The sequence below is a fragment of the Tamandua tetradactyla genome, chromosome 15, assembly GCF_023851605.1.
Source record: "Tamandua tetradactyla isolate mTamTet1 chromosome 15, mTamTet1.pri, whole genome shotgun sequence".
In the NCBI taxonomy this organism is placed as follows: Eukaryota; Metazoa; Chordata; class Mammalia; order Pilosa; family Myrmecophagidae; genus Tamandua; species Tamandua tetradactyla.
Genome location: NC_135341.1, coordinates 32,632,651 through 33,151,203, shown reverse-complemented (window position 1 = coordinate 33,151,203; position 518,553 = coordinate 32,632,651). Strand labels below are relative to the sequence as shown.

Sequence of the window (518,553 nt, the reverse complement as noted above, 5' to 3'; positions counted from 1 at the left end):
CAGCTGTGTGTAGACTTAAGTCTCTTAATATTTCATTTCTAACACAGTTGGATTTTGATTTATATATATTTTAGACCCTCTTTATAATTTTGCTCAGAATTGGAGAACAGAAAATACAAGCATGTAAAGTTTCTTTCAAGTCTACATAAATATTGAGAATAAATTCCTCATAAATGATAGTACAATTTAACTGTCAAAGTTTTTAAATTCATTATGAGCAATAAAACTTTGAAATTAAAACTCAGCACAAGTCTCTATCCAAAGGGTTTTGTTTTTATTGTTCTGCAGGTAAGACTATTAGTAAAAACCAAAGTGAAAAGCTTGTTGCCCTGAAAGTATCAGTGAGCACCACATCTATTGGAGCTGTAAGTTACAGATGTATGTCTTAATAGCAAGCACTGATGACAAAGTAATGTAAATTTGTGGTAACAGTACTTTAGTACTACTGAAATAAGGCTGTTAAGCAGAAAATGTTTATAACTTATGGTTTGCCAGAGGTGGACCAAAGAGAAAGAAAATCCAGAAAACTGTAAATTCCTTTTAAATTCTCCAGAAGGCTGATGAAGAAAAGTGTGCTAAAGATCTTATCTTATGTGACGGGTGGAGGAGAAAGTTTTTATAGGTAATATATTTCTTAATACCAGGATATAGGACTTCCAAACTATGAGTTTTAGTTCTTAAAAAAGGCTTTTTAAGTAAAGAACTTTCCCCAACAAAAGTCAGGAAAAGTTGTTTTTTTTTTAAAGTAAGAATAATTAAGAAGGCAGAAATACCAAGCATATCATTAAGAAAAATAAATGTGATTAAACTTAGCACTCCCAGATGGCTTTAAAAAGTCAGTTACCTGAAGATCTCAAAATGACCAACAAAGGTTGAAAACAGCAGCAAGGATATATTAGGTAGATGCAAGCAGAAAGGAGGGATGATAGGGACATTTCATAGTTGCCAAAATGTAATTATGAATCATCTTGCATTGAATAAGACTTGAAATGTATAATGCAAAGACTTTTATATATACAAAAACTTGACAAGACTACCCTCTCGGTAGGAGGTCAACACTCTTACCTTTCAGAATTTGACAGATCAAGTGGACAGGGGAAAGATAAGAAGACTGCTGCACTTGCTGTGCCTGAAACATTTCCCTCAGATATACCGGACTTGCTCCTTCTTTTCCTTCAGGTCTCTATCCACATATCACCATAAGAGAGTACTTTTGACTACCCTATTCAAATTAAGTAGGATACCCTATCACCCTCAGTCCACTTTTTCATTTAACATATCTCACAGTATATATCTATTTATTGTTTCTGCTAGAATGTAAGCACGGTGGGACTACTTGTTTAGCTCACTGTTTTCCAATATAACAGAACAAGACACATAATATGTATTCAATAAATATTTACTGAATAAGTGAGTTGCACTGTCCAATATGGTGCTACTAATCACATCTTTTTAAAATTAATTAAATTGAATAAAATTAAAAATTCAGTTCCTCAAACCAGCCACATTTCAATGGCTTAATAGACAAATATGGCAGGTGACTACTATATTGAACAGTACAGGTATTGAACATTTCCATCACCTCAAAATTCTATTGATTAGGTCTGCTATAGAAGGTATGAATATTTAATATGTAAATGATTTTGTATAAAACAGAATTCACTTTTACTGAGTGCCCATATCATCACCCTTCCATAATGGATCACATATTAAGCAAAAGGGAAAACCAAAAAGTTTTAAGAAGTAGAGGTTGTACAGGTAATTAAGTAATCATACTGCAGTATAGGTGGAAGCCAAAAGCAAGAAAATAGGACTTTTCTAAGTATATGGAAATTAAGGAACACTTCTAAAAGAAAATCAAAACTAGAATTTTTGACTACTTAGAAATTAATGACAAAAAGAACATATAAAAGTCCCTAAAATGTAGCCAAAGCTATAGTCAGGAAAATTCATAACTAAACAAGAAAGCTGATAAATAAGCACTAAAGAGAAAAAGCAAAACAGGATGAAAATGATGAATGTCTGAATATTTAAGAAGTACATGGCACAAGAATAAAAAATGTAGGGGAGATTTCTTTAATTATAAGAAAATAATGTATAGAACTTCATACCAATAAATTAGAAAATTAAAAAAATTTTTTTTAGTCTTTTTTAAACTTTTTATTAAAAAAATTAACAAAACATTAAGATATCATTCCATTCTACATATACAATCAGTAATTCTTAATATCATCACATAGCTGCATATTCATCATTTCTTAGAACATTTGCATCGATTTAGAAAAAGAAATAAAAAGACAACAGAAAAAGAAATAAAACAATAGAGAAAAAAAAGATTATACATACCATACCCCTTACCCCTCGTTTTCATTTACCACTAGCATTTCAAATTAAATTTATTTTAACATTTGTTCCCCCTATTATTTATTTTTATTCCATATGTTCTACTCTTCTGTTGATACAGTAGCTAAAAGGAGCATCAGACACAAGGTTTTCACATTCACAGAGTCTCATTGTGAAAGCTATATCATTGTTCAATCATCAAGAAACATGGCTACTGGAACACAGCTCTACATTTTCAGGCAGTTCCCTCCAGCCTCTCCACTACATCTTGAACAACAAGGTGATATCTACTTAATGCATAAGAATAACCTCCAGGATAACCTCTCAACTCTGGAATCTCTCACCCACTGACACTTAGTCTCATTTCACTCTTCCCCCTTTGTTGGAGAAGGTTCTCTCAATCCCTTGATGTTAATTCTCAGCTCATTCTAGAGTTTTTCTCAGTCCCTTGATGCTGAGTCTCAGCTCATTCCAGGATCTCTGTCCCACGTTGCCAGGAAGGTCCACACCCCTGGGAGTCATGTCCCATGCAGAGACGGGGAGGGTGGTAAGACTGCTCGTTTTGTTGGCTGGAGAGAGAGGCCACATCTGAGCAACAAAAGAGGCTCTCCTGGGGGTGACTCTTAGGCCTAAATTTTAAGTAGATTTGACCTATCCTTTGTGGGGTTAAGTTTCATATGAACAAACCCCAAGACTGGGGGCTCAGCCTATAGCTTTGGTTGTCCACATTGCTTGTGAGAATATCAATAATTCAACTTGGGGAAGTTGAATTTCTCCTCGCTCTCACCATTCCCCGAAGGGGGCTTGCAAATACTTTTCCAGTCACTGATAAATCACTCTGGGATTCATCGGGGCATCACTCTGGACAAACCAACAAAATCTCATGTCCTACCTGAGATTCCAAGTACTTATGATGTTCAATCAAACTATCTACATGAGTTATATTAGGAAATGCTCTAGTCAAAATATAAATTTTGTAACATTTTTTGCTTTAGTCTCACACATAAGGTGACATTTTAAAGTATTAATTATCATCTATAATAAATTAGAAAATTTTCATAAAATTGATAACTTTTCAGAAAGATGTGAATTTCTAAAACATGCAAGATGTGACTAGCTCAGTAAGTACCCAGTGGGGCACAGGGACTAAATGGTTTTACAATTTGAGTTCTACCACATCCTTCAATGTTAAAATAAGTCTTAAAAACCAAAATGTTGAGAGCACTGTAAGGGCAGGGGGTATTTTTATTTCAGCATTATATTCTCAGCACCTGGCACAGTGACTGGCAAAGAGTAAACTCTTGATAAAAATGCATTAAGTTGGGAAAGAATAGTTTCTTCAACAAATGCTGTTGGGAAAACTCAATTTCCATATGCAAAAGAATGAAGTTGGATCCCTATCTCATACCATATCCAAAAATTAATTCATAATGGTTCAAGGACAAAGGGTGGGATACAAAGATCAAAGGTGATGCTGGAGTTATACAAAGAAGGTAGGGTTTAACAAATGAATATGATTGCTGAATCATTAAACTGATATTTCTTTTAGTCTCCAGTATCTTAGAGCAGTTAAAAGTAAAACAAAAAATTGTGGAATTGTAACACATACCAAACTCTGGAGTCTCTTCAACTAATTGTTGTGCTGTGGTTTGAAATTTATTGCTTTTTTGTATATATGTTATTTTTCACACACAAAAAAAAAAGGTAAAAAAAAAATTGTGGGGTGGAAACTTTGGATTATTTCCATGGAGAGGTGGCAACCAGTTGTGGGTGTGACCTTTGATTAGACAGAGATCTGTCTCCACCCATTCAAGGTGAGTCTTGATTAAGTTTACTGGAGTCCTTCAAAAGAAGAAACATTTTGGAGAAACCTCAGAAGTAGCAGAGCTGTCAGAGCCCACAAGAGAGCCAACACTAGACCCAGACATTTGCAGATACGGAAAGTAAATGCCCCTGGGGAAGCCATTTGAAACCGGAAGCCAAAGACCCTAGCAGATGTCAGCCTTCCCAGTTGACAGTGGTGTTCTGAACCCATCGGCCTTTCTTGAATCAAGGTTTCTGTCTCTGGATGCCTTAGGTTGGCCATTTTTACAGCCTTAGAACTGTAAACTTGCAACATAAATTCCCTTTATAAAAGCCAAAAAAAAAAAAAAAAAAGATGTTCAAGCATAATGGGTCAAGGACCTAAATATAAGAACTGAAACCACAAAACTTTTAGGAAAATATCATAGGGCAAGTCTTATATCTGATAAGAGTTTAATACCCAGAATATATAAACAATTCCAACCCAACAATAAAAAGACAATTTTGACTAGACATTTCTTCATAAAAGATATACAGATGGCTAATAAGCTCAAGAAAACATGCTCAACAGCACTAGTTATTAGGGAAGGGCAAATCAAACCACTTCATACCTATATTGATGGCTGTTATATAAAATATTGGCAAAGTTAAGGAAAAATTGAAATCCTTATGCATTGCCACTGGGAATGTAAAATGGTGTAGCCACTGTGAAAAATAGTTTGGAGGGTCCTCAAGCTAACAGGAGAGACACAAAAGAGATATGAGCTCACTCAATTATAAGTGTTGGGGTTGCCAGCAAAAACGACAACTCAAACAGGCTCGGATGGAAAGATACTTCAATCACTGAGAAGAGGCAGGAAGGCGATACTTCACTAGTGAGGGTCTGTTCACCACATCCAACAGTCTTAATCTGTAGCCAAAGCAGAGAGATGTTCTAGGTACAGCACCCATCTCGTGTTTGTGTGCTGCCACAGAGGAGGAACCCTGCTTCCTCCCCACAAGGGACAGATACACCACACCAGAGTGCAGGCTAGATGTCATAAAACATGCCCACCAGAGTCAGAATCTCCCGTGGAGGTTTACATATGCTTGGGACAATATGGTACAGAATATGTGGCAGTCACTTATCTTCTAGGGGTTTGTGCTTTATTCTGCCAGGCTGACATATCTGGCCCTGAGCTCTGGATGTATTTGTGGGTCCTAGGGAAAGGTGACTGGCCATGCTAGGACTGCTCCCTACTACATAAATATAGAATTACCACATGACCCAGCAATCTGACTCCGAGGTATATACTTGATAGAATTTAAAATGAATTCAAGTAGATACTGATAAGTCAATGTTCACAGCAACATTATTCACAATAGCTGAAAGGTAGAAACAACACATGTCCATTAATACATGAGTGGATAAACAATGTGTATGTATATATAATGGAATATTATTCAGCCATAAAAAGGAATAAAATTCTGACCCATGCTGTAATATGAACTTCAAAAACATTATGCTAAGCAAAATAAGCCAGACACACAAGGCCACATATTATATGATCCCACTTATATGAAATCTCTAGAATTAGCAAATTTATAAAGTAGTTTAGAGGTTACAGGGAATAGAGGAGGGGAAGGGGGGAGTTATTGCTTAATGCATACAGATTTTCCATTTGGGGTGATGAAAAAGTTTTGATAATGGATGATGGTTATGGTAGCACAATGTTACAAATAAAATTAGTGCCACTGAACTGTACACTTTAAAAAATGGCTAAACAACTTCTACCATCAGCTGTTTTTTTCTATTAATAGCCAACCACATAGGTGTAAGATGGGTTCTGTTTGTGGATTTAACATCATTTCCCTAATGGCTGGTGATGTTGAGCATCTTTTCATGTGTTTATTGACAATTCCTATATCTGAATTGTCCATTCAAGTCCTTTACCCATTTTTCAATTGGGTTGTCTTTTTGTTGTTGCATTATAAAAGCTATGTATTCTGGATATTAAACCCTTATCCAATGGAAAAAAAATGGTTAAAATGGCAAATGTTGTGATATATATAGATATATATATATCACATATATATAGTGCCACAAAAAAACCCATTAAATTACTGGAAAGGGAATTTAGAGTATTGTCTGTGGGTATTTCAAAGAAAATACATTTTCAAATTATAAAAACAAAAATTATTCCTTATAGCAATATTAATTTTGAGTCCTTTGAAGACAAGTGAACATTTATTAAATGACTCATTTTATAAAACGATTTATTTCCTAGATGGACATTATTAAACAACTAATAAAATACATAGTGTACAAATCATACGTTTAAAACATAAGAAGACAACAAATATCTTAATGTACATAAAAACAAACTTCAGGAGACATACATTAAAAATACCCAACATAACTAAAAAGGATCTGGACTTTACTTACAAGCTGATTAATTCCAAAAAGAATTAGTATTTAAGAAATGTTTTGCTATTGGAAGAATAAATCTAACAAAATCAGTATGTAAATCAATAACATATTGATTTATGAAGCCAAAATATATGCCCTAAATAAGGATCATATTAAATGAAAATGTTAAACGTCCATCGATGTATAAAAAAGGAATTCAACTGTTCAAATTCTATATACAACTTGATATTCTTCAAATCTACTTCTAGAACTGTAAACTGACTTTAAAAAAAAATGATCAACTACTACCTAATGTTATTAACAATAACAAGTATTATCACTGGACATATGTTGTTTTTATCATTAAAGTACAATATAAAATCTTCAAATCCAATATATTATGGCCCTGTTTTAAATCTGTTTAGTACCTTAAAAAATATAAAGTCCAAGATATAAAACTGGTGGTTTAAGGCTCAGTTAAAAGTAACCAAACAAATGTCTTATAAAAGAATTCTTCTTTTCTTTGTTTGGTGAGCTTGATTCATATTATTCTGTACTGTCCAATTTTTTTCAGTAAGAAAACCCCAAGTTATATAAGTATGCTGAATGACCTCCAAGCCTTGTTATGGCTTTTTTTTTAAAAGCCCCAAACTATTGAAATAGTTTTTAGTTCTGGCAGCAGATTAGAACAAATTCTCAAAAATTCACATTTTCTTCAAAAAATTTCAACTGGCGAGCTTTCACACTGTAAGTCATATACTTTTCACCCATGTGTTCCCGTAAACGCACCTATTTGGGAAACAGATAAAAAGAAATCAGTATGTAGCAGAAAAGATAGAAAAAAAATATTTATGCAATCTTAGAAGAAAGGCTTTTATAGGCATGATGCTGAAGGTGGTGTAAACCATATGGGAAAATACTATTAGTTCTGTTTACATAAAAATTTAAAATTTCCATCTAACAAAAAGAAAATTTCCTAGGAAACTAAAAATTAAACAATAAACTAGGTGATATATTCGCAATATATATACCAATGGGTTAATAGAATTAATTAGAATTGATAAAATCCCTAACAATAACAAAATCAGTCCCAAGATAATGCAATAAAAGTATTTAAAAATGATAATATTTCTAAAATTCAACTTAATAATAGAAAATTGCACTGTGTGACACAAAATTTATTTCTATTGATAGTATTGCTTGACATTAAAATAACACCTAATAATGTGTTGAACAGATTATTATATACCTCCTGATATAATGCACCAAGGACTCAATATCATTCAGTGGTATTCCTGTCAAAAATATGTAACCTGAATCTATTCATAAGGGAATATCAGACAAATTCAAACTGAGGAATATTTAATAAAACACATATAGCATAGCCTTGCAACAGAGAAGTTAGGATTTAACAAATGATTATGATTTTTGAATCATTATATACATATTTCTTTTTAATTTTGAGTGTATTAGAATAGCCTGAAGGAAATACCTGAAATTGCTGAACTGGTAATCTATCTCTCTTGATCTTTGATGACTGTATAACTATATAGCCTTGATCCTGTTACTGTAAAAATCTTGAAACTAGCTGAGGCCTCTCTCTCTAAGCCAACTTGGCAGGTAAACTCACTGCCCTCCCTCCTAAGGGAGACATGACTCCCAAGAGGTAAATCTCCCTGGCAATGTGGGACCTGAATCCTGGGGATAAGCAGGACCCAGCCAGCATCATGGGGGTGAAAAAGACTTCTTGACCAAAAGGGGGAAGAGAGAAATGGGACAAAATAAAGTCTCAGTGGCTAAGAGATTTCAAACAAAGTTAAGAGGTTATCCTGGAAGTCGTTTTTATGCATTATACAGACATCCCTTTTTAGCTTATGGGGTATTTGGAGTGGCTAGAGGGAAGTACCTGAAACTGTTGAACTGTATTCCAGTAACCTTGATTTATGAAGCTGACTTCATGAATAACTATACATGACTATATAACTTTTACAGTATGTCCATGTGATTGAGAAAACCTGTGCCTGATGCTCCTTTTATCCAGAGTATGGACAGATGAGTAAAAAAAAATAAGGATAAAAAGTAATGGGTAAAAAAAAATGGGGATATTGAAATACTGGTGGTCAATGAGAGGGAGGGATAGGGGTATGGGATGTATGAGCTTTTTCTTTTTCTTTTTCTGGAGTGATGCAAATGTTTTAAAAATGATCCTGGTGATGAATACACAACTATGTGATGATATTGTGAGCCACTGATTGTATACCATGTATGGATTGTATGTGTGTGAAGATTGCTCAATAAAAAATATTAAAAAACAAAACAAAAATATTAAAAAAAAACAAAACAACCTTGTGACTGACACTTACTTGTACCCCTTTATCCTGTTTTTCAACTTTCGAGTCTTATGATCACTAAACATAGCCCCTAATGCTTATTAAAGGCCTTGCCTGAGTCAGCCCAGAACTAACCCACCCCAATTCCAAAATTATCTTGCTAGACAAAGGTGGATCTAACCAAAATTGGCCCACCTGACATGTGCAGTAGCTTAAACATTAACCCATAAGTGACCCATAACTCATAACACTAAAAATCATGCTCATCGACATATTAAGGCCTCCATTTTATTATATATATTCTGTGACTGAGCATGTAATCAATCTGCACATGCTCAATAATTAGATCATCTCTAACCTCATCTTGAGCCACTGTGCTCATTATCCTAAAACCTGCCCATCTTTCGGTACTGTAAAACCATCAGTCACTGCAGTTCAGGGAGACAGATTTTTAGGCTGATAGGTCACATGATCTCCTGCTTTGTGCCTAGCAATAAACTCTTTCTCTATTTGAAGCCCTGGTGTCTCAGAAATTGGTAATTTGAATGCCTCAAGCAGAGAACCCGCCATGTTGATTGGTATCATACTCTTCAAATATATCAAAGTCAAGAAAACAAAGACAGATGAAGGAAACAGTCCAGATTAAAGGAGACAACAGCTAAATATAAAATGTGATCCTGACTGGTTCCATATCCAGCATGACAGTATGAAGAGCTTCGTGAACCCACTCCACAGGGAAACTGGTGAACATTATAATTAAGATGAAAGTCTCCTATAATAGACTATGGGTTTATAGCAAATGAAAAAAGCATTTATTCAAGAAAATTTACTAGGGGTGCAAGAATAGTTCAGTGGTAGAATTCTCACCTGCCATGAGGGAGACCCGGCTAGATTCTCGGCTTATGCACTTCCCCCCCAAAAAAAACAAGCAAGCAAATACAAACAAAAACAAACAAAAAATTCAACAAGTGGTGCTGCAATAATGGGATACTCACATGGAAAAATAATGAAATGTGACCCTGCCACACAGTATACCAAAAAAAAAGAAAGAAAGAAAATGTACTAAAACTCAGTAAGAATAGTGAGACACTATGATATGTGAACCAAGACACACTGCCTTCTCCTAGATCAGCAAGACAGAAACCCCATTCCAGACTGGTGTATCTAGGAACAAAGGTTCTCTTTTACTCCCAGCTCCTAGTCGGAGAGGTATCTTGCTGGGAAGGATCACCATTTCTTATCCTGACCACAGCTATGCTGCTGAGGCTAAGTTCAAAAGATTTCAAATAGCCATTATAAATATGTTTGAAAGAAATCCATGAGATCAAAATTATTAAAAAAAAGAATCAATGGAAATTCTGGAATTGAAAAGTACATAACTGAAATGTAAAATTCACACTAGAGGGGTTCAAAAACAGATTTGAACTGGCAGAGGAAATAACTACCAAACCTAAAGATAGAGTGATAGAGATTACACTATCTGAAGTAGATAGGGAAAGAAGAAAAATGAAGAGACTCACAGAGAAACATGGGACACTATTACTCAGACAAACATAAAGGAAGTACCACAAAGAGAGAACAGAGATAAGGGAGTAAAAATTTATATTTGAAGAAATAATGGCTGAAAAAGTCTAAATTTATTGGAAAACATAAATCTACACTAGGAAGCTCAAAGAACCCAAAACAGGATAAATGCAAAGAGACACACAAACAGAAACATATGCGTCATCAATTGCTGAAAGCCTCAGAAAAGAAGAAAATCTTGAAAGTGCTAAAAGTGCTAAAAGAAAAAAATAGATTGTTACAAGGGAAGCCCACTAGCATGAACAGCTGACTTCTCATCAGAAATAATGGAGGCCAGAAGGCAATGAAACAATATATTCAAAGCGTTGAAAACAAAAAATTGTCAACCAAGAATTCTATATCCAGCAAAGCTACCTTCCAAAAATAAAGGCATAATACTCCCTATAATTATGCCTAAGAGTTACTTCCACAGAACCTCTTTTGTTTCTCAGATGTGGCAACTCTGCAAGTCAAATCATTACTCTTCCCTCCTACATGGGACATAACATCCAGGGGTATGAGTCACTCTGGCAACGTGGGACATGACTCACAGGGATGAGGCTGGTCCTGGCACCATGGGGGAATTACTGGCAAACCAAGTGCAAAAAAGATCTTCAACACAAACCCAAGCAACTACAAAATCTTAGATAAGCAAGGGAAAGCAACTTTCAAAATAACGTTATCAAGATAATCAAATGCGGTGAAGTCAGTAGAAAATCACAAAGCATGGAAAGAAGCAAGAAAATATGGCACAGCCAAATGACAAAACTAAAACACTAGAGAAGACACAGAATTTGGAACTAATTAAATATGTTCATACAAATCTCCTAAATAAGTTCAATGGGTTGACTAAAGACATAAAGGATATCAAGAAGACACTAGAAGAGCATAAAAAAGAATTTGAAAGAATGAATAGAAAAATAGCAGATCTTATGGAAATCAAAGATACTGTAGATCAAATTAAAAATATACTAGAGAAGATGGCCAACTAGAATAGCTCGAGATTAGCCCTGCACCATGGAAAAGTTAGAGAAGGGGGGCAACTGAGGCGGCAATTTGGGAGTGCGGCTGACCTGGGAGAGCCTTCTACACCACAAGTAGCAGCCCTGGTTGCAGAGGCCGGGCAACTGAGAGGCAAAAGGCTGGAGCCTGGCACAGAGACACGGAGCCCACGGGGCTGTACAGATGGGAGCATGAGACTAGGAAGTAAGCCAGGCTGCGTTCCTTGGGTGCACTACCCTCACCAGTGCAGCCCTGTGACTGACGACTGACCCCACAACCCATGCACCTGAACCCTGTCACCCAACTCTCATTCACTGCACTCAAGGCACCCCCACCCCACCAGCCCCCAGTGCACATACCTGCCCCCCACCCCCACCCCACATGCAGCCCAACCCACCTTTCCTGCACACCTCCCGAGCACTACCTTCCCCTCCGTTTTCCCTGCAGGTTGTTGCCAGTGCATAAAAGTTGCGGACACTAACCTCCATACCTAGGCTACCCCCGCCCCCCGCCCATAGTGTCACACAGCCTCATCCCACCCTCTCTGAGCTCAGTGCATCTGTTTATGGCACTCCCAGGCCCATGCATGCGCACGGGCCCCCAATCACGTCATTCAGTTCTGGGAACCGCACTTTACAGCAGTCCTAGAACCGCACATGTGCACAGCCCTCAGCCTCACTTCCCAGCACTGAGAAAGTACCAACCTGCGCAGCTGGGTCACATCTCCCCCCAATCCATGAAAGCATAATGCTGACCTGCTGCCACAGCTCTATGCACACGCACAAAGGGCCCTGTGCCTTAGACCAGCGCACACCAGCGTTACGCCCCCAGACTGGTGTACCTGCACAGCTACATCCTCCCTGGCCGCTGGGTGTCCACGTTCACAAGCATCAGCATAACATCCCCAACCTGTGCCCATACTACCCTGAAACAAATCACTGTATTGAGTACTCCACCCCATGTCCTGCTCCCTGCAGTACAACTATCCCACAAACACAAGGCCTTAGACTACTGAAAGAAATAAACTCCCAAAGTAAATCAATCAAGATATTTACATGCCACAAAGACAGCAGATCACTATGCATATCACAATGCAGACAGATATAGCCCTGCCTCATGACCAAATTAAAACACCAAAGGAGACACAGATGTTGGAACAACTAATCAAAGATGTTCATACAACTCCACTTAATAAAATAAGTGGGACAGAAAATGACATAAAGGAGATCAAGAAGACAGTAGAAAAGCACAAAGAGGAATTTAAAAGAATAGAAAAATAGCAGGAATCACAGAGAGTAAAGAGTCTGTTGACCAAATAAAAAACATACTAGAGGCACACAACACTAGATTTGAAGAGACAGAAGAAAGAATAAGTGATACAGAGTTTGGCTGCCAGTGCAGATGTCAAGATCCTAGCAATCCTCTCCAGAAACACAAGTCCTGATCCATTTGGCAAAAGAATATCTGAAAAGGACTAAGAGACTAATTGGACTCATTATTACAGCTGTCATTGGAATTATTGGAATTATCACAGTGACTGCGGTCCCTGGAACTGCATTGTTAAGTTTGGGGTTGTTTATACTTTTTCTCTTCCTCCTTGGCTGTGTTAAACAACAAATAATCAAAGTCAGAGAGCTTGACTGGTAGCCAATGATGGGTAAGCCCCTTCTTTCAGAGCTTAAGGGCAACCTAAGACAGGCACAGTCACCTTGGCTAATAAAATAAAAAGGGGGAAATGTAGGAGCCAAAGGGTTAAAACAAGACCTGCAGAATTTTCTGGGAGCAGCTGGCTTCCCTGGGTGGGCAAGAAACTGAGGAGATTGTTATTTGCTTTGTTTGGAACAGTCAAAGTTCCAAAGTTCCAGTTCCTCCCATTTTGTTTGGGAGGAACAGAATGTTGGTTTACCCCCAAATGGTTACCTTAAGTATGAAGAAAATTAAGTACTTTGTTTCCTTAGGAAACCCTGAGTATATAAGCAAGAGCTGGTGCAGAATAAAGTTGTCTGTTTGATAAAGTTAAGCTTCAGACCTCCTGATCCCATCTGTCTCTTTCTTTCTTTCAGTCTCTCTCTCTCTTTCTCATCATTCCTTAATATCCTTCGAGCTCCGTTGCATAGGAAGCAACAATAAAGGACAGCATAATTGACTTCAAAGACTCAAAACAGCAAATGGCAAAAAAGATGGAAAAAACTGAATGAGAACTCAGGGACATGATAGATAAAACAAAGTGCACAAAGATAAGAATCAATGGTGTCCCCGAAGGAGAAAAGAGGAGTAAAGGGCTAGGAAGAGTAGTTGAGGATATAATGGGGGAAAACTTCCCAACCCTCATAAAGGACATAAATATACAAGTCAAAGAAGCCCAAAGAACTCCAAACAGAATAAATCCAAATAGGCCTTCCCCAAGGCACATAATAATCAGACTGTCAAATGTTGAAGAGAAGCAGAAAATCCTGAAAGTGGCAAGAGAAAAACAATCTACTATATACAAGGGAAATCAAATAAGACTGAGTTCAGACTACTCAACTAGCACCCTGCAGGTGAGAAGGCAGTGGTATAATATATTCAAGATCCTGAAAGAGAAAGACTTCCAGACAAGAATTCTGTACCCAGCCAAATTGTCCTTCAAAATTGAAGGAGAGATTAAAGTTTTCATAGACAAAGAAGTCCTGAAAGAATTTGTCAACGAGAGACCAACCCTACAAGAAATACTAAAAGGAGTCCTGCTGGCTGAAAAAAAAGACAGGAGAGGGAGGTCTGGAGGAGGGCACAGAATTGAAGAGCACCACTAAGGGTTATTTAAATAATACAAAGAGAAAGAGGGAAAAGAATATATAGAATGGACAAATAAAATAAAAAAGATAAGATGGTGGAATCAAGAAACGCCTTTTCAGTAATAACTTTGAATGTTAATAGACTAAATTTACCAATTAAAAGATACAGATTGGCAGAATGGATTAAGAAACATGATCCAGCTATATGCTGCTTACAAGATACTCATCTTAGACACAAGGATACAAAGAGATTGAAAGTGAAAGGATGGAAAAAGATTTTCCATGCAAATTGTAACCAAAAGAAAGCAGGAGTAGCTATACTAATACCGGACAAAATAGACTTTAAATGTAAAGACATCAAAAGAGACAAAGAAGGACACTATATACTAATTAAAGGGTCAATTCACCAAGAAGATATATAACAATCATAAATGGTTATGCTCCCAGTCAGGGAGCTCCAAAATACATGAGACAGACATTGGCAAAACTGAAGGGAGTGATAGATGTTTCCACAATAATAGTAGGAGACTTCAATACACCACTCTCCTTTATAGCTAGAACAAACAGACAAAAGATCAACAAAGAAATAGAGCAGTTAAATAACTTGAGAAATAAATTAGATCTAACAGACATATATAGGACATTGTACCCCAAAGCACAAGGTTATACATTCTTCTCTAGTGCACATGGAACATTCTCCAGGATAGATCATTTGCTGGGGCACAAAACAGGTCTTTATAAATTTTAAAGTATTGAAATTATTCAAAGCACTTTCTCTGATCACAATGGGATGAAGCTGGATCTCAATATCCACCAAAGAATGAGAACATTCACAAATACATGGAGATTAAAAACACACTCTTAAAGAGCCAGTGGGTCAAAGGAGAAATTGCTAGAGAAATCAGTAGCTATGTGGAGATGAATGAAAATGAGAATACAACTTATCAGAACTTATGGGTTGTGGCAAAGGCTGTGCTGAGAGGGAAATTTATTGCCCTAAATGCCTATATTAAAAAACAAGAAAGAGTAAAAATCAAGGATTTAACAGCATACCCGGAGGAACTAGAGAAAGAACAGCAAACTAACCCAAAGTAAATAGGAGAAGAGAAATAAGAAAGATTAAAGCAGAGATAAATGAATGGGAGAACAAAAGAACAGAAAGAATCAATAAAACCGAAAGTTGGTTCTTTGAGAAAATCAATAAAATTGATGGGCCACTAGCAAGACTGACAAAGAAAAAAAGAGAGAGGATGTAAATAAACAAAATCAGAAATAAGAAGGGGTGCATTACCACAGATCCTGAAGAAATAAAAGAAATCATAAGAGGATATTATGAACAACTACATGCAAACATACTAGACAACTTAGATGAAATGGACAAATTCCTAGAGATACACAAACAAGTTACACTGACTCAGGAAGAAACAGAAGATCTCAACAAACCAATCACAAAGTAAAGAGATTCAATCAGTCATCAAAAATCTTCCTGTAAAGAAACTCCTAGGGCCAGATGGCTTTAAAGGGAAATTTTATCAAACATTCCAGAAAGAACAAACAACAATCCTGCTAAAACTTTTCAAAAAATTGAGAAAAAAGGAACTCTACCCAACTCATTTTATGAAGCTAATATCATCTTAATACCAAAACCAGGTAAAGATGCTATAAGAAAGGAAAACTACAGGCCAATCTCCCTAATTAATATAGATGCAAAAAATTCTCAATAAAATATTAGCAAATCGAATCCAACACATTAAAAAAATTATACACCATGACCAAGTGAGGTTTATATGAGGAATGCAAGGATGGTTCAACAAAGAAAATCAATTAATGTAATATAGCACATTAACAAATCAAAAGGGAAAAATCACATGCTCATCTTGACTGACGCTGAAAAAGCATTCAACAAAATTCAGCATCCTTTTCTGATAAAAACACTCCAAATGATAGGAATCAAAGGTAAATACCTCAATATGATAAAGGGAATATATGAAAAACCTATAGCCAGCATCATACTCAATGGAGAGAGACTGAAAGCATTCCCCCTAAGATCAGGTACAAGACAAGGATGCCCACTGTCACCACTATTATTAAACACTGTGCTAGAAGTTCTAGCTAGAGCAATCAGGTAGGACAAAGAAGTAAAAGGCATCCAAATTAGAAAGGAAGAAGTAAAACTCTTATTATGTGCACATTATATGATACTATATTTGGAAGATCCTGAGAAATCTACAGCAAAACTACTTGAGCTAATAAATAAATTCAGCAAGGTGACAGGATATAAAATTAATGTGCAAAAATCAGTAACATTTCTATACACAAGCAATGAGCTAGCTCAGGAGTCAGTTAAGGAAAAAATTCCATTTAAAATAGCAACTAAAAGAATCAAATACTTAGGAATGAACTTAACTAGGAACATAAAGGACTTGTACACAGAAAACTACATAACATTGCTAAAAGTAATCAAAAGATATATAAATAGGTGGGAAGACATTCCCTGCTCATGGATAGGAAGGCTAAATATACTTACGATGTCAACTGTCCCCAAACTGATCTACAGATTCAACACAGTATCAATCAAAATTCCAACAACCTACTTTGAAGATTTGGAAAAGCTAACTACGAAATAAATCTGGAAGGGAAAGAGACCCCAAATAGCTAAAAGTATCCTAAAAAAGAAGAACCTTCGTTCTTCTTGGGTGGATTAATCCTCTTGGGAGGATTAACACTCCCTGACTTTAAAACCTATTATTAAGCCACAATGGTCAAAACAGCATGGTACTGGCACAAAGACAGAAGCATTGACCAATGGAATCGAATTGAGAGTGCAGAAACAGACCACCACATCTATGGTTTTTTTTACAAGGCCCCCAAATCCTCTGAACTGTGACAAAATAGTCCTTTCAATAATTGGGCATGGAAGAACTGGATATCAATAGCCGAGAGAATGAAAGAAGACCCCTATCTTACACGTTCCACAAAAAACTAACCCAAAGTGGATCAAACACCTAAATATAAGAACTAGTACCATAAAGCTTTTAGAAGAAAATGTAGGGAAACATCTTCAAGACCTAGTAACAGGAAGCAGCTTCCTAAACTTTATACCCAAGGCACAAGCAGCAAAAGAAAAAATAGATAAGTGGGAACTCCTCAAAATCAAATGCTTCTGCACCTCAAAAGACTTTGTCAAAAAGATGAAGAGGCAGACAACTCAATGGGAGAAAATATTTGGAAACCACATATCAGACAAAGGTTTGATTTCCTATATATACAAAGAAATAATCAACTCAAGAACAAAAGAACAAACAACCCAATTATAAAATGGGCTAAAGATATGAATAGGCATTTTTCTGAAGAACAAATACTGATGGCTCAAAAGCACATAAAGAGATGCTCATTTTCACTGGCTATAAGGAAAATGCACATCAAGACTAAATGAGATACCACCTTATACCTATAAGAATGGCTGCTATTAAACAAACAGAAAACTATAAATGTCGGAGAGAATGCGGAGAAACTGGGACACTTATTCACTGCTGGTGGGAGTGTATAATGGTGCAGCCACTATGGAAGACCGCTTAGTGGTTCCTCAGGAAACTAAATATCAAGTTGCCTTATGACCCAGCAATAGCACTACTTATGTATATCCAAAAGAGCTGAAAGCAATGACACAAACAGACATTTGCACACCGATGTTCATAGCAGCATTATTCCCAATTGCCAAAAGATGGAAACAAACCAAATGCCCATCAACAGACAAGTGGGTCAACAAAGTGTGGTATATACATATTATGCAGCAGTAAGACAAAATGATGTCCTGAAGCACATAACAAGATGGATGAGCCTTGAGGACATCATGCTGAGCGAAATTAGCCAGACGCAAAAGGAAAGGTATGATTCCACTTTTATGAATAGCATAAAGGTATAATCAGAGGCTTATAATACAGAATATAGGGGACTTAGACATACACAGAAACTAGAGATGGGTGAACCGTTAGCTAATGAGGTTGAACTCCAATGTATGGGAATAGATAGGAGCAAAGGTGATTCTCTAGTGGGTCTAGAAGTAATATTACCATATTGAAGATGAACAAGATTGTAAGGGGTTGTATAGACCTACGTGTTCCATTGATTCACACTAGAAATATAAATGAGTTCTTGCAAGAATTACTTCAAAGATATGATTCTTATATAAAGAGTGTTTAAGTCCAGGGTACAGTGGGAAAACTGCTATTGCATGCTATGAGCTATGTTCAAAAGGAAGTCATGAGCAGTAGTACAGCAACAGCAGAGGTAAATAATGGGGTGAGGGACAAGAGTTAAGAGGAGGCTTAGATTTTCTATTTGGTGAGGGTGTATTCATTGGTTTTCTGTCTCTTGGGAATAATGAAATTATCTAAAATTGAGAATGTTGATGGATTATGGACTTTGGGCCCTCACATGATGCCCGATGAATGCAGGTGGCTGAAGGATGCACTGACGGAGAAGTAGATTGGCCAATGATGGTGTATACTTTTGAATGAAGACTGTGCTGCTACAAAAAGGAACACTGTCATGAGGCATACAATGATGTGAATGAACATGTGGGACATATGGTGAGACAAAATAAGCCAGAAACAAAAAAACAACAATGGTATAGTCATTTTTAGAAAATGTTTTAAGAAAACAGGGGCCTAGATTGTAAGCTTTTAGAGCAGACACATTAAGTCCAGGGCAGCGATTATTATTTCTGGATTTTGAGAGGCTGTTTTATGTATATAACCAGATATTTAGAGATAAGAACGAAGCCTAACAGGTTGGGGTTAAAGTAATTCAGAACATAGGGGTAAGAACTACAGTGTCTATATTTTAGAACCACACATACTCTTTGAAACCAATGAAGAAATGTTTATTTGATTTGGAACTGAAATTTTCTGTAGTGCATAATCTAATTCAACCTATCTGAACAGCTCATTTGAACAACTGGACACAGGAAGCACAGAATAAGAAAGAGGTCCTTTAATCTGGTATAGATTATTGTAATGCCTGGAAACATCCTAGAGTATATTAAGCAGATAATTAAAAAGTATTGGCAAAGTCCCCTAAGGGAGGGGAGAAACACTATGGAACTATTAAATCTTACCATCAAGGAACCCCCTGATATGTGTCAAACTTTAGGGATACCCAAATCAACAGGCCATGCCCTTGATCATGAGGCTTACTTTTGTGAAGCTTATGTAGGTAGTGATAGAAGCTTAGACTACCTATAGGCATGCTGTTGTTGCTCAGATGTGGTCTCAGTCTCTCTAAGCCCAACTCTGCAAGTGAAATCATTGCCCTCCTCACTACATGGGATATGACATCCAGGGGTGAAAGTCTCCCTGGTGATGTAGGAGAGGACTCCCAGGGATGAATCCAGACCTGGAACCATGGGATCAACAACTACATCCTGACCAAAAGGGGGAAAAGAAGTATAATTAATAAAGTATCAGTGGCAGAGAGAATTCAAATAGAGTCGAGAGGCTACTCTGGAGGTTGCTCTTATGCAAGCTTCAGCTAGACCTTGCTACCTATCATAACCTGGCAACCAATCAGGACCATTCCAGCCAACCCTAAAGAACACCTAGGGCTATATATAAGATTACACAAGGGTTCCAGGCACTAGAGTAACTTTCTAGAAATCTACAACCTCCAGATGGGTACCTGGTCCAGATAGGTCCTGAAAACTAGCCCAGTCTCTCCAGAATATCAGATAGTTTCACCTCCCTACCCCATGTTAGTGACAGACCCTTCCAATATCAAAAATTTAGAACTGTCATAGCCCAAAGAACCCCAATGAGAGGTATGGAAAGATCAAAGGTGATGGTGGAATTATGCATAGAAGCTAGGACTTAACAAATGAATATAAATGCTGAGTCATTAAACTGATAACTCTTTTAGTCTCCAGTATTTTAGAGCAACTAGAAGTAAAAACATGAAATTGTATCCCATGTCAAAGTCTGAAATATGTTCTACAACTAATTGTGGGGCTGTACTTTGAAATTTATAGCTTTTTTGTATGCATGTTATTTTTCACAAAAAAAGAAGGAAAAAAAGTCGATTGTGATGATAAAAAAGTACTCAAGCCCTCTAGCCTCCAATATTCTGGAGCAGCTAGAAGGAAAAATCTGAGAGGATCGTATGGCAGCCCATGACAAAATCTGGGATATATCCTGTATCCACTTGTTGAAGAGAGCTTTGAAAACTATTGCTTTTTTATTTCTTTGCTTTGTATATGTTATACTATACAATAAAAAAAAGTTTTTTTTTAAAAAAGGGAACCATTTTGGAAAAAGCTACAGAGCCACCAGAACCAACAGAGTTTCACAGAGCCCGAGACCTTTGGAACAGAAGGAAGATGCCCCCAGGGTAGCCTTATGAAATGAGGAGAGAAAGCTAGCAGATCTGGCCATGTGCTTTTCTAGTTGAGAGAGAAATCCTGAACATCATCAACCTTCTTGAACCAAGGTATCTTTCCCTGGATACCTTTATTTGGACATTTTTATATGCTTGCCTTAATGTAGACATTTTCATGACCTTAGAACTGTAAACTTACAGCTTAATAAATTTCCCCCTTTTAAAAGCCATCCCACTTCTGGCATACTGCATTCTGGCAGTTTTTACAAACTAGAATGCCAATTAACATAAATCATTACTGTTAACTCTTAAGAACTCCTAGGGATCTAACTGAGGCTCTATAGAAGTTTCATGCACTAAGTTTACTTTTCTGAAACCCATAACTTCTGGAGGGTTCCTAGGTCAGATAAATCCTGAAAATCAAAGGAACCAGCCTCTCCAAGATTATCAACTAATTTCATCCCCCTATCCCTTATTGTCAACACCTTGTATCCACATGAAAAACTTAGAATGGGCATAGCTCAAAGATCCCTATAGATGCGAGAAGGATCAAAGAAGGAGGAGTCATAACAGAGAAAATAGGATTTAACAAATGAGTATGACTACTGAATCACTATATTGACATTTCTTTTAGCCTCCAGTGTTTTGGAGCAGCTAAAAGGAAAAATCTGAAATAGTGGAATGATAAGCCATAACTCTGAAATCTGCTCTGTAACTACTTGTTAAAATGTAGTTTGAAAATTATTGTTTTTTCTTTCTTTTCTTTGTATATGTTATATTTTACAAAAAAAAATCTTTAAAAAAGAAAAATATATACTAGAAACATACAATAGCAGATTTGAAGAGGCAGAAGAAAGAATAAGCAAACTAGAGGACAGGACAACTGAATTCAAATGTGCAAAGGAACATATGGTGAAAAAGATGTAGAAATTTAAATTAGATCTCAGGAAGATGATGGAAAACACAAAGTGCACAAATATAAGAACATTGGTATCCCAGACAAAGGAAGGAAGACTAAAGGGATAGGAAGATTCTCTGAGGAGATAACTGGGAAAACTTCCCAACCTTTATAAAAGACATAAATATTCAAATCAAAGAAGCCCAACAAATTCCAAATAGAATAAATCCAAAGACACCCACTCCAAGACACATACTAAACAGACTGTCAAATGCTGAAGAGAAGGAGAGGGGCCTGAAAGCAGCAAGAGAAAAGCTATTCATCACATACAATGGAAGACACATGTTTCAGTTTGCTAAAGCTGCCAGAATGCAACATACCAGAAATGGACTGTTTTTTACAAGGGGTATTTATTAGGTTATAATTCATGTTTCTAAGTCCATAAAAATGTCCAAATCAAGGCATCAATAAGAAGATACCTTCAGTCAAGAAAGGCTAATTTTCTCAGTCCAGGGTTTCTCTGACTCATGGAAAGGCACACCCTAGAGACATCTGCTGTCATTCTCTTACAGCTTCTGGTTTCAAACACCCCTCTCAGCTCCTGTAGCCCTCTGGCACCTCTTGGGGCAGTTTCTTTTTGCATATCCAAATATCTGTGTCTATCCTTTTGTTCTTTGTATTGGTTCCAAATTCTCTCTCTCAGAGCTCTTTTAAGGGCTCCAGTATACTAATTAAGACCCACCTTGAATGAGTGGGGTCACACTTCCATGAAATAATCCAATCAAAAGGTAGCACCCACAAATGGATGGGTCACCTCTCCATGGAAACAATCTAATTAAGAGGTCCCACCCTACACAGGTCTGCCTCCACAAGATTGAATTATGATTAAAAGAACATGGTTTTCTGGGTAACCTAAGTTTCAAACCAGTACATCACATAAGGCTAAATTCAAACCACTCAACAGACACCAGGAAGACAAGAAGGTAGTGTTATGATCTCTTTTAAGATTCTGAAAGAAAAATTTCCAGCCAAGAATTCTTTATCCAACAAAGTTGTCCTTCAAAAGTGAGGGACAGATTAAATTTTTCACAGACAGACAAATGCTAAGAAAATCTGTCAACAAGAGACTGGCCCTGCAAGAAACAGTAAAGGGAGTTCTGTCAGCTGAACAAAAAAGACAAGAAATGGAGGTCTGGAGGAGGGCACAGAATTAAGAGTATCAGTAAGGGTAACTTCAAGGATAAAAAGGGAGAGAGGGAAAAGTTATATAGATCTGACAAATAAAAACTAAAGAATAAGATGGTAGATTCAAGAACTGCCATATTAGAGTAATAACTTCCAATGTCAAAGAACTAAACTCACCAATTAAAAGATACTGACTGTCAGAATGGATTAATAATATGATCCATTTATATGCTGTTTACAAGAGACTCAGACTCAAGGATACAAATAGACTGAAAGTGAAAGGAAGGAAAAAGATATGCTATGCAAACCATAACCAAAAGAAAGCAAGAGTAGCTATACTAATATAAAACAAAATAAACTTTAAATGTGAAGATGTCATAAGAGAAAAGGAAGGGCACTACTTATTAATAAAAGGGACAATTTTTATTATTAATAAAAGGGATAAACCCCTCCAAAAACTGAGGAAAAAGGAACATGACCTGTGCCAGTTTGAAGCTACTATATACCCCCAGAAAAGCCATATCCTTGTTCCTGATGTAACCTTGTAGAGGCAGCCACATTTCTTTTAATCCTGATTCAATATTGTGGGGTGGAAACTTTAATTGGATTACTTCCATGGAGATCTGACACACCCAATTGTGGGTGTGGTTTTTTATTAGTGGAGAGGTGACCCCACCTATTCCAGATGGGTCTTGATTAGTTTACTGGAGTCCTTTAACAGGGTAACATTTTGGAGAAATCTCAGATGCAGAGGCTTAGAGAACAGTTTCTTCAGAGCTGACAGAGACATGGATGTTTGGAGATGCTTGGAGTGCTGACAGAGAGAGCAGATGCCTAGACACAGGCAGAGCCCAGCAGACATTATCATGTGCCTTTCCATGAGATGTTAAGTAAGCCAGAACCTGGAGAGGGCCAAGGGAAGCCATGAGATAAAACTCAGCCATGGAGAAGCCAAGTGAGGAACCCCCACAGGAAACAGAGGCCGAAAGCAACGAAGTCGAGGAGCAAGGGACCAGCAGACGCCAGCCAGGTGCCTTCCCAGCTAACACAGGTATTCCAGACCGCACCAGCCCTTCATGAGTGAAGGTAATCTCTTCTTGGTGCCCTTTTTTTGGACATTTTCATGGCCTTAGACCTGTAAACTTGCAATTTAATGAATTCTCTTCATAAAAGCCATTCTATTTCTGGTATATTGCAGTCCACCAGCCTTAGTAAACCAATACACTAACTCATTTTATGAAGCTAACATCAGTCTAATAATCAGTCTAATACCAATAGTAGATAAAGATACTATAAGAAAGGAAAACTATAGGCCAATCCCCCTGATGAATATAGATGCAAAAATTCTCAACAAAATACCTGCAAATCAAATCCAATGGCACATTAAAATAATTGTATACCACGACCATGCGGGGATTATTCCAGGCAAACAAGGGTGTTTCAACACAAGAAAATTAATCAATACATTTTAACAAGTTGAAAGAAAAAAATTACATGATTATCTTGAGTGATGCTAAAAAAGCATTTGATAAAATTTAGCATCCTTTCCTGATAAAAATACTTCAAAAGGTAGAAATCAAAGGAAACTTTCTCAGGCTAAAAGGCATATATGAAAAACCCACAGCCAGTGAGTCTCATACTCAACAGTGAGACTGAAAGCCTTTCCCCTGAGAACAGGAACGAGACAAGGATGCCCACTGTTACCCCTACTGTTCAACACTGTGTTAGAAGTTCTAGCTAGAGCAACTATGCAAGAAAAAGAAAATAAAAGGTACCCAAATCATAAAGGAAACACTAGAACTTTCATAATTTGCCAATGACATGATCATATACTTGGAAAATCCTGAGAAATCTACTACAAAGCCACTTGAACTAATAAGCAAAAATTCAGCAAAATGGCAGGACACGAGATTAACGTGCAGAAATCAGGAATGTTTCTAAACACAAATAATGCCCTGAGGAGACGACTAAGAAAAGAAATTCCATTCACAATAGCAACTAAAGGAATCTAGTATCTAGGAATAAACTTAAAAAGGATATAAAAGAACTCTATACAGAAAACTACAAAACATTACTTAAAGAAATCAAAGACAACCTAAATAGGTGGAAAGACATTCCATGTTCATGGAGAGGAAAGTTAAATGTTGTTAAAATGTCAATTCCACCTAAATTGATTTACAGATACAATGTAATACCAATCAAAATTCTGACCACCTACTTTGAAAAAATGGAAAAGCTCGCTATCAAATTTATTTGGTTGGTAAAGAGATTTGAACAGCTCAAAATATCCTAAAAAAGAGTGAAGTGGGAGGGTGTCTTGACTCTAAAACTTATTATAATGCCACAGTGGTCAAAACAGCATGGTATTAGCACAAAGACAGAAGTACTGATCAATGGAACCAAATCAAAAGTTTAGAAATATACCACCAGAGCTATGGTCAAGTAATCTTCAGGAAGGCCCCCAAATCCACCAAACTGGGACAGGAATAGTCTTTTCAACAAATGGGCATAGGAGAACAGGATATCTATACCCAAAGAAATAAATGAAAGAAGACCCTTACCTCATACCCTATACAAAAATTAACTGAAAGTGGATCAAAAACTTAAATAAAAGGGCCAGTATCATAAAACTCCTAGAAGAAAATATAGGGAAGCATTTTCAAGACCTAGCAATATGAGGCAGTTTCTTAACTTTATATCCAAAGCACAAGAAACGAAAGAAAAAAATAGATAAATGGGAACTCCTCAAAATCAAATGCTTCTGTTCCTCAAAGGACTTTGTCAAAAAGGTGAAGAGGCTTGCCTCTCCTGGCACAGCTCCAGGCTCTGGGCATTTGCCTCCAGGGCAAGTAGCTCGGGGCCCAAGTTTGGCCCAGGTGTCTGCCCTGGATGAGTTCTGACCTCCCAGAAACCCCTGCAGGCCCAGGGGTAAAGCAGTAGAGCAGGCAGTGGGATGCAGGAGGGAGGACCTGCACCCCGGGAGGCAGCAGTGTAGTGCCCTGGAGACAGGCCTACAGCCGGGGCCTCCATAGCGGAAGGGCCCAGAGGAGGCTTGGGGGTTGCCTGCCCCTGGCCAGCCCAACTCAGACCCTGTCCCCAGCCAGCCCCCTCCCTCCTCCAGGCCTCCCCAGGGTGGCCCACTGGCCCCCAAATGATGCATGAGAAGATGCTTTTCCTCCCCCTGCCATCACTCCACCCCGGGTGGCATGTGTAATTGCTCCTTAGGGGAAGGTGAATGTTCAGGCACCAGCCAGGGCAGAGTCAGCACTGGAACCCAGGGCTCTGTTTTCAGGGACCATTCCTCCAAACGGTCACCATCACATGCTGTGGGAAAGCCACCACTTTCCTTTTCTGAAGCAGTTTTCTCTATAGATTTGGAAGTGAACTTCTTGGGTGGGAAAGCCTGAGATGGAGAAATTTAGTCCAGGGCCCCCAGCAAGGCTATCAAAGCAATCCTCTGGAGCCTGCCCTGCTTGGAACCCGGGTGCCTCCTCAATGAGGCTGTGAATAAAGGCTAGCTGCTCACACTCTGGCCTCAGCTTCCTTGCCTCTATAGTGGGGTACAGTAATGCTACCTGTACTGTGGGAAATAAGCAGGTAACGCGGTGCTTGGCACATGCCAAGACCAGGTGTGTTGCTGCTGCTGGCAGAGTTGACTGCCCTTTTCTGGAAAGTCTGTGAGCCAGGGAAGGAGTTGGAGCCTGCCCTCTGGTCCTGACTTCCCCCAGCTCCTTCTGACTTCCCTTTCTCAGGTCACATGGGTCATTCTCAGTTGGATTTCCGAGCTGCTGCTTCTGAGGGGTGGAAAGCAGAGGGGCCTTCCTCCTAGCTCCCTTTTTCTTCTCTCAGATCCATCTTCCTGAGGCTTTGCCCATGCCCAAGGGAAGAACCCAGAAAGAGGATATGGCTGCTGATTGGGAGGAAGCAAGGCCTCAGGTCTCAGCCAGGACCTTCAAGGATGTGTCTGTACTCTTTACTCAAGATGAGTGGTGAAAGCTGGATCCTTCTCAGAGAAACTTGTTCCAGGATGTGATGTTGGAGAACTACAGGAAACTGATCTCTCCATTTCCCAAACCAAAAGTGACCTCCCTGTTGCAGCAAGAAGAAAGGCCATGGAAGATAGAGATAGAAAGTTCCAGAGGCTCTTCTCTTGGATGGAAGAGCAGTCAAAAAACCACAAAGTCAGCTTAAACACAAGACTCATAATTTCAGGAACTGATAATGACAAGATCCAAAAGGAATGGACTTTAAATCAGAAAATCCCTACATATATGAAAATAGATTAGAAAAACTGGATAAAAAGGAAAAAATTCTCAACATAGAAAGAAGTTATAGAAATACTGAATTTGACCAAAACTTAAGCCTAAAGCAAGTTCTGATAGACAATAGATAGTTCTTAGGAAGAAAACTCTGCCAAAATATGAAATACAAGGAAATGGCTTCAAACAGAATTCAAATTTATTTAACCAACTAAAAATCAATACAACAAAGAAATGTTATAAATGCAATATAGGTGAGAAAACCTTCATTAACAATTCATCCCTTCATAAACATGAGGAATTATTTAAATGTAAAGAATGTTTAAAAGCATCCAACAAAAAGCATCCAACCAAAGTTCTGCTCTGATTCAACATCAAATAACTCATACTGGAGAGAAACCCTATGTAGGAACCCTATGTACGTAAACAATGTGGGAAAGCCTTCACTCTTAGTACATCTCTTTATAAACATCTAAGAACCCATACTGTGGAGAAGTCCCATAGATGTAAAGAATCGGGCAGATTCTTCAACTGAAGATGAGGGCTTTTTTGTTCAAATATTTACTTTTCATGTGCCAGGTGTGGTACAGGTGCTGGGATATAACAAAGTATAAGACAAAGTCCCTCAAGTTGCTCACAGTCTAATGGCAAAATACTAAGTAAACTGAGGCACAGAGTAGTAAATGGCTCAATGAGGTAGAAATGGCTAGATAACTGGAAACGTGGGAAGAGGGTACAGCTCATTATAAGTAAAACCTCTCTGACTGAAGAGCAAGGTTGCAAGCTTACAGAAATATACTGCAAAATCTGCATGCCAAAAGACCTATCAAAGAGTTTCCAATTTTCAACATCATTGAATTCATTTCTCACAATGAGTCATTACCTAATTGAGTTATTACCGGATAGGATTTCTGTACTTGGCCATAAATCCTTGGCACATACCACCTGTCTGGTGGGATACCATCATCTACAAGAAGCTTGAAATCAAGAAGTATCAGATTCCAATTTTAGCATTGGGAATCATATTAAAATACTTCAATTATATTCACATACTTTAAATGTGTAGCACATTTTATGATACTTCTACATGTAGAAGTTTGAGAAGTCTCCTTTAACCCTCATTCAAAGGATATGAGTAAGTTACACACACTACAAAAGTTAGAGAATTTGTCAGTTACTTTCTATATACCCATTGTTTTGGCTGTACAATGGTGAAGTTTCACTTAAGACATTATTTGTAAGCTAAACATATATACAAGGACATCACATTCAGATTCATTGTGTACACCTACTCAACTTACAAAAGTTAAATACAAACATGAATGAGTGAAAGGCAATTTCTTTTTGATATAGTATACATAATCCTTGAAGAAAAAGAGTAGAATACACGAAGAACTATTTATTTCAGGTCTGATTATCTATTTCAGTGATATTCTTTGTAATAAAGCTATTTCAGTAGGCAAAATGTCTATGTCACTAACAAAAGCACTGAATAATTGTAAAGAGTTGCTTTTGAATGCATAAACCATAATTATCCATTAATAAGCACTGGACTGTTGGAGAAGCCATAAAATATTGCCAACATGGCTGCCATGGCTGATGCAAGGCAACACAAAATGGCCTAGCCCGTGACCGGCTTTCTTCCCAGAACTGGCAGTGGTTCGCGCCAAAAGTGCTAACCTTAAATCTGCCCTTCGCCTTAGCAAAAACGGTGACCAATCCCAGAAATCTGCCCTCCACCCTAGCAACAACAGTGACCAATCCCAGCCTGACACATGTCCCTGCATGCTCCCAGCCTATATAAGCCTGTGCACTTCCTCAATAAAGCGGACGCCTTCCACTCACCCCTGAGGGTTGTCTCCTGAGTTGTGTGCTGTGTGCTGTGTGTCTGTGTGACTGACTCAGTACGGCCACTTACCCCCAGCCATCAGCTACCCAACACTGGACTGCTCCAAAATGCTGCCCCTTTTAACACTACTGACTAGGAAGGCAATAGTACTGTCCTCAATGATGCTACTAACTATGAACAAGACAACTCCACAGATGATTTATTGCTCTGAGAATCAAATTTGATGCATAGTTCATCTATTTAGGATGTCCCCCCAAAAAACTTAACACATGAATTCTCAAATGCTACAAGTAGTCAATTGCTCAATTCAAGTAATTCTTCACTTTGCTGAAGAGGATTTTCTTCTTCATTAGGACACTCTGGAGGCCTGCTTTCAGATGAGGGGATCCTTCCATCTTTAAGCATTTTGTTACTTGTGCTATACTGCTCCACTTCACATAAATAAACATCAGTAGGTCCTTTGTAGCTCTTCTCTTGGAGCTGGAACATCCAATCTGGTTTCTTCTGGAGCTTTAACCACAATAACAATCTGTTCACGGAAGGCTTGAATGCTATGAATATCCTGATACGTCACATATGCTAGTCTTTCATTTTCTTTGTCATCTGTTAATTCAACAACTGCTGAGCACAATCCTTAATTAACTCATCCAAAGCATTCAATATGGTTCTTAGCCTTTTTATTCAACCAGGTCAATTTCATCTAAGACATTGGTGATGTCATATGCTCATCATTTTTGCCCTCCCAGTTTTGTCGCAATCTTGTTTAAATCGAGAATACCTCCAGGAGAATTCTTGATATTCTCACAAGCAGTGGGGACAACCAAAGCAACAGGCAGAGCCTCCAATCTTGCGGTTTGTTCATATGAAACAACCCTTCAAAGGATAGGCTAAGCCTACTTAAAATTAGGCCTAAGAGTCACCCCCAAGAGAACCTCTTCTGTTGCTCAGATGTGGCCTCTCTCTCAGCCAACATGACAAGTAAATTCACCCCCCCGCCCCAATGTGGGACATGACTCCCAGGGGTGTGGACCTTCCTGGCAACATGGGGCAGAAATCCTAGAATGAGCTGGAACTCAGCATCAAGGGATTGAGAAAACCTTCTCAACAAAAGGGGGAAAAGCAAAATCAGACAAAATAAAGTGTCAATGGCTAAGAGATTCCAAACAGAGTCAAGAGGTTATTCTGGAGGTTATTCTTACGCATTAAATGGATATCACCTGTTCTGTTATGGTGTAACGGAGAGGCTGGAGGGAACTGCCTGAAAATGTAGAGCTGGGTTCCAGTAGCCATGTTTCTTGAGGATGACTGTATAATGATATAGCTTGAGCAATGTGACTGTGTGATTGTGAAAAAAAAAAAAAAAAAGAATGCCTCCAGGAGCAGATCTGACAAGATCCATAAATTTTCAAGTTAAATAAACCAGTGATACTTCAAAACTAGGTCTTTTCACTTTTAGAGTTCTTTTCATATATACATATTGGACATTCTCTTCTAAATTAATCCTTATTTTTGATGGCAGCAGGCCCTCCACACTGATGGGGTCTCAGCACCAGCAATGGATGATCTCCTTTGCCAGGTCCACAAGGAGACTGGCCAGTTTCCTCACAGAGTGCTGCTGATTTGTGCTGCCAAACCCAGTGGCCATTTGCCCCTCAGACTCCGTGAGCTCTTGCACCTTCTCCCTCTCAGCTAGAGTGCAGTCCCCAACGTGCAGGTTTCCTGGGCCAGGCCTGCACCAGAGCCCAGGGCCACTCAGAGGCAGCGTCTGGCTAGACTGCTTGGCAAGCAAATGCACCAATACTCCCACATGCTGAGAGTTACAGTAGCAGCAGGAGGTCAGGCCTTTTCATACATCAAAAAATCCATGCTGGAGAAAATCTCTATAAATATAATCCAGGTAGGAAGTCATCCCATAGCAGCACATCCCTTCCTGAATGTCAGATAATTCATTCTAGAAAGATGTCCTATTTAGTTAATGAATGTGGCAAAATCTTTAGGTCTAGTTCATCCCTTCTTTATCATCAGAGAATTCACACTGGAGAGAAAATTTTTAAATAGAGTGAATGTGGGAGAGCCTTCAGTCAGAATGAATCTCTTATTCAACATGAAAGAATGTACACTGGAGAAAAGCCTTATAGATGTAATGAATGTGGAAAAGGCTTCACTTCTATTTCACAACATAATAGACACAGAATAATTCATATTGGTGAGAAGTTTTATAGTTGTAATGAATGTGGTAAAGCCTTAAGTTCCCACTCAACACTTACTCATGGGAGAATTCATACTAGAGAGAAACCATGTAAATGTAAGCATGTGGAAAAGCCTTCAGACAAAGTTCAGCTCTCATTCAACATCAGAGAATGCAAACTGGAGAAAGACTCCATAAATGTAACGAGCATGGGAAAACATTCAGGTGTAACTCACCCCTTAGTAATCATCAGAGAATTCATATCAGAGAGAAACCATACTGGTGGGAGGAATGTGGGATGTCTTTTAGCCAAAGTTCAGCACTTATTCAACATCACAGAATTTATACTGGAGAATGAATGCAATAAGTGTGGGAAACTTTTCAACCACAAGTCATCCTATACTAATCACTATAAAATACATATTGAAGAAAACCCCTAGAAAGTAGATTTCCATGTGCAAAAGCTTAAATCAAAGCTCATCAGAGTATACGTAGTTGTGATGATGTAATAAATGTAATGGATATGAAAAAACTTTTTTATAGGAATTAGTTCTTATCAGATATTAAATTCCAAGAATAAACCTTGGCTATGAAATAGATAATATGAGGAAAGCATTCATGTCTGTCAGACACTTTAAAAATAATCTGAGATGAAGAATACATAACAGGAAACATTGACTTTGGGTGTTTGTAAAATAAAACTCCCTCCCTTTCTACAGCACTATATACTAGATGTCATATGTGATCATCATAAACATCTGGGTGAGTGGGGAGGTTTATATTGGTTTTCTCACTAGAAAAACAGCAAACCATATAGATTGGTAATATATATTTTATAACATTTTAATAGCATACAAAAAGACTGTTTAAAGAAACTACATTTTTAGAGAAAAGGGCCAAATAAAAGATAAAAATGAACTGTTAAAAAAAAAAGGTGAAGAGGTAGCCAACCTATTGGCAGAAAATATTTGGAAACCATATGTGCCAGTTCAAAAGTGTTGTGTACTCCAGAAAAGCCAAGTTCTTTAATCCTCATTCAATATTGTTGGGAGGGAGCTTTTTGACTGTTTCCATGGAGATATGACCCACCCAATTGTGGGTGGTAAGAGATGTTTCTCCACTGATTCAAGGTGGGGTTGCTTACTGGAGCCCTTTAAGAGGGAACCATTTTGGAAAAAGCTTTAGAACCCACTAAGTCAGAGACCTTTGGAGATAAAGAAGGAAAATGCCCCCAGGGGAGCGTCACAAAACAAGAAGCCTGGAGAGAAAGCTAACAGACATTGCCATGTTCACCATGTGCCTTTCCAGTTGAGAGAGAAACCCTGAATGTCATCGGCCTTCTTGAACAAAGGTATCTCTCCCTGGATGCCTTAATTTGGACATTTTCATGGCCTTAGAACACATAAACTTACAACTTAATAAATTCCCCCTTTTAAAAGCCATTCTGTTTTTGGTACACTGCATTCTGGCAGCTTTCAAACTAGAACACCACATACCTGATAAGTGTTTGATATCAAGTATATATAAAGAAATCATACAACTCAACAACAAGAAAAAAAACTATTTATAAAATAAGCAAAAGATACGTGGTAGCTCAGTGGCAGAATCCTTCCCTGCCATGCCGGGGACCCGGGTTCAATTCTCGGTGCCTGCCCATGCAAAAATATAAAAAATAAAAAAGATATGAATAAACATTATTCTGAAGAGCAAATAAAATGGCTAAAAAGCACACAAAAAGCTGTTCATGTTCATTAGCTATAAGGGAAATGCTAATCAAAACCACAAGGTGATATCATTTCACATCTAAAAGAATAGCTGCCATTAGGATTTTATTTTAAACAACTAAACTAAGGTAAATGTTAAAAAAAAAAAAAGAATAGCTGCCATTAAACAAACAGGAAACTACAAATTTTGGAGAGGATGTGAAGAAACTGGAACACTTACTCACTGCTGGTGGGAATGTACAGCTGCTATGGAAGACACACTGGTGATTCCTCAAAAAATTAACTATCGAGTTGCCCTATGGCCTGCAACACCACTACTCGATGTATACCCAGAAGAGGTTAAAGCAGTGATACAAATAGACATTTGCATACTGATATCCACAGTGGCATTATTGACAATTGTCAAAAGATGGAAGCAATCCAAGTGTTCTTTAACAGATAAGAGGATAAACAAAATGTGGTATATACATGATGGAATATTATGCAGCAGAAAGAAGAAATGAAATCCTGAAGCATATGACAACATGGACGAACCTTGAGGATGTAATGCTGAGCAAAATAAGCAAGACAGAAGGATAGATACTGTATAATTTCACTAACATGAACCTCCTAGAAAATGTAAACTTAGAGTCTTGAAATGCAGAATATAGGGGCTCTAGAGATAGACAGAAGCTAGAGAAGGGGGAACAATTACTTAATATGAACATACTAGGTAACAAGATTGAAGTATGGAAATGGATAGAGTTGATGGTGGTTCATTAGTAGGTTTATAAGTAATAGTGCCATATTGAAGGTGAATATGTTTTAAAGGGATTGTTCAGAGCCATGTACCTCACCGATCAGTCCTACAAATATAAATAAGTTCTTGCATGAACTACTTCAAAGGCATGACCCTGTACAAAGAGTCAATGATAGAACAGTACAGGGAAAAAATACTACTGCTTGTCATGGTCTATATTTAATAGGAAGACATCACCAATACCAGAGCAATACTAGGGGTAAAGAACTGGGGTGAGAGGGACAAGGTTAAGAGGAGTTTACGGATTTTTTCTCTGGTGAGGATGTGTTTATCTGTTATTTTTTTCTTTGGAACAATGAAAATTGTCTAAAATTGAGCATTGATGATTGTTCAACTAAGTGAGGATACTGTGAGATATGGATTGTTGAATTTGGACATTATACACGATATACAATGGATAGAGGTGGCTGAAGATTACGTTGACTGAGAAGCAGAATGGCGAACTGTGGTGTATACATATTGTTCTAGTTTGCTAGCTGCCAGAATGAAATATACCAAAATTAGAATGGCTTTTAAAAAGTGGAATTTAATAAGTTGCTAGTTTACAGTTCTAAGGCTGAGCAAATATTCAATTAAAACAAGTCTATAGAAATGTCCAATCAAAGGTATCCAGGGAAAGATGCCTTGGTTCAAGATGGCCGATGAAGTTCAGGGTTTCTCTCTCAAGTGAAAGGGCACATGGCAAACAGTCAGTTTCTCTCTCATCTGGAAAGGCACATGGTGAACATGGTGTCATCTGCTAGCTTCTTCTCCTGACTTCCTGTTTCATGAAGTTCCCCAGGAGGCACTTTCCTTCTTCATCTGCAAAGGTTGCTGGCTAGTGGGTTCTCTGCTTCTCGTGGCTATGTCATTCTTCTCTGGCTGTCTCTGAATCTCTTTCATTATTCAAAATGTTTCCTCTTTTATAGGACTCCAGAAACTTATCAAGACCCACCCAAATGGGTGGAGACATGTTGTCACCTAATCCAGCTTAACAACCACTCTTGATTAAATCACATCTCCAGGGAGATAATCTGATTACAGTTTCAAACATACAGTATTGAATAGGGATCATTCTGCCTTTATGAAATGGGATTTAGATTAAAACATGGCTTTTCTAGGGGACATAATCCTTTCAAACCAGCACATATATGATGGAATATTGTGCAGCTACAGAAAGGAATAAAGTTATGAGCCATGCAATGAACCTTGAAGACATTATGCTGTGCAAAATAAGCCAGAAATAAAAGGACAAATATTTATGGTCTCTTTTAGTGATAATTATTAGAAAATTGGGGCCTAGGTTGTAAGCAGTTAGTTGCATTTATCCCTGAATTTTAAGTGTTATTTCTCAATTCTGAGATTCTTTGCTATGAAGACATTATCAAGAAAGCAAAAAGAAAGCCCACAGAAAGGGAGAAAATAGTTGCAAATCATATATTTGATAAGGATTTAATACCTAAAATATATAAAAAACTGCAATGCAATAATTAAGAGACAAACAACCTAATTTAAAAATAGGCAAAGGAGTTGAACATTTTTCCAAAGAGGATATGCCAGTGGCCACTAAGCATATGAAAAGATGCTCAACTTCAATAGCCATTAGGAAAAGGGAATCGAAAACACGAGCTATCACTTAACATCTGCTAGGAAAGCTATCATCAAAATGATGTACAATAAGAGGTACTGACAAAGATATGAACAAATTGGAGCCCTCATACATTGCAGATGGGAACATAAATGAGTTCAGATGCTTTGGAAAACAGCCCAGTAGCTCCTCAAATGATTAAATACAGAGTTTCCAAATGAGCCTACCATTCCACTTTTAAATACATACCCAGAAAAATGAAACCATATATCCAGAAAAAAACTTACATTGCATGAGTCTTCATAGCATGAATATATTGTATGGTATGCAAATTATATTTCAGTAAAGCTATTAGCAAAAAGTTTCTAGAGCATAAACAACTTGACACAGCTAATGAGACACTCACCTCTCTTTCTAATTCATCCTCCTCTTCCAAAAGATTGTACACCTGCTCTAAAAGATGAACCCCCAGGCCGTGGATAACATCAGCTCTCAATAATTCAACTATTCTCCTGATCTTTTCAGAACCTGGCACGATAGCTAAAAAGCAATAAGAAAGACACGGAAAGACACGGAAAAATAAATGATTGCTCACCACTGAAAAAGAAGAATTTAATGTTATTTTTAAAAATCTTGTTATGCTAAGGTTCTTTTCACTCTGATAAGAGTTTGGCTTAATGACTTCAATTATATATTAATCACTAAAATTTTATATATGATCTTAAACTTAATGTCTCAGTACTGTCTTCTAAATCTAAAAACCTCAATTGCCCAACTTGAATAAAATCATGAGAAAAATTCCATATATTTATTTATATACATCACACTTTTTAAAAATATTTTTATTGTAAACCTTAACAAACAAACATACAAATATTCTTGACATACAAATGTTCTATACATGGTATACAATCAATGGCTCACAATATCATCACATAATTGTGTAATCATCACCATGATCATTTTTTTGAACAGTGGCAATGCTCCAGCAAAAGAAATAAAAAAGATAAAAGAAAAACTCATACATACCATATCCCTTACCCCTCCCTCTCACTGACCAGTAGTATTTCAATCTACTCAATTTATTTTAACCTTTGTTCCCCCATAATTTATTTTTTATCCGTATTTTTTACTCATCTGTCCACACCCTAAATAAAAGATCAGACACATGTTTTCACAATCACACAGTCATACTGTAAAAGTTATATCATTATACAATCATTTTCAAGAAACATGACTACATGGAAACATGACTACTGGAACACTACATGAAAGCTCTACAGTTTCAGGCACTTCCCTCTAGCTACTCTGTAATGCACCATAAACTAACAAGGGGATAGCTATATAATGCATAAGAATAAGCTCCAAAGTAACCTCTTGACTCTGAAATCTCTCAGCCCCTGACACTTTGTCTCATTTCTCTCTTCCCCCTTTCCGTTGAGAAGGTTTTCTCAATCCCTTCATACTGAGTCCCAGTTCATCCCAGGATATCTGTCCCAGGTTGCCAGGGAAGTTTACACCTCTGGGAGTCATGTCCCATGTACAGGGGGCAGGGCAGTGAGTTCACTTGCCATGTCGGCTTAGAGAGAGAGAGGCCACATCTGAGCAACAAAAGAGGTTCTCTGAGGGTGACTGTTAGGCCTAATTTTAAGTAGGCTTAGCCTATCCTTTACAGGGATAAGTTTCATAGATGTGAAACCCATGATGGAGGGCTCAACCTATTGATTTGGTTGTCCCCACGGCTTGTGAGAATATCAGGAATTCTACAAATGGGGAAGTTGAATTTTTTCTCTTCCTCTTCATTCCCCCAAGGGGATTTTGCAAATACTTCTTTACTCACTGTGCAAATCACTCTGGGATTTATCAGGGTATCAAACTAACCTCGACAAACCAACAAAATCTAATGCCCTATTCAAGGTTGCATGTACTTATGGTATTCGATTAAACTGACCATACAAGTTAGATTAAGAAATACACTAGTCAAAATATAAATTTTGCACCAAATAAACATTTCTCCTTTGAGTCTCACACAGAAGTTGAAGTTTTAAAATATGAATGACCATCTATTCTCAACACCCTGCAATATTGATACTCTTTTGTTCTTCTTCATGCAAAATGCATTTATTTTCAAAATCGATTTTCAGGAGCATAATTTAGTTCATCTTCTAGGGTAGCTAATAAATAGCTAGGAACTGTGTGGAATAACTGTTTGGGTACCTCAGTGACTGGACACACATCTTCCACCAGACTGGAACAGTGGAACGGCCAAGATCCCACATAGAAATATAAGTCTCTTATGAAGTAGACGCTGGCACCCCTCTCTGACATGCATGGAAAGGCTGGTTCCCTGAGGGAATGAGAAGCCCCACTCTAGTAGTCGTGACTAGTTAGCCATTTCACGGGGTGTTACGAATAGCCATCCTGCTGGGCACAAGAATAGCTGCCCCTACGGGCACCAAGAATAGCTACACCCTGGGTGCCAAGAATAAGCCACCCCCCTACCCCAGTCTCCAAAGATAGTGGCCCTGCCCTGCACCATCTTGCTTAGTTGCCACCAGTTATGGAGGGGAAGAGGTGGCTCAAGAACGTCATCTGTTATTAAGCCTCAAATAAAATTACGTCCCCTCCATGAGATCTGGACCTCAGTTTGGCAAGTAATTAGTGGCAAACCAAGTGCAAAAGGGGACCTTCAAAGCAAACCAAGCAATACAAAACTTTAGGTAAGTCAAGGAAATCTACTTGCAAAATAAGCTCATCAAGATAACCAAATGCCCCGAACACAATGGAAAATCACAAAGCACATGAAGATCCAGGTAGATGTGGTCCAGCCAAATGACTAAATCAAAACACTGAAGGGTACATGGAATTTGTAACAACTAATGAGGGACATTCATAACAACATAAAGGATATCAAGAAGACACTGGAAAAGCATAAAGAAGAATTTGAAAGAATAAATAGAAAAACAGCAGATCCCAAAGAAATAAACATACTGTAGACCAAATAAAAAACATATCAGAGGCACACAACAGCAGATTTAAAGAGGCAGAAGAAAGGATAAACAAGCTAGAAAAAAAAGACAATTGAACAGGATTTCAGGGAAAAGATGAACAACATGAAAAACACAAACATAAGAATCTTCAGTGTCCCAGAAAGAGAAGAAAAGAGTAAAGAACTAGGAAGGTTAATTGAAGAGATAAAGGGCGTAAATTTCCCAAACCTTATTAACAGACATAATATGCAAATAAAAGAGTCCCAATGAACCCAAAATAGACTAAATCCAAACAGACATACTCCAAGACACATTCTAATCAGACTGTCAAATGTTGAAGAGACACAGAAAGTTCTGAAAGCACACAAACTACATACATTAACTTGAGAAGAAAAGATCTCAACAAACCAATTACAAGTGATTCAATCGGTCATCAAAAATCTTCCTACAAAGAAAAGCCCAGGACTAGATGGCTTCATAAGGGAATTTTATCAAGCATTCCAAAAAGAACTAATACCAACCCTGCTCAAACTATTCAAAAAAAAACTGAAGTAAAAGGACTGCTACCTAACTCATTTTGTGAAGCTAACATCACTCTAATACCAAAGCCAGAAAAAAGATGCTACTAGAAAAGAAAACTACAGACCATTCTCCCTAATGAACACAGATGCAAAGATTCTCAGCAAAATACTAGCAAATTGACTCCAGCCATACATTAAAAGAATTCATTACTATGACCAAGTGGGGTTTATAACAGGAATCCAAACGTGGTTCCACACAAGAAAATCAATCATGTAGTACAGCACATTAACAAATCGAAAGGGAAAAATCACATAATCATCTCAATTGATGCTGAAAAAAACATTCGACAAAGTTCAGCATCTTTTTCTGATAAAAATATTTCAAAAGGTAGAGATTGAAGGAAACATCCACAAAATCATAAAGGAATAAGAAAAACCCATGGCCAACATCATACTCAATGGTGAGAGCCTGAAAGCATTCCCCTAGGATTTAGAATGAACCAAGGACATCCACTATTATTTAACATTGTACTAGAATTTTAGCTAGAACAATTAGGCAGGAGAAAGGAATAAAAGGCATCCAAATAGGAAAGAAAAGTAAAACTTTCATATTTGCAGATGATCCTATACTTGGAAAGCCCTGAGAAATCTACAACAAAGCTACTCGAGCTAATAAGAAAATTCAGCCAAGTGGTGGTACAAAATGTATAGATATTTCTATATACAAGTAATGACTTAACTGAGAAGATAATTAAGGAAAGAATTCCATTCAAAATAGCAACTAAAATATCAAATATCTAGAAATGAGCTTAACCAGAGATGTTAGGGACCTGTACAGAGAAAACTACAAAATATTGCTAAAAGAAATGAAAGAAGATTTAAATAGATGGAAAGATGTTCCATGTTCATGGATAGAAAGGATAAAGGTCATCAGGGTGTCAAGTTTACTCAAACTGATCTACAGATTCGATGCAATACCAATAAAAATGTCAACAATCTACTTCAAAGACCTGGAAAAGTTTGCTATCAAATTTATTTGGTAGGGAAAGAGACCTCAAGTAGCTAAAGATATCCTAAAAAAGAAAAGCGAAGTGGAAAAACTAATACATCTTGACTTTAAAACTTATTATAGGGGTACACAGGTGGTTTAGTGGTAGAATGCTCACCTTACAAGAGGGAGACACAGGTTCAATTCCAGGACTATACACCCTCCTCCCAAAAGAAAAAACAAACTTATTATACAGTCGCAGTAGTCAAAACAGCATGGTATTTAGCAAAAAGACAGAAGTATTGATAGAAGTACTGATCAATGGAACCAAATCGAGAGTTCAGAAATACACCACCATGTCTATGGTCAAGTGATCTTTGACAAGGCCCCAAAATCCACTGAACTGGGACGGAACAGTCTTTTCAATAAATGGGCATGGAAGAGTTGGGTATCAACAGACAAAAGAATGAAAGAGGACCCCTACCTTATACCCTATACAAAAATTAATTCAAAATGGATCAAAGACCGAAATAGAAGAGCCAGTACCATAAAACTTCTAGAAGAGAATACAGGGAAATATCTTCAAACCTAGCAATAGGAGGTAGCTTCTTAAACTTTATATCCAAAGCACAAGCAAAGAAAGAAAAAAATAGACAAATGAGATCCCCTCAAAATCAAAAGCTTCTGTGCCTCAAAGCATTTTGTCAAAAAGGTAAAGAGGCCTTCGACTCAATGGGAGAAAATATTTTGAAACCAGATATTGGATAAAGGTTTGATATCCTGTGCACATAAATAAATCATACAACACAACAACAAAAGAACACATAACCCAATCATAAAATGGGCAAAGGATATTGTATTAGTTAGGCTTCTCTAGAGAAACAGAATCAACAGGGAACACTCGCAAATATAAAATTTATAAAAGTGTCTCACATGACCGCAGGAATACAGAGTCCAAAATTCACAGGGCAGGTTGTGAAGCCGACGATTCCGATGGAGGGTCTGGATGAACTCCACAGGAGAGGCTCGCCACCTGAAGCAGGAGGAGAGCCTGTTTCTTCTGAATCCTCCATAAAAGGCTTCCAGTGATTAGACTGAGCATCACTCATTGCAGAAGACACTCCCCTTGGCTGATTACAAATGGAATCAGCTGTGGCTGCAGCTGACTGATCATGATCTAATTCTATGAAATCTCCTCATTGCAACAGACAGGCCAGCACTTGCCCAACCAGACAAATAGGTACCACCACTTGGCCAAGTTGACACATGAACCTGACCATGCAGATATGAATACACTCTTCTCCAAAGATCAAATTCAAATGGCTAAAAGGCACAAGAAAAGATGCTCAACTTTACTGGCTATTAGGGAAATGTAAATCAAAACCCCAATGAGATATCATCGATACCCACCAGAATGGCCATTATCAAAAACACAGAAAATGACAAGTGTGGAGAGGATATGAAGAAAGAGGTACACTCATCCACTGTTGGTGAGACTGTAAAATAGTGCAACCACTCTGGGAGGCAGTTTGGCAGTTCATCAGGAAGCAAAGTATAGAATTGCCATATGATCCAGCAATCCCATTACTAGATATATATTCAGAGGACCTGAGGACAAGGATACAAATGGATATTTGCACATCCATGTTTACAGCAGCATTATTTACAATTGCCAAGAGATGTAAACAGTCCAAATCTCCATTAACAGATGAATGGGTAAACAAGCTGTGGTATATGCATACGATAGAATATTACACAGGGGTAAGACAGAATAAAGTCATGAAGCATGTAACAATGTGGATGAATGTGAGGACATTATACTGAGTGAAATTAGAAACAAAAGGACAAATACTGTATAGGTCTAACGAATGTGAACTAACATTAATGAGTGAACTTGGAGAATTGAAGTTAAGAACACAAGTTATCAGGAGATAGAAATAGAAACACTGGGCAATTGGTGCTGAAGGAATACAGACTGTGCAACATAACTGACTGTAAAAATTCAGAAATGGGCGGAGTCAAGATGGCAGCTTAGCAATGTGTGTGTTTTAGTTCATCCTCCAGACAACTACTAAAAACCAGAAACAGTACAGAACAGCTCCTGGAGCCACGTCAGTGACCGAACACACAGCGTACCCCAGTCTGGACCAGCTGGACCAGCTGCAAGCCTCCCCAAAACAGTGAGTTCCCCAAGCCATGGTGCCTGGTGCCCCACCCCCACAGGCGGCTTCCCAGAGGGAAAGGAAAGAGACTCTAAACCTGGTCAAGCGGAGTTCACTTATTGGGCTCACGGAAAAAGAGGAAAGGGGGAGGAAATAGAGGTTTTAGTGGCTGTGTTTCTATGGAGACTTGGCAGCCTCTGGATTCAGTGGGGGGCCTTCTCAGGCTGCAACTGCCCCAGGCATAGGCAGAAACGGGCTGCTTTCAGGTCTCCCACCTGTGCATTCCCCAGGGGAGGGGGAGGGGTAAAGCCCAACTTAGGTGGAATCCCTCTCTCAAGGAATTCAGACCCCAGGGCTTGGCAGTTTGAAGCCATTAAAACCAGCCTACAACCTCTCCTCCATTTCCACCACGCCCCCAGCAGGGAGAGTCTTCCAAAGTTAAAAGACCCACAACATCTTTTGCTGGTGCGACCCACAGGCAGACGTGCCACATACTGGGCAGGATAAGAAAAACAGAGCCCAGAGACTTCACAGGAAAGTCTTTTAACCTGCTGGGTCTCACCCTCAGGGAAAACTGATGCAGGTGACCCCTTCCCCCTGATACGAGGCCAGTTTAGTCCGAGAAAAGCCGGCTGGAGTCTATAATACCTATGTAGACCCTCCTAAGGGTGGGGAGGGAAAAGGCACCATACAAGCAGGGCAAGAAACAAGAAAACAAGAACTGAAAAATTATCCTCTGTTAAAGAAAACCTAAGCTAGAGGTCCGGAAAAAGCTGAACTGAAGGTCAAAGAACAGATAGACAATAAATTCATCTAGCAAGAAAGGCCTAGGTAAGAAAAGTGAAAGCAATCTCCAGAATAAACTAATTAAGGTAATTAAATGTCTAGATGCCAGCAAAATATAACAGATCACACCAGGAAAATTGAAGATACGGCCCAGTCAAAGGAACAAACCAATAGTTCAAATGAGATACAAGAGCTGAAACAACTAATTGAGAATGTACGAACAGACATGGAAAACCTCATCAAAAACCAAATCAATGAACTGAGGGAGGATATGAAGAAGGCAAGGAATGAATAAAAAGAAGAAATGGAAAGTCTGAGAAAACAAATCACGGAACTTATGGGGATGAAAGGTACAGTGGAAGAGATGAAAAAAACAATGGAAACCTACAATGGTAGATTTCAAGAGACAGAGGTTAGGATTAGTGAACTGGAGGACAGAACATCTGAAATCCAACAAGATACAGAAACTATAGGGAAAAAAATGGAAAAATATGATCAGGGACTCAGGGAACTGAATGATAATATGAAGCGCACAAATATACGTGTTGTGGGTGTCCCGGAGGGAGAAGAGAAGGGAAAAGGAGGAGAAAAACTAATGGAAGAAATTATCACTGAAAATTTCCCAACTCTTATGAAAGACCTAAAATTACAGATCCAAGAAGTGCAGCGTACCCCAAAGAGAACAGATCCAAATAGACATTCTCCAAGACACTTACTAGTCAGAATGTCAGATGTCAAAGAGAAAGAGAGGATCTTGAAGGCAGCAAGAGAAAAGCAATCCATCACATACAAGGGAAACCCAATAAGACTATGTGCAGATTTCTCAGCAGAAACCACGGAGGCAAGAAGACAGTGGGATGATATATTTAAACTACTAAAAGAGAAAAACTGCCAACCAAGAATTCTATACCCAGCAAAATTGTCCTTCAAAAATGAGGGAGAAATTAAAACATTTTCAGACAAAAAATCACTGAGAGAATTTGTGACCAGGAGACCAGCTCTGCAAGAAATACTAAAGTGAGCACTAGAGACAGATACAAAAAGACAGAAGAAAGAGGTGTGGAGAAGAGTGTAGAAAGAAGGAAAATTAGATATGACATATAAAATACAAAAGGCAAAATGGCAGAGGAAAGTATTACCCAAACAGTAATAACACTAAATGTTAATGGATTGAACTCCCCATCAAAAGACATAGACTGGCAGAATGGATTAAAAAACAAGATCCTTCTATATGCTGTCTACAGGAAACACATCTTAGACCCAAAGATAAACATAGGTTGAAAGTGAAAGGTTGGGAAAAGATATTTCATGCAAATATCAACCAGAAAAGAGCAGGAGTAGCTATACTAATATCCAACAAATTAGACTTCAAATATAAAACAGTTAAAGAGACAAAGAAGGATACTATGTACTAATAAAAGGAACAATTCAACATGAACACATAACAATCATAAATATTTATGCACCGAACCAGAATGCCCCAAAATACATGAGGCAAACACTGCGAACACTGAAAAGGGAAATAGACACATCCATCATAATAACTGGAGATTTCAATTCCCCACTCTCATCAATGGACAGAACATCTAGACAGAGGATCAATAAAGAAACAAAGAATTTGAATATTACAATAAATGAGCTAGACTTAACAGACATTTATAGGACATTACACCCCACAAGAGCAGGATATACATTTTTCTCAAGTGCTCATGGATCATTCTCAAAGATGGACCATATGCTGGGTCACAAAGCAAGTCTCAACAAATTTAAAAAGACTGAAATCATACAAAACACTTTCTCGGATCATAAAGGAATGAAGTTGGAAATCAATAATAGACAGAGCACCAGAAAATTCACAAATATATGGAGGTTCAACAACACAGTCTTAAACAACCAGTGCATCAAGGAAGAAATTACAAGAGAAATCAGTAAATATCTCGAGGCAAATGAAAATGAAAACACAACATATCAAAACTTATGGGATGCAGCAAAGGTAATGCTAAGAGGGAAATTTATTGCCCTAAATGCCTATATCAAAAAAGAAGAAAGGGAAAAAATACAGGAATTAACTGTCCACTTGGAAGAACTGGAGAAAGAACAGCAAACTAACCACAAAACAAGCAAAAGGAAAGAAATAACAAAGATTAGAGCAGAAATAAGTGAAATTGAGAACATGAAAACAATTGAGAAAATCAATAAAACCAGCAGTTGGTTCTATGAGAAAATCAATAAGATTGATGGGCCCTTAGCAAGATCGACAAAAAGAAGAAGAGAGAGGATACAAATAAATAAGATCAGAAATGGAAGAGGAGACATAACCACTGACCCCACAGAAATAAAGGAGGTAATAACAGGATACTATGAACAACTTTATGCCAATAAATACAACAATGTAGATGAAATAGACAACTTCCTAGAAAGGCATGAACAACCAACTTTGACTCAAGAAGAAATAGATGACCTCAACAAACCAATCACAAGTAAAGAAATTGAATCAGTCATTCAAAAGCTTCCTCAAAAGAAAAGTCCAGGACCAGACGGCTTCACATGTGAATTCTACCAAACATTCCAGAAAGAATTAGTGCCAATCCTGCTCAAACTCTTCAAAAAAACTGAAGTGGAGGGAAAGCTACCTAATTCATTCTATGAAGCCAACATCACCCTCATACCAAAACCAGGCGAAGATATTACAAAAAAAGAAAACTACAGACCAATCTCTCTAATGAGTATAGATGCAAAAATCCTCAACAAAATTCTAGCAAATCGAATCCAGCAACACATTAAAAGAATTACACATCATGACCAAGTAGGATTAATTCCAGGTATGCAAGGATGGTTCAACATAAGAAAATCAATTAATGTAATACACCATATCAACAAATCAAAGCAGAAAAATCACATGATCATCTCAATTGATGCAGAGAAGGCATTTGAAAAAATTCAACATCCTTTCCTGTTGAAAACACTTCAAAGGATAGGAATACAAGGGAATTTCCTTAAAATGATAAAGGGAATATATGAAAAACCCACAGCTAATATCGTTCTCAATAGGGAAAAACTGAAAACTTTCCCCCTAAGATCAGAAACAAGACAAGGATGTCCACTATCACCACTGTTATTCAACATTGTGTTGGAAGTTCTAGCCAGAGCAATTAGACAAGAAAAAGAAATACAAGGCATCAAAATTGGAAAGGAAGAAGTAAAACTATCACTGTTTGCAGACGATATGATACTATACGTCGAAAACCTGGAAAAATCCACAGCAAAACTACTAGAGCTAATAAACGACTACAGCAAAGTGGCAGGGTACAAGATCAACATTCAAAAATCTGTAGTGTTTCTATACACTAGTAATGAACAATCTGAGGGGGAAATCAAGAAACAAATTCCATTTACAATTGCAACTAAAAGAATAAAATACTTAGGAATAAATTTAACCAAAGAGACAAAAGACCTATACAAAGAAAACTACAAGAAACTGTTAAAAGAAATCACAGAAGACCTAAATAGATGGAAAGGCATACCGTGTTCATGGATTAGAAGACTAAATATAGTTAAGATGTCAATTCTACCTAAATTGATTTACAGATTCAATGCAATACCAATCAAAATTCCAACAACTTACTTTTCAGAAATAGAAAAACCAATAAGCAAATTTATCTGGAAGGGCAGGGTGCCCCGAATTGCTAAAAGTATCTTGAGGAAAAAAAACGAAGCTGGAGGTCTCAAGCCACCTGACTTTAAGTCATATTATGAAGCCACAGTGGTCAAAACAGCATGGTACTGGCACAAAGATAGATATATCGACCAATGGAATTGAATAGAGTGTTCAGATACAAACCCTTTCATCTATGGACATTTGATCTTTGATAAGGCAGTCAAGCCAACTCACCTGGGACAGAACAGTCGCTTCAATAAATGGTGCCTGGAGAGCTGGATATCCATATGCAAAAGAATGAAAGAGGACCCGTATCTCACACCCTATACAAAAGTTAACTCAAAATGGATCAAAGATCTAAACATCAGGTCTAAGACCATAAAACAGTTAGAGGAAAATGTAGGGAAATATCTTATAAATCTTTTAACTGGAGGCGGTTTTATAGACCTTACACCTAAAGCAAGAGCACTGAAGAAAGAAATAAATAAATGGGAACTCCTCAAATTAAACACTTTTGTGCATCAAAGAACTTCATCAAGAAAGTAAAAAGACAGCCTACACAATGGGAGACAATATTTGGAAATGACATATCAGATAAAGGTCTAGTATCCAGAATTTATAAAGAGATTGTTCAACTCAACAACAAAAAGACAGCCAATCCAATTACAAAATGGGAAAAAGACTTGAACAGACAACTCTCAGAAGAGGAAATACAAATGGCCAAAAGGCACATGAAGAGATGTTCAATGTCCCTGGTCATTAGAGAAATACAAACCAAAACCACAATGAGATATCATCTCACACCCACCAGAATGGCCATTATCAACAAAACAGAAAATGACAAGTGCTGGAGAGGATGTGGAGAAAGAGGCACACTTATTCACTGTTGGTGGGAATGTCAAATGGTGCAACCACTGTGGAAGGCAGTTTGGCGGTTCTCAAAAAGCTGAATATAGAATTGCCATATGACCCAGCAATACCATTGCTAGGTATCTACTCAGAGGACATAAGGGCAAAGACACAAATGGGGATTTGCACACCAATGTTTATAGCAGCGTTATTTACAATTGCAAAGAGATGGAAACAGCCAAAATGTCCATCAACAGACGAGTGGCTAAACAAACTGTGGTATATACATACGACGGAATATTATGCAGCTTTGAGACAGAATAAACTTATGAAGCACGTAATAACATGGATGGACCTTGAGAACATTATGCTGAGTGAGACTAGCCAAAAACTAAAGGACAAATACTGTATGGTCTCATTGATATGAACTGACATTAGTGAATAAACTTGGAATATTTTGTTTGTAACAGAGACCATCAGGAGATAGAAATAGGGTAGGATATTGGGTAATTAGAGCTGAAGGGATACAGACTGTGTAACAGGACTGGATACAAAAACTCACAAATGGACAGCACAATAATACCTAATTGTAAAGTAATCATGTTAAAACACTGAAGGAAGCTGCATGTGAGAATGATAGAGGGAGGAGGGCTGAGGACATAAATGAAATCAGAAAGAAAGATAGATGTTAAAGATTGAGATGGTATAATCTAGGAATGCCTAGAGTGTATAATAATAGTGAAATGTACAAGGTACAATTTAAAAAATGTTTTTGCATGAGGAAGAACAAAGGAATGTCATTATTGCAGGGTACTGAAAATAGATGGTAATTAATATTTTAAAGTGTCACCTTCTGTGTGAGACTAAAGCAAAAAATGTTTGTTACAAAATTTATATTTTGACTAGTGCATTTCCTAATATAACTTATGTAGATAGTTTGACTGAATGCCATAAGTACTGGAATCTCAGGTAGGACATGAGATTTTGCTGGTTTGTCCAGAGTGATGCCCCAATGAATCCCAGAGTGATTCGATCAGTGAGTGGAAAAGTACCTGCAAAGCCCCCTTCGGGGAGTGGTGAGAACGAGGAGAAATTCAACTTCCCCAAGTTGAATTCTTGATATTCTCACAAGCAGGGTGGACATCCAAAGCTATAGGCAGAGCCCCCAGTCTTGGGGTTTGTTCATATGAAATGTAACCCCGCAAAGGGTAGGTCAAGTCTACTTAAAATTTAGGCCTAAGAGTCACCCCCAAGAAAGCCTCTTTTGTTGCTCAGATGTGGACCCTCACTCCAGCCAACATGACGAGCAGTCTCACCACCCTACCCCTCTCTACGTGGGACATGATTCCCAGGGGTGTGGACCTTCCTGGCAACGTGGGACAGAGATCTTGGAATGAACGGAGACTCAATATTAAGGGATTGAGAAAAACCCTAGAATGAGCTAAGTCTTACCATCAAGGGATTGAGAAAACCTTCTCGACCAAAAGGGGGAAGAGTGAAATGAAACAAAGTGTCAATGGCTGAGAGATTCCAAACAGAGTCGAGAGGTTATCCTGGAGGTTACTCTTATGCATCAAGTAGATATCATCTTGTTATTCAAGATGTTATGGAGAGGCTGGAGGGAACTGCCCGAAAATGTAGAGCTGTGTTCCAGTAGCCATGTTTCTTGAGGATGATTAAATAATGATACAGCTGTCACAATGTGACTGTGTGATTGTGAAAACCTTGTGTCTGATGCTCCTTTTATCTACCTTGTCAACAAAGGAGAACATATGAATAAAAATAAATAATAGGGGGAACAAATGCTAAAATAAATTTAGTTTAAATGCTAGTGATCAATGACAGAGAGGGGTAAGGGGTATGGTATGTATAACTTTCTTTTCTCTGTTATCGTTTTATTTCTTTTTCTAAATCGATGCAAATGTTCTAAGAAATGATGAATATGCAACTAAGTGATGATATTGTGAGTTACTGATTATGTAAGTTGTTTTATTTTGTTTATTTTTTAATTAATAAATAAATTTTTAAAAATTCAGAAATGGATAGCACAATACTATCTGATCATAGCACAATAATATAAGTACACTGAATGAAGCTGAATGTGAGTATGATTAAGGGGTAAGGGTTGGGGGCACATATGAAACCAGAAGGAAAGACAGGACAAAGACTGAGGTGGTATAATTTAGGAATGCCTAGAGTGGACAAATGATGCGGATTAAATGCACAAATTAAAAAAGTTTTTGCATGAAGGACAAATAAATGTCAATATTGCAGGGTGTTGAAAATAGATGGTATATAGGAAAAAGTACAATCAATGTAAACTAGGGTCTACAGTCAACAGTAACATTATAATTTCCACTGAATGTAAAAAAGGCATTATGCCAAAACTAAATGTCAACATGCCGGAGCATAGTGAAAGAGAATTAATTCTTTGTGGAAGAAAAGAAAACATCTTCACATAGGTTATAGTGGTGAAGGTCTGTCTATACAAGTTAGGTTGGATTGTATGATGTGTGAAAAAAACTGTTTAAAAACGAACAGAGAGAAACAAGTTCTAGAGAAAATATGGAGAAGGATATGTACCAATTCACTGTCGACAGGGAAACTGAGAGGTGTAGCCCCTTGGAGGGCAGGGTGGTGGTTCCACAGGAGGTTAGGGGTGGGGTTGCCATATGATCCTGAAACCCCATAGCTCAGAACATACCTGGAGGAACTGAGTATGGGGACACGAATGGACATTTGCACACTAGTTTTTATGGTGGCAGTGTTCCAATCCAATCCACAATAATGGAGGTGGCCTAAGGGTATGATGACTGAGGAATGGAAGGGGGAACTATGGTGTATACATACAACCGACTACTGAGTGGCCTCAAGAGGGAATGAATTTGTGAGGCATGCAAATAGGCCTATGAACCTTAAGGACTGTATGTTGAATGAAATGTCAGGAACAAAAAGACAAATCTTATCATGTCTCAATCATATGGACTAACCATAATATAAAAACTTGAGTGTACTGAAGTCAATTATAGCATGGGCTATGAGGATAAGGCCTATTGTAAAGTGTCCTAGATTGTAAGCTCTTATAGCAGTCACATATATTCATGAGTTGTAACTGCTATTTCTAAATTCTGAGATACTGAGCTGTTTGTTTATAATCTGGTCATTCCCAGAAACTCTGGGTATTTATGTGACCCCTGAAACTCAGAGTTAGAGCTCTGAAGCTATGAAAGTCAGCAGTACCTCATAAAGGAACTGTTTAAAAACTTGAAAAAGTGATCAGATTTTGGGTAAAAATATGAATGATGCTGATCTCGATAGAACTAAGGTAAATCAGAATACAGGGTAAAGGATGATAGCATTCATATTTTAAAACTTCAACTTCTGTGTGGGATCAAAGGGAAAGATGTTTATTTGGTGCAAAATTTGTATTTTGAGTAGTGCATTTCCTAATTTAACTTGTACGGTCAGTTTAGCTGAACACCATAAGTACATGGAATCTTGAATAGGGCATGAGATTTTGTTGGTTTGTCCAGGTTAGTGTGAAGCCCCAATATATCCCAGAGTAATCCAGGCAGTGACTAAAGAAGTATTTGCAAAGTCCCTTTGGGGGAATGGGGAGAAAGCAAGAAATATTCAACTTTCCCATCTGGAGAATTTCTGATATTCTCGCAAGCAGTGGGGATAACCAAATCAATAGGCTGAGCCCCATCTTGGGGTTTGCCCCTCTGAAACTTATTCCTGCAAAGGCTAAGCTAAGCCTACTTAAAATTAGGCCTAAGAGTCATCCCCAGAGAACCTCTTTTGTTGCTCAAATGTGGCCTCTCTCTCTAAGCCGGCTTGGAAGTGACTGCCCTCCCTTCTACGTGGGACATGGCTCCCAGGGGTGTAAATCTCCCTGGCAGTGTGCGACAGATCCCAGGTTGAGCTGGAACTCAGCATTGAGGGATTGAGAAAGGCTTCCTGACCAAAAATGGGAAGAGAGAAATGAGTCAAAATAAAGTTTCAGTGGTTGAGAGATTTCAAACAAAGTTGAAAGGTTATCCTGATGCATTATATAGGTATTCCTTTTTAGTTTATGGTGTATTGGAGTGGCTGAAAGGAAGTACCTGAAACTGTTGAGCTGTGTTCCAGGAGCCTTGATTCTTGAAGATGACTGCATTAAAGATATAACTTTTACAATGTGACTGTGTAATTGTGAAAACCTAGTGTCTGATGCTCCTTTTATCCAGCATATGGACAGATAAATAAGAAAATACGGATAAGAAAATAAATAAATAATAGGGGGACAAAGGGTAAAATAAATTGGTAGATGGAAATACTAGTGATCAATGAAAGGGAGAGGTAAGGGATATGGTATGTATGAGTTTTTTCTTTTTATGGAGTAATGCAAATGTTCTACAAAATGATCATAGTGACAAATACACAGCTGTGTGATGATACTGTGAACCACTGATTGTATACCATGTATGGAATGTATGGTGTGAAGATTTCTCAATAAAAATATTTTTTAAAAAGACTATAATGAGATATTACCTCACACCTGTAAGAATGGTTGCTATTAACAAACAGGAGACTAAAAATGTTGGAGAAGTTGTGGAGAAACTGGAATACCCATTCACTGCTGGTGGGAACATACAATGGTACAGCCACTGTGGAAGACAATTTGGCAGTTCCTCCAAAAACTAAATTCCAAGTTGCCCTATGACCTGGCAATTCCAATACTTGGTATATACCCAGAAGAGCTGAAAGCAGTGACACGAACAGACATTTGCACATTGATGTTCACAGTAGCACTATTTACAACTGCAAAAAGATGGAAACAATCCACATGCCTATCAACAGACAAGTGGATAAACAAAATGTGATATATACATATGATGGGCTATTATGCAGCAGGAAGATGAAATGAGGTCATGAATCTTGGTGACATAATGCTGAATGAAATAAGTCAGACACAAAAAGACAGATAATATATGATCTCACTATCATGATTCTGGTAAAGATAAACTCAGAGGCTTACAAAGTATATTAGAGGGGACTTAGAGATACACAGAAGATAGAGATGGGTGAACAGATAGCTAATGAGGTTGAACTTTAAGGGAACAGACAGAAGTGACAGTAGTTCATTAGTGGAGTAATAAGTAAAACTGCCATACTGAAGGTGACTATGATTGAAAGGGGTTGTACAGAGTCATGTATCCTACCAATTAACTCTACAATTATAAATAGGTCCTTATGTGAACTTCAAAGGTATGATCTTGTACAGAGTCAATAACAGAGGGGTATAGGGGGGAAACTAATACTATATGCTATGGCTTATATAAGTTAACAGGAAGACATCAATAGTACCACAGCAATATCAGGGACTAATAATTGAGAAGGAGGGACAAGAGATAGGGGAATTTAAATTTCTGTTTTTTTTATGCTGTATGGTGGGGTCACATTACATTGTTTTTCCATGTAAGGTTAGAAACTTGATTAGATTTATCACCACAGGAATGTGACATGCCCAATTGTGTGTACTAACCTTTGATTAGAGGGAGATGTGACTCCACCCATCCCAGGTGTGCTGATTAGTTTACTGGAATCCTTTAAAAGAGGAAACATTTTGGACAAAGCTTGAGAACTACGACAGCCCACACAGCCAGAGACCTACTGAGATGAAGAAGGAATATGCCCCTGGGGGAGCTTCATGAAACAGGAAGTCTGGAGAGGAAGGTAGCAGACATCACCTTGTTAAGCCATTTGCTTTTCCAGTTGAGAGAGAAATCCTGAACTTCATAGGCCTTTCCTGAGTGTAGGTAACCTCTGGTTGGTGCCTTAATCTGGACATTTTTGTAGACTTGTTTAATTTGGACATTTTTACAGCCTTAGAACTGTAAACTCGCAAGTTAATAAATTCCCCCTTTTTAAAAGCTGTTCCATTTCTGGTATATTGCATTCTGGCAGCTTGCAAACTAGAACACCGTGTTTAGTGGTTCTTGTCTCTTGGGACCAATGAAAACTGTCTGGAATTAAGAGTGCTAATGATCATACAACTGAGTGAGGACACGGTGAGACATGGACTGCTTATTTTGGACATTATCCATGATGCCCAATTCATGGAGGGGTCCAAAGGGCACAACAACTGAGAAGAAGAATGGCAAACTATGATGTATGCATATGATGGAATATTGCGTGACTACAAAAAGAAATGAAGTCGTGAAATACACAACAAAGTGAATGAACCTTGGGGACTTTGTGCTGTGCAAAAAAAAGCCAGAAACAGAAGAACAAATATAGTATGGTCTCTTTTAGAAAATACTTATAAGAAAACTGGAGCCTAGATTGTAAGCTCTTAGAGCAGTCACACTTAGTCCAGAGTTGTAAGTGTATTTCTAGATTCTGAAATGCTGTGCTATATGTATATAAGCTGGTATTTCCATGGGACATTGGATACCTCTATGACACATAATACTCAGAGCTGGAATCCTGCAGCTCTGAAAATCAGCATTGCTATGTACAGCAATGGTTAAAGTAACCAAAAAAGAGATCAGGCAACTTATAATACAGAAATCAGGGGACTTAGAGATACACAGAAGCTAGAAATTCTCAATTTCAGATAATTTCAATGTTCCCAAGAGACAGAAAACTTAAACACACCCTCACCAAATAGGAGATCTAAACCTCCTCTTGACTCTTGTCCCTCACCCCATTATTTACCTCTGCTGTTGCTGTGGTAGTGCTGATGGTTTCCTTTTGAACACAGATCATAGCATGCAATAGCTATGAGATGGGTGAACCGTTAACCAATGAGGTTGAACTCCAATGTAAGGGAATAGATAGGAGCGAAGGGGATTCTCTAGTGGGTCTAGAAGTAATATTACCATATTGAAGATGAACAAGATTGAAAGGGGAAGTATAGACTTATGTGTCCCACTGACTCACATTAGAAATATAAATGAGCTCTTGTAAGAATTACTTCAAAGATATGATTCTTGTATAAAGAGTGTTTAAGTCCAGAGTTCAGTGGAAAAACTGCTATCACATGCTATGAGCTATGTTCAAAAGGAAACCATCAGGCGGGCCGCGGTGGCTCAGCGGGCAGAGTGCTTGCCTGCCATGCCGGAGGACCTCGGTTCGATTCCCGGCCCCAGCCCATGTAAAAAACAAACAAACAAACAAAATACAATAAAACAAGAAGATGTTTCCCTTCCTTCCATCCTTCCTTCCTTCTCTCTGTCTTTCCTTCCCTTCCTTCCTCTCTCTTAAAAAAAAAAAAAAAAAAAAAAAAAAAAAAGGAAACCATCAGCACTACCACAGCGGAGGTAAATGTGGGGTGAGGGACAAGAGTCAAGAGGAGATTTAGATCTCCTATTTGGTGAGGGTGTGTTTAATAGTTTTCTGTCTCTTGGGAACAATGAAATTATCTGAAATTGAGAATGTTGATGAACTGTGGACTTTGGGCCCTCTACATGACGCCCAATGAATGCAGGTGGCTGAAGGATGCACTGATGGAGAAGTAAATTGGCGAACAATGGTGTATACTTATGAACAAAAGTTGTGCTGCTCCTAAAAGGAACAATGTCATGAGGCATGCAACGATGTGAATGAACATATGGGACATTTGGTGAGACAAAATAGCCAGAAACAAAAAACAACAATGGTATAGTCACCTTCAGAAAATGCTTATAAGAAAACAGGGGCCTAGATTGTAAGCTTTTAGAGCAGACAAATTAAGTCTGGAGTGGTGATTATTATTTCCAGATTCTGAGAGGCTGTTATATATATATATATAACCTAATATTTAGAGATAAGAACGAAGCCTAACAGGTTAGGGTTAAAGTAATTCAGAACATAGAGGTAAGGAAGACTGTCTATATTTGAGAACTACACATATTCTTTGAGGCCAGTGGAAGAAAGGTTTATTTGATCTGGTCCTAAAAGTTTCTGTAGTACAAATCTAATTCAACCTATCCGTATAGTTCACTTGAACAACTGAAACAGAGAGCACGGAATGAGAAAGAGGTCCTTTAATCCTGCATAGATTACTGCAATGCCTGGAAACATCCCAGAGTATATTAACCAGCAAATCAAAAAGTATTGGCAAAGTCCCCTGAGGGAGGGGAGAAACACCAGAGAACTATTAAATCTTACCATTAGGGAAATCCCTGATACTGTGTCAAACTTTGGAGACACTCAATTCACCTACACCGTGCCCTCGATCATGAGGCTTACTCTTGCGAAGCTTCTGTAGGTAGCATAGAAGCTTAGATTACCTATAGGCATGCCTAAGAGTTACCTCTGGAGGACCTCTGTTGTTGCTCAGATGTGGCCTCAGTCTCTCTAAGCCCAACTCTGCAAGTGAAATCATTGCTCTCCCCACTATGTGGGACATGACATCCAGGGGTGAAAGTCTCCCTGGCAACATGGGAGAAGGCTTCCAGGGATGAATCCAGACCTGGCACTATGGGATCAACAATTACATCCTGATCAAATGGGGGAAAAGAAGTGTAATTAATAAAGTATCAGTGGCAGAGAGAGTTCAAATAGAGTCGAGAGGCTACTCTGGAGGTTGCTCTTATGCAAGCTTTAGGTAGACTTTGCTACCTATCATAATCTGCCAACCCCCAACCAGGACCACTCCAGCCAATCCTAAAGAACACCTAGGGCAATTTATAAGATTACACAAGTGTTCCAGGCACTAGAGTAACTTTCCAGAAATCTACAACCTCCAGATGGGTTCCTGGTCCAAATAAATCCTGAAAACTAGCCCAGCCTCTCCAGAACATCAGACACTTTCATCTTCCTACCCCATATTAGTGACAAACCCTTCCAATATAAAAAATTTAGAATTGCCATAGCCCAAACAACCCCAATGAGAGGTATGGAAAGATCAAAGGTGATGGTAGAGTTATACACAGAAGCTAGGACTCAACAAATGAATATGAATGCTGAATCATTAAATTGATATCTCTTTTAGTCTCCAGTATTTTAGAGCAGCTAGAAGTAAAAACCCAAAATTGTGAAATTGTAACCCATGTTAAAGTCTGAAATATGTTCTACAACTAACTGTGGTGTTGTGCTTGGAAATTTATAGCTTTTTTGTACATGTTATTGTTCACAAAAACAGAAGGGAAAAAAAAAAGTCGATTGTGATGATAAAGTATTTATGTGGGCCATAGTGGCTCAGCAGGCAGAGTTTTAAAAAAAAAAGTATTTAAGCCTTCTAGTCTCCTATAGTCTGCAGGAGCTAGAAGGGAAATATGAGAGGATCGTATGGTAGCCCATGACAAACTCTGGGATCTATCCTGCAACCACTTTTTGAAGAGTGCTTTGAAAACTACTGCTTTTTTATTTCTTTGCTTTGTATATATGTTATATTATATAATAAAAAAAAGATCAGTCTTCAATTAGAGATAAAAACAAAGCTGATCTGATAAGGAGTAAGGTAAATCAGAATACAGGGCAAAGGATGATAGTGTTATGTATTCTAGAGCTACACTTATTGCATGAGACCAAAGGCAGGGAAATTTATTTTGTCTAGAACCTAATTTAATGCAACACATGACCTACATCAACCTGCCTGGACAGCTCGTTTTAACAACCTAAATGCATGGAAACCAGAACGGGAATGAGGCCTTATAATTCTGTATGGCTTAATGTAATATACAGACACACTGGTGTCTAAACCATGGTGGGCTGATAATTACAAATTATCTGTGGAGTCCCTTGTGGAAATGGAAAAAAAATATGGAACTATTACATTTTCCCATATGGGAAACCCATGGTACTGTCTCAAACATTAGGGACTCTCAAGAAAATAGGATACCCCTTGAATTTGAAGACTGACCATAAGAAACTCGTTTCTGTAATGAAGAAGCTAAGACTACTTATAATTATGCCTAAGAGTCACTTCCAGGAAGCTTCTTTTGTTGCTCAGATGTGGCCTCTCTCTCTAACCCCGAGTCTGAAAGAAAATTTATTACCCTCCCCTTGACATGGGACAGGACAGCCAGGGGTGAAAGTCTCCTTGAAAGTATGGGACATGACTGCCAAGGATGAGCCTAGCCCTGGCACCATGGAATCGACAATACCTTCAGGACCAAAAGATGGAAAAGAAATGTAACAAAATAAGGTATCATTGGTTAAGATAGCTCAAATGGAACTGAGAGGCTATTCTTATGAAAGCTTCAGCTAGATATTGCTAATTGCCATGGTTTGCCAACCCCCAACCAACATCATTGCTGTTAACCCTAAAGAACACCTACAGCTCTAACAAAGACTATACAAAAATCTCATGCACTAAGTTTACTTTCCTTAACCTTCAAAGAGTTCCTAGGACAGATAAGTCTTGAAACTCAGAGGGGCCAGCCTTTCCAACAATATCAAACAATTCCATCCCCCTACTCTATACGGTCAATACCTCTTTTCAAATGAAAAACTTAGAATGGGCATACCTCAAAGACTCCTACAGATTAGGAGTAGGATAGGAGGAGTTGTAATAGAGATGAGAGGATTTAACAGAAAAGTATGGCTACTGAATCACAATACTGACGTTTCTTTTGGCCTCCAGTGTTTCGGAGCAGCTAGATGGAAGTTGTGGAATGGTAACCCATACCAAACTTTGAAATGTATTCTGAGTGTTTTTGTTAAAATGTACTCTGAAAATTATTGCTCCTTTTTATTATTATTTTTTTTTTTACTTTTTGTATATGTTATATTTCATAATAAAAAGGTTTTTTTGAAAAAATCAATTTTCATGTGACTTTTCAGAAATATGTGCTGCATAAAACAAGATATACCTTTTATGAGATGTCTAGAAATAATTAAAAAGTTTTAAAAAACGATTTGAGACTTTTTTTTTTACATATTTCTCCAATAAATACACATTTTCCTCCTATTTGCTGCAATAAAGTAAACTGATCACCTGAAGGCAGCTCTTTAAAATGGAGCTCTGCTGCCTCTTCTGCAACTTTCCCATGTAGCATCAGTGTATCTCGATATTTCTGATGAAGTCTGAACTCTGATAATGGATTTGGTACTGGGAGATCTTCACAGCTCTCTTTAGAGTCCAGTTTCAGGGTCTGAGTCATCAATTGTACCAAGTCACTCATTTCATTTGTATGACATTTCCTAAAAAAAGAAAAAATTTCCTCTTGTTATTTAATTGGCTTCTTGAGAATTTTCCATTAAAAATTTTCTGCTTCAAAATGACCAAATAAGTTCCTACAGATTGACCTTTCCTCAAATAACAACTATAAATTGTGAATAAAATAGAAAAATCAACTATTTTTTAATTTGAAGGCCCTAGAGAAAAAACAAAAATTGCAGGCAGATTCTGAAAGGGAAGTGATACAGGCAGGCCACAGGCAGCTAAATGCAAAATAAAAAACTCATAATCTTTCTGACCTGAAGAACCAAAGGATAGTTCAGGACAACCATTGCCTCTAGAAAGTGAAAGAAGAATACTGAAAATGAAATAGCCAGAGGGGGTATCCCAGATTCTGTGTATAAATTTTTCTCAAGTCACTAACTGTACCCTAGAGAATACATATGTGGGACAGAATCCAAGCAATCTAACTAAGGATAAAAGAACCAAATGAAATAAAACGTGAGTTGCCACCCAAGTGCCAGAGTTTGCAAATTGAGTCCAGTTTCAGTCCAGTCTGTGTCTAAAAGAAAACAAAAACAACAAAAAGCCCAACACATTTTTAAGGCCTGTATCTGAATCCAGAATCTCTATAAAATCCAGAATACAATCCTCTCTGAGGTTCAGAATATAACCCGAAATTACTTTATGTATATGAAGAAACAGGAAAATGTGGCCCAATCTCAAAACATAAGTATCAGAGACTGACCCTAAATGGCCTAGATGCTGAAATTAGCATATAAGATTTTAAAGCAGCTATTATAATCTATTATAAATATAACTATGCTCAGTGACATACAAGAAAATATTCTCATATTCAACCTAAAGAAAGGAAGTTGCATCAAATAAGTATAAACTACAAAAAAAGACAGAGGTGGAAATTTTACAAATAAAAAAATACAGTTATCTGAAATTAAAAATTCATAGGGTAGATTGTACTTCTAGTAATGATGGAGTAACAGGAATCGGATGTTATCTCCCATCTGAACAACAACAAAAAAGACAAAATACATGCAACGATGGTTTTCAAATACTGGACAACAGTCAATACAGTATAATGATATCTGAGTGGCTGGAAACAAATGAAGTAAACCCTATGATTGCCCCAGCTTACTGCATGAAGGCAGTTTCCAAGCCACAGAGCAAAGAAGGGGAAACCAAACTGGGCAGGGCAGTTAACTTGAATTAAAACAGCAATGAGAATTCACAGAAGTCAAGGTGACTAGAATTCACAGTGAAGAGTACCAGGAAGAAGAAAACTGTGTGAAGAGGAGAGAGATGCACGGAGAGAGAGCTCAAGAAATCTTCAGAGATATCTGTTGAAAGTTCAGCTGATCAGCACACACATTAGAGGACACAACCTGGCCTAGAGAAAAGATCCACAAAAGGAAACAGATAGAAAACTCTCTAGGGTTTACACAGGGCCAGGAATAATTTCAGTTCCACTTAACCTTGTAACACAAGGACATCGAAAGAGAATTCAAAAATGAAAAGGATGAAATTAGCCCTATTACACTAAAGTTTATTCTGGTCCCACCTAACAAAGCTTACAAGTAAGCCTTGCCAAGAAAGGGGGAAAATTCAACTTTCCCAACTGGAGAATTCTTGATATTCTCACAAGCAATGGAGACAACCAAAGCAATAGGCTGAGCCCTCAATCTTGGGGTTTGTTCATATGAAACTTAACACCGCAAAGGATAGGCTAAGCCTACTTAAAATCAGGCCTAAGACTTCCGGAGAAGATGGCGGCTTAGTAAGACGTGCAGATCTTAGTTCCTCCTCCAGAACAGCTACTAGGTGAGTAGAAACGATACAGAACAGCTCCCGAAGTCACGAAAGAGATCAAAAAGACAGCGTACCCCATCCTGGAATGGCTGACGGACTGAGAGAACCCGCTCCGGTGAGATCGCCGAGGGGCGTGGGCTTACCCAGGTGGGGCGGCAAGCAGCCGGAGTCCCTCCCTTCCTCCTACCCGGGCCAGCTGGCAGAATTGGGCAGGCGGTCACCTCAAGATGCAGCGGCTGGCGCCCCCACCACGTGCGCCCCCCCGGACCAACTGAGAGAATTGGATCAGAAATCCCCAGGCCGCGGAGAACGGTGACCGGGGGGGTCCCTTTCAAACACGTGACTCCCCGGTCCGGCTGGGAACAGTGCACTCTCCCAGGCCGCGGTGGCTGGCGCCCTCCCACCACGCTTGGCGCCCTGGGCCGACTAGGAAATTCAGACAGGTGCTCTCCCAGGTTGCGGCGGCCGGTGACCCTCCCCGCGTTCGGACCCCCAGGCTGGCTGGCACTCTTCCAAGCTGCTTCGGCTGGCGAACCTCTCCCACGGTGAGAGTTTTCCAAAGTTAAAGGACCCACAGCACCTTTCACTGGTGGGACCTGCAGACAAATGTGTGCCACGAGCGCCACCTACTGGGCAGGATAAGAAAAACAACCTAGAGATTTCACATAAAAATCTTTCAACCTGTTAGGTCCAACACCCAGGGAAATCTGACTAAATGCCCAGACGCCAGCAGAAGATAACGGATCACGCACAAAATATTGAAAATATGGCCCAGTCAAAGGAACAAACCAATAGTTCAAATGAGATACAGGAGCTGAGACAACTAATGCTGAATATACAAACAGAAATGGAAAACCTCTTCAAAAACGAAATCGATAAATTGAGGGAGGACATGAAGAAGACATGGGCTGAACAAAAAGAAGAAATAGAAAAACTGAAAAAACAAATCACAGAACTTATGGAAGTGAAGGATAAAGTAGAAAAGATGGAAAAAACAATGGATACCTACAATGATAGATTTAAAGAGACAGAAGATAGAATTAGTGATTTGGAGGATGGAACATCTGAATTCCAAAAAGAAACAGAAACTATCGGGAAAAGAATGAAAAAATTTGGACAGGGTATCAGGGAACTCAAGGACAATATGAACCGCACAAATATATGTGTTGTGGGTGTCCCAGAAGGAGAAGAGAAGGGAAAAGGAGGAGAAAAACTAATGGAAGAAATTATCACTGAAAATTTCCCAACTCTTATGAAAGACCTAAAATTACAGATCCAAGAAGTGCAGCGCACCCCAAAGAGATTAGACCCAAATAGGCGTTCTCCAAGACACTTACTAGTTAGAATGTCAGAGGTCAAAGAGAAAGAGAGGATCTTGAAAGCAGCAAGAGAAAAACAATCCATCACATACAAGGGAAACCCAATAAGACTATGTGTAGATTTCTCAGCAGAAACCATGGAAGCTAGAAGACAGTGGGATGATATATTTAAATTACTAAAAGAGAAAAACTGCCAACCAAGACTCCTATATCCAGCAAAGTTGTCCTTCAAAAATGAGGGAGAAATTAAAACATTCTCAGACAAAAAGTCGCTGAGAGAATTTGTGACCAAGAGACCAGCTCTTCAAGAAATACTAAAGGGAGCACTAGCGTCAGATACGAAAAGACAGAAGAGAGAGGTATGGAGAAGAGTGTAGAAAGAAGGAAAATCAGATATGATATATATAATATAAAAGGCAAAATGGTAGAGGAAAATATTATCCAAACAGTAATAACACTAAATGTTAATGGACTGAATTCCCCAATCAAAAGACATTGACTGGCAGAATGGATTAAAAAACAGGATCCTTCTATATGCTGTCTACAGGAAACACATCGGAGACCCAAAGATAAACATAGGTTGAAAGTGAAAGGTTGGGAAAAGATATTTCATGCAAATAACAACCAGAAAATAGCAGGAGTGGCTATACTAATAACCAACAAATTAGACTTCAAATGTAAAACAGTTAAAAGAGGCAAAGAAGGACACTATCTACTAATAAAAGGAACAATTAAATAAGAAGACATAACAATCATAAATATTTACACACTGAACCAGAATGCCCCAAAATACGTGAAGAATACACTGCAAACACTGAAAAGGGAAATAGACACATATACCATAATAGTTGGAGACTTCAATTCACCACTCTGATCAATGGACAGAACATCTAGACAGAGAATCAATAAAGAAATAGAGAATCTGAATATTACTATAAATGAGCTAGACTTAACAGACATTTATAGGACATTACATCCCACAACAGCAGGATACACCTTTTCCTCAAGTGCTCATGGATCATTCTCAAAGATAGACCATATGCTGGGTCACAAAGCAAGTCTCAACAAATTTAAAAAGATTGAAATCATACACAACACTTTCTCGGATCATAAAGGAATGAAGTTGGAAATCAATAATAGACGGAGTGCCAGAAAATTCACAAATACGTGGAGGCGCAACAACACACTCTTAAACAACGAGTGGGTCAAAGAAGAAATTGCAAGAGAAATTAGTAAATACCTCGAGGCGAATGAAAATGAAAACACAACATATCAAAACTTATGGGATGCAGCAAAGGCAGTGCTAAGAGGGAAATTTATTGCCCTACATGCCTATATCAGAAAAGAAGAAAAGGCAAAAATTCAGGAATTAACTGTCCACTTGGAAGAAGTGGAGAAAGAACAGCAAACTAATCCCAAAGCAAGCAAAAGGAAAGAAATAACAAAGATTAGAACAGAAATAAATGAAATTGAAAACACGAAAACAACAGAGAAAATCAATAAGACCAGAAGTTGGTTCTATGAGAAAATCAATAAGATTGATGGGCCCTTATCAAGATTGACAAAAAGAAGAAGAGAGAGGATGCAAATAAATAAGATCAGAAATGGAAGAGGAGACATAACTACTGACCTCACAGAAATAAAGGAGGTAATAACAGGATACTATGAACAACTTTACGCTAATAAATATAACAATTTAGAGGAAATGGACGGGTTCCTGGAAAGACATGAACAACCAACTTTGACTCAAGAAGAAATAGATGACCTCAACAAACCAATCACAAGTAAAGAAATTGAATCAGTCATTCAAAAGCTTCCTCAAAAGATAAGTCCAGGACCAGACGGCTTCACATGTGAATTCTACCAAACATTCCAGAAAGAATTAGTGCCAATCCTGCTCAAACTCTTCAAAAAAACTGAAGTGGAGGGAAAGCTACCTAATTCATTCTATGAAGCCAACATCACCCTCATACCAAAACCAGGCAAAGATATTACAAAAAAAGAAAACTACAGGCCAATCTCTCTAATGAATATAGATGCAAAAATCCTCAATAAAATTCTAGCAAATTGTATCCAACAACATATTAAAAGAATTATACATCATGACCAAGTAGGATTCATCCCAGGTATGCAAGGATGGTTCAACATAAGAAAATCAATTAATGTAATACACCATATCAACAAATCAAAGCAGAAAAATCACATGATCATCTCAATTGATGCAGAGAAGGCATCTGACAAGATTCAACATCCTTTCCTGTTGAAAACACTTCAAAAGATAGGAATACAAGGGAACTTCCTTAAAATGATAGAGGGAATATATGAAAAACCCACAGCTAATATCATCCTCAACGGGGAAAAATTGAAAACTTTCCCCCTAAGATTAGGAACAAGACAAGGATGTCCACTATCACCACTATTACTCAACATCGTGTTGGAGGTTCTAGCCAGAGCAATTAGACAAGAAAAAGAAATACAAGGCATCAAAATTGGAAAGGAAGAAGTAAAACTATCACTGTTTGCAGACGATATGATACTATACGTCGAAAACCCGGAAAAATCCACAACAAAACTACTAGAGCTAATAAATGAGTACAGCAAAGTAGCAGGTTACAAGATCAACATTCAAAAATCTGTAGCATTTCTATACACTAGTAATGAACAAGCTGAGGGGGAAATCAAGAAACGAATCCCATTTACAATTGCAACTAAAAGAATAAAATACCTAGGAATAAATTTAACTAAAGAGACAAAAACCCATATAAAGAAAACTACAAAAAAACTGTTAAAAGAAACCACAGAAGACCTAAATAGATGGAAGGGCATACCGTGTTCATGGATTGGAAGACTAAATATAGTTAAGGTGTCAATCCTACCTAAATTGATTTACAGATTCAATGCAATACCAATCAAAATCCCAACAACTTATTTTTCAGAAATAGAAAAACCAATAAGCAAATTTATCTGGAAGGGCAGGGTGCCCCGAATTGCTAAAAACATCTTGAGGAAAAAAAACGAAGCTGGAGGTCTCGCGCTGCCTGACTTTAAGGCATGTTATGAAGCCACAGTGGTCAAAACAGCATGGTATTGGCATAAAGGTAGATATATCGACCAATGGAATCGAATAGAGTGCTCAGATCTAGACCCTCTCATCTATGGACCTTGATCTTTGATAAGGCAGTCAAGCCAACTCACCTGGGACAGAACAGTCTCTTCAATAAATGGTGCCTAGAGAACTGGATATCCATATGCAAAAGAATGAAAGAAGACCCATATCTCACACCCTATATAAAAGTTAACTCAAAATGGATCAAAGATCTAAACATTAGGTCTAAGACCATAAAACAGTTAGAGGAAAATGTTGGGAGATATCTTATGAAACTTACAATTGGAGGCAGTTTTATGGACCTTAAACCTAAAGCAAGAGCACTGAAGAAGGAAATAAATGGGAGCTCCTCAAAATTAAACACTTTCGTGCATCAAAGAACTTCATCAAGAAAGTAGAAAGACAGCCTACACAATGGGAGACAATATTTGGAAATGATATATCTGATAAAGGTCTAGTATCCAGAATTTATAAAGAGATTGTTCAACTCAACAACAAAAAGACAGCCAGCCCAATTACAAAATGGGAAAAAGACTTGAACAGACACCTACCAGAAGAGGAAATACAAATGGCCAAAAGGCACATGAAGAGATGCTCAATGTCCCTGGCCATTAGAGAAATGCAAATCAAAACCACAATGAGATATCATCTCACACCCACCAGAATGGCCATTATCAACAAAACAGAAAATGACAAGTGCTGGAGAGGATGCGGAGAAAGAGGCACACTTATCCACTGTTGGTGGGAATGTCAAATAGTGCAACCACTGTGGAAGGCAGTTTGGTGGTTCCTCAAAAAGCTGAATATAGAATTGCCATACGACCCAGTAATACCATTGCTGGGTATCTACTCAAAGGACTTAAGGGCAAAGACACAAACGGACATTTGCACACCAATGTTTATAGCAGCGTTATTTACAATTGCAAAGAGATGGAAACAGCCAAAATGTCCATCAACAGACGAGTGGCTAAACAAACTGTGGTATATACATATGATGGAATATTATGCAGCTTTAAGACAGGATAAGCTTATGAAGCATGTAATAACATGGATGGACCTAGAGAACATTATGCTGAGTGAGTCTAGCCAAAAACTAAAGGACAAATACTGTATGGTCCCACTGATGTGAACTGACATTCGAGAATAAACTTGGAATATGTCATTGATAACAGAGTCCAGCAGGAGTTAGAAACAGGGTAAGATTATGGGTAATTGGAGCTGAAGGGATACAGACTGTGCAACAGGACTAGATACAAAAACTCAAAAATGGACAGCACAATAATACCTAATTGTAAAGTAATCATGTTAAAACACTGAATGAAGCTGCATCTGAGCTATAGGTTTTTTTTGTTGTTGTTGTTGTTATTTTTTTTTGTTTGTTTGTTTTTGTCTGTCTGGTTGTTTTTTTTTTTTTACTATTATTATTACTTTTATTTTTTTTCTCTATATTAACATTCTATATCTTTTTCTGTTGTGTTGCTAGTTCTTCTAAACCGATGCAAATGTACTAAGAAACGATGATCATGCATCTATGTGATGATGTTAAGAATTACTGATTGCATATGTAGAATGGTATGATTTCTAAATGTTGGGTTAATTTCTTTTTTTCCGTTAATTAATTAAAAAAAAAAAATCAGGCCTAAGAGTCCCCCCCAAGAACCTCTTTTTTTGTTCAGATGTAGCCTCTCTCTCTCAGCCAACACGACAAGTAAATTCATTACCCACCCTGTCTCTATGTGGGACATGACTCCTAGGGGTGTGGACCTTCCTGGCAACGTGGGACAGAAATCCTAGAATAAGCTGGGATTCAGCATCAAGGGATTGAGAAAACTTTCTCGACCGAAAGGGGGAAGAGTGAAACGAGACAAAATAAAGTGTCAACGGCTGAGAGATTCCAGAGTTGAGAGGTTATCCTGGAGGTTATTCTTATGCATTAAATAGATACACCTTTTTACTTAAGGTGTAATGGAGAGGCTGGAGGGAACTGCCTGAAAATGCAGAGCTGTGTTTCAGTAGCCATGTTTCTTGAAGATGATTAGACATAGCTTTCGAAATGTGACTGCTGATTGTGAAAACCTTGTGTCTGATGCTCCTTTTATCCACCTTATCAACAGACGAGTAAACCATATGGATTAAAAATAAACAAATAATAGGGGGAACAAATATTAAAATAAATTTAGTAGATTGAAATGCCTGTGATCAATAGAAGGGAGGGGTAAGGGGTATGGTACTTAGGAATTTTTTTCTGTTTTCTTTTTCTTAATTGATGCAAATGTTCTAAGAAATGATCATGATGATGAACATACAACCACGTGATGATACTGTGAGTTACTGATTATATATCAAGAATGGAATGATTATATGGTGAGAATGCTTGTGTTGGTATGTTATGTTAAATTAATTAATTAATTATTTATTTTAAAAAGTAAGCTTTGAAAAGATCAAACCATTTCTAAATAACTTAACTGCATCCCGTTACAAAAGCTCAAGAATATTTAAAGGACTACAGAAATACCAGAGCCCAACAAGGTATAATTTCCACTGTCTGGCCACCAGTTAAAAATTATCTGACATGCAAAGTAGGAAAATACTACACATCGTGAAAAGAAAAATTAAGAGAAACAGATGCACAAAAAGTGATACAGTGACAGAATTAGTAGATGAAGACATTAAAACAATTACAAATATATATGTCCAAGGTAGAGGAAGGCATGAACATGTTAAAGAAAGGCATAGAAGATATAAAAATGACCTAAATCACACTTGTAGAAACAAAAATTACACTATTTTAAATACGTAGGATGGCATTTACAGATTATACAGTGCAGAAGAAAAGATCAGTGAACTTGAAGATAGAGCAATAGAACCTATAAAAATGAAAGAAGGAAAAAGTCTTAAAAAAATTAACAGAGCAGCAGTGAGCTATGGAACAACTTTAAGCAACCTAATATACATGTAATTGGAATCCTCCAAGGGGAGCAGAGGAGGAAGCAGAATAAATATTTTTAAAAATAACGGTCTAATTTTTTCCAAACCTGACAAAAACTATAAGCCCACAGATCTAAGAAGATATTCTATATGAATTATGAACGAAAATCAGATGTGTTCATTTAGAAGAGATCTTTTTAGCTCAAGCATATATCACCAACCTTTTACTACATTATAAAAATGTGTGTCTGGGATTAGTTCAAACAGAATAGCTTATGAAGAGAGAAAGAAAAACAAGAACTTACCCTTCCCTCGAATCCCCATCTGATTTATCAGTTGAACTTGTAGAAGAACTTATCTCATCCTCATATAGACAATGGATCTGTTTCTTTTCCTATTAATGTTTTAGCAAAACAAACTCTACATAAAAACATAACTGGAACATAATACATGTAACAGTCTTTGGTGCAATGTCTAGATACAATATAGGTGCAATTTAAAAGGAGAAACTAACAGATACAAAAATTTAAAGCTATTTTACTCAAATGATGGCCCAGATCAACCATGAAGTTCACAAGTGAAGCCTGCGGAGCATCAAGGTGAAGTTTTACATGGCCCTGACGAGCCTCAGCTATGAAGAAATTTCCTTTCCAGGGAAATGTGGATAACTAGTTCTGGTGTTTCCAATTCCCAAGCAGAGGCTTACCCAATTAGTACTACTGGCATTTTAAACTAGATTGAATGCCACCTAAATCAAGGCAACCCAAGCCTGCTCATATGCAAAACTATTTGGCAAATTGCTTTAAAGGATGACTTAATATGATTACACGCAAACCTTAAAAATTTGGAAGCTGGAGAAAGCTATCTCAATTAGTGAAACAACTAAATAAATATTTTTAAAGAAATGAATCCTCATTATTTTCAAGGGTGGTAAGTCCTATTGTAAAATCACAACATGCTCCTATAAATAATGTCAGAAACCAGAATACAGAAAAATAGACAATTTTCCCCATGTTATTACTATACAGAAAGGTGAACATTTGGAAAACTTGCAATTACCCATTTAGCCACCAGATGGTGCCACTACATCATCTTTAGGAGAAAAAGCAAATTAACTTGGAAATAGGAAACTGAGGAATAAGTAGCAAGTGACAACTACAATATTTGGTCCAGCATGTGGGTTTATAGGTAACGTGGCAGTATAAGCAACGTATTGCCTAGAGGAAGCCCTTAGGAAGTCTTGTTTTAAAGACTACCTAAGATAGCGAAGCTAGTACTTGTTTACAAAAACATCTGAAAAATTTACTCTCTTAATTATTATTAACGAGTGCACCTTTTCTTATCCAAGAGTGAAAAGGTGAAACTTAAGCCAGCTCTGCCCCAGAAACAAATGAGGCTGGCACTTATGGGATTTATTGTTTTAGGCTTTCCAGATTTAGGCATATCTTTGTGAGGAGTGAGTGATGTACCTGAGCAGTGCTGCAGTCAGAAGAGAACTGTTGGGTAGAGATGGGCCGGCCCTCCTCCTGTGGTTTTCCTAGCCCTGCTGCACTCGGAGAATCTCTCCTCACTGAAGGGCCTGTAAAAGCAATAACCCCCAGCAGTTTTTTCTGGTGGGCTGTTCTCAAGTAGAGAGCTTTGAAATGGATATGGAACCCCCCTGCAAGAGCCACCCAGGACCTAGCACCTTAGGATGGAGAAAGCCTTCTTGACCTAAAGGAGGAAGAGAGAAATGAGATAACATAAAGTTTCAGTGGCTGAGAGATTTCAAACAGGGTTGAGAGGTTATCCTGGAGGTTATTCTTACGCATTATATAGATATTCTTTTTTAGTTTATGGTGTATTGGAGTGGTTAAGGGGAAGTACCTGAAACTATTGAGCTGTGTGCCAGTAGCCATGTTTTTTGAAGATGACTGTACAATGATATAGCTTTTATAATGTGACTGTGCGAATGTGAAAACCTTGTGTTTGATGCTCCTTTTATCCAGGGTATGGACAGACGAATAAAAAAAAAAGACAAAAATAAATAAATAATACGGGGAGATAAGGGGTAAAAACTTGGGTAGATTGAAATACTAGTGGTCAGTGACAGGGAGGGGTAAGGTATATGGGACGTATGAGTTTTCTCTTTTTTCTTTTTATTTCTTATTCTAGAGTGATGCAAATGTTCTAAAAATGACTATGGTGATGAATACGTAACTGTATGATGATATTGTGAGCCACTGATTGCATACCACGGATGGACTGTATGTGTGTGAAGAGTTCTCAAAAAACACACACACATATATATAAAAGAGCCTGCCCAGGAGTAACACAGACACCGCCACTCTGCTGCCTAACACCTCAGTTCAAATCCCAGCTTTGGCACTAGAGGTTTTGTGACCTTGGGCAAGATGGTTAACCCCTCTGAGCCTGTTTCCTCAACTGCAAATTGAAGATAATAATCATGCCTATCTTTGACAGTTACTTTAAGTAGGAAATGAGACAATGCCCTAACGGTGCTTATCAAAATGCTTGAGACATAGTCAGCATTCAATAAATGAAAACTGCTAATATTATCTTTAAATAACAGCAATAAGAATGGCCCTAGTCCTCAGCCCAGAGCAATATCTTTCCCCCACCCTGGCTTTCTCTCTCTACTTCTGAGAGGAGACCATTTTCCTGATCAGCAGACACTGAATATGGAAATGGTTTAAATACTCATTTGGTTTCCTATCTGAAATTTCCCAGGAATTACTGCCACCCAAATCCCTCTTGCTCTCTTTTTAATATCATCTTCCTCTGGTGATATAAGTTCCAGATCCAATAACCTATGCAGACTTTTTTTTAAGGCTTCACTAAGAACTTTCTATAACTTTTCCAAATTGGCTCCCAAATGGATTACTGATGCCTAAAAATTCTTAAAACCTCATAGTCAGAACCAAGCCACATGGCCACAATCACCAATTGGTGAGGGAAAGAGGACAATTTTACCTGCAGGAAACAGCTCTTCCTGTGACTGCTTTAGTCGCCGCCTCTCTCTTGCTGATAATGGTCGATTCTTTAAAACAAAGTCAGAGTTACTTTCATTCTTACTCACTACTCTTAAAACACCATTAGTGCTTGAAGTATCATTCAGCCCTACAGGAAAAGGCCTTGCACTAGTCTTTAAAAGAATGTGCCCATTTGAAAATAGTCCACATCAGAGTTACAGCCACTGGCTAGGAATGATCACAGCCCTCATTTCTGGGAAATACTCATTTTGGAGAGGGCAAATAGGGAATTTGTTTCTTGTACTCTTCTGGTGTCTTTAGTTAACTGCAAATCTACTGGAATGACCAATCCTACCTATGCCTGAAAATTTGTCCATTTTCAATAAAAGCTTTGGCAGATTCTACACATCTGTCCCTGGTATTTGACAAAGAGGAGGGCTAAGATGTGATACAAAACTTCACAGCATGCTCCAGATCTTACAACTGAAAAGTTTTACACAAAGGTTTTTAAAGATCCATCATATACTTCCACAAACCTTTGATGATGAGACCTCACTGCTTCTTGAACTGCTCACAGATCCGGTGACTGCTCTACTTTGGTTTTCAGCATCCTTTCTTATTGACATGAAGTCTGTTTTTCCAACAGTGGGAAGAGAAGGCAAAAGTCGAGGAGCAACCTCTTGAAACTTAAAAAAATTTTTTAAAAGGGGGATATTTTATTATCAGTTTCACATACAGTCACTCCAAAGTTCCCCCATCAGTAAGACCCCGAATGAGTCAGTGATTTTTCTCTCAAAAACTTCAAAACATTATTGTTATTGGTTTATTTTTTTAAAAAGGGAGATCTGGTCAAAAGTAAATGACCATTTAAGAAGCTTACAGAGAGGGTGCCTGTGAAAATTACTTCAAGATATAGGTGTCAGCATGATTTTGTGCAGAGGGTGAGGAAGAAACGGTTTATCAATATAACACAGAGGGGATCTCAGATTTACGTTGTTAGCTTGTTCCTTTAACTCTCAAAATGACCTGTCCATCTTTGTTGAGAAGATAAATTCCTTACTGTGCTTCCAACTCATTGATATTTGAAAACTAGTATTTAACATTTTGGCGTTGTCACCCATCTTTCTGTAGGCTCCTTGCACTTTTAATGTGCCTTTTTTGGGAACTGTTAACTATCATAAATAGAAATTGAGCTTCCCAAAGTCTATTCCCAAGCAGCAACACAATTACTTATTCCAAGGAGATTTCTGCCAACCTGTCTCTTTCCCCTGCTATTTTCAGTCTGTTCTCTTCTCTTCTGCCATCGCTGTCGAGACAGGCAGGGTTCAGACCCAGAGCTGTGGGGGTGTAATCCTGTGTAGCTCTTGTTCTGTTTTTCTATAAAACATTTATCAGCAACTCGATCCTTAAAAACAATAAAATGAAACAATAAAAACACAGAATGATGAAACAGCCTCTTGAACTTTCAAATGGCCCAAACCCTCCATGCCTACTTTGAAAAGCTGTAAGTGAATACAAGAAGTGGAGTTAGTCTTTCTCAAAATTAATGTTTATTTGCAATGTCAATAGGCAAAGATAAAATGCTGACATCAGTTATCCAAATACTCTGCTTTTTTCTCTTTTCTCAATTAAGAATAAATATTTTAATTAAATTACTCATTTTGTTATTAATCTGAAACTAATGACATTAGAAGGAAAGGTGAGAGGGAAGGAAGAAGGGAGGGAGGAAGGGAAAAGGAGGGAAGTAGGAGGGGAAAAACAAAGAAAGAAACTTTCATAACTTTTAATAGGTTTTCTAATCAGAAAACTAACACATGTTTTAAATGAAATCCATTTTAAGACAGATCTGTTTCCCAAGTAAGCATCAGTTATTTGGGTGTATTCTAAAAACACAGTTAAAAGATCACAATGTTTGGAGTCAGATGCACCAAAATATGCATGAAACTTAATCTCTGAGACTTGGTTTCTCCATTTATAAAATGTGGATGATGCCGGTACACTTTATACTATTGTTTGAGAATTAGAGAGATGGCAAGCTAAAAATATTTAGGACTACGCCTGGCACATATTAAGTGCTCAAAACAACGGAGGTTATTATTAGCAGTAGTAATGAGAAAATAAGTTACCTTTTAATTATAAAGATCACTAGGGACTTAGTATTTTATTTGGATAGCTAGCTTTAGAAATTAATGCATGTTAACATTAAAATGTGAATTAAAAATTTATTTTATTAATTGTAAAATTTATTTTGAACATTTTTAACTATTGAAATACGTAGATTTTCAAGTAGACGGACCCTGGGAATTGAATATCATTAGATCAACAGATTTTATTGAGCCCACCAAGTAGTATATTTTTGAAAGGAAAGCATACAATGCAATATTAATACAAGTTAAGAATGCTTTTTAATAACCAATAGCATTAAGACAACATTTTAAGATACTCTAGAAAACATGAAATTATGACAGTATGTAAAATAATTTGTAAATCTGTTCTTTAAAGAGAACACCTAATATTGGACATAAAATAACTAAAAAATATATGTATTACATGACTAAATTTTAGCATATTATTATATAACAAACTAGCGGAGCAAGGAGACTAAAATAAACAACAACAAATTGATTTAATTCTGGAGAGGGAAATAAATCTATATTTCTATGTTGGTATTAAGTATGGGATCAAAATAAAGTTTATATATGCACAAGAAGGATGGAAAAAACAACTTAAGGAGTTTCTCCATGGATCTAAATGGTCCTGAAAAAAAAGCTGCTTTACTTTTATAAACAAATATATATATATATATATATAAATAAATATACATATATATATATTTTTGCATGGGCAGGCACTGGGAAATGAACCAAATATATTCTTGAAAAGGAAACATTATATATGAAATCATATATTTTAAAGTTTGCTTAAAAGCCTGGTATAAGAAGTGAATTTGATCGGAAACAAGACAAGGCTATCTACTCTCACCACCAACACTGTACTAGAGGTTCTAGCCAAGGCAATTAGGCATGAAAAATAAATTAAAGGGACCCAGATCAGAAATAAAGAAATAAAAAGTATCTCTAGTCGAAGATGACAGGATCTTATACAAAGAAAAATCTAAGATACCGCTTTAAAAAAAAAAAACAGAACAAAAAAAATCACTATTAGAACCAATACATGAGTTCAGCAAGGTGGCAGGATATAAAATCAATACACAAAAACCACTATACGCTAGCAATGAACAATCCAAAATGAAATAAGAAAACAGTTCTACTTACAATAGCATCATAAGGAAAAAAATACTTAGGAATAAATTAAACAAAAGAAGTGTAAGATTTGTACACTTGCAAACTGCAAAATATCAATGTAGAAACTTTTAAAAGAACTAAATAAATAGAAAGACATTCCAAGTTCATGGACTGGAAGATTTAATACTGTTAAGATAGCAAAACTCTCCAAATGATGTACAGATTCAACAGAATCACAATCAAAATCCCAGCTGCCTTTTTGCAGAAATTGATAAACTGATCCTAAAAGTCATGTGGAAATGCAGAGAACCCAGAATATTCAGAACAATCAGAAAACTAAGAATAAAGTTAAAACAATCTTGAAAACTAAGAATAAATTTGGAGGACTCACAGTTCTCAATTTCAAAATTTACTATAAAGCCAAAGTAATCAAGGCATATGATACAGCAATGAAGACAGACATATAGAATAATGCTACATTAACTGATAACTGAGAAATAAACCCTTACATTATGGTCAAATAACTTTTGACAAGGTGTCAAGACAATTCAATGGGGAAAGAAAAAAGTCTTTTTAATGAAGGTGCTGGGACAACTGGATAATCACATGCAAAAGAATGAAGTTGGGATCCACTGCTTACACCAGACACAAAAATTAATTCAAAAGGCATTTTAATTTAAAAGTTAAAATTATAAGACTCTGAAGAAACACAGGTATAAATTTTTATGATCTTGGATTTGGCAATAGTTTCTTATATATGACACCAAAAGCATAAGCAACAAGAGAAAAAATAGACAAAACTAGACTCCATCAAAATATAAATCTATGTGCATCAAAGGATACCTTAAAGAAAGTGAAGACAAGCCACAGAAAGGGGAAAAATGACTGCAAATCATACATCTGAGAAGGAACTTTTATCTACAATATATAAAAACTTTACTTCTCAACAATAGAGAAGATAAATAAACCAATTAAATATGAGCAAAAGATTTGAATAGACAATTCTCCACGGAAGACATATAAACGACCAATAAGCACATGAAAAGATGTTCAGCATCATTAGTTGTTATGGAAAAGAAAATCAATGAGATACCATTTCATATCCACTTTTAATATGTCTGTGATCAACATGACAGACAATAACAAGTGTTCACAAGGATGCAGAGAAATTATAACCCCTGTACTCTTCTGGTGTGAATGTAAAATGATGCAGTTACCTTGGAAAACAATATGGCAGCTCCTCAAAAAGTTAAACATAGCATTACCATACGACCCAGCAATTCTAGTGCTAGGTGTATACCCAAGAGAACTGAAAATATATGTCCACACAAAATTTTGTACATGAATGGTCATGGCAGCATTACTCATAGTAGTCAAAAAAGGGAAACTCAAATGTCCATCAACTGATGAAGGGAGAGATGAAATGTGGTATATACATACAATGAAATTGATTTGGCAATAAAAAAGAATGAAATATTGATACATGCTACAACATAGATGAACCTTGAAAATATTGTGCTAAGTAAAAGAAGCAGGCACAAAAGTTCATGGTTACATGATTACATTTACATGAAATATCCAGAATAGACAAATTTAGAGACAGTGGTTGCAGGGGTTAGGGAAAAGAGAGAATGAATAGTGACTGCTAATGGGTAGGGGGTTCCTATTTGGAGTGTTGAGAACGTTCTGGAATTAGTGATGGTGTGGTCAGACAATTTTGTTACTATATGAAATCCCACTGAAATGCATACTTTTAAAATAAAAATGAAAAAAAAAGAAGTAAACCTAATTGTAATTTGAAAGTCAAATAGAAGAAGCTAGACATAAATATTATTTATAAGGTAAGGTATAAGATTCCAGTGTCCAGGGAAAGCTACAGACTATATTTTGGTTCCAGTCCAATGCCTTTAAATGTCTAGAGCATCACACTTGTACTTTTCCATAAAAACATATATATTAAATTTAATTTAATATAAGCTTACTTTTTTGTTTTTATATATTTACATAAGAGATGCTATATTAAGCATAAAATATATTCAATATACAAATTAAATATATTTAAATGATATGCTTTTATATATAAAAAGGTAAAGAAACACAACACTTCCTTTCTAGCCCTCAATTACCAGGCTTCACCTAATTTAGGCTTCTTTCCAAGTTTAAGCAGAAGATAATTTACTCAGAAAAGTCTCTTAGCATCAAAACACTTCCAAATTTTTACCTCCCAAATCCTTTTGCCCTTTCCTTTTCTTCTCTTCCTCCTTTTCTCTTGGTTCCAGCATATAAAATATTTTTTTCCTTAAGTTATGGAACCAGATCAATCCACTAACTTTTCAAGTGTAAGAGGGAATAACTGTATTTAAGTTGGTTACATAAGTGAATACCCTTGCTCTTAGGAAATACACATGATAGTAGTATTATGTGTTCAAGAAGCATACAATCTCTCAAATGTTTACAAAATTAGTAGATATGTAGACTGACTGATAGGTAAATAGACGGATAGATAGAATGATAGAGCAAACGTGGCAAAATGTTAAAATTAGTGGATCTCAGTATCATGGGGGTGGGGTAGATTAGCATTCTCTATATGGGATTTGGGTATTATTTTTGCAAATGTCCTACAAGTTTAAAATTATTTCAAAATAAAAAGTTTAAGAGAAAAAAAATGTACATACATACAGTGAGCATGTTTTGGCCTAGTACACTAATGCCAAATCTAAGAATCCCTCAGGTCCTCTTTTTGTTTCTTCTATGTTTAAAATTGGCATACAGAATAACTGATTTTCCCTAAAACAAGAACTACAGCAAAACCAAACAACCAATACTATTGTAACTGTCTTTCCACTCCCCTCTCTGAAACCAATACCTCACACCCATCACATACCTGGTCCTTTGGCTTTCGGTCTTTGTTTAGGGGCTGCAGAGATTTTGCTGGGTTATTCCCTTTCCTGGTGGTGTCAGAGCACCAGGTGGGAATCAGGCTTTCAGAATGAGCACTGCACTTAGTGTTATCTTGCAGCCTCACCTCCTTCACTTGAGAAGTATTCCATTTACCTTCCAGTTCGTTAGAGTAATCTAGGAGTCTTGGTTGATTCTTCTGAACTAAGCTGTCATTCACAGAGTCCTTCCTTTCTGCAGGTACAATGTCAATATTTACCCTGCTGATGGTAGCCAATGACTCTACAGTACTGCTCATATCCGGTTTGCAGGGATGGCCTTTCAGACTAGCAGATGTTTGTGAGAAGCCAATGACTATGGGTTTCTCCTGGGACAAACATTTGTCTTCATCCTGAGTGAAAGCAAGTTATTGAAACTACATGAACCAGTTATTGAAACTTCATGAAGCACTGATTTCATGAGCAATTTGACAGCCCCCTTTGGCTAAAGTTGGCTTAATGAATCCTTCTCATCAGCAATTTTCTTTGTAATACAGAATTAATTATACAACAAAATCTTAGAAGCATCCTCATTACACATAAAATAACTTCCTTAAGTAAGCTATCATTTTAATATATAAAAATGTATTATTTAAAAAGAAACATACCACTACATATGTCTTGGAGCCCTCAGAAGAGTGTGGTTGGAGGTGGATTGCTTCATTATTTGATTCAGCCATCTCAGAAACTATTGTAGCAATAGGCTTGGATTTAGAGTCGCCATTTTTAATAATATGTTTGGAGGTTTTTCTTCATGAGGAGGAAAATACAAAGTTGTTGACATAGTGAGGATTAAGGATTTTTATGTATAAGTGGAAACACGTATGTATTACACTCCCTTACAGAACTGCTCCATTTATACAGAACTGTTTTCTCAAAATCTAGGAGACAGTCTACAAAACACTGGACTAGTACTCCTCCAAATTGCCAAGGTCATGAAAAACAAGGAAAGTCTGAGAAACTCTCAGAAGACTCGAGACTCGAGAAGACTAAGGAGACATGACAACTAAATGTGCTGTGGTATCCTGGATTGGATCCTGGAACAGAAAAAGGAAATCCTGGATTTCCACTAGTTTTTCACTAGTGGAAAAACTAGTGAAAGCCGAATAAAGTCTAGAGTTTAGCTAATAGTCATATCAAGGTTGGTTTCTGAGTTTTGACAAATGTATCATGATAATGTAAGATGCCACTACTGGGGAAAACTGGGTGAGGGATATACAAGAATTCTCTGTACTATCTTTGCAACTTTTCCATAAATATAACAGTTCATTAAAAATTTAAAACTAAAAGTTTATTTTAAAAATCTATGGGAAACTGTCTCAAATATAGGTAAACTCCAAGTTTCATGTTTGTAATAATGACACAACTGTTTTGCCAAATTTGAGAAGAAAAAAGATTGGTATATTCAGCCTTTACTTGCATTGTAAATGTGTATAAGAATAATATTACCAACTCTTTTAGACTATAATTTCCCAAACTGGGCTGACTAAACCTTTGGAGGATTCTAAGAGAGCACGTAGCCCAGCACCACAAAAGGCCAAAAGTCTGTTAGGTGAGAAATTACAGACAATGTAACAAAAAGATGGCCTTTCTTTATCTCCTGGGGCATCCCTCACATCATCTCCTCTCCTCCAAAATTTAACAAGCCCTACTGTTACTTTTTAACAGTAAAAGAGGCCAAAGAGATGTGAAGGTCTCATTTAGCCCTAAACTTTGGATCTTATCAGTTATGACTCAGAACAGTGAAGGCAGAACCTGCAAGTCAAGGAATGGAATTCTTTTTCTGTGAAGACATTATATGAGTGAAGTGGGAACCTTCTAGAAGCTCTCAAAAATTTAAGCACTATTGTTTAGATGTGATTATTGTCTTACACAGTAAACCATGTAATAGGTTACTGAGATAATCTCTCATTTTAATATGGTTTCTAAAACTTATACCCTTGTAAGAGAAACATACTCTATGCATTCTGGAACCTGCTGAGGACTGTCATGGGAGTTCTCTAGATTTCTCATTTTGGCAAATAAGAAATTAAATTTGAACATATATTCTAGTCATGTAATACTATCTCTTAGTTTGTTCAAAAAAATTCACCATAAATTCTCATATATGAAAATTATAGAAGCTACCTTCTTTTACTCCATCTACTTAGCCCAGCTATTTGCAAGAGAAGTGACATACGCCTTTGTGGCCTCCAAAAATAAGGAGATTTGGCGCTTTATATAAGGCTGCCTCAGGATGCTCCTCACAGAGGGTCTTTCTTCAGGCCTTTTGCTCAACATCGTTCTTATCAATTCCGCCAGCTCTGGGCTATAATCTTTTGGCATGGGGGGCAGCTACAAAAAGAAGTAATACCACAGTTACGACTTAATGGCCTCATAAAGCAAAGTAAGAAAAGGTAGAAGTTCCCCCCGATTTATTTAATGTCATATATCAACATAAGCAGAAAATAACCAGCATATTAGTCTATGGGAAATGTGTTGGTGACCTGATTATTATAGGAAGTTATAAGACTGTAAAGGAATATCCTTCAACACAGCAATTTCATTTGAAGAGTTTCTCCTTCAGAAATAGGAGTATGAGCTCCTAAAGATTTATGTAACAGATACTCATCATCAATATTGCTCTCACAGTAATAAATAACTGGAAACAACTTAAATGTCCTACCATAAGGGAATAGTGGCATAAATTATACTATATTCTTCTTATAGAAAACAAGTTAACAAATGACAAATAAGTTACCAGCATATTAAATGTAGACCCCAGAGGACCAAAGTGGCAGTGTAAAACACTCCAGAGCACCATCCTTACACAGAATCTTTGAACAACTTGCAAAAGCTGGCAGAGCTACCTTCTTCAAATATCCAGAAAAAGTTAAAGGGTTGCAGTAACTGGGCAAATGCCAAATCAAGAAAAACCAACTTAAAAACATGGTAGAAGAAGTCTAACACAGTGCTATCACTGGCCCTCACCACACTCCCTCCCTGGCACACAAGCCTATATGCTCACTGTGGAACCCTGGCCCTGTTCTGGAGGGAAAAAAAGTAACTTCTATGCATGTCCTGGAGTGCCTATGTGAGCGCCAATGTATCAGGTGGCAGCCTGAAAGACTGAACCAGAACACATGTCTCTGATTTGCCCACCAAGAACTTGCCCTGTACACAGAAGCAGCTTGTAGACAGATTAAAGCTGTATTAGGAACAATTATGTAAAAGCAGACTGGGGAAAAGGATCACCAGCTTTAAGACATACAAAAGAGTACTCTGGAGGGGGACAAATTCCACTTCATAGGAAACAGAGGGACACTGGATTCCTGTAAATAGGGGAATTCCTAAGGCCTTGCACTTTTGCTTCAGGCTGATCGTCTAAATAGGAGGGATAAACTACGAAGGACAGCACCTATGAAGGAGATCTACAGATCCAATTTGCAAAGGCTATGTGGGGTGTATTTTACTTTTATTTTTTGGCGTTAGCACTTATCACTCAAGGAAATCCGTCAGATTTAGCTGCTTACAAACTTAAGGAACAGACAGCTCAAGGACTAAATCCCAAAGTTAACATGTTAAAACATATAGTGTAGGGCGGGCCACGGTGGCTCAGCAGGTAAGAATGCTTGCCTGCCATGCCTGAGGACCTGGGTTCGATTCCTGGTGCCTGCCCATGTTAAAAAAAAAAAAAAAAAAAAAAAAAAAATATATATATATATATATATATATATATATATATATATGTATATATATATAGTGTACAAACAAAAGATAAAAGACAGAAGAACATGAAATGATGGCCCATTCAAAGGAACAAGATAAAAATTCAGAAACCATCAATGAGGCAGACCAGACACTGGACATACAGGACAAAGACTTTAAAAATTTATCTTCAATATGCTCAATGATCTAAAGGAAAACACAGAAAAAGAGCTATTGGATAGCAGGAAAACAAGAATAAACAATATGAGACTCTCAATAAAGAGATAAAAATTATATAAAGAAAACAAACAGAAATACTTGTGTGGAGGACCACAACTGAAATAAAAAATTTCCTAGAAAAATTTCCTGCAGCAGATTCAAGTTGGCAGAAGAAAGAATCAGTGAACATGAAGATAAGGCAATTGAAACGATTCAAGCTGAGGAACAGAAAGAATGAATAAAAGTGGACAGAAGCTAAGAGACCTGTGGGACACTGTCAACCATACCAATATATACATATTTGGAGTCCCAGAAGACAAAAGGGGCAGAAGGAAAATTCAAAGAAATAATGGCAGAAAAATCCCCAAATTTAATGAAAGATGTGAATAAACACATTTAAGAAGCCTAATGAACCCCAAATAGGACCAACTCAAAGAGAAATGCACCCAGGTACACAGTAGTCAAATTGTCAAATGCCAAGGACAAGGAAAGAGTTCTGAAAGAAGTAAAAGAAAATCCATGTGTTATATACATAAGAATCCCAATAAGATTGTGTCAATTTCTCATTAGAAACCACAGGGGACTAAAGGCAGTAGGATGGAATATTTGACTTATTTATTTATTTATTTTTGCATGGACAGGCCCTGGGAATTGAACCTGGGTTTCCAACACAGCAGGTCACTGTGTGAGATGAAATATTTAAAGTGCCAAAAAGAAAATAATTACCAACCAATAAGCTCATATCTGGTGAGAATGTCTTTCAAAAGTGGAGAAATTAAGACTTCCTCAGATAAACAAAATCAAGGAAGTTTATCACCTCTAGACCTGCCTAAAGGAGCAAGACTAAAAGCAGTTCTTCAGACTAAAAGGAAAGGACAGGAGACAGTGGATCTAAGTAGCATAAAGAAATAAAGATCTCTAGCAAAGGAAACCATATAGGTAACTAAATGTTGGTACTATTTTATTATACTTTTTAGTATACAACTCCACTTTTTACTTCTTACAGGTTCTAACATACGAATGCAAAAAAAGTAATAAATCTATAGTTTTTGACATACAATGCATAATGATAAAATTTGTACATGTACAGCAAAAATGTGGTAGGGACAGAGGTGTATGAACAGTGCTTGTGTATACTGTTGAAGTTATGTTGGTATAAAATCAAATGTGATTGTCATGGACTTAGAATGCTAAATTTAAGTTCCATGGAAACCAGAAATAAAATATACGAAAAATACACTCAGAAGGGACTCAAAATATTATACTACAAAAAAAGTCAAATAAAAATGAAAGTAAGCATTAACAGAAGAAATAAGGGACAAAAAAATAAGATTTACAAAGACCAAATAGCCAAATGGCAGAAGAAAGTCCTGTATTATCAGTGGTCACTTTAAATGTAAATAGATTAAGCTCTTCAGACAAAAGACAGAGACTGGCAGAATGGGAAAGAAAAACAAAACCAAACAAAAGCATGACTCTAACTATTTGCTGTTTACAAGAGCCTCACCTAAAATTCAAAGGCACAAGTAAGTAGAAGGTGAAAGGATGAAAAAAAAATATTTCATGCAAACAGGAGGTATAAGAGAGCTGGGGTAGCAACACTAATGTCAGATAAAATAGACTTTAAGTAAAAAACTATTACAAGGGACAAAAAAGATAATACATAAGTGCTAAAGGGGTCAATTCAAAAATATGACATAATTATAAAAATGTAGGCTCCTAATAGTTGAGCCCCAAAATATCTGAAGCAAATACTGACAGACTTGGAGGAAGAAATAGATACATGTACATCAACAGTAGGAGACAGGTACATTTTCAATAATGGATAGAATATCTAGACAGATAATCAATAAGGAATTAGAAGACTTGAATGACACTACGAACCAACTAGACCTAACAGACATATATAGAAGACTTCACCTAACAGCAATAGAATACACATTCTCCTCTCTAAGATGCACCATATGCTAGGTCACAAAACAAGTCAATAAATTTTAACATAAATATATCTTTTCTGTCCACAATGGAATGAGGGTAGAAACCACTAACAGAGGGAGACTGGAAAATTCACACAAATAATGTGGAAATTAAACAACACATTCTTAAAAACCAATTGGTCAAAGAAAAAAACACAAGGGAAATAAGGATATATCTTGAGGTGAATGAAAATGAAAACATAACATAGAAAAATTTATCAGATACAGCAAAGGCAGTGCTGAGAAGGAAATTTATAGCTCCAAATGCTAACATTAAAAAGAAATATCTCAAATCAAAGATGTAACTTCACAACTGGAGCGACTAGATAAAAAGAGTAAACTAAACCCAAAGCCAGCAGAAGGGTGGAAATTACAAAGATGAGAGCAGAGATCAATTAAATTGAGAATAAAAAAATAACAGAGAGAAAAAAAAGGTGGGTTCTTTGAAAAGATCAATAAAATAGATGAACCTTTAGACAGACTGACAAAGGAAAAGAGGGGATATAAATAACTAAATTTAGAAGTAAAAGAATATTACTAGCCCCACAGAAATAAAAAGAAGCATAAAAGGATACTATGAACAATTGTACGTCATAAGATAGATGATCTACATGAAACAGACCAAACTCCTAGAAATATACAAAGTACCTACATTGACTGAAGAAGAAATAGATCTCAAGAGATGAACAACAAGTAGAGACAGAATCAGTCATCAAAAACCTCCCAATAAAGAAAAGTCCAGAACTGTCAAGTCAGTATAACTAGTAAATTTTACCAAATATTGAAAGGAGAATTAACACCAATCTTGCTCACACTTTTTCCAAAAAACTGAAGAGGGGTAAACACTTCCTAATTCATTCTATGGGGCCAGCATCACCCTAATAGTAGAGTGAATAAAAGAAACTACAAGAATAGAAAATCACAGCTCAATATCCTTATGAATACAAATACAAAAATCCTCAATAAAATACCAGCAAGCTGAATTCTGTAGCATGTTAAAAGAATTACACACCATGATCAAGTGTGTAATTTATCCCAGATATACAAAGGTGGTTCAACATAAGGAAATTATTTAATGTAATATATCACATTAATAGAATGAAGGAAAAAAACCCACATGATCATTTCATTGGACACAGAATGGCATCTGACAAATTCCAGCATCTTTCCTTGATAAAAACAATTAGAAAAAAACAAGAATAGATGGAAATTTCCTCAATGTGATAAAGGGCATATATGGAAAACCCACTGCTAACATCATACTCAATGATAAAAGCTTTCCCCCAAGATGAGGAACCAGACAAGGATACCCACTGGTATCACTGTTTTCAACATTGTACTGGAAGTTCTAGTCAGAGCAATTAGGCAAGAAAAAGAAATACAAGACATCCAAATTGGAAAGGAAGAAGTAGAACATTCTCTATTTGTAGATTACATTATCCTATATATAGAAAATCCTGAGAAATCCACAACAAAACTATTAGATCTAACAACTGTATTCAGGGGGAGGGGCATGGGTAGTGCAGTGATAGAATTTTCGCCCATCATGTGGGAGACCCAGGTTTGATATCCAGACCTGGCACTTGCAAAAAAAAAAAAAAAAAAAAAAAAAAGAATTCAGCACAGTTGCAGGGTACAAGATCAACATGGAAAAATTAGTGGTATTTCTATTCCACTATAGAAAATCCTGAGAAATCCACAACAAAACTATTAGATCTAATAAATGAATTCAGAATAGTGACAGGGTACAAGATCAACATGGATAAATTAGTGCTGTTTCTATACACTAGTAATGAACAACCTGAAGAGGAAATAAAGAAAAAAATTCCATCTACAACAGTAACTAAAAGAACTAAATATTGAGGAATAAATTTAACCAAAGATGCAAAGGACTTGTACCCGGAAAACTACAAACATTACTAAAAGAAATCAAAGAAGACCTAAATAAAAGGAAAGACACTCCACATTCATGGACTGGAAGACTAAATATCGTTAAAATGACAATCCTACCCAATGTGATTTACAGATTCAATATAATTCCGATCAAAATTCCAATAGCCTTTTCAGAAATGAAAAACCTACTCATCAAAATTATTTGGAGGAGTAAGGGGCCCCAAACAGCCAAAAACATCTTGTAAAAGAAAAATAAAGTTGGAGGACTCACACTTTCTGAGTTTAAAGTATATTAAAATGTGACAGTGGTCAAAACAGCATAAGCATAGATATGGAATAAAATTGAAGGTTCAGAAATAGATCTTTACATGTACGGCCAACTAGTTTGTTTGTTTTTTTAACTTTTTAAATTGTATAATATAACATATATATAAAGAAAGAAAGAAAGAAAAAAGCAATAGTTTTCAAAGTACTCTTCAATAAGTGCCAACTGGTTTTTGAAGGCTGCCAAGGCCACTCACCTGGGAAAGAGCAGTATCTTAAACAAATGACATTGGGAGTACTGGATAGTCATATGCAAAAGAATGAAAGAGGATCCTTATCTCACACCATATACAAAAAGTAACTCAAAATGGATCAAAAACCTAAATATAAGAACCAGGACTACAATACTCTTAAAAGAAAATGTAGGGAAACATCTTGTGATAGACAATGGTTTCTTAGACCTTTCAACCAAAGCGCAAGCAATGAGTGAAAAAATAGATAAATGGAATCTTCCCAAAATAAAAAAAATCATTGTGCCTCAGAGGACTTTGTCAAGAAGGTAAAAAAGCAACCTACTCAATGGGAGGAAATGTTTGGAAAACACATAGCCAATAAGGGTTTAAAATCCAGAATATATAAAGAAATACTACAACTCAACAATAAAAAGACAAAAAAAAAAAAAAAATCTAAACATGGGCAAATGACTTGAATAGACATTTCTCCAAAGAGGAAATACAAATGGCTACAAAATACATGACAAGATGCTCAACAGTATTAGCTATTAGAAAAATGCAAATCAAGACCACAATGAGATATCATTTCACACCTACTAAAATGGCTACTATTAAAAAAAAGAAAACTACAAATGTTTGGAGAGGATGTGGAGAAATAGAAACATTCATTCACTGTTTGTGGGAATGTAAAATGGTAGAGCCACTGTGGAAGTCGGTTTGGCAGATCCTCAGGAAGTTAAGTATAGAATTACCATATAATCCGACAATCCCCCTACTAGGTACAGACCAAGAAGAACTGAAAAGAAGGAAATAGAACAGATATTTTCACACCAATGTTCATTGCAGCATTATTCACAATTGCCAAAAGATGGAAGCAACCAAAGTATTCAACAGCTGGTAAATGGATAAAAAAATGTGGAATATACATACAACTGAATATTATTCAGCAATAAAAAGGAATGAAGTCCTGATGCATGTGACAACATGGATGAACCTTGAGGACATTGTGTTGAGTTAAATAAGCCAGACACAAAAGGATGTGTGATCTCATCGTTATGAGCTAATTATAAAAAGCAAACTCACAGAGTTAGAATCTAGAATATAGGTTTTTAAGAAATTGATTGGGGTTACAGAATGGGGAGCTGATGCTTAACTTGTACAGAATCTCATTTAGGCTGATGTTAGAGGCTTGGAAATGGATGGTGGTGATGGTAGCACATTATGGTGAGTGTAATCAACAGCACTGAACTAAATGGGTGAAGGTGGTTAAAAGAGGAAATGTTAGGATGAATATATTACTAGAAAAAAAAATAAAGGATAGATTTACAAAACTTTCATGCACCGCAATCACTTTCCAGAAACCTACAACCTCCAGATGGGTTCCTAGGCCACATAAGTACTAGAATCCAGAAAAGCCAGCCTCTCCAAGAACATCAGCTAATCCCATTCCCCTATCCCATATTATAGGCACTCTTTTCCAACGTAAAAAGTTAGAATGGGCAGAGCCCAAATACCCCTAAAGATTAGGAGAAGGATCAAAACAGAAGGAGGAGTTATAAATAGAGAAGATAAGATTTAAAAAATGAGCATGACTGCTGAATCATTATGCTGATATTCCTTTCAGTCTCTAGTATCTCGGAGCAGCTAGAAGGAAAAATCTAAAATTGCAAGAACTGTAATCCATACCGAACTCTGAAATCTGTTCTATTACGATTTGTTACAATGTACATTGAAATTTATCACTTTTTTGTATTTTTATTTCACAATAATCCATACCAAACTCTGAAATTTGTTCTATAACTACTTGTTACAATGTACTTTGAAATTTATTGCTTTTTTGTATATATATTTCACAATAAAAATGTTTTAAAATTAAAGGATAGCACATGGGACATAACAGAGTAAACTCTATTGTAGATGATGGACTATAGTTAATAGTACAAGTATAAGAATGCTCTTTTCTGAACTATAACAAATATACAATACTGATACAAGGTAGAATAACAGGGTGTGTATGAGAAATAATACACCTAAGGTAAATAATGGATAAGAGATAGAACTATTTTAATAATCTTTCAACAATTGTAACAAATGAAACCACTAATTAAAAAAAAAGGACAATTATAAAAAAAAGTGCTACCATTAATTTTAACAAATGTTCCACACCAATGCAAGATGTTAGAGATGGGATGGTGTACAGGAATCCTGTATTTTACACATGATTGTTTTGAAAACTTGCAACTTCTCTAATAAGACATTTTTTAAAAATAACCCTTCACATTTATGACCAATTGATTTTTTTGTTTGTTTGTTTTTGTTTTATTTATTTTTTTATTAATTAAAGAAAAAAGGAAATTAACACAACATTTAGAAATCATTCCATTCTACATATGCAATCAGTAATTCTTAACATCATCACATAGATGCATGATCATCATTTCTTAGTACATTTGCATCGATTTAGGAAAAGAACTAGCAAAACAACAGAAAAAGATATAGAATGTTAACATAGAGAAAAAAATAAAAATAATAATAATAGTAAAAAAAAAAGAAAAGGAAAAAGAAAAAAAAGACACAAACAAACAAACAGACAAACAAAAAAAAACCTATAGCTCAGATGCAGCTTCATTCAGTGTTTTAACATGATTACTTTACAATTAGGTATTATTGTGCTGTCCATTTTTGAGTTTTTGTATCTAGTCCTGTTGCACAGTCTGTATCCCTTCAGCTCCAATTACTCATTATCTTACCCTGTTTCTAACTCCTGCTGATCTCTGTTACCAATGACATATTCCAAGTTTATTCTCAAATGTCAGTTCACATCAGTGGGACCATACAGTATGTCCTTTAGTTTTTGGCTAGACTCACTCAGCATAATGTTCTCTAGGTCCATCCATGTTATTAAATGCTTCATAAGTTTATCCTGTCTTAAAGCTGCATAATATTCCATCGTATGTATATACCACAGTTTGTTTAGCCATTCTTCTGTTGATGGACATTTTGGCTGTTTCCATCTCTTTGCAATTGTAAATAACGCTGCTATAAACAACCAATTGATTTTTGACAAGGGTGTCAAGTTCACTCAATGGAGAAAGAATAGTCTTTTCAACAAACAATACTGGGAAAACTGGATCTCCAAATGCAAAAGAATGTAGGTGGGCCTCTACCTCATGCCATATACAAAAATTAACTCAATATGGATCAAAGACCTAAATACAAGAATCAAAACTAAAACTTAGAAAAAAACAGAGAAACACCTTCAGGACTTTGTGTTAGGCAATGTTTTTTTTAGACTTTATACCAAAAGCAAGAGCAACAAAAGAAAACATAGATAAAAGGGATCTCATTAAACTATTTGTCAAAGAGTTCTATCATGAAAGTGAAAAGACATACTACAGAATGGGAGAAAATATTTGGAAACCATATAACCAATAAGGGTTTAATACGTAGAATATATAAAGAACTTCCACAACTCAACATCAAAAAGATAAATATATCCATTAAAAAAAAGGGCAAAAGATTTAAATAGACATTTTCCAAAGCATACTCATAAATGGCCAATAAGTACATGTTAAGATGCTCAACATCATTAGCCATTAGGGAAATGCAAATCAAAACCACAATGAGATATCACTTCACACCCACTAGAATGGCTACTATCACCAAGTGTTGAAGAGGACATGAAGAAATAGGAACACTCATTCATCGTTTGTGGGAATAGAAAATGGTGCAGCTGGTGTGGAAGACAGTTTGGTGGTTCCTCAGAAAGCTAAGTACAGAATTACCATATGACCCAGCAATCCCACTTCTAGGTATATCCCCAAAGAACTGAAAGCAGGAACTAGAAAATACATTTTCACATGATGTACACAATTCACAATTGCCAAAAGATGAAAGCATCTCAACTGTCCATCAACAGATAAATGGATAAATAAAATGTAGTGTATACATACAATGGAATATTACTTAGATGCAGAAAAGGAATGAAGTTCAGATACATGTGGCAACATGGTTGAACCTTGAAGACATTATGTTGAGTGAAATAAGCCAAATATAAAAGGACAAATATTATATGATCTCACTGATATGAAATAATTATTATAAGCAAATTCATAAAGCCAAAAACTGAAATATAGGTTACCAGGGGCTGGGGTAGAGGGAGAGTATATGGAATTAATGTTTAATTGATACAGAGTTTCTTTTGGGGATAATGGAAAAGTTTTGGTAAAGGATGGTGATAAGGTAGCACAACATTGTGAATGTAATTAACACCACTGAATTGTATACTTGAGTGTAATTAAAAGGGGAAATTTTAGGTTATATATGTCACCAAAATAAAAAATTTTAAAAACCATGGAACTGAAGAACATAAACAGTGAACCCTAATGTAAACTATGGATTATATATAGAACTATTTATACGCATTATATTCATATTGGTAGCACATTACAGTGATTGTAACCAACAGCACTGACTATATAGGTGAAGGTGGTTAAAACGCATATACATATATATACATTATACACATATTCATTATATAGTACTACATGTAATGTAAACTGTAACTACATAGTTAACAGTATAATTATAATATTGTTTCATCAACTATAACAAAGGTACCACACTAATGCAAACTGTTAATAATGGGGAAAAATTACATATGGGTGGGAATTCTCTACTTTCTGCATGATTTTCTGTAACCTACAACTTATTTAATTAAAAAAATTAAGTTTGAATAAAAATAAGGTACCAAAATTTAGAGACATATCTTTCATACATTAAGTAAAAAATGTGAGCTGTGGCTCCATCTGTACAGCCTGATACCACTTCAGTATCTTTTTTTAAGTATCTGCATGTATACATGCAAATACCCAGAGTTACATCTGTATAAAAATAGGAAAGCCATGTACCAAACTGCTAGGTATGGTTATCATCAAGGAATGGAAACAGGTAGGTAGGAGAATTTCACTCCTTTCTTGTTTGATTCTTTAAGCAGTGGAATTACAAGTAATTTTTACCTTTTTCAATATTTTTGAAATTAAAAAATTAAATGAGTCTCAGTATAATATTAAAATTACTATATGATTTATGACCTGAAAGCTTAATGGTGTATGGATGCCTGACATTGCAAAGATCTAATAGCCTCTTGGGGACCAACATACAAAGTTAGACACTTCAGTGTCATGCCAATGATTTCTTCAATTCTTAACTGGTTCCCAGAAATGCTGATGATTAGTTAACAAAGGATCAAGAAGCAGGCTCAAACAGAGTGGACTCATTTTAAACATTGCTCATTTAACCATAAGCTTCTTAGCAGAAGATAGCAAGAGCTTCTTAGGGCACCTGCATATCCTGTGATTACAGGATAGAGGTTTTCCTAAAGCTGATTCCTTTGTCATTATTTTTTGCAAACATTTAAAAAATGATCAATCCCCCTTCTCTGGCTCAGCCTACTTTGTAGGAGAAACCCACTGTATGTAACTATACCCCCAGCACTATTACTCACATTTGCCAGTAGCTACTTATAAAGCAGCATTAAATAAACTTTGTTTCAAACATTAAAAGCAGTAAGTTTTAGAATATTCTTTACCTTTCCTTCAATAATTCGATAAACTAAAGAATTCATGTCTTTTGCATTGAAAGCATGCTTCAGGGTGGCCATTTCATAAACACAGCATCCCAAAGCCCAAACATCAGACTAGAAAAGAGAAACAGGAAATGGTTAAATGTCAGAATGCTTTATTTACATATGTCCCCTTGAAAAAAAAAATAAAAAAAAACATTTTCGTCAAACGATTCACAGATAATTCTCCTGGCTTACTATTTTAGTGGGCTCTGAAATTATGAATACTGTTTTGAAGGCAAGGTGAGTCAGCACACATGGCCCAATCATACCTTATAATTGTAGGGTTTGTTTGAGAACAATTCAGGACTCATGTAGTAGGGTGTGCCAATGAGGGTGCTAGCCATGTCACAGTGGTTCTCTAACACCCGGGCAATTCCTAGGTCACCCACTTTGATGATGTTTGTTCTTGTTAAGAAAACATTTTGAGTTTTCAGATCTCGGTGAAGGATGTGTTTTTCATGTAAATACTAAGAAGAGAAATAAAATTTCATTAAATATAAATATATATATTTACTTATGTATTCCTGGTTTCTTATATACCATCAGTAATTACATGAGTTAAAGACTCTTGGTTACCTACATACCAAAACACTATTGTTTTAAATTTCTGAATAAGAGGTCTAATGTATAACTTCCAAAGTAATTTTCTTAATAACTTAAATTTTCATCCAAAGTAATAAAACTAAATTTCATGCATTTACTTGCCCAATACCCTTCACACTTATTTCCTGGTGCCTTGACAATTATATCGTTTTAGCATGAGCATTAGAAGAAGCTAGTTAAAAATATGCTTACAAATTCCCACTGAAGGTAAGGTTAAATGCACACTCCAGACAGACCCATAAAATCCTCAGCTTAATAATATTTTCAAATATAGCAAAATCACTCCTAATTAGAGAGAATACTTTAGAATTTAAACAAGGTTGACTAATTCTGGACTAGTCTGCTCAGTTGGAGTAGCATCTCATACACAGTTTCACTTTTGAATATGTATATATTAAAACATACACTTGTTATACATTTCTGCCTACTCTGCCATAGCAAGGTTAAAGCCCAAATCCCCACAACGTAACCATATTAATTAACCCAGCCACTCTCAGCATGATAAAACTGACCAGCTATTAACAAATACAGTCATTCTTTAGCCTTTCTCAACTCACAACCCTTAAAATTGACTTTTGGTATAAATATTAAATGAACAGAGAATTGGTTTCCCCTGCAATTAGGCATGAAATTCATGTTTACTTCACCACAGACATCACTCATTCAGAAATATTCCAATACTATAGTAAGAGGGATAAGGTGTATTTCATTAAATGGATTTTCCAGAAAACTGTATTTTTTTCCTGTAAGCATTTGGGAAAAAAATTCTTAAAATGCCCCTGCTGTCCCCCTGCCACACGGGAGCAAACGGAGTGCTGTGAACCTGGACGGTACCTGCAGAGCCATGGCGATCTGAACAAACCACTCCACCACCTGACTCTCAGGCAGAAGCTGGCCCTTCTGCTCCTTGAGCTTTCGGTACAGATCACCTCCTTCGCAGAAGCCCATGACAATGTAGAGCAGACCATCCCCTCCTTCCCACGACTCCTTGTAGGTGACAATGTTGGGGTGCTTCAGCTGAGACAAGAGCTGTGCTTCCTGTTCTGCAGCTCGCCGCTCACGGTTGGAGGCGTTTCGGAGGTTTAGTTTTTTGATGACATACTGCAAAGAAAATACATGTTTTTACAATATGAAAATAAACATACAGTTTTGTAGGTTCAGAAATATTTAAAGGACCTCCTAAATATCCTTCTGAAGTCCTGTCAAACAACCTGTTTGCTTTGTTATTCACAATGCAAAAACTGGAGTAAAGGTCCACTATCACCAAAAATACTTTTTACAAGTGAGGCTACTGCAAAGTTGGATTAAAAAAAAATTACCCTCTCCATCTGCATTTTACAATTTTGTTAATGTTGAAATTAACAAATGAGCCCAAGTTAGCACACCATTGGCTCAATCATAAAATCTGTGATAGAATTCTTTAACCTCTAAGTTCCCAATAAAAAGGTATGCAAAATGAGAATAGTCCCACAGTTTGCATGAAATACTCAAAAGGACGCACAGCCTAAAAGGTTAAAAATCACTGATCCTCAACATACAAAATTATTCTCACTGCAATAAAACCAATATCCCTAACACTTAATACATTGCCCTCAATTAATTAAAACATCATACATTTCGTTCATTCAACACACACACACACACATAAATATGCTTCGTGAAATGTAAACTACTGCTGGAATGCGAGGGGCTATTATTATAGCCAGTCCCCAACCCTCGGCTCAAAAATCCAATGCCCTCCATCCCCCACCTCCCCACTAAGCAAATCCCTTATACCTGAGCTTGTATTGCAGACAGAGCAGCCAGCACCTGAGTCAAGGCCCAAGGGGGTACACTCAGGGGGATATCTCCTCTCAGCCTGCCTGAGACAGCCCAGTTTCTGCCTGTTGCCTGGTGTAATTATCAACAGCATCTCAATTTATTTTCAAAAGTGCCTCAGTGTGTACAATACATTATATGGTCATCCTACTTAAAAACCATATTAATGAACTGGTTTATTGTCCTGAGAGTGACGGGGGAAAAGTGATTTAAACAACTAAGTGACAATATCACTTTAAAGTTTTAGAAAAATCACTATGGCAATAAGCATGATGGATTGGAGAACAAATCAGGAGCAGGGAGACCAGTTGGGAGGCCTTGGCCACAGATTAGCTGGAGACAATGACCTCCTGGATAGGCGAGTACTTGCAGAGAAAGAGATAAGACCTTCCCGCTTGGTGGTAGATGAATATACTCGGAGAGGAGGAGGTAGGTCAAGCATGACTATCAGGTTTCTGGCGTGGGCAAATGGCTGGTTAGTGGTACCACTCACTGAAATGGGTACATGAGAGGAGGTTTCATGGGACGATGATGAGTTGAGTTTTAAGTGAGTCCGGCAGTCTGGAAGTCAGAAGTTAGAGGTCCCTCATTCAAGTAATGCTTGCCAGACGCTGCACTGAGTTCTAGGAATGCATGGTCCCTGCTCTCAAAGAATTGGGGGACTGAATGCAAAATCACGCACACAAATTAACAGTACAAAGGAAACGTACAGGGAGTTTGGGGAGATATTATAACGGGGCCCGCTTAGTCTTGGGGATCAGGGATGACTCCCCTAAGGAAGTACCACCTGAGGTGAGCCCATCCCGGGCGTGACCCTTTAGACGGCGCCCTCGGTGCACCCCTGGTGCCCCCCGCCCCCTGCCGGGCCCCGGCAAGGCCGACCTGCCTGCCGTCCCGCCGGTGCCTCACGAGCGTCACCTCCCCGTAGCTGCCCCTGCCCACTGCTCGCAGATAGCAGTAGGCGGCCAGGGGCATGTTCTTGGAGCCGGACCACAGTCGGGATGCGGCGGCGACAGCGGGTAGGGTAGCAGGCCGCGGCGGAAGGCCCCGCTCATGCCCGAGAGACGGCAGTGCTGGCGGACGCTTTGGCTGCCCGACCCGGGCGGGAGCTCCGAAGACCAGCCCCCTGCGACGCCGCTGCCATAGCGATTTCAGCAGGCGCAACCCCGCGCATGTTCCCTCCGCTCCCGGAGGACCCGCCATAGAGACTAGGAAGGGCCAGAGTGGTTCCGCCGTCCCGGGAGGACCGACCATAGAGCAGAGCATCACCGCTCCCGCCCGGCAAGCCGGCCCGGCCAGAGCGACTCTGTCGGTTGCTGCGAGCGCTCTCAGCCTCAGTTGCACCGCAGGTTGGCGGCAGCAATGAAATCGTGGGAGCTTCCACTTATTGAGCACTTACTTGTTCTAGACATCTTACAGTATCATTCATTCCACGAATATGTATTGATCTCCCTACTATGTTTCAGGCAAAATTCTTGCCTTCCTGGAATTCACAGTCTAGTAGGAATTGACACACCTAAACACTGCAATAACGTTTATTATATTTGCTTTATCACATTAATCATTTATCCATTTTTTTATGCATCCATCAGTCCATCTTATTTTTTGATGCAAAGCAAATTGAAAATATCAGTACAAGAATTTAAACACTGCTGCCTACATTTCATTAGTTAACTAGAGTTCAATATTATTTACAGTTCTTTTTATTTTGTTTTGTTGTGGAGATCAAAGTTGCACAAATCTTAAGTGTACCATTGGATAATTTGCACAAATGCATACACCCGTGTAACCCAAATCCCCTGTGTTTTTTTAGAAGTGTTTTCAGTCTTTTTCTTTCTTTCTTTCATTTTCACTACTCTAAGGAGCTTTTTTGAGTTTTTTCCTAATCACCTCTACCCCCCAGATTTTAACACCACAGCTATACCTGTTTATGTACTGTGGCCCTTTATGTACTGTGAGCCACAAACCATTGTAAAAGCTAAGATTGTTTGTGCCTCAAGAACCAATTTTTGCCCTGTTGAGAGCAACAATGCCCTGTTGAAAATGCATAATAGAGCACTACCATCACCCCAAAATAGTCATTCACGCCCCTTCCTAGTCAATCCCCTACCAACCCTGAGAAACAACCACTGTTCTCATTTTTTTCACCATAGATTAGTTTTTCCTAGGGGCAAGATGGAATTATACTCTTTTTTTTTTTTGGAATCATGCTCTTTTGCATACTCTTATGCTGGTTCTTTCATTCAGCATAATGTCTGTGATTCATTTGTATTGTTGCATGCATGTTTCAGTAATTTGTCCTTTTTTATTGCTGAATAGTATTCTAATTGCATGAATATACCACAGTTTGTTTCTCCATTTACCTGTCCATGGGCATTTGGGTTGTTTCCTGTTTGGGACTATTTGAACAAAGTGGCTATAAACATTGTGTACAAGTCTTTATGTGGATATATGCTTTCAGTCCTGGGGTAACTATGTAGGAATGGAATTACTAGGTCATAGAGTGGATATATATCTGGTTTAATTTTAAATAAAATTCATTAGCTTGTTTAATTCTTAAGTCAACCCTGTGAGGCTGGTACGATTATCATTCCCATTTTGCAGTTATGGAAACTGTTTCTGAAGAGGCAAGAAACTTAAAAAGGCACTCTACAAGCTTTAGGGCTTGCTCGCTCTGAAGCTCTCCTACAATCGCTTAGGCCTTCTTGCCCCCAAGAAAGTTTCCCGGAAAATGACTCAGATTCCTTGGAGGCTTTTCTCAGTTTTCATCCAACACTTCTCCCCTCAGCAGCTGTTGCCCCTCTAGGGAATATTCTCTTTTCTTAGGTCTAGGACTTTCGTGGTTCTACTGCTCCCCAGTCTACTCCTGTTCCCCTATGACTTCTCATGTCCTCTTCAGGTTTGAAGTGTCCCAAGGCTCTATGCATTATCCACTGTTTCACCTCCTCCCAAGGCTCTGTGCATTACCCACTGTTTTCACCTCCGCCAACTTTCTCTTCCCCAAATCTATCGTTCATTCCACAGACAATTAGTGAGAGCCTCATGGTGCCAGTTCCTGTGGTGTGCCCTGGAGGCACGCCAGACAAGGTCCTGCCCCGGTGAAGACTACAGGTGAGAGGGGAGAAGGCCCTTAATCAATGAAACACACTAGTAAATCATCCTTGCCGATTGTCAGTACTCTTTAGAAAAGTCACTGGGTTCAACCTGAGCATCCTGGGGAGGCTTCCCTACACAAGCATTACTTGTGCTGAGGTTGGAAGGAAAGCTTTTTCAAGCAGAAGGAGCAACATAGGTTGAAGCCCAATGAATTGTTTTCCTTGACTCTATCCCTACACCATTGTGTGCGCTTCCTGAGGACTGGGCAGACCTCAGGAAGGTATGCTTCAAAACAGTGAACCCAGCCTGCTTCAAAACAGTGAACCCAGCACTTGGCAAGGGGCTGCCACACAGCAGGTATAAATGAATGAATGAAAAAATATCTCCCTAAAGATCTGGATGTCCAGGCACTGTGAGATGGAAAGACCTGGAAGTGTGTTAGGCAGGAAAGGGACTGGAGCAGACTGACCTGTTTAGATGAAGACTTCAGCTGCTTCCTGGAGAGTAGACTATAGGAGCAGAGTGGAAGTTGGGGGAGAAGCCATCTAGGTGAGAGATGATGGTGGCTTGGACTTGGTGGTGAATGAGGATTTGGAGAGAGATTTAGAGTATGGGAGATGGGGTGGTTGGCTTAGGATAGGGAGTCATCCAGGCTTTGGCTTGGATGCTTGGGTGGATGGTGCTGGCCTTTATTGGGGTGAGCGATAACGGGCGGAACACCTGGCCTGTGGGTGGGATGCGGGCAAGGGAGGACATGAGTTTGGTTTGGACATACTAGGTTAAGCAGGGGCTCTGAGCCTTTAGGATGGGAGGTCAAGCAGGCTGTGTGGGTCCGAACTCAGAGGAGACCTGGAGTCCTGTGCTTTCCCACTGACACCAACTTCAGAGAAACCCTCCCAGGTCCCTGGGCCCAATCCTCAGCCGCTTCAGCTGATTTCTGTCTACTCACCTCCCATTTCTCACATCCACAGAGTGGGTGAACTTATCCCCTTCATCTGAGCATGCAGACAAAAATAGTGTTTCCATTTGCTAAAGCTGGTAGAATGCAATATACCAGAAATGTATTGGCTGTTCCAAAGGGGATTTATTAACTTACAATTTAAGGTTCTTAGGCCATGAAAGTGTCCAATCCAAAGCATTAACAGGATAATACCTGGGCTCTGAAGAAAGGCTGCCAGCATCTGGGACTGGGACACCTCTGTCACATAGGAAGGCACATGGCTGATGTCTGCTGGTCCTTCTCTCCCAGGTTTTGTTGCTTTCAGCTTCTGACTGCAGTTGCTTCCTCTCTCAGCTTCTGTGGGTGTGTCCACGTCTCTCAGCTTCTCTGGGGCTTCTCTGGGCTTTTCTTAATTTCAGCTCTCTGGTGAGGCTCTGTGTGTCCTTTATACTCTTATAAGAACTCCAGTCAAGGGATTAAGACCTACCTTGACCCTTAAAGAGCAGGAGAAAGATCAAAAGTGATGGTGGAGTTATACAGAGAAGGTCGCGTTTAACAAATGAGTATGAGTGCTGAATCATTATACTGACATTTCTTTTAAACCCCAGTACCTTAGAGTAGCTAGAAAAATAAAACTAAAATTGTGGAGTTGTAACCCATACCAAACTCTGAAATCTGTTCTACAACTAATTGTTGCAATGTACTTGAAATGTATTGCTTATTTGTATATATGTTATTTAAAGAGAAGGAGGGATATAACAGAGAAGATAGGCTTTAACAAACGAGTATGACTGCTGAATCATTATATTGATATTTCTGTTGGTCTCCAGTGGCTTGGAGCAGCTAAAAGAAAAAACAAAACATCACGGAACTGTAACCCATACCAAACTTTAAAATCTGTTCTATAACTACTTGTTAAAATGAACTTGGAAATTTATTGCTTTTTATATATATGTTATATTTCACAATAGAAAAAAAAAACGTTAAAAAAAGAAAGACCTACCTTGAATGTGGTGGGTGGGTCAAAAGGTCCTACCCACAATAGATCTGCACCCGCAGGAATGGATTAAAAGAACATGGCCAACAAGTAAGTAATCAGTGGCAGAGAGTTCAAATAGAGTCGAGAGGCCACTCTGGAGGTCACTCTTAAGCAAGCTTCAATTTGACATTGCTACCTATCACAGCTTGCCAAACCCCAATCAAAATCATTCCAGCCAATCTTAAAGGGCTCCCAGGGCAATATATAAGATTCTACAAAGGTTCCATGCACTAGAGTAATATTCCAGAAACCTACAACCTCCAGATGGGTCTCTGGACCAGGTAAGCCCTGAAAAGCAGAGGGACCAGCCTCTCCAGACCATCAGCTAGTTCCATCCCCCCATCTCATATTATCAACAGCCCCTTCCAACATGAAAAAGGTAGAATGGCCATAGCCCAAATACCCCTAAAGAGTGAGAGAAAGATCAAAGGTGATGGTGGAGTTATACAGAGAGGGTAGGTTTCACAAAGAGTATGATTGCAGAATCATTATATTGCTATTTCTTTTAGTCTCCAGTATCTCAGAGCAGCTAGAAGTAAAAACCTAAAATGCTGGAATTGTAACCCATACCAAACGCTGACATCTGATCTACAACTAATTGTTGCCGTGTGCTTTGAAATTTATTGCTTTTTTGTATATATGTTATTTTTCACAAAAAAGAAAAAAATTTTTCTTCTAGCCTCTAGTGTTTTGGAGCAGCTAAAAGGAAAAATCTGAAATAGTGGAATGGTAACTCATAACAAACTCTGAAATCTGTTCTGTTTTACTTGTTGAAGTGTACTTTGAAAATCATTGTTTTTTCTTTCTTTTCTTTGTATATATGTTATATTTAACAATAAAAATCTTTTTTTTTTTCAAGGAACTGGGGACACTCCTGGCTGTCCCCAAGAAAGAAAGAACCAAGACCGTCCTAAGGCTTTGCTAGAAAGACCCAGTGGCAAAAGCTAACACTGTGCAAATATCACACACTTGGATTCTCTGTGAAAGGTGATCTGTTAAAGGTAAGCATGCTTTAACATTTCCAAGCTCTGTAAGACTTTCTACACGCATATGCTTATAAATCAGGAAAGCTTTGCTAACAACAAACCACAGCCTTTTCTGGGGCACCCCACAGCTTTCAAACTGCCACAAGTAGTTTCTATGTCATGAGGATAGTAACGAGCAGTAAATGAATTAGGACGGACGATGATCAGAAGCCTGTCAGGCACCCCTCACGGTTAGCCCTCCTTTTCCACCCTTCCCACACACACCCACCTCCTCTTAAGCCACACAAATGTGTCTCCAGCATCTGCCACGGACCCGGCTTGGCACTAGCCATCTCCCAACAGCCCATCCTGATCTGGTCACACTCAAGATATCTTTAGTGTTTCCCACCCGGAAAGGTAGACCTCTACGTCAGCCCCACGTGCTTGCCTGGCCCCTTGCCCACTGCCCAATCAGCTCCTGTCCCCACCACACAGGCACCTCTGCCTTCTCTCAGCACACTCCTCACTTCCCCATCAACTTTTCTCTCCTTCCTCTTCCTACCTCCTCCTTCCCAAACGCCGATCTTTCCCGCAGGCACCTACTCTGGGAACCTTCTCCCAACCCCTGTGGGAGATCAGCCTCAGCCCTCCACGTTTCTGCAGCTCTCAGTTTCTGCTGCTCTGCAGCTTTTGGCCACTGGAATCCATCGCACGGCTCTTAGCCAATCTGACTCCCTTTTCCTGAGACATCAGCTCAAGGGCCACAGGAAGCCCCTCATGTCTCATCGCTTTGGTGTCCCAGTGCCTAGCACGGTGCCAGCACACCACGGGGCTCTGTGAATACCTGTGTGGGATACGGAACCTCAAATGTATAGTTTTGTGCTGGCCCATCTATTCTTCCACATCTTCCACAAGGGCCGGGAGACAGGCCCACAGGCCGTGCTGGCCTGGGACCATAAACCCTTTCCCAGAAGCTTCCGGGTAAGACAAAGTCCAGGACGAGCAAACAGACCTGAGCGAGGCCTCAGGGCCCCGGCACCTCATCCAGGTCACAGTGGCTAGCACGTCCCAGCCGGGGTCACACCGTGGGCTGACCAGGGGCCATGTCTGCCCCAGTGCACTGTGACTTATTGGGGACAAGAAGGTTTGGGCATACAAATTAAGAAACTTAATGTATCAGAGAGGTCTCTGGGGACTGTACCCTCTGGGGTCTTTAACATGCTTCTCCTTTCCTCCTCAAAAGCAGAGGCCCTCCTGTTTCTCTGTGATGGTTATGTGTCTGCAATCCCTGGGGCTGGACCCCCACACCATCACTTGCTGTGGGACCAACGTCCCAGGGACAGCATGAGGATAAAATTAGACAGAAAGGGGCTCTGTGTGCCACGTTGCACTGTGAAATCTTGTCATTCATCTTCAGCTCCCTTTTACCTGCCAGGTGTCACTGTCCCGGTGGAAGAACGACACGGTTTTACTGCTGTGTTTCCCAGATCTGGGTGAGAAGGTCCAGAGAGACAAAGCAAATGGTCTCAGGCCTGGGTCACCCATTTTGCCTCCCCTTGGCCACCCAGACTCCCTCTGGCAGAAATGTTGCTGGGGTTGGTGCCGTCACAAGCACAGCCTTGAGTAGAAGCCATGGCACTCCCTAAGCCACAGCATCTGTGGCCCTGGCCAAAGAGTGACCATCTGGAAAATTTATTGATGCTTAAAAATTTTTGAAAGTAAAACGCAATGAAGCCTAGAAATCCATTTTTAACTGTGACTTGCCACATGTCACCGTATCTCTAGGGTCACCCTGCACCAGACCCAGTGGGTCCCCCAGGATGAGGAGCCAGCTGGGGTCTCCCCGATCCTTGCTGAGTGACAGCAGTTCTATACCGAGAGACACAGTCTGGAGTCCGGCCCGGAGTTTGCAAAACCGAGAGCCGGGGAATCCCCCAATGAGAAAGTTCTCACTTCCAACTTTTGATTCCCCCAATTGCCCTGGCCTTGTCTAATGTTTAATCCATGTTTATCCTGCACTTTATCGATTAATGGTCTGAGCGAAGGGACAGGCAGTGGGAGCCTGGAGAGCATGGATGGCGCCATGGGGCTGTGGCTGCTGCTGTGCTTGTGCCTGGCGGCCCTCCCCGCCCTACAGGCCATGCCCCGTCAGGACTCAGCCGCAGCCAGATCCAGGGGCAACGAGGTATGTGGCTAGTCCCACGGGACAGAAAGGGGCAGCTGGGCCTAGATGGGGTCCTGGAGGGCCTCAAGACCGCCACACCAAGGTCTGGGGTCACCACCTCCCCCCACATACACACCTCCTCTCCCCTGCCCCTCCCGCAAGGTAACCTTCCAGCAGCACTGAGGAGGTGAGGCCAGGGGGATAGCGGGTACAGCGGGGTCTTACCCCCATCCCTTAACAGATAGGCTGTGGTCCCCTGAGTGTTGGACTCACATCTGACCCTGGTTTTATTTTGCAGAAGCGACAGGCTGTGGACACAGTGAGTGAGAGTCTCAGCAGAGGGTTTGTGATGGGGCTGGTATCCCAGTTTTGTTTTCCACTGTCCCCCTGTGAGTGCTCCTTTGTCAGTGCCGTGGGCTGCCCTGGAAATGGGGACTACTCCCACCCCTCCTCTGTCCCACAGCTTGGGCCCCGGCAGGAAGAGCGGCTCTTCCCAGGAAGCTGGCCCTGGGATCCCAGCATCTCGGCCCCTCGCGGCAGAGCTGGGTGCTGAGCCCCCACGCGTCAAGGAGGCCTCTCACCGGCTCAGGGGCGCCCAGCCCTGACCCCGGTGCCCTCACTTCTTCTCATTGTAGAGTGTTGATGGTGTGACCATCCGGAGTCTGAAAGTCAACTGCAAAGTCACCTCTCGCTTCGCTCACTACGTCGTCACCAGCCAAGTGATCAACAGCGCCGACCAGGCCAAGGAAGTGACCTTTGATGTGGAGATCCCCAAGACGGCCTTCATCAGTGACTTTGCCATGTGCGTGCCCTGCATGACCCCCATGCCCACCCTGCATCCCCCACCCCCGCCCTGCACCCCCTACCCGGAGGTGCCCACCCACCATGCCCCAGCCTGAGACCGCGGCTCAGAGCAGCTGCGCAGTGTGCACCATCTCCTCATTTCCAAAAGGGCCACAGGCCAGCCCCGCTTTCAGGGGAGGAAGAAGCCCTTTAGGTCTGTTCTGGGCTCTCATCCTGAGAGGCACACTGGCCTCTGAGAGCGCGTTTGTCAGCCCAGGGCTGAGGAGCAAAGACCAGGGTCCAAGGCTTCCTGCTGGCCTCAGTGACCGTGCTTGGCCACCTCGCTGCCCGTGGGCCCCTGCCCAGCACCGGGGGTGGCGGGAGGCCAGTCAGGGGCACCTTCCTGCCAGCGCTCGTGTGGATGAGCGTCCTCAGGGCCCCCACCAGGAAGGACTTGTGTGGGGACACTTCCCCTGAGGACCCTCTTCCTTCCCCACAGCACAGCAGATGGGAAGGCATTTGTGGCCAACATAAAGGACAAAGTGGCAGCGTGGAAGCAGTACCGGAAGGCGTCCATCTCAGGAGAGACTGCTGGCCTGGTCAGGTGAGTTCCGGGCCCCGCTGGCCCGGTGTCGGGTGCTGCTCACCCTCGCGAGGACAGATGTGAGAGCTGCAAGCAACAGGCTGATGGAAGAGTGTCCGAACTGCCTAAACCCCGAATGCTGGCACAGACGCACGGGACAAGGCTGGCGTCCAGTTGTTCTTTTCCCAGATCAACCTCGGGAGAGGTGGGGCCCCCATCCCCGGTCCCTGACGCGCCAGCTGGTCAAGATCAAGGAAACCTGGGAGCAGCACTAAAATAAGACAGGCTGCTCCGAGGACCATGCTTTAGGTGACAAGGGCCCAGGCATCGCTTACTGTCTGCCTGTCTGTTGTCTCTGCGGCACATCTAGGGCTTCAGGGAGGTCGATGGAGCAATTCACCATCCATCTCACCGTCAGTCCCCGGAGCAAGGTCACATTCCAGCTGACCTATGAGGAGGTGCTGAAGCGAAAACTTAAGCAGTATGACATCGTTATCAAAGTCAAACCCAAGCAGCTGGTCCATCACTTTGAGGTAGCTGCAGGTGACCTCAGATGCAGGTGGCCTCCATGCAGGGGGCACGTTTCGGGAGGGGTCCTGCCTCCCCATCTCTCCATGGCTCCGACTTTTGGTTAAGCTTTCACCATGGGCCAGCCCCGGCCTGAGCACACAGGGAAGGGGATGGATGCCACCTCAGGGTGGGCTGCGAGCAGCTTTTCTTGGACAGGGAGCTTCTTGAGCCCTACAACCTCCCCCTTCTCTCTGAACCTCGGTTTGCTCATCTGTTAAATGGGGACTTCTTGCCACAAGGATCACAAGACATGTCTAGTAGTTTGCATACCAGAAAGTTTTGGGCAACCTGAGGGGCTACAGGCCACACCGCGTGCTGAGGTCAGGTGGCCAGGGCACGTGCTGGCTCTTGGCTAGGACATGGTGATGGCCCGAATGGGAGTCCTGGTGCAGAGTTTGCTTCAATGTTGCAGATCTATGTGGACATCTTCGAGCCTCAGGGGGTCAGCAAGCTGGATGCCCAGGCCTCCTTCCTCCCTGGGGACCTGGCCCAGACCATCAAGAAGTCCTTCTCAGGAAAAAAGGTGCGTGGAGAGGCTGGGAGCGCTGGCTCTCTGCGACTTTCTCAGCCTGGTCCAAGCCTTTATGGACGGTCCAGACTTGGGCTGGGAAGCAGGCAGGAGCTTTAGCTGTCCTCAGAGTCCTCAGAGGGAGGCGGTCCCACGTGAACTCTTGGTTCTTGGGGCAAATTTACGAAAGCCTGCACATTGAGGTTGGGGAAGAGACCAGCCCCGACTCCCCCACTCACTGGTTGCATGGTTTGGAGTGAGTTGTTGGCTCACTTGTGCCTCAGTTTCCTCTTTGCCTGACTCATACCCATGAGAAAATGTGCAGAAAAATGATTGCACATAAACAAACCTCAGTTACTGTTCTGGTTAAGACTCCCAGCTTCATTTTTCTGGAAAACGTAAGTTTGGAAAGGCCTTTTGCCCCATCTAGAATCTTGCCACTCACCACCCATTTGCAGGAACCCCAGACGCCCCTGGTTGCCCCTTCCCGGGCCCTGGAGGAGTGTGGTAGGGTGGTGCCAGCTGCTGTCCTGCTTCCTGGCTCACCCTCAACCCAAGCTGTGAGCAAACCCTTAAGTTGCCACCAACCTTGGTTAGCGACTCCACAGCAAGTCATTTAAAAGAAATGTGTCTTACAGAGGGGTCTTTGTCTCCCTCACAATTTCTTTCAAGTTTTTCTTTGATATGTATATCTGACTTTAATAACAAACAAAAAAATAAAGATAAAAAGTTCTTTGAAGAAAATGTGGACAGTGCAGAAGTATAGAAAAGTCTAGAGTAAGAACCCCATCCCTCGCTTCCCTGAGCACAGGTCAAGCGAGCCCTCAGCCCCCACTCTGGGCCTTTCCTTCAGTTCTTGACTCTCTCTCTCCAGGTGGGTTTTATTTTGCAGCACAGCACTTCAGCCTTGCTTTTCCACTCGACAGTTGGGTGGACTGACGTCCCTCATGATATCATACTGTCACTATTTTGCCCTTGTTTATATAGCCAAACTCATGATGTTTATTGTAGAAAATCCCAACAATTCAAAAGAAGCAAAGAAATGTGTCTTCTCTCCTGCCACGTACAGGGTGGCTCCCAGCAGTGAGTGGGGGGCCCACAAGATTCATTTCTACACTCAGCACACGCTCACACGCGCATGCACGCACACACTCGCATGCGTGCACGCGCACACACACACACACACACCCCTTCTGTTGTCTTTGCAAACATCCAGCTTGTGGCTATGTGAATCGGTAACATCTCCCACCCTTGATGGTTCCAGGGCTTCGTGCTTTTCCGCCCCACGCTGGGCCAGCAGCGATCCTGTCCCACCTGCTCCACCTCCTTGCTGAAGGGGGACTTCAGGGTGACCTATGATGTCAATCGGGACAAGCTCTGTGACCTTCTAGTGAGTCTGAACCTTCTGGCCCAAGACCCGGAGGGCAGGCGAGGGGTGCTGGGGAGAGAGGCCACACTCATTGCTTATGTTTCAGGTCGCCAATAACCACTTTGCCCACTTCTTCGCCCCGCAAAACCTGAAGAATCTGAACAAGAACCTGGTTTTTGTGATTGACGTCAGTAGTTCCATGGAAGGCCAAAAATTGAAGCAGGTTAAACTGCAGCTTTAACATTTCACACTGCAGAAGCTTCTTCGGCCCCATCACCCACGCTGCACTGGTTTTGCTGCCATAGTATGGGGTCAGGACTTCTGCTCTTACCGGGAGACAGAGGGACCTAACAGGAAATCCCAGTGGTCAGGGACCCTGGACTCAGCCACCATTTCCTCACCGTGCAACCTGGGGCAAGCCTGTTTGCCTCTCCCAGTGACAAAAATGGGAATGAAAGCAATGCCCATAGGGCCCTGGGGCTTATGGAGAACAGATTAGAAGATACAACCTCTCTACTACAAGTGTAGGATATAATCTTGGGGGGATGCCCTCCGGCAGGGCACAGCCAATGCCTTCAGTGGTCTGAGTGCCCAGCCCATGGTGCAGTGAAGCCACACATGGCCAAGGAGAACTTTAAAAGTACAGCTCCCTTCTTTCTTAATCCAGCCTCCATCCAGACTCCTCATCATTTCTTCTCCCCACGCTGGGTCCCCTCACCTTCTCCGTCCTCCTCATGCATCCCAGGGCCCAGCAGGACACGCCTCTCCTGGGCCACCAAGCTGTCCTATCCATCCCCACCTGCTTTTCTCCCATGTCCTTCTGTCCTATGGATCCCTGAACAGGGCCACCCTGGGGCGGTGCTGCTCCTCCACTAACTGCCTTGTCCTTGCAGACCAAGGAGGCACTTCTTAAAATCCTGGGGGATGTGCGGCCAAATGACTACTTCGACTTCGTTCTCTTTGGGTCTCAAGTGCAATCATGGAGGGGCTCCCTGGTACAGGCATCCACGGCCAATCTGCAAGCAGCTCGAGACTTCGTGCAGCGGTTCTCTCTGAACGGGGGTAAGGTTGGGGATCTCAGGCCGCTGCGGAGTTGCCTCTGGACCCTCAGGATGAGGACATATGCTGATCTGCTTTCTCTCCTTTGCAGCCACAAACCTGAATGGAGGTTTGCTCCGGGGAATCGAGATCTTGAACAAAGCTCAGCAAACCCTCCCAGAACTAAGAAACCGTGCATCAGTTCTCATCATGTTGACAGATGGCGAGCCCACTGAGGGTAAGTACCTGAAAAGCTGCCTTGGGAGGTGGTGATCTCTCTGCTGTTGAAAGCATTCAAGCCAAAGTCAGAAAAGTAACCACTGGAGAGGCTGTTGTGGGGCAGAATGGCTCAGGATAAAGTCAAGTACAGCTCAGATTGCAACTCTGTGGGAGCTCCAAGGTGTGCTTCTGTCCTACAAGTCAGAAAATCAGGGCATTTCCTGTAAGACATGGGGCTGCACGTGGCCCTGGAGGACGGGCAGAATCCTAGGTTAAATTGAATGAACTATTTCGGGAGCACCTACTAAGTGCCAAGCACAGGGCTAAGGACCAAGAGGAGATACCAAGGGAATGAGACATATGTCTGCCCTCAAGAAGCCCAGGGTCCACTGGCGGAGGCAGACGCAGGAGAAGTTCCGTTGAGGGCCCTGAAAGACCAGGGGACTGTGGGACCACAGCCGAGGGGCACCTGGTCTGAGCAGGGTCTCGGAAGGCCTCTTGGGGGAGGAACTCCTGAGCTCAGTTGGGAAGGAGGAGAGGAGAGGCAGGAATGGATTCCTGGCAGAGGAGACCCCAGGACCAAGACCTGCATACAATGGCACGGTATATCTGGGAACTGCGGTCAGGTGTAGACTCAGGTGGGATGAGAGCGAGCAGTTCAGCAAGCCTTCATAGGCCACAGCAAGCAACCATGGAGGGTTGATGGTGGACAAGTCAGGGCTGCTTGTGACAGGTGCATATAGATGGGGGAGGGGTGTCTGCGCAGGACCCTGTTGGCGGGTGCTGCACTTAAAGATGAGTGAGGAGGAAGTGTTGCTTCGATTCACCTGTGGGGCCCGGAGGTGGGAGGCTCGGGCACCCGGGAGTGTCCCCACCCCGTTCATGCCCCGCGTGCCCTGGGCTGGGCTCCTGTCAGTGCCGGGTGTGTGGCTGCAGGGGTGACGGACCGTTCCCAAATCCGCGAGAACATCCGCAATGCCATCCGAGGCAGGTTCCCACTGTACAACCTGGGCTTTGGTGACAAGCTGGACTTCAACTTCCTGGAGGCCATGTCCCTGGAGAACAGCGGGCAGGCTCAGAGGATCTATGAGGACCACGACGCTGCCCAGCAGTTGCAGGTTGTGCCCCGCCCCAGACCTGAGCCCACAGCGCCCCGTGGCCCGGCAGCCTAGAGGAGGTTTTGAATCAGCCACGTGACCTAGAGACACTGACTTGCCTAGATTTCTTCTCCGTTGTGGGGATCCCCACCCTCCCACTTAGTGAGTGGGAATCCGACAGAGCTCAGGACCCCACACGGTGGCCTTCACCCAACGCCGCTAGACGTGTGAGACGGTGGTCTTGGCTTCTGAGGATCTCACTGTCTGGGGTGTGGGCCGATGGGGCTGTTGGGGAGCAGAAGGCAACACCCACCAAGCCAGGGGTGTTGAGGAGGATGGACGCACAGGGCAGAGGTGGGGACGCTTCCCTTCAGGGGCGGGAACTCGGGGCCCGATGCCCAGGTGTCCTGCTGGCTCTGAGGCTGTGGCCGCCACCCCCACAGGGCTTCTACAACCAAGTAGCCAACCCCCTGCTGGTGGACGTGGAGCTGCAGTACCCCCAGGACATGGTCTCGGCCCTGACCCAGCACCGCCACAAGCAGTACTACGAAGGCTCAGAGATCGTGGTGGCCGGGCGCCTCGCGGACCACAAGCAGGACAGCTTCAAGGCCAATGTGCGAGCCCAGGGGGTAAGTGGACGGCCTGGCTGGGTGGGGCTCCAACCCCGCCCTGTCCCCCAGCCTGCCCACACCCAGGGGCCTTCTGTTCCCCCAGAGGAGCACTCCCCAAAGCTGCCAGGCCTGAAGACTCTTCCACACAGGTGTCCCCAGCGGCGCACCGACTGGAATGGGTTGTTGAAGTCCCTTGGCCCAAAATGGGCCACCCCTTGTCTTCATATCATTCTCCCCAGGGGGTGAGAGAGCAGGAGGCTGTCCTCTCCCTTCTCACCTGGCAGGTCCTCTCCTGAGCACCTACCGCGCACGTGGGGTGCAGCCTGTGTGCGTGTGCATGGGGGCTGCGGGTGTGCGAGACCTGGGCCCCGTCCTCACAGGGCCTGGGAATGAGCTCCTCAGTGTAGTTAAAGGTTCAGAAGATGGACTTTGAGTGGGGAGAGCGGGCGGGACCCCAGCTCTGCCCTGACCAGTCATGTGGGTCCAGCTCTCTAGGCCTCAGTTTCTTTTTCTGTGCCGTGGGGTAACACCTCACTGGAATGTCGTGTGGAGTAAATTCAGTAAATCATGTAACACGCCTGCGTGGTGCCTGGTACATAGGAAGCCCTTGGGCAGGGGCGGCCTCTGCTACCGTGGCGGGGGATAGAAGGCACATTAGTGCAGTGACAGGGTGAACGGTGCAAGCTGCTCAGGACCCGGCGTGCGTTGGAAGGCACAGGTCATGGTGGAAGCGCCCCGGCCATCAGGTGCTCACTGGTCTTCCCGATGAGGGGAATTCCGTGAGGCCGGGGTCTGCTCCGCCCCTCCCCCTGGATCCCAGCGCCCAGGCCGTCCGGCTCACAGAGGGCACTCAGCAATCATTTGTAGAGTGAGTGAATGGATGGGTGGGTGGATGGATGGCGGATGGATGAGGCAGGGTGTCAGGGACGGAGGAAGGAGGCAGGATTAGGAGAGCAGGTCCCGGACAGGGCTGTCATGTGGCTGAGGACAGAGCAGAGACCCAGCCATCGCGGGGCCCCTTGGAGCCTCAAGCATGAGCCCAGGGCTATGCTCACGATGGCCTCTCAGCTGCCTCAAACCTCAGGAGGGCCAACAGTTCGAGACGACCTGCCTGATGGATGAGGAGGAGATGAAGAAGCTGCTCCACGAGCGGGGCCACATGCTGGAGAACCACGTGGAGCGCCTCTGGGCTTACCTCACCATTCAGGAGCTGCTGGCCAAGAGGTAGGACCCTTGGGACCCCCGGGGCGGGCACTGTGCCCCCGCAAGTCCCCACCCAACCTGGCTGCTGGACCCACGAGGTAAACAAAGAAGGGGCTGTTCTGGGCCCTCGGGTTGCAAGCAGGTCAGATTTACTTTGCTCCTTCTGCCCTGCTCACCAAGTTAATATCAACCAGTCAGTCAACAGTGTGGATGGGGCCCCAGCGGGGGCAAAGGGCAGCCCACTGTTTGCCTGCTCCAAGTTGCAAGCTATGCTGTATCATGCGGCTGCTGGGTCCAGACACACTCATCTCATCCTCACCGCATGTGAGGAAATTCTCTCACTATCCCCATTTCACAGACAAGCAAACTGAGGTTCAGAGAGGTTAGGCCATTTTCCCCAGGTCTCACAGCCATTAAATTCTCTGTGTATCTCTGAGGCATCCCCCCTCACCCCTCAAACAATCCTCAGGCCTGTTTCCTGTTTTCTGTAGGAAGTCATTAAACCATGAGGTCCTTAAGGACACATTTGCTGAATTTTAACAGTAAGCGTTGGAGGTGCTTAATAAATGTTTGTTGAGTGAATGAGTGAGTGAGTGAACAAATGGGTGAGTGAGTGAGTGAATGAGTGAAAGGATGAGGGAGCGCGAGGCTGTCATTGTCCTAGCGGAGGGGCTGGGGGACGTGTCTGTCTGCAGGATGATGGTGGAGGGGGAGGAGAAGGCCAAGCTGTCGGCCGAGGCTCTGAAGATGTCACTGGCCTATCAGTTCGTGACCCCGCTGACCTCGATGACCATCGGCGGCATGGAGGACCAGGACGGCCTGGAGCCCATCATCGACAAGCCCCTGGAGGGTAGGGGCCGTGGGCGCCACACCCGGGGAGGCGGCGGCGGGGAGGGGGCTGTGGGGAGGTTTCAGAGCATCAAAAACAATCCCCTTGGACTTGAATTCTCTTTCCTTTCTCTTTCTTCCAGATTCTCTGCCCTTGGGTGAGTTTCCGGTCGTTTTGGTTCCAGGGACGGGCTGTCAGCGGCTGGGCAGGGGCGCGGGCGGCCGCACAGGGTTGGCCGTCAGGGTGGTTTCCTGCCTCGGCTCCCTGGCCCAACCCCTCTCCTGCCCCCGGCTGCCCTGCCCCACGTGGCAGCAGACGAGGTGCCACCTCCTCCGTGCTTCCCCCCCGGGCCCTTGGTATGACCGGGAGGGGCCCAGCACCAGGTAGGGTTTGGCGGTGGGCCCAGGACCTGCCGTGGCCTGGGGCACGGCAGGTGACACACCCTGTATGCCACTGTCTTCTCAGAGATGCTGGGACGAAGGAGTAAGTGACGGCCAGCCCGGTGACGCCTCTCTCTGCTTCACAAGCTGCTGTCCCCCAGGCTCCACGTTCATCCAGCTGCCCCCCCACACCCCACAAATGGTCATCCCCATTTGCCTGATGAGCTTAAGGCCTCCCTCCTCTCTCTCTTCAGCTCTTCACTGCCTCTTGTTGGGAATCTCCAGAACAGTCCCTCAGCTGGGGCTTGGCCTCCCCCACCCTTAGGCCATGGCCCCCTCGGGGTTGCCCGCCCACCCCGGCTGAACCAAACCTCTGGTCCCACAGCCTGGAGGCAGTCCAGGGCAAGGACGTTTTGTGTCCACTCCTGCTCCCGCGGGGCTCAGGCCCACCGCCGGGCTGGCAGGGGGCATCAGGAAAGGGACTGCCAGCTCTGGCTCAGGCCTAGCCACCTTCCTTCTAAAAGCCATTCTCCTTCGCCTGCCAGCGTTCGTGCTCCCAGGCTCTCAGGCTTCCCCGACGCACACCAGCCCCGGTGTCCAGCAGGTGCCAAACCAAGTGACGGGCGGTGAGTCCTTGTGTGGTCTGCGGGAGGCACCCATGCCACTTGGCATCTCTTTCTCTGGGACCTGCCAGGTCGAACCTTTGCACTTGGCCGGCGCTATCTCCCCGACACCCAATCTAACAGAGTCCGTGCTGTGCCCCCAGTGGACACTGATCCCCACTTCATCATCCACGTGCCCCAGAAAGAGGACACCCTGTGCTTCAACATCAACGAGGAGCCTGGCGTGGTCCTGAGCCTGGTGCAGGACCCTGACACAGGTACTGTGGGCATCACGCCCTCTGCCACTCATGGGCCACGGCAGGGCCGGGCACTCCCTCCACCCTTGACATTCAGCCGTGGACAGGACAGTGGCCGCAGCCTCCCCTCCCCACCGCCCTGTGCTCCCTTCACCTCCCTGAGCCCCACCCGCCTTCTTCCCTTCCCATCCATGTGGCTGGACCCAACCCCAGGCTGCCTTCACAGGTGTGTGACCCGGGCAGGCGTCCAGGGCCCGTGCTTAGAAAGGGTCTGCACGTGGTTTAATGCTCTGCTGTTACCATGTTGAACTTCTTCATAATCTTTTAACAAAGGTCCCCACATTTACATTTTGCACTGGATCCTGCAAATTATGTAACTGATCCTGCCCCCACCTCTTCCTCCACCATGTGGCTAATTGGAGCTTGGGAGCCTCTCTCCTGCGGTGATGGGGGATTACCTCCTCTCCTCTCAGCCATCTCCCCCTCCTTTCTCCCTCTCTCCCAGTCCAGCCGGCTCTTCCGAAGAGAGCATCCCCTCGTGAGCATCCACTAGGGGCTGGGGATGCAGTGGGGACTGACCAAAGTCCCTATTCTCATGGAGTTTAGGGAGGGGAGACAGACAAACCGGTGAACAAATTCATCGCAGACCACTGCAGAGTGGGGCATGCCGGGTTGAGATGGTGGCGGCTCTTTGGCTGTTCAGCTCAGGGGAGGCCTCTGTAAAGACCCTGGGTCGGGGGTCACAGAGAAGGGGCAGGCACCTGTCCTGCTCTCGATAAGGCAAGACTTCCTCCAGGACCCAGAAATGGGGGCTAAGCACCAGATATCTAGAGGGGTTGGAGCGGATGGGAGAGAGGTAGTGAGGGAAGGGAGGTGGTGCTGCCAGTGGCGGGAGCTGTCTTGCAGCTTCCTCATTGGTGAGGCCTCTGAGACCCAGTGGCACGAGAGGCAGGCGGGGCCCCCCCCAGGAAGGAGGCGTGCAATGAGTAAAGGCAGGCTGGGAAAGGGTCCGATGAGAGCTTGCCCTTCCCTGACCCGGATGATCTCCTTGCCCCACCGCAGGCTTCTTCGTCAATGGGCAGCTCATTGGGGACGAGGCCGGGAGCCCCGGGCAGCCTGCGGGCACGTACTTCGGGCGGCTAGGTATCGCAAATCCTGCAACTGGCTTTCAGCTGGAAGTGACTCCTCAGAACATCACCATGAACCCCGGCTGGGGCGGGCCTGTGTTCTCCTGGAAGGACCAGGCTGTCCTGAAGCAGGATGGGTAACCGGCCTGGGGCCACACCTGGAACAGGAGGCTGGGGGGAGCCGTGGCCAAAGCACGGAGCTCAGAGCCAGCGCTGCTGCCTGAGCCTGCAGGGCCCTCGTCCCCTGAGCTGTGTCAGTGGGTGGGCTGTGCAGACCTGCCAGACCCGGAGAACCACCCCCTCTTGGGGCTCAGCTGCCCGGAAGTCTGGCCCTCCAGTCCACCCCTTCCCAACCAAACAAAGCCTGTTCATCTTTCCAGGTCCAGTGCAAAGGGCACCTCTTCTCTGAAGCTGTCCTAGCCTCTTCCTCTGGCGAATCCCCAGAGTTCTCTGAACTTCTCTTTTGGCACTTGTTTTAGTCTGCCTTGTCTTGTGTTTGTTCCTTTGTATACTCATTCATTCAACAAACTCCATTGAGCACTAGAGCCCTATGCTCAGCAGCTGAGCTAAAGGAGGAGCAGGGCAGAGTCTGGTGTGGAAGACACAGGTGATGAGTAGGAGTCAGAGAACACAGACCCTAATATTAGGCAGGCTGGAGCCCAAGTCCTGGCTCCACCACTTACCAGCTGTGCGACCTTGGACAAGTAACCTAACTTCTCTGAGCCTTGGTTCTCACAGGGTCAGAGTGAGACTTGAATGACGCGGCATGTGTGGAGGGCCTGGGAAAGTGCCTGTACGTTGTAAGGGCCCCATACACAGCAGCAACATGTGAGAGGGAGTGTGGAGCAGGGAATACCCAGCCACCTGGGGACCAGGGACCGGGCAGACTCACGATAGCTGGGTCCTGGAGGCTGGGGGTGGCTGAGCGGAGATGGGTGCAGTGCAGTTGTACCTGCCCTCATGGCTGGTCCGGTCCTGCAGGGTGGTGGTGACCATTAACAAGAGGAGGAGCCTGGTGGTGTCCGTGGATGACAGGGGCACCTTCGAGGTTCTCCTGCACCGGGTGTGGAGGGGGAGCGCCGTCCACCGGGACTTTTTGGGCTTCTACGTGCTGGATAGTCATCGGATGTCAGCGCGGACGCACGGGCTGCTGGGTACGGCCGGCCAGGCAGGCCGAGCTATGGGGTGGGGTCTGAAGCCCACAAACTTGTCAGGCGTCCAGGGCCATGTGTCCTGGGCATGGAGACGATCCCACCTCCAGCATGGTCTCCAAAGCTTCGAGCTGCTGAGGAGGGGGATCCTGGCAAGGGTCTCGCCCCTCAGAAAGGCTGCAGCCACACACCTGGTGAAACAAAAGCTTCCTTGTGCATGGGGGCGAGTGGGCAGAGGTCTGATCAGCAAATAGAAAAGTCCAGGGGGCTGCAGAGACCTGGGGGGAGGATGGGCCAGCGCCACACTGCTTCTCCTATGTGACCTCCCAGTGTATCCTCCACTCTGCGGGCACCTTCCCCTCTAACACCTTCCCTCTAACTTCTCTCCTTTGGAGATGGTTAAAAGAGACAGGATGTAGGGCCACCTGGAAATATGTTTCTCTGTAGCAGGCGGCTTTTGATGCCAATCTTACCAGAAACAGTTAAGCCCTAGAAAAAGTGTTCAAGCATCTCTCAGCCTCCAGTGAAAATCTACTATGTGCAAGGCAGGCACAAGGCAGCCCACATGGTAACCGAGCCTCTGATGTGCCTTTCCAGGGCAATTCTTCCACCCCCTGGATTTTGAAGTAACGAACATCCGCCCAGGCTCTGACCCCACGAAGCCTGACGCCACGATGGTGGTGAAGAACCACCGGCTGACGGTCACCAGGTGAGGGGCTGTTCTCCCAGCACTTCTGCTCTGAGTGGCTCTGCAAGTCCCATCACTGGCCTGGCCCTTCCTCAAAGGGTCACATGGGTGGGGTGGGCCTCCTGGGAGGGAGGTGTGGCCCTGCCAGGTCTGGGGGGTGCAGCTGACCCCAGGCATCTCTCCCCAGGGGCTTGCAAAGAGACTACAGCAAGGACCCCCGACACGGTGCCGAGGTGACCTGCTGGTTTGTCCATGACAATGGGGCCGGACTGATCGATGGCGTCCACACCGATTATATTGTCCCTGACATCTTCTGAGCCCCTACCCAGCACATGTCTTCTCTGGGGACCATGCAGAGGAGGAGGAGAGCATCCTGACCTGTGGCCCAGCCACACCTCCCCCTCCTGGCTGTCCGCCGGGTCAGAGCAGTCCGTGATTTCCATTAAAGAGAGGCTGTGGTCAGCCAGGGCTGCCTGCTTTTTTGTGGGAGGAGGATGGAGGGAGGGAGCCCAAGATGCTGCCCATCAAAGGGCTTGGGGAGCTGGGTCTGGAGCTCCGATCCCAGCAGGCCTAGGATCTGGGGAGAAGCTGGTGGGAGGCTGGAGGGGAACCTGTGCCGACACTGCCCCCTCGTACACCGCTGCCCTCTTCCCTGCAGCTGCCTGGCCTCGCGACTTCTGGGTCCCCTGAGTCTCCCCTGCACACAGCTACCCCCAGATCCAGGGACTAATGGACACTCCAGCAGCGTCCACAGGGATGACCAGCAACAAACAGTCACAGCTCACCCAGGGCTTCCTGTCACCAGGCATGGTCCCAAGTACCTTATTGAATTAACTAAGTTTATGCTCACAACTGCCCTAGGGGACACTTCCATCATGCCTATTTACATCTCAGGGAACCGAGGCACCGAGAGGTTAGGTAATTTGTCCAAAACCACTCAGCTTGGAAGTGTCAGCGCTGGGATTTGAACCCATCCTGTCTAGCTTAGAATCTTGCACATAACCGCTCCAGCCAGGCAGGGAGGCCAATGGGAGGGCAAAGCCTGTTGGGACCTGGTTCTGGATAATTCAAAATACCACTTAGAAAGAATGCTGGAGAGAATGTTTATATATGGCCTTGGGGCCCTGAAGACGTTCTGCCAGGCCTGGAGGCTGTGCCCACGGGGACCCCGAGCTCAGGGGGTGGTCCCGGACCTCTGCCCTCAGCTCCATTCCCCTTGACCGCAGGGCTGCTGTTGCCCAAAGGCAGAGACAGTCACTACCCAGTAACTGCGATTTCAGGGGGCCGGCAACGGCACCCCCTTTCTCCTCACACCGATGCCCGAAATTCCACCATCCGGGCTGATTCCCTCGGCCTCACGGCGCCTGCTGTGGGGAACCACTGACCCTAGGGTGAGGGGCTGAGGGGCCCCACCCGCTCCTTTTTGAAGGGTTTCTGCTCTCTCTCTGTGGGCTTCTGTCCAGTTCCCACTTCAGATGAGGCTGGTTAGGGCCTGGATGGAGCAAGGGCTGGCACCAAGGCCCCATCAACAACAAACGCCGAGCTCAAAGGCCGCCCCAGTCCCAAGGGGACTGTGGGGCTGTTAGAGACCAAGCCGCCCCTTGGGGTACCCTGGGCTTCCCCAGGGTGCTGCTGGCCCGGTCCCCGCCCAGTAGCGTCTCAGCTTCCCCTCTGTAGGATGGGGGAGGGGGAGCCTGAAGATCTCTTACCTCCCGTTGAATTCCAAATTCTGCCGGATGGCTCTGGGTCCCTCCAAATCCCCCACTATCCCTTGGGGGCCTCTTGAGCAGCCTCGGAATCCTTATTTCAAGTCACCCCCCTCCACCCCAATGCCAAGCATTTTGGGACATGATGTGGCCTAGAAGAAATAGGCTCAGGGGAGCTGTGTGGGCAGCCGCAGGGCCGTGGGGAAGAGCCACTGGGCCATGTTGGGCAGGACCACAAGGTTCCTGGTGGTCAGGGATCCCAGGCGCTGAAAATGACCAGCTGAATGAGACGTCCAGGAGCCAGGCAGCACGAGGGCCGGGCTGCAGGGCCGTAGGGCTGTAGGGCTTGTGCGTGCAGCTCTGAGAGGGCTTTGCTCCCAGCACCTGGGGTCAGCACCTGCTGACCTTGGTCTCTAGCACCTCTGAGCTTAGTACCACCAGCAGTGGGGTTGGTGTAAGGATTCGGGAGGCCTGAGGAGACAGGCGCCCCAGCCAGGCCTCAAGCACAGGCCTTCGAAGCCCATGGCACCTCACCAGCAAGGCGTCTGTCCATCTGCCATCACCTCACTGACTGGGCAACCCTCTGCCATTGCTTCTGTGGCTCCTGGCACTTGTGATAATTAGCCCACACCCTTTTTGCTCCACCTCCCCCTTATCTGCCTGCTCTCTCTGTCTCTCTGCTCCCCGCAGCCAGCTCTCTCTGTATGTCCTGCAGTCCGAGGCCCAGAGCTCAGCCTGGCTGTGGCACGGTGGACAGGTTAGTCATCCTGGGCGGGCACCCCATCTACCCCATTCAGTAGTGGGTACAGCGGGAGGGTCCTTGAGACAACATAGTTCAGAGGAGCGGTGGGTGTGTGCGCATGTGGTGGCCTCCCTGGGGCAGGCATTGGCAGGGCCCTGGTGTGGGGGAGGGGGTCCCAGCCCCATTGCGAGGGTCCAGGCCCCGCCCCTGAAGCTCATGTTGCACTCGAGGCCAGGACCCCAGCCTCACTGCAGACTTTGAGGGGAATGACTCCCCGAGAACATGAGGGCAGTCAAGTCCCCGGCCAGGCCCTGGGAGCAGAAGGGTGAAGGTGACATGGCCCAGCCCTGCAGGAGCTCAGAGTCCAGAGGGGCTGGTCAGACCCGAGCACGCAAACCTCGTCATAAGGCCACCATGGAGCGGGCCCTCAGGGAGCTTGGAGCTCGGAGCAGGGCTGTTCTGCGGCCAGCTCTGGGACAAAGGAGGATGGCTTCTGGAGGACGGGCTCTGGGGCTGGCCCAGACATGAGAGGCAAGAGGTGCAGAGAAGGGGATGGAGTGCCGGTGAGAACAGAACAAGTTCGGAAAAGCAAGTTGGAGCCAGGTCGCGGAGAGAGCCGCAGGATGTGGGGTTCATCTTTTTCCTGGGGCCACAGGGGCATAGATGAAGGGTAAGGAGCAAGGGGTTCAGCCACAGTGAACCATGAGTTAGGGTAGAGGGTCTGGTTTTGTGCCCTGGCTGACTGGAGGAGGAAGGGGCTCTGGTCCTGGAGGCCAGCCCGAGGCCCTGGCCGTGGCTGAGATGCCGCTGCCTCTAAATGTGACCCTACACCCTGTTGCCAGCACCCCCACCCAGGGAGCATTCACACACAGCTTCTGCTTTCCCAGGGGGCTCTGCGTCCGCCTGCCCATCAGAAGAGAAATCCCAACACCATTGAGGACAGGGGCTGGCCCCCCACCCCACCCTGTGTACAAGCAGATTGAGGTCACATGGCACCAGCCAGGTCTGCACACATGCCCCACCTCTGGGAGGAACCTTCCGTCCTCTGGCTCTCCCCTCTCTTCCTGCCCTGGGATCACAGGTCACTGATCCGACTTGGAAAACATCGGTGTCACTCATATAAGGAGTGCAGCCCGGGCCTGTATGCTCAGTGATGGCGCCAGCTCTGTGGCCCTGCCTTGTCCTGGCCCTGCTCTCTGGCCTGGTGGCTTCTGGCATTCCAAGAAGCCCCTTACGGCCTCTTGAGGTGAGTCTGCCTATGCCCTTCACCCTCTGGGTACTGGGGTGTCAAATGGGCAGAAGGCACCATGCTGGGTAGTCTCTGAGCGGGGGGGTAGAGGCTGAAGGCTGGCCATTGAGCTGCGGGGACACTGCTGGGCATCTGGAGAACCGGGCTCCAGCCCAGCCTATACCCACCAGCCATCTAGCCCTGGACAAGGCTCCTAGAACTCCCTGGGCCTTAGTTTCTTCCTCTGCCAAATGGGGCAATGCACCATGAACGGCTCGCCTCATGGAGGGGCTGTGAAGGCCCAAGTCTTAGATGAGTGCGGAGGCCTCTACGAAAGGCTGAGCCGAGACCTGTGGGGTGCAATGAGGAGGGGGTTGTCAGGGGCCAGGGGCCAGGGGCAGGCAGACCAAGGGGCAGAATTACAGGAATGCAGTTGGAGTTGTGGGGCAGGGATTCATGGCTGGTTTCCAGTTCTCCCTGCCCTGCTTCCCTGGGTTGTCCGGGGATCCATGCCTCTCTGGGCCTCAATTTCTCTATGTACACAGAGTCTTTCCCACTCGGGCATGGGGCTCTGGGAAAGTCCTGTGCCTGGAGGCTACTTGGGCATGTGGCAGGACAACTGCTGAGCCTTGGCCCTGCCCTGAGCCTGTTCCCCTAACATGGTGGCCTTGGCCTTGGCGTGACTCCAATGTTTGTCCTTGTTTTTGCAGAAACGAAGCCTCCCGGAAGGGGTAAGAACTTTCACCAGGGTTGGGGGTGGGGTGGGGGTGGGGGTGGGGCGGGGCAGGATGGGACTGGTTGCCCAACAGTTGAAGGTGAGGGACATAATGAAAGGTCCCTCTCCAAAGGCAAACAGCTCATGACCCCCTGCACTGCAGAGTTAAGGGATACCAGATAAGAGATGTACAACCCTCAGAAAAGAGTGCCATGCTCAGACCTTGGGGTGCAGACCAGGTGGTCCTTCCGACAGACATCCCTTCCTTCCACAAGCCCTAATGCAGTAAAGTGGTCCTGGGGTGCCCTCACGTAACATCTCTGTATACATGTTTAACCCAGACTGCTCCCTAGAGCCTCTTCCAGGCCACTGGCCCTGTTGGAAGGAGGACATTTGGGGTCCTCCAACACACTCCCCTCAGCACAGGAAATAAGTACCTGTTTGGGAAACAAGGATGCAGGGACTGGGGGTGGCGGGGTGGGGGGATGTCAGGGACCTTGATTTTGAAGCCAAGGGATGAAAGATGAGCAGAAGGAGCCAGAGGCAGGTGTTGCCCATGCAAGACCTGGAGGCGGTGGGTGTGGCTGAGTAGGCAAGACCCCCTTGGAGGATCTGGCAGCCGGGGAAGAATGGCAGTTCTGCCCTGAGGGCCCTGGGGAGCCTTGGGAGAGCTCCCGGAGGGAGAGGGAACACATCCAACTTGCGCTTTAAAAAGCTCTCGCCAGGTGCAGTGCATGTAAACAGATTACAGAGTCAAGGAGCAAAGGGATCATCAGAACAGCAGTGGCCAATGGAATGTGGGGGCCGAGGACACTGCAGAAGCTCCCAACTTGGGCATCTGGGAGAGTGGAGGGACTGCTTCCCAGTCAGGGGCTCAGGAACCTGGAAAGGGTAGCCTGGAAAGGGAGTGCCCAGGTTCAATTTCCCCAGGTCCCCATCTGGCTGGTCACCACCCGCTGGTCAGCGTCTACCTGTTCTCCAGGTGGTCAATGGTATCGAGGTCTACAGCACCAAGATCAGCTGCCAGGTGACCTCCCGCTTTGCTCACAATGTGGTCACCACGAGGGCCGTCAATCGTGCAGACACGGCCAAGGAGGTTTCCTTTGACGTGGAGCTGCCGAAGACGGCCTTCATCACCAACTTCACCTTGTGGGTGGCACCCTGGGGGCTGGCTCTGGGCTCGGGGAGGGGGTGGTGGGCCCAGTGTGACCCTTCAACTCTCTTTCCCTGCAGGACCATCGATGGTGTCACCTACCCTGGGAACATCAAGGAAAAGGAAGTCGCCAAGAAGCAGTATGAGAAGGCCGTGTCCCAGGGCAAGACAGCTGGTTTGGTCAAGTAAGTGCGCTTCTCCAGGATTTGGAGAGATCACTGGGGCTGCAAGGGCCCTCAGAGAAGCAAACAACAAAAACAGTTATAATTTTTACAGCAAACTGTGCCAATAATTCTTACTGCAACACCCCATGTTGAAGTTGAGGAAACTGAGGCTCAGAGTGGTTCAGGATCTCCCCTGAGGGGCTGGCCAGCCCAGGGCTGGCTTGTGCAGTCTGCAGAGCAGACCCTGTCCCACCCCCATTCAGGGCCTCCGGGAGGAAGCTGGAGAAATTCACGGTCTCTGTCAACGTGGCTGCGGGCAGCAAGGTCACCTTTGAGCTCACCTATGAGGAGCTGCTAAAGAGGCACAAGGGCAAATACGAGATGTACCTGAAGGTCCAGCCCAAGCAGCTGGTCAAGCACTTTGAGGTAACTGACCACTCCTGCAGCCCCTGCAGGGCTCGGGGCGACTGCAACTAGGTGGGTGTGGGTGGGGGCCCAGCAGGGCAGAACTCAGAGCAGGGTCAAGAACGCAAAAGTCCAGGCCCCACCACTTGGCTGAGGCAGCTGGGGGGATTGTAATTGTTCTGGCCACAGTAGCCAGGACTCAAGGAGGAGGGTCTGGACTGGACCTGGCAGGTCCAAGTTTGATGTTGGGCCCTTAGGGACCACATCAGAAAGTGTCTCTATATAATATTGGGACTTGACCTACATCAAGCTGAAAACCAAATAGATGCTTTAGTGGTAGAATTTTGGGCACCATTCGGCAGGTGGTAGAAACACTGTGAGTTTAGAGTACCCTTCCACAAACCCCTGCGGCTTTTCCTTGGTGGGAGATCCCAGGGGTGGCCCTCACAGCCTGGTCCTAGAGGCCGGAGCCTCTACATCACTGACCTGCCTCATCCCCCTTGGCCTTTTCCTGGCCCCTGCACCGTCACTGACCCCATCTCCTTACCCTTGGCTATTTCAGATCAACGCAGACATCTTCGAGCCCCAGGGCATCAGCACGCTAGATGCTGAAGCCTCCTTCATCACCAATGACCTCCTGGGCAGCGCTCTCACCAAATCCTTCTCAGGGAAGAAGGTAGTGTAGATTCCTCTCAGGCCTGGGGCACAGGGGTGAGGGATGCTGATACCAGTCAGACAAGACCCCCACCCTCCCCCCAGGACATGGCTGATGCAAGTATGTGTATTGGGTGGGGTGGAGGTAGATCTATAGCCATCACCCTCTCCCTGGCCACCTGAGTCAGAAGAGGGGATGCTAGAGGCAGGGGGCTGCTCATGATGACCTGCCTGAGGAGTTGGTGTCTCAGCTGCACTGGGAGGGGCTGGGGAACGATATAAAGGCTGATCCTATACCACCTTAGGAGGTGGGTAGGGAAGGGGTTACTGTCTCTGTTTTACAGGTAAGGAGACAGGGGTCAGAGGGAGTCATTTAGATCCACATGGGGAGGTGAAGGATTAAAGAGCACTTCATTCTTGGTGCTGGGTGATTCAGTCTGGTCCCTAAGGCTCCCAGCTGTTCTGAGTTCTTGCTGGCAGTGGGGAGCAAATGAATAAACACGTCTATGGACGTTACGTAAATGTCGGACCTGTTATTGCGGACTTCCAGGGAGAAGGCTGAGGCTTACCTGCTCAGAGGGCTGTCTGGCTTCCGCAGGGCAGCACCCCTGCCTGGGCCGCTCCCTCCCCACCCAGTTCTGTTCCCTCCCTTCCCCACCTCCGTTTGGCATGAACACGCCCACATGCAAGACCACCCAACATAAAGCTCCATTTCATGGCGCAAAACTCCCTTCCCTAAGTGGCTGATCAGTGTTGTACTCTGAGCTAAAGGACTTGTGGGGCTCAGCGTAAAGGAGGGGTCCCCTTCCTCCTCGGAGCTCCTGATCTCCAGGGGCAGAGGGGAGATCAGAAAGGCCTGAGCACAGCAGCCACAGATAGCGGGCAGGACTGCCCAGGCCTCCCGCTCATCACCGGTCCCTGCCCACCTGGGGCTCCTCCCTGGCTGTGTCTGCCAGTGGGCGGGGCTCTGGCCAGGCTGAGCAAGCCCCTCCCCCCACCCCTTCCCTCAGGGCCACGTGTCCTTCAAGCCCAGTTTAGACCAACAGCGCTCCTGCCCTACCTGCACAGACTCCCTCCTCAACGGGGATTTCACCATCACCTACGATGTGAACCGAGAGTCTCCGGCCAATGTACAGGTACAGCCAGGGGCTGAGTTTTCCTGCACGACACAGCTACAGCAGGCAGAGTCCTACCCCTGGAGGGTGGGAAGGAAACGTCTTTTTCCTCGGGCTGGTCAGTGTCTGGTTTCTGTTTGCAAGAGTAGCCCCCGCAACAGCGCTAAGGCCACAGTCTCTCCCCCACCCCCAGGTCGTCAATGGCTATTTCGTGCACTTCTTCGCCCCCCAAGGCCTCCCCGTGATGCCCAAGAACGTGGTCTTCGTCATCGACGTCAGCGGCTCCATGTCTGGCCGGAAAATACAGCAGGTGCCCGCCGCGGCGTGCGCGGGGAGGGCAAAGAGATTTTTTTCTTTTTAAGTAGAAAAAGTTATATTTCTGGTAAAAAGAAAGAAGGTGGACAGAGTCAAAGGACTCACAAAGCATCTTCCCCCACTTGAAAAAAAATGCTATTAGAGAAATTGTGGTTTTACAGAAAAATCACGCATAAAATACAGGATTTATTATTATTAGCACCTTGCATTGGTGTGGTCCGTTTGTCACAGCTAGTGAGAGCACATTTTCATAATTGTGCTGTTAGCTACAGCCCACGGTTTAACTTGGGGTTCACTGTCTGTATAGTGCAGTTTCATGGATTAAAAAATATTTTTATTCTATTACCATATATACAACATAACATTTCCCCCTTTAACCACTTTCAGATATACATTTCACTGCTGTCAGTTGTGTTCACAATGTCATGCTACTGTCACCACCATCCATTACCAAAACACCTCCTTCATTCCAAATAGAAGCTCCGTATATCTAAAATAAATAAATAGAAATAAAAGTAGAAAGGACATGCCAAACATCCCATCCCACCATCCCCCTACTATTTTAAATTTAGTTTTAGTCTTTTTTTCCTTACTCATCTATCCTTCTACTGGATACAGGGAGTATTGGTCACAAGGTTTTTACAATTACACAGACTGACCTTAAAAGCTCTATAGTTATTCAAGCAGCTCCAGTGATCAAGGCTATTAGATTACAGTTCAACAGTTTCAGGTATTTCCTTCTAGCTACTCCAAACACACCAGAAACTGAAAAGGCTTATCTATATACAGCCTAAGAATAGCCTCCAGAATGACCTTTTGACTCTGAAATCTCTCAGCCACTGAAACTTTATTTTGTTTCATTTCTCTCCCCGCTTTTGGTCAAGAAGCTTCTCTCAGTCCCATGTTGCCCTCTCCTGACTCAGGTGGCCAGTCTCACCGCCCCCTCCCCACCTTTTGTGGAGAGCCTCGGTCCGGGAGAGGCATGGCTTCCTTCCACTCTCCCTTATCTGCTTGTCTCTCTTGCTTCCAGACAAGAGAGGCTCTCCTCAAAATCCTGGATGACATGAAAGAGGCTGACTACCTGAATTTCATCCTGTTCAGTGGAGGTGTGACCACCTGGAAAGACAGTTTAGTCCAAGCTACTCCCGAGAACCTCCAGGAGGCCAGGACATTTGTGAAGAGCATTCGTGAAGAAGGAAGTAAGAGCGGAGAAGAGTGCGGACACATGCCCTCCCTGCAACCCTCTGCTCCGGGCAGCCTTTCCCCTCCTGCCTTGGGGCAGAGGCCCTGCAGACCCTCACGGGGGTGAAGGTGGGAAGGCAGGTGTTCCCTCCCTGAGCTAGGAGGACAGCCTCTGTTCCAACACCCGATTCTGCTGCTCCAAACTCCCAGAGAGACAAGGCCACAGAGAACCCTTCTCCTTCACTCCACTTCTTATGAAAATCATAAACGACTTCTACACTGCTCCCCTCTCCCCCCAGCAAGAGGGCCTGGGAGCCATTGGACTGTTTCCTCAGTTGCTTTTATAGCTACCCCGTCGTTCTCTTCTTGGCCCTTGAATCCCAGCTGAGAGAGCGAGTCATTCACTTGCTCACTCACTGATTCATTCAGCCTGTCTGGCCTGCGCCCCGTCACATGCTGGTGGAGGGTCTTCGGGCGCGTGGGCCTGCTGTCCCAACCTCCCTTGCTCCAGCACCCTCACACCGGGCACCCCGAGAACATCCTCCCATGGTGCTGTCTGTCTGTCCGTGTCCCAGTGACCAACATCAACGACGGGCTGCTGCGGGGCATCAGCATGCTGAACAAGGCCCGAGAGGAGCACAGGGTCCCGGAGAGGAGCACGTCCATCCTCATCATGCTGACCGACGGCGACGCCAACACCGGTGAGGGGGGCAGGGCCCGCCACCGGCTGCTGCCCCAGGCCCTGGAGTTGGCTCACAGCAGCAAGAGCTTGGGTGGCCCTTCCCGGGTCCCCCATGGCCTGTGAGCCCCTCGAGGCTGGCCTGGCCTCCTGCCGGGGCTCCCCTCTATCTGCCTGACAGGGGCCTGTGGGTCAGATGTCTCGGGACAGCTGTCAGGGTGGGGGCTGGAGCACGGACACCACCTTCTCCTGCAGGTGAAAGCAGACCTGAAAAAATCCAGGAGAACGTGCGGAGTGCCATCGGGGGGAAGTTCCCCTTGTACAACCTGGGCTTTGGCACCAACCTGAATTATAACTTCCTGGAGAGCATGGCCCTGGAGAACCATGGGCTTGCCCGGCGCATTTATGAGGACTCGGATGCCAACTTGCAGTTGCAGGTACCCCTTGTCCACACTCTGGGAGTGAAGAAGGGCTGTCGCCGCCGCACGCAGCAGTCCCACTGTGTGATGGCTCCGGTTATCAGAAGGAGCTTCCTTTGGAGTTGAAATCTGCCTTTGGCTACCTCTCGCCCATCAAGAATGGTTCCAATTTTGTTCTCCAGCTGTACAGAACCAACCTGTTTCCTCCACGGTGTGGTCAGAAAATATACAGGACGTCCAGTTAAATTTGAATTTCTGATAAACAATGAGTAACATTTTAGTCCAAGTGTGTCTCAAATATTGTGTTGGACATTCCTAGACTATAGAAGTATTTGTTGTTTTTATCTGACATTCAAATTTAATGATGTGTCAGGAATTTTCACTTGCAAAATCTGGCAACCCTGCTCCCCCACCGTGCAGGGGACAGCATCTCTGCTTCTGCAGGAGGGGCCCCAGGCTTCATCCCCACCTGTCCCTGGACCCCATCCACCGAACCCCCCCCCGCCCCCCGTCGCCAACTCACCTTCTCTAGCCCACCTCCCTCCCTTTTCTGTTCTGTTTCTTATTGTCATCCCAACAAGCATTTTTTGAATACTGTCTACATGCGCAGAGCGCTGTCCTTTCCTTTCCAATTCTCCCAGGCCCTACCTGGGTGGGGAGGTTCCCACTAACTGGCGGCCACAGCTTCCGGGCCCCACAGAAGTGAAAATCAGGGGCCAGGACCGGCCCAGCCCTGGGGGACTTGCCACCCACCCACGGGCCCCTGTGTGCCCGCCCTGGCGGCCCGAGTGACGGGCTCGTATCCGACCCAGGGCTTCTACGAGGAGGTGGCCAACCCCCTGCTGACGGACGTGGAGGTGGAGTACCCCGAGAACGCCGTCCTGGATCTCACGCAGAACAGTTACCAGCATTTCTATGACGGCTCTGAGATGGTGGTGGCCGGGCGCCTGGCAGGCGAGGACATGCGCAGCTTCAAGGCGGACGTGAAGGGCCGCGGGGTGCGTCGGGCCGCGCCGTGGCGGGGGATGGGGACGGCCCGGACGGGGGCTTCCTCGTCCTGGCTGACCGCTCACGGGCACTACGAGGTCCCAAAACTCAGCCCACCTGGCTCGGAGCCCCCCAGACCCTCAGCGTCTCCCCTCCTCCCGCCCGCTCCAGGCCACCAACGACCTGACCTTCACGGAGGAGGTGGACGTGGGGGAGACAGAGGCGGCCCTGCAGGAGCAGCAGTACATTTTTGGGGACTACATCAAGCGGCTGTGGGCCTACCTCACCATCGAGCAGCTGCTGGACAGACGGTAACCCTGGTCCGCCCCTCCCACTGCCAGACCCACGCCGTGCCCCCAGCACTGCCCCTGCACCTACCTGGGCCTGCTCCTTTGTTGGCCATTCTCTGGGGGAGCCCAAGAGGAGTAAGTTGGCTATACCCCTGCACCTACTGCACCTAACCCCATCTGTCATGCTCTCTTCTTGGCCCAGCCCCAGGAAATGTATTTTGCAGAGGCAGAGCAGTCTGTAAAGAACCCCCATGTCCCCACTTCCTGGCCTCCTGTCCCAGGGATCCCACAGCCTGGAGGCACCTCGAGGGCAGGGGTGGGTCTCTGCACCCTGTTTCCCAGCGTTAGCGTGGGCCTGCAGGGAGGCTGAGACTGAACAGACTGCAGGCTGTGATCTCAGAACACAGCTCCAGGAGGGAAGAGCCTGGAGTCCATTAGGGAGAGAAGATGTCATTGGTAATTCAGGTGGAAGACGCCTGTAAGGCCCCTGGCACAAAACCTAGCACACACTAGCCCATGGAACAATTGCTGTTAGTGGCCGTTTCAAACCCTTTTTATTTCGTAGGCAGGGAACTGGGGTTCAGAGAGCAAGCAGGGCTTGCCTACGTGTGCCAGCAAGCTGCTGAACCAGGCTTTGCTGAACCCCAGTGGACTCAGGCCTGTGGGACCCCATGGCGGGGGGAGGTGGGGAGAGGATTTCCCTGGGTCTCTGGTCTGGTTCTGGGCACAGTGCAGGCAAGGCAGGCAGGAAGCGCTTCCCAGCTGACCCTCCCGTCCGGCCTTCCTCACAGCAAGAACGCCCATGGGGAAGAGAAGGAGGCCCTCACCGCCCAGGCCCTGGACCTGTCCCTCAAGTACCATTTTGTGACTCCACTGACCTCCATGGTGGTGACCAAGCCTGAGGACAATGAGGACCGGACATCTATTGCTGACAAGCCTGGGGAAGGTGGGCACAGAGCGTGGGGTCCCAGGTGCCCAACAGGGGAGGGCCAGGGAGGGGAGACTCAGACCTGCTGCAGAGGGGCAGGTCCAGAGGCAGCCGCAGGAAAACTGGCCAAGAGCGAGGCCCAGGGGTGCAGAGGGGGTAAAGTGGTCAGCATGGACAGTGGAGAGATGGGGAGCGGGGGGGATAGGAAAAGGGCCCAGGGGCCCTACCAAGGAAACAGACTTAGGCTGCAGCATGGAAGGCATTGGTTAGATAAGAAAACACACTTCCAGCTTGAAAGTGGAAGAAAGGCCCTGAAGCTGGCGGCAGGGAGCAGCATGATTCATCAGCCCTCCACACTCAAACAGGGGAGGCCAAATGTCCACTGTGACTGGGCCCAGGGTAGGGAGGCGGCATTGGAAGGTAAGGGAGGCACAGAGCTGGTCCAGACCACACCTGGCCTCTGGCTGCTGGGAGCTCGTGGCCCTAGGGGAGGCCCAGTGAGAGCACAGCTCTCACTGGGCTGGGAGGCCCGTGGCCCAGGGCTGCTCCTGTGGGTCACACTGGCCCTAGTGCCAGTGGCCTATGGCTTCTAATGCATTTCTCTTCTTCCTCCCTTGCTGTGCCTCTGAACGCAGAAGGTAAGCTCAGCCAGCAGCAGTGGGGGTGGAGCGGGGTGTGTAACGGGAGGGAGACAAGAGAGAACTGGGGAGGCCTTTTCAAACAAGCCAGGGACACCCCACCCAGGGAGGGGCACCTAGGACAGGTCTCAGCTCTGCTGCTAATTCATGAGTGATATTGAGCCCAGCTCTCCCCTCTCCGAACCTCAGGATCCCCTTCAGTTGCTTGGGGGTGCTCCCCCTTCTCAAAGAGAGACAGTCAGTGTAAGGATGCTTGGTGAGCAGCAAAAATTAGCAACTCAGAACATGCCAGGCACCAGTCCTCAATTAATCCCACAGCAACCCCTCAGGGGGATCATGTTATGATTCCCATGTTACAATAAGGAAACTGAGGCACAAGGAGCCTACTTGCTCAAGGACCTAGTCAGTGGGTGGCAGAGCCAGGACTTGGGCCCAGGCAGCCTGGCTGCAGCACCCACACTAGTAATCCTGGCACTCGGCATCTCATCATAAAATCAGAACCTAATCCTCCACAGAGCCCAGCACCCCGGGCAGAGCCTCCCCTTACCTTATGCCATCGGTAAGGGCGTGTTTGATGCTGCAGCACATGCAGACTGGTCCACACAGGCATGTGTGTGTGTGTGTGTGCACAGGGCTGCATGGGGGTGGAGGTTTTATTGCCCTTGGGATGGCGAGCTGGGGGGGGGGGGGGGGCAGGGGTGTGTGCTGGGAGCCTAATGGCTTGAATATTGGCCACATCAAAATGCCATGCCCTTGAACTAAAGATGGCCCTCTGCTGCCACCCTTATGTAGGAGCTCCCTGGAACACCCTCCTTTTCTAAAGCTTAAATTTAAATTTATACTTCAGTGTTGGGGGCCCACAGGGGACTGCTAGTCCCAAGACAGACTAAGGCATGGGATTGGGGAGAGGGTACCCCTAAGCCTCACTCAAGACTGACCCCTGACTTCTTTATCAGCCAGGTCCGCGGTCCCCTCCATGGCCTACCAGAGTGAGTAATCGCTGGCTGCCGCTGCCCTCTCCGCCTCCTGCCCAGTGCTTGGCCCTCCGCCTCCCCTCTGGGGTCTTTCCGGAGTCAGCCGTCTGAGAGAGGCAGAGGGCTGGGCGTCCTGAGCAACGAGGGAGCGGGAATGGGAGCGGTGTGAACCCAACTTCAGGGGAGGCCCTGGTACCCCCAGGGCTGCCCATCTAACTCAGCCCTCTCTCCTCTGCCCCCTCAGCCAGCTACCAGCCTCCGCAGACACCCTACTACTACGGTGAGCTCCCTGGCTCTGCCCCGCCCGCCCCCCTGGGAGTCCATCCCATTGGGCCTGGAGACTAGGGGAGGCCCCCGGTGCGGCGAGAGGCCCCGGGAGCCAGCCCCTTTTCTGATGTGCCTCAGTGGACGGGGACCCCCACTTCATCATCCAAGTCCCAGAGAAAGACGATGCCCTCTGCTTCAACATCGACGAGGCCCCCGGCACGGTGCTGCGCCTCATCCAGGACCCAGTCATAGGTGGGGGCTGCGGGGAGGGTGGCCGCCGAGCCAGGGTGCTTTTCCTTGGGGCTGCGGAGGGTTGGGCCCTCGCCTGCCCAGGAGCGCATCCACCTGCTCACACGCAGAGCATGCTCCCGGCCTGGGGGCAGGGGCCCAGAGCCACCATCTTGCTAAGTGCCTGGGATGCCCGTGGTGTGGGAGAGATGGTGAGGTTGAGGGCAGCCTGGGGTGTGGGTGTGGGGCCAAGCCTGAGCTGGCCCAGGCGAGGGTCCATCCACAACCTCGGTCCTCAGCAGCCAGTGTGACCCGAGGACATCTCAGAACAGACAGTCCTAGTCTCCTCAGGGCCCTCCACACTGCTACCCTTCGATGGGTCTGGCTGAAGGGGAAGGCACGTCCCTAAACGGGAACCTGGGGTTGGAGGCCCCAGACTTGGCTCACCCTGGTCTCTCGCCCTGCCCCCGCCCTCTGCAGGCCTCACGGTTAACGGGCAGATCATCGGTGACAAGACGAGCAGCCCTGACTCCAAGACCAGGAAAACCTACTTCGGAAAGCTGGGGATTGTCAGCACTTCACTGCACCTGTTTATGGAGGTGACGACGGAGGAGATCAGCCTGTGGAGCGGGACTGTGAGGGACACTTTCGGCTGGCTGGACACAGTCACCGTCACGCAGGAAGGGTACAGCCCCTTTCTGAGTTCTCCAGGGGCCGCGGCAGCCTGAGGGTAGAAGAAGGCTCTGGAGGGATTTGGGCAAAAGATCCCCTGAGTCCAAAAGAGAGACTGGTGGCCTCGAAGCTCAGTCCGCTGTGCTAGAGAGGCCCCCAGCCAAGCCTTGGACTCCATCAGGATCATAACCGGTAGCCAGACAGGCTGCAGGGCTGACTGCCAGCCAGGGAAGGGCTGCTCCGACGAAAGCATCAGGTAGATCTGGCGACCAGATCATAACAATGCCCATTTGCAACTTCTCTGGCTTAGCTAGTTAGTTCTCAGGCTCCTCAGTCTCCGATGTCTTCAGATCCCCTCGAGCCTGGTGGGCAGGAGTGCTCCTCCCACTGAGCTTGGAGAGGGGGCGGAACCTGCCCAAGGCCACACAGGAAGCCAGTGGCCCGGCTGAGGGCCCCCTCGGTGGAGGGTACAGACGTGCGTCACCCGTACCCTCAACAACACTGAGGTGGTTTCCGGAGCGCGTGTGCTCTCATGTCTGGGGAGGGTCTTGCCAACACACCCTTGCGTCAGAGCTCCATGTCCTGGCCGCTGGGCCCCGTGGGCACCTGCTGACCTCCTCTCTCCCCCAGGCTGAAGGTGACGATCAACAGGAAGAAGAACATGGTGGTCTCCCTTGGAGACGGGGTCACCTTTGTGGTCGTCCTGCACCAGGTGTGGAAGAAACATCCCGACCACCAGGACTTCCTCGGCTTCTACGTGCTGGACAGTCACCGGCTGTCGGCGCAGACGCATGGGCTGCTGGGTATGCACCGTCCAGGCTGCAGGCTGCTCATTCCACGTGGCTGCGTGGGAAAGCCACGCAAAGGGCTGCCCCAGACGCCCGTGCCCAGCACGTGACACCTCCTTCCGCCTTTACATCAATCCGGAAAGGCCAGGGGCCATGTTCACCATGGCACTGACCTGGGGCTGACAGCACGAACCTTCTTCTCCCCAGGACAATTCTTCCACCCCTTTGACTTCAAAGTGTCTGACATCCGCCCAGGCTCTGACCCCACAAAACCAGACGCCACAATGGTGGTGAAGAACCATCGGCTGACGGTCACCAGGTGAGGGGCTCCCCTGATGCCCTGCCCTGCCCGGGGTAGGAAGGAAGAGCCCTCTCTGCCCAGGCGCAGGCAGGCTCTTGTCCTCTACAGGGCGCCCTTGTTCTCTCTGGGTCTTGGCTCCCTCTAGGGCCCTCCCAATCAAGGGAAAGACCAAATCTGACCCCCCTGAAAGAATTCTGGGCTCTCAGGCTTGCTGACTTCACACCCCTTTTTAAGACCGTAGGCCCCTGACGTTAGCAGGGGGCCCACCCCATGTGTCACATCTCTCGTCTTTCTCACAGGGGCTCCCAGAAAGACTATGGGAAGGGTGCCAGCGTGGGCACGAAGGTCGCCTGTTGGTTCATTCACAACAACGGGGAGGGGCTGATCGACGGGGTCCACACCGATTACATAGTCCCCACCTTGTTCTAAACAGACATGCCAGGGTCCCATCAGGAACAGGGGAGCAGAGTGGGGCCCGAGGGACTGGGACAATAAAGTCAGAGGTGGAACCAGCCAGCTGCCAGCCTTTGCATGCCTATGTGAGCCCTGACTCCAGGGAATAGGCAACTGGGACCCAAGGCAGCTGGGGGGAGATGGCTGGAAGGACGCCAGCTTCCTGGGCCTCCTCACCTGTGGAGCTAAGAGATTAAGTTGGCTGGAGAGCACTTTGGGGAGTCAAATATAGGATGGCTTGGGAGGGAAAAATCGAGAATTAACTCTGGAACAAAGCGACTCCCAGGAAAGGTTGTGTGCATATCAGATTCCAAGAGGGTCATAAGAAAAGTCAAGGTTCACGGCTCAGGAACTCCTCTTAGGACCTTCAGACTTGAGGTCCCTCTATGACTTAGAAGCAGAGGGTGCTCCGGAGTCAACACAACCTACAGCAAGATGGGGGTTTCATGCATCCCTTATCCCTCCAATCAGCTAACCATCTACCCACCTGCCCCCTGTCCAGCAGATAAATACAACACCCACTCTGGGCCAGGTTCTGGGAGCACATGTCTTAATAACACATTTCCTACTTCATGGGGTTCCCCCAAGCATCCCTGAGCTCCTCCCATCATGCCTCATGGTGACCACCTGCTCCACTCCCCAAGGCACCTTGGGTGGGGGACAGAGAGAGGTTCCTGGAGGAGGGACTCTGAGAGACTCCAGCCCCCCACAGTCACGCACAACCCTTACCACCTGGACAACTGCAACTGCCCCTTCCTGGGTCTCCCTGCCCACCTCCTGTCTCCCAGAGAGAGCTTTTTCCCAGAGCAGAGCTGAACATCACCTCCTGCCCAAAACCCTGCAAATGACCTCTCCCACTTAACTGCTCTTGGGACAAGGATGAAATTCCTTCTGTGACCTCTCCAGCTTTATCAATCCACACACCTCATGCTCTCCCTCGTTTTCTGGATTCCAGACACAAGACAGCTGTCAGACCTCCATACACAGTTCTGCCCCAGATCCTTTGCTTCTGCTATTCCCTCAGCGTGAGGGGCTAAGGGCACACTGGGCAGGGAATACCTGCTGGGCAAGCTGTGGGGAGCGCTGCGTGACGGCAGGACAGGGGGATGCAGCAAGGCTGAAGGAAGTCGGAATCGGAATGGGAATGGCAGTGCGGGCACTGGGCTCTGGCTGCAGCGCACCAGCAAGCTGCCGTCTCCCACCAACCCTCCCCTGCTGCTGCGGCTGGAACCAGGGCTTTCCAGGGCCCACGCTGGCCCGAGGGCCTGGAGAACATTCCGGAGGGCAGGGAGGGCAGTCCAGGAGGAAATGTCTCCCATCGGAGGAGAACCCTAGGTGGCCACTGGAGGACTGGGGCTGTGACCGCTCCAGGGAGAGGGCCCCAGGAGACACCACTCTCATCTTGAAGGCCTCCCCACAGCCCCAGGGTGAGGGTGGCAGAGGGCCTGGCTGGAGCATCCTGGAAAGAGAACAGGGCAGGAAGGGAGCCAGGAACCCCCAGAGTTCTCGTTCAGGAACCCTGGGTCAGCCGAGCAGCCACATGGATTTACGCCCGTCATCTGGAGGGTCAGTCTTCACATCTGCAAGTGTAAGATCCTGCCAGCTGGAGGGTGTGAAAAGGCATTGCCACTCATTTCTGCCCTCCTGAGGGTGCCTGTCACGGCCCTACCACTCCAGCCAGAAGCCCAGCTTGGCAGGTTGGGGTGAAAGGCAAGAGGTCCCCCAGCCTAAATCCTGTCCCCTCTCCCCAAACAGACAGGAGGCTGTCCACACTGGTATAATCTCGGCAGATGCTAATCCTGCAACATCCTGGCTGTGCCTGTCCCTGCCTCCAGCCTCTGATGGCTCCTCTGGCTTTGAGGATAGAGACCATGCCAAGTGACGAGGTGCACACAACCTGTGCTGGCCTGGCCCTCCCTCCTCACCTCTCCAGTACCCCCTTCCACCTTGTCCCACAGCACGACTTTCCTTCACCTTTTCTGAACTCCATGCACTGTGTCCTGCCTCCAGGCCAACTACATGCTGTTCCCTCCCTGGTGTCCTCGCTCTCCTTTTTCACAGTAACTTCTTATTCTTCAATACCCAGCCCCAGCAGCACCACTTCCAGGAAGCCTTCCCTGATATCCTCTAGACTGAGCAAGATGTCTCCCCTCTGGGCTCTTTTCTGGGCAGTAGCAACACAACAGTTGCCTCCCCCACAGCACAGCCTGCCATAGTTCCCAGTGTACCCGCAGCACCCAGCCCAGGCTCTAGCCCAAGTGGGTGCCATAACCCATGAGATAAAGGAAACCGTGGAGGCCACAGGTCTTTCAGTCATTCATAGAGAACACCTGCTCTACAGGTGCTGGCTGGGCAGAGTCACCATAGCACCTCTGCCATTGCACCAATCCCACAGCCCAGTCCAGGTGGCTGGTGCCCCAGAGGGGTGAGCTTGGGGTAGGAACCCTCCTTCGATCTGGCGTTGTCAGGGTGAGCCCCAGTGTGTCTGATGGAGCCCCCAAGGCTGCACCCTTATCTCAGCACTCTGGCCTGAGCCCCTCTGAGTGACGTGACCCTCACAAAGTGACTTGGCCTGAGACCCCCATCTGCCAGAGAGGCTCAACGCAGAGGCAGCCACACAGAGGCTGTGTTTGATATGCATGCAGGGAAGAGGATTTGTGTTTGATATGCACGTTGCTGGAGATCCCTCCTACCTTCTAGAAAGACTCAGCAAACACCCTCCACAGTTGGAGAGCTGAGCAAAGAATGTTTTCCCTGGTGATCTGGTTTGCTTCCTTTTAGCAAGGAAATGAGCTCATTTTCGGCTTTACCCTGGTTTCCAGGAAGCTCAGAGCAAAGCTTTGTTCTCAGTCACAGCAGCAGCTTCCCCCTCTGCCTTTGGTTTAACTATCCTCCTGCTGGCTCTTTTCTTTTATTCTTGAATTCATGCTTTTTGATCATCCTCTCTCTATACTTATTTATAAGCCATAGATAGAGCTTTTTTTTGGTAGTAGGTGGAGTGATACATTTTTTTTCAAGTTTCCTTTGTGCGGAAATTGGGTGGAATCTTCGAAATGCCTACACCTAGGGCACAGACAGGAGAGGAGATGCCCAACAACACAGGCTCTAGAGGTTAGGGACCTGCATCACCTCCACTAGAGACCCCGGAAATAGACCCTCACTTCCCTCTGGGGGCTGGGAGCCATGGCTCTGTCTCTCCTTTGTCTTTTCCATACTAGTTGCATTACCAATGGGCCAAGCACACAGGCCTGTGCCTGAGCACTGGTGAGAAAATCGGATGGTGCAATGCAAATGCCATTTCAACAGGACCCAAAAGCTTGCTGAGAAAGTCTTGGAGTTGATCCATAAACAGTCTCAAGCTTGGCCACTTTTTTTTTTATCAAACCTGATTTTCACAGACCAAGAGCCCACAAAGCTAACTGGCCCTCTGCTCCTGGAGAATGTTCCCCAGCCCTGGGCCCCCAGCTGGTGGCTGATGTGATATTTTAAATGGGTGGCAATCTCTCCAAGCCTGAGTTTCCCTGTTTGTACAATGAAAGGCCTGGGCTGAAAGCTCTCCCTGGGCCCTGCTGGCCACAGGCCCTTGAGGCTGACAGTCAAAGACTCTAAGATTCCGCAATGCTGAGGCCCTGGGATTTGGCCGGATGGAACCAGAGATGCCCCACTCCCTGGGCTCATCCTTCTTTATTTGTAACGAGCAGGAAGCCCTGCCCCATTGTGACCCAAGCCCCACGGGTAGCCTGTGGCTGCTTCTGCCAGACTTCGGTTGTTTCCGCTCTGGCCGCAAAGGCAGTGAGAGGGGGTGGGTGGGGGCACAGCTTCTCCCATCAGACCTACAGCTCCACACACCAGCAGGAAATCTCTTTTCCCGGGGGCCCCTCTTGATAATCCAGCTTGAGTGTTCTAGGATAGATAGACAGACAAACAAGCAGGTGATCAGCAGATTTTGGGTGTGGTGGGAAGAGAGGGAACTGCTGGGGACGGGAACATGGGGCGAGTGGATCCATGGGGCTTGTCTGGACTTCCCTCCAGCACAGGCCAACAAGGTCTGGTCACCCAAAGGATCACCAAGGGCACCCAGTTATGTGGTCTCCAGGGACTGGGGCTCTGAGGGTTTGGGGGTGGTGTTTCACGCTGCCCCAACCTGCCCTGGTGCTCTCTGGGCCGGTGTGTTTTCTGTGGGCCTGAGGTGACCATCCTCTGTGAGGTCACTGAGAGCTGGGGCAGACACGTCAGAGGCCTTAACCTTTCCTCTGAGCATCTGTAAGTTCCAGGGCCCGGAAAGGAGGGGCCTGCCGAGCCCATCCCTCACCCTCCCTGTCCCAGCCCTAGCGAGGGGCAGAGTCACCTGGAGGCGGAGTATTCATTCCCCTGAACTCTCAGCGTTCGCCTGCTGTCATCCTCTGCTGCCGAGGGTTCCCAGAGCAGGTTCTGGTAAAACTGGCCTGACGTACAAAGGAGAGGTCAGCAAGGGATGAAGAGAGGGAGGCCTGGGAGACGCAGAGATGAGAGGATGCCCCTGAGCAGCGTACCGAGGGTCCCGGCGACCTGGCTGGAGAAGCGGTCCGTGTCCTGCAGAAGGAGCCGGAGGCCTGCGCCAGGGCCCTCCCAGGCCAACAGGCCGATGGTCACTTTGCCTGGACCACTGAGCAGCAGGAGGCCAGCTTTGTTCATGGTCATCTTTAGGCTGTAGAAAAACCCAGCATCCTGAGCAGGGAGGTGGGGCGTGGGGAGGCCTACTTAGAATCTGGGCCAGAGCCTCAGCAGCCGGGGTGGAGCATGGGCTGGGGCTCCCCTCCTGTTCTCAGGAATTCACGGTACGGCCTTGGGCAAGAAGTTCCTTAAATCCTCTGGGCTTTGGCTTCCTCACCGGTAAAATGGGACCAATGTTAACCAGTTTGATTTCCAATTATCCCAGCGTTATTTATAAAATAGTGCTTCCTTTCCCTAAGACTTTCTTTAATTTGGTTTCTTATGAATTCGTTATATATATGTAGGGAGTTTCTCTGATACACCTACTTGGTCCCTCTTTGTTTTCACGGTGGCACCAGGCTCTGTTGTTGAATAGTGTTTAAGAATGGGGTTCAGTGTCTAGAAGAACAGGACCTCCTCATTCTGTGCCTTCCTTTTTGCCTTAAAGTGATCTTTGGAATCCTTGCTGGTTTGGCTTTCTTAGCCAAAAGTTAGACTCTTTAAGCACATTGAATAAAAACCCTGCTGGGTGCATGGGTGGTTCAGTGGCAGAATGCTTGCTTTCCATGCAGGAGACCTGGGTTTGATTCCTGAACCATGCACCCAAAACAAACAAACAGACAAACCAACCCTGCCTGGACTTTGGGGTTACTGTACGTGGCACTGCCCTGAACTTGCACCGTCCTGTTGACACAACTCACTCTAGAAGGTGTGGTCTGTCATTCTCTGTGTGTATCTTCTGTAGCTAATGAGAGACCAAGAAAACACTTATACTTCTTATCACCATGACTGGTAGGAATTCTTTATTCCCTTTTCTGGTTTGTACGCCCAATTTGTAGATCTCTGTATTCGTCTGATAACAGGAAACTTTAAGAGATGTGTTATGAAATTGAAAAGCTCAGGTGAGACCCTCAGATTGGAAGCGAGTCCCTGCTGAGGGGCCCTGTGAGTCAGCAGGGGACAGGGCTCTGACCCTCCGTGGCAGTGGCCTCAGCCCCTTTCAGGGCCTTCATGGCTTCCAGAGTCCAGAGCCACCTCTCTGGAAGGTTCTTCAGTGGGACAGCAACACCTCCCCACGGGGGTCACCATCCGCCTCCGTCACCCACCAGCTATCCAGGATTTGATGACATGACCTGTCATCTCCTCATTCAGACTTCAAAACTGTGCTAAGGATGAGAGCCACATCTTCCCCCAGAGATCAGTGCTTCCAAGGCTCTCATTATTTGCCCTCATTAACTCCCCATGTCAGACACCACCCTGAAGTGTGCCTGGTGGGCACTGCGCCATCTAATTGACACGGCAGCCCCCAAGGCCATTCTCTCATCAACCCTCCCCTCAAGCCCTCTGAGTGGGGCTGGGATGGTCACCCCTCCTTATTAGTGGAGACACCGAGGTGAGGAGGGGCTAAGTGACCTGCCACAGGCTACAAGGATTAGCAACAGACCTTGGTCCAAACCGTGCTGTCCTCTGCACGGGACTGTGACCGGCCTACTGCAGAGGACTCCCAGCCAGCCCTTCTGTCCCTAGGTTGTGGCCTCCAGCCACCTTGTCAGCACTGTGATTAGCCAACGTGGCCTGCGAGTCACCCACCTGCCAGGTGCCCCAGCCTGGGCCTTACCCAGGCATCACCAAGTATAGCGTCTCCTTCCATTTGTAAGCTGAGCTTCTTTGGTTCCGAATCATCACCACATGTTCAGGGAAGGCCTGGATCTCCACCTGGGGGTCCTTGAAGGCCACCTTGATCCATGAGAACTGATGCTTCTTCGCCTCATACTCGCCCGTCACCTCCACCCCTGAGAGGCCAGAACCAGAGAGGTCAGAGCTGTGGCCCCCCCAGGGGTGGGTGCTGACTTGAAGAGGAAGTGCTCCCTGATTATGTCCCCCAGGAGCCCTTCTTCACCAACTCACCTGCTCAGGAGGGGAACCCCAGGGCCAGAGCTCCCCTTCCTCAGGGGTCTGATTCCCACAATCTTTCCACTCAGCCCCTGGCTGCATATGGCTTTGGAAGGGCCCCCAGATGCTCTGTGATGCCACTCTTGGGTCCCCCTCAGAATGAAACCTCTGAGAAGGGAGGTCTTGTCTCGAGTCAATAACCTTCATAGCCTGGCACACCCTGCGATATGCCTGCCCTAGGCTAGATGCCATGGCCAAGACCAAGACAAGAATTGGTGGGACCCGCCCTCGGGGAGCAAGCAGAGCCCCAGCCTGGCGGGAGGCAGGAGTAAGTGGAGAACATATGGCCCCTGGGGGTAGAGAGGGGCTGTAGGTGTCTGCTGACCCTGAGCACTCTGCAGGTAGGCTGGGGCGTCTCTAAGGGATGAGTGTCCCTACATCCATCCTGCCACCTTGGCTCAACCAGCAAGGCCCTTCCCGGGGGAATCATGCCTGCCTCCCCAGACCTGTCCCCTCCTCCACCGTCTGCGGTCCCACCAACGTCTTTTGGGGCTCTGTGCTTCTGCAGGTGCTAATCCCTTCATTCTGGAATATCCCTACCCTTCCTCAGCCTGACCACTCCACACAGCGCCCCGGGGCTCAGGCCGCTCTGGCTGCCTCCTCAGGGCACCGTTACAGACCATGGGGCTGTGTGTCTCTCCACCCCTAGAAGCGGGAGTGCCTGGCTGGTGAGCCCGTACCCGGGCTGCCCTGGAGTGCTCAGGCTGCGCAGATCTGCATGCGGGGTGCCCAGAGGAAGGTCTTGTGCGGTGATGCGAGAGTGGGTGCAAGCGTCAGGGCACAGGGGTGAACGTGCCATGATGGGTGCCAGGCCCGTGGATGAGTACTGCACGTGCATCTCTGTGGGAAAGCATCAGGCTACCGCCTCTGGGTGCCCAGGAGGCTCCTGGGGTGGAAGACTGGGTGTGCATCCCTCACCTTGGTCAGGGTCCGAGAGCAGGTCCAGAGACTCCTGAGCATGCGCGACGTCCACACAGAGCTGGTCCACGCTCTGCCCGGGAAGCGTCAGGATGGCGTGAGGAGCCTGGGCAGGGGCTGGGACAGCAGGCACACAGGTCCTGGGGCAGGTAGAGCAGGCAGGGTTCGAGGGTAGGGAGGGGCTAAGGAGGCTGGGACTTACCTGGGAGTGAGGCTGTCCTGGTTGTTTCTGAAAGAAGGAAAAGTCTAGGCTTAGGCAGCCCCGAATGGGGGGAGTGGGCGGGGACTGGGGACGGGAGTGGCAGGGGGTGTGCACTTCAGCACGGAGAACCCCATAGGAATGTTTGTATGGCCCCCCCAGGGCTCTCCCTCCCAGGGTCTCCCTGGTACAGGGCAAGAAGCTATTCTAGAGGCTCTGGCCTAGGGAAGGGCACCTTTGAAATCCATATCCACGACATGATCAGGAGCTGAGAGCGCTGATGGTGGCGAAGCAGACATTAGAACAGGAAGAGCCAGAAACAGCAGGAGAGAAAGGTGATTTAGAATAGCCTGCACACCCTCCAGCAGTCAACACTGCCTGCCACCCACCAAGCCCCCGGCACACATCCCCGCCACACATGCCCCCAGCCTAGAAGAGTGCAGTAGGAGACTTCCAAACAGAGGAGCATGCTACTAGGGAGAGTGCTGAGGGGGCACAGTCTCTGCTGGCTCTGCTGGCTGTGCCTGAGTCCAGATTTGGGGATTAGAAACAGCTCAAGAGATCACTGTTGGCTTTGTGAATGGAGGAAGCCTTCCCTTTCTAGAAGGTTCCATCATGAGCCAGGCTCTAGAGTATAACAAACCTGTTAGTGAAAAAGAAAATCGGCCCCTTCATCTACCACGTTGTGATGGTCTGCCTTGGGGACAGAATACCTGAGGAGGCTGAGGTAGACAGTGCCTCTCTCTAAGCCAGGCGCCCACAACCCATGTCGGGGAAAGGTGCTTTAAGAGGTAAGGGAGAGCGGGAGTTGGCAAGGCTGGTCCAAAGAGCTCCATGGTGAGCAATCTTGACCCGTCCCCACCCCTCTGGGGCCCAGGGGCCCATCTGAACAAGTTGCAGGGGGAAAGCTGCTATGTCTGAGCATGTGGTTTGACAACCTAGGATTCCAGGGACAGCTGGAGGAGAGCACAGAGGACACAGCAAAGTGGCGAGTGGTGGATGGTGAGCAAGGAAGGCGAGGGTGACCCCTCGGAAAATGCTCCTTCCCACCCCAAACCCCCGCCACCTGGCCCCCCTCGGGAGATGACCCCAGATCAAACCCACCCACAGTGACTTGGTGCCACACCCCACGTGGCATCTTGGGTCTGCGTGCAGAGCTGCATCCCACACAGCTCCGCGGGGCACTTTCCGTCATCCTTGTGAGGATACTAAGGCCCTTAGAGAGTAAGAAAGTGGCTTACAGACTGATAAGTCTGGCGGCAACCATCTTCCGTCAAGATGGGGGAAGGAAGGCGGAGGAGCAGGAAGAGATGGTCCGTAGTATCTGGTCATCGTTGAAAGCTTGGCTAATTTCTTGTTAACTCCAACTTTTGGAAAAATTGACATAAGCAGAGTCATCTCTCAGGCAGTGTCGTGGGTCCCCACAGCCAGGGCTCTGGGCCCCCACCTCAGGGGAGGGATGTGGTGAGAGCAGCAGGCTCCCCTCCTCACACCCAGCCCCTCTGGGGTCCTCCTTTCCTGCAGCTGGAACAACTCCTACCCCCTGGGGTGTCTCGCCTCTCCCCTGGCAGGGGCCCTCAAGCTAACCTTGCCCACTCAGTCCTCTTCTCCTGGTAAGGACAGCATCTGCAGTTCTGCCTCCTGATCAGACACACCTGGACTTGAGCCCCAGCCCCTCCACCAGCCCGGTGAGCGCAGCAGGTCACTTTCCCTTCACAGCCAGGGCCTCGAGCCCATCTACGGCTGGGGCCAAGGTGCACCCACCTCCCCTGTCCCCACCCTTTCCTTTGCTACCTGTTCTTCTGGCCCCTTCATCTACCACGTAGTGACTTCTGAAGGCAGTGTGAGCTGGAAAGCAGAGAGACCTGGGCTTGTTTCTTGGATCTACCCTTCCTGGCACCCCCTGTTAGACAGGGACTGTGTCCCTAGCACCCAGGACAGGGCCTGAAACAGCCAATATCTGAACAGGTGACGAAGCACACCAGGGCATGGGCAGATGCTGCCCCTCCTGGAAGCGGGGCTAAGCTGGTGAGGCCTGGGGCTCAGATAGGACTGCAGAGCTAAGCTCTTGGAGGGCACAGGCCCCGCCAGCGAGCCCGTGCGGCCCGGAACCAGGCCCTGTGTAACCGAACCATCATCCAGGCCAGCTTTTGAGGATACTGGGCCCTCACCAAGTCCTGATGAGACGTCCTTATGTCTGTTTTCTGGATAAAACAAAGAGAGAGATGCCCTGTCAGGGTGGTGCTGATAAATTTGAAGCACTTATGTTTAATCTTGCTTCTCAATCCCAGAATTATGCAGGTGCAGTGAAGGGAGTAGGAGGCCTGGCCTTGGTTTCCTCATCAATGAGATGGGACAAGTCTCCTGGGGCTCCTGGGAGTCTGTGGGTGGCAGGGCTGGGTCTCGGTCGGGGATGCAGGGGATGGGCTGGGGAGGGTGCTGGGCAGAAACTCTGCCGTCAGGAGGCTAGGAGCTCAATCCCACACCCACCACCTTCCACGGGCTTCTCAGCAACTCGAGACTGTCCTTGGCCTTCAGGTTTGGTGACCACCATAGACGTAAGAGGGGTGACAAAGTTGTATTTGAGTGACAAGCACAGAGTTCGGTTCTTGAGGGCCTGCTGCCCGGCGTCTGGTGTGGAAACGCTGCAGGGGTAGGACAGGAGCTCAGCAGGCCCCTGGAGGCCTGGGCAGATGCCCCACTCCCCTCCAACCTCTGCTGGGAGGGACCCTCTGAGAGAGAGTTTGGAGCTCAGATACAATACCCAACCCCCCTCTCTGTCTGGAAGATGCCCCATGCCGGCTGGTGCCCGTGTCACCAGCGAAAGGCCTGGGAGGTACAAACCCCCATCGGCCCACCAGGGTCCAGGTCACTCACACTTGCTCCAGCAGTTGCTGGATGGTCAGGTATGCCCAGAGTCGTTCGATGAAGTTGTGGAAGATGTACTTGGGGCTCCGGAACTCCTCCTCTTTCTCTGCCACTTTGGACTCCGCTTGGAAGGTGAAATTCTGCTGATTCTGGAAAGAGGGCCCCCGCCAGGTCAGGAGCAGAGAGGACCTGACACCGACCCCTGCCCTGGCCCTTCCTAGCACTTCTGAGAAACCTGATTGAGCTGGGGCAGGTCATGCGTGGGCTACCAGGACTGCATCTCCTTCGAGTAGGGTGGGGCAGGGAGGGAGAACAGGGTGCAAGGAGTTCAGTCACAGAGCCCACAGGGATGGGGAGGTGGAGAGGAAAGGGAGAAAACTATCCCAGGTACAAAAGGGCCCGCACAGAACCAGGGGACCAGGGCAGGTAAGAAGGAAAAAGGACATACGGACGGGATCTGAACCCTGAGGCCAGGGCAGCGAAAGCAGGAAGAATTTACAGGTATAATACGAGGCAGAAAGCGGCCCGAGATAGAGCTCCAGCTCACTCCAGTGATGGGGAAACTGAGGACAGAGAGGGAAGGGTCTCTCCAAGTTCAGGCTAGAACTCAGGTGCCTCTCTCTGGGTTCCGGGCCCTGCCCTCCCCAGCGAGCGGCCCCCGCCCATGCCCTCAGCTGGGCCACCCGGTGCCGGGCAGTGAGGGGAGGCGTGGCCCGAGCGCGGTGTGGGCTGACTGCTCCCTTCCCTGCGGAGGGGCCTGTGGTCTTAGGCTGGGTCTGCCTGCAGCCTGGAAAACGGGGTCATGGGCAGAGCAATTCCAGCCTTCTCCCACCAGAGCTCCCCACTGGCAGCCAGGAGACCTTGTACAAGGTGGATCAGACCCCCCCCTCCAGCCACCCCCCCCCCCCCAAACCACGCTCCTCTGTTTCTCCCAGAGAGCTGGGCTTCCCAAAGCTTTGTCACATGCACAGGCTGCCCACAGGACATATGTGCCCTATCTACACATACAGCTACTTACTTGTTGTTCTACCTTAAATGAACTTTAAATAGACAAACACTTTTTACCTGGTCTTGTCCCAAAGACTATCTGTGAATTCTTAGGTTTGAGATTTGAGCTATATTTTCTAGAATACATAAATAAAAACATGTATTTATGAACTCCCCCAAATCACCCTGAATTCTGCATTTTGGGGAGCCCTGGCCTCCAGATTAATAGCAGCAGCACCTAACCCTGATGTAGTGTGCTTACTCTGAGTCAGATGGTAATCCCCACAGCAGTCTCAAGAGGTAGGTAGGTGACTCATCCCCAACTTCAGAGGAGGAAACTGGGGTGCAAGGGAGGTTAGCTGACTTGCCCAAGGTCTTACCTCTGAGAGGTGGCAGAGCTGGGTTGAAGCTGGGCTGGCCACAGGGCCTGCACTGATAGAACTCATGACTCCCTCTTCCAGGACAAGACCCCATGCCCACTTGCCTTGCCTGGTTTGCCAGCCTCCCTCTACATGCTGCACTCCTGCCGCAGTGGCCTGGAACAATTCTCCCTCATTCCACCACTGAGGCTCTGCTCACTTTCTACCCAGCCCTCAGTCTCAGGTGAGCCTCCTCCAGGAAACCCTTCCTGACCTCCAGACCAGGCCGGGGTCCCTGGTACTACTCTCCTGAATCCCTGGTGCCAGCTGCATCCCTGAGAGTGCCACAAGGGCAGGTTTCATCCACTACCTTATCTCCAGGGCCTGGAGAAGGACCTGGCGCATAGGGGGTGCTCATTCTTTGTGCGTGAGAATGACTCCCTGGGAGCACCAGTTCCTCAAAGGTGGTGGAGCCTGCCACCCCCTGGTCCCAGCTGCCTTCCCCTCCAGGATGGCTGGGCCACACTCACCACCTGTCCCCTGACTTTGGCGAAGAGCATGTCAGGGTCCCGCAGTTTCCCGGCCACCACTATCTCTGAGCCCTTGAAGAGGAGCCGGAATTTGTCCCGAGTGACCGTCTCCACAGCATTGCCGAGGTACTCGAAGGTCACCGCTGTCATCAGTGGGTTGGCCACTTCCTGGTAGAAGTCCTGCAGGGCGGGGGGTGTCACAAAGGCCAGCCGGGCTACCCGGCCTCCCTGCGCCCTCCCGCATTTCCGCAGCCCACCCGGGCGGTGCAGGCACCTGGAGCTGCAGGGCGGAGTCAGAGTCCTCGTAGATGCGCCGAGCCAGGCCACCGTTCTCCAGCCCCAGCTTCTCCAAGAAGGCATAGTTGACGTCAAAGCCGAAGCCCAGGCAGAAGAGGCTGTACTGGCCGCCTATGGCTTCCCGCACATTCTTCTGGATTTTCAAGGGGTTGGTCTCACCTGGACCCACAGGTTTGGGAAGGGGTTGGGACAGCAGGAACTTGCTAAAGGGATGTTTCTGGAATCCAAGAGCCAGAAGGGCCTCAGAGACCTCCGCCCACCACAGTCCCCCAGCAGGTGCGGGGCCGCCCACTCACCCACAGTGGGGTCGCCGTCGGTGAGCAGGATGAGGAGCGCGACGCCCCCGCTGGGCAGCAGCTCCTCCCGGTTGCTATTCTCCAGCAGCTTCACAGCCAGCAGCAGGGCCTCGTTGATGTTGGTCCCTGAGGGTCACGCGCTGTGAAGATGGTGCCCCACCGCCGCGCCCGGCAGGCCCCACCCCGCGAGGCCACAGAGATGCTCACCCCCCTGGGCCAGGATGCGTGCGGCGAAGCTCTTGGCCTCCTTCACATTGTCGGCCGAGGCAGGCAACAGCGCGGGCTTCCACTGGGTGGCTTCACTGTTGAAGATGATGAGGTTGAACTGGTCTCTGGGGCTGAGGTCATCCAGGATCTTGATTAAGGCTTCCCGGGTCTGGCCAGCAGGATAGGAGATGGGGCGGATGGCTCAGCAGAGCCTCCCTGAGGGCGCGCGTGCCTTCAGGCTGGCATCCCTGGGTGGCTCCATACTCCAGCCTCTGCCCCCCTGGGTCTGGGGTGGGAGGGACCAGGGAGATGGAAGAGGGAGAGCCTGTCTGCTGGATGGAGCTGGGTGGCATGAGGAGCCTGGGAGTTTCCAGGGTCCCGCTCTGGCCCCTGGGACCCACCTGCTGGATTTTCTTGCCGCTCATGGAGCCGCTAACATCAATGACAAAGATCACACTCTTGGGCATTGTTGGCAGGCCCTCGGGGGCAAAGTAGTGCACAAAGTAGCCGTTCTCGATCTGCAGCCAGATCAAGATGGTACCCAGGTGGTCAGGGTGGCAGCCCCTGCCCCACCTCCCCGTCCTCTTCCACCTCTGGGGCTCCAAGCGCCCTAGGCTCTCCTCATTCCAGCCCCACCCATCTCCCTCCCCACCACTGACACCCCCACAACTTCGCCATCTTTCAGGGCTCATCTAGCCCTTCTCTCACAGGAAGCCTTTCTAGGTCACACACAATCTGCTGGGACTTTCCCCTCATTTTATCTCCTATTTGTTTCACTATTTGAGGCAGCTTACCCCAAGAGGCAAGACATCATAAAATTGAGATCCAGCAAAAGAGTGAAGAATCCAAAAGCAAGGAGTAAAGGGGCAATGTAATGAGGCTAGCAACTTGTGGGAACGAAGCTACTACAACTGAGCATAAAACCGAGCTCTGAGCCCCCTGGCAGAAAAGGCAAAGAGGGATATCCTGCAGAGCAGCTCTTCAGTAGACAAACATTTTCTGCCTCTGAAAGGGATCTGTTTTGTGGGCAGCACAAGTAATAAACTGCTTGTTTTCTGTTTACGTCTAATGCATACTGCTAAGTAGGGGAGGTCATCTTGCTTCTTTCAGAACACCTAAGCTAATGCCTTGAGGGTGGATGGATCTCTGGGTTGCACTACTGTGGCCTGGAGCAAACCCACATGAATGGAGCCTCCGGAGTGTGTCCGGTTCACATCATAGCGGATGATGAAGTTGCCATCCAGAACTGTTTCCTGCTGCTGTGAAGATTTTTGCTGCTGGGAGAGTGACGGCTTGAACCGGATGTGAGCCTGGAAAACCATCAGGGCTGAAGTCAGGAGGAGAGCCGAGGCCTCGCAGACAACGCTCCCCACCTCATTGGGACTCAAAGAAGTGAGAGTTCCAGCGTTGGTCTACATTCCTGGGCACTTCCTCGCAGGCTGAGCTGTCAGATGGATTGCCTCCATGTGGTGGAGGGGTGGGAGAGTGAATCTCCTGTGGCTGGAGCCCAGCAAGCAGAGGCTGGACTCAGGAGGCACATGCTGCAGCCATCTCCTCCTCCCCAGTGGCCCAGAACTCTCATATCAATCCATTCGCCAAATCCTCCCCTGACAGATATTAGAGTTCCTATCTGCACCCACCGTCCTTTTCTAGGCCTTGCCCTCCCCACATCTGCCAAATGACAGCACAGGTGCCAAGATCTCAGAGGTCCCTGCAGCTCCCAGAATGTCCCCATCCGGGAAGCCAGGCTCGTAGGGCTGGCGTCCTCGTACCCCGACCAGGCAGGCCTACCTTAGTCTTGTTCTGTGAGGTGGTGAGGGCGTCTACCAGCTGACTGGTCAGGAAGGTGCTCTCCGTCTCCAGAAAGCTGATGCCCTGAGGCTCGAAGATGTGAATGTCCATCTAGAGGCAGAGGTGTGGGCCACTGGGTCGGCCAGGACCCTGGGCTGGCCTCGCAGAGGCTGAGAGGGATGGGGGGACCGGCCCTCAGCAGAGCCTTCACGAAGGTTCCTGGGGAGAGGCAGCAGCAGGTACCTGGAAGTGCTGGACCAGCTGCTGAGGCCGGATTTTCAGCAGCAGCTCGTACGCCCCCAGGTGCCGCTGCAGCAGCTCTTCATACACCAGCTCGAAGGTGACCTTGGCAGCAGGGGCCACGGTGACCGACACCTGGAACTGCTCTGTCTTTCTCCCAGTGGCCCTGGGGGAGGAGGGCATCAGGCCTGCTCCTCCAGGCCAGGTGGGATAAGGCCACTGGAGGCGGGAGTGGGGCTAACGGGCTGGAAGGCCCCCCTCCCACCCGTGGGGTTCCCACGACAGCCCCCTTCATCTCACTTGACAAGGCCGGCGCTCTCTCCGCGGGCCACGGCGGCACTGTACTGCTCCTGGGCCGCCGCCTTCTCCTTGATGTTCCCAGGGTAGGTCACACCGTCGATGACCCTGGGGCAGGCGAGTGGCCAAGACCCCTGTGGGAGGGGGCTCACTCCCCTCCTGCCTCCTCCAGGGAGCTGCCCCAGGGTTTGATGTGCCTCTTGAGAGACACCACCTGTCTTTGCCAGACCCGTATTTACTATGCGCTGACTGCATACAAGGCCCTGTGCAGGCGCCGGGCGGGGGTGGGGGGACAGCCTGCGCAGAGGTCGGCGTGTCCATCTCCCCAGAGGCCGTGCGCAGCAGCGATGACCACAGGCCTTGTTGACAGGGCAGGGAGGGTGTTTGCCGAGGACGAGACAGGGCTGGGTTAAGCTCCTCCTCTCTCTGCCCTTTCAGGTTGGGCCCATATTTTAACTTGCTTCTCTGCCTCACGGATTGTCCCCATAAGAACCAGCTACACAGCAGCGAGGGCTTTCTGAGTCCTGCTCCTGCCCAGCTGCGTGTCCTGCTGTGTAGGACAGAGACTGAGGAGCAGGGAAAAGCGAGGCTTGTGGGTGGTGGGAGACCACGCCTGAAAAGGCTCTGACCCCTTCCCTACTGCTGTTTCCCGCTGTCCCCCTACTCAGGGCAGGGCGCTCTGCAGGGGCTTGGCATCTCGAGACACAGGCTTTGGGCAACTGATGGATGGGACTCCTACAGGGTGGACATGGTCCTACTGGCCATTCTTTGGGAGCTGAAAACAGGGCTGATCTGGCTGTTTCTCTGGGAAGGAAAATGACTCTTGGTAAGGTGAATATAGACATGTCAGGTAAACACATGCCTGATCTATCTGGGGGTGGCATGAAAGGGTGGGAGTATGTGCGGTGGGGTGAGAGGGGGGCAGGACCAAGCTGCCTTCCTCCCCTTCCCTGGCCTTCCTGGTTAGAATTTAACTCTGGGTCAGAGACGGACTGGCGAGTGGGCGGCAGGCCTCCTCCTCCTGGGAGGACAGTTCTCCAGCCCTCTGCTGCGGCTCCCGGCCAGGCCAGGCCTGCCCTCCACTTGCCTACCAGAGAACAGTGGTACCTGCCAGCCCCAGGCTCTCACCAGAAGTGGAGGGCCCAGAACCTGGCAACCTGCTGGCCTCGGCACCTGTGTTGGAGACGGGGTGCAGCCTGGGAGGCTCACGCTGCAAGGGGGCCCAGCAAGGCCCAGCCCCCTGTGTGAGGCCCAGCGGAGGGTGTAAGGTGGGGAGGGGGAGGAACAATCACAGGGACCCCTGGCCCTGTGCAGACTCTTCTAGGGACACATCTGGGGCCTCACTTGAGCTGCCCACTTCCTGCCCCACCCATCGTCCACCCTGAGTTTCTGGGGTCAACCTCCCTCTGGCCTGTCCTCAATCACAGTCTCCCTTATGGGCCAGGAACAGACAGGGAGTTCTCTTGACCTTAGTAAACATTGCAACACTGAATCGGGCAGGGGTGGGAGGAAGGCAGAGGACAAGGGGAGGATCAGCAGCAGCTTACAGAGTCCACAGAAACCCCAGGGCCTCCAATGGGGCCACTGACCCAGAGAGACGGGAAGAAATTAGTTTGGCTTAGAACTTCCAGTGACAAGGAGATCTTCCTCAAGGCTACATTCCATTGAGGGGTAGTCATGGGGGTTAGAAAGCTTTCAGTATTCTGAGCTGGAATCGGCTTTTTGGTCACTCCCTCCTACTCAGGTCTGGCTTCAGGGGGCCCCAAGTCTGCTCCTCGAAAGCAAAGACATAAAGGTGCTGTGGCTTCACGCCTGCCACCTGGGCCACACTCGGGGCCGAGGCATGGTTGGCTGAAGGGGTGGAGGGAGGGGGAGGGAAACATCTTCGAGTTGTATTAACTTCCTCGGTAGAGCCTCCAGCTCCCTGTACCGCCCTCAGGTGCGGGGCCTACTCCCAGGGCAGACATCCTGATACGTGTCACAGCACGCGAAGTCTGGTGGCAGTGGGAGAGGCAGTGCCCAGCGCCGGGGTGGGGAGGAGGAGGAGGGCAGGAAGGCACTTACATGGAGAAGTTGGTGATGAAGGCTTTCTTGGGTAGCTCCATCTGGAAGGTGGCCTCCCGCCTCGCGCCAGCCCTGTTGACCACCCGGCTGGTGATGACCGTGTGGGCAAATCGGGCTGAGACCCTGGAGTCCACGGTGAGGCTGTAGATGTCAATGCCATTCTAGACAGAGGGGGAGCGGGGCTGAGCTGGGGTGGTTGGAGCATTTCAATGTCACCCCAGCTTGGGGTAGCAAATGGGCCCTGATCCTGGTTCCATTCTAAGTCCTGACCCCTAACCCCAAATAAGCCTGTGACCAGGTCTTAGGCCAAGCCCAGTGGGACACTTAGTAAGTGAACATTCATCCCAAATGAGAGGCAGCTTTGTGCTTCATTCCCCACCCTATGGCGCCACGGGGCAGGGGCTACCTCTGTCGTGTTCTGTGGGTGCCCACAGTACCCTATGGGGAAGAACAAGTACACAGGGCTGGGGCGGGAGGTTTAGGCAGAGGTGACCATAGAGGGCCCTGATGGGGTCAGGGGTGCATACACAGTCTTAGCTCTGTCCAGTGAAAGGGCAGTGAACAAGTCCTTTGATTTCTGGAGACACTAACTTCCAAGGAAGTTAGTGTCCTTGGAAGAGCACTGACGGGGAGAGCAGCTCCAGTCAGTCTCTTACCAGGAGCCCACAGGAGCTGGAAGAATCTGGGGATAGACTAGGGTCCAGTCCCTAAGATGGCAAAGGGACTCTTCCATTTTGACCCTCTCTCACCTGCTGTCAGGGATTCAGGGACTTGGAACCCTGTGGGCCCTCACCAATTCCCCTGCCCCTCTCCGCAGGGCCCTCCCCCAGGCATCTGCTTTTTGCCCTCAGGCACCCATTTTCCCCGAGGTCAGGGTCCCCCAAGGAAGGACACATGCACACACATAGACCCTTACACACCTCTCGCCCGCCTTTGTCACACTGTGTACACACCTACTCTGTCCAGATGCCCACGGCGGCCTGCACACACTCAGTCTAGTGCAGGGCTGCGAGGTGAGCCAAGCGACTTGTTAACAAATGAGCCACACAACGACCCTCTGAAGAGGTTCTTTTATTACCCTGTTCTACAGATTTAGAAACTGAGACCTAGAAAGTGTAAGTAACTCACCCAGGGTCACAGCCAGAGAGAGCAGAGCTGGGAGCTGAGCCACAGCTGGCTTATGAAGCTGCCTTCACATCCACCATCCTTACCCACCCACCCTGCTGCCAGCTCAAGGAGCAGCTTGTTAAGTTGCATTTCCTCTTCTGTAAAATGGAAATAAGCAGATGGCCTCTTTTAAATGGGGGGATACATGCAAAGGCAGTGCCTGGTACATGGCCAGCACTCTCTCCTTGCGGCTCTCCCCCACTCTGCAGACACGGCCCCTTGTTCACCAGCTCACAGCACTTGTGCTCAGGCACACACACAGGTGTGTTTCACCTGTAGACACCTGTTACCTTTTCGGCACTGGTGGTCTGGAGGACAGCGAGCAGCAGGAGCAGGACCGGTGTGAGACCCCAGGTGTGGGCAGGAGCTCTGGTCTTCATTTTGGCTCTGGGGCCTGCCAGGCTGCTTCTGAACGTGAGAGGAAGCAGGGAAATGAATTAGTAACTTGCTTGCTGTCCCGCCCCTGCGGGGGCAGGTTCTGGGAAATTAGGATCTATAAGCCAAAAACATAGTGGCCCCAGATAAGTAGCCAAACTGCCAAGGTCCCATGGACCTTGGATGGAGATGGGAACACGTACCGAGGAAAGGCAGGCTCAGGTTGGCACTAGGTATTGGCCTTCCTTCAGAAAGGTCCAGAACCTTCCCAGGCTCCCCCTACTAGTTATTCCACCAAGCTCCTAGGGCTGGAGGACACAGCAAGCCGCAGTCTGCTTGCCACAAGTTCAGCCTGGGGTGAAATGGAGGATGGCCGAGAAGACCAGGGCTAGGGGTTGGGCTTGCAGGAGGAAGGGGGCCTTGGAAGCCAAGTTGGAGTGTGGCTGGGCAGTCGTGGGTCTTGAAGGCAATAAGAAGCCCTTGGAGGTGTCTGGGAGATCTGGTGGTGCCAAGGCAGGATAGTTGCTTCTTTCTTCTTGGGTGGTAACTACTAGGCCTAGGAACCCCATTCCCTCTCCTGCTGCTGTGTAGGCTCTGTGGGCCCAGCCAGCTCCAGCAAGCTCACCAAAACAGAGACCCACCACTGGGCAGCACAAACCAAGAGCCTTAAAGATGCCCAGACTCTGTGGCCAGAGGTCCTGCTCCTGGGAATTTATTAAGAGGAAAGTAACCAACAGAAGAAAAGCAACTTGCACAAAAAGAGCTCCTGAAGGAGGGGTTCGGATGTGGTGCCACACACTCAAATGGTCCATGCGGAGGACTGTTGTGCCAAGGGAGGCCATGAGCTGGGGCCCGAGTGAGAAAGGGCACCAAGGCAGTGCCATCGTCAGGAGCGGGTGTGACACTGCCACAGCTCAGACCAATGGGTGTACTGCCCAAGGGCCACAGGGAAGGACTGCAGGTGACTGTATTCAGTTTTCCCTTAATGAAGTTGAGTGCTGCTTTCAAAACAAGAGCAATAAAGCAATAAACATTTGGAGATCTGGGTGCAGTTGGTGCTGTTTTCTGGTGGCTCTGGGAAAGCCTGAGTCTGTGACCACAGATGGGGTAAAGATGCTTCACAGTAGTGTCGCCAGGTAGGTGCCAAGCTCTGAATCAGGGAAGGGGCATGGCTTGGTGGGATCAGTCCTCTGAGGCGGGGAGCTGTCCTGGGAGCATATTATGAGCCCTAGGGCAGTGAGCTGGTTCCCAGAGGGCTGGGGAAGTGTCTCCTGCATTTGCTCTGCCAGCATTTCAGCAGGCAGCATCTGGCCCCACAGGAAGGGCACAGACTTGGGGTCTATTTCTGTGGCATGAGTACGGCCAGAAGCTTCATCTCTGTGCACATTTGACACTGCTCACCCTTTTGGCTCTGGACATCATTCGGATTATACTGAAGTAGGGGAGACACCTACTTCAGCAATCTGGGGAAACAGACTTCCCCAAAGGGCTCAGTGAGCAGGCCCAGGGCTTCCCTCACAGGAAATCTGCTGCCTTGGGGCACAGAGCATGGGTCCAGCCTGGGACTAGAGCTATATAAGGAGGTCAGGTTGGCTGGAAATTATGGGAAAGGGTCTGAGCCATCAGTGCTATCTGCCCAGGGGTCAGGGGGCGCTTCCCCAAAGGCATTAAGCCATGAGCCAGGCCCTGTAAGCCCAGGTCCTGCCAGTCCAGCTCTGATCATGGTCTTGGCGTCATAGCTAGAGGGACCCCAGGGTCTCTGGAATTTGGTAGTTCCATGCACACAGGGGACACTGAGGCCTAAAGAAGGGAAGAGTCATACATGAGCCGAGAACCTGGGGTTCCCACATCCCCGGGAGCTCTGTGTGAGTGGAAAGGGGCAGGCTCCCCCCGGCACTTGGAAGAGGAGAGTAGTTCAGAGAACTGACAGCTACCAGCCAGAGAGGAACCTTGACCTGGCTTTGCCTTTTAGAGGTTGTGAGCTGGTGAGGTGGCAGCATGAATAAGGGTGTGCTGGTTTGGAAGGATGTATGTCCCTAGAAAAGTCATGTTTTAATCTAAATCCCATTTTATAAAGGCAGAATAATCCCTATTCAATACTGTATGCTTGAATCTGTAATTAGATCATCTCCCCGGAGATGTGATTTAATCAAGAGTGGTTGTTAAGATGGATTAGGGGAGACATTTGGGTGGGTCTTGATTAGTTTCGGAAGTCCTATAAAAGAGGAAACATTTGGAGAATGGGAGATTGGGAGAGGGCAGAGAATGCTGCAGCACCACGAAGCAGACAGTCCACGAGCCAGCGACCTTTGGAGATGAAGGAAAATGCCCCCCGGGAGCTTCATGAAACAGGAAGCCAGGAGAGAAAGCTAGCAGATGATGCCATGTTTGCCACATGCCTTTCCAGATGAGAAAGAAACCCTGACCATGTTCACCAAGTGCCTTTCCAGATGAGAGAGAAACTCTGTGTTCACTATGTGCCTTCTCACTTGAGAAAGAGACCCTGAACTTCATTGGCCTTCTTGAACCAAGGTATCTTTCCCTGGATGCCTTAGATTGGACATTTCTATAGACTTGCAATTGGGACATTTTCTTGGCCTTAGAACTGTAAACTAGCAACTTATTAAATTCTCCTTTTTAAAAGCCATTCTGTTTCTGGGATATTGCATTCTGGCAGCTAGCAAACTAGAACAAAGGGTGAGGGGGCTTTTCAGGTCACTGGGTCCCGAGAGGCCTGGGGTCTTTGGAAGCATCTCAATGGCTTCTGTGGAAGGCAGGGGAAGGGTGAGATCCCCACCTGCTTCACTGATTGGAGTCACTGTGGTCTCTTTTATGGAATAGGCTCCAGCTCCACTTTCCTATTGGAAAGAAGGGAAACTGGGGAAACAGGTTCAGAAAAGAAGAGACAGGTCTGAAGTCGAATAAGATCAGTGCCAGGTCTCCACATCCAGGGCTCTTTCTAGTATGTCTAGGCGTCCCATATAGCAGCTGCATTAACTCTGGGAAGAGCACAGAGCACAGCTCACACTCCCACACCAGTCCCTCTTTCCAACCAACACCCTCTGAACGCTAGGGCCACTTGGGCGTCCTCTTTATTGGTGTTTCCAAGGAGTTAGAGCACAGTCCCATAGCTGAAGGATCAGGGCAGTAAGGGTGGGGTAGGGGGTGGGAACAGTCCCAGAGACAGCAGGAGAGAAGGGCATGATGTGGCATTTAAAAAAAAAACAGAAAACAAATTGTTCTTGTTGAAGGCTTCTGTCTGTGTCGTGTTCAGGATGGTGAGGGGAGTGGTGTGTACTTCTCAGCCAAAGACGCTCTTGGCGGGTCCAGCTTTGGGCTTCTCAAAAACGGTCTCGGTGCCTGTCCGGGTGCGGCTGAACACTGATGGGGCAGCCTCGCCAGCTTGCTCTTAGGGGAGGAGAGATACATGTAGTCAGGGGCCTGGCCTGGCTTCCTAGAGGGAAAACCCTTTGGTGGGAAGCTTCTTACCCACAGCCCCAGCATCCTCAGCCCAGGGGCCTGGATTCTTAGGAAAGGACCCTTGCCCCTGGCCCTTCCCCCACACAGACACACATCTATGCCACCCACCAACGGCCACGGAGGACACTCACCACACTCTTGCATGACCTGGTAGGTCTTGGACTTGATTGCCTGGTTCTTGGTCAGGTTCTCTCGGGCCCCCTTCAGGTCCTCCTCCTTCACAGGGGGGCGCTTCTTCTTGATGGGAGCTTCCTGAGCACCAGCCTTGGAGAGCCCAGAGTCTTATCTTACAAACCAAGGCCTTGAGACTGAGTCTCTTTCCTACCTCTTCTTTGCTCAACGAACTTGAGCCAATACAATACACTCCTCTTCCAGAAAGCCTTCCCTGACTACATTCCCCTCCCCACAAATCTCCCAGCCCTCTTGATCTGACTCATACATCTGTCCCTATTCCACAGCCCCCAAGGCTACGCCCTTCCCGTGGGGCCGGATGCAGCTCCGAGGACCCTGGCTGCTTCGACCTCATACCGGCCCCAAGCTTGGCACAATGAGGGAAGGGAAAGGAACTGGTAGTGAGGTTCAGTGACTCTGGGCCTTTCTGGAGTCAGGAATTTGGTAAGTTCCAAAATCTGTTCATGGTGTGGCAGCGGGTCCCTTAGGGAGTGCCTTCCCACCAAAACCAAAAATCAAACCAGTATTTACTTTGTGATTTTGGGGGTGGGGAGATGGGCTAGAGGAACCAGATGCCCAGAAAGTCAACACCCACCCATGGAGCTGGTAGCAAGGGCCAACTGCCCCTTAGCAGGCTAGCTTGTCAAATGCTGGGGTCATCCTGACCCAGGCTCCCATGAGCCTGAAGATTCCTTCCTTCCTAAGCCCTGGGGGCAAGTGCAGGGATTCCTGAGTCCCTGGACTGGGCTTGGCTTCTCGGGGCCACCCCCTATACCCATGCACAGAGACATGTCCTCCTGGGCAAATACCCGGGCACAGAGCACACACCTGCTAACACAGCCTCATGTGTACACACAAACACATACACAGGGTATGGCTACAGAGGCCCACTGCAAATACATACTGCTCCATACACTAAGCCATTCAAGTGACTCCTTTGTACACATATGAGATCTGTAAGGACCAGACATGTTTTCCCCACCCCTCCTTACAAACCAAGGGATACCACCACACACACAGGGACTCCTCAGAATAAGCCTGGGGCCCAGGTTGTCTTCCCTGAGCTCCAGCTTCCCAGGAGCCAGAGAGGCTCCCATGTTTATGCTCAAGACCCCGCTGCCAGAGTCTACCGTGTCCGAGTCTCCACCCTCACCCCCTACCTTGGCACCAACATGGCCTGGGCTGGGCCCTCCTACCTGCGACATGGTGGGCGCCGTACAAGAGCTGGTTCTCCAAAGGCCCGCCCTGGCAGCAGTAGTCCGTGGACGAGATCTGAGCAGAGCCCGGCCCTCTGGAGCTTTTATAGTCTGCCCGTCTGTCCTGGGAAATCACTCCCTTTCGTCCTCCAGGCCTCCGATGATTCAGGTCCACACAGTCACTGGCTTCAGAGTTTATTCTTGGGTATGAGAGTGGTTTGCTGAGCTCCGTGCCTAAGGGGCTGCAGCCTCCGGCCTTGACGGAAGCAGACAGCTGGAAAGACCCTGCACCCTCGGGAACAGCTGCTCTATTCGTAGGTGGGAGAGGCTGGGACTGGCAGCGCTTTGGTATGTGTTTATGAATTTGAGTCCTGGACCACGTGTGTGACAGTCTGGGTTGTTGTCTGTCTTCAGTGGCCAATCCCAGCATGTGAGGAGTATCCCAGAGGAAAAGGAAGGCCCTCAGCAAGGCAGTACAGCTCTAAGCTTGTTTTTCTTTCTTCTCCACCCTTCCTCTGGAGTCCGGAGGGGGTGGGGTGTGGAGGGGATAGAGATATTTCATCCCCACATGGCAGCAGGGCAGCTTCCTGCGTCTGACTCTGAAGCATTTGCTTATGGTGAGCTCACTGGGCCCGCACAGCAGACTCAGGGGCAGGGGCTGAGCCACAGTGGAGAAGATGAGGCCTAGGGAAGCCTGTGGACCTACTCTATCATGTATCTGCTGATGACCTCAACCTGTCTGGCTCCCAGTACAAGCTTAGCAACAGGCAAAGGCAGGGGGCGAGGGGCCTGGAGAGCCAGGAGAGCACTAGTGAGATGAAGGCAGGAGAGGTGCAGAGCCTCTGGCTGAAAGGTCACTGAAAGAGGGTTGGTCTGCATGACAGTTTCAGTTGCCGAAAGGGTGGGGAGAAGAAAGCCAGCAGAAGGCAACAGCCCATGCCAAGTACTGAGCTGGGGAGAGGACCGGCGCAAGAGCTCTCCTCTACTAGAAGCTCCCAATATCCCCATCATCACAAAGGAAGAGCCTTCCCCTTGGGGCACTCATGGCAAGACCCTGAGCCTGGCGTGGGTATGAGGAATGGATGTGCACCCCTACCCCACCCCACCCATGAGATCAGACCCGCCTGAGTCCCTTTTCAGTTTCTGGTAGGCGATTATTTTTATCCTTGAAGGCTCCAGGCAGTTATCCCAAATGCCACTCCATTGCTGTCATGCCTCAAACCCCACCCCAATGTCCCCTCTGGGTCTGGCCCCCAGGAGGCCTGCCAGGCTCAACCTGAGACAAGTGCTGACATGAGGAATGCCTTCCTAAGGGGCCAAAGGCACAGCTGAGGGCAGGCCAGGTCTTGTGAAAACCTGTGTGCTGCACCAGACCATGGACGGGGAGGGGCTGGGGGCCAGGATGACCACTGGGCCAGGCATGCCATTAAGGGTGGGAACTGATGCCCAGGGCTGCCCCACAGCACGGGCGAAACCAGCCTGCAGCCTGTGGAGCCTCAGGGATAAGGATGTGGGACACTCACTCCTCACCCCTAACTCCCCAACACAACTCACTCCTCAGGATGCAGAGGAGCTTACACCCTCATTAGCAAGGAAGTGGACATGTCCATAGCAGGGTTTTCTGTTTTGTTTTTTTTCCAGATTTTAGCTCCCACTTCTGCCCTGAAGCTATTTAAAGCTCATTCTCTCTTTTTCCTTTTAGAGCCTTCTAACTCAATGGGGGATTTTTTTTTTTCCGATCCCACCAAGCTATTTCAACTCTAGAGAACACACAACTGACAACCACAAGTGATTTTTTTTTATAAAAACTGTAATAAGATGTCCAACTTTATTGTAAACCATTTTACAATGTAAGCACATTATTTTCCCTTCCATTTCAAACATGTGTTTCTGTGAATTGTAACACCATTGATTAAACACCCCCACTGGGAGGGCGGCAGAAGTGGGCCATGGTTTTGCTCACATAGATCTGACTTGTCATAAACTTTGTGAAGAGAAATGCAAAATTAAAACAACCAAACCCACCAACCAACCCGGGGGCTCCAGGTGCTGACACCAAGTCAGAACAAAAGTCCCTCACTGGAAGCAAAGGTCAGAGCTGCTTTTACAGGGTAAAAGAAAGAACTTTCCGTTCCTAGCCGGAAGCATGGGGAACTCCTCTGTTCCCTGCAGTGCGGCTGCTCCAGCCAGTGGGAAGTTCCCAGCACCACCTATGGGGGCCTGGCTGCAGGAAGGCCAGTGACCTGCAGCCAGAGGGGCAAAGGTATGTGGCTGCTGGCTGGCACCGCTCCCTCCACTGGTCCTGGGCAGTCTTCGGACATGGACTCTGGGTTGCGGCCTCCAGGTCTACAAGGGAAGGTACAACTTGGATTTGAAACTTACATATTTTCCCTGAAGAAAGAGAATGGCAGGTCAACAATAATGCATGACTTCCCACGGCAGGAAGTCAGGCAGGGGCACGAGTTAAAAGCATAGGCAGGAGGCCACCAGCATGCCCGAGGGCTCACTGATGGGCCACGGACCTTCAACTCACCCAGTTTTGAGCTGAAGGGGCCGGGAAGCCACTTGCCCAGGGATTCACCAACATCCTCCTTGGCTCCTGTCAACATTCCACTAACGCAAAAGGAAACAACAGCAATACCAATTTCCTACCCGCCTCGTCATTTCCACTGGTTACCAGAAACTGGTTTATGACCTTGACTTGCAAGTTTCTGTCATGGGTGGCTTAACCAAGGTCCAAATTTGGACAAACAAGATTTGTCAATATCCAGCCAGTGTCTCATCATTCCTCAAACCTGGTGCTGCTTGCACCTGCCTACTCAGCCAGGCCATTTGGCTGGGGGCAAGGCTGGACTCTGTAAGGCACCTTGGAGCAGGTGGTAAAAATACTCAACCCCATGAGGGAGGACAGCTCAGGAGAAAGCCCTGATCATGGCCTTTTATATCTGTTCTCTCTTGGGACAGTGTGCCACAGAAAAACCCCCAGTTCCGCAGGAGGCACTTTTGGGAAGGAGGCTCTGCACGTGTGTGTGCATGCGTGAGCGTGCACGAAGACAGTAAGGCCAGATCCATGAGGCCCTCTATGATCAGACTGTGTTAGAGATCCATCTCCCACTTAGCTGGCTACACAATGGCAGCTCAGAGACTCAAAGCCCTTATCAAAAATGAGGATACAGATTGAAAACCACTACTCACTTCTTACCTCCTTGTCCCCAGACTTCCTCATTAGGTCCTGGGGTGAGCCTTGAGGTGAACAGACCATCCAAGACCTGCAGAACATACTTCTCATCTTCTAGATTATGGCTCCTACCCTCTGTCCCTGCCTTGTTCAAAAATATCAGGAACTCAATAATGAAAATGAACCTCCAACTTTGTGTTCCAAGAAGACGGAACAAGCTGTGTGCACATGCTGTTCAAACCAAAATACACAGGAGGGGAGAAGTGAGGAGGATCAGTGATGCTCTGAGCGGCTGACCGCTTTACCAGGGAACAAGGGCAGGCCCAATCTTCCCAGCTGTGATTCATTAAGATCTGCTGCCAGCCACTCCGGCCCACTAGAGAATCAGTCTGGAAAGACCCACTAATGGAGCCACAGGATGGAGAAGAAATAATGAAGGGATGTGAAAGTGGAAGCAATGCATGATCTGAGGTGGATCTCAATTTCAAATATCACCGAGCCTCTCTACTCTAGCTACACTGACGGCCACCTTGTACTACACAGCTACACAGCCCGGCTCCTCGCAGCCTTCCTGCTCCCAGACTCTTGGAGGAAGAGGTGTCAAGACCATGCCTTGCTCCAGGACCATGGGCACAGGCAGGACTGTTTGAAAAGCAGAGAACAGTTTCAGGGTGCCGGATTAATCACTTGGCTCACAGGGCACAACTGAGACCCAATGTGCAGAAAGAAAGCATGTTTTTAAGTACATCTAAAAAGAAGGTTCCCATGCACTTGTTTTACTTCAGGTCTAGGCTATCTGGCTTCCAATTTACACAGAGGCTGAGTGTAGTTTCCTGTTCTTAAACTGCCTCTTGGCTGGGACAAACCATGGGGCTGCATAGCTTGTACAAGGCTCCACAGCAGGAAAAGGCCTTCGGGAGGCCTCTGCATATTCTACTGCTATTCGACAAATTCCCAAAGCCACAGGGGTCTGTGCCTGGGTTGAGGAGTGAGTGCCATCCTCCAAGAAGGAGACACAAGCCTAGAAGCACCCTGTCTTGCCTCTGGATCTAGTGTCGGCTCTCTCACCTCGATCCACCCCATTCCATCACCCCACAACTTTGAAGGGTATAAAAAACAGGATCACTTTGGTGAGGTGGGTGTTCTCCAGACTGCTGTGCACAGCGAGCGGTCAACACTAAGATGACAGGCACCGGGGCGCTGGAGTCAGGCCCAGAAGCTGGTTTTGAAGGCCGCAGCAGTGGGAAGCCAGGAGGCTAACACTGCCTGGGAAGCCCAGGCTTGGAGGCTCTGAAGAGAGGGGGGAACAAACCGGAATGAACTGGCGCAACTTCTTAGGCTCCTTTTTTGGTCAGGTTTAGCTTACAAGGACCAAGACCTCTAACCCGCCAGCAGAAATGCCAAAAAGCTCGCGGGCCCCCAGGCAAAGCCTTCCTGCTTCAGACACACAGGGCCACGCAGCTTGTTGAGACCTGCAGCCTCAGGCTCAGGCCTGCCCTTCCCAGAACCGTGGGGCTTGTGGCTCTCATGTAAGGGCCGCTCTCCCCTCCTCCCAGGACCATCTGCCTCACCTTGTTGGAGGAGATGACCTAACAATATTCCAAACAAAAAACTCCTCACTTCTTCCTCCCACCAAAAGTTCACAACCCATGAAAGGCTAACAAACCCATCTCTTTGGGGATTAAAAAGAGTTTTTAAATACAATAGTATGAAAATATAACTTAAAAATATAAAAGTCAAACAGCTTACGGAAGACTTAAAAATCTATGTTTTGCTCATTAGTCCCATAAGTACTTTGTAGGAAATAAACACATACTCAAAAAATGTTAACACTGTGACAGCTCATAAAACAGGCTTTAGAAAACAATAGTTACAAAAGCCATTTTGAGTAAGAAAGCATACCGGCTCCACCTTGGTCAATGGGTGACTTTTTTGTCACTCTCCCCACAGCCCCGTTGCGAGGATGCCCACAGTCCGGGTGTGCACATGGGTTTTCTCCCACACTGCCACCTAGACACGGGACAGGGGCCTCTGGGTCCCTCGCAACACTGTTTGTGACAACAACAGACAAACAAAACTCCTTGCTTGCATATTTGGTCAGTGTTTGTAGTGCAACTTAATTGGGATCCTCCAACTGCCCATGGCCCCCTTGGCGCTGGTTCGTCTTCCCTCTTTTTAAGCCTCAGTAGTCTGGGAGGGGCTAGAGAATGGGCAGAGACGGCGAGAGGAGCGGAGGTAGAAGAGGAGGGGCAGAGAGAGGAGGGAGAGGACGACGCTGTGGGATGACCACCTGCTGACCCAGCAGCTGGCTGGACCCCAACCTGTCACCCCCAGCATAGGGGTGGGTCATACAGGCAGCCCAAAACGGTGCTTCTTCTTCTTCACAGGCTTTAGGGGCGGCAGTCTGCGCAGGTCCTCCTCCGTGTCAGACTCCTCCATCTCGTCATCAGCCGAGATCAGGATCTGAGGCAGCAGAGAAGCAGGGCCCTGCGTCAGGGCCAGCAGGGCCTCCTTGGTCTGCAGCCCCTCCAGGAGGCCTTGGGTCTAGTGTTTCTTTACAACAGGGTGACAGGAGGCTCCCTTTCTGGAATAAGACTTGGGCCCACCAGAGACCTCCTTTACTCCAGGTACATTCAGTGCCTCCTGAAAACCTGACCCCCTCCTCTGCTAGTGCTCCCCAAGTCTCTGCCCAAATTCCAGCTGAAACCAAAACTTCATGGAACCAATCAGAGCAAACTCAGTAGGGACCTGCAGCCTAAGTCATCCTGGCAAAAAGGCCAATTTTGACATGTGGAGTCCTCAGTCTTTGGAACTGCCTTATTGATACAAAAACAAACTGAAAAGAAAACATCTGTGGGGCACACACTAGGCAGGGGGATTCCAGAGTGACTACTTGGAGGCAGCTCTGGAACTTCTAGAGACAAACAGGAGCCTTCGCTTTCCCCAGATCCTGGAATGGCTCAGCCATGCAGCCAGGGCATCCAGGGCCAAGGCACTGACTTGCTGCCAGTCTGACATTCTTCCTGCCTGGCTCCTCAGACCTTCCAGCACCAGGGAAAGGCTGGAATGGCCTAGGTCAGGTTTGAGAGACCCTCAAACTCACCTGTGCAGAGCAGCTACCACTCCTGGTAACAGGCAAGGCAAGCACCCCAGCTCTCCCCTGGACCACCTGATCATACAGCTCCCTGACACCAGTCTTCACGTCTCAATTAAACCCTCTTATTAGCTCCCTTTGTCTGCAGAAGCCCATCCCAATACCACAGACTGATCATGAAGCACCTTGCCCAGCTAGCTCAGACCTTCTCCTGAATCTCCTCTCTTGCCATTCTGTCTCACACTCTGGAATGCCCGCTGTTCTGGCCACAAGTGTCACACAATTACTCTGATGCCAAACTATATGACTACAACTCTTCATAAGCCATTGTTTCTGCCCATAGTACTGTCATTCACTTAACATTCTCTGCACTCTTCCAACATGACAGGCCCTGAACCAGCTTCTTGGGACACACCCAAAGAGAAGATATGGGTTTACCCTCTCTCCTACTCTTCTATTCATCTTTCAAGCTTTTAAAATGCTCCATTTCAGCTTCAAAACTTTGTCTGGACATGAATGAAGCTAATCTGGATAGGACTAAAGTATATCAGAACACTGGGTAAAGGATGATATTGTTCATGTTTTAACACTTCAATTTCTGTATGAGACTAAAGGGAGAGATGTTTATTTGGTGCAAAATTTACATTTTGGGTAGTGCATTTCTTAATTTAACTTGTATGGTCAGTTTAGTTAACACCATAAGTACATGGAATCTTGAATAGGGCATGAGATTTTGTTGGTTTGTCCAGGTTAGTATGATGTCCCGATAAATCCCAGAGTGATCTGGACAGTGAATAAAGAAGTATTTGCAAAGTCCCTTGGGGGTATGGAGAGGAAGGGGGCAATATTCAACTTTCCCATTTGGAGAATTTCTAACATTCTAGAAAGCAGTGGGGACAGCCAAATCAATAGACCAAGCCTTTGATCTTGGGGTTTGCCCTATAAAACTTATTCCTGCAAAGGATAGGCTAAGCCTACTTAAAATTAGGCCTAAGAGGCACCCCCAAAGAACCTCTTTTATTGCTCAAATGTGGCCTTTCTCTCTAAGCCAAACTCACTGCCCTCTCTTCTATATGGGACATGATTCCCAGGGGTGTAAATCTCCCTGGCAACGTGGAACAGAAATCCTGGGAAGAACCAGGACCTGGCATCAAGGGATTGAGAAAACTTTCTTGACCCAAAGGGGGAAGAGAGAAATGAGACAAACTAAAGTGTCAGTGGTTGAGAGATTTCAAACAGAGTCGAGAGGTTATCCTAGAGGTTATTCTTATACATTATATAGATATCCCTTTTTACTTCATGGTGTGTTGGAGTGCCTGGAGGGAAGTACCTGAAACTGTAGAGCTGTGTTCTAGTAGTCTTGTTTCTTGAAGAAGATTGTATAATGATAGAGCACACAATGTGACTATGTGATTGCGAAAACCTTGTGTCTGATGCTCCTTTTATCTAGGGTATGGACAGATGAGTAAAACTTATGGATAAAGAATAAACAAATAGGGGGAACAAATTGAGTAGATGGAAATACTAGTAGTCAATGAGAAGGAAGGGTGAGGCATATGGTATTTACAAGTTTTTCTTTTTTCTCTCTTTTTCTGGAGTAATGTAAATGTTCAAAATAATGATCATTGAGATGAATACACAACTACATGATGATATTGTGTGCCACTGATTGTACACTGTGTATGGAATGTTTGTGTGTTCTTTTATCAACAAAAATATTAAAAAAAAAAAAAACTCTCTCTGGGATGCTCGTGGGAGTTAAATCAGTCTGACCTCTCGCCTTTGTGGTGTTTTGGTTACGCCTCAATTTCAGAACCTATTGCAGAATGTTATAATGAAATGCTTATACATTTACCTTCACTTCATCCATGAGTTCAAAGGCCTCTTGGGGGAAGGATTAGGCTCAGTACATCATGGGAGCTTACAACTTAGGAGACTTGAAAAGAAGGGGAGTGAGGTTCCTCCTAGGAGGTCCCGCTACTCCTACATTTTTCCAGCTTGCTTAGCTCAGCTGCCACTTCTCTTGCTCTTTAGTGGTGGGCAGGATTCAAATCCCTTAATGCTGAGAGGTCAATTATAGGCCCCTGAGGATCCCTGCCACTTGTCCTGGGATCAAGACAGCGCCTCCCTTTCCTGTCTGTCTCCACTGAGGGAGGGACTGTCAGAGGCAAGCAAGCCTCCCAGACACTCTACCTTCCTGCCCTAGGAAGGCTCACGGGACTGTGGAAACGGGTCCCTGGAAGGCCTGGCCTGGCTCTGCTGCCAGCTGGATGGGAGCCGTCTACGACCTGTGCCTTCTTTGGCTCAGCCACCCCTCCCTTCCCCTGGCTGAAAGGGGACTCAGCACAAGAGAAGCCCATATGCAAACATGCGACCAGAGACCTCCTGGGCCACCAGTCCCACCGCGGACTTAGAGAAAGTCAGAGACCCTACCTCAGACTCGGACTCCTCATGGGAGGCGGCCCTTCGATAGCGCACCTTGCTTCCATTCCTTGAGTCCTGGTTCGCTCCCCTTTCTTCTAGTTTAGCTTTCGTCTTCCCCTTTCTCATGAGGAAATTGTCGACTACCCAAAACATCAAAGCCTGTGGGAAGGAAAAAGCATAGGTTACTCTGGGGTAAGCCATTCAGCAGAGCAGAGCATAGCAGAGCAGCTCAGCCCCAACCTCCTACCCCATTTCAGACCACAAAGTTCAGAACTATGGCAAGAAAATCTCCCTCAGTGCTCCTGCCATCCCTCAGAAGCTAAGAAAGACACTCATCTCTATTCTCTTTGTTTCCGCTTTCTTCTATACAGAAGGGCGAGGCAATGCTGGCCCTGCTGCCCTGAGGGGTTCTTGGTGTGGGTACCTGATGGAGCAGCCTACCTCGGCCCTTAGCCCTGCAGGTGGCAGAGTGGGAACTGGGACCAAGGACACCTGGTCCAGGCTCCTCCCTCTGGAAACTTCTTGTGGGGGCTGGCATATACCGCTGTCATCTGTTTACCTAGATTCTTTTACCATTTCTTCTCCCTATTTCCTAATTACTAGCCAATGTGCTTATGAATTTCTCTTTGCAATCTGTGGTCAGGAATAAATACCTGGGAAGAATTCATAATGATCTTGATCTAGAAGTACTGCACAAGGGATAGGGTTCTTCCTGGCTGGGAGGGGACAAAGTTCCCAGGACCCTCATCTTAGAGAGGGGCCTTGGGGTAGAGGATCTGCTATTTCCAGCTCTGGGGGGTGGGGCTGGTGCATGGGAGGGGGTGGCCAACAGTCACACAGACAGTTTTAAGAAGGACCAGAGGATTAGATGTTGAGTTTTCTCTGTCAGACTGAGAACTTTGAAAAGGAACCCTGGAAGGCAGGGGTAAAATATGTAACATGGCACTAACATTGACAAAGAAGGGGACGATCAGCATGACGATGGCCAGTTTCAGGTCTGGGTTTTCAATGGGATTCAACAGGGCCACCTGTAAAGAGAAGCAGACTCAGTGAGGCGGAGAGGGACCAGTGGGAAGGGCCTGAAATCACCCTTCAGGCCTGGAGCGAGGGGGGCTTAGCTTAGACTCTGTCGCTGATGGGAAAGCCCGGGGCCACACACAAAGGACTCCCTTGGAGATGACTCTGAGCAGTTAGTACTCGAGTAGCTTTTCCCTCCATGTAGACTTATCAAGTATAGCAGGGCTTATAACTGTCACACCAAAGCAAAGCAATCTCTACCTGGCTCCCAGTAGAATAGAGGGTAGCCTGAAGCCCTCAGGGTAGAGTGTGGACTTCAGGAAGCTGGAGTGGTTAAGGTAAGTGGATGCTCATTACAGATGTTGGCAAGGAGGCACCAGACCACTCTCTGACACCCCAACTACCTCCAAAGGACAACAGCTCCGACAATGCTTGGGTTATTTTCTTAAACAACAAAACAAAGGCAGCCACAAATAAAACCAAAGGGAGGCCAGGATCTGAGCCACTTGCTCCTTAAGTCTCTTGGGCTGGTTTCCCACAGACTGATCCTAAAAATGAGCAGTGAAGGCTTTCTGCCCAACACTGGGGTCAGTGAGCAGAGGCTGGAGCCAGAAGAAAGCTGTGGGCTTGCAAGGGCATCAGCATAGAACACAGTGTGGTCAAAGACTAAGGCTGGTGACTGGCATACCAAACAGCTTGCTTAAATCATGAAACCAGAAAGGTATGTAAGAAGGACATTTTTAAGTGTAAAGAGTATTTACGGCTGCAATGCCTGAAACCTAATATTGGCCCCTAAGCAGCTTGAAGGTTGGGAACATATTTTTACTTGCTGTATCTATCCTATGGCTTCATTTAGAGTACCCATACACACAAATGAAGTGGATGGATGCTAGGTAAAAGAATGGCAAGTAGCTGCCACAGAAGATCAAATTTAGGGTGCCTTCATGGAGGTGAAAAAAACAATAAATTTGGTTTTCCAACAGGGTGGCAGTTGGGGATGTGGGAAGTGAGGGACGCACAGTCTTGTTTAGCTTAGGGCAGGGGAGAGAGGCAAACCTTTTTCCACTGAAGTATCAGGAGGACAATGAAGACGACGGATTTTTCAAAAATCATGATCACAATGTAAAGAGCACACTGTCCGACCCAGGCTCCGCACTGCAGCGGGTCTCCTGCGGAGACAGGCAGACACGTGGTCACACAAGGGTCCCAGGCCCAAGCCCCCACGGCTCCTAATGAGCCCTCACACCCCCACCCACACATCAGAACCCTGGCTTTTTGAGCCCTTAATGAGCTTCATAAGTGTTAAGAATCACTTCATCCCTCACAGACAAACCCAGCTGTTTTAAATAAACTCAGCCGGAGGGTTCCTAATTTGGAGTTACCAGAGTAGCCTTTCTTTCAAGAGAATCTGAGATTTAATTAAAAAGTACTAAAGTTAATGAGTGCCCATTGTAGGAGCTCAGAAAGCTGGGGTTTTTTTGCTCTGCTGGCAGCAGAAGCTGGACTAAGCAAGACTGCTATTATTACCCACTATTGATTTTTCCAGTGACGGTGGTGCCATCCAGCTTTCCTCCCTCCGAGAGCAGTATGACGCGTCTGAGTCATGAAGGCAGCAATCAGCCTCTTTGTTCACCCCCTACCTTTCTGCCTTCTACCCCTTATTCCCCTTCTCCTGGGCGCTTCTGCTGCCCTCAGCTCTGAGAGCAGAAATCTGACTTGGAAGAAATGATATTCTGACTGTTTAGTACAGGTCAGGCCAAAATACCCTGGACGGAGACAAGGAAGAGAAGACTTCAAGGCAAAGAGGCAGGAGTGATGGATCATGTCCTGGGATCTGACAAAGGTCAATCTGTGATTCTATCAGTCATCATGCTTGAGAACAGAGGGATCCAACAGTCCAAGTTGGGGGTCACTCAGGCCCTGGAGTTCCTTCAAAAATGCTTCAAAAGGGACTTGATGAAGAGCAGAGGCCCGGCCCCTGTAAGCAATGGTCACCATCTTAAGTGACAGGCAGAACCCAAAACGTGGACCCAGGGGAGCCATACCCAGTGGAGAGTGGGGATGAGGGTGGGCCCTGGAAGCTCTGGGAGGGCTGCCTGGCCACAGCTGGATATAAATGGGCATATGTGTGTGTGTGTGTGTGTGTGTGTGTAAAATTTTAGGGGAGGCAAAGACTCTAATTCAGGCTGTGAGAAGAGTTTGTCCGCAACATAAATCTCTAGCTTCTCATTCATTTCTATCGCCTATGTAGCAATCCCCAGGCATCTGTATGGGAGGCCCTTGGCTCTGCCTGCCAACTGTGCACAGCAGAAGCACAAGTGAATGCCTTTGTGCAGCTGTAATGGACAAAACATGAGGCCTTTTCCTTTTCTGGAAAAAAACCCTAGAAGTATGGCAGAAAGCATACAGAAAGACATCAGTGGCCTCTCCTAGTGTCTTCTTATCTACTTCTACTTCTGGGATAAGGGATATTTGAGGGAGGGAAAAAGAAAATTCAGAAGTATAATCCCTCCTAGCTGGATTTTAATGGAGTTTTATAATCATTTTGATAAGCTCTCAAAAACAACAGATGAAAATAATTGTTTAAAAATGTTAAGTAAGATTGTGGACAGTCAGATGAAAAGTGCTACTAAGAAATTCTTTGAATCTGAACTGGCATGTTTAAAGTCAACAGAACAAGTAAAAATGCTTATTTAATATTAAAAGAAAGTCTAGTTGCTCAGAGGACACTTACTTCATTTTCTCTTAAGTTTTAAGTGACTAAGAGGAAAATGTTTTTCCTTCCTTTTGCTGCCCCCAAACTGCTGAGTTTCTGCTCCACAGATGAGTTGAGCTGCCTCTTTTATCATTTAGATGCTATAACAAGAAAATTCAAACACTTTGGGGAAAAAAATCATCCACAATCCCACTCTAATACATCATTTCTTTTTCTGCATCCATATCAGGCATTGCCACAGTTGGAATGGGTATTTGTTTTCTGATTTCTGTCTCAAGTCTATCAGACGTTCCCCATGGCCTCGCTTTTCAAGGACAGCCACACCAGGCCCTCCCACTGGGTGCTAGCTGTCTACTGCACTGGACAGCCTCAGGGACATGGGTGTCGTTTTTGCTGAATTATTATTCCCTCAGGATAAACTGCAGGGATGGGGGCCAAAAGGAGGGAACACAGCTATGCCCAGAAAGGCTTCCAGAGGAGCATTTGGACAGGCGTGGAGGGCGAAGCCCACAGACGCCGGGGCCATGCAAAGCAGACCTTGTTATCAGGACATCTGCACAGGAAAAAGCGGCTTTCTAAAGGCTGTCTCGTTTATTCCCCAAGTCCATGTACTTTTTAGCAAGTTCATGCCTTCTCTCCTAGTAACAAAGGAAGCTACCTAGAAAACAGGCCCTTCTTCATTCACCAGAGGAAACAGAAGAGAGAGTCCAAGTGACACCATCTGAGAAAAACTTGACCCACTACTGCTGGCTTTGAAGACAGAGTACGGAGGTCATACATAAGTCAAGGTATTCTAGCTGGACAGGTTCAAAGAAATGCGTTCTCCTTTAGAGCCACCAAAAAGGAACAAAGACCTGCTAATACCTTGATTTTCAGCCAGTAAGACCCACATCAGATTTCTGAATATAGAACTGTAAAATAATACATTTAAATTGTTTAAAGCACTACGTTTGTAGCACTTTGTTAAAGCAGCAAAACACACTCTGGCTTGAAGACTGATCCCAGAGGCTGAGGCAGGCCAAGTGGGTAGAGAAGGGTAGAATGGAGGCAGAAAAAATAAAAACCCACTGCCTTCTTCCTTTTGATCTAATCTTGGGATGCAGACAAAACATATAACATATTTGGGAACAAGTAGTATCATGATACCTGGTATATCAATCAGGACCAGACCTGACCTCCATCCCAGGTCACAGGTGGCTATAACTGGCTATAGGTGGATCTACTTAGTACTGCTCAGTTACAGTCACTCTAAGGAGAACCCTACTTTCCAGAAGTAGTTATGAGCAAAGAGGTAGTTATGAGCTGTCTTCTTGGAGGAGGTGGGAGGCATTAGGTATCCTGGTGCAGTGGACATGAGACACCCCCAACCACACACTGGTCAAGTGAGTTTCCTGTGTCACTTAGCTTCTCTGCCTATTCTACACATGAGGATAATGCTGTGTTGACCCATGTGAGCTGTGGCCCACTGCAGTCCTCCAAACTGAGGGATCAATGGCTCTGGGCTTCTCAGAGGCCTTCCTGGAGCCACAGAAGGCACATGCTGAGTGTCGGACACTATCTTAAGGCAGTGACTCATGGGCATTGAGTAAGAGGACTAAGAAAAGCCCTCACCTGAGCTCATCTCCACTCAATGGAGACAAACAATTACTTAAGATTTCTAGAAATATCCAAGCCACTCACAGCGGCTCCATGCACAGGCTCCCCTTTTAAAATGTCAATTTCCTACGAGTATTCAGCTACCCAGGCATGAGTGGCCCTGAGCCATAAGCTCTTTGGGAGGAATGGCCAAGAAAAGGAAGTGGGGATCCAGAATCCCACCCATATTCCTTCCGTCTTGTCCTGTGTGCCCCTTTCATGGCAAATACTCCATTGATGTTGCCCCCATTGACAAGAGGAGATCCCTGCTTCACATCAACAGACAGCACTGGCTGGCTGTGAAGGTGGGGAAGAGCTGACATTATCCCTTAGCCCTCTGTCCTGAATCAGGTGAGCCCCAGAGGGCAGCAAGAGCTGAAGAAGGTACCTCTCACAGCCAGCCTCTGTCAGGCCCACATCCAGCCATTCCGAAGGGAGGACAAAGGAAAAGGCACTGCAACTGTGTTTGTAGCCAGCCACAAAGGCAGCTTCCAACCCAGAATTCATCCCTTCCTCCAGTCCTGACCTGCCAGCCCCTCTCTGCAGTGGAATGGCCCAGTGACAGGACAAGCACAGACATGCACAGAAAGAGGGGCAGTGCTTGGCCCTGCCCTGTTGGGCACCTCCCAAACTGAGGGCCACTTAACTCTCTCAAAAGTGCTGGGCAAGTGGTGTGAGCTCTGGGGAAGCCTAGTGGAGTGAGGTGGCCTTGTGCTCCTGCAGATGGGACTGCCACTGCCCTGTGCTAGAAGAGGCTTTTTCTGCATCTAGGGTCTCCTGGCTTCTGCTACCTTTCCTGCTACACAGGAAGCTTGAACAGTGAAGTGACCCCTGCATGCCTCAGACATGTGGCACTATGACTCTTTTGGGAGGATGGTGATCAGACCCCAGAAACTGGTTGCCTTGTACTCCCACCAGCTCCCAAACCTTCTTCAGAACTCCATTTGCCTGGCTGGCTGCATGAGGCAAGGAGCAGAGCCCCTTCCAGACAGATTCTACCACAGCCCCGACTAATATCCACAGTACATTACCATATTCACCAAAACGCAGGGCCTCCCACTGCTGCCACTCCACCAAGACGCTGACAGCTCGCACGCCCACGTAGATGAGCAGCATGCCCACAGTAGCGTCCAGAAGGAAATTGATGAGGTACCTACATAGAGGGGGCGCATGACACAGTCAGGTAGAGTTATCCAGGGAGCAAATGCCACCGAGTTAGGCCATCAGTGTAGTGGTTAGGAGGGTCAGGGGTCAAGGCCAATGTAGGTAGACGCTGGAGACACGCTGACAACACAGCATCTTATTTTGCCTTGTTCTTGGGGCCAAGTAGACTCAAATTGGCCTATGCAAGAAGCTGCAGCTCTTACTTGCAGGGTCCCTCACCTAAAGTCTCCCCACACCAGTGTGCTCACTGCCCTTCAGGGGGTTCACACTTGAAGGAGGGGTGGAGGAAGTTCCTGTCAAGTGTTCCAGCAAGTGAAGATTCTACAGAAGACAGAGGACCTGGGAACAGCCAAGGAAATTAACAGAAAAACTTCATTTAAAAGAGTAAAAGAAAATTTTGCTCAATCATTCGGTCCGTTCCTTGATGGTCCATCCCAGCTGTAAAAGTGCTGCTTGCACAGTGAAGGTCAGGGGAGCAGTCCTGGCTTTCTTTGAGCAAAGAGGGCAGGGCCACATGGGCCTCAATCATCCCTACAGCCTCAGAGGCTGCCACCGAGTCAAATTTTAACTAGAGAGCTTTACTCTTCACTGGAAAAAGCAAGAAAATGGACTGAAGGAAAGCGGGGTCCAAATAGGAGGCCCACATTGACCATGGGCTCTTTAAAGATCCAGTTCCTTCTGTGTGGCACACAACCTTCTTTTCCCTTCCTAAGGAACGCCCCCTTGTCCACTTTCCCTCAGGCAGTTTTCTGCCCTGCACCCAGAAACCTGCTAAGTACCAGAAGTTGTTGAAGCACACCCTGGGAGCACGAGGAGTGGGAGCTTTCTCGAGGACACCAGAACAGCTTCCCTCTCCGGGCCCCGGACCTTAGGACACCAGCTCTAGCGGCTCAGAAATCTCTCCAGATAAACTCCAGGACAAGACTAGTTGTGAGCTTTCTGGTTGCTGAGGCTTGCAACATTTTATGCAGAGCCATAGCTTCCCACCCCAAGCCTTGCCTGAGGAAGCAGCTCCATTCTATTTGTGGCCCTGCCAGGGTCCTGGAGCAGCTCTGGAAACCAGGGTGGAGAGAGGGTGGGACAGCATTTCTTCCTGCCTGTCCTTCCTCTTTAAAATCACAAGGGGTCCCTCTCAGACCAGAGATGGTAGAAACATCAACTGCTTCAAAAATAGCTTCTCAAATTCACATTGAGCTCTGGCTGTGGGTTACCAGGCTCTCAAACACTTAAATCTAGCTGGTTTCAAAAGGTTCTCGCATGTGAATTCCTACACCTGAGGCCCATCCTGAAAATAACAAAAATACCTGAGTGTATACACATGCCTTCGTTCATTCATTCCCTCACCAAACATTTACTGAGCTTACCAAATTATAGGTCTTGACGATAAAGACAGAAAGTTCTATAATCTATACTCAGAATTTCAACCTAGTTCAGTAAGCCTGGCAGACAGCGGAGCATCAACTGGGCCCTGGAGTCAGACTGCCTGGGTTCAAATCTCAGCTCCATCATTCCTGAGCTGAGTTGCATAAACTCTTGGTGCCAACTGTAAAATGGGAATAATCAGAATATCTCTATCACAGACCTGCTGTGAGGATTTAATGAGTCTCTATATTTAAAATCTTAGAATAATACCTGGCATGGAGTAATCGCTATACAAATGTCTCACTAGAATCATAGTTTCTCAGGATCACAGGACCCTGGACACCACAAAAGCTCAATTCCCCCTGAAAGCAGCCTTCCCAGCACAGGGGACCCCAACAGCCACAGGAAGCAGCTCATTCTCATGTCTGTAAGTTCCTCTTCTCCCTGAGGTAGAATCTACTTTCTTTTGAGGTGTGCAGATTCCCGGAAAAAGTCACAGGGCAAGTCAAGGACAGAGCACCTGAATGGATGCCGGCTTGGCACTCATCCTCCACAAGCCTGGGGCATCTCCACTCTTCAGGGCAATGCCTATATGCCCTGCTTAATCTCCTACCCAAAAGCTCTTTAAGCAACTGTTGGACTTCTCCTGTGTTTCCTCAGTTTGGATGGTAACAACCCTCCAACTGAACTATTAATGCCTTCTCTGATAAATGCCTCTATGATTTCCAATGAGCACATATATTCATCATCTTGTGAAACTTTCACAGTAATCCCATGAAGCTGGCAGGGCACACAGGACGAATGAGGAAACTGAGGCTTGGAGAAGTTAAGCTTTCTTCCTACAGTCTGGCCTCTTAGTCGAGCATTCTTTTCACTAAACTAAGCTCCATCTTGGGCCTTTTCTCATCTATGCTGAGCACCTGAGATTTTTAAACAGTGATGCATTTTCCAGCCCTTTCTCCATGCTAGCTGTGACCCAGTTTGTCAATGCCCTTTTTGTAAATGGGCCACAGAGGTGCTGCAAGGGAAAGTGGTGTGGCCAAGTCTGCATCAGGAATTAAGTTTCTAACCCAGGTGCATCCTTGGTCAGCAGATGGCTGTTAGCCTTCAGCCTATCTCAGACAATAACATCAAGATGATTCAACAGGACAGCAAGAGTTTGCTGCTGGGCTCAAGGGTGCAAGGGACAAGGCCGTTTCCTATGCACCTCACCTATGGGAGAACAGCCTTCCAGTCCCCCACTTTGGGGCTATACTCCCAACATCCAAACAGATCACAATTTATCCAGATCTATTACAACCTGAGGAAAGACCCTGGGGAGGGAGACTTCTTATCTTTCTTCTGAAATCTGGGCCTGGACTAAATCTCAAAAGAGCAAACTGTCACAGAAAGAGAAGTAAAAAAGTATCTTCTAGTCCAAATGATCTGAAATACACACTGAGGCTCTCCTTCAAAGGGACAACAGGGCAGTGCTGGGGGACATTCCTGGCAGAGGGCAGAGTGAGCAAAGACAGAAAATAGGCAGTGGGGTTGGGAAGCAGCAGAAGTATCCCAGAGAGGCTGGAGCACTGAATTGGAGCCAGTAAGGTTGGGAGATGGACCCAGAAAGAGGCAGGCAAGTCTCCTTTCCACTCATTTTGCTAAGAAAGGAGCCATCCGAGTGCTGTCAGCAAGGGGGCCAGCATGTCATGGCCCAATCTGATTTCAATTTCACACAGACTGCTCTGGGGGCTAGGTGGAAGGCTGACCACATGGACAAGGTGGAATAGCCCAGAGCCTTCAGGTCAAAGAAGTCCACAACAATCAACAATGGTTCTGACCCTGAGTGGTTGATACCACAACACTCCCTTCAGAACATTATCTCATCTGCCAGGTTCTAGAGAGCTTAGGTTGGTTAGCAGGAAACTGCAAAGCCCTAAGAGCCAACTGACAGCTGTGTATTTGAGCTCATGGGCAGCAGTCACAGGATGACCTCTCAGAGCAGCTGAGAAGAGAAACGGATTCACTCCCTCCCCAAGCCAGAGGAAGCATGAATGGCAGCACAAAGCAAAGCCAGCCTCCATTCTCAGTAGGAACACAATGTTTGCACTCAAATGTGGGGCACTTACAGTGAACAAGGGTCCTCCTCGGTGAGATCTGCTAAGTATACATTTGCAAAGTGGATGAACAGCATTCCTATGGCTTGTTTGGAAGTGTCTAAAAACCTGTACAAAACAGAACAATCACTCGTTATCACTCCAACAGGAGGGTAGTATCTTATTTGGGGAAAACTGAGAAATCTGAAAATGGAAAATGCTCCCAGTTTCCAATTACTAGCCACCTCTTCCTGGGACAGTCAGTACTAACTCAGGCTTGGTATTTCAGTTACACTTCAAAACCTGTATTAACACTTCATTTGGAATTCCTAAAAGACTGCTGGTTAATGATATTTAAAATATGCGTTTAATTTTTTCATTTTTTGTTACTTCAAAACGCTCAGCCACACCTTTGTGATGAAGTTCAAGGTGCCTGTTTTTTTAAAAAATATTCGTATTGAGGTATCTTCATGTACCATACAGTCCATCCAAAGTATACAATCAGTGGTTCATAATATCATCACATAGTTGTGTATTCATCACCACAACCATTTTTAGAACATATGCATCACTCAAGAAAAAGAAATAAAAAGACAAACCCCATACATCCCATCCTATGCCCGCTAACCCTCCCTCTCAGTGACCACTAGTATTGCAATCTACACAATTTTTTCTTTACCCCTTATCCACTCGTATTATTATTATTTTTTTGTCCTTATTTTTTATTCATCTGTCCATTGGTGAATCAAAGGAGTGTAAGTCAGAAGGTTTTCATAAGCACACGGTCATACTGTAAAAGCTATATAGTTACACAACCGTCTTCAAGAATCAAGGCTACTGGAATTCATTTCAACAATTTCAGGTATTTCTTTCTAACTAGTCTAATACACTAAAAACTAAAAAGGGATATCTATATAATACATAAGAATAACTTCCAGGATAACCTCTTGACTGTATTTGAAATCTCTCAGCCACTGAAACTTTATTTTGTCTCATTTCTCTCTTCTCCATTTTGGTCAAGAGAGCTTTCTTAATCCCATGATGCCAGTTCCCAGCTCATTCCTGGGAGTCATGTCCCACGTAAAGGGGGGAGGGGCAGTGAGTTCACCTACTGAGTTGGATTTGAGAGAGAGGCCACATCTGAGCAACAAAAGAGGTTCTCTAGGGGTTATTCTAAGCATCATTATAAGTAGGCTTAGCCTACTTATACTTAGCAGGAATACACTTCATAGGGCCAAACCCCAAGATCAAGGGGTGCCTCTGTTTTTAAAGAGTTCCTGTTGTGCTTCGCTCACAACGAGCTATGTGCAAGATTATTACAGAATGCAGAAGTTCAATACAGCAGTTGAAATGCTAGACAACTGTCAGCTGCTACCATTCAAGCAATGGTCTAGATCAGAGGTAGACAAACTTTTTCTGTAAAGGGCCAGACAGTAAATATTTTAGGCTTTGTTGTTTCAGTGCAAAAGCAGCCCTAGGCAGTATCATTCTAATAACACTTTATTTATAAAAACAAATGGTGGCCAGATTTGGCCCCTGGACAGTAGTTTGCTGGCCTCTGGGCAGTAGTTATCTAACCCGGGGGTTAGCAGGAGTTTCAAAAAAGACAATAACAAAGTTGTTAACCTTCGTGATACCCTGTCACCCACTGTCCACATGACGGGAGCAAGTGGTGATAAGGGTGTGTGCATTTAGTTTCCCCTCTGCCATGGACACCTGAAGACAACTTGTGAGTTTGTGACTGCGGAACTTTTTGATCATGGCTGTGTCTCTGCTCTCCCAGTGAGGCAGCTAGAGAGTTGAGCCAGGCTACTCATGGGGGTAAGTAGATGGGGAGTCCAGGCATGGGACAGCAGCTACCAACTCTTAGGATTGGAACGATCCTTAGAGATTATCCAGACCAAACCTGTGACCAAGGCTTGAAAATCATTTCCTAAAATTACTGGAATGTAGGGGTCACTAAAGGACAATGTGCACAGAGCTCAGAGAGCCCCAAAGCTAGGTCTTCACCAAATTCCCTGCAGCCCTGAAGTGGGAATCCCACATTCTAAATACCCAGATTTGAGAGAAATGGATTGGAGGAAAAGAAGAATCATCAACGACTGGCAGTAGGGTATTTTGGATCAATAAAGCATATGCTTAGAGTTTTATAAAGGGATCTTTATCACAGTGATTTATTGGAATTTTCTCTGGAGGAGAGAATGGTTATTTTTTTAGGGCAGGTGCAGGCCTAAGGCAGCCCCCAAAAGGCAGCTTCTTGTGGACACAGTGTTTCCTGAGGAGCAGGCTGTCTCCTTCCAGGTGATTTTTAAAATTTATTTATAGTTTTGTCTTTGGAACCTACTTTCGAAGCTTTATCCTCATTCTTAAGAAAGAAAAACTGCCATTGCAGGCTCATTTAAGTCAGAGAAAGACTAGTTCTGGAGAGAGGACAATTACATATGACTAATCTCCACATATGGATTATTTTTTGCTTAAGCAAACAGACTATAGGATCCCAAGATTTAAACATAATTTAACAACACAGAGACACAGTCGAAAGAGCCTGCAGCAGGGACTAATAAATTTGTATTTTTGTTCATCTTCTAAAATAGGACAGCAGCATGATAATAAAATAAAGGTAGGGCTCAAAAGTTATCCAGATAATGAGGGAAGGAAGTATAGTGCATATGTGTGGAGTTGCACTTAATGGGTACTCTACCTAAGAACATAATTCAACTGTATGAGCTCTGCCACCAAAAATAAAAGTGAGAGCAAGAGAACGAGAAAAAAATATGAGGGTGGTAATTCCACTCAACATGCCACTCAACGAGCAAATGTATCCCACTGAGCATGAGACAGAAGACAGTTTCCTCAGTCTGTCTGTCCCTGTCTCTATCAGGACAGGGTGCTGATAATAATAATATGCTGAACATATTTCAGATAACACGGCCCTTCAGGGCAAGCCATAGTTTCGGGGCCCAACTAGGGAACCAGACATCCAATTCAGCTCTGGATGAAAAATTGCCTGCATTGGTCTTATTAAGTGACTTACTCCAGACAATTTAGGAGTCTTTCAAGTTAATTTTGTCTATATGCGTTACTCAATATCTAATCCCTCAGCAGTGTCTATAAAATAATGTTATTCGTAGACATGGAAATGCTTTTATGTTATACATAGTTACTGATAATTAACTCAACTAAGGGATTCCAGACACTTTATGCCATGTATAATTGATCACTTTCCATTCCCTATTAATCTCCTCCCCCAAAACAAAAGAAATCATACACACAACAACTTAAAATTAGACAAAAGCATCTAGGAATGAGTTAATGCTAAAATACATACCATATCCTCCATGGCCGTCGTTCATGCTTTGGTTCTCTGAAGCGTTTCACTGAAAGAAAAGAAGAACATTCAGTAGCTTTCTAAAGACACAAAGCAAAATGCACATTAACAGATGGGTTATTGGTACCCATGTTAACAATATGAAGTTAAGGTCTTCTCTCTCTCCTCTTTGTAAATTGAGGTGAAATTCACATGGTCTTTCCTTTTTAGCATGTGATAATATACCCCAGCCCTGTGAAGATCCCAGAGGCCCCACACTGTTGATGACCAGTAGGAACTCTTGAGAAAAATGACTCCTTACAGCAGGTGGAGATTTTAATTTTTCTTCTTTCTTGTGATAAGGTTGTCTCATACAATTACTGGGAACAGTAAAGTGGACTATACTTTAAACCTGAGGATATGCTCTCTCCAAGGACAAATCCATCCATCTATCCAGTCAGCCAGCTACCCACACATTCACTGAGTGTCAACTCCAAGCCAGGGCCTGAGAATACAAAGGTGAAAGTCAACTCTCTAGCAGGGGCAGACACACAACCAGATAGTGTGATAACTGCTAGAGAAATGGTAAGTCTGAGGTAGAATAAAGGCACAAGGGAAGCATGACCAACACTGCCTGCCTGAGGGCAGGAGAAGCTCCACAGATGGGAGGTGTTCAAACCAGGTCCTGAAAGATGGGTAGACGTTTGGCAAGTGGACTGGGGAGGGGAGAGAAGATGCACTTTGGGCAGAGAAGACACCACAAGCACAGGTGCAGGGACCAAACCTGGCCAAGTGTGTTTGGTATAACTCGATGTGATTTTAGTATAAAATTTGAGATAAAGGAACAGCAGGTAGCAGGAGTGACACATTGAGCAGGGACCAAACGAGGGAGGGTCTTGAATGCCAGGTTAAGAGGCCTAGAATGAATCCCATAGAAAGAAAAAAGCCAGAAGAAGTTCTAAGCAGAGTCAAAGATATGGTTGGAACTGTATTTCAGAAAAGTGGCTGTTACTTGTGTAGACGACGGATTTCTAGGGTGGGAGGGATGAGGAAGGACACTGGCTGCGCTGGCAGCCCTGTCAGAGAACTAGGTGGTGGTGCTTCCAGCGACAGATCATTCCACAGGAACAGGGCTTGTCCAACAACAGTCCGATCAACCTCAGGGAGCAAAGGACTCACCAGATTTACACCTTCAGCTCAGGTTCATTCATATGCTCAGATGCAAATGTTTGAACCAAAGGAATTAAAAGCAGATTTTCAAAGCTTCTGGTCCTCCACTAAAACCTCAGGGCTGAGAGTTTCCGTGATGTTTCTATCTACTAGAACAAACATTGAAAGTGCTGCATGTGTGATGTTTTCCCACACAAAAGTACTCAGGGAAAAACAGACACCAACGCAGACCCACAGAGGATGTCTTGTTACCATCAGAAGCAGGAAAGAATCATCCTCTGGCAGAGTCCCGAGTTGCTAGTGAGGGCGCACAACAGAAGGAAGGAGATGGGGAAGGAGAAAATGGTACCCAAACCAATAAACCTCACTTCTCTAAATAAATACAGGGAGCCCCACACTTTGCAAAGCAAGGGCTGCCTGCACATATAATGGAAAGAAGTCTCTAACAAGCATTTAGAGAGACATTCTGACAGACACAAAAACAGGTGGAAGTATATGGAAGTCTCTCACGTCACTGGCACATCACAGTCCCAACACAATCAACAATGTCAAAGAATCTGGCGTTGAGGCCAGGAGGTTCTGCTCACTCAGACGGCTCTCCAAAGTGCAATCTCACTGAGGGACGGGGGATTCAGAAAGCAGCTGGGAGGAAAACTGACCAGAACAAAATGATCCGGAGAAAAAGCCTCTACTTGTTCTTCTGCCTCAGGGGAGTCTGTCCCCAACAGTGCAAAATAAAGGACATCAAAACATATCCCCAGGAGAATATACATTCCTAGTAGATGCAAAGTAAAATATCAGAATGGCTGCAATTTACTTTCAGATGGTTAATGTATATTTTATTTTATTTATAAACATATAAAGAAAAAGAAGAGAAGCAAATTTTGTGAAACATTAAAAACTGGTGAACCGTGGTGAAGGACATTTGGGTATTCTATTATTCAGACTTTCCTGTAAGTTCAAAATTTTCAAAATTCAAAGTCTGGGGAAAAACATATTCGAGAAGAATTAAACCACTGTATCTGTTCAGAGGCCAATGGGCAATGTTTACCACAATTTTAAATGTTGGTAAAATTTAACCCTTCAGCCCTGCGGCGTTCTTGCCAGCTCTGGGTCCTACAGGCATTGCTGCAGCTAAGAACCAAGCTGTGGAGGGTGTTCGCCTCCACCTTATTACAGCAAAACCGGGGGGGGGGGGGGACCAGTGGCCATCAATATGGTCTTGATACATACATACAATGAAATACTAAGCAGCTGCCAAAGAGAACAAGGGAGATCTGTACAGACTGATGCGGAAAGATCTCCAAATTATGCTAACAAAATGCAGAATGATGTGCCTATCGTGACCGGTCATATCCCTTTTAACTATTTTTCATTTTTATTTACAAACACTATAACCACCCAACCAAATCTTGCCCTCCTGCCCTTTCCCCATGCCCTGATAACCCCTAATCTACTTTCTGTTTCTGCAAAGTTGCTATTTTAGATATCGCATATAAGTGATACTGTATGTTCCCTTGTCATAGGTAACGTAAGTAGAACAGCAGTTAAGGAAGTGGGTGTAGGTTTTTTTTAATATCATTTGGGATGGTTTAAACATCTTTCATATTCAGATGCTTTTATATCAAAATTTTTAAAGTAAAAGACAAATACGACTTGGAGGCTTGAGCTAACAGCAAAAGTGGGACATGAGAAAACCCATGTGACTTGCAATTGGCTCTGGGACAGGAAATGGAGAATGGTATAGACAGTCCCAAAAAGAGCACCTCTGGCAGAAATTAGGTAGGATTCCAATTCTTCTGTCTTCTTCACTTCATTTTCCATCCCCCTTCTCTAGAATATTTCAGAGTTAAAAATCTTTTTTATTTTTTATTTTAGTTAAAGGAAGAGAGTTTCTCCAGATCTAATTTGGTAGAAAAAGATTAGAATAGTTCATTCATCCATCTGTTCCTGTCTTATGGAGGGGCTTACCATGCAACAAGCACTGTTCTAGGTGCTGCAGATTCAGCATGGGATGAAGCAGATAAAATCCTTGCCTTCTTTACATTCTAATCGGGGGAGAAAGAAGGGTAAAATATGGAGTGTGTCACACAGTGATAAATACTAAGGCAGAAAAGGAGAGGGTTGGGAAGTGGGGTCTGCAGCTGTCAATAGGGAGGTTGGGAAAGGTGACCAAAGACTTGAAGAAGGTGAGGGCATGAGACAAATGGCATCTAGGGAAGAGCCGTCCAGGCAGAGGACTGGAGGACAGCAAGTGGTGGTAGTGGGGGGGGACCCAGGGGAGCATCCCGACTTCTCCTGCAATGAAATGGGGTGAACTGGGGGGCAGCTGCAGGGCTGTGCCCTCAAGCTGCTGGGAGTGGCCGAAGGGGGCAAGTGTGGAAGCAGGGAGATCAGTCTGAGATCATTACAATAATCCAGGGAGAAATGATGGGAGCTGGCGAGGAAGTAGCCGCAGAGGCAGTGAGAAGTGATTGGATTCTGGTTTATTTTAAAAGCTGAGCTAAAAGGATCTGCTGACAGAGTGGATATGGGGTGGAAAGAAAAAGAATACTTAAGGATGACTGTAGAGTTGGAAATTTACACTGTTGTATCCTATTTTTGTTTTTGTTTTAGGGGTGGTGGTGGTAGTGGTAAACTTCTCTGTGGTAAGAAACAAGGAGTTGCCTCTGAGTCCCATATGGATGATGAGCTAGGTACCCAATCCCATGGAAACAAGCTCACTCCCTCCTGGGGCTGGCAGCTGCTTCCTCAGACACCACAAGGAGTAGGTCAGGCATAACTCTAGGACAATTCTTTTCAAAGTAATGGTGCTTCTGCAGGATGGCAAGAGCTCAGCAGGAGAAAGAAGCCAAAGCATCCATCAAACATCTGCTGAGGCAGGAGGGCTGGCCGAGGTACGGCAGCCACACACCTTAAGTGCAGGCCACGCTCCTGGAGCCGTAGCAACACCAGTGCTGGAATCAAAGACCAAGAGGAACGGTGTCAGAAGTAGCCCCTAACAGGCAGAGGAAGCAGAAGGAAAGTGGAAGGTGGGGGCTGGAGGACAGAAAAGGGGCCTGACAGAAGTTGCCAAGTTTAGTGGTATGTGACTCCCCCAAAACAGGTCCCCTTTTATTCCTTTAATGATGATGTGATCTTCTGTATCCTTCCAAAGACATTCTAGGGGAGTAAGAAATGTATGTGTTTAAAAAAGGAGAGCAACGAATGGTCACACATTTTGTACACTAGTTTCAACCTTGTTGCTCTCATTGAAACCTCCCCTGGGAGATGTTTCACTACTGTACATGGGGCTCTCCCTCCTCCATTAGAGGCTGCGTGGGATCCCACAGTGTAGCCCTGCCATCTCTGATTTACTCTACAAGCATGGCTGCCATGAGCTGTCTCCTCCTGAGGTGGGCTTGCCAAGCCAAAGGTTATATGCAGTTTATATTGTCACACTGCTCTCCAGAGGTTGTACAAATTCACATTCTCACCAATAACACACGAAAGTTCATTTCCCCACATCCCTGTCAGCACAGGTATTAGCAAACCTTCTTACTTTGCCACCAACTTAGCAATTGACAAGGCCATCTAAGAATGGCCACAGTGTACCATAACCTGTTCAGGCCCTGCCCGGCTCACCAGGTCCACCATCTCAGGTGGGCCTCACAAGGTAATCTGCCCAATCCCACCTGCCTTCCCCCTCCAATGTGGGCCTATGGCTCTTCCCATTTCCATGCTTGCACTACACCTCCCCTGAGGACTCCAGGGCTCAGGGCTCACTCTATCTGATGTTTTGTGCTGTGCGGTTTATGCCACACAGCAGGAAGGCAATTACGGAACACCCAATTCTATTTCATGCACACACTGATTGCTCATATAAAGCATGTCATTCTGTTCTGCACACACCACTCTAAGCTGCTGACTATGATGTCAGCCAGCATTTAGAGAGCAGGGAGCAGGTCCTACTTCCCTCTCCTCTTCAGAGCCCAGCCTGGGCAGATGCTCCATAGGTACTAGCTGACTGGAGGAAGGAAGCTGGAATCTTACATATGGGTATTCCATTTTAAGTCACCATGAGGGAGATATGAGAGATGGCACTGAAAGTCAAACAACACAGGATTTGGAAGGGAAATAATTTCCATGTAGCAGCTGCAGTCCTATTTAGAAACTGAGTCATAAAAAGCACAACTGTTTTGAGGGGAAACCACACAACTTAAGAGAGCTGTCTGGTCAACAGGAGGGCCAGCCTGAGAGAAGCAGAGTTATGAGGAGTATGGTGGACTCCTAATGGACAGAAGATGGGAAATAAAGGCTCGTGGCTGAATAAAGACGGGGTAATGAGATTCACTGCCTCCTCAATGACCAGGGCGGCCTTGGTTACCAGGGCTGGCAGACCTCTGTGCCCTCCTTGTCCAACAACATTTCCCAAACCAACATGACAGGGGTGGAAAAGTGCCAGAAGCTGAGGATGTAGGAAGAGATTGTGAACCTGGCAGGGCTCTAAGAAGAGAGCTTCTCTGTGCCACGAAATCTACTGAGGCAATCAATTATGATATAAAATGGTAGAATGTTCATATTCTTAGAACTAAAGGGCAATCTTGAAGCAGGAAGGTGATTACACACCACAGAGCAGCCACTTTAGCTTTTGACATTACAAAAACATACAACAGTAGATACTCTGGATTATTCTGACTCACAAGCTAAGGCAAATCACAGCTGCTGGCTCTTTGCTGGGACCATGAAATCGCCAATCCCTATGAGGGATCCTGGACCTTGGAATGAGAGCAGATTTTCCAACTCTCAGGATAAGGAGCTCCACAGGAGAAAAACTCATGCTAGAAGTCTGCATTTCCATGCATCCTAAGGGAAAATATGCCCCTTCCTAGAGTCAGCAAACCCACCACTGTTTTACAGCCCTCTGCCCAGTGACATGCTGCTGACCTGGGCTATTCCCCGGATGGCCTCATTTCTCAAACTGTACCATGGCAGTGCCTTAGACAACACAGGCTCATGCCAAGAGTAACCGACTAGGCACGATGCAAATGATCAAGAGGCCATTCACAGCTAAATGTCAAGTCCAGCAGCAATGAAACTGCCATCAGGGGCAGCTAGGAATCAATTCATAAACTAAGCAGTTTGGATGTGAGAGCTCATCCACTCCCCTCAGTAAAGGGTGGGAAAATGGAGGGGAGGGATCCAAGATCACCTAGGGAGTTGGCAGAGCAGGGCCTAAACCCGAGCCTCCCAAGCCAGGCCTTTTTCTCAATCTGTACTGGCTGGGCCAGTGACCGCGAGCCATGTGTGCTGGTCCCCTGAGCCCAAGAAGCCCTCTCCAACTTCCTGACCAGGTCTCAGGGCTCCTAAAGAGCAGAAGCGGTTCCGTGGGGAGGAGGGTGGTGAGTAAATCCATCCTCACTGAGGAAACCAGGAACTGAGGAAAATTTCAAAAGTGGAGTTTTTACAACTTTCCCTAAATTACAAATAAATGATCATTCCCATAGCCAAGCCCCATCCCGAAACATCCTCGTGCCCTCTGGCGGTGTTTAAGAAAACAGTTTACTCAACTTCCTTCTGGCAGGGAAAAAACACCAGCAAATCACTGTAGGAGACTGCTGGTTACCTCCCCAAAAATCTATTATCCCCTCTTCCTTACATGGAACTCCTATATACTGGAGCCAGTAATGTGGCTGAAGACTACATTTCCCAGCCTCCCTGGAGGCTGCATGTGGCATATGACTGAGTTCTAGCCAATAAGCTTTAAACCCATATTGGGCCACTTTTCTAGAGGCAATGAAGACGCAAGCGATTCTTATAGCAAGGAACTAATGACATCGAGATGGGCGACGCTTGAGATCTAGTTCCAGCTTTATCAGAAATTTTATTATTTTAAACAAGTCATTTAACCTTCTGGGCTTCAGTTTCTTCAGGTGTCTATTTAATAGGGTCAGTCAGTGTGGGGATAAAAGCATCTGCCACCACCATCACCACTGCTGTCATTTACTTTACATTGTTAGGACCACCCTGCAAGGTGCATTTGCAGAGATGGTCATTTGCAGAGATGGTCAAAGGATTTGCCTCAGGCCATAAATGGCAGAGCCACGATTTGCGTTTTAAGTCTGACTCCAAAGCCAACGTTCCCCCCTGCTGTTGTGAGGATTGCAATACAAAACTGAATATGATCAGACTGTAATAAAGTAGGAAGTATAAATACAAGGCAACAACAGTTCTGTTACAACAAACAATCCACGAAGAGCACACTGGCTTGGTGCTCAGGAGACGCCCTGAGATAAGAGCCTGTCTCCTCCACCTTAGTGGGTCCTCCTGATTGTTCTTCTTCCCTTGAGCCCATCCTGACACTGCAGCTGGAATGAACTGAGTATACCGAGTATACCATTCTTTGCTTAAAACATTTCAGTGCCCCTCCCCTCTTTCTTAGGGAAGACAATTCAGGGGTTTTAAATTGACAAAGAAGCCCTCCCCTAACCCCACCATGGCCTGGGCCCTCTCTTTCTGTCCCACTTCATCTTCTGACATGCCCCATGTCCCACCTCAGTGGTGTCAGTCGTGGTCTCCCCTTGGCTGGGGAGGGCCCCCAAATTTCTTCTCCTGGATAACTCTTAGGCATCCTTCCACATTTAGTTCAGATATCAGTTCTAAGACGTCTTCCTTGTCCCACTCCTTGTATTCCTAGCATTTAAAGGTACCTGGCTTGTAATAAAGTAGCTAAACAATACTTCTTGAACAAAGGAATTCATTCATTCAGTTTGTCATTCATGAGATATCTATTCATGGGAGTAAAATAGAATTATAAATGCTCAGGATACAAATTAATAAATATTTTTAAAAGGAGTTTCAGTACAGAAAAAGAAATAAACACAATTCATTTTCTTGCAATGGTATTGGTTTCTCTTCCCTTTTCTAGGTGTCAATCTCCCATCTATAGAATGAAAGAGTCAGACTGGGTCTCTTCCCTCTTTGACATTGTTTATACGTTTTCAGCTTCTCAGCTTTAAACATGTATCCTAATGACATTGCAAATAAGCTTAATACTAAGTCAGCTTTCAGCCATATTTAGTAGTGGAATTCCATCTTGCTGCATATACTCCACTCAGGTATTCACAAAACCTAGACTTAGATGGAGGATTGTGTCAGAGTGGGAAGTTTCAGTAATAAGTCTCTCCACCAAAACAACTATTAAACAGGCAGAAACTGTTTGAATAAACTATTTTGAAATTCCTGAGTCCAGTAGAACACTGTGCAGCATCCAGGAAAGAGCAGGATGAAGAGGCTGGTAAATTGCGGTAAATACCAGTAAATTGCTCCCTGTCTCTCATAGATTGGAAGACTAAATACTGAGATGGTGTGCCAGTTTGAAGCTATTATAGACCCCACAAAAAGACATGTCATTTTTCCTGATCCAATCTCATGGGGCAGCCATGTTTCTTTTAATCCTGATTCAATACTGTGGGGTAAAAACTTTGATTAGATTTCCATGGAGATATAATCCACTCAATTGTGAGTGTGACTTTTTGATAAGATGGAGCTGTGACTTTGCCCATTTAAGGTATGTCTTGATTAGTTCACTGGAATTCTTTAAAAGGGAAATATTTCAGAGAACCTCAGATAAAGGCACTTGGAGAACAGTTGCTTCAGAGCTGACAGAGACATAGACGTTCAGAGATGCCTGAAGTGCGAATAGGCAGAGGAGATGCCTAGACGCAGGCAGAGCCCAGTAGACATTGCCACATGCCCTCCCATGAGCTGCTAAGCAAGCCAGAACCTGGAGAGAGCCAAGGGAAGACAAGAGATGAAACCCAGCCCCAAAGAAGCCAAGTGAAAACCCCCACAGGAAACAGAGGCTGAAAGCAATGACCCAAGAGCAAGGGACCAGCAGATCCTAGCCATGGGCCTTCCTAGCTGACAGAAGTGTTCTGGATGACATTAACCATCCAGATGTCATCTGTTGGTGTCTTAATGCGGACATTTTCAAGGCCTTAGAACTGTAAACTTGTAATGTAATAAATTTCCTATATAATAGCTGTTCCATCTGACATACTGCATTCCAGCAGCTTTAGCAAACCAATACAAATGTCAATTTTACCCAAAGGGATTTACAGATTCAAGAAAATCACAATAAAAATTCTGATAACTTTCTTTGCAGAAATGGAAAAGCCAACTATCAAATTTAAATGGAAGATAAGGGACCCCAAATAGCCAAAGTCATCTTGAAAAAGAACGAAGTTGGAAAGCTCACAATTCCCCATCTTAAAACTTACTACAAAGTTACAGTAATCACAAGGGCTGGCACAAGGACAGACATTCAGACCAATGGAATAGAACTGAGAGTAGAGAAATCAACCCTCACATTTATCATTATGGCCAATTGATCTTTGTTGTTGTCTTTTATTCTTTTTTTTTAAAAGATATTTTTATTGACAAATCTTCACACACATATATTCCATACATTGTATACAATCATTGGCTCACAATATCATCACATAGTTGTGTATTCATCACCATGATAATTTTTTAGAACAGTTGAATCACTCCAGCATAAGAAATAAAAAGAAAAAAGAAAAACTCACACATTCCAAACCCCTTGCCCCTCCCTCTCATTGATCACTAATATTTCCATCTACCTAATCTATTTTACCCCTTATCTCCTCTATTATTTATTCATTTTTATCCATATATTTCTTTTACTCATCTAGCCATACCTTGGATAAAAGAAGCATCAGACTCATTTTTTTTTTTCAATTGAGAAATCTCCACACACATACGTCCAACCATATTATATAACCAGTGGCTCACAATATCACCACATAGCTGGGCATTCTTCACCATGATCATTTTTAGAACATTTGCACCACCCCAGAAAAAGAAATAAGAATAAAAAACCCCCATACATCCTATACCCCTTACCCTCCCTCTCACTAACCACCAGTATTTTAATCTACCCAATTTTTGCCCTTTATTCCCCACTATTATTTATTTATTTTTATTATTATTATTTTCTTATACCCTGGATAGAAAGAGCACCAGACACAAGGTTTTCATAATCCCACAGTCACACTGTAAAAGCTATTCTCCAAAACAGATTTGCAAATAGCCAATAAGCACATATAAAGATGCCTGACATCATTAGTCATTAGGGAACTACAAATCAAAACCACAATGAAATACTATTTTATACCCTCTAGTATGGCTACTATTTTAAAAATGGAAAATTACAAGTGTTGGAGAGGATATAGAGAAATAGGAACACTCATTCATTCATTGTTGGGAATGTAAAATGTGTAGCCACTGTGGAAGTCAGCTTGGTGGTTCTTCAGAACGCTAAGTATAGAGTTACCATATGACCCAGCAATCTCACTTCTAGGTATATACCCAAAATAACTGAAAGCAAGGACTCGAACAGACATTTGCATACCGATACTCATAGCATTATTCACAAATGCCAAAAGATAGGAGGAACCCAAGTGTCCATCAACCCAAAATATGGTATCTAAATACAACAGAATATTATTCAGCCATAAGAAGAAATTAAGTCCTGATTCATGTGACAACACAGATAAATCTTGAAGACTTCATGTTAACCAAAAGAAGCACGAAACAAAGGACAAATATTATAGGATCTCACTGATATAAATAAATAGACAACAAATTCAGAATCTAGTATATAGGTTATCAGGGAATAGGGTAGGGTTAGAGAACGCTTAATTTGTGCAGAATTTCTATTTGGTATGACGGAAGAGTTCTGGTAATTGGATGGTAGTTTGTACAATAGTATGAACATAATTAATAGCACTAAATTACATATTTGAATGTGGTTAAAAGGGGAATTTTAGGTTTTATGTTACTAGAATAAAAATTTAAAAAATTAAAAAACTCCATGGGATGGTGGAGCAGTGAACTCTAAGGAAAACCATGGACTCTAGTTACCAGTATACTGATAAAACTATGCTATCATCAATTGTAACAAATGTACCACACTAATGTAAAGCGTTAGTAGTGGGGTTTATACGAGGAAACCTGTGTCTTACACATAATTTTTCTGTGAACTCACAACTTTTCTAAAAGAACAAAAATGAATGGCTGATAAACACAAAAAGATGCTCGATCTCAATAACACAAATTTCAAAAACACAAATTAATAATTATTTAGCAATTATTATTATAGTACTTATAGCAATTATCACAAAGACTAAAATACTTGGTAAGGGTATTAGGACACAGGTACTCTTTTTTTTTATTAATTAAAAAAAGAATTAACAAAACAATTAGAAATCATTCCATTCTACATGTACAATCAGTAATTCTTAATAACATCACATAGTTGCATATTCATCATTTCTTAGTACATTTGCATCGATTTAGAAAAAGAGATAAAAAGACAACAGAATAAGAATTAAAACGATAATAGAAAGAAAAACAAACAAACAAAAAAAAACCTATACCTCACATGCAACTTCATTCAGTGTTTTAACATAATTGCATTACAATTGGGTAGTATTGTGCTGTCCATTTCTGAGTTTTTATATCCAGTCCCGTTGTACACTCTGTATCCCTTCAGCTCCAATTACCCCTTCTCTCTCTCTCTTTTTTTTTTAATTAACGGAAAAAAAGAAATTAACCCAACATTTAGAAATCATACCATTCTACATATGCAATCAGTAATTCTTAACATCATCACATAGATGCATGATCGTCATTTCTTAGTACATTTGCATCGGTTTAGAAGAACTAGCAACATAACCAAAAAAGATATAGAATGTTAATATAGAGAAAAAAATAAAAGTAATAATAGTAAAATCAAAACAAAACAAAACAAAACAAAAACCTATAGCTCAGATGCAGCTTCATTCAGTGTTTTAACATGTTTACAATTAGGTATTATTGTGCTGTCCATTTTTGAGTTTTTGTATCTAGTCCTGTTACACCGTATGTATCCCTTCAACTCCAATTGCCCATTATCTTACCCTGTTTCTACCTCCTGCTGGACTCTGTTACCAATGACATATTCCAAATTTATTCTCGAATGTCGGTTCACATCAGTGGGACCATACAGTATTTGTCCTTTAGTTTTTGGCTAGACTCACTCAGCATAATGTTCTCTAGGACCATCCATGTTATTACATGCTTCATAAGTTTATCCTGTCTTAAAGCTGCATAGTATTCCATCGTATGTATATACCACAGTTTGTTTAGTCACTCTTCTGTTGATGGAGATTTCGGCTGTTTCCATCTCTTTGCAATTGTAAATAACGCTGCTATAAACATTGGTGTGCAAATGTCCGTTTGTGTCTTGCCCTTAAGTCCTTTGAGTAGATACCTAGCAATGGTATTGCTGGGTCGTATGGCAATTCTATATTCAGCTTTTTGAGGAACCGCCAAACTGCCTTCCACAGTGGTTGCACCATTTGACATACCCACCAACAGTGGATAAGTGTGCCTCTTTCTCCGCATCCTCTCCAGCACTTGTCATTTTCTGTTTTGTTGATAATGGCCATTCTGGTGGGTGTGAGATGATATCTCATTGTGGTTTTGATTTGCATTTCTCTAATGGCCAGGGACACTGAGCATCTCTTCATGTGCCTTTTGGCCATTTGTATTTCCTCTTCTGATAGGTGTCTGTTCAAGTCTTTTTCCCATTTTCTAATTGGGTTGGCTGTCTTTTTGTTGTTGAGATGAACAGTCTCTTTATAAATTCTGGATACTAGACCTTTATCAGATATATCATTTCCAAATATTGTCTCCCATTGTGTAGGCTGTCTTTCTACTTTCTTGATGAAGTTCTTTGATGCACAAAAGTGTTTAATTTTGAGGAGCTCCCATTTATTTATTTCCTTCTTCAGTGCTCTTGCTTTAGGTTTAAGGTCCATAAAACCGCCTCCAGTTGTAAGATCCATAAGATATCTCCCAACATTTTCCTCTAACTGCTTTATGGTCTTAGACCTAATGTTTAGATCTTTGATCCATTTTGAGTTAACTTTTGTATAGGGTGTGAGAGATGGGTCTTCTTTCATTCTTTTGCATATGGATATCCAGTTCTCTAGGCACCATTTATTGAAGAGACTGTTCTGTCCCAGGTGAGTTGGCTTGACTGCCTTATCAAAGATCAAATGTCCATAGATGAGAGGGTCTATATCTGAGCACTCTATTCGATTCCATTGGTCGATATATCTATCTTTATGCCAATACCATGCTGTTTTGACCACTGTGGCTTCATAATATGCCTTAAAGTCAGGCAGCGCAAGACCTCCAGCTTCGTTTTTTTTTCCTCAAGATGTTTTTAGCAATTCGGGGCACCCTGCCCTTCCAGATAAATTTGCTTATTGGTTTTTCTATTTCTGAAAAATAAGTTGTTGGGATTTTGAATGGTATTGCATTGAATCTGTAAATCAATTTAGGTAGGATTGACATCTTAACTATATTTAGTCTTCCAATCCATGAACACGGTATGCCCTTCCATCTATTTAGGTCTTCTGTGATTTCTTTTAACAGTTTTTTGTAGTTTTCTTTATATAGGTTTTTTGTCTCTTTAGTTAAATTTATTCCTAGGTATTTTATTCTTTTAGTTGCAATTGTAAATGGGATTCGTTTCTTGATTTCCCCCTCAGCTTGTTCATTACAAGTGTATAGAAATGCTACAGATTTTTGAATGTTGATCTTGTAACCTGCTACTTTGCTGTACTCATTTATTAGCTCTAGTAGTTTTGTTGTGGATTTTTCCGGGTTTTCGACGTATAGTATCATATCGTCTGCAAACAGTGATAGTTTTACTTCTTCCTTTCCAATTTTGATGCCTTGTATTTCTTTTTCTTGTCTAATTGCTCTGGCTAGAACCTCCAACATGATGTTGAGTAATAGTGGTGATAATGGACATCCTTGTCTTGTTCCTGATCTTAGGGGGAAAGTTTTCAATTTTTCCCCATTGAGGATGATATTAGCTGTGGGTTTTTCATATATTCCCTCTATCATTTTAAGGAAGTTCCCTTGTATTCCTATCTTTTGAAGTGCTTTCAACAGGAAAGGATGTTGAATCTTGTCAAATGCCTTCTCTGCATCAATTGAGATGATCATGTGATTTTTCTGCTTTGATTTGTTGATATGGTGTATTACATTAATTGATTTTCTTATGTTGAACCATCCTTGCATACCTGGGATGAATCCTACTTGGTCATGATGTATAATTCTTTTAATGTGTTGTTGGATTCGATTTGCTAGAATTTTGTTGAGGATTTTTGCATCTATATTCATTAGAGAGATTGGTCTGTAGTTTTCTTTTTTTTGTAATATCTTTGCCTGGTTTTGGTATGAGGGTGATGTTGGCTTCATAGAATGAATTAGGTAGTTTTCCCTCCACTTCGATTTTTTTGAAGAGTTTGAGGAGAGTTGGTACTAATTCTTTCTGGAACGTTTGGTAGAATTCACATGTGAAGCCATCTGGTCCTGGACTTTTCTTTTTAGGAAGCTTTTGAATGACTAATTCAATTTCTTTACTTGTGATTGGTTTGTTGAGGTCATCTATGTCTTCTTGAGTCAAAGTTGGTTGTTCATGTCTTTCCAGGAACCCGTCCATTTCATCTACATTGTTGTATTTATTAGCGTAAAGTTGTTCATAGTATCCTGTTATTACCTCCTTTATTTCTGTGAGGTCAGTGGTTATGTCTCCTCTTCCATTTCTGATCTTATTTATTTGCATCCTCTCTCTTCTTCTTTTTGTCAATCTTGCTAAGGGCCCATCAATCTTATTGATTTTCTCATAGAACCAACTTCTGGTCTTATTGATTTTCTCTATTGTTTTCATGTTTTCAATTTCATTTATTTCTGCTCTGATCTTTGTTATTTCCTTCCTTTTGCTTGCTTTGGGATTAGTTTGCTGTTCTTTCTCCAGTTCTTCCAAGTGAACAGTTAATTCCTGAATTTTTGCCTTTTCTTCTTTTCTGATATAGGCATTTAGGGCAATAAATTTCCCTTCTTAGCACTGCCTTTGCTGCATCCCATAAGTTTTGATATGTTGTGTTTTCACTTTCATTTGCCTCGAGGTATTTACTAATTTCTCTTGCAATTTCTTCTTTGACCCACTCGTTGTTTAAGAGTGTGTTGTTGAGCCTCCACGTATTTGTGAATTTTCTGGCATTCCGCCTATTATTGATTTCCAACTTCATTCCTTTATGATCCGAGAAAGTGTTGTGTATGATTTCAATCTTTTTAAATTTGTTAAGACTTGTTTTGTGACCCAGCATATGGTCTATCTTTGAGAATGATCCATGAGTACTTGAGAAAAAGGTGTATCCTGTTGTGGGATTTAATGTCCTATAAATGTCTGTTAAGTCTAGCTCATTTATAGTAATATTCAGATTCTCTATTTCTTTATTGATCCTCTGTCTAGATGTTCTGTCCATTGATGAGAGTGGGGAATTGAAGTCTCCAACTATTATGGTATTTGTGTCTATTTCCCTTTTCAGTGTTTGCAGTGTATTCCTCACGTATTTTGGGGCATTCTGGTTCGGTGAGTAAATATTTATGATTGTTATGTCTTCTTGTTTAATTGTTCCTTTTATTAGTAGATAGTGTCCTTCTTTGTCTCTTTTAACTGTTTTACATTTGAAGTCTAACTTGTTGGATATTAGTATAGCCACTCCTGCTATTTTCTGGTTGTTATTTGCATGAAATATCTTTTCCCAACCTTTCACTTTCAACCTATGTTTATCTTTGGGTCTAAGATGTGTTTCCTGTAGACAGCATATAGAAGGATCCTGTTTTTTAATCCATTCTGCCATTCTATGTCTTTTGATTGGAGAATTCAGTCCATTAACATTTAGTGTTATTACTGTTTGCGTAATGCTTTCCTCTACCATTTTGCCTTTTGTATTCTATATATATCTGACTTTCCTTCTTTCTACACTCTTCTCCATACCTCTCTCTTCTGTCTTTTTGTATCTGATTCTAGTGCTCCCTTTAGTATTTCTTGCAGAGCTGGTCTCTTGGTCACAAATTCTCTAAGTGACTTTTTGTCTGAAAATGTTTTAATTTCTCCCTCATTTTTGAAGGACAATTTTGCTGGATATAGGAGTCTTGGTTGGCAGTTTTTCTCTTTTAGTAATTTAAATATATCATCCCACTGTCTTCTAGCTTCCATGGTTTCTGCTGAGAAATCTACACATAGTCTTATTGGGTTTCCCCTGTATGTGATAGATTGTTTTTCTCTTGCTGCTTTCAAGATCCTCTCTTTCTCTTTAACCTCTGACATTCTAACTAGTAAGTGTCTTGGAGAATGCCTATTTGGGTCTAATCTCTTTGGGGTGCGCTGCACTTCTTGGATCTGTAATTTTAGGCCTTTCATAAGAGTTGGGAAATTTTCAGTGAAAATTTCTTCCATTAGTTTTTCTCCTCCTTTTTCCTTCTCTTCTCCTTCTGGGACACCCACAACACGTATATTTGTGCGCTTCATATTGTCCTTGAGTTCCCTGATACCCTGTTCAAATTTTTCCATTCTTTTCCCGATAGTTTCTGTTTGTTTTCGGAATTCAGATGTTCCATCCTCTAAATCACTAATTCTATCTTCTGTCTCTTTGAATCTATCATTGTACGTATCCATTGTTTTTTCTATCTTTTCTACTTTGTCCTTCACTTCCATAAGTTCTGTGATTTGTTTTTTCAGTTTTTCTATTTCTTCTTTATATTCAGCCCATGTCTTCTTCATGTCCTCCCTCAATTTATCGATTTCGTTTTTGAAGAGGTTTTCCATTTCTGTTCGTATATTCAGCATTAGTTGTCTCAGCTCCTGTATCTCATTTGAACTATTGGTTTGTTCCTTTGACTGGGCCATATTTTCAATTATTTGAGCGTGATCCATTATCTTCTGTTGGCGTCTGCGCATTTAGACAGATTTCCCTGGGTATTGGACCCAAAAGTTTGGAAGATTTTTCTGTGAAATCTCTGGGTTCTGTTTTTCTTATCCTGCCCAGTAGGTGGCGCTCGTGGCACATGTTTGTCTGTGGGTCCCACCAGTAAAAGGTGCTGTGGGATCTTTAACTTTGGAAAACTCTCGTCGTCCAGGAGGTTCACTAGCCGAAGTGGCTTGGAAGAGTGTGAGCCGGCCCGGGGTCCGAACGCGGGGAGGGTCGCTGGCTGCCGCAGCCCGGGAAAGCGCCCGTCCGAATTTCCTAGTCGGCCCGGGGCGACAAGCGTGGTGGGAGGGCGCCAGCGGCAGCGGCCCGCCCGGGAGAGTGCACGTTCCCGGGGAGTCATGGGCTTGGAAGGGGCCTCCCCCACCCGTCACCGTTCTCCGCGGCCTGGGGATTTCCGATCCAATTCTCTCAGTTGGTCCGGGGGGCCGCGCATGGTGTGGGCGCCAGCCGCCGCGGTTTCAGGGGACCGCCTCTTCAATTCTCCCAGCCGGCCCGGGAAGGGGGAAGGGAGTGACTCCGGCCGCTTGCCGCCCTGCCCGGTGAAGCCCGCGCCCCTCGGCGATCTCACCTTAGCGGCTTCTCTCAGCCAGCCAGCCGTTCCAGGATGGGGTACGCTGTCTTTTTTTATCTCTGTTGTGGCTTTGGGAGCTTTTCTGTATCGTTTCTACTCCCCTAGTAGCTGTCCTGGAGAAGAAACTAAGATCCGCGTGTCTTACTAAGCCGCCATCTTCTCCCAGGACACAGGTACCCTTAAACTGCTGGTAGAAACGTAAATTATACAACCACTTGGTAAATGTGGGGAAGTGATTTGTGGTCCACTGAGATAAAAGGGGGCACTGAGTTTGTGCACCAAGCCTTCTGGGACCCAGGGACGCTGGATGGAGAGATGTTAGCAATGCTACTCCCAGGGTCCGGGACATCAGATCCTCTTTACCTGCGAGGTTAGGTAGCAATGGGGGAATGAGGTCCCCAGAATGCAGAATCTGACTCAAGAAGCAGAGGAGCTGGAGGCCTGTAACTACTTCCTACTGAAGGTTTGATTTCTAGTGTAAATTCTTCCTGAGTATCCAAGGAAGACCTGAGTGCAGGTCCTGGAAGGACCCCATCCTGCAAGCCAGTGTTCCTGGGCAGCTAGGGATTCCCTAGGTCTGGGGAACTCAGAGATATGCTATATCTGCAATTCCTCGGTGTTACAGCTACAATTCTAACCCTGGCTAAGCAAGTTTAGGAATTTTGCCTAATCTCATAGTGGATGGATATGTGTGAATTTTCTATATAACAATACACAGATCGCCTGAAAAGTTGAAGCAGGGATTCTGGCAAATATTTTAAATATTCATACAATGTGATCTAGAAGCTCTGTTTCTAGGATTTTCTTCTATAATTATACTCAAAATGTACAAAAGTCTATGTAGTGCTCACTGCAGCACTGTCTATAATGGTGGAAAATTTAAAAACAACCTAAATATCCACCAGTAGTGGAAGGGTTAGATACAAATGATCATACTATGAAATTCAACCATTAATAAGTGAGGTAAAAGTCTGTACACTTGCAATGGGTGAATTTAAGGGCATGCAAATTATAACTCAATAAAGTTGCTTTTTTTTAAAAAAGTAAGGCAGATCTATCTGTACTGAAATGGAAAAATGCCCATGTTCAATCGAGGAAAAAAAGGAAGTCACCAAAATAGCAATGTGTAGTATGAATTTATTTTTGTTTAAAAAAATGATAAATATGTGCAGAAATCTGGAGTCATACACAATAACCTGTTAGCCATAGTTAGCTCTCCAGAGGATGTAATTAAACTCTTTATGTTATGTATTTCCATAACATTTGAGTTCCTTACAATGAGGATGTATCACTTTTGAAGTAAGAAAAAAATAAAGTTCTAAAAAGGATTATTAGGGGAAAAAATGTTCTACTGCTAAAAACAATAATTAAAAACTGACTAGTTTATAATTTTGTACACTATGTAATTAATTGCCTTTCTTAAACTCAACTCATTTAGAACACTTTCTTCTGATGAGCAAAGTCTCAGCAGACAAGACTGCAGCAGAGATGGAAAACATGGCTATAGCACACTGCAGTCCACATCAAGGAGGGTATGTCATCCCTGGTGGACAAAATGTCCCAGTGTGCTTCTGTCAATGAGGCTGTGGGCTTCCCTTACACCTGATGCTAACATGAAAAGGTTAAAATGAATTGTAATTGTATATATTTGTATTTTTAGGATTCCCTGGTTTCACTGCCATTTAAAAATTACCTAGCTAACAATCAATACTGATTGTGTTAGGTAAGAGGACTTTGACTATAAAAAGGCTTTATTAAAAGAATTAATATTCGTTGTAATCTCATAGATGGTGAGAAAAAAAAGCACTGCCCCAGTGCCTGGTCTGAACTAACATTAACAGCCCCTAGCCAATGCCACCACAGTAGCTGATCCTCAACTCAGGCAGCACAGAACCTTGGCTCCCTGCATCCTGGGACCAGAGGAGACACACACTAACCCACTACACAGCAATGAATTCAAATCCCAGGCTGTGTTTTCATCCCTGTGACTCAGGGCTCCAAGAAGATTTCAGGTGCTTAGGGTCATCAGAACCCACAATGAATACAGGGAGGGGCCCTTGTGACAATGTTTTCACTCTCTGAACCTGGAAGAAAAGTGTGAAGATATGGCTGTACTTCCACCACCAAGAGTTAAACACAGATGCCAAAGGGTGCCAACTCACTTAACTGGGTCACACAATTCCAAGAGTCTCAGCAGGAGAAAAACCGAAATGTACTGAGTTTCCTACATAAAGATGATTGTGCTTACCACCTGTAGATTACAAATTGGTCATTCCCTTGCAGTGGTGAAGGTACCACCTAGTCACATATCTCCCTCATCAGCAGCCCTTGTGAACAGTTAGTGATATGTTCCTGTGAGTAGCTGGCTCACTTTGGGTTGCAGTGTGAGAGCAGGCTTACATGTGATACCCCTGAAAGCACCCCGCTTCACCTCTGAAGACAAACAGCCTCATCCCTACCACCCAAAGCCAATATGCATTACCTATTCAACTGAGCACCCATGAGGTCTTCTCAGAAAGCCTCATCAGATAAGGTATTACCATAAGTAATACTGATGGCTCTGTGCACTCAAGATAAATCAACTCAGTCATTCCCCACACCAACCCTAGGAGACAGATAGTGTTATCCTAATTTTCAGGTGAAGAAACTGATGCTCAGAGTAGTTCAGAAACTTGACAAAATCCCATATGTGGCAAGTAGTACAGTCAGGACCAGAACCTAATACTGGGACTGACTGAGCTTGGCCTCTTGCCAGATAGCATTATCAAAAGTCAAGAATAGGCCCTAAAAGAGAATGAGCTTAGAAAATTTAAACATAGATACAAAAATAACTCAAGATTGTTATTCTACACTGAAGGGGGATAGCAACTATAACATATGCATGCTCCAAAATTTCAAGTCTTGCAGTAAGAAGTCAATTCAATTCTTAATGTGAATACTTGGCTGTCCAAACCCACTGGTACAGGGAAGAGGCCATACTGGCTAAGGCAACAATAGGCCTCCTCTGACAAGCTCTGCCACTCTTAGCACAGCTCAGTCTCATGAGAAATCCTGTGCCTACCTCTCTGGCAGAACAGGTCCTGCAGCTGGAAACAGGGAAGAGGAAAGCCTGATGTTTGCCAAGAATGTGCAACAGCCCTCCATTGTCGCCATCACCTGCTGTGCCAGGCCATTCATGGGCTGTTCTTGGGCTGTCATGGCTAAGTCAGAACAAAATGAGGGAACTTGATTTCACAGGCAGAAAGATTTTCCTTTCTCATACCATAGTCTAGAACAAATTCCTGGAAAAACCAATGAGAACAAGTAAACGAAAAGAAGCAAGAACAGGTGGTGGAGGGGGGAAAAGAGCAGAAGCCTAGGAGGCAGGACACTGGGTTCTAATCCTGCATCAGTTTCCAAACTGCTGGAAGGCCTCAGGCCAGCCATTCAATCCTGCCGGTTCCTTCCCTACACATGGAGCCTTGGATTGAGTTATCTGTGGTTTTCTATTTCTGATGGCTGATGACAACGGTGTGAACTGTTCTCCTCCCCAGGAGTGTGCTGGGAAGCCCATCAGCCAAGGTGGACCTCAGCAAGCTAATATTTACTCGGAATGTACTGTATACCAGGCCCTATGCTTTAAACACATTATCTTGTTTAATTCTCACAAAACCCAATAAGACAGGTAACATCAGCCCCCTTAGTTAGAGGACAAGAAGCAATCTCAGAGGGATGAAGTCATCTGGGATGAGGTCACAGAGCTATTCACATAGCACTGGAAAAATAATCAAAATGTAGCACAGCAGTCATGAAGGCCAGGGCTCAAAGTCAGGTGTTTGGACACCAGAGCCCAAGTACCTGACCACCAGCTATACCACCTCCACTACATGGCCTGAGAAGCTGCCCTTGGGATGACAAGCCCTTGCCTGCCTGGTTGTCCTGAGAGCCTCCCGATGCATTTGTATACTTGTTTACATGGGAAAGAAACAATTCCACTATTTTTCCAAGGGTACTCACCTAAAACCAAGAGAAACTAACTTGTTACAAAGCTACATAAAGAGGTCAAGAAAAAGTCTGGTTTAGAGGATCAGTTTCCCCATGTTTCAGAAGGCCACATCTAACACTCAAAACAGATGAAAGCCAAGGGGAGCTGGTATCCTTTGAGGGAGGCTGTGCGAAAGCCAATAGCACGGCCAACAAACAGCCTTCAGAGAAAGGAAGCTGCAATAGTGTCCTATGGTTTTGTGAAGATACTACTCATTTATCCAAGCAAAAAACTGTCTCTGGGAATACATCAGGACTTCACCTTCCATTTTTATTGATGGAAGTGAACTAATAAGCATGTTGAGCAGAACAATCAATTGAAGACCAGCTCTTCTCCTGGAAAACCAAAACTATAAAGTAACTTTAAAAGGGGTTCAGGGAAGATGGCAGAATAGGATAGGTCAAGTTCACCCCTGCTTCAAGGAACAGCTAGAGAAGGGATGGGAGGGTGACTGAGATTGCAATTCCAGGGTATAAGTGACCTGGGAGAGTCTTCTGCCCACACAGGGAGGCCCTGGTTGCAAAAGCTAAGGAACTGAGAAGCAGAGAACCAGAGACTGTTTGGCTGGTACAAACAGCCTAATGTGGAAGCCTGGAGCCCACAGTAGTGTACGGACAGGGAGATGGGGACTAGGAAGTAAGCCAAGCCACGTTCCTTGGACAAGCTACCCTCACCGGTGCAGCCCTGAGACCTGCAACCCACTCCACATCCCAGGCACTTGAACCCCATCACCCAACCACCCCAGCATGCTCCAAGTGCCCCTGCCCTACCAGCCCCACCTGCATACACACCCCACCCCTCCCACCCCAAATGTGTGCAAGCTTACCCCAGTCCAACCCATCTCTTCTGCAAAAGTTCAGTCTTGCCCCTCCCAAGCCCTATCTCCCCTTCCCTGACCCCTGCAGGCAGTCACCGGCGCATAAAAGCTGCGGCTGCTTCCCTTCATATCCAGGCAATACCTGCCCTGGCTCATACAGGTGTGCAACACACCCAGCCTCCCCCTGAGCTCTGTGCATGTGTACATTAGTTTACAGTCTTCCCAGATCTGCACATGCACAAGGCCCCAGTCATGACCCCAGCTCTGGGCAAGCACTGACCCACGCAACTGGGCCACATCCACCCCCAGCCTGCACAGGCTCAACGCTGACCAGCTGCCCTAAGTTCTGTGCATGCACACTAAGGGCCCTGTGCCCTAGATCAAAGCACACCAGGGCCCCACCCCCAAGACCTGTGCACCTGTGTAGCTACATCCTCCCCACCTCTGGGTGTCTACACTCACAGGCACCAGCATAGCACCCCCAATCTGCACCTATACCTGCATTGCAACGCATCACCTCACTGTTGTGCCCCACCAAATGCCCTGTATCCTGCTCTACATCCATCCCACAAATACAAGACTACTGAAGGAAATCAATTTCAAAGTAAACCAATCAAGATACTTACATGTGGCGAAGACAGCAGAAGATGATTAAACATATCACAATGCAGACAGACATAGCCCAACCTAACGACCAAATTAAAATATCAGAGGAGACACAGACATTGGAACTAATCAAAGATGTACACATAATTTTACTACATAAAATAAATGGGGAGGCTAATGACATAAAGGGGATGGAGAAGACACGAGAAGAACATAAAGAGGAATTTGAAAGAATAAATATAAAAATAGCAGATATCACAGAGATTAAAGATGCTGTAGACCAAATAAAAACACACTAGAGACACATAACAGCAGATTTGAAGAGGCAGAAGAAAGAATAAGCAAACTACAGGACAGGACAACTGATTTTGAACACTCAAAACAAAAAATGGCAAAAAGTATGGAAAAATTTGACTTGGATCTCAGGGAAATGATGGACAAACATACAAATAAAACATACATACAAATAAAAGAATCACTGGAGTTCCAGGAGGAGAAGAGAAGAGTAAAGGGTTAGGAAGATTAGTTAATGACATGATGGGGGAAAACTTCCCAATAAGGATATAAGTATCCAAGTCAAGAAACTCAACAAACTTGAAATAGAATAAATCTAAACAGGCCTTCCCTAACACACATACTAATCACTCTGTCAAATGTTGAAGAGAATCAGAAAATCCTGAAAGAAGCAAGAGAAAAACAATCTATTACATTCAAGGGAGACCACCTAAGACTGAGTTCAGACAACTCAACTGGAACCATGGAGGTGAGAAGGCAGTGGTATGATATATTTAAGATCCTGAAAGAGAAAGACTTCCAGCCAAGAATTCTGTACCCAGCTAAATTATCCTTCAAAACTGAGGGAGAAAAAATAACTAAAATAAAATAAAACTGAGATAGAGATTAAAATTTCCACAGACAAACAAATCCTGAAAGAATCTGTCAACAAGAGATGGCCCTAGAAGAAATACTAAAGGGAGTTCTGCCAGTTGAAAAAAAAAAAAAGACAGGAGAGAGAGGTCTGGAGGATGACACAGAAGTGAAGAGTACTAGTAAGGGTAACTCAAAGAATAAAAAGAAGAAGAATATTTAGATCTGACAAATAAAATCCAAAAGATACAGTGGTGTGTTCAAGAAATACCTTTTCAGTAATAACTCTGAATGTTAATGGCCTAAATTTCCCAACTAAAAGATACAGATTGGCAGAATGGATTAAGAAACATAATCCAGATATATGCTGCTTACAAGAAACTCATCTTAGACACAAATAGATGGAAAGTGAAAGGATGGAAAAAGATGTTCCACACAAGTTGTAACCAAAAGAAAGCAGGAATAACTATACTAACATCAGACAAAATAGACTTTAAATGTAAAGACATCATAACACACAAAGAAGAACACTATAGATTAATAAAAGGAACAATTCACCCAGAAGAAATGACAATCATAAATGTTTATGCTCTCAATCAAATTGCTCCGAAGTACCTGAGACAGATATTGGCAAAACTGAAGGGAGCAACAGATGTTTCAACAATCATGGTAGGTAGAAGACTTCAATTCACCACTCTCCTTTGTAGATAGAACCAGACAGAAGAGTAACAAGAAAACAGAGCATTAAACAACCTGATAAATGAACTAGACCTAACAGACAAAAATAGGTCATTATACCCCAAGACACCAGGATAGACATTCTTCTCTAGTGCTCAATAGATCATATGCTGGGGCACAAAACAGGTCTTTATAAATTTAAAAACACTAGAATTATTCAAAGCACTTTCTCTGATCACAGTGGAATGTAGCTGGATTATTAATAACCACCAAAGAACAAGAACTCTCACAAATAAATGGAGATTAAATAACACACTCTTAAACAACCAATGGGCCAAAGAAGAAATTGTAGAGAAATCAGTAGCTATCTGGAGATGAATGAAAATGAAAATACAACCTATTAGAACTTATGGGATGTGGCAAAGGCTGTGCTGAGAGGGAAATTTACTGCCCTAAATGCCTATATTAAAAAACAAGAAAGAGCAAAAAATCGAAAACTTAACTGCTGACCTGGAGGAACTTGAGAAAGAACAGTAAACTAACCCCAAAGCAAATAGAAGAAGAGAAATAAAGATTAAAACAGAGTTAAATGAATGGAACAATAGAATCAATAAAGATAAATGAAAGAACAATAGAAAGAATCAATAAAAACAAAAGTTGGTTCTCTGAGAAAATCAATAAAATTGATGGGCCACTAGCAAGACTGACAAAGTAAAAAAGAGGATGCAAATAAACAAAATCAGAAATGAGAACAGGTGCATTACCACAAACCCTGAAGAAATAAAAGATCATGAGAGGATACTATGAACAACTATATGCCAACAAACTAGACAACTCAGATGAAACGGACAGATTCCTGGAAACACATAAACAAGCTACACTGACTCAGGAAGAAATAGATCTCAACAAACCAATCACAAGTAAAGAGATTCGATCAGTCATCAAAAATCTTCCTACAAAGAAAACGACTCTTAAGAACGTTTTCTTAGTTCCTCAGCCAGTGAGTTCCCAGTCTTCTCTTTTCAGACCATACAAGTTGTGTAATAATCAGCATCTGAGCAAAAGACAAGACAGAGTTCATTCCCTCAGTCACAAATCCTGGGAATCAGGGTGGCAGTGAACAGGGAAGGAGAGAGCAGCTAAGGAAGCTTTAACTTCATGATGGCAACCTTACTCCAAGGGGGGCTTAGGACCTTAAGTGAAGAAATCATCAGCCACTTATGGACTACAATATTTGTAGCCCTCTTTTGCAGGTACTGGGAATCCATCCAGAGTGGTCTGATGAATCAGGTCTGTTTGGGTTTCTCTCACAGCGATTTTCACCTCTTCTCTGCTTAGGAAGAACAGATGGACTGGGTGAGAGGCAGTAAGTGATAAATGAGGAACGTGTACACCAGCACGGGGGAAATACAATAGAAATTAACCAAGACTCTTAGAATTGGGAGCACCAGACAGTCCTAAGAAAGGTGGGGCTGAGTCAAACTAGTATTCCTTAACTCCCAGGTGTTCATTTTGCTAATCTACTTGTTTTGAGTCCTCAAACTTTCCTTCAGTGAGGGCCCTGGGAGACTATTGGATTGTGCCATCACTGCAGTGAGGACACTGCTGACAAGGGTGGCTCGGGTCCAAAGGATAGAAGAGCATCAAGAAGGAGGAGCCCCAATCCATACTGCTGAACTGTTCTTTGCTATTGTGGTGGAGGTTGTTTTTAAATTTAGGAAAGCAACTTAAACTTACATGATTTGCTACTGTCAGACTTAACTCTTGAAGCTGTAACTAAAGATGTCATAATTTATAAAGGGGTCCAAGAGCTGGATTTGAATGGCAATATATAAAGACCAGAGTCACCTGCTTTGGGTGAGGAAGGACCAAAATCCCTTTGCCCATATTTTGACTTTCATTTACAAAAGATATTTTCCACTGGCAATTGAATTTTAGGTCAACAGGTTTGTTTGTTTTTTCCTTTCAGCACTTTAAAGATGTTATGCCATTGTCTTCTGGCCTGGATATTTTCTGAAGGAAAGTCTGTGTTAGCTCTTATGCTTATTTACCAGTATATTATTAGTCTTTTGTCCTTTTTCTTAAAAATTTTCCTTTCATCACTTTTACAGCAGTTTGATTATTATGTGGTTTCGTATGATTTTCTCTGTGCTTATATTGTTTGGGGGTTCATTAAGCTTCTTGTATCTAGGGTTTATAGTTTTCATGAAATTTGGCAAATAGGCAGCCATTATTTTGTCAAATATTTTTTTCTGCCCTTTCTTCTCCCTGCTCTCCTTCTGGAAGTCCAATTATATACTAGATCTTTTGATATTGTCCCATGGGTCACTGAGGCTTTTCATTGTTCTAAGTCTTTTTTTTCCCCTCTCTGTGCTTCAATTTGTATAGATTCTGTTGCTATCTTTTAAGTTCAGTGATACATTCATCAGTAGGGTATAATTTTGTAAGTTCATTCAGTCAATTTTCCAGAAATTGTATTTTCAGCTCTAAAAGTTCCATTTGGTTCCCTTTTTTGTGTATGTTGTATGCTGGGGGTCACATTTCATTCTTTTACCATGTGAGTATCCCATTATTGTAGTACCATTTGTTGATTTATTTTTTTTTGTCGGGGGGATTGGGGGAGTGCATGGGCCCAGAATTGAACCTGGGTCTTCCGAATGGCAGGTGAGGATTCTAACACTGGACTACCCTTGCACCTCCTCCCCCCATTTGGTTCATTTTTATATCTTCCATTTTGTTATTCATTATGATTCTATTTTACTTTAAAACCTTCAGCATATTTATCATAGCTGTTTTAAGGTCCTTTTTTTTTTTCTTGCCAATTTCATCATCCCTGTAATTTCTGGATCTATTTATATTGATAGGCTTCTGTGCATAGGTAGCAATTTTTGATTGGATGTGAAACATTTTGTTTGTTACACTGTTAAGTGTTTAGATTTTGTTTGCTCCATTTAATGAGTATTGAAGTCTGTTCAGACAAGCAGTTAAGTCTGTAGAGCAGCTTAATCATTTGGAGGCCCCCTTTTCTTGTAAATCAATTTTGAGTTATAATTTACATACGCAAAATGCACCCAAATGAAGCACATGGTTCAATGAATTTTGGGAAATATGTACACTGTACACACTGATACAACCCTTACTACAATTAACACAGATAATTGATTTAGGTAGATACTGAAATTTCCATCACCCCAAAAAGTCTTCTCATGTCCCTTTGCAGGTGGTCCGACCCTTGCCACACTCAGCCCAAGGCAACCACTAATCTGCTTTTTGTCACCACAGATTAGAATTCCCTTTTCTTGAATTTCATTTAAATGGAGTTAAAACAGTACATACTCTTTTATACCTGGCTTCTTTCACTCAGGAGATATTTTTTAGATCAACCAAGTTGTTGCACATAATCATTCCTTTTTCTTGCTGACATGTATTCCATTGTATGGATAAAACACAATTTGTTTATTCATTCATGTGTTGATGAACATCTGGATTTTTCCTTGCCTGGGGCAATTATGAATAGCAAAGTGCTATGAATATTTCTGTACAAGTCTTTTTGTGGCCATGTTTTTTTTCCTCTTAGGTAAATATCTCTGGGCAAAACTGCTGTGTTGTATGGTTTGTCTGTTTTTCTTTATGTCTTATAAAGTGTCTTACACTTTCAGTTTTCCAGAGTGGTTGTACCATTTTACATCCCCACCAGCAATGTGTGAGAATTCCAAGTGGTCCATATCCTGCCAGTCTTAACTCCTGCATTCCTATGCGTATCTCATTATCATTTTAATTTGCATTTCCTTCATGACTAACAATATTGAGCATGTTTTCATGTGCTTATTGGCTTTTTGTCTCTCTTCTTTGGGGAAATGTCTATTCAGATCCCTTGCCAATTTTTAAATTGGGTTATCTTTTTACTGACTAGTAAGAATTCTTTACATATTATGGGTATACGCACTTTGTCAGATATTCACACTATAAATATTTTCTTCCAGTCTATGGCTTGCCTTTCCATTTTCTTTTTTTTTTTTTTTTTTTTTTAAAGTATTTTGTTTATTTTATTATTTTTTGTATGTTTGTTTGTTTTTTACATGGGCTGGGGCCGGGAATCGAACCGGGGTCCTCCGGCATGGCAGGCAAGCACTCTTGCCCGCTGAGCCACCGCGGCCCGCCCCCATTTTCTTAAAGATGTTTTGAAGAGCAGGAGTTCTTAATTTGGATGAAATCCATTTTATCTTATTTTTTTCCTCTGGCTCAAGCTTTTGTGTTCTAAGAAATCTTTGCCTATCCTAAGGTCAGAAAGATTTGCCCCTATATTTCCTTCTAGAAGCGTTACAGTTTTCACTTCTAGATTTAGCTCTGAAATCCATTTCTAGTTAACTTTTGTGTATGGTATCAAAAGCTTGCTTTTAAACTAAGTACCCTTTTCTCTGGAGTTAGATAAGTTCTACTATAAAAATGTGACTCTTTTGGGGTGTCTACTGAATGCCCCAGGTATTCAACAAGGTAGTTCCACATTGGCAAGAAATAAATCAAATATCTCCCACTTTATGGCCTCCCTGCAGCTGTACTTAGTTTTGACTCAAAAGTTTCACCTTATACATGCACAGATCAGTGTTCAGCCAAAGACTTGAGGAGACCCCAAAACAGCTATCTAGCAAGAGCTTTTCCTCTGAAGCGCTCTCTTTTCTCCACACTGCCCCGAAAACTCTGACTGCTTAGGCTTCCCCAAACTCCTCTGTCTTCTCAACCTAACAAGCCTGCGGGGCTCTGCTGGGGTTCCTCCTCACTGTTCTGAGTCTGGGAATTGCCCCCAGGCAGAAAGTTGAGGGGAAATTCACAGGGCTCACCTCATTATTCCTTTTTCTCCAGCTCACTATCCTAAACTGTCTGTAATCCAATATCTGAAGACAGATGTTTTGGATATTTTGTCATGTTTCCTGATTGTTTGAGGCAAGTTCCATACCAGTTACTCCTTCAGGGGCAAAAGCCTCTTCATTCACTATTGCACAGGCTCAACAGTTAAATTTATCCCTGTAGGAAATACTCCTCTCGCTTCAGTGACAAGCCTCACTGCACTCCTTTTGCTTTTTTCTGCTCCATCATGCTTGGAAAGGAGACCGCAGAGATGTTTTCAGCGAAAAGCCGACCAGATCAGGAATAGTGGGGACCAAGTGGTGAACAACTCCACACACAGCGGAGAGAGGAGGGTGACTGTTAGAGAAGCAGAGTCCCTGTTTCACGTCCTGCAGCTGTACAACGGATACAGCAGGAAGGCGCTGCGGCACAGCAGTGGAAAGCCCAGCACTGGAATGAGATTCACCAGCTTTGAATTCCAGTTTTGCTATTCAGTGGCTTCCACAATCTCTCTGTGCCTCAGTATCCCCAGGTATAAAATAGGATATTAGTACCCACCTCATAGGGCTAATGTAAGGAACAAATGAGAATATAGATAAAGTGCTTACAGGGCCTGGCATGTAATGAGCATTCTACAGATGTGACTTAGTATTGTCATCAGATTATTACCAGATCAAAAACTGGCTGAAGCATCCTTGCCAAATACACATAACCTGATGTATCCACAAGAAAACATCACACCCAACCTGGGCCTGTACTCCTCAAAAATGTCAAAGCAGAGAAAGACTAAAGAAGATTAAAGAAATGTGGCAACTAAAGGCAAAGTGTGACCCTGGATCAGGAAAAAAATAGCTATTGAAAGACAATATTTAGGCAACTGATGAAATCTGAATATGGGCTGTGGACTGATAACATTGTACTAATGCTAAATTTTTTGAGTTTTTGTGTGAGTGTGAAAACCTTCTGTCTGATGCTCCATATGTCCACTCCTACAGAATGACCAGATGAGTAAAAAAAAATATGGATAAGAAATAAACAAATATTAGGGGGAACAAAGGTTAAAATAAATTGAGTAGATTGAAATACTAGTGGTCAATGAAAGGCATTGGAAAGGGGTATGGCATGTATGGGTTTTTTCTTTTATCTTTATTTTGCTGGAGAGATGCAAATGTTAAAAAAAAAAAAGATCATGCTGAATGATCCTTTTCTGATAAAACACTCCAAAAGATAGGAATCAAAGGTAACTACCTCAATATGACAAAGGGAATATATGAAAAACTGATAGCCAGCATCGTACTTAACGGAGAGAGACTGAAAGCCTTTCCCTAAGATCAGGTACAAGACAAGGATGCCCACTGTCACCACTGTTATTCAACATTGTGATAGAAGTTCTAGCTAGAGCAATCAGGCAGGACAAAGAAATAGAAGGCATCCAAATTGGAAAGGAAGAAGTAAAACTCTCATTATTTGTAGATGATATGATACTATACTTAGATGATCCAGAGAAATCTATAGCAAAGCTACTTGAGCTAATAAACAAATTCAGCAAGGTGACGGGATATAAAATTAAAGTGCAAAAATCATTAACATTTCTATACACAAGCAATGAACTAGCTGAGGAGTCAGTTAAGGAAAAACTTCCATTCAAAAAATAGCAACTAAAAGGTCAGGAACTTAGGAATGAATTTAATTAGGGATGTACACAGATAATTACATAACATTGCTTAAAAAAATCAAAGCAGATCTACATAGGTGGAAAGACATTCCCTGCTCATGGATAGGAAAGCTAAATATAGTTAAGATGTCAATTCTCCCCAAACTGATCTACAGATTCAACACACTACCAATCAAAATTCCTACAACCTACTTTGAAGATTTGGAAAAGCTAACTACCAAATTCATCTGGAAGGGAAGGAGACCCGAATAGCTAAAAGCATCCTAAAAAAGAAGAAGGAAGTGGGAGGATTAACACTCCCTGACTTTAAAACCTATTATGAAGCCACAGTGTTCAAAAAAGCATTGTACTGGCACAAAGACAGAAGCATTTACCAATGGAATCAAATACAGAGTGCAGAAATAGACCACCAAATCTATGGTCAACTAATTTTTGACAAAGCCCCCAAATCCTCTGAACTGGAACAAAATAGTCTTTTCAATAATTAGGTATGGAAGAACTGGACATCAACAGCCAAGAAAATGAAAGAGGACCCCTATCTTACACCTGACACAAAAATTAATTCAAAGTGGATCAAACACCTAAATATAAGACAGCACCATAAGCTTCTAGAAGAAAATGTAGGGAAACATCTTCAAGACCTAGCAATAGGAGGTAGCTTCCTAAACTTTACACACAAAGCACAAGCAACAAAAGAGAAAATAGATGGGAACTCCTCAAAATCAAATGCTTCTGCACCTCAAAAGACTTGTTTAAGGATGCACGGGTAGCTGAGTAGTTAGAATGCCCGCCTTCAAAGTAGGAGACCCAGGTTTGGTTTCCAGACCATGCACCCCCCCACCCCCCCCAAAAAAAAGACTGTCAAAAAGGTGAAGAGAGCCCCGCCCCGGGGGCGGTTCTGGCGCGACGCCGGCGCGGGGAGCCACGCGCAGTGCCGGGCGGGCTGAGGGGGCGGCGGCGGCCGGGGCCGGAAAGCTCTAGCGCAGCTGTCTGCGCTGCGGCTCTGGAGGCTCCAGCCCCGAGGACGAGGGGCGGGGGGACCGGCCCGCCCCCTCGCGGTCGTCTCGCGGCCTCGGGCCTGGTAAGGGGCTTCCGCCCGCGAAGGGTCCCTAGGTGTTTCGTCGTCCAGCCGAAGGCCGGCGGCGCGTACCGGCCACCAACCCAGGCGGGACCGCGGCGAGGCCTGGGTGCCGGAGGTGGGAAAGGAAGGTCGGCGTTCTCTGGGAGGAGGAGGAGGCCGAGGGGTTGGACGTCTCCTTCCCCCTCTCGCTTTTCCCCGGCTGCCCGGGGCCTAGGCTGCTTTGCCTTGAGAGAAAAAGTGTTTAAATTTCTAAAATGTCATCTATCAAGCAACTAGTTTATGCAGTTATTCGTTTCTTAAGGGAACAAAGTCAAATGGATGCTTATACTTCAGATGAACAAGAGAGCTTGGAAGTTGCAATTCAGTGCTTGGAGACGGTTTTTAAGATCACCTCAGAAGATACACATCTAGCAGTGGCACAGCCTTTGACAGAAATATTCACAAATACCCTCTGTAAGAATGATATTGTGTCCCTCTCAAACTCAGTGGCTGAAGATGTGGGAAAAGCTGACCAATTAAAAGATGAAGGCAATAATCACATGAAAGAAGAAAATTATAATGCTGCCGTGGAATGCTATACACAGGCAATAGAATTGGACCCAAGTAATGCAGTTTATTATTGCAACAGGGCTGCTGCTCAGAGTAAATTAGGTAACTACACAGATGCAATAAAAGATTGTGAAAAAGCAATAGGAATTGATTCAAAGTACAGCAAAGCCTATGGGAGAATGGGGTTGGCTCTTGCTGCAATGAATAAGTTTGAAGAAGCGGTTACAAGCTATCAGAAGGCATTGGAGCTTGACCCTGAAAATGATTCCTATAAATCAAATCTCAAAATAGCAGAACAGAAGCTAAGAGAGGTATCCAGTCCTATATACTTGTTTTACAGACAGGAACTGGATTGAGCTTTGACATGGCCAGCTTGATAAATAATCCAGCCTTCATTAGTATGGCTGCAAGTTTAATGCAGAATCCTCAAGTTCAACAGCTGATGTCAGGAATGATGACAAACGCCATTGGAGGACCTGCTGCTGGAGTTGGGGGCCTGACTGACCTGTCCAGCCTCATCCAGGCAGGACAGCAGTTTGCTCAGCAGATACAGCAACAGAATCCTGAACTTATAGAGCCACTGAGAAATCATGTCCGGAGCAGATCATTCAGCAGCAGCACTGAAGAACATTCCTGACTTGACCAGGGACGTTAGCTAAGAATGCAAATGGTTTCTGGCTCTGAAGTGTTACCCATAGATAATGGCCATAAAAAGCACCATAGCTGATCTTTGAAAATAATGGAGGAAAAACTCTTGTGTATATTCCTAAAGAATAAATCTATTTAGATAATAGGTTTATTACAAACAGATTTGAACATAATATGACTCCTTTGGAAACAGATGATCAGTAGGCTTAACTACAAGTGCCAAGATAGCATTGGACAAGATTGCATTTTGAAACCTTTATCATCATATTTGTATATTAGATTTAACAGAGTATATTTATTGAATAGTAGGGCTATTTATTGTTGTGTTCTCAAGCTCCAAATTCCCTCAAGTAAACAGTTTTGAGACGGGAGAGAAGCAAAAGGAAAGATTTCCCATGTTGGCCTAGAAGAAATATACTTGCCACTGAGCAGCATGTTTCAGAAAGTTTTTTTCTGAGAAGAAAATTTTTATTTAGGTTTGGCTTTGATAGTGCTATCAGTAATGAATATGTATCATAGGTGCCATTACCATCTTTAATGCTGCTTGTTCTAATACATGACAGGGGATCTTAAGAGCTAGTGGAAAGCATCATCGATGCAAGGAGTTTGCTTTGAAAAGAAAAATAGATGAGGTGAATGTAGAGGGAGTGAGGTACGATGCTCAATTTTTTTGCCTGGCTCTCAAGTAATCTTGCGTGCAGTTTGATATTGATAACATTAACATGGTCAGTTGTGCTAAGAACATAATGAAATACATTTAGAAATCCTTAATGGTGTTCTGGTTAGGTCAGTCATACAACTATTCAGTTTAATTGGCACAATTTCATCGGTGGTGCATGTCCATGTGAATTCTCAAAATACAGGCAAGGCTATACCTATATTTAAATAAACCAATGGCTTGACCCTAAGTTAAGGATTTTCTAAGTGTCATTAAATTATGTTTCCATAAGCATTTGAAAAAAACAATTAATGGATTAATCAGTGGATTTCAGAAAGCTTTTATCACGTTGCTTGTTCATGTAATTTTCTGCTCCTATAGTTTGGCTTCGCATGCCACTTATGCTTAACCTTAATTTGATGCAACTTAAATATAATAGTAGACTTAAAACATTTTATTATAAATTACATGCTATATTAGTTAGTGGAGAATAGTGGCATTGGGTATTAACGGCATGTCTTTAACTACAGTGTGGAAGAGGCTCTTCTAATTCCGGTTAGATTTTCTTTTGCGTGTTAATCACAAATTTGGTAAAGTGGGGGCTGACATGATTTCACAAGTGTGAGTGAAAAATGAAAGTAATGTAAAAAAAAAAACTAGTAATATTGATTATCAGGGTTTTCCCAAATTACCAAGTTTTTCTTTCTTTTCCTTTGTAAGATTAGAAGAGTAGTTCTATAATTCAGGTAGTTCTGGTGTAGGTCCTAGTACTGTAATTTAGAGAAACACTAAGTTTTAGAATATTTTCTCATCAGTTAGACCTGAAAGTAAGTTTCTGGGCATAGGCTACATTGAAGATCTATATGGTTCTGGCCAGAGTAGGTAGGAAATGAAATTTTAGGCATTCTGAAATTAAATTTCTTATATTCCAACTAAAACAACTTAATTTTCCATGAAATCCACTTCTGTGTTCAAATGTTATACAGAATAAAATGTTAACTAATCAGATACAAATGATGACAGCGATAAAAAAAAATTCCAGAAGCAAAATTGATCCTTATTTAAAAATTAGTCACTCTTATCCAGTGTTGAATAAGTTAGTTTCTAGCATAACTATCTTGAGTTTATTAAAAACACTTTAAGATCAATAAAATTGATAAGCCTCTTGTTAGATGGACTAAAATAGAGAAAATACAAATGAATAGTGTCAGCAATGAAAGGGAGGAGTGTCACTACAGACCATAGATATCAAAATGGTAATTGAGAAAATCCCAACTGCAGGTCATATGTTTAACAACTTAGATGAAACAGATGAATTAATTTTAAGGTAGAAACTACCAAAGTTCACTTAAGAAATAATGAATAGACCTCTGTTTATTGAAGAAATTGAATATGTAGTTAAAAACATTCCAGAAAATACAGGCTGAAATGGTTTCACTGATGAATTCTACCAAAAATGTAAGATATGTCAATTTTATGCAGTCTCTTCCAGAAAATAAATGAGGAGGAAACACTCCCCACACATTTGGCCAGTATCACCCTGACACCAAAATCAAAGACATTATAAGAAAAAATACTTTAAATAATGTCTTGATATGCTAACATTTGTAGTTAAGGAAGCCATTCTTTTTATATGAAATAATGGGAATGGTGTATTTCTTTCATTTTACCCTTTTAGTTTCTTTGCTAATGTGCCACTGATGACGAATTCAATATATAGGATACCTGTCAACTATCTTGATTTCCATTCCATCTAGATCACTTTTGGTCTTCAAGAAGTACCTTATTACTTTGAAATCATTGCATTACAAAGTATTTAAAGAGACAGGTCTGTGGGTTGGATTGTGCTAGCAACTCTTAAAACTATATGAAATGCCCCCCATACTACTCTTGCTTGTCTGGAAAACTACACTCCCAATCTAAGTAGAGGAAAAAGAGGGTATAGCAGTAAAATTTCGTGTACATTCTACTTAGGATGCTATGTAAAACTTAACATGTCCTGTTTATGCAAATGACATTTTCATTCAGTGTACCAAATTGTTTATCTAGTTTTATAATATGGTTTTAACAGATTCTAAGATTGCATTATCTAACCTTTACTTAAAATATGTGTCTGGGTTATTGTTTTCAAACAGAAAATACTTTATAATTAAATAAAATTAATGGCAGATTTCAAGTGACCATTATATCTTACTTTTTAAATTTGAAATAGGATGAAACAGAAGATTTCAGTCATGAGAAGAGCCTTGAAAAACAATCCAAGTGCCCAGAGCAGTGGCTTCAGTCTTGTTTCCTCCTTTAATTAATCTTAATTATTTTGGAAGAAAGACTTCAGTTTTATACTACTTGAGTTTTATTTTGCACAGACATTTCATGAATTATTAATCCAATTCTGAACAGAGCTTTCATTGTGGACCAATTGTTATGGCAATAAATTTAAGAAAAGTCAAAAAAAAAAAAAAAGGTGAAGAGACAGTCAACTCAATAAAAGAAAATATTTGGAAATCACATATCAGACAAAGGTTTCATTTCCTGTGTATACAAAGAAATCATACAACTCAACAACAAAAGAACAAACAACCCAATTATAAAAGGGGCTAAAGAAATGAAAAGGCATTTTTCTGAAGAGCAAATATAGATGGTTCAAAAGCACATGAAGAGATACTCATTTTCATTGACTACAAGGGAAATGCTGATCAAGACTACAATGAGATACCACCTCACACCTATAAGAATAGCTGTTTGCTATTAAACAGGAAACTATAAATGTTGGAGAGGATGTGGAAAAACTGAGACACTTATGCACTGCTAGTGGAAATGTATAATGGTGAAGCCACTTTGGAAGACTGTTTGGCGGTACCTTAGGAAACTAAATATCGAGTTGCCCTATAACCCAGCAATAGCAGTACTTGGTATCTACCCAGAAGAGCTGAAAGCAATGACACAAACAGACATTCGCACACCGATGTTCATAGCAGCATTATTCACAATCGCCAAAAGATGGAAACAAACCAAATGCCCATGAACAGACGAGTGGTTCAACAAAATAATGTCCTAAAGCACATGACAAGATGGTAGAGCCTTGAGGACATAATGCTGAGTGAAATTAGCCAGACACAAAAGAATAGATACTGTATGATTTCACTTTTATAACCATCATAAAGGTATAATCAGAGGCTTATAATACAGAATACAGGGGACTTAGAGATACATAGAAGCTAGAGATGGGGGAATCATTATCTAATGAGGTTGAATTCCAATGTAAGGGAATATATAGGAGTGAAGAAGATTCTCTAGTGGGTCTAGAAGTAATATTACCATATTGAAGATGAACAAGATTGAAAGGGGAAGTATAGACCTATGTGTCCCACTAATTCATACTAGAAATAATAATTAGTTCTAACAAGAATTACTTCAAAGATACGATTCTTGTATAAAGAGTGTGTAAGTCCAGGGTACAGGGGGAAAACTGCTATTGCATGCTATGAGCTTTGTTCAAAGGAAAGCATCAGCACTACCAAAGCAACAACAAACGTAAATAATGGGGGGAATGACAAGAGTTAAGAGGAGGTTTAGATTTCCTATTTGGTGAGGGTGATTTTCTTGGTGTTCTTTCTCTTGGGAACAGTGAAATTATCTAAAATTGAGAATGTTGATGGACTGTGGACTTTGGACTTTCTACATTATGCCTGATGAATGTAGGTGGCTGAAGGATGCACTGACAGAGACATAGATTGGTAAACGGAGAAACAGATTGGCAAACGATGGTGTATACTTATGAAAGAAGGTTGTGCTGCTACAAAAATGAACAAAGTCATGAGGCATGCAACGATGTGAATGAACATGTGGGTCATCTAGTGAGACAAAATAAGCCAGAAACAAAAACACAATTGTCACCTTTAGAAAATGCTTATAAGAAACCAGGGGCCTAGATTGTAAGATTTTAAAGCAGACACATTAAGTTCAGAGTGGAGATTATTATTTCTGAATTTTGAGAGGCTGTTTTATATATATAATCTGATATATAGAGATAAGAACGAACCAAACATGTTAGGGTTAAAGTAATTCAGAACACAGGGGTAAGGAAGATAATATCTATATTTTAGAACCACACATACTCTTTGAGACCAATGGAAGAAAGGTTTATTTGATTTGGAACTGAAAGCTTCTGTAGTGCATAATCTAATTCAACCTATCTGTTTAGCCTTATTTGAACAGTTGAAACACAGGGAGCACATAATAAGAAAGAGGTCCTTTAATCCTGTATAGATTATCGGAATGCCTGGAAACATCCTAGGATACATTAAGTAGATAATCACAAAGTACTGGCAATGTCCCTTGAGGGAGGGGAGAAACACTAGAGAACTATTAAATCTTACCATTAGGGAAATCCCTGATACTGTGTCAAACTTTAGAGACACTCAATTCACCTACACCGTGCCCTCGATCATGAGGCTTACTCTTGTGAAGATTATGTAGGTAGTGGAGGAGCTTAGACTACCTATAGGCATGCCTAAGAGTTACTTCTGGAGGACCTCTGCTGTTGCTCAGATGTGGCCTCAGTCTCTCTAAGCCCAACTGTGCAAGTGAAATTACTGCCCTCCCCCCTACGTGGGACATGACATTCAGGGGTGAAACTCTCCCCGGCAACATGGGAGATGATTCCCAGGGATGAATCCAGACCTGGCACCGTGGGATCAACAATTCCTTCCTGACCAAATGGGGGAAAAGAAGTAAAATTAATAAAGTATCAGTGGCAGAGAGAGTTCAAATAGAGTCGAGAAGCCACTCTGGGGGTTGCTCTTATGCAAGCTTCAGGTAGACCTTGCTACCTAGCATAACCTGCCAATCCCCAACCATGACCACTCCAGCCAATCCTAAAGAACACCTAGGGCAATTTATAAGATTCCACAAGGGTTCCATGCACTGGAGTAACCTTCCAGAAACCTACAATCTCTAGATGGGTCCCAGGTCCAGATAAGTCCTGAAACCTAGTCCAACCTCTCCAGAACATCAGATAGTTCCATCTCCCTACCCCATTTTAGTGACAGACCTTCTAATATAAAAAATTTAGAACTCCCATAGCCCAAACACCCCTAAAGAGAGGGATGGAAAGATCATAGGTGATGGTGGAGTTATACAGAGAAGATAGGACTTAACAAATGAATATGAATGCTGAATCATTAAATTGATCTCTCTTTTAGTCTCCAGTATTTTAGAGCAGCTAGAAGTAAAAACCTAAAATTGTGAAATTGTAACCCATGTCAAAATCTGAAATATGTTCTACAACTAATTGTGGTGTTGTGCTTTGAAATTTATAGCTTTTTTGTATATATGTTATTTTTCACAAAAAAAGAGGGAAAAAAGTAGATTGTGATGATAAAAAATTATTTAAGCCTACTAGCTTCCTATATTCTGGAACAGCTAGAAGGAAAAATCTGAGGATTATATGGCAGCCCATGACAAACTCTGGGATCTGTCCTGTAACCACTTGTTGAAGAGTGCTTTGAAAACCATTGCTTTTTTATTTCTTTGCTTTGTATATATGTTACACTATACAACAAAAAAAGTTAAAGTTCTAAAAAAAAAAAAAAAAAAAGTGACTACCCCCAAAATACTGTCCTGCCTGCAGGCAGTGATCCAGAAACCCAGTTACACAGCTAGACTACAGCGCGCTTGTTAGATGTTTCCCTGAGGACTTTTTAAAAAAAATCTATTAATTGTATTTGCAGTTATTTATTCAGACACATATTGGAAAAAAATCAACATCTAATCTGCTTGGCCTTTTCGCCTCCCAAACAGGTAAAAGTGGAACCTGTCTTTGGCACAAAACTCCCTCTAGAACAAGGAGGTCACACTCTAAATCAAATGAAACAGTGGAAATGTGGGAAGTCTTTCAGCATTTGAAAATTCTGCTGCAGTAGACACACGATTTCTAGAATGTGCTGAGAACTGGAGTTCTCCTAAGAGATGTTCTTTAGCAAAGCCCAGGCCCAGCAAGTCCTGGGACCATGCCACAGAGTGGGCTCCAGTGGCTCTAGTATCCACCCAGCCTGCCATTAGTCTCTATGACTACACCCTGATGCTGCACAGAACTGAGGCCGAAACAGAGGACCAGGGATGAAAGCATCTCTCCTTTCTCTACTCCCATGTGGAAAGTGGTGGTCATACAACAAAGGCCAGTAAACAGTAAGGAGCTGCCTAGTGTCATTACCTAAAACCAAGGCCTCCAGAGCCTGACTGCCCGGCTCTATCGTTTACTGGCTGTTTGACCTGGGCAGGTGACAAGCACTCTGTGACCTGATTTCCTCACCTTCATTGTTGGGCTCAAATGGAGATTCCTCCAGGAGCCTCCCTAAAGCCCTACACAGAATCCCTCATCTCCTCTGCTCAAGTCTGTTCTGTTCAAACTTCTACAGCCCTCTTCATGCTGCAGTGCAATGATCTGTCTGCAGGCCTGTAGCCTGCTGCAGCTGTGAGTCCTCAGGGACAGAGGACTGGCTGGGTCTCAGCTCTTATTCATCAGGGCAGTACCCAGTACTGTGCTTGGCACCCAGGTATCTAACAAATCCTAATAGTCCACTGATCTCCTACTTTGGCGGCAACATACTGGCCCTCTAATCTGTTCTGAAGAGCCAGTAGGAGAGTTTGCTGAGTAATCCACAACTAACAGATGCAGCAGTTCTCAAATGGGGGCAATTACACCCCCTAGGGGACATTTGGCAATGTCTGGAGACATCTCTGCTTATCACAACTGGGGGTGGGGGTGCACTACTGACATCTATGGGGCACAGGCCAGGGATGCTGTTAAACAGCCTACAATGCACAGAACAGGTGCCCACAACAAGGTATTAACTAGCCCAAATGTCAGTAGTGCTGAGGGTGAGAAACTCTGGCTGGGCTATATGGATAACTTCCCAGCAGTGGAATAATCGGAAGAGACTTACCAACTATTTTTGTGCATAAATGAAAAAGATAACTCTGAAGAGTTATTAACTATTCTCCTAACAGTCATATAACCTCAAGGAAACAAATTCTGTGAAAAGCAACACATAACATGAAACCACCTAGAGCCTTGGAATCCCTTCCTCTCCAGTTAGTAAATGGACTCAAGTACTCCTTTCCCTACTGCTCCTGGGATGGGACTGCCATGCTCCCGAGTTGAGGAAGCCCATCCCCAAGGCCCAGACTGCAAAGGCAAACCTAAGATGTAACTCATACAAGCATGAAATGCTTAGCAAGACATTTCAAATTTATATTTTTAATGTTTTCAATGTCCATATAATAGTGTAAAGCCCCATATAGTATTTTGGATATAAAAAAGCATTATTAAGAAAATCAGAATTGTTCAGATGGACAAATGAGGTAAAGTAGCCACAGATACAGAAACAGTGAGAAAGTGTACCTGTGTGAAACGAGGAGGGGGTGGAAAGGAAGGAAGGAATAGAGGGGGTGGCTAAGAGCACAGCATTGGGGTCTGAGGGACCTGGTTTACATTTCAGCTCTGCCACCTACTAACCAGAAGACCCTGTACAAGACACTAGACTTGCTCACTGTCCTTGCTTATAAAATGAAAATAACCCCTTCCTTACAGGGTTCCTGTGAAGTTTATCAAGTGCTTAGCCTCAATAAAGAACACACTGCAAGAAAGACGCTGACTGTAGTGGATGGAGCCACCCCTACCAGCCTAGAACCAGGGGCAAGGTAAACCCGATTCCTTAGATGCAGTCTTATCACCCACTGTCCTCTCAGGGCCCACAGGAGACTCTTGGTGAAAGCACTGGAAAAGGAGTGGGTAAAGGAAGGTGATCACTACGAAACCACAAGTCACATGATTTTGGTATATGCTAACTTGGGGGTTAAAATCACTGTGCTGGCTAGGTTCAAGTTATTTTTACTACTATGAAGTCTATGAAAAAAGATTTAAAAGTAAAGATGTAGTGAAAACAACATAGAAAAGGAAATGTTTAACCTAATTTAGAAAATAAGTCAAGCACTTGTGAAACACTCTTCAGTGGGACTCACGAATGCAAATACTGCACACACACAAATACATATGCACATACTCACTTACCAGGAGCCTCACCCGTGCCTGACACTGATCCAGCTTCCTACATTCTTTCCAACCCCTGCAGCCCCAGAAAAGAGGAATTATTGTCTCCAATTCGATGAGAAGGAGACTAAAGCTTCAAGAAATATACAAGTTGCTCGAGGCCACTACTGGGAGAAGCAGAAATAGAAGTCCGGTCAGACTGACTCCAGAGCCAGGGATCCTGCTATTTTTTAACCACTTGTAAACCTCATCCAACACGACTTCATCTTCATGCAAATATTATATTAGTTGCTAAGGACTTTAAACAGTTCATTAAGGCAGTAGAGGCTTGAGAGGTCCCTATAGAGCAATACTTGGCAAATTGATATTTAAAAGTCTAAAAATGTGTTTAATTAAATTATTCTTCAACTCCAATTGACCCCTAATTCAGACAACTCCCTTTTGCCTTGATTTCATTCCAAATTAATGAAGCTTTTTTTTTTTTTAATAAATAAAGGAGATCACCATTAAGTATGAATGCTACTGGATAAATCAACATTTAGAAAACCTGAAAACTTCCTAAAAAAAATCCTGAACCAATCAGCTTGCTAACACTGGAAACACCACTTTCTCCTTTGCGCACAATGGAACGGAAAAAGGTACACTCTTGGCTGGTGGTCCAGAAAGAAGGAAGGAAATCGATATTTACTGAGTGTGTTGGATGCCATGCCCAGAGACAGGCACCTTCACTCATGAGTTTCAGCTCACCCACCACCGTGTTTTGTTATTTTAACAGGTGCAAGGTTATTGGCAAACAGGATATCCAAATGATCTCAAAGTATTGCCACCAAAGAGATAATGTATTAACTGTAAAGGGGAATATGTACCTTAGTAAAGGAGAGATCTAGAGGTCTGCTCGCACAATCAAACAACAGGCCTGACATCATAGCCTCACAGCACCACGTAGGGAACGTTTGTTATAACCTGGTTAATCTGAACCTAACTGCTCCCCCAGACCATACTCCCAGTTTACAGGAAACATAGATTTCAGAGAAACAACTCAGTAAACACCACAACAAGGAAATACTTGGACAACTTCAAAATGTAGGACATTTATTTTATAAGATAATTGGCCAGGACTCTTCGAAAACTTTAAGTCATTTTAAAAGGCACACACATGTATGTGTACAAATGGGGGAAGTTCTTCTAAAGTAAAAGTAACTTAAAAACATAACCAAATGCAAGGTGTGGACCCTGACTGGATCATGATTTTTAAAAACTCCAGCTATAGCAATGAAAGAAAATATAGATAAATGGGACATCCTCAAAATTGAAGACTTTTGTGCTTCAAAGGACTCTGTCAACAAGGTGAAGAGGCAATGGGGGAAAATATTTGGAATCCATACATCCAATAAGGGTTTAATATCCAGAATATATATGGAAATCCTACAACTCAACAATAAAAAAGACAAACAACTTTATTAAAAAACAGGCAAAAGACATTTCTCCACAGAGGAAATACAAATGGCTAAAAAGCACACGAAACGATGCTAAACTTCTCTAGTTATTAGGGAAATGCAAATCAAAAGGTGGCAGGCCACGGTGGCTCAGCAGGCAGAGTTCTCGCCTGCCATGCCAGACACCTGGGTTCGATTACTGGTGCCTGCCCTTGCAACCCAATGAGATATTATTTCATACCTACCACAATGGTCACTATTAAAAAATGAGAAAACTACAAGTGTTGGAGAGGATCTGGAGAAACAGAAACACTTATTCACTGCTGGTGGGAATAGAAAATGGTACAGCTACTGTGGAGGACGGTTTTGAGGCTATTCAAGAAGCTAAGTATGGAACCGCCATATGATCCAGCAATCCCACTACTAGATATACATCCAGAAGAACTGAAAGCAGGGATGTGAACAGACATTTGTACACCAACGTTCATGGCAGTAGTATTCACAACTGCTAAAAAACAGAAGCAACCCAAGTGGCTATCAACCAATGAATGGATAAACAAAATGTGGTGTATATATATATATACGATGGAATAGCATTCAGCTGTAAGAAGGAATGATGTCCTGATGCATGTGACAACCTGGATGAGCCTGGAGAACATACATTGAGTGAACTAAGCCAAACACAGAAGGATAAATATGGTATGATCTCACTAATATGAACCAAATATAATGAGCAAACTCATGCTTTAACATATAGTTAATAATCTAGAATATAGGTTACCAGAAGACAGAATGAGGATAGAGAATGGAGAACTGATGCTTAATTTGTACAGAGTTTTTACATAACGTTGATTGTAAAAGTTTGGATAGAGGAGCTGGTAGCACATTATCATGTGTGTAAGTAACAGTGCTGAATCGTGTGTGTGACTATGTTTGAAAGGGGAAGTTTAGGATTGTGCATATCACAAAAAGGAAAGCTAGAGGATGAAACGTGGGACTGTACAACATAGGGAACCCTATTGTGGATGACAAAGGTGGTTAATAGGACAAACATAAGACTGTTCTTCCATGAACTAGAACAAATGGTATGTCACAACCACAAGGTATTAATAATAAGGTGGAATATGGAAAAAAATGCACCTAAAGCAAACTATGGACTATAGTTAACAGTAATATCTTCATGTTCTTTCACCGGTTGTAACAAAGGTATCACACCAATGCTAAGTGCCAATAATAGGGGAGTATAAAGGGCAGGGCTTTTTTTCCTTTTGGAACTCTGAAAATGTTCTAAAACTGACTGTGGCAATGAAAACACTGCTCTGTGATTATACCGACAGCCACTGATTGTACACTTTGGATGGATTTTATGGTGCGTGAATAAAACCGTTTTAGAAAAAAAAACAAACCTACAGCTATGAAAGATGGTGGCATTTGGGGAAATGTAAATATGAACTGGATGTTAGATGATATTACAGAACTATTAGTTTTCTTAGGTATGATAATGGAACTGTGGTTATGCAAGAGACTGTACTTATTCTTAGGAGACACAGCTAAAGTATTTAGGGGTAAAGTGTGACACAACTTATCTTCAAATGCCTGGGGTGGAGGGGAGTAAAAAGAGATAAAGCAAATGTGATAAAACATGAACAATTACAGAATCTAAGTGGAGGTCAGAGAGGTGTTCGCTCCATTGCTTTTCATCTTTTTCTATATGGTTGGCATTTTTCAAGATAACTGGGATGGGGTGGGAAGAGGTGATCCTAGCAAAAGGCGCCCCAAAACAAGTATATCTGCATGGAGCAAATGCAGAGGTCAGTTTACAAGAGAGTAAACCCCAGTGACTATTATCTGAGATTAAGATTTCAAAACTGGGTGGACTGGTCTATGATTTTATTTTGGCCTCAGGAAAACAACTATCATGTCTCAAAGTCAACACTGTTTTAAAGCACTGGCACTTTCTCCCAGCTGGCAAGTCCCCATATCCGTAACAGGAAAATATGTAGGCAGCTATATTAAAGCTCTCAAAAATGCTTATTTTTAAAAAACTAATTCTCTCAACACTTCCAGCCCAGAAGCTTGACTGTACTTTGTGATGGAGGCTTGAATTTGCTTTGCACTTACATGTCCCAAGAATAAACACTCCAAATGCCAACATACATACTGGCCAGTAACTGGCCTTTGGCTGACAGCTAGACATCAGGCTCTCATCTGGAGGACCACCCTGAGCTGGAGAGTCTGCTGAGCTCTGGGACTGCTCAGCTCTGTTCTGCTGAGATTCTAGTCTGAGTGACTTTGCGTCACAGAATACAGAAAAAAACAACCAGAACTACAGGAACTGCTTGGCAGGCAGATCATGACAAAGCCCACTCATTTAAAGGGTTTATTTCTACTCAGACATCCAGTGGCTTCCAGCAACACCTCCAGAAAATCCAGAGGAAGGACCTTAAAAAACCTGCCTCTAAGTTTCATCAGTTTTTCCTGTACCCAAAAGGTCCCTTAATGGAGCCTTTGAAAAGTCCACCAATTTACAAGGTGATGCTGACAATGGGACACGTCCGAGGACGGTGACCGGTAACAGTCTGCATGCTTGGGTAGCTTGAAGAATTGGCTCCATATATCACTTGGCATAACAAGCCCCCGACTGCCTGTAAAACTTACATACTGAGGCAAGGCATCTCTCAAAAGGCCAGGAGGAAAAATGTGAGTGAGAATGAAAATCTTCCCCTTGAGATATTTATATGAGAAGTCTTTTCCAGGGCAAAACCTCCATGTTAAAAACACAGTAATGTAGTAAGTGGAGAAAGAAGTGATTTGGGGGGTAAAAAAGGGAAGAAAAAAACCAGTAGTCAGGATTTACTCACAACCAGGGTTGTGAAGTGATGAAAATTACCTCACAGTTTGTCTGGCACAGCAGTGGGTTCATCCAATAGAACAGAGCTGGTCCAACAGGAAAAATGAATTGTACCTGCTGCCAGAATTGGGGAAGCATCAGAGGATTGAGCCACTGCCTAGAGAAACAAAAGCCCCAGAAGGGATAAGATTGTGACCTTCAAGACATAGGGACTATTAGTTTAAATTGATTGGGAGAGACTGATCGGTATTTAAAATATGCTTGAAGAAGGTAACAACGAAATTAATGAAAAATAGAGAAGCCCCATCTTAAACTAAGACCTATTCTAAAGGCTGCAAAGTAAACACTCTTATTATGGGAACCTGGCACCCCTACAAGCAAGATTCCTCTTTCAATATCTCTGCCAGAATGAGGAAGCAGACTCTGTAATGATAATGACTAAACCCCCAGAACAAAACCAAATAGCTCACAGATGGGCTTACTTGAGACCACCTCCACTTTTCTTTCTTTTCCCCAGCAAAGTCTATCCCAAAATGTAAAGCAGCCCCTTAAAAGATTTTTTCCTCTTTTCAGCAGTTCCAAAAGGGAAAGTGCCACAGTTCCAAGGAGTTCAAGGGACAAGAAAGGTACTTCCCTAACTGAAATAGGTTCAAGTAGGTGGGATTCTCCTTGTCCAGCTACCAGGTCCCGGCACCCTGGCCTCCGAGGTGGGGATGCAGGGGGGGTGAAGCTCTCGTTCTCAACTTCATTTCTGTGTCCAGGACAGACACAGCTCTAGCCTTTCCAACTCTTCTCGTTTCCACCTCACATGGTTCCAGGACCTACAATCCATTTCCACATGTCAAATTTTACACTGCGCTAGTGGCCACTTTATACTCCGATGTTTGCATATAGAAAGTACCAATCACAAGTGGGATTCGCACATGCGCTCGCCCCAGACAGTAAGTAAAGAAGGGTATATTCCTGAAGACTGCTGGGCCAGCACCGCCACTCTGAACACATTCAACCTGGCACACTTCACAGCTGAGAGCAACTCTGTTCTTTCATAATTGCATTTCCCTCTCCGTAGCACAAGTGTTAAACCCTAGGGAATAAGAGCCATCAGCATCAATCAAACCCATGAAAACACCCAGAGTCAGGCTAAGAAATGTCAGGTTAGGGAACAAAATAAAGCGTAGGCCTGAATTTCCTTTAGAGAGAAATGAAGGCCAGGTGGAAAAGAGGGTAGTGGGAGGTGACTGAAGACCTACTCACAATGTCTTGAAAACACACACAGTCAGTCCATGCATCCAAGATAGCAGCTGATTTTGACTAAGTCATAATAAAGTACTACCATGGGCATTTGTTCAGCAGGGAAAATAGCAAGGCAAGCAAGGGCTAAAAAGGGAAGAAAAAATGGCAAATATTTACTGCCAGGGCAATTGTTGCAAGATTTATCAGGGTCAAGAAACCAGAAGAAAGTTGTGTCCAAGATCAGAGTCTCTTCAGGGCTACCTAAAGCCTGGGAGAAGTTACCCTAAGAAACCCATGTTATAAAAAGGCAAAGCTGCAACTCTAGCAACTAGACCCTACAACAACATACGCACAGAGCAGTGGTATCCCTTCCAGGTACAGAGAAGCACACTTTCTGCAGGAACTCCCCACTCTACCCACTCACATGGGAAAGTTTTAAGAACAAGTAATTTTTGTACAAAGTTATATCCCTTTCATTCTCCAAAATGCAATCACAAGGGCACTTCTGGGACTAAGGCGATGTGCACTAAGAAAGCAACACAGTCCTCACCCAATGGACAAATGACAACAGGGTAGAACTCCTAGATTTTCCCAAAAGGCTATCTGGGGCTTCCTTCTGTCTTGGGAACCAAGGAAGGAGTCCTGGCGACTTAGCACAGGGATTCTGAGACTTCCCCAGACCTCTGAGCCTTCTTTTCCATGAAACGACTAGGTTGACCAAGAAGAAGGAAAAGAAGGAAACCTGAAATATAAATAAAAATGGGATGGGAAAGATTAACCAGGGGATAACTGAGACTTAATTAGGAAAGCTTATGACAGAGAAGGAACAGGTGGGCCTGTGTAGGAGGAAAGGATAGAAAGGAAAAGGTGTGGGGCTACAAAGCATCTAGGGTGAGCGCTGCCAGACCAAAATCTCAGGTCCGCTCACTCTGGAGCAGGAGAAAAGCGGGAGACAGAATGCACCGGCCAAGAATTCAGGTATTATAAGAGATGCAAGGTTGCGGTATTAAATGGGAACGGGAGACGATAAATCCTTTAGGAGTAAAAGAGCTGAAGAGAGCTCAGCATTAGACTATGGATTTAGGGATGTGGGTTCATAGTGCGAAGGAGAAGCCAAGGCCCCGAGAGGGAACAGAAAGGGGCTGTCATCTGGAGGTCGTGGCCCCAGGCTGCATCGCTGTAATCCGCGATGACAAGGTGTGCAAGTGTGTAAGGAGGGCTCGGCGGCTTCACGAAAAGGCGTGGCGTTCACAACACTGGGGTTGGGGGCCGGGGCTACCCGCTAGTTCGGGAATGCCCAGTCTCGGGAAACAAGGCACCGCAGCCAAAGGACTCGGGTCCTCAGGCCTGAACTCTTCAGAGGGGAGGGTTCTCGACACCAGGTTGGGTTCTTGGCTCGTCGCGCAAGGCCTCAAGAGGGGCGGGGGTCCCGGACTCACGCATCAATGTGCTGAAGGCCACGACACCAAGCAGCCCCTGCAGGAAGATGCCGAAACTGTGCATGAGCGCGCCGCTTTCGCAGCGGCCCGCCCCAGGAACGACCGTGGAAGGCGGCCCGTCCGGCAGCCCACGGCTTGTGTTCCCGGCGGGGCCCTGCATGGCGAGCCCCTGCATGGCGAGCCCAGCCGGAGGGGCGCAGGGCGCCGCGGCCCGCCCGCCCGACTTCGCTGCCTACCCAGGCCGCGCGGCGAAGCCCAGAGCAGGGAGCCAGAGGTGGGAGCCGGTACCTCCCCCCCGCCGCCGATTCGGCGCGGCGCGTAACCCGACGTCTGAGATCGCGGCGCCTGATTGGCCCAAGGAGGCGCAGAGGCGGGCTTTGGTCGCCACTGCTCTCCCCCCACAAGGGCGGGGCTCCAACCCCGGAGAGGGGGCGGGGTCGTGGGTGTCGGCCCACAAGTAGGAGAGACCAGGTGAGCCCGACAGCGCAGGTGGGAGTGAGAGCCCGCGAACCCAGAGCTCCAGCTCTGAAGGGCAGGAACAGAAACGGCCTGGTGCTAAATTATTTTTCTCTTTGAGGTAAATCCCTAATCTCCTAGGGTATTTATTTAAAATGCTTCTGGATCCCAACATCAGAAATTCTGACTCTGTAGTTCTGGGGTGGGGTCCAATAATCTGCATTTTTTAGCAAGCATCCTGGGTTATACTGAAGCAGGTGGTTAAGGAAAACAATCTAAGACTACACAAGAGTATTCCTTCCAACCTAGATCTTCAGCATCTTTCTCCTATATTCCTTCTTATTAGTATCTAATACCGTGGTCAAAGGGTCATCTTAATTTATTAACAGGGCCTCTCGAGTCGACTCCCCACCCCACCCCCAAATGTAATTTGAAAGATCACTTCAATTCAGGCTTTCAGTTAGAAATTTACAAGGCTTATACTCAAAACATGATGTGCCCGTCCCCACTATGTTCACTGAGAGCTACAACTCCATGCATAATTCATAAAAGAAAGCCAAATCATTGACATTTGCTACAGTCTCCAACATACCCCTTCACACACACACATCATTTTCATGCATTTAACCTTCCGCTGATTCTTCGGAACCTGCTGTCTCTACCACATCTTTTTGTCCCGATTCTCTCTTCTACTCTCCCAACCCCTTCTGGCTTCTCTACAGACACCTCTTGATGGTGCTCTAGGGTCCCTGACCTTCCTGCTACATCCATGAGATATACTGGGCTATATTTGTTGTACAATAAATACCAGGAAAAGCTTTCCCTAAAAAATAGTCACCAAGAAATTCTACAAGCTTTCTTGGTTAACCTGAGCTGCATGGAATATTTGTTCCCTTTCCCTGGCCCATGAATAGCTAGCTACTCATGCTTCAAGGCCTACCTGACCTCCCTCTCCCAGGCAGAACTCTTTCCCTCTCTGTGCTCCTACATTACCTTGTGTGTGCTACTCCAGTAGAATAGTAGAATATTTCAGACTGCTAAACAAGATGGCCCTTTTCCACAGCTAAGTATGAACCTCCTGAAGGCAGGAACTGGCTTTTATTCACCTTTGAATCCAAAATAGTGCCTGGCATAGAGAACGTGCAACAAAATGCCTTTTAAATTAAATTGAATTTTGGTTTATAAAAATTAAAACATTCCACAAATATTGACCATGGGCAAATATAGAAAATCAGGTTAAGAAAACAAGTGGGTAAAGGAAACTTGCATTATTGTCTTTAGATCTGAGATGGAATCTTATAAGGACGTTCAACAGTTATGGTCTTTGTTCAGCGAGAACTCAACAAAAATATATGTATTTAACGCAGAAGAGATTGTAACTGGGTATAAGGAAACTATTAATTGCCTGAAAACAAAGCCAGCTCAAGGTGAACTGCACAGAGTGCTGAAATACCAGGTTTTTAACAAAACACCGCTCTTTTGTTTAACAAAACAAAGCTCATTGCTGCTGTATTATGACAAATGTAGATGAACAAGAAGTAGTCTTTACAGATGAGGGGCAGAATTCTCAATGCCAGGTTTAAGGCTGATGCAGGGAAATTCTGCTCTTCCTACTTTTTCTGAATGTAAATAAAAAAGTACATAGGCCCAGAAGGGCAAGAATCAGATAGGAGGGGAGCAGGGAGAATTCTAGGACTATTTTATTAAAGTAGAAAGGAACTTTCTCCTCTACCTGGAGATGATTTGCTGAGGCCCCACCAGAAAATTTTTTTGAAGGATTTATTATGGACAAGACCTCTTCCTTTCTTTCAGATCAGCACAAATGAAGTTAAATGTAGCTCATGATGTGTTTTCTTTGATTTCCTCCAACCATTTAAAACTAAAATAATATACCACACCTTTATACATACATTCTTATTTACAAAACAAAAACCACACAAAATTTTCATCCAAAATAGTTTTTTTAATCCTTTGATGTTATACCATTAAACTTGAGGGGAGTTATTTTTAGTAGGTATACTTGTGCGTACTGTTCCTTAAGTGTCCTTTAGTCTCAATGCATAACTTTTGAAATTAAGGGGCGGAAAACAGTAAGCAGGAAAGATACAATGAAATACGCATTCATTTTGTTGCAAACACGTATCTTAAAAAAAAAAAGCAAAATACATTAAACAAAGTGCATCACTTCGAAGGAGTTATTATAAGAAAGAGGCCTAAGGGCAGTGCTGGAACCAGCCAGGAGTCCCTCCCTGGCAGGCCTCTGATTGTCTTTAGAGAATATTCAACCAAAAAAAAAAGGGAGAAGGGGAGAAGGAAGAGAAATGAACCTTAAACTCTCAAGAGAAACATTCAAACTACATTCCCCCAGAGACTTCTAGCAAAAGGAGCTAAGGAACTGCTTAGCGTTAACCTTGCCTGAACTTCATAACCACCCTCAATCAGCTGCTTTGTGACTTGTTTTGCCCTAATGTTTACCTCATCCTTTCAACAATATTTATCTGCCAACATTCTTCTAAGTGAGGCATACAGTTGAATGAATAAACCATGTAGAAACCCTTAGGCCTGGCATTTCTACAGATCCTGAGAACAGGCACCTCCATCAGCAAGGGTGGCACCATTTCACTACTCAGCATCATCCTTTGCCCTCAGAATTAGAGACCTTTTCTCACATGGCTCAGGGTCAGAGCTTTACTGTTGGTGTTGAAGACTTGTCCAACAAGGCTGAGGCTTGCTCCCCTTTTAAAATAGACCTTTGTGATGGGCCATAGCACCAATTGGTGTATTAAGTCAGAAAAGGCAGAAAGGGAGGGAGTTTTAGGTCTACTTCTCTATACTTCTAAGCCCCCTCCTGGTTTTGATGATTCTCGTGAAAATCTAAGACTTCTGAACCACCACAGCAAAGAAAATCACTCTCCAGTGCATTCAGCACCTGGCACCTTCAATGCTGCACCCCCAATGCTCTCCTCAGAAACTCCATCTGTGTGGTCTAGAACAAATACTGAGGAAAACACCCCAAGGGAGTGGGCTTGAAACCAGATCCATTTGGACTAAGATTTGAGTTTAGAACTCTTCTACCAAAGCTCCAAGTTATAGGTGGCTTGTTTGGATAAATTCAAATTTCTAAAATATGTACATTTGCATGCAATGGATAAGAGTCATCAGAATTCCTTAGCAAAATGTGTTAAAGTGAATGAAGTCAAGGAAGAAGTATAATTGTATGAAAGTGACTGCTTCCTTTTTGGTTTTACAGAAGGCCCTCTGCCCTTTGTCCTAAAGTTTCTGAGCCAGCACTGTGGCCGTGATAAATGGTTACTTACAGTAGACCCAGAACAAAAGAAATTCTTTTTCTTTTTTTTTAAAGGTGGCACTTCCCCAAGAGCTCTACCAAGATTTATACTTCATTTCTATTAGTGATGGATTCTCTTTCAGCTTCATATGGCCAACAAATCTACTGATGATATAGAACACTCCTGAATTTGCACACATGCGCACACACACACATACACAAACGCCCCCAATACATAGGTCCAGAGTACAACCCAGGCTGGGTTTCCATTGTTGAAGTTAAGCTCCTAACAACTCTCTCAGAGTTTCTGTGAAAACTAGTAAAATCAGTAAAGGGCATCTTAAATATAAATCTTTGGTAACAGGCAATGTAAGTGCCTGTGACAGTTTTCCCAAACTCCCCATCTAGATAAATCTTACCTCCTCTGTTAATGGTTTCCTGATGTTCTGTGTTTCCCAGAAACATTTTTTGGCTTGAGAGAGGGGAATGGTTCTGGGTCTTACCTCACTTAGGGCCTTCCTATAGCATTTATAGATACCACATTAGCTAGTGAATCGGTACTCAAGGAGTAAAAAGTAATCAAGTTTTCTGGAAATTATTATGCAATTCCTTGTCTCTCTCATAGTGAAATTAATTTTACTTCTAGGAGAACAGGCATATAAAGGCCAAGTTCTGAACTGGTTTTCCCTGTCTGTTTCTATTTTAATTCAAAAATATTTACTAAGAAGCTTATCTCTTCCAGAGGTTGGTAAGTGCCCTTCCTGACCTCATGTATCAATAAGGTAGATGCCAAGAGCCACCTTTACTGCAAAAGAAAGGTAGTTAGGGGAAAAGCTACAGGCCCTCAATAATGCATTCCCTGTGTTAGCCACTTCAATTCTGCTTATACTGAGAAGGATGGAGGTGATTTACACTGAAAAATACCATATTCACAGAAGCCAAAAAAATATAGTCAGAATGTCACAGCAAATCTGCATATGCAGTAAAAATTTTGTCTAATATACTATTAGTAACAGGCAAATATTGGTAAGCCAGGCTTTCAAAAGCCAGGACGAAGATATAGTCTGATGAATTGTTTCCAAGCTTGTCATTTCAGGATCAAAAATGGATCATGGGAAACTTTCCTTTCTGACATCAGGCAGGCTGTGGGGCCAATTGTAGGTAAAATCCAGACAAATGTAATTCCCTCACAATGCACATGTCATAAACTTAAGAGACTGAAACAAAGTTCATATACTTTTAGGTAACACACCAATGTTTTATCTCAACAGGTTGTCCCTAAAATCAGATTGTCTCTACTGCCCACCCCAGCAGCTTTATGAGATAAATGGAATCTAAATTTTCATACTTAAACTAATGCCCAGTGCCAAATTACCAAACAACTATCCTCTCATGTAATATATGGGAGTAGGGGCTAGGAGAATATAATTCATCTCTGATGTAGTTGCCTGATAAGCCATTTATCAACAGGAGAGTGTATGAAACATTAAGGAAATTCCCACTTACTTGTCCAATCTAGAGTCAGCTTCTACCTCTTGGAGAAAGTTGAGCTTGAATAATCACTATATGGATTAAGTATAAATATTGAAAGCTTAGTGGGACCAACCCTACCCTGATCAGAAACTACTCAAAGGTTGTGTCTTTCACTTTTCAGTGAGGGGAGGTGATTCTAAATTCAGTGGCTTCTGTAGAAGTCAAAAAAGGAACAAAATAACATATTCATTGTTGTTGAGTTTGGTAGATTCCCTCTTACAGTAAGTGCATTTCATCTCCCTAAATAAGATAACAATATGAGCCCCTAAACATTAGTTCCAGAAGTTTCTGTTCCATTGATGTTCTTCAAAGGGCATGCTTTGCCTTGATGTAGTGACTGCTGAGCTCTAAGGAAATTTTATCAAACAAGACCACTATGACCATGTCCCCAATGGCTACCTGCTTAATGTAAATTGTCCCCAAGCACCTTATATAAGCTTCTTTTCCATGGGCATGGAATTAATCAAATTTGAAACATTGGATCTCTGAGTAAATTCAAACACATTCAAATTAAAATTAAATGAACCTCCTTTCCAAATACATCTGGAAGTAACCTAAGTGAAGAGTTGATGCTTTAATATATGATTTGGATGGAGAACTTAAGTTAAAGTGGTTCATAAATTATCCAATAAAGAGACGATCCAGACTGTAGACTGTTTGCCAATGTCCATAAAAATGGGGGCTGGGGTGGGGGGAGAAGAAAAGGAAAAAAAATCAGTTTAAACATTTGTAATAATATTACTTATTTGGATAGCTATTTGGAATTTACCAGGTTTGAAGTTTTAAAACATTTTCAAATCTTGAAGAGGAATGCTTAGGTTATAATTTGCTGGTCACTGCATAATCAAAAAAAAAAATTCAGTAAAGCAAACTATTCAAAGGAGGTAATGTATGTCTCTCTTCATTCCTCATGGCTGAAACAGTACAGCAAATGCAATTATTCTATAATACTGGCAGTGCAATACCAAGTGAAAAGTCACCTGGAGTTTCATGTCAACTTGAGCTCTATCATAAGAAACACCTAAAAGAATACTGAGTTGTTGAAAGGGAATCCTCAGACTGTAGATTACATTCATTTTAAAGATTTAACCAAAGAAAAGCATGAACGTGGCTAGGTTAGGCAAGGAGGCTTTTTTTTTTAACCTTAATCACCTCTCACTCTTTATCCAGACACTGAGGAAACTGCCATAGAAACTCTTTGCTCTGCATCAACTCCCAAACACGTTTTTTATTTCTCGAGCTCCTACACTATCTACCTGGATATACTGAGGGAGAAGTGGAAATGGGCTTTATTTTGGGTCCAAGAACACCTGTTGACTTCCACCAAAATAAGGACTCTGGAAATGAAACAGAGTTAAATAAAGAACTACAGAAGAAAATAAAGTCAAAAGCCTCTGAAGTCCCTCTGAGAACTAATGGGGAGAGAGCAGTTCAACTGAAATACCACCAATCTTTGAGATGATACTTAAAATAGGTAGCCCAAGTTGGGTCAAGATAGAAGAAAAATACATTAGAGTTCTTAGATTAGATTCAGTTAATGAACAGGTGTAAACGCCCACACAATGTTTTTAAGAAAGTAATGTTTTTTTCTTCCAATGTTTTTCATAATTTTAGTGTTACTATAGCTTTAAAATGGCATCATACAAAATACCACATACATGGCTATAAGTTCAGTTATCAACAGAGGTAGTAACAAAGGAACTCCTAGGAATAGATTTTTAAATGGATCAAAATGTGACTGTACATTCAAAACCCTAGAGCCATATAATCATCCCCAAAATGAACTGCTTTAATTTAGAAAAGCTTAAAAAAACAATAACAATGAAGCACTGATGTGCCTTAAACAAGTCCCTAATCAGTGCCAACTTAAAGCTAAGTCCTCTCTTTCCAAGAAAGAGAAAACAGAACAAAGTTCAACCTACAACGGGAAGGTACAGAACTAAAAGAAAACAACCAAAAGGATGCTTTCCACCAGACTAGATTCTTCTTTGTGTTCAGGCCACACCACTAGAAATGCTTATTCTTCTTATATGAGTCATTTCTTCACAACCTTTATTTTTTTAAAAAACTGCAATGTGCTGAACAAGAGATGCCCACATTTCCACTGGCAGGAGAGCTACTTCTGTGCACAGTTTTGCTTCCTTGGTATAGGTCCTCCTTCCCTGAAAGTGCAAAGAGAACAAGCTGACACCTGCAGGGCCAGAGCCCCAGGACCATTTCAGCTCCCCTTCTAGAGCAGGGCAAAGGATTCACTGCATTTGTGCTTCAAAGATCCAGTTCACTTTGGTTGGCCTTCTCAGTTGGCAAACTGCTCATAAAAAGCAAACTTGATCCTCTCTATGTGATGGCAAAGCTTGATGGCAGGGCCCAGTTTTAAGTCCATGCACTCTTGAACAGTGGGAAGGGTAAGTAGCAACAGAGCCTGTCCATCAATTTCCTGTTAAGGCATAAAATACAAATTATCTATGATGTGCACATGAATAGCTGCTCAATCATGACACCCCCATTCACTTTGTCCTTGTCAAAGTCTGAGTCCTATGCTTTGCTTTCATTATGTTTCCCTTTAAACAAGTAACCCACATTTCCTTTAAAATGCCTCTCAAAGTCATCCATACTAGTGAATCTTCAGAATTAATAGTTTCACCAAGAATAAGAATTCATTCTACAGAGCCTGTTCTCTATAGAAATTTAGAAAACTAACTAGTCCTATAGCTAGCAACTAATTGTACCCAAAAGAGACATCTTTTTAGAGGGTTCTTTTAAACCCAGAAGAAAATATTAACTATAAATCTCAATACTGTCCTACTCTATAGCATTCATAAAAGCCTGATGATAAGCTCTTCAAAGATGTTCAGTTTTGAACTTCCAAAATTATCAAAACAAAATTTAAGTCCATAAGACCATTTCTGTTTCAAAAACTTGCCTTAAAATTGATCACCAGAGCCTGACGCACTGCAAATATTTATTTTTTTCTAGAACAATCAAGTCATTATTTTGAAATAGATGAGGAAAATTAGCATGACATGCTTGATTCTAAGCCATTTAAGAATTTGGGGGGTAGAATCAAATTCTTAGGAAAACAGGAATGCAATAATAATCTGTTTCAACTAGGAAATAAGTCAGATAAACTTATCTTTCCCATCCTGAAAAAGGAACTAAAATAAACTTTTTCTTTGCTAAAGAGATATTACTAACAATTATGGGTATCCGTGATTACCTGGTCCAGGAATATTCGTGCTAATGGAGCACAGTCTGTGGATCTGATGAACCGCACAACATCTGCCACACTCCACTTCAGGGGATTACTGTCCAGGTGAAGCCTTTCAGCAACTTCAATCCTTATTTCCTTCAGTTCCCAAAACAAAATCAAATGGGATAAGAGGTATTATTCTAAAAAAAAAAAGTCCCTATATAAATGTATAATCTTTTGAAGCTGTATTTAAAATGGTTTTGGGACATGATTTTTTCCAGCAAAGATGGGAACAGTGCACCACACATATTAGGTATTCAGGAAATGTTTGTTTTTTTATAGTGAAAAATATCAAAGGGGGAGAATTATCTCAAGACAACATAAATAATCTGGACAATTTAAATGAGAAAAATAGTTTTTAAATCTCCAATTTGATTTTTGGTCTTTTCAACTCACTTTCTGGTAGGGTGCTGAAATGACTGAGATGGTATTTTCAATAAGAACAGGCTTTATTATAAGTTGCCAGGAGAAATCATTTGTTGCTTGTATTCACGGAATCTTTTAAAAAATCCATTTGTAAAATACTAACTTAAGTTCCATTCTTTTAGTGTATTGTGTAATAAATGTACATGTACGTATATATTAAATAAACTAAAACATACTAAAATACTTAGCCAGAATGAAAAGGTTAAGTAATTTATTTCTACAAAACCATATGTATTATGAAAAATATTTTAAAAAGGCCTCAACTAAATGACAGGCCACAAATAAGCTGGCAATGAAACTTTTTTTCCTACACGTTTTTAAAATAAGCAGCCACCGTGAAAAAGACCTTCCTTCTTATACCTAGTTGATCTCCACATAATCCTTGAAATACAAGTAAGTTGCTACATTTGGAATAATTTTTATAGATCCAGGAAATTTAACTTAAAGCTGTATTGAAAAAAGTAGGATGCCAGTATCATTAACAATTAGATTTTAGAGGGAAATTCTAGAAAGACAAAACATAAACTATTTTTTAAATGTGTACCTTTGGTGAAGGAGGTTTATTCTCATCATCAGAAAATGAAAAAGTGCGAAGCTCTCTTTTTCGCCTTTCTTTGTCTGGAGGCAGAGATGTGGATACCTCACTTTGGGTAGGAGAGGAGGAGCAGGACTTTTTTTCTGACATTTCTGACTCTTCCTGTAGCTCGTCCTGCTGCTCAGATGTACTGCCCTCACTTAGGGAATCATCATCCCCTTCATCTGGGTCATCCTCATCTTCACCCCCACTTCCCTAGAAGAAAAGGGGAGAAGTCTCATTGAAATTCAGGATAAACCAGTTCCTGGTCCACAAAAGCATCTTCCATTGGTGATGAATTTAAAAGACCCACAGGTATCCTTTCAAGTCCATATTGTAAAGCAGCAGTCACTTAGCACTAGGACATTACACATACATCACAGGATCTCATACCTGGGGAGAGCCCACTGGGGTATTATCAACAGATGTAGAGGAGCGTTTCTTCTTATGAACGAAAACATTTTTCCGCCTCTTTCTCCTCTTACTGGCTTTTTTCAGGGCACAGGCTAAGTTACTATGCCCACCAGGTGGCCTCCCAATTCTTTTATTTTTCTTCTTTCCATAATAGTGTGCTAAAAATGGATGACAAAGAAAAATGAAAAGGCTTCATTATTTTTGTGTAACTCTAAACCAAAAGAGTTCTACTAGCACAATAAAACACAGGTGCACAATATTTTAATCAGTATGAATAAAGTCAATACAGCAGAACAGATCTTAAGTGTACAGTTTTATCAGTACTGACAAATGCATAAACCTGAGTAATCCTCCCCCTACCAAAATATAGAGCATCTTCATCAACCTAAAAAGTTCCTTTGTGTCCCTTACCAGTCAATCCCCTTACTAGAAACAACACTATTCTGAGATCTGTCACCATGGATTAGTTTGGTCTCATCTATGGAACCACAGAGTAGGTATACTTCTACGTGTGGCTTCTAACACGCAGCATAATGTACCAGTAGTTTCCTTCCTTTTTATTGATGAATACCATTCCTATATGAATATACCAGTTGATCCATTTCCCTGTTGATGGGTACCTGAGCTGTTTCCAGGTTATGACTATTATCAATTAAGCTGTAATGAATATTACTATGCAATGCTTTTGTGGGCATGTGTTCATTTACCTTGGATAAATACCTACAAATGGAATTGCTGGATCATAGGGTGGATGTATGATTAACTGTTAAAGAAACTGTCAAACAGTTTTCCAAAACGGTTAGGTAATTTTACACTCCTACCAACAATACATTAGAGGTTTAGTTGCTCTACATCTTTGCCGAGACATCACATGGACTGTCAATCTTTTTCATTTTAGCTATTCTACTGGGTGCACAGTAATTTCTCATTGTCATTTAAATTTGCATTTCCCTGACAATTAATGATGTTGAGCACCTTTTCTTGTGCTTAGTGGCTATTTGTAGATCATCTTTTATGAAGTGCCTTTCAACATCTCTTCTATTCATTTTTAAAACTTTTCTTTTTCATTTTTTAAATTTTTAAAATGTTTTGAAATTCATATAACATAAAATTTTAAGTGTGTAATTCAGTAGTTTTTAGTATATTCATTACATTGTGGAACTAGCACCATTATATAATTCCAGAACCTTTTGTTTCTCTTATAATTGTTGAGTTATGCGAGTTCTTATATATTCTGGAGAGACATTCCTTATCGGATATGTATGTGTTGAGAATATTTTCTCCGTATCTGTGGCATGTATTTTTCTTTTTCTTAAATGGAATCGTTCTAAGAGCAGAAGTTTGTAATTTTGATGACATTTAATTTATTATTTTTTTCCTTTATGGTTAGTGTATTTCTATGTCCTCTTGTGCTGGTCTGAAAGGATGTATACCCCCTAAAAAGCCATGTTTTAATCAAAATCCCATTTCATAAAAGTAGAATAATCCCTATTGAAGACCATATGTTTAAAACTGTAATCAGATCATTTCCCTGGTCACGAGTGGTTGTTAAGCTGGTGATGACATATCTCCACCCATTTGGGTGGGTCTTGATTGGTTTATTGGAGTCCTATAAAAGAGGAAACATTTTGGAGGGCACATGTGCCCTCCCAGATGAGCGAGGAAACCAGACCGTGTTCACCATGTGCCTTTCCAGATGAGAGAGAAACTCTGACTGTGTTCACCATGTGCCTTCTCAATTGAGAAAGAAACCCTGAACTTCATCAGCCTTCTTGAACCAAGGTATCTTTCACTAGATGCCTTTGATTGGACATTTCTATAGACTTGTTTTAATTGGGACATTTTCTTGGCCTTAGAATTATAAACTAGGAACTTATTAAGTTCCCCTTTTTAAAAGCCATTCCGTTTCTGGTATATTGCATTCTGGCAGCTAGCAAACTAGCACACATCTCTAAGAAATTTTTTTTTTTAATTAAAGAAAAAAAAGAAATTAACACAACATTTAGAAATCATTCCATTCTACATATGCAATCAGTAATTCTTAACATCATCACATAGATGCATGATCATCATTTCTTAGTACATTTGCATCAATTTAGGAAAAGAACTAGCAAAACAACAGAAAAAGATATAGAATGTTAATATAGAGAAAAAATTAAAATAATAATAATAGTAAAAAAAAAAAAGACACAAACAAACAAACAAACAGACAAACAAACAAAAAAAACCCTTAGCTCAGATGCAGCTTCATTCAGTGTTTTAACATGATTACTTTACAATTAGGTATTATTGTGCTGTCCATTTTTGAGTTTTTGTATCTAGTCCTGTTGCACAGTCTGTATCCCTTCAGCTTCAATTACCCATTATCTTACGCTGTTTCTAACTCCTGCTGGTCTCTGTTACCAATGACATATTCCAAGTTTATTCTCGAATGTCGGTTCACATCAGTGGGACCATACAGTATTTGTCTTTCAGTTTTTGGCTAGACTCACTCAGCATAATGTTCTCTAGGTCCATTCATGTTATTACATGCTTCATAAGTTTATTCTGTCTTAAAGCTGCATAATATTCTATCATATGTATATACCACAGTTTGTTTAGCCACTCGTCTGTTGATGGACATTTTGGCTGTTTCCATCTCTTTGCAATTGTAAATAACGCTGCTATAAACATTGGTGTGCAAATGTCCGTTTGTGTCTTTGCCCTTAAGTCCTTTGAGTAGATACCCAGCAATTGTATTGCTGGGTCGTATGGCAATTCTATATTCAGCTTTTTGAGGAACCGCCAAACTGCCTTCCACAGTGGTTGCACCATTTGACATTCCCACCAACAGTGGATAAGTGTGCCTCTTTCTCCACACCCTCTCCAGCACTTGTCATTTTCTGTTTTGTTGATAATGGCCATTCTGGTGGGTGTGAGATGATATCTCATTGCGGTTTTGATTTGCATTTCTCTAATGGCCAGGGACATTGAGCATCTCTTCATGTGCCTTTTGGCCATTTGTATTTCCTCTTCTGAGAGGTGTCTGTTCAAGTCTTTTTCCCATTTTGTAATTGGGTTGGCTGTCTTTTTGTTGTTGAGTTGGACAATCTCTTTATAAATTCTGGATACTAGACCTTTATCTGATATGTCGTTTCCAAATATTGTCTCCCATTGTGTAGGCTGTCTTTCTACTTTCTTGATGAAGTTCTTTGATGCACAAAAGTGTTTAATTTTGAGGAGCTCCCATTTATTTATTTATTTCTTCAGTGCTCTTGCTTTAGGTTTAAGGTCCATAAAACCGCCTCCAATTGTAAGTTTCATAAGATATCTCCCTACATTTTCCTCTAACTGTTTTATGGTCTTCGATCTAATGTTTAGATCTTTGATCCATTTTGAGTTAACTTTTGTATAGGGTGTGAGATACGGGTCTTCTTTCATTCTTTTGCATATGGATATCCAGTTCTCTAGGCACCATTTATTGAAGAGACTGTTCTGTCCCAGGTGAGTTGGCTTGACTGCCTTATCAAAGATCAAATGTCCATAGATGAGAGGGTCTATATCTGAGCACTCTACTCGATTCCATTGGTCGATATATCTATCTTTATGCCAATACCATGCTGTTTTGACCACTGTGGCTTCATAATATGCCTTAAAGTCCGGCAGCGTGAGACCTCCAGCTTCGTTTTTTTCCCTCAAGATACTTTTAGCAATTCGGGCACCGTGCCCTTCCAGATAAATTGGCTTATTGGTTTTTCTATTTCTGAAAAATAAGTTGTTGGGATTTTGAATGGTATTGCATTGAATCTGTAAATCAATTTAGGTAGGATTGACATCTTAACTATATTTAGTCTTCCAATCCATGAACACGGTATGCCCTTCCATCTATTTAGGTCTTCTGTGGTTTCTTTTAACAGTTTTTTGTAGTTTTCTTTGTATAGGTTTTTTGTCTCTTTAGTTAAATTTATTCCTAGGTATTTTATTCTTTTAGTTGCAATTGTAAATGGGATTCGTTTCTTGATTTCCCTCTCAGCTTGTTCATTACTAGTGTATAGAAATACTACAGATTTCTGAATGTTGATCTTGTAACCTGCTACTTTGCTGTACACATTTATTAGCTCTAGTAGTTTTGTTGTGGATTTTTCCGGGTTTTCAACGTATAGTATCATGTCGTCTGCAAACAGTGATAGTTTTACTTCTTCCTTTCCAATTTTGATGCCTGGTATTTCTTTTTCTTGTCTAATTGCTCTGGCTAGAACCCCCAACATGATGTTGAATAATAGTGGTGATAATGGACATCCTTGTCTTGTTCCTAATCTTAGGGGGAAAGTTTTCAATTTTTCCCCATTGAGGATGATATTAGCTGTGGTTTTTCATATATTCCCTCTATCATTTTAAGGAAGTTTCCTTGTATTCCTATCTTCTGAAGTGTTTTCAACAGGAAAGGATGTTGAATCTTGTCAAATGCCTTCTCTGCATCAATTGAGATGATCATGTGATTTTTCTGCTTTGATTTGTTGATACGGTGTATTACATTAATTGATTTTCTTATGTTGAACCATCCTTGCACACCTGGGATGAATCCTACTTGGTCATGATGTATAATTCTTTTAATGTGTTGTTGGATTCGATTTGCTAGAATTTTGTTGAGGATTTTTGCATCTGTATTCATTAGAGAGATTGGTCTGTAGTTTTCTTTTTTTGTAATATCTTTGCCTGGTTTTGGTATGAGGGTGATGTTGGCTTCATAGAATGAATTAGGTAGCTTTCCCTCTGCTTCGATTTTTTTGAAGAGTTTGAGGAGAGTTGGTACTAATTCTTTCTGGAATGTTTGACAAAATTCACATGTGAAGCCATCTGGTCCTGGACTTTTCTTTTTAGGAAGCTTTTGAATGACTGATTCAATTTCTTTACTTGTGACTGGTTTGTTGAGGTCATCTATTTCTTCTTGAGTCAAAGTTGGTTGTTCATGTCTTTCCAGGAACCTGTCCATTTCATCTAAATTGTTGTATTTATTAGCGTAAAGTTGTTCATAGTATCCTGTTATTACTTCCTTTATTTCTGTGAGATCAGTGGTTATGCCTTCTCTTCCATTTCTGATCTTATTTATTTGCATCCTCTTTCTTCTTCTTTTTGTCAATCCTGATAAGGGCCCATCAATCTTATTGATTTTCTCATAGAACCAACTTCTGGTCTTATTGATTTTCTCTATTGTTTTCATGTTTTGAATTTCATTTATTTCTGCTCTAATCTTTGTTATTTCTTTCCTTTTGCTTGCTTTGGGGTTAGTTTGCTGTTCTTTCTCCAGTTCTTCCAAGTGGACAGTTAATTCCTGAATTTTTGCCTTTTCTTCTTTTCTGATATAGGCATTTAGGGCAATAAATTTCCCTCTTAGCACTGCTTTTGCTGCGTCCCATAGGTTTTGATATGTTGTGTTTTCGTTTTCATTCGCCTCAAGGTATTTACTAATTTCTCTTGCAATTTCTTCTTTGACCCACTCGTTGTTCAAGAGTGTGTTGTTGAGCCTCCACGTATTTGTGAATTTTCTGGCACTCCATCTATTATTGATTTCCAACTTCATTCCTTTATATCCGAGAAAGTGTTGTGTATGATTTCAATCTTTTTAAATTTGTTAAGACTTGCTTTGTGACCCAGCATATGGTCTATCTTTGAGAATGATCCATGAGCACTTGAGAAAAAGGTGTATCCTGCTGTTGTGGGATGTAATGTCCTATAAATGTCTGTTAAGTCTAGCTCCTTTATAGTAATATTCAGATTCTCTCTTTCTTTATTGATCCTCTGTCTAGATGTTCTGTCCATTGATGAGAGTGGGGAATTGAAGTCTCCAACTATTATGGTATATGTGTCTATTTCCCTTTTCAGTGTTTGCAGTGTATTCCTCACGTATTTTGGGGCATTCTGGTTCGGTGCATAAATATTTATGATTGTTATGTCTTCTTGTTTAATTGTTCCTTTTATTAGTAGATAGTGTCCTTCTTTGTCTCTTTTAACTGTTTTACATTTGAAGTCTAATTTGTTGGATATAGTATAGCTACTCCTGCTCTTTTCTGGTTGTTATTTGCATGAAGTATCTTTTCCCAACCTTTCACTTTCAACCTATGTTTATCTTTGGGTCTAAGATGTGTTTCCTGTAGACAGCATATAGAAGCATCCTGTTTTTTAATCCATTCTGCCAGTCTATGTCTTTTGATTGGGGAATTCAGTCCATTAACATTTAGTGTTATTACTGTTTGGGTAATATTTTCCTCTACCATTTTGCCTTTTGTATTATATATATCATATCTGATTTTCCTTCTTTCTACACTCTTCTCCATACCTTTCTCTTCTGTCTTTTCGTATCTGACTCTAGTGCTGCTTTTAGTATTTCTTGCAGAGCTGCTCTCTTGGTCACAAATTCTCTCAGTGACTTTTTTCTGAGAATATTTTAATTTCTCCCTCATTTTTGAAGGACAATTTTGCTGGATATAGGAGTCTTGGTTGGCAGTTTTTCTCTTTTAGTAATTTAAATATATCATCCCACTGTCTTCTAGCCTCCATGGTTTCTGCTGAGAAATCTACACAAAGTCTTATTGGGTTTCCCTTGTATGTGATGGATTGCTTTTCTCTTGCTGCTTTCAAGATCCTCTCTTTCTCTTTGACCTCTGACATTCTAACTAGTAAATGTCTTGGAGAACGCCTATTTGGGTCTATTCTCTTTGGGGTGCGCTGCACTTCTTGGATCTGTAATTTTAGGTCTTTCATAAGAGTTGGGAAATTTTCAATGATAATTTCTTCCATTAGTTTTTCTCCTCCTTTTCCCTTCTCTTCTCCTTCTGGGACACCCACAACACGTATATTTGTGCGCTTCATATTGTCATTCAGTTCCCTGATCCCCTGTTCAAATTTTTCCATTCTTTTCCCTATACTTTGTTTCTTTTTGGAATTCAGATGTTCCATCCTCCAATTCACTAATTCTAGCTTCTGTCTCTTTAAATCTACCATTGTAGGTGTCCATTGTTTTTTCCATCATTTCTACTTTGTCCTTCACTCCCATAAGTTCTGTGATTTGTTTTTTCAGTTTTTCTATTTCTTCTTTTTGTTCAGCCCATGTCTTCTTCATGTCCTCCCTCAATTTATCGATTTCGTTTTTGAAGAGGTTTTCCATTTCTGTACGTATATTCAGCATTAGTTGTCTCAGCTCCTGTATCTCATTTGAACTGTTGGTTTGTTCCTTTGACTGGGCCACATATTCAATTTTCTGAGCGTGATCCGTTATCTTCTGCTGGCGTCTGGGCATTTAATCATATCCCTGGGTGTAAGACCCCGCAGGTTGAAAGATTTTTCTGTGAAATCTCTGGGCTCTGTTTTTCTTATCCTGCCCAGCAGGTGGCGCTCATCTGTCTGCGGGTCCCACCAGTAAAAGATGCTGTGGCTCCTTTAACTTTGGAAAACTCTCGCTGTAGGGGGTGGTTGCCATCCGCCGCGGCTTGAGGGAGTGCCTATCCACCATTTCCAGCCGGACCGGAAAGCCACGTGTTTGGAAGGGACCCCGGTCGCCATTCTCCGCGGCTTGAGGGGACTGTCTGTCCAATTCTCCCAGCCGGCCCAGGAAGGAGGGAGGGAGGGACTCTGGCCACCTGCCGCCCCGGCACGGGGAAGCCCGCACCCCTCGGCGATCTCACCGGAGCGGGTTCTCGCAGCCAGTCAGCTGTTCCAGAATGGGGTACGCTGTCTTCTTGGTCTCTGTCGTGTCTCCGGGAGCTGTTCTGTATCGTTTCTACTTCTCTAGTAGCTGTTCTGGAGGAGGAACTAAGACCCGCGCATCTTATTAAGCCGCCATCTTCTCCGGAAGACCTTTACTCATATTTTGAGCAGGATGGAGAATGGTGGAGGGCATCTGAGAGGCAAACGGGAGGTGTCCAACCCATCATACATCTTCACATCTTGCAGAGCAAACCCTGAGTGGACGGTTGCCGGGAGAAGCTTCCTGGAGAAGGTGGTTTCTTGGCTGTGACGCATCTCAGGAACGTATTAAGGCCACGGAGAAGTCCGGACCACGACATTCCGCCACCTGCAGCTCCCCCAGCAGGGTCCGCAGACACGCGGAAACCCGCCTCCAGCCACTTCTGTAGGTTAACCAGCAGATATTCTCTAAGAAATTTTTGAGATCTTGAGGCTATTCTCATTTTTCCTTCTAGAAAGAAGTTTTATTAGTTTAGCTTTTATGTTAGATCTATGATTAAGCTTGACTTAATTTTTATATATGGTGTGAGGTAGGAGCCAAGAGATTTTGCTTTTCTTTATTCAGTGTGGATATCCAGTCGTACTAATGCCATTCGTTGAAAAGACTTTCCTTTCCCCACTGAATTTCCTTTGTCACTCTTGTTGAAAATCATGTAAGTGTGGCCCTATTTCTGGACCCTCTATTCTGTTTCAATGCTCTATCTAACCATCCTTTAGTCAACACTACACTGATTTGATTACTGTAGCTTTAAAGTAACACTTGAAGGCAGAAGCAATAAGTCTAAATTCACCCATTTTTTGGGGGGATTGTTTTAGCTCTTCTAGAACCTTTGCATTTTCAAATAAACTTTAAAATATGGAGATGGTTAAAAAAAATGAAACAGTCTAGTTCTGAGTAATAAATGAGTATTAAAATAATATCAAAATATAATGTGATTTTCTGCAAAAATGAATTCTTTTAAGAATATTAATATATCTGATATCACTTGAATGAGAAAAATTATACAGGCTCTCTCATAAACTCTATACTAATTTAGACTATATCGTTGTGAAAAATAAATTCAGGCAACAAACACAGTAACATCCACATATCTTCCAAAGGCTCAAAGCTGTCCTTACAAATGTACACATAAGAATAGTGTATTGCAGCTAGCTCCTAATAAGTGAAATCTGCTAAACTAAATGCTGGAAGTGATATACTCATGAATTAAGACAATCTTTATTTGCCCTTATGGAGTTTACAATCCAGAAAATATAAATAGAAACTAGAGGGGTTAGATTCTTATAACATTTTGTAAATTAAAAACTTATTCTCCAGGTGAAAGATACCTTTGCTGCTCAAAGTATGGACCTTGGTTCAGCAACATCAGCTGTATCCAGAAGCCTGTTGTAATGCAGTTACTCAGGCCCTGGGCACCCAGAAACCTGATGAATCAGAACCTCCATCTTGGCAAGCTCCTTAGGCAATTTGCATGCACAATTAAGTTTAAGATGCACTGAATTGAGATTCCTAAAAGAAATCTTTCAAATTTAATAAGGTAAACTCTTCACCTATATGAATTCTGCCAAGTGACATCAGGGCTGGTGGGATTCAAGGAAAGGTGGGATCAGAATTTTGTCTCTAGGTTACAAGGCCTTGATGGGCTCCAAATTGGAAATTTCATTCTATGTGACCTTTTTTTTTTCCAGTTCCATGACAGAGAAGCCAAAAGAGGGAGCAAATGTGTTCAGAGTGAGGTTAAGCAACCACCTCTTCTACTATTTTTTTTTTGAATGAATATTTTTAATGGCTTTTTAGAGATATAATTTACATACCATAAAATTCACCCATTTAAAATACACTATTCAATGGTTTTTAGTATATTTACAGAGTTGTGCAACAATCTCCATAATATAATTTCAGAACATTTTCTTCCCCCCCAAAAGAAACCTCATACTTATTAGCAATCATTCCATACCTCCTACCTCCTGCCTCAGCTCTAAGTATCCATGAATCTTTTTGACTCTATAGATTTGCTCATTCTGAATATTTCATATAAGTGGAATCATACAATATGTGGCCCCTTGTGACTGGTTTCTTTCACTTAGCAAAATGTTTTCAAGGGTCAACCATGTTGCAGCATGTATTAGTATTTAATTTCCTTTTATTGTGTAGTAATATTGCATTATATGGCTATACTGCATTTTGTTTTCCATTCATCAGATGGTAGGTAGATCCTTGGGTTGTTTCCACTTTTTTTTTTTTTTTTAGCTATTATGAAATATGCTCCTACAAACATTTATGTACTAGATCTTGTGTGGCTGTATGTTTGCATTTCTCTTTGGAATAGACCCAGAAATGGAATTGCTGGATCATATGGTAATTCTGTTTAACTGTTTGAGGAACTGCCAAACTATTTTCCAAAGTGGCTGCTCTATTTACATGCTCACCAGCAATGTATGAGGGTTCCAATTTCTCTACAACCTCACTATCAGTGGATGAGAAGTAGGTGGGATTATAGCCATCCAAGTGGGTATGAAGTGGTGTTTCATTGTGGTTTGATTTGCATTTTCTTGATGGCTGATAATGCTGAGCACTTTTTATGTGCTTGTTAAATTTTCGTATATTTTCTTTGGAGAAATGTCTGTTCAGACATTTCTGATTCTGTTTTTAAAAATTGAGTTATAAGTCCTTTGTTACTGAGTTGTTAGTGTTCTTTATACATTCTAGGTACAGGTTCCTTATAATATATGACATGATTATTTTCTCCCATTCTGTGGGTTGACTTTTCATTTCTTGATGGTGTTCTTTGAAGCAAAAAAGTTTTTAATTTTGATGAAGTTCAGTTTTTCTATTTTTAATTTTATTGCTTGTGCTTTAGGTGTCATATCTAAGAAGACTTCCCCTAACTCAAAGTCATGAGGAAGGAGTCTGACTTTATACTTTTGTATGTGGCTATCCAGTTGTCCCAGCACCATCTCTCAAAGTTTAGGGAGCACTTAGATGCTCATAAATGGTCTCATTTTGTCCTCAGAACAGCCATCCATGGGAAGTAGCAAGGGGATTATTAGAGAAGGGTTCTTTCTGGAAGGAAGGCAGGGAGGGTGGGATTCCACAGTGAACGCACAACTCTGGGAAGGCCTTAGGTCTACAGAACCTGGGTGTCTTTGAGATCAGCCAACCAGATGTGAGTAGCTTCAAGCCTCTATGTACTCCTGGGCGCTGATGTCTCTCCCACCTTGGAACACACGTCCACCTTCACTAGAAGTTTAGAACACCACGTCCATATAGCTCTCCAGCCAGGCGCATGCTCATCTCATTCCCTCCGCTTCCAGGGATGGCTGACAGGGCCACCATCTCTGCGGTACTGGGCCGACGCACCACAATGAAGTGTGCAGGCCTTCTGCTAGTATTTATGCCTCTCCAATCATACTGCCTTCTTTGCTGCTCCCAGAGACATCAAGAACACCCCTGCTCAGACCTGTGTTCTTGCTGCCCCTCACCTAGATGCCTACACAGCTGGTTCTCCTGCTTCCTCCAGGTTATCTGCCAGGAAAACTTTTCTGACTACTCATATAACTAACTAGCCCTCAGCTCCCAGCCTTTCCTCATTCTACTTTGCTTGCTCACCTTGCTTCATTTTTCTCCATGGTATTAATCTCTCTATGTTTGCCCACTTGTTTATTTTCTGTCTCCCACTTTATAATGTAAGCTCCATGACCACAGGAATTTTGTTTTCTTTACTGCTATATCTTAGTGCTCGAACAATGGCAGCATACAGTGGGCACAGAATTAACAGTTGCAGAATGTATGAGTAAATTACATCTCCTATTGGATGTTATAGGTAAAACATATAGAGGTTATACTAAAAAGTTGGTAGACTAAGGCCTGTAGGCTAAATATGGCCCAAGACCTATTTTTGTATGGCACTTGAGATAAAAATGTTTTTCACATTTTTAAAAGGGCTGTTAGAAAAATAAAAATAATACAAAACATTGAAGAATATACAATAAAGACCATATGGTCCACAGTCTAAAATGTTTACTTTCCCTTTATGGAAAAAGACTGTCAACATCTGCTATATATGAATGTTTACAAAATAAAAAATTTTCCAGGATACAAGGTATGGTCAGCTACTACAGTTTAACAAATTTGAAAACTATGACTCACTGTATTTGGTCTTTGTAAGTACAGAGCAGTTCTCAGAACACTTATCCAGAACCATCTGTGGACCGAAGAGGTTAGGACAGCATTCCAGCTTGATACAAGTTTGCCGGCAGAATTCAGTCACTCGATCAGCTGTTTTCACTATCTCAACAGTAGCCCGATAACTCTTTCCTTTATATCTGCCATTGGAAGACATCACATGCCACACATTGGACTAGTGATTACTCAGAGAAAAAAACAGGCATATTAATAGAGCTGAAAAGTGTTTCTGCTCCTTAGAATATTCGATGTCCTTTACAGTTTGAGGACTTTAAAAACAATAGTTTATATATGTTGCACTTAAATTTATAATATGGTAAACTATGACAACTGAAAACTAAGTTATATACCCAAGAATAGAAGTTGGCAAAAAAGATCCTGCCTTCTGTTCCTAAACTTAAGGTTTTCAAATAATAACTTTTACACTTATTACTAAAAGAAAAGTGACTTTTCCTTAAAATTTCCTTCACCCTAGGACAGTGCTCCTCAGTGTGTGGTCTGCAAACCAATGTGACCTGCCAACCCCGATCTGTCCATAACAAGATAAAGTCAGAAAGGAAGAGTGAATATACCAACTATTATAGTAATTTGAAAAAAGAAATTATGTCTCTTGATTTTAACAGTAAAAAGTTGGGCTTTTATCTTATACATCTTTTAAATTTCAAATTTCTTATAGTTTTTTTCTAGTTAATTTTTTAGCATATATTATAAAAGTATTGGCTCATGACAAAATAGAAATTTTAAAAAAGAAAACAAACTTGGACCTTCATCACAGATATCGGAAGAGGCACTGCCCTAGGGAACATAAGTATTCTAATTATCCACAGAAGAAATGACTTTGTAACCTGTTATTTGACACGAGTAAGAGTAAAATGCAATGCAGTTCACTCACTTGGCTTTTAGGACTTCTCCACATCCATGCCACACAGAGTCTTTGTCCAGCTGGAGTTCCCGAAGGACACGACTGGGTTTATAGGCTGCATTGATAAGTAAAGTGAGGACCTGAGCTCCGTTTTACAAGCACAAATATGAGTTGGGAAGGAAAAAAGAAGACCTTTAGAACCTGAGCACTCTTGCTATCCCTCAGAATGTTAAGACCATTTAGGAGATTAATTCTAGTCATATTAATTAGCAAATATTAACAAAATAATAATACTGAAGACACAACAGCTGTCCAAAGAGGCAAATAACAGAGTAAACTTGAGTCTCTCTTAAACGTTCAAAATGGTATATTCAGGAAGAAATAGGCACCATTAATTTCAAATTACTCTAGCACATGCTTCCAAATCCTTTACCAGTCCTGGAACACACAGAACATTTATTTGCTCCGGACACTGTGTAAACAGCTGAGCCTTCCTGTGGCTGGAGGAGTCTGGTTCAGAAGTTCCAGCTGTCCCTGACCTTGCCTTCCCACGCTGAGGGTTGAAAGGTTCCATACTTGCTCACATCTCTTGCTTATAGCATAGCACACTGGCTGGGAAGCTCTGCAAGCCCAGCAGATGTGCAACTTTTATCATAGCCTCTGTGTTAAAGCCACATGTAGTTTCTCTCTTTTTTTTTTTTTTTTTTTACTTTATCATATTTTATTGCAGAAAACAAAAACTTGAAATAGAGTTCCATTTAGCATCTCTAGAAAAATACACTTGTTATCTCTGGAAGGAGATGTAGGTAGCTGGTTGCGTATGATGGGGACTCTTGCTTTTTAATTCTAAATCCTTTTGCATCATTCAAATTTGATGTCTTACGCTTACTTATTTTTTTTACAACTTTTTTTTTATATTTATACATTAGTTTATTTTCTATACTTTAATATTAGGTACATTATTGCATTTTTATACTTATTGCATACAAAGAAAACATACTAGGAAAATGTTTCTCTTTAAAATAGATAAAATCTTATAATTTTATTCCCATTCTAAAGTCTTTCTTGTTACCTATTACGATTATAACATGGTAGAGTATTCAGAAACATGGACTCTGGAGCAGAGTGCTAGTTTAAATTGTGGCTCTGCAGTTTACATGCTGTGCTTCTACAAATTTGTATAAATCAGTTAACTTCTCTAGCTGCAGTGTTTTGTCAGCAAAATAAGAATAATAATAGCAACCACCTTACAGGGTTTCTACAGAGACTAAGTGTTTTACCACACAAGCACAGAGAACATTTAGTGCTTAATAAATGTTAACTATTTTACAACTTTTTTTTATTGAGAACTCTTCACACACATACATTATATACACAGTGTACAATTGATGGCTCACAATATCATCACATAGTTGTGCATTCATTACCATGATCATTTTTTAGAACACTTGCATCACTCCAGAAAAAGAAATCAACAGAAAAAAGAAAAAAGAAAAAGGTCATACCTACCATACACCTTAGCCCTCCTTTTCATTGGCCCTAGTGTTTCCATTTACCCAAATTATTTTACCCTTTTATTATTTATTTATTTATTTTTTATCCTTTTTTTTTTTTTTTAACTCATCTGTCCATACTCTGGATATAAGGAGCATCAGACACAAAGTTTTCACACTCACACAGTCACAGGCCACATAGCTTCTTGTGCAGTTTACTCTTGCACAGTTCTTGTGGTCTTTAACAGAAGACCTTTTATACTGACAGAGATGAATAACCATAAGAAGAAGTGCTTAGGTTAATGTCTTCTCAGCAGCAGAAATAATTACTTGCACAGCTCACTGTTCAATATATGAGAAAAGTCAAAAACTTTTGGGATAAAAACTGGAATTGTCATGTCTACAGGAAGTAGTAAGCCTATGAGACCGTTGTAAAATTCCCAAGTTCTTTTGCTCAAGGTGAGAACCTTACCTCTCTGAGGACCAGAACACAGTTGCCGGGTCCTACACATTGAGGCAGCTCAGCAATTCTTCCCTTGTTAAGGTATGGCCCCGAGAAGCAACGGTGGTTGAAGTATATCTTTGGACAGCAATATTTTCCATTAATCATGACTGGGAAATGAAGAGAAACAAATATTCAGAACAGAATCATTCTCCACCCCATGTTTCCAAAGTTGGATTGCTGGGAAAAAACAAGAATATACATCATTAGGTTAAGTTAGGACTTTCTTTTTTTTTTTTTAGTGTAACACATTGTCTGAGAGTGGCCTTGAAATACCTTACACTTACAACAATTCTATTACAGAGTTTATCACTCTGTGCTGAAATAAAACAATGTTCTGAATTGTATCCTGATTAACTCCTGGGTTAATACTATTTTGTTCCAGAGCCCTGTACTTCCATTAATAAAGGAAATGGAAGATTTATTTCAAGAACCCATGATGACATGACTCCTGATGATAAATGATTTCTTCTTTAGGTCTTCAAAAACCAACTATTTGATAATCCATCCTGGAATATTTCTAGGAATTGATGATGTATGGTATCCAGAACTACGTTTGCCTCAAACCCAATAAACTAGTGTGTAGTCAGCCTTCAATGCTGTGGGACCCTTCCGATCTTTGGGATTTCTCAGGGGGCTGAAAGTATGCTGTTATCACATATCTAAGTTCTTTTAGTATTTTGGGGATATAACCGGGCCTAGACACCCTTCCCTTCAGTTTTTTAAAACATATTTTAAAAAAATTATAGTGGTAGGTTAAAGAAAAATCATACAGAAGGTACAGTTCTCATGTATCCCCCCCACTATCACACACACACACGCACAGTTTTTCCTACTATTAACATTTTGCATTTCTGTGGTACCTTTGTTATAACTGATGAAACAATATTATTAAATTATGCTATTAATTTTAGTCCACTGTTTACATTAGGACTTATACCCTATGTTATACAGTTCTATGGGTGGTTGTGGTTGTTTTTGTTATATTGTGGTAGCTTATATACAACCTAAACTTTTCCTTTTAATCCCCTTTTAAATATACAATTCAAGGGTGTTAATTATATATACAAAGTTGTGCCTCCATCCACATTATCCATTTCTAAAACTTTACCATCACCCCAATGGAAACCCTGTACCAATTAAACATTACCTCTCCATTCCCCTCCCCCTCTTGGCTCCTGGTAACCTGTATTCTAGTTTCTGACCTGATGAATATGCTTATTTTGCTTATTTCATATAAGTGAGATCATATAGTATGATCTTTGTGTCTGGCTTATTTGATTCACACCTGATGTCTTCCAGGTTCACCCATATTGTAGCTTGCATCAGAACTTTTCTTTTTTAAGGTTAAATAATTTTCCACTGGGTAATTGGGTGTATAGACCACATTTTGTTTATCAATTCATATGCTGATGGAACTTGGGTTGCTTCCACCTTTTGGCAATCATGTACTTCTGAAAACTGAGCTCATCAGAGAACTCCATGCTATGAACACTGGTATATCCGTCTGTGTCCCTGCTTTCAAGAAGTGGGACTGCCGAATTATATTGTAATTGTATACTTTGTAAGGAATAGCCTAACTGCTTTCCACATGTTAAGTCATCTTTAATTCTAGTTATTCAACTCTTTTCTAGTTATATCATTCTTCTTGATTAAGAAGATACATACAAATAAGAGTTGAGAAGGACTGTTTTTTACCTGCCACTTAGGCAAATTATAATTTGTATCCAACACTTTCAAACATAGCTTTAAAGTCCTCCTCTTTACCGTCTTTAACATTTTTCATAAACTTCTGCTCATTTAGGACTTTTGTCTTACAGGCTTCATCACTTGGCAATGTAGAGCTTATACTAAAGTACTTTTGAAAATTGAGCTCATCAGAGAGCTCCATTTCATATTTTCTTAAAGTACCTCTCTATTACCATTCTCTGGAGCTGTGCTACTCAATACAGTAGCTATTAGCCACATGTGGCTATTTAAATGGAAATTATATAAAATTCATTTTCTCAATTGTACTAGTCATATTTCAAGCGCTTCACAGTCATATGTGGCTGCAATGCCAGTGCAGGGAATTCTACTGCCAACATTGTACTAGAGGATCTTTTAAAGAAAGAAAATCTGAAATTAGAGTTCTAGACACTGCTCAACATCACAAACACTTGGCACATGTAAACTTCTTACTGGACACATGTGGACCATAAAAGATTCATAACAATATGGGGGGAGTTTTTATTGAAGTATAGCATATTATACATATAAGATGGTTCACAAATCATTAGTTTACAACTAGATGAATTTTTAAACTGAACATAGCCATGTCATTAGCACCCAGATCAAGAAACAGAACTCTACCAGTGTCCAGAATCTCCTCTTCCCCATACACGTAAAACTGTAGATTCGTTTTGTCTGTTTTTGAACTTTTAATAAACAGTATCACACAGCATTTTAGTTTCCTGGCTTTTGAAGCAAATTCTGCAATGGGTTGGCTTAAACAATGGAAATTTATTAGCTCAAAGTTTTGAGGCTAGGAGACATTCAAAATCAAGGCACCATCAAGGCGATGCTTTCTCCCAGAAGATTGCAGAGTTCTGGCGCTGGCTACCAGCAATCCTTGGTCCTTGGCTTATCTGCCACATGGCAGTGCATATGGTGGCCTCTCCTGTCCTTTGTGTGTTCCAGTGACTTCCAGCTCCTCCCTGTAGTTTTCTCTCTTTCTCTGTGGCCTTCCCTATAAGGCCTTCACTAATAGTATTAACATCCATCTTGATTCAGTTGGGCCACTACTTAACTGAAGTAACCTCATCAAAAGGTATTATTTACAAGGATTCACACCCACAGGAATGGATTAAATTTAAGAACATGGTTTTATGGGGTTGATAGCTCTAAGCCATCACATACAATATGTATTCTTTGGAGTCTGGTGTCTCTTACTCAATATATTTGTGAGATTTACCCATGTTGATGTATAGCTGTAGTTTGTTCATTTTCATTGCTGTGTTCATTCCACTTAATGAATATGCCACAATTTATTCCTTTTACTGTTGATGAGCATTTAGATTATTTCCACTTTTGCCTATTATAAATTGTACAGCTAGGAATATTCTCTTGAGTACATATCCTTAAATATATGTATACACTTTTGTTGGTGATAACCCTTGAAGTGCAATTGCTGGGTCATAAGATATGCATACATTCAATTTTAGTAAATACTGTCAAACTATTTGTTAAAAGTGGTTGTATCAATACTCCAGAAGTAAGAGTCAGTACAACTTAAAAAAAATAAAAATTAAATTAAAAAAATTATATAAAAAAGATTAAATCCATTATTACCTATCAGTCAAAGGATAAAGTTATTTGTGGTCTTTCACCAAAGTATCCATTCAATGAATAGCCCAGCCACATATTAAGTTCTACATTCAGTGGATTTCTATTAAATTAGAACATTCTCATTCCTTATTATATGCCATGGGGCAGTAAATATGTGAGGTCTCTGAAAAATAGCCATGGCAACTGATCAGACAGGACCAAATAACATGGAATGCTTTCTCTCCAAATGTCCGTAACCCTCTCACCCTCAGCACCTGGGAGGCTGGGTGGGTTAACATCTGAGAAAGCATCCTCATTTCCCTGTTTTTTAAAATTTTTATTAATAAAATCAATCAACATACAATATGAACATTCTTAATGTATGAACATTCCATACTTGGTATGCAATCAATGGCTCATAATATCATCACATAGTTGTATATTCATCACCATGATCATTTCTCAGAACATTTACATCACTCCAGAAAAACAAATAAGACAAAAGGAAAAACTCATACATACCATACCCCTTACCCCTCCTTCTCATTGACCACTAGTATTTCCCTCTACCTGATTTATTTTAACATGTTACCCCTATTATTTATTTTATTTTTAATCCATATTTTTTACATATCTGTCCATACCCTAGATAAAAGGAGCATCAGAACAAAGTTTTCACAATCACACAGTCATTTGCAAAAGCTATATCATTAATAATCATCTTAAAGAGACATGGCTACTGGAACACAGCTTTACTGTTTCATGAACTTCCCCCTAGCCTCTCTAATACACCTTAAACTAAAAAGGGTTATCTATATATTGTGTAAGAATAACCTTGAGGATAACCTCTTGACTGTATTTGAACCTCTCAGCCACTGACAGTTTATTTTGTATCATTCTTCTCTTCTATCTTTCAGTTGAGCAGGTTTTCTCAATCCCTTGATGCTGAGTCCCAGCTCGTACTAGGATTTCTGTCCCATGCAGCCAGGGAGGTTTACACCCCTGGGAGTCATGTCCCACATAGAGAGGGAGAGGGCAGTGAGTTTGTTTGCCGTGTTGCTGAGAGACAGGCAACATCTGAGCAATAAAAGAGGTTCTCTGGGGGTGACACTTAGGCCTAATTTTAAGTAGGCTTAGCCTATCCTTTGCAGGGGTATGTTTCATATGAACAAACCTCAAGGTTGAGGGTTTACCTATTGATTTTGTTGTCCTCACTGCTTGTGAGAATATCAAGCCTTCTCCAAATGGGAAGTTGAAACTTCCCTCTTTCTCACCATTCCCCCAAGGGGACTTTGCAAATACTTTTTTCTTCACTGTTCAAATTCCTCTGGGATTTATCAGAGCATCACTCTGGACAAACCTACAAAATCTCATGCCCTACTCAAGGTTCCATGAACTTATGGTGTTCAATTAATCTGTCCATATAAGTTATATTAGGAGATGCACTATTCAAAATATAAATTTTGTACCAAATAAACATTTTTTGCTTTAGTCTCACATATAAGTTAAAGTTTTAAAATACGACTTTCCATCTATTTTCAACACCCTGCAATATTGACATTCCTTTGTTCTTCCTCATACAAAAACATTTTTTAATTTGTACATTTAGTCACTATCTTTGTACACCCTAGGCATTCCTAGAAGTATTAGTTAGGGTTCTCTAGAGAAACGAATCAACAGGAAATATTCATAAACATGAAATTAATAAGTGTCTCACGTAACCATGGGATGTAGAGTCCAAAATCTGTAGGGCAGGCTGTGAAGCTGACAATTCCGATGTAGGGTCTGGACAAACTCCACAGGAGAGGCTCACCAGTTAAAGCAGGAAGAGAGCCTGTCTTCTCTGAATCCTTCTTAAAAGGCTTCCAGTGACTAGATTAAGCATCTCTCATTAAAGAAGACACTCCCCTTAGGTGATTACAAATGGAATCAGCTGTGGATGTAGCTGACATGATCATGATTTAATTCTATGAAATGTCCTCACAGCAAAAGACAGGCTAGCACTTGCCCAACCAGACAAACAGGTACAACCACCTGGCCAAGTTGGAACATGAACCTGACCATGACAGTCCACCCCTTCTCAACTTGGCAGCTATATTAATCACCTTAAACCATACCTAATTTCTAAATAGAAAATAATAAAAGACACATCTTTTTTCCTCACCTAGTAACTATCCTGCATATAACCGGAAACGCACTAAATCTCTCCAGAACAGGGTGCAAGTTCTCGGGTAATATTCATTCTTAAACTTGATATATTATAACTTAAATAGCACGACACAAACAAAACGGCATTACAGACCTTGTTTCTGTAACTGATCACATAGCTGTGGTTCGTATTTATCACTACATTCTTCCACTACCCATTCCATGTTCCCTTTACCCTCAGCAAACACTTGAGCTGGCTGTGGTTCTTTGCCTGGTGGGGTGACCCAAACCTTCATTCCTGAAGTTTCAGAGCCATTGGTAACCCTGCCTGGATTGGGTTGTTGCACTTTTCCATTGATTTTAATCACAGAGCATGGTAGTACTAAAAGATGTCCTAGGGGATCTCCTAATACATTCCAAGAAAACTCGTCTTTACCTCCATTGTGTAGTTGCAGTCCTATTTCCCTTTGACAATCAGGGTCAATCACCCCAGGCCATAATGTAATCCCTTTCTTGGTTTGTTGATCCAGGGGCATAAGTAGCCCAAAGTGACCAGGTGGCAGTCTTAGATTCCAGTTCAGTGGAATCATTGTTGTTTCTCCTGGTGGAAGCACTCCCCCTTTTGGAACTAAATCCTGTAGACAAGCAGAGCTCAGGGTTGCAGGGCCAGGAAGCAAAAATTTTCCTAGTGAATCACTAGGAGTAATGGTGAGTGATGTCACTCCCATTTCCACCGCTTGGTTCCTGGACCCATGGATCCTGGCTATGGGAGAAACAGTACAATACAATGGATGCTGATTCAGAGCATACACAGCTTCCTGGAGAACATTATCCGAGTCCTTCAAGGTACTGCCACCTAGTTGGCACTATAATTGAGTTTTCAAAAGGCCATTTCACCATTCTATCAATCCAGCTGTTTCTGGATGATGGGGAACATGGTAAGACCAGAGAATTCCATAAGCATGTGCCCATTCCCACACTTCATTTGCAGTTTCACCTAGTGAAACTGGAATAATCACTCCAGGGTTAATCCCTTCAGGTGGAGGTTGAGTGGCCAACTCCTCAAGGCCGACTGGAGGTGGGGCGGCTATGTTCTCAGGGCAGACTATTACAGGGTTATCTAGAGAAGACTCAACATGACCTAGGGTTTCAATCTCACCCCCGACATCATTTTCAATCCATATGTCACCCTCCCATTTTTCAGGGTCCCACTCCTTTCCAATCAATGCCCTCACTTTAATGGCAGACACCATGCAGGATTGAGATTTCAGTTTATATTCTAAAGTCGCTACTCTAACAATAAGATTCTGCATCTGATTTTCAAAGATCTCAAGTCTACAGCTACAGGAAATAAGATCTTCCTTCAGAAACTTGTAGAAATGTCTACATCTTTCAGACGGTGCTTAAGCTTCTTGTTTGAAGCCTTAAGCCCATCCCTTTCACTCATTAATGTATACAGTGTATCTAACAACAACCAACAACCAGCCAACATCTCTATACTGACCATTTCCACAAAACTCTGTAAAGATGTCAAAAACATTATCCCCCAGAGCCTGGCTTTGGATAAGCGAAGCATTAGAAGAATCAAATGGTGATATTTTGACTATCTCTTTTGCCAACTCACTCCATGGATGGGCAATGTCGTTCTGATTATGGGAATCAGAGACCTTAGTGCTTTTGAGCCCAGTCAGTTTAGAAAACCATTCATAAAAACCCATTTTTAAGATTCTGTTTCTTAAGAACCACTACTGGTACCAAGTTGTATTAGTTAGGGTTCTCTAGAGAAACAGAATAAACAGGAAATATTCATAAATATAAAACTTATAAAAGTGTCTCACGTAATCGTGAGAACGTAGAGTCCAAACTCTGAATGGTAAGCTGTGAAGCCGATGATTCTGATGGATAGTCTGGATGAACTCCACAGGAGAAGCTCGCCAGCTGAAGCAGGAAGAGAGCCTGTCTCTTCGGAATCCTCCTTAAAAGGCTTCCAGTGATTAGATTAAGCATCTCTCATTAAAGAAGACACTCCCCTTTGGCTGATTACAAATGGAGTCAGCTGTGGATGCAGCTGACATGATCATGATTTAATTCTATGAAATGTTCTCATTGCAACAGACAGGCCAGCACTTGCCCAATCAAACAGGTACCACCACTTGGCCAAGTTGAAACATGAACCTGACCATGACAGTATCCTTAGTTAATTTTATTTATAAATATTTGATTCTATTGGTTGCAATTGTAAATGGAATTTTTTTTTTTTTTTTGGTTTCCCCCTTAGATTATTCAATTACTAGTGTTGATCTTGTAACCTGTGACTTTGCTGTAGTCACGTAGTTTTCCTGTGGCTTTTTCAGGGTTTTCGACATACAGTGTCATATCATCTGCAAACTGTGACAGTTTTACTTCTTCCCTTCCAGTTTTGATGCCTTGTATATCTTTTTCTTGTCTAATTGCTCTGGCAAGATCTTCCAAACAATGTTGAATATCAGTGGTGAATGTGGACATCCTTGTCTTGTTCCTGATCTTAGGGAGAATGTTTTCAGTTTTTCCCCACTGAGGATGATGTTAGCTGTGGATTTTTCATATATTCCCTTTATCATGTTGAGGAAGTTCCCTTCTATTCCTATCCTTTGAAGTGTTCTCAACAGGAAACGATGTTGAATTTTGTCAAATGCCTTTTCTGCATCAATCAAGATGATCATGTGGTTTTTCTGCTTTGATCTGTTGTATGGTGTGTTACATTAATTGATTTTCTCATGTTGAACTATCCTTGCACACCTGGGATAAATCCTACTTGGTCATGGTGTATAATTCTTTTAATGTGGTGCTAGATTCGATTTGCAAGGATTTTGTTGAGGATTTTTGCATCTAGATTCATTAGTGAGATTGGTCTGTAATTTTCTTTTCTTGTACTTTGTCTGGCTTTGGTATGAGGGTGATGCTGGCTTGTTCAATTTGCTAGCTGCCAGAATGCAACACACCACAGATGGATTGGTTTTTAATAAAAGGGAATTTATTTCATTAGTTCTTCAGAGGAAAGGCAGCTAACTTTCAACTGAGATTCTTTCTTATGTGGGAAGTCACAGGGTGATCTGTGCTGGCCTTCTCTCCAGGCTTCTAGGTTCCAACAACTTTCCCTGGGGTGATTTCTTTCTGCATCCCCAAAGGCCTGGGCTGAACTGCGAGTGCTGAGATGAGGTATGCTGAGCTATTTTGGCTGTGCTACTTTGAGCTCTCACATTTAAGCACCAGCCAATTACATCAAACAACATTCATTACAGCAGGCACACCTCTTAGCTGACTGCAAATGTAAAGAGCAACAGATGAGGTTCATGTACCATTGGCTCATGTCCACAGCAAACAGAACTAGGCATGTTCACCTGGCCAAGTTGACACCTGAACCTAACTACCACAGCTTCATACAGTGAGTTAGGGAGACTTCCCTCTTTTTCAATTTTTTTTTTTTTTGCATGGGCAGGCACCAGGAATCGAATCCAGGTCTCCAGCATGGCAGGCGAGAACTCAGCCTGCTGAGCCATCATAGCCCACCTGTCTTCAATTTTTTTGAATAGTTTGAGCAGGATTGGTACTAATTCTTTCTTGACTGGTAGAATTCACAAGTGAAACCATCTGGGTTCTGGAGTTTTCTTTTTTGGGAGCTTCTTAATGACTAACTCAATTTCTTTACCTGTGATTGGTTTGTTGAGGTTGTCTATTTCTTCTCAAGTCAATGTTGGCTGTTCATGCCTTTCTAGGAAGTCGTCCATTTCATCTAAATTGTCTAGTTTATTAGCATAAAGTTGTTCATAGTATCCTCTCATTACCTCCTTTATTTCTGTGGGGTCAGTGATTATACTTCCTCTTCCATTTCTGATTTTATTTATTTGCATCCCCTCTTTTCTTCTTTTTGTCAACCTCACTAAGGGCCCATCACTCTTATTGATTTTCTCATAGAAGCAACTTCTGGTGTTGCTGATTTTCTTGATTGTTTTTATATTCTTAATTTCATTTATTTTTGCTGTAATCTTCATCACTTCTTTCCTTTCGCTTGCTTTGGGCTTAGTTTGCTGTTCTTTCTCTAGTTCTTCCAAGTGAACAGTTAATTCCTCGATTTTTGCTCTTTTTGCCTTTATCTTTTGACATAGGCATTTAGGGCAATAAATCTCCCTCTTAGCACTGCCTTTGCTGCAAACCATAAGTTTTGATATGTTGTGTTTTCATTTTCATTTGCTTCGAGGTCTTTACTGATCTCTCTTGTAACTTTTTTCTTGACCCACTGGTTGTTTAAGAGTGTGCTGTTGAAAATGTTAAAATAAATTTAGTAGATTGTAATGCTAGTGGATCAATGAAAGGGAGGGGTATGGTATGTATGAATTTTTTCTGTTTTCTTTTTATTTCCTTTTCTGAATTGATATAAATGTTCTAAGAAATAATTATGATGATGAATAAGAATGTTTTTATTGTAGGTTGATTGGTTTTATTAATAAAAATTAAAAGAAAATAACAACAAAAAATTTAGTTAATAACAGTGTTTAAATAAATCAATGATATGGTAAAAAAAAAAAAAAAGAGTGTGTTGTTGAGCCTCCATATATTTGTGAATTTTCTGGCCCTCTGCCTATTATTGATTTCCAACTTCTTTCCTTTATGACCTGAGAAAGTGTTTTGTATGATTTTTAAAAATTTATTGAGACTTGCTTTGTGACCCAGCATATGGTCTATTCTTGACAACAATCCATGAGTACTTGAGAAGAAGGTATATCCTGCTGTTCTGGGGTGTAATGTTCTATAAATGTCTGTTAAGTTTCGTTCATTTATTGTATCATTTAAATTCTCTGTTTCTCTATTGATCTTTTGTCTACATGTTCTATCCATTGATGAGAGCGGGGAATTGAAGTCTCCAACTATTATGGCAGATGTGTCTATTTTTTAAAAGTGTTTTCAGCATTTGCCTTATTTGCATAAATATTTGGCTAGGTGCATAAATATTTATGATTGTTATGTCTTCTTGTGGAATTGTTCCTTTTATTAATACATAGTGTCCTTCTTTGTCTCTTTTGTTTTACATTTGAAGTCTAATTTGTTGGATATTAGTATAGCTACTCCTGATCTTTTCTGATTGTTGTTTGCATGAAATATCTTTTCCCAAACTTTAACTTTCAACCTATGTTTATCCTTGGGTCTAAAATGTGTCTCCTATAGACAGCATATAGACGGGTCCTGTTTTTTAATCTATTCTGCCAGTCTATGTGTTTTGATCGGTGAGTTTAATCCATTAACATTTAGTATTATTACTGTAAGGGTAGTACCTTCTTCTACCATTTTGTCTTTTGGATTTTATATGTCATATCTAATTTTTCTTTCATTTTACCTTTACTAATAATCTTCATTTCTACACTCTTCTTCGCACCTCTCTCTCCTGTCTTTTCCTGTTTGTCTCTAGTGCTCCCTTTAGTATTTCTTGCAGAGCCGGTGTCTTGGTTATAAATACTCTCAGTAACTTTTTGTCTGAAAATGTTTTAATTTCCCCCTCATTTCTGAAGGATAATATTGTTGGATATAGAATTCTTGGTTGGCAGTTTTTCTCTTTTAATATCTTAAATACATCATACCACTGTCTTCTTGCCTCCATGGCTTCTGCTGAGAAATCTACGCACAGTCTCATTGGGGTTCCTTTGTATGGAAAGGATTGCTTTTCTCTTGCTGCTTTCAAGATTCTTTCTCTTTGACATCTGACATTCTGATTAGTAAGTGTCTTGCCGTACTTCTGTTTGGATCTATTGTGTTTGGGATCTATGCTGCACTTCTTGGATCTGAAATTTTAAGCCCTTCATAAGAATTGGGGAATTTTCAGTGGTAACTTCCTCCATTAGATTTTTTCCTCCTTTACCCTTCTCTTCTCCTTCTGGGACCCCCACAACACGAATATTCATGTGCTTCATATTGTCATTCAACTCCCTGAGTCGCTGTTCACATTTTTCCATTCTTTTCCCTATATTTTCTTTTGCTTGTCAGACTTTGGATGTCCCATCTTCAAGTTCACTAATCCTATCTTCTGCCTCTTAAAATCTAACATTATAGGTTTCCACTGTTTTTTGCATCTCTTCTACTGTGCCTTTCATTCCCATAAGTTCTGTGATTTTTCAAACTTTCGATTTCTTCTTTTTGTTTGCCCCTTGCCTTTTTTATATCCTCCCTCGATTCATTGATTTGATTTTTGATGAGATTTTCCCATGTCTGTTTAAATATTCTGAATTAATTGTTTCAACTCCTGTATCTCATTTGAATTGTTGGTTTGTTCCTTTGGGCCATATCTTCAATTTTCCTAGTATGATTCACTATTTTTTGCTGGCCTCTAAGCATTTAATTTCCTTAATTAATTTATTCTAGAGATCGTTTTCACTTTTTTTTAACCTAGGATTTCCTGGTGGATGACTTTGTTGTCTATCTGTTCTTAGGTATCAGTTCAACTTATTCTAGACCTCTGGCTTAGGTTTTGTTTAACAGAGCAGCATTTTTCAGTTCTTGTTTTCTTGTTTGTTGCCCTGCCTGTATGATGCCTTTTTTTTTTTTTAACTCCTTAGGAGGGTCTACTTAGGTATTATAGACCCCAGTCAGATTTTCCCAGACCAAACTGGCCTCCTCTCAGGAGGAAAGAGTCACCTGCGTCAGTTTTCCCTGAAGATGAGACCCAGCAGGTTGAAAGACTTTTCTATGAAGCCTCTAGACTCTGTGCTGCTTGTCTGCCTGCAGATACCACCACCATAAGGTGATGTGGTACCTTTAACATTAGCAGACTCTCCCTGCTGGGGCATGGTGGAGAAAGAGGAGAGGCTGTAGGCTGGCTTTAATTGCTTCAGTTTTCCAGAATTTGGGGTCTGAATTCCTTGAGGGAGGGATTCCACCTGAGCTGGGCCCCACCCCTCTTCTGGGGAAGGCACAGCCTCCAGGCAAGTCTCAGACTGGGTTAACTTTGCCTGAGAAGCCTTGCAGTTGTATCCAAAGAGCAGTGAAGCCGTAGAAGCATAACCACATAAAAAAGAAGGAAAAAAATTCTTTTTCAGAGCAGGACCCTCATTCCTCAGGCTTGCCAATCAAGAGCTTAAACTGATATGCTGCTCTGTGTATCTCCAGGTCTTATGTGGATGTGTCCCATCCTTTCCTTCAGGGTCCAGACCCTTTCAAGTATTTTGTGATGTATATTTAAAAAAAAACTGTATTTTTTTTTCTCCTTTTTCTGTCAGCCCTGCCCCCTCTGCGCCTGGGGCAAAAACCAGCAACCTCAGCTTTTAGTCAAGGTTAAGCTGAGCTGGGGGCCTATTTTTAGTAGTCAGAATTTGTTAATTAATTCCACAAATTGGAGCTTGGTAGAGCTCAGCCCCCTTGCTGCTAGTAAAGTCCCTTTTCTTTCCCCTCTGGGAATCAGCCTGTGGGGGAGGGGCACCGGTCACCACAGCTTGGGGGGGACTCACGGCTCTGGGTGAGTAGCTAGTTCAGCTGGTCCAGACTGGTGTATGCTGTGTGTCTGGCCACTGATGTGGCCCCAGCAGTTGTTCTGTACTGTTTCTGGCTATTTACTTGCTGCTCTGGAGGACGAACTAAATTCCACACCTCACTAAGTCTACAGCTTCACTGCTCTTTGGATACAACTGTAAGGCTTCTCAGGCAAAGTTAACCCAGTCTGAGACTTGTCTGGAGGCTGTGCCTTCCCCAGAAGAGGGGTGGGGCCCAGCTCAGGTGGAATCCCTCCCTCAAGGAATTCAGACCCCAAATTCTGGAAAACTGAAGCAATTAAAGCCAGCCTACAGCCTCTCCTCTTTCTCCACCATGCCCCAGCAGGGAGAGTCTGCTAATGTTAAAGGTACCACATCACCTTATGGTGGTGGTATCTGCAGGCAGACAAGCAGCACAGAGTCTAGAGGCTTCATAGAAAAGTCTTTCAACCTGCTGGGTCTCATCCTCAGGGAAAACTGACGCAGGTGACTCTTTCCTCCTGAGAGGAGGCCAGTTTGGTCTGGGAAAATCTGACTGGGGTCTATAATACCTAAGTAGATCTTGGCTCCTCTTCCCTGTTATTTTTAATAAAGAATTTCCCAGGAGAACTTTCTTTGCTATCATTATTCTCTTTCTGACATACCTGTTGTCATCTGGACTGTTTTCCTCCTTTCCCCATAAGTTTTCTTTAAAGCCTTTGTGCTGGTTTGAAAGGATATATGTACCCTAGAAAAGCCATGTTTTAATCAAAATCCCTTTTCATAAAGGCAGAATAATCCCTATTTAATACTGTATGTTTGAAACTGTAATCGGGTCATCTCCCTGGAAAATGTGATTTAATCAAGAGTGGTTGTTAAGCTGGATTAGGTGACATGTCTCCACCCTTTTGGGTGGGTCTTGATGAGTTTCTGGAGTCTATTAAAAGGGGAAACATTTTGGAGAATGAAGGAGATTCAGAGAGAGCAGAGCAGAACTACATAGCCGAGAGAAGCAGAGTCCACCAGCCAAGGACCTTTGGAGATGAAGAAGGAAAATGCCTCCCGGGAAGCTTCATGAAACAGGAAGTCAGGAGAAGAAGCTAGCAGATGATGCTGTATTTGCCATGTGCCCTTCCAGATGAGAGAGGAACCCTGTGTTCACCATGTGCCTTTCCAGGTGAGAGAGAAACCGTGACTGTGTTCACCATGTGCCTTCTCACTTGAGAGAGAAACCCTGAACTTCATCACCTTCTTGAACCAAGGTATCTTTCCCTAGATACCTTTGATTAGACATTTCTATTGACTTGTTCTAACTGGGACATTTTCTTGGCCTTAGAACTGTAAACTAGCAACTTACTAAATTCCTCTTTTTAAAAGCCATTCCGTTTCTGGTATATTGCATTCTGGCAGCTAGCAAACTAGAACAGCCTTCATGATAAAGCTGATGATTCTCCCTAATGCTTTTTTCCAGGCCCCATGAGATATGTCCTCAGTCTCTGGTTCTCATTCTGGCATTATATACCACCACTCAGAAGACCACCTTGTGAATCTGAACAGTGTCTGTTCATAGTGACACTCCCTGAATTTGTTAAAGCAGCAGTCTAGGACCCAACAACTCAGTAGACACTCTGCCTTACAACTAACTTAACAACATCAATTTTTCAACAGTGGTAAATGTATTAAGCAAGAGTTCTCCAAAGAAAAAGAACCAACATAGATATTTACATATATATAAAGATATTTATAATAAGAATTGGCTCACATAACTGTGAGGATTGGCAAATCCAAATTCCACAGGGCAGGCCATAAATTGTGAACTCCAATGAAGGTAGTGATGAATTTCCCAGGAGAATCTGTCATCTGAAGTAGACAGAGAAATTCTTCCGTCTGACCACTGAAATCATCAGTTCTTACTTTTAAGGGCACCCAAAAGTGGAAGAAGAGACTTCTGTCATTGCTGAAGGCATTCTTCTTCCTTGATTATAGATGTTATCAGCAGTAGATGAAAGTAACTGACTAATGATTTACATCTATCTACAAAATACCCTCACAGTAACAATCAGGTCAGAGCTTGCTTGACTGAACAATTGATCACCATAACTTAGTTAAGTTGACACATAAAATTAACCATCACAATAAGTGTAACCATCTAGAAAATAAAGAATTTTGCCTAGGAAAGCTGGGCTACAGAGAAACTCCATATACTTGATGTTGGTGATGGGTAAGAATTAAATTCTACTCTTAAAAATCCCCTTATAATTAATGAATTCTCATATAATTTCACATAGAATGCTGGAAAACAATGAAAATCAATAAAACTATTTTGATAGATGTAACACAGATGAATTTCACAAACAATTGAGGAAAAAAAGCCAAACCCTAAAGAGTACATACTGTATAATTCCATTTATCTAAAGTTGTAAAGCGGACAAAACTAACCTAGGATGCTAGTAGTCAGGGCAGTGGTTACCTTTGGGAGGGTATAAGGAATGTTTCTGGGGTATTGCAAAAGCTCTATTTCTTATCTAGGTAAGGTGCTGGTTACACATTAGGAAAATTATTTGAGCTGTACACTTAAGATTTATACCCTTTTCTATAAGAATACTGTATTTCAGCATAATATATATATTTTAATTCCCTAATAGTAGTGAACAATTCAGCTTTCCAGTGTAAAAAATGCAATAACATCTTTATTTTGATATAGAGAAAGGCTCTTCTGATAGATAATGTCCAGTTAAGCCAATGTTAAGGAAAGGAGATGTGTGCCCACTGTTCACTGTAACTAGTAACCTAAAAATATATATATATATATATATTTTGGTATGCTGTATGGCAGGGTCACATTTCATTCTTTTTCCATGTGAGTATCCTGTTATTGCAGCACCATTTGTTGAGTTTTTGCTTGTTTGGTTTTTTGTTTGTTTGCTTGCTTGTTTTGTTTGTTTTTGGGGGGAAGTGCATGGGCCAGGAATCGAGCCTGGGTCTTCTGCATGGCAGACGAGAATTCTACCATTGAACTACCCTCGCACCCCTCATAATTTTTGTTCTTTAATTAAGAATGGAGTCTTAGCACCAGCTTTTCCATTTGAACTCTGTAGCAGATCCTACGGTGTGACACTCAGACCCCCCTCTCCAGGATTAAGGCACTTATGCCCCCTGCTGCAGGGAAGGTTGGCAGTTTACAGCTTTCAGGTTTAAGTCCTTATCCCAGAACTGCCTTCAGTTGGGGACTGCCCTCATCAGGAGAAAACAACCCCATCTAAGGTCCCCCTTCCCCACTCCATAAGAAGGTGGGGAGACAAGCAGCCCACTTTCAAAGACTGGCCCATGAGGGAGAACAAAGGTGTAGCCTCCATGCCTCATTAAGGGATTACTCTAAGGGACTATACCAGTTATACCGCTTCCTATGGATCTGTAGAAACCTCTGTTGCAACTGTATTGCTGCTCAACTTCTCTTTCTGTCCTATTCTTTTTCTTTTACCTCTCCCAGGAGGTGTTCACCAAAGCACTCCCCGCTGAAACTCCTACATATTAAAGATCCAGACTCTGTGTCTGAGGGAACCTGACATATGACAAAGCCGAAACCAAAAAGTCTTGGCTGAGGTCACATGGGAGACAATATCTTTCTTCAGTAGTTTCTGTTGGTTTTAGAATGGCTAGCAATGTATCAAATAAGGAGTTATATAACCTTGCTCCTCTAGGTATAAATTGCATAATGAAATGGCAGTGGAAAAGACAAAAGTACAGGTCCTGGAATTCCAAAGATTTGGGTTCCATTTCTGACCTTTCTACTCATAAGTTACATGACCTCTCTGAACCTTGGTTCAGAAAATTCTTTTCTAGGTATTTTTTACATACCATCTGGATACTCAATCTGCACTGAAATACATATAGCCTAGATGTTAAGCATTACACAATCAGCAAAAGGGAGTTAAAAGTAGTTCTGGGGAGAACCACTAGCCTATAGCTTGGGCCTCTAGCAAGGCTCCTTGTCTCATTTTATGAGACACTGCTTCTGGGATAATCTATTTTGCTAATGTATTTTTTTCATTGTAAAACATACATATACAGTGTATATATATATCATTTTTAAAAAGGTTTAAAAAAGAACCTGTTCATATTAAGAAAGAAGCACTACCTGGAAAGCCTCAAGTTCTTTATCTAAACTCAATAATGTTAATATCCAGAGCCCCTGGCATGTAATAGGTGATCAGTGAAGAATAACTACAATTATTATAAATGGCAGAAATATGAGCCTAGAGGTGATTAAGTTAAATGTGACTTAGGCAGTTATATCACTTTAAAGTCACAATTAAGAGACTCTCTACGAAGCCACATCCCATAAATCAAAAGTTCTGTTTATTTTCAGATATAGTCCATAAAAAGAACATCAGGATCCTCTCTTTCCTGTAAGATTACATATACTTGTACCTGAGTCTGTAGAGTTCAGTTCCTGATTCTTTAGGCCATCATGGACAGTCCCTGAGGATGATAATCTGAGTCAAGAAAACACAGCAAAATAGTGAGATAATCATTAAGGTCAGTAAAGTGTGAAATTTAGTTTCCTTCAAATCTAAGAAGTAAACAAATGAGTCAGACTGCAAAATCTACAGCGGAAGGTACTTCCTTCTCATTCTTTTTTTTTCCTTACCAGTGATTGTTTTTAAAACTCTATGTACAGGTTCTAATGAGCCAAAGGACAGTCTGTAGATAGAACTTATAATGTATGTTAACATTAACTTTCTTTTCATTTAGGTAGGCAACACATAGTAGAATTTCTTCTGGAATTCTTAAACCACAAGTAAACTATTCATTTTTTCAGTAGTCAATAGAACAGAAATTTATTTTTATTTTTTAAAATTATTTTTTAATTTTACATGGGCAGGCACCGGGAAACGAACCTGGGTCCTCTGGCATGGCAGGCAAGCATTCTTGCCTGCTGAGCCACCATGGCCCGCCCCAGAAATATTTTTTATACAGAATCTGTTCTCTTCTTCCTTCACTTTCAAAATTGAAGACAAACTATGTTATGAAAAAGCATAAGAATTACTGAAAAAGGTTAGCTTATCTTTTTAGAATGCTTCATGACTAAAGCTTTAGATTAGTCCTGACAACTAAGTCAAGGAAAAATCCAAGGGCAGTTTTTGTCTTTGTTATTTAGTTCTTCTAGCTAGGAAAAAACTTTATAGCCTTTCTCTCCACTTCTACTGTCAGCTTATTACTCATATAACAGCAAAGGTAGCTATAAATTATACAGAAACCAAAACACAACACTTTAAAAATGCACATATATGCAAAGAAACCTTTGTGTTTTTACAGTTTAGAGGCAGAAATAATTAATTGCTTCTCAAAAGCTGTGTTATGAAGGTATGTTACAAAGAGTTTCTTGATGAGACAAGAAGCCACACTCCTTTGACTGTGTCTTTGCTTTTAGACTTGCTGTCTTCTACCTCAAGTTTTCAAATTTTTTTTTCACTATGACAAGTCATATCCTGATTGACACTTTTTGCTCTTCCTTAACAAATGCCAGCATGAACAATCTTATTTTGCTCTCCTTTATTCATTGCCTCGAGCCCCTAAAAAATAAAGGAAACTCGATTTGGGGAATGCATTTTACTCTTCTGTATATAATGCCATTTTAGAAAATGCATATATTGTAAGGGCAAGTATATAATCTATCAAAAGTTGAATTAAAGGATTATGCTTCCATCTGGGAAAATTCCATGGGAAATATACTCTTTGAAATAGTTATTTCTTTTTCTAGATATTCTAACATTTAAATGTCAACTGTTCAAACATACTATTAAATTACTTACTGTTTTTCTGGTTGAACCACTGCAACTTTCCTCTGTTTATGTACTGTAAGAAGAAAACAAAAAAAAAATTGCCAAGAAAAATTAAAAAACAAGGGAAAGGTTACATTTGTATTAAGCTTACATTAGCATATTTAAAACTTGGTTTTCTCTATATTTAATTAGCATACTCTATAAATTAGTGTTTATGTTTTAGGATACATAGAACTAAGGCACATTTTCTGGGTATTTATACAAAGAACAAAAATATTACTTTCAAGGTTCCCTGGGTCAGTCAACTTCAATGAATATTTACTAAGCAGAAACAGATATTCAAAATTAAAAAGGATACAATGTTTATGGGAGTCTGGATGGTTTTCTTTTGCTTTTCTTTAAAGGAACCAGAAGATGGTATGCTCACTTAATTTAGTGCTCAATAGTAGAGAATTGTTACAGCAGCACTGTGCTGTATGAAATGAGAATAGGTGCAATCTAATCCCTCCCTCCCCAACTAGGGGAACCCAGAAGAAGTGATATTAACAGGGTTTTCAGAGAAGTAGAAGTATGAAGTCAGGTTAAGAGTGTGATATACACTGGTCACTCTTCACTCTCCTTTCTACCACAAAGGGTCTCAAATCCCCTTGAAGCAAAAGCCCTTTCCTTAATGGGGGGCAGTAAGGCCTGGCAAAGGCTTGGCTGGAGAGCATGTTCTAGTTCCTGCTGCTGTTCAGGACACCTCTACCCAGAAGCCGTCCCCAACAGCCCTCTTTTCAGGAACTAGAGGGGCCAGGGCACACTGGCAAGACAAGACAAATTCCTGACCCCTGGAGTATACTGCTGCAATGTCAGAGACGATGAATTTAACCCTCCCAAAGCATTTCCAAGGAGTTCTTCCAACAAGTGAGTTTGCTGATGCCTTTAGCCACCACATAGCTAGCTAGCATGGCAGTCTTAAACTTCTAAGTCCAGTGGCATTAATCAGAGCTCCCAGTAAAAGAAGTATTATCTATGTTTCTCCTCAAGAGTGTGGTCCTAAGACTAGTACCATCAGCATCACCTGGAAGCTTGTTAGAAATGCAGTCTCAGATTCCACCCCAGACCCCCTAAAACAGAATCTCTATTTTAACAAGATTCTTAGATAATTCATATACATATTAAATTTGAGAAACCCTAGTGCTATAGGGGGTATGTTTTAACCCTTACATGTTTTCAAAACCGACTATTTGATTATTTTTCTACAAGGACCCATGGGAAAATTAAATGCCTGCATTTTTACAGCCAGAATGTGCTACAAGTTAAAATTAGAATTTTTAATATGATTTATTGATATTTGTTCTGAAGATCTAAACTATGGAATCTTAACACAGGCCCAAAACAGCAATGGGAAATTGAGAATAGTTTCAGTCAACTGGTAAGTTTTTCTACATAACTTATCTCCCAAATAAGTGTTCAAGGAATACCTATTATTTGAAAAAAAGGAAACCTATATTCTTCTGATTCTTCTGTTTCAGTATTTATTATTACAAAATTTTAACATTTTTTCCTTGAAAGATTTAAAAGTACATTATATAACAATACAGACCAGAAGGAATATAAAGAGTAAGATGAGATTTTCTCCCAAAGTCCTGGCCAAGAGAATCAGAAATGAGGGACCTGGAAGCTGGTCATGATGAGGAGCAAAAGAAAAGAAAGGAAATACAGTGAGAGGACTCCTTCTGGCAACTGGCACTTTGCAAAGGCAGTCAGCTGTCTCCAATGCAGCCCTCTCCACAGCAATACTTCTTCATTTATTTGTTCATCACCAAAAGTTATTAGGCCCAAAATTACTGTTCATCAAATGACTGGTTACATGTTTCACTGCTGGGCTTCTTTCAATACATGACTAAAAGAAGAAATCAGACAAATGGACTGATGCAATTTTAACAAATATTGTATTAACAAATACGTGGGAACTTTAGAATACCTCTAGAAGAGTCATACCAAAAAAAATTATGAAAGGGAAAATAGAATGGGTCAATAACAGTTAGCACAAACACTGGCAGTGGTTCCATTAAGGGAGGTAACCAGACAAAAGAAGCTCCCTTTGTTGCACAAAAGTTTTTCTTATTCTTATTGATGTGATAATGCATCTGTGATGCTGTCTACTATAATTATGTCTTGTACAAAAACTTTAAATATGATATCAGACATTCGTTTTCCTTATTTAGTACTCTTATAGGTATAACATTAGCTTTATTTAGAAATCTTTAAGATCAATATTCTAGAGTCTATGACCATAAGAACTGATAAAAGTCCATTCACTTCTAACTGTTCCTACACCTGCAACTCTCCAGATGTTTCTTGGTGGATTAGTCTATATCAAATGAAAAAATTTAACAATATTAAAAATATGGGTATAGCCTCTCTTTCTCCGTCGGCCCACCGCGCGGCGCCCACGCCCCGCAGCAGCCGACCCGCCCGCCCTCCTTCTCCCCTCTCTTTCTCCGCCGGCCCGCCACGCGGCGCCCACGCCCCGCAGCAGCCGACCCGCCCGCCCTCCTTCTCCCCTCTCTTTCTCCGCTGGCCCGCCGCGCGGCGCCCACACCCCGCAGCAGCCGACCCGCCCGCCCTCCTTCTCCCCTCTCCTCCCCCTCCTGCCGCTCTCCAACCACCACGGTGCCCTCTTCCCCTGCCTTCACCGGCTCCTCCACCACCAGCCTCTACAGCCTTGCCGCCCTCACCTTTCCTCCTCCAGAACAGCTACTGGGGGAGTGGAGATAATACAGAGCAGCTCCCGGAGCCACGAGGGACATCAAAGGGACGGCGTACCCCATCCTGGAACGGCTGACTATCTGGGAGAACCAGCTCCGGTGAGATCACCAAGGGGCACGGGCTTTCCTGGGTGGGACGGCAAGCGACCGGAGTCCCTCCCTTTCACCTTCCCAGGCCAGCTGGTAGAATTGGACAGGCGGTCCCCCTAGGCCGCGGCGGCTGGTGCCCCCACCACACGAGGCCCCCCGGAACAACTGAGATAGTTGGGTCGGAAATCCCCAGACTGCGGAGAACAGTGACCGGGGGATCCCTTCCAAACACGTGACTCCCCCGTCGGCTGGGAATAGTGCACTCTCCCGGGCTGCGACAGCTGGCGCCCTCCCGCCACGCTTGGTGCCCCGGGCCGAATAGCTAATTCGGCCGGACGCTCTCCCGTGCTGCGGCGGCCGGCGACCCTCCCCGCATTCGGAACCCCAGGCCGGCTGGCATTCTTCCAAGACGCTTCGGCTGCCGAACCTCCCCTACGGCGAGAATTTTCCAGGTTAAAGGACCCACAGCAACTTTCACTGGTGGAACCCGTAGACAAACGTGTGCCACGAGCGCCACCTACTGGGCAGGATAAGAAAAACAGAACCCAGAGATTCCACAGAAAAATCTTTCAACCTGTGGGATCCAACACCCAGGGAAATCTGACGAAATGCCCAGACGCCAGCAGAAGATAACGGATCACGCTCAGAAAATTGAACATATGGCCCAGTCAAACGAAGAAACCAATAGTTCAAATGAGATACAGGAGCTGAAACAACTAATGCTGAATATACGAACAGAAATGGAAAACCTCTTCAAAAACGAAATCGATAAATTGAGGGAGGACATGAAGAAGACATGGGCTGAACATAAAGAAGAAATAGAAAATATGAAAAAACAAATCACAGAACTTATGGAAGTGAAAGATAAAGTAGAAAAGATGGAAAAAACAATGGATACCTACAACGACAGATTTAAAGAAACAGAAGATAGAATTAGTGATTTGGAGGATGAAACATCTGAATTCCAAAAAGAAACAGAAACTATCCGGAAAAGAATGGAAAAATTTGAACAAGGTATCAGGGAACTCAAGGACAATGTGAACCGTACAAATATACGTGTAGTGGGTATCCCAGAAGGAGAAGAGAAGGGAAAAGGAGGAGAAAAACTAATGGAAGAAATTATCACTGAAAATTTCCCAACTCTTATGAAAGACCTAAAATTACAGATCCAAGAAGTGCAGCGCACCCCAAAGAGATTAGACACAAATAGGCGTTCCCCAAGACACTTACTAGTTAGAATGTCAGAGGTCAAAGAGAAAGAGAGGATCTTGAAAGCAGCGAGAGAAAAACAATCCGTCACATACAAGGGAAACCCAATAAGACTATGTGTAGATTTCTCAGCAGAAACCATGGAAGCTAGAAGACAGTGGGATGATATATTTAAGTTACTAAAAGAGAAAAACTGCCAGCCAAGACTCCTATATCCAGCAAAATTGTCCTTCAAAAATGAGGGAGAAATTAAAACATTCTCAGACAAAAAGTCACTAAGAGAATTTGTGACCAAGAGACCAGCTCTGCAAGAAATACTAAAGGAAGCACTAGAGTCAGATACAAAAAGACAGAAGAGAGCGACATGGAGAAAAGTGTAGAAAGAAGGAAAGTCAGATATGATATATATAATACAAACGGCAAAATGGTAGAGGAAAATATTATCCAAACAGTAATAACTCTAAATGTCAATGGACTGAATTCCCCAATTAAAAGACATAGACTGGCAGAATGGATTAAAAAACAGGATCCTTCTATATACTGTCTACAGGAAACACATCTTAGACCCAAAGATAAATATAGGTTGAAAGTGAAAGGTTGGGAAAAGATATTTCATGCAAATAACAACCAGAAAAGAGCAGGAGTGGCTATACTAATATCCAACAAGTTAGACTTCAAATGTAAAACAGTGAAAAGAGACAAAGAAGGACACTATATACTATTAAAAGGAACAATTAAATAAGAAGACATAACAATCATAAATATTTACGCACCGAACCAGAATGCCCCAAAATACGTGAGGAATACACTGCAAACACTGAAAAGGGAAATAGACACATATACCATAATAGTTGGAGACTTCAATTCACCACTCTCATCAATGGACAGAACATCTACACAGAGGATCAATAAAGAAATAGAGAACCTGAATATTACTGTAAATGAGCTTGACTTAACAGACATTTATAGGACATTACATCCCACAACAGCAGGATACACCTTTTTTTCAAGTGCTCATGGGTCATTCTCAAAGATAGACCATATGCTGGGTCACAAAGCAAATTTTAACAAATTTAAAAATATTGAAATCATACACAACACTTTCTCGGATCATAAAGGAATGAAGTTGGAAATCAATAATAGGCGGAGTGCCAGAAAATTCATAAATACATGGAGGCTCAACAACACACTCTTAAACAACAAGTGGGTCAAAGAAGAAATTGCAAGAGAAATTAGCAAATACCTCGAGGCGAATGAAAATGAAGACACAACATATCAAAACTTATGGGACGCAGCAAAGGCAGTGCTAAGAGGGAAATTTATTGCCCTAAATGCCTTTATCAGAAAAGAAGAAAAGGCAAAAATGCAGGAATTAACTGTCCACTTGGAAGAACTGGAGAAAGAACAGCAAACTAATCCCAAAGCAAGCAAAAGGAAAGAAACAACAAAGATTAGAGCAGAAATAAATGAAATTGAAAACATGAAAACAATAGAGAAAATCAATAAGACCAGAAGTTGGTTCCATGAGAAAATCAACAAGATTGATGGGCCCTTAGCAAGATTGACAAAAATAAGAACAGAGAGGATGCAAATAAATAAGATTAGAAATGAAAGAGGAGACATAACTACTGACCTCACAGAAATAAAGGAGGTAATAACAGGATACTATGAACAACTTTACGCTAATAAATACAACAATTTAGATGAAATGGACAGGTTCCTGGAAAGACATGAACAACCAACTTTGACTCAAGAAGAAATAGACGACCTCAACAAACCAATCACAAGTAAACAGATTGAATTAGTTATTCAAAAGCTCCCTAAAAAGAAAAGTCCAGGACCAGACGGCTTCACATGTGAATTCTATCAAACATTCCAGAAAGAATTAGTACCTACTCTCCCCAAATTGTTCAACATAATCGAAGTGGAGGGAAAACTACCTAACTCATTCTATGAAGCCAACATCACCCTCATACCAAAACCAGGCAAAGATATTACAAAAAAAGAAAACTACAGACCAATCTCTCTAATGAATACAGATGCAAAAATTCTGAATAAAATTCTAGCAAATCAGACTTCCTGGAAGATGGCGGCTTAGTAAGAAGCGCGGATCTTAGTTTCTTCTCCAGGACACCTACTAGGGGAGTAGAAACGATACAGAAAGCGCCCAAAGCCACAACAGAGATAAAAAAGACAGCGTACCCCATCCTGGAACGGCTGGCTGGCTGAGAGAAGCAGCTCGGGTGAGATCGCCGAGGCGCGCAGGCCTTACCGGGCGGGGTGGCAAGCGGCCGGAGTTACTCCCTTCCCCCTTCCCGGGCCGGCTGGGAGAATTGGAGAGGTGGTCCCCTGAAACCAAGGCGACTGGCGCCCACACTACGCGCAGCCCCCGGACCAACTGAGAGAATTGGATCGGAAACTCCCAGGCCGTGGAGAACGGTGACCCCGTGACTCCCGGGGAACATGTACTCTCTCGCGCGGGCCGCTGCCGCTGGCGCCCTCCCGCCACGCTTGTTGCCCAGGGCCGACTAGGAAATTCGGACGGGCTCTTTCCCTGGCTGCGGCGACCAGCAACCCTCCCTGCGTTCGGACCGAGGGCCGGCTCAAGCCGCTTCGGTTAGCGAACCCCCAGGACGGCGAGAGTTTTCCAAAGTTTAAGGTCCCACAGCACCTTTTACTGGTGGGACCCGCAGACAAACGTGTGCCACGAGCGCCACCTACTGGGCAGGATAAGAAAAACAGAACCCAGAGATTTCACAGAAAAATATTACAACCTTGCTGGGTCCAACACCAAGAGAAATCTGAATAAATGCCCAGACGCCAGCAGCAGAAGATAACTGTCCACGCTCAAAAGATTGAGAATATGGCTCAGTCAAAGGAACAAACCAATAGCTCAAATGAGACACAAGAGCTGAGACAACTAATGCTGAATATACGAACAGAAATGGAAAACCTCTTCAAAAATGAAATCGATAAATTGAGGGAGGACATGAAGAGGACATGGGCTGAACATAAAGAAGAAATAGAAAAACTGAAAAAACAAATCGCAGAACTTATGGAAGTGAAGGATAAAGTAGCAAACATAGAAAAAATAATGGATAGCTACAATGATAGATTTAAAGAGACAGAAGATAGAATTAGTGATTTGGAGGATGGAACATCTGAATTCCAAAAAGAAACAGAAACTATAGGGAAAAGAATGGAAAAATTTGAACAGGGTATCAGGGAACTCAAGGACAATATGAACCGCACAAATATACGTGTTGTGGGTGTCCCAGAAGGAGAAGAGAAGGGAAAAGGAGGAGAAAAACTAATGGAAGAAATTTTCACTGAAAATTTCCCAACTCTTATGAAAGACCTAAAATTACAGATCCAAGAAGTGCAGCGCACCCCAAAGAGAGTAGACCCAAATAGGTGTTCTCCAAGACACTTACTAGTTAGAATGTCAGAGGTCAAAGAGAAAGAAAGATCTTGAAAGCAGCAAGAGAAAAACAATCCATCACATACAAGGGAAACCCAATAAGACTTTGTGTAGATTTCTCAGCAGAAACCATGGAAGCTAGAAGACAGTGGGAAGATATATTTAAAATACTAAAAGAGAAAAACTGCCAACCAAGACTCCTATATCCAACAAAATTGTCCTTCAAAAATGAGGGAGAAATTAAAACATTCTCAGACAAAAAGTCACTGAAAGAATTTGTGACCAAGAGACCAGCTCTGCAAGAAATACTAAAGGGAGCCCTAGAGTCAGATACAAAAAGACAGAAGAGAGAGATATGGAAAAGAGTGTAGAAAGAAGGAAAATCAGATATGATATATATAATACAAAAGGCAAAATGTTAGAGGAAAATATTATCCAAACAGTAATAACACTAAATGTCAATGGACTGAATTCCCCAATCAACAGACATAGATTGGCAGAATGGATTAAAAAACAGGATCCTTCTATATACTGTCTACAGGAAACACATCTTAGATCCAAAGATAAACATAGGTTGAAAGTGAACGGTTGGGAAAAGATATTTCATGCAAATAACAACCAGAAAAGAGCAGGAGTGGCTATACTAATATCCAACAAATTAGACTTCAAATGTAAAACAGTTAAAAGAGACAAAGAAGGACACTATATACTAATAAAAGGAACAATTAAACAAGAAGACATAACAATCATAAATATTTACGCACCGAATCAGGATGCCCCAAAATACGTGAGGAATATACTGCAAACACTGAAAAGGGAAATAGACTCATATACCATAATAGTTGGAGACTTCAACTCACCACTCTCATCAAGGGACAGAACATCTAGACAGAGGATCAACAAAGAAATAGAGAATCTGAATATTACTATAAATGAACTAGACTTAATAGACATTTATAGGACATTACATCCCACAACAGCAGGATACACCTTTTTCTCAAGTGCTCATGGATCATTCTCAAAGATAGACCATATGCTGGGTCACAAAGCAAGTCTTAACAAATTTAAAGAGATTGAAATCTTACACAACACTTTCTCGGACCATAAAGGAATGATGTTGGAAATCAATAATAGGCAGAGTGCCAGAAAATTCACAAATACGTGGAGGCTCAACAACACACTCCTAAACAACGACTGGGTCAAAGAAGAAATTGCAAGAGAAATTAGCAAATACCTCGAGGCGAATGAAAATGAAAACACAACATATCAAAACTTATGGGACGCAGCAAAGGCAGTGCTAAGAGGGAAATTTATTGCTCTAAATGCCTATATCAGAAAAGAAGAAAAGGCAAAAATTCAGGAATTAACTATCCATTTGGAAGAACTGGAGAAAGAACAGCAAGCTAACCCCAAAGCAAGCAAAAGGAAAGAAATAACAAAGATTAGAGCACAAATAAATGAAATTGAAAACATGAAAACAATAGAGAAAATCAATAAGACCAGAAGTTGGTTCTATGAGAAAATCAATAAGATTGATGGGCCCTTAGCAAGATTGACAAAAAGAAGAAGAGAGAGGATGCAAATAAATAAGATCAGAAATGGAAGAGGAGACATAACTACTGACCTCACAGAAATAAAGGAGGTAATAACAGGATACTATGAACAACTTTAAGCTAATAAATACAACAATTTAGAGGAAATGGACGGGTTCCTGGAAAGACATGAACAACCAACTTTGACTCAAGAAGACATAGATGACCTCAACAAACCAATCACAAGTAAAGAAATTGAATTAGTCATTCAAAAGCTTCCTAAAAAGAAAAGTCCAGGACCAGATGGCTTCACATGTGAATTCTACCAAACGTTCCAGAAAGAATTAGTACCAATTCTCTTCAAACTCTTCAAAAAAATCGAAGTGGAGGGAAAACTACCTAACTCATTCTATGAAGCCAACATCACCCTCATACCAAAACCAGGCAAAGATATTACAAAAAAAGAAAACTACAGACCAATCTCTCTAATGAATACAGAAGCAAAAATCCTCAATAAAATTTTAGCAAATCGTATCCAACAACACATTAAAAGAATTATACATCATGACCAAGTAGGATTCATCCCAGGTATGCAAGGATGGTTCAACATAAGAAAATCAATTAATGTAATACACCATATCAACAAATCAAAGCAGAAAAATTACATGATCATCTCAATTGATGCAGAGAAGGCATTCGACAAGATTCAACATCCTTTCCTGTTGAAAACACTTCAAAAGATAGGAATACAAAGGAACTTCCTTAAAATGATAGAGGGAATATATGAAAAACCCACAGCTAATATCATCCTCAATGGGGAAAAATTGAAAACTTTCCCCCTAAGATCAGGAACAAGACAAGGATGTCCACTATCACCACTATTATTCAACATTGTGTTGGAGGTTCTAGCCAGAGCAATTAGACAAGAAAAAGAAATACAAGGCATCAAAATTGGAAAGGAAGAAGTAAAACTATCACTGTTTGCAGATGATATGATACTATACGTCGAAAACCCAGAAAAATCCACAACTAAACTACTAGAGCTAATAAATGAGTACAGCAAAGTAGCAGGTTACAAGATCAACATTCAAAAATCTGTAGGATTTCTATACACTAGTAATGAACAAGCTGAGGGGGAAATCAAGAAACGAATCCCATTTACAATTGCAACTAAAAGAATAAAATACCTAGGAATAAATTTAACTAAAGAGACAAAAAACCTATATAAAGAAAACTACAAAAAACTGCTAAAAGAAACCACAGAAGACCTAAATAGATGGAAGGGCATACCGTGTTCATGGATTGGAAGACTAAATATAGTTAAGATGTCAATCCTACCTAAATTGATTTACAGATTCAATGCAATACCAATCAAAATCCCAACAACTTATTTTTCAGAAATAGAAAAACCAATAAGCAAATTTATCTGGAAGGGCAGGGTGCCCCGAATTGCTAAAAACATCTTGAGGAAAAAAAACGAAGCTGGAGGTCTCGCGCTGCCTGACTTTAAGGCATATTATGAAGCCACAGTGGTCAAAACAGCATGGTATTGGCATAAAGATAGATATATCGACCAATGGAATTGAATAGAGTGCTCAGATATAGACCCTCTCATCTATGGACATTTGATCTTTGATAAGGCAGTCAAGCCAACTCACCTGGGACAGAGCAGTCTCTTCAATAAATGGTGCCTAGAGAACTGGATATCCATATGCAAAAGAATGAAAGAAGACCCATCTCTCACACCCTATACAAAAGTTAACTCAAAATGGATCAAAGATCTAAACATTAGGTCTAAGACCATAAAACAGTTAGAGGAAAATGTTGGGAGATATCTTATGGATCTTACAACTGGAGGCGGTTTTATGGACCTTAAACCTAAAGCAAGAGCACTGAAGAAGGAAATAAATAAATGGGAACTCCTCAAAATTAAACACTTTTGTGCATCAAAGAACTTCATCAAGAAAGTAGAAAGACAGCCATCACAATGGGAGATAATATTTGGAAATGATATATCAGATAAAGGTCTAGTATCCAGAATTTATAAAGAGATTGTTCATCTCAACAACAAAAAGACAGCCAACCCAATTACAAAATGGGAAAAAGACTTGAACAGACACCTCTCAGAAGAGGAAATACGGATGGCCAAGAGGCACATGAAGAGATGCTCAATGTCCCTGGCCATTAGAGAAATGCAAATCAAAACCACAATGAGATATCACCTCACACCCACCAGAATGGCCATTATCAACAAAACAGAAAATGACAAGTGCTGGAGAGGATGCGGAGAAAGAGGCACACTTATCCACTGTTGGTGGGAATGTCAAAGGGTGCAACCACTGTGGAAGGCAGTTTGGCGGTTCCTCAAAAAGCTGAATATAGAATTGCCATACGACCCAGCAATACCATTGCTAGGTATCTACTCAAAGGACTTAAGGGCAAAGACACAAACGGACATTTGCACACCAATGTTTATAGCAGCATTATTTACAATTGCAAAGAGATGGAAACAGCCAAAATCTCCATCAACAGAAGAGTGGCTAAACAAACTGTGGTATATACATACGATGGAATATTATGCAGCTTTAAGACAAGATAAACTTATGAACCATGTAATAACATGGATGGACCTAGAGAATATTATGCTGAGTGAATCCAGCCAAAAACTAAAGGACAAATACTGTATGGTCCCACTGATGTGAACGGACATTCGAGAATAAACTTGAAATATGTCATTGGTAACAGAGTTCAGCAGGAGTTAGAAACAGGGTAAGACAATGGGTAATTGAAGCTGAAGGGATACAGACTGTGCAACAGGACTAGATACAAAAACTCAAAAATGGACAGCACAATAATACCTAATTGTAAAGTAATCATGTTAAAACACTGAATGAAGCTGCATCTGAGCTATAGGTTTTTGTTTTGTTTTGTTTTGATTTTACTATTATTACTTTTATTTTTTTCTCTATATTAACATTCTATATCTTTTTCGGTTATGTTGCTAGTTCTTCTAAACCAATGCAAATGTACTAAGAAATGATGATCATGCATCTTTGTGATGATGTTAAGAATTAATGATTGCATGTGTAGAATGGTATGATCTCTAAATGTTGGGTTAATTTCTTTTTTTCCGTTAATTAAAAAAAAAAAAAAAGAGAAGGGATAATTGGAGATGAAGGGATACAGACTGTACAACGGGACTGGATATAAAAACTCAGAAATGGACAGCACAATTCTACCCAATTGTAATGCAATTATGTTAAAACACTGAATGAAGCTGCATGTGAGGTATAGGTTTTTTGTTTTTGTTTTTTTTGTTTTTTTTTTTTCTATTATTGTTTTAATTCTTATTCTGTTGTCTTTTTATTTCTTTTTCTAAATCGATGCAAATGTACTAAGAAATGATGAATATGCAACTATGTGATGTTATTAAGAATTACTGATTGTACATGTAGATTGGAATGATTTCTAATTGTTTTGTTAATTCTTTTTTTAATTAATAAAAAAAAAAAAATTCTAGCAAATCGTATCCAACAACACATTAAAAGAATTATACATCATGACCAAGTAGGATTCATCCCAGGTATGCAAGGATGGTTCAACATAAGAAAATCAATTAATGTAATACACCATATCAACAAATCAAAGCAGAAAAATCACATGATCATCTCAATTGATGCAGAGAAGGCATTTGACAAGATTCAACATCCTTTCCTGCTGAAAACACTTCAAAAGATAGGAATACAAGGGAACTTCCTTAAAATGATAGAGGGAATATATGAAAAACCGACAGCTAATATCATCCTCAATGGGGAAAAATTGAAAACTTTCCCCCTAAGATCAGGAACAAGACAAGGATGTCCACTATCACCACTATTATTCAACATTGTGTTGGAAGTTCTAGCCAGAGCAATTAGGCAAGAAAAAGAAATACAAGGCATCAAAATTGGAAAGGAAGAAGTAAAACTATCACTGTTTGCAGACGATATGATACTATATGTAGAAAACCCAGAAAAATCCACAACAAAATTACTAGAGCTAATAAATGAGTACAGCAAAGTAGCAGGCTACAAGATCAACATTCAAAAATCTGTAGCTTTTCTATACACTAGTAATGAACAAGCTGAGGCGGAAATCAAGAAACGAATTCCATTTACAAATGCAACTAAAAGAATAAAATACCTAGGAATAAATTTAACCAAAGAGACAAAAAACCTATATAAAGAAAACTACAAAAAACTGTTAAAAGAAATCACAGAAGACCTAAATAGATGGAAGGGCATACCGTGTTCATGGATTGGAAGACTAAATATAGTTAAGATGTCAATCCTACCTAAATTGATTTACAGATTCAATGCAATACCAATCAAAATCCCAACAACTTATTTTTCAGAAATAGAAAAACCAATAAGCAAATTTATCTGGAAGGGCAGGGTGCCCCGAATTGCTAAAAACATCTTGAGGAAAAAAAACGAAGCTGGAGGTCTCGCGCTGCCTGACTTTAAGGCATATTATGAAGCCACAGTGGTCAAAACAGCATGGTATTGGCATAAAGATAGATATATCGACCAATGGAATCGAATAGAGTGCTCAGATATAGACCCTCTCATCTATGGACATTTGATCTTTGATAAGGCAGTCAAGCCAACTCACCTGGGACAGAACAGTCTCTTCAATAAATGGTGCCTAGAGAACTGGATATCCATATGCAAAAGAATGAAAGAAGACCCATCTCTCACACCCTATACAAAAGTTAACTCAAAATGGATCAAAGATCTAAACATTAGGTCTAAGACCATAAAACAGTTAGAGGAAAATGTTGGGAGATATCTTATGGATCTTACAACTGGAGGCGGTTTTATGGACCTTAAACCTAAAGCAAGAACACTGAAGAAGGAAATAAATAAATGGGAGTTCCTCAAAATTAAACACTTTTGTGCATCAAAGAACTTCATCAAGAAAGTAGAAAGACAGCCTACACAATGGGAGACAATATTTGGAAACGACATATCAGATAAAGGTCTAATATCCAGAATTTATAAAGAGATTGTTCAACTCAACAACAAAAAGACAGCCAACCCAATTACAAAATGGGAAAAAGACTTAAACAGACACCTACCAGAAGAAGAAATACGGATGGCCAAGAGGCACATGAAGAGATGCTCAGTGTCCCTGGCCATTAGAGAAATGCAAATCAAAACCACAATGAGATATCATCTCACACCCACCAGAATGGCCATTATCAACAAAACAGAAAATGACAAGTGCTGGAGAGGATGCGGAGAAAGAGGCACACTTATCCACTGTTGGTGGGAATGTCAAAGGGTGCAACCACTGTGGAAGGCAGTTTGGCGGTTCCTCAAAAAGCTGAATATAGAATTGCCATACGACCCAGCAATACCATTGCTAGGTATCTACTCAAAGGACTTAAGGGCAAAGACACAAACGGACATTTGCACACCAATGTTTATAGCAGCGTTATTTACAATTGCAAAGAGATGGAAACAGCCAAAATCTCCATCAACAGAAGAGTGGCTAAACAAACTGTGGTATATACATACGATGGAATATTATGCAGCTTTAAGACAAGATAAACTTATGAAGCATGTAATAACATGGATGGACCTAGAGAATATTATGCTGAGTGAATCCAGCCAAAAACTAAAGGACAAATACTGTATGGTCCCACTGATGTGAACGGACATTCGAGAATAAACTTGAAATATGTCATTGGTAACAGAGTTCAGCAGGAGTTAGAAACAGGGTAAGACAATGGGTAATTGAAGCTGAAGGGATACAGACTGTGCAACAGGACTAGATACAAAAACTCAAAAATGGACAGCACAATAATACCTAATTGTAAAGTAATCATGTTAAAATACTGAATGAAGCTGCATCTGAGCTATAGGGTTTTTTTTGTTTTTGTTTGCTTGTTGGTTTGTTTGTTGTTGTTTTTTACTATTATTACTACTTTTATTTCTTTTCTTTATATTAACATTTTATATCTTTTTCTGTTGTGTTGCTAGTTCCTCTAAACCGATGCCAATGTACTAAGAAACAATGAAAAAAAAAATATATGGGTATATATGAAAGGCAAAGACTTAGTTTAAGTACTTTATGCCCTCTGGAAAGTTTTCTCCACTAATTTTTTAACCATGAAGTTCAGTTTAATTATTTTCATATGACATCAGTTTCAGAAATTTGCTTATTATCTTTATTTGTTCATTCATTCTAGTATTTATAAAGAATCATCAAATGGAGGAAACACACTTCCCAATTTCAAATTTTATGATAAAGCTATAGTAATCAAAACCATATATAGAGGGTGCGAGGGTAGTTCAGTGGTAGAATTCTTGCCTGCCATGTGGGAGACCTGGGTTCGATTCCTGGCCCATGCACTTCCCAAAGAAACAAACAAAAAGAAACTAAACAAACAAACAAACAAACAAAAACAACAAATGGTGCTGCAATAATGGGATACTCACATGGAAAAAGAATGAAATGTGACCCCACCATACAGCATATGAAAATAAAAACAAAACCATACATGTGGCACTGACATAAAGAAGGACAACTAGAGCAAGGGAAGAGAACTGAAAATCTAGAAATATACCCACATGTCTATGGACAATTGTTTTTTTTTTTACATGGGCAGGCACCGGAAATCGAACCCGGGTCCTCGGGCATGGCAGGCAAGCATTCTTACCTGCTGAGCCACCGTGCCCACCCCAATTGATTTTTTTAATGCAATTTTATCGAGATACATTCAAACAGCATAGAACCATCCGAAGCGGCCAAATTATTTTTGCCAAGGATGCTAAGTACATGCAGTTGGGAAAGACTAAGTCTCTTCAACAAGTGGTACTGACCATAATTACAGGGAATCTTGAATAGGGCATGAAACCTTGTTGGTTTGTACAGGTTAGTGTGATACCCCAATATACTCCAGACTAAGTTGGGCAGAGAACAAAAAAGTATTTGCAAAGTCCCATTGGGGGACTAGGGAAAAAGGAGGAAATATTCAACTTCCCCATCTAGGGAATTCCTAATATGCTTGCAGTGGGACAACTAATTCAATAGGGTGAGCCCTCAATCTTGGGGTTTGGCCCTATGAAACTTATTCCTGCAAAGAACAAGCTAAGCCTACTTATAATTACGCCTATGAGTCATCCCCAGAGAACCTCTTTTGTTGCCCAAATGTGGCCTTTCTCTAAGCCAAGTTAGCAGGTGAATTCATCGCCCTCCCTGATTTGCGGAACATGACTCCCAGGAGTGTAAACCTCCCTGGCAATGTGGAACAGGACTCCTGGAATGAGCTGGGACCCGTCATTATGGGATTGAGAACACATTCTTGAACAAAAGGGGAAGAGAGAAATGAGACAAAGTTTCAGTTGCTGAGAGATTTCAAATAGAGTAGAGAGGCTATCCTGGAGGTTATTCTTATGTATTATACAGATATCCCTTTTCAGTTTATGTTGCATTGGAGTGACTAGAGGGAAGTGCCTGAAAGTGTTGAACTGTGTTCCAGCAGCTTGAAGACGAATGTATAACTAAACTGTAAAGCATTTACAATGTGATTCTTGAAGATGACTGTATAACTATAATAGCATTTACAAAGTGACCATATGACTGAAAATCCTGTGTCTGATGCTCCTTTTACCCAGGGTATGGACAGATGAGTAAAAAAAATTAAGAAAAATAAATAAATAAATAAATAAATAATGGGGGGAGGGTAAGGAGGAAAAATTGGGTAGATTGCAATACCAGTGGTAAATGAGAGGCAGGGGTAAGGGGTATGGGATGAAAGTTAAAAAAAAAAAAAAATCAAATGGTACTGGGAAAATTAGGTCTATCCACATGTGAAAGAATGAAGTTAGACTCCTACCTTAAATCATATGCAAAAATCAACTCAAAATGGATCAAGGACCTAAACATAAAAGCTAAACTATAAACACTCTTAAAAGATATCATAGGGGTATATCTTCATGACCTGGAACTTAGTAATGAACAAAAGCAGTGCAACAACAACAAAAACCATACATTTGACTTCATCAAAACTTAAAACTTTTGTGTATCAAAGGAAATTATAAAGATAGTGAAAAGACAACCTACAAAATAGGAGAAAACAGTTGCAAACATCAGATAAAGGCTTAATATTCAGACTATATAAAGACCATTTACAATGCAACAAGAAAAAGATAACTCAAAAAATTGGCAAAGGACTTGAATAGATATTTCTCCAAAGAAGAAATACAAATTACCAATAAGCACATGAAAATATGCTCTACATCCATTAGGGAAATGCACATGAAAACTACAACTAAGATGCCATATCACACACACAAGGATGGCTATTATTTAAAAAAAAAAAAAACAGAAAAAAAAACAAATGTTGGCAAGGATGAGGAGAAACTGGAACTTTTTTGATACATTGTTGGTGGGAATGTAAAATGATGCAGCCACTGTGGAAAACAGTTTGGCAATTCTTCAAAAAACCTAATATAGAATTACCACATGACCCAACAATTTCACTTCCAGGTATATACCCAAAGAAAATGTAAACAGGGTCTCAAATAGATATTTGTATACCAATGTTCACAGCAGTACTGTTCACAACAGTCAAAAGGTAGAAACAACTCAAGTGCCCACTAACAAATGAAATTGATTACACAATAGAATATTATGTAATCTTAAGAAAGATGAAATTCTGAGACATACTACAAATGGAATAACCTTGAAAACATTATGCTAGGTCAAATAAGCAAGGCACATAAGGACAAAAATTGTATAACATGACTTATAGGAGGTGACTAGAAACAGCAAATTCGCAGAGATATAAAGAAGATTAGAGAATACTAGGGGAGGAGGAAAGAGGTAAAAGAGAGTGTTTGGGGAAAAAAATATATGTTCAAGAAGATACCAATGGAATACAATGGAGAGTTGAGAGACAGCTCCATTGTGTACAATAAATGTGGAACCACAAATCAATGGGGTAAGGGTAGATGGGCTAACAGAAGGGATTGGGAAAAGTGGCTCAGTATGTGGAGGTAAATAAAACTGGATTTCTACCAAAGACAGATTTTAAAGAAATTAAAGACCTAAATGTAAATGGTAAAATAAAAATGTGGTAGCAAAGAATGTAGAATATTTTTGTGATCTGGGGCAAAGAAAATATTTTAACAATAAAACCCTAAAAAATACTTTGAGGGGAAGGGGAGAGAACCCATATATATGAGAATTTGTGCTGTGCCATAATTTGTAATGCAAAGTCAAAATCTTGGAATTACTTATATCAACAACTAGGAAAATAAATCTTCCTTTCCAGCAAGCAAAATTTCTATTAATTTCTTTACATTGCATATTCAAACACCACTTGTTTTATAGGGTAGACACAATGAACTCTGCAATAAAAATTACAAGTCAAGGAACACAGTTTAGACAAGATAGTTGTGGTAGTTAAAAAAAAAAAGCCACCCTCCCCCAACCACCATTAAAAGGTGAGGTCTATGACTCTTCCCTTTGAATCCGAACTGGCTTGTGACAGTTTTGATCAATAGAGTACAATGGAAATGATGTTGGGTTATTTCTGAGGCTAGATCATAAAAGACTACTAGGCTTCTGTCTGATTCTCTTGAGACACTCATTCTGGGAGAAGCCAGCCACTTGTAAGCAGTCTGATTACCCTGAAGCTTCCAAATTGGAGAGCTCACCTACACATGGGTTCATAGCATCAGTTACCTTGGACATCTGGCCAAGTTGAGCCGTCGGATGACTGCAGTCCCAACTGGCATCTGACTGCAACTGCATGAGTGACTGCAAGCAGAAATGCCCCACAGAGCCCTTTTCAATTTCCTAGCCCACTAAATTTTGAGTAAAATAAAACAGCTATTTCATCAGTAACAACTGTTGAGAATGAGGTGAATAAACTAGAACCCTTACACATTGCTGGCAGGAATATAACAAACATAACATAACATAATGTAACATAACATAACAAACATAACATAACAACATAACATAACATAAAAATATAATATAATATGGTGCCGCTACTGTGGAAAACAGTTTGCTAGTTCCTCAAAATTTTAAGCATAGAGATCGAAGTTCCACTCCTAGGTATCTACCCAAGAGAAATGAAAACGTATGTCCATGCAGAAACTTGTACATGAATCTTTACAGCAGCATTACTCACAACAGCTACAAATTACAAACAACGCAAATGTTCATCATTCGAATGAATAAACAAAATGTGGTGTATTTAAATAACAGAATATTTGGCAATGAAAAAGAAACAAAGTACTAGTACATACAACAATAGGAATGAACTTTGAAAACATTATGCATTATGTTAAGTGAAAGAAGCCAATTCACAAAAGACTACATACTAAATGATTCCATTTATGGGAAATGTCCAAAACAGGCAAATCTATAGAAACAGAAAATAAATTTTTGGTTGCCTAGGGCTAGGGTTGTGGTGACTGCTAATGTGTATGGGCTTTCTTTTTTAAGTGCTGAAAACGTTCTAAAATTACATAATGGTAATGGTTGTACAAATCTATGTATATACTAAAACTCACCCAATTGTACACTTCAAAAGAGTGAATTTTATGGTATGTAAAATGATATCTCAACAAAGGTGTCATTTTTAAAAAGGGTATGGGATATTACTGCTGAGATCAGGTTACAAAAAGATCTGGCTTCCATCTTTCTCAACCTCTCATGTTTTTTGGCTTGCTCTCTCTGTTGGAAACCAGCTGCCATGTTATGAGCTTCCCCTCCCCTTGGGGCAAGGAACTGGAGGAAGCCTAAAGCCAACAGCCAGTAAGTAAGTGAGGACCTCCATCCAACAGCCCATGAGGAACTGAATCTTTTTATATATATATATTTTTTTTTATTTAACATAACAACATACAAACACAAACACTCTTAACATATGACCATTCCATTCTTGATACATAATCAATAACTGAGGAACTGAATCTTGCCAACAACCACCTAAATAAGCTTGGGAGTAGACTCTCCTCCAGTTGGGCCTTGAGATGATTGATCCAGAGATCCATGCTGTAATACATGCTTATTGCAATAAACAATTTCCTATGCAGGAATAGATAGCCAAAACACAGTTTGTTTTTCTCTGAAATTGAGAATTTATCCCAAATGACAGCAACCACACAACAGATTGTTTAACAATCTATACTCTGACTTAGAAATAGATACCTCGTGATCGATGAGGAGCACTGAGTGGATGCCCATTGGTTTCACACCAACCCAAAGGGAAGATATTCATAGATTCTACACTCACAATAAATTCAGGTATGGGCTTCTTAGAACCTGTGTAGATTAAAAAATAATTTTAGATTATTAAATAACCTTCTTCTTTAAACTAATTCATTAACATTCTACTACTACAATAATAAGCAGAAGTCACTCATATAGAAGTCATACTTTTCCATGCATGCTAAACATTAGGAAAAAACAGTAAACTTTCCCCCAAATGTACTAGTATATGGACCTAAATGGATAGTGAATATATAAGGTGATCCTTAACCAGGGAATATCAAATAGGCAACTGGAACTGCCACTGATACCAATTAGACAGTCAACAAATATTATAGCCAATTCCTGGGAATAACTAGAAACCAAAAAGCAAAAGTAACAGCTTTACTTGGTGAGAAGAAAGCAGGAAGTGATGTATGCAATTTGCTAAGCAGGGGTTGCAGAAAAGTCTACATTCAATACTGTCCTTGACATATGCGTTAAGTGACAATTTTGCAAATCAGAAACAGTACATGCCTTCTCCGAGTCAGGTTATCTGCAGCAGGATAAAAAACAAACCTGGTCCATACACAGTAACTGCAGCCCTGAATACTCACATAATGCTGTCTGTCCACAAACCTATTCAATCACTGACTGTCACTTTTAGTATAATATGTCACTTTTATTTTACATGCTTTTTGGTTCTATTAGTTTGGGGCAATCAAAATATCACTTCTTGAATGAGCCAGGTGTCAATGCTCATGTTCATGTATTCTGGTCACATAAAATATATGTGATTTGACTTATACTTTCCTCTATAAGGAAATCAGTAACTCTTCAGTGAAGAATTTTTATTCACATTTATTGCCTAACATTTGAAAATCAAGGACAGAAAAATGAATTTTTAGCTTAGAATCTTGCATTACAAATTAGAAGACCCCATACTCTCTAAGTGATTTAGCTAATCCATTAACTCTGCAAGCCACGTTATAGGTGCAAACAGGAAAGCAGAGGGGCCACAGAACGGTTTTTCAGGAGTGCTGGTTCTCACCCTCCAGCTGGAGCCACAGGTAGGAGCCTCGTACTGCAGTAATGGTGGCTACACAAACTTCTTCAGGGAGAACTGGGTTCACTGCCTCAAGCTTCATGTTCTCCTGAAATTCATGCTCAGAAGTTGACTAGAAAACAAATTAATTAAATTCAAATACACACTCAGTATTGGCTCATGTGCTCAACGATTCAAGAAAATTTCCCATCGCAGAAAGGCATTTGTGTCTAGAGAGAAAGAGCCCGATGAGAACCCAGTACAATGGATGAAAATACATCCACATCAAGGTTCACCACACTGTGAAAAAGGTGACAAAGAGATTCTGTAACCTTCCAGGAAGGGAAAAAAAGGCAGGTCATCTGCAAAAGATCAAGAATAAAAATGGGTTTGACACTCTCAACGGCAATGCTAAAAGATTAAACAACAATACTTTCAAAATGCTGAACTAAAATAACTTTCAACCTAAAACTGTATATTGAGTCAAACTATTGGTCAAGTTAGTAGAATAAATATATTTGTAAACATGCAACATCTATAAAAATTTACCTCCCTTGCATCCTATATCTCAGGAGGCTAATGAAAGGTAACGCCATCAAACAAGAAAGTAAACCAAGAGGGAGCCATGGGCTACATGAAACAGAGACTCCAAATCATAAGAAATGGAGAGGTAATACCTTGGGTGACACTGACAGGCAGTCCCTGATTAAAACTGTGACAAGTCTAGAGTGAAACCAGTTTAGGGAGAAAGAGAATGAAGTTGCTAGGAGGAATGGCTCTAAGAAAAATATTAGAAATGACAGATTTCCTGACGGGTTGCCTTTGTGGAAGACACTACTGGAAGGTGTAAGAAAGCTTGCAATAGATGCAAAGAAAAATAAGCAAAAGAAAACTATTAACTGGAAGACAAATAAAAAGGCAACATGATAAAATACTGTAGTGCTCCACAGTGAATAATATTTGAGTGCATATAACAATATAAAATTCAATTCAGATCTAACAGAAAATTATAATATAACTCTAGTAGGAAGAAGAGGTAGTTGAGGCAGAGGAGAAAGCCAATGTAAAACTGTTAAATTTTCATTTAACTTAATACAGAACCAATAGATACATCTAAAATTAATGACTCAAAGGATAGCAGCATATTGTTTAGAAAATGAAGAAGTATAAAAACAGGAATCAGAATAAGGTGGTTACTTCTGGGAAAAGGGCTGGGGGTAGTGGAAAGAGATGGGGGTAGTTTGTTTTATTTTCTATGCCTTTTAGAAGTATTTGGCTTTTTAAACCATATGTATGCATTACTTTGATAGACATATTTAAAAATAAACTTAATTTTCCTACACTCAATATTTCAACCTTTTTTCACATTATAGAATCATCAAAAATTATGAACAAAATTTTAAATTTACATGACTTCTGCTATTAAGAAAAAATAATACTGGTAGACTTTTAAAACTAATAGGTTAACTTCTAAAGTAAATATGTTTTTCTCGGAACCATTTTATTACAACCAACTCATTCGGGTTGAATGAAATGACTGGCTGCCGAGTAACGGTCCTAAGAAGCAAGGGAAGCATAGCAGTCACTGGCATCCAGAAACATGGCTGTGAGAGGACAAGGGTTCTCACCGGAGGGAAGCACCTCTGGGAAGCAGCTTCAGCACCACACTGTTTGAGGTAGTCGGCCCAATCAAAGTCCTGGCTGGGATAGCCTAAATGGGGACAAAACAATGACTCACATCAACACAGCTACCTGGCTTTATCATTTGGCCAGGTGTCCACCCACAACTTCCAATTTTGCTAATTTAGGGATTCTGATAATTTTAAAGAGGAGGGAAACACACTCTATAAATTCAAAGCATTGTTAATTTTGTAAAATAAAACAACTCTGGTCAAACTACAACAATACAATATAATTAACTGGATAATTTTATTTTTGGTATGCTACACTGTGGAGGTCACATTTCATTCTTTTATCATGTGACTATCCTGTTACTGTGGCACCATTTGTTGAAAATTTTTTTTGGGTGGGAGGAGGGTGTTGAGGGGGAGTGCATAGGCTGCAAATTGAACCTGGGTCTCCTGAATGGCAGACGAGAAATATACCACTGAACTACCCTTGCATCCCCTTATCTGGATAATCTTTAAAACTTTCATGTTTTAAATAAGGCACTTATTTTGAGCAATATTTTATATTATTAGTTGCTGGCAATTTACCAAATATTTTAGACCGTTATGGTTGGATTTGACTTGTATATATAAACACAGTCTTATCAGTTCTATTATAGCTTAGGCTCTGAAGGAAAAGAATTATTAAATAATCTATCACACTTTATTCAATAAAGACTTTTTTCTTTGATAAAGCTATTTCCTTAAACATTTCTTAGCTATCTATTACTGATAAAATTTTTCATTTTTGGATAGAGGTTCTAAAGAAGTTCAATGCTCTTATAACCTGGATCACATATTCATTTCAGAAAAACCACTGAGTTTAATCCTGATTAAGTATGCCAATGTTCTTGGTAGAAGCATCTCCAATCTAATGCCTAACTCAGAACCATCTGTGTGCAAGGAGTGAGCCTGTGTCCAAATGCCCCACTGTGTCTGAGGTGCTCTCTGCCTCTCAGAACTTACTATCCCACAGGCACAGAGTGGGCCACTTAAGACTATGCCATCCTATAGCTGAATGGCCTCCGCAATGACCTTCTCTGACCCACTGAGACTCGCATCATGTTCTCCCTCTGCCTCTACCAACCGATAGCCAATTATCTACCATTTTCAATTACATAATCCATTATGCTCCCTGTATGTACAAAGACAGTTATCTACAGCAATGCTGAAAGCTCCAATATCTTTAATAATTGTTTTTCCCCATTTTTACATGAAGACAGTTGGCAGGATAAAGAACTTCATCCTGTAAAAGTTCCCTCAACCCACCTCCTGGCATTCCCACTCTGTGCTCACTGATGGAGGAGAGCCTAAGAAGTTGTTACTGTTTTTCCCAATTCTTTCCTTGAAGGAAGAAACTGTGTCATACTCATTTTTTCTCTTACATGACAAGCTTAATAATGCCTGGCTTACAGCAAACATTCAATAAATAATTTCAGGATGAATGAAGGCTAAATGGAAAGGAAGGTACAAAGTTCTGGGCTTATGACCCTTCTTAACACAAAAGAACACTTCCAGACCAGTATTCCAGCATTCATCATTTAGAAAGTGAAGCTGTGCTTTACCAAAAGTTGACTAGTAAAGTATACATAGATTGCTAGTCAATCTGATTTGCTGATATAAAAATCAGATAAGCAACTAACACTTTAAAGAAGGTTTCCCAGCTACTCAATACTCTGTAAGTGAAAAAATACAAACAATTTCAAGTGCAACTATTTTAAGAGTCTTGATTAATACAAAGTCGTGACTACCAGGAAAATGAGCTGTTACTGTCCTAGTTACAGCCTCTCTGAAGCCTACGCTTGACCATAACACTCCCTCTTTGGTCTGAAGAATTGGCCCTCCCAATGAGTCCCTAGAAATCTAAGGATTTCAATAATCTACCTCCAGGCTCTGGTTCTAGACCTCTCCTCATAACCCAGAGATTTCCAACCGATCTGTAACCTTTCCACAGGTACAAGGTGGGATGAACTAAAGAACCAGCATGGGACACTAGATTGTTATGAAGATGTATTTGTCAAAGTAGGAGGACAGAACATATTTATTTAATACTTTTTTTTTAGCTTGAGTTATAACTTCTAGGTAGGTAAATAGATGGAATCTGGACCTTCATTTACACTTGTCTTGGGTCCCCAAAGTATTAGGGGCAGGCTGGGACAAGAGGAAAGAGAGGGACAAATGATTCAGATAATGTCATCTGAAAAATCTCATTTCAAGAAAAAACTCCCTATATGAACAATTCAGATGGAAATAGATGCACACCAGGAGGGGGGATGATGTGTAAACCATTCTTCAGACTCCACTGCACAGGAAAAATACCAGGACTGTCAACATGACACACAAAAGATCGCCGTGTATGATTCTCTGGCCGCAAATCATCCATTTCCACCAGAAAGTATTTCTCATCAAAAACCTGTACACAGAATTCAACAGATAAAAAACAGACAAATGCTTTTATGTGTATGTATATGAATATATGTATGCATGTGTGTGTACATACACACACATCTTTTCTTTGACATAGCTAAACGTTAAAAAGTTCATAGCCATACTGCATATTAAAAATAATAAGCATTCAATAAATAAGCTCTGTGTCAGACACTGGTTTTAATTAAATGCTTTTTCTGTATTAATTCAGTTTTAATCTTCCTAAGAATGTAATGGGATAGTTACCACTATAAACCTCATTTTAAAGATAAGGAAACTAAATTTAAAGAGAGATTAAATAATTTGCCCACAGTTATACAAAAAGAAAGAAACAAAATCTGGATTCAAACCCAAATAATTGGGCTAACAAACAAAATTTAGTTTAAGTCTGGGAAAGAGTCAGCTATGCCACTATATTAGTTCTTCAGATCCTAGCCCAGCTTCAAATGCCAAAGAAAGGATTATAATAAACTTCCCTTGGCTCTTCACTAACCAACATCCTATCAGACTCCAGGCAGGGTCACTGACCCCCCCCCTGCAGATTCAGAATGCCTCTTTGTTTTGAGAATAATTTTCTTCCAAGGCAAAGAAAATTTAAATCTCAACACATCAATCAGATGATTCAGCATCCAGGTAACTATTTCTCTAATCGCACCCAATTTTTCGTTCTTTGAGTAAACAGGTTTCTGCTCTACCCCTAAACTGAAATCCTCTCCCCTTATGACCTCAGTACTAATCACTGAGCAGTGGCCTTTGACAACCTGTCCAGGTATTATGGTTAGTCCTAGCTAGATGGCCTGCCTTACTTTTGACAGTCTTCCAAAAGACTGAAGTCTGAACCCTGACTACATGGCCATCCTACTATCAAATCTTCTGACACTAACTGCCTGCTCCCCTAGCTCTCCCACACATCTCTTCACCTCACCTGAGACCTGAACCTGCACGAATACTCATGACGCCACCTGCCTCCATCATTTTTGGATGCCATGCATACCGGTCAGTTAAATCTCTACTTATTTACAGCTAGGCCTGCCCCAAAGAACGTGCCCTCAATCCTCTGCTGCCTGGGCCTTACCCTACTTCAGCTGGCTGGAGTGACAAACTCTGAAGAAGGAATGGGACACAGAGAACTGGACAATACAGATACAAAATGTGTACTGAAGTAGTTTTAGCCCCACAGTTTAGGAAGAACAATGGGCTGGACTAGTAAGGACTGAAGATCAAAACACTGCCCAAGTTCCTAAACCAGTCACTCTGACAGGAATTCTCATGAAGACAGCTGCCCCTATTTTACCTTAACAACTGTAGCAGGAGAGATCCCAAAAGGAGACCAGGGGTCCAGAGCTTCCAATTTCATGTTTACAGAGAACGTATGAGTGTGAATCACTTGTTTGTCCTGAAATGCAAATACCAAGATGGACTAGAAATGTAATATTTTCATGTTCATTTTATACTCATATATAGATGAATAGTAACCTGACTAATTAAAATGACTGAAATGTCCAGCTTCTGGTAAATCATCTAATCTTATAATTTGCTTCCCTGGGAAAAACTATTTAGGATAATAAACCACAGACAAATTCTGCGAAAGTACTCTTATACTCTATATGCAGAACACAGGGGAAATCTGGAGAAAAAAACAATTTAATTTTATAATGAATTAGAGCTATATAGTTAAGAGTAGAAACTAAAAGGTTCAAAATCTCTGGGAGAAAATCTAGATTACTGTTAAAAGATAAAAGATGTTCATCATTCCCCCTTTAAAACTTCTTTCCCTCCTACAGAGCCACAGAACTTTCAATGAGTCCAAGAGTTATTTTCTTTACCCTTTTTACCATCCCCAAGTTGCTTTCCTCACTATGAGGAGACAATGCCTATTTATAAAATTTTTGTTTGTTTGTATTTACCTTAAATAAGTAAGATGGTAATGGCTCTTTCTCCTCTTCTTTCATTTGGGCCAAGATCTCTTGCCACTCTGCTTCATTTTTCAGATGTCTGATGGCTTTAGTGAAATAAGGCAGGATGCTTTAGATGATGAGAAAACCTATACACTTTTTAACTTTTCTGAGAGCATCCACAAAAATAAAGTCACTTTCAACTGGGAAAACGAAAGGACTCAGTTTTTTTATTTCCATTTTTTCACTCAAGGAACTTGAGTACACTGCTCTATTCCGAGCCTGGATAATAAGTTTAATAAAAATATCTACATTATTATTCCATAATATAATACAACATCCAAATTGGGACAGAGAATGATAAATGCAAAAATTATTTATTTATTTATTTATTTTTACATGGGCAGGCACCAGGAATCGAACCCAGGTCTCCAGCATGGCAGGTGAGAACGCTGCTACTGAGCCACCATTGCCTGCCCTGGAATTTATTTTAATCAAAATTTCACTGTGAACCCCAAACTTGTCCTATCACTATGCTTATCTGAATGCTACCTAAGGAATTTTTCTTTACTTTTGGCAAGGGGTCAGTATGGGTAGGGGGCAGAAGTCTGTGAGGTTTATCAGTAGGTGTGACAAATAATAAAAGCAACAAAACTAAGAGAAATTATTACTAAAGCAATAATTCCAAATACATTTTGCAATACCTCTACTATGTAAACAAAGACTTTCATAATATGCAGAATAACATATTTTCTAGGCTAAGAGATATTAATAATATAATGTAACAATAAGATAATAGTTCTTTTAAGATGTTATATTAGCCTTCACCTAATGGGGGCTGAAGCTCATATCCCTGTTGAGTAGCCCAACCAACATGATGAAGAAATGGATCCAAGTAATATAACCAGTGCTCAAAACTGTCAGAGCTTCCAAGTCCTTCGTACCGCAGCTTCAGCCTTCCACCAATGTTTTCTACCACAGTAACAATCCAAGCGCTTAAAGAGTCCTGGAAAGCTTGGCATTCTAGCCTAGAACCTGGAGCAATGAGATCTAAAGGATTCCTCCCATTACGGAGCTGTAAGAAAGGGAAATGATTAAATGAAAGACGTTATCACAATAAATTTTTTTAAAAAAGTAAGGTTCTATGAGCTCAAAGTAGCCTTTACATTCTCACCTCTCCAAAAACCACTAACATTGAACTGCCTAATATACAAGCCTCTCACAGTATTATTTCTAGGTGATATGAAAATGTTTATCTTGAAGAAAGTCTATCTATAAGACAATTCCAATAGATCTGTGTTATTTAGTTTTATCTAGCAAGAATTTTTAAAATATCATTACTTAGTCTGATATTATAAAAGCAAATATGATCATGAAAAACATTAAGCATAACAGAAGTCAAAGTTCCCTGTAATCCTACCTCCAAGAAGGAACCACAATAAACACTCTAGCATTCACACTTTGATACTGGGTTTTCTATATACAAGTCAACACTACTTTGTGAGCCTGTTGGGTCTGTATCTCTCTCTCTCTATGATTTTTTGAAAATAGTATCATTATATACTGTTTTACAATTTGTGTTCTTCAGTTAATATATCAGGTATATCTTCTGTTGTAAATATATAAATCTTCCTTGGTCTTTTAAACTCTTTGATTATATTCTGTATTGAGAATGGGCAATAATTTTTCCACTCCCCAACTGATGGCATTTCTGTTGTTTCTATTTTTTTACTCATGTCACAACAATGTTCTTCTAATGAACACAGAGCTTTTGATTACCCTTACGGGAAGGAAAAGTTTAATTCTCACTACCTAGATATATTAATATCTACAATAAAGAGCAGGAAAAGAACATCATTCCAAAATCATCATTTAACCTACTCACAACCCTCATTCTTATATTCCTTCCTAGTAGAACTGCTGGGTGACGCTGGCAAATAAAATTAACCATCACACACATATACATGGCTAGGTTGTGGTGTCAAGCATTGGCTCAGTTGTTGTGGAGGTACTTCCACAGATGGGATTAGAATCTATAATGAGTTGATTTTAAATATAAGAAACTACCCTCAATAATGTGGGTAATCAATCAATCATCCAATTGATTGGAGATCTTCCTCTTGGAACCTCAAGAACTGAGGGTTCCAGAGGAAAAAAAAGGGATTCTGTTGTTGTGGACTTTATCTTCCACGCCTTCCTAAGTTTCCAGTCCAAGGAATTTGATTCAAGACTTCAACATCATCCTTACTGGAATTTCCAGCTTCTGGCCTGTTCTACAGAATTCAGAAAGCTAGTCCCAAGGATTGGATGAACCAACCCTCATAATAAATCTCCTATATATACATATAACCTGTTGGTCCTGTTTCTCTGGAAAACCTGAGGCATATGAACAAATGAAAAAAGGCCATATGAACAAATAGCTGAACACATTCACTGCTAAAATTTAGGAACGCAGAATCAAGGTTAGTGTAGAGCAGGATATTCCATCAATTATTTGTTCATGATTTCATTCATTTTTTCAAATTTTACTGAGTGTGTAGGATATGAAAGACTCTGGCTAAGCATAATGAAATGAGTCTATATATTTTAGACTCTGTTTATAGCCAGAGTATAAAATATAAAGAACAGCCTGAAATAATGTACACCCTAATCAAGATTTAAAACAGAATGTGTGTGAATTCAAATTTAAAGAGTTTAAATTATAAAACTCCTAGAAGAAAACAGGAGTAAATCTTCATTGACCTTCTTAGATATATCAAAAGCATGAGTAACAAAAGAAAAAACCAGATATATTGGACTACATCAAAATTACAAACTTTTGTGACGATACTATCAAGAAGGAGAAAAGACAAGCCACAGAATGGGAAGAAAAATTTACAAATCATTTATCTGATTCTGGATTTGTATATAGAATATATAAAAAGCTCTTACAACTCAATAATAAGAAATAAACAATCCAATTAAAAACAGGCAAAAGATCTGAATAGACATTTCTCAAAAAAAGATACACAATTAGCCTAATATGCACATGAAATGATTATTAGCAATTACGGAAATTTAAAATCAAAATCACAATTAAATACCACTTCACATCCATTAGGTCAGCTAGAAACAAAAAGATAGTAAGGATGGAGCCAGCATATACTTCTGGTAAGAATGTAAAATGCAACCAATGTGGAAAACAGTTTGGCAATTCCACAAAAACTTTAAATACAAAGTTACCATAAAACCTAGCAATTCAACCCCTAGGGACATACTCAAAAGAAAAGAAGACACACGTCTACATAAAAACCTGTCCACGAACATTCAGAGTGGCATTATTCATAGTACCGAAAATAATGCAGATGTCCATCACATCTGACAAACAGGTAAATATAATGTGGTATATATCTAGCCAATGGACTATTATTCGGCAGTACAAAGGAATGAAGTACTGATATATGCTATAACATGGATCAATCTTGAAAATATACTAAGTGAAAGAAACAAGTCTCAGAGACCTCATATTTTATGACTCCATTTCTGTGAAATATTAATAACGAAATTCATAGACACAGAAATTACATTACTGGGTTGCTTAGGTCTGGGCAGGGGTAGCAGAGGTAGAAAAGGGGGGAATGGGGATTGACTGCTAATGGTTATGAGGTTTCTCTTAGGAGAGACAAAACTGTTCTAAAATTAAGATTGTGGTTGTACAACCCTGTGACTATACTAAAAGGAAATGAACTGTACACACTTTAAATAGGTAAAATATATGACAGGTGAGTTATAACTCAATAAAGCTATTTTTTTAAATAGCATTTTCATGACAGTCCCTGCAAGTAAACAAACAAAAAACAAATGAAGGAAACATGGAAAAGAAAACTCAGCATTTCATGCATACCACAAAGAAAGTTACTGTGATGACAGAAAGGGACAAGATATAAACTCAGAAATGTCACAACCAAATAAATTCATTTCATGAAAACAAGATATCTATACTCACTAACAAACTCAAACGCTATGCTAATTTAAAAGGACTACTCAAAGGAGGTAGGTGGTGAGAATGCAATAGGTCCAGTCTCTCCTAAGCAAAAGAAAAGGGGCCCCAAGTGATCCGGCTGGAAATCATAAATACCTGTCCTTACACGAAAGAGCAGGCCCACAGGGAGCCCACTCACATGGAATCAACCCCTACTCAGCTCCAGAGTGAGAGCCCAAGGAGGTCACATTTTCCAACTGTGTAAAGAATCTGGAAAATTGGATTATGATGTATTAGCAACTAATTTAGAAAATTTTTAGGCACTGAGCAAACCGCCAGTTTGCAACTTCTGAGAGTAAGTTTAATAATGTACCTAATAAAAAAGAAACCTCTCAATATCCATGCTTTTGACTCTAATAATCATGTTTATTTGCTTAGGTGTGGTAAAATGAGCAAACAATTTTAAGATTCTTTGGAGAGGAAGTATAACTGAAGATTAAATGGGTTTTCCATATTGATTCAGCAGGCAGTAATACTCACGCCCTCTAGCAGTGGAACAGGAGGACTACATGCTCCCATCAGGGTCTGCCGCAGAAATTCATCACAATCAGACACTTTATCTCTAATGCCTAGATGAGGAATAAATTACTGATTACTATACCATCAACCACAGACATAAAGAAACTAAACTGCTTTCTAATCCTAAGCTACATTTCTCATTTTAAGATTTAAGAGTCCAATGTATTGCTTTTCCTTTAAGAGCTAAAGAATAAAAATACTCTGTTCTGGACAGACAGAGCTACTTCTTGGTAAATTTAGTAAGAGTTATACACAAAACAAAGGGAATAAGCCCATCTCCCTGTTACTATAACTTTATCCAAAAAAGCACCTATTTTTATATAATGGAAATTGTCAAACATATACAAAAGTGGAGAAAATAGTAAAATGAATTCCTAAGTACCTTACTTTCAACAACTGTCACCTGATTACCAATCTGTTTCATTTGGACCAGAAGCTAAAAAATCACAACCTGTCAGCTAAATCGAACCCACTATCTTTTTTTTTAGAAATAAATTTTTATTAGAATACAACCATGCCTACTCGTTTATATATTGTCCATGGCTACTTTCACACTACGAAGAGACAGTTGAACAGTTCGGACAGAGATCGTGTGGCCCCTGAAGCCTAAAAAATCTACGATGGGACCCTTCACTATATAAAGTGTATATCCTCATCCACTCTATTCCCACCCAACCCCGGACTATTTTGAAGCAATATAAAATTGATAAAATTTTATCCATGTAAATTTTGATAATTATCATCAAAAGAATACTCTTTTTACGTAACTGCAATAACATCATCATACATTTAAAAAATTAACAGTAATTCCTTAATATCAAATATCCAGTCAATGTTGCAGTTCCCTAATTGCCTCATAAAAGTTTTTTTCTACTTGTTAGGTCAAATCAGGATTCAAATAAGATTCATACATAGGAAATGGTTGATATATCTCTTAACTTTCTTTTAATTTGTAGACTTTCCTTTCCAACCACTGCCCACCCCACCCTTCCACCACCCACCCCTCTTTCACTTGCAGCATATTTGTTGAGAAACTCAGACTTTTGCTCTGTTCAGACAGCTTTTCTGACTCTGGATTTATTAGTTGCCTCCTCATGGTGAAAAGTTGTTCCTCTGTCTCCTGTATTTTTTTTAGAACTGTATGAACCAGAAGCTTAATTAAATTGAGGTTTCACTTTTTTTTTTTGGCAAGAATATTTCATAAATGGAGTCATATCCTTCCATGAACAAGCACAGGAGGTCTGGTTTTGTCACTCTTTTTGTGACATTAGCAGCTTTTAATGGTATTTGCATAGATTTATTTATTCATTAGGGGATGAAAACGGTGATATTCAAATTCTATTATTCCTTTTTCATTTACTAATGAGAATGCTTCTATAAAGAACATCTTCATTTCATTAACTATCAGATTACACAAAGAGATATATTTTTAAAAAATGGGAGAATATACACTTTATTATCTTTATCCTATCCCAGTATTTGTCAGCATTTAAAATTATGAATTACTTCTCCAGCATTCTCTAAAGGTGACCAATGAGGGTTCTGTTTAAAACTCCCTCCCAAAATCATGGATTAAAACACACATGAAGTATTTAAAGCCATTGTAGCTAGTGTCCTTTTTGATGTCCATATTATCTCATCTTTAACTACAGCTTGTCTTTTTAGGTCAGCTCCTAGGTCCTCTTGACATGATGATAATAAGTATTATTTTAGCTTCCTCCTGGCTAAAGCAAATACAATGCAATGGGATGGGTTAAACAATGGGATTTTACTGGCTCATGGTTTTGAGGCTAGGAGAGGTACAAATCAAGGCATCATCAAAGTGATGCCCTCTTCCAGCAGACTGAAGCATTTTGGGGCTAGCTGCTGGGGGAGGAGGTTTTTCAGTGTTCAGAACTAGTCAATTTTTACCCATTTTCCTTGTCTCCAAAATAAATTATACCAAGAGTTCATATAGATACTTCTAACACAAATCGAGGAATACAGTATACTGCTTTTCTTAACCTCATCTATGTAAGCTCTAATTCCATTTCTTCCATGCTGAAAATCCTACTTTCCAATTACACCAATTTAATTAATTTATTTTATCCAACAATACACAATACGTTCAAAATAACAACAACAACTGGGTAAAGATGCAATAAGAAAGGAAAACTACAGGTCAATCTCCCTAATGAATGTAGATACAAAACTTCTCAACAAAATACTAGCAAATGGACTACAACACCACATTAAAAGAATTGTACACCAGGACTGAGTGGGGTATATACATGGAATGCAAGGATGGTTCAACACAAGAAAATCAATTAATTAATTAGCATATTAACAAGTCAAAAGGGAAAAATGACATGATCATCTTGACTGATGCTGAAAGAGCATTCAACAAAATTCAACATCCGTTTCTGATAAAAACATTCAAAAGATAGGAATCAAAGGTAACTTCCTCAATATGATGAAGGAAATATATGAAAAACCGATAGCCAGCATTGTACTCAATGATGAGAGACTGAAAGCTTTCCCACTAAGATCAGGAATAAACACGGATGCCCTCTGTCACCGCTATTATTCAACATTGTACCAGAAGTACTAGTTAGAGCAATCATGCAAGACAAAGAAATAAATGGCATCCATATTAGAAAGGAAGAAGTAAAACTTCCATTATTTGCAGACGCCAAGATACTAAAAACATCCTGAGAAATCAACAACAAAGTTACTTGAGCTAACAAACAAATTCCACAAGGTGGTGGGATATAAAATTAATATGCAATAATCAGTAATGTTTCTATAGACAAACAATGACCTAGCTGACGAGTCAGTTGAGGAAAAAATTCCACTCAAAATAGCAACTAAAAGAATCAAATACTTAGGAATGAACTTAACTAGGGACATAAAGGACTTGTACACAGAAAACTACATAACGTTGCTAAATGAAATCAAAGAAAATCTACATAGCTGGAAAGACATTCCCTGTTCATGGATAGGAAGGCTAAAATATAGTTAAGATGCCAAGTCTACCCAAATTGATCTACAGATTCAACATAGTACTAATCAATATTCCAACAACCTACTTTGAAGACTTGGAAAAGCTAACTACCAAATTCATCTGGAAGGGAAATAGCTAAAAGCATCCTGAATAGCTAAAAGCATCCCAAAAAAGAATGAAGTGGGAGGATCAACACTTTCTGACTTTAAAACCTATTATAAAACCACAGTGGTCAAAACAGCATGGTACTGGCACAAAGATACAAGCATTGACCAAAGGAATCGAATCGCAGAAATAGACCACCAAATCTATGGTCAACAGATTTTTGACAAGGCCCCCAAATCCACTGAACTGGACAAAATAGTCGTTTCAATAAACAGGCATGGAAGAACTGGATATCAATAGCCAAAAGAATGGAAGAGGACGCTTACCTTACACCCTATACGAAAATTAACTGAAAGTGGATCAAACATCTAAATATAAGAACTAATACCATAAAGCTTCTAGAAGAAAATGTAGGGAAACATCTTCAAGACCTACTAATAGGAGGTAGCTTCCTAAACTTTACACACAAAGCACATGCAACAAAAGAAAAAGGTAGATTTATGGGAACTCCTCAAAATCAAATGCTTCTGCACCTCAAAAGACTTTGCCAAACAGGTGAAGAGGCAGCCAACTCAATGGGAGAAAATATTTGGAAACCACACATCGGATAAAGATTTGATATCCTGTATACATAAAGCAATCATACAACTCAACAACAAAAGAACAATCACCCTTACTATGAAATGGGCTAAACATATGAATAGGCATTCTTCTGAAGAGAAAATACATGAAGAGATGCTCACTTTTCATTAGCTATAAAGGAAATACAAAACAAGACTACATGAGATACCACCTCATACCTGTAAGAATGGCTACTACTAAACAAATAGGAAACTATAAATGTTGGAGAGGATGTGGAGAAACTGGGACACTATGCACTGCTGGTGGGAATATATAATGGTACAGCCGCTATGGAATACAATTTGGCGGTTCCTTAGGAAACAAAATATAAAGTTGTCCTATGATCCAGCAATCCATTACTTGGCATATACCCAGAAGAGCTGAAAACAGTGATACAAACAGATACTTGCACACCAATATTTATAGCAGCATTATTTAAAATCTCCAAAAGATGGAAACAATCCAAATGCCCATCAACAGATGAATGAATTAACAATATGTGGTATATATATATAATGGAATATTATGCAGCATTAAGAAGAAATGGTGTCCGGAACCACATAACAAGATGCATGAGCCTTGAGGACATAATGCTGAGTAAAGTAAGCCAGACACAGAAGGATAGATGCTGTATGACTCCACTTTTACGACCATGGTAAAGTAAAAGCAGAGGCTTATAATACGGAATATAGAGGATTTAGTGATACACAGAAGCCAGAGATGGGTAAACGACTAGCTAATGAGGTTGAACTCAAATGTAAAGGAATAGATAAAAGTGAAGGCGGTTCTGTAGTGGGTGTATAACTAATATTACCATACTGAAGGTGAACAAGATTGAAAGGTTGTATAGATCTCCATTGATTAACACTAGAAACAATTTCTTGCAAGAACTACTTCAAAGGTATGATTTGTGTACAAAGAGTGCTAAAATCCAGGGTACAGGGGGGAAGAGTGCTACTGCATGCTATGGACTATGTTTAACAGGAAAACATCAGCAGTACCACAGTAACAGCAGGGGTAAATAATGAGGGAAGGGACAAGAGTTAAGGGGAGGTTTAGATTTCCTATTTGGTGAGGGTGTGTTTATTGGTTATCCTTCTCTTGGGAACAATGAAATGATCTAAAATTGAGAGTTGAGATGGACTGTAGACTTCAGGCTTTATACATGAGTACAGGTGGTTAAAGGATGCACTGACTGAGAAAGAGATTGGCAAACGATGGTGTATAAATATGACCAAATATTGTGCTGCTAAAAATATGAATGAAATCTTCTGCATGCAACAATATGAATGAACCTGTGGGACATTTGGTGAGGCTAAATAAACCAGAAATGAAAGAAAAATTTTTGTATGGTCTCCTATAGAAAAAGTTCATAAGAAAACAAGGGCCTAGATTGTAAGCTCTTCTAGTAGGCACATTTAATCCGGAGTAGTAATTATTATTTCTGAATTTTGAGAGGCTGTTTCTCTATCTATAACCTATATTTAGAGATAAGCATGAAGCCTATCAGGCTGGGATTAAGGTAATTCAGAACACAGGGGTAAGGAAAACATTATCTATATTTTAGAATGACACCTAATCTTTGAGGCCAAAGGAAGAAAGGTTTATTTTGTCCACAGCCTAAATTTTCTGTAGCACATATTCTAACTCAACCTGGATAGCTCATTTGAACAACCTGAAACACAGGAAGCCCAGAAAAAGAATGAGGGCCTTTAATATGTAATGCCTGGACACATCCTAGAATATGTTAAGCAGATAATCAAAAAATATTGGTGGGCAGGCCAAGGTGGCTCAACAAGCAGAGTTCCCGCCTGCCATGCTGGAGACCCGGTTCGATTCCCGGTGCCCGCACATGCAAAACAAACAAACAAAAAGTACTGGCAAAGTCCCTTGAGGGGTGGGAGAAAAAATATGGAACTATTAAACTTTACAATCAGGGAATTCCCTGATACTGTGTCAAACATCAGGGTCACCCAAATCAATAGGCCAAGTCCTTGATCTTGATGCTTGCTCTTGTGAAGCTTATGTAATCTTTTAGATGGGTCCCTAGACCACATGAGTCCACATGAAACCTAGAGGGAATAGGCTCCCCAAAACATCTGCTAGTTCCATCTCCCTATGCCATACTACTGACAGCCCCTTCCAACACGAAGAAGTTAGAAAGGCCATAGCCCAAATACCCCTAGAGAGTGGGATAGAAAGATCAAAGATGATAGTGGAGTTATACAGAGAAGGTAGGGTTTAACAAATGAATATGATTGCTGACACACTAAATTGATATTTCTTTTAGTTTCCAGTATCATAGAGTAGCTAGAAGTAAAACCCTAAAATTGTGGAATTGTAACTCATATCAAATTCTGAAATCTGTTCTACAACTAATTGTTGTGCTACGCTTTGAAATTTATTGCTTTTTCGTATATATGTTATTTTTCACAAAAAAGAAAAATAAAGTCAATTGTAACGATAAAAAAATATTCATTCTTTCTAGCCTCCTATATTCTGGAGCAGCTAGAAGAAAAAGATCTGAGAGGATGGTATGTTAGCCCATGAGAATCTATGGCATCTGTCCTGTAACTACTTATTGAAGAGTGCTTTGAAAACTATTGCTTTTCTCTTTCTTTGCTTTGTATATATTACGGTATACAATAAAAAAGTTAAAAAAAAATAACAGCATCAACTCTATTATGAACAACATGATTACTGAAAACAGTGTAAGATATTTTTTGCAGCAGTTTTTACTTTTGTCCTTAGGGTATATCCCTACTAGGGATATATATTCTAACTACTAGTTGTTGTTGTTTTTTTCATGGGCTGGCTCTGGGAATTGAACCTGGGTCTCCAACATGGCAGGAGAGAATTCTACCACTGAGCCACCGTTGCACCGCCCATAATTACCAGATTTTAAAGTCAGTGAATAGGTCTCTTCTGTGTGGTTATTCCATAAACTCCATACATAGTTAGGTTCCTCTGTGTGATTTTACTTTTTTTTTTTTTTTTAACTTTCTTTATTGTATAGTATAACATGTATATGAAAGTAACAGTTTTCAAAGCACTCTTTGAAAGTGGTTACAGGATTCCAGGTCTGGATTCATACCTGGAAGCCCTGATCTCCCATGTCGCCAGGGAGACTTTCACCCCTGGATATCATATCCCACATAGAGGGGAGGGCAATGATTTCACTTGCAAAGTTGGGCTTAGAGAGACTGAAGCTACATCTGAGCAACAAACAAGGTCCTCCAGAAGTAACTCTTAGGCATGCCTATAGGCAGTCTAAGCTTCTATGCTACCTACATAAGCTTCACAAGAGTAAGCCTCATGATCAAGGGCATGGCCTATGGATTTGGATATTCCTAAAGTGTGACACAGTATCAGGGGATTCCCTGGTGATTAAGGTTTAGTAAGTCCACAGTCTTTCTCCCCTCCCTCAGGGGACATTGCCAATACTTTCTGATTATCTGGTTAATATACTATAGGATGTTTCCAGGCATTACAACAATCTATGCAGGATTAAAGGACCTTTTTCTCATTCTGTGCTCCCTGTGTTTCAGTTGTTCAAATGAGCTATACAGGTAGGTTGAATTAGATCATGCACTACAGAAAATTTCAGTTCTAGACTAAATAAACCTTTCCTCTATTGGTCTCAAAGAGTATGTGTGGTTCTAAAATATAGACACTGTCTTCCTCACCCCTACGTGCTGAATTATTTTAACCCCAACCTATCTGGTTTCGTTCTTATCTCTAAATATCAGGTTATATATATAAAACAGCCTCTCAAAATCCAGAAATAATAATCACCACTCCAGGCTTAATGTGTCTGCTCTAAAAGCTTATAATCTAGAGCCCTGTTTTCTTACAAGTATTTTCTAAAGGTGACCATACCATTGTTGTTCTTTTGTTTCTGGCTTATTTTGTTTCACCAAATGTCCCACATGTTCATTCACATTGTTGCATGCCTCACAACATTCCTCCTTTATGTAACAGTACAACCTTCATTCATGAGTAGACACCATCGTTCACCAATCTACTTTTCTGTCAGTTCATCCTTCAGCCACCTGCATTCATCAGGCATCATGCAGAAGGCCCAAAGTCCACAGTCCATCAACATTCTCAATTTTAGATAATTTCATTGTTTCCAAAAGACAGAAAACCAATAAACACACCCTTGCCAAATAGGAAATCTAAACCTCCTCTTAACTCTTTTCCCTTACCCCATTATTTACCTCTGCTGTTGCTGTGGTAGTGCTGATGGTTTCCTTTTGAATATAGCTCATAGCATGCAATGGCAGTTTTCCCCCTCTACCTTGAACTTAAACACTTTTTATACAAGAATCATATCTTTGAAGTAATTTTTTTTAACTTTTTTTATTAATTAAAAAAATCAACAAACAAAACATTAAGATATCATTCCATTCTACATATACAATCAGTAATTCTTAATATCATCACATAGTTGCATATTCATCATTTCTTAGTACATTTGCATTGATTTAGAAAAAAGAAATAAAAAGACAACAGAAAAAGAAATAAAATGATAATAGAGAAAAAAAAGATTATACATACCTTACCCCTTACCCCTCACTTTCATCTACCACTAGCATTTCAAACTAAATTTATTTTAACATTTGTTCCCCCTATTATTTATTTTTATTCCATATGTTCTACTCTTCTGTTGATATAGTAGCTAAAAGGAGCATCAGACACAAGGTTTTCACATTCACAGAGTCTCATTGTGAAAGCTATATCATTGTTCAATCATTATCAAGAAACATGGCTACTGGAACACAGCTCTACATTTTCAGGCAGTTCCCTCCAGCCTCTCCACTACATCTTGAACAACAAGGTGATATCTACTTAATGCATAAGAATAACCTCCAGGATAACCTCTCGACTCTATTTGGAATCTCTCAGCCAATGACACTTTGTCTCATTTCACTCTTCCCCCTTTGGTCAAGAAGGTTCTCTCAATCCCTTGATGTTAATTCTCAGCTCATTCTAGGGTTTTTCCCAGTCCCTTGATGCTGAGTCTCAGCTCATTCCAGGATCTCTGTCCCACGTTGCCAGGAAGGTTCACACCCCTGGGAGTCATGTCCCATGCAGAGAGGGGGAGGGTGGTGAGACTGCTCATCATGTTGGCTGGAGAGAGAGGCCACATCTGAGCAACAAAAGAGGCTCTCTTGGGGGTGACTCTCTTAGGCCTAAATTTTAAGTAGACCTGACCTATCCTTTGTGGGGTTAAGTTTCATGTGAACAAACCCAAGACTGGGGGCTCAGCCTATAGCTTTGGTTGTCCACACTGCTTGTGAGAATATCAAGAATCCAACTTGGGGAAGTTGAATTTCTCCCCACTCTCACCATTCCCCGAAGGGGACTTGCAAATACTTTTCCAGTCACTGATCAAATCATTCTGGGATTCATTGGGGCCTCACTCTGGACAAACCAACAAAATCTCATGTGCTACCTGAGATTCCAAGTACTTATGACATTCAATCAAACTATCTACATGAGTTATATTAGGAAATGCTCTAGTCAAAATATAAATTTTGTAACAAACATTTTTTTGCTTTAGTCTCACACATAGGTGACATTTTAAAGTATTAATTATCATCTATTTTCAGCAGGCTGCAATAATGACATTTCTTTGTTCTTCCTCATGCCAAAACATTTTTAAATTTGTACATTGTACATTTCACTATTATTATACACTCTAAGCATTCCTAGATTATACCATCTCGATCTTTAACATATATCTTTCTTTCTGATTTCAATTATGTCCCCAACCCTCCTCCCTCTATCATTCCCACATGCAGCTTCATTCAGTGTTTTAACAGAATTACATTACAGTTAGGTAGTATTGTGCTGTCCATTTCTGAGTTTTTGTATCCAGTCCTGTTGCACAGTCTGTATCCCTTCAGCTCCAATTACACACTATCTTACCCTCTTTGAAGCAACTGTTACAAGAACTCATTCAAATTTCTAGTATGAGTCAGTGGCACATGTAGGTCTATACAACCCCCTTCAATCTTGTTCATCTTCAATATTGTAATATTACTTCTAGACCCACTAGAGAATCACCTTCACTCCTATCTGTTCCCTTACACTGGAGTTCAACCTCATTAGCTAATGGTTCACCCATCTCTAGCTTCTACGTATCTCTAAGTCCCCTATATTCTGTATTATAAGTTTCTGATGATACCTTAATGCTGGTCATAAAAGTGGAATCATACAGTATCTGTCCTTTTGTGTCTGGCTAATGTCACTCAGCACTATATCCTCAAGGCTGATAATACTTCTTGTCATGTGCTTCAGGACGTCATTTTGATTTACTGTTGCATAATAGCCCATAGTATATATATATATATACCACAGTTGATCCACTCATCTGTTGATGGGCATTTGGTTTGCTTCCATCTTCTGGCGATTGTCAATAATGCTGCTATAAATATTGGTGTGCAAATCTCTGTGTTGTTGCTTTCAGCTCTTCTGGGTATATACCAAGTAGTGCTATTGCTGGGTCATAGAACAACTTGATACTGGGTTTCCTAAGGAACTGCCAAACAGTCTTCCAAAGTGGCTTCACCATTATACCTTCTCACCAGTAGTGTATAAGTGTCCCAGTTTTTCTACATCCTCTCCAACATTTATAGTTTCCTGTTTGTTTAATAGCAGCCATTCTTATAGGTGTGAGGTGGTATCTCATTGTAGTCTTGATCTGCCATTTCCCTTATAGCCAGTGAAAATGAGCATCTCTTCATGTGCTTTTGAGCTACCTATATTTGCTCTTCAGAAAAATGTCTATTCATATCTTTAGTCCATTTTATAATTGGGTCGTTTGTTCTTTTGTCGTACGATCTCTTTGTATATACAGGAAATCAAACCTCTGTCTGATATGTGATTTCTAAAGATTTTCTCCTATTGAGTGGACTGCCTCTTCACCTTTTTTGACAAAGTCTTTTTTTTTGGTGGTGGGGGTGGTGGTGGTGTGCATGGTCTGGGAATTGAACCCGGGTCGCCCGCATGGAGGGCGGGCATTCTAAGTACTGAACTACCCGTGCATCCTTGACAAAGTTTTTTGAGGTGCAGAAGCATTTCATTTTGAGGAGTTCCCATTTATCTATTTTCTCTTTTGTTGCTTGTGCTTTGGGTGTAAAATTTAGGAAGCTACCTCCTATTACTAGTTCTTGAAGATGTTTCCCTACAATTTCTTCTAGAAGTTTTATGGTACTGTTTTTTATATGTAGGTGTTTGATCCACTTTGAGTTAATTTTTGTGTAGGATGTTCATTCTCTTGGCTATTGATATCCAGTTCTTCCATGCCCAATTATTGAAAAGACTATTTTGTCCCAGTTCAGAGGAACTTTTGTTTTTTTAAGAATCACTTTTTAAAATTTAATTTTGTTTTACAGTTACATAAAATATCTACAAGGCTCAAAAAGTCAACTCCATAAAATACAGCACATTCAAAACTGAGCCTCAGTACATGTCCTTTTCACTCTATTCTCTTCATTACCATCAGATACCTTTCTAAAATGCTTTATTCTTTTGTTTTAAAAAAAACAACATACGCTCAAATATTCATATGCTTTCCTCCTCCTCCATTTTGCGCACATTTTTCCAAGTAACAATTTATCCTGGAAATCACTCCTTGGCTGTATATACACAGCCTAAGGAACTGTCCAGGATAAAGGAAAATTGTGAGACATAACAATTGAAAACAACACATGATCTGGGATTTTCTTTTATTCTAAAATGATTCTGACACAAAGGGAAAAATGAAATAAGGCAAGTAGATTAAATAATAATACTTTATCAAATTTTCCTGATTTTTATATGAATGTTCTTGTTTTTCAGAATGCATAGAAGGTTTATGAGCAAAACGGCATCTGTCTACAAATGACCCTCTGAAAAAAAGTGAATGAGAGACAGAAAGAAGGATAAAACAAATGTGGTGAGACTTCTGGGAAAATGGTGGAATAGGACAGGCTTTCACCCCTGTTCCATGAACAATTAGAAAAGTCACAGAAAAATGACTGGGACAGCACTTCCAGGGTAAAAGCAACCAGAGAAGGTCTTTGTCTTTGTATGGGGTGGTCCTGGATGGAAAAGTGGAGAAACTGGGACGGAGAAAATGGGATGAGTGTGCTCAGATATGACCCAATCTGGGGCAAGCAGCGGCATACAGGAAGGAGCAGGGCACTCCCGCCTCCCTCACAGCTCCGTATCTAGAAGCTCCCAAGGGGAACCCAGAAGCCAGCAGACTTGGTTTGCTGACGTGCAGACCTTCCAGCCAGTGCACAGGGCCTGCCTCTAACCCCAGGCAGGTGGCTGTAGGTGCCTGGTTTGTTGTGAGGACTAGGGGACCTTCCTTTTAGGAGGTGGGGGGAGATACAGAGTGGACAATCGGCCAGTAAAAAAAGATTATGTTGGATCCTGCTACCACTTCTCAGAACTCTCAGGCATGCACACCGGAGAGGCACAGTCGAGGAAACAAGATGAGCTGTGTCATACCACCAAGATTTTCCACATTGGCTGAGGGCAGGGGCAGCCGAAATACTCAGAGCCCAAGGTCATCCCAAGCAGAAGCATGGTGACCACCAGACCCATTAGATCCACAAGCAGATTCTCTGCTGAGGTACACATTCCCATCCCCCAGCCCTGGGGTTAGCAGCTTTCAGGGCGCACCAAGGCCAAAAGTCATGACTTGAATTACACTGAGTTCCCATCCTGCTTAGCCTGCTGCCACAGTCACAGAACGTGTAGCCTGACAAAATGCCTACCTTCAAGTAGAGTTGCATCTTGCCTGAGGTTCAGGCCTTGGTTTGGTGCGTAATTACTGACAAACCAAGAGCAAAAGGAATCCTTCAAAACAAACCCAAACAAATCCAAAATTTAAGATGAATGAGAGAAATCAACTTTCAAAACAACCTTATCAAGATAATCAAATGCCTTGAAGACAACAGAAAATCACAAAGCACATGAAAATGCAGGCACATATGTCCCTGACAAATGACCAAATTAAAACACTGGAGGATACATAGAATTTGGAACAATTAATAAAAGACAGTCATACAAATCTAAATAATTTCCATGGGTTATAAAGGATATCAAGAAGATACTAGAAGAGGATAAAGAAGAATTTGAAAGCATAAATAGAAAAATAGCAGCTCTCACAGAGATGAAAGTTACTGCTGACCAAATTAAAAATATACTACAGACACACAACAGCAGATTAGAAGAGGCTGAAGAAAGAATAAATGAACTAGAAGACAGGAGAACACACAAAAAACAAATGGTAAAAAAGATGGCTAGGAAGATTAGTTAAACAGATGATGGGGAAAAACTTCCCAAACATTATAAAAGACATAAATACGCAAATCAAAGGGGCCCAACAAACCCCAAATAAAATAAGTCCAAACAGACCCACTCCAGACACATACAAATCAGACTGTCAAATGCTGAAGAGAAGCAGAAAGTCCTGCAAGTAGAAAGAGAAAAGCAATTCACCACATACAAGGGAAACCACACAAGAGCACATTTGAATACTGAACAGGAACCTGGAGGCAAGAAGGCAAGATATATTTAAGATTCTGAAAGAGAAAAGCTTCCAGCCAAGAATTATTTATTCACCGAAGGTGTCCTTCAAAAGTGAAGGACAGATTAAATTTTTCACAGATGAATAACTGCAAGAGAAAGTGTCAACAAGAGACTGGCCCTATAAGAAATACTAAAGGGAGTTTTGTCAGCTAAAAAAAAAAAAAGACAGGAGAGGGATGTCTGGAAGAGGGCACAGAATTGAAGAGGATCGTAAGGGTAACTTAAAGGATAAAAAGAAAGGGAAGACTTCCTGGAAGATGGCGGCTTAGTAAGACGCGCGGATCTTAGTTTCTTCTCCAGGACAGCTACTAGGGGAGTAGAAACGATACAGAAAGCGCCCAAAGCCACAACAGAGATAAAAAAGACAGCATACCCCATCCTGGAACGGCTGGCTGGCTGAAAGAAGCAGCTCGGGTGAGATCACCGAGGCGCGCGGGCCTCACCGGGCGGGGCGGCAAGCAGCCGGAGTCACTCCCTTCCCCCTTCCTGGGCCGGCTGGGAGAATTGGAGAGGTGGTCCCCTGAAACCAAGGCGGCTGGCGCCCACACCACGCGCGGCCCCCGGACCAACTGAGAGAATTGGATCGGAAATCCCCAGGCCGCGGGCAACGGTGACGGGTGAGGGAGGCCCCTTCCAAACCCGTGACTCCCCGGGAACGTGCACTCTCCCGGGCAGGCCGCTGCCGCTGGCGCCCTCCCGCCACGCTTGTCGCCCCGGGCCGACTAGGAAATTCGGACGGGCTCTTTCCCGGGCTGCGGCGGCCAGCAACCCTCCCTGCGTTCGGACCCCAGGCCGGCTCAAGCCGCTTCAGCTAGCGAACCTCCCGGACGGCGAGAGTTTTCCAAAGTTTGAGGTCCCACAGCACCTTTTACTGGTGGGACCCGCAGACAAACGTGTGCCACGAGCGCCACCTACTGGGCAGGATAAGAAAAACAGAACCCAGAGATTTCACAGAAAAATCTTCCAAACTTTTGGATCCAATACCCAGGGAAATCTGTCTAAATGCGCAGACGCCAACAGAAGATAAAGGATCACGCTCAAATAACTGAAAATATGACCCAGTCAAAGGAACAAACCAATAGTTCAAATGAGATACAGGAGCTGAGACAACTAATGCTGAATATACGAACAGAAATGGAAAACCTCTTCAAAAACGAAATCGATAAATTGAGGGAGGACATGAAGAAGACATGGGCTGAACATAAAGAAGAAATAGAAAAACTGAAAAAACAAATCACAGAACTTATGGAAGTGAAGGACAAAGTAGAAAAGATAGAAAAAACAATGGATACGTACAATGATAGATTCAAAGAGACAGAAGATAGAATTAGTGATTTGGAGGATGGAACATCTGAATTCCAAAAACAAACAGAAACTATCGGGAAAAGAATGGAAAAATTTGAACAGGGTATCAGGGAACTCAAGGACAATATGAAGCGCACAAATATACGTGTTGTGGGCGTCTCAGAAGGAGAAGAGAAGGGAAAAGGAGGAGAAAAACTAATGGAAGAAATTTTCACTGAAAATTTCCCAACTCTTATGAAAGACCTAAAATTACAGATCCAAGAAGTGCAGCGCACCCCAAAGAGATTAGACCCAAATAGGCGTCCTCCAAGACACTTACTAGTTAGAATGTCAGAGGTCAAAAAGAAAGAGAGGATCTTGAAAGCAGCAATAGAAAAACAATCTATCACATACAAGGGAAACCCAATAAGACTATGTGTAGATTTCTCAGCAGAAACCATGGAGGCTAGAAGACAGTGGGATGATATATTTAAATTACTAAAAGAGAAAAACTGCCAACCAAGACTCCTATATCCAGCAAAATTGTCCTTCAAAAATGAGGGAGAAATTAAAACATTTTCAGACAAAAAGTCACTGAGAGAATTTGTGACCAAGAGACCAGCTCTGCAAGAAATACTAAAGGGAGCACTAGAATCAGATACAAAAAGACAGAAGAGAGAGGTATGGAGAAGAGTGTAGAAAGAAGGAAAGTCAGATATGATATATAGAATACAAAAGGCAAAATGGTAGAGGAAAGCATTACGCAAACAGTAATAACACTAAATGTTAATGGACTGAATTCCCCAATCAAAAGACATAGAATGGCAGAATGGATTAAAAAACAGGATCCTTCTATATGCTGTCTACAGGAAACACATCTTAGACCCAAAGATAAACATAGGTTGAAAGTGAAAGGTTGGGAAAAGATATTTCATGCAAATAACAACCAGAAAATAGCAGGAGTGGCTATACTAATATCCAACAAGTTAGACTTCAAATGTAAAACAGTTAAAAGAGACAAAGAAGGACACTATCTACTAATAAAAGGAACAATTAAACAAGAAGACATAACAATCTTAAATATTTACGCACCGAACCAGAATGCCCCAAAATACGTGAGGAATACACTGCAAACACTGAAAAGGGAAATAGACACAAATACCATAATAGTTGGAGACTTCAATTCCCCACTCTCATCAATGGACAGAACATCTAGACAGAGGATCAATAAAGAAATAGAGAATCTGAATATTATATAAAGGAGCTAGACTTAACAGACATTTATAGGACATTACATCCCACAACAGCATGATACACCTTTTTCTCAAGTGCTCATGGATCATTCTCAAAGATAGACCATATGCTGGGTCACAAAGCAAGTCTTAACAAATTTAAAAAGATTGAAATCATACACAACACTTTCTCGGATATAAAGGAATGAAGTTGGAAATCAATAATAGGTGGAATGCCAGAAAATTCACAAATACCTGGAGGCTCAACAACACACTTTTAAACAACGAGTGGGTTAAAGAAGAAATTGCAAGAGAAATTAGTAAATACCTCGAGGCAAATGAAAACGAAAACACAACATATCAAAACTTATGGGATGCAGCAAAGGCAGTGCTAAGAGGGAAATTTATTGCCCTAAATGCCTATATCAGAAAAGAAGAAAAGGCAAAAATGCAGGAATTAACTGTTCACTTGGAAGAACTGGAGAAAGAACAGCAAACTAATCCCAAAGCAAGCAAAAGGAAAGAAATAACAAAGATCAGAGCAGAAATAAATGAAATTGAAAATATGAAAACAGTAGAGAAAATCAATAAGACCAGAAGTTGGTTCTATGAGAAAATCAATAAGATTGATGGGCCCTTATCAAGATTGACAAAAAGAAGAAGAGAGATGATGCAAATAAATAAGATCAGAAATGGAAGAGGAGACATAACCACTGACCTCACAGAAATAAAGGAGGTAATAACAGGATGCTATGAAAAACTTTACGCTAATAAATACAACAATTTAGATGAAATGGACGGGTTCCTGGAAAGACATGAACAACCAACTTTGACTCAAGAAGACATAGATGACCTCAACAAACCAATCACAAGTAAAGAAATTGAATTAGTCATTCAAAAGCTTCCTAAAAAGAAAAGTCCAGGACCAGATGGCTTCACATGTGAATTCTACCAAACGTTCCAGAAAGAATTAGTACCAATTCTCCTCAAACTCTTCAAAAATATCGAAGTGGAGGGAAAACTGCCTAATTCATTCTATGAAGCCAACATCACCCTCATACCAAAACCAGGTAAAGATATTACAAAAAAAGAAAACTACAGACCAATCTCGCTAATGAATATAGATGCAAAAATCCTCAATAAAATTCTAGCAAATCGTATCCAACAACACATTAAAAGAATTATACATCATGACCAAGTAGGATTCATCCCAGGTATGCAAGGATGGTTCAACATAAGAAAATCAATTAATGCAATACACCATATCAACAAATCAAAGCAGAAAAATCACATGATCATCTCAATTGATGCAGAGAAGGCATCTGACAAGATTCAACATCCTTTCCTGTTGAAAACACCTCAAAGGATAGGAATACAAGGGAACTTCCTTAAAATGATAGAGGGAATATATGAAAAACCGACAGCTAATATCACCCTCAATGGGGAAAAATTGAAAACTTTCCCCCTAAGATCAGGAACAAGACAAGGATGTCCACTATCACCACTGTTATTCAACACCGTGTTGGAGGTTCTAGCCAGAGCAATTAGACAAGAAAAAGAAATACAAGGCATCAAAATTTGAGAGGAAGAAGTAAAACTATCACTGTTTGCAGACGACATGATACTATATGTCAAAAACCCGGAAAAATCCACAACAAAACTACTAGAGCTAATAAATGAGTACAGCAAAGTAGCAGGTTACAAGATCAACATTCAAAAATCTGTAGCATTTCTATACACCAGCAATGAACAAGCTGAAGGGGAAATCAAGAAACGAATTCCATTTACAATTGCAACTAAAAGAATAAAATACTTAGGAATAAATTTAACTAAAGAGACAAAAGACCTATATAAAGAAACCACAAAAAAAACTGTTAAAAGAAATCACAGAAGACCTAAATAGATGGAAGGGCATACCGTGTTCATGGATTGGAAGACTAAATATAGTTAAGATGTCAATCCTACCTAAATTGATTTACAGATTCAATGCAATACCAATCAAAATCCCAACAACTTATTTTTCAGAAACAGAAAAACCAATAAGCAAATTTATCTGGAAGGGCAGGGTGCCCCGAATTGCTAAAAACATCTTGAGGGAAAAAAATGAAGTTGGAGGTCTCGCGCTGCTGGACTTTAAGGCATATTATGAAGCCACAGTGGTCAAAACAGCATGGTATTGGCATAAAGATAGATATATCGACCAATGGAATCGAATAGAGTGCTCAGATATAGACCCTCTCATCTATGGACATTTGATCTTTGATAAGGCAGTCAAGCCAACTCACCTGGGACAGAACAGTCTCTTCAATAAATGGTGCCTAGAGAACTGGATATCCATATGCAAAAGAATGAAAGAAGACCCGTATCTCACACCCTATACAAAAGTTAACTCAAAATGGATCAAAGATCTAAACATTAGGTCTAAGACCATAAAACAGTTAGAGGAAAATGTTGGGAGATATCTTATGGATCTTACAACTGGAGGCGGTTTTATGGACCTTAAACCTAAAGCAAGAGCACTGAAGAAGGAAATAAATAAATGGGAACTCCTCAAAATTAAACACTTTTGTGCATCAAAGAACTTCATCAAGAAAGTAGAAAGACAGCCTACACACTGGGAGACAGTATTTGGAAACGACATATCAGATAAAGGTCTAGTATCCAGAATTTATAAAGAGACTGTTCAACTCAACAACAAAAAGACAGCCAACCCAATTACAAAATGGGAAAAAGACTTGAACAGACACCTCTCAGAAGAGGAAATACAAATGGCCAAAAGGCACATGAAGAGATGCTCAATGTCCCTGGCCATTAGAGAAATGCAAATCAAAACCACAATGAGATATCATCTCACACCCACCAGAATGGCCATTATCAACAAAACAGAAAATGACAAGTGCTGGAGAGGATGCGGAGAAAGAGGCACACTTATCCACTGTTGGTGGGAATGTCAAATGGTGCAACCACTGTGGAAGGCAGTTTGGTGGTTCCTCAATAAGCTGAATATAGAATTGCCATACGACCCAGCAATACCATTGCTGGGAATCTACTCAAAGGACCTAAGGGCAAAGACACAAACGGACATTTGCACACCAATGTTTATAGCAGCGTTATTTACAATTGCAAAGAGATGGAAACAGCCGAAATCTCCATCAACAGAAGAGTGACTAAACAAACTGTGGTATATACATACGATGGAATACTATGCAGCTTTAAGACAGGATAAACTTATGAAGCATGTAATAACATGGATGGACCTAGAGAACATTATGCTGAGTGAGTCTAGCCAAAAACTAAAGGACAAATACTGTATGGTCCCACTGATGTGAACAGACATTCGAGAATAAATTTGGAATATGTCCATGATAAGAGAGTCCAGCAGGAGGTAGAAACAGGGTAAGATAATGGCCAATTGGAGTTGAAGGGATACAGACGGTGTAACAGGACTAGATACAAAAACTCAAAAATGAACAGCACAATAATACCTAATTGTAAAGTAATCATGTTAAAACACTGAATGAAGCTGCATCTGAGCTATAGGTTTTTGTTTTGTTTTGTTTTGTTTTGTTTTGATTTTACTATTATTACTTTTATTTTTTTCTCTATATTAACATTCTATATCTTTTTCGGTTATGTTGCTAGTTCTTCTAAACCAATGCAAATGTACTAAGAAATGATGATCATGCATCTATGTGATGATGTTAAGAATTAATGATTGCATATGTAGAATGGTATGATCTCTAAATGTTGGGTTAATTTCTTTTTTTCCATTAATTTAAAAAAAAAAAAAAGAGAAGGGATAATTGGAGATGAAGGGATACAGACTGTACAACGGGACTGGATATAAAAACTCAGAAATGGACAGCACAATACTACCCAATTGTAATGCAATTATGTTAAAACACTGAATGAAGCTGCATGTGAGGTATAGGTTTTTTGTTTTTTTTTTTCTTTCTATTATTGTTTTAATTCTTATTCTGTTGTCTTTTTATTTCTTTTTCTAAATCGATGCAAATGTACTAAGAAATGATGAATATGCAACTATGTGATGTTATTAAGAATTACTGATTGTACATGTAGATTGGAACGATTTCTAATTGTTTTGTTAATTCTTTTTTTAATTAATAATAAAAAAAAGGATAAAAAGAAAGGGAAAATAATATATAGATTTGACAAATGAAAACCAAAGGATAAGATGGTAGATTCAAGAACTGCATTTATGTTAATGATTGAATGTTGACAGCCTAAACTCACCAAGTAAAAGATACAGATGGGCAGAACAGATTAAAAAATATAATCCATCTGTGCCAGTTAGAATCTATGATGGACCCCAGAAGAGCCATGTCCTTTAATCCTCATTCAACATTGCTGGCTGGGAGCTCTCTGTTTCCATGGAGGTGTGACTCACCCAAATCTGGGCATTAACCTTTCATTAGAGGGAGATGTGACTCCACCCATTCCAGGTAGGTCTTGATTAGTTTACTGGAATTCTTTACAAGAGCAAACATTTTAGAGACAGTCCCTTTCAGAACGAGAGAGCAACAAGAAGCACAGAGCCCACACAGCCAGAGACCACTGGAGATGAAGAAGGAATACACCCCTGGGAGAGCTTAATGAAACAAGAAGCCTGGAGAGAAAGCCAGCAGATGTTGCCCTGTGCCAACTGGAAAGTTGAGAGAGAAATTCTGATCATCAGCCTTCTGGAACCAAGGTATCTTTTCCTGGATGGATGCTTAGATTGGACATTTTTATAGCTTTGTTTTAATGGGACATTTTCATAGGCCTTAGAACTGTAAACTAGTAACTTAACAAATTCCCCCTATTAAAAGCCATTCTGTTTCTGGTATATCACTTTCTGGTAGCTAGCAAACTAGAACACCATCTACATATTGCTTACAAGAAACTCATCTTAGACCCAAGGGTAAAAACAGATTGAAACTGAGAAGAAGGAAAAACAGGTTTTTCCATGCAAGCTGTAACCCAAAGAAACAGGAATGGCTTTTGTAATGTCAGACAAAAAAGACTTTAAATGTAAAGACGTCAAAAGAGACACAAAGGGTACTATGAATTAATAAAACAGACAATTCACCAAGCAGAAGTAACAATCATAAATGTTTATGCACTCATTCAAGGCACTCCGAAGTACATGAGGCAAACAATGGCTAAACTTAAGGAAGCAATGGATGTTTCAACAATAACAGTGAGAGACTTCAATATACCACTCTCCTGCATAGATAGAACAACCAGAAGACAGTCAATACAGAAATAGAGAAGTTAAACAATGTGATAAATGAATTATACCTAACAGACATATATAGATTGCTACTCCCCAAACACCAGGTTATACAATACATTCTTCTCCTGTGCTCATGGAATGTTCTCCAAGACAGATCATATACTGGCACACAAAACAGGTCTTAATAAGTTAAAAAAAAAAAAAGACTGAAATGATTAAAAGCACTTTCATTCAAATGGAAGGAAGCTGGAAATCAACAACCACCAACAAACCAGAATTTCACAAAGACATGGAGATTAAATAACACACTATTAAATAACCAGAGAGTCAAGGAAGAAATTGCAAGAGAAATAGGTAAATATCTGGAGACAAATGAAAATGAGAAAACAACACATCAGAACTTATAGGATGTGGCAAACAGTGCTGACAGGAAAACGTATTGCCCTAAATGCCTATATTAAAAAAGAGCAAAAATCAAGGACTCACCTGGTCACATGGAGGAACTAGAGAAAGAACAGCAAAACTAATCCCAGACTAAACAGAAGAAGAGAAATAACAAAGATTTGAGCAGAAATAAATGCAGTGGGAAAAAAAAAAAAAAGAAAGAATCAAAACTCAAACTTGATTCTTTCAGAAAATCAATAAAATCAATGGACTCCTGGCTAGGATTAAAAAGAAAAAAAAAAAGAGAGGATACAAATAAAATCAGAAATGGGGGGGTCATTACCATAGACACTGAAGAAATAAAGACAATCATAAGAGGAGACTACAAAAATCCATACGCCAACAAACTAGAAAACTTAGATGAAATGGACAAATTCCTACAAACATATGAACAATTTATTCTAACTGGAGAAGAAATTCAAGATCTCAACAAACCAATCAAAAGAAAAGAGATTCAATTAGTCATCAAAAACCCTCTTATAAAGAGAAGTCCAAGGTCATATGCCTTCACAGGAGAATTCTACCAAACATTCCCAAAATAACTAACAGCAATCCTGCTCAAATGCTCCAAAATTTGAGGAAAAATAAACACTACCTATCATCTTATGAAGCTACCATCACTCTAACACCAAAAGAAGATAAAGATGCTACCAGAAAGGAAAAGTATAGGCCCATTTCCCTAATGAATACAGACACAAAAATTTTCAACAAAATACTTGCAAATCGAACTAAATGACATGTTAAAAGAATTATATACCACGTTCAAGTGGGGTATACCAGGTGTTTTGGTTTGCTAAAGCTGCCAAATGCAATGTATCAGAAATAGAACAGCTTTTAAAACGGGAATTATGTTTCAAGTTTACAATTCTAAGCTATAAAAATGTCAAAACTAACGCATCTAGAGAAAGATATCTTGGCTTTAAAAAGGCTGATGGATTCCAAACACCTCTGTTAGCTGAGAAGGCATGGGGAGACGTCAGCTAGATTTCTCTCCAGGCCTCTTATTTCAAAATGCTTCCCTGGGGGCCGTTTCTTTCCTCATATCTAAAGGTCTCAGGTGATGTGGGCTCTAAAGCTTTCTCCAAAATGGTTCCCTCTTACAGGACTCTCATAAGCAATCCCACCTTGAATGGTTTGAGGGACATTTCCATGGAAAATACCTAATCAAAAAGTCCCACCCACAACTGGATGGGTCACATCTCCCAAAAGATCCAGCTTTAGCCAACAATATTGAATGATGTTCTAGTTTGCTAGCTGCCGGAATGCAATATATCAGAAACAGAAAGGCTTTTAAAGTGGGAATTTAATAAGTTGCTAGTTTATCGTTCTAAGGCCAAGAAAATGTCCCAATTAAAATAAGTCTACAGAAATGTCCATTCTAAGGCATCCAGGGAAAGATACCTTGGTTCAATAAGGCCAATGAAGTTCAGGGTCTCTCTCTCAAGTAAGAAGGCACATGGCGAACAGGGTCGGGGTTTCTCTCTCATCTAGAAAGGCATATGGCGAACATGGCATCATCTGCTAGCTTTCTCTCCTGGCTTTTTGTTTCATGAAGCTCCCTGGGAGGCGTTTTCTTTTTCATCTCCAAAGATTTCTGGCTGGTTCTCTCTGCTTCTCATGGCTATGTCATTCTTCTCTGCTCTTTCTGAATCTCCAGCTTTTCTGGGGCATTGGTCTCTGGGGTCTCCATTTTAGGAGACCCAGAATTTTCCAAAACTTCAATCTCTGGTTTCTGTGTACCCAACAGTTCAGTTCTCAGCTTATCCCTTTCCTGTCGCATTTCACTATAAGCTATGAGGAGAAACCAGGCTGCACTGTCCACATTTAATTTGGAGATTTATTCTGGTAAATATTCAAGTTCATGGCTTTTAAAATCAGCCTTCCAGCCGAAGTCACTTGTCAATTTTGCCAGATAATCTGCCATTTTAAAACAAGGCTCATCTTCCTTCCAGTCTATATTAACATGTACCTGATTTCTGTTCAAGGCTTTAACAGAAGTGTCTTTAGAATCCACATTCTATCAACAGTCTCTTCAAAGTATTCTAAGCCTTCTCTACCAAGCTTCTTGCAACTCCTCCAGAATCTTCCCCTTATCCATTTAAAAAGCCATTCCAACATGTTTGATATTTGCAAGCCACAGCAGGACCCCACTCCTGGTACCAAAATCTGTTCTAGTTTGCTAGCTGCTGGAATACAATATACCAGAAACGGAAGGGCTTTTAAAGGGGGAATTTAATAAGTTGCTAGTTTACATTTCTAAGGCCAAGAAAATGTCCCAATTAAAACAGTTCTATAGAAATGTCCAATCTAAGGCACCCAGGGAAAGATACCTGGGTTCCAGAAGGCCAATGAAGTTCAGGGTTTCTTTCTCAAGTGAGAAGGCACATGGTAAATAGGGTCAGGGTTTCTCTCTCATCTGGAAAGTCATGTGGTGAACATGGCGTCATCTGCTAGCTTCCTCTCCTGGCTTCTTGTTTCATGAAGCTCCCTGGGAGGCATTTTTCTTCTTCATCTCCAAATGTCACTGGCTGGTAGATTCTCTGCTTCTCATGGCTATGCTGTTCTTCTCTGCTCTTTCTGAATCTCTAGCTTTCTCCAAAATGTGTCCTTTTTTATAGGATTCCAGTAAACTAATCAAGACCCACCCAAATAGGTTGTGACATGTCTCCACCTAATCCAGCTTAACCACTCTTGATCAAATCACATCTCCGGAGGGATGATCTAATTACAGTTTCAAACATACAATACTGAATAGGGATTAGAAGAAATGACTGCCTTTGCAAAATGGGATGAGGATTCAAACATGGCTTTTCTAGGGTACATACATCCTTTCAAACCAGCACAAATGAGGATTAAAGAACATGGCTTCACTGGCATACACAACAGTTTCAAACTAGTACACCAGCATGCAAGGGTGGTTCAACACAAGAAAATCAGTCAATGTAATACAACATACTAACAAATAGAAAGGGGAAAAGCAGATGATCATCTCGATTGACAATGAAGAAGCTTTCGACAAAATTCAGCATTCTTTTCTGATAAAAACACTTCAAAAGGAAACTTCATCAATATGATAAACGGTATATATGCCAGCATGATACTTAACAGTGAGAGAATACTCCAGTATTCTGATTTACCTTACTCCTATCCAGATCAGCTTCATTCACATCTCTAGTCAAAGTCTGATATCTTTTTCAGCTTTTTAAACAGTTGCTGAATGGGGTAATGCTGACTTTCACAGTTTTAGTGCTCTAGCGCTGAGTCTCAGGTGTCACATAAATACCCGAAGTTTCAGGGAACAATGAGATTATATACAAATAACTCAGTATCTCAGAATTTAGTAATAACAGTTATAACTCCTGAATAAATGTGACTGCTCTAAGAGCTTACAATTTAGGAACCTTTACAATATGCCTCAACCTGATAACCCATACTCCGGACTTCAATTCTCCAAGTTGGTATTTTATAGTTAGTCCACATGAGTTGAGGCATGATAATATTTATCTTTTTTTTTTCCTGACATTTCATTCAGCAGACTATCCTTAAAGTACATTCACCAAGTTGCATGCCTCACAACATTCCTTCTTGTAGCCATTACAACACCACGCTTTCCCATTCCATTCCTCAGTCACTGTACCTCAGGCCACCTCCATCCAGTGCAAATCAAGAACACTGTCACTATAAATACCAGTGTGCAAATGTCCATTCGTGTACCCACTCTCAGTTCCTCCAGGTACATACCTAACCACAGGGTTGCAAGATCATATGGCAATCCCAGCCCTAGCCTCCTGCAGAACCACCACACTGTTCTCAGAAGGAGCTGCACCTTCCAGCTTTCCTACCAATAGTGAATAGGTATAGCTCTTTCTCCACATTTTCTCTAGCATTTGTTTCTCTCTGTTTATTTTGAAACAGTTTTATTCACACATCATATAATCCAACCTAAGTAAACAGCCATGCCTTTGCCACCAAAATCTATATGAAGACATTTTCTTTCCTTCCACAAAACATCCATACCCCTCCCTCATATCCCCTGCTTGTTGACATTTCGTTTTGGTATAATGCCTTTGTATTATAACAATGTTACTGTTGACTACAGACTTTAACTTGCATTGACTATTTTTCCTGTATACAATCCCATTTTCAACACCTTGCAATGTTGACATTCATTTGTTCTCCCTCATGGAAAAACACTTTTATATTTGTAAATATAATCACCACCATTGACTACTTGAGATTCTGTGAAGTTATACAGTCAAGTCTTTATCTTCTATCTTCATACATGCCCCAACCTTCCTCTTTCAACCATGGATGTGGAGAAATTGAAATACTTAAGCACTGCTGATGGGACTGCATAATGGTACTGCCACTATGGAAGATAGTTTGGCACTTCCTAAGAAAATGAAATATCGAATTGCCCTACAACCTGGGAATTTCACTACTCAGTATTTCCCCAAAAGTGCTGAAAGCAGTGACAGAAACAGACATCTGCACACCCCAGTTCATAGCAGCATTATTCACAAATGTCAAAAGATGGAAACAATCCAAGTGCCCACAACAGATGAGTGGATAAACAAAATGTAGTATATACATACAATGGAACACTATGCAGCAGCTAAGTCAAAATGAGATGCTGAAGCATATGATAACATGGATGAACTTTGATGACATAATGTTGTGTGAAATAAGCCAGACACCAAAGAATAGATAATGTATAATTTTTGCTTTTATGACCTTGGTAAATGTAAACTTAGAGGCTTATAATATAGAATATAAGGGTCCTAGAGAAACACAGAAGCTAGAGATGAGTGAATGGTTAGCTAATGAAGTTGCACTTAAATCTAAGGGAATGGAGAGAAGTGAAGGCAGCTCATTAGTGGGTTTTTAAAGAAATACTGCCATACTGAAGGTGAACATTGATTCAAAGGTGTTGTATAGAGCCATGTATTATACGGATTAACACTACAAATATAAATAAGTTCTTGTAGGAACTACTTCAAAGGTATGAATCTTATACAAAGAGTAAATAATATTGGGTTTGGGCAAACTACTAATGTATGCTATGATCTATGTTTAATAGGAAGACATCAACAGTACCACAGCAACACCAGGGGTAAATAATTGGGGGGCAGAGGATAAGAGTTAAGGGCAGGTTTGGATTTTCTATTTGGTGAGGGAATGTTTATCAGTTATTTTTCTCTTAGGAACAATGAAAACTGTCTAAAATTGAGAGTGCTGATGATTTTACAATAAAGTGAGGATAATGTGAGATACAGATTGTTGACTCTGAATATTATACATGATGCCCCATGGATGGAGGAGACTTAAGGATGCAATGACTGAGAAGTAGAATGATGAACTGTGGTGTATATGTATGATGGAATATGGTACGGCCACAGAAAGGAACAAAGTCACGAGGCATGCCATGAGGAGAATGAATCTGGGTGACATTAGCTGATGCAAAATAAGCCAGAAACAAAAGAACAAATATTGTATGATCTCTTATAGAAAATATTTATAAGAAAATTGGGGCCTAGATTGTAAGCTCTTATAGCAGCCACATTTTGTATTATTTCTAGATTTTGAGATCCTGTGCTATATATGTATAACCTGATATTTCCCTGGAACCATGGGTACCTGTGTAACACCTACAATTCAGAGTAGGAGTTCTGCAGCTATGAAAGAACAACATTGAACTATTGTTCTTTAACAACAGTTAAAGAAACTGAAAAAGAGATTAGGCTTCAATTAGAAATAACAGTGAAGCCAACTGGATTGGAACTAAGGTAAACCAGAATACAGGGGTTAAGGAGGACATAATGTGTAATTTAGAATGTAACCTAGTGCATGAGACCAAAGGATGAAAGGTGTATTTTGTCCACAGCCTAAATTTTCTGTAGCACATAATCTAACTCAACCTGTTTGGATCGATCATTTAACCAATCCAAACACATAGAGCCCAGAATGGTAATGTAATTCTGTATAGCTTAATGTAATGCCAGGATACATCCCAGAGTATATTGAACAGATAATTAAAAAGTACTGGCAAATCCCTCAAGGGACAGGAGAGAAAATGTGAAACTGTTAAGATTTACCACCAGGGAAATTTCTAACACTATCTCAAACATACAGACTTGCAAGTAAATAGGCCAAGTCCTGATCTTTTTTTTTTTTTTTTAATATTTTTACTGAGAAGTATCTACATACATACAATCCAACCAGATTATAGAATCAACAGCTCACAGTATCATCACATAGTTGTGTATTCTTCATAATGATCACTTTAGAACAATAGTATCACTCCAGAAAAAGAAGAAAAAAAAAAAGGAATCACATATCCCATATACCTTACCCCTCCCAATTATTTGACCCAAAGTGTTTCTGTCAAACCAATTTTTACCCTCTATCTCCCACTATTATTTATTATTTATTTATTTTTTTTACTCATCTTTTCATACCCTGGATGAAAGGAGCATCAGACACAAGGTTTTCACAACCACAGTCACATAGTAAAAACTATATAGTTATACAGTCATATTCAAGAATCAAGGCTACTGGGACACAGTTCAACAGTTTCAGGTACTTCCCTCTAGCCACTCCAATATACCATAAACTTAAAGGGCTATCTGTTTGATTGAACACCGTAAGTACTTGGAATCTCAGGTAGGACATGAGATTTTGTTGGTTTGCCCAGAATGATGCTCCGATGAATCCCAGAGTGATTTGATCAGTGACTGGAAAAGTATCTGCAAAGCCCCCTTCGGGGAGTGGTGAGAACGGGGAGAAATTCAACTTCCCCAAGTTGAATTCTTGATATTCTCACAAGCAGTGTGGACAACCAAAGCTATAGGTGGAGCCCCCCAGTCTTGGGGTTTGTTCATAAGAACTTAACCCCACAAAGGATAGGTCAAGTCTACTTAAAATTCAGGCCTAAGAGTCACCCCCAAGAGAGCCTCTTTTGTTGCTCAGATGTGGCCTCTCTCTCCAGCCAACACAACAAGCAATCTCACCACCCTCCCACTATCCACATGGGACATGACTCCCAGGGGTGTGGACCTTCCTGGCAATGTGGGACAGAGATCCTGGAATGAGCTGAGACTCAGCATCAAGGGATTGAGAAAAAACCTAGAATAACTGAGAATTAACATCAAGGGATTGAGAGAACCTTCTCGACCAAAAGGGGGAAGAGTGAAATGAGACAAAGTGTCAATGGCTGAGAGATTCCAAACAGAGTCAAGAGGTTATCCTGGAGGTTATTCTTACGCATTAAGTAGATATCACCTTGTTATTCAAGATGTAAGCGAGAGGCTGGAGGGAACTGCCTGAAAATGTAGAGCTGTGTTCCAGTAGCCATGTTTCTTGAAGATGTCTGAGGAATGATATAGCTTTCACAATGTGACTGTGTGATTGTGAAAACCTTGTGTCTGATGCTCCTTTTCTCTACCTTGTCAACAGACGAGTAGAATATATGGAATAAAAATAAATAATAGGGGCAACAAATGTTAAAATAAATTTAGTTTGAAATGCTAGTGATCAGTGAAAGCGAGGGGTAAGGGGTATGGTAGGTATAATCTTTTTTTTTCTGTTTTTGTTTTAATTCTTTTTCTACTGTCTTTTTATTTCTTTTTCTGAATGGATGCAAATGTTCTAAGAAATGATGAATATGCAACTAAGTGATGATATTGTGAATTACTGATTATCTATGTTAATTTTATTTCATTTGTTAATTTTTTAATTAATAATTTTTTTTAAAAAGGGCTATCTACATAATGTGTAAGAATAAATCTCTTGACTCTTTGAAATTTTTCAGCCACTGAGAATTTATTTTGTTACATTTTTCTCTTCTCCCTTTTGATCAAGAAGGCTTTCTCATTCCCATGATGCTGGCTCCCAGCTCATCCCTGGGAGTCAGGTCCCACACTGCCAAGGAGATTTACACCCCTGGGAGTCATGTCCCATGTAGGGGTGAGGTCGGTGAGTTCCCTTGAAAATTTGGTTTAGAGAAAGAGGCCACATCTGAGCAATAAAAGAGGCTCTCTGGGGGTGACTCTTAGGCATAATTATCAGCAAGCTTAGCCTCTCCTTTGCAGGAATAAGTTTCATAGAGGCAAGCCCCAAGACTGAAGGCTCAGCTTATTGAATTAGTTGTTCCCACTCAAGCCCTTGATCTTCAGGCTTGCTCTTGTCAAACTTATTTATATAGCAGAGGAGCTAAGCCTACCTATAGTTACGCCTAAGAGTTACCTCTAGAGGACCTCTTTTGTTGCTCACATGTGGCTTCTCTCTTTCTCTAAGCCCAAGTCTGCTAGTGAAATCATTATCCTACCCACTATGTGAGACACGCCATCCACAGGTGTGAGTCTCCTTGGCAATGTGGGACATGACTCCCAGGGATGAGCATGGGTCTAGCATGATGGGGTTGACAATGCCTTCTTGACCAAAAGGGGGAAAAGTGATGTAACAAAATAAGGTATCAGTGGCTAAGAGAGTTCAAATAGAGTTGAGAGGCTATTCTGGGAGCTACTTTCATATAAGCTTCAGCTAGACATTGCTACTTGCCATGGTATGCCAAACCCCAAACAACATCATTTCTGTTAACCCTCAAGAATACCCAGGGTTCTATCTGAGATTCTTCAAGAGTTGCACACACTAAGTTACTTTTCAGAAACCTAAAATCTTCAGGTGGTTCCTAGGCCAGATAAGTCCTGAAACCCAGAAATACCTATCTTTCCAAGAATATTAATCATCCCCCTTATCCCATGTTGTTGCTACCCCTTTTCACCATGAAAAAGTTAGAATGGGAATAATCTAAATACCTGAAAAGATTGGGAGAAGGAGAAGTTGTAACAGAGAACATAGGATGTAACAAATGAGTATGACTGCTAAATCATTATATTGATATTTCTTTTGTCTTCAGTGTCTGGGAGCAGCCAGAAGGAAAAATTTGAAATTGTGGAACTGTAACACATACCAGACATTGAAACCTTTTTATTAACTACTTTATAAAATATACTTTGAAATTTATTGTTTTTGTATATAAGCTTTATTTCACAATAAAAAAATTTTTTAAATGTGGAAAAACGTTAACATTTGGGGAAACTTGGCAAAAGCCTCCAAGAATTTTCAATAATATTCTTGCAACTTTTCTGAAAATCTTAAATTATATCAAAATGACAAGTTAAAAGAAAACCATATATGGTCTGGATTTTCTTAAATCTGCAATCTCTCTTTTCCTCCTCCACCTTTTATCTCATCCTCTTCTTTGTTTTGCCCTTATTGTCTCTTTTCTGTTTGTTTGTTTTTCACATGGGCAGGCACTGGGGACTGAACCCAGGCCTCTGGCATGCGGGGTGAGAACTCTGCCACAGAGCTACCATTGCCTACCCTTACCTGTTTGATTTTGAGTCTACTCCCTATAAGGTTCCTTCTTGAAAGGGAGCTTCAATTGGCTTATTTTTAAGATTTCATAGGGTCCAGACTACTTTGGGTTAAGAGAAGGGAAGACAATAAAAAAAGAAACAGAACTAATCATAGCAACTTGGTCCAATCTAAAGGACTTCAACCCCCAGGACTTCAAGTCTCAAACTTAGAGAGCCTCACAGTCTCATAAAATTATAAGGAATTTATGTTCTCTATGATAAACTTGAGGCTTGACACAGCACAGAAAATAACTATAAAAGATAAGAAAAACTGTTATTCTTTATAAATATTTTCATTTGAAATGTTAGTATTAAAAATTGGGTAAATCTACGTGCTTGGGAGACTGAACACACCAACAGTCAAAATTTTCCTAAGGCAATATCACTATCATGTCTTGAATCGAAGTATTTTATTACCTTCCGGGACTTCAAGGACTTTCTTATTCTGCTCACACCAACCAATAGGGTAGAGTTCAGTCTTCCTGATGTCACACCAGAAATCTGCTTTCCGGTCCTCCCCATAGCCATCATAGCGAAGGAGGAGCAACTGCTCACAAGTGGTAATGATGGTGGCAACCCAATAGGTTTCAGGATCTGTTTTCACAGCCACCTCTAGTTTCATCCCAGGAGCAAATCCATTCTGCAGGCGTGTGTCCACCTGAACAGGGAAATATAACCACCAGACAAGTATCTCAAATAAATATTTCCTTGACCAACAGTTTATTTTTATGATTAATTTTTGCAATGGAGTAACATACATTACATATAACATTTGCCATTTTTAAGTGTACATTCAGCGGCATTGAATTTGCAATGTTGTGTTACCATTACCACTGACCATTAACTAAATGTTTTTATCACTGAAAACAGAAACCCTACCCATTAAAAATATTCTCTTCTTTCTGTCTCTTTTTTTTTTTTTTGGCATGGACAGGTTCCAAGAATCGAACTCTGGTCTCCGGCATGGCAGGTGAGAATTCTGCCACTGAGCTACCATTGCACTGCCCAAAACATCCCTTTTCATGGCTTAAAATTCTAAAGCATTAAATACAACATAATATCCTTTCAAGGAAAACCTGAGAAATTCCAACTCTAACTCAAAAAAGTGATCCAAACAAAACTAGGAAGAGCAACACTATCCCATATGGCACTGAAGAAAAGGAATTTTAATAGAACTCAATATTTTCATCAAAGCAGGCTATAATGATCCTAGAACATAATTTCTACTAAGCATATAAATCACTAAATGTTCAACATTTTAACAGTCCTCAACATATAAATTAAAAAAAATGATTTCTAGATTACCCAAAAGAAAATCCATGAAACTAGAAAAAGGAAAGGGCAAAAATAAGTTTTAATGGTAATAATATATTATATAACATCCACAGGGAGCCTACTTTTCAGTTTACCTAAAACAGTCTGCGTTTACACTTGTTATCCCTGAATCAAGTCCTCTTTCTGTCTCAAAAGTGTCTTAATTTAGATAATAAAGTATAGTCACAAAAGTATGGGTTAGTTATTCTGGAACTACTTTATGTGTATACTAAGATTAAATAAATACATAATTTAAAATATTGTGGATAATGAGACCCAGGTTTCTCACTTTTGGAAAAAGAAGTTACATATAAGGAAAGTGGAAGACTAGAATGGCCCCAGTGGTTTTGGACTGGAATCAGAGGTATTCAGCATGAGCTCACGGGAGAGGGAGGGGCAGGGAGAGAGAGGGAGGAAAGAGAAAGATAGTTCTAGAAAAAAGTATGGACGTATATGTTTTTGTATATTAGTATCATATATTTTCAGGTCTGTGAACTGAAAGAGAGAATTGATGATATCCCAATAGCAATGAACAAATTTAGCATTCAAATAATGGTTTCTGAACGCCACCCTACTTTAAAAAAAAAGAATAAGGGCTCCATGAAGAAATGATTGATTTCAATGCTGAAGCAGATAAAATATCCAATCTACTTCCCTACTAACTTTTACATTTATTAGTCATTTGGATTTCTTCTTTTGGGAAATGCCTGTTCAAGTTTCTTGCCCATTTTTCTACTGAGTCTATATTTTGGTTATCAGTTTTTTGTCAGTTACATGTTACAACCATTACTGACCCTCTTTATGGCATGTTTTAATATTACAGAGTTCTGAATTTTAATGAAGCTTAATTTATCCATTTTTTCTTGATATAATGTGTTTTGCTTGTATCTTTAAGCAAATCTTTCCAAATACCTAAAGGTCATGAAGATACATTACCTTCTATTATTTTCTAAAAGCCTTTCATATTTAGAACTAATATCCACCTGGAATTAGTCTTTGTGTATCCTATTAGTTAGGGAGCAGGTTTATTTATTTCCATATTTCATCAGGTGTGTCTGGCTATCCTTGGTCCTTTATATTTATTTCCATGTGAACTTCAGAATCAGCTTGCCATTTCTACCCCCCCCCTCCAAAAAAAAACTGGTATTTGATTTGGGTTGCAGTAAATCTATAGATCTATTTGGGAAGAACTTATATCTTTATAACGAGTGAGACTTCCAATCCATGAACAAATCATCTCTCTCCATTTATCTAGGTCTTTAACTTGTATCCAAAATGGTCTGGAGTTTGTTTCCCTGAGAATTTTTGTTACATATATTCCTGGGTGACATAGTTTTTCTGTTATTATAACTAATATCTTTCAATTCCTTTTTCTTGTTGCTGATATATAGAAATATAATTTTACATTGACTTTATATCCAGTAGTCTTGCTAAAGTTATTCATTAAACCTAATAATATAATATACCTGTAAGTTATTTTATTCATCTGCAAATAATGACATTTTTTCCTTCCTTTCTAATTATTATACATGCTAATGGTATTTCTTGGCTTAATGTATTAGCTAGAACTTCCACTACATATTAAACAAAGATTATTTTGTAGATGCCCTTTATCAAATTAAGGAAATTCTCATCTATAGTTTGCTCAAATTTTTTTAAAAATTTATTTTTTTTAACATTTTTAATTGTGAAATATAACATATATACAAAAAAGCAATAAATTTCAAAGTACACTGTAACAAGTAGTTACAGAATAGATTTTAGCATTTGGTATGGTTTACAGTTCCACAATTTTAGGTTTTTCCTTTTAGCTGCTCTAAGACACTGGAGACCAAAAGAAATATTAATATAATGATTCATCAGACACAGTCATTTGTTAAATTCTATCTTCTCTGTTATGACTAGTCCTTCTCCTCTGATCCATCTCCCAATCTTTAGGGGTATTTGGGCTATGGTCATTCTAAAAAAAAAAAATTTTTTTATTAGAAAGAGTATTTTTGTTTGTTTGTTTGTGTGTGTGTGTGTGTGTGTGTGTGTGTGTGTGTGTGTGTTTTGGCAAATGCTGGGTCCACAGGGTAATTATTTTTAATGAATATTTTTTCTTTATATATTGAGATGATCATGTGATTTTTTTTCTTCTTCATTCTGCTACAATAGTGAATTACACTAGTTAATTTTCAAATAGTCAACTACCTAACATTCCTGTAATAACCAACTTATTACTGATGCATTATTCTTTTTAAATAGCTATATTCAGTTTATTATTTTCTATACAGATATTTTGCATCTATTTTCATGAATGACACACTTGTAATTTAGCTTCTAATATTACTCATAGGTTTTGCTATCAAGGCTACACTAATCTTAAAACAAATTGGGGGCTATTTCCTAACTTGGTTATATTTGTGTGGTTCTATTTCTGAGATCTCTATTCTGTTCCATTGATCAGTCTATTCTTTCATCAATTCCACAATGACTTGGGCACTACAGTTTTATGCTCAGTCTTGAAGTTAAGTAGTGTCTTCTTTGTTCTTCCTTAGTAATGTGATAGTATTCTGGCTTTTTGTCTTTCCATATAAACTTTAGACTCAGTCTCTTGATATATACACAAATTAATTTGCTGGGATTTTAAATGGGATAAAAGCAAAAATCAATTAAATTGAGAACAGAAAAACAATAAAGAAAATTAATGAAACCAAAGTTAGGTTTTGAAAGTATTAATAAAATTGACAAACCTCTGCACAGACTGATCAAGAAAAAAAAAAAGACATGTATTACAATTATTATGACTGAAAGGTTGGTGTGTTAAATCATCAGTCATTTGATTGCAACTATGGCTGATTACATCTATAATCAATTAAGGCGTGCCTCCCACCAATGAGATAATCCAGTAGTTGAAGACTTTTTAAGGAAGAAGAGAGACTTTTGGCTGCTTCTTCAGTCAGTGAGCCTCTCCTGTGGAATCTGTCCAGACCTTTCATTGGAGCTGTCAGCTTCACAACCTGCCCTGCAGATTCTGGACTCTTCCATTTCCACAGTTGCATGAGACATATTAATAAATCTCATATTTACAGGTATCTCCTGTTGTTTCTGTTTCTCTATAGAGAATCCTGACTAATACAGCTTCAGAATAGCCACTCTACTCTATCTGAACTCTGTCAGCCACTGATACCTTATTTTGTTACAATTCTTTTCCCCTATTTGGTCAGGCAGGAATTGTCAATCCCACAGTGCCTGGGCCAGGCTCATCCCTAGAAGTCATATCCTATGCTGCCAGGGAGACTTTCCCACTGGATGTCATGTCCTACATAGGGTGGACGGTAATGATTTTACTTGCAGAATTGGGCTCTCATATTTCTTTTGATTAATATTTGCATGTATACATTTTTCATCTTTTAACCTACATCTTTATATTTAAAGTGGGTTTCTTGTAAACAGCACATAGTTGGGTCTTTTAAACTCAAATATGACAATTTGGCTTTTAATTGGTGTCCTTTAGATCATTTACATTTAATGTATTTATTGACGTAGTCGGATTAGAATCTACCATACTGCAACTTGTTTTCTATTATACCATCTTTTTTCTCTTTCCCTGCCTTCTCTTGACTTAACTGAATAGGTTTTATGATTCCATTTTAATTCCAATATTGCTTTAATATCTATACTTCTTTAAAAAATTAATGGGTGCTCAGGGATTACAACATGCACCTTTAAATGACTGCATTCTATTTACAAATAATATTATACCACTTCATATGGAGCATAAAGACTTTAAACTGTGTCCTCTCAACTCATCCCTCTCATGTTTTGTGCTACTGTGATCATGCATTTTACTTTTCCACATACTATAAACATACAATAAATTGCTACTATATTTATTTCAAACCATTATCTTTTAGAAATATTATAAATAAGAACAATGAATTTTGTATCTATTTTCATTTATCTCAGCTCTGGCATTCTTTATTCCTTTGTGCAGATTCAGGTTTCTAACATCTATCAAATTCCTTCTGCCTTAAGATCATCCCTTAATATTTTTTGTAGTATAGTTCTGCTGGTAACGTATTCACCCAATTATTGTTTTCCTGAAAAAGTCTTTTGTTTCTTCTTCATTTATGGAAGAAATTTTTGCTGGGTATAGAACTTTGGAATGACAGGATTTTCTTTCAACACTTTGAAAAATGCTGTTTGCTGTCTTCTGGCTTACATACACTTGCTGGTTTCTGGTTTACATGGTTTTGGAAGAGAATGTTCCTATAATCCTTTCTTTCTCTATATGTAATGTATATTTTCTCTCCGGAGGTCTTCAAGATTTTCTCTTTGGTTTTCAGCAGTTTTAATACAATCTGTCTGGATGGGTTTTGTTTGTTTAGTATTTATCCTATTTTATGTTCTCTGAACTTCTTAGATATGCACTGTGGTCCAAGTTCCTTTGGAAAATTATCTACCATTATCTCTTCAAGTATGTCTTCTCCTTCTAAGATTCTAATTACACATATGTTAGACTTTCTGATATTGCCCCATAGCTGTTAAGTGTTCTGGTTTGCTTTCTTTTCTTTTGCCACTCTTTTCTTGTTGCAATTCTGGGTAATTTTATTTCCCGTTCTTCAAGATTACTCATCCTTTCCTCAGCTGAATCAAGCCTACTGATAAGCCTGTCAAAGACAGGCTCATCCTAGAATGAGCTGAGACTCAGTATCAAGGGATTGAGAAAATCTTCTTAACCAAAAGGGGGAAGAGTGAAATGAGACAAAATAAAGTGTCAATGGCTGAGAGATTCCAAACAGAGTCGAGAGGTTGTCCTGGAGGTTATTCTTATGCATTAAACAGATATCACCTTGTTAGTTAAGATGTAATGGAGAGGCTGGAGGGAACTGCCTGAAAATGTAGAGCTGTGTTCCAGTAGCCATGTTTCTTGAAGATGATTGTATAATGATACAGCTTTCATAACGTGACTGTGTGAATGTGAAAACCTTGTGTCTGATGCTCCTTTTATCTATCTTATCAACAGACGAGTAAAACATGCGGAATAAAGATGAATAATAGGGGGAACGAATGTTAAAATAAATTTAGATGGAAATGCTAGTGATCAATGAAAGGGAGGGGTAAGGGGTATGGTGTGTATGAATTTTTTTCTATTGTCTTTTTATTTCTTTTTCTGAATTGATGCAAATGTTCTAAGGCATGATCATGACGATGAATATATATGTAACTATGTGATGACATTGTGAATTATCGATTATATATGTAAAACAGAATGATCATAAGTTAAGAATGTTTGTGTTAATTTGTTGTTATATTTTTCTAAAAAATTAATTAAAAAAAGAAAAGAAAATGGTCAAAAGATGAGTCCTGCAATGAATGGCAGAAAATACAAAAAAATCAAACAGGACTTACAACATGTCAAGTTTTCTTAATGAGTACAGTAGGAGGAGGGAAAAGGGTAAACCATTCAAATTATTTCAAGTATACCAACTAAAGTACAAACTCTCTAACAATGCTTTAGTGATGAAATGGAAAGGGCTATAACCAGCAAAAGCAAATACAGTTATGCTTACATGTTTAAAAGACCCATAGGGAACTGCTGTGGAACCTGTCTCTTCTAGATAATCCTCCCAGCTTAGTTCCACTTCTTCCACACCAGATCCAGCATCTGAAACAAAAAACAAAACAAACACAGGTGAACACCAGTTAAAGAAAATCCAAGTTACAAAAGCATAAACTTGACAAATCTAACTTAGAGAATTTACTTCAGGAAAAATCAATCAATTTTACACAAAAGAATTTTATCCTTTTCTTTTTTTTAGAGTAAGCAGGCATAAAATTTATTGAGAATATATGTTATGAGAAAACACACACACAAACACACACACACACACACTCTCTCTCTCTCTCTCTCTCTCTAGCAAAGACAGGTGAAAAAGGCAAGAGGCCTAAGAATTCTTTTTAAATGACCAGTTCCCTTAATCCATTGATTTTCATTCAATCTCAAAAGGTTAGTAGTGTGACACACTGCTTCTGCTGGTATCCCATCTGGGGTTCAACCAAATGGATCACTTAAAGCTGGTTGTGAAAACTATTACAAATACTTTGACTGCAATTTGTTATCTAATGCCAAATACTTGCGATATCTAGCAGACATTTCAAATTGAAACTTTCAACATGATTCTTCCTTGGTACTCTTCAATTGAGAAAATGATACTACCAGTCAATATTCTGACTCAATCAAAAATATGTAAAGTAGGGTGGGCCACAGTGCTTCAGCAGGCAGAGTTCTCACCTGCTATGCCGGAGACCCTGGTTTGATTCCCAGTGCCTCCTCATGAAAAAAAAAAAAAAAAAAAAGTAAAGTTATCCCTGTTTTCCTCTTTTTCTTTCATACCTTATATCCAAGGCATTAGAAAATTCTGCAAGTACTACCTTTAAAACACATCCCAAACCTAAAAATTTTCCACCACATCAACTACTCTCTGTCCAGGCCAAGACCTAAGCATAATATCTTTCACCTATCAGTTGCTCTTGAAATAAAATCTAAAATCCACGGAAAACTGCAAAAACCCCAGAGATCAGGCCACTGGTTAGATATCTTTCTACCTCATCTGCAACCAGCTTCCTGTGGCTCAGTGTGCTCAGGTGACAATGAGTGCGTTGCCATTCTTCTCTTTTTTCAAGCCTCTGCACTTGCTATTCCCTCAGCTCAAAGAATCATTCCACGGAATCATTCATGCCACCATTTCAGCCAAATCTCCACTCAAATATCGCCTCTTCTGAACGGTCTTCCATCAGCACCCATCTAAAGTATGGGCCCTGCTTTCATTTAGTTTGAGGCATTCATTCCCACCTGACAATATACTACATGTCTGTTTATCTCTTCCACTAGGAAAACAGGAACTGTGTTTTGGTAACTCCTCTATCTCTGTTACCTAGACTATTATGTACCTGGTATATAATAAAGATAATAAATGGTTGTTGAATAAGCAAATATTCAAATATTCTATAATCCAATAATTCCACATCACTTAAATTCCAAAAGAGTAGTTATTGGTGTTTTGTTCACTGATACATTCTCACTGCCCAGGACAATGCCTGGTACATAGCAAGCTCCAATATATAGTTACTGAATGAGCGTTTTAGTTGGCTAAAGCTACCAGAATGTAACACACCAGAACTGGATTAGCTTTTATAAAGGGAGAAAACAGCAGCCCTGTTTTCTCCAAACACAAGGATGATGGTTGCAACATTGGGGAGCATTGAGGAGACTACCTTTTACCCAGCCCCACCCTCCTCAAGTATCTGGGTGGTACCCAGATGCCATGCCATTTCCAGGGCAATGCTCAACCCCTTCAGAACAATGGGGTGTCTCCGAGGCTTGCCCCAATCCCGGGGAATGTGCACCAGAACTCTTTCTGAACATAGAGGTGGAAGGCCCACCCTCTGCCTCTAGGGCAAATTCACACCCTCCACATGCATAGGTGGACCCACTCTTCTGGCCTGAGGTTTCCTGGCTTCAGACCTTAGCTTCCATGGCTCTGCCTCTGAGATTATTTTTCCTTCAGTCTGTCCCTTTTAGTAAAGTAAAAGTAAAGACTGGCAGTGATTCCATTTATACAGGTCTCACAAAAATTTGTTAACTTGGCATGCAGCATACAGGGATCAAAGCATCAAACAATAGGACTTTCCAAAAATCCTTTCTGGATAACTTCATCTCCAATCCTGGCTTGTCCTGTAATGGCTGACTGGTTCCATGTTTGATTAAATCCTCACATGGAGCAATATTCTCTGGGGTCTCATTTCTAAACTATCAGTTTCTGGTTTCTTTGTACCCAAGGGTTCAGTTCTCAGCTTATTCCTTTCTTGTTATATTTCATTTTTAAGCCACAAAAAAGAAACCAGGCTGCATTTTCCACATTTAGTTTGGAAATCTCTTCACCTAAATATCTCAGATCATTGCATTCAAATTCTCCCTTCCATCCAGCACAGGACTCAATTCTGCCAAATTTTCCACCACCCAAAACCAAGGTTCGCCTTCCTTCCAATTTGCAACAACAAATTCCTCATTTCTGTTTGAGGCTTCAACAGAAATGTCTTTAGAGTCCTTATTTCTACCAACCTGAACCTAACTAGTACAATGAGTATCCCTAAGGAAATCTTTGTTTCACATTAATACATGAAGGCAAATCAAGGATGTTCACAACAGCATTCTTTGTAATAGCAACAGAGAAAGAAGCAATAGAAGAATAGGTCAATTATGACCTTTCTGTAATGGAATAGCACTAAACCATACTTAAAACGAATGAACCAGTATTCGCATAGATAAATCTCACAACAAAAAGAAAAGTCAGTTGGAAAACAGGAAGTACAGAATGAAAACCATAGCAAGATACAATTTAGGTCTTAAAACAAGATTCTGTGGCATAAATTTTATGAACATATGCATATTAATAAAAGTATATGATCAGGTCAAGATTAAGGTAATTCAGAATACATGGTTAAGGAAGACATTGTCTATATTTTAGAACTTTACCTACTCTTTGAGACCAAAGGAAGAAAAACTTAGTTTGTCCAGAACTTAAGTTTTCTGTAGCACATAATCTAACTCAACCCGTCTGGATAGATCATTTAAACAATCCAAACACAGGGAGTCCAGAATAAGAATGAGGGCCTTTCATCCCATATAGCTAAATATAATGCCTGAAACATCTCAGAGTATATTAAGTAGATAATCAAAATGTATTGACAAAATCCACTGAGGGAAGGGAGAAAAATTATGGAACTATTAAACTTTACCACCAGGGAAACCCCTAATACTGTGTCAAATATTAGAGTCACCCAAATCAATACACCAAGCCCTTGATCTTGAGGCTTGCTCTTGTGAAGCTTATGTATGTAGCAGAGAAGCTTAGCCTACCTATAGGTATGCCTAAGAGTTACTTCAGGAGGACCACTTTTGTGGCTCAGATGTGGCCTCTCTCTCTAAGCCCAACTCTGCAAGTGAAACCATTGCCCACTGCCCTACATGGGACATGACATCCAGGGGTGAAAGTCTCCCTGGTGGCAAGGGAGATGGCTCCCAGGGATCAGCCTGGTCTTGGCACCATGGGATTGACAATGCCATCCTGAGCAAATGGGAGGAAAGAAGTATAATTAATAAGGTATCAGTGGCTGAGAGTTAAATAGAGTCAAGAGGCTACTGTGGAGGCCGTTCTTTTTTTTTCTTTTTAACATAACAACATACAAACACGAACATTCTTACTATATGATCATTCCATTCTTGGTATATGCGCAATAATTCACAATATCATCTCAGCTGTATATTCATCACCACGATCACCTCTCAGAACATTTACATCAATCCAGAAAAAAGAAATAAAAAGAAAAAAACTTGTACATACCATACTCCTACCATTCCCCCTCACTGATCACCAGCATTTCAAGCTACTAAATTTCTTTTAACATTTGTTTCCCCAATTATTTATTTATTTTTTAATCTGTATTTTTTACTCATCTGTTGTTGATAATGTAGATAAAAGGAGCATCAGACACAAGATTTTCACAATCACACAGTCACACTGCGAAAGCTATATCATTATACAATCATCTTCACAACTCTACATTTTCAGGCACTTTCCTCCAGCCTCTCCATTACATCTTAACTAAAGAGCTGATATCTATATAATGTATAAGAATAATTTCCAGGATAACCTCTCGACTCCGAATTCTCTGTCATTGACAATTTATTTTGTCTCATTTTGCTCTTTCCACTTTTGTTCAAGAGGTTTTCTCAATCCCCTGATGCTGAGTTCCAGCTCATTCTGGGATTGCTGTTCCATGTTGCCAAGAAGATCTACACCCCTGGGAGTCATGTCCCATGTAGAGAGGGGGAGGGCAGTGAGTTTGCTTGTCAAGTTGACTGAGAGAGAGGAAAGCCACATCTGAACAACAAAGGAGGTTCTCTGGGGGTGACTCTTAGATCTCATTTTAAGCAGGCTTAGACTATCCTTTGTGGGGTTGTTTCATATGAATAAAACCAAAGATTGAGGGCTCAGCCTATTGCTTTGGTTGTCCCCACTGATTGTGAGAACATCAGGAATTCTCCACTTGGGGAAGTTGAATTTTCCCCCTTTCTCAACATTCCCCCAAGGGGACTTGGCAAATACTTTTTTATTCACTGTTGCAATCACTCTGGGATTTATCAGGGTATCACTCTGGACAAACCTACAAAATCTCATGCCCTCCTCAAGGTTCTGGAGGCCATTGTTAAGCAAGCTTCGGTTAAGTACTACTACCTATCATAGCTTGCCAAACCCCAACCAAAAACATTCCTACCAATCCTAAAGAACACCTAGGGCGTTACATAAGATTCTATAAAGGCTTCATACACTAGGGTCACTTTCCAGAAACCTACAACCTCCAGATGGGTCCCTAGACTAGATAAGTCCAGAAGGACTGACATGCAGAGGGGCCAGCCTCTCCAGAACACCAACTAGTTTCATTCCCCTTTCCCATATTACTGACAGTCCCTTCCAACATGAAAAAGTTAGAATGGCTGTAGTCCAAATAACCCTAACGAGTGGGTGAAAGATCAAAGGTGATAGTGGAGTTATACAGAGAAGGTAAGGTTTAACAAATGAGTATGACTGCTGAATCATATAAGAAATACTGATATTTCTTTTAGCCTCCAGTATTTTAGAGCAGCTAGAAGTAAAAATTTAAAATTGTGGAACTGTAACCCATACCAAACCCTGAAATCTGTTTTACAACTAATTGTTGTGATGTGCTTTGAAATTTATTTTTTTTTAATATGAGTTATTTTTAACAAAAAAGAAAAAAAGAATCAATTGTGATGATGAATGCAGAGCTATGTGGTGATGCTATGAACTACTAATTGTACACTTTGGATGATTACACCGTATGTGAATATATAATATATATCAATAAAAAATAAATAATTTTTTAAAAAGTGAAAGAAAAAAACATCAATAGAGTTACCTACACTTCAATAGGGTTACCTCTAGGGATGGAGAGAAGGGGCTTGTTTCAGTTTGCAAGCTGTTGGAATTTGATATACCAGAAACAGAACAGCTTTTAAAAAGGGGAATTTATTAAGTTGCAAGTTAACAGTTTAAGGCTGTGAAAATGTCCAAATTAAGATGAGGCTATGAAAATGCCCAAATTAAAGCACCAACAAGAGGTTACCTTCATTCAAAAAAGGCTGATGAAGCTTGGGGTTTCTCTCGCAGCTGGAAGGGCACATAGTGAAGTCGGATAACTTTCTCTCCTGACTTTTTGTTTCATGAAGTTTCCCCAGGGGTGTTTTCCTTCCTCATTTCCAAAGTTCTCTGGCAATGTGGGATCTGTCGCTTTTTCCAAAATGGTTCCCTCATAAGAGGCTCCAGTAAGCAACCCCACCTTGAATGGGTGGAGACGCATCTCCATACAAACCATCTTAATCAAAAGTTACCACCCAAAATTGGGTGGGTCACATCTCCAGGGAAACAATCAAGAGGCTCCCACCCAGCAATACTGAATGAGGATTAAATAACTTGGCTTTTCTGGGGTACACAACAGACTCAAACAAGCACAAGACTTAAACTGTACTATGTGTTGTTTATTTTTAAAATGGAAACAAATATTAAACTCGGTTAACATTTATTAAATTTTCACAGTGTGTACAGGGGCGTTTGTTATAATGTTTCCATACATCTTTATGTATTTGAAATTTTTCATTAGAAATACAATAAACAACAAAGACTGCAAAAGAGCATTCTGGAAGAGTTTGCCAATACAAAGCCAGTCCCATTACTAAAAAATAACAGGCTGGGCATTCGCAGTCCTTAGCAAAAACCCTAGTCCCTCAAACAGCTTGCTAATTTATAAATAAAAAATAAACAACAACCAAAACGATGAATCCAAGGACTAACACCTTCTCATTCTGAGAAGAAATATGGTAGAAAATTAGCAAAATATATAAAAAGACAGCTTAGCAAAAAGAAATGCAAATGATCCTTAAACATATGAAATATATGCAAATTTATTCATAACAAGAGAAATTCAAATTAAAACTATACTGAGATATCACACTAGAAAAAAATTCCAAAGTTTGACAACAAACTCTATGATAAGACTGTAGTTAAACAAGAAATGCATAACATTACTCCTGTGGAGGAGAATGTGAGAATTTCTAGAAAATTACTTATGTACTTACCTTGTAATCCAGCAATCCTACTTCTAGGAATCTATCCCAAAGATATTCAGACCAAAAAAAATATTGAAATACATATATATGAGGCTATTCATTGTTGAAGTATTTGTAAAACCAAGACTGAAGACAATCAAAATCTCCACCAGTAAACAACCAGTTGAACAACCTATGATACATGCACCTAATGCAGTATTACAGAGCCATAAAAATGAATGAGGATAATTTCTATATACAGACATACCACAGAGATATTGCAGGTTTGGCTCCAGATCACTGCAATGAAATGAATATTGCTATAAAGCAAGTCACCCAAATTTTCTGGCTCCCAGGGCATATAAAAGCTTTGTTTACACTACACTGTGAGTATACAGTGTAGTCTATTAAACATATAATAGCATTATGTCTAAAAAATTGTATATATCTTAATTTAAAAATACTTTATTGCTAAAAAATGCTAACCATCATCTGAATCTTCATTGAGTCATAATCTTCTTGCCTGGATGTTGATGGGTGCTGACTGATCAGTGTAGTGGTTGCTGAAGGTTGGGTGGCTGTGGCAATTTTTAAAACAATGAAATTTTCTACATCAATCAATTCTTTCTTTCATAAAAGATTTCTCTGTAGCACGCGAAGCTATTTGATAGCCTTTTACTCACAGAAAAATGTCTTTCAAAATTGGAGTCAACCCAGAGCCTGCCGATGCCCCAAAAAGAAGGTGGAGCAATTGTGGCTCAGTGGCAGAATTCTTGCCTGCCATGCCAGGACTCGGGTTTGTTCCTGGGAGCCTGCCCATGCCAAAAAAAGATGGAGTCAATCCTCTCAAACTCTGCAACTTTAACCTTCAACAATGTTCACAGCATCTTCACTAGGAAGAGATTGCATCTCAAGAAACCACTTTCTCTGCTTATCCATAATAAGCAACTCCTCATCTTTAAAGTTTTATCAAAAGATGGGAACAATTCAGGCACATTTTCAGGCCCCATTTTTAATTCTGGTTCTCCATTTCCAACATATCTATAGTCACTTCCTTGACTGAAATCCTGAACCCTTCAACACGGGAGTTGGAATCTACTTCTTCCAAACTCCTGTGAATGTTGATATTTTGACTTCTTTCCTTGAATCATGAAACTAGAAGGGTGAATTCTTTCCAAAAAGTTTTCAGTTTACTTTGCCCAGACCCATCAGAAGAATCACTATTTATGGCAGCTATAGCCTTACGAAATGTAAATTGAAGTTACTCCTTGATAAATGGACTGCAGAATGGATGTTGTGCTATCAGGCATGAAAACAAAATTAATGTTCTTGTACATCTCCATCAGCACTCTTAGGTGACCAGGCTTAAGGGTAGGTAGAGAGATAAGGAACGGTCAGTACATGGAGCACTCAAACAAACACAACATTTATCGATTACATTTACCATCTCATATGAGTGCAGTTTGTGGTGCCCAAAAACAATTACAATTGTAACATCAAAGGTCAGGGACCACCATAATATATATATTATAATAATGGAAAAGTTTGAAATATTGCAAATAATTCAAAATGTAACACAAAGACATTTAGCACATGCTATTGCAAAAATGGCAGTGACAGACTTCTTGATGTAGGATTGCCACAAACCTCCAATTTGTAAAAAAAACAAAACATCTACAAAGCATGAAAAAGTGAAGTATAATAAAATGAGGTAGAATGATCTCCAGTATATATTAAATGAAAACTGCAAAAGATAGAATAGGTTTAATTGTATCTCTTTCTGTATGAGGTGGGGAAGTATGAATATGAATACATATTAATATTCTTACATATATTAATTTAAATTGTTACAAAAGAACAATGGAAGAATAAACTAAAAAGTAATAAAACTGTATATGAATATAAAGGAGAAAAAGGATGGATAGTTATCAGGCTGAAGTGGAAAGGTACCTTGTTTATAATTTTGACCTCTGAACCAGATGGATGCTTTACACAATTAAAAAACTTCATCAAATCAAAAAGAAAGAAATTCTAAAAACTGAAAATGAATGGAAACAAATGAGAGTAACTTGCTGATAAAACACAAAGGAAAAAGGTTTTCTTCAAGTCATTTTAAAACACTACATTTTGATTGTAAACTCCAGTGGGATATATTTAAAGGCAATTTAATTTTAAGAAAGAAATTTTAAATCACACAGCTATCTTTTTGATATTTTGAATAATAATATTTGTATTTTAGGATAATAAGTATACTACAGGATAAAAAGAAATACATAATGATATTAATATCATTAAGGAACAAGACTTTGTCCAAAGGAGAAGTGATACAAGCATGAAATTAAAGAAGTAAAAACCCTGTGATTTCAGATTAAAATTGTAAATATAAATATGAAACCATAATTTTTTCTCTTTAAAATATATGCATTACCTAGCTGTGTCTACAAATAAAGCCTAAAGAGAATGACAACCCAGTATCAATGGGCACCCCAACACCCAGATTATGGTCTCTAAATGTTTCTAATAAAAAGAAATACCGTATCTTCTTGGAAACATGGCTGGTTGCAAATTTGAAGCAGGAAAAGTACAAGACATACTTGGGAATCTTACTGTGGTGAAACCAAGGAAGTAATCAAAGATAGATGGCATCACATCAAAAACAGAAGAACCAGGTGGTGCAATGGTGGCTCAGTGGCAGAATGCTTGCCTGCCATGCTAGAGACCCGGGTTTGATTCCCAGAGCCTGCCCATGCCAAAAAAAAGAAAAAACAGAAGAACCAGTTTGAAAGGACTCCCACTGGTCTAGGACCAGGCAATGTAATCAAGTGAGTATTTACTACAATGGATTCAAACTCATCAAATATGTATATACATATTTGAATTCATAAGTTAATAATATTTAAAAGAAAACAGATTGACTTTTAAAATGGTAGGGTGTTTCCATGAACCCACTCTCCTAAAAAACAACAACAAAACTATTAGTAAAACCATTTTTTATTTGAAATAAACCATTTCAAAACTCCAGGAATTAACTAAAGGCATAGAACAAACTGAAAAGTATATATTTAAAACAAGCTACTGAACCTCAATAAGAACAATGAGGTCTGTAGCATCCTAACTTGGGGTTTTCTTATCCCTCATCCCTACCAGTCAGAGGCACAATAACCATGAAAATTCAAAAACTTCAAGCCAATGGAGAGAAATGACTTCTTCAGGAGTTCTGTTAAAAGCTCTATATTGCCTGCCATGCCAGAGATCCGGGTTTGATTCCCAGTGCCGGCCCATGCCCATTTCCCCCCCCCCCCAAAAAGTTCTATATTCACAGCAAGTCTATATTTTGACCAAATTAGTAGTTTTCTGGAAAATCTCCATACCCAGGGCATTGCTGATATTTAATTTGTCTCAGAGCTCAACCAATATAAAAAAATCCCTATTCTCAGGATGTGAACAGAAGTAATCTGTGGTAACACTAGCTGCCTAAGGCTGTGATCTCAACTGCAACAAAAACAAGCTTGGTCAAAAATGTAAAAGGAAAACCGGGAGAACCAGAAGACCATAGGAAACTTAGAAAAGTGTCAGTATACTTCAAGAGACCTAGAAAGCTGTGAACATATGCTGGGATGTGGCTGTACATACCTAGGGAAGACCTGGAAAAGGAGAAAGACACAGTCACTAACCTCTGGCTGACCTTGAGGCCTTGTGCAAGCAAGACATGAAAGCTAAAACTGACTTATAAACTGTCTGAAGACTAAAGGCATGCCTTCATACACAGACCCCTTTGACTCTAACGCAACAGGATGATACATCCATAAAACTGTTCTCCAAGTCATTAACATCCTTCCCATTACTACAGGGAACAGTCTACCCTGTTACTGACTGCTTATGAGTGATGGACTGAACACTCTACCCTCTCATGCTGGCAACACAACTGAACTCTCTTGTTGAGGAAGAACAACTTCCTAGCTACTGTGTCCGCAGCCGTCTCGTTCGGCTTCTGATCCCCGGCCGGCGAAGGGAACAGGAGGGGAGAAAGAGACGGACGCAGGCAAACCAACTTAAGTGACAAACACGGGTTCGAGGCACGCAACGGTTGTGAGCACAGACCTTTACTGGAGTTAAGCTTGCATTCTCTGTTACAGGTTCCACGCGGGACAAGATACCCCGCGGGGGAACAACCTCTATGCGGCCGTCAGGTACGGCTCCCTGTGGGTCGTCTCCACCCACCCTGTCTGGGTAACCTCTTATATACTGTGCCCAAACCCAATAGGTTAGTGCCACGTATACAGAGGTGATTGGAAGATAGGGTTGGTGGGCGCGTACGTCATACGCGGAAACAGGATGCGGGCGCCATCTTGGCTCACTCGATGGGCGGGGGGAACTCTAGAGCAGGCTGCAGCGCGACCACTAGGCCTGACCCGGGAGGCGGCTCTCCACACTACTGTATTTGCCAGATTAACTGATTTATTGTTAACATTCTGAAAGATAGAAGGAGAGTAGTTATTTCGATGGAACTGTAAATTTTGAAATCAGCTGAAGCAGTTAAAGACTAGCAATCCAGTACTTAAAATGAAGGGCCAGGGCAGCAGCAAGTTGTTCCTATACTAGCCACAGCACCAATCCACCAAGCAGCAAGCCCCTACAACAGAATGCGAATTCAGCAGCAGGTTCCACTGTCTCTAAGGCTTTTGATTCCTCTAAGACATTTGGAAAAAGCTGGAAAAAGCTGGAAATACTAGCCTCATGAATACTCCCTTGGAAACACAGCCCAAAGTGGTACCCATTGCCAGCCTTACCCCTTACCAGTCCAAATGGATTATTTGTGCTTGAGTTACCAATAAAACTCAGATCCATACCTGGAGCAATTACTGAGGGAAAGAAAAACTTTTCTCTTTAAAACTGGTTGATGAAAGTAGTGAAATCAGAGCCAGTACTTTCAATGAACAAGTGGAAAGTACTTTCCCATTACTGAAGTAACAAGGTCTACTATTTCTTGAAAGGCACCCTAAAGATTGCTAACAAACAATTCACAGCTGTTAAAAATGACCATGAGATGACCTTCAATAATGAGATGTCTGTCATGCCCTGTGTCATCATTTACCTACAGTTTCACTTTTGATTTCACTGGGATTGGTGACCTAGAGAACAAGTCTAAAGACTCACTTGTAGACGTAATTGGAATCTGCAAGAGTTATGAAGATGCCATTAAAATTAAAGTGAAATATAACAGAGAAATTTCTAAGAGAAATACCAACTTGATGGGTATGTCAGGGAAACTGGTGACTGCTACTCTGTAGGGAGAAAATGTTGATAGATTTGATGGTTCCAGACAGTTTGTGATGGCTATCAAAGGAGCCAGGGCCTCTGATTTTTGTGGACAGAGCCTCTCTACACTGTCTTCAAGCACTGTCATTGTGAATCTTGATACCCAGAGGCTTATAAGCTTCACGGATGGTTTAATAGAAGGACAAGATGGTGTTTCCATCTTTAAGAGTGGAGGCATACAAGGGAGCAACACCAACTGTAAAATCCTGTATGAGGTTAAATCAGAGAATCTGGGTCAAGGTGACAAAGCAGACTACTTCAGCTGTGTGGGACAGTGGTGCATCTTCATAAGCAGAATTGTATATACTAGGACTGCCCACTCAGGACTGCAATAAGGAAGTGATCCATCAACAGAATGGGTTATACTGCTGTGAAAAGTGTTACAGTGAAATTTGCAATTTCAAGTATCATATGATCCTGTCAGTAAATATTGCAGATTTTCAAGAGAATCAGTGGGTGACTTCTTTCCAGGAGTCTGCAGAGGCTATTATCATCAGGAATTAAAAGAGAAGAATGAGCAGATATTTGAGGAAGTTTTCCAGAAAGCCAACTTTCAATATTTCACATTCAGGATCAGGGTCAAACTAGAAACCTACAATGATAAGGCAGCTATGGTGGACATGAAACCTATGAACTACAGAGAATATAGCAGAAGGTTGATCATGGCCATCAGGAGAAATGCCACACAGTAATGTGAGAAAAGCAGTGGTGATAAGGAGGAAGTTTGAAAATTAAGAGCTTAAACGAAAAATGATTCTATTTCCACATCAAACCCCCCACACCCTTTGCCCTTCATATAACAATTCCACATTAGCTGACAACACATTGGGGGTCTCTATGGTGAACTAAGGAATTTCCTCTCATCTGCATCTTAGAACCCATTAAGGGACAAAGGGAAAGGGGCTCCAATGTCTGTGGACTTCACCATGTGTGTCAGACTTAGAGGGTCAACCAGCAGGTCATGTAGTATGATTTGCTCCTTCTCCAGGTTTTTGTCAGTTGTATTAATATTTCATCATCTTTAGGCAGGAATTATGTCACAAGTAATTGACCCTAAAGAGCAGACAATGAAATAAATTATGGCGTGTGTTCCTTCTCCAGTGGGGTTGTATCTTTTTTCTTTCGTTTTTTTTAATATTTTTATTGTAAACAACAAAGAAATATACAAACATTCTCAACATACAAACATTCTACACTTGGTGGACAATCAATGGCTCACAATATCATCACATAGTTGTGTACTTATCACCATAATTTTTTTTAACATTTGCATCATCCAAAAAAAGAAAGAAAAAACTTTATACATGCCCTACCCCTTACCCCTCCCTCTTACTGACCCCTGATATTTCAATCTACTCAATTTATTTTAACCTTTGTTCCCCCTATTATTTGTTTATTTCTTAACCATATTTTTTACTCATCTGTCCATACCCTAGAGAAAAGGAACATCAGACACAAGGTCTTCACAATCACTTAGTCACATTGCAAAAGCTATATAATCATCTTCAAGAAACTGGAACACAGTTACTGGGACACAGCTCTACAGTTTCAGGTACTTACCTCTAACCACTCTAAAACACCATAAACTAAAAAGGGGATACCTATATAATGCGTAAAAATAACCTCCAGGATAACCTCTCAACTGTGAAATCTCAGCCACTGACACTTTATTTTGTCTCATTTTTCTCTTCCCTCTTTTGGTCAAGAAAGCTTGCTCAATCCCTTGATGCTGAGTTCCATATCATCCCAGGATTTCTGTCCCATGTTGCCCGGGAGGTTTAGACCCCTGGGAGTCATGTCCCAAATAGAGGGGGAAGGGCAGTGAGTTCACTCGCTGTGTTGGCTTAGAGAGAGAGAGGCCACATCTGAGCAACAAAAGTCCTCTGGGGGGATTTTCAGGCATAATTTTAAGTAGGCTTAGCCTATTCTCTGCAGGGATAAGTTTCATAGAGGCAAACCCCAAGATTGAGGGCTCGGTCTATTAATTTGATTGTACCCACTGCTTGTGAGAATATCAGGAATTCTCCAAATGGGGAAGCTGAATTTGTCCACCTTTCTAGTGGGGTTACATCTTTTTTTTTTTTTTTGCATGGAAAGGCACCAGGAATCGAACCTGGGTCTCTGGCATGGGAAGCGAGAATTCTGCCTGCTGAGCCTCCTTGGCCTACCCTGGGGTTGCATCTTGGGTTCCTTCCTGGGGACACAAGAGAACTAAGGAAAAATGGTTGCAAAACAGGACCTGGGTATTTTAGAAAGTGTGTCTTCTTAGAATTCAAAGGCTCTCTCTTTTTAGAGGTACTACATAGCTACTAATGCATGGAACAGCAATATGGTAGAATTCTTAATCAAAGAATATCTTTTATATCCAAAAAATATATATACCTGAAAAACTCCTTCAGGGTTCAATAGACTGAGTCAGATGGGTCTGATATTAAACAACATTGTCTCTTTTGAGGAAGGTTTATAAGTATTGACTTGCTATCCCCTAAGGATATCCAGGCAAATACAAAACATTGTTTTAGTTTTGTCTTCAATTAATGTTGCATTTTGGGTTAGTGAACATACACTTTTTCTACCTATACATATTTCTTGCATTTGTATGTTTCATTTCTTAATTAAAGCAATGTTAAATACAGAAGATTTTGAAAGGAAAAGTCCTTTGCTTCCCCTGTTATATTTTAACAAATTTTATTTGTTAAATAAATTGATTTTATTTGACAATATATTCTCTGTAAAAAAAAGAAAAAAGAACTAAAGGAATATATGAAATTCATGACACACCAAATAGAGAACATCAATAATAAAGAACCAAATGAAAATTCTGGAGTAGAAAAGTACAATAACCAAAGTGAAAAATTCACTAGAGGGGCTCAACAATAAATTTAGGCTAGCAGAGAAAGAAAGAATATAGATCAACAGGGGCTAATCATTATGTAAAATAGAGAGAAAAAAAACAATGAAGAAAATTTTAAAAGCCTCAGAAACCTGTAGGATTTCAGACACACCAAGATACATACAATGGAAACCCTAGAAGAAGAGAAAGAAGCAGAAAAAATAAAAACTTCCCAACTTTGAAAAAAATATTAATCTACAAATCCAAGCAGCTCAATGAACTCTAAGTAGAATAAACTGAAAGAGACCCATACCTACACAGTAGTCAAACTGAAGAAAGTCAAAGACAAAGAAAAACCCTAGAAAGCAATAAAAGAAAATGAATTATCATATACAGTGGATCCCCAATAAGATTAACAGCCTACTTCTCATCCAGAAATATGGCAGTCATAAGATGTCATATGTAAATCCTTAAATAAAAAATCTGTTAGCCAAAAGTTTCATATCCAGCAAAACTATCCTTCCAAATAAAGGAAGATGTTCCTGGTACTCGCCCATGTAAAAAATAAAATTAAATTAAAAAGTAAAAAAAATCAAGGAAGATGGTCTGTATGTGTGCAAACATTTCCCAATTAAAAAAATATTTTTTAATTAAATGAAAAAAAATGAAGGCAAAATGGTTAAAATTTAACAAAAAAGAGAGAGAAAAAGACATTCCCAGATAAAGACAGAGAGTTCACAGCCAGCAAACCACCCTACAAGAAAAAGAAAAAGAATCTTTCAGGCTGAAAGGGACACTAGGTGTTAACTTGGATTCACAAGAAGAAATGGAAAGCACCACCAATGATAATTACATATTATAATGATAATTACATAGATAAATACAAAAGAGAGTACAGACATGTATTTTAAAACATTTTGTTTCTCATAAATGATTTAAAAGACAAACTCATAAAACAATAGTTACAAATCTGGGTTAATGAGTTCACAAGATGTGATCTGTATGACAAAACAGCACAAATGAGGATAGATGGAAGGGAACAAGAATAGACCAAAACTTCCATGCACTATTGGAATTAAGTAAGTATAATCTGAACTATACTGTTTTAAGTTAAGTCGCATATTGTACTCCTCAGAGGAACTACTGAGAAAATAACTATATGTATATACAGTAAAAACAAACTAACAAAGGAATTTAACTAGTCCACACAAAAGAAGGCAGAATGTACACAGGACATGACTCCCAGGAGTGTAAATCTCCCTCGCAATGTGGGACATAACTCCCTGGATGAGCTGGGAACAGGCATCATAGGATTGCCTTTTTAAGGAGAATTCAGAAGAGACAGGCTCTCTTTCTACTTTCGCCTGCAAGCCTCTCCTGTGGAGTCTGTCCAGCTTCATAGCCTGCCCTATGGATTTTGGACTCTTCGTTCCCCAGTTACGTGAGACACTTTTATAAATTTTGTATCTACGGATATTCCCTGCTGTTCTGATTCTCTTCTAATACAGGGGTAAACGGCAAAAAAAATGCATAGATTGAAATACTAATGTTCAATAAGACGGAGGGGGAAGGGGTATGAGTTTTTTTTTCTTTTTATTTCTTTTTCTGGAGTGATGCAAATGTTCTAATAATGATCATGGTGATGAACACACAACTATGTGGTAATACTGTGAGTTACTTTTTATATACAATGTATAGATTGTACATAGCAATTTCTCAATAAAAATATATTTTTAAAAAGGGCAGAATGGAGGAACAAAGGAACAAAAAGACACAATACATGGAAGGAAATAGCAAAATGGCAGATGTAAATCCTACCATATCAATAACTACATTAAATGTAAATACATTAAATACTACAAACAAAAAGCAGGGATTGGGAGAATGAATTTAAAATAAAAGAATCCTGTGTATAAAAGATACATTTCAGATTCAAAGACACAGATTGGTTAAAAGTAAAAAGATGGAAAAGCCTATACCATGTAAACAGTACCAAAAGAAGGCTAGAATAGCTATATAATATCATTTAAAATAGACTTTAAGACAAAAAAAAATTACTAGACAAAGAAAGAAATGTTATAATAATAAAATGGTCAATTTCCCAAAATGACATAATGACTCTAAACATATATTTATCTAATAAGAGAGCCCAAAAATATATGAAACAAAAACTGACAGAATTGAAGGGAGACATAGTTCAACAGAAATAGTGGGAGACTTCTATATAACACTTCTTTTTTTTTTTTAACACTTCTTTTTAAGAACTGATATAATCCTACAGAAAAATCAGGCATACTCACACATTCCGCATTAGTGCAGTACCTTTGTTAAAAATGATAATAGATTATAATTATATGATAAACTTAAGTCCAAGGTTAAAGTTCACTCTTAAAGTTGTACAGTTTTATGGGTTTTTAAAATTATTATTGTGTTACATATACAACACACAATTTCCCGATTTAACCAATACATCGGTTTTAGTAATGATTAGGACAACCAGGTAGAAGATCAGCAAAGATACAGAAAATGTGATCAACACTAGAAATCAACTAGACCTACCAGACATCTATAGAACTTTCCAACCAACAACAGCAGAATACGCATTATTCTCTAGTGCATATGGAATATTCTCGAGGACAGATCACATGTTAGGCCATAAATCAAGTCTCAAAACATTTAAAAAGACTGAAATCATACCAAGTATATTCTCTGGCCATAATGGCATGAGATTAGAAATGAACAATAGAAAAGAATTTGGGAAATTCACAAATATATGGAAAATAAATAACACAGTACTAAATAACCAACGGGTCAAAGAAGAAATCACAAAGGAAATGAAAAATCAGTTTAAGATTAATGTAAACAAAACCCAACATACAAAAACTTATGGAATTCATGGAAAGCAGTACTTTAAGGAAAATTTATAACTGCATACGCCTATATTTAAAAAAGAAGATCTCAAATCAATATCCTAGGTAGAAAAAGGAGCAAGCTAACTTAAAGCAATCAAACAGAAGGAAATAATAAAGACTAGAGTTGGAATTAATGAAAGAGAATAAAAATAAAAAAGAGTAAATCAACAAAACCAAAAATTAGTTACTATAAAGATCAATAAAACTGAAAACCCTTTAGCTAGACTAACCAAGAAAAAAAAAAGACATCTCGAATTACCAATTCCAAGAATGAAATGGGACAGTGTACTAAATCTTACAAAAATAAACAGGGTTACAAGGGAATACTATAAACAGTTGTATGCAAACAGTAAACAAACTATAGTGTGATGCCCCCAAAATATCCCAGAGTAATTTGGGTAAGGATTAAAAAAGTATTTGCAAAGTTCCCTTAAGGGACTGTGGAGAAAGGAGGAAATATTCAATTTCCTCATCTAGGGTATTCCTGATATTCTCACAAACTGTGGGGACAACCAATTCAATAGGCTGAGCCCTTAATCTTGAGGTTTGTTCATATGAAACTTATCCCTGCAAAGGACAGGCTAAGCCTGATTTTGATTACTCAAAATCAGGCCTAAGAGTCCCCCCCAGATAACCTCTTTTGTTGCTCAGATGTGGCCTCTCTCTCTCTCTAATTCAACTTGGCAGGTAAACTTGCTGCCCTCCCCTCTACATGGAACATGACTCCCAGGGCTGTAAATATTCCTGGCTACATGGTTCCTGAATTCCAGGGATGAGCTGGGACTTGGAAACATGGGATTGAGAAGGTCTTCTTGACCAAAAGCGGGGAGAGATAAATGAGACAAAATAAAGTCTCAGTGGATGAGAGATTTCAAGCCAAGTCAAAAGGTTATCCTGGAGGATCATTTTTACGCATTTAAATAGATGTCCCTTTTTTAGTTTATGGTGTATTGGAGTGGCTGGAGGGAAGTACCTGAAACTACTGAACTATGTTCCAGTAGCCTTGATAGTTGAAGACAATCGTATAATGGTATAGCTTTTATCACGTGACCGTGTGACTGTGAAAACCTTTTGTCTGATGCTCCTTTTATCCAAGGTATGGACAGATGAGTAAAAACAAAGAAACAAGCAAAAACAGGATAAAAATTAAATAAATAATAGGGGGGATAAAGGGTAAAAAACTGGGTAGATTGAATATTAGTGGTCAATGAGAGGGAGGGGTAAGGGATATGGGTATATAAGTTTTTCTTTTTCTTTTTCTGGAGTGACGCAAATGTTTTAAAAATGATCATGGTGATATACACACAACTATGTGATAATACTCTGAGCCATTGATTGTATAATATGGTTGGACTGTATGTGCATGAAGATTTCTCAGTAAAAATACTTTAAAAAAAAAAAACTAAACAGCTTAGATGAAATGGACAAATTTCTGGAAAGATACCAATAATGAAAACAGATTCAAGAAGAAAGATAAATTTGAAGAGCCCAATAATAAGTAAAAATACTGAATTAGTAATCAAAACCTTCCCACAAAGAAAAGCCCATGACCACAATTCAGTGATGAAGTCTACCAAACATTTAAAGAAGAATTTACACCAATCCCTCACAAACTCTTCCAAAATATAAGAGGAGGAAACACTTCCCAACTCATTCTAGGAAATCAGTACTGTGCAGATACTGAAACCAGAGAAAGGCACCATAAGAAAAGAATATTACAGAGCTATCAATATCCTTGATGAATATCAACAAAAACTCTTCAGCAAAACACTAACAAACCACTCTAACAACGTATGAAAAGAATTTTACTCCATGACGAAGTGAAATTTTATACTAGGAATGCAAGTAGGTTCAACAAATGAAAATCAGCCAATGTAAAACACTATATTAATAGGATAAAGGGCAAAACACGTGATCCTCTTCATAGATTCAGAAAAAGCATTTAACAAAATTCATCACCCTTTCACTATAAAAACATACGAAAAGGTGTGTTAGGCTAAATAAATCCCCTCCCCACAAAGATGCCCATGTCTTAATCCCTGGAACCCATAAATATATTGTCTTACATGCAGGAAAATGATCATTATCCAAGTGGACAGAACCACAAGGGTCCTTCTAAGAAGAAGCAAGGAGGATCAAAGTCAGAAAAGGTGATACAAGCAGATATAAGCAGAGGGAGGAAAGTTGATGACAATAGAGGCAAAGGTCAGAGTGATATGGGTCCACAAACCAAGAAATGCTAGCACCCATCAAAATCTGGAAAAAGCAAGAAAACAGACTCCCCCTTAAAGCCTCTGGAAGAATGTAGTCCTGCTAACCCATTTTGGACTTCTGAACTCCAGAAACATAAGATAATATATCTGTGTTGTTTTAAGCCATTAACTTCACAGCAATTTGTTACAGCAGCAATAGAAAACGAATGCAGAAGAGGCCTTCCTCCACCTCATAAAAGGTATCTACAAAAATATCTGCAGCTAACATCATAATTAATGGCGAAAGCCTGAGAGCTTCCCCCTTAAGACAATGATGTCCACTGTCTACCACTTCTATTCAACACTGAACTGGAATATCTAGCCAAGGTAATTAGGCAAGATAAAGAAATAAAAGGCATCCAGAGTGTAAAGAAAGAAGTAAAATTACCTTGATTTATAGATGAAATGATCTTGTACACAGAAAATCCAAAGAAATTCACACAAAAAATCTATTAGCACTAACAAATGAGTTTATTAAAATTGTAGAACACAAGATCAATATATAAAAATCAATTGTATTTCTACCTATTGGCAATGAACAATCCAAAAATGAAATTAAGAAAACAATTCCATTTACGACAGCATGAAAAAAGAATGTGATTCTTAGGAATAAATTTAACAAAAAAAGTGTAAGGCGTATATACTGAAAACTATAAAAAGACTACTGAAAAAAAATTAGACAACTTAAATAAATGGAAAGACAGTACACATTCATGGATTGGGAGACTCCCAGTAGTTAGGATGGTAATACTCCCCAAATTTATCTACAGATTAAATGTGACCTCTATCAAAATTCCAGCTGCCTTCTTTGCAGAAACTGACAAGATGATCCTAAAATTCACATGGAAATGCAAGGGGCCTGAATATCTAAAACAATTTTGAAAAAGAAAAAAATTAGAGCACTCACATTTTCTGACTTAAAACTTACTATAGAGCTACAGTAATTAAGATCCTGTGGAATTGGTGTATGGTAGACATATAGACCAATGGAATAGGAATGTCCAGAAATCATTATACTTCTCATAAACTGATTTCAACAAAAGTTCCAAGACAATTTAATGGAGAAAATGAAGTCTTTTCAACAAATGGTATTGGGACAACTAGATATCCACAAGTAGTAATTGAAGCTGAACCTTTATTTCACACCATATACAAAAATCTACTCAAAATGGATCAAAGACCTAAGTAAAGGAACTAAAACTATAAAATTATTGGAAGATAATAACTTAATATTCTTTCATCAACAGTAACAAAGGTACCACATCAATACTAGAGGTCATTAATAGCAGGAGTTAAGGGGTAGGGGATATTTTGGGTTTGTTTGTTTTTAAGTAATGAAAATGTTCAAAATTGATCACAGTGATAAGTACACAACTATGTGATGATACTGGGAGCCATTGATTGTATACTTTGGATGGATTGTAGGGTGTATGAATGTATCTCAATAAAGTTGCATGTTAAAAAAAAAAAAACTCTTTGAAGAAAATGTAAGGGTAAATCTTCATTACCTTGAATTAGGCAATGGTTTCTTAAATACAACACCAAAAGCACAAATCCCAAAAGAGAAAAGCAGATAGACTGGATTTCATCAAAATTAAAACTTTTTAACTTCAAAGGACACCATCAAAAAAGTAAGAAGACTACCCACAGAATGGGAGAAAATATCCGTAAGTCATATATCGGCAAAGGACTAAAATCTAAACTATATAAAGAATTCTTCAACTCAACAATAAAAAGACAACAATATTTTAAATGGGCAAAGAATGTGAAGAACTTTTTCTCTAAAGAAGATATACAAATGGCCTATAAGCACATAAAAAGATGGCCATCATTCCCCATTAATCATTAGGGAAATGCAAGTCAAAACTACAAGATACCATTTTATAACCACTAAGATGGCTATGATCAAAAAGACAGATGAAAAAAGTGTTGGTGAGGATGCTGAGAAATTGAAATTTTCATACACTGCTAGAGGGAATGTAAAATGGTGCAGCCACCTTGGCAAACAGTTAAGCAATACCTCAAAAAGTTAAACACTGAGTTATCACATAATCCAGCAAATCCACTCTTACGTATATACCCAAGAAAACTGAAAACATGTTCACACAAAAACCTGTACATGAATGTTCTTAATAGCTTTATTCACAATAGCAAAAATGTTGGAGGGCAGTGAGAAGGCAGCTCAGTGGCAGAATTCTCACCTACCAAGCCGGAGACCTGGGTTCGATTTCTGATGCCTGCCCATGCAAAAAAAAAAAAAAAAATGTTGGAAACAATCCAAATGGCCATCAACTGATGAACAGATAAACAAAATGTTGTATATTCATACAATGCAATACAATTCAGTCAAAAAAAATAATGAAGTTCTGATATATGCTACAGCATGGGTGAACCTTTATGGTAAATGAAAGAAGCTGGACATGAAAGTTATATATTGTATGATAACACTTTATATGTTTGGAATAGGAAAAGCCAAAGTCAGAAAGTAGATTAGTCATTACCTAATGCTGGGGGGGCGGGGGAGGGATAGAAAGTTACTGCCAATGGAGTCAGGATTTCTTTTGAGGGTAATGAAAATGTTCTGGAAACAGCAGTGATGGTCACACAACTATGTGAATAGATGAAAAATCGCAGGATCGTACACTTTAAAAGCATGAATATATGGCATATAAATTACATTTCAAAAAATAATACCTCAAAAACTTGTGGTTTTTTTTAATGAAAGTCAATAATAAAAATCAATCCAATTAAAAGGACATGAAAGTACATGAATTTCCTGACATCTAGTTATGTAAGATGTAACTTACAGGAGCAACTGGGAGAAGAGTACACAGGATCTGTCAGTACTACCTCTGCAACTTCTAGTAAATCTATAATTATTTAAAAATAATTAGAAAGTAGCTGTGAAAATTAAAATATTTTTAAAAAGAAGCCTTTTCACAAAAGTTAACTATTTTTTCAACAAGCATCATAAGTATCCCTTAGTCCTCAGTTCCCCATCAGGTACAAGAGAACAATGAAAGATAATACATGCCCTCAAAGAGTTTATAGTTTACTGGTAGAAAGACAAGTGAGACAAAAATAATCCAAGTGAAATATAATTCTTTGCCTGGAGAAAATTCTACTCAGCAAAATCAATACCTGCATCAAGGTGCTGCTCCCCGTTCATTTCCACAGCACATGGGCTATCTCCACCTCACACAAAGGAAAGGTTTTATGGTTCTGTTAATGTCTGAAGATTACTTGCAAGTGTCTGTTTAATGGAAATCCAAGGGTCCAAAGAAAGTGCTGAAAACAAAAAAAGAACACATAAAACATAAAGCTTAAAGCCAAGAATATTTACTCATTCATAAGACATGGCACTAAACTCAGATAAGAGGGCAGATTAAAATGACAGCTTCCCATCAACGCTTTTCTTCACTGTTCCTAGTCTACATTTCCCTTTCCTTACAACTTGCAGCAAAGCCAAAGATGACACCTGAGTCAGAGCATATAAAAACAAAAACACACTGGCAGAATAAATGAGAGGAGGAAAAAATGGACACCTTTCTAATTTTGAAGATTGTGTGTGTGTATGTGTGTATATATATATACATATATATATACACACATACACACACATAATATATGATATAGCTATCAAAACCTTGATAAAATACCCCAAAATCATTCAAATTAACATATATATGAATCACTATCATTTAAACTTAGATCACATTACTTAGTACCCTAATTAATTTCTATCCACAAAATTTCCAATTCCTAATTATTTCCCTGGGAGGTAGGGAACATTAGCTTTCAATGCTCTGTCTTATGCAATGAATTAGATTCAGGATATAGTACTACTTTATCTAGTCTTCTGTTTCACTTATCTAGAAAATTATGAAGAACCAAAAAGTGTTAACTATATTAGGATCTAAAATAATACTCGCAAAGAAAGCCCCTCCGAAATTACCTCTGAACCCATTTATTCTTTTTTCTACACAGTTTTATTGAAATACAATTCATATATTATAAAATTTTCCATTTTAACTGTACAACTCAATAACTTTTAGTAAATTTACAGAATTGTGTGACGATGACTATAAACCATAACCCAGCCCAATCCATAAACCATTTTATCACCCCAAATGAAACTTCATGTCCATTTGAAGTCCCTCTCCATTCCCACCCCAACTTCAGGCAACCACTGATCTGCTTTCCGTCTGTACAGCACTGCTTTTTCTGAACATTTCAAATCAATGGAATCATACGAGGTGTGGTCTTTTGCTTCTGGCTTTATTCACTTAGTGTAATGTTTTTGAGGTTCATCTACATTGCATATATATATATATATATAGCAATAGCATAAAATGAAGCTATTTATTCTTGCTTTACATACATTTAAAACAGTCTAAAGTATTCCTTTTTATATATGCTTAATAGATTAGAAAGAGTAAACGAAAGGGGGGAAGGAGCTGCTACACAGAAATCTGTAAAAGCGGGATAGGTTACGCAACAGCCACAGCTGTAGGGGGTGATATTCTACAGAACCAAGCAACTCTATACCTCTGAAAAGGTTGTGAGTATATATTAGAGCTCTGATTCTCATTTATAAAAGACTTTGATCACTAGGAAAACATTAATTTAAATGTTAATATATCACTTGAAAAGGTACTAGCTATCTAATGTACAACAGTTTCAGATGGGTAATAGGAACACTTAGGTTTTAATTACACCTCTGTTGATAATTAGCTATGCAATATTATATAGACCATATTATGCCTTTCATTAACCAAAAATAATAATAATAAGCAGACAGGACTACATTATTTGTGAAGCCTTTTGCAGATTTAATAATTTCAAAATGACACTTTAAAAGTCAAAATTTTAAAAAAGAATTATAGGTAGATGTTCCAAAAAAACTCAAACAGGGACTCAAAAAGATAATTGCACTACACTGTTCATAGCAGAATTATTCAAAACAGCCTAAGAAATAGAAACAACCCAAGGGTCCATCAAGAGAAAAATGGATTAAAAAACATGATGTGTGTACACACACACACATAATGGAATATTATGGTTATAAAAAGGAGTGCAGTTCTGATGCATGCTACAATATGGATAAATCTTGAAAACAGGTGAAAATAGGTGCCAGATACAAAAGGCTACATATTGTATGATTCTGCTTACATGAGGTATGTAGAACAGGCAAATTCAGAGACAGTAAGTAGACCAGAGGTTACCAGTAGTTGGGGGGAGGTGAGAATGGCGAACTACTGCTTAACAGTTATAGGTACAGAGTTTCTGTTTGTGGAAATGGAAAAGTTTGGGTAATGGATGGTGATGACAGCAGCACAAAACTGTAAATGTAATTCATGCCAATTAATTGTACCCTTAAAAATAGTTATAATGGGGTGCACTGGTGGATCAGTGGTACAATGCTCACATTTCATGGAGGAGACCCAAGTTCAATTACCAGACCATGCACCCCCCTACCCCACAAAATAAATGGTTATAATGGCAAATTCTTTTTAAACTGTTAAAATTATGAATATCACACTTAAGATAACTGTCAATTATTCCAACCCACATCATACAACATAAGTACTGAAAACCACATTTTCACAGACAGGGACAATTGAATAGAAACCTGGCAATAAGATTTAAATCCTCTAAGTATGCTTCTTTCTGTTTACATTCCTATCCCAAGCCCTAAACATCCAAACTGCACCACTGCACCTAAGTCATGCCCCTCACGTATTTATCAAATACCAGCTCATTAATATTCACTATTCTAGTGGATGAGGGTAACACAATCAAGAGAAGCAGGATTCTTGCTTTCATGGAGCTTATTTTCAACGAGCGGACCAAAATTAAGCTAACAATTAAAAAGTAATGGGTGTGATGACATCATCAACATGGTGCTATAAGACATCCCCTGGAAAAAGTGTCCCCTCAGAATCCGCTACTGAAAGGGCAGACTCTACTTTGTTAGAGTGCTGGACGATCGTAAAGACTGGAGAAGGACTCCATAAAAGATGAATTGGAAAAAAAGAACAGTAAGTAATCTCCAAGATAAGGTAGGAGATATTCTTCCCGGACATGCCAGTCCAGACCTCTCCCCCTCACTCAGTCCTATCCACCTTGAAGCAGAGAGGCAGCACGGTTCCCTTCTGCCACAGATGGAGGCTATAAGGCCACTCACAGCAGTGAGTTACAACCTCACATATATCCAGGCACAGGGACCCAAGTCTCAAGAGATGCAGGGCACAAGCCAATCAGGAATACCTATACAAAAGGGCTCCAGGAGAAAAAGAGAGAAACTGCAGCAGAACTGTTGGCAAGAAGTACACACACTTGATCCAGTTTCTGTTGGCTGGGCCACCTAAACACAAAACAGACTTTTCTGAACTGACCCACCTTTCTGGATTAACCCATCTGGGTCCCCAGGATGCCTTAGCAGGGAAGAAACCAGAGACAAAAATGTCTCACGGCTGGGGGGGTGGGGGTGGGCGTTGGGGAAGAATGAGGATTGAATTGCTTTAAGACACGCTGGGTCCCTGAACTGAAAAGTGTAAGCAAAAGGTACAACTGAGCTAGGAAGAGAATTTCAACAAATCATAGAAGCTGGGGGAGAAAATTCTGCACAAAAGCAAACAGAATAGATTAAAATTCCTCAAGAAGGAACAAAGGAAAGGAAGCTTTCTCCTGAAGTGTGAAACATTTGCACAAAAAGTATAATCTTAAAAATCACATTACATATCCAGGATAAGAATCAGATGAAGAAGTGCTGAGAAAATGTGAAACAGTTAAACACAGGATACTCTAAAGGTCCAGAATAGGTTGGAACAAGTGTCAAAGAAGAGCTCTAACACAAAATCAATCAACAATAATGGCCAAAAATTTCCTAACTCTTACAAATATGCATGTCCAAGAAGTGTAACATACTCCAAACAGAATAAATCCTAATAGACCTACTCTGAGACACATATTAATCAGAATGCCAAATGCCAGAGATAAAGAGAGAATTCTGAAAGCAAAAAAAGAAAAGTGATTCATCACATACAAGGGATTCTCAATAACACTAAGTGCTGATTTCTCATCAGAAACCACGGAGGCAAGACAGCAGTGATATGATATATTTAAGGTACTAAAAGAGAAAAACTGCCAACCCAAAATTCTTTATCTGTCATAACTGTCTTTCAAACATGAGGGAGAGTTGAAAATATTCACAGATAAACAGAAACAGAGTGAGTTCATCAATGAAAGACCTACCCTACAAAACTTACTAAAGGGAGATCTGCACTTTGAAAGGAAAAGACAGGAGAGAGTGGCTCAGAGTAGTGTGAAAAAATGAAGATCTTCAGTAAAGGTAATTAAAAGGTACATGCAAACCCCAACAGCACTGTATTCTCAACATACAACTCTAATTCCTATAAAAGTCAGAAAACAAGAGAACAAGAAAAAGGCATATTTGCTTGTAACGGACACACAAAATTTTAAGAGGTAATGAAAAAGTGGGGAAACAGAGAAATGAGAGTAGAGAACATGTATGCTATTGAAAATAAGCTGGTATCTTTCCAAATTAGTAGCTTATACATGTAAGTTGTGTAATACAAACTCCAGGACAACAACAAAAATATATACTTAAAATATGCACAAACAGTAATGGAAAAGGGATCAGTCACATTAATCAAAAAAGATCAACTATATGCAAAACGAGGTTGCTTAGGGATGCCTAAATCAATAGGCCAAACCCTTGATCTTGAGGCTTACTCTTTTGTGAAGCTTATATACATAGTAGAAAAGCTTAACCCACCTATAGGTCTGTCTAAGAGTTACTTTTGGAGGACATACTTTCAGATGTGGCCTCACTCTCTCTAAGCCCAACTTTGCAGTAAAATCATTGCCTTCCCCTCTACTTGGGATATGACATCCAGGGGTGAAAGTCTCCCTGGTGGAGTGGGAGATCCAGGGATGAGTCTGTCCCTAGCACCATGAGAACAACAATTCCATCTTGACCAAAAGGGGAGAAAGAAGTGTAGCTAATAAAGTATCAGTGGCAGAGAGAGTTCAAATAGAGTCAAGAGGCTACTCTGGAGAGGTCACTCTCACACAATCTTCAGACATTGCTACCTATCATAACTTGCCAAACCCCATCCAAAATCATTCTGGCTAATCCTTAAGAAAACCTAGGGCAATATATAAGATTCTACAAAGATTCCATGCACTAGGATAACCTTCCAGAAACCTACAACCTCCAGATGGGACCCTGGACCAGATAAGGCCTGAAACCTAGAGGGCCCAGCCTCTCCAGAACATCAGTTAATTCCATCTCCCTACCCCATTTAACTGACAGCCCTTTCCGAAATGAAAAAGTCAGAATGGCCACAGCCCAAAAACCCCTAATGAGTGGGATACAAAGATCAAAGATGATGGTGGAGTTATACAGAGAAGGTAGGGTTTAACAAACAAAATGATTGCTGAATCACTAAACTGATATTTATTTTAGTCTCCAGTATCTTAAAGCAGCTAGAAGTAAAAACCTAAAATTGTAGAATTGTGACCAATTTCAAACTCTGAAATCTGTTCTACAACTAACTGTTGTGCTGTGCTTTGAAATTTATTATATATATATAACATATTGCATATCTGTTATTTTTCACAAAAAAGGAAAAAAAAGTCAATTGTGATGATAAAAAAAAAATTTATTTTTCCTAGCCTCCTATGTTTTGGAGCAGCTGGAAGGAAACATCTGAGGTGATGGAATGTTAGCCCATGACAAACTCTGGGATTTATCCTGCAACTACTTGTTTAAGAGTGCTTTGAAGACCATTGTTTTTTTCTTTCTTTGCTTTGTATATATGTTATATTACACAATAAAAAAGGTTCAAAAAAAAAAAAAGAGGTTCCAATAAAGGAAAAGAGACCCCACCTCAAAAACTGGTAAGACATATAAAAACCAAAAGACAAAGTGGTTGAAGTACTGCCTTAATGGTAATAACACTGAATATTAATGGATTAAATTCCCCAATCAAAAGGCACAGATTGGCAGAATGGATCAAAAAAAAATACGTTGCTTATAAGAGACTCACTTTAGACCCAAAGACACAAATAGGTTGAAAGTAAGTCTGGAAAAAGATATTCCGTGCAAACAGTAGCAAAAAAAAAAAAGCTGGGTGGCTGGCTATTCTAATAATGGACAAAATAGTATTTAAGTCAAAAGAAATAAAGAGAGTTATAAGAAACAAAGAAAGTCACTATCTATTAATAAAAGGGGCACTCTAACAAGAAGAAATAATAATCATAAATGTTTATGCACCTAACCACAGTGCCCAAATATACAACACTGCACCCCAAAACCAGAGGCTATATACTCTTCTCAAGTGCACATGGCTCATGCTCCAGGACAGTCCACATGCTGGCTCACAAAACAAGTCAGAATAAATTTTAAAAGACTGAAATTATACAAAGCATCTTCTTTGACCATACTAGAATGAAGCAAGAAATCAGTAACAGGCAAGGAACTAGTAAAAACACATATATAATGAAGTTAAATAGCACACCTTTGAACAATAAGTGGTTCCAAGAAGAATTATAAGAGAAATCAGTAAATAGTTTCAGACAATGAAAACAAGAGTGCAACATATCAAAACTTATGGGATGAAACAAAGACACTGCTGAGAGGGAAATTTACAGCCTTAAACACTTACATTAAAAAACAACAAAGAGCACCAGCAACCATTTTTGGGCTGCACGCCCATTCTTGCAAGAACATAAATAAATTCTTTTCTCCTCAACAATCAGGTGAGTGTTTATTCTCTTTGAGATAGGTCTTTCTTTCTAACAACTTTGGGGGCTCGCCCAGGATCCGAAGCTTCGGAGGAGGACCCCCAGGGAGGACAAAGGGAAGACGCACCCTACTAATTGAACGGTCTCAGACTCCGCTGTTGGGGGCCCACTGCGGACAGCCAGAAGGACCCGAGACTGGATGCTAGGATCCACCAACTGCAGACAAGAAAAGGAGAAGGGAAAATCTGCCTCACAGTGACCAGGGCAACTGTGCACGGACCAAGGCACCTTACCTTGCTGGCTCACACCCCACCTCTTGAATTTCCTGCCCATCAACACCAATCCAGCATTTGGGTTCTCATCAAATCATGGAAAGGGTCCAAACAGCAACTGGCCTGGGAAGGACCCTATCAAGTTATGCTGACAACTGAGGTGGCCATCTGGATGGCAGAGAAAGGCTGGACTCACCAGACCTAAGTGAAGGGGCTAGTACCTGAGCCGGACAATAAATACCAACAATACAGTCTGATTCCTAGGAAACAACTCCAACTTCGGACCCTTTAAAATCATGTTAATGAGGGCAGGCCACAGTGGCTCAGCGGCAGAGTTGTCGCCTGCCGTGCCAGAGACCCGGGTTCAATTCCCGGTGCCTGCCCGTGCAAAAAGAAAAAAAAAATCATGTTAAAGAGACAAAATTGGGAGGGTAGAGAAGGGGTTTTTGGATTTAGGGGTCGAATTCTGTATTTTAATCTAACCATAGTTAATAGTGACCCTGGTCAGAGAGTCTTACCAAGGAAGATAGATGAGAGATTCAAAGCTCAATCTAAAAATGAAAATGATTATACTAGCTATCATGTTTCAAATTTGGGACACAACAAGCCCCATCAGATTGGTGGTGAATATAACTGAAGGCCTAGAGTTCCAAACTGTACAGTTTGATATTTGCCAAGTAACAGATTGTGGAAACTTACTAAGTCAACGGCAACTGAGTGGGGGATAACAAGTACTTGTGTCCAGAACCAGTAGGGGGGTGTTACAACTGAGCCTCTTCTTGACCCTCTTGGGATGATAAATGATGGACTACCCAGTTTCATGGGTGGAACATGAACATAGGATCAATTTCATAGACTTAGAGGTCATTAATGACCTTTTATAAAGGAAACCTCCCAACAAACTGCAAAAGTCCTAACCATAACCTGGTGGTAATATCCATCAAGAAAGAAGACAAACATTCAGCAGGGGACAGTAGAGATGCAGTAGTAGTTCACAGAATATATGGGATGGGGCAGACCTCACTGGAAAAGACCCTCTAGGAAGGTTCAGGATACAAGTCCTCTTCTGACACCACAACACCCTCTCCAGTTAACTCTTCAATAGCACCAAAAGAGACGTAGGTGGAGGTTAGTTCCCTAATTCAGAATGATCCCAAAGTTGTCAGGGTGGTCAAGGTAGAAAATGTGAAGCAAACCATAGAATTGGAGACAGGGTATGGAGATACAAATGCCTGGATGGAATGGACAAAGTCCAGAGTCTAAACAAGGTAATAGGTATAGAGAAACATGAAAAGGAGTTCAAATGCATGGTACTCCTCTTCCATAATACTACTCCTGGTGAAAATTGTAGTATATTGTTCTCTCTTTTCCCTCCTGTCAGGGGTGGAAACGTCAAGGCCTTACTGGCTTCCCGCCTTAGTCCAGGAAACCACTCCACCTGTTGCTCTAGATGAGGAGAAGGGCTCCAGGACCTTGGGACCATGGCCCTGTGTACCCAAGTGTAGGATGTGACTGCAGATAGTACTGGCAATTTCTCCAATTTAACCAGTCCCTGAGCAGACCTTTGGTGGTACTGTGGAAACGGCATCCTCCAACCAATATTATCTAACAACTGGAATGGGACCTGTGCTCTGGTCCAAGTGGCCATCCCATTCATCCCACTGAAAGGGAGGAGTAAGTTCTAAGAAAGGAAACAGCTTACTTTGTTCCTTTGATAGGGGTGCCATGGGAAATATGAATAAGCTTAAGGCTAGGAATCAAGTAGCTGTGGGATTTGAGTCATCCTTATTCTGGTGGATCACCATCAACAAAAATGTGGACTGGATTAATTATAATCAGCAAAGATTCATCAATGACACCAAGATGCAGTTAAGGGAATAGCAAAAGAGTTGGATACTACTAGCCGAATGACATGGGAGAACAGGATGGCCCGACACATGATGCTAGCTGAAAAGGGGGGTGTTTGTGTTATGTTCAGGGGTAATTGTACATTTATCCCCAATAATACAGCCCCAGATGGAACTATATCAAAGCTTTACAAGGTCTAATGGTCTTATCTGAAGAATTAGCGGAAAATTCAGGCATTAAAGCTGGTTTGTGAAATGGAAAGGGGTATCACTTTCCACGTTAACTTTTTTAATCATCATAACTGCGGTACTCACAGCACTTGGGTGTTGCATTATTCCATGTGCCCAAGGTTAAGTTTAGAGATTCACTGAGGTTGTCTTAACCAAGCAAATGCCTATTCAATAAAGGTAAAACAATTTGTACCCCTTAAAAAGAAAGATCCCTGTCATGAAGAGTGTGAAAAGGCTCTTATCAAATTTGAAGAAAGACTAAAATGTGAAAACTAAGAGTTCAGAAAGAAAGAGGGGGGATCTGTAAGAATAAAATTAAGTTCAGCTTTCACAAAAGATGGTACAGGAAAAGGGTGCAACCAGTCTTGCAGGTAGGGAAAGGTGAGAGCCTCTGATGCAAGGCAAAAATTGGTGCCAAATAGGTAGAAACAAGTTTAAATAAGTAACAGTCAGGGTCACTGAAATGTAAGGCATAATCAAAATCAGGAATCTTCAGTGGGAAATCTGAATTAGTTATACTATCTAGATAGGCTATAACCTCTGGAGTATCCAATCAGTGGAGAAACAGGAGACAGACCTGCCTGTTAGACTTGGGAAATAAACACTACTGCTTTCGGTTGCTTGGGGTGCAAGCCACCATTGTTTGGCTGCATGCCCATTCTTGCATGGAGAAAATAAATTTTCTCCTTTCAAAAAAAAAAAAAAAAGATTTAAAATCAAAGACCTAATCACAAAACTGGAGTTAACTGGAGAAGAACAGAAAACTAATCCCAAATTAAGCAGAAGGAAAGAAATAATAATGGCTAGAGTAAAAATAAATGAAATTGAGAATTAAAAGACAACAGAGCTAGGGCGGGCCATGGTGGCTTAGTGGCAGAGTTCTCACCTGCCATGCCGGAGATGTGGGTTCGATTCTCGGTGCCTGCATCCGTCAAAAAAAAAAAAAAAAAAAAAAAAAAAAAAACAATAGCGCTAGAAGGAAAAATCTGAGATGATGGTAATGGTAGCCCATGACAAACTCTGGGATCTGCTCTATAAGTACTTGTTAAGGTGTGCTTTGAAAATTATTGCTTTTTTTTTTCTTCGTTTGTTTTGTATATATGTTATTTTTACAATTAAAAAAACTTTTTTTAAAAAAAAAACAATGAAGAGGATCAAGAAAAGCAAAAATTGGTTCTTTTCAAAGACCAATAAAATTGACAAACTCTTAGCTAAACTGACGATGGAAAAAAAGAGAGAAGATGCAAATACATGAATCAGAAATTGGAGGGGGGGGCATTACTACTGACACCACAGAAATGAAAAGGATCATAAGAGAATACTGTGAGCAACAGTATATAAACAAATAAGACAACATAGACAAAATGGACAAATTTCTAGATAAAAATGAACAAACCTACACTGACTCTAGAATAAATAGAAGATCTCAACAAACCAATTACAAATTAAGACATTAAATCAGTCAACAAAATCTTCCAACAAGAGACGTCCGGAGAAGATGGTGGCTTGGTAGGGTGCGCGCGTCTTAGTTCCTCCTCCAGAACAACTACTAGATAACTAGAAACAGTACAGAACAGCTCCCGGAGCCGCGACGGAGACCAGACACACAGTGTACCCCAGTCTGGGACGGGTGGACCGGCTGGGAGACTCCACTGCGGTGAGGTCCCAGAGAGACGCGCGCTTTCCCGGGCCGCGGTGGCTTGTGGCCAGAGCCCCTCGCTCCCTCCTTGCCGGGCCGGCTGGGAACATCAGATCGGTGGTTCCCCAAGCCGTGGCAGACAGCGGCCCTCCCCCACATGCGGCTTCCCGGACCAGTTGGGAGCCTCGGATCGGCAGTTCCCCAAGCCGCGGCGGCCGGCGACCGGAGCCCCTCCCACACACGCGGCTTCCCGGGCCAGCTGGGAGCCTTGGATCAGTGGTTCCGCGGGCTGTGGCGACCGGCGACCACAGCCCCTCCCAGAAACGCGCCTCCCAGGCCGGCTGGGAGCCTCGGATCAGCGGTTCCTCAAGCCGCAGTGCCCCTGTCACACACGCAGCTTCCTGGGCCGGCTGGGAGCCTCAGATCAGTAGTTTCCCAAGCTGTGGTGGCCGGCGCCTCTCCCCCACAGGTGACCTCCCAGAGGGAAAGGAAAGAGCCTCCAACAGCAGTAGAGACTGAGTCCAACCTAACACCAATAGTGGCATTAATGAACAACTTCTGACTACTAAAAATAGGCCCTCAGCTCAGGTGAAACTGATCAAGGCGGAAGTCGCCTATTGGGCTAACTGAAAAAGAGGAAAGGGGGCGAAACAGAGCCTTCTGCAGCTGTTTCTATGGAGGCTTGGTTGCCTCTGGGTTCAGCGCTGGGATTACACAGGTTGCAACTACCCCGAACGCAGAAACAGGCTGCTTTCAGGGCTCTCTACCACCTGAACCTTCCCTGCGGGAGTGGTGAAACGCAACACAGGTGGAATCCCTCTCTCAAGGAATTCAGAACCCAGGACTTTACACTTTGAAGCCATTAAAACCAACCTACAACCTTTCCTCTGTCTCCAGCACACACCCAGCAGCAAGTCTTCCAAAGTTAAAGGAGCCACAACATCTTTTGCTGGTTGGACCCACAGACAGACAAGCACCACATACTGGGCAGGATAAGAAAAACAGAGCCCCGAGACTTCACAGGAAAGTCTTTCAACCTGCTGGGTCCCACAATCAGGGAAATCCGATTAAATGCCCAGACACCAGCAAAAAATAACAAATCACGTCAGGAAAATTGAAGATATGGCCCAGCCAAAGGAACAAACCAATACCTCAAATGAGATACAGGAGCTGAGACAACTAATTCTGAATATACGAACAGAAATGGAAAACCTCTTCAAAAACCAAATCAATAAATTGAGGGAGGACATGAAGAAGGCATGGGATGAACAAAAAGAAGAAATGGAAAGTCTGAAAAAACAAATCACAGAACTTATGGGAATGAAAGATACAGTAGAAGAGCTGAAAAAAACAATGGAAACCTACAATGGTAGATTTCAAGAGACAGAGGCTCGAATTAGTGATGTGGAGGATGGAACATCTGAAATCGAAAAAGAAACAGAAACTATAGGGAAAAGAATGGAAAAATTTGAGCAGAGGCTCAGGGAACTGAACAATAATATGAAGTGCACAAATATACGTGTTGTGGGTGTCCCAGAAGAAGAGAAGAGAAAAGGAGGAGAAAAAATAATGGAAGAAATTATCACTGAAAATTTCCCAACTCTTATGAAAGACCTAAAATTACAGATCCAAGAAGTGCAGTGCACCCCAAAGAGAATAGACTCAAATAGGCATTCTCCAAGACACTTACTAGTTAGAATGTCAGAGGTCAAAGAGAAAGAGAGGATCTAGAAAGCAGCAAGAGAAAAACAATCCATCACATACAAGGGAAACCCAATAAGACTATGTGTTGATTTCTCAGCAGAAACCATGGAAGCAAGAAGACAGTGGGATGATATATTTAAATTACTAAAAGAGAAAAATTGCCAACCAAAACTCCTATATCCACCAAAATTGTCCTTCAAAAATGAGGGAGAAATTAAAACATTCTCAGACAAAAAGTCACTGAGAGAATTTGTGACCAAGAGACCAGCTCTGCAAGAAATACTAAAAGGAGCACTAGACTCAGATACGAAAAGACAGAAGAGAGAGGTATGGAGAACAGTGTAGAAAGAAGGAAAATCAGATATGATATATATAACACAAAAGGCAAAATGGTAGAAGAAAGTATTACCCAAACAGTAATAACACTAAATGTTAATGGACTGAATTCCCCAATCAAAAGACATAGACTGGCAGAATGGATTAAAAAACAGGATCCTTCTATATGCTGTCTACAGGAAACAAATCTTAGACCCAAAGATAAACATAGGTTGAAAGTGAAAGGTTGGGAAAAGATATTTCATGCAAATAACAACCAGAAAAGAGCAGGAGTAGCTATACTAATATCCAACAAGTTAGACTTCAAATGCAAAACAGTTAAAAGAGACAAAGAAGGATACTATCTACTAATAAAAGGAACAATTAAACAAGAAGACATAACAATCATAAATATTTACGCACCGAACCAGAATGTCCCAAAATACGTGAGGAACACACTGCAATTGCTGAAAAGGGAAATAGACACATCTACCATAATAGTTGGAGACTTCAATTCGCCACTCTCATCAATGGACAGAACATCTAGACAGAGGATCAATAAAGAAATAGAGAATTTGAATATTACAATAAATGAGCTAGACTTAACAGATATTTAGAGGACATTACACCCCACAACAGAAGGATACACCTTTTTCTCAAGTGCTCATGGATCATTCTCAAAGATATACCATATGCTGGGTCACAAAGCAAGTCTTAACAAATTTAAAAAGATTGAAATCATACACAACACTTTCTCGGATCATAAAGCAATGAAGATGGAAATCAATAATAAGCACAGTGCCAGAAAATTCACAAATACGTGGAGGCTCAACAACACACTCTTAAACAACCAGTGGGTCAAGGAAGAAATTACAAGAGAAATTAGTAAATATCTCGAGTCGAATGAAAATGAAAACACAACATATCAAAACTTATGGGACGCAGCAAAGGCAGTGCTAAGAGGGAAATTTATTGCCCTAAATGCCTATATCAGAAAAGAAGAAAGGGTAAAAATTCGGGAATTAACTGTCCACTTGGAAGAACTGGAGAAAGAACAGTAAACTAACCCCAAAGCAAGCAAAAGGAAAGATATAACAAAGATTAGAGCAGAAATTAATGAAATTGAGAACATGAAAACAACAGAGAAAATCAATAAGATCAGAAGTTCGTTCTATGAGAAAATCAACAAGATTGATGGGCCCTTAGCAAGATTGACAAAAAGAAGAAGAGAGAGGACGCAAATAAATAAGTTCAGAAATGGAAGAGGAGACATAACCACTGACCTCACAGAAATAAAGGAGGTAATAACAGGATACTATGAACAACTTTACACTAATAAATACAACAATGTAGATGAAATGCATAACTTCCTAGAAAGGCATGAACAACCAACTTTGACTCAAGAAGACATAGATGACCTCAACAAACCAATCACAAGTAAAGAAACTGAATCAGTCATTCTAAAGCTTCCCAAAAAGAAAAGTCCAGGACCAGACGGCTTCACATGTGAATTCTACCAAACATTCCAGAAAGAATTAGTACCAACTCTGCTCAAACTCTTCAAAATAATCGAAGTGGAGGGAAAGCTACCTAATTCATTCTATGAAGCCAACATCACCCTCATACCAAAACCAGGCAAAGATATTACAAAAAAAGAAAACTACAGACCAATCTCTCTAATGAATATAGATGCAAAAATCCCCAACAAAATTCTAGCAAATCAAATCCAGCAACACATTAAAAGAATTATACATCATGACCAAGTAGGATTCATCCCAGGTATGCAAGGATGGTTCAACATAAGAAAATCAATTAATGTAATACACCATATCAACAAATCAAAGCAGAAAAATCACACCATCATCTCAATTGATGCAGAGAAGGCATTTGACAAGATTCAACATCCTTTCCTGTTGAAAACACTTCAAAAGATAGGAATACAAGGGAACTTCCTTAAAATGATAGAGGGAATATATGAAAAACCCACAGCTAATATCATCCTCAATGGGGAAAAATTGAAAACTTTCCCCCTAAGATCAGGAACAAGACAAGGATGTCCACTATCACCACTGTTATGCAACATCGTGTTGGAGGTTCTAGCCAGAGCAATTAGACAAGAAAAAGAAATACAAGGCATCAAAATTGGAGAGGAAGAAGTAAAACTATCACCGTTTGCAGACGATATGATACTATACGTCAAAAACCCGGAAAAATCCACAACAAAACTACTAGAGCTAATAAATGAGTACAGCAAAGTAGCAGGTTACAAGATCAACATTCAAAAATCTGTAGCGTTTCTATACACTAGCAATGAACAAGCTGAAGGGGAAATCAAGAAACGAATTCCATTTACAAATGCAACTAAAAGAATAAAATACTTAGGAATAAATTTAACTAAAGAGACAAAAGACCTATACAAAGAAACCACCAAAAAACTGTTAAAAGAAATCACAGAAGACCTAAATAGATGGAAGGGCATACCGTGTTCACGGATTGGAAGACTAAATATAGTTAAGATGTCAATTCTACCTAAATTGATTTACAGATTCAACGCAATACCAATCAAAATCCCAACAACTTATTTTTCAAAAATAGAAAAACCAATAAGCAAATTTATCTGGAAGGGCAGGGTGCCCCGAATTGCTAAAAGTATCTTAAGGAAAAAAATGAAGCTGAAGGTCTCATGCTGCCGGACTTTAGGGCATATTATGAAGCCACAGTGGTCAAAACAGCACAGAACTGGCATAAAGACAGATATATCGACCAATGGAATCGAACAGAGTGCTCAGATATAGACCCTCTCATCTATGGACATTTGATCTTTGAGAAGGCAGTCAAGCCAACTCACCTGGGACAGAAGTCTCTTCAATAAATGGTGCCTAGAGAACTGGATATCCATATGCAAAAGAATGAAAGAGGACCCATATTCACACCCCATACAAAAGTTAACTCAAAATGGATCAAAGGTCTAAACATTAGGTCTAAAACCATAAAACAGAGGAAAATGTAGGGAGATATCTTACGAAACTTACAATTGGAGGCGGTTTTATGGACCTTAAACCTAAAGCAAGAGCACTGAAGAAATAAATAAATGGGAGCTCCTCAAAATTAAACACTTTTGTGCATCAAAGAACTTCATCAAGAAAGTAGAAAGACAGCCTACACAGTGGGAGACAGTATTTGGAAACGACATATCAGATAAAGGTCTAGTATCCAGAATTTATAAAGAGACTGTTCAACTCAACAACAAAAAGACAGCCAACCCAATTACAAAATGGGAAAAAGACTTGAACAGACACCTCTCAGAAGAGGAAATACAAATGGCCAAAAGACAGATGAAGAGATGCTCAACGACCCTGGCCATTAGAGAAACGCAAATCAAAACCACAATGAGATATCATCTCACACCCACCAGAATGGTCATTATCAACAAAACAGAAAAATGACAAGTGCTGGAGAGGATTCGGAGAAAGAGGCACACTTTATCCACTGTTGGTGGGAATGTCAAATGGTGCAACCACTGTGGAAGGCAGTTTGGCGGTTCCTCAAAAAACTGAATATAGAATTGCCATACGACCCAGCAATACCATTGCTAGGTATCTACTCAAAGGACTTAAGGGCTGTGCTGGTTTGAAAGGAAGTATGCCCCCTAAGAAAAGTCATGTTTTAATATAAATCCCATTTCTTAAAGGTAGAATAATCCCTATTCAATACTGTATATTTGAAACTGTGATGGGATCATCTCCCTAGTTGATGTGATTTAGTTAAGAACGGTTGTTAAACTGGATTAGGGGATGACATGTCTCCACCCATTTGAGTGGGTCTTGATTGGTTTACTGGAGTCCTATAAAAGAGGAAATATTTTGGAGACTCAGAGAGACTCGGAGAGAGCAGAGAATGCTGCAGCCCCACGAAGCAGAGAGTCCACCAGCCAGCGACCTTTGGAGATGAAGAAGGGAAATGCCTCCCGGGGAGCTTTAAGAAACCAGAAGCCAGGAGCGTAAGCTAGCAGATGACGCCGTGTCTGCCATGTGCCCTTCCAGCCGAGAGAGAAGCCCTGACTGCGTTCGCCATGTGCCTTTCCAGATGAGAGAGAAACCCTGAACTTCATCGGCCTTCTTGAACCAAGGTATCTTTCCCTGGATGCCTTTGATTGGACTTTTCTATAGACTTGTTTTAATTCTCGGCCTTAGAACTGTAAACTAGCAACTCATTAAATTCCCCTTGTTAAAAGCCATTCCGTTTCTGGTATATTGCATTCCAGCAGCTAGCAAACTAGAACAAGGGCAAAAACACAAACGGACATTTGCACACCAATGTTTATAGCAGCATTATTTACAATTGCAAAGAGATGGAAACAGCCAAAATGTCCATCAACAGACGAGTGGCTAAACAAACTGTGGTATATACATACGATGGAATACTATGCAGCTTTAAGACAGGATAAACTTATGAAGCATGTAATAACATGGATGGACCTAGAGAACATTATGCTGAGTGAGTCTAGCCAAAAACTGAAAGACAAATACTGTATGGTCCCACTGATGTGAACCGACATTCAAGAATAAACTTGGAATATGTCATTGGTAACAGAGACCAGCAGGAGTTAGAAACAGGGTAAGATAATGGGTAATTGGAGCTGAAGGGATACAGACTGTGCAACAGGACTAGATATAAAAACTCAAAAATGGACAGCACAATACTACCTACTTGTAATGTAATTATGTTAAAACACTGAATGAAGCCGCATCTCAGCTATAGTTTTTTTTTGTTTTTTTAATATATTTTGTGTATTTTTTATTTTTATTTTTTTCTCTATATTATCATTTTATTTCTTTTTCTGTTGTCTTGCTATTTCTTTTTCTAAATTGATGCAAATGTACTAAGAAATGATGATCATACATATATGTGATGATATTAAGAATTACTGATTGCATATGTAGAATGTAATGATTTCTAAATGTTGTGTTAGTTAATTTTCTTTAATTAAAACAAAAAAAAAGGGGGAATGAGAGATTCAGAGAGAGCAGAGAATGCTGCAGCACCACGAAGCAGAGAGTCCATTGGAGTTGAAGAAGGAAAACGCCTCCCAGGGAGCTTCATGAAACCAGAAGCCAGGAGAGTACGCTAGCAAATGACGCTGTATTCGCCATGTGCCCTGCCAACTGAGAGAGAAGCCCTGACTTTGTTCGCCGTGTGCCTTCTCACTTGAGAGAGAAATGCTGAACTTCATCGGCCTTCTTGAACCAAGGTACCTTTCCCTGGATGCCTGTGAGTGGACATTTCTATGGACTTGTAATTGAGACATTTTCTCAGCCTTAGAACTGTAAACTTGCAACTCATTAAATTCTCCCTTTTAAAAGTTAAAAAAAAAAATTCTTCCAACAAGGTGCACAGTTGGTTCAGTGGTAGAACACGCACCTTCCATGCAGAAGACCAGGGTTCGATTCCCAGAACTTGCACCACCACCAAAAGAAACTAAACTTTCTAACAAAGCCTAGGACTAGATGGCATCACAGGTGAATTCTATCAATTATGCCAGGAAGAATTAATACTAATCCTGCTCAAACAATTTTAAAACATTGAAGAGGAGGGAACACTACCCAACTCTATGAGGCCAACCAATTCCCAAATACCAAAACCAGATAAAATATACTACAAGAAAAGAAATTGGACCAATTTCTCTTATGAATAAAGATGCAAAAAATCCTCAACAAAATGCTTGTAAATCAAATCCTGCAGCACACTTGAAGAATTATAAATAATGGTTAGGTGGGTTTTATCCCAGATATGCAAGAGTGGTCCAACACAAGAAAATCAATTAATGCAACACCATGTCTGCTGGTTTGAAAGGATGAATGTCTCCTAGAAAAGCTATGTTTTAATCAAGATCCCATTTTGTAAAGGCAGCATAATCCCTATTCAATACTGTATGTAATTAGATCATCTCCCTGGAAATGTAACCCAATCAAGAGTGGCTGTTAACCTGGATAGGTAGAGGCATGTCTACACCCATTTGGGTGGGTCTTGATTAGTTTCTGAAGTCCTATAAAAGAGGAAACATTTTGGAGAATGAGAGATTCAGAGAGAGCAGAGAAGAATGGCATAGCCACAAGAAGGAGGGAACCAACAAACCAGTGACCTTTGGAGATGAAGAGGGAAAACACCTCCCAGGCAGCTTCATGAAACAGGAAGCCAGGAGAGAAAGCTAGTAGATGACACCGTGTTCGCCATGTGCCTTTCCAGATCAGAGAGAAACCCTGACTGTGTTCGCCATGTGCCTTCTCACTTGAGAGAGAGACCCTGAACTTCATCGGCCTTCTTGAACCAAGGTATCTTTCCCTGGGTGGATGCCTTTCATTAGACATTTCTATAGACTTGTTTTAACTGGGACATTTCCTTGGTCTTAGAACTGTAAACTAGCAATTTATTAAATTCCCCTTTTTAAAATCCATTCTGTTTCTGGTATATTGCATTCTGGCAGCTAGCAAACTAGAACACCATGCTAACAAAATGTTCATTTCAATTAACACAGAAAGAGTATTTGACAAAATCCAGCATCCTTCCTTGAAAAAACACACTTGTTAAAAACACTTTGAAAGATACAAAATAGAAGGAAACTTTCTCAACATAATAAGGGGCATATATGAAAAACCCACAGCTAACATTATACTCAATGGTGAAAGACTGAAAGCTTTCCCTCTGAGATTAGGACAAAGAAAAGGATGGTGAATGTCACCACTGTTATTCAACATTGTACTGAAAGTCCTAGCCAAAGGAGTTAGGCAAGAAAAAGAAATAAAATTGGAAAGGAAGAAGTAAAACTTTTACTATTTGCTGACAACATGATCCTAATATAGAGAAAGTCCCAAAAAAATCCACAACAAAGCTACCCAAGCTAATAAATTATTTCAGCAAAGTGGAGGGGTACAAGATCAGCATACAAAAGTCAGTTGTGTTTCTGTACACTATAAAAAGTAATGAGGGATAAATCCAGAAAAAATTCCATTTACAATAGCAGTTAATAGAATCAAATACCTAGGAATGAATTTAACCAAGGATATAAAGCCTTGTACACAGAAAATTACAAAATACTGCTAGAAAAAAGTCAAAGACCTAAATAAATGGAAAGATGTTCTGTGTTCATGGACTGCAAGACTAAATATAGTTAAGATGTCAAGTCTACACAAAATGATTGACAAGTTCAATGCAATCCCAGTCAAATCCAGTATCCTACTCTGCATAAATGGAAAAGCCAATATCAAATTTATTTTAAAAGGATAAGGAGCCCTGAACAGACAAAAACATTTTGAAAAAGAAGAACAAAGTTGGAGGGCTCACACTTCCTGACTTTAAACCTTATTACAAAGCTACAGTGGTCAAAACAGCATGGTACTGGCCCAAGGATAGACATACAGACCACCTAAATCAAACTGAGGGTTCAGAAATAGACCTATCACATCTATGGCCAAATGATTTTAGACAAGGCAGCCAAGTCCACTTAATTAGGAAAGAATAGTCTCTTCAACAAATGTGCTAAGAGAACTGGATATCCATATGGATAAGAATGAAAGACAGCTCTTATCTCACACTATTTTCAAAAATTAACTCAAAATGGATGAAAGACCTAAGTATAAGAGCCAGGACCCCTAGAAAAAAATGTAGGAGGGTTTCTTCAGGATCACGTATTAGGCAATAGTTTCTCAGACTTTATACCCAAAGCATAAGTAGTGAAAGAAAAAATGGAAAAAACCAGGCTTCCTTAAAATTAAATATGCTTGTGCATCAAAGGACTTTGTCAAAAGAGTAAAAAGGCAACCTACTCATTGGGAAAAAATATTTGGAAACCACATATTCAATAAGGATTTAATACCCAGAATATACAAAAAAATCCTACAACTCAAGAAAAAAAGTCAAACAACTCAATTAAAAAATGGGCAAAAGACTTCAATAGACATTTCTCCAAAGAAGATATACAAATAGCCAAAACACATATTTAAAGATGCTCAACATCATTAACCATTAGGGAAATGCAAATCAAAACCACAATGAGTGGTATTCACACCCACTAGAATGCTATTATTAACAAAACAGAAAATCACAAATGTTGGAGAGGATGTGGAAAAATAGAACCACTCATTCATTGCCGGTGGGAATGTAAAATGGTCCAGCCATTGTGGAAAACAATTTGGCAGTTCCTTAGAAAGCCAACTATAGAATTACAATATGGTCTGGCAATCCCTCTGCTAGCTATATACCTAGAAGAACTGAAAGCAGGAACTTGAAAAGATATTTGCATTCTGATGTTCATAACAGCATTATTCACAATTGCCAAAAGATGGAAGCAATCCAAGTGTCCATCAACTGATGAATGGATAAATAAAATGTGATATATAAATACAACAGTATACTATTCAGCTATTTAAAGAAAGGAACGAAGTCTTAGGACATGAAACAACATGGATGAACCTTAAAGATGTCATGCTGAGTGAAATAAGCCAGACACAAAAGGAAAAATATTATATGACTTACTGATATGAAATAATTAGAAAAAGCAAACACATAAAAAAAGTTAGAATCTAGAATATAGGTTACCAGGGGCTGAGCTGAGAGTAAGGAATGGGGAGTTAAAGCTTAATTTGTACAGAATTTCTATTTAGGTTGATTGTAAAGGTTTGGAAATGCATGGTTGTGGTGGTAGCACAATATTTCGAGTGTAATTAACTGCCTTGACATATGTAAGTGAATGTGGTTAAGTAAATGGGAGAATTTTAGGTAGTATATATGTTACTAGAAAAAAAATTTTTAAATAAAAATAGTAATGTACAGCACAGTGAAGCTGAGTATAAATGATAGACTATAGTTAGTAGCACAATTATTAAAATGTTCTTTCATACAAGGTGTCAATAATAGGGTGATACACAGAAAAATACATTCTACTGTAAACTATGGACAACAGTTACTAGTACAATTTTAATATTATTTCATCAATTTTAACAAAGGTACCACACTAATGCACTACTTAAACAATAGAGGGGTATATGGGAACACCAAATATTTTATATGATTTTTCTGTGAACCTACAACTTTTCTAATTAAGAAAAAAAATTTTTTTTAAAGGTTCTAAGTGCCTAACCTAAACTGAGAAGTCACTGAGAGCATCCCAAAAAAAGTAATATTTAAGCTGAGACTGAAGGTGAAAATAGCAGTTAGGCAGAAAGTAGAGGGAGGGAAGAGTGTACTAAGAGGAACAGCATATAGTAAGGCCCTAAAGTGGGAATGAACTGAGAGAAGCTATGGGGCTGGAGCATAAGAATCAATAGGGTAGGTGGTACACAATAAGGTTGGACAGGAAGAAATGAAATAAGAGCAATTAATGTTTACTGAGGATTTACTATACACTGGGCACTGTTCTAAGCACTTAAATGTATTAACCCATTTAATACTCCCAAAACTCCACAAAGGGAACAGCTTTGTCCCACATCTAGTAAGCAGCAGAAACCGATTTTGAAACAAGCAAAATATCTACATTCCATCACCTCAAATACTATATTAGATTGCCTATTAGTGGGAAACAACTAAGATGTTTTTAAAAGCAGGGGAGGGAAATGAACAAATCCATATTTTTAAAAAGGTCATCATTAACCCAAACAGAGAAAGCATAAAGGAGTGACAGCAAAAGTGACATTAAAATGTACAACTTCTACATGACAAAAGATACTATAAATAAAATTCAGAGATAAGTGAAAATATTTACCACATACAAGAGATAATGGGTTAATTTCCTAAATACAAGTCCCTGTAATCAAGAAATTAATAAAAAAATAATATAATAAAATTGAACAAGGTATGTAAGTAAGAGTTAGTACTTAGAAATCTGCTCGATCTCATTAGCTATCAAGAAAATTAGAATTTAAAATTACATATTATTCTTTTTCACCTTTCAGACTGAAGAATTTTTTTTACGCTGGCAATAATATCCAGCAGTAGCAAGGGGGAGGAAAATATGGGAAGGCTTGGTGGGTGTATAAACTGGTGCCACCTTTTTGAGAAGTAATGTAACAATACCCAAAAAAGAGGTAAAAGATATAAACCTTTTGAGCAATAATTCTGCAATTAAGAACTCTCTCATACTAATGCTTACAAAAATTTTAAAGGTAACATAAGCAATGATGCTTGCCATATTACCTTTATAGCGAGAAACTGGAGACGCTATACGTCCACCAAATGGGAATGGGATGACCACATACATTATGATATATCTACACTAGGAAATGCACTTTAACCATTAGAAGGATATAGGTAGATCATTAAAAGCACATGGGCATACCAAAATCAGGAAAAGATATTACAAAAAAAGAAAACTACAGACCAATCTCTCTAATGAATATAGATGCAAAAATACTCAATAAAATTCTAGCAAATCGTATCCAACAACACATTAAAAGAATTATACATCATGACCAAGTAGGATTCATCCCAGGTATGCAAGGATGGTTCAACATAAGAAAATCAATTAATGTAATACACCATATCAACAAATCAAAGCAGAAAAATCACACCATCATCTCAATTGATGCAGAGAAGGCATTTGACAAGATTCAACATCCTTTCCTGTTGAAAACACTTCAAAAGATAGGAATACAAGGGAACTTCCTTAAAATGATAGAGGGAATATATGAAAAACCCACAGCTAATATCATCCTCAATGGGGAAAAATTGAAAACTTTCCCCCTAAGATCAGGAACAAGACAAGGATGTCCACTATCACCACTATTATTCAACATTGTGTTGGAGGTTCTAGCCAGAGCAATTAGACAAGAAAAAGAAATACAAGGCATCAAAATTGGAGAGGAAGAAGTAAAACTATCACTGTTTGCAGACGACATGATACTATACGTCAAAAACCCGGAAAAATCCACAACAAAACTACTAGAGCTAATAAATGAGTACAGCAAAGTAGCAGGTTACAAGATCAACATTCAAAAATCTGTGGCATTTCTACACACTAGTAATGAACAAGCTGAGGGGGAAATCAAGAAACGAATCCCATTTACAATTGCAACTAAAAGAATAAAATACCTAGGAATAAATTTAACTAAAGAGACAAAAAACCTATATAAAGAAAACTACAAAAAACTGCTAAAAGAAATCACAGAAGACCTAAATAGATGGAAGGGCATACCGTGTTCATGGATTGGAAGACTAAATATAGTTAAGATGTCAATCCTACCTAAACTGATCTACAAATTCAATGCAATACCAATCAAAATCCCAACAACTTATTTTTCAGAAATAGAAAAACCAATAAGCAAATTTATCTGGAAGGGCAGGGTGCCCCGAATTGCTAAAAAACATCTTGAGGGAAAAAAACGAAGCTGGAGGTCTCGCGCTGCCTGACTTTAAGGCATATTATGAAGCCACAGTGGTCAAAACAGCATGGTATTGGCATAAAGACAGATATATCAACCAATGGAATCGAATAGAGTGCTCAGATATAGACCCTCTCATCTATGGACATTTGATCTTTGATAAGGCAGTCAAGCCAACTCACCTGGGACAGAACAGTCTCTTCAATAAATGGTACCTAGAGAACTGGATATCCATATGCAAAAGAATGAAAGAAGACCCATATCTCACATCCTATACAAAAGTTAATTCAAAATGGATCAAAGATCTAAACATTAGGTCTAAGACCATAAAACAGTTAGAGGAAAATGTAGGGAGATATCTTACGAAACTTACAATTGGAGGCGGTTTTATGGACCTTAAACCTAAAGCAAGAGCACTGAAGAAGGAAATAAATAAATGGGAGTTCCTCAAAATTAAATACTTTTGTGCATCAAAGAACTTCACTTCATCAAGAAAGTAGAAAGACAGCCTACACAATGGGAGATAATATTTGGAAATGACATATCAGATAAAGGTCTAGTATCCAGAATTTATAAAGAGATTGTTCAACTCAACAACAAAAAGACAGCCAACCCAATTACAAAATGGAAAAAAGACTTGAACAGACACCTACCAGAAGAGGAAATACGGATGGTCAAGAGGCACATGAAGAGATGCTCAATGTCCCTGGCCATTAGAGAAATGCAAATTAAAACCACAATGAGATATCATCTCACACCCACCAGAATGGCCATTATCAACAAAACAGAAAATGACAAGTGCTGGAGAGGATGCAGAGAAAGAGGCACACTTATCCACTGTTGGTGGGAATGTCAAATGGTGCAACCACTGTGGAAGGCAGTTTGGCGGTTCCTCAAAAAGCTGAATATAGAATTGCCATACGACCCAGCAATACCATTGCTGGGAATCTACTCAAAGGACTTAAGGGCAAAGACACAAACGGACATTTGCACACCAATGTTTATAGCAGCGTTATTTACAATTGCAAAGAGATGGAAACAGCCGAAATCTCCATCAACAGAAGAGTGACTAAACAAACTGTGGTATATACATACGATGGAATACTATGCAGCTTTAAGACAGGATAAACTTATGAAGCATGTAATAACATGGATGGACCTAGAGAACATTATGCTGAGTGAGTCTAGCCAAAAACTAAAGGACAAATACTGTATGGTCCCACTGATGTGAACGGACATTCGAGAATAAACTTGGAATATAACATTGGTAACAGAGTCCATCAGGAGTTAGAAACAGGGTAAGATAATGGGTAATTGGAGCTGAAGAGATACAGACTGTGCAACAGGACTAGATACAAAAACTCAAAAATGGACAGCACAATAATACCTAATTGTAAAGTAATCATGTTAAAACACTGAATGAAGCTGCATCTGAGCTATAGGTTTTGTTTGTTTGTCTGTTTTTGTTTGTTTGTTTGTTTTGCTTTTTTGTTTTTTACTATTATTATTACTTTTATTTCTTTTCTCTATATTAACATTCTATATCTTTGTCTGGTGTGTCGCTAGTTCTTCTAAACCGATGCAAATGTACTAAGAAACGATGATCATGCATCTATGTGATGATGTTAAGAATTACTGATTGCATATGTAGAATGGTATGATTTCTAAATGTTGGGTTAATTTCTTTTTTTTTCCGTTAATTAATTAAAAAATAATAATAATAATAATAAAAAAAGAGAAAGAAAAAAAGCACATGGGAACACTGTCTGTGTTGCTGAGTGAAAAACAAGCAATGAAAGACAATATTATTTAAACTTTTTCAAATCCCATATCATATTGCCTTTTTGCTTGTGACTTTGAACAAACGACCTGGCCTAGTTATGCCAAGCGTCTCATTTGTAAAAGGGGGATAACAGTACTGTTATGAAGATTGAGATAATTCATGAAAAGTACTTATCATGGAGCTAGCTATATCAGAAATGCTGAGTTAATATATATTATGGAACGTTGACAGGTTCAAGTTCCTGTAGCACTGAATGAATTATCTCCCTATATAATGTCTTGACACTTTCACAAGGATTTGATGGAACAAAGCCAGTGCTAAATAAATAGCTTTTGGTTCACTAGGCTTTGACAACGTAATCCACTACTTGCATTCATAAAATTTTGGAATATTTTGTGCAGAGAGCCACATGGTGTAAAACTAAAGAAAGGAAGGGAGGGAGGTAGGCATGGAGGAAATGAAGGAGGGAAGCGAGAACTCTTCAAAGCCAAAAGAGATGAGATAGGAGAAATGCAAATCATATGTAGCTGAAAGCTAAGGCTGTGACATTTTTTTACTCTTACAGCATCACTTAGATTTTAACCAGTGAGCAAGCAGTTCACCATCTTAACAGGATCATGAAAAATAAACTGATAAAGTCTTTTGCCATGGGACATCTGTTATAGTTCTCTCTTTATTGCTAGCCTGCTTTCTTTTTACACAGTGAGGAAAGAAACAGTAAAATATCCAGGGGCTTAGTTTACGGAAACTTATTTTTCTTTTATTTCCTTTTATTTCATTTATTTCCAATTCATATTGGACTGTTTTACTATGTTATAGTTGATTGTGGTATTTTAATCCCCTTGAGGTGACCAGAACACATTAAGAGTCATTTAAATAAATTCTCATAAATTTATCCAGATCTTGCACGTATTATCTAGAATAGTTTACTGAACTAAATAGGTGCCTGAGAATTTGCAGATAATTAAAATATAACATGCAAAAGCCAGGAGAAATTTTAAGTATTTCTAAGAAATATAAATAAAAATTTAAAACACAAACTTGATTGGACCAAAAAAAGTTTTGATGTCAAACAAGAAAAGACCTCAAATAAAACATGAATCCCAGGCAGATTAAAACCACACTGACATGGAAAAAGAAAAAGAAACTAAAATTGAAACAAAACCCAGGCAGAAGAAAACAAAACTGAAATAGCTACTTTATGTTTAGTGATAAAGCAATGCAAACTAGAATCACCATGGAATAATTACCTTTTTAAAAATCCTTTTAAAGATTTAAAACTCATCAGAAGAACAAAGAACAGTCACAGGATGCTTTTTCATCCCATCTTTTTTCAGTTAACACATGCTGGCCACTCACTAGGCCTATATAACTGCCTTCATGTTAACACATTTTGCTTGCTTCCAAAGCTAAGCTAAAACAAGGAGTAAGAGTATTACATGGATAAGTTACAATAATGCAAAGCAGATTTGTGTAGAAAGGATCCTAAGCCAAATTATTTAACATGTCAAATATACATAATTTTTAAAGCACCTAGGTAGAAGGTCAACAAACTGTCATAGCCAATATCTATGATGATTTTAACAAATACTTAATCAACAAATATTTATCAGGCAGTTAACAGGTAAACTTACACTTTGAATTTGCATTCCTACAGCTCAACTCTGTAGCAATTCAGCAGATGAAAGTCTAGGAATCATTTCGTTTGTTAAATATGGTAAATGAAAGGAATTTAGCAAATTAGATGCTCCATTTCTGGCAGATTTGCAAAGTTAACCCTACCCTTGACAGTAAAGATTAGTGGCAAGGTCATTATATTTCCCGTTCCCCAACAAGTGTAGATTTCTGGTGGCCATTCACTCTTCACAATAAAGTAGTCAATTCTAACTCCCTGACTTTGTACACATTCCATCTGGTAGAATACCTAAACTAAATGTTGTGCTTCCTTCCATCAAATGTAACTGTAACTTGATTACTAGGAGTAAGAATCTTCAATTGTTTCATTAAATTATTGGCTGTTTTTATTATTTTTAACCCATTGTCACATGTCAAACAAGGGAGATAAAAAAAAATAATGTACCAAGTAGATAAAGTTAAAGCCTTAGATTAATTCTGACAAATCTTAACCATCCACATCATCTAAATTAGACCTGAACCTAACTCAACTTGTTATGTAAATACAACGTAGGGCATATCTCAGTTGAACAAACTGGTACTAACTAATGTAAAAAAAACTACTGAAAGTTTTATACAAAACCTAGAACTCAAGAATGCTCCAAATAAGGAAAAATAAAAAGCCAAATGTTTTTTAAGGATTATTCTGGACCAACAACTAGACATTGTTAAGTAAAAGACCGCACAAACATAACAATGTAATACTACATGGCCATTAAAATCTGTTTGATTCCCAATCAAAATCTCAACAAGGTGGAGAAAGATTGTAGGAAGATGGGTGAGTGAAAGTTCCAGGAATCAGTCCCTCCACCACCAAAACACTGCCCTGGGAGGAAATGTCTGAATCAACTGTTTGGGAACTCTGGAGTCTAGTGGAACTCTCTACAGCATTAAGGAAAAGCTGGATGAAGAGGCTGGTAAATTACAGTAAATACCCGGAAATTTCACCCTCTTTGCAGGGGCTACCATACCCATCCCCTCCAAGGCCATCGCAGGCAGCAGTGGGAACTGCAGCTGGTCATTCTAATAAGCTTGCTGGTGCAAGGGTGGGCTATAAGGACTTTGTCTTCCAACATCTGAGGGTGTGCCATCTGAATGATCACTGCTTTTAACCAGCGATTTCAGATCACTGTTGCATATCCCCACAGAGAAAAGCAGCAAAAGAGTCTTAAAGAAGCAGTATCTTTTCCTTTCCTTCTTTGTTTTTTCTCTTTTCTCCTTCCATTCCCCACTTGCGAGCAGAAACGTTTTGGAAAAGACACAACTTGATGCCTCCAGACCTCAACAACACAACAACAAAAAACAGATTTCCAGAGCTACAACATAATTAAACAAGCATGTCCAGTTCTCAACAAAAGTTACAACACAGGCAAATAGGAAAGTATGGCCCCTTTGCAGGAAAAAAAAAAAAAAGAGTTTACCAGAAACATTCAAGAGGAAGGACAAACATTTGATGTACTGGTCAACAACTTTAAATCAACTGTTTAAAATATGTTCAGTGACCTAAAGGAATTCACACACAAAGAACTAAAGGAAATGATGAAAATATTTGAACAAAATAAAGAGAAACACATTTTAAAAGGAATCAAATAGAAATTCTGCAGTTATAAAGTAGAATAATTTAAGTAAAAGAAACTAGAAGGATTCAAAAGCAGATCTGAACAGGCAGTAGGAAAGGATCAGCAAACTTAAAAGACAAGACCATTGAAATTAACCAGTTTAAGGAGAAGAAAAATATAATGCTGGAAAATGAACACAACCTGAAGGACACCATCATGCATACCAACATGTGCATCACTGGAATTCCAAAAGGCAAAGACACAGAGAAAGAGGCAGAAAAAGCCTTGAAGCAATAATGGCTGAAAATTTCCCAAATCTTCCGAAAGACTTGAATATACATAGGAAGTTCAACAAACTCCCAAAACAACCTTGAACTATGTACTCCTGAAAAACGTGTTTTTAAATTTAAACCATTTCTGTGAGTGTGAATACTTCTAACTAGGACATTTTGGTGAGGTTACTTCAATTAAGGTATGACTCAATTGAATGAGGACAGGTCTTCCTTTATAAGCAGAATGAAATTCAGACATCCAAAGAGGGAGCAAATCTTTTAAGTTTGCTGATCCTTTCCTACTGCCTGTTCAGATCTGCTTTTGAATCCTTCTAGTTTCTTCTACTTAAATTATTTTACTTTATAACTGCAGAATTTCTATTTGATTCCTTTTAAAATGTCTTTCTCTTTATTTTGTTCAAATATTTTCATCATTTCCTTTAGTTCTTTGTGTGTGAATTCCTTTAGGTCACTGAACATATTTTAAACAGTTGATTTAAAGTTGTTGATGCGGAGGGAGCAGACAGAGCTGAAAGCCAATGGAACCTGGAAGAAAAAATGGAGCCAAAAGAGACTACCATGTATACAGCCATGTAAAAGAAAAGTCAAGGACCACAGATCACTGAAAGCCAGCCCCAGAATGACACGACCTTCTGGGAGAAAGTATCCCTTTGATGATGTCTTCATTTTTAACTTCTTCTAGCCTCAAAACTGTGAGCCAATAAATACCCATTGTTTAAGTCAATCTGATGCATGCTTGTGTTGTCAGCCAAATAACTGAACCAGACTCTAAGAGATCTAAGTCAAGACACATTGTAGCAAAAATGTCAGAATCCAAAAACAAAGGGAGAATTTTGAAGGAATAAGAGGGAAGCAATTTGATACACACAAGGGATCCCCAATAAGATTAACAGTAGATTTCTTATCAGAAACCATGGAATCCAGAAGATAGTAAAATCATATATATAGCTCTGAAAGGGAAAAAAACACAATCAAGAATTCTATATCTGGCAAAATGATCCTTCAAAAATAAAGGAAAGATTACGATATTTACAGATGAATAAAAGTTGAAGTGTTCATTATGAAGAGACCATCCCTTTAAGAAATTATACACATAATCCTTCATGATGAAACAAAAGGAAAGGAGCTCCAACCATGAGAAAAAAAAAGAATACTGATAAAGATAACTACATACATAAAAAATTCTGTATTATTGTTCTTTGTGTTTGAGAGTCTACCTCTCCTTCATATGACTTGACAGACAAATGTGTAAAACAATATTAAGAAATTGTGTTAACAGGCATACAATGTATCAATATGTAATCTGAGGCAACAACAATATAAAGTGGGAGAGACAGAGATATATAGGAAAACAGTCTGCATGTTACTCACGCTAAATCCGTAGTATACAAACTAGGTTGTTATTAGTTTAAATTCTTCATGAGAATAACAAAAGTAACCACTTAGGAAGCTGGCAGAATAGAGTAGTTCGAGATTAGCCCTAATCCACCTAAAAGTTAGAAAAGGGACAGGACAGAGGCTGAGACAGCAATTCGGGAGAGCGGATAACCTGGAAGAGCCTTCTACACCACATGGGGCAGCTCTGCCTACAAAGGCTGAGAAACTGAGAGGCAGAAAGCGAGAGCGTGGCATGGAGGCAAGAAGCCGTAAGGCCCACAGGAGCACATGGTCAGGAGCCCGGGACTAGAAAAAAAAACCAGGCCATGTTTCTTGGACGCGGTACCCTCACCAGAGCAGCCCATCTACTACCAACTCACCCCACACCATACACACTGAACCCTGTCAACTGCTCCCATTCCCCATGCTCCAGACACCCCCATCCCACGAGCCCCACTGGACGTACCTGTCCCCCACCAGGATCTCAAGCGCAGATGAATCCACCTCACCGGCACCCCTCCTGAGCACTACCTTTGCCTCCCTGTTTCCTGCAGCTTATTCCCAGCACACAAAGGTTGTGGACACTGACCTCCAAACACAGGCTACCCCTGCCCTGCCCCCCAGCCCATAGTGCCACGCAGTCTGATTCCACCCGCCTGAGCTCCGCACATCCGCTTACGACACACCCAGGCCCACGCATGCGCACAGGCTGCCAATCACGCTATTCAGCTCTGGGGAAACACGTTTTATAGCAGTCCTACAACCACGCATGCGCACAGCCCTCAGCCTCACTTCCCAGCTCTGAGGAAGTGCGGACCTGCATAACCGGGTCATATCTGCTCCCAAACCAGGAAGGTATGATGCCGACCTTCTGCCACACCGCTACGCATGCGCACAAAGTGCCCAGTGGCTTACAGACGCGAAAACCAGGGTTACGCCCCACAGACCGCCGCACCCCTGCATAGCTACATCCTCCCTGGCGGCCGGGCACCCACGTTCACAAGCATCAGCATAACACCCCCAAGGTCCAACCATACCTGTCCTGAAACAAATCACCACACTGAAATGCCCCTCCTCGTGCCCTACTCCCTACTGTACAACCATCCTGAAAACACAAGGATTTCTTAGACTACTGAAAGAAATCAACTCCCAAACCAAATTAATAAGATAGTTACAGGCCACGAAGACAGGAGAAGATCACTAAGCATATCACAATGCAGACAGATAATAGCCCTGCCAAGTGACCAAGTTACAACACCAGAGGAGACGCAGACATTGGAACAACTAATCAAAGATGTTCATACAACTCTATTTAATAAAATAAGTGGGATAGCAAAAGACATAAAGGAGATCAAGAAGACAGCAGATGAGCACAAAGAGGCATTTGAAAGAAGAAATAGAAAAATAGCGGATATGACAGAAACTGTTGACCAAATAAAAAACATACTAGAGACACACAACACCAGATCTGAAGAGACAAAAGAAAGAATAAGTGATATAGAAGACAGGATAATTGACTTCAAAGACTCAAAACAGCAAATGGGAAAAAAGATGGAAAAAATTGAATGGGAACTCAGGGAAATGACAGACAAAACAAACTGCACAAATATGAGTATCACTGGTGTCCAGAAGGAGAAGAGAGAAGTAAAGGACTAGGAAGAGTAGTTGAGAATATAATAGGGGAAAAGGTTCCAACCCTCATAAAGGACAGAAATATACAAGTTAAAAGAGCCAAACGAACTCCTAACAGAATAAATACAAATAGGCCTTTCCCAAGGCACATACTGATCAGTCTGTCAAAGACTGATGAGCAGCAGAAAATCTTGAAAGCGACAAGAGAAAAACAATCTACTACATACAGGGGAAATAAAGGCTGAGTTCAGACTACTCAACTAGCATCCTGGAGGTGAGAAGGCAGCAGTATGACATATTCAAGATCCTAAAAGAGAAAGAATACCAGCCAAGAATGCTGTACCCAACCAAACTGTTCTTTAAAACTGAGGAAGAGATGAAAGCTTCCATAGACAAAGAAGTCCTGAAAGAATTTGTCAACAAGAGACTGGCCCTACAAGAAATACTAAAAGGAGTTCTGCCAGCTGAAAAAAAAAAGACAGGAGAGGGAGGTCTGGAGGAGGGGAAAGACTTGAAAAGTACCACTAAAGGTAATTTAAAGAATACAAAGAGAACGAGGGAAAAGAATATACAGATCTGACAAATAAAATAAAAAAGATAAAATGGTGGAATCAAGAAAAGCATTTTCAGTAATTACTTTGAATGTTAATGGACTAAATTTACAAATTAAAAGATACAGATTGGCAGAATAGATTAAGAAACAATCTAGCTACACGCTGCTTACAAAAGACTGATCTTAGACACAAGGATACAAACAGATTGAAAGTGAAAGGATGGAAAAAGATTTTCCATACAAGTTGTAATCAAAAGAAAGCAGGAGTAGCTATACTAATACCAGACAAAACAGACTTTAAATGTAAAGACATCATAAGAGACAAAGAAGGTCACTACATACTAACTAAAGGGTCAAATCACCAAAAAATATAGCAATCATAAATGCTTATGCTCCCAATCAAGGAGCTCCAAAGTACATGAGACAGACATTGGCAAGACTGAAGGCAGCTATAGATGTTTCAACAATAATAGTAGGAAACTTCAATACACCACTCTCTGCTATAGACAGAACAACCAGATAGAAGATTAACAAGGAAATAGAGAAGTTAAATACCTTGATAAATGAATTAGAACTAACAGACATATATAGGTCATGCACCCCAAAGCACAAGCTTATACATTCTCTCTACCGCTCATGGAATGTTCTCCAGGATAGATCACATGCTGGGGCACAAAACAGGTCTTTATAAATATAAAAACACTGCAATTATTCAAAATGCTTTCTCTGATCACAACGGGATGAAGGTGGATCTCAATACCCACCAAAGAATGAGAACATTCACAAATATGTGGAGATTAAACAACACACTCTTAAACAACCAGGGGGTCAAAGAAGAAATTGCTAGAAATATCGGTAGCTATGTAGAGATGAATGAAAATGAGAATACAACTTATCAGAATTTATGGGATGTGGCAAAGGCTGTGCTGCAAGGGAAATGTACTGCCCTAAATGACTATATTAAAAAACAAGATAGATCAAGGACTTAACCCCACAAAGGATGGGTCAAGCCTACTTAAAATTAGGCCTAAGAGTCACCCCCAAGAGAACCTCTTTTGTTGCTCAGATGTGGCCTCTCTCTCCAGCCAACACAGCAAGCAAACTTACCACCCTCCCCCTGTCTACATGAGACATGACTCCCAGGGGTGCGGACCTTCCTGGCAACATGGGACAGAAATCCCAGAATGAGATGAGACTCAACATCAAGGGATTGAGAAAAACTCTAGAATGAGCTGAGACCCAGCATCAAGGGATTGAGAAAACTTTCTCGACCAAAAGGGGGAAGAGTGAAATGAGACAAAGTGTCAATGGCTGAGAGATTCCAAACAGAGTGGAGAGGTTATCCTGGAGGTTATTCTTGTGCAGTAAGTAGATATCGCCTTGTTATCCAAGATGTAATGGAGAGGCTGGAGGGAACTGCCTGAAAATGTAGAGCTGTGTTCCAGTAGCCACGGTTCTTGATGATGATTGTATAATGATATAGCTTTCACAATGTGACTGTGTGATTATGAAAACCTTGTGTCTGATGTTCCTTTTATCTACCTTGTCAACAGACGAGTAGAACATATGGAATAAAAATGAAGAATAGGGGGAACAAATGTTAAAATAAATTTAGTTTGAAATGCTAGTGATCAATGAAAGGGAGGGGTAAGGGGGTATGGTATGTAAACTTTTTTTTCTGTTTTCGTTTTATTTTTCTGTGGTCTTTTTATTTCTTTTTCTGAATTGATGCAAATGTTCTAAGAAATGATCATGATGATGAATATGCAACTATGTGATATTGTGAATTACTGATTATATACGTAGAATGGAATGAGCATATATTAGGAATGTTTGTGTTTCCTGTAATTTTTCTTTGAAATTAATAAAAAAAATTTTTTTTAAGTTTATTTAAAAAAAAAAGATTATCTGCCTCAAAGGACTTTCTCATAAAGATGAAGAGGCAGCCAACTCAATGAGAGAAAGTATTTGGAAAATACATATTGGACAAAGGTTTGATATCCTATGTACATAAAGAAATTATACAACTCAACAACAAAAGAACAAACAACCCAATTATAAAATAGGCAAAAGATATGAACAGACATTTTTCCAAAGAGCAAACACAAATGACTAAAAATGTACATGAAGAGATATTCACTTTCATTAGCTATAAGGTAAATGCAGACTAAGTCTACAGTGATTTGTGAGCTATCACCTCACACCTATAAGAATGGCTGCTATTAAACAGACAGAAAACTACAAACGTTGGAGAGGATGTAGAGAAACTGGAACCCTTATTCACTGCTGGTAGGAATGTATAATGGTACAGCCACTATGGAAGACAGTTTGGCAGTTCCTCAGAAACCTAAATATTGAATTGTTCTACAACCCAGCAACATCAATTCTCAGTATACTCAGAAGAGCTGAAAACAGTGATAAAACCTGCACACCGATGTTCACGGTGGCACTTTTCACAACTGCCAAAAGATGGAAACAATCCAACTGTCCATCAACAGATTAGTGGATAAACAAAATGAGGTATATACATATGATGGAGTATTATGCAGCAGTAAGACAAAAAGAGGTCCCAAACCCTATGACAACATGGATGAACCCTGAGGGCATAAGGCTGACTAAAAAGCATAGATAATATATGATTTCACTACTATGATCTGGTAAAGGTAATCTCAAAGGTTTATACTGTAGAATAGAGGACTAGAGGTACACAGAAGCCAGAGACAGGAGGAAGGCTACCCAATGAGATTGAACTTAAATGTAAGAGAACAGATAGAAGTGACTGTAGCTGATTACTGGGGTTATAAGTAACACTGTGATTCTGAAGGTGTGGTAGTTAGGTTCAGGTGTCAATGTGGCCAGGTGAAGGTGCCTACTTCTGTTACTGTGGACATGAGCCAATGGCGTGTGAATCTCAAACGCTGCTGATTACATCTGCAGTTGGCTAGGAGGCGTGCCTGCTGCAATGAATGATGTTTGATTTACCTGGCTGGTGCTTAAATGAGAGAGCGTAACGTAGCACAACCCAAGCAGCTCAGCATACCTCATCTCACAGCACTTGCAGCTCAGCCAAGGCCTTTGGAAATTCAGAAAGGAATCACCCCAAGAAAGTTGTTGGAACCCAGAGGCCTGAAGAGAAGGCCAGCAGAGATCATCCTGTGCCTTCCCATGTAAAAAAGAACCTCAGCTGAAAGTTAGCTGCCTTTCCTCTGAAGAACTAATGAAATAAATCCCTTTATTAAAAGCCAATTCATCTCTGGTGTGCTGCATTCCAGCAGCTAGCAAACAACAACAGAAGGAGAATGTGATTAAAGGGGATCTATAGTACGATGTTTTCTGCCAATTAACTCTACAATTACAAATAAGTTTTGACATGAATTCCTTCAAGGGTTTGATATTGTACAAAAAGTCAGTAATAGAGGGGTATGGGGGTGTTCTAGTTTGCTAGCTGCTAGAATGCAATATACCAGAAACAGAATGACTTTTAAAAAGGGGAATTTAATAAGTTGCTAGTTTATAGTTCTAAGGCCAAGAAAATGTCCCAATTACAACAAGTCTATATAGAAATGTCAAATCTAAGGCATCCATGGAAAGATACCTTGGTTCAAGAAGGCCAAAGAAGTTCAGGGTTTCTCTCTCAGATGAGAAGGCACATGGTGAACACAGTCAGAGTTTCTCTCTCATCTGGAAAGGCACATGGTAAACACGGTCAGGGTTTCTCTCTCATCTGGAAGGGCACATGGTTAAACATGGTGTCACCTGCTAGCTTCTTCTCCTGGCTTCCTGTTTCGTGACGCTCCCTGGGGGTGTTTTCCTTCTTCATCTCTAAAGGTCGCTGGCTGGTGGACTCTGCTTCTTGTGACTATGTCGTTCTACTCTGCTCTCTCTGAATCTTTCATTCTCCAAAATGTTTCCTCTTTTATAGGACTCCAGAAACTTATCAAGACCCACCCAAATGGGTGCAGACATGTCATCACCTAATCCAGTTTAACAACCACTCTTGATTAAATCACATCTCCAAGGAGATGTTCTGATTACAGTTTCAAACATACAGTATTGAATAGGGATTATTCTGCCTTTACGAATGGGATTTTGATTAAAACATGGCTTTTCTAGGGCACATACATCCTTTCAAACCTGCACAGGGAGGAAACTAATATTGCATGCTATGGCCTATAGTTACCAGGAAGACAGCAAAAAGTACCATAGCACTACCAGGGGTAAATAATTGGGGGAGGGGGGCATGACAAGAGATTAGCGGAGGTTTTGATATGGTATTTGGTGAGGTTGTGTTTATGGGTTGTCTCTCTGGACCAACGAAAATTGTCTAAAATTGAGAGTGCTGCTGACTGTACAACCAAGTGAGGGCACTGTAAGACATGGGTTGTTTATTTTGGACATTATACATAATGCCCAATGGATGGAGGCAGCCTAAGAGTACAATGTCTGAAAAGCCAAAAGGCGAACTGTGATAGATAAAGATATAGATATAGATAGATATAGATATAGATACGATGGAATTCTGTGTGGCTACAAAAAGGAATAACATCAGGTACATGGGTGGTTCAGTGGTAGTATGCTCGCCTTCCATGTGGGAGACCCAGGTTAAGATAAGTCCAGAAACCCAGAGGGCCCAGACTCTCCAGAACATCATCTAGTTCCATCTCCCTACCCCATATTATTGACAGCTCCTTCCAACATGAAAAAGTTAGAATGGCCATAGCCCAAATACCCCTAGGGGGAGGGATAGAAAGATCAAAGGTGATGGTGGAGTTATACAGAGATGATAGGATTTAACAAATGAATACGAATGCTGAATCATTAAATTGATATCTTGTTTAGTCTCCAGTATCTTAGAGCAGCTAGAAGTAAAAACATGTAACCCATATCAAACTCCGAAATACGCTCTATAACTAATTGTGGTGCTGTACTTTGAAATTTTTTGCTTTTTTGTATATATGTATTATTTTTCACAAAACAAAAGGAAGAAAAAAGTTGATTGTGATGATAAAAAATATTTATTTCTTCTAGCCTCCTATATTCTAGAGCAGCTAGAAAGGAAAGTCTGAAAGGATTGTATGGTAGCCCATGGTAAACTCTGGGATCTGTCCTATAACTACTTGTTGAAGAATGCTTTTTTATTTTTTTGCTTTGTATATATGGTATACTATATAATAAAAATGTTAAAAAAAAAAAAAGTTAAACACAGACTTACCACACGACCCAGCAATTCCATTCCTAGGTAAAGACCCAAAAGAAATTAAAACACATATCCACATAAAAACTTTATATGAATGTGCATAGTAGTATTATCCGAAATAACAAAAGGTAAAAACAATCCAAATACACATAGCAGATGGATAAACAAAATGTGGTATATCTATAACAATGGGATTGTACTCAGCTGTAAAAAGGAATGAAGATACATTCTATATGGATGAACCCTGAAGATATCATGTTAAGTGAAAGAAACTACACAAAAAAGACTACATATTGTAAGTTTCTATTTATATGACATGTCCAGAATAGTCACATACACAGAGCCATAAAGTAGATTAGTGGCTGCCAAGAGCTGGGGGCAGGGGGAGTAATGCACAATGACTACTGCATACAAGGTTTCTTTGGGGATATTGAAATGTTATAAAATTAGATTGTAGTGATAGCTACACAACTTTGTGAAGCCACTAAAAAACACTGAAATTCAGATGAATTTTACAATATGTAAAATATATTGCAATAAAGCTGTAAAATACAAAGTTAAAGACACTTTTATTCAAGGACACAACTGTGCTTTTAAAATACTATTACTCCTTTTTTCAAATACAGATGCCTATGACAAAAAAGGGACAAGAAATCTCGGTTACCCTTAGAATTTGCAACAGAATTAGAAAGGAAATAATTTGTTATTGGTTTGTTACACTAGTGCTGTGCTGTAACATATAACCCTGAATTTCGGTTGCTTAACCAAACAGATATATATTTCCCACTCAGATAAAGTCCAAATAGGTGTTCCTGATCAGTGGATAACTCTCCAGACGGCAATTCATAAAGCCAATCTCGAATCTCTGCTTCTTCAACATGGCCTTCCCAAACAGCCAAGGGTAGAAGGATCACTCATGGAGGGTTTTCCAGGTCTGGAAGTGGCACATTCCTTCCCCTCACAGCCACTGCTTAAAATTCTGTCCCATGACTTTACCTAACTACAGGGAAGTATGGGCACTATAATGTGGTACTTCCCTCTATTAGTAAACAAAGGTTTTAGAATAAATACTGCCATTTTCCAGAACTTAATATTAGTAGCTAATATCAGCTATTTTATTTAAAGAGGGTTCTGTGAATCAACAGTAGTGATACTCTTGCCAGTGTGAAAGGATTATGTACCCTAGAAGAGCCATGTTTCAATCCTGATTCATCTTGTGGAGGCAATCCTTCTTTTAATCCCTATTCAGCACCATAGGTTGATCTCCACGGAGACGTGACTCACCCAATTATGGGTATTAACCTTTGATTAGAGGGAGATGTGACTCCACCCATTCCAGGTGGGTCTTGATTATTTTGCTGGAATTCTTTAAAAAAGGAAACATTTTGGAAAAAGCTTCAGAGACATGACAACCAGAAGAGCCCACGCAGCCAGAGATCTTTGGAGGTGAAGAAAGAAAATGCCCCTGGGGGAGCTTCATGAAACAAGAAGCCTGGAGAGAAAGCTAGCAGACGTCGCCATGTTCACCATGTGCCTTTCCAGTTGAGAGAAACCCTAAATGTCATCGGCCTTCTTGAACCAAGGTATCTTTCCCTGGATGCCTAAGATTGGACATTTCTATAGCCTTGCTATTATCTGGACATTTTCATGGCTTTAGAACCGTAAACTTGCAAATTAATAAGTTCCCTGTTTTAAAAGCTGTTCTGTTTCTGGTATATCACATTCCAGCAGCTAGCAAACTAGAACAGATACCATTTGAACTGTCCTAGAATTACCATCAAAATTAGTAAATACTGATATACTATTTGCCATAGACTATTCTAAGTGAACAAAATAAAAGGAAAAAAAAAAAGCCCTGCACTCATGAAGCTCACAATCTAATGTAGGGTGACAGACAATAAACAAATAAAATATATAGTATATCAAATGAAAATAAATGTTAGAGAGAAAAAAATGAGCAAGGAAAGAAGAGAGGGTGTACTTTCAACAGGATGATAAAGTCTTAGTGATAAGGTGAGGACATGAGCCAAAAGAACAGTGTAATGATACTGAAGTGGGAATTTGTGTGGCGTATTCACAGTCTCTGTAGTTGCAAGGCAGAAATGCTAGGAAATGAGTTCAAGATGGTATGAGGGAGCTAGACCGTAGGCTGTCATAAAGATTTTGGCTTTGGGGAAAGCTATTAAGAGGATTCTAAGAAGAAAAGGTACAGAATTTGGCCCTTTTTTTTTTTTTTTTTTTTTTTTTTTTTTGGCACAGGCAGGCTCTGGGAATCTAACCCAGGTCTCTGGCATGGCACGCGAGAATTCTGCCACTGAGCCACCGCTGCACTGCCCAATTTGACCTAACTTTTAAAAGGATCATTCTATAGTTATGTTCAGGACAGACTGTAAGTAAGCAAGAGTAGAAGCAGAAAGACCAATTAAAAAGCCCTTGGAATAATCCAAGCAAGAGGTACTCGTGGCTAAATCCAGGGTAGAAGCAATGAAAACGTTGAGAATAATGGACGATAGATTAGATGTTAGGTGTGACAGAAAGAGAGGGGTCTGGGCTGACTTTTCAGTTTTTGGCCTAAGCAAATGGAAGGAAAGAATTGGCATTTATGGAGAGGGGGACGCTCCTAGCAGGGGTGTTAGTTTAAGGAAGAAAAATCAGGAGTTCCTCTTCACTATTAAAAGTTTGCTCTTTTGAGTTTTCAAGAAAAATTTTTTTCAAACAATAGAAGTATAATTATTACACCCTTATGTGCTTAATGTTTCTGATTTGCAAACTATTTTCATATGCTATGTTTCATCCGAACATCATAAAAAACTCTTTAAGATTGCTAGAATGACTTTAATCCTCATTTTACACCTGGGGAACCTTCCCTCTGCTTCAATCCCAAGCTTAGAATTCATCTTCACCTCTTCTAAATTTATTAGTCTGGCATGGAAGCATCTCCCCAATTCAGTCACTATGCTCTGATTGTTTAAAAAGCCCCAATTACCACATACATAAATTTTTCATTAAAAGCACTTCAATGTTAATTTACTAAGTTTTCTTTAATATATGGCTTTCAAAACTTTCAGGCATATATTAAAAAGCTGATTCATAAAATAATGAGATTGGAAATCTCGTGCCAGCTAACTTATAAATCTCATTTTCAGCAGTGCCTACACATGGCCACTCCACAGATCTATTTCTTCAGCAATTTCCAATTAGTACCAAATAGCAAGTACCTACTCTCTACCAGAAAACAAGATTACTAAATCATAGTTTTAAAATTATCTTTCAGTGTACCAAAATAGCATAGAAGCATTTAAAAATCTTTCTTTATCCCAACATTACTTGTAGCTGGAGGATCAAAGGTCTTATAGAATTTAACTATAATCACATTCTTCATTGATTAAAGGTTGTATAAATGGAGCTGGTAACATGAGCTCATGTTAAAACATCAATAGGTCTTTCTCCTGATTAAATAAGGAGGTATTTGATTCACTAACATAAGCACTGCCAAAATGTACTAATTTCAAGAGCATTGCAAATGGAATAGACTATGTTCAATTATGCAAAAACCTTGAAACTGTTCTGTAATTCCATGACTGCTGTTTCTCAGTCTTCTGTGAAGTCACAGATCAGAAACTTCATTCCAACTTGAAAGGTGCTTCTCAATCAATTATCAAGAAAAAAGGAGAAATTGTGGGAAGATGACAAAGAAGGAAGCTCCAGAAATCAGACTGTCCAACAGAACAACTACTAAATAGGCAGGAACTGTCTGAATGAACTATTGTGAAACTCCAGAGTCCAGAAGAATGCTGTACAGCATCCAGGGAAGAGGAGGAAAAGGCTGGTAAATTGTGGTAAATACGGTACCAGTGAACTGCTCTCTCCACACAGCATTTTGTCAGCCAGCCCCAACACTCACAGCAGACAGCAATGAAGTCCAGCCCCTGGTGTAGCCTGCTGACATAAAAAGGGACATAAAAATCCACCTCCCAAAGATCAGCGATCAGCTGATCACTGACCATGGTTTTTAATTAGCTAATTCGAATCACCGGCAGTCAAGCTCTGAGGCGGCCAATATTCCAACACCCCAGATAAAGGTAGTGGAGAAGACTTAAAGATGGTAGGCTTTCTCAGAGCTGCAGAGAACAGTAGAAGAACTGCAGTGGCTGGGTATGTCAAAAAAAGCACAGCATTTGGGAGCCATGGAAGAAGCTCCCAAAGCCCTTCCTGGCCTCTCTCTCATCCCCTCTCCAGGGCATTTTGGAGTTGGCCTGTGTTCCCTCTCTTGGTCCCTGGCCTCCTTCCAACCAGGGTGCTGGGAGAACTAGATATCCACATGCAAAAGAATGAAGATGGATCCCTACCTCACACCATACACAAAAGTCAATTTATTATATATCAAAGACTTAAATATATGATAAACCATAAAACTCCTAAAAGAAAACATAGAAAAGTACCTTTTGGACCTTGTGTTAGGTAATGGTTTCTTAGACTTTACACCCAAAGCACAAGCAACAAACTGGACCTCATCAAAATTAAAAATTTTTGCACACCAAAGGACTTTATCATGAAAGTAAAAAGGCAACCCACTCAACAGGAGTAAATATTTGGAAACCACATATCCTATAAGGATTGAATATTCAGAATACATAAAGTCATCCTACAACTCAATAATAAAAAGACAAACAACCCAATTTTTAAAAGGGGCAAAAGACTTGAGAAGATATCTTTCCAAAGAAGACACACATTTGGAAGATACACTTTCCAAAGTACCACTAATGGGTACTATTTTAAAAATGGAAAATTACAAGTGTTGGAGAGGATGTGGAGAAATAGGAATATTCATAACTTTGCTGGTAAGAATGTAAAAAAAGTGTAACTGCTGTGGAAGACAGTTTTATGGTTCCTCATAAAGTTAAATATAGAATTACCATACAATCTGGCAATCCTACTTCTAAGTATACACCCAAAAGAATTTAAAGCAGGGACTCAAACAGATATTTTCACACCAATGTTCATATCAGCATTATTCACAACTGCTAAAAGATGGAAGCAACCCAAGAGTCCATCAATTGATGAGTTGATAAACAAAATGTGGTATATATATATACACAATGGAATATTATTCAGCCATCAAAAGGAATGAAGTTCTGATATACGCAACAACATGGATGAACCATGAAAATATCATGTTGAGTGAAATAAGCCAGATACAAAAGAAAAAAATATTGTAGGATATCACTTATATGAAATAATTAGAATAAGCAAACTCACAGAGTCAGAATGAAGAATGTGTATTACCAGGGGTGGGATGAGGGTAGGGAAAAGACAGGTAAGGCTTAAAGAGTACAGAGTTGCTATTTGGGACAATGGTAAAGTTTTGGCAATGGATGGTGGTAATGGTAGCACAACATTGTGAATGTAACTAACAGCCCTGAATTACATATTCAAATATGTTTCATAGGGGAAATTTTAGTTTGTGTATTCATTATTAGAGTAAAAATTAAAAAAAAAGAATCCATGGAACTGTACAACACAAATAGTGAGCCCTAAGTTAAGCCATGGATTATAGTTAATAGTACAATTGTTAAAATGTGTTTTCATCATTGTAACAAATGTATCACACCAATGTAAGATGCTAATAATGGGGGGATGCGTTTATGGGGATCCTGTCTTTTATGCATGATTGTTCTGTAATCCTACAATTTCTCCAATAAGAAAAAAATAAAGAAGTAAGTAATATATGAATACCTACTTCGTATGTGCCAGAACCTTTTATGTCTTATATATTAAATAATCAGGCACACAGCAGTGTCCAACATATGGTAAGCATGATATAAGTATTAAATGATTTTTATTACATTTTATTTAATCCTAATCATTGTATTTAACTCACACATGTTAATTTTATTTTATCAGATTCAGATGAGGAAACTGAAGCTCAGAGAATTCTAATAACCTGTCAGTTCATATATTGAGGAAGCAGCAGGGGCAGCTAAAATTTAAACCCTGACCTGATTCTAGAGCCTGACCTCCTCCAGTATTCCATGGTATTCTTGGAGCTCAGAGAATACAAAGATGACTGTGAGGTACCTTCTGTACCATCAAGTGATGCCACTAGATGATTTACACTTTACTTCTTTTATTCATTCACTTATTTGTTTAACTTCAAGGTTTCACCATGTTCTATGAGGATGACAAGTAACCAGGAATCTGGATGGCACCTATATGTATTGAAATCTACAAACTTCATCTAAAATGTTACTCACTTAGATTTGTAAACTAGGTTAATTAATATGAAAGGATAATTTCAAAAACCCTCTGATTATTGAATACTTGTAAAAATAAATATAACATTCTTATTCTTTAAATGAAATGATCATCAAAGTAATCCCTAATGAAGTGTCTCCAAACAAAATTTATTAGAGTTTTGCTTGTTAAGATTCAGGTTTGTTTTCAAATAGGTTAAAATTCCCACTTTACTCTTATGCATGCTAGTTTCTTCACAACACAACACAAAGTAGAGCCCATTCCAGATTCAACTTTCTCCAACTCTATAATCATCACTGCTAGTTGTATAGCAAATCAGTTTTTCTACCTTTTCCTCACTATCAAGCCCCACATTTGTTTAGATGGCAAAATCCCTAGTTTCACAAAGATGGCAAAATCCCTAGTTTCACATAATAGATCATGATTGGCCAGCCAATCTTATTACTCTTTGCCAGATGACTGTGTTCTAAGCCTTCTCTGTGGCCTTGTAACCAAGTTCTGGCTAAAGGGAAGGAAGAGAAAGTTTGTTGGAGAGCTTCTGGGAAACGTATTTTAATTCCTACTAAGAGTAGCAAGAGGGCGGGCCACGGTGGCTCAGCAGGTAAGAATGCTTGCCTGCCATGCCAGAGGACCCAGGTTCGCTTCCCGGTGCCTGCCAATGAAAAAAAAAAAAGAAGAGTAGCAAGATAGTCTTGAGTCTTTTAAATATCACACTCAATGTTCATTTTGCAGTGGTAATTTCTCACAACTCAGATCAGTGAGCACATTTTATTAAAATGAGTTCAGACAATGCTATATATTCTATTTCTTTGCACTTTTAGATATGGATGTATGCTAGAAGGTAAAACTCCACAAGGCCATGCAATGATTCGTTCAACTACTATTTATTGAAGACCTGTTATGTGTCAGGCTCTGTTCTGGGCACGAGGATTGAGTAATGAACAGACTAAAATCTCTGCTTCTACAGCAAAACTGGTGCTCAATAAATACTTACTGAATTAATTAATTGTAAGTTTAAATATTACTAAACTCAAATTTTTGTGGAATAAATTATTTTTAAGTTATAAAACAGTAAATTTAACTTTAAAAAAATTCAGATAATTTTAAAAATTGTATCTCCCAAACCAAGCAGTTTTGCTTTTCAGTTAAAAGCAAATCTTTGACACCATAGAATATTTACTGTAAAAAAATGCTAGCAGACAATCATACTATAAGCAAACTGGAGAATTTCCAATTTCTCAACCAAAAAAATATGTAAGTGCAAACTGAAAAGGGAAAGTGCTCCTTCAGTATTAAGTCTGTTACATATCTCTAAAGAATACGTTTAAAGAGTACACTGACTACAAAGAAGTAATCAATGAAGATTTAAGTCAAAATTCAAAATCTGATTTCTGGCAAAAAAAAAAAGACTATTGTGTGAGGAAAAAAGGGGAGTGGGTTAGAAAAACAAAATAATGAACATTTCTAATTATTCATGGATTTTAATATCCTCCTCTTATTCTCCCTCCATTTACCATGATTAAAAAGAATGAGTTATAGGACTATAATTTTGACACCTGGTAGGCTAGCCTGAAGACTCAGATACTTGATCAAATTTATAGTAAGCAATAATGGAACAGACTAATACTTGGAAGGGATCATGGAGAGATCAGTCAGGGACATTAACATAATTTAATTCTAATCTAGCTCAGCCACAGACAGAATCAAACAGAAATCTAAAATAAAGGCCTCCAGCTGTTTTTATCTCACAGTTGAAGAACAAAACACAGACCAAAAATACTCTGTTTTAATAAAGCATAGAAACTTACAGAACTGTCTTCACCCTCTGAAAAAGCTACCCATGTGCTCACCGGCCTTCCAAAAGGGAAGACCAATGGGAGGGGTAGAGGGAAAGTTTGAAAACTCCCTCATAATTACATTAGATATCATTCAAAAAGGTCAATTAAAGATATACCAAATATCTTTAATATTTGCCACATACACACGCCAGAATAAAAGATGGCATGAGACTGGACCAAAAGTAATCTCCATCTGACAGTTCACACTTTTTTCCTTCACTAAATTCCTACTTGCCTTAGATGTGGCATATATCTGCAAATTCTCTGGTACATGAACTGTTGAGAAACAACTGGAAGCAACAAAAGAGTCAATTACATTTTGTTAAAAGCAGCCTGTTCTCTTGATAAGGATGAAAAGCCAACTGGAGCTGAATATTAAGTATAACTACATTTGTTCTACCTAAAGTTCAATACAGTTAACATCTTAAAAAGAATCACCCAATCAAAACCTATAGGGGTACCTAGAAGATAACTCAGGCCTTTGACTTTGTTCTTCTGTCTCTATCAGCTGGGCAAAATGTTTCTCTGAATTGCAAATAACAAAACCCGCATGCTAAGGAATGGCAACTAGTGATATAACAGACCAGACTAACCATAAAAAAAATGGGGCCCAGCTTAAATTCTCTGGTCTACCATTTACTAGCTCAGCGTCCTTATCTGTTAAATACATCAAAGGGTTGTTGTGAAGATTAAATGATAATTTACATAAAATATGACACCATAAAAATAGCAGGTATCTAATAAATTCTATTTATCAAAGCATTAGGAATATATCTAAACCCTCATTCCCAAGCAAGTACATCATCCCAGCTAAAGAAATTAGGTGTCAAAAATTTTGAAGCCACAATGGTGGCTCAGAGGCAGAATTCTCACCTACCATGCCAGGGACCTGGATTCAATTCTTAGAGCCTGGACATGACAAAAAAAAAAAAAAAAAAAAAATTGAAGGCTACTGAACTCTGAAGAACACAACATTTGCCAAGAAGCATAACAAGAAGGGCCTGAAGAAAATGCAAGCCAACAATGCCAAAGCCATGAGTGCACGTGCAGGGCCATCGAGGCCCTTGTAAAGCCCAGGGAGGTCAAAGTCCAAGATCTCAAAGAGCAGCAGCCACAAGTTCAATCGACTTGCTACACGGCCAACCTCAAGCTTGGAAAACGTGCTCCTGCACACATCACCAAAGGTCTCAGACTCTGCCGACCAAACTCTAGGGCCAAGGATCAAACCAAAGCCCAACCTGTGGCTCTAGCTCAGATTACTGCTCCCACTCAGGCTCTCAAAGGTGCCCAGGTCTCCACGAAGGCTCCTGAGTAGAGCCATCCATCTGTATCGCGAGGATGGAAGGACTACTGACCTGGGCTGCCATCTACGCGGGGTTGGATTCTCCTGTGCTATTTGTCCAAATAAACCTGAGGCAAGAGCTGTCAAAAAAAAAAAAAACCCTACAACTTTTAAATGTATAAGAAGTTTACTAAAAACTGTTAAGTGGTTAACTTAGCCCTGTAAGGGGAGAAAATCAAGGTGTGTAAATGATAGACACCATATCAAAAACAGTCCTGGTAAGGAAACCTGTAGCCTCTGGAGCAGACTGCTGGGTCTCACTCAGTTCCTGCAGTGTGACGTTGGGCAAGTTACATCACTAATTTGCACCACAGTGTCCTCATCTGTAAAATGGAGATCTCGTCTTGCCCCGGGGGCCCTAAAGAGAAGGCTGAGAACAAAGTTCTGAGAATGATACCTCCAGAATCAGGACAAAGAGGAAGCTGCCTTTTATTCAGTCATTCACCAAACTTTAACTCCACTCTTCCTTCTCAAACCCTTCACATTCGGACAGAATGATTATACGGAAGGACGTGTTAGGGACTTTGCTGCTTTGTTTTGTAACATTAAACACACAAGTATTATAAAAAGCTTTATGTCACAAGTTAAAGATTAGCATTTACCAATTCTATTTTCCAATGCTTAGTACAAAATTATTTATATAATTATTCCCAAATAAAAAGTTTAACAACAAAAAAAGAAAGAAAGAAAGAAAAGGAAAAACAAGTTTAATGAAAAAGAGAAAAAAAGAATCACTCACTAAGGAAAAACATCATATAAAGGTAAACATGATCAAAGATAAGTTCTGAAACTTTAACACTTTATTTTTAATTTTCTATTTTTTGAGTACAAAAGAGAACTCAATAGTTATTTATATTCATATTAAATTCCTCCAAAATGATATTATGAATCACAGACTTAGCCAAATCAAGTTTTGAATTTTGTGACATAGTCAGTTTCTTAACCAGTAAACCAAACTCATTGCCTCAAGAGGCTTAATGTCTAATCTAACTTCAAAAAGTCTTAAGCTCACTTGAAATTCCTCTAAAGCAATCTTTAAAGAAAAAAAAATCAATAAGCCTTCCCAACACTGGAGTACCATCTCTCTTGACTCTTTAACAAAATGTCAAACAAATTAAGATTGCTGGACAGTTAGACTTCAAAAGCCTCTCTCCTGATTCTTTAACAAAATTACAAACACTTTGAGAAAAAAGCAAATAACCATAATAAACAAACATTACTACCGTGGAACTACATAGCTAACCTGGCAATTCTGGAGGGATATTTGTGAAATGAGGTGAGTGTAAAGAAAAGAAAATAATTTTTGGACTTCCGGGTCAAGATGGCGGCTTAACAATGTGCGCGTTCTAGTTCGTCCTCCAGAACAACTACTAAATAACCAGAAACAGTACAGAACAGCTCCCGGAGCCACGATAGTGACCGGACACACAGCTGGACCAGCTGGACCGGCTGCGAGCACCTCCCCGAACTGTGAGTTCCCAAAGCTGGGGCGGCCAGCGCCCCTCCCCCACAGGCCGCTTCTCAGAGGGGAAAGGAAAGGACTTTACCAGCAGCAGGGACTGGGCACAATCAAATGCCAATTGTGGAACTAATTAACAAATTCTGACTACTAAAAATAGGCCCCCAGCTTAGGTGAACCTGATCAAAGCGGAGGTTGCTCATTTTTGCCCCAGCACCAAGGGGGCAGGACTGACAGAAAAAGGGGGAAAAAAAGAGAAGGAAACAGGTTTTTGTGGCTGTGTATCTACAAAGGTTTGACTGCCTCTGGATATACAGTGGCAGGACTTTTCAGGCTGCAACTGCCCCAGGCATAGGCAGAAGTGAGCTCTTTTGGGGGCTTGTCTGGAGCCTGTGCCTTCCCCAGGGGAGGGGTGAAGCCCAACTCAGGTGGAATCTCTCCATCAAGGAATTCAGACACCAGGGCTTGGTAATTTGAAGCCACTAAAACCAGCTTACAACCTGTCCTCTGTCTCCACCATGCCCCCAGCAGGGAGAGTCTGCCAAAGTTAAAGGTACCACATCATCTTATGCTGTGGGACCTGCAGTCAGACAAGCGCCACACACAGGGCAGGATAAGAAAAACAGAGTCCAGAGACTTCACAGGAAAGTCTTTCAACCTGCTGGGTCTCACCCTCAGGGAAAACTGATGCAGGTGACTCTTTCCTCCTGATAGGAGGCCAGTTTGGTCTGGGAAAATCTGGCTGGGGTCTATAATATCTAAGTAGACCCTCCTAAGTGTATGTGGGGGGAAGGCACCACACAAGCAGGGCAAGAAACAAGAAAACAAGAACTGAAAAATTCTCCTCTGTTAAACAAAACTTAAGCTAAAAGGTCCAGATGAAGCTGAACGGAATGTCAAAGAACAGATAGACAACAAATTCATCCAGCAAGAAAACCCTAGATAACAGAAGTGAAAGCAATCTCCAGAATAAACTAATTAAGGTAATTAAATGCCTAGACACCAGCAAAAAATAACAAATCACACTGGGAAAACTGAAGATATGGCCCAGTCAAAGGAACAAACCAACAATTTAAATGATATACAGGAGCTGAAACAATTAATTCAGAATGTACAAACAGACATGGAAAACCTCATCAAAAACCTAATCAATGAATTGAGGGAGGATATAAAGAAGGCAAGGAAAGAACAAAAAGAAGAAAATGAAAGTCTGAAAAAACAAATCACAGAACCTATGGGAATGAAAGACACAGTAGAACAGATGAAAAAAACAATGGAAACCTACAATGGTAGATTTCGAGAGACAGAACATAGGATTTATGAACTGGAGGACAGAACATCTGAAATCCAACAAGAAACAGAAACTATAGGGGAAAAAAAAAGAAAAATATGAGCAGGGACTCAGGGAATTGAAAGACAATATGAAGCACATGAATATACATGTTGTGGGTGTCCCAGAAGGAGAAGAGAAGGGAAAAGGAAGAGAAAAACTAATGGAGGAAATTAGCACTGAAAATTTCCCAACTCTTACGAAAGACTTAAAATTACAGATCCAAGAAGTGCAGCGTACCCCAAAGAGAATAGATCCAAATAGACATACTCCAAGACATTTAATAATCAGAATGTCAGAGGTCAAAGAGAAAGAGAGGATCTTGAAAGCAGCAAGAGAAAAGCAATCCATCATATACAAGGGAAGCCCAATAAGACTATGCACAGATCTCTCAGCAGAAACCATGGAGGCAAGAAGACAGTGGGATAATATATTTAAATTATTAAAAGAGAAAAACTGCCAACCAAGAATTCTATATCCAGCAAAATTGTCCTTCAAAAATGAGGGAGAAATGAAAACATTTTCAGACAAAAAATCACTGAGAGAATTTGTGACCAAGAGACCAGCTCTGCAAGAAACACTAAAGGGAACACTAGAGACAGATACGAAGACAGAAGAGAGGTGTGGAGAAGAGTGTAGAAAGGAAGACTATGAGTAAAGGTAAAAAGAAGGAAAATTAAATATGACATATAAAATCCAGAAGCCAAAATAGTAGAAGAAAGTACTACCCATGCAGTAATAACACTGAATGTTAATGGATTAAACTCTCCACTCAAAAGACATAGTCTGGCAGAATGGATTAAAAAAAACAGGACCCATCTACATGCTGTCTCTACTCAAAGGACACAGGCCAAGGACATAAATGGACATTTACACACCAATGTTTATAGCAGCATTATTAACAATTACCAAGAGATGGAAGCCACCAAAATGTCCATCAACAGACAGTTGACTAAACAAACTGTGAAATCTACATAAGATGGAATATTATGCAGCTGTAAGACAGAATAAAGTTATGAAGTATGTAACAACATGAATGGACCTTAAGGACATTATGCTGAGTGTGATTAGCCAGAAACAAAAGGACAAATACTGTATGGTCTCACTGATATGAACTGACATCAGTGAATAAACTTGGAATATTTCCTTTGTAACAGAGACCATCAGGTGGTAGAAATAGGGTGAGATATTGGGTAATTGGAGCTGAAGGGATACAGATTGCGCAACAGGACTGAATATAAAAACTCAGAAATGGACAGCACAATACTACCTAACTGTAATGTAACTATGTTAAAACACTGAATGAAGCTGCATATGAGAAAGATAGAGGGAGGAGGGCTGGGGACATAAATGAAATCAGAAAGAAAGATAGATGGTAAAGATTGAGATGGTATAATATAGGAATGCCTAGAGTGTATAACAATAGTGAAATGTACAATGTACAAGTTTTAAAGATGTTTTTGCATGAGGAAGAAGAAAGGAATGTCATTATTGCAGCGTGCTGAAAATAGATGGTAATTAATATTTTAAAATGTCACCTTATGTGTGAGACTAAAGCAAAAAATGTTTATTTGTTACAAAATTTGTATTTTGACTAGAGCATTTCCTAATATAACTCATGTAGATAGTCTGATTGAATGCCATAAGAACTTGGAATCTCAGGTAGGACATGAGATTTTGTTGGTTTGTCCAAAGTGATGCCCTGATGAATCCCAGAGTGATTTGATCAGTGACTGGAAAAGTATTGGCAAGCCCCCTTCGGGGAATGGTGAGTGTGGGGAGAAATTCAACTTCCCCAAGTTGAATTCCTGATATTCTCACAAGCAGTGTGGACAACCAAAGGTATAGGCTAAGCCCCCAGTCTTGGGGTTTGTTCATATGAAACTTAACCCCACAAAGGATAGGTCAAGTCTACTTAAAATCTAGGCCTAAGAGTCACCCCCAAGAGAGCCTCTTTTGTTGCTCAGATGTGGCCTCTCTCTCCAGTCAACATGATGAGCAGTCTCACCACCCTCCCCCTCTCTGCGTGGGACATGACTCCCAGGGGTGTGAACCTTCCTGGCAACGTGGGACAGAGATCCTGGAATGAGCTGAGACTCAGCATCAAGGGACTGAGAAAAACCCTAGAATGAGCTGAGAATTAACATCAAGGGATTGAGAGAACCTTCTTGACCAAAGGGGGAAGAGTGAAATGAGACTAAGTGTCAATGGCTGAGAGATTCCAGAGTTGAGAGGTTATTCTGGAGGTTATTCTTATGCATTAAGTAGATATCACCTTGTTGTTCAAGATGTAGTGGAGAGGCTGGAGGAAACTGCCTGAAAATGTAGAGCTGTGTTCCAGTAGCCATGTTTCTTGATGATGATTGAACAATGATATAGCTTTCACCATGAAACTCTGTGAATGTGAAAACCTTGCGTCTGATGCTCCTTTTAGCTACTATATCAAAAGAAGAGTAGAACATATGGAATAAAAATAAATAATAGGGGGAACAAATGTTAAAATAAATTTAGTTTAAAATGCTAGTGGTAGATGAAAGCGAGGGGTAAGGTGTATGGTATGTATAATCTTTTTTTTTCCTCTGTTATCGTTTTATTTCTTTTTCTGTTGTCTTTTTATTTCTTTTTCTAAATCGATGCAAATGTTCTAAGAAATGATGAATATGCAACTATGTGATGGTATTAAGAATTACTGATTGTACATGTAGAATGGAATGATATTTTAATGTTTTGTTAATTTTTTTTAATTAATAAAAAGTTAAAAAAGAAAATAATTTTTCCACATCACTCAAGTGATGAGTGATGAAGTTTAACATAAATACTCCTTCTTTTGCTCCCTTTCCCTTTAAATAATTAAATACTTTATGTTCATATTACCGCCTCATTTTCAAACATTTGCTTAATGCCTTTAGGAACCTACTAGCACTGCACTGATACCTGCAACTAGTTATCTTCCTAGATTACTCTTTAACTCATCATTTCACTAAATAACTGAAGTTGGTGAGTTTAAAAGCTAGAAGGAATTTTAATAGGTCATCTAGTCCAATGACACTCAACTGTTTTGTGGTACACAGCCTTCCCATGCCCAACATTCCCACAAATAACAAGATCTCTCTATTACCCTATGGTGTTTCTCTAGCAAGATTTCTCCACTCCTTTCTGAGGAGACTGTCCACTCTGTGCTCAAGCATCATCAATGACACAATGACAAAAAATTCCTGTGACTGCCTCTTGGAACAATCTACTCCACTTCTGAGCAGCAACACCGCAAAGTCTATCCTTAAACTGCCCCCAAGTCCCCATGGCTTCTACCCATCTGTGTTGCCCACTCAAAACAAGTCTGTGCCTTTGCTCATGCAAGATTCCTGCACACAGCTGAGAGAACTAGCTACTAGCTAGCTCTTCAGAGCTTACTAGTCTTCTTCTATGACCTGGCACCATGCACGTAAACATGCAACTCGTGTCTGCTAAATGGAATTAACTGGGGATAGTTCTGTCTTCTACACCACTAAAATTTGAGTCTCAGTTTTCAGTATTTCTCAACCTTTAATTCAAAAGGGTGACAAGAAAACTAAACAAAAATTATGAAAAGAATCCCAACTCTGAAAATCTGATGCCATACTAGTTTAAGAAAAAAATTTCCAGGTTCATTTACCGCAGTCTGCCCATGCGAAAAAAAAAAAAAAAAAAGAATTTCAAAATAACACATATATGGGGGGGATGGATACAAAAACACATTTTTAAACAAAAACCTTAACAGTTATAAACTTCAACTAAAACCCATAATAACATGATACTTTTGTACTTCAGTCTATACACTAAATAGATATGTTTAGTTTTAGGTTTCTTGGGCAGAATTTTTTATTTGTAGCAAAGCTATTATATCTGATACATTATACTAAACATAAAAGTCCATTTTAAAACAAACTACTTTAAAAATTGACAAATAACATCTGTAACACACTAGCTGTCCTGCTGTACTGTTTATATGCCTATTACATCATACAGTCATTACAAAACACATGATCTTTATGTGCTGGAACTAAATTTCTATAATTTCAAGGGCTAATTGTAGACTGATCAATTAGTGTATAAACCAGCCCCATCCATTCACTTAGCTCTGACTATTCTAAGCAGCCACACTACCTGTGGCTCCTATTAGGAGTTGATCCACTTAATAAAACACTACAAAATTTACCAAGACATTAGATTAGTGTTTAAAACAAATGCAATGAGGAGGGGAAAAATCATCCCTTTAGGGAAATATTCTGAAGACAGAATTAGCAACTACGATATAAAAATAACATTAATAATATTAAAAACTCAATAGGATTTATATCAACTATAACTTTTCTTATTTACACTTAAGATCAAGGAAAGAATAGAAAACCCTTTAATAGCATAATAATGCAGCATAAGAGACAGCAGCATCAAGGATGCACTAAGAAGTAGATTGGCAAGTGATGGTGTATACATATAATCAAATATTGTGCTGCTACAAAAAAGGAACGAAGTTATGAGGCAGGCAACATTGTGAATGAACATGTGGAGCATTTCATGAGGCAAAATAAGCCAGAAACAAAAGAGCAAATACTGTATGGTCTAATTTAGAAAACACTTATAAGAAAACAGGAGCCTGGATTGTAAGCTCTTCTAGTAGTCACATTTAGTCCTGAGTGGTAATTGTTATTTCTGGATTTTGAGAGGCTTTTTTATATATGTATAAACTGGTATTTAGAGATAACAGTGAAGCTCAGGTCAGGATTAAGGTAATTCAGAATACAGGAGTAAGGAAAACATTGTCTATATTTTAGAACCTCGTCTACTCTTTGAGACCAACAGAAAAAAAAAGGTTTATTTTGTCCAGAACCTAAATTTTCTGTAGCACATAATCTTACTCAACCTGTCTGGATAGATCATTTAAACAATCCATGTCCCACACAGGGAGCCCAGAACAAGAATGAGGTTCTTTAATCCTGTATAGCTTAATGTAATGCCTGATTACATCCCAGAGCATATTAAGCAGATAATCAAAAAGTCCCTCGAGGGATGGGAGAAACAATATGCAACTATTAAACTTTACCAGCAGGGAAACCACTTATATTGTGTCAAACATTAGGGACACCTAAATCAATTGGCCAAGCCCTTGATCTTGAATCTTGCTCTTGTGACGCTTATGTTTGTATTGGAGAAACTCAGCCTACCTATAGGCATGCCTAAGAGTTACTTTCAGAGGACCTCTTTTGTTGCTCAGATGTGGATTCTCGCTCTCTAAGCCCAACTCTGCAAGTGAAATCATTGCCCTCCCCCCTATGTGGGACATGACATCCAGGGGTGAAAGTCTCCCTGGCAGCATAATGAGATGACTCCCAAGGATGAGCCTGGCCCTGGCACTGTGGGATTGATAATGTTATCCTGACCAAAAGAGAGAAAAGAAGTGTAACAATAAGGTTTCAGTGGCAGAGAGAGTTCAAATGGAGTCAAGAAGCTACTCTGGAGGTCACTCTTATGCAAGCTTCAGTTAGACACTGCTACATATGATACCTTACCAAACCCCAACCAAAATCATTCCTGCCAATCCTAAAGAGCACCTAGAGTATTACATAAGATTCTATAACTGTTCAATGCACTAAGGTGCATCCAGAAACCTACAACCTCCAGATGTATCCCTAGACCAGATAAGTCCTGAAATGCAGAGGGCTCAGTCTCACCAGAAAATCAACTAGTTCCATCCCCCTACCCCATATTATTGGCAGCCCCTTCCAACATGAAAAAGTTAGAATGGGCATAGTCCAAATAACCCTAAACAGTGGAAGAAAGATCAAAGATGATGGTAGAGAAGGTAGGGTTTAACAAATGAGTATGATTGCTGAATCCTTATATTGATATTTCCTTTAGTCTCCAGTATCTTAGAGTAGCTAGAAGTAAAAATCTAAAATTGTGGAAATATAATCCATACGAAACTCTAAAATCTGTTCTACAACTAATTGTGATGTGCTTTGAAATTTATTGCTTTTTTGTATATATGTTATTTTTCACAAAAAAGAAAAAAGTAGATTGTGATAATAAATACATAACCATATGGAAAAAATATATAGAATCTAGTCCAAAAAAAGACAGCAACATCACGAATCAAAGCTGTGAAAAAAGCTGTTATCATATTCTCATTATAAAATACTATGCTGGGACAAGATAAGGTCATGATTGCAATTTGCTCTTATAAAGCAATAATTCAGGACACAGCCCGTGCTTATAAAGCAGGCCTTTAAGAAGAGCTAAGTACAACACTTTTAAACAGAGCTTCCAACAGAAGGATATGTTCACGATCCACTACTGCAAAGGGAACAAAACAAAATATCTCAACCTACTAATTAGGTGAAACTCTGTATACCAATTCACTGGGAAATGGTGCATTCAAAAAAATATCTACCCAAACAATCTGGAACAGAGATACTGCATTTGTAGCTAAAGCAATCATATACACCTATACTCCACCAAGGAACAAAAAAGAAAATGAGATTAAGTTTTTTTTTACAAAAGTATTTCAGCTAATAAATGATGAATGACAAAACTCCTAATAACTTAATGGGTCTCAGTGTTGATCATCAATAGCAGTTTATATCACAAAACGAGAGACAATCTGCAAGACTACATTTGTACTGATAGAAGAATACAACATGAAATATTTAAAAAGTCAAACCTGAATCTGCTCAAGCTCCTAGATCTAACAGAGAACATAGAGGAACATGTTAAAAACAACCATGGCTGTACAATCAGTAAAATCCAAACTGGAAAACTCTACAAATCAATAAATTTCAAAGGAAAAAAAGAGAGAAAAAGAGACAAAGAGGGGCAATACAGATTTTTAAAGACTTTGAAATTTAAAAAATTTTATTCACCAAAGCATCAAAAACAATAAATTAGCAAAAGTACAAGACCCGTATACTGAAAACTACAAAATATCGCTGAGTGAACATAACAGTGATCTAAATAAATGGAGAAACATACTTTATTCATAAAATAGAACAAAGATGTCAAGGTAATTCAATGGGAAAAGGACAGGATTTTCAACAAGTGGTTCAGGAATAACTGGCTATCCATACAGACAAAAATGAATCTCAACCTTTACTTCAAGACATACCTAAAAAACTCCAAATGAATCAGAGACCTAAATGTAAGAGCTAAAATTTTAAAACATCTAGAAATAAACATAGCAGAAAATCTTTTTAATCTTGGTTTAAACAAAGATTTTTTTTAGATATGACACAAATAAGCACAAAGAAAAAAGAAAAAAATTGATAAATTGGGACTGGGAGAAAATATTTACAGAACATACATCTGACAAAAGACTTGTAGATAAAGAACTCTTACAACTCAGTAATAACAAGATAAACAATAAAGAAATGGGCAAAAGATTTGAATCGACACTCCAATGAAGGAGATACATGAATGGCAATTAAACACATGAAAAGCTGTTCAAATACATTAGTCGTTAAGGAAATGCAAATTAAAACCACAATAAAATACTATTACACACCACCTAAAATGGCTAAAATCAAAAAGGCTAACACTGCAGAGGATGTGGAGTAACTGGGGTCCTCAAACAACACTGGAGGAAATTTTAAATGGTAAGCAATTCTGAAAACAGCTTGGCAGTTTCTTAAAAAGTAAAACATACACTTATGAGAATTCCCAGAGAATCCCTCTCTTGGCTGTCTAACAAAAAGAAATTGAAACATGCCCACACAAACCCTTGCACATCAATGTTAACTGCTATGAACTTGAAACAGCCCAAATATCTTCTCAGTTGGTAAATGGATAAACTACGATGTATCTATACAGAGGAATACTTTTAGGCATAAAGTAGGAGCAAAGTACTAATACATACAATAACATGGATGAATTTCAAAAACATTATGCTAAATGAAATAAACTAGACACAAAAGACCATATATTGAATGATTCACCTAAATGAAATTTCTAGAAAAGGCAAAATTATATAGACAAAAAACAGATTAGTGGTTACCTAGGGCCAGGGCAGGAGCTGCCACTTGTCTGTACATGGCATGAGGTAATATATATATATATATATTTTTTTTTTTTTTGGCTGGGTGTAGGGGGTGAAATAAGTGTTCTAAAACAGGTGATGGTGACACAATTGTATAATTTTACTAACACTCATTAAACTGTTAACTTAAAATGTAACTATGCTTGATTAACACTAGGTGGTGTTTTGTTTTGTTTTTGTCTGTTTGTCTTTTATTTTTTTGCATGGGCAGACACCGGGAATAGAACTCAGGTCTTGCCAGCATGGCTAAGAATTCTGCCACTGAGCCACCATCGCACCGCCCTGTCTGTTTTTAAGAAGAGACACATAAAAGACCAAATGCAATGAGTTTATTTGGATCCTACAAACCGTAATTTTTCTAAAACTTATACATTTGTGACACAATGAAAATTTGCAGTGGATATTAAGGATCTCTCACTCCAATACCATCAGTTTAGAAAAAGGAAAATTGAGCCCCAATGAGATGAAGTGACATCACTCAACACAACAGGGCTTGGCCTGGACCTGGACTGCATAAGACCGCGGCGACCCATCTCACAGCACAGAGAAACCAGCATTGGTTTGGGCTCCAAGCACATGGACATGCTCTCACTTCATCTTCACAGAACTCCAAAGTCCGCATTATCATGATTTTACAGGGAAGGCAACCAAAATTCAGGTAAGATTAAGAAGCTTACTCAAAATTCAGGTCTCTCTGACTCTAAGCTCACAAATTTTCCACAAAATATGTCTCTATATGTTATTTCTAAACATGAGTAATAGAGACACTATATGCACATGTCTAAAAGGCTTTTCTGTACCCTATGCACTCAAGTAATTAGTTCCCTACTCTCACTATCCCCAAAATGTTATCATTGTAAAAAGAAATTATTTGACCAGTAGATCTTTGTCCATCAGCATCCTCAGCAATTTACAATTTTATCCATTCCCCCATCCCGGATCTGTTTACTAAAAATCAGTAACAATGCTAAATAAGGTAAATTTCCCAAACTGTTTTCCTACATTTAGTAGTTTTACTTATTCTACTGTTTAGAACAGAGTTCTTAACCTGGAGTCACAGGGTCCATGAAGAGAATTCAGGGCTCCATGAAATTTGGATAAGAGAAATGTTTTATATTTATTTTCATTAGTTTCTAATTGAAATTTAAGATTTCCTTCAAATATAAACATAGATTATAGTAACATCGGCAGTAACTGTAACTTTGGTACCAAAGAAAGCACAAATACTTTCATATCACATTACGGATGCTTACAGATATATATACATACATATATATATCATATATACATATGATTTATTTCCTTTTTAATTCTATGTATTTTATTTTATATATTTAAAGCCATAACTCTGAGAATGGGTCCAAGGGCTCCACTAGCTTACCAAAGAGGTACATGAATACCAAAAAGAACCCATGGTTTTGAACAGCAAAGTTGTCTGCTGAGAAGTTGAAAGAATACAAGAAAAAGATTTGGAGCTGAATAAAATAGTCCCTTACTCTTGAGAAATATGGTTTTTAAACAAATTCATTACTTATTCATTCAACAAATATTTACTTGGTTCATTTACTGTGCTCTACTCAATAGCAACTACAAAGATAAAATATTACCCCTTTGTCTCAAACTAGTAGGAAAGAGGACAGAGACAAGTAACTACACAGAAAAAGGTAGAATGTCTTAATATTAAAAGAAAAAGACAAAAGAAATCGTTGAGAACTCAAACAATGGAGAGACTCCTTTATTCTCAAACAAACAGACAAACAATGCCCCTTTGGGAAAAGGAAGAAGATTCAGAAAGATATTCTTAACTCTTAATTGCTTCTGCAGCATGGAGGGCATAGGGGTATGTGGAGGGTAGGGGGTACATTGAGGACAGGGGGGTATGAAATCCTGAACTATCTTGCCAGGGGAGGATGAAGAGAGACAAAGATCTCTGAAAGCACAACCAAGGAAAAGTAAAGTCCTGATTTAACCTTCTGAGGGCTAGTTAACTCTTTTATTCCAGAAGCTTCTACACGCAAAATGGTTTGGGGGACAGAAGGGAGAGTGACAGAAAGAAATTATACATAAAAGAAATATTCTTAATTTTCTTTAACAGTATTAATGAGAAAAATGCACAATGAAGTAAGTGTGGAGCCATGTTTCAAAGGAAGATGACATTCACTTAATTTGCACAATCAAACGTGGTATGTCTGTCTATAATGACATTTTATTTATAACATAGTATTTGTTTTACAATAGCTGACCAAGAAAGGGTAAAGGAGCATATCTCTATATATAGAATTTAACTTATACAACAAGATGTTTAAGGTCATTTGCACAAAGCTTCCTCAGTCAATTTTAATAGCTGTTATACCACACCAACAAAATGACACCAGTTAAAAGATAAAACCATCCCATAGAGAGGCCACTAATCTTATAAAGATGTATTTTATACCTTTATCTTCAGAACTTTCTTCCAATATTTACCAACGCAATTAAAAACCAACATGTTTACAATTCTTTCTGACCAACCTTGTCATTACTTACCTCCATCTACTACTGAACACCTCTTTCATTCCAGCACCAACCTAGCAATGATGGAGTGTGATACAAGTGTTAGTCTTGTCCTAAAGGATTTTATAGTTAGGAGATTGAACCACTAGGGGAATTATTCAAACACAAAACATTAAAAAGTTAACTTTACAGAGAAGGGAGAATGACATGTGGGCCAAAATAACTGCAAACAACGTCACCAAAAGCAAAAGCAACATATGAACTTCACCTTAAAAGATGGACAGAACCTTGGAAAGGTAGAGGAAAGGGTAAAAGACATTCCCAGCAGGGCAAGCAGCATGCAAAAGGCATCAAGCCAGGTGTGCTGGTTTGAAAGAATTTATGGCCCCTAGAAAAGCCATGTTTTAATCAAAATCCTATTTCATAAAGGTAGAATAATCCCTATTCAATACTGCATGTTTGAAACTGTAATCAGATCATCTCCCTGGAGATGTGATTTAATCAAGAGTGGTTGTTAAGCTGGATTAGGTGATGACATGTCTCCCCCATTTGGGTAGGTCTTGATAAGTTTCTGCAGTCCTATAAAAGAGGAAACATTTTGGAGAATGAAGGAGATTCGGAGAGAGCAGAGAATACTGCAGCACCATGAAGCAGAGAGTCCATGAGCCAGCGACCTTTGGAGATGAAGAAGGAAAATGCCTCCTGGGGAGCTTCATGAAACCAGAAGCCAGAAGAAGAAGCTAGCAGGTGATGCCATGTCCACCACGTGCCCTTCCAGATGAGAGAGGACTCCTGACCGTGTTGATGTGCCTTTCCAGCTGAGAGAGAAACTGTGACTGTGTTCATCATGTGCCTTTCCAGATGACAGAGAAACGCTGACAGTGTTCACCATGTGCCTTCTGACCTGAGAGAGAAACCCTGAACTTCACTGGCCTTCTTGAACCAAGGTATCTTTTTCTGGATCAATGCCTTTCATTGGATATTTCTATAGACTTGTTGTAATTGGGATATTATCTTGGTCTTAGAACTGTAAACTCGCAACTCATTAAATTTCTCTTTTTAAAAGCCATTCTGTTTCTGGTATATTGCATTCTGGCAGCTAGCAAACTAGAACACCAGGTATGAGCCTGGCATCAAATAAGTGTGTGTGTGTGTGTGTGTGTGTGTGTGTGTGTGCGCACGCATGCGCGCGTGCACATGTGTATGTATGAGGGAGAGAAGGGGAAATATATGTTTGCACTTGAAGTGGCAGAAGAGATCAGTCTGCTCATGCAGAGAATAAAAAGGCCACAAAAAAGAGTGTATATTAACAGGCAAACGTTATATAAGACAATAAAAAGGCACTGAACAGTAAGGACTTGATGGGCACCACATATTAAGGTTTATCTGTTAGATGAAATGTACATAGTTGAAGGAATTTGGGACTAGAGGCAGCTAGAACAGGAAGGTGCTGAACTAGCCCAGGGAGGAAGGGCTGAATGTTTGGCATAGAAGAGTAGTTATCAAAATGGTAATGAAAAAGCAAATCTAAAACACATTCAAAATAGGAAATGACAGAAAAATTAGAGATGACTACAAATATTTGCATTTTTTGCAAAATAAGGCCAAATAAATGGTGGTACCACTGAAATACTGGGACAGTAGTGAAGAAGAACAGAGGTTTGAGGTAAGGAAAGTGTCAAAGACAGGTGTATCCCACCGTAACTCTACGGGATTAGAGCGGGACATCCAGGTGAAGAAGCCCTGGAGACAGCTGCAAACCAGGTTGCTGTCAAATAACAGAGATTAAGCAGACTGAGGATGGACTTTATGAGTCAACTGGCCCAGCTACAACTGACTAGCTACAAACCGGAACAACCCAAGTAGGAGTGATCAGTGAATGGGAAAGGAAACCACAAAGAAAAGGGGAAAGGAACTAACCCTTTTTGAGCACCCGCATGCCTGTCGCTATGTGAATCATTTTGTATACATGAAATAGAGAAAAAAAACAAGATGTGGAAAGCCAAGAAAGCCTCCTCTCACAAAGAGGACGGCACCATCAAGAAGTCAAAATGAAAGGAAGTTCAAAGGAGAATGAAGATTGAGAAAAGGGCACTGAACTCACCAATGCAACCATAACTGACAATTTATGGGAAGAGATTTCCAGTTGAGGGGGAGCAGGAGACGGAGGCTGTGATGTGGAGGGCTGAGAAGAGAATGGGTAGATAAAAAGCAAATGCAATGAATGAGAAGAGGCATATATTTAGATATCTGGGTAGCAAAGGAACAAGATTTGATGGCAGACAGAAAGGGCAGCAAAATCATGCAATTCTCATTATCTTTTGTTTATTTTAGTATTTAGGAAAACACATTGATCAACAAACTTAAAAGTCAAAGGCTAGATCCTATACCTCATATTATTCAACATACTAGAACTAAAGAAAAATGATAGGCATCCCTTAGTTTTTACAGGCTCCCAATTCCGTGAACAATAAACCAAGTTCAGCTATAAATATAATGAATTAATATATACTGATTGCAGCATATTTCACCTGCCTTACAGTTCAAATGTTAGCATCATACAAAACTGACTTAGACTAATACAAAACATAAAGAAAAATTTTATGCTACAAAAAAATTAGATATTGCATACTGCCTTTCCCAAATCCAAATATTTTTAAATCCTAAATGTTTTTATAAATATGACATACAAGAGATTATTCACAATATTTAGAAATCTGCTATAGGGACTAAAGTGCTGTAAGATTTTATTATAATGTTGGCAAAAATATTCCTCCTTTGAAAACATGTTTCTCTATCTGCTTTCAGTGATGAACCTTAAATTAAGATAGTGTGATCCATTCAAAAAACCTGCTAATTTACAACCTACATATCAGTTTGTACTCTAAAGGATGAAGGCATTCATTCTTTTGTCATTTTGTCTAAAGAATAACTCTTCTACAGAGGGAACCGTAACAGACAAACCTAGGATGGACAAAAGAACACTTTGTGGCTACATCTCTTAGTATGCCCAGGTTATTCAAAGCTGACCAAAGGCACGCTTTCTGCTAAATTCACTTTTCTGTCCACAACTGTTTATAATCTCATAATACCTTAACAACTTACAAGAAGTATATGCCACCACAAGAGAGAATTCTGAGGACAGGTTCCTTAAAGATTTTAATTTGATTCAAAATGTAATAGGTACTTTACTTACTGATTCATTAATTTTCTTTTTTATAGTTATATATTATATATTCATATACCATGTAATCATCCAAAGGGTACAATCAATGGTTCACAAAATATCATATAGCTGTGCATTTATCATCACAATCGAGGATAAATCAATTTTTTTTCTTTTTGTGAAAAATAACACATATACTAAAAAGCAATAAATTTCAAAGCACATCGCAACAACTGGCTGTAGAACAGATTTCAGAGTTCGGTATGGATTACAATTCCACAATTTTAGGTTTTTACTTCTAGCTGCTCTAAGATTCTGGAGACTAAAAGAAATATCACTATAATAATTCAGTAAACATACTCATTTGTTAAACTCTACCTTCTCTGTATAACTTCACCATCACCATTGATCTTTCTCCCACTCTTTAAGGATATTTGGGCTATGCCATTATAACTTTTTCATATTGGAGAGGGCTGTCAATAATATGGGACAGGGGGACTGCTTACAATCTAAGCCCCTGTTTTCTTATAAGTATTTTCTAAAGGTGACCATACCAGTGTCGTTCTTTTGTTTGTGGCTTATTTTGTCTCACCAAATGTCCCACATGTTCACTCATATTGTTGCATGCCTCACGACTTTGTTCATTTTTGTAGCAGCACAACCTTCATTCATAAGTATATACCATCATCACCAATCTTCTTTCCGTTAGTGCATCCTTCAAACACCTGCGTTCGTTGGGCATCATGGAGAAGGCCCAAGGTCCACAGTCCATCAGCATTCTCAATTTTAGATAATTTCATTGTTCCCAAGAGAAAGAAAACCAATAAACACACCCTCGCCAAATAGGAAATCTAAACTTCCTCTTGTCCCTCCCCCCATTATTTACCTCTGCTGTTGCTATGGTAGTGTTGATGGTTTCCTTTTGAACATAGCTCATATGATGCAAGAGCAGTTTCCCCCCTATACCCTGGGCTTAAACAGTCTTTGTACAAGAATCATATATTTGAAGTAATTCTTGCGAGAACGAATCCTTATTTCTAGTGTTAATCAGCGGGACATATAGATCTATGCCACCCCTTTCAATCTTGTTCATTTTCAATGTGGTAATATTTCTAATAGACCCATTAGAAAACCACCTTCACTCCTATCTATTCCCTTACATTGGACTTCAACCTCATTCGCTAATGATTCACCCACCTCTAACTTCCATGTATCTCAAAATCCCCTGTATTCTGTATTATATGCCTCTGATTATACCTTTATGCTGGTCACAACAGTGGAATCATACAGTATCTATCCTTTTGTGTCTGGCTAATTTCACTCAGCAATATGTCCTCAAGGCTCATCCATCTTGTCATGTGCTTCAGGACATCATTTTGTCTTACTGCTGCATAATATTCTATTGTATGTATATACCACATTTTGTTGCCACACTCGTCTGTTGATGGGCATTTGGATTGTTTCCATCTTTTGGCGATTGCGAATAATGCTATGAACATCGGTGTGCAAATGTCTGTTTGTGTCATTGCTTTCAGCTCTTCTGGATATATACCAAGTAGTGCTATTGCTGGTCATACGGCAACTCGATATTTCATTTCCTAAGGAACTGCCAGTCTTCCATAGTGGCTGCACCATTATATATTCCCACCAGCAGTGCACAAGTGTACATCCTCTCAAACAATTATAGTTTTTTGTTTGTTTAATAGTAGCCATTCTTATAGGTGTGAGGTGGTATCTCATTGTAGTCTTGATCTGCATTTCCCTTATAGCCATTGAAAATGAGTACCTCTTCATGTGCTTTTGAGCCATCTGTATTTGCTCTTCAGAAAAATACGTGTTCATATCTTTCGCCCATTTTATAATTGGTATTCTAGTTTGCTAGCTGCCGGAATGCAATATACCAGAAACAGAATGGCTTTTAAAAAGGGGAATTTAATAAGTTGCTAGTTTACAGTTCTAAGGACAAGAAAATGTCCCAATTAAAACAAGTCTATAGAAATGGCCAATCAAAGGCATCCAGAGAAAGATACCTTCATTCAAGGAGACTGATGAAGTTCAGCGTTTCTCTCTCAAGTGAGAAGGCACATGGCGAACATAGTCAGGGCTTCTCTCTCAGCTGGAAGGGCACATGCCGAGTGCAGTGTCATCTGCTAGTTTTCTCTCCTGGCTTCCGGTTTCATGAACCTCCCCAGGAGGTGTTTTCCTTCTTCATCTCCAAAGGTTTCTGGCTGGTTCTCTCTGCTTCTCTTGGCTATGTCATTCTTCTCTGCTCTTTCTGAATCTCCTTCATTCTACAAAATGTTTCTATTTTATAGGACTCTAGAAACTTATCAAGACCCACCCAAATGGGTGGATACATGTCGTTATCTAATCCAGTTTAACAACCACTCTTGATTAAATCACATCTCCATGGAGACGATCTGATTACAGTTTCTAACATACAGTATTGAATAGGGATTATTCTGCCTTTATGAAATGGGATTTTGATTAAAACATGGCTTTTCTTCACATACCATGTAATCATCCAAATTGTACAAAATTTTTGGAGGCTCTGTTTTTACAGGGCTGTGAGCTGTAGTTGAACAGAAAACGAGAATACCTCTTGCTATTGAGGTTTTCTTTGTTAGCTGTATTTGTCTTGTAGAGCTGATACAGCTGAGCTGTCCTAGTCACTTTCTGTACAGCAAATAAGCTTGTGAAATGTCAAAGCCCTAAGTAAGTTAAGTAATAAAGGCAGTATTCTTAAAAAATAGAGCTAGGAGGAAAAAAAAAGGGCTTTTCTAGGGTATATACATCCTTTCAAACCAGCACAAATGGGTAGTTTGCTCTTTTGTTGTTGAGTTGTATGATTTCTTCGTGTTTACACATATCAAATCTTTGTCCGATATGATTTCCAAATATTTTCTCCCATTGAGTTGACTGTCTCTTCACCTTTTTGACAAAGTCTTTTGAGGTGCAGAAGCATTTGATTTTGAGGAGTTCCCATTTATCTATTTTTTCCTTTGTTGTTTGTGCTTTGGGTGTAACATTTAGGGAGCTATCTCCTATTACTAGGTCTAGAAGATCTTTCCCTACATTTTCTTCTAGAAGCTTTATGGTGCTAGTTCTTATATTTCAGGTGTTTGATCCACTTTGAATTATTTTTTGTGTAGGGTGTAAGATAGAGGTCCTCTTTCTTTCGGCTACTGATATCCAGTTCTTCCATGTCCAATTACTGAAAAGACTATTTCGTCCCAGTTCAGAGGATTTGGGGGCTTTGTCAAAAATCAGTCGGCTATAGTTGTGGTGGTCTATTTCTGCACTCTCAATTCGATTCCATTGGTCAGTGCTTCTATCTTTGTGCCAGTACCATGCTGTTTTGACCACAGTGACTTTATAATAGGTTTCAAAGTCAGGGAGTGTTAATCTTCCCACTTTGTTCTTTTTTAGGATGCTTTTAGGTTATCAGGGCCTCTTCCCTTCCAGATGAATTTGTTAATTAGCTTTTCCACATCTTCAAGGTAGTTTGTTGGAATTTTGACTGGTACTGCATTGAATCTGTAGATCAATTTAGGTAGAAATGACATCTTAACTATACTTAGCCTTCCTAACCATGAGCAGGGAATGTCTTTCCACCTATTTGGATCTCCTTTGATTTCTTTTAGCAATGTTATGTTGTTTTCTGTACACACGTCCTTTATGTCCCTAGTTAAGTTCATTTCCTAAGTACTTGATTCATTTAGTTGCTATTTTGAAAGAAATTTTTTCCTTAACTGACTCCTCAGCTAGGTCGTTGCTTGTGTACACAAATGTTACTGATCTTTGCACATTAATTTTATATCCCGCCACCTTGCTGAATTTATTAGCTCAGGTTACTTTGCTGTAGATTTCTCAGATCTTCCATGTATAGTATCTTATCATCTGCAAATAATACAAGTTTTACTTTTTTCTTACCAGTTTAGATGCCTTTTATTTCTTTGTCCTGCTGACTGCTCTAGCAAGAACTTCCAGTACAATGTTGAATAATAGTGGTGAGTATGGGTAGCCATGTCTGGTTTCTCATCTTAGCAGTAAAGCTTTCAGTCTCTCTCCATTGAGTACCACGCAGGCTTGAGGTAGTTACCTTTGATTCCTACCTTTGGAGTGCTTTTATCAGAAAAGGATGCTGGATTTCATCAAATGCTTTTTCACCATCAACTGAGATGATCATGTGATTTTTCCCTTTCGATCTGTTAATGTGCTTGTATAACATTAATTGATTTTCTTGTGTTGAGCCATCCTTGTATTCCTGGTATAAACCCCACTTGGTCATGGTGTATAATTTTTTTGATGTGCTATTGGATTTGATTTGCTAATATTTTATTGAGAATTTTTGCATCTATGTTCATTAGGGAGATTGGCTTGTAATTTTCCTTTCTTATAACATCTTTCCCCGATTTTTGTATTAAAATGGTATTAGCTTCATAAAAAGAGTTAGGTAGAGTTCCTTTTTCCTCAATTTTTTGGAAAAGTTTGAGCAGGTTTGGTGTTAGTTCTTTTTGGAATGTTTGATAAAATTTCCCTGTGAAGCCATCTGGCCCTGGGCTTTTCTTTGCAGGAAGATTTTTGTTGACTGACTAAATCTCTTTACTTTTGATTGGTTTCTTCAGATCTTCTATTCCTTCCTGAGCCAGTGTAGCTTGTTTGTGTGTCTCCAGGAATTTGTCCTTTCCATCTAAACTGTCTAGCTTGTTGGCATATAGTTGTTCATAGCATCCTCTTATGATTTCTTTTATTTCTTCAAGGTCTGTGGTAATGCACCCCTTCTCTTTCTGACTTTGTTTATTTGCATCCTCTCTCTTTTTTACTTTGTCAGTCTTTCTAGTGGCCCATCAATTTTACTGATTTTCTCAAAGAACCAAATTTTGGTTTTATTGATTCTTTCTACTGTTCTTTTGTTCTCCCATTCATTTATCTCTGCTTTAATCTTTCTTACTTCCTTCTTCTATTTGCTTTGGAGTTAGTTTGCTGTTCTTTCTCAAGTTCCTTCAGGTGTGCTATTAAGTCCTCAGTTTTTGCTCATTTTTTAATATAGACATTTAGGGAAATAAATTTCCTTCTCAGCACAGCCTTTGCTGTATCACGTAAGTTCTGAAGAGTTGTACTCTCGTTTTCATTCATGTCCAAACAGCTACTGATTTCTCTAGCAATTTATTCTTTGGCCTACTGGTTGTTTAAGAGTGTGTTATTTAATCTCCATATATTTGTGAATGTTTTCATTCTTTGGTAGTTATTGAGATCCAGCTTCATCCCATTGTGATCAGAGAAAGTGCTTTGAATAATTTCAATTTTTTTTAATTTATAAAGACCTGTTTTGTGCCCCAGCACATGATCTATCCTAGAGATTGTTCCATGAACACTAGAAAAGAATGTATATCCTTGTGCTTTGGGGTACAATGACCTATAAATATCTCTTAGGTCTAATTCATTTATGAAGTTATTTAACTTCTCTATTACCTTGTTTATCTTGTCTGGTGTTCTATCTACAGAGGAGAGTGGTGTATTGAAGTATCCTCTTATTATTGTTGAAACATCCATCACTCCCTTTAGTTTTGCCAATGTCTGTCTCGTACTTTGGAACTCCTTGACTAGGAGCATAAGTATTTATGATCGTTATATCTTTTTGGTGAATTGACCCTTTAATTAGTATATAGTGTCCTTCTTTGTCTCTTATGATGTCCTTACATTTAAACTTTATTTTGTCCAATATTAGTATAGCTACTTCTGCTTTTTTTTTAATTGTATAGCTTACCACATATACAACGCAAAGAAAGAAAAAAGCAATAGTTTTCAAAGCACTCTTCCTTGGTTACAGGATAGATCCCAGAGTTTGTCATGGGCTACCTTATAATCCTCTCATACTAGCAGGCTAGTGGGCTTAAATACTTTTTCATCATCAAAAAATTGACATTTTTTCCTTCTTTTTTGTGAACAATAACATATATACAAAAAAGCTATAAATTTCCAAGCATAGCACCACAATTAGTTGTAGAACATATTTCAGACTTTGACATGGGTTACAATTTCACAATTTTAGGTTTTTATCTCTAGCTGCTCTAAAATACTAGAGACTAAAAGAGATATCAGTTGAATAATTCAGCATTCATATTCATTTGCTAAGTCCTATCTTCTACATATAATTCCACTATCACCTCTGATCTTTCTATACTCTCATTGGGGTTGTTTGGGTTATGGCAACTCTAAATTTTTTATACTGGAAGGGTCTGTCACTAAAATCAGGTAGGGAGATGGAACTATCTGATGTTCTGGAGAGGGTGGGCCCTCTAGGTTTCAGGCCTTATCTGGTCCAGGGACCCATCTGGAGGTTGCAGGTTTCTAGAAAGTTACCCTAGTGCACGGACCATTTGCAGATTCTTATATATTGCCCTAGGTGTTCTTTAGGATTGGCTGGAATGGAACTGGTTGGGGGCTGGCAGGTTATGATAGGTAGCAAGGTCTACCTGTAGCTTGCATAAGAGCAACCTCCAGAGTAGCCTCTCGACTGTATATGAACTCTCTCTGCCACTGATACTTTATTAATTACACTTCTTTTCCCCCATTTGGTCAGGATGGAATTGTTGATCCCACAGTGCCAGGTTTGGATTCATCTCTGGGAGTCCTCTCCCACGTCGCCAGGGAGACTTTCACCCCTGGATGTCATGTCCCACATAGCAGGAAGAGCAATGTTTCACTTGCAGAGTTGGGCTTAGAGAGACTGAGACCACCTCTGAGCAACAACAGAGGTTCTCCAGAAGTAACTCTTAGGCATGCCTATAGGTAGTCTAAGCTTCTATGCTACCTACATAAGCTTCACAAGAGTAAGCCTCATGACTGAGGGCATGGCCTAATGATTTGGGCGTCCCTAAAGTTTGACACAGTATCAGGGGGTTCCCTGATGGTAAAGTTTAATAGTGCCACAGTCTTTCTCCTCAGGGGACTTTGCCAGTACTTTCTGATTACCTGGTTAATATACTATAGGATGTTTCCAGGCATTACAATAATCTATACAGGATTAAAGAGCCTCTTTCTCATTCTGTGCTCTCTGTGTTTCAGTTGTTCAAATGAGCTATACAGACACGTTCAATTAGATTATGTATTACAGAAAATTTGTTTCAGATCAAATAAACCTTTCTTCCATTGGTCTCAAAGAATATGTGTGGTTCTAAACTATAGACACTGTCTTCCTTACCCCAATGTTCTGAATTACTTTAATCCCAACCTGTTCAGCTTAATTCTTATCTCTAAATATCAGGTTATATATATATATATATAAAATACTCCTGCTTTCTTTTGGTTACAAGTTGTGTGGAACATCTTTTTCCATCTTTCACTTTCAATCTATTAGTATCCTAGAGTCTAAAATGAGTGTCTTGTAAGCAGCATATAGCTGGATTATGTTTCTTAATAATTCTGCCAATCTCTATCTTTTAATTTTTAAGTTTAGTCTGTTAACATTCAAAGTTATTACAGAAAAGGCGTTTCTTGAATCTACCATCTTATCTTTTTTTGTTTTATTTGTCAGATATATATATTCTTTTCCCTCTTTCTCCTTGTTTTCTTTACATTACTCTTAGTGGTACTCTTCAATTCCGTGCCCTCCTCCAGACCTTCCTCTCCTGTCTTTTTTTTTTTTTTTTTTTTTTTCAGCCAGAAGAAACTCCTTTTAGTATTTCTTGTAGGACTGGTCTCTTGTTGACAGATTCTTTCAGGACTTCTTTGTTTGTATAAACTTTAGTCTCTTTCTCAGCTTTGAAGTTTGCCTGGGTACAGAATTCTTGGCTTGAAGTCTTTCTCTCTCAGGATCTTGAATATATCATACCACTGCCAACTCACCTCCAGGGTGCCAATTGAGAAGTTTGAACTCAGTCTTATTTGATTTTCCTTGTATGTAGTAGATTTTCTGCTTCTCTTCAACATTTGACAGACTGATTAATATGTGTATTGGGGAAGGCCTATTTGGATTTATTCTGCTTGGAGTTTGTTGGGCTTCTTTGACATGTATTTATGACCTATGACCTTTATGAGGGTTGGGAAGTTTTCCCTCATTATATCCTCAACTACTCTTACTAGCCCTTTACTCATCTCTTCTCCTTCTGGGACACCGATGATTCTTCTATTTGTACACTTTGTTTTGTCTATCATTTCCCTGAGATTCAATTCCAATTTCTTCATCTTTTTTGCCATTTGCTGCTTTGAGTCTTCGAAGTCAGTTATCCTGTCCTCTATATCACTTACTTTCTTCTGTCTCTTCAAATCTGGTGTTGTGTGCCTCTAGTATGATTCTTATTTGGTCAACAGAGTCTTTAATCTCTGTGATATCCGCTATTTTTCTCTTTATTCTTTCAAATTCCTCTTTATGCTCTTCTACCATCTTCTTGATCTCCTTTATGTCATTTGTTTTCCCACTTATTTTATTAAGTAGAGTTGTATGAACACCTTTGGTTAGTTGTTCTAATGTCTGTGTCTCCTCTAGTGTTTTAATTTGGTCATTACACAGGGCTATATCTGTCTGTATTGTGGTATGCTTAGTGATTGTCTGCTGTTTTCGTGGCATGTAAACATCTTGATTGATTTATTTCAGGAGTCAATTTCTTTCAGTAGTCCAGGGCCTTCTGTTTGCAGGATGGTTGTACAGCAGGGAGCAGGGCATGGGGTGGGCACTCAGAGCAGTGATTTTTTTCTGGGCAGGTATAGTTGCAGGTTGGGGATGTTATGCTGATGCTTGTGAACATGGGTGCACAGTGGCCAGGGAGGATATAGTTGCATGGGTGCATCGGACTGAGGGGGCGTAACCCTGGTGTGTGCAGGTCTAAGGCACAGGGCCCTGTATGCACATGCAGAGAGCTGTGGCAGCAGGTCAGGGTTATAACTTTGTTGATTGGGAGTGGATGTGACCCGGCTTTGCAGGTCAGTACTTTCTCAGAGCTGGGAAGTATGGCTGAGGGCCATGTACATGTGCAATTCTAGGACTGCTGTAAACTGAGGTTCCCAGAGCTGAATGACGTGATTGAGGGCCCGTGCACATGTGTGGGTCTAGGAGTGCTGTAAACTGATGCGCAGAGCTGGGGCGGGGCAGGGTGAGGCTGTGTAACACTATAGGCCGGGGGGGCAAGGGTAGCCTGGTTATGAAGTTTAGTGTCCACAACCTTTTTGCACTGGCAATAGGCTGCAGGGAACAAGGAGGTGGAGGTAGTGTTCAGGAGGGGAACAGGAGAGGTGGGTTGGGCTGTACTTGGGGTGAGGGTTGGGGGCAGGTACATGAAGTGGTTGTTGGTAGGGTGGGAGCGCCTGGAGTGCGGGGAATGGGTGTGGGTCATGGGGTTTGGGTGCATGGGGTGAGACACCCGGTCATGGTGCTGTGCTGGTGAGGGTAGTGCACCCAAGGAACGCGCCCTGGCTTCCTTCCTAGTGCCCAGCTCCCATTTGTGCACTCCCGCCTCCCGCTCGCTCCATACCTTCGCGCCAGGCTCTAGCTTTCTGCCTCTCATTTCCTTGGCACCTGCAACTAGGGGAGCCCTATGTGGTGCAGAATGCTCTCCCAGGTCAGCTGCATTCCCAAATCGCCACCTCAGTCACCCTCCTGCCCCTTCTCTAACTTTTCCATGGAGCTGGCCTAATCTTGGGCTACTCTATTTGGCCATCTTCCCGGAAGTTCTCCTCGTGGAAATCCATTTTAGAAGACGCTTTACATATAAAGATTTTCTTTTTTTTTTTTTTTTTTTTTTTTTTTTAAGGAAAGACAGAGAGAAGGAAGGAAGGATAGAAGGAAGAAAGGGAAACATTTTTAAACATTTTCTTGTTTTATTGTATTCTGTTTCTCCGTTTTTGTTACATGGGCTGGGGCCGGGAATCGAACCGAGGTCCTCCGGCATAGCAGGCAAGCACTTTGCCCGCTGAGCCACCGCGGCCCGCCCCTAAAGATTTTCTTTTTAAAAAGTAGTTTGGTATGGTAGAAAAAGAACTTAGATTTTTGATTCTGCTGTAATTTAATAGTTGTGTAAACTTGGGCAAGTTAAATAACATCTTTAATTAAAGATTTCCTGACCTTTAAAATGGGTATACTTCAAAAGTGTGGTAGCAAGGAGGAGGTATGCAGTTGGGTGCCATCTGTCTTCCTCCACCTCAAGAATAACTTTTTTTTTTTACTTTTTAAATTGCATAATATAATATATATATAAAGCAAAGAAAGAAAAGCGCAATAGTTTTCAAAGCACTTGTGCTGGTTTGAAAGGATGTACGTACCCTAGAAAAGCCATGTTTTAATCCTGATTCCATTTTGTACAGGCAGCAACTGTATGTTTGAATCTGTAATTAGATCATCTTCCTGGAGATGTGACTCAATCAAGAGTGGTTAAGCTGGATTAGGCAGAGACATGTCTCCACCCAGTCCAGTGGGTCTTGATTACTTTACTGGAATCCTATAAAAGAGGAAACATTTTGGAGAATAGGAGATTCAGAGAGAGCAGAGAATGCTGCAACACCACGAAGCAGAGAGTCCCCCAGTCAGCGACCTTCGGAGATGAAGAAGGAAACCGCCTTCCGGGGAGCTTCGTGAAACAGGAAGCCAGGAGAGAAAGCTAGCATATAATGCCGTGTTTGCCACATGCCTTTCCAGATGAGACTCCCTGACCATGTTTGCTATGTGCCTTTCCACTTGAGAGAGAAACCCTGAACTTCACTGGCCTTCTTGAACCAAGGTATCTTTTCCTTAGATTGGACATTTCTATAGACTTGTTTGAAATGGGACATTTTCTCAGCCTTAGAAATGTAAACTAGCAACTTATTAAATTCTCCTTTTAAAAAGCCATTCCGTTTCTGGTATATTGCATTCTGGCAGCTAGCAAACTAGAACACTATACAATTTTAAAAAAAGTTTAAAATTTAAAAAAAACAAAGGATTTCCTCATCTTCTTAGACATTTTACTGAACATTCTAAAGTCTCAATTCAGGAAAGAAAACCGACCCCTTCTTAGAAAGTCTTCAGAATCACCACCTAATGAATCAGTTGACAATGAATAAGAAATACATCTGAGAACAGTTATCAGTGGCAGGGTCTTCCATTGTTAAAAGTTTAGGGAATGAAGAAATAGGAATACTCATTCAAAACAAAAAAAACAAAACAAAAATATACGGTGGGCCATGGCGGCTCAGCAGGCAGGTTCAATTCCCAGTACCTGCCCATGCAACAAACAAAAAACAAAAACAAAACAAAACAAAGCACTCATTCATTCCTGGTGGTGATATAAAATGGTACAGCTCCTGTGGAAGACAGTTTGGCAGCGCCTCAGAAAACTTAAGTATAAAATTACCACATGACCAGACAATTCCACTTCAAGGTATACCCCCAAGAAAATTGAAAGCAGGGACTTAAACAGATATTTACACACCGACATCCACAGCAGCATTATTCAGAACTGCTAAAAGATGGAAGTAACTCAAGTGTCCATCAAACGAAGAAGGGATAGATCAAATGTGGTATACACATACAATGGAACATTATTCAGCCATAAAAAGGAATAAGATCCTGATACATGGACAACATGAATTAATCTTGAAAACATCATGTTGAGTAAAATAAGACAGACACAAAAGACAAATATTGTATGATCTTGCTAATTTGAAACAATTAGAATAAGCAAACTCAGAGAGTCAGAATCTAGACTATAGTTTGCCAGGAGACAAAGTGGGGATAGGGAATGGGAAGGTAAGCCTTAAAATGCATATGGTTCCTATTTGGAATGATGGAGATGTTTTCATAATGGCTAGTGATGATGTTAGTACAACACTGTAAACTCAATTAACCACACTGAAATATGTATCTGAATATGATTAAAAAGGGAAATATTAGCTTGTTATTATGGTAACAGAATGAATTTTTTTAAGTCCATGGAACTATACTACACAGGCAGTGAACCTTAAGTTAAACCATGGAGTTTAATTAATAGTACAATTATAAAAATGTGCTATTATCAATCGTAGCAAATGTTTCACATCAATACAAGGTATTGGTGGCAGGGTGGTATATAGGAATTCTGTATTTTATGCATGATTGTCCTGTAAACCCACAAATTCTCTAATAAAGAAAAAAATTAATAGAAAAAGAAACTTGGGGAACAATAACACATTTAGTCTACCTTTTAATTATAAAGCTATTTTACAGTATTCTTTATTCCCACACCACAAAATCAGTTATCCTAGTCCCTGAGAAGGGTGAGTGTTAGGATCTCAGGACTGACCTCTTGAGAACAAGCAGGACCTCAATTAAGTGTTGGCAGAGTGAGCGAGTGAATGAATAAAAACACAGCCCGAATAACCTTCAATGGAACAGAGAGAAATTATGAAGCTGGAGGACCCCAAAAATGAGAGTACAAAGCAGCCTCAACAAAAGTTAAATCATCTTTGAGTCATGTAAAAAAAAATTAGAGACAACCCAAATATCTATCAACAGATTGACAAACAAAATGTGTTATATCTAAGCCTAAATTTCCCTTAAGAGTGGGAGAAAGAACAAAGGTGATACACAGAGAAGGTAGGGTTTAACAAATGGGTATGACTGCTGAATCATTATAGTGATATTTCTTTTAGTCTCCAGTATCTTAGAGCAGCTAGAAGTAAAAATCTAAAATGGTGAAATTGTAACTCATATCAAACTCTGAAATCTTTTCTACAACTAATTGTTGCGATGGGCTCTGAAATTTATTGTTTTTTTAGTACATAAGTCATTTGTCACAAAAAAGAAAAATACATTTCTTTTAGTCTCCAGTGTTTCGGATCAGCTAGTAGGAAAAATCTGAAATAGTGGAATGGTAACCCACATAACAAACTCTGAAATCTGTTCTGTATCTACTTATTCAAGTGTACTTTGAAAATCATTGCTTCTTTTTTCTTTCCTTTGTATATATATTATACTAACAATAAAAAACCTTTTAAAATGTGCTATAACTATACAAGTGGAATATGATTCACCATAAGAAGGACTGAAGTGCTGATACATGCTAAAACATAGATGAACCTCAAAAAAGTTTACGCTAAATGAAAGAAGGCAGACACAAAATACCACATTATATATAGATATATATAGATATGAAATATTCAGAATAGGCAAAAGGAAAGAAAGTAAATTAGTAGTTGCCTAGGGCTGGGTGAGTCGGGGGTGAGGTCTGGAAAGGAGATAGGGAGTAACTGCTAATGGGTAAAAGGTTTCTTTTTAGAGTAATGAAAAATGTTCTAAAATTAGATTATGGTGATGGTGGCAAATGTCTGGAAATACTAAAAGCAATTAAATTACGTATTTCAAGGAAGTAAACTTCATGGTATGTAAATCATATCTCAATAAAGCTATCAAAATAAGAGAAAAAGTAAGTTTATGTTTTTTTTTCCACTTTTTTTTTTTTTGCATGGTAGGCACTGGGAATCAAACCCAGGTCTCCAGCATGGCAGGCGAGAATTCTGCCTGTGAGCCACCATGGCCCATCTTATGATTTTTTGTTATTCATTTTTCTACCTTGTATGGCAAGGTATGCAGCTGAGGAAGACCTATTTCACCAAAACAACACAACTGCTTTTCTCTGATTTAAAATACTGTCTTTCTAGCACCCTTCTTTTAGTGGTAAAAGAAAAGAAAATATTGTTCCAGGAGGCTTCTTAACATCCAGAATACAGTCATCAATAAACTGAAAGACAAAGAAAGAAAAATTAGTAGAACTTTAAGTTCACACTCCTGGCTCAGCACTAGCAGACACCGCAGCACCCTCTGTGCTCTGCCACCTTGCAATCACAGCCTTGATCACCGCAGTGTGAACACTCAGGGATCAACTCAGGCCAGAGACTCGAACTTGGGCTAGCAGTTTGTTAAGGGCTGAGGTTCGAATACATATTCATCTTTTAAAGCAGACAGTGCCCAACTTCCTCAAAGTGGTTGTCCAACTCATACAAGTGAATAAAAGCTCCTGTGACTCCACATACTCACTTCTTATAGTAAGATTTAAAAATTTTTGTAATACCGATGAGTGTGTGATGGCACTTCACTGTCTTTTATTTTGTATTTCCTTGATTAAAGTGATGCTGAGCACTTTTTATTATATTTATTGACTATTGGATTTCCTCTTTGGGTAAGTGCCTATTCTTGTCATATCCATTTTTCTACTGGATTGTCCATCTATTTTACTTATTGATTTGAAAGAGCTCTTTATATAATCTGACAGTCATATGTGATTAAAACATATTATCCTGCTCTGTGAATCATTTCTCATTCTTCTATGGTATCTGTTAATAACCACCGTAATTCTAATGACGTAAGATGTATCAGTCTTATGCCTAGTGCTTTATGCATCTTGTTTAAGACATTCTCTCTCACCCTGAGGTCACAAAGATCTCTCTTATATTATCTGCTAAAAGTTTCCTAGTTTTGCCTTTCACTTGCAGGTCTTTACCCCACCTAATACGAGGGAAAGACCCAATTCCATTTTTTTTCCCCACTTGGAAAACTAGATCTGACTTCAGAACTTAGACTCTTAATCAGTAAGCAGAATAGGAAACCACTGAGATCTCTTTTTGTTGAGGCCCTACTATGACGAGTACTATGCTAAGTATTTTAGAGACATTACACAAATATACAATAATTCTGCAAAGTTTATTATTACTATTTCCATCTTACAGATCAAGAAATGGAGGCTAAGAATGTGTCCAAGCTGGCGGAAGTAAAGATTAGAGACCCATGTTTCTCTAATTCAATGCCCGTGTTCTACTATATCACCATGTTTTATGTAAGAATCTGAGCTCTAGATAAAACATTTCAGGTTGGAGGATCCTGCAGTCACTTTACTCTTCAGGGTCCACTAATATAGCGATAATTCTTTGAATAGTTGGTTTATTTATTCACTCAGCAGATATCTGAGTGTCTCCCACCTGCCAGGCTCTGGAGATGAAGCAAAGTCCCTACCCTATGGGACTTATATTCTAACTTGATCACAAGTAGCTCCACGTCTATTCTACGTGACTCAGTCTTATATTTCATAAAGAAAGCTTTCCTTTAGCAGCGTGACAGGACTGCAACACATTACACTATTAAGCAGCAAGGTTGAATTTCAAATAGCAATTTGAAAAAAATCTGAGCATTCATTCCAAGAGAACCTTGTGAAATAAAGCATTCCCATGCTTCCTTCCTTTTCCTGCAGTTTATAACTTTGCTTTACAAAAACAATGTTAGGAATATTTCAAAATCACCTCAACAAAATGAGTATGACTTCTTGTAACTAACTATATACATCTTGTACTACTTCTGAATTCTTCCATGTTTCCTTTAAAAGATGCTTTTCAGTGTACAGTTAGTAGTAGTAAGCTTCTTCATCTCCTTAATACAAATTGGATATCTATGCATATTCACAAAATTGAAGAATGCAAGAACTATGCAAAAAAAAAAGTTAATTATGAAAAGCAGTGTAAGGGTGCCAAGAACGTCCTATATTTCTCCACCCATGTTTGCATCTGCATCTATTCTTCAGCCAAAGGAAAATGTCTTCCCTCAGGCTCCAGATTCCACCCCTTTCATCAGCTTACTCAAGAACACAGACCTCCAGTTACTCTTCCCCAGCATGATTCTCTACTGGATTATTCCCAGCACAACAGCATACAAACATGCTCTAACAATCCCATCTCAATAATAAACAAATACCTCTGTTGACTCCCTCATTTCCTCCAAGTACTTCTCATTTCTCTGCCTCCAGTTCACAGATCTCTCCGAAGTTTGTCTACATTTGCCATTTTTTAACCTCCTTTCCAATTTGGCGTCAATCTCCAAAAGCTCACAGACACTGTTCTTGTCAAGGTCACCAATAAACTCCCTAGCACCAAACCCAATAGTTTCCTCTCTTACCTTAGTAGACTGGACCCCCCTCCTCAACTCTGCACAGTATTCTACCTAGCCCTTATTCCATGAAGCATCTTCTCCTCTCGGCTATTGTGACACTTCTCTCTCCTGGTTTTCCTTCTTCCTCTCTAGCCAATTCCCAGTCTCCTTTGTTGGCTCCTCCAGCATCACCCAAACTCTCGATGTTGGAATTCCTCAGAGCTTGGTGTGGAGTCTTTTCTTCCCCACCCTCACCCCATACACTCTTGGCATTCTCTTCCTAGATGATGCCATGCAAACTCATGACTATAAATGCCATCAATATTATGAAGCTCACTCTCCAGAGTCTAGAATTATATGTTCAGCTACTCACTTGGACTCTCCACTTTTATGGTGCATAGGCAACCAAAACCAAACTCCAATTTTAACTTCAAACACAACTCTCCCTAGGCTTCCCCTCTTGGTACTATCCAATCAGCCAAGCCAAACTTAAAAACCATCGTCAGTGGTTCCCTCAACCTCACCCTCACATGGTACATGCAATCCATCAGCAAATTCTATTGAATCTACTGTCATCATATATCATCTCTCCATATGCACTGCCATTACCCTAGTCTAAACCACTTGGAAGCAGAAGCCTCCAAACTCTCTCCCTGTCTATACTTTTAAGACCATTGTCCACACAAATCTATTCAAAAGATCTTTGTGTATGTGTTAATGCTGTATGGTGGGGGTCACATTTTGTTCTCTTTCCATGTGAGTATCCTGTTATTGCAGCACATTTGTTGACTTTTTTTTTGGGGGGGGGGAGTGCATGGACCAGGAAATGAACCCAGTTCATTGCATGGAAAGCAAGAATTCTACCACTGAACTGCCCTTGCACCCCTTAAAAGATCTTTTTAAAAGGCAAAGCAGAGGGAGGGCCACGGTGGCTCAGCAGGCAAGAACGCTTGCTTGCCATGCCAAAGGACCCAGGTTCGATTCCCGGTGCCTGCCCATGTTTTAAAAAAAAAAAAGGCAAAGCAGATCATGTAACAATCCTATTTAAAGTCTTTCAATACCAACCTGAATAATAAACCCCAGCCTCCTTACCAGGACTCAGAAGACCCTGTATGATCTGGCCCCTGCTTACCATTCCATTCTCTTTCCATGCACACTCCCTCTGCTGGTTCCTAATTTACCACAGACTCTTTCCCCTCTTGGTGCCTTTGCAAATACTATTCCTGTTCCCAGCGTGCTCTTCACAGGGCTGCTTCTCATCCTTCATATATTAGTTAAAAAGTCACCAGCATATGAAGATCTTTCCTAGTCACCCTATTGAGCATATCTCCACCCTATTCTCTTATATATCACTCACATTTCCTGCCTAGCACTTATCATAATTACTAAATTTTATTCGTTTCCTTACTGGTTTATCTCTCTACCTTTTTTTGCAACGTAAGTTTCTTGTCTTGTTTCCACTATATATGCAGTGCCAATTTGTGGAATGAATGACAGAAAGAACAACAAATCAAAGATGGAAGAAGGAGAAAGAGGGGAAGGGAGGAAAAGAGACACATTTCCAAGCTATGCCTAGGTTTCCATCCAGAGTTCTATAACAAAGGATCCTCTATACTATAAGGAAAAATAGAGGCTCTACATCAATCAAGTTCAGTCTGACGATGATATTCTATATTCTATACTATACCTACTTGTAAAGTACAAATTTAGAAGCAATCTGTTTATTTTACACTTGCTTGATTTCTATTGAAAGATCAAGTCCAGTTATTCCTTTTATACAACTAGTCAAGGGAGTGACTAGTATAAACCTAAATTTTCCAGTGTAAATGAAGAGAAAACAAATTTTCTTTAAAATTAACATCAAGGAGTTTCGGGAAGATGGTGGAATAGGATAAATTGAGTTCAACCCTGTTCCAAGGAACAGCTAGAGAACAGATGGGAAGGCTACTGAGACGACGATTCCAGAGTGTAAGTAACCTGGGAGAGTCTTCTGCACCACACAGGGTGACCCTGGTTGCAAGAGCTGAAGAATTGAAATGCAGAAAACCAGAGACCGTCTGGCTGGTGCAAACAGCATAACACAGAAGCCCGGAGCCCTCAGGAGTACACAGATGGGGAGACAGGGACCAGGAAGTAGGACAAGCTGCACTCCTTGAACATGCTACCCTCATCCAAGCAGCCCCGCAACCCATGACTCACCCCACACCCCACACACCTGAACCCATCACCTGACCTGCTCCCTTTGCTCCAAGAACCTCCATCCCACCAACCCCTCACATATATAACCACCCCACAACCTCACCCCAAGCACACAGACACCCACCCCAGCTCAACCCTCCTCTCCTGCAAAAGTGCCGTCTTGCCCTGCCCCTTTCGAGCCCTACCTCCCAATCCTTATCCCCTGCAGGCAGTCATCAGCTCATAAAGGCTGCAGGTGCTTACCTCCATAGCCAGCTCATACAATCGTGCAGCCCCACTCCGCCACCCTGAGCTCTGTGCATGTGTACATTAGTTTATAGCCCTCCCAGATCTGTGCATGCACAAAGCTCCTAGTCACGCCCCCCAGCTCCGGGCAAGCACTGAACTGCACAGCTGGGCCATATCTGCCCCCTGCCCATGCAAGCGCAACATTGACCCACTGCCTTGAGCTCTGTGCATGAGCACAAAGGGCCCTGTGCCCTAAACCAGCACAAACCAGGGCCCTGGCCCCAAGACCCTGCACCCACACAGCCACATCCTCCCTGCTGCTGCACATCCACACTCACAAGCATCAGCACAACATCCCCAACCTGTGCCTATATATCTGCGCTACAACGTATCACTGCACTGTTGTGCCCCACCCCATGCCCTGCATCCTAATCCATCTTCATCCAGCAAATACAAGGCTTTTTTAGACTACTGAAGGAAATCAACTTTCAAAGTAAATCAATCAAGATATTTACATGCCACAAAGACAGCAGAAGATCACTAAGCATATCATGATGCAGACAGATATAGCTCAGCCTAAAGACCAAATTAAAACACCATAGGAGACACAGACATTGGAACTAATCAAACATGTTCATATAACTCTACTAAATAATATAAATGGGACGGCTAATGACATAAAGGAGATCATGAGGACAATAGAAGAGCATAAAGAGGAATGTGAAAGAAATAGAAAAATAGAAAATATCACAGAGATTAAGGATGCTGCAGACCAAATAAAAAACATAATGGACAGATGCAACAGTAAATTTGAAGAGGCAGAAAAAAGGACAAGCAAACTAGAGGACAGGACAACTGATTTCAAACACTCAAAACAGCAAATGGCAAAAAAGATGGAAAAATTTGAATTGGATCTCAGCGAAATGATGAACAAAATAAAGTGCACAAATAAAAGAATCATTTGTGTCCCAGAAGGAGAAGAATAAAGGGCTAAGAAGATTAGTTGAGGTTATAATGGGGGAAAACTTCCCAACCCTTATAAAGGACACAAATATGCAAGTTGGAGAAGCCCAACGAACTCCAAATAGACCTTCCCCAAGACACATACTAAACAGTCTGTCAAATCTTGAAGAGAAGCAGAAAATCCTGAAAGTGGCAAGGGAAAAAACAATCTACTATATACAAGAGTAACCACATAAGACTGAATTTAGACTAACTCAACTGGCATTAAGGAGGTGAGGAGGAAGTGGCATGACATATTTAAGAACATGAAAGAGAAAGACTTCCAGCCAAGAAATCTGTAGCCAACTATATTGTCCTTCAAAACTGAGGTAGAGATTAAAATTTTCACAAACAAACAAATCCTGAAATAATTTGTCAAAAAGAAACCAGCCCTACAAGAAATGCTAAAGCGAGCTCTGCCAGTTTTTTAAAAAAAAGACAGGAGAGGGAGGTTTGGAGGTAGGCACAGAATTAAAGAGTACCAATAAGGGTAACTTAAAAGATAAGAAAAGAAAGAAGGAAAGGAATATATAGATCTGACACATAAAATCCAAAAGATAAGATGATGGATTCAAGAAATGCCTTTTCTGTAATAACTTTCAATATTAACAGACTTAACTTACCAATTAAAAGATACACATTGGCAGAATGGATTAAGAAATATAATCCAGATATATGCGGCTTACAAGAGACTCATCTCAGACCAAACAGATGGAAAGTGAAAAGATGTTCTAAGCAAGTTGTAACCAAAAGAAAACAGGAGTAGCTATACTAATATCAGACAAAATAGACTTTAAATGTAAAGACATTATAAGAGACAGAGCAGGATACTATTTATTAATAAAAAGGACAATTCACCAAGAAGAAATAACAATCATAAATGTTTATGCTCCCAATCAAGGAGCTCCAAAGTACATGAGACAGACACTGGCAAAACTGAAGGGAGCAACAGATGTTGCAACAATAACAGCAGGAGACTTCAACACACCACTCTCCTCTATAGACAGAACAACCAGACAGAAGATCAAGGAAACAGAGAAGTTAAATAACTTGATAAATGAATTAGGCCTAACAGACATATATAGGTCATTATACCCCAGAATACCAGGACAGTCATTCTTCTCTTGTGCTCAAGGAACATTTTCCAGGATAGATCATGTGCTGGAGCACAAAACAGGTCTTTATAAATTTAAAAACACTGATTATTAAAAGCACTTTCTCTGACCACAATGGAATGAAACCGGATTTCAATAACTACGAAAGAACGAGAACTTTCACAAATATATTAAGATTAAAAACATACTCTAAACAAACCGTGGGTCAAAGAAGAAATTGCTGAAGAAATCAGTAGCTATCTGGAGATGAATGAAAATGAGAATACAACATATCAGAACTTATGGGATACAGCAAAGGCTGTGCTGAGAGGGAAATTTATTGTCTTAAATGCTGTATTAAAAAACAAGAAAGAGCAAAAATCAAGGACTTAAGTTCACCTGGAGGAACTCGAGAAAGAACAGGAAACTAACCCCCAAAAAAGTAGAAGAGAAATAACAAAGATTAAAGCAAAGTTACATGACTGGGAGAACAAAACAACAACAGAAAGAATCAAAACCAAAAGTTGGTTCTTTGGTGGGCCATTAGCAAGACTGACAAAGAAAAAGAGAGGACGCAAGTAAACAAAATCAGAAAGGAAAATGGGTGCATTACTACAGACCCTGAAGAAATAAAAGAATTCATAAGATGATACTATGAACAACTATATGCCAACAAATTAGGCAACTTAGATGAAATGGACAAATTCCTGGAAACATGCAAACAAGCCTCACTGACTCAGGAAGAAATAGATGATTTCAACAAACCAATTACAAGTAAAGAGATTCAATCAGTCATCAAAAATCTTCCTACTAAGAAAAGTCCATGGCCAGATGGCTTCACAGGGGAATTTTATCAAACATTCAAAAAAGAACTAACAGCAATCCTGCTCAAAATTTTCCAAAACTTTTAGGAAAAAGGAATACTACCTAATCATATTATGAAATCAATAACATTTTAATGCCAAAACTGGGTAAAGATGCTATAAAAAGGAAAACTACAGGCCAATCTCCCTAATGAATATAAATGCAAAAATTCTCAACAAAATACTAGCGAATCATATCCAACAACACATCAAAAGAATTATACACCATGACCAAGTGGGGTTTATACCAGGAATGCAAGGATGGTTCAACACAAGATAATCAATTAATGTAACAGCACATTAACAGAACGAAACAGAAAAATTACAATCATCTCAACTGATGCTAAAAAAGCATTTGACAAAATTTAACATCATTTTCTGATAAATGATCAAAATCAAAGGTAACTTCCTCAATATGATGAAGGACATATATGAAAAGCCAATAGCCAGCACTGTACTCAATGGTAAGAAACTGAAAGTTTTCCCCCTAAGACCAGGAATGAGACAAGGATGCCCTCTGTTGCCACTATTATTCAACATTGTACTAGAAGTTCTAGCTAGAGCAATCAGGCAGGACAAAGAAATAAAAGCCATCCAAATTGGAAAGGAAGAAGTAAAACTTTCCTTATTTGCAGATGACATGATACTATACTTGGAAAATCCTGAGAAATCTATAGCAAAGTTACTTGAGCTAATAAATTCAGCAAGGTGGTGGGATATAAAATTAATGTGCAAAAATCAGTAACATTTGTATATACAAGCTGAGGAGTCAGTTAAGGGAAAAAATCCATTCAAAATAACAACTAAAAGAATCAAGTACTCAGGAATGAACTTAACTAGGGACATAAAGGACTTGTACACAGAAAACTACATAACAATTATAAAAGAAATCAAAGAAGATCTAAATAGGTGAACAGACATTCCCTGCTCATGGTTAGGAAGGAATGAACTTAACCAGGGATATAAAGGACATGTACACAGAAAACAACATAACATTGCTAAGAGAAATCAAAGGAGATCCAAACAGGTGGAAAGACATTCCCTGCTCATGGATAGGAAGGCTAAATATAGTTAAGATGTCAATTCTACCCAAACTGATCTACAGATTCAATACAGTACCAATTAAAATTCCAACAACCTACTTTTAAGATTTGGAAAAGCTAGTTACCAAATTCATCTGGAAGGGAAAAAGACCCTAAATAGCTAAAAGCATCCTAAAAGAGAAGAATGAAGTGGGAAGAATAATATTTCCTGACTTTAAAACTTATTATAAAGCCAAAGTGATCAAAACAGCATGGTACTGGCACAAAGATAGAAATACTGATCAACGGAATCGAATCGAGAGTGTAGAAATAGACCACCAAATCTATGGTCAACTGATTTTTGACAAGTCCCCCAAATCCTCTGAAATGGGACAAAACAGTCTTTTCAATATATACGCATGGGAAAACTGGATATCAACAGCCAAAAGAATGAAAGAGGACCCTTATCTTACACCCTATACAAAAATTAACTCAAATGGGTCAAACACCTAAACATAAGAACTAGCACCATAAAGCTTCTAGAAGAAAATGTAGAGAAACATCTTCAAGACCTAGTAATTGGAGGGAGCTTCCTAAACTTTACACCCAAAGCACAACAACAAAAGAAAAAACAGATAAATGGGAATTCCCCAAAATCAAATGCTTCTGTACCTCAAAAGACTTTGTCAAAAAAGAGGCAGCCAACATCAGACAAAGGTTTGATATCCTGTATACATAAAGATATCATACAACTCAACAACAAAAGAATGAACAACTCAATTATAAAATGGGCTAAAGATATGAATAGGCATTTTTCTGAACAGCAAATACAGATGGCTCAAAAGCACATGAAGAGGTGCTCATTTTCATTAGCTATAAGGGAAATGCAGATCAAGATTACAATGAGAATCCACCTCACACCTATAAGAATGGCTACTATTAAACAAACAGGAAACTATAAATGTTGGAGAGGATGTGGAGAAACTGGGACATTTACTCACTGGTGGTGGGAAAGTATAGTACAGCCACTATGGAAGACAGTTTGGTGGTTCCTTAGGAAACTAAATATCAAGTTGCCATATAACCCAGCAATAGCACTACTTGGTACATACCCAGAAAAGCTGAAAGCAGTGAGACAAACAGACATTTGCACACCGATGTTCACAGTAGCATTATTCCCAAATCACCAAAAGATGGAAACAATCCAAATGCCCATCAACAGACGAGTGTAGCAACAAAATGTGATATATACATACAATGGAGTATTATGTAGCTGTCAGATGAAATGGCATCCTGAATCACGACAAGATGAATGATCCTTGAGGACATAAGGCTGAGTGAAATAAGACAGACAAAAGGATAATTGCTGTATATGACCCCATTTTTATGACCATGGTAAAGGTAAAATTAGAGGCTTATAATACAGAATATAGGGAATTTAGAGATATATAGAAGCTAGAGATGGATGAACCATTAGCTTATGAGGTTGAACTCAAATGTAAGAAAATAGATAGGGGTGAAGGTGGTTCTCTAGTGGGTCTATAAGTAATATTGCCATATTGAAGGTAAGCAAGATTGAGAGGGGTCATATAGATCTATGTGTCCCACTGATTAACACTAGAAATATAAATATGTTCTTACAAAAACTAAAAAAAATAAATAATGTCAACTCTCTCTAAGCCAATTCTGCAAGTGAACTCATTGCCCTCTCCCCTACATGGGACATGACTCCCAGGGATGTAAATCTCCCTGGCAACGTGGGACAGGACTCCAGGGATGAGCCAGGACCCAGCATCAAGGGATTGAGAAAATCTTCTTGATCAAAAAGGGGGAAGAGAGCAATGGGACAAAATAAAGTTTCAGTGGCTGAGAGATTTCAAACAGAATCAAGAGGTTATCCTTGGAGGTTATGCTTATGCATTAGATATTCCCTTTTTAGTTTATGGTGTATTGGAGCAGCTGTAGGGAATTACCTGGAACTGGTAATTGTGGGATTCTTGAAGACGACTGTATATAGAACTTTTACAATGTAACTGTGATTAGGAAAACATTGTATCTGATGCCCTCTTTATCCAGGGTATGGACAGATGAGTAAAAAAATATTGATTAAAAATATATATATTTTTTAATAGGAAGGATAAGGGGTAAAATAAATTGGGTAGATGGAAATATTAGTGGTCAATAAGAGACAGGTGTAAGGGGTACAGGGTGAGGGAGATTTTTCTTTCTTATTTCTTTTTCTGGAATGATGTAAATGTTCTAAAAAATTATCATAGTGATGAATATACAACTATGTGATGAGACTGTGAGACACTGACTGCACACCATGTATGGACAGTGTGTGAAGATTTGTCAACAAAAGTATTTTGAAAAATAATAGGTCCAATATATCTTGGCTTACCTTCCATCTCTGTAACATGTAGAGCTACCTCATTTTTAATGTGTATATAGTATTTCATTCTATGAATCTACCTTTATTTATTAGATTACTTTTGGAATAAAAAAAAGCCCCTGGAGGGCAGGAGTCTCTATTTATTTTGTTCAAAGTTATATCCCAAGTACTTAAACCATTTCCTGGAACACAAGAGGTGCACAATAAATGTTTGTTGAATGAAAAAATAATAATAATAATAGTAATGTCATGAAGAGGAAAAGATGCAGAATTCAAGTTTTTTATGCCTAAATTCAACAGAAAATGCCTCCAGAAGAGCAAAATGCTAAGGCTGACTGACGGGCAAAGGAGGCAGGGGGGTGGGGGTGGGGGCTACTATATTCTATCTCTGCTTTTGTGTATGTTTGAAAATCTCCACATTAGAAAGTTAAATAAATGAAAGTAAATGCCTTTAAGAAGTCAAAAAAGAATAATCTCTGGATCACAGATATATCTCTGGATCAAGTGCCCTCTGTTGCCATTTAGAGATATTAATTTAAATGAGTTGATGAAATTCCCAATAGTGTCTTCATAAAAACATATCATTCCTTCTTGGGAGTGTTTAATGACACAGGGAGGCTGCACAGCCCTTTCTCCTGCTCTGCGTCACAATCTTCTTGCTACAATACCAACAACCCAGCACTTTTCTATGGTAGTCTCCAATAACTGCAACTTATAAACACAAGTTCAGGAGAGGAATAAAACTATTTTAAGGAGTAGAAGCACAAAGGCAGGAAAAATAAATGTTATTTGCTTAAATTCAAACTCAAGATATCCCCCTAAAAATTTCTTTCATTGTTTTTCTTGTGGTTATGTGTATAAAAACATAAAACTCCCCATTTAAACCATGTTTAAGTGTACAATTCAGTGATATTAGTTACATTCACAATGTTGGGCTACCATCACTACCATCCATTACCAAAACTTTTTCATCTCCCCCAAAAGAAATTCTGTATCCATTAAGCAATAATCCCCCATTCCTCCCTCCCTCAGGTCTCTCTGGTTACCTCTAATCTACTCTGTCTCTACGAATTCACTTATTCTAGATTTTTCACATAAAAAGAATCACACAATATTTGTACTTTTATATCTGGTTTATTTCACAAAGTATCATGTTTTCAAGGTTCATCCATGCTGCAGCATGTAAAAGAACTTCCTTCCTTTTTATGGTTGAATCATATTCCACCATACGTATATGCCACGTTTAGTTTATCCATTCATCTTTTATGGACATTGGGCTGTTTCTACCTTTTGATTACTGTAAATAATGCTGCTATGAATGTTGGTACAGCAGTGAGGAATACACTGCAAACACTGAAAAGGGAAATAGACACATATACCATAATAGTTGGAGACTTCAATTCACCACTCTCATCAATGGACAGAATATCTAGACAGAGGATCAATAAAGAAATAGAGAATCTGAATATTACTATAAATGAGCTAGACTTAACAGACATTTATAGGACATTACATCCCACAACAGCAGGATACACCTTTTTCTCAAGTGCTCATGGATCATTCTCAAAAATAGACCATATGCTGGTCACAAAGCAAGTCTTAACAAATTTAAAAAGATTGAAATCATACACAACACTTTCTCGGATCATAAAGGAATGAAGTTGGAAATCAATAATAGGCGGAGGGCCAGAAAATTCACAAATATGTGGAGGCTCAACAACACACTCTTAAACAACGAGTGGGTCAAAGAAGAAATTGCAAGAGAAATTAGTAAATAGCTAGAGGCGAATGAAAACGAAAACACAACATATCAAAACTTATGGGACGCAGCAAAGGCAGTGCTAAGAGGGAAATTTATTGCCCTAAATGCCTATATCAGAAAAGAAGAAAAGGCAAAAATGCAGGAATTAACTGTCCACTTGGAAGAACTGGGGAAAGAATAGCAAACTAATCCCAAAGCAAGCAAAAGGAAAGAAATAACAAAGATTAGAGCAGAAATAAATGAAATTGAAAACAATAGAGAAAATCAATAAGACCAGAAGTTGGTTCTATGAGAAAATCAATAAGATTGATGGGCCCTTAGCAAGACTGACAAAAAGAAGAAGAGAGAGGATGCAAATAAATAAGATCAGAAATGGAAGAGGAGACATAACTACTGACCTCACAGAAATAAAGGAGGTAATAACAGGATACTATGAACAACTTTACGCTAATAAATACAACAATGTAGATGAAATGGACGGGTTCCTGGAAAGACATGAACAACCAACTTTGACTCAAGAAGAAATAATTGACCTCAACAAACCAATCACAAGTAAAGAGATTGAATTAGTCATTCAAAAGCTCCCTAAAAGAAAAGTTCAGGACCAGACGGCTTCACATGTGAATTCTATCAAACATATCAGAAAGAATTAGTACCAACTCTGCTCAAACTCTTCAAAATAATCTAAGTGGAGGGAAAACTACCAAATTCATTCTATGAAGTCAACATCACCCTCATACCAAAACCAGGCAAAGATATTACAAAAAAAGAAAACTACAGACCAATCTCTCTAATGAATATAGATGCAAAAATCCTCAATAAAATTCTAGCAAATCGTATCTAACAATACATTAAAAGAATTATACATCATGACCAAGTAGGATTCATCCCAGGTATGCAAGGATGGTTCAACATAAGAAAATCAATTAATGTAATACACCATATCAACAAACCAAGCAGAAAAAACACATGATCATCTCAATTGATGCAGAGAGGGCATTTGACAAGATTCAACATCCTTTCCTGTTGAAAACACTTCAAAAGATAGGAATACAAGGGAACTTCCTTAAAATGATAGAGGGAATATATGAAAAACCCACAGCTAATATCATCCTCAATGGGGAAAAATTGAAAACTTTCCCCCTAAGATCAGGAAAAAGACAAGGAAGTCCACTATCACCACTATTATTCAACACTGTGTTGGAGGTTCTAGCCAAAGCAATTAGACAAGAAAAAGAAATACAAGGCATCAAAATTGGAAAGGAAGAAATAAAACTATCACTGTTTGCAGACGATATGATACTATACGTCGAAAACCCGGAAAAATCCACAACAAAACTACTAGAGCTAATAAATGAGTACAGCAAAGTAGCAGGTTACAAGATCAACATTCAAAAATCTGTAGCATTTCTATACACTAGCAATGAACAAGCTGAGGGGGAAGTCAAGAAACGAATCCCATTTACAATCACAACTAAAAGAATAAAATACCTAGGAATAAATTTAACTAAAGAGACAAAAAACCTACATAAAGAAAACTACAAAAAACTGCTAAAAGAAATCACAGAAGACCTAAATAGATGGAAGGGCATACCGTGTTCATGGATTGGAAGACTAAATATAATTAAGATGTCAATCCTACCTAAACTGATGTACAGATTCAATGCAATACCAATCAAAATCCCAACAACTTATTTTTCAGAATTAGAAAAACCAATAAGCAAATTTATCTGGAAGGGCAGGTTGCCTCGAATTGCTAAAACATCTTGAGGAAAAAAAACAAAGCTGGAGGTCTCGCGCTGCCGGACTTTAAGGCATATTATGAAGCCACAGTGGTCAAAACAGCATGGTATTGGCATAAAGATAGATATATCGACCAATGGAATCAAATAGAGTGTTCAGATATAGACCCTCTCATCTATGGACATTTGATCTTTGATAAGGCCGTCAAGCCAACTCACCTGGGACAGAACAGTCTCTTCAGTAAATGGTGCCTAGAGAACTGGATATCCATATGCAAAAGAATAAAAGAAGACCCGTATCTCACACCTTATACAAATGTTAACTCAAAATGGATCAAAGATCTAAACATTAGGTCTAAGACCATAAAACAGTTAGAGGAAAATGTAGGGAGATATCTTATGAATCTTACAATTGGAGGCAGTTTTATGGACCTTAAACCTAAAGCAAGAGCACTGAAGAAATAAATAAATAAATGGGAGCTCCTCAAAATTAAACACTTTTGTGCATCAAAGAACTTCATCAAGAAAGTAGAAAGACAGCCTACACAATGGGAGATAATATTTGGAAATGACATATCAGATAAAGGTCTAGTATCCAGAATTCATAAAGAGATTGTTCAGCTCAACAACAAAAAGACAGCCAACCCAATTACAAAATGGGAAAAAGACTTGAACAGACACCTACCAGAAGAGGAAATACGGATGGCCAAGAGGCACATGAAGAGATGCTCAATGTCCCTGGTCATTAGAGAAATGCAAATCAAAACCACAATGAGATATCATCTCACACCCACCAGAATGGCCATTATCAACAAAACAGAAAATGACAAGTGCTGGAGAGGATGCGGAGAAAGAGGCACACTTATCCACTGTTGGTGGGAATGTCAAATGGTGCAACCACTGTGGAAGGCAGTTTGGCGGTTCCTCAAAAAGCTGAATATAGAATTGCCATATGACCCAGCAATACCATTGCTAGGTATCTACTCAAAGGACTTAAGGGCAAAGACACAAACGGACATTTGCACACCAATGTTTATAGCAGCGTTATTTACAATTGCAAAGAGATGGAAACAGCCAAAATGTCCATCAACAGAAGAATGGCTAAACAAACTGTGGTATATACATACGATGGAATATTATGCAGCTTTAAGACAGGATAAACTTATGAAGCATGTAATAACATGGATGGACCTAGAGAACATTATGCTGAGTGAGTCCAGCCACAAACTAAAGGACAAATACTGTATGGTCCCACTGATGTGAACGGACATTCGAGAATAAACTTGAAATATGTCATTGGTAACAGAGTCCAGCAGGAGTTAGAAACAGGGTAAGATAATGGGTAATTGGAGCTGAAGGGATACAGACTGTACAACAGGATTAGATACAAAAACTCAAAAATGGACAGCACAATAATACCTAAGTGTAAAGTAATCATGTTAAAGCTGCATCTGAGCTATAGGGTTTTTTGTTTGTTTGTTTTTTACTATTATTACTACTTTTATTTCTTTTCTCTATATTAACATTCTATATCTTTTTCTGTTGTGTTGCTAATTCCTCTAAACCGATGCAAATGTACTAAGAAACGATGATCATGCATCTATGTGATGATGTTAAGAATTACTGATTGCATTTGTAGAATGGTATGATTTCTAAATGTTGTGTTAATTTCTTTTTTTTCCGTTAATTAATAAAAAAAAAAAGTAAAAGAAAAAAAAAGAATCCATTGCCAAACCTGAAGTCATGAAGGTTTCCCCCACGTGTTCTTCTAAGAACTGTTGATCCATTTTGAATTAATTTTTGTATAAGTTATGAGACAAGGATCCATCCTCATTTCTTTTGCCTATGGACATCCAGTTTTCCCATTTGTTGAAGAGACTGTTGTCTCTCCAATGAATGGATCTGGCACCCTTATTGAAAACCAACTGCCTATAGATGGATGTGTTTATTTCTGGACCCTCAATTCTATTCCATTGGTCTATACGTTATCCTAAGTTTTTGAGTAAAGTAATACCTCTCTCTAAGTGGTACTTCATTTCAGAAAGGGACTGACATAAGACTAAATACAAACACACCAAAGGCCAAGATCCTCACCCATTAAAGACATTCTTCTCAAGGTTTCCTCACTGTTTCCCAAAATCTCTCTATAGTACTAAATAAAATACTTTCAGTGGTGAAAATTAAGCCCTAATTTTCTAGGTAAAACAAAGAACAGAAGAAGCTGATCTAGCAGTTTTTAACTTATTTTCTACAGAAACACCCTAGTCTAGGGCAATGGTGATGTAGTGGCCAAGTTCTTCTTGCCTGACATGTTGGCGACCCAGGTTCGAATCCTGGTGCCTGCCTACATGAAAAAGAAAGAAAGAAAAAAAAAAGAAACATCCTAGTCTATGGGGAAACAAAAATGATAGAAGTTTATTTTCAGTTTGGTTCAACTGAAGAAAATAATTTTTAAATTCTATTAGGAAATTAAGGGACTGCAGCAAGATACAATTTTAAGAAATTGCTTATATCCTTATAGGTGAAATGTATCAACATAATGAAAGGGATCCAAACTATGAAAGATCTGGTTTATTTATGTTTACAAACAGCACAAAGATCATCTTTGAATAAAAATAATTAGAATTACAGAAATCTAAACTAACGTGAATGAAATAAACTGGTACTTGAACTTACATTTTTCAATTCATCAAAAACATGATAAATTACTCCCTGAAGGTACTTCTTAATACTAAAAGATCTTAGAATTTCAGTTTCTAAGGAAAAGAAAAAGGATTTGAATTTCTTAAAAAGAAGCTACAATATAATTCTAAAACTGTAAATGTAATCACTAGCATAGGCTTTTTTTTTTTTTTTTGCTTTTTCTCTTTTTTGGGGGGAATGGGGTGTGTGGATACTAGTGGGAAGAGTTTCTTGTTCTTTGAAGGACAGACCTTCAGGAAATACACTCAATCTGAATCCCTGGGCCAGTCTTAACTGGGGCCTAGGGGAAATGGGAAAGGGACAAAGGGAACAAAAATACCAATTCTTTTTTCACTATTTTCTCTCTCTATCTTAAAGAGAGTAAAAATGTTGCCACCCCTAATCAAAACTAAGGTTATTAATGATAGATTCATATCACAAATCATGAAGAATACTAGACAGGAGTATAGTTAGCAATCAGCAAGTATATTTAGATTTTGGTGCCCTGTTCATAAACTGAGAAAAGAGAGAAAGTGAAAAGATGAGCAACATAACACTGGCATAAGTCTTGGTGAGGTAGGCAACTTGGGATGATTTGGGTAGCAAAGGGAAGAGTACTAAATAGGAGATACTCCTATTAGTCGTGTCACAGCTCAGAACCTGTAAAGTGACAGAAGGGCCCTGTGTGATGGCTCTGTAATAAGATCAAAAGAGGCCAAATATGATCCCTTAGGTGACAGAGATCTAATCTGGTACACAATTGTACCTAAACCCAGATTTACTGAACTCACGGAAATGAGCAGTTAATCACACTAAGAGATCAGAGCCACAGTGAAGATGTTTCCTGTCGTTTTCCATTTCTAGAGGCCGAGAGTTTGGTTTTGTGGTTCAATATGTGGATTTAACTAGGCTAAGTTAGGATTTAATTCATGATAATCTACGATTCTATCATGTGCTATTATTTGGTGTCAGAGCCCAAACTACAATTTTTCTTACATTATATCTATCGTCACATTAATTAAATAAGTCCCACATGCAATAGTATATGTTGGTACTTAGCCCCATACCTGCTCTTCTAGACGCTCCCTTGAATCAAGAAGCCTGATATCTACATTCCCCAAACCGCTGGTCAGTTGTGCTCCCATTAGATTCTGGCAGCAACACTGGCAGAAGTAGAGGTTCCTGGTTGGTGGCAGGGAACTCCAGCAGGATCAATGGAAAACAGAGGTTTGTGGGATCTGGGTTCCACCACCTCCCTCTTTTGCTTCCCCAGCTCTTCCTTCTTTAAGTAATTCCAAGAATTGTAATCTCTTTTGACTGAAACACCTGGAACGGTTTCCTGACCAGACACTGAGTGTCAGCCTAACAAATTCAGACTTTATATAATCTGCAGACATGGGAGACATGGGAGGCTATGCTATGAAGTACTCACCCATACACTGAACATACTTTTACTGAGTACTACTACAGGCCAGACTCTGTTCTCAGTGCTAGGGATATAGCAGTAAAAAATCCCTGCCCTCAAAGATCTTACAATCTAGTGAAGGAGAGACAATATACAAGATAATTAAGCAAAAGAACATAGCACATTAGATAATAAATGATAAGGAGAAAAAATAAAGCAGAAGCAAGGATATGAAATGTTGGAAAAGGGATGAAACTTTAGCTACAAGAAGTTGCTGAGATGATTTTGGGGGAAAGGCCCCAAGGAAGTAAGGGAGCTAGTCGTGTGCATATCTATTGAAAGAGCATTACAGATAAAGAATAGAATGTGCAAAGCCCCTACATGAGGGAGAACAGAATCCTGGGAGTGTTGGAGACTAGGAGTCCTATGTGACTGGAGCAGACAAAAGAGAGGATATACGAAAGGTGCAGAGACCAGGCCATGGGTGATGGACTACAGTTAAGGCATTAGCTTCAGTGGTTGATCCTGAGCAGAGGAATGTTATCATCTGATTTACTGGTTAAAAGAATCCCTCTGTGTTGAGAGATTATAGAAGGCAAGGACAGAAACAGGGGAACCAGCCAGGAGGCTACTGCAATACTCCAAGTGAGATGTGATCATAGCTAAAACCAAAGTTGTGGCAGTGCAGACACTGAGTAAATTCTGAATATATTTTGAATTCCTATTTCACCTTTAAAAAGTTAGGAGCTGGTGGCTGAGAGATTCCAAACAGAGTCGAGAGGTTATCCTGGAGGTTATTCTTATGCATTAAGTAGATATCACCTTGTTATCCAATATGTAATGGAGAGCCTGGAGGGAACTGCCTGAAAATGTAGAGCTGTGTTCCAGTAGCCATGTTTCTTGATGATGACTGAACAATGATATAGCTTTCACAATGAGACTCTGTGAATGTGAAAACCTTGTGTCTGATGCTCCTTTTACCTACCATATCAAGAGACGAGTAGAACATATGGAATAAAAATAAACAATAGGGGGAACAAACATTAAAATAAATTTGGTTTGAAATGCTAGTGGTAAATGAAAGCGAGGGGTAAGGGGTATGGTATGTATAACTTCTTTTTTCTCTGTTATCATTTTATTTCTTTTTCTGTTGTCTTTTTACTTCTTTTTCTAAATCGATACAAAATGTTCTAAGAAATGATGAATATGCAACTATGTGATGATATTAAGAATTACAGATTATATATAGAGAGTGGAATGATATCTTATTGTTTTGTTTGTTTGCTGTTAATTTTTTTAATTAATAAAAATATATATATAAAAAAAAAAACACACTTGCCATTGAAGAACCCAAAAAAAAAAAAAAAAGTTAGGAGCTGGGCCACGGTGGCTCAGCAGGTAGAGTTCTCGCCTGCTGTGCCAGAGACCTGGGTTCATTTCCCAGTGCTTGCCCATGCAAAAAAAAAAAAGGGTTAGGAGCTGGTCCCTGAGTTTTGCTGGAATTAACAACAACAGAACTTTCCAGGAAATTCTACTGGTTGATAATGAAATAGCTTTAGCCAAAGATAATTAAATAATTACTAATTAACATTCTACAGTAGTCAATATAGGGAAATGCTAATGTATAATATGTCTAGGTTATAAAAATATTAATATTTTATAGAAATATTTAAGAAAAATAGAAAAGTAACTATGAATTAAATTTATTTTTAAATGATCATATTAGAGATAAAGTATAACTTTATTCTTCTCACAAAAGGAATAAAATATACTACATGTGTATTTTATACAGAGCAGTGAGGAATTTTAGAACTAGAATATACCTGAGAATTCTATTTCCTTGACTTTGGGACCAAGGTAATAAACCCCAAATATAAATGAAACTTGGTGCTTCATCAAGCATCAAAACATATTTTATTTTAATAGCATAATGGAAGTATTTCTAAAATATGTTTTTACTTCCCTGTCTTCTTAAAACAGAAATGCTTGAATACAATCTAACTTTTCCTTGGCAACTCTGGTTTCTTTAAAAAAAAAAAAAAAACATTATTTCCAGCCCATTTGTAACTCTGGACTTGACTAACTGCTGCCATCCTCATGCAGCCCTAACAGTCTACACCTGCCTTCCTTCTGGTCGAAGATGTCCAACGTGCAGAAAGCTGGAAAATAATTAAGAACCATACATAAATGAAACTGAGACTGGGTAAGAACCAAAGAAGAAAAACAAGCAGCTTTGGTGTAGGAGCTTAATAACAATTTTGACAGCACTTGAAAACTAATTTTGCTTGCTCACCATTTGGGGTTGTGTTCTGAAGGGCTAAGATTGCCTCCAAATGGATGGCTCGATAGGTGATGAACAAACAGTCCTTTAGAAAATTTGATCCTAAATTGCAATTAATCACCTTGAGAAAGTATAAATTTTTAATTACTTAAAGAGAAATTAATTTTTGGATAAAATAGTAACACTATAAAGATCACCACATAAAAAGCAAATTTTCAAGGCAATATTTATGTCTTGAACAATGGTTTAAAAGTATAAGTAAAAAAGCAATAAGCTATAATAAAAGGGGACTTCATTTTTCCAAAACCTTCCACCCCAACAAAATTCTCCAGTAACCAAACACAAATGCAATTTTTTGTCCTTTTCTACCATTCTACCAAAACGAGTTTAATTTTTTTAATTAACAATTTTTAAATGCAAAAGGTTAATCTGTAATAGAAAGGGGAAAGCCACAAAAACACAGAATCACGCATCTAAACATCAAATAACTTACATATAAACAAGCACTCGATCTCCCTCAGCAATAAAGAGTAAATAGGCTAAGCTCAACAGATAAAATACAAGGTTAAAAATTTGGGTCCCAACTTGGAATATTTCGTTGGTAGCAGAGACCATCAGGAGACAGAAATAGGGTAAGATATTGGGTAACTGGAGCTGAAGGGATACACACTGTGCAACAGGACCAAATATAAAAACTCAGAAATGGACAGCACAATACTACCTAACTATAATACAATTATGTTAAAACACTGAATGAAGCTGGATGTGAGAATGATGGAGGAGGGCTGAGGGCATAAATGAAAACAGAAAGAAAGATAGACGATAAAGACTGAGATGGAATAATCTAGGAATGCCTAGAGTGTATAATAATAGTGACTAAATGTACAAATTTTAAAAATGTTTTTGCATGAGGAAGAACAAAGGAATGTCATTACTACAGGGTGCTGAAAATAGATGGTAATTAATATTTTAAAATTTCACCTTATGTGTGAGACTAAAGCAAAAAATGTTTATTTGATACAAAATTTATATTTTGACTAGTGCATTTCCTAATATAACTTATGTGGATAGCTTGATTGAACACCATAAGTACTTGTAATCTTGAGTAGGACATGAGATTTTGTTGGTTTGTTCAAAGTGATGCCCCGATGAATCCCAGAGTGATTCGATCAGTGACTGGAAAAGTATTTGCAAAATCCCCTTTGGGGAATGCTGAGAACAGGGAGAAATTCAACTACCCCAAGTTGAATTCTTGATATTCTCACTAATAGTGCAGACAACCAAAGCTATAGGCTGAGCCCCCAGCCTTGGGGTTTGTTCATATGAAACTTAACCCCACAAAGGATAGGTCAAGCCTACTTAAAATTTAGGACTAAGAGTCACCCCCAAAAGAGCCTCTTTTGTTGCTCAGATGTGGCCTCTCTCTCCAGCCAACATAACAAGCAAACTCACCACCCTCCCCCATCTACGTGGGCCATGACTCCCAGGGGTGGGGAACTTCCTGGCAACATGGGACAGAAATCCTAGAATGAGCTGAGACTCAACATCAAGGGATTGAGAAAAACCCTAGAATGAGCTGAGACCCAGCATCAAGGGATTGAGAAAAGCCCTAGAATGAGCTGAGACTCAGCATCAAGCCATTGAGAAAAACCCTAGAATGAGCTGAGACTCAGCATCAAGGGATTGAGAAAAACTTCTTGACCAAAATGGGGAAGAGTGAAATGAGACAAAGCGTCAATGGCTGAGAGATTCCAAACAGTGGAGAGGTTATCCTGGAGGTTATTCTTACACATTAAGTAGATATCACGTTGTTAGTCAAGATGTAATGGAGAGGCTGGAGGGAACTGCCTGAAAATGTAGAGCTGTATTTCAGTAGTTATGTTTCTTGATGATGATTGTATAATGATATAGCTTTCACAATGTGACTGTGTGATTGTGAAAACCTTGTGTCTGACGCTCCTTTTATCTACCTTGTCAACAGACGAGTAGGACATACGGAATAAAAATAAATAATAGGGGGAACAAATGTTAAAATAAATTTAGTTTGAAATGCTAGTGATCAATGAAAGCGAGGGGTAAAGGGTATGGTATGTATAATTTTTTTTCTGTTTTTGTTTTCTTTTTCTGTTGTCTTTTTATTTCTTTTTCTGAATTGATGCAAATGTTCTAAGAAATGATGAATATGCAACATGTGATGATACTATGAATTATTGATTATATATGTAGAACAGAATGATCATACATGTTTTTGTTTGTTGTTAAATTTTTTTAATTAATAAATAAATAAATTGGGGGTCCCTATGAAACTTAACCCCACAAAGGCTAGGCTAACCCTACTTAAAATTAGGCCTAAGAGTCACCCCCAAGAGAACCTCTTCTGTTACTCAGATGTGGCCTCTCTCTCTCAGCCAACATGACAAGCAAACTCACTGCCCTCCCCCCTCTATGTGGGACATGACTCCCAGGGGTGTGGACCTTCCTGGCAACATGGGACAGAAATCCTAGAATGAGCTGGGACTCCACATCCAAGGGATTGAGAAAACTTTCTTGACCAAAAGGGGGAAGAGAGAAATGAGACAAAATAAAGTGTCAATGGCTGAGAGATTCCAGAGTCAAGAGGTTATCCTGGAGGTTATTCTTACACATTAAATAGATACCACCTTTTTAGTTAAGGTGTTAACAGAGAGGCTGGAGGGAACTACCTGAAAATGTAGAGCTGTGTTTCAGTAGCCACGTTTCTTGAAGATGATTAGATATAGCTTTCGCAATGTGACTGTGTGATTGTGAAAACCTTGTGTCTGATGCTCCTTTTATCTACCTTATCGACAGATGAGTAAAACATATGGATTAAAAATAACAGGGGGAACAAATGTTAAAATAAATTTAGTAGACTGAAATGCTAGTGATCAATGGAAGGGAGGGGTAGGAGTATGGTATGTAGAATTTTTTTTCTGTTTTCTTTTTATTTCTTTTTCAGAATTGATGCAAATGTTCTAAGAAATGATCATGATGATGAATATATAACTATGTGATGATATTGCGAGTTTTTGATTACATAACAAGAATGGAATGATCATATGGTAAGAATGTTTGTGTTTGTATGTGGTTATGTTTCATAAAAAAAAATTGGGGTCCCATTTGGGATATAATTTTTCCCAAGCTGCATACTCATGGCCAAAAGTTAACCACTTTACCCTCCATTCTCATGTCCTGACTGCTGCCCTCTTCAATTACAGGCCAGACCCTGTGGGCCAGCTAGATATAATATGCCACAGATCACCATGTCAGATTCTTTGCTTCCTCTACTACACCTCAACAAGGTTACAGAATAACATTAAGAGGAGGCAGCAATAAACATAAAGGCTTGAAAGGGAATTTTTTTTAATCTGCAGATTTTATTGGGATATATTCACATACTGTATATTCCATCCAAAGTATACAATCAATGTCTCACAGTTATCATCACTTAGTTGTACAATCATCACTCTCAATTTTAGACAATTTTCATTGCTCCAAAGAGAAAAATAACAGATAGCCACACACACAAAAAAAGAAAACCCAAAACACTCCCTAATTCTTATCTCCTCTCCCTCCACTACTGACCACTAGAATTGTTATGGTATGTCTGTTATTGCTGATGAAAGACTATTAAGGTATTACTGTTATCTACAGTCCAAAGTTTGCAACAGGTCATTTTCCCCATATACATACAAGTATCGGACATTTTTAGTAGTTCATGCAAGAACTTATTTATAAATATTTTAGAGTTAATAGGTGACATATAAGACTTTAAACAGACTTCCGGAGAAGATGGCAGCTTAGTAAGACGCGCGGGTCTTAGTTCCTCCTCCAGAAAAGCAACTAAAGAAACAGAAACAATACGAAACAGCTCCCGGAGTCACGACAGAGACCAAAAAGACAGCGTACCCCATTCTGGAACAGCTGAACGGGCAGGGAGAATCTGCTGCGGTGAGATACCCGAGGGGCGCACGTTTTTCCGGCCGGGGCGGCTGGCGACTGGGGTCCCCTCCACGCACGTGGCTCCCCAGTCTGACTGGGAACGTTGGATAGTGGGGCCCTCTGGTCACGCTTGGCGTTTCGGGCCAGCTGGGCAATTAGGACCAGCACTCTCCCAAGCCGCGGCGGCCAGCGACCCCCACCTCCATGCGCGGCTTCCCGGGCCGACTGCCGTGCAGACAGACGAGCGCCACGAGCGCCACCTATTGGGCAGGAAAAGAAAAACAGAGCCCAGAGATTTCACAGAAAAACCTTTCAACCAGCTGGGTCCCACACCCAGGGAAATCTGATCAAATGCCCAGACACCAGCAGAAAATAATGGATGACGCTCGGAAAATTGAAGATATGGCCCAGTCAAAGGAACAAACCAATAGTTCAAATGAGATACAGGAGCTGAGACAACTAATGCTGAATATACGAACAGAAATGGAAAAACTCTTCAAAAACCAAATCAATAAATTGAGGGAGGACATGAAGAAGACATGGGCTGAACATAAAGAAGAAATAGAAAATCTGAAAAAACAAACCACAGAACTTGTGGGAGTGAAGGACAAAGAAGAAAAAATGGAAAAAACAATGGATACCTACAATGGTAGATCTAAAGAGACAGAAGCTACAATTAGTGAGCTGGAGGATGGAACATCTGAATTTCAAAAAGAAACAGAAACTATAGGGAAAAGAATGGAAAAACTTGAGCAGGGGATCAGGGAACTGAATGACAATATGAAGCGCACAAATATACGTGTTGTGGGTGTCCCAGAAGGAGAAGAGAAGGGAAAAGGAGGAGAAAAACTAATGGAAGAAATTATCACTGAAAATTTCCCAACTCTTATGAAAGACCTAAATATACAGATCCAAGAAGTGCAGCGCACCCCAAAGAGAATAGACCCAAATAGGCGTTCTCCAAGACACTTACTAGTTAGAATGTCAGAGGTCAAAGAGAAAGAGAGGATCTTGAAAGCAGCAAGAGAAAAACAATCTGTCACATACAAGGGAAACCCAATAAGACTATGTGTAGATTTCTCAGCAGAAACCATGGAAGCTAGAAGACAGTGGGATGATATATTTAAATTACTAAAAGAGAAAAACTGCCAACCAAGACTCCTATATCCAGCAAAATTGTCCTTCAAAAATGAAGGAGAAATTAAAACATTCTCAGACAAAAAGTCACTGAGAGAATTTGTGACCAAGAGACCAGCTCTGCAAGAAATACTAAAGGGAGCACTAGAGTCAGATACGAAAAGACAGAAGAGAGAGGTATGGAGTAAAGTGTAGAAAGAAGGAAAATCAGATATGATATATATAATACAAAAGCCAAAATGGTAGAGGAAAATATTATCCAAACAGTAATAATACTAAAAGGTAATGGACTGAATTTCCCAATCAAAAGACATAGAATGGCAGAATGGATTACGACCCAGCAATACCACTGCTAGGTATCTACTCAAAGGACTTAAGGGCAAAGACACAGACGGACATTTGCACACCAGTGTTTATAGCAGCATTATCTACAATTGCAAAGAGAGGGAAACAATCAAAATGTTCATCAACAGACGAGTGGCTAAACAAACTGTGGCGTATACCTACGATGGAATATTATGCAGCTTTAAGACAGACTAAACTTATGAAGCATGTAATAACATGGATGGACCTAGAGAACATTATGCTGAGTGAGTCTAGCCCAAAACTAAAGGACAAATACTGTATGGTCCCACTGATGTGAACCAACATTCGAGAATCAGCTTGGAATATATCATTGGTAACAGAGACCAGCAGGAGTTAGAAACAGGGTAAGATAATGGGTAATTGGAGCTGAAGGGATACAGACTGTGCAACAGGACTAGATACAAAAACTCAAAAATGGACAGCACAATAATACCTAAGTGTAATGTAACTAGGTTGGAACACTGAATGAAGCTGCACCTGAAATATGGTTTTTTGTTTGTTTGTTTGTGTGTTTGTATCTTTTGTTTTTGTTTTTTTCTTTCTCCTTTTTATATATATATATATTTTATTAGTATTATTATTTTAATTCTCTTCTCTATATTAACATTCTATATCTTTTTCTGCTGTTTTGCTAGTTCTTTTCCTAAATCGATGCAAATGTACTAAGAAATGATGATCATACATCTATGTGATGATACTAAGAATTACTGAGTGCATTTGTAGAATGGAATGATTTCTAAATGTTGTGTTAATTTCTTTTCTTTTTTTTGATTAATAAAAAAAATTAAAAAAAAAAGACTTTAAACAACCCCTTCAAAGGAGATTTTAGAAGAAAAAATTTAGGGTTATTTTCTTATTGTATCTTCATTCTTTTCTCCATTAAAAACTGAAATATTTTAGCTTATTTGAAATTCTCAAACTAACACTATACGATATGGATAAGCATTCACATATAACTCAGTCCCTGGACTTTACACTGCAGCACCTTACTTAGATGTGCTGGCCCCTGTCCACACTGTCAAAATTTCTTCCGCAGGCCTTTAATACCTTTCTTACAGTACTTAAAACACAAGCTCTTCTGTATCTTATGCAGGTACCATAAACTTCTCTAGGGCAGGACTAACTCAACCCTTAACTCCTGGCACCACTGCCTCACTTCTCAGCTATTAAATCTTTGCTAAATGAATTTCTAAGCTATCAGATGAGAAAAAACAATACAATTTCTAATACTTCAATAACATTCCTGCCTCCAGGGGTACTGCCATTTTTACAAGAGAAGGAACTTCAGTGCCTGCTATCTGCCCCTGAGGTTTAGCACCTGCTCAACCAGGCACAGTGTGCACACTAGCCAGGACACAGCTGCCTTTCCCTATGAAAAAGAATGGAAAGAACATGGGAGATCACTAAAGCAAGGTTCCTATATACATTTTTTGGGCAGTATCCATAAGTAATTGCTTGCTCTTCAGTCTTCTCCAAATCCTCAAAGTTAAAACAAGCCTTCATACCATGCTTTCTCCCAGCTGTTTGCTGTGATCACTGGATAGCCCAACATGCCAGGTTACCCTATAATTGACAAATCCTTTCATAATGCCAAGTATATGACCAACTCTAATTGCCTGCTGATTTCTATGCTTCTATTTTCTCAGACCATTTCTTGAGACACCTTAGAGTTCCTTAAAACTTATGTTCTGAAATCAAGAAACGAATCCCACTTACAATCGCAACTAAAAGAATAAAATACCTAGGAATAAATTTAACCAAAGAGACAAAAAACCTATATAAAGAAAACTACAAAAAACTGCTAAAAGAAATCACAGAAGACCTAAATAGATGGAAGGGCATACCGTGTTCATGGATTGGAAGACTAAATATAATTAAGATGTCAATCCTACCTAAACTGATCTACAAATTCAATGCAATACCAATCAAAATCCAAACAACTTATTTTTCAGAATTAGAAAAACCAATAAGCAAATTTATCTGGAAGGGCAGGTTGCCCCGAATTGCTAAAAACATCTTGAGGAAAAAAAACGAAGCTGGAGGTCTCGCGCTTCCGGCCTTTAAGGCATATTATGAAGCCACAGTGGTCAAAACAGCATGGTATTGGCATAAAGATAGATATATCGACCAATGGAATCAAATAGAGTGCTCAGATACAGACCCTCTCATCTATGGACATTTGATCTTTGATAAGGCCATCAAGCCAACTCACCTGGGACAGAACAGTCTCTTCAATAAATGGTGCCTAGAGAACTGGATATCCATATGTAAAAGAATGAAAGAAGACCCGCATCTCACACCTTATACAAAAGTTAACTCAAAATGGATCAAAGATCTAAACATTAGGTCTAAGACCATAAAACAGTCAGAGGAAAATGTAGGGAGATATCTTATGAATCTTACAATTGGAGGTGGTTTTATGGACCTTAAACCTAAAGCAAGAGCACTGAAGAAATAAATAAATAAATGGGAGCTCCTCAAAATTAAACACTTTTGTGCATCAAAGAACTTCATCAAGAAAGTAGAAAGACAGCCTACACAATGGGAGATAATATTTGGAAATGACATATCAGATAAAGGTCTAGGATCCAGAATATATAAAGAGATTGTTCAACTCAACAACAAAAAGACAGCCAACCCAATTACAAAATGGGAAAAAGACTTGAACAGACACCTACCAGAAGAGGAAATACGGATGGCCAAGAGGCACATGGAGAGATGCTCAATGTCCCTGGTCATTAGAGAAATGCAAATCAAAACCACAATGAGATATCATCTCACACCCACCAGAATGGCCATTATCAACAAAACAGAAAATGACAAGTGCTGGAGAAGATGCGGAGAAAGAGGCACACTTATCCACCGTTGGTGGGAATGTCAAATGGTGCAACCACTGTGGAAGGCAGTTTGGCGGTTCCTCAAAAAGCTGAATATAGAATTGCCATACGACCCAGCAATACCATTGCTAGGTATCTACTCAAAGGACTTAAGGGCAAAGACACAAACGGACATTTGCACACCAATGTTTATAGCAGCGTTATTTACAATTGCAAAGAGATGGAAACAGCCAAAATGTCCATCAACAGAAGAATGGCTAAATAAACTGTGGTATATACATACGATGGAATATTATGCAGCTTTAAGACAAGATAAACTTATGAAGCATGTAATAACATGGATGGACCTAGAGAATATTATGCTGAGTGAGTCCAGCCACAAACTAAAGGGCAAATACTGTATGGTCCCACTGATGTGAACGGACATTCGAGAATAAACTTGAAATATGTCATTGGTAACAGAGTCCAGCAGGAGTTAGAAACAGGGTAAGATAATGGGTAATTGGAGTGGAAGGGATACAGACTGTGCAACAGGACTAGATACAAAAACTCAAAAATGGACAGCACAATAATACCTAAGTGTAAAGTAATCATGTTAAAACACTGAATGAAGCTGCATCTGAGCTATAGGGTTTTTTGTTCGTTTGTTTTTTACTATTATTACTACTTTTATTTCTTTTCTCTATATTAACATTTTATATCTTTTTCTGTTGTGTTGCTAGTTCCTCTAAACCGATGCAAATGTACTAAGAAACGATGATCATGCATCTATGTGATGATGTTAAGAATTACTGAGTGCATGTGTAGAACGGTATGATTTCTAAATGTTGTGTTAATTTCTTTTTTTTTCTTTCCGTTAATAAAAAAATAAAATAAAAAAATAAAAATAAAACTTATGTTCTGACATACAGTATGAAAATATTTCTTCACCAGAGATCTAACAATACAAGTCCCATCCTTTCGTCTGCCTTCATGGGTCAAAACTACTGGCAAGAATACAAAGTAAATGCCAGAAAGGCCACAGGAGATTAAAGATACTTGACTCAGGAAAGCCCAGGAAAGCACTCGTGGCTGAGAACCCTTGCAAGAACATGTGCTGGTGCTCACCAACCTGCCCACCACTTGCTCAGGGAACACACTCTGAGCAAGGGACAACAGTCATGGGTTAATAAATGCCCATGAATTGTTGGGCATTTTTCTGAGGAAAGTATTTTACCGTAAATGGCAGTGTGTTGGGGAGATACTGAAGAGAATACAAACGTATACTCTCAGAGGATGGTCTGAGGTTTTTCCAATAGAGGATAACAACTTGCACTACGAAATATATACCACTATAGGGTTCACCTGCAGAAAGCCTCAAGCGTCCACATTCAGTTTCTTTAGAAACTACTGCAGTGGAATCAGATCCTCTTGTTTGAAAATTTTTACCAAGTAGCCCATATAAAAAACAAATGTATTTTTAAAAATTTAGCTGTATTTCTACCAGTGAACACTGAAAAATGCAAAGAAAAATTCCAGAAATTAATATAATTTGTTACCCATACCACGGTCTGGTAATTTTCTAAAATCCTAAATTTAAAACAGCCAGCATGGACTCAGGCCTTGAGGCTTTAAAGTACATCCAACACCTGTCTGGTCTTAGGATCTTTTCAGATGCTTCAGTCTCCCAAAAATCCAATGGAGATCTGCCCATGCCATCTCTTCTGCAACAAGAAGGAGGGGAGAGCATAGCTGGAAGCCTCTGCATGGCTTTACTTCAGATGCCTCTTACTCTGCGCACCGAGTTCCCCTGCCCTCTGCATCTTGGTGAGCAGAGAGTGGGTAGAGAGAACAAACACACTAATGCAGAAATAGTTGCTTATGCAAGTTGCAATACTTGTATATGCAGGTACATATTAGCTTGTCTAAATCCAACCATTTTCAATTATCATGAGCAGCAAAAAAAAAAACTGGAAATAACTCAAAATGTACACCAACAGGGACCAACTGAATAAATTATAGTACATCCATATGGTGGACTACAATGCAACCATTAAAAAAAGGAGGCAGATCTATATGTACAAAGACATATCCAAGATATTTTAGATGAAAGAAAAAAGTACAAAACAATGTATAAAATATACTATCATTTCAGTTTTTAAAAATATGGTGGGCATAGAAATACACAAATATATTCTTTTATGCAAATGGAATTTTGCTGGAAAAATACAAAGGAAATTTGAATAATAGTGGTCCTCAGGACTGAGACTGGGAGATCTCAGCAGAAATGAGTACACCCTTTTCCCCTATTCAAAAAATATTTTGCCATGTAAATGTATTCCTGTTTAAAAAATAAAAATGAGTATTAAAATCTGTGATAAAATGAGGCAATAGGAAAAAAAAGGGATGCCTGTTAAAAGCATTCTCATTTTCTTTACTAGCTCTAAATTCTGTGTGGTACAATTTGAATTCAGTAAAACAGCAATGGGGGAACTGGGATTCTGGAGAGGTCATTTCTACCCTCTTCCTTTAAAACCACAGAAATTTTCATTTCTTGCCATAATTCCAAAATTATTCCAGTTGCTTCTGGAACTGAAGTTCAAAAATCTCTTAAATGTCAATAGGTAGGGGATCCACTGTAACAAAAACTTAAAAGATTCAAGCAAACTTATTATTAACTCTGCAACTACAGTTCAATTACATTTCATATGTTAATATGATATGATAATCATAATTCTGAGTAAACCATTTTACTTTATCTTTTTGTTTCTAAGCTTACAAAGAACTTTAGAACTACTGAATAATACAAATTTCCTAAACGCACCGCAGCCAAAAATCAGTATAGTAAAAAAACTAGAGGGTTTTCCCATAGCTTTTCCCTACAGCTTCAAAATTTCCAAAACTTCTCCATTTCCAAATTTCCAAGCAGGACTGGGAGGTGGGAGGAGAGGCAAAGAAATTGGCAGTAAAGGCTAAGCTCATCCAAATCTCTTCCACCTCGGAAGATGCCTCTCCCTGGTTTCAGATCCAGCCATCATCAGCACTCCCACCCATTAGAAGAGCACTGATTCACACAACAATGGTGGGAGGAAAGTGGATCCACTGGATTTGATTCTGAAGCTCAACCTGAGGCTCATACCCCTGCATGTAAGTTCTCATCAGTTACACCAGGGCAAAGGAAGTGAAGTTGCCCCACCCCAAACCCACAAAGACAGACTGCATAATGTCTCTTTGTAACTACTGCCATGGAAAGTAAAACCAGTAACTTGAGCAAATACTTTCCAATTTAATTTTTACTAATGAAGATGCAGCTGTAAAAGATTTAAAGATGTGCGGTTATTTTGGGAAAAGAAATAGTATTATTAAGTCAATAATGATAAAGAAAATGAAGTTAAGGAAAGAAATTTTACTAACCTAAAAAATTAATAATCAGACTTCCAGAGAAGATGGCAGCTTAGTAAGGTGCGCGCGTCTTAGTTCCTCCTCCAGAACAACTACTAAATAACTAGAAACAGTACAGAACAGCTCCCGGAGCCACGACAGAGACCAAACACACAGTGTATCCCAGTCTGGACTGGCTGGATCGACTGCGAGACTCTGCTGCGGTGGGGTCCCAGAGCAGCGCACGCTTCCCTGGGCCGTGGCAGCTGGCGGCCGGCGCCCCTCCCTCCCTCCTGCATGGTCCGGCTGAGAGACTCAGAGAGGCGAGTTCCCCAAGCCGCGGTGGCTGGTGGCCGGCGCCCATCCCTCACGGGCGGCTTCCCGGGCCGGCTGGGAGCCTCGGATCAGCGGTTCCCAAAACCGCGGCGGCTAGCGACTGGCACCCCTCCCACACGCGCGGCTTCCCGGGCCGGCTGGGAGCCTCGGATCGGTGGATCCCCAAGTCGCGGTGGCTGGCGACCGGCGCCCCTCCCACACGCGCGGCTTCCCGAGCCAGCTGGGAGCCTTGGATCAGCGGTTCCCCAAGCCGTGGTGGCGGGTGACCGGTGCTCCTCCTAGACGCGCGGCTTCCCAGGCCAGCTGGGAGCCTCGGATCAGCAGTTCCCCAAATCGCGGCAGCTGGCGACCCTCCCCCACAGGTGACTTCCCAGAGGGAAAGGAAAGAGTCTCCAACAGTAGTAGAGACTGAGTCCAACCTAACACCAATAGTGGTATTAAGGAACAACTTCTTACTACTAAAAATAGGCCCTCAGCTCAGGTGAAATTGATCAAGGCGGAAGTCGCCTATTGGGCTAACTGAAAAAGAGGAAAGGGGGCAAAACAGAGCCTTCTGCAGCTGTTTCTATGGAGGCTTGGTTGCCTCTGGGCTCAGTGCTGGGATTACACAGGTTGCAACTGCCCCAAACGCAGAAACAGGCTGCTTTCAGGGCTCTCTACCACCTGAACCTTCCCCACCGGAGGGGTGAAACTAAACTCAGGTGGAATCCCTCTCTCAAGGAATTCAGATCCCAGGACTTCACACTTCGAAGCCATTAAAACCAGCCTACAACCTTTCCTCTGTCTCCACCACACACCCAGCAGAAAGAGTCTTCCAAAGTTAAAGGAGCCACAACATCTTTTGCTGGTGGGACCCACAGACAGACAAGCACCACAAACTGGGCAGGATAAGAAAAAAAGAGTCCAGAGACTTCACAGGAAAGTCTTTCAACCTGCTGGGTCCCAAACTCAGGGAAATCTGATTAAATGCCCAGACGCCAGCAAAAAATAACAAATCACACCAGTAAAACTGAAGATATGGCCCAGTCAAAGGAACAAACCAATAGTTCAAATGAGATACAGGAGCTGAGACAACTAATTCTGAATATACGAACAGAAATGGAAAACCTCTTCAAAAACCAAATCAATAAATTGAGGGAGGACATGAAGAAGGCATGGGATGAACAAAAAAAGAAATGGAAACTCTGAAAAAACAAATCACAGAACTTATGGGAATGAAAGATACAGTAGAAGAGATGAAAAAAAAAATGGAAACCTACAATGGTAGATTTCAAGAGACAGAGGTTAGAATTAGTGAACTGGAGGATGGAACATTTGGAATCCAAAAAGAAACAGAAACTATAGGGAAAAGAATGGAAAAATTTGAGCAGGGGCTCAGGGAATTGAACAAATATACATGTTGTGGGTGTCACAGAAGGAGAAGAGAAGGGAAAAGGAGGAGAAAAACTAATGGAAGAAATTATCACTGAAAATTTCCCAACTCTTAGGAAAGACCTGAAATTACAGATCCAAGAAGTGCAGTGCACCCCAAAGAGAATGGACCCAAATAGGCGTTCTCCAAGACACTTACTTGTTAGAATGTCAGAGGTCAAAGAGAAAGAGAGGATCTTGAAAGCAGCAAGAGAAAAACAATCCATCACATACAAGGGAAACCCAATAAGACTATGTGTAGATTTCTCAGCAGAAACCATGGAAGCTAGAAGACAGTGGGATGATATATTTAAATTACTAAAAGAGAAAAACTGCCAACCAAGACTTCTATATCCAGCAAAACTGTCCTTCAAAAATGAGGGAGAAATTAAAACATTCTCAGACAAAAAGTCACTGAGAGAATTTGTGACCAAGAGACCAGCTCTGCAAGAAATACTAAAGGGAGCACTAGAATCAGATACGAAAAGACAGAAGAGAGAGGTATGGAGAAGAGTGTAGAAAGAAGGAAAATCAGATGTGATATATAGAATACAAAAGGCAAAATGGTAGAGGAAAGCATTACGCAAACAATAATAACACTAAATGTCACTGGACTGAATTTCCCAATCAAAAGACATAGACTGGCAGAATGGATTAAAAAACAGGATCCTTCTATATGCTGTCTACAGGAAACACATCTTAGACCCAAAGATAAACATAGGTTGAAAGTGAAAGGTTGGGAAAAGATATTTCATGCAAATAACAACCAGAAAAGAGCAGGAGTAGCTATACTAATATCCAACAAGTTAGACTTCAAATGTAAAACAGTTAAAAGAGACAAAGAAGGATACTATTTACTAATAAAAGGAACAATTAAACAAGAAGACATAACAATCATAAATATTTACACACCGAATCAGAATGCCCCAAAATACGTGAGGAATACACTGCAATTACTGAAAAGGGAAATAGACACATCTACCATAATAGTTGGAGACTTCAATTCGCCACTCTCATCAATGGACAGAACATCTAGACAGAGGATCAATAAAGAAATAGAGAATTTGAATACTACAATAAATGAGCTAGACTTAATAGACATTTATAGGACATTACACCCTACAACAGCAGGATACACCTTTTTCTCAAGTGCTCATGGATCATTCTCAAAGACAGACCATATGCTGGGTCACAAAGCAAGTCTCAACAAATTTAAAAAGATTGAAATCATACACAACACTTTCTCGGATCATAAACGAATGAAGTTGGAAATCAATAATAGGCAGAGTGCCAGAAAATTCACAAATACGTGGAGGCTCAACAACACACTCTTAAACAACCAGTGGGTCAAGGAAGAAATTACAAGAGAAATTAGCAAATATCTCGAGGCGAATGAAAATGAAAACACAACATATCAAAACCTATGGGACGCAGCAAAGGCAGTGCTAAGAGGGAAATTTATTGCCCTAAATGCAATAGAATTTCTATCAGAAAAGAAGAAAGGGCAAAAATTCGGGAATTAACTGTCCACTTGGAAGAACTGGAGAAAGAACAGCAAACAAACCCCAAAGCAAGCAAAAGGAAAGAAATAACAAAGATTAGAGCAGAAATTAATGAAATTGAGAACATGAAAACAATAGAGAAAATCAATAAGATCAGAAGTTGGTTCTATGAGAAAATAAACAAGATTGATGGGCCCTTAGCAAGATTGACAAAAAGAAGAGAGAGGAGGCAAATAAATAAGATCAGAAATGGAAGAGGAGACATAACCACTGACCTCACAGAAATAAAGGAGGTAATAACAGGATACCATGAACAACTTTACGCTAATAAATACAACAATGTAGACAAAATGGACAAGTTCCTAGAAAGGCATGAACAACCAACTTTGACTCAAGAAGAAATAGATGACCTCAAGAAACCAATCACAAGTAAAGAAATTGAATCAGTCATTCAAAAGCTTCCCAAAAAGAAAAGTCCAGGACAAGACGGCTTCACATGTGAATTCTACCAAACATTCCAGAAAGAATTAGTACCAACTCTGCTCAAACTCTTCAAAAAAATCGAAGTGGAGGGAAAGCTACCTAATTCATTCTATGAAGCCAACATCACCCTCATACCAAAACCAGGCAAAGATATTACAAAAAAAGAAAACTACAGACCAGTCTCTCTAATGAATATAGATGCAAAAATCCTCAACAAAATTCTAGCAAATCGAATCCAGCAACACATTAAAAGAATTATACATCATGACCAAGTAGGATTCATCCCAGGTATGCAAGGATGGTTCAACATAAGAAAATCAATTAATGTAATACACCATATCAACAAATCAAAGCAGAAAAATCACATGATCATCTCAATTGATGCAGAGAAGGCATCTGACAAGATTCAACATCCTTTCCTGTTGAAAACACTTCAAAGGATAGGAATACAAGGGAACTTCCTTAAAATGATAGAGGGAATATATGAAAAACCCACAGCTAATATCATCCTCAATGGGGAAAAATTGAAAACTTTCCCCCTAAGATCAGGAACAAGACAAGGATGTCCACTATCATCACTGTTATTCAACATCGTGTTGGAAGTTCTAGCCAGAGCAATTAGACAAGAAAAAGAAATACAAGGCATCAAAATTGGAGAGGAAGAAGTAAAACTATCACTGTTTGCAGACGATATGATACTATACATCAAAAACCTGGAAAAATCCACAACAAAACTACTAGAGCTAATAAATGAGTACAGCAAAGTAGCAGGTTACAAGATCAACATTCAAAAATCTGTAGCGTTTCTATACACTAGCAATGAACAAGCTGAAGGGGAAATCAAGAAACGAATCCCATTTACAATTGCAACTAAAAGAATAAAATACTTAGGAATAAATTTAACTAAAGAGACAAAAGACCTATACAAAGAAACCACAAAAAAAACTGTTAAAAGAAATCACAGAAGACCTAAATAGATGGAAGGGCATACCGTGTTCACGGATTGGAAGACTAAATATAGTTAAGATGTCAATTCTACCTAAACTGATTTACAGATTCAACGCAATACCAATCAAAATCCCAACAACTTATTTTTCAAAAATAGAAAAACCAATAAGCAAATTTATCTGGAAAGGCAGGGTGCCCCGAATTGCTAAAAGTATCTTGAGGAAAAAAAACGAAGCTGGAGGTCTCACGCTGCCGGCCTTTAAGGCATATTATGAAGCCACACTGGTCAAAACAGCACGGTACTGGCATAAAGACAGATATATCGACCAATGGAATCGAATAGAGTGCTCAGATATAGACCCTCTCATCTATGGACATTTGATCTTTGAGAAGGCCGTCAAGCCAACTTACCTGGGACAGAACAGTCTCTTCAATAAATAGTGCCTAGAGAACTGGATATCCATATGCAAAAGAATGAAAGAGGACCCATCTCTCACACCCTATACAAAAGTTAACTCAAAATGGATCAAAGATCTAAACATTAGGTCTAAGACCATAAAACAGTCAGAGGAAAATGTAGGGAGATATCTTATGAATCTTACAATTGGAGGTGGTTTTATGGACCTTAAACCTAAAGCAAGAGCACTGAAGAAATAAATAAATAAATGGGAGCTCCTCAAAATTAAACACTTTTTTGCATCAAAGAACTTCATCAAGAAAGTAGAAAGACAGCCTACACACTGGGAGACAGTATTTGGAAACGACATATCAGATAAAGGTCTAGTATCCAGAATTTATAAAGAGACTGTTCAACTCAACAACAAAAAGACAGCCAACCCAATTACAAAATGGGAAAAAGACTTAACAGACACCTACCAGAAGAGGAAATACGGATGGCCAAAAGGCACATGAAGAGATGCTCAATGTCCCTGGCCATTAGAGAAATGCAAATCAAAACCACAATGAGATATCATCTCACACCCACCAGAATGGCCATTATCAACAAATCAGAAAATGACAAGTGCTGGAGAGGATGCAGAGAAAGAGGCACACTTATCCACTGTAGGTAGGAATGTCAAATGGTGCAACCACTGTGGAAGGCAGTTTGGCGGTTCCTCAAAAAGCTGAATATAGAATTGCCATACGACCCAGCAATACCATTGCTAGGTATCTACTCAAAGGACTTAAGGGCAAAGACACAAACGGACATTTGCACACCAATGTTTATAGCAGCATTATTTATAATTGCAAAGAGATGGAAACAGCCAAAATGTCCATCAACAGACGAGTGGCTAAGCAAACTGTAGTATATACATACGATGGAATATTATGCAGCTTTAAGACAGAATAAACTTATGAAGCATGTAATAACATGGATGGACCTACAGAACATTATGCTGAGTGAGACTAGCCAAAAACTAAAGGACAAATACTGTATGGTCCCACTGATGTGAACCAACATTAGAGAATAAACTTGGAATATGTCATTGGTAACAGAGACCATCAGGAGTTAAAAACAGGGTAAGATAATGGGTAATTGGAGCTGAAGGGATACAGACTGTGCAACAGGACTGGATACAAAAACTCAAAAATGGACAGCACAATACTACCTACTTGCAATGTAATTATGTTAAAACACTGAATGAAGCTGCATCTGAACTGTAGCTTTTTTTGTTAGATTTTGTTTCTTTATATATATTTTTTGTATTTTTTATTTTTATTTTTTTCTATTATCATTTTATTTTTCTGTTGTCTTGCTATTTCTTTTTCTAAATCGATGCAAATGTACTAAGAAATGACGATCATACATCTATGTGATGATATTAAGAATTACTGATTGTATATGTAGAATGGAATGATTTCTAAATGTTGTTAGTTAATTTTTTTTAATTAATAAAAAAATTAATAATCAAAATAGAAACCCCAAGCAGAAAAATATGACAAAATTCTGGCTTTTTATTTTTTAAAACTCTGACAAAGAGAACTAAACTAAAAATCTACAGAATTAGAAAAAAATTATAATTCTTAGCTCACTTACAAGTTGGCTGTTTATTCATATGTCCATGTAACAAATATGTGCTTGCCAGACACTGTTCTTGGTCCTAAGGATGTCTTGATGGTTAAAACACAGATCTTTTGGAGTTTACATTACTAGTATATTATGTTATTTCTCCCACGGGAACAATAGAGAGTACAAGGAACAATGCTTGGAATAGGTACACAGGTTCTAAAGTTCTCTACAGTTTGGTTTTAAAACATTTTATAATAAATTAAAATTGAAAAATAAAAATATTAAAATGAGCTAAAATGAGATAATTTTAGATAGTGATAAGTGCCATGAAGAAAAGCAAACAGTAATGAGAAAGTAGTGCCTGAAGAGTGGAGGTAGCTTAGGGAAGGCCACCTCACTGAGCTGAATCCTCAATGTTGACAGGAATTAAGTATAACAAAGTTAGTGTAGTTGGGGGAAAAGAAAAAAACAATGTGGCTGTAATGTGGGAAAGGAGGCAAAAAAGTAGTAGAGGTAGAGCAGAAGCAAATCACAAAGAGCACTGTAGGCCACAGCAAGGAGTTAAGGTTTTATTCTAATTGCTATGGAAAGCCACTTTAGTGACAGGATCAGATCTGATTAAACACTCTTTATTGTTTAAACCCAACAGCTCTAGTATGCAGTATGGCTTCCATGCCTTCATTCAGCTATATTTATCTAGCATCTACTCTGTGCTAGGCTATATTACAAGGTACTGATGAAGAATAAAGCAGGGGCTCTCACCTTACGCTCAGACTGCAGAGATGAGAAACACTGAACAAATAATGACAATTGTCATATTTATAAATGTGGAATATATAACGGCTATGAGCACTATGGGTCAAGGGTTTAGTAAATGGGGCCTGGGGGTGTCCAGGAAGGGAGACTTCACAGAAAACCTTGATTTAACAGGACAAGCAGTGATTTCTTTAGTGGAGGATGGCCCTAAGTGCTAACCCAGACCATCTGAAGAGACAAGAAAACTTACGTGCTACCCGAAAATTCGAAAGTACTTTTGCAGGATTATTAAGTTGGAATACAGAGAAAAAAAGAGTTAACACATAAAACCTGCGACTGCAATTTCCCAGCTATTAAGGCCCTATTAAGAAAACTTCAAGAATTTGGTTTTCATGCAAGATTGCAAATGAGACAGTCTAAACGTCACTTCAACAAGTAGGTACCTGATCTATTACGGGTGTATGTGTGTGTGTGTGTGTGTGTGTGTGTGTGTGTGTGTGAGATACCCATTGTGAGTCCAGGGTTAAAAACCTTTTTTTTAATATCAACTATTTTAGTAATCATTTTTATTGTCCCTTCCCCAGTTTTTACTGAAATTTTCAAACATATAGGAGATTTTGAAAGATTACTACAATGAACACCGAATATTTTCTATTTTCCTTTTAAAATTATTAAAATTATCCCAATTTGCTTTCTCTCTCTAAAAATGCTCATAAATGTTTTATAAACCATTTGCAAGGGCTGAAGACATGGTACTATTTCACCTCTAAATTCCCCAGCTGGCAATTCTCAAGAATAAAGACATTCTCCTTTATTGGTGATATGCTATGGCCATATCACCAGATGCTACAGTGCCCTAAGGGCAGAAGAGACACAGAATCACCAGGAAAGCTGTCCCAAGAGCTACGTGACAGCCCTGTCTCAGAGGAGGAAAGGAGCAAGTACTGTGAGGCCTAGGCAGCAAGACAGAATACTGGCCTTGACACACACACCTCACCAAAAGAACTTTAGTTTTATTTATTTTACACACTGGGCTTCCTAGAAAAATTTCATTTGACGAACAGTTTCATAACTTTCAAATTGTTTGAAAACCAAGGGGCTCAACACTGTACGTTCTCATGTCAGAGTTTGGTAATTCAAAAATAAGACCCTGAGTTCCACAGGAACACTGCCGGGAAAGAAAACAAATCACTGAGAAGGAACATACAGAAATAAGACCTGGGTAGATAGGCCTACGAGAGGATTAGCAGCTTTTGGTTAAAATGAGGAATTCTGTTTCGTTTTGTTTTGTTTTGGGGGGTGTGCATGGTCTGGGAATCGAACTCGGATCTCCCTCACGGAAGGCGAGCATTCTACTACTGAACCACTTGTGCACCCAGGAATTCTGTTTTGTACCTATGGATTCTGAAATGCCAGTGCGGTGACCAAATTGGAAAGCCCTAAAAAGCCAAAGATATGTGGTTCTCCAGCTCAGCAGAAAGATTCAGGAAGGCACAGGGGCTAGGTAAAATCTGAATGTACAGGGGCAAGAGAGGAGAAAGAGAAGGAAGGGACCGAAAGGGTAACAGAAGGCAAAGAGAGAAGGGTCTGCCTTAAGACAGGACCACCTGGAGCTACTGAGGCCACTTCAGGAGGAGACCCTGAATTCAGAGCAGCCTGCATCCAGGAACAGAGAGAGGTGCAGGTTGTACTTGTTGGGGGTTGGTGTTTTACAAAAGAGAGGTCTCAGGAGGGCAAGCAGGGAAAGAGGGTTAAGGAACCACTGAAGGATTAGACAATGGGTCCAGGCCTGAAGGGCCTGGAACACTGGGAGAAAAAGGGAGGTCACAATGAGGTCAAAGATGAGGCACAGAGAGTGCAGAGAAGCCTCTTAAGAAGGCTGTATAAAAAAATACCATACCAGAACCTAAGATTTTACTAGTGGAGCTATTCTGGAAAGAGCTCCTTTCAGACAAAGTTAATAGGAAACCAAAATCTGAGCAAAGGTCAATGGTAAGAAGCAGAGGGGAGGTGGGGAGGGAGCAATGTCTTCAGAGCCCTGTGGTGACCTCAAGGCCAAATCTGCCTACAGGAGTCATGGAACTCTCCTGAAACTCTGAGTACAGAAAATGGTCCCAGAAGAAGAGGTCAGAAAAGTTCCTCACCCACCCACCTCCTAGCCCTTTGTGTCCCTCATCACAGCCACCCCTGGTAAGAGGATCTGGCAACAAAGAGAGAGGCTTCTCTCAGTTAACCCAGGAGTCCCTATGGGCACTTACAGGAAAAACTCCTGCAGATGACAGCTAAGAGCAGACCTAAATCCATTTCCCAATTTTTGTACAGTGTTACTTACACTAACAATAATAAAAACAATGTATATTTTAAGTGCAAATATAACACAACTTTAAAAGCTAAACAAGCATCAAAGGATATTATCAAGAAAATGACAACCTACAGAATGGAGAAAATATTTGCAATTCATAATCTGATAAGGGTCTAGGATCCAGAATATATAAGAGCTCTTATATCTCAATAACACAAGAATAAACAATCCAATTTAAAAATGGGCAAAGGACTTGAACAGAACATTTCTCCAAGTAAAATACACATACAGCCAATAAGACACAAAAAGACACTCAACATCTTTAAGGAAATGCAAACCAAAACCACAATGAGATACCACTTGATACCCACTAGTATGGCTAATACGAAAAAAAAAATGCTGACAAGGGTGTGAAAAATTGTTGATAGGAATGTGAAATGGTACAGCTGATATGGAAAATAGTTTGACAATTGTTCAAAAAGTTAAACACAAAATTACCATAAGACCCAGCAATTCACTTCTTGGCATATACCTAAAAGAACTGAAAACAGGGCACTTGAACAGATACTTGTACACCAATATTCACAGCAGCATTATTCATAATAGCAGAATAAGTGGAAACAACCCAAGTGTCCATAGATGAATAGAAAATGCAGAATATCCATACAACAGAATATCATTCAGCCGTAAAAAGGAATGAAGTTCTGATACATTCTACCACACAAATGAATTGTGAAAACATGATGCTATGAGAAATCAGCCAGACACAAAGGGACAAATATTGTATGACTCCATTTTTGTGAAATACCTAAAATAAGCAAATTCACACAGACAGAATTAAATTTAATTTAAAGTTTACCAGGAGCCAGGGAGAGGGGGAAATGGGGAATTACTGCTTAAAGGGTACAGAGTTTCTGTTTGGGCTTATGAAAAAGTTTTAGTAACTGATGGTGGTGACGGTAGCACAACACTGTGCATATGATTAATACCACTGAATTGTATACTTAAAAATGGTTAATATAGAAGTTTCATGTTGCATATATATTTTACAACAGATTTTTTTAAAAAAAAGCAAAGTAAAAATGAAAATGATAAACACCTATTACATTAAGAGGTCAAGGGGTTCAGAAGCCTTAATATATCTCAAATGATCATAACGGGAGGAAAAAAACATTAACAAAGTTTCTCAAACTTCTGGCTTTACCCAGACCACCCTTGCACATTTTGCTCAACAATAAAAACAAAACCACTACAGGGCATATTCCTGGAAAAAAAATCTACTTTTGTTTTTTTAGGAAAACAATATTTCTTTTAACAATTCACTTAGAAACTCCAATTAGTATTTTAAAAATTAACAAACTGACTCTGGTATATAAACTGGGCCTTTCAAAATATTTAAATGACAATCAGGAGGATGATAATATACAATGGGAATAGAATAGGATAAAAGAGTTGCTAACTAGGAACAACAACGTCTTACCAAAGAAATTATACTTTCAGAAAAGCCTTCCTAACTCTAAGAAACAATTACCCACTCTGATTTTAAGAACTGAGCAGAAATTTAAGGCACAATAAAAATCAGGCTTCACAATATTCACTGTCAATTCTTTAAGGGTTTCAAGAAAGTCAAAAGCACCCTTATCAAGAAAGGAGATGATCAGGAGGTACTCTAAGGTGCCTGCTTCTGGCAGTGAACAGTATTCAGGAAACTCATTCTATGTTTATTAAACTAAGACACATTAAAAATAATAAAAGAAAATAATAATAATAAAGAAAACTGAAATCTCTTTTAACCACTCTGAATTTTGTTAACTATTTGACTCTCATAATTCTTAATTCTATCAAACCTTTCTCTCCATCAATTTTGAACACACAAACTTATTTGGTTAACGGTTCTGGATAGAAAGATTTACAAAACATATGCCCATGTCCCTCACCCATAATGGGTGTTCAAAATTGTAAATATCTGAAAAGCATGATTATTTAAGGATTCATAACTGTTCTGTTTACTTAGGGTTTTGCCACATTTCACTCACTGGAAAACTAGTGAATATTTAAAGAGGCTCAGTAGCCTACATAATAATGAGGCCGTTTATTAATGCTTTATATTTTTAATTTGTAGATTTATTTTAACTCTGTATTTGTGAAATACAGATATCCAGTCATAGATGCAGAGAAAGCAGTGTGACAGTTTCCTATGACCCACAAGGCTGGCTGACCCTACCCAATGAGACCAAGTCTATAGCAACCTTTGTTTTTATACTTCTCCTGTCTTCTGCCCCGTTGTCACCTTCTGCTTCCATCTCTCTCTCTCATTCTCATAACCAAGTATGTTAAAACTATATCTCTGGCTCTGGTGGGCACCTTCAATGTTCGTCCAAGGGTAGTAAATGAGTCCTAATGGACAAAATTCTGTGACCTCTATTTTCCCTGCTAAGGAAGTCTTTTAAAATACATACTTCCTCACTACTTACTATGTTGTAGACGATGATATGCTAAGTGTACCTTAATATAGTTAAGTGTTATCATCATTTAACTATTCCACAAATGTTATTTTATAATGACACAAGTAAAAATGAGTCAAAATGGTACCTTAAAATTATGATTCCAAATTACTATACATTTTTTAAATGGAAAAAGCATGTTTTACAGGAATTGATCCAAAAGAAAGAACATTAGCAAACATTCAGAAACAGGAAAACACTCCAGACTAGTTAGCCAATAATCATGAAAAGAAAAGAAAAACTAATGGCAACTCACAGGTCACCTCACCACTAAATACTCCACAGTAGCCACCTCAAAAACTTTTTAACAACTACTCAGGATACAAAAAAATAATTTGGTGTCAAATAAAAGTACTAATTGGTTAATGCCTTTAAATTGAATTTCAGTGGGAAAGAAGTTTGAGACATTTTAATAACTGCTGAATTTCTTAACCTGTCTCATGTAGTCATTTAAAATGTGTGCTTGTTTTGTACTTGCCAACTATGAAAAACCACCTTCCATTTCTTATCTAAGACCTTCCTCAACCTTCTCAGAGCAAGTACTTCCCTATCTTCCCCAAATTAGTCTAGTAATTAACTTTTCTCTAGACTAAACAAAAACATCAAAACGGAACAAATATATGCAGCACCTGTACCCTAAGTAAAAAGCATCACTTTGTAATCTTTCCCTGAACATCAAAGTGCTCTCAGCTTACTGAAGTTACTCAAGTATCAAATCACAAAATTCAATAGGGATCTAAAACTAGTCTCTAACACAATATGTAAACTAGTCTTTTGTTTTTAGATAAATTTCTTGGGTGATCGTTTAAAGACAAAGAAAGCTGAATAAGGTTATAAACATCCTCTTGAATAAAAGAGATTAGAAAGAATAATTATATAATAATTATATGAAAAACATTAGGTGCCTCTGAGTTATAAGCAAAGGTTTACAATCAAATTTATTAACTTCTACAGTGAAGTCATATAACTTTTCTATTAATAACTCTCTTCATCCTAATCCTCCCTCCCTCTTCTGTAAAATTTAAACACGAATTTGCAACAACATCCTCTCTATTTTAACCATTTTCCAATGGGTTGGAACCACTTAACATAGAGTCATATCAAAACCCCTCTCCCCAATGTCTAATGGTTCAAAATCTCCCAGGTAACAACCTCCAGATGGGTCCCTAGTCCAGGTAAGTCCTGAAACCTAGTCCAGCCTCTCCAGAATATCTGATAGTTCCATTTCCCTACCACATATTAGTGACAGACCTTTCCAACAGCAAAAATTTAGAATTGCCATAACCCAAACAACCCCAAAGAGAGGGAGAGAAAGATCAAAGGTGATGGTGGAATTACATATAGAAGATAGGACTTAACAAATGAATATGAATGCTGAAACATTAATTGATACCTCTTTTAGTCTCCAGTATTTTAGAGCAGCTAGAAGTAAAAATCTAAAACTGTGAAACTGTAACCCATGTCAACATCTGAAATATGTTCTACAACTAATTTTGGTGTTGTACTTTGAAATTTATAGCTTTTTTGTATATATGTTATTGTTCACAAAAAAAGAAGGAAAAAAAGTCGACTGTGATGATAAAGTATTTAAGCCCTCTAGCCTCCTCTATTCTGGAGCAGCTAGAAGGAAAAATATGAGAGGATCATATGGTAGTTCATGATAATCTCTGGGATCTGTCCTGTAACCACTTATTGAAGAGTACTTTGAAAACTATTGCTTTTTTATTTCTTTGCTTTGTATATATGCTATACTATACAATAAAAAAAATTAAAAAAAAACTCCCTGGTAACCAAAATACCTAGAAGTTTTCATCCAAGTTAACAATTACATATATGGAGGAAAAACTTTTTTCAAATACAAAATACCCAAGTAAGATAACAAATGCTATTTACTGTAAGAAAAATATACTGCCAGAACAAAGCTGTACCTTTTACTGATCATATGTTCTCTCAGTCTCATTTAAATTATTCTGATCATATGTTCTCTTAGTCTCATTTAAATTATTCGGAAATAGTGGTTACCAGCCAAACAAGTCCAAAAAGTTAAATTTCAGGAAATTATAACAAGATAGAAATGTTTTAATATTTAAAAACACCTGTCTGCATAATGGTTTCCAGCTTCTTGGATTACATCCATTCACTAAATGTGAACCTAACATGAAGTCATATTAAATTTTAAAAAGCTAATGAAGTTTGGGCAGTTCACCTTTTCTACAGACTTTAGAGTAAAATGTTATCTGCTTCTGCACCATCATTCTATAGGTAATGATGTTATCACTGTGAACACATTACAGAAGGCAAATGATTTTTAAAGGGAGATATCAGAGTTCACAGAGAAATATCAAAAAAGGAAATTCTCTTTCAAGTATTTTCTGTTTCTCATTTTGCACTTCTTTAGTTGCACCCTAGTAATGCAAAAGACAAGAAATCTAAAAAAAAAAGCCAAATACATACACACCAAAAAACAGTGGATCAAAAATAACTAAATCATCAATTACTCTTTTGACTAATGAGGTTGTGAATTTGGGGTAGAATGACCAAATCCAGCTTAGTTGTTGGTCAGTGAACTGGCTAACAGTCACAAGAATAAAGACTCATTCGACGGAATTATCTCACAAAAGACAAACTTAAACTTTGTCAACTGTCACCATATATTCCTACCACAGGCCTTAAGAGTGTTCTCAACTTTTTGTCACACAGATGCCCTCCAGGCAAAATCACAAGCCTTTGTGAGGAACTAACAAAAAAGTAGCACTTACAAAATCTAACAACTCTCCTTTAGCAGTAAAAACAAGAAAGGATACAAAAATATATTAAAAGGGCATTTGGCTGAAATACGCATCTGAATGTGATTAAAAGGGAAAATGTTAGACTGTACATATGGTAATAGAATAAATTTTTTTTAATTCATAGACATGCACTAAACAGTGAACCCTAAGTTAAACCATGTACTATAGTTAATAGTCTAATTATTAAAATGTGCTTTCATGAATTACAAAAAAATGTACCACACCAATGGAAGATGTTAAAAATAGGGAGCGTGTATAGGAATCCTGTAGCAGTAGTTACTTCAAACTGACCTTTGTAGAAGTCTAACACAAAAAGGTACTTAGTCACATTGAGATAAAAAAAATCACTTGACATAATTTTCAGCTACCTTTTATTTTTTACTTTCACTGTTCCAGTTTTAATGATTTGATAAACCAAGTGAATAGCCTACATATAAAAATCATGTTAACTGCTGTTATTCAAAAGATTTTTAAAGTTTTACACCCATTCTTTAATTGACTGAACTTCAAAAAATCACTTTTCATATGTTCCCTTCTCAGCAAATTCTAGGCTTTAAGGAACTGATTCAGCCTACTGACACCTTATTCACTAACTTGTTAGGAAAGTTCATGATTCATCCTTCAAGCCTAATGTCTGCATAAATACCCATATTTCAAAAATGAAGAGTAATAGAATACCACACCTGGAAACATAAGGACTTCCAAGAATCACAGATCCAAACCTGCGAAGAACTGCCTCAGCTAAAAAGTGATCTTCTAAGAAGTCTCTGGGGTCAGAATTTTAACTTATTCTAAGCAGTAAAAACCCTAAGAATCATTATAAAAGCAAAGGGTCTTGGCGAAGATGACCACATCACCGGATTGATACCTCTTGTTCTTCTAATTAATTATTTATATAGCCCTATTTCATTCTCAAAAGGACCCAGGTTTGAGAAAAAACTCAACTGTGGTGACAGACTTCAGAACAGTGGTAGCCTTGGGGAGGGAGGAGTGTTTACTGAATGGGGGACAATACAAAGGGAGCCCTCTGGGGCACTAAAAATGTTCAGGATCTGGATCTGAGTGTGACTACTGGGTACATATTGATTATATGTACTCTTAAGATCTTTTCTGTAAGTTATACCTCAATAAAATAAACAAACATAATTTTGAAAACACATTCAAATCCAATTTAAGTGTCTTTGTTCAGATAATAAATTATATAATCATCCTATATTGGATCTAGCGAAACAAGATGCTTTTTTCCAAATATATTTTATTAAGGATGAGTATTTTGAATACTTTTATCTAGACTTTTCAAAAAACAGAATGTGATTTTTTAAAAAGCCTTTATATATGTCACTAAATTTTAGAAGAGAAAGCATGCTGAAAGATAATCTATCCATCCCCTAATTTTGCAAATAGAGAAAATCAACTCTATAAAAGGGAAGAAATGTACCCAAGAAAAGGCAGCTAAGACTATGACAATGGTTGTTAATAGCACTGTTTCCTCATCTTTGGCCAGACCCAACTTCCACAGGGCCTTACTTTTCTGACACTGCAAACAAATCTGAAGTCTGAATCTACCTGTGGCCTAAAATGATTCAACATACCCTGTGAAATGCAGGTCAATAGGCATCAAAGTATCCTCAAGAAGTCACACACAATCTCCATTTTCCCAAGGGAATGGTAAATTAACAATTCGGTTCTCAAGCACTTAATTCCAAGACAAAGATCATGGCATCTTTAAAATGTGGTTCAAGAATAAAGCTTATGCGGGGATTGGCAAAATCCATCTCATTTCCTTTCAAATGTCTTTAACGGTTGTTTGGTTCTCAAAATTCTATGCGTGATGCTTAGGACTCAAAAAACATCACTTTTGGAGCCATTAACCAACACTGCATTGAAGCACCCGCTAGGAATTACTCCCACTTAGCAAAAATCCTGTCTTTTGACAGGAGCGCCCACCCTCCTTCCTGATTCAACCCACAACCTTACTTCTTGAACATAAGACCCGAAAGTGACCCGTGAGTTACAGCTTAGTTTTTAACCCCACTTTGAACTGCTGAAATCTCGTGAAAAAACTTAATATATATCCTTTCCGCGGGAATTTATTTCTGCTCTTAAATTGCGTTTCTGCTCCCCACAAAGCAGGCCTTGCTTCAGGACACTCTGCTCGCTTCTCCACATCCTTCTTCTCAGGGTCCAAAACGAGACTTTAAAAATAGAAATCGAAACAGTCACGGAGCTCCGGGTTGGGACTCTAAACAGGTCCGTATGGGGTCGGGTGGCGGGTTCCCGGCGAGCCCACTAGCCATTCGCGAACGGCGCGGGGGACGCTCCGCAGACTTCAAAAAGCCCGAAGCAACCGGTTGCGGCGGGCGCTAGACGCTTCGCTACACAGCTACGGTCACCCCCACCGACCGAACTTCGGCCGGGCCCGGCTGCGCGAGGGGCGCGGCTCCAGGCCCAGCTGCGGGTTCGCGCCCCGGCCCCGGAGCGAGCCCGGGGGGCGGGTCCGCGGGGCTCGGCGGGCGGGAGCGCGGGGCGCGCGGGGAGGGCGCGCAAAGGGGCCGGCGAGCTAGGGAACTTGGGCGCCTGCCCGTGCCGCCGTCAGGACACTTTCCTTTCACGTTCCCCGCGGGCTGCTGAGCGCCGTGCCGCCGTGCTGCCGCGCCCAGGCTAACTGCAGCCGCCGCCGCTCTTCGCCGCGGCGAGGCGCCCAGGCGCGCTCCTGCAACCCCGCCGACCGGCGCGCGGGGACGTGGGGACGCGCTGGGCGGCGGGCGCGCGCGCCGCCCCCCCCCCCCCCCACTCGCCCCCAACGTGCCGCCGCCGCCCGTTGGCGCCTCAGCCCGCGCGTCCGCTGCCCGCCGGCTCCCGGCGATTTTCCTTTGGCAAAGTTGCGCGGCAGCTTCGAAGGGGGAGCCGCGCGATCCCCCACGCCGGCACCGCTGCCGCCCCTTCAGGCAGCGGCGCGGGAAGGCCCAGCCGGCGGCCCCGCTTTTTTACCTGCCGGGAGTTTTCTCGCGCGCGCTCGCTCGATCGCTGGCTTTTTCCCCGTCTCGCGCTCGCTCGTTTTCTTTCTTTCCTTCTTTTCGCTTCCCCGCGCGGACGCTTTTTCCGCTCGCGCCACCCGCGCTCGCCCGCTCGCGCCCTCCTTCCTGCTGGGCTTGGCGGAGCGGGGCGGCCGGCAGCTCTCCCCGCCCCCCTCCACCCGCGCTCCGGCGGAGGCGGCGGCGGTAGCGCTCCGCGATCCGACTCATTCCAATATGGCACGGGTGCAGGGCGCATGCGCCCGCGCCCCCCCACACCCCAGCTCCGCGGTCCTCCCGGCAGCCCGCGCCCCTCGCGCTGTGCGCGTGGCGCCCCCAACCCGGCCTCTGCGCGCCTGCCCGCGGGTCTACCCGCGGTGCGTGCCGGGGCCGTGCAGAAGTCAAGACGTCGGCGAACTGGGGCGCCTCTGGCCGCCCCCTCCCCTCGCGCCCTCAGTCCGCAACTCGCCGCAGACTCTCCCGAGGCCGTGGCGCAGAACACGCGGCGTCGCCTCCGGCCCTCGATGGTGCGCCGGAATGGGCCGGCTCCGACGGAGGACGCGACCCGGGGGACCAAGCTGCAGCCCCCCTCCTGCTCCGACCCGGGAGGTAACGGACCCGCGCCTCACCTCGAGTTGTGCACCGAACTGCTGGTACCCTTTGGCGTCCCGGCCCAGGCGAAGCGCGTCGCTTTCGCCTGCACGTGATTGCCTCGGGCAAGATGGCATTAGAGGAAGAACTGGCTTCCACAGGACTCGATCCCAGAGCGGCGCGTGTGCCGCTGGAGGGAGCTGTGCCCGCCCGTCCCACGTCGGGGATCGGCGCGTACTTTTCCATCTAGAAGGGTACCCAAGTGCCCCCTGTCTGCGAAGTCAAACCTGGGCCCTCAGGCTCATCCGATGTCTCTGTGCTTGGCGGGGAGTGCCGTGTAAATCCGAGTTGTCCGTGCTGCTCCGGGACCGGGCGAGGGAAAACAGGACCGCTACCCAATAAGGGCGGGAGAGCCGGATGTGCGATCAGAAGCTCCAAGGGTGGCTGCAAACTGACCTCGCAGCCCGAGGTGCCCGTGGGTGGTTAAGCTCCCGGAACTTGCGCTTCCCCAGCGAGCGCAGGTGCCGGTGGAACTCCCCTTCACATACACCTGCTCAAGAAAGTTCCTTCCGTAAAGAAGTTTCCGCGCCACACTCCCAGACCCAGGGACGAGGTCTTCGATAGGACTTTAAAGGCTCCTGCCGCCCAGGAAGTAGGAGGACCCCCAGTACGAGAAGGGGGTCTGGGGTATCCACAGTGTGCGCCACACGGGCTCAGACTCACCACACCACCACGCTGAGATATAGCACCCCGCTTTACAGACAGATTTGCTCCAAGTCACGCTGCTTGCTGGATTTGAAGCTAGGTCTATTTTTTTCCCCTCCCACCACGGAAAAGACAATATGACAACCAGAGAGTGAGAAACAGAGAAAGAAAAAATGTAAAAAAGTATACGTGATAGAATACTACTATTGGTTGCAACTTTACAGTCGTAAAACCTATCACATATATGCATCTTTACATAGTTGCAACTACATATTCTCTTTTGTGTTTTGCTACTTTTCACTAACGTTTTTCTTTTGTTCAGGTGATTATATTTTAAGGTGTGCAGATACCTTCATCCATTCACTCATGTGGTGTATTTTGGTTCTTTACATTGTTTGCTAATATATCCTTGAATTCTGCACTCGGGACAAATTTGCCAGAGTCGCATACTCTAAGTGGCAGTGGTCTTGCCCTAGAGTATCGAAGGTCTATCCCAAAGAGCTGCCCCATTTATCCTATCTCTTCAAAGGAGTGAGAGTAAGGAGTTTAGCACACATTTCTAGGCATTGCGTTACCATCTTTTTTCCCCCATTTAATAGTGTTTACTGGTAGTTAAGTTTCCTTTAATTAGCTTTTTGGATGACTTTAAATGAATGTTTTTCTATGCTTTTACTATCTGTATTTCCTCCTCCTATGAATATGTACGTATCCATTCATCTTTTGGGAACTTGGACTTTTTCTAACTTTGAACAGCATTTTTTATATTATAGTTATTATCCCTTTGTCATCATTGATGGAAATATTTCCAAGTCTTTTGTTCTTTTTTGTTTTATTTTAATGTTCAATTTGTCATTGTAGTCTTTTTAATTGCTTCAGTGCTGATAGTGAGCTTTCTTCTGCCCATCTGACAGTTTTTCTGCTAGTTTTTCTACAATTTCATTTTGTATTTAATTCTTTGATTATTGTCCTCCCTGAATTTATTTTGCTGTGTGAAATAAAATATGGATTTAACTCACCACCACTGTCACAGTTGTTATCTACTTATGCAAACCACCATTTATTAAATAATTCTTTAGTTTAGTGAACGCTGTTTTTCTGCTATGCTTTTGATTTGGGTTGTTTTATCGCTGAACTCTCCATTCCATCCATAGACCTTGGTTTGAGCAAATACTGCAAAGATCTAAATATTGGTTCTTTGAAATAGGTTCTAATATCTGGCAAGGCTAGATTCCCTCTCATTGCATCTTCCTTTTCAGAATATCACTTGATGTTCACACTGGTTTATGTGTCCATACACATTCTAGGATAATCTATAGGAGTTAAGGGTGCCGGTCTTGGGGATAAACCATCCAAGTTCAACACTTACCAGCTCTGTGACCTTGGTAAGTTATTTATCCCCTGTAGGCCTCAGAGTCCTGGTCCATACCATGGGAATAAGAGTAGCAAGCTCTGGCCTCACAAGTTCAATGCCCAGCCCATAGTAAATGCTTAGTAAATGCCAGCTACTTTTGTTACTGATATTTCTAGTTCCCAAAAAAATCATATTGAGATTTTGCATGGAGTTGCATTAAACCTATGAATTAGTTAAGCAGATAAAATATTGTACATTTCATTTTCCCAGCCAGGATATGTACTATCTTTCAATTTATTCAAATATTTTAAATCTCCCAGACAGAACCAAGTCTCTTATTGATTCCAGCCTCTGTCCATTGCTCATGACCCCTGAGGAGGAAGAAGAACAGAGGACATGTAGAATGATTGAAAACTATGGTTTGAGCTGCCCTAGGTGTGTGAAGGGGTGGGTATTGGGGGATGGGGGGAGGGTGCACACATGCACATGATCTCCTTTAACCCTTACAGCATCCCTTAGGATAGGTGGTGGCATTCCCAAAGGACAAAGAGCAGAGTGGAAGATTCTAGGTGATCATAAGAGGAAGAGCCATGAACCAGATATATCAGCTTCTCAATCACTCTTCCACTTGGAAATTTGGGTTGGGAGTTATTCACAGAAAAGTCAGCCTCCAGAGGGACACAAAGCAAGCGGTAACCTATGGCAAACTAACCTACCACAAAATGCTCTCTGAGCATTTTGGAATAGGCTCAGGCTCAGAATATGAGGGCCAGGCCTAGTCAGGGTATGGGGCAATTTTCAATCCAAGTACTTTTTTAAATTCCATAGCCTGCCGGGCCCTGCTATCAGCAATCAGCAGCCCTCCATGGCTATGAGCAGCTGGCTGCCTTCAATTAACCCAAGTGAGGCAAGCCACATAATGACTCCCTGTGGCTAATTACCTGAGTGCAAGTGGTCACTGTTTAGAGCCTCTGCTCACCCTGTGCCACTCTGTGCTGAAGCCGGACTTGCTATGCTGGCCCTGCTCCTTGGGAGGACAGGCCACTCCACATATCCCCCCAACACTTGCCTTGCCCCCTCTCCATGTCTTGGCTCCTGCAAATCCTCCCACCAGGCATCCCTCTCCCCTCTGCTATGCTACAAGGGAAAAAGCACTAGGCCTTGAGACAGACAACCTGGGATCCGAGTTTAACCACCACTTCTCTGTGAGACAGTCTCTGGGACTTTCTTTGTGGGATCCTTTACCTCCTGAGCCTCAATTTCTTTATCTTTGTAAAATGGAGATGAGGCCACCTACCTTGCTGGGTTCTAAGATTCTAAGGAGATAATGTTTGTAAACACTCTTTGCAAACTGTAAAGCACAACAGAATTATGAGAAATGATTGTCCTCTGCCTCATCCTTCAACCCCTGCCCCACCTTCTGGTCTTTGAGTGCCACAAGCCCAGGGCCATGTCCCATTCATCCCTAGTAAATGCTCTCTGTCTCCACAGCCCTGTTTTCCCACCTCATAGAGGGAAAATAAATTAATAGGCACAAAATTTTCGATTTTATATTATTGGCCAGGTACTTTTCTTAAGCCTTTTTACATCTCCAACTTCTTATCTACTAACAGCAGCTCACAGGTACCAAGCAAGTGACCAAGGACACTCAGCAATGCATGGGAAGACAGGGGAGCAACTCCTTGGACTGATACCTTGACTGATTTTCATCCTAACATTCCTCACCATCCCAGACAAACTCTCTGATGATCATTTTTGCCAGGCCAAGTATCCCTGGTATGTATGCTACCAAACAGGCATACATATTTATGTATTTGATAACCTCAAGTATCAAGGGCCACCTCTCCTTAGCCTAGGGGATAAGGGGGTCATGGAATCCATCTGGAAAGGATTTGGGGACTAGGGACTGGCATAGGAGGGAGCAAAGAGGAAGAGTGTAGGAAGTGGGGTTGGGATGACAGTGACAGGTTCAAGAGCCACAGAGACCATCCAAAGGCTCCAAATCAGAGGACACAGGAGGAGAGGATGGGTATAATTGAAGTACAGTAAGCTGCATATATTTAAAATATACAGTTTAATTGGTTTTGACATATGACTACACCCTTGAAACCACCATTTTAATCAAGATAACAAATATTTTCATCATCTCCAAATTTCTTTGTGTCCCTTTGCAATCTATCCCCTGGGTAGCCACTGATCTGCTTCTTGCTGCCACAGTTTATATTTTCTAAAATTTTATATAAATGGAATTATACAGTAGGTATTCTTTTGGGGGGGGAGGAGGCAGTCTTCTTTCTTGCAACATATAAAGACTTTGAGATCTGTCCAGTTGTTGCATGTAGCAATAGCTCATTCCTTTTTCTTGCAGAGTAGCATTCCATTGTATGGACCTACCACAATTTGTTTATCCATTCTCTTGTTGAGGAACATTGGGGTTGTTTCCAGTTTTTAACCATTATGAACAATGCTGCCTGAACATTCTCATATAAGTCTTTCTGTGTTTCCATTCCTCTTAGTTAATAGCTCAATACATACATATGCATATGCATATACACACGTACATATATACCTTTAATTTTCTTTCTAATGTTTATGCCTTTAGCTGGTGCATTTTAGTCCCCAGCACTCCACTGGTCCACTACCCATCTGCTCTGGAAGCCCTGTTGAAAAGAAGCAGGCACCAGGCTTCACCCAAGAGGCTGATTCCAAGACTGGGGGCAGGGAGAACAGGGGCAGGTTGTGGCTGAGAGGTTGGCATTTGGAACCAGGACATCAGGGTTCCTTGCGCTGACCAAGGGTTCCTCTCGATGACTGTCTGCAGCTCAGAGGCCAGAAGGGATGTAGGGAGCAGAGCCAGCACAGGCACAGAGCATTCTGCAAGAACCCCATGGCCCTTCTCGAGAGGCCGGGGTGAGAGGGTAGTGAACAGTCTGGTCATCACGAGAGGAGAGGAAAGGATAGAAACAAATATGACCATCGAACTCCTAGGTCCACGCCCATGACCACCTGCTAGGCTTGGGCAAGCATGGCCTGCATCCCTCTGATGCATCCACTCTGATGCCAGAGTGGTCTCTGCACGCTTTGCTTGCTGGCCACAGTTGGAGACCACAGATGCTGCCTGCCCCATACCCTCCAATCCTCTCCCTGCCTCACCCTATGCTGTCTTGTGTACCCTTGGGATGTATTTCGCCCCTTTTTATTAAGGTATAACTTACAAACTGTCGCTGTTGGGATTTGATATGAGTCTATAAAACGTTAACAAGGACATCTTAATATGTTTGTTTGATGGCTGTTAAAACTAAAGGACACTTTGATTTCCCTGATTACCAACAGCTTCACAGTTACCCGCTGGACTAATCAGCCAATGTGTGGTGCCACCTCTAGACCCCCAATCTGGTCCCCAAATGTCAAAGATGGGTGGACTGGGGAGAAGGAAAGAAAGAGATTTCTGCATAAGACAGACCAAATCAGGGAAAATGCAGGTGAACCTTGCTGTACCCAGTAGCTTTATACAAAGCAAAGTAGGGCCAAGTGAATTCTAATTTTCTCATTTACTTAATAATTCCTGGGATGTGCAATCTTCATTCTTGATGGATCTTGCTCCCAAAACCTCTGTTGTGCTTCTCCACCATTCTTGTCAGGTTTCGAGTGAAAAACCCAAGGCAATCACTTGCCTTCCTGATATCAATTACTTTATCTTCAGAATGCAGTTTAACTCTTAACACTTGGTCTGTTGAAGGCGAAGCACTGCTCTCAAAAATGTCCAGAGGTTCTTTCAGCAGCTTAGTACTGAGCTGTGAACAAACTTGTGAATATTTCAAAGACGGAGTTTTCTAGCATTTTTCCACGCAGCAGAGCCAGACCACATAATCGATCCACCATCCTTCATTGATGCCTACAGTGTGCTGCCCGGGCTGGGCTGAGGCCACAGACAGGAATGGGACATAGGCCCAGCCGAGGGAAGCCCGCTTTTGGGTTGGTTCCCTCAGAGAGGAGCTCAGAAAGGGCCTTTCACCAGGGGGAACGAGCCGGATTTCCTCCCCTGAGCTGGAAGAAGGCCACTTGAGTCATTTCCCAGCTCTGCTCATACCTGTGGAGGTACAGTCCCTTCTGTCCCAGCGTCTAGCTCTTCCTCTCTGGGAACTGGGGCTGGGGGATAGGGGAGGGGTGGGAGGAGATAGAGAGAGGCTCCCACGGACCTTCCCAGCACCTTTGTGTGGGTTGCCTGAGAGATCCAACGTGGCAGCAGGGAGGGGCTACTGAGGACAGGCAGCCTTGGCAGACCAGGCCAGGGCTCTCCATGGATAGCACATGCTCATCAGCTCCCGGTGGGACCCCAGCACACAGAGGCTAAAATAAGGGCATATACAACAAAGTCTCAGTAGGCCTTTTCAAACCGTCTTGTGATTAGGATTCACCAAATGAGAGTTCCTTTCTGCCCTGCTGGCTCCCAGAGGTTGTAACCAGCACCTGCCCACGTCAACCAGACTCGTTCCTTGCAGCAGGACTCCTGGCCTGACCCAGGCTCCTGAGGACACCTGCCACCCTCCGTAGCCAGGCCCACCTCCTGGTGGGGTGAAGTGGGCATATTGAGGCACCTGAAGGACTGGGGCAGAGGAAACTCCAAGGATGAGAAACAACTGGAACTCTCATATATTGCCTTTGGCAGTTTCCTATAAGGATAAACACACACTTACCCTATGACCTAACCATCCCACTCTTAAGTAATTACCCAAGAGAAATAAAAACATATGTCCACACAGAGACTTGCACAAGAATATTCACAGCAGCATTATTCATAAGAGCCAAAAACTAGAAACAACCCAAAAATCCTTCAATAGGAGAATAGTTAAAATGTTACACCAAACAATGGAATACTGACTACACAGCAATAAAAAGGAAAGAACAAATACATGTGACAACATGGATGAATCTTCTTTGCTGAGCAAAATATAAATGTATAATGTAAATGTCATCATAAGAAGTTCTAGAACAGGCAAAACTAGTAGCAACTGATAGAGGTCAGAGTAGTACTTCCTTCTGGGGGATATAACTGGGAAGAGGCACAAGGGAATTTTCCGGGATATTGAACTTTGCTCAGGATCATGGTTACATGGGTGTCCATATATGTAAAAATCAAATTGTATGTGACTGTGTGATTGTGAAAAACTTTGTGTCTGATGCTCCTTTTATCCACCTTGTCAACAGACGAGTAGAACATATGGAATAAAAACAAATAGCGGGAACAAATGTTAAAATAAATTTAGTTTGAAATGCTAGTGATCAATGAAAGCGAGGAGTAAGGGGTATGGTAGGTATAATCTTTTTTTTTCTGTTTTCGTTTTATTTCTTTTTCTGTTGTCTTTTTACTTCTTTTTCTGAATTGATGCAAATGTTCTAAGAAATGATGAATATGCAACTAAGTGATGATATTCTGAATTACTGATTACATATATAGAACGGAATGATCACATGTTAATGTTTTAGTTCGTTTGTTGTTAAATTTTTTTTAATTAATAAACTTTTTAAAAAATGATCATGAAGAATACACAACAATGTGATGATATAGTGAGCCACTGGTTGTATAATATGGTTGGACTGTTGTCAATAAAAATATCTAAAACAATTTTTTTAATGTAAATAGATTAAACTCGCCAATCAAAAGACAGAGAATGGCAGAGTGGTTTAAAAAAAAAACAAACAAACATGACCTAAAAAAAAAAAATCGAATTGTACGTGTAGAATGAGTGTACTTGCTGAACATAAATTATTCCCCAATAAGAAAAATAACCCTCCAGGGTGTGCTCTGAAATAAGGTGCCTCTTGGGAAGGGGCAGCTGCAGGGAGAGGCAGCCAGGACTCTGCGCCTGCACACTGCGTTCCCTTCAGCCAACCCATCCTGCAGGACCCTAGCTGGGAACTGAAGGGCCTGGCTGGCTCCGGTATGGGTGATAACAGAATGTCTAACTCCACTGCCTGGTGAATGGGGTCATAAACGTGTAAATAGCAATTTAAGGCATGGCTTTTATCACCATTGTGCCGGTGCCTTTTATGGCAACTCATAAATACACCTCCTGTTACAGTTTCCTCAGGTCACACCCTCAAGTGAGCAGGACCACCCCTGTCACAGCTGGATCTGGGGCTTTTCTGAGGCCCCAGCTTGCCTGGTATGGAGCATGAGGATCCTCTGGGGCAGACCTTGCTCAAGGCTCAGCCCCAACCCCTTCTGGGGGACAAACCTGGTGCAGAGGGAAGGCCCGGCTTGATTTTAGCACATATTCACATCTGCACCCAACATGGGCCAAGCAGGTCTCCCCCCCTTTTTTTTTCCTGTCCTGTCTTCTCCCCATGATCAGCATATTGACTTCCCCACCTCTCCAGGTAAGAGTCCTGCATCAGATGCCCAACCTCCCCCCAACCCCGACCTGTGACCCTCTCAGCACTGGCTTGGCAGGAGAAACCAATCCTAGGGACAAATGCACACACACACACACCAGGAGATCCCACAGCAACAGGCATGGACTTACGGATGTGCACAGGTGCCCACCAAGACCCACAGATATGGCACATGGACATCTGGTGACAACAGCCACCATTTACTGGGTGCCTGCTAAATGCTGGGCACTTTCCAGTCGACATCTGCTTACTGTCCATTTCGCATGTGTGCAACACCACATGATAGCCTGTCCTTGTGTGGATTCCTTTACTGCTCACCACCATCCTGTGCAGGAGGCAGAGTTCTGCTCACCTTACAGGTGAAGAAACGGAGGCTTGGGAAAAAGTTGCCTGCATGATCCACACACCCAGCCGGCATTAGGCATTCTCCAAGGTCTGGCTCTCACTCCCACCACACACAACCCCGCAAAGAGCTGCAGCCAGGCAACCCCTGCCTTCTCCTTGCATCCCCATTCCTCTACGGACCCTCTCCACCCTTCTTTGATTAGCCTGAGACCTCCCAAGAAGAGGCTCCTTTTGAAAATCCATCTCCATCATCAACTGGGTTTCTGTTCCATTTCCTTAGAGGCTTTGGTGAGTAACAGCCAGAAAATCTCCTGAGCCCTTTGTGGGGAGCAAAGCAGTAAGTGCTGGGAGGAGAATGAGTTGAGGATAGACCAAGCAACTCAACTTCAGCCTCTCCCAGTATCACCTGCCCATCACCTTTCAACCTCCTGCCCCCTGGGCTACAGAGGAGAGTCCCTCTTCACACCATTTTCTGGAGACAGAAAGTGAAGCCTGAGAAAGAATGAGATCTGCTCATCCAGAGTCAGAAGTCGAGGAAAGGCCACTAGCCACACCTTCAGCCAGCATGTGTCAGAATATCAGGGAGGAACCTTGGGCCTGGGGATAAACAGCCTGGAGGAGCGAGTCTGGAGGAGAACAGCTGACCTACATTTCCAGCGTCTCCTTGACTTGGGGAATGGACAGGGTCAGGGGCTGCCAGGCTCGGCTCAGGAGAAGCCCAGCTAACCTGCTCCCACCTAGGGCGAGCAGGCCTATCTACACCTGACCTTTGAGGCAGGATAAGGTGCTTCGCTATCCTGGCATCCAGGTACATCCTGTGGGCTGGGGCAGAGGTCATGCCCTAGGTAATCTTTCCAGCTCTGCCCCAGATCCTGGAGATAGGCTGCGGGCTCAGAGATGCGCAAGACCCAGCTCCCACCCCTGAGGGAGCACTGACAACAGGGAATGAGTCATGGCAGGTCGGGACCAAACAAGGTGTGAGTCTCAGGAGGGGGCAGAGAAGAGAAGGGGGAGGGACCCTTTGGTGGGGTAGGGTGAAGAGAGTGGGGGCTCAGGCCAGTAGGAGGTGGAGTGGGGGTAGATGGAAGGATTTTGAAAAGTTTGGCAAGGGTAGGACAGAGAAGAAGGAAAAGAAGCGCAGGAGGAAAGAATGGGGGAGAGTGTGAGTAGTGAGCGGTTCCTTCGGGCTAGAGTGTGGGAGATGGGGGGCTTGATGGAGCACAAAGACCTCGAGCCAGGAACGGTAACAACACTGACACAGGCACTCCGGGGCTCACAGCGCCCGCTGCTATCTGCTCAAATTCCTATGGCAGTGGCTCAGTGGCTCAGTGGCAGAGTTCTCACCTTCCATGCTAGAGACCTGGGCTCGATTCCCAGAGCCTGCCCATGCAAATAAAAAAAATTCTTAGGGCAGCTCTGTGGGTGGGGACCTTCTCTGGCTCCTGTAGCAACTATGGAAACAGAGGCTAAGAGAAGGCCACCAGCGAGTAAGTGGTAGAGCCACAAGCTGACAAGTTCTGTGCTCCTCTGACACCCTACCATCTTGGATTTTAGTTTGTAGATACTGGGGAGACAGCAACCAATTTTAGCAAGGAGATGACAAGACCAGACATGCATTTGTAGAGAGAAAGCATGTGTCTATATGACAACTGGCACCATGAACAGTTAAAATACAAAAAAAAGACTGGAAAAAATATTTGCAACACATGCAAAAAAGGATTAAGTCTAGAATGTATAAAGATCTACAAATCAATAAGGAAAAGATAAAAACAGTGGGAAAATGGGCAAAGGATATAGATTCTTCATAGAAGAGGAAATAAAAATGAACAACAAATAAGAAAAGATGAGCAAATTCATGAGTAATGAGGGAAATTCACATTGAAGGAAGATATTTTGGAGATATGTTGGCAAAGTGTTAGTGCAAAAAGGGGCCTCATGCTGGAGGTAGGCACAGGCTTTTCAGAGGGTGATTTAGCACCTACCCCTTAGCAATCCCAATTCTGGCAGACTCTGCTGGAAGCACCCTAAGAGTAGAGTCTGGAAGAGGGGGTCTGCAGGAAGGTGGGTAATTCCTGCCCTGCCTGGATGGTGTCTTCTCCCACCTCCCTACTTGTCCCACCCCAATCCAAATCTATCTGTGGTCAGGGAAAAAGGAGAAAATAAACTCTGAAAAGAGTCTGAGATTTAAAGTTTTTAAAGGAACAGGGGAGGGTTGAGTTTTAAACACCATGATGAGGTGGGTTGGTGGTGGTCGAGGTGTACTACCTCTAGGGTAGGGCACTCAGCACAGCCGGGCAGCACTGAAGACACGGCCCAATTTCGTGTTACACAAGTTAAGACATTTGACAAATTGGTTATGTGTTCAACACACAACTAAAACCCATATATATATATATGCTTTTGGGGACTAGGCCATGACGGTCTATTTTTTTTTAATTGTTTTTAATTGTAAAATATAACATACATACAAAGAAAAAGAAAGAAAAAACAATAATTTTCAAAGTACACTTTAACAAGTAGTTACAGAGCAGATTTCAAAGTTTGTTATGGGTTACCATTCCATCATTTCGGATTTTTTCTTTCTAGTTCCTCCAGAACACTGGAGGCTAGAAATATCAATCTAGTGATTCGGCAGTCATACTCATTTGTTAAATCCTATTTTCTCTGTTATAACTCCTCCTTCTCCTTTGATTCTTCTCCCAATCTATAGGGATCTTTGGGCAATGCTCATTCTGATTTTTTCATGTTGATAATAGGTGTCGACAGTAAGGGATGGGGGATGTAATTAGTTGATAACCTTGGAGAGGCTGATCCCTCTGGATTTCAAGATTTATCCGGCCTAGAAACCCTCTGGAGGTCATAGGTTTCAGGAAAATAAACTGAGTGCATGAAACTTTTAAAGAGTCTCAAAGCCCTAGGTGTTCTTAGGAGTTAACAGTAGTAATGTTGGTTGGGTTTGGCAAACCATAGGAATTAGCAATGTCTAACTGAAGTTTGCATAAGAGCAGCCTCCAGAATAGCTACCTGACTCTATTTGATCTCTCTTAGCCACTGATGCCTTATTTTGTTACACTTCTTCTTCTGCTTTAGGTCAGGAAGGCGTTGTTGATCCCACAGTGTCAGGACCAGACTCATCTGGACCACAGGGTTTTCACTTAAACTTTTCTGTCTTACATTTGGTCTCTGCTTTCTTCCACCTCAAGATGTTTGGTTCTTAATGATATAGGGCATGATAAAATTAGAATAGCAAATTATTAATCATCTATTTATCTCACATCATACACTCAGTAATCTCAGAATAATAACAATACTACCACCATTGATAGAATAATTGCTGACAGCAGTTAATACAGTTTTTTGCACAGGCCTTCCCTGCCCTTTTTATAGCTATACTTACAATTGTCTGAGCATTCGGCCTTTGTACACTGTGTTTTTTCTCTTAACTCTTGCTTGGTTTTAATTCTATGAATAAGTGTATATTTACTGCTCACAACCAGTCCTTAGGTTATGTTTCTCTAGTCATTATTTTTAAAATATTTTTATTTAAGAAAACAAACAGCACACTTAGAACCGCCAAAAATGGATACTTTAGTTAGCTTAACCATAGGCATATTTAAATAACATATCCATATAATCATTATAAAACCTGTGTTTGTGTACTATGTTTTATAAACCAATTTAAAATTAAGGGAACAAGGAAAAAAATCTACAAATTCAGATAGCAAAGTTCCTAGATTCAAGATATTAAACACTAAGTTAAATACCATTTGATCAGCTGTTAAAACTGTGAATGTTCTCAAAATAGCAAGTAGCAAGTTCTTACAAATATCTGCATTGCTATTATAACGACCTAGGTTACTAAACATTTTCCTGATTTCAGGTAAATATGAAGATACAAATATTTTTACAATTAACATATGAAAATCTTAACCACCTAAAATGGATATCTTAGCTTATCCATAGGCATATTTAAATAAAATATCTAAGTAAGCATTGTAAAGCCTGTTAGTAAATATGTTTCATAAACCAACTTAAAATTAAAGCAAGGAAGGAAAAAAAATCTATAGATATAGATATCAGAGTTTCTTAGATTCTAAACATCTTAAATGCCATTTGATTAACTATCAAAACTGTGTGTTCTCAAAATATCAAGTAAAAAGTTATTACAAATATGAACTTAGCTATGGGGGCTTTTGATTTCATTTTATTGCATTTTATTTTTGCAACTAGGATGTATGCATTTGTGTATTTCTAATGTAGCTTAAAACTAAATAATATTTTTTAAGCTGAAAGTGAGGAAGAAAAAAAGAAAACTGAAGCCAAGGAGTGCAGTCAAGAAGCAGTCGGCCAAGGGGTGGGTGGTCTGAACCATTTAACAGATGGGTGCACAGATCCCCCTGGTCATCGAGGTGATTGAGAGGGCCCCTGCACTAGGAGGGGTACACTCTGTAGTCTGAGGGGTTTTCTTTCCAGATACATGACTGGAGGACAGGACTTCCCCTAATTCCCTTGTGTGGTCCTGCCTGCAGAGCTGCCCTCCCAGGTCTGCCTGATCACACAGGTCTTAGCATACCAGGGGCCATGTGGGGTGCAGAAAAAGATCCAGCCATGGTTGGAACACCCCAGTCAGACCCCCGCCCTTGACAGGAGCGCCCCTCTGGCCCAGCCGCCAAGCTCAGTCTCTCTGCAAATAAGCCACAGGAGCCACAGATCAGGTTAAACCTGGGCTACAAGAAGTCCCCAAGACACCCTCATTCCCCAGTGCTTCCTGGCAGTGTTGGGGCAGCTGCATCGGCCTCAAACTGCTTGGGACCCTCACCAGGGATATGATACCCAACAGCTCCAGAGCCTGAGGCCTCCTCCCTCTCTGAGCAAGGACAGAGGTCGGGCTGCCTGGGCCAGGCACTACCTACCTCCTACTGGGCAGAGGGCCTCAAGTCTGGTTGGAGGAACAAAGCCACACCAAGAACATAGAGGCAAGTCCTTGACTCCTGTGGCTGCAGGGACAGCCTTCAAGAGGCCCAGCAGGACTGCCCTTGGTGCCCACTTCCTAGGTTTAGCATCACAGTGATGTCAAATGGCACTAAATGAGGAGAGGTCATGGCCTGGACCAAGGGTTCCTTGCGCAGCTCTCCCTGTAGGCCAGTTCCAGATGAGGGGCAATAGCCCCTGCCTGGGAGAGCCAGGGTGCAAAGAGATACCCACGCCCCTGCCACAGCACCTCAGAAGGTCACAGGATGGTGTCTGATTGTGTGATGATGCAGGGGGAGATGTATGCAGTGGCTCTGAATACAAGCTCTGCTGTCACCCTACTTTTGCTGGGGGAGCTTGGGCAAATGACAGACCCTCTGAGCCTCAGTCTCCTCATCTGCAAAAGCAGGGGGAGTCCAACAGCAACATCCCCATTAGGTTGTTGTGGGTGCCTGACTCACGGTCAGCACTCAGAAAATGTCTACACCAAGTTCTTCCCTGTTTCGTTTTTCCCACTGCACATGGAGGAGGCTGGAGGGCCTGCTCTCCTAATTGCCTCTCTACAGCTGAAGTTCTAAGGGAGTTTGCCTGGGCAGGTCACTCCCTGCCAAAGCACATCCAGGCACTATCCCTGCCAGCTCAGGGCTCCCAGGACACAAAAGCCTTAAAGCCCAGAGAGATCTTGTGTGGTCCAGGGCCCAGGTGGACTCCTGGCCAGTGTACCAGTCTCCCCCATACCCTGCTAGTGGCTCTGTGGTTTCTGCATTCAGGTGCCCAGCACTCCACTGTCTCCTTTCTGCCCTGGTCACCGCTCCTTCGCAGGAAAGGCATGGAAGGGGCCTGCCCTCTAGTGGCTGCTGGCAGCCAGGCCTCCCCCCTCAGGGCTCGTAGGCCCCTGAGGAGCCGCGGGCCTCTTCTATGTTCTCTAGTGCCCGCAGCGCAGGGGCCAGCCCATTTCACAGGGCTCTTGAAACCTGAGGCTGCTCCCAGGAGCAGGCACTCAGGAATCTGCCTCCTGAGCACATCTGTGCCCTGAGGACCCTACTTCCGGATGCAAGCACTCTGGCCCCAGACGCTGGGTGGTCCTAGGCCGGGTCACAGGGTCTGAATCTGATAAGAGGAAGGTGGACCAGGCCCTGGATAAGGCCACTCACGGTCAATGTCAACACTAGCACTGGGGAAAGGGAGTGCCTGAGCTCTGGAGAAGGCCTGGCGTAAATCCATTTGCCCAGACCTCTTGCTTTCCCCTTACAGCCTCTGTCGTCAGGATGTGACCCGTGCCGGGGGTGGGGGGCGGGCACCACAGGGGTTGAGAACCTGACCAAGGCCTTGGCACAAAGGGTGCTGTGCCTTTAGCCACCCCCATCTCTGCCCCAAGTGGAAGGAGGCAGAGGACATGAGGAGAAGGGGAAACTAAGGGAAGTCCCACCTCTGGACTCTGTCCCCAGAGAGATGATCCTGATGGAAGCACAGAGTGCACCCAGAGTCAGGTAAAGCAAGGCTTTGCCTCAAACAGAGCCACGGGCTGAGGTGGGGCTGGCAGGGCCACTAGACGCTTAGGAGCCCTCCGGCCTCTCCAGGCCTCTCTCACCAGGCCCTGAACCCCTTCTCCTTTCACTGCTAGAACAGAAAAACTTGTAAAGAGCTACGGCTCTGTGCCATGTGTTGAGGATTCCGTGGTGAGCAAGGTGGGCTGGCCCTGCCCCACAGGCTACTGACCCCTGGGATTGGTGACAGTGAAAGCCCAAGTCCTCTGGAGAGCAGGGACCCAACTGCACGTGGACACGACACACACGATGCTCAAGGGCAGCCCCTCTGCAACTCTGCCTGGGCCCCCCTGAGGCCCCACAGCTCCGGGAAGGGCCCATCCCAGGAAGCCAGGTGCTTCTGGGTTCTGATAAGAATATCAGAGCTCTACCCACACTCCCCAGCTCATCCCCCTGCCACACACACACACACACACACACACATTTTCTGCTCCCAATTAGCAGTAATTGGACAAGTGGGAGAACCCAGGCTGTGCAGCAAAAGCGGTCAGGCTGCCGGGTCCCAGCCCCCTTCAAGGGGGCAGGTAAGCCAGGTTTTGGGCGATGGGCCTCAGCATCTCTGTCTCTCTGAGCGGGATCAGATGACAGGGTCACATCTGTCAGAGGCTCCAGTGGCCCCTCTGGAAGATGGGAGCTGCCCCCCTGGGCCAGGAGAGAAACGGGGGTGAGGTGGGGTGGGGGCAGGGGAGCCTGGTAAACGCCCCTCTTAGCCTGGCCTCTGAGGTCTTCTCACTCCCCTCCCCTCATTTCTCGTTCCGGCGCTCATCCTCTGTGTCACCCCTTTACTCGCTCATCATACAGCAGGTGTCCGTGCAATCTCCAGTGGCCAGGCCCTGGGACCACAAAGTGGCTGTGTCCTCAGAGGCCCTGTGGAGGAGCCGGGTGTCCTGGTGGCCTAAGGGTACTGGTGGTCAGAGGCTGACCAGCAGGTGGTGGAGCTGAGGGCAGGGGAGTTCCCTCTTGCTCATCTCTTTCTCCGCTTGTGCAGACCTCTCCCCTAACACCTCCCCCACCCCAGCAAGGCCTGGGCCCACATTGGCACCCCATTGGGTTGGCCCATTTCCCTCTCGGTGGGGAGGAAGAAGCCAGGCTGTCAGTGCTGTCCTTGTGAGTAGAAGGAACAGCCTCGCAGCTTCTTTGGTGTGGCATTCGTTAGTAATCTCCGGCATGGCTGTGGGTCCCCCAAATCCTGCAGACTGGACTCAAGAGGGTGTTCCAGGCCATGGCCATATCCCTGAGCAGGCATGTGGGCAGAAACTCTGCCAGGAGGAACTAGGATTAGGGGGCAGGAGCAGCAGAAGGAGCAGAAGTCTCCAAATCCATGCTGCTCTGGAGGGGTACCGGGTAGCTGGCCCCCGGGGACAAGCGGGAACTGGGCTCCAGGAAGGGGCTGGCTCCAGAATCTGCACATTTGGCTTACCTGGACCTCAGGTCCCCTTTGCACTACAGCAAAAGGCTCAGGCCTCAATCCTGGGCTGGGGAGGCAGGAAGAAGGCACCCCTTCCCCACACAGGTGGGCCCAGCCTGCCCCATCCCCCAGAACATCCCCACCAGGAAGGCAGGTTCCGCTCCACTCCCCTCCCTTCCCCACCTCAGAGACCAACCCGGTCCTGGGCAATTTAGTGTTGCTATGACAACCACACACTTTCTTCTTCCCGATTTAGCAGATTGAATCTGAGTTGCAGATTAAATCCTGGTGAGTTGTCTGTTTAGAGAGCGTGCGTCTGCTTGGAGAGATCTATGCATCTTCCATTTCCCAAGTATGCCTGTTGCCCACCCCTGTCTCTTGACGGCCAAGGCAAGGGAGGTGCTCCCTGCAACCAGTCCCTGTGCCCAGTGGTAGAGCCTCAGGCCTGCCCCGTCCCCTTGTGCAGGAGTACATGGATGGCCACCCCATGTGCAGCCTCTGTGGGGCCCTGCCAGCAGGTCAGTGCTGGTTGCAGGTTCACAACACGACACAGGCCTCTCAAGGGTGAGGCGCAGAGGTTTCTGGGTAAGCACTCTCAACTCGGGAGCTTTTTCTGTCCTCCTCAGGAGCATGTGCTGCCTGAGGAACCTGAGCCACCCACACTGAGAGCTGCCTTAACTTTACCTTTCCCCAGCGCTGGCCTTACCTCCTCTGACCAGACCTCTGGGATGAGAGTCAGAGCACAGCCCCCTGGAGGGAGGAGATCCAGGATGGTTGCAAAGAATAGCCCTGTGTGCAGTGAGCAGGGGTGCTGGTGGCCCTGGTGGAACATCTCAGCATGTTCAAGGGGAACGAGAGTGGGGAGGGGTCATAGAAAAGGTGGACCTGGTCACCTGGGATCTACCTGGGATAGGGATGGAAAGGGGCATAGGAGGACACACCAGGAAGCATCTCTCTACAGACGGAGGAAAGGCAGGGGGATGTGCAGCTGCCCTCTGCAGGCTGGGCTGGAAGCCCCTGCACCATATCCCTCCTGCTGCAGACGTTACTCCAGCTACAAGGTCTCATTTGCATGGCTTCCCCTCACTGGGCTGCAGGACCCTGGGCCAGGGGCTGGCCTGGCCATAACTGCGCGTCCTGGGCCGGGCCTGCATCTCCGCCCCACCTTCCCACCTCCACGACCTTGGGCAGTGAACTTCATTCCAGGAAAGGGAGGTGGCCAGTGGACAGGATGGTGAAAGGGGAGCAGGGGCGTGAGAGGCTCCCACAGCAATGTCTCTAAAGAAAAAACAGAATCTATGAAACTCGCTAAGTTGAGAAGAGTTTTATCATGTTTGGTCAGAGTTTTATGATTTTGTAGGCAGGAGCAAAAAAAAAAAAAAAAGCAAATGAAAAAATTGAAGAGTTGTCGCAGAAAGGAAATATAATAATAGGATACTAGGATTATAGAGAACAATGTCTATATAGTTTTAAAAACGTAAGCACTGATGGGCAGGCCACGGTGGCTCAGCAGGCAAGAATGCAAGAATGCTTGCCTGCCATGCCAGAGGACCTGGGTTCGATTCCCGGTGCCTGCCCATGTAAAAAAAATGTAAGCACCGAGTATTAACCTATCCAGAAATCTTGTCTCTGGGAGGATGGGGCGGAAGGTGTGTTGAGAGGCGGCTAATGGAGCTCATTTTTCCATAGCAGAAAGTCAACGTTCTAAAGGTTAAAATAAAAATCAAGAAATTGTGATATAAGCAAATTATCTGGAAATCTGAAGAGAAATAGAAGCTGAAACAGCCAAGAGAACTGAGAGTCATGGGCCAAGGTGAGGGGAATTTGAGCCGGCGGGGGAGCAAAGACTTCTCTTTTTGCTTTATCAGCCTTGTAATTGTTTGACTTTTTAAACTATGTATGTTTATTATTTTGTTCAAAAGGAACAGGTAGGCTTTAGATAGAGAGTGTAAACTAAGGCTTAGAGGTTAACAGAATCATCCAGGAGAGTCACCCCCAGGAGAGACAAGACAGCAGGGCTGGACGACACTTGGGTCCGCGCCAAAGCCCACAGCAGGTGTGTGAGCCTAGGGTGACCGTGTCAACCTGTGGCCTGCACCCGCTGGTTGAGCAACTCAGTGACCTTCACCAAGTGCCCACTGAGGCTAAAAAACGGGCCTCAATCCTAACGGATTGAGGAAACAAGACCTTTGAGAAAATACCTGCCAAAGCCACTTGCCTGTGGAGGCTGTGTCGTCCCGAGGAAGTGGGGAGCACTGGACGGAGATGCCGGCCTCAACTGTCCCACTTCCTTTCTGTGTACTCAGTGCCACATCCTGAGGGCTGGTTAATCGGACTCTCTTAGGGGGAGTGCTGGGGCATCAATGACTTTCCGACATCCAAAGGAATAGCTTCTTGGGAAGCAGTTACTTGTGACAGACACTCTCAGTGGCTGAGTCAGGCGCACCCCATCCGTCTGCAGCCCGAGGAAGCCATGGAGCCTGGAGGGCAGGGACCTCTTGTCTTCTTCATCTCCCCATGGACAACGCAGGTTCCTGCTCCTCTGGGGGCTCCCTGGCTTCTGCAGTGAGAAAGACTGCGAGCCGAGTGACCAAATGATGGGCTGCCATGATGTCGAGTTAACATTGACCCTTGACTGGGTGCCTGACAATGTGGGAAGCCCTTGTCAGACATGGGACTGGCCAGTGAGTACTGAGTCCCTGGCTCCAGACTGGCTGGTCATTTATTCAGAGTATGACTCAGGCTGTCTCCTCTCCATCCCCAGGTCCCTTAGGGAGAGGGTGAGGCTGAGAGGCAGTAATCTGCCTCTGATAAAACAAATCCCCTCTCGGGATTTATCCGCAAGCAGAATGCAGAAGGCTCTTAGAGGTCTGTGTCAGGATATTTACTGCAGCACAGTTTATAATATAACAAAAAAACTGGAAACAACCTTAAATGGCATATTACGCAGCCTTAAAAAAGAACGCTGTAGAGGCCCGTGTAAGCATGGCAAGATGCCTGCACTCCATGCAAAGTAAAAAGTAGCCATGGGTCAGGATATGGAGTCCTGGCATTTCTGTAATTGTCTACTGGGCACTGGCTATACCCAGGACAATTTACAATTTAACATCAAGAAATACATAAAATACATAATAATATGGAGATAGGAAAAAAATAAAAAGAGATAATTTGTTAGCAGGAAAAACAATACATGGATATGTTTTAGCCCCCTTGATGACTGCTGCCCTGGTCTAGCTCCCCTGCCCAGGGGCCAGCCAGGCTCCAGCCTCGGGGTGCCCAGGCCCACTGGCCCTCCAACCCTCCACTCTGTTCAAAAGAACTGCTGCAATACTTCCACTTGACCCCCACAATGGCCCTGAAACAACAGTGGGCAGGGATTAGAACATTTTGGATTGGAGGAAAGGTGAAGCCACCCCTCAGAATCCTGTGCAGAGACAAAGGCAGGGGCGGGATTGAGGTTAGAATAAAATTCTGTCTCTCTCTCTCTCTCGATTATCAGACCCAACAGGCAGTGAGGTTGAAGTAAAACGTCATGTCCCAAACTGCAGAAGCAACCTGAGCCCTCCTAGAGTTGGGAGAGGGGACGGTGCCCCCATAGAGACTGGTGGCAGTGGGGGGGCCGTGGAGCACAGGGCTACGTGGAGCACACCAGGCACACGCCAGACCATGGCTCTCCGAGGAAGGTGGGAAGCAGCAGCAGCAGCAGCAGGAGGAGAAGGACTGATGGGCCCCCAGTCGCTCCGACACCATCCAGACACCCAATGTCAACAGCGTCGCACCTTCCCCAAAGATCAGCACCGGGCCTTGGCATGTCTTGTGACTCTCTACTGTCCATGAGTCCTAACCCTGGCCAGAACACACATTCTTTTAGAAAACTCCAGCTCGAGACAGGACACTCTGAGCGTCTTGTTCCAGATTTTCTCTTCCTCCCTGCACAAGGGCATCTGTCATCACCATCCAGGAAAGGAAAAACAACTAACAAAACAGAGTTAGCAGTTTTAAGGCTGGGAATGTGACTGAGGAGACAATTTGTTGTTTTCTGTTTTCAGGGTGAGGAAAGGTATCAGAAGACTCAACAGGTATCAGCAACAGTCTGTGATGAGCGGGTTCAGGGTGAGGACCCTGGCGGACAGCGAGCAAGGCTGTGTTGGGGTGTTGAAGCGTTCTCCTGCCCCGTCGTGTTCCAGGCCCGGGAAGGCCAAGGCCAGGGAAGCCTGGGAGCCAATCTGTGCCCTGTGAGGGCTGCCTCGCCCTGGAAGGGAGGGCACAGGCAGGACTTCAGGGCTCACGCCCACAGCGCCCGCTCGCATGGCCGGCCCTTCCCTTTTCTTCAGAAGCCACCATTAGCAGCTCACTCTCCCTGGACAAAGCCACATTCTCCTCCCTCCCTGGGTGCCTTTTTTTGCTCTTTGCCTTAATCTAAGGCACAGGGAAATCTAAACACACAGCTGAGGCAATTTCAGAAATTGCTGAAAATCATTTCACAAGCTTCTGAAACCTCTCTTGCTCTGGGAAGACATTCCGGCTGTGCCTGAAAGACAGCGTCTGCCAGCAGCTACTAATCCTCCACAGAAACTGTGGCTTTGCCTTCCCGGGCCTTCCAAAATTAAGGAAGTCTCAGACCACATCCAGATGCACAGTTTCCCTGCTCCCTATCCTTGCTTCTGAACTCCTCCTGGGCCGCTGGACTTAAGGGGAGCTTTCGTGTCTTCCTCTGTAGGTCTGCCTTCAAGGCGAGGGGAAAGAAAGGTTTCCATTGCAGGTACAAGACTCTTAACCATAAGCATGCAGCTTCCATGGCCGGGGGGGCTAGGGGGAGAAGGAGGGAGCAGATTGGGGTGAAATGACCGTTCCCAGGGGACACAGCCCCTCTGAAACTCTGCATCTGACAGATTTACAATTCCACTAAGCAAACACTAGGCTAGTGCTAGGCAACCCCTGCTTAGTGCTTTACTTAAATCCTCTCACTTAATCCTTGCTACACCCTATGAGCCAAGGCAAAGGGATGGGGCCTGAGTTTACCAACGCAATGTATTCTCGGCACAGCGCCATTTGTGGGTGACAGGGCTAGAGAAAAGCCGTTAAATCGTGACTATTCGTCTAAATGAGGATGATGAAAACAGTCTGGAAATAGATAGTGTGAGTTACACAGTATTGTCAATGTATTTAATGTCAAAGAATTGAACATTTAAAGTGGTTAAAATTTTTGTTATGTATGTTTTACCACAATTAAAAATAAACCATTTTTTAAAACCATGAGTATTTGCTTCTCCATCCTTTGCTAGTTCAGCCATAAACAGGCCTTTGAGTTGAATCAAGAGGGGTGAGGGTAGAAAAGAGCAGAACCTGGGATGGGGAGGGGTCTGGGGGCAGGAAGGGAGTGTTAGGAGAGGATGAGACCAGAAGAGAAAAGAAGGGCAGATGGGGGGGGGGGGGCATTTTAAAGAGAATATTGAAGAACCCTTGCTGTGAGTTGTGTTCGTAAAGCTTTTGGAGCCGAATTTACCTGTCCCACCTCTGTCTTCCTTTCATCCTCACTGCCTCATAGGAGGCAGGCTAGTGATGTGAGGAAACCGAGGCACAGTGAGGTAAGATCTCCTGCCCACAGTTATAAATCGAGGAAGTGGTACTAAGATCCCAAAGGCAGCTACCTCCCAACTTCTCAGTGGTGTCACCTTAGGTCTAAGACACAAGGAGACAGGGGCCAGGAGGTACAGAGAATTATTTTTTCAGACAAACAAAAAAACAGCAAAAATTCATTTACATGGCTTCGGTATGCAATGTAATTTATTTCTTCTGAATATTTCTTATGCATGATAATGCCTGGGCAAAACAATTACCTTAAATGATTTAAGATAGGATGAAGACTGGCAGAGAAGGAACTTCAGGAAAATAAGTCATGGAAGGTCAAGAATGGAGTCCAAAACAATCAAATCCTGTGAAATCTAATTTTTCTTTTAACAATAACCCTTCTTTTCAGCCAACTCTTTAAAGACCCCTAAACTCCAAAACAGATAAAAACAGTGTTGCTCCAGGTGAAGTAGGAGAAGGGGCCGGGGTTCCCCTCAGTCCCCTCTTGCTCCTCAGTCCTGTCAGGACCACAGTGTGAAAGCCAAAGAGTAAATCCATTCCCTTTGTTTAATACAGGGGGAACAGAGCCTGGAGATCGGGAATGGGATCAGGAATCAGACAGACCGGGATCAACTCGAGTTCTGCCACTTTATTTCTAGCTTGCGGTCCTTGGAAAATCAAGCCACTGCTCTGTGCCTCAGTTTCCTCACCTATAACATGTAGACATGGGGCTGCTGTGCAGATTTAACAGTTTCCACATGTAAAGTGTGTCTTCACACCGTCCCTGGGATGTGCTCTGTACTACGTAATTGGTGGAGTGACAAAGTGACGTGTTCAAGGTCACCCAGTGAGTTAGAAAAGGGTAGCCAGGTTGGGGCATAGCTGATGGCTGTATGCAACATAATGCATCATTTAGAAAACTAAACACATGAAACGAAACCCTGGCCAAGTACTTCGAAAGGCAAATGTGTATGTGAGCTGATTTTCCTAGCGATGGCACAGATGGAAGAAACCCCAAAGTAGGACACCTCCAGGGTACTTCTATCCAGAGCCCAGCTCTCTGGCCCTTTTGGGGGTGGGGGCCTGGAAGGTTGCAGCAGAGAGAGCAGGAAGGAAGCCAGGATGAGTTGCCAGCATGCTTGTACAGCAGCATCCCTACCAGGGGGCAGTGCTCCAGATGATTTTGCTTACGGTTACAAAAGAAAAAAAACGCAAGTGGCTCTCATCCCTCTATTGCCCCACACAGCCTGACATCTGCCCTGAAAGAACATTCTCTTGTCATTAGAGAGATGCCATTTAGGGATCGCAGAAACCATGCAGGGAAGAAAGGAATCTTCAGCTCTAGTTCAGGAACATAAAAATGCACTGTGTTAACATGGTTTGTTCATAAAATTTTCGTGTTTATGCCCTAGGGGAAACAAAAAGGAAAGCTCTGTTGGGATTACGTGTAGAGAAAAGCATCCCACTTTTCTTCAGGCTACAATGTTTTGATTCTCCTGTGCTAGGACCTGATAAAGACCAGAAAAGATTGCACTGTGAGTGAGGAGGCTGGAGTTTTCAACACCTATTGTGTAAGGACCCAGGCTCCAATGTCACCCCCTTCCCTCTCTGAGTCCTCTCATGATTCTCCTGCTGAAAGACCTCCTGACCGGGCCCTCTGGCACTCCTTGTGCTATTCACTCTGGTAGCACCCTTTGTGGTTTTCCAAAGGAAGTGTAAAAGAAGTGAGTTAGGAGTAGGTAAGTCGGGAATGAAACCTAGGCTGCCCAGGATGAGTCATACTTTCGTTTCTGTTCCCCGCTTCCCCAGCAAGGCTGTGTGGAAGCTGCACACTGTCAGCCACACATCATTGGAAAGTGTGTCAGGATCTCCCAGACACACACCAGAAACATGCTGCTCAGTTGTCACCTCGAATGTGACTAATGCTGTCATGTCTTAATTAGTCATTGCTCACTGACTGTGCTGATGGCATCAGAGCCCAATTCCAAGCCTCCACACTTGTGATATGGTGGTGCAGATGAAATTAAAAGTGAGAGAATGGTGGGAGGGAAGGACCACAGGTTGCCAGTTTTTCAGTCCCTTTCCCACTGAGTGCTGTGAACCCTGGCAGTCTCTGCTGTAGAGCTGACAGTAGAGTTAAGAGGGACATCACTTTTTAAATGTTTCTTTTTATTGTGAAATAAAACATATATAAAAAGAAAAGAAAAAGCAATAATTATTTTTCAAAGTATACTTTAATAAGTAGTTACAAAATAGATTTCAGAGTTTGTTATGGGTTACCATTCCACTATTTCAGATTTTTCCTTCTAGCTGCTCCAAAACACTGGAGGCTAAAAGAAATATCAATATAGTGATTTCAGTAGTCATACTCATTTGTTAAATCCTGTTTTCTCTGTTATAACTCCTCCTTCTCCCTTGCTCCTTCTCCCACTCTATAGGGATCTTTGAGCAATGCCCATTCTGAGTTTTTCATGTTGAGAAGGAGTGTTGACAAGAAACGATATGGGAATGTTATTAGTTCATAATCTTGGGAGAGGCTGGTCCCCCTGGGTTTCGAGGGACATCACTTTGGGACTTATTGGCAGGAGGGAGTAAATGGAACAACTGGATTGTGGTCTAGAAGATGCTTTCACAAGTCAGTGTTATGTCACAAGCCCTCCTGCAGCGTCTCATGCCTGAAGGCTGGATGAACCAGGCCACCCTGCCGAACCCCAACCTGGTGGCAGCTGACTGCGTCAGGGAGTCTCACCTGACCCAAGGGCAGCCTATCCATCTACTTGTTCACTTATGACCTGTGACCTATGGTAACTGCCCTGTAAAGATGACCTATGCCAGTTCCATTTCTCCTTCAGGAGTTTTGAACTCAGAATAAAAGAGCCTGAAGCTGAGAGGTGAGGTGGGGTGCTGGAGATAAAAGGCGGTAAAAGAGATACTGTCTCCTTAATGCAGGAACATAGATCCTTACCCTCAGGGCAACACGTGGTTCTGGGCCTTCCTCCTCTCTTGTCCACCAGCTGACTGCCTGCTGTCTGAGCCCCGGAAGCACTGAGAGCCACCCCAACCTGAAGCCAGGAGGAGCACAGAAAGAGGTAGGAGCTGCCTCATGCCTGGCCCATCAGCTCCATGAGTGGCAACCTCACAGGCACCACCTTGCCCCCATCCCCACCCCCAGCACTACCATCCCTCCTTCCCATGCTCCCAGGGCACTTTGTTTATTCAGCTTCACACACCCATCACCAAGGGCCCCAAACTAATTTTTCAGGACCTCACAAAAATGACCAAAATGGAAACAAAATTGGTTGGCTCCAAAATACAGTTTCAAAATCGTGGGTCTCCCACAGTTATGTGTCAGAGCCTACAGTTGGTGGGACAGAGTTCTCGTTGGACTTACTTTGCTGAGGACCTTTTATGCGAAAGTAGAGACGTACGACCCAACATCTCACCTCCAGCACTTTCCATTTAAACCATATTGCCCAAGAAGAATGTAGAAGTCCACAGACAAAGAATTGACTGCATTTTGGGAAGGGGTATCTAGCAACACTTGCTAATTTATCTGGAGGATAATTAAGGAAGACTTCCTTTGTTGGGCCGCTGAAGGAGCCTAAGCTACATAAAGTACCCATTTTTCCAATTTTGCTGTGCTATACCCAAACAATTCTGGTTAAAAATAAATGACACTAAACAGTTGAACTGATTATGCAACCAACTGATGGTACAAATCAATATGTAGTCTTTTCTTTTCCCAAATTCTTCAAATAAAACCTATTTTGGCTATTCTTAGAGGTTAATTAGCAAGTAAAATATTTACACATTAAGGACTAACTCACCAGGTATAGTTAATAAGCATAAAACAAAGTTTTCCATCTGCATCTGACTGGCTCAGAAGTCTAATTTCCAGACTAAATAGAGGAGTCTCAGGCACTTCCTGGATACGCATAGAATACGAGCTAATGAAAGTGATATTTCACACCAGTGTTCCTGTTCAGTTGCTCTTTCTTCTCAGGGTTTCACTGTGTTCAGGAAATTCTAAGGGACCCTTGACACATGCCTCAGCTCATTTTCTCTCATCTGCTCCCCGGACTGCATCCTTTCTGACAGGCTCCACAGGTCTCCTGCCTTCTGGATTTCTTCCTCAGTGGCACTGAGAATGCTGGGCAAGCATAGCCTGAGCCTGTGGGCCAGCTCCCAGAGGTCCTCAAGCCCAAGCTCCTGAAGTTCTCAACAAGCCCCTCTGACCACACCTGCACGTGGGGCTATGCGCCTCCCCCTCCTCACCTTGCCATCAGAGCCGAAGGATCACCTCTCCCCTCCCTCCACCCTGATCTCCCTCAGGAGCAGGGTTGCCTAAGTACGCGAAAGACTTCCTCTGCTCTCGGCCTTCTGTCCCATTTTTCAGTTATGGTTCTTCCTAGACTCGTCAGGGATAACGTTCTCTCCTGACTTCCCTGGCTATAACTGAATCCTACCCATCCCACAGACCACAGGCCAGCACTCAGGTCGTCCCACCTTCCGGAACCTGCCCCACCACTCACCTGAGCCCCTCTCCCCTACTTCCGGTCCTGGAACTTCCCACCTCCTGTCTCTTCCTCAACATCAAAAGCTGCTTGGGAAAGAATTTTTGATGGGGTTTTTCTACATCTTAGTGTGAATGAGTCAGTCTTCTCCATGGATCTGAATTTCCAGTCTCCTCCCCACTATGGAATAACAAGACTTTGATCATAGTGAAAGGAAATTCAAAGACATGATTGAGGAAGATAGAAGGGTGGACAGATTGCCCTGCACCCCTAAAATCACACTGCCAAGCTCAACCCTTGCCCTACCCATCCCTGAAATTAGCCTGTCAAAGAATGGCTGCTCAATTTAAAAATGACCAAGAGGAAGACCAAGGCCACACAGAAAAGCCAAGAGAGAAAAAACTACAATAAACAGTGGGAACAATATTTGGGATAGGAAGGGGACAGGAGCAAGTAAGATGCCAGGCCTTTCAGGGAAAATTCAACTTCCCCATTTGGAGAATTCCTGATATTCTTGCAAGCAGTGGGGACAATCAAATCAATAGGCCGAGCCCTCAATCTTGGGGGTTATTCATATGATTCTTATCCCCGCAAAGGACAGGCTAAGCCTACTTAAAATTAGGCCTAAGAGTCA

At 41.1% G+C, this 518,553-nt stretch overlaps 8 protein-coding genes and 2 pseudogenes across 17 annotated transcripts in view; 5 read left to right on the top strand and 5 right to left on the bottom strand.

The window, feature by feature from the left end:
* The window catches only part of SPCS1 (signal peptidase complex subunit 1), a 1,879-nt gene extending 1,635 nt beyond the window's left edge, over nt 1-244 (top strand). The window contains exon 4 of the mRNA XM_077129045.1: nt 1-244. This exon is cut by the window's left edge and continues 230 nt beyond it. The gene's annotated coding sequence lies outside the window, so the exon portion shown is untranslated.
* Nucleotides 245-6,388: 6,144 nt separating this feature from the next.
* Nucleotides 6,389-93,914, bottom strand: NEK4 (NIMA related kinase 4). 4 transcript variants are annotated; one of them, XM_077129015.1, is made up of 15 exons: nt 93,623-93,914; nt 91,757-92,023; nt 90,589-90,786; nt 90,284-90,391; nt 78,601-78,755; nt 77,030-77,171; nt 76,370-76,774; nt 71,496-71,645; nt 70,777-70,926; nt 70,242-70,308; nt 68,738-68,847; nt 67,574-67,662; nt 57,909-58,114; nt 35,452-35,585; nt 6,389-7,324 (listed from the first exon to the last, which is right to left on the bottom strand). In XM_077129015.1, exons 1-15 carry the CDS (start codon nt 93,713-93,715, stop codon nt 7,232-7,234), a joined length of 2,367 nt encoding a protein of 788 aa, XP_076985130.1. In that variant the 5' UTR covers nt 93,716-93,914; the 3' UTR covers nt 6,389-7,231. The 4 variants fall into 4 exon arrangements, with proteins under 4 accessions (XP_076985130.1, XP_076985131.1, XP_076985128.1 ...); XM_077129013.1 differs by lacking the exon at nt 6,389-7,324 and adding an exon at nt 24,760-29,277; XM_077129014.1 differs by lacking the exon at nt 6,389-7,324 and adding an exon at nt 32,337-32,604.
* A 6,891-nt stretch (nt 93,915-100,805) lies between these two features.
* On the top strand, nt 100,806-114,442 carry ITIH1 (inter-alpha-trypsin inhibitor heavy chain 1). Its single transcript, XM_077129012.1, has 22 exons — nt 100,806-100,965; nt 101,243-101,263; nt 101,580-101,746; nt 102,227-102,331; nt 102,681-102,843; nt 103,293-103,403; nt 104,653-104,778; nt 104,864-104,980; nt 105,651-105,819; nt 105,908-106,033; nt 106,951-107,132; nt 107,555-107,740; nt 108,807-108,946; nt 109,621-109,775; nt 109,897-109,911; nt 110,220-110,237; nt 110,680-110,760; nt 110,901-111,014; nt 112,056-112,257; nt 113,102-113,274; nt 113,869-113,980; nt 114,147-114,442. Exons 1-22 carry the CDS (start codon nt 100,852-100,854, stop codon nt 114,274-114,276), a joined length of 2,727 nt encoding a protein of 908 aa, XP_076985127.1. The 5' UTR covers nt 100,806-100,851; the 3' UTR covers nt 114,277-114,442.
* A 2,394-nt stretch (nt 114,443-116,836) lies between these two features.
* Nucleotides 116,837-130,940, top strand: ITIH3 (inter-alpha-trypsin inhibitor heavy chain 3). The gene is made up of 22 exons (XM_077129011.1): nt 116,837-117,077; nt 117,489-117,653; nt 118,346-118,366; nt 119,333-119,499; nt 119,584-119,688; nt 119,931-120,093; nt 120,635-120,748; nt 121,737-121,862; nt 122,035-122,151; nt 123,187-123,355; nt 123,914-124,039; nt 124,273-124,454; nt 125,249-125,434; nt 125,595-125,734; nt 126,505-126,677; nt 128,236-128,268; nt 128,498-128,533; nt 128,659-128,772; nt 129,229-129,433; nt 130,051-130,223; nt 130,416-130,527; nt 130,809-130,940. Exons 2-22 carry the CDS (start codon nt 117,561-117,563, stop codon nt 130,936-130,938), a joined length of 2,685 nt encoding a protein of 894 aa, XP_076985126.1. The 5' UTR covers nt 116,837-117,077; nt 117,489-117,560; the 3' UTR covers nt 130,939-130,940.
* Nucleotides 130,941-134,597: 3,657 nt separating this feature from the next.
* Nucleotides 134,598-150,235, bottom strand: ITIH4 (inter-alpha-trypsin inhibitor heavy chain 4). Of its 3 annotated transcripts, XM_077129005.1 has the most exons (24): nt 150,118-150,235; nt 148,661-148,821; nt 146,600-146,704; nt 146,303-146,465; nt 146,060-146,170; nt 145,450-145,578; nt 144,670-144,786; nt 144,269-144,437; nt 144,062-144,187; nt 143,743-143,924; nt 143,469-143,648; nt 141,602-141,741; nt 141,215-141,369; nt 140,896-140,928; nt 140,519-140,572; nt 140,312-140,365; nt 139,966-140,091; nt 138,960-139,001; nt 138,728-138,754; nt 138,526-138,642; nt 137,273-137,447; nt 135,495-135,649; nt 135,311-135,407; nt 134,598-134,865 (listed from the first exon to the last, which is right to left on the bottom strand). In XM_077129005.1, exons 1-24 carry the CDS (start codon nt 150,205-150,207, stop codon nt 134,796-134,798), a joined length of 2,778 nt encoding a protein of 925 aa, XP_076985120.1. In that variant the 5' UTR covers nt 150,208-150,235; the 3' UTR covers nt 134,598-134,795. The 3 variants fall into 3 exon arrangements, with proteins under 3 accessions (XP_076985120.1, XP_076985121.1, XP_076985122.1); XM_077129006.1 differs by lacking the exon at nt 140,312-140,365; XM_077129007.1 differs by lacking the exons at nt 140,312-140,365; nt 140,519-140,572.
* Nucleotides 150,236-153,265: 3,030 nt separating this feature from the next.
* On the bottom strand, nt 153,266-155,520 carry MUSTN1 (musculoskeletal, embryonic nuclear protein 1). Its single transcript, XM_077129010.1, has 3 exons — nt 155,050-155,520; nt 153,814-153,946; nt 153,266-153,610 (listed from the first exon to the last, which is right to left on the bottom strand). Exons 1-3 carry the CDS (start codon nt 155,056-155,058, stop codon nt 153,504-153,506), a joined length of 249 nt encoding a protein of 82 aa, XP_076985125.1. The 5' UTR covers nt 155,059-155,520; the 3' UTR covers nt 153,266-153,503.
* A 682-nt stretch (nt 155,521-156,202) lies between these two features.
* On the bottom strand, nt 156,203-226,352 carry STIMATE (STIM activating enhancer). Of its 5 annotated transcripts, XR_013162738.1 has the most exons (10): nt 226,125-226,352; nt 177,043-177,091; nt 173,748-173,843; nt 170,145-170,266; nt 165,819-165,931; nt 164,696-164,773; nt 163,755-163,904; nt 158,252-160,690; nt 157,583-157,662; nt 156,203-157,395 (listed from the first exon to the last, which is right to left on the bottom strand). XR_013162738.1 is itself a non-coding variant. In XM_077129009.1 (8 exons), the coding sequence occupies exons 1-8, from the start codon at nt 226,297-226,299 to the stop codon at nt 160,574-160,576; spliced, it is 855 nt and encodes a 284-aa protein (XP_076985124.1). In that variant the 5' UTR covers nt 226,300-226,352; the 3' UTR covers nt 156,204-160,573. The 5 variants fall into 5 exon arrangements, 2 of the variants coding, with proteins under 2 accessions (XP_076985124.1, XP_076985123.1); XR_013162737.1 differs by having other exon boundaries at nt 156,203-157,662; XR_013162736.1 differs by having other exon boundaries at nt 156,205-157,395; nt 157,583-160,690.
* LOC143657060 (small glutamine-rich tetratricopeptide repeat-containing protein beta pseudogene) lies at nt 209,118-210,546 on the top strand (annotated as a pseudogene).
* A 2,170-nt stretch (nt 226,353-228,522) lies between the features above and the next one.
* SFMBT1 (Scm like with four mbt domains 1) lies at nt 228,523-490,751 on the bottom strand. The gene is given in 21 exon segments (XM_077129004.1): nt 228,523-233,836; nt 234,617-234,745; nt 235,620-235,865; nt 236,043-236,221; nt 247,936-248,111; nt 248,864-248,973; nt 250,799-250,938; nt 268,186-268,250; nt 269,571-269,613; nt 289,766-289,879; nt 290,856-290,982; nt 292,478-292,560; nt 294,779-294,929; nt 296,238-296,339; nt 296,851-296,945; nt 297,667-297,913; nt 301,340-301,428; nt 332,711-332,951; nt 339,166-339,260; nt 490,498-490,696; nt 490,698-490,751. Coding segments are annotated over 21 exon segments (2,826 nt in total). The 3' UTR covers nt 228,523-233,695.
* On the top strand, nt 347,700-351,831 carry LOC143657727 (replication protein A 70 kDa DNA-binding subunit pseudogene; annotated as a pseudogene).
* Nucleotides 490,752-518,553: the final 27,802 nt, after the last annotated feature.

Excerpts from the sequence above, each read along its gene's own strand:
- ITIH1 (XM_077129012.1), top strand. The coding sequence starts at position 100,852 with ATGGATGGCGCCATGGGGCTGTGGCTGCTGCTGTGCTTGTGCCTGGCG. Across the intron at positions 110,761-110,900 it reads GCCAAACCAAGTGACGGGCG|TGGACACTGATCCCCACTTC; the intron begins GTGAGTCCTTGT and ends CTGTGCCCCCAG. Across the intron at positions 113,275-113,868 it reads GCGGACGCACGGGCTGCTGG|GGCAATTCTTCCACCCCCTG; the intron begins GTACGGCCGGCC and ends GTGCCTTTCCAG.
- STIMATE (XM_077129008.1), bottom strand. The coding sequence starts at position 226,299 with ATGCAGGGGCTCGCCATGCAGGGCCCCGCCGGGAACACAAGCCGTGGG. Across the intron at positions 173,844-177,042 it reads CGACGGCCATGGAGGATATG|GTTTTTAGACACTTCCAAAC; the intron begins GTATGTATTTTA and ends TGTTTTGTACAG. Across the intron at positions 160,691-163,754 it reads ATGAGGAGTCCGAGTCTGAG|ATCCTGATCTCGGCTGATGA; the intron begins GTAGGGTCTCTG and ends CTGCTGCCTCAG.
- ITIH4 (XM_077129005.1), bottom strand. The coding sequence starts at position 150,207 with ATGAAGACCAGAGCTCCTGCCCACACCTGGGGTCTCACACCGGTCCTG. Across the intron at positions 148,822-150,117 it reads AGACCACCAGTGCCGAAAAG|AATGGCATTGACATCTACAG; the intron begins GTAACAGGTGTC and ends CCCTCTGTCTAG. Across the intron at positions 141,742-143,468 it reads CCAAAGTCAGGGGACAGGTG|AATCAGCAGAATTTCACCTT; the intron begins GTGAGTGTGGCC and ends CCCTCTTTCCAG.
- NEK4 (XM_077129013.1), bottom strand. The coding sequence starts at position 93,715 with ATGCCCCTGGCCGCCTACTGCTATCTGCGAGCAGTGGGCAGGGGCAGC. Across the intron at positions 70,927-71,495 it reads ATAGCAGGGGAAAGAGACAG|TTTCAAGAGGTTGCTCCTCG; the intron begins GTTGGCAGAAAT and ends AATTTTTTTAAG. Across the intron at positions 29,278-35,451 it reads AGGATGAATTAGAAAGAGAG|CTCCAGAAGAAACCAGATTG; the intron begins GTGAGTGTCTCA and ends TTGTGGTTAAAG.
- ITIH3 (XM_077129011.1), top strand. The coding sequence starts at position 117,561 with ATGGCGCCAGCTCTGTGGCCCTGCCTTGTCCTGGCCCTGCTCTCTGGC. Across the intron at positions 126,678-128,235 it reads AGGTGGGCACAGAGCGTGGG|CCAGGTCCGCGGTCCCCTCC; the intron begins GTCCCAGGTGCC and ends CTTCTTTATCAG. Across the intron at positions 130,528-130,808 it reads CATCGGCTGACGGTCACCAG|GGGCTCCCAGAAAGACTATG; the intron begins GTGAGGGGCTCC and ends TCTTTCTCACAG.
- MUSTN1 (XM_077129010.1), bottom strand. Across the intron at positions 153,611-153,813 it reads CCAGGTCATGCAAGAGTGTG|AGCAAGCTGGCGAGGCTGCC; the intron begins GTGAGTGTCCTC and ends TCCTCCCCTAAG.